The 576716-nt window shown below is 35.8% G+C and overlaps 2 protein-coding genes, 2 long non-coding RNA genes and 2 pseudogenes across 5 annotated transcripts; 4 read left to right on the forward strand and 2 right to left on the reverse strand.

Annotated features, from left to right (window-relative positions):
• Positions 1–4942: 4942 nt before the first annotated feature.
• On the reverse strand, positions 4943–449198 carry LOC149803939 (plexin-A1-like). Its single transcript, XM_089953750.1, has 28 exons — positions 449106–449198; positions 433242–434387; positions 329234–329416; positions 284315–284443; positions 195624–195724; positions 181025–181154; positions 156334–156499; positions 145832–145922; positions 131506–131617; positions 128329–128460; positions 123922–124035; positions 121596–121689; positions 118824–118990; positions 115209–115369; positions 113949–114057; positions 85340–85476; positions 83307–83471; positions 53495–53588; positions 42059–42328; positions 37120–37275; positions 36660–36882; positions 32368–32490; positions 26899–26982; positions 22338–22522; positions 21777–21886; positions 20987–21149; positions 18284–18420; positions 4943–12299 (listed from the first exon to the last, which is right to left on the reverse strand). The coding sequence occupies exons 2-28, from the start codon at positions 434364–434366 to the stop codon at positions 11918–11920; spliced, it is 5043 nt and encodes a 1680-aa protein (XP_089809876.1). The 5' UTR covers positions 434367–434387; positions 449106–449198; the 3' UTR covers positions 4943–11917.
• LOC149803940 (uncharacterized) lies at positions 45345–51471 on the forward strand (annotated as a pseudogene).
• Positions 90898–91905, forward strand: LOC149803941 (uncharacterized). The gene is made up of 2 exons (XM_089953751.1): positions 90898–91235; positions 91615–91905. The coding sequence occupies exons 1-2, from the start codon at positions 90969–90971 to the stop codon at positions 91876–91878; spliced, it is 531 nt and encodes a 176-aa protein (XP_089809877.1). The 5' UTR covers positions 90898–90968; the 3' UTR covers positions 91879–91905.
• Positions 449199–449225: 27 nt separating the features above from the next.
• Positions 449226–458880, forward strand: LOC149803942 (uncharacterized). 2 transcript variants are annotated; one of them, XR_016420277.1, is made up of 4 exons: positions 449226–449331; positions 449614–449768; positions 451914–453747; positions 458638–458880. It is a non-coding gene; the product is annotated as an uncharacterized LOC149803942 (long non-coding RNA). The 2 variants fall into 2 exon arrangements; XR_016420276.1 differs by lacking the exon at positions 449614–449768.
• A 28773-nt stretch (positions 458881–487653) lies between these two features.
• On the reverse strand, positions 487654–553206 carry LOC149803943 (uncharacterized). Its single transcript, XR_016419994.1, has 2 exons — positions 553031–553206; positions 487654–488173 (listed from the first exon to the last, which is right to left on the reverse strand). It is a non-coding gene; the product is annotated as an uncharacterized LOC149803943 (long non-coding RNA).
• LOC149803944 (uncharacterized) lies at positions 553197–555786 on the forward strand (annotated as a pseudogene).
• Positions 555787–576716: the final 20930 nt, after the last annotated feature.

Consider the following 576716-nt stretch of genomic DNA (forward strand, 5'->3'; position numbering starts at 1 on the left):
AATATATATTGAATATCGGATTGGCAGCATTTCATTCAGGTCCAACTAAACATCGTGGAAGTCGTTTGGTTGAACAAGGTACATATAACAATCTGTTCAGAAGCAGTAATAGTGACATTTCAATATGGCTGCAACCTGAAGTAATGTCAGATGGGTAGCAGTTTCATTTTCTACCAGCTAGATCGCATAGGAAGTCTTTTGGTGAAGACTCCACAGCCATATAACCATGTAGTAATGAGTAATAGCAATAATAATGTTTTGAAGATGGCTGCAAATGTGTCAATATTTGATGTCAGGTCAACATTATTTTCATTTGAGACCAGCTAGACATCATACAAAGTCTCTTAGTGAAAATTTCATGTTGACATGACATCTTGTTATCAGTAGTAGCAAGTTAAAGATTTTCAAGATGGTCTTAGTGGTGGCCATACTGGATGTCTGAGTGGCACCATTTTCATTTAAGACCATCAAGACATCTTACAATTCTTGTGGTGAAAATTCCATGGCTATCCATTCAAGAAAAGCTGCAATTACAAAATCAGAATGACAATGTCAACCATATTGGATGATTGTTTAGTTAAAATCATTTTAAATTTAGACTCAACTATACATAATAAGAAGTCATTTAGTAAACAACCTATGACAATACAAATCTGTTAATGAATAGCAATACAAATCTTTTCAAGATGCCCATATAGTGACAACATTGTAAATCAAATCAGCACCTTTCTTATTTATGAGAAACAACATGTCATAGGAATCTTTATAGTATAAACTCCCCATGGGTAGTGATGAGACGATTTTCAGGTTGGTTGGTATGGCCACAGTATTAGATGGTACACTATCAGTAGCGATAACAATATATAAAAGATGTTCATTGTAGCAGATATAATGGCTATCCGATTGGCACCATTTTCGTTAAGAATGAACTAGATGTCATTAAAATCTTTTAGTAGGAATCACAAGTACGTAGGTCCATCCATCAAGGAGGAGTAGCTATGTTGTTGCCACATTGGATGTTAAATCAGCATCATTGTTTAATTATTGACCAATTTGACATCATAAGCAGTCTGCTGGTTAAAACCTTAGTTCCACTGGACTGCCAGTACAGAGAAATTGCAATAGCAATATTTTTCAAGATAAAATATTAGATGTCACATTGGATTCAGGAAGAGCATGATATCATACATTGTCTTTTGATGAAATTTCCATAATAATATGATCATTCATTACGGTGGAGAAACATGGAGAAGATTTTCAAGATGGTTCTCTTGGTGGCATGGGGACCAATTAGGCACTATAGGATGTCTTTTAGTGAAAAGCCCATGCAGATATGACCACTCATCAACGAGAAGTAGCTATAAGACCATGTTCAATGTGATCACACAAAGCCATCCTGAAAATCAGATCAATATGACCACATAAAGCCATATTGAAAATCTGATCATCACAATTTCTTTTTAAAACCAACTAAAGATAATAAATAGTCTTTTAGTGTAAACTCCATTTCAATATGACCATCGATTCAGGAATAGCTATATTAATTGTTTCAAGATTACTAACATGGTGGACATATTTGATATCAGATTAGTACTGTTCTTTACCTGAGGACCAATGTTTAGTGAAAACATCATGTAAATATGACCATAAATTACAAATGGTAAACGATTAAAACAAATCACGATGACCTCAATGACAGCCAAATTTGCATTTTAGATTAGCACTCGTTTAATTTAGAACCATTAATATATGATAGGGGCCTTTTTTTCGAAAACCACATGTCAATATGACAGCACATTCAGGAGAAGTAACATTAATATTTTCAGGATGGCCACTGTGGCAGTCTTTTTGAATGTCAGAACAGCACCGGGTTTTCATAGACGAATTAGATGTAATGTATTTTGATAAAAAACACATATCATAATAATAATAATAATAACATTTTGGAAAATATCTGACAGGCAGCATTTTATTTCATCTCTTACTGTAAACCCATGTTGATGTCACCAGCCATTACTGAGGATTATCAATAACAAGGTTTTTAGTTATTGGGCATCAATAGCATTTTCCTTTACTACAACATTAGAAATCAGACACTATTTTTATTTAGAAGCAGCTAGCATCATATAAACCATATCTAAGAAAATCAAGTAGCAAGGATGAGCTGTTTAAATTAGAAATACGACTTCCAAGGTGTCCATATTGGGTGTTTGGTCAGTAACAATTTTATCTATGACCAACTAGACACTATGACTAGTCTGTTGGTGAAAGTCCAATGACCATACGTTTGAAAGCGATAACACCATCATCAAGATGACAACCCTTTCTTCCTTAGTTGGTGTCCTAGCAAAACCAGTTTTATATACGACCTATGGGATGCATATATATGTGTGTCCAATGTCATGGAAATCATCTGGATGATGGATGGTTGAATAGAATGTTGCATAAGGTTTTATGGTCCATAGCTGCCAACCTTCCTGGCTCACAATTAGTGAAAATATGGATAAAAAGTCGTGAATTTGGACACGAATTCGTGAAAATTACCATGACAATAACTCCATCCACTCTGACTACTCCTACCGTCAATACTACACTATATCAAGTTTGCAAAATAAAAATAAAACACTACATATATGCAGAAATATTTATTTATCAAGACATGATACTGTGGCAGACTTGAACTTCCTCAACTGCTTGATCGTAAATTTGTTTTCTAAACAGTTCCGACTTCTTGTCTGCTGGTAGATCTTGGGGACTAAAATTGTTGACAAATTTTCTGCAGCTAAGGAGGCCCTAAAGTCTGTCTTTTTTTTTTTTCCTCATTAAAGAAAATACTCTTTCGCTGTCACTGTTGCTGTGAGGAATGCACAAGATCTTGCTGCAGCATTTTTGGTTCTTCCACAGGAAAATTTGGAAGCGATTTTCGAGTCCGGGAACGTATGTCAGAACAAATGTTTAGCATGGTCTCCAGCTGATAAAGGTAGATTGTGTTCGACACAAGAAAACTCACAAATAATGCTTAAGTGTTGGTAGCCTGCGGGTCTTCCGCAAATGGTTTATAATATTCCAGATCTGAAATCTGTGAATTCTTAATTTTCCCAACTTCTACTTGTTTTTTGCAACCGACATTCTTCTTCACATCGTCTGTGCGATGGCACACTGAGTACAAAAAGCATGAATGAATATCGATGTTTAATGGCAGAATGCACGGCCAATTTTTGATATATTCCAAATTAAACTTCACTTTTTGAGTAATACATTTCTTTTTCCTTGGTGGTGAAGACATTTTCAAAATCTTACATGCGATGCTGAACGGTAACTCCAATCAGTGTTTTGACGCATGCGTGGAGCAAATTTCCGGTTATGCCCTAATTTCTCTCAAAAGCACTTGTAAAACTACTCTTGTACATATAGATTAAAATAGGCTAAAATGCTTGCGACTGGGCCAACTGTACTAATCGGCTGTACATCTACTAATATTGTGACCAGCGGTACCGGACCGTTTCGGCAACTGCGAATATCACGATTAGCGCTTGACGGGAAATCGGTTATTTTATTAAAGATTTAATATAATTGAGGATCGGAAAATTCGTGAATTTTTGTCTTATGGCGTGAATCCGTGAATCGCTGAAAAAGTCGTGAAATTCACACCAAATTCGTGAGGGTTGGCAGCTATGATGGTCCTTGACTAGAGTACAAGTCACATGAGCCATGCATGCACTTTTTTTTTGCTTAAAATTAAACAGAATGTTCTGTAAGCAAAGTCAATTCAATCCAAATTATTAAATTCTCTGCACCTTAACTATCAGCAAGAAACCTCCAGATGAAAACTGCCTATCACTATGGACTTTTACAATAGTGGCCATGTACTAAATATAGGTCAACACAAAAGCGTGTCGAGTTGAATCGTCACAAATGATGGTATTACGAATTTGTTTATCAATATGCGTAGTTTTCATTGGGACATCACAGCATGCGACATTCAATCCAAGCTAATCTAAGACCATCAAGTAACATTATGAGCTGTACAAATTAGACATATGACTTCCAAGCTGTCCATATTGGGTGTTAAGTCAGTAACAATTTCATCTATGACGAATTAGACACTATGACCAGTCTGTTGGTGAAAGTCCAATGACCATACGTTTAAAAGCGATAACAAGATCGTCAAGATGACCACCTTTGCTTCCATATTGGGAGTCCTATCAAAACCAGTTTTATTTATGACCTATGAGATCCAGGGATGTATGTGTACAATTTCATGGGAATCATTTGGATGATGGATGATTGAATATGATGTTGCATAAGGTTTTATAGTCCTTGACTATAGTACAAGTCACATAAGCCATGCATGCGCATTTATTTTTTAAATTAAATATAATTTTCTGTAAGCAAAGTCTATTCAATCCAGATTATTCAATATACCTTAACTGTCAGCAAGAAACTTCCAGATGAAAATTACCTTTCACTATGGACTTTTACAATAGTGGCCATGTACTAAACTTGGGTCAACACAAAAGATCGTCGAGTTGAATCGTCACAAGCGATGGTATTAAGAATTTGTTTATCAATATGCATAGCTTTCATTGGGACATCACAGCCTATGACATTCAATCCAGATTAAACTGGATAAAACCTTAATGTTCATTTTGTCCATAAATGTATACTTTAATATTGATTTTGCCGTATGCATCTCTCACAGAGTATAAACAATGACTTTCCAAAGGAATATGGATGTATACAAATCCAAGTGAAGTGAATACTTGCCACTTAAAAGTATGTAGAATCAAATTCTAATAAATGACACCCATTACTGAAATAATCAACATTGCATGCCTACCTGACCCTTGTGACTTGTAGTATAGTTGAGTACAGTTTCGAATATACTATGCAATGTAAGTGGAGTCTTAATACCAACATGAAATAGAAACACAATAACAAATTATATTGAAACGTTTTTATAAGCATAATTTACAAAATTACATTTTGGTTACTGAACTGAACAGTAAATTACCTATTTTGTAAGGTTGCAACATTTATCAAAATTTTTAACCCTGTAATGTTTTACAACAACCAAACTAATGCCATTTAATGGAACCATTTTAAACTCAACCCCTCTCCCAACCTGCATGTTAGGTTTACAACTTGCAGCTATTTATATATAAGCTATTCATATAGAAAAGTCAAGTTGTCAGCTTACGTCGAGTATAACAAGTCTCCACCTTTTTGATTAAGTTATCAAACCAATGCTGCCCCATAATGGGTTGATGACAAATTTACATCTATTCTTCCTTGCCGATGAATTACACATTCTTTTTGCGAAATATATATTGGGTGTAAGCTACTATAATTCCAATTTTAATGTTATGTCTGAGTTAGACATCCTTGCTCGTAGACACTTTTGGTAAGAAATCAAAGATGTGCACTGCCTTAAGAACTCACCCTTCTAATTAAAAAAAAAATGGATATACATTATCACATAAAACATGAATTTCATCATTGTTATAAATTTTAGTACTATTAATACACCGCAGATGAGTGCCAGCTGTTCTACTCAGAAAATATGATTTAAAGTTTGAGACGGGAATATTTCCATTTCTTAATACACTGAGAGATTGTATGAATACTACTATGCTACCCCTACTGAAGACTAACTCATTATTGATTGAACATATTATGTTGTAGAAAGTGATATTTTTCAGCATTGTCTGTAGTATTTATCCTAATTTTAATTAATTCATGTCAAACATTTATCTTGATTGTGTCAGCTGACGATTTGACATTAAATTTAGGCACTTATCCACATGATGCTTGTAATACAAGAGGCATTTATTTGTTTAATCAATATTCTCTGATTCGTTTGTTTCCTAGGTAGGAGGTATTCACTCCCACTGTATTGTTCTTTGTGACTGTTGACTAAATAATAATTGTACTTATTTTTATAAGCCACAGACAATGTGCCATACCTATAACAACTTGCAATGGTTTTATCTGCTGTGTGTCTTTTGCTCGTTATTATGACATGACTCATTTCGTTTGACATGACTTGTTGACACTGCACTTCAAGCAACCTTAAGATCATCATCATATTTTTTCATGCTGCTACAGACACGTAAATGGTGATGAAAATTGATAAATGCAGCCAGACTAACTGGTATGACACATTGATAGGCCGCTTTTGTAGAAACCATACAGACTAAGAAACTATGCAGTGTCATGCAAACTTGTTTGATTGAATTAGGATGCTACTTATCAAAGATTATGTTGAAAAAATGTTTATCATAGGTACTCTTACGACAAAATGTTTTATAGCATTTCATTAGAATGGCTGATAGTTCCTGCATCACTGACATCAATGGGCATGTTTTATACCATTTCATTGGAATGATTACTAGTTCCTGCTTAACTAACATCAATCTTCATGTTAGTTTGCACAGATTCAGATCTTTGTAAATATTTACAGTAAACAAATCCCTTTACACGTGTAAGTATTGCAGCCTTACACAAGATAATATTTATAAACAATGCATCAGTTTGCTTCTCTTCTAATATCAGAACATAAATAATTATATAAAAAAGTTTAAAAAGAAATGCATGCATACAAATTGGTACAAAATATAACTGTCTTGGCTAGGTTTTGTTAGCTTGTTTTACATATCAAGAATATAAAGTTATCTTTTTAAAAAAATACTGACAGCAAATTCAATCATATATACTAATAATAATCTACAGTTGTATACAAAATATTCATCAAAAGCATGCAAAAAGGTTAAATGTAAAATTTAATGATAGTACCGATTATATTGGATACAAGAATAAAGTAAATGAAGGTCTATATTTGATATAAGTAGAAAATTATGGAATAGCTACAAAGATAATTACTGATAGTGTAGTACTTATACTACTAAGACCTAATGCATTACTATGACCAATGACAATATAAATCCCATCTTCAGACATATATTCCATTATCTGGAAAAAATATATTACCAAGTATAGACATAATTAATTTGTCCACAATAGCAGAAGTATTATGGTAAAACTATGCTCATCAAACAGATGATGGCTTGGGGCAGGTATTCTTAAGCTATACAAATATTTGTAAGATGTTTCCTGTGTTGGTAATAATACTCCCATATTGTATGTCGAAACGTCTGTAATTCTGTTTGGGGCGAATGAGAAATTGGGATGTTCTGTGCAGTTTCACCATAATACTCTGGCCAGTGGATAATTAAATAGGGTATTGCTTGGGCTTGTTTTGATCCAGTACCAGTAGATGTAAACTTATATACTATGGAACCAGTGTTAAACTTAAATAACAAAATAGAATATGAAAAGAATAACAAATTAATTTTAAAAAGTGTACTAAAGGTAAATTATAAAATCCAATTTTGATCACTGAACTGGACCAAATGAAATTGACTATGAACACAAACCTTGCATAGGTTATTTTGGTCCATGACTAGCATAGTTAATACTAAGCATTGTTTGGAATATAATATGCAATACATGAGAAAATGTAATAGCAAAATAAAATATAAAAACAATAACAATTTAAAATGGAAAAATATTTACAAAATTCAACTTTGATCATTGAATTGGACAATAAATGATCTTATTTTATTAGTCTGCACTATTTATCAAATTTTTGGAATGTTATGGTTTACAATACACAAACCAATGTTATTTATTTGAACTGATTCTAAACTCAAACTTTCATCTAATCTGCTATTATACTTACAGCTGACAAATATTTGTATGTAAGCTATTGAGTCTTCAGCTGATGAAGAGTTTAACAACTCCTTTGATCACAGAAAAAATCCAAAAACTGTGTGCAGCTTAAACTTTGGCCCGTTCTGCCCTATAAATGTGATGATATATTTTCGTCTAAACATCTAAGTGTCTTCCCTTCCAACACATCCATTTTGCAAAGTATATATTGGGTGTAAGAAACTATATTTCCAACTTTGCTGTTATGTCTTACTTGTTGGACACTTTTGTAAGAAATATAATATCAGCATACCTTAACTCGTCCTTTTAACTTGCTAGAAACGGATATTCTTATTATTATATAAAGTAGCTTTTCCACAACAGCAAAGGAATAAACACATACAAAAACCTCAAAAACACAATACATAGAAATCGTGATATAGGTCATTTTGCTGTAAATAAATAGAAAACATATAGTTCCTTGCGATAGGAGAATTTTTCTCTTATTTCCAATTTAAGACCAGTATTATATGGAATATGTATCAATGACGTTTTTGAAAGATATATTTTAACTAAGTTTGATACAAGCTTACATGTACTAAAAACTGAGACTGGTAGATATACATGTTCTAAAATTCGGAGAGGTAATGTAAAACATGCCTTTCTACTGCAGTTGAAAATGTGATTACTTTCCTTACTGATTGTACATATTCTGCTTTAGAAAAGTACATTCATGTCAGCGTTGTCTGACATATGCATCCTAATTCCATAAATGTTAATTCATTTCAAACATGTATCCGTGTTATGTCAGCTGAAGACAATAAACGTATGCACTTATCTTTAGGGTGTTTTTAATAAAGATCAATACTTTGTTTAACTGTCATTCTCTCCTTTGCTTGTTTTCTAGTTAGGATATTGTAAATACATTTTATTTTCCCTTGACTAAATAATAAAACATACTCATTTTTATTTTAGGCCACTGACAAAGTACCATACCAATATTAATTTACCATTGGTTAGTTTGCTATATGTGGTTGTTTTTATGACATGATTCAGTTTGTTTGACATGTCAATCTTTAACGTATCTCAGTATGAAAAAGAAACAAAATTGTAAAGATGTGAGTAGCTGTCTACTTGAATAGAAGGTTGTCATTGAATTTTAAAACAATTTAAAATTTTCACACAAAAATTCCCCTACATTAGGTAACATATTCCTTTCTAAAGGTTTAGATTAAGACATGTTACATACATTAGGTTAACAAAGATCTTGTTTGGAATAATTTAATGTTTAATGCAAAAAAAAATTGAAATTTTAGAGGAAACAATAACTGGTAAGGGCAAATACATAGCAGATTAGCAACATTCACATCAAATTCAAAGGTCTTTACATCAGGATGTGTTCTGTAAATTTCATTTAAATTGTGATGGGATATCTTTGAGAGGTCAATTCCAGTTAGATTCTATTTTTACAACCAGCATCCATACTGGATGAAAGTTTGGAATTATTTTTCAAATTCTTAAGGTACATTTTAGTTTCATTGGTTCAATTTATCTTCAACTGTTTTGAGAACAAAATGTAAAATGTTGTTTTCTATATTTAGTAGTGATGGCCATTATGGACATATCGGCATCAGTTGTTAGATAAATAAGTGTGTGTGTGTGTGTTTGTGACTAGGATTTTTAACGTAGCTTTAACAATTTTTCAGTCATATTGCTACGATGTCTGCATTGTGGCAGTTTATAGTGATATCTAGCACTGGGGCATCATGTCTCACCCAGTCACATTATCCTGACACCAGTCCGACCAGTCCTAATACTAACCTCGTAGTGCTGAGCACAAAATGAGGCAGCTGTTAGTACCATTTTTGTAAGTCTTTGGTATGACTCGGCCGGAGTTTGAACCCATGAGCTCCTGCTTCCAAGGCAGATGCTCTTACCACTAGGCCACCAGCGTGGTAACATAAGTAAATACATAATTAAAAAAAAGCTGAAAATATGCTGACTGTTTTGTATTTCAGAAGATGTTGTTGAAAGCTTTCTATTTTGGAGTGTGGATCATGAACTTCCTTTATGCTTGGATGGTTGCATTCAAATTTGGTTAAATTCCTTTAAGTGGTATTTGAGAATTAGTCATTTCAATGTGTTTTTTTTTTAAATTTAGAAATGATACCATATGAGTAATAGTTCCAAAGATTTTGGTTAAATTTGATGTTTTCTTTCAAAATTTGTCAAATATAGTTGAACAGTGGTTGAGACAGTTTGCATTTGTTGCCATCTTTAATGGTGGAAAAGTATGATTCTCAAAATAAAGAAATTAGAGCTTTTAGACAGATGCTTTCTGTCGAAATTTGACAGGTGCAATAGTGATGTTAATCCTTTTATAATTATGTAGTTAATGGCATTTTGGATGTTGATCTGCATCAGCGAAGATGCGATCTTAGTACATGTTTGGTCCAATTATGTTATGTGATTGGAAGTAAGCTGTTGTAAAAATATTCTATTTTTAGTAATAGTAGCAACTTTTAAGAATACTAGAAGGAAGTGAGATTGTATCCTTCCTGAAAAGATCAAGATTGGGCACCATGGCGTGTTCGGTAGCTCTTACAATTTCGATTCAAAATGCAGTTACCAAGTAGATTTGCCACATGCAACATATAAAATGTAAACTTTGAATACAAAAACCTTGATAATCATACATGCACCACATAGCCTAGGTTAGATAACTTTAACTAGACTTTATTGACATAGTAAGGAGATATAACTTCACCTTTGTATTGACGGTGTGAGGGATGTGCACTTAAGTATATTATTAACATATGATGTCAAGGAGATAAGCATGCAAATACTCAAATATTAATATTAAAAGCCAAATGATTTATTTGTCATGTGACCTGTACTCATATCAATGTTAACGTTAAATAAACGATCCTTGACAATCATACATACAATCTATTGGGAAGAAATTATGTGTTGACTGCCGATTGTTGCCAAGAACTAAAAGCTCTGTCACTGGTTTCTAATGATGGCTAAATATGTATTCGATGACGATAAGTGCCGAACAAAGGAACGTTGTTCTACCCACATAACTATCACTATTTGCTCACATGGTCATCCGGCCAAGTGAGATTATGTAATGGTTCTGTATCAGTGTTGTGTTGTATGCCAACTTTGACAGAACATATTGTGGCATGAAAGCGTAAGAGTGTTGTACAACTGGTACGGATCTGCTAACAAAAATGGCAACCATTACTAAAAGTAGAAACATCTTAACTATATTTATTCTCAGAAACAACTAGCAATATGTCTGAGGAGATTTTGAGATAGGGCGTTTTGACAAATACAGATATTTTAATTTTGTACAAACTATACTAAAACTTAAACAAAACTTAATTAACTTTTCAGAAAAAGATTTTTAAAAATTTGCCAAAATTCAAAAGGAATATCCGGGCATTAATTATGTTCAAGTTATAACAAATGATGCAGATCCAATGCAAAATACTGCAGTTGCTACTAAAAACAGAAAAACCTTCAAATGACCTATCCTAAAAGACGCAAATTGAATTGGATGAAATTTGACAGGAAGAATCCCGTTGAGATGACGTCTCAAGTTTATACAAAAAAAGACAATCCGTCATCAAGTGTGGTTGCCATTACAAAAATAATAAAAACTGTCAAATGACTTGTAAAAAATAAGAAGAAAACTGATGAACAACATTTTTCCCAAATTCGTGAATGTCGATCCAGTTTGTTGTCAAATATGGAAGTTGTTGCTTAACAGAAAAAGGTTTTATCACCAGCAAGTATCTTACTAACCAATATTTATATGCCAACTGGTCTTGTATTAATCGTTTATAAAGATGTTGGCCATGTGAGAGATTTTGGACCTACTATGATTTTTTGCTATTATTTTGTATTTCGATATTTCAAGGATAATTTTTTTCACAATATAATATATAAAGAAGTAGCTGAAAATAATAATAATAATAATAATAATAATAATAAAGAGTAAATGAATAAACAGTGTATGATACATTGCATGTAAAACATTGTTTTTCAAAAATGGGATTATTAGACTAACTCCATACTTTTCAAAATTTACAACAATTGTGAAGATTAATTTCTCTATTTGTTTCCATTAGCACCACCCATTGGATAAATCTGTACATCATTGGTGGCTTTAAATACTTCCATGTAATCATTTCCACCATTAGCACAACAGCTCCATGTAGGTGTCATCATATGCAGAATGGTGAGGCTCATTGTTGTTGTTTCCATTAGCACCACCCAATGGATAAATCTGCACATCATTGGTGTCATGAAATAGTACTTCCATGTAGTCGTTGCCACTATTAGCAACACCTATAGGTTCAGGTTTTGTAGACGGCTCTATGTAGGTGTCATCATATGCATAATGGTACTTGGCGGAGTCAGCTTGATTAAACCGAGCACAATGAATGTCTATTCTCAGCAATCCTTGCTGCATGTCATGTTCCGCAACAGACATCATATCTGTTATCTCCCTTGCTAAGACACTGAAGGTAGGTCGATCCTGTGGTTCAACTAGCCAACATTTCTGCATAATATCATACCTGAAAAAGAGATATGTTTCTTTTAATTGATTTTAAAAGCAGGAAGCGCAAGCAGATTCGGTATTATACAACTGATGTCCTAAACTTGGCTATACTAAACCATAGGCTGTATAAATTTCTTCCAGTGTTTTTATGGCATATGTCATTATCACAATTGTTTTATTTCTTCAGGTTTTTTTTTAAAATTATCATTAATGTGAGATGCCACATCCTAATTATTTGTCATTCTGAATGACCTTATCGCCGAATGCTTTCTGTCAAAGTTGGTTGAATTCTGTTGGTAACTTTTTGAGAGTTGTTTAAATGCTTTTCATCTTTTCATAATGATGGCCATATATGATGATGAATTTCAATTACTCTTTTCATTTTAAAAGTAAATTCCATCCAGCAGTTGTTGATAAGAAACTTTTTTGTAACATATTAACCAAATATATTTGCGCATGGGCAATTGTAAACGTATTCCATTGAATGGTGTATTAAACGTTATATATATGTTGTTCTATTTTATTAGCAATGGGGTCCATATTTGATCCCAAAACAGCATCATTTGTTTCTATGAAGGGCACTTTTGGCAGTATAGTTTCTATATTACTTTGGTCAGATTTTGCTCAGCAGTTTTGTTGTTTAGTAGAATTTGTTTATATTATCTCTAGCTTTACTAATGGCGGTCATATTTTATTGCAGACAAGAATCTATTTTACAGATTGTGAGAGGCTTTACAATTGAATATTTACTATTTAATTTTGTCAAGATTCACTGAGCTGTATGATGGTGATATGCTAACAAAAATGGCTGCTTTAAATCAGATAACATTTATTGATGGCACCCATGCTATGTGGTGGACTGGCTTCATTTGCTAGCATACAGGAGTCATGAACAGAAAAGTGTGGGTTTGGATCTTGCCAGGACAATCCCTGATTGGATGCCATGGTGTGTTTCGAATCTCTTACGATTACAATTAGAAATGCATACCATGCAAGCCAAATAAAATTAGCATTAGCAAGTAGATTCATCCCATGTGACATACAGAGTTAATGATTAAAACCAACATCTTGATGATTGTAATATGATCGGCTTAGGTTGGTTCAAGAACATTAGCAAACATAGCACACATTACTAACATAGCACACATTACTAACATAGAACATGATACCGACTGTGTCAGACATAATTATCCTGCTATGCTTCTTAACACTCAAATACTGATATACGTTTGTTTAGGCCAGATAACTTGCTTATCATATAGTCAGTATCCTATGCGAAGACACAATCCTTTATCTGATTTTGCACTGGAGAGGGGCAAATCACTAAAGGCAAGATCTCTTCAGAATGTAATAGTGATCATGTTCCAGGAAATATTTTTCAACTCACTGTATTATAATACAATAGTAAGGCAAAGGAACACAAGAATGATTTACATACATAGTGTGCACTCAACATAAAAGTTAGATGACAATGACTTCATTTTTCTATGGTCAAAATATTGTGCATGAATATTAACTGCATATTAATTTCAAGATTATAGGTGTATCTGGATACAATATGTTGATAATACAATAAGAGTGCAGGGTATACGTGGATCGAAGATACTGAAGATATAATAAAAAGTATCGGTGTAAATGGATTCGATATATTTAGTATACAATTAACGAATAGTTGATTAAACAGGATTCATTGAAATCTAAAATTGGCATCACTTTTGTAATGCACAAGGTGGAATAATCATGTGCATCGATTCAAAAATATAGAACTTTAGTTGCATTACATAGGAGTTCATAACATACATTACTGATTCTATACGTGGTTATCACAGTAAAACGTCCACACCATTATTGTATTGCGAAAAAATGACCCTTTAACAGTTGATTTTTTACATGGAGAAACTGACTGTCAGACTTTGTTCCACAGGTGTTTGTTTGAACATGTATATAATGACAATATGTGCCGAACAAACCAATTTCGTTCTGCACAGCCAAAACTCATTTTTAGCTCACATGGTCATAGAGCTAAATGAGCTAAATTATACCCTTTTTACTGTTGATTTCTCACATGGACTAAAGAATGGAAATGTGATCTGCACATTAAATAATCATGTATAACTCCCTCGGCCAATTTAAGTTATTGTATGACCCGGAGAGTGGTGTTTGAGTGACACATGACAACTCGAAGGCAAAATATCCTGGCATGCAAGTCTTATCAGCCTATATAAATGATACCGATCCCATAACAAATATGGTGACTATTACTAAAAATAGAAATCCTTCACAAACCACTATGATCTAAACTGTGAATTAATTGAAAACACCTTTTAATGACTATTTAAAATGTGCTGAAATGAATTTGACCAACTCTGAAGGTAAATGTCCTGACCTAAACCATATCAAGTTTGAATAAAATATGGTGATCTTGTATCAAATACTACAGCTTTGGCAACACCAAAGAACAAAACACAACCGAAAAACTTAAAATAATATTTCATAACACCTGCAAGATTTAATTTATTCAACTTTGACAAAGAGTATCCTGAGATGATGACTTCATATGTTATTAATAAATAATTTTAATCACTTATCAACTTTGGCTACCATTACAAAAGATAAAAAAATCTTTGAATTCCTTTTAGAAAGCATAATAACAAACCAACCTGAACAAAATTTTACAAAATTGGAAAGAATGCATCCTAGTATAAAGGTTTTGCAATTTTATACAAATGATGGTGATATGCTATACAAAAAAATGGCTGCTTTAAAACAGATAACAAATCATATTGCTAGCAAGCATCAAACTAAATAAATTATGCCAATCGTTTGCCTTTACATGAATGTCAGCCTGTTGAGTAATCCAAGGCTTAATATGGCATCTTATTGCTTATTTATGTTTTTGTTTGCCAGTACTAAAAACTAGACTGGTAGATATACATGTTTGATAATGTAGTTGCATATTTGTAAACCTAAGCTGTATATACTCTACTACTACTACTATTAATAATAATGATAATAAGTTTTGTGTTAAAAATATTGAAAAGTGCATTTAAATAATTGGTTTAGGTTATGTTTATATCCAGCAATGGGGTACTAGATAACTGTGGGAACTTTTGTCTCTTGACTTTGATGAATGCCATTTGAATCTTTCCCCCATTGTCATGACCCATCTTTCTAATGACTACAACCTTCCTAGCCACCATCTGCATTGCAAACTTGCTCCAAGCAGCTGATTTCATGTGGTTAAATGTTTAGTGAAGTATCATTTGCTGCATCTTATGGTTGATCAACATTCGTCACAAAATGTCGAAATTCCTTCTGTCAAGTGTGGTCACATTGTTTTGTGTGGTGTATATGATGCAGTCATTTAAATAGTTTTGCATATTATTTAAAATGGTAGCCTATTGATAACATATTGGCAGGATGTGTAACTGTCTGAAAGGCACTCAAATATCTGTCAAATTTGGTCCTCTTCTTCTCATCAGTTTATTGAATTAAGTTTGTTTAAATGTTTTTTGAAGGCAGATTGGCATATTTTTCTATGTCTGAAATGACTTCATGGCAGAATGTTTGCTAGTCCACTTTAGTTAAAATTAATTACATTCCTGTTCTTATTTATTTCCTGCCGATATTTCTGTTTCAGCAGCAGGAGAGGCAATACTTTACACATATACTGCCATAATAATCTATGTGTACGTTACGCACAAACAACAGTATTCAGCTATACTGTCAGCGTATGTCATTTGTTGATTGTTAAATTCACTATTTATGTTATCAGTATACTTCCACTTAGCATTACCAGTGGGGTGTATATACCAGAGTTGTCTGTACAGCATCTATATTCCTATGGATAAATCATCTTCTCACTCATGTCAAGAGAGCGGTGAACATGTATGAGAAGTCCAAAGATCGCAATTTATGTAAAGTCGACATTCTTCTCCAGTCAGTCACTCAGTTAGGTTCCGATGTCAACTGAGACGTGGCAAAATACCAGGGATAATTATTATGATTATTGTGGTGCCAGTTAAATCTGTACAAAAAATGTGTTTATAACCATCCATGCAAGTGATAACCATGTCGTTCACTAGTGTGTGCATACTTATTTTTCCCAGATATGTTTTTGTTTTACTGTTAACACTTCGAGACAGTATTTTTTTGAAGAATCACCCTGAGAAGATGGTGACTATGTGACATTGTAAAACGTCCTAGAAACTAATGAACATTCCCCAATAATCCAATGAAAATAGAGTGGCTGCATTGTGATAATGCTGCAAGACCCGGGAATGTAGGCTATACTGCTGCTCTACAGCCCACCAAATCAAACTTAACATTTTGAAGCAGAAGTGAATCAAAGGATTTCGTGTCATGATCTGGTATATAAAAAACTTGATGAGATGCTTTCGCAGAATGTCATCCAGGTAGTAGAAATTCTTAGAGATGTAGGTGGCTCTGATGTTCAACATAACTTTGACAATAACACTGGGACTAATATTAAGACCAAGCAAGGATGGCCTTAATTGGTATACTGTATCATCAAATGCGAACCTCAGAAATTTCATCAGGGACTTCTGGATTGGAACATGGATATTTCACACCTTTAAGATCAAAACTAATAGGGAAATGTCTTTCCTAATGATGTTGAGTAGCAAATGCCTCCATTCTGAACCTGTGGTGCCTGAATCAAACATTTGAGAGATATTAGATTTTTTCTGGTCAAAGTAAGCTACTAGGCATTTGCACCAAGATAAGTACAGAGTAAAAGCCTGGCGAGTATACATTTTAAGAAATCTCTACTGCCCTATAGTTGATGAAGAGGTATGTCTCTTGTTGCAAAACATCAACTCTGAATTTGTCCCCCAGGATGCCTGTAATAAAGACAGCTCTTAATGGATCTGTTGCGATGTCAGTAACAAAGACAGTTCTGAAAAGATACCCCAATACATCTGTAAAAAAAGACAGCACTGAATGGAGCTACTGTCTTGCCTCTAAGGACAGCTTTGAATGGGTCTCCTGGGATGCCTGTAACAACGACATCTCTTAATGGGTGACTTGGAATGACTGTAACAATGACAGCTCTGAATAAATCACTTGGAATGTCCGTAAAAAATCAACGATTGTTGGGTCTCCTGAATGGATCCCCTGGATAACCTGTAGCAATGACAGCTCTGTATGGGTCCCTCAGGATGCTTGTAACATTGACGGCTCTTACTGAGTCACTTAGCACACCTGTAACAATGACATTTCTAAATAGGTCCCCTGCGATACCTGTAATATAGACAGCTCTGAATGGGTTGCCTGAAATTCCTTTAAATACACAGCTCTGAGTGGGTCTTCTGGGATGCCAGTAACAATGACAGCATTTACAATGAGGAAAGGGCACGTAATATCATCTGGAGGCCCTTGAAGACAATGTGTAAGACAATGAAACTTTAGTGCAAAGACTTCCTCTGTAGTAAGGGGTTTAAGTGTTCTTCCCCAACACTGACAAGTGAAAAGGGCATCATGAACATGGCATACTTTTCAAGGGTGTTGTGAGCATGGCATCATTTTCTATGCAGGTCGACCAATAACGGATAGTGTAACTGCAACTGAACCGATCATTATTTCCCCACCTTCTGTCATCATTATCACTTTGAAAGCATATGCTTCTATAAAAAGGGGATGTTTGACCATTTTACTGTTTGGATATCTAGTTTTTATTCTGCAACTATGGCTGAGCTCTAAGATATTGGGCTGGTGCAAGATTTGCCTCTTTGGTGGCCAATTTGCAAATTTCCTCTACTTGACTGTGGAAAAGCGGGTTATATGACACTGACTGAAATTAAAGTTAAGTTCTACTTTATAGAGTTCCTGGTGGAAGTTGAATATAAATATAGAGGCACCCCTTTCCACAAGTTGCAGCTTCACTGAATATATTCTGCCTCTCTATTAAAACACATTTTTATACTGAATTATTGACAATGGGCTAAAACACAAAATAAAAACATTGGTATATTTTCTTACAGTTTGTCTGGACAGTTCTGAGGCTGAGGAAGTCGTCTCCCTTTCTGCAAGTACCGTACGATGTCCCAGTTGTCAACTTCATGATATGGAGTTACCCCCCTTGTCATCAATTCCCAAAGAACTATCCCATAAGACCACTGCAAAGAACAGAAAATACAATTTACACCATAATCATTGTTGTACATTAGAAATATGTGGGTAATATTTATAAACATGTCAGTCAGTATCAAGTACACAAATAGCAATGAAGATGATTTCCAAGAAGGCAAATCTGTATGTGTATAAATATTATGGTACAAATGCAAGAGAATGTACACTAAGGTATTAAAAAATTCTGAATATTAGTGCACTGGATAACACAAGGGTACCAGTGAATAACAGATAAGACGGCAGTATTACACAATATATGGCAACACTTTAGAGGCATTACAATGTCCAGTGAATCTAGAAAATGTATGAGCAGGTACCAGGATGATCAGACATTTTGCGTCGAAACAATAATGCAGATAAAACAAATTGACAGTCTGACTACATCGAGATATTGAGGTCTTTGCTAGTCTTTTCCAATTCAAACTATTTTCGCCTTAATTCTGTGTTCAAATTGGGGAATCCATGTTTCATCAACTGGAACAATTTAATTTAAACATTTCTAGTTGGCTCTTTTGATATTTGGTGAGAGGCATAAAGAAAACAACGTTACAGTATAAGAACACATTGAGAACTTTTCAAATATCCCTCATCAATCTATCATGTTGAATTTGAACCATAAATAAGATGATAACTACCTCAATCCAAGAAACAACCCCACTGAAAATATTTACTTCAAAATTATCCCAGTGTATTTCTTAAAATTGCAGCTGCCATTAATGCCAAAAGATACATTGGTAAGAGTAACTTGAAAAATTCTAATACAACTGGTAACTGGGTGGTTATTCCACTATCGTATCAGGATGCTTCTGTCTTTTTGTCTGTTTGTCAATTAACATTCACACTTCCTTTTCTGGATCCAAACTCCAAAATTGTTAAAGATACATCAATGCAAGCTTTTCACAAATTATATTAGTGGTCAAGATGTGTTGATTCAGTTTCAATTTCCTCCCTGGTACAAATTTATAAAACTGGTTGATAATTGATACACATATAAATCTAGAAATGCCTTTATGTGTAAATCAGATTTATACTAAATATATGCATTTGTCTTTTAAAATGCCTCAATTTCAGTATTTTAAATTTAGAGACATAAACGTTGCACAGTTTATTAATTGTTGCAGACAATAATCTTTGAACAGTTTATTATGGTTATTAAACGATGGCATATTTAGATTTTCAGACATTACAGTAATATTTCAAATGTCTATAATATTTGTAAGTTTCAGGATACAGCAAATATTTGACAATTTTTAACGCTATTAAGGGAACAATGATAAACAAATGAAATGTATAAGACATACTTGAATTGATTTTTAGTAGGCATACTTTAATTGATTTTCAGGGGGCATCCTTGACTTCATCTTCAGGAGGAATACTTGACTTGATTTTCATTAGGCATACTTGATATAATGTTCATAGGCATACTTGACGTGACATTCAGAGCCATACTTGACATGATTTTCAAGCCATTAATGCAATTTTTTAAGCTTTTTTTCCCCAATATTTTAAAGTTTTGGAACTTGGATGTTTTTGACAAAAATTTTGTTAACATGGTTAAGAAATATCATCTCATATTTTGTTTTTGTTTTTGTATGTAGAAAATCTGATTAAATTTTCATTATAGCGAAGTTTCCTTTGTTTTCTTACTCAACTTTTGTTCATTTTGACTTATATTTTCTTGGTGACACATTCCATGTTTAAACTATTTAGCACAACCACCTCTGGTGCCAAGATAACCTGTTCATATTATCTTATCATTAGAACAGGTTTTGATGACTCATCATCTTGTATATTGCATTTTAAAACACAATATCACTAAGCTAGCATAATTATCTCGCTGTTGAAAAGAACCCAGGTCAAGATGGCAAATTTGTAAGGGCTAATTTGAGAAAATAATGCAGGTCAAGATAGTAAATTGATTTCAAACATAGGCAAAAATAAATTTAATAAAATGATGAAAAATGTTAACAAGAATGATATTTTCTGATTAAAGAGGTAAAACGGTAGTAAAGTACTTTATCATATGTACCTAATTTGAGAAAGTGAAAATTTAATCCCATCAGTGATTTCTGCTGGTAACCCAAAACATACCTTTGATAACTATTTCTCGACTCTTTCAGATTCAGAAGTATAAAGCATCGCCTCTGCCTTTATTTCTTAAACTCAGAAAACGGGAGCTAAAATAACACACCTGATCTCTGACTGGTACCTTGCAATTATCTGCCCTTATAATATCTTTACACTTGATCTCTGACTGGTACCTTGCAATTATCTGCCCCCCTAACTGGTACCTTGCAATTATCTGCCCTTATAATATCTTTACACCTGATCTCTGACTGGTACCTTGCAATTATCTGCCCTTATAATATCTTTCATGCATTTTCTTATCAATATCAACTAAAAGTTTTTCTTAAATCTAGTCAGTAAGTTTGGGATGAACATCTGCGTGAATTTCATTCCTAGCAAAGACGTTTATATAAACAAATTGGCTTGTTGCTCAATTCACTATATGTTGATGTTATACATTTACTCGTAGGTAAATAATATTTATACCACATCTGACTTTGAGCTGTAGGTTCCTTTTTCCATACTCTCCGGTGCCATCCACCTTATGGGGAGTTTGGTTTTCTTGTTGTCACTGCTGTAGTACTCCCTCTCGTAAATTTCCCTGGATAGTCCAAAATCTGCTACCTTCACATTTAGTTCTTTATCCAACCTTTTAAATAAAAACATTGCCACAGAAAGATAAAAAAAAACATAATTAAAATGTATTAGAATGTCTCTATAGTAATACTTCACGTTGTAGAGCAAAGGAGCAAAAATAGTCATGTTCTTTGCTATATTATATGATGAATGAAGAAATATACCAATTTAATGCTGTTTAAAAAAAATAAAAGAAGATTACATTAATTATGAGAATTAAGAACGGCAGTATGATCTCCTTTAGGCCAGTTGATTTGCATTTTTTTAACTTTTAAATTTTTCCACCAATTTTAAATTCAGTGCCTATTGTCTTGAAAGACTACAAAGTTGTGTGTACATCTGAATGCTTTTATCATTTTTTTAAATGTTTGTTATATCTTTAGAGCTCAACTTTCAATTAGCACTGCTTTTACCATTGTTTTTTAATGTATGTTATATTTTTAGAGCTCAACGACGTTCAATTAGCACTATACAGTTATGATTGTACTGATGTGATGGGAAACACTTTTAATGTAATCATCTCTGTTAACATAGGTTTTAATCTCTTACATTGTTTTAAAAGCATAAACTTGCAACAGAATCAAAAACCGCTTAATGAGTATATAAGAAGTACAGGTTGTATATTGTAAAAGGGACTTACATGCAATTTCTGGCAGCTAAGTCTCTGTGGACAAACTTGTGATCTGATAGATACCCCATTCCTTCCACAGTGCCAATCCCAAAGTAAATTAGATCTTTAACAGTTGGAGTCTCAAAGACAAAAATATATATAAATTCAAAATTTGAACTATATTATAATGGTTTGACTCTTTTCAACACAATAAAGGAAAGAAAATCATATCATTGCTGATAGTATTGATTTTTAAACTGTCATAGGAACAACGGAGTGAACCTTTCAGAATCCAATCAAGCCAATTTTCAAAAGTAAATGCTTGGTAAATATCAATAACACAATACAAAAATTGATCTTATATGGGGATATTTTTGAATTTGTATTTGGCAATGACTGAAAAAAATGTCATAGATAAAAGAATTGACCTGGCAGATATCAAAGATGCTGCATATTTTAGAAGGTAATCTTAAAACATGTCTCTGTAGATAGTGCCAAAACAAAATAAATTCAACAAAAACTAGAAATATATAAGAGGAAGCAATAAACTTCCTCAAGCAAGATAATTTTAGGGTTAGACGAAAGGCTTACATTTGTATCATCCCTGATGTAGGACAGGAGGTCACCATGCTCCATAAAAGGAAGGACCATAAGTGGTATATCATTCCGTCCTAGGCATATCCCAAAAAGTTGTAGTACATTGGGATGGTGGAATTCTTTCATTATCATAATTTCCCTCAGAAATGCATCAACGTCGACATCATGGAGATTTTTTTCTGTGAAAAGTGCAAACAAAAATGAATAAAAGGACATATGTCTACATGTCATGAATCATTTAATTCTGCATAACATGACCTACACATAATGGTTCCATAAATACATTTATGAGTCATGGGATCTAAAGTAGTACTTAGACCAAATTTACTATTTAGTACCAAAACATGCACAAATCATGTCTAGTTTACCAGTCCTTCAACAAAATAAAACAACTACACAATCAAACTTTCAACTACATTAGTGACCATTTTTATTTCTTCAACTATGATGTAAAAAAGGAACATGCAAAATTAAAATGAATCAGCAAATAGTACTTACATAAAGATTTATAGCAGCCACAAATTACTTGTTACATGATGTACATTTAAAATAAAAATATTTTTAAAATCACTGAATATTTTATAAAACGTTTGTGTAACGTGTTTTCTAAAACTTGATGAACATGGACAATATTTGCTTGGCCTTGAATCAACAAGAAAAATGGTGAGTAGTTTGTTACATATAAATAAATGCCTCTAGCTGCAAGTTACAAAGAAGAATAACTCTTATAAAAATCAGGAAAGAAACCATAGTGTGAACTAATTATCACTGAAATCCATGAGTAACTTGCAATCAAACGATTGTGTCATACAGTACATTCATCTCTAAATAAAAAAGCAATAACTCTTACAAATATAGTGCAAGTACAACGACTGACCAATATGCACATATGCAAATAATGACCATTTGTAGCTGTTATAATTGGTCGGAGGACATAGCTCAAATCCAAAAATAGTAATCAATACAAACGCATACCCTCCAATGAACTACAACTATTACCAATGTAATAATGGCATTCCTTTGCAGTTTCAAACCTGGTAATCATGACCTTTGACATTTTCATCACAGGTTTTATAAGGAACTGCCCTTCCTTAAAGTTAATGCAACTATACAGTTGATACAATTTGGGTGCATGAAACTTGAGGAAACATTGCCATTTTTGATGTTGAACTTCAAATGACAATTTAGCTTATGCGTCTTGACCAATATAATTGGATGAATATTGGATAAAAGAAACTGATGTATCAAACAAAAAGAAAAAAAAACACAAATATATTATACGTACTGATAACTTGGGGATTCACACAGTATGATATACTAAGCATAAGGAAATACCTTTATTCCCCTAAATACATGTCATGTGAAACAAATGTTACATGCCTCGGAGTATGTGTACTCCTAAACATATTTGAGCATTCAGAAAACATTTAACCAGTTAACTCTGATAATCATTCTCCTTTCTCTTTCTATCCCTCTATGTATGTATGTATGTATGTATGTATGTATCAAGAAGATCACATATCATTTGTAAAGTCTCAAAACAATAATGTCTGCAATCGAAACTTAAATTTTTCATTATTTGTACCTATTTAGGTGTGTGTGTGTGAACCACCGACACATATGAAACTACTGGCAGGCTTTCTTGCATGCTATGTTTATGTATCAAACATGAAGATGGTACCTGTACAGTGATGAATTAAAAACAGCGACAAGTTGCATTTACCAGATTATGTCATACGCTATGAATCAAGCTCCAAGTCAGAAAGGACAATAACTTCAAAAACTAGAGTTGTGTTTGTAAAGTACATCTGCCCTCACCACCACTACACACACTACAGATCCCAAAATTTCAAAACCATAAATTTTTTTACAATTCCTATGATAGCACAAAGATGAAATCAAGTTAATTATTTATACAAACAAGGTTTATGTTCTAGTCCAAAGAGGTTTACAATTGTATACAAACATTTTAAAGGTCATATAATTACATGAAAATGAAAACAAGTGTCTACGAATAATCATAATAAAGTGTGTAAACGTTCATGACTTTTAGTCCAATAGCTTTATGATAGTGCACAATTATATAATTTTAATTTGCATTCTTTGTTATATGATAATATGTAACGCTTTATGTTTTGCTTGACCTTGTCCAAACTCAGGTGTATTTTCTACTTGAACTGAATTATGTTTTTTTTATTTCTGTAAATAACTAATATATAGCTAAAATTTTCTCTATGGGTTTGCTATTAGGTCATTATTAACAGACGTAAACATTTATTTTTGGCTCTGAATCTAGGTTATTGCCATTCCCCTATAAATATACTAGACCTGCATGATATATTCCACATCCTATAATATAATCTTAGCAACAAACCTTCTAATTATAGCAAAGATTTTATTTTGTAAACATTAAGAAATTTCTAGGTAATAGTTTTATGTAGAAAATTATAATTATGATCTGAGGGCAAGTAGACTACATGATCTTATTCATGAAAAAATGTTCATTTGTGTTTTAAGATCTTAGCAAAATCAGTTGTGGCATTGTTGTGTCCAGAAATTCATTTAGGTTTTAATTTATTTAAATTTTTTAATTCAAGTGATTCTTCTTTGGAAAGAGAATGTGCTCTTCACAAATAACTTTCTTGGAAATAGAACTTTGAATTTATACTGAAATTTTAAATAACGATACACTCTTGAATTGTTTTATTGTCAAACAGCAAAACACTGTTGGTACATTACCACGGCACAGTCACCACAGACACATCAACACTTTAAGCGCTGGATTTAATTTGGATTTCCACTAAAGTATATTCAGAACTTTAATTATTATGACTTGTAAAATTCTTGGATGATTTCGAATTTTAATTCACAATACTATATGTTCCTTTTTGTACATTTTGACTTTGTGTTCTAGGAAAATAAATTACTTGTTGAATTTTAAAAAGCTTGTTTCTTCTAACTCATTTCTAGTACTTATTTTAAAAAGATATAGTACTATGGTACTAAAACAGTGATGGACAAAGATACGCACACACTTCACACTTACCAAAGTATGGACAGATAGCTGCCAAAAAAGTTGCTTCCTCCTATCACAGTTGGGGCAAACAAATTACAGGGTAAGATTATTAATCTATACGGATATTATCATAAAATTGGCAATATTTGCATGTAGAGCCAACTAGGTACTACAAGAAGTCCTGTCGTGAATCATATTTAATGTAACCATCAAGTACACAGTAGATAATAAAATTATAAAGATTGTTGCATCAGAAGCTATAAAGAGCTTTAAATCAGTACCATTTCTTTTTAGATCGGACAAGACATCATACAAAATATTTTAGTGAATATCCCATGGTGATATAACCCTCCATTCAGGAAGAATAGTGATGAATTTTTTCAAGATGACCAAGCTGTTGGTGATATCTAATGCTGAAGCAGAACCATTTTCATTTTGGGACTGACTTGACCTTGTGGAGAATGTGCTCATAAAGTCTTCTGGAATCCTCTAAGTAGCTTAGTTATAATTTCGATAACAAACTTGTACTAACAGATAGAACACGTACATCATACCATCCATTGGGTCTTTGACGGTAGAGCTAAAACTCATCAAATTTCACAAATTTCTGCCCTATATTGCATCAGACTGAAACTGATTTCAAACATGTAGCTTTCAAATGTGTGGTCAACATGCAAATCTGATGAGGATGATCATATATGTAATAAGTTTCAGAGCAATCCATTGAAACCTGCAAGTATAGTTTTCACAATTGTCTGTCTTACATTGCACCCTGATATACGTGAAAAAAGAACAATAATGTATAAAACTCGTGGAGACAAGTTATTTGTCATTATGCGTAATTCCATATAGCTGCCAAAATCAGTACCAAGTTTCCCAGTGATGTATGAAAAGAAGAAACAAGCTGCATTCACACAATTTGGTCATCCATTGCTTAATGCTGCACGACAATAAACATTGCATAGGTAACAGTGTTCATCATCTTCTAATTGCGATTATTATTAACAAATTTCACTGCAAAATACGTTAAAACTAATTGCATTACATGATTATATCATGCGCTACACACAGCTTTAAGTCACATGTGGCATTAACTCAAATAAATACTGGAAGAGTGGTGTGATTTATTGGTTTTAACATCCTTATTGAAGACTGCAATATCTGCTAAGTTTCAAAGGGATCCAACAAAAAACTGCGAGACTAGTTATATTCAAAATGTTCAGTCAGTTATCACTACAATCCAGCAGCAAGACACAAAGGGCAATAACTCTTACATAAGTTGTGGGAATACATTGATTTATTAAGATAATGTCCATACTATATACTAAATATGAGCCATAGAAAACTATGAAGCTAATGCTATGAAAACGATGTAAAACAGTGCTTTCAGCTGCTGGCCAAATAGGGAATTAACACTACTACAAAATACGGGAGCATAGTGGTTACAATATATCTTTATTTTCTAGTAATGGGCATTATAATTGAAACTTATTGAGGTGGGTATAATGACCGTATGCCAGAACATTATAGAGTACTTACTATGAAGAGTTTTAATGGCCACAAGGATGTCCACTTTACCGCCAGGCAGAGTTAGGTATCCTTTCAAGACACAGCCAAAATGACCTGAAATGATGAATATCAGAGAACATTTATTTTGGTTCAAAACATAAGTGTTATGGGATACACTTTATAAATAATATTCATTTAAAACAACTGTACATAATTTGTACCAATCTGAATATTCCTCATCATGACTGAAGATACATTAATAAAGAAAAAATGTTAGGTTAAAAATAGTTCGAGGAACATAAAATCAACAGCAGAGATTTGGTTAGGTAATACTATATGAAGTCACAATACATAATCAACACCATCTGAAGTCATAGTGTATAACCAACACCATATGGTGTCATATCACATAACAAACACCATATGGTGTCAGTGCATATCCAATACAATCTGATGCCGTAAGCACACAGGAACACCATCTGATCTCATAGTGCATTACCAGAACCATCTGATGCCACAGTGCATAACCAGTATCATCTAGTGTCATAAGTTCACAACTGATGCCATGATGTCATAATTTAATGACCAACACGAATCGATGTTGAAAGCGCATAACCATCACTATATGATGCCATAAGCTCAAAAAGCAATGTTATGATGCTGAATACTAGAGAAAAATGTCAGCTGAAAAAGTCAATAAAATGATTACAACTGATAAGAAGTAGAATGGGCTTATTTTTCTGTAAGACAGCAAAGACGAAAAGAAGAAAAATTTAGACTATATCAATGTACCATATCTTATAGGTGTTAATTATGTACTCAAGCACAAAAGATAACATATATTGCACATTATGTTTCTACTGTATAATACACTATACAAAAGCTGTTTTTAAAAATAAATTTGTCAAGAAAATACTGTTTTTCAGATGAAAATATTGTGACAAATTTTCAGTAACATATTTCAAAATCAAAAGTTATTTTAAACTACGCCATTGACTGTAATGGACTATTTTGTTATGTTTATCTATATTTATTAACTCCTGGTACATGATTTTATCTCATTTTGTAATATTTATTCAAGGTTGTAAATTGTATCATTAGTTAGATTTTGCCTACGTAATCTGGGTCTATTCAGAGCATACAGTGAAATAATCTATAAACAGATGTTAATGTATTTGTTGACAATTACAAATAATAATCTTGATTATGAGACTTCATGATGAATTTGGGTTAATTTATCATTGGCTGATGGGGTTTTTGATGGTCTTAGAAGAGATAAGTAATTCCTCATTGGTTGGGTTAAGTCATATGAATAGGCGAATTTCAAAAAATATTGAGTAGTATGATCTGTCACGTGGGATATGTTGCAAAATAGAGCCGAAATATAAAACGTACACAAGGAAAGAACTGCTCAGTCAGATTCATTCCTACTGTCGGGTCATTCATATTTCTTCTGTTTCTGTTTTTAGTCTGCAGACATGTTTTATGTTGTACTTATATATTTTTAGAGAGAAAAACATTCGTTTGAACTGTTAAGTGGAAATAGAAAGTGCTAATTATTTTGATTACAATATTATCCTGGAACTATTGTGAATTATTCAAAGGAGTTCTGAGAGACAATTTAGTCTTGACAACTTAGTGATTCTTGGTGGACCAGTACATTTTCGATTTTAATATTTGTACATAATTTTTCATTCTTTGGACTTTTAGAGAACTTTATCGGGACTATTTTGAATTTACACCATGATATGTAAGTTCCTCTCACATTTTCATTTATAACTGTGATAATTAAATTATTTATTCATTATTGAAAAATGTCCGCTTCCTTCTGTTACCTAATTTAGGACCATAGAATCGTAACAATTTGCATTATCTAGTGATATGGTAATGGGATATTTCTATTGCCAAGGGATATTTTAATATAATATTTGTATCACCTAGTGATATGGTAATGAGATATTTGTATTACCAACTGATATTTTAATATAATATTTGTATTACCTAGTGATATGGTAATTTGATATTTGTATTACCTAGTGATATGGTAATGGGATGTTTGCATTTCCTAGTGATGTTGTAATAGGATATTTGTATTACCTAATGATATGGTAATGGGATATTTGCACTACTTAGTGATATGATATGATGTTGATGGTAATAATAGTAGCAATGAAAACTTCTAGCATTATTTGACACAGCAATACAAAAAATATCAATAGATGCATTTAATCTAGAAATAAATGCTCTAATAATAACTAAAGGGGTAAGAAAAGAAATGGAAATACAGCAACTGATAAGCAGGCTATAAGAAGTCATCTGGAAAACAAACAATGATATAATCCCTGACAAGTGGCTAAGAATTCTGTAGACAATAGGGATACAAATAGTGATATTCTTGTCACAACTATGGCCTACAACAGAAGCTGTGTATAATCGTGATGACATAGCTCATAAAGCAAATAAACAAACATATATAATTATGACTTACAGGACCTGGAGTAACATACAAACTTAAAAAATTTACTTGAATAGTTTTTGTTTGTTGATTAAACAGAATGTGCTAAACAAATAGGGATTAGAGATGAGATAACTTCCTCTTGGTACTCTTTCGTTAATAGCTTAATATAATTTGTACTCTTCTAGCGTTTGTTATGTATTATATTTTTTTACCAAATATACACATGTTAGTACAATTGCAAAGAACAAGAAATTTAATGCTAGAAAATTAGCAAAATGCCTGTGTCAGATAATACAGACATACATTTTCCAGCTTATTAGTTAACTCACATAAGTATTTGGTAAATTTGTTCAAACCTCTTTTAAGTTGTCAATAAAGTTTCTTTTCTACCACTACTTTCACAATTACAACCTCCACCACCAATCGTTCTTCCAGTTTACTCCATGTCCACTCTTCCTGTGAGAGCTTTGATTCAGGAACTGATTCCGTGGACCATTGAAGTTAACAAAACATAACTTTTGTAGAACTAAGATTCAAAGATTAATCTTCTGGCCGGTCTCAGACTTCAAATGTATGCTCTGAAAGGCTTCTGAAGTAGTAAGAACTAATGTTTACTCTACTCAGTCAAAAACGAATTTAAGGTATGACATACACACATAGGAAAAGAGTTTTGTGCATGGTGATAAAGTTCTGGTTCTCTTGCCCATACCTCAAAATCATATTTGGTCTAAATTGTATGGTCCTTACCAAATTGAAAAGAAAGTAAGTGCATTACATTATGTCATTAACACTCATGTGAGGCGCAAACAGAAACAATATGTTAAAGTAGTATTTTGATAGAAATGGCATATTTAATTATTTAAATGCTTTAGTTGTACCCATCCCACAGTGGGGATGTGAATGATAAAATGCAATCTAAGTGTAGTGATTCTAGTTTGTAGTGACTCTGTTTGAACCAATCTTTAGAATTCAGCAATGTTAAATAATCTGCATCAAAAACATTCAAATCTACAACAGGAAAGTAGTAAACTAAAATAGCTATTATATGAATATGAGCCTTTTTTTCCTGATGTAACAACACGAAAACATAAAATCCGTCTTGGTCTTGATGTTGATATTATAGTATCATTGTCTGTGAAACAGCACGCTTACATCTACAACAATAGGAAAATAGCTATTATATGAATATAGGCCATTGTTTCCTGATGTAACAACATGAAAACATAAAATCTGTCATGATGTTGATAATGTAGAGTCATTATCTACGAAACTGCACACTTACAGGATGGGATGAATTTTAGAGAACTAAGTAAAAATAACTGGAGTTCATGTATTCTTATGCCTAAACCAGACAATATATTCTATATGTGTACTGACTATAGAAAAGTCAACAGTGTCGCCAAAGCTGACTCATTTCCAGTGCCAAGGATAGATGATTGCACTGACAAAAATTGGAACTGCAAAATATGTCACCAAATGTGACCATCTAAAATTAATGTAACTAATTCCCCTTCATAAAAGAGCAAAAGAAATGTTGGCATTCATGACCCCCTATGGACTTTATCAGTTTAAAGTGATGAAAGAGATACTATTCTGAACGAAAGATTTCTAGCAACATTACAGAATTTGATGAACATGTTAAAATCCGAACAACATTATTGTGATGAATGTCTCCGTGATGTAATCATCTATGCCACCTGGGAATATTACATGGAATCATTGGGAATTTTTTTTAATCGACTCGGTGATATAAATATGATGGTAATTTAGCTAAAAATCAATTTACCTGTGCTTGTCTCGCATTTTTAGGACTTGTGTGAGTCAAGTTGAAGTTAAACCTGTAGAATCCTTAGCAAAATAAAAACCATACTAAACGGTGTTTTAGCAGGAGATTATTTATTACTATTTACAATGTCTGTTGATGCAAATGACATGGCGGTGGTGGAGTATTAATTCAAGAAGATAAAAATGGTGTGAATCATCCAGTGTGCTGTTTTTCTAAAACCTGAGCAAGCTCCAGAAATATCATTTGTGATCAGAGTTTATTTACAGTTATGAAATCATATATGATTTGAGAGAAATTTTTAATTAAAAATATTCATTGAAATTACTAAAGTGTTTTTGGATCAATATATTGCTTTGGATTTTTGTGATCTCATTCAAAGAAATTCTAGATTGCATCATTGTGTTATTCACAATGATGCAATCTAGACCGTCGGAACTCATTTAGAACATTTCATATCATTGGACTTGTGCGATGACACATATGATTGTTTTGAATCTAATTCACAATATTGTAAGGATCTTTTGAAGTTTTTAAATTGCTTGTTGATTTAATTTTAATTTCTTGGCTTCACTTTCTTTCTGTTACATATTTTAAGAACTAGAGTTGTAGCACTATACATACATACATACATACATACATACATGCATGCCTTCTGTCTTGTAGCCTGGTTTGAAAGGATGAATTGTTTTGAATCAGAAGAAAGTGGCAAAGAAATAAAGAACATGCATTTTGTTTAATATAATGAAATAAGCTTTCCTCTTGGTCATTGTACCTTTAGATGTTATATATACATCGAATTTAAGCTAATGTGGAAATGACTTAATAAAAAAATAATTAATTACATCTTACTGAGAGGGTAGATGTTGATGCAACTGGAAAAAGGTGACCAATTAATAAATATCCTATCTTGTTAGCTGTCTCTCCTTCTAATCTTTAAATTCAATTAAAACTGTATCTTCAGCATTGTTTCCTCATCATTCTCAAGAACACTGGTATAACAAGCAAGTGACTACATGAAAACCGTTGGACCCTTTGTGTACATTATGGACTAATTGTAAGATATTGGCAAACACTCTATTTGGATGATGGTGTAAAGTTATTATCTCCAGGCCCCAATCTTAATGTGCAGTATCATTTTGTTATAATATCAACAGATATAGCACCTGCCATGACAAGATTTTCTCCTGCCAGAATAATGATATCTCGAGACGGGCTAAACTATGCTTATATAAATATAACAATATTCAGCACAAACCTTTTCCGATAATATCTCCAAGACGCAACCGATTTCTGTTAATTATCAACTTGGCATCTTTCAGTACACTAAGTGTGCTTTTGTCAATAATTGGCCCACTTGCCCCACTGGTAACAGCATTATCTGTGAAAGTAAAGCACAATTGCAAAATCTTTAAAAAAGGAGAATTAGTAATTTCTCTATCGGGACTGATGAGCTGTTATAAATAGTACATTCAAAACATTTCCTTAAGAGTGCATCTATCAAAAAGTCCAGAAATGGCATTGTATGGATTCAAAATTGTACATGGTTCCCTCACCTATTTGTACTGCTAACCTAAATTATATTGCTTTACCCCACACAGCATGGGTATATCAATCTACATTGTCTCCTCACCTGTATATCACAGGTATATCAATCTACATTGTCTCCTCACCTGTATATCACAGGTATATCAATCTACATTGTCTCCTCACCTGTATATCACGGGTATATCAATCTACATTGTACCATCACCTGCAAATACTGGCAGCCTCTTATACTGCTAACCCCTAAACAACATCGGTATGTCAATTTACAGTGTCCCACCTCGTATTCATAATGATAACCATACCCACAATACACTGCTATCCCCCAAACAACATGGGTATGACAATATAGTGTCCCCTCACCTATATAAACAGGTAACCTCATTATGCTGCTATCCCCTAAGAACATGAGTATGTCAACCTACATTGGCCCAAACCTATACATACTAGTAACGTCATTATATTGCTATCCCTTTAAAACATGGGTATGCTCTATTCATTTCTCTTAAGTGGTGCATCTGACAACATGGTTATGTACATCTACAGTATCCTCTCACCAATAAATATTGGTTTCAATAAACATGATCCCAAACCTGTTCAGCCCACTCCAATGTGATCCTTGTGTTCCTTTATCCACCCACTCGAAAGACACGAAGACTAGCGATCTGGTTGATCAGTCTTTAGAGTGGATATATACATGAACTGTTTAAGTTGGCACACCTTGAACTCGTTACATTGTCAGGTCATTGAGGTTGGTTTCCTTTTCTACTGCCCCAAAATTTTCTGATTGACTTTGCAGACAGCTAACGGATTACTATTTTGTGGTCTGAAATACTTGTTGTCATTTTGGCATAGGACACTTTGGCTCTGAGCTCTTTGTTCACAACTTTTGTCAATGCTGGGTTCATACTGGTATCACACTGCTATCCAACATTCAAACAATATTCTATTACCTGAATATATTCATGTATATCATTACCAACTAATATAACTAATGCCACTTACTGGATAGGTCCAGTGGAGAATTCAAAACAAGTGTTAATGTCATCCTTGCCACTGCTGTTGTCAGGAATGTCATCAGATGTGTGATCATGCTTTTAACAGACTGAGGTAGGAATTCCTACAAGATCTCTTGTTAAATGTAGCAATTCTAATTTCAGTGAAGCCACTCAGGTTGCAGTTTCTTAATAGAGTACTACTTTCTGCTGCCATATATGTTGTTTAGTATGAGTTTGACGATCATGAACCAAATTATTGCAAAAAATGAAAAAAGTTACAAAGAGCTACTCCACACTGTCCGAATGATTCTTATTTTCCCAAACATTGTACTGGAAGATTCAAAATTCTTCTTAACTTGTAAGACAACTAGAACATACTGACCAATCAAATGACTAGTCATCTTGTGATGTGCCATAGAGGCAAAAGGTAAGACGAAATGACTTAGAACATATAGCAAAACACATACAAATTTATAAAGAATACATGTACCTGAGCACAAAATAATGACTGACACACAGTATGCAGAATACATAAAAAGGGTTAGCAAACACTGCCATTTTAGAAAATACATCATCCAATTATATCTTCAATTTTTATTATGAAATTCTGATATCACATTTCACTGTTCTTAAATCTTCATAAGAACAGTTGTATAATAAAATATTCTAAAATTTCTTTAAAGAGTTATAGCTCATTAGATGAATGACAGCATACGTATCATGAACGGCACCTAATATGCACACCACGATTAATAGACCTTTATGTGTATAGCTGCAATGTTGGCACATAAACAATGTCTTCTTTAAATAAGAATGACTATGACCTTTGTCCTTTTGACCCTGAAATTGATAGCTTTAGTTTATCCTGATTGCAAGTCATTCACAATGGCTGGGTCTGGTCTGTGATATATAACTAATGATATTGTGTGGAAATCAATTTTTCGTTCAACCAGTGATGTTAACCTTTGATAGTTTGACCCATGATCATGTTAGTGATAGACGCTGGTTGAGGATTATGTAGAACTAACGTTATTGCATATAAGCTACTTTTTTATTCTTTCAGTTACATGACTCTGACCCTCTGACCTTTTTACCCTCAAATCAATACAGTACTTATTTGTACCAAGCGCAAGAAAATCACAAAGTGTAGAAACCAAAGAAGGTGCAGAACCCATGTTAGGAGGCAAACACCATTTTTCTTGTTACAGTCAGGTACCATGACCTTTAGCAACAAAACATCAATTGGCTTCTTTTCTACTCTAAGTGCAGGCTATCTATACAGAGCATGGGAACTGTGGAGCAATCGAGATATTGTGCAAAAACATTTCCTTTCTTCAGCTACAGTGTCCTTGACCTTTGAGATTGTCTTGACAGAGAAAAGCAAATTTTTACTGCCTAAAAGCTGTGATATTGTATTGACATCACTGGACTGATGTCATCACATGTCTATACAAATTGAATGAAATGAGATAAGAAATAAAATTGGTGAAACATTTTACACAACTATAATTTTGTATTTATTGCTGTTGCAGTTATAACTTATAATAATAAATTGAATGCTGTCTTTAAAAATTATGCAACTTCTGTTTTTACTTAAGCACACTTTTACTAAGACAAGATATGAATGCGATAGTTTTTTCCTTCCATGACTACAATCCAATACGGAAATCTAGAATTGGGTAAATGCATTTGAACGAATTTGAAAGGAAACAATGAAAGGAAGCGATGAATACAAACACTCAAGATAAGAGTTGAAATGCAAACATGAATGTAAGACAGATGAAATGCATAATTGAAAAAAAAACCAAACATTTCAATGTCTGTATCAGCCTCTTCATCAATAACATGATTTATGTTATTAGGTAAGTATGGTCATGGAGTGCTAGTAAAATGAAATGTATCATATTCTACATTATCAGTCTAAACGGCTTCTACCATCAGTGTTGTACTCCACACTGTTGGTATACTCTGTGGCATCCATAGACAATGATGTGATAAGGAAATAATGCACAAATATAATTTTGGTCATGATTCTTGACAAAACAGATATTTCACTGATTTACTTAAGTTTGTTAAGACATAATTTTGATGGATGTAGATAATATTGTGCATAAACATATACACTAAAGCCCTGTTAAACCAGATGTTATTGTTTCCAGGCCTTTTCATATGGATCTGTGGAATATGAATAACTAAATCCCTTTAAAGACGTAATTTACACATCTTATTTCAGATACTGAGGCTTTATGGAGTCAAGCATGGATTGACAATTATACATAGACTTCACTATTTATCAATGTATGAATAGCCTGGATTCTTGCTCATAAATACATCACAGCACATGACATGGCTTTGCCAGGACAAGCTTTGAGACTAGAACCTTCTTTTGATGAGTCCAGCTTATGCAAACTACTGAGACCCTGTGGCTCAAATGAATAGCATAGATACCTTCATTACATTGTTTGGCAACCGTGAATAGAATAAATACCTTCATTACATTGTTTGGCAACCGTGAATAGAATAAATACCTTCATTACATTGTTTGGCAACCGTGAATAGAATAAATACCTTCATTACATTGTTTGGCAACCGTGAATAGAGTAAATACCTTCATTACATTGTTTGGCAACCGTGAATAGAGTAAACACCTTCATTACATTGTTTGGCAACCATGAATAGAATAAATACATTTTTTACATTGTTTGGCAACCATGAATATAATATATATCTTACTTAATTCCATGCTGACCTAGAATAAGATAACTACATTCTTTACATTCTTTTGTAACCACGAATATCACAAATACATTCTTCAATTCCTTTGTGACCTATAATAGCATAAATACCAACTTTATGTTCCTTGTTGACCTAGAATAACATAAATACCTTCGCTAATTTCTTGTCGACCTACAATAAGATAAAAATACTTTCGCTAATTTCTTTTTGACCCAGAATAGCATAAATACATTTGTTACATTCCTTTTGTGACCTAGAAAAGCGTAAATACCTTCTTTACATTCCTTGGCGACCTTTGATTCCAGAATATTCATCTGTATCTGCCACTTCTTCTTCAAATTCTTCTTACGCTTCTTGATGACTAGGAATACCACAAAGAAAATAATGACTAGGACCACAACACCCACTGTCACACCAATTATTGTTGGGATAGGAACCTCTTGTTGATAACGCAAATATCCAACCAGCTGCGATAAAGTACAACCTACATAGACCTGGATAAATATATAAGAAATCATCTCAAATGAAAGTGTTTAAGGTTAATTATTCTTTCAAATTTTGGTGGTCTAATAATAAGGTACCTTTATGATGAGGAAAACAAATGATCTAAGAAACATGACACTGAAATTGGACCCCAACAACAACACATACTTACATGTTATGTTGTAACCAAAATTTGAACCTGAAGCTATAGAGATGGTTAACCAGAATATTTTCTATTAAATACTTACGATCACTTCTGGATAGGCACTCCCCTGTAGGGATTTGGGCTGATCTTTTGGTGGTTTACAAATGACTTTGTTTGCTGCCACAGATATTTCAGTACATAACCCATTCCCAATCTTGACTGTCACATCTCGTTCTGACACTCCACTCAGAGACTGTGCCTGAAATGTACGATTTATTATAAGAAATAAGCTGATCTTCACACACCAAAAGATCCATGTCAGCCCTGCATTTCACTTAAATAATTTTAATTGACCTTGTAGTTATTTCAGTTTTAAAAGCATGCATATTAGTTTCCAAATGTCAATGATGAAACTCTGAAGCAAACAGTCTGTAATTTGGGAGCAAAATATGTTACTTTGGATCAACATTTCTAATTTTCAGGATGAAAATATATAATAAAACCTGTAAGAAATCAATTCAAAATTAGGAGTTTATAAACATTTTGTGACCATTAGAACCTTTGTTAATTTATGTTTGGTGGGGACAATATTTACTAATTTGTCTTCACAACTTGATGTGGTTACGTATGTCACATCTTCTGCTTTGGCCGATGTTAATGTATGAACCTTATCACTTGTGCAAATCATAATTTTGATGAAATACTACATAGCCATTCTTTGATGTCTCTGGTTTTTTCACTTTAAAGACTCTTCTTAATAAAAAATCTACCATGTTTCATACCAGTGTCCAACTTTTCTTCACATTCACACTAGGAGGAAGAAGCTACATGAAAGCTGATTAACATGAACTAGAAGTAGATACAACATTATGTACGTAGGTACGATGAGATTCTGGTTCTGTTATTCACTCAAAAGGCATAATCCAATCAGAACAGTTCTCATCCTTTTCTGAGGTGCAGTGGAAAGGGAAAACCTGTGTGATTTAGAGGATGTCTCCTGCCAAAATTTTTTATTTTGACTTGATTTGTAATTTCTCCATAGAATAAAGATTTTAATATCTTATGTACTATGACTAGTATCACAGACAAAGTAGTTTTCAGATTTTGCAATTTGTTGAAAACAATATTCAGGAGCCTACTCAAGTTTTGTATCTTATTGTTCATATAGATCTGTGACAACTAATGCTATTGCTACATGGCTAAAACAGTTTTAGAACAATTATGACATGATACATTTAAGTTCAAGACTTATCCTTATAGAACTGTTATGGAATGAGCTGCTTTCAGACAATGTTCCTTGCAAGAAATCTTGAGACATAAGCACAGTCTTTTAACAAGTTTGATCTAAGTGATATTCACAAAAGTAATAAATGCCTTGCAGAAGGTTATTACTTGCAATAAATAATTTAAGACTTGTTTGTCCTCACTATTTAAGGAACTATATGACAGGGAAAGAAGGAACCATAAGAAATGATGGTATTTGTTCTGATGCAGATTTACAGGTTAACTAATGTTTAACTGGTCTAATACATTTTCTCTGTTGATTATTAACATATGTAGTATTGTCTTTTTTAAGAGACTGTTCATACATGTGAGACCGAATGTTTTACAGAACATAAATGGCCCCTCATGCAGGCATTTGTGACTGATGAGGACATTACTGAAGTAAAGCTGATGGAGAAACATATACACCACCCTTCTTTTTGCTGGAAGTTAAGGTTTCACTACAAAGTTGTTATCCACTACCTTTATTATATAAATAATAAAAATGTTTGCTTTAAAGAATGAAACATGTGGGTCAAGTGTCCAGCATATATATCATATATCACGTGACTGTCAACAAGTTTACTTTCTTGAAGAACGCATGTATCCTCCAATAACAGAATAACATGGTATGTATAAAAGCTCAGCCCACAGCTTTACTCCAATGACGTCCCTCATCCTTCACACACATTTGAATGATGGGACCATTTAAATTGTTAGATCAATATATAAAATAATTTAACATCCTGTTTGTCACTTGACAATATTTGCACCACTGTCTATTTTAATATGACCACACTATTGTTAAGACTGCCATGTGACATTGTCAGTCTATAATTTATTTCAAATATGTTTATGAAAGTAAATGCATAATTATGATACTGAGATTGAAGTAGATAAATTGACAGCATGAATTTGATTAAATGATTTGTTTCAGTTTTGATTATCAAATTGTTTTGAATGTTTTTTTTATAATTGTTTCAATTTTTAATGGCTTGTCTCAGTCAAGGTAAATTTAATTGGCTGTCATTGCAGACATAATAACATCAATGTTACTATTTGGCACCTGTTGAATTGTGGACACCCTCTAATGAAATTACACAAAATATATAAACTATTACCATTTTTTGAAAGTCAAAGTTCATCAGCTACAAAATATGGCCTAGGTTTCTGATTTGTCAGTGGTCTGTTAGTTGCCATGTCACTTGGATATCATACTATTGTGAACTGATAGTTTCACAAAGATGTAATTATTACAATAATGATGAACTCTTGGTCTTTGAACAAAGACATCAGACAATGACATTCATTGGTTACTACGAAACACAATAGTTGAAACCAAGACACCAGACAATGACATTCATGTAATAAAATTGTCACAGAATTAGGCAAAGAAATAACTTGGTTTTGTCTTAAAAACAATTAGACTATTTCTCGTTGTACATGAGTACAACGTTATATAGGGTGAATGTGTTTTTCCAGGTAAGTGACTGTATTAACATGTACCTAGCCACTGATTACTTGTGTCAGGTATCATGACTAACATGATATGCATGGGTATTCTACCCTGACTTGTACTCACTCTCCTATGGATTTAAGTAAGACGAATCTCTAAAAACCACACTGGTCGTTTCTGGATCACGTCAAGGAGTATACACTCTCCTTTATTCTCCAGCCATAGGGGTAAGTGTTAAATTTACATTCTTTTTATTTGATAGGCGAAGCTTATTCGGTTTGTACTGTATTATCAAAAATAATGTGTTTATTACAACGCAGATTTAAAGTATTATCACATATCTAGAGATTATACAGAAACTATTATGTCCAATTTGGTTTTATTGTAGCTGTTTCTGACTGTGTTGGAAGCTGTTTCTGACTGTGTTTGAAGATGATTATGACTGTGTTCGTAGCTGACTGTTATAGTAGCTGACTGTTATGGTAGCTGACCGTGTTTGTAGCCATGAATGTCTATGAAATGTTATTGTGAATATGACTAGAGCAGTCCGAAGCTGTACGAAGCCGTCTAAAGTTTCTTGGAGTCATCTGAAGCTTCCAGAACAACACTGTCTGTTGTGATAAGATTATTGTGAATCTTAGCCGTGATAAGATTATTGTGAATCTTAGTCGTGATAAGATTATCTTAAGTTGTTTCAAAGATTATTTTGAATCTTAAGGTGTGTCAAAGATTATTTTGAATCTTAAGGTGTGTCAAAGATTATTTTGAATCTTTAGGTGTGTCAAGATTATTTTGAATCTTTAGGTGTGTCAAAGATTATTTTGAATCTTGTGTTAAGATTATTTTTTAATCTTAATATAATTTTTGTTCGAGATTTTGTGAATATCTTGTTGAACAAAATACTGTTTGGGTATGTGCAGTCCATGAGGGTTCTTGGATCTGCACTTCATTTTATTTAATATTTGTTTTGTTTATTTTTGATTGTATTTTTACATCATATATTTATCATTAATTCATTCATAAATTTCCATCTTTCCCACACTGTGTTTATCTTGTTCATTTAGTCCAAAAACCCACTCAGTAACAATTCTGCGACAAAAATATTTTGGAATATCTTTTCGCTTCTTTTATACACGTTGCTGAAATCTGAGTATTTCTGTATAGTATAATTTCATGGAAAATACTTTTATAGCTTGAGGCGAGTGGGAGATTAATAAGATGGTGATTCAAGCACATAAAGTCATGTCTTTAAGACAAGTATGGCTGTATTTTACTGGTGGATTGACATGCACAAATAAAACAACCACAGAACAATGCCTGTTTTGCATTTTCAAAACAGACTTTGTTTTGCATTTGCATTGTTTTGCTGTTTTGCATTTATTACCGTACATCAAAGGTAGCAAAATTTACATTTTTATCTCGGTGTTAGCTTATGATTGTAGGTGCCAATTATGTTGCTCTGGCAAGAATATTCTCTATATTTCGGGTTTGGATGTCAAATAAAGGAAATTAATATTTTGCAGACTTTAAAGAAAATAAGTATATCTGTCTTTAGAAAACATGACAAAAATCAATGGCCAATTTTAGATGTGTGAGATTCTCATAACTGACATATTTGCATAGCCTGCATATTAACAACCAACAAAAATTATTACTAACCAACATAAAATATTACCAACCAACATCAATTATTACCAATCAACATCAAAATAAGAAAATACATAAATATTTACCAATCAACATCCAATAATCAAACATATAAATTTTACCAATCAATATCAAACAAACAAGCACATAAATAGTTCCAGTCAACATCTAATAAACAAATATAAATATTACAAATCAATATGAAATTGACCAGCACATAAATATTAGCAAATCACCATTTAAAATGGAAACAAAAATATTAACAATCACACCAAACAATGAAACACACAGATAATAGAAATCAATGCCAAATAAACCAACACACAAACATTAGCAACCTACATCAAATTTTGCCAACTAACATCAAATAAACATTGCACATAAATATCACCAGGCTAACTCAAATAAGCAAGTACATACCAACCAACATCAAATAAACAAACAAAATTTTGATCTTATGAAAATGCTGAGCAGATGACTAACAAAAGAGACCATTTCCTTTGTAAATGTCTTTGAGACAAATAAGACCATAGATTTATCCATGGAACACAAATGACCCTGCCTGAGCAAGGCAAGCCTCAAAAGGATTATATACACATGGATCAAAAACCAAGGATAACATTATATATCCCTTCAACATTTGAGGTTAAGCATAGAATGATCATAGCATACTCACGTTGATTATCAAGTCATGATCAGGTAGATATAAGTAGCTATTGTCCACATTTCTCGTAAGTGATTGAAAAATTGGGTCAGGTATGATTCTGAAGGTTCCAAACTTAGTTGTGTCTTTCTCTGTTAGATTTAAAGTCTCTGTGACGTTGTCCAGAATAAATCCATAGCTGTACAATTCCTCTATGGTTAAGTTGACGTTGCCACTGCTTTTAAGGGCCTCCACTTGCGGAGAATAGCAACGCATCAGAGCTGAATTCTCATTTTTACAGTCCTGTGGAACCAAGAAAAAAGTTTCATGGCACACATCTAGTTTTACTTGTGAAGCTATCTATGATATAACATATATGGGAATATTTTGTGCTCAGAGTTCTTTCATGATTTTTGTGCTGAAATATAAAATCAGGTAAAATATAATAAATTTTATATTTAGCAAAGTTCAAGAGACTCCAGAAATAATGAACATCTAACCAAGCAAAAGTACAGAAAACTCTGTAGATAACAAAGCTCAAGTGACAAAACAAAACTGTAGAGAACAGAACATTCAGAAATTTGTTCGTAATGTTTTAAAAACTCACCAGAATAATTGGTCAGTATCACATGCCTCAAGTCTTTATATGTTAGATGCATGTTGATTTATTTCATAAGCAGAAATTGGAAGACTAGTTCTGAAATTGTCCAACTTAAAGACAATTACTTCATATTTTATTTAAATGCTTACAAACACTAGTCTTAAGAAACGATTTTCTGTTTCTTTATTTCTATATCCATACATTCTCTTGGCTAATGACGATGTGAGACAATTGTAGAGTTCTAAATGAAATTTATTTTAATTATTTTGTGTATTATAAAAAGCAAAAAACCCTCAAAGGAACTGTTGCTCTACTGTCTGAAAGAACTTGTCAGGAATTAAATATATGACCATTTCTTCTTTTTAAATGTCAGTTGCTGAAATCATATCAGATATTTTTGACATTATGATTTTATTAGAAGTAAGATTGGCACAATTTTAATTTAAGACCAACTAAACATTCTAAGAAATGTGTTGGTGAAATCCTTTGTCGATATGACCATCAATAGGAGGTGTGCGGTATTACTGTTATAACAGTTTATTGTGATATATTATTCCATTCGTATGCACCATGGTACTTTTAAACTGTACTGACACATCAGTAGTTACTGTTAGTAAAGAAAGTATTGATATTCTTGAGCAATCATGTTATGACTTTAATGATATTAACAGTGTGTTTTCATTATTCATGACAGATTAGTACAACTGTCACAGAATAATTAAAGGCAAGAAATAACTTGGTTTGGCCTTAGAACGATTTGATTATTTTCGTTGTACATGCGTACAATGTTACCTAGGGTGGATAATTGTTTTTCTAGGTAAGCAACTGAAGTAGCATGTATCTTGTTGTAGATTGCTTGCAGTGAGAGTCACTAAAAGCCTGGAATGCACTGGTATTTTGCCCTGACTAATACTCACTCTCCTGTGGATTTAAGGCAAGTTCCTTTTCTGTCTGTAGCTGTCTATACATATGTCTGTGTGCATGGTGGATCCATGAAGGGTGGGTGTAGCCAACACAAGTGGGCCAACCCAATTCAGGAAAACTGTGTGCTGTCTGTCTGTATGTGTGTGCGGGTATATCGGGCTGTCTCTGTGTCTATGGAAGATGATGTATCCATCAAGGCCATACAAAGACGAAACCACTAGTTTGTAAACTTGTGCGCATGGTGGATCAATGAAGGGTGTGTACAGCCAATACAAGTGAGGGCCAACCCAACAATTCGGGAGAGCTGTGTGGTCAGTGGACACATTTGCAAGTTTTACAAATATTTATGAATCATACAGCTGTAAAAATGACTGAGTCATGTTTGTTTCAATTGATTGTTGTTGTTTCAATTGAATACAATTGAGTCATTTTGATTACATGAGATTATGTGAATCTCACTTTCATTCCATAAGATTATTTGAATCTTTAATTTCATTCCAGGAGATTTGAATCTCACTTTCATCATAGAAGATTATTTGAATCCTACTTTCATTCCATGAGGTTACATAAAATTATTTTAATCTTAGTCATACATGAGAATACATTAATCATTTTTAGTGAATGTTTAGATAGAGTATTTGAATGAGACATATGTTTGGAGCATGAAATAATCACTATTTGCAATATATATATATATATATATATATATATATATATATATATATATATATATATATATATTCATTTTATAAATTTTCAGCTTTCATTACATTGTGTTGTGTTGTCATTCGATCCAAGCTTCCATTCAGGTCTATCCTGTTACAACAACAAATTACCTTTTTTTACAACATGATTGTACCTGTCACAAATTATGGTGCATATTACAAATATAATTACATTTATAATACTTTAATCACATGTTTGACATGTATCATATATGCCAACGCTGTGGTATGGAAGGCAATAGCCGCCAGAAGTATGAAAATAAAACCAAATACGTAAATTTAAAACCCCCAAAACCTGACATAAAAAGTATGTTTCTAAAATAAAAAAGATGTTAAAATTCAGACAATAAGATCAATACTAAAAAGCAAACACAAACGATGTACAAAGGAAACAGGCAAATGTCAAAAGAAACAAACAAAACACAAATTTAACAATGATAATACCAAAAGAAACAACAATATCTAAAATAAGATCAATACTCATATAAAACAAAGTAGGCACAAATGAAACAGTCAATAAAAAAATAAACAAAACACAAATGAAACAAACAAGCGCAACATGAATTAAACATTATTAAAATGAAGCAAACTGATCCTGGTTAAAGTAAAGTAGAATGAAACAAAGCTACAACAGAAAATGTAAAGAAATACACACCCATGTGAAAACAATATTGACAGATGTGCAAAACATAATAGGCAAATGATCAACCTTATGAAACAAATAGAAGCTACCCCTGCATTGTAAGAGGGGATTACATTTATTGAGCTAATAGTACAAAATATGAAAATGGCTGTCAGGTGAGACAAAGTGATACTAAAGTTGTAAGGGTGTTAAGAGAATCAGCCAATTTGTCTCGCACAATCTAGTTACAAAGCTAATGAAGAAAAAAATTAGATTCGCAGAACCGGGCAACCATTTTGTCAATGTCAGGATAGTGATAATCACTTGAGATTTCCTCTTTGCTACATAAATATCATATGAAATATATTCAAACCTAAACAAGGCCAAAATTAAAATTAAGTTTGTTTCCCCTTACCCGACCGACCCTTTTAAAATCCGCCGACTGAAAAAAATTTTTTGAAAAATTTGCGATAGTATTTTTTTTTTTTTTCGTTTTGTTCAAAAGTTCGTTTTTTCGTTTCGTTTCGTTGTGCGATCCGTATTTTCATGCAGTCAACAAAATCGATGTCACTAGCGCGCGAAAAACGTTTGTTGCAAGGTGTTTAAATTAGATAGGAAAAGCATCATGACCGGCAAAAGAAAATACGAAGAAGATTTCATTATATGTGTAAGCGTAATCGCGAAATGCGGGAAATCAAAGAAAAAAATTTGTAACAACAGAATACTAGAATACTCTACGGAGTGTACATGGGATGATGTATATCACGACATTACCAATGATACAGACTTTCGCCCTCATAAAGCAGATGTACTGAACGTCAGTTTATCAGACAAACTGGATGGAACGATGACTTTTCATCCAGACCTTCACGAAGGTCTGCATGTGGTGAAAGAGTTTAATCAGCGACTGAAATATGTTACATTTACGGTGACCCGTGATGAAAGTGTTGGGTTGGATGATGTTTCCTCAACTACTACTAGTACAGAAAATCAACAAGCACCACCTGCACGGACTGCCTTTTCTGTTTTAATGTCTACTTCCGTGGCAACAAAGCTACCACAACTTAAGGACACAAATGCTGAGCGTTTCACTGGTATAAACAATTTTTTTTATATGAAATAATGTTATTTTCAAACATCTGTCTGACAGTTATTAGAAATGAATTCATGCACCCTCTGACAACTGCAATCTTTCTAGAATTTTTACTGCCTTCCTAATAATATATTTAAAGTCTGTTTGTCAAGTACAAATGTTTAAGCTTTGACCGACAATAAACACAGAGCATACACAATATAGCAAAAACTATACATATATAACATACAAAACAAAAGCAGACAATAAAAACATTAAAGACATACATAAACATGATTAAAACATTATTTTGATACCTGCAGTGCATAATGAATATGGCAGTGTTAAAGTCTATTAATTATGAAATCCGTTTGTTGATATTAGATTCAAGGTTTTGAATTTTATCTGCCATGGGGCACGATTGCAAGACAGCCAACAGTAACTGGTGTCACATTGAAGACTGCTGTCTGTTTTTTGTGTGCCATGTACACTTATTCCACATCTCATATCTCATTTAATATTATCTATCAGTAAAGCTGGCCATTCCATCTCAGTGAAAGGTTTTTTTTATTCCATTTTTTCAGCTAAAGATGAGTTGTTTAACGGCATAGTCAAAGATATGATAGAGTGTGGAGACAAATTTCCTGGAAGCATGTCCCACCAGAGTATATCTGAACAAGTCCTGGTGCTAGTAAATGCTTTGTGGTACATAAGTGGCAACATGTCCACAATAGAAGAGAGAGCGGCCCACCTGACAAGAATCAAGCACATCCCGGAGAGGTGTTTATCTTTGATAATATTAAATTGAAGTAAAAGATTAATCTTTATTCAATGTATATTTATTACAAACATTCCTGCAACACATAATTCTAGAGAAATTTAATATAGTAAGTGTCTTAATGTCCATAGTTTTTTTTTTTTTTGATTTTCAATGATAAAACTGAGCAAGCAATACTATCTCACGTTAAAGGAAAATATGACATAGACTTTTTAATATTTGGTAAGCTGATTAAAATAAAGGTTCAATGTCATAAGATTTAAAAAATTGGTTGAACACTTGACTTTTTTATTTCTTTTGTGTTGCTACCCAACCCTAATATTGCGATGGAAGAGGGTGGTTTTATAGCACCATAAAATCTGGTTCAACCTTCCACGGTTTCATTTAAGCCTGTACAAAGTCAGGACCATTGCGGTTGTCAATTTCTCCATTATGTACATGTAGTAACCTCCATTTTGCTTACTTTACTTTTCCGTGACATTTGTCAGAGATTGATTATCCTTGTTCAGTAATTTTGTTGTAACTTACCTTTTTTACAGGTTTTTAAAGTTTGATGGTGCTAATGATTATAAAAGAAAGAAGCAAAAACGTCCACAGCTTACTGCAAAAGATCTGAAGTTACAAGTCCAGTGTTTATTCAGGCTAATCTCAAGACCTTTTACACAGCATTGGACCATAAGAGGTGACATTGAAACCTTAACTGGATGTTTACAGTCTTATGCAGATTATTTAGAAAAAGCAAATGAAAAACAGATATCACGACAATTACAAATGAATCCAGTTCGTCAGATTGATTCCAATCTCTCCATTGCACATCGTCCTAGACAAGATGAAATCCTACCATGTTACAGTCGATTGGATGGTCAGGTATCTCAGATGGCAATGTTTCAACCTCTCTTCTTTGATGAAGATTTGCATTTAAATGAACCATTTAAAGGGCCAGAACAACGATTTAGATATTTTGAGAAACTTTGTCTGACCATACCAGTACATATGTTAAGGTACGACCCTGGTGGAGGGATTGGGGCGATTTCTTTTATCTGGAGAATTCCTGAAGATGGGATGTCTTCTTCGGAAATGTTTATGAGAGACAACCAAGTTTTGCACAGCTTACGCAGTAAACTGCCTGAATATCACACAAGACAAATGAGACAGGAGTTCTTCAATGCTTACGGAAATATTGCTGGAACCATTATACCTCCACACATTTTGCGGTCTATCTACACAACCTTTACAAATGATGCTTCAGCAGATCAAAATAAGGAAATAGATAACCGAGTACGTCTTTCTGTTTTGGGGATTGATCCTGATCTTGTGGTAGATTTACGTCACTTAAATAAGGGTAGACCTAATGACACTTTCGATGTATTTTTTCAGACCCTTGAAAAGGAGATTCAGGACATGGTTGCTGCAGATGAGAGGAGACACAATACAGAGCATATTTCACGTTTTTTGTCTGTTAGGGATATGATAGAGCAGGTGAAAAGTAAAGTACCAGAAGGAACCAATATTCCCAGTGAGTCATCAGTCCTACTAGCATTTGTTCCAAAAAATGCACATCAAAATGTAGCCAAGTTATACAAAGGTAGAGTACCTATTAGATTGAAAGTACAGACCAGGCAACTTCGTGCACAACACCAAGATGATCACTACTGTTCAGCTCTTTTTAAATATTGTAGAGCATATGCAACACAATTTAGAGACATTAGTAATTTTGTGTGTATGGACGACAAGTCTAAGCTGGACTTTGGAGAACCTGATCTCTTCACCTCAACAGGGGTAAGAGGGAAGAAATCCATAGTTCCGATGAATTCAGTACTTTCCTGTCTTGATCATGATGTGCAGAGCAAAGGCTCACTTACTCCTTCTGTCGTACTTGATGTAGATATTCCAGGTGATGCAACAGAAACATTCTACAGGGGACAAGTCTCGGTTACATTCAAAGATAGTATCTTCCAGGCAAGCACCCCCTTCCGTCACATAGTAGAGCTTGAAACTATTCTGAAAGCTAAAAATGAGAACAAACCAGCTTTATTTATGTACACAGATGGTGGTCCTGACCATCGGGTCACATATGGAGCAGTAAAGTTGTCATTGATTGTTTTATTCAGAAGACTCCGGTTAGAATTCTTAGTTGCCTGCAGAACTGCACCAGGTCACTCTTGGACTAATCCGGCTGAGCGGATTATGTCACTTCTCAACATTGCCTTCCAAAACACTGCACTTGCACGAGAGCTTGCCTCATCTGATGTAGAAACAATTCTGAAAACATGCGGAAGTATGAATGAAATCAGAACAAAAGCTGGAAAAAACAATCAAATTAAAACAGAATGGCTACAGTCAGTTCAACCTATGATCAAAACCCTGTCCTCAAGAACAGAGAGAGTCCAACTTAAGGAAAAGTCTTTCAAAGTATTTAAAGCAGCAGAGGATGCTGATGTTGAAATGGCTGAAGCTGAAGTGACCCTTATAGACCCTGCCATCAAAGTTGGAAAGTATCAGCAGCAGCAACTTAGCCATGCAACACAGCTGAAAAAATTTATTGGTAAGTACAGAGATCTACAGAACATTTTTATTGCTTGCGACACTCAGAAAGTGCCAGGGTTGAAGTTGCAATATCTTGTCAGTCTGTCCGTAATTTCAAGGGTGAGTGTCAGAGCATTTTATAATTCCAAACTGAAAGTGGACATGCAGCTCTCCTGATTTGTTAGACTTCTACATTATAAAAACTCAACATTGACAGATAAATCATGATTTATTTACAGATATACACAAATTTTAAAAATAGAATAACATTGCATACAAATTGTCTTTGTAAGTCGACAGGAATTATTTTGAAATATTAATTTAATGGCCCAGGGCACTACTCTTAAACATTATGCCAGGAACCCGTTCATTGTGCATTTTCTCATTTTTTCTTCATATGAAACATAACTCAAACATAATTTAATCCTTAGTTTAAACTTATTGGCTCATTTTCAAAAGTGATGTGTTAAATGTCCCTGCATGTCAGCCCTTTCTATTAAATAAAAGATTTTCATGTCTCTTGGTATTTTATTACAGCTGATCACTGCCGTGAACGCCATTACTCCTTTCAGATCAGAAGATGTCATGATGAGGGTTGCTGTCCTACTCCAGAGAGGGAATGGGCGTGGTTACCAGACCCCATATTAGACATAACTGGACAGCATTACAAGCCATTTGATGAACTGCTTGGTAAAGAAACTACAGATAAGGACAGGCCGTCTAGTTTAAAGCAAACTGTAGCTGCTGTGGCACAAGAACAACAGGTAAGGATGTTCATAAATCTTATTAAAATATAGAAGTTTTATAAAGTATTGATTTAACAGTTATAAATTGTGCAATAATAACAACACATGTATATAAAAAAGTTATTTAAGAAACTGCAACTTTAATAGAACCCCTTGTAACATAATAAGTTACAAAATAGAGGGCATGTCACTACACAACACTTAAAACACAAGTGATGATATTTGTGTTTCTTTTTACAGGGTTGTAAAAACAGTATTCTTGTGGGACAGAATGTTAGACAAACTGTTAACTGCTGTGAGTGTCTAAAACCATGATGCATATACGCTAAGACGAAACTAACAGCAAGAGACCAGAGAGCTTTGACACATACTTTGGAGAAATACGACTATACTTGTGGTTCTGTTATCACACCTGATGGTAAGTTCTAATGATTTAATATTTTATACTTTTATCCAAGTCCTTAATACTTTATTCAAAAATATACCTATACACTCTTCACATACTGAATGCGGTTTGACTCTTACCTTGATTTAGAATCATGTCTGACACTGTCAGAGAGCCCAGATAGTTTTTAATGCTCTTTCATGTCAGATATTGCTTTTTTTAACTGTGATTTTCTCTTAGTACTAGCCATTGCACTAAAATTTTAATGTGAATATTATTTTACAAGTATTCCTGTTTCCTGGTCCATGCTCCCAATTTTTAGTGAAGTCCAAGTTGCTCATTTATCTTTTTATACTAGTTTCTCTGTGTTTATAAAGATAATTATTTACAGATTTAGTTTCAGGTTCTATATGCTATTTGTTGTGTATCATGTCTAGTCACCTTCGGACATTAAAGTTCAATTTTGGATAATTGGTGTTCTATTTAATATATTTTAGGAGACATCCTACAGGGAAAAGTGTTTGTAAGACTACAATTGTCTTGTGCTGTACACATTGAATTCCCATACTATGCCAGCAACATTGGCAGACCAGATATTTGTGCTCATTGTGGAGCCATAGGAGCAGAAAAATCCCAGGAAATGACTGGAAGATTCCGTACTGTTCTACCAGTGTGCCAGCAATGTTTAGCATCTGGAAAGGACATTCCAAAACGAAACCCAGTTAAAAACTAACCAGCAGCTCTTAGTGACATTTAAAATGATGTTTTGCATTGTTTGTTTCTTTTTTGTTAGTTAGATTTCTACATGTATTTAGTGTTCTGACATTACTTTATTGACATGTTTCTGCATATTTGAGACACTATTCAATGTCTAACTTTATATTTGTGCATTTTGACAGGTCTTGCAAATATGTTAAGTCTCATTATATATTGAACCCAATGATACTAGTCAGAAAGAATACTCAAGACTTTTAAAATACTTTTATTAATTATTTTAAAACATTTTTATACATTTGACCTAGTCAGAAAAAATACTAAGGGTTATTCCAGCAAATATCTACCTTAACCCAACACTCCTCAAAAACTCGGAAAAAAACACTTCTTGCACCTTTACATGTGTATCTTTATATTTCATTGATATTACTCTCATTTAATATATGTTTCAAAATTTGAGTAAATCTGTTAAATTGGTACCCTGGCCAATGCCTGCAGGAAGTATTTTTATTGGAATAGCCCTTATCAAAAACTAATCTAGTCTATAAAACATTTTAAACTTGTTCACAAGTTACTGTATTTCAGTTCATGAGTTACTGTATTTCAGTATTATTATTAAAGTTGAATTTATCGTTTTTCTGTTTCCTATGGGTCAGTTTATAGTGTCATGAATTTCATGAGAAAAAAAAATTATTAGCCTACCTACCTACCCAACTTCAAATTGTTGGGTAGGGTAAGGGGAAACAAAGATATTTTTAATTGCGGCCCAAATATAAACAGATGGAAGACTCAGAATAAAATCTTCACCAAGTTAAAGAGTTGTATGTTCACCAATATAAAAGATGTTTTAACATGTTGTATACGGCTAGAATGCAGAGGAAAAGCCAGGATTGATGACAGACAATGTAATAATCTCTCTCTCTCTCTCTCTCTCTCTCTCTCTCTTTCTCTCTCTCAGAAACGTTTCAGGATTCAATGACATCATACCTAATATATATTCAAGTCCCTTTACACAATCGTTAGAAGTGTCGTTTGAGACTCTAATGAATTAAATCAAATTAATTAGGCATGGAAAATAAACACTTCAAAATGTACTTACACTGTAAACCCTTTGAAATTGGTGTATGTGTTAAATGGATTTGCCCTAGCCAATTCGAGTGGCGATCCTGATGCTGTCAATGGCACTGGGGACATACAAGGGTGCGGCGGCCTCCTTTCATCTGTATTACTATTTTGGCGCAGGCTAGAAATCAGCTGCCTTATTTAACTGCCTTACTACGTTAGTTATTTTATTTTGTCTCACCTGATGTACTTGTTCAAGTGCTATGCTCTCTCAGCTCAATAAATTTAAAACTCCCCTTACAATGAAGGGGCTCCATCTGTTCTTTCACAAAGTTGATCAAATCAAATTTCGTATTTCTTATTCTTATAAATATGCTCTCTAAGGTTAGCATGATGTCTTTCACAGTATCAGCTATATTGTAAGCTTGATCACCATACTTTAGTTACAGCTTCAGATAGCAACTCACACAACAACTAACATGCATATATCATATTCATTCAACATACTCACCATTTAATTATCGGGGTGTATTGAGGTTGCGATTTTCTTTTGAGCTCAAATATTTTAATGTTCCTTTATCTCAAGATGATTAATATTTTTTTCAAAATAATATACTGGATATAATTTGGTGTTAGTTTGCTATAAATAGAGCAAGATAATTTTTTCAGATACTGACTGATGGAATTTAAACAAAAAGTGACAGGCCCCTTCCCCACAATAATAAATTGTTGGGCCCTAATATTACTGAAGTATACCATGGTACGTATCGCAGTCTGTTCCAAAATATCGTGTTATACCGTGGTACAAAATTTGTTTGTGGTACCCAGCTCTACCAACAATTGTGATAAAAGACTTTCAAGATGGCTACCATGATGAAGATACGTCTTCCAGAGAAAACCCCATCTCAAGATGACTTTGGTTCAGTATGAGTAGCAACAAGATTTTCAAGATGGATGATGGGGTGGACATATTGGATGTCAAATGGTCAACATTGTCATTTAGTACCAATCTGACATCATTAAGATTCATTTGGCAAAATTCTCACGTGAAAGTGACCATTCCATTCATTTGGAGTAATGATAATAAGAGATTCAAAAGGGTACCTGTGGTAGCCATATCTGATGTCCTGAGAGCACCATTCTAATTTAGGGCCAACTAGAATTTATATGAATCTGGGGAAAATCTCATGATGATATGACTTCCTGTTCAGCAACAACAAGACTGTATAAACCGATAAAGCTACTAAACTGTTCATTTTCGATGGACATGTGTCACCATTTTATACTCTGGACTGGTTCATTAATGAAACTTACCCCTTCAAATCTTTTGTCACCATACCAGAGAACCATTTTGGGCTCCTGAATTATGTTCAGATGTGTACCTCTTACATCAATCAGAATCCCTCCACTGTAATATACACACAATCTTTAGTTGGTACTCATTTTTGTCAAAATATAACACAAGAGATCGATGAATATGTTTGCAGAATATCAGTCAGCAAAATTCATCCACAACTTTTTGCACATTTATATGTGCTGGAATAAATGTTGATAGACTAAACATTTTCAATGTGTATATACACCTGTAATAATTACAGATACATTTTTAAGACAAAATAATCAATAATACAATTGCATGCACTGAGACAAGAAGGGATGTACAATATTGACCTGTGTCAAAATTTATAAAACATCGAATTAGGGCTTAGGTTTAGTCATACATATTTCAAAATTGAGATATAATCAACCCTAAACTCAAACTAAAACTTCACTAAAACTTGACATTCCGATTTGTATATAATGATGATCACAGACCTTAATAATAAATACCTTCAATATAATTATATGGTAATTGCTAGTGTGTGACATATTTTCCTTGATGTTTACGCTAAAAATGAGCTACATTTTACTTTTAGATCACTGGTGTATTGGACACATGCTGTCAAACAAAAACAAATTTAAATAAGAAACATCACTAAAAATAAATGATACATATTTAATGTAGGTGTTTTTTCAAACTAATAACTTGTTGAAAAAGAATTTTTCAGTTCAGTATGTAATTAGACCTCTAGATGGGGAACGAAGTGTGTGATTTTGTGTTTCAATACTTGATGTAATTTCGTTTGTATGTCATGTTAAACCTCCAAAACGAGTAGCAGTATAGGGATGTTGGGAGGCAACGGAAAATGTAACATTAGCCAATAGGTTTACATAACAGATTGCTCTAGGGACAAGGGAAAATCATATGTTAAAATTGTCCATACGTTTACATGGGTCGGTCACTCTCGGGACAAGGGGAATTTAAAATAGGACTGATCTTGTTCCATAAATTTTGGGCCATTGGTCACACATTGGACGAGGGAATTTAACAAGAGGATTTTTGTTGTCTCCAGAAATTCTGGGTCCGATGGGGCATTCTGGGACATGGAATTTTCATAGGATTTATATTGTCCCTAGACTATCTTAGAAACTGGGGTCAGATGGCTCATTCTAAAGACAAGGGAAAATTGCAATGTTAACATTGTCAGCTACAATCCAGCACATATTTTTACAATCCAACCCACACCCTTGCTATCCAGCAACCGATTTATGATTACAATGCAACACACCAAATTTACCATCCAACAATTGCATTTTGATTTTGATCCAAACACACACCCTTCAATCCAACCTTTCCTTATTTATTAAAATTGAGATACACTCACTATTATCCATCTACAATCACGCACCGTACTATACATAAATGGTTTTCTGTTGACAATACAAACGTACAAAATTCAATTCAACGAAAATGGTAGGAGTGTTTATACCTGAAAGCTATATTGACATGCATATAAAATACACAAGCAAAAAAGAGTGGTAGGATGTAAAAGAAGGTGATAATAATAATAATAATGACCTTATTTAAAGAGGGTAACACAATTAGCTAAAAACTAATCTACCTTGAGGCCCTCATACAAAGGAATTCATTTATTTAAGCTGCATCTCTGAAGCCACTGGATATACTGGGTTTGGAAGAAGGAAATAGAGTGGGCATTTCTAATCTCAGCTGGAATACTATTCCAGAGCAGAGTTCCAGAGTATTGGAAACTTTTTTAAAATAACTCCTTATTTGGTTTGGGAATTTTATACTGTTTGGTAGACATGAATCGCAGGTGGGGAGTATTACCAGGTAGCCTATACTGGAATAGTGATTGTAAATATTCAGGAGCACTATTCTGAGATATCCTGTACATTAATTTGGCTTTTCTCAAACAGATTCGGTCTTTAATAGGTAATATTTTTAACCTACCAGCTAAACTTTCCTTGCTTTCTTTCTGGATTGATATTAGCCCAAATGCTCTTTTTTGAAGATGTGCCAGCTTTGCTATGTTTTTATCATTTGAATTACCCCATACTGTACTACAGTAGTCCAAATAGGGTTGTATGTAACTGTTATAAAATAGTTTCCTGTGCCTTTCAGGGAGAAAATGTCTTATCCTACTGAGAAGCCATAAACTTGAATTGACTTTTTCACTGATATGTTTGATATGTTCAGTCCATGATAGGTTATTATCTACCAGAACACCAAGTAGCCTATCATGACAGACTATTTGCAGATTTGTATCCTTCCATGTCAGACATAGTTCATCACTATCAAGATTTGTCCTTCTTTGCCGTGTTGAGATAAGTAATATTTTAGTTTTACCAGTATTTACCACCATGCCATTACATGTGCACCAGTTATCCAGTTTGTTTTGTGCATTCTGTAAAGAAATTTCGAGCTCATGCTTTGTGTTTTGGATGTCTGACAATGTTGTGTCATCTGCATAGAGATCTGTAGATGATATTGAGTCTCTTAGTAAAAGTGGTAGGTCATTAATAAATAAAATGAATAGTAATGGACCTAGAATTGAGCCTTGTGGTACTCCATATCTAATTGTTTCAGGTTCAGACAGAACATTATTTATGTAAACATGTTGTGTTCTCTCATTTAAGTATGAAGTAAACCATCTAATTGTTCTTTCATCACACTGGTAGATTTTCAGTTTCTTCAAAAGGATTTCATGATCCACCATGTCAAAAGCTTTCCTGAAATCTACAAATACAGTTCCTATTATTCTACCTTGGTCAAGTGCTTGAAGCCATTTATCAGTTAGGGAGATCAAGGCAGTCTCACAGGAATGGTTTTGTCTAAAGCCTGATTGATTAGGGTGTAACAGCAAGTGTTTGGTTAAATATGACATGAATGAGTCATGGACATGTTTTTCAATCAATTTTGACAAGTTTGGTAGTATTGAAATTGGTCGGTAGTTATCAGCATCATCCTTAGAACCAGATTTGTGAATAGGAGTTACTTTTGCAGTTTTCCATATTTTGGGGACAGATGAGGTTGCAATACTTAAATTAATTATGAATGTTATGCTATCTACAATAGCAAAGGCAGAAGATTTAATGAGTCGTGGACCAATCTGATCAAGTCATGTAGCTTTCTTGGTATCAAGTTCACTGAGACATTTTTTAACAAAGTTTTTTGACACTGGTGGGATAGAGAAACATACCTCCTTTGAGATTTTACTGCTGCAGAACTTTTTCAGTTCATTAAAGTTGTTTTCTATCACTGGCTCTTTTAACTTTGTGGTAATGTTGATGAAAAAATCATTGAAAACATTTGCAATGTCAGTTTCATCAGTGACTATGGTGTCATTTACCAGAAGTGAGTGAATTTTATTTGTCTGTTTTTTGTGCGTTCTTACAGCGAGTTCATTGAAGACTTTCCAAATGGAGTTTGTGTTGCTCTTTTTGTTTTCAAGCAATGATTGATAATAAGTTTTTTTAGCTTTTTTGATCATACTTGTTATTTTATTTCTCCATACTTTATATTGTGCATGGTTTTCCATAGCCTTGAATTTGTCTCGTGTTTTCATAGCATCTAGGATTTCAGTAGTAAGCCAATTAGGTTGAATATCAGTCTTTACTCGATGTACTTTCAGTGGTGCATGCTTAGATACAACATCCATAAATAAGTCAGTCCACACCCTCATGGCTTCATCTATGTCATCCAAATTTTGGATCATACTCCATGGAACTTTATATAGGTCATTGAGAAATTGTTCTTCATTAAAAGTTTTGAACGATCTGTAAGTGATTGTTTTATGTGTATTTTTCTTATTTTTCTTGCATTTAACCTTTCTTGTCAAAAAAGTAGGATAGTGGTCACTAAGACCAACATTCGGTACATTAACACAAGCCACATTGTCTGGTAGGTTAGTATAAATGTGATCAATAAGAGTGCTTGATTTTTCTGTTACCCTTGTAGGCTCATTTACCAGCTGGTCTAGGCCTAATGATTCAATAAATTCCATCCAGTTGTTCCTTATTTGAGTACTGAGAAGGTCCTTATTTATATCTCCGAGTATATATGTTTCTTTCTCCTGTGCTAGAACATTTTCTATTTGTTTCAAAAAGTTATCATTCCAAAATGCTTTGGAGGAAGGTGGTCTATAAATGAAACCAGCTAGGAAAGATTTTGCATTATTTTGAAAAATTTCCACCCAGATACTCTCAATTTCATGTGACTCCAAGTCAAGTCGCCTTTTTACATTTACATCTTCCCTAATGTATACAACAAGAACCCCCCTGCTGTCTCTGTCTCTGGTGATGAAATAGACACACACACGCTCAAAAATAATACTTCAGTGGATCACAAACAAGTGTAGAAAGTGTTCATAGACACTACTAAACACTTACACACATACACGTACAATAGAAAGGGTAAGTGATTTGAAGTTTATATTTCCTGCACTATTTTCGACACTAACACTGAAGGGGGTAGGCAAATGCTATAACCCCTCCCAGCTGATTGACAGTGCATTCAAGGAGCAATATTTAGGGTCCAGAATCTGTGGGACAAAGCTGTCCATTTGTGGTTCCACCTTGATGCAAAAGGTCGGTCATCAGATGCCCCCAATCTGATAGATGAAGTAACCATTCTGTAAGGATAACCTGACCCAATATGGGGAGAATGTCAGCCTGGACATGACTCAGTCTGCTGGGAATATGTCTGATTATTATGTTGATCTGAAGCTGGCAGCACTGATGAAGAAAGTACCTAACCAGCATGCATAGGTCAGGCGATTTGGTTTTCCCCTGTTTGAGCAGGTAATTAACCACTACAGAACAGTCTTACATAATCAGGACTGACTTCTTTTACAGTCTGTACTTATAGAAATGAAAGTCATTTGTAACAGCTTTCATATGATGGTTGATGCGACTAGACAGTTATCCCTGTCCCTATTTGATGTTGACTATATTCGAAACCTAGCAACAAGTGGGGTCCCCAACTGTATGTACTGGCATCTGTATGTAACGCCACTTCTGTTTGGGGCTTCTCCAGAGTAATTCCTGTCGTTAGGCAACTGTGGTTGCATCACTGATACAGGAATCATTGTACATCTTTCGTGATATAGACGTTTTGATTCACTGGACTGAAAAAGGGTGCCTTTCAGCCAGGAACGTCATTTGCAATATGAGCAAATAAAGTAGCACAATATGATCAAATATGTTGCTGCATTGAATAACCTGAGGAGTTACAAGAACTCTGTTGCTGAAATTCCTGTCCTGTTGGAAACGACTGTACTAATTCGACAATCCACATGACGCAGACATGATTAAGACAAAGATGACTGAGGTTGGTTATAACCTCCATACTCAGGTAGACAAAACACTGGGCTTGGTGTAAGTTAAAGTTTACCCAATTCATAAGAAAACTGAGATGATTCAAAAGGTAAAAGAGACTGATTCTGCCTCTAAGGAGGACAAAAAAATTAGCATAAGTGTTTGAAGAAAATTGTCCCAATATGACCCCATTGCTGTTGATGAAGTCAACTGGAACAGGGTGACGATGCAATCAATATTGTGGTAAAGACCAAGGAACTGATTTTCGACTGAAAAGAAGGACTCAGAATTGGTAAACTCATCCAGGTAAGGAAACCAAAGAAACGTTAGTGAATGCAGATGAATAGGGACATGTGTGTGTGTGTGTGTGATTTGGATTTTTAACGTAGCTTTAACAATTTTTCAGTCATATCACTACATAACAGTAAGCATCTGTGAGAGCGAGACTGATGGCATAAAATGTCTCTTTGGATCTTGAAATGTATAGATGTCGCTATCTATATACTGAACCTCGGGGTAAGAATAAATTTGTTGAAGCAATTGATGTCTCTCATCGACCTCAACTTGCAGTTCACTTTTTTGAAATGGATCAGACATGAATGGAACCTGGAAATTGTGGCTCCACTGCCCCTTTGCCGATGATTGCTGTATCTCCTGCTGAAGAACTTTTGTCCTCCCAATTTGACGGCATACCAGTTAAAGTTACAGAGGAAGAAAGATGAGGGAATGGGATATACAAAATCCAAAGCTCCTCCAAAATTTCCCGGAACACTCAGTTGTTTTGCTGCAAAATTTGGTCCAATTCCAGGAGTGTAAAGTAGACTATCGGTGGGAGTGTTAAATCAACAGCGGGAGACAGGAGGCTAAGGAGTAGAGAAACTTTGTCTCTTTACTACCCTGTAAGGATGCCTCCTAAACTGTTTCGGCTGTCGTCTGCTTGCATAAGGTTGAAATCTGTAAGACACTTTGAATGTAAAAGAACCCTTTTGCCTGGTTTTCCTATCTTACATCTGATGTGACTGGGATGAATGGTTTCCATAACAAAGATACAGGTGAAGCAGCAAGTTTGAGGGATAGTCCTTGAGCTGCCTGCCTCCGAACTTCTTCAAATCCATCTGTAAAGAGCAATGGCTAGCCAAATGGAGTTGAGCTTAAAGAAAGAGATTAATGTTTTTTTTTTTCTTTAAATTTCATGGAGCACTAACATCATGTTAAAATTGGCAGACACTATCAACACATATGCCATTGAATGGTGAGCTGGTCAGTTTGGCCCAGGAGAAAACTGGCAACATTGTACTGATTGAGTACAAAATGTGCTCATCATCGTTTTCTGATAGCAGAGTAATTTCCATTCCTTTTGTCCTGGTTTATTTTATATTCTGGGTGGATGTACTGCTTTCACTCCCATGAATGACATTCACAACAATGATCTATTCTAACCTGTTGAATTGAACGAAGGACAGAGTTTGTTGTTTGTGTACTTTGATGTGGTCAGGTACAACATGGTAGGAAACACAACAGCTCCATAATCAGAGCCATACATGTCAAAGTGGATTCTGCCATTGCTGCTTGCAAGGAAGGTGGAAACTTATAACATGTTCATCATGCATGTGTACATTCTCCTTATCTTCCTATCAGGAAAATTGTAGTTTAGCATAACAGGAAATCTTGAACAAACTTTTCTCTGCAGGAAATGTCATGTTGAAACTACATATTTGGAAGCGCTTTGCAAGTGAATTGTAAAATTGGATGTATCCTGTGTGTAGAGCAATAGTCCCTTCAAGATAACCTTGTTTTATTCTAATTGAGTCACTCTACAATGAGGACATAGTTCATGAAATATGCTAATTCAGGTTTTAGGATTGTAAAGCTAAAACTGATAGTGATTCGAGAATTGCATGCTTTAACTGATGCAGCTTTGGTGCAAGGACAATACTTTTTTTTAACCGTTCTCATTGACAAGCAATGTACAAATAAAGCCTTCATGAAAACGTGAAAATAATGTCTTTGCTTCAAAATGGATAAGACCTTTTACCTCGGTCAAATATCCCTATAAATTTGGTTCACACTTCTAGCCAAGGTATCAATTCAACTTATGTGACACAGCTAGGACAAGGCAGAATGATACGTCGAAGCTCATTAACATGTTCAGGACAAGAATGGGGAAAGAAGAAGAAAGATTAGATTCCATGGAGCGTGGATAATACTTTGTGTATTTTCTTCATCAGTGCAATCTTGGATATTACATGGATATCACAAAGTGACAGTATCTTAGAGTTTGACTCCCCAACATTGTCAACTTGTAAATATGTTCATGTTTAAAATGTTGTTAGTCTTTGGCTGGGGAGAGGGTTATGGTAAGGTTAAGTTAAACTAACCCATGTCTAACCATACCCAAACTCTTGGGTTTTGAGCTAGAGAAGCCTCTTCTTATTATTAAAACATGTTAATTGTTTATACACAATGGCTACACGTTCCTGCTTATTGGTTAAAGACAATTTGTATTTACACTATCTCTCACATGTATATCAATCTTGATCAAAATGGCTCGTTACAGGGCAACTCTCATCTCTAGAACAGAGAGATTCTAATAATATTTCACAAAATTTGTGTTTGTTTATGTTTAAGCATGTGTTGTTCTCATCTTTGTCTTTACCAAACAAAAGCTCTAAAATCCTCTTCCATTATAAAATGTGTGTTTGTTGGCTAAAATGTGTGTTTGCATAGGTAAATGTATCCATAACCACTCCCTCACCCTTGTGTAAACATGTATAAAAACCAAAACCAACAATTTTAACATTATATTGTCCCTTGTTCGCTGAGTGACACATCTGACCTCAATTTCTAAGGCAGTCTATAGAGAAGGTAAATCCTATGTTAAATTCCCCGTGTTCCAAGAATTACTTTCCCATGTAAACCCATGGATACCTTTAACATAGGATTTCTACTTGTCCCCCATTGCGACCAAGTCTACAATTACAGTTACAATTACAGGTACCGTAATGAGAGCTCTGTCCATCTAGCCAGGAATATGGCTTTACCTCTTTACAATTATGGAAATCTTAAAAATAGATTTTCCGCCCTAGCATGCTTATGGCTAAATACAATTACAATTACAGAGATCTTAGTGATGAAATAGTCGGTATCGCCAGTTACCAGGCTACCCACCACATTATGATAGGTAATCTGTTGATAGATCCATCATTCCAGCCTGATGCCCATGGTATGGCTGGTACCAGCACCAACTAGACTGCATTCTGCATGACCAGTAACTATACTCCCTGCAGACAGGCTGTCGTACCAGTATGACAAAATCTTCAAATTTCTCCTTTATTTGCTGCTTACCCACAGGGTAATTGCCATAAACTATATAGAGACTATGGTATTGAGTCGTCGTTGTCACAGGGAGATGTTTATCCTAAATCGAAGCAGTCCATTAACAGTCTGGTACAAGACACTTTCCAACAACTATCATTCTCAACTCCAGGCATTATAAAAACAAAAATCATCTTATTGAAGCGATTTTGGAACAATGTTGCCATGTCTTTAATATTAGATTTGGCCTCCTTGGCAATTTTCTGTCGCAAGGGACTCAGCCAAACAATACGTCTGGGAGTCAAGGTCCCCAATTACTTGGGTCATTAACAGAGCAGCGCACTATTCGATGGCAAATATGTTGATTGTATATGTCAATTTTAACTTGATAATGCGCATTTGTGTTCCAAGAAATTAGGATTTAAAAAAAATATGCTCTGGCTTTAATCATGACACTCCTCCTGTATCCTTGGACGGAAGATACCAACGCCAGGCAAATGGGTTTGTTTAAGTTCCAAGTGCCATTCAGATCTCAAACTTATATAAGCAGACAACAGCAGAAACTGTCAAGGTGAACCATTACAGGGGCCTTAAGAAACAAAGTTTCTCCAGCCCCAAGCCTTCTGTCTCCCACCTCTGATGTGACAAACCCACTGACAGCAGACACTCTACTTGGTGGAGCTAGACTCCGGCAATTGCGGTCACACTGCACTAACTTATTACCGCAAAACAAATGAGTGTTCCAAGTCATTTTGGAGTAGCATCAGATTCTTTTTATACCAAACTAACCTGAGCCACATGAGGGCATTTTCGATGGCCTAAGGGCCACACCAGCTTTGTTATCTCTCAATACACCTTGTGACACCAATCATTTTGTGGTCTACAGGATATGGCTTGGCAGGCCACATGCAGCCCTGGTTTATACCATCCCCTCCTCTTTCTTCCTCTCATATTCTAATTGATATGCTGTCACTTGTTGCTGGGCTTCAAATGTAGTCAACAGCAAATGGGTACGGAAGGAACTGCCTCATCACATCAACCTTCATATGAAAGATACTATAAATTCCAGAATAGTTATTTCATCCATCAGATTTGGGGCATCTGATGACTGACCTTTTGTAACATGGTGGAATTATATAAATGGGCAACTTTGTCTCAAGAACTCCGAACCCTAAATCTTCCACCTCAAATGCACTTCATTCACCTGGGAGGGGTTATTTCACTTGCCTATCCTTTTTGATGTTAGTGTCAAAAAATAAAAAAGAAAATAGGTGGTCAGAATTAAAAGATAATTCTGACAGAAAATCTCAGATACAATTAGCCCTGAGTAAACGATATACATGATCTTGTGACTAGTCTACCCAGGAATATTGCAGCGAAACTACATCTCTGAAAATAACCACTGAAGCAAGTGTTACTAATCTTATCTGGACTGTCTTCTTTTTCGTTGCTAGTGTCAGGACAGTATCGCAAGATACATAATTTAGACATTCAATTGCGGAGAGAATCTCGACAGCAAGAACCCCTCCACTCTGAATGCTTATGAGGTAAATGATCATGTTTTCAGGGACTAGTGCTGAGTCAATAATATAGAAGTTTTTAGTGCCTCAACGCCACTTTTTCTAATGCTCTGTGAAAGATAAAATGTGGGCATGAGCTACCAAGATATCTCATGCATTCAGTGATCATGGTAGAATATATATTGGTCATGATAAAGATTTATCAGACCTACTAGACAAAGTCTATCAAACTGGAAGCTGTCCTGGTTCTTAGCATGGCTTAATTCAGGACATTTCGAGCCATTAGGTTGGACGTTGCTGAGACTGTTATCATAATAACCAGTTTCCTGATAGTTTCAGCATACAACTTGCCTTTTCAGTGCACCCAAACTATCTTTGGTTCCATTGAGATGGTTTGGTGATCATCGTGATTCAGCAAGGCAGAGTAGCCAACAACCAGTCTCAATCAGTGGAAGTCAGTGATTCATTATTTGATCCCTTTCACGTGTATATAAGTTAAGAGCAGTGTCGATGTAATAATATGTCCTTGTCCTCAAATGCTTCTTAAACCGTAACATGCGCATCTCTTTCTCATGTTAAGGTGAGAAAGCAGGACATCACTTCCCAAGCCAGATCTTCGTGACATCCCAAAATATCAGAGTTCGCCTCATGAAAATTTCAGCTTATGAAATAAAAGCATCTCTGCGAGCCTCACATATGAATACATCCCAATAATTCAATAAATCATTGAAACTATTGGTAGTCATGCAGAGCCATCCAGCTTTTATTTACAAAACCTTAGTCTGGTGGATTACCGCCAGACCCAATTAAACCAACACAGCCTCTTAGCTTTGCTGGGTTCACCTGAAGTGATGTTAGATGGTAAGATTTCAATAACTGTCTTCTTGCCTAACTGTACAGTCACTGTTCATGTGACCATATGCATTGTGATTGAAGAAGGAGCAGCAGAGGGGGCGAATCCGACATTTTGTCCAATCGTTATTTTGCTTAATTATTACTTTCTGCACTCAGCGGATCCGGTGTAGTCAGCGCTGGTAAAAAAAAAACGACGACGTCTTTGGGGGATCGTCGCGTCGTCATTTGGTTTAATTAACACCTTCTGCGCGTCGATCCCCAGCGTCGTCAGCGTCCGGTAAGCACATCGACGACCGCGTCGATGTCATCGCCCCCTCTGCTGCTAAGTGGTTATTTACAATGAAAATTATTTACAACTAACCGAATATTTGGTCAAGTCCAATACGATATCGTGTCCGAGGATCATGTAAATTTATCGTTACGAATCCATGTGGGGTCGACTGAGCATGACTAAAAAAGTTTCGAAAACCATTAAAGTCCATGTCACCGCCGCACCATGTCTGCCAAATATTTCGTAGCGTGTGTGTATCAACGCCGTTGAATACAGCAAGAATATTACAGTTGTCTCTAATTACTTTTGGAATCTGAGTGTATCGTTGAGTGACATATATCACGTCAGTGTTTTTATGCCTGCCTCTGGAAAATATCCTAGCTGGGTTTTTTTGATTGTCTAACATAACATCATCGTACACGACTAGATTGTTAACGTCGCCATCAATATCATCAATACCCGGTGCATCATTGATATCTGTAATAAACTCGATGACATTTTTTTTAGCGATCGCTGATGCATTCTCGTTGAAATCTTTCAACACCTCGTAGCATCGTTGATCATCTACGCTAGGAGCAACCAAATACAACTTATCCCACTTCATCCATCTCATTATTAAATTGAGTAACAATTGCGTCTTGCCGGATCCAGATGGTCCGATGATAATCATCCGGATCGAGTTTGGTAACGCTGCAACATGCTTAACTGGTTCTCTTGTTTTAGTCGCCGAAAAATCAATTATATTCATATTTCTATACATAAATTATGGATCTATATTGTGTGAAGTGTAGAGTACGTACTGGCACAAATGATATGACAACCGCTACAACAAGAAATAACAGATCGGCGCTTACTGGTAAGTGTGTACAATGCGGTACAAAGAAATTTAGATTTATTTCTATTAAACCCGGGGACGCTTTAAAAAAAAGCGAGGAGGTGATATTGCAGCCAAATTGGCAAAACTCCCCGGAACACCGTGGGCAAAGTATCCAGGAGAAAAACACCTCCCAGGATATAGCTACTGTGGCCCCGGAACACGATTAGATATCAGACTCGATGATCAAAATCAGCCCAAACCCGGTGAGTATCCAATAAACGCTATCGATAAGGCGTGTCATGTTCATGATGTTGCTTACAAAAGTAGCGATCTGCAACAGCGTCATATCACGGATGTAAAATTAATTCACACATTAAATGCTATTCCTGATAAATCCGTCAAAGAAAAATTGGCCTCATGGTTGGTAAAATCGGCTATGAAAGGTAAATTAATGATTGGAAGCGGAGCTTCTCGCGCTGGTAATTGAAAACGCTAGCGTTTATAATAACAACATGGAATCCATCTATTATTCTCCGAGAGGATACTGGAAGGGGAAGGCCGCAATTGGTAAACTCGCAAGCGCTGCAAAGGTAACAAAGGCCACTGCGGCTAATTGGTTATCCAAACAGGCTATATGGCAAATTTATCTACCACCGCCTAAACAAATCAACTTTTCGCGCTTTGATGTCAGCGTACCTAATGAAGTTCATCAGGCTGATATACTATTTTTGCCGCATGACAACGGTTACAAATACGCGCTAACCGTAGTTGATGTTGCGAGTCGATACAAACAAGCGGAACCGTTAAAAACAAAGTCGGCAACTGAAGTAGCCGCTGCGTTTGAAAGAATTTATCGAAGAGGCCCTCTGCGCTGGCCAAATCTATTACAAGTTGATCCCGGTAGTGAATTTCGCGGCGCTGTTTTATCAACGCTGAAACATCATAGCGTCGCGGTACGACGAGGTCATACTGCGCTACATCGTGATCAGGCAATTGTTGAACGATTCAATCGGACTCTCGCTGAACGGTTATTTGGATATCAATACGCGAAGGAATTCATTCAGGAAAAACGATCTCGTGAATGGGTTAAAAGGTTGCCAGGTGTAATTGCAGCGTTAAATAACGAGATTACCCGAGCAATCAACATTAAGCCCAGCGACGCGATTAAATACGAGTATATACCCGGAAAATCAAAAATAAATAGCGTTTCCAAGCCGATTCTCGGCAATGTCACCGTGAGATATCTATATGAACCAGGAGAGCTTGAAGGCGGTAAAAAAAGAGCTACTGATCCTATTTGGAGTGTTACCACACATAACATATCAACGATAACACGATCAACTGGTAGACCACCGATCTACAGACTGGATTCAACTGCTCCTCAGCGCGGATTTACACGCGAGCAACTACAAGTGATACCTGACGATACTCAATTACCCCCGCGTGGTCTTAACTAGCGCCGTTGCGTCTATTGCACTCAAGACATGTCAACCTCACATTGTTTTTGACATGACCGAGACTGTTATCGATCCTGTCCACGGTAAATTGGCGAGCGTCTTTATCCGAATAACGCCAGCGCATTACACAATTACAACTCGCGCAGTGATTATTCTGTTGTTGTCGTAACGCAATTATTAATTCGGCATCAATATCAAAACGCCGCTGTTTTTTTTTATCCTGTTGGCGGTAACCCGAGAGTTTTCTATCAATGACGCTTGCATCGATGACTCCGTCACTGGCTTCGTCACTGACTCCGTCAATAACAATTCTTCGAAGCTGATTTATCCTCCGTACTCTGGACACTGCAAGATAGACTAGATTTGACCATTCGATGCGATTATCAACTATCCAAACAATTGTGTCCGTGATGGTTAGTCCCTGCGAGGAATGTATTGTTGTTGCGTATCCTAGCGTCCACGGGGATTTATTAGCACGTAGCGCGTCCTCGACGACGCTGATATCAACGAGCACGATATCATTCAGCACGAGAATTTGTTTTTTTGTCCCTGACGCTGTCGGGCCCGGGATTTCAACTTCAATGTTCTGCTGCCGTGTGTCCGCGGGTCTATAACATAACGGCACTGGACGCGTTGGAAACTTTTCCTTATGCAACGCAAACAACTTCCGCTGAAGTGTGTCTCTGACTATCTTTCTACTCGCTACAATCAAATCGTTTGGTCTCCATGTTTCCCAGAATTCATTCAACGGCGTTTCCGGAATCACCTCGCGGATTATTTCACATTGAATTTTATCCGGCTGTAATCTGATTAGTTTTTTAACCTCGCGCAGTTGTTCATCAAGTGCTCGGTAATCAGTATCGGTTTCTTCATAATAGTCCACAAAACCTCTTAACCAATCATGTGGACCCTCGCCGACAAATGGTGGTGGTTGGCCATGGTCCCCACACATGATTACCGCTGTATTCGCGCGCAGCAACCAATCAAGAAACATTTGTAAAGTATCTAACGAAACAGTACATATTTCGTCCCAGATGATAATGTCGGGAATAAATTTTTCACCCATTCGATCAGGAGTCCACTCACCGCCGCTGTATCGAAAAAAGCTGTGATAAGTAACGGCGTCAACATTTCGTTGTTTTATCTCTCGCGCTAGTCTATGAGTCGGTGTAAGCACGATTATACTTGCCCGCGTTCGAAATAATTCAATTGCCCGAGTCGTCTTTCCTGACCCGCCACAGCCGCTTAAATAAACTGTTTTGTGTCTACAAATTGGATCAGAACACGATGGTGCATTAGACCATTCTGACAATTTATCACCGCGTAAGTAGTTGTTCTCAACGGTGACATCTGCTGACGGGGAATAATCGCGTCGTATTTCATTTTTAATTCTCCATGTACCCCAACTCTCGTCCGGATTAGTAAACCCGGCTACGTTTTCCTTATACGCTACGTCAACATAAAACGAATCAACGGCTACTCTAACCGCGGTATCGGGGAATCTATTTATCATCGAGAATAAATTGATAGCGGCATAACCCAGCATAGACGCCCTCAAATGCGGATACGCGGGGCTGTCTCCATCGCCGTAGGTAACAACTGTACCCAACTTTGTTCCATTGGACAAGAAAGCTGTTTTGCAGTTCACGTATCTATTTTTTGCCACTGCGTCCTTGATTACGAAATCATATTCTGCGTCATCTATAATCAGCCGTGAGCAATATCGTTTGTAGTCGTGGTTTTTTCCACCTTGTGTGAACTTACCAATTATTCTTCTACCGAGATCTTTTGCCTCGCGGTTTCGTTGGTTAAATATCCTCCTGGACCATTCGATGATATATTCCTCGTCGGCATCAATGTTTTTTCTGGATTCGTCAATTATGCTATCTAGACGCTCCGGTTCTGGTAACCAGACTTCAGTCTGCGCCCGGTATGATATAATCGCGTCACTGACAATCAACGAAACTAGCATGCTACAATCAATCATATACCGTAGCAGCGCTATTGGCAGCCACTTCTTTTCAGCTATGTGTCTACCGATCCAAATATAGCAACAGCGATGGAGTCCTGCCGCGAATTCAAATGATACTATGCGAGCGAATCCGGTTAAATCAAAATTAGGCAGTGGTCCATTAATAGCAACACGAGTCATTTCATGACTGGGGTGTCCAAATCGTTTGAAATATTCAGCGGCGGATCCATACCCGAGAAAACTCGCTGGATAACAGGCAACCATATCAACCGAGATCATAGCGTCGCGGTTGTATTCAGTGTTCCATAGTCCACCGTGATAGTATTCCAAACAACTGGATTGTACATCCGGTAGAAATTCCTTGCGCGTTGGTCTCCACGCATTTTTCCTTGCTGCAACATGAGCTACAACCGATGGAATCGTAAAACAATTTGTTAGCAGTTGTTCATCATGCTCTTCAAATTCCATGGCGGTTTTTTTCATCCTGTTGTGAAATGCTTCAGTGCGATATAATTCGCCGTTTGGTCTTACAAACTGATCAAAGGTATCCATGTCGTTTTCAGCGCTGCGAAGTAACCACACTGATACAGGGTCATTTTTACACAAGCAAGCAATAGCATCAAATAGTTTCCTCTCCGCGAGAAAACCGTCCTCTCCTAAAAATTCCCCCGGGATATACTTTACTGTTCTATCCCGTGGAAATATTGTGATCGCGGGCGTCCATGCGTGTTCGTTATGATCAATAATTTTGATTGGGGCCCCATTTGATTTGTACTTTGATTCGTATAATACTTCACCGGTTATCGTTGTAACGGTTATTGGAAATCTCAACGACGTTTCTAATCTCGCTATGTCGCTGATGGTTGCTCCACGCTCTTTTACGGTTAGTTCCCACTGGTTGATTTTGCTACGTCGTAAATCAGTCAATTTGTTTCCTCGACATGCATTTGTAAAATGCTCTATTATTCGTTCTGCTACACAATTTATCCCCGTTGACTGTTTCATTGGTTTCAGTTTTCCGATATCAGGTTTCTTATTTAACGGGTATATTCCATAAACAACTGCTGTTTCAGGATACGCTCGTTCATAGTATGGTCTGTCAATTCCGGTTAACAACCCCGGCTTGGAGTCGCGGCTGACAGTGACTGTTTTCTTGTCGCTGAGAACTGGTTCAAATTTATCACGTATGATCCAATCGCCTGATTTCACCGGGACAATGAATTTTACTCTGAAGAAATACCTTTTACCGTCAAGTTGTGATATTATCATTGCTGCGCGGTTGTCGTTCATGGTAGCATCAACAACGCCATCAATTCGAAATGTTGACCAACTATGAGATGCACCATCACGTTTGAATTCATCGATACAATCGCGTATTTTATTCAACAGGGTTCTATCGTTTATTAACGCTTTTGGTGTGTCCTTGAGGACTCTATCGAGATTGAACTTAATATTTTTCCGGGGCTTAATTACTGCTAATCTCTCGAACTCATCCATATAATTAAAACAAGTATTTAAATGAAAGAATATAGTATAATGAATAAATGCAAATGGTTGATGATTGGGTCGACAACCCCGTGCAATAAATCATGTAGAGGTGAATTCTGCGGATATCATTTACAAAGCGTTCGTAATGGCTCTCTTGGCCCCCTACCGTGCTTGGTTTGCCACGTCGGTGTAAGAGGAAAATCGCAGTTGTGTATCAATTGTGGCGGAAAGCGATACAGGGAACTAAAACGCTATTATGACAAGCGAATTAAAAACGCCGTCATTGACCCCACCGCAGACTTCGTCATCAAAACTCCTCAGGACTACATTGCAAGGTTTATAATTAAACCAAATAATAAATTAGACAAGTAGTATTATTATACAAATGGACCAAGAGTTCAGACCTCACCCTGTGTTTGTTAATTACGAGGCATCTCGCGACGGTATTGTTAGAAACCGCAGACTGAAGAAGCCGGTTGGTACCGTAAATAATCACGGATACTTGCGATTTAATGCTGGGAAAAAAATCTGTCTTATTCACAGGATGGTGTATGAAGCGTTTAACAGACTGATCAACGACGGTCTCGTTATTGATCACATTGATGGATGTCCTCAAAATAACAGACTGTGTAATCTAAGAGCTGTTACACCGAGTCAAAATTCCAAATTTGGAAAAACAGGAGGGATGAGAAAGGCAAAACCCGTAAAGTCATTTGATACAATAACGCACGAGGAAAAAATATTTCGCTCTATGAATGCGGCTGGTAAATACTTCGATATTTGTAGTAAATCAGTTCTAGATGTTGCGGAGAATATAACTAAAACAGCGATCTCAAAAAAGACGGGTCACAGAATTCGATTTTCATATATAACATCAAAGGGAGATAACTCGTTTTGTGATAGCGTCTCATGACAAGAGTTATGTCCCTTGAAGTCCAATTAATGTTGCGATTAATTAATCATTTTACGATGAAAACTAATGAAATACACGCTATTATCTAACAGCTGTATTCTTTTTTTTAATGTTTTATTTGAGTATTTGGTTTCATTTAAATGCCGTGAAACACCATTAATAAGTATTTAAGGATTTAACGATTCAAGGGAATTCAAATTAACACACACCTTGTGACTGACGCCGCTGTATTAGTCACTTTATATATAAGATGACTCGTTATAAGCCTGGGGCTTTCGAAAGCCAATTCAACTAATCAAAACTAACCCACGTTCTTAACCCGGGCGTGTGGTTGTCTTTTGTTTACAATCATGCAACCGGGTTAATTTAATTGGGTTGCTTTTGATTGGTTGAATTGGCCGTAGAGTTCCGCCCCGTCGTTTTATGTTTGTGCTGTCTTGTGCCGTCCCATCATCCATCAATCATTTCATTGTAAATATATTCATCCATGTAGTGATGTCCCTAAACATATCTTCTGGGAGGTCTACGATGACGTTTGTCACCCTAGGCCTCCCCCCCGGAGATGTATGTTTAGGGTTCCAAGATGTGAATGTCCTTAATTAAGTATATGTGTATGCCTGTAATCTGCCACAACACTCGAGTGGAGATTTACGGCATTGTACCGTCTATGTATGCCTGTAATCTGCCACAACACTCGAGTGGAGATTTACGGCATTGTACTGTCCATACAAAAAACGGGGTCAAAAATGACCCCAATAATTTTATTAAATTTTAACTTAAATTTTATTAAAATTTTTGATATTAGAAATAAGATGTTCTATAAGAATAATGAATATCGAAGACATCAATAATATATTAGCCGAGATTTCAAAATTAAAAAATCAAGGAATTGAATTATCTGATGGTCTCGACAGTGAAAAAATATTATCCGATTATGAGATTATTAACGAACAGTCGAAACGGGGGCGTTTTACCCTGGCCCGCGAGTATTTTTTTATAAAACGATTACAACATACGATTAATGAAAACTTGTACCACAATGACGCAAATGCATTCATTGGACTATTTACTGCCGTTGAAATAATACGAAAAAAACTCGGACGTGTTTATGAACGACGCCGGGAGATTTCTAGCAAGATCAAAAACATTAGAAGGATTATAGACGAAAACTCCGGCGAGAAATTAGAAATTGCTTCGCAATTGCAATAATGGTAGGCGAATCACTTACTACTCGGCTAGCCAGAGAGCGGCTAGCAGCGCTTAAAAAGTTTATACCGTTACGAGATAGGGTCCGAGAACAACTTCAAACGCGGCAGCAACTACAAACCGATTTTACTGTTCGAAGCGAGCAACTCTTTGCCCCGGTAACTAAAGCGACCAAAGATGTTACGGCGGCAACTGTACCCGTTCTTGGTGCGCTTGAAAAGATAGCGGCTCAGACCGAACAAACAAAAAGGTCTTTAGAAACACTTCCTGCAAAAATAGCGGCTGCTACAACACGGAGGCCGCCACCACTCGCTATAACCGAACCACAAGAACCCTATGTTACAATGGCCGATGAAGAAGAACTAGGTGCTACTGCGAAAGAACCGGAAGAAGAAATACCAGAAGAAGAAATGCCAGAAGAAATACCGGAAGAAAAAGAGGGGAATATACCCCGTATTGTACTCAAGAAGAGCACAATAGATGAAATTAGAGGCTTCAGCAGCAGGGAAGAATTAATTAATTTTGCTGCCAACAATTTTGCTAAGAGCATACGAGATAAGAAGCATATCAATAGCGGTTACGAGAAAAATATAAAGTCGTTAAAGGACTGGGCAAGAATAGTGTATTTAGCGAGTAAACATAAAGAAGCATTACCACATCGTGGTGATCCCGATTACGATGAATTCCACAAGGAAGTTAAGAGTATAACACCAAAAAAAGGAAAAGGATACTCTGTTGGTAAAGAATCCTACGGCGTTACCTGTCCTGGTAGTGTTCTCAGTGATATATCACGGCTAGAGGTACTAATTGGAGGAAAACGAGCCGGAAATAACTCTCCGGAAATAATCAATGAAGCCGCTGATATTTGCAAGCGGTTATTTGCAGGCGGTATTATGGACATTAATGCATATCGAACGCTCATAGACGAACTCGTGGATGATTAATTGAAAAACCGGTGTTTTTATAATAAAGATGATCATACACTACAACCACGATAAACCAGTACTCGTCTACGTGGTAAACTCGCGATTGCCTGTTTACCGCGCGTACTATGGAGATGGTCTCGGTAGCACCATTGCGGGGTTATTTACAAGAATGGCTCCAAAAGTAGCGCCGTTAGCCAAACAACTAGGAATGAAGGCTATTGATGTTATTCGTGATAAGGGTATTAGTGCCATTGGAGATGTTGCCGGAAAGGCGCTTTCAGCCGCGCGGGACAAACTAATGTCGTTGGTGAAATCTAAGAGATTCTCAAAAAGAAAACAGAAACCACCGGTAATGCCATCAACGACAGTGATGCCTGCAAATGTCAGTAAAGTAATAAATAACGCCGTGGAAGAAAAATTAGAGTCATTGGCGACGACTCAGTCGTTGGCGACGACTCCGTCGTTGGCGACTTCGCCATCCGCCGATGCGGCAACCAACGCGCTCATGAACGCGATAGCGGGAAGTGGTTTAAGTTCAAAGAATTTACGACGAAAAAATCGCAATTGAAAACATCAACATGATAAATAATAGAATGTTTGCGCGTACCGCTGATCCCGCGTTTGATATGGATGCCCCAGTGCGCAGGGATGATTCTGTCCGTGATTATCAATATTATTCTTATTATGCAGCGCAACCCGACCTACGATCGCGAATTGAACTTCAAGTCCAAGATACCAGTAAATACTTTCTGCCGTGTGAAGCGTTTATCGAAATCGAGGGAGAACTCGTGACAAATGCTGCCGATAATGCACCATACGCAGATGACGATCATGTTCGAGTTGGTTTCGTCAACAACGGTATCATGGCGTTATTTGAGAGCGCCAGATATCTTATTGACGGGCGAGAAATTGAATCAATAGAACGCGAGGTTGATGTTGCAACGACGATAATTGGGTTAGCGAGATACTCGGACGATTACACGAGATCGGCGGGCCCATCTATGATGTTTGCGAAGGAAACCACCAATAATGCTGACCATTTTCAGTACATCAACGTGCTGGTGGAAAGAGATACCGCAATTGCTAATCAAGCTGAAGCAGCCAATCCAGACCGCAGAGCAAGACCGGGCGCTGAGTTCACTGTTATAAAAAGTCTTAACGATAATTACAATATGGGATTCGCAGCACGAATGTCGATGCTAAAAAGACCACGTCGAAAGTTTTCATGCGCGATTCCACTCCATCACATATTTGGATTCTGCAGAAATGTCAGGAAGGTTATCTATGGGGCTAAGCATACAATCGCGCTGACGCGAAGGGGCGATGATAACAATGCAATATGGCATGCTGCTGGCGTCGCTGCCGGTAAAGTCGTTTTAACTAAAATGGCATTGTGGATGCCGGTGCTGACTCCATCAGTTACCACGGAAGCACGATTGTTAGCATTTATGGAACAGGGAGGGAAATCGTTGTTGAGTTGGCTAGCGGTAACAACTGATGCTAAAGAGGATAACGTCGCTGATACGTTTACATGGCACCTAGCATCAAAACAAGGCGTTTCAGCCCCGCGTCATATATTCATAGCGCTACAGAATAGGGAACGATTGGGCAGTCAAGAACACAGCCATATGATATTTGATCAATTAGGAGTCAGGGATGTTTCGCTGAGAATAAACGGACAACAGGAACCATCCGAGGATATACAGCTTAATTACGACGACAACCATATCGCACGTGTGTACCATCGATTGCTGTCATATATGGGTCGTGATCAAAACGTCGACACTGGTTTGCAAATATCACAACTTGATTTTAAAAAGCTGTATCCGATTTATTATTTTTCGTTGGAACATCTTGATTTAACGAGACAATCCGTCGTTGATATACACTTCCGAGCTCGTATAGCCCCGGGTGGTGTTAATTACAGAGCGGTTGCTGTCATTCTCAGCGATAAATCAATGCTGCTAGAAGGTGTTGGTGGACGAATGAGAATCGTTGATGCGCCAGTGGAAAACATGTAATTGAAAACACAAACGCGTTTACAATAAAATGTCGTATAGTGTCGTCAGTGTAGAGTTGACTGATGGTCAAGTCAAGAAATTACGATCAAAGTCGGCTAAACAATGCGGAACCACAATAACGCTGAAGCCGTCACAGATGGCAGGTGGTAATCATAAGATATCGTTGACGGCGCGTCAAATAAAACATTTCAATGACGCGATGAAGAATAAAAAAGGTGTTCAAATAGATTTTTCAGCCGCAGCAATTAAAAACATGGAAAAGACCGGTGGGATATTTCCGCTGTTAGCTGCGATTCCAGCGTTGATTGCCGCGGCCGCACCAGCAGTGGCTAAGGCGGCGGCGTTGGGGGCCGTTGGTACCGCGGCGGGAATGGCATTAAAGAAGGCAACCGGGAAAGGCTACAAAAAAAAAACCACCCGTGGCCGGAAAGGGTCTAAGACTACCGGGGACCCCGTATTCATGGTACTCGGGGAAGGGTCTAAGACTACCGGGAACCGTTTATTGACTCAGGAGTCATTGACTCCCGAGTCTATGACTCCTATGTCTAATTTTGATTTAATAGATGCCGCAAACGCGTTAGCGATAAAAAACTTCAGAGGTGTTTTTATGAGGGATCAATTACCGACAAAACCAAGGAATATTGAAACCGGTATAACTAACCTCGATCGATCCTCCGGAGCGGGAACTCATTGGGTTGCGTACGCGATTGATCCGCGTGCGATCGTCTATTTTGATTCATACGGGTTAGCCCCGCCGAAAGAGTTCATGCGGTATGTCCGGGCGTGTTCAACCCGGGCGTGTTCAGCCCCGGTTTTTTATTCCACGCTGCCAACACAGCAATTAAGTGACCCACCGATATGTGGCCGTGAGGTATTGAACGTACTCGCGGCGATTTCATCATCGTGAAAACCACATCATATGGTTGTAAACGAATACACTAGTGGGAAATTTAGAGACAATTACATTAGATAATAATGATTGATATTTGGGGACGACCGGTTTCGGCGCTGAAAAAGCCCACGGAAACGGCCATCACCGATGACATAAAAAAACTAATCGAGGATGAAATCGCTGATACGTTGAATTTAACAAGTGTTGACCCAGGTGAAATAGTTGTATTTCAAGACCGCCAGGGTAAATTGAAATCCAGTAATGTGTCGCTGGATGACGTTTTAATGCGACATCCTAATGCCGCCAATGGCACTATCGCGTTGTATACCGGCGACGGACGACTCAAACCGGGTAAACATATATCGGAGGTGACGAATGAGATAACATCCGTTCGAGACAGACTTACATCGTTGAATATATCTATGATCGAATTCGACGCGCGGGTGAAAAAATCTGTCACCGATATACAACTCACTACCGCTAGTTTTTTTGGGACCCCGACGGTAACCGAACCAAATCTTGCAACAATAAAGAATACTATTTCGGAGTTTACGACGCTGTCGGGCCAATTTTACACGTTACGAAAAAATGTTAACAGGATCGATGACAACTTTGATAAATTCTTTGGTAAAAAAAATACCAGGCCGGATGAAATCACAATAACTATAAATGATATCATTGCGTATAGACAGGAAATAGAAACAATCAAAACTAATGTTGCAACGAACAAAAGGAGTATAGACGTGCATGAACGGGAAATAAATACACTCATTACTAATGTTACAACGATCATAAATAATGTGGACGCGCATGGACGGAAAATAGAAACAATCAAAACTGATGTTACAACGATCATAAATAATATGGACGCGCATACACAGGAAATAGGAACAATCAAAACTGATATTGAAGCGAACAAAAAGAGTGTGGACACGCATACACAGGAAATAGGAACAATCAAAACTGATGTTGAAGTGAACAAAAAGGGTGTAGACGCGCATACACAGGAAATAGGAACAATCAAAACTGATATTGAAGCGAACAAAAAAAATATAGACGCGTATTGGCGGGGAATAGGAATAATCAAAACTGATGTTGCAGCGAACAAAAAAGGTATAGACGTGCATACATATGAAATAGGAACAATCAAACTTGATGTTGCAGCGAACAAAAAAAGTATGACCGAGAATACACGGGAAATAGAAACAATCAAAACTAATGTTGCAGCGAACAAGAATAATATAGACGCGAGTTGGCGGGGAGTAGGAATAGTTATAACTGATGTTGAAGCGATTAAAGACAGACTACCGAGAATGGCAGAGCAACTCGAAAAAATAAAAACCCTTCATGAAAACATCATCAACACAGTATACACAATTCGGCATGGATCATTCGATTGGACTCCTACACAGAATACAGTAAATATCACCGCAACTGTTAAGGGTATTTATCGATTGACACTGGTTTCAATGATGCAGTTTAATATATTATCGTCGAGTTCATCCGGGTTTAACAATACAATATCAACAATTATAGACAAGAACGCAACTGAACAGTTTACAATTTATGCCGTTGATAGAAATCTAGCCGGGGCAAACATTACATGGTATGTGGAATTTGCAGCGAATCTAAGTAATTAAAAACACTAGCTCTTTTAAAATAAAAATGACCACCAAGGAAATTGAATCAGAGGTATCACCGACGTCACATCAATATCGATTCGATACCGCAAAAGAATTTTCCGCAAACTTGAAAACGCTTTCCGAACAATACCGTGTAAAAATAAAAAAATACCGTCGTAAAATAACCGCCATCGACGCGGTCGTGTACTCGGTGTCGGGTATAGTAGCTGGCGCCGGTGTTATTTTATCCACGGTAACCACGATAGCCCCGATCGCTGTTCCAATCGCCGTCTCCGCGATGACAACAATTGCTGGAGTCGCCAACGCAATCACTAGGAAGATATCATCGTGTTTTCAGAAAAAACTCAACGAGTACACAGTAAAACATCAAATAGTATCCGACGCATACTCGAAATTATCCGGGTTGATCTCGTTATCGATTGATAATTTGTTCGTATCCGATGTTGAATTCTCCACAATGGTCCAGTTGTATAGCTCCGCGATGTCAAAAATCGAGGATTTTCAACTGGAAGCCGGAACCACCTGGTTGCTGAAATTAGACACTAAAGACAACGAATAATAATAATGTCGCTGAACCCCGAAGGGTTTCAATTACTTCAGCGGATCGCGGAGAACACCACTCCGGTACAAACAAATATGATATCAATAACGTCAACGAAACCCGAATTCAGTGTGAACTTCCCATCGCCAGTTCCAGTGAAGGAAATAGCGCTGGCAAAATTGCGAGTATATCACAGTTGGCCTAATATCCGAGCAGACGCATTTAACGGACAACAACCTAATAACTCGCTGGTTTTTGCACGGACAAATAAACCCGATGGGACCCCAGACTGGGAGGAGGTTACAATACCAACTGGGTCATACCAAATAGAACAAATCAATAAAGAATTTCAACGCAGAATAAAATCGATCACAGGAAAAGAATCAAAAATCGCTATTACGGTTCATGAACCGACGTTATCGTCGACGATTGAAATAAGCACACCGGGGTATATGGTTGATATTTATAACAGTTCAATAAGAACCATACTAGGATGGCCTGAGAATCCACCTCATGAAATCCCCGCGGACTCACACACGAATGCGCAATCGTATCATAAGATTGATTCCACTTATCAATTTGATTTGCCTATTATAAAAAGCGTGTTATTATTACCCAGTAGGTTTACATTTCAAGACAGGAATACCATGCAATGGATATTTTCGTATAAGGAAACTCCTAAATTGTCCGACGTGGCCATAATTAGTTTAAGTGATATTAATAGTTATTTTGCCGAGATTAATCGTGATTACCAATTACAACTAGGACGGCTACGGGCAACAAAAGCACAAAAACACGTTGAGGCATTAAATCAACTTATATCAGACATGGAATATATCAATGAACGAATCGTTAAAGCAATATCCGATAGCAGCGATGATAATAAACAAAAATTCCTAACCGAGTATAATATCGCAGAAGCCGATTTACCCGATTTCAAGTTTCCAGGATACAACGCGCCAGAACTAAGAAAGTCTCTTAATGATTTTCTCAGTCCATCAACTCATATCCTCAGACACGATAACGGGGATGATGGTAGGCATATTGCCCCGTACAACGTAAATATCGCATCGGTGATAGCAATCAATCTAGTGTGTGATGTTATCGAAGGGAGTTACCAGGTAGATACCAATCAATCAAATCAAGCTCAACAGGGATATATCCTTTATTCATTTTCACCAACAGCCCCTCCCGGATTTTTAATCGTTGAGAGTCCGATTAATCCGGTCTATATGCGATGCCATGATCGGTTTTTAATGAGAATTAATTTTAAACTCACCGATCAGTCAATAACCTAATTGATCTACAGGAAGAGGAGTTAGTGATCACTCTGTTTGTAAGATCATAAAGACCCTCATTGTAAATAACCACTTAGCAGCAGAGGGGGCGATGACATCGACGCGGTCGTCGATGTGCTTACCGGACGCTGACGACGCTGGGGATCGACGCGCAGAAGGTGTTAATTAAACCAAATGACGACGCGACGATCCCCCAACGACGTCGTCGTTTTTTTTTTACCAGCGCTGACTACACCGGATCCGCTGAGTGCAGAAAGTAATAATTAAGCAAAATAACGATTGGACAAAATGTCGGATTCGCCCCCTCTGCTGCTGAAGGAGAGCGGGTTATCATTCAAATAGGGATAACAAACTTTCTTCCCTAGAAGGATCCTAAAGGTACAGCTAAGATGCTTATCATTCCCTCCTCCTATTACCAATTCTCCTAATATTAATGTGATCTAGGAATGTATTTGAAGGAGAAAGCAAATTGTCAGGTAAATTATGTTTCTCGGAGAATCACATTACTTAAAATCCCTCCCAATGACACCACAATGGAAACAACTTTGTTGGTATATTGCAGAGCTTAATATTAAACTGGTGGTGGAAAGGTGAGGTAATGGGCAAGAATCATTGCCATTTGTCAATAGGAGATATAAACGACGAATATTTGTCTTTTAAGAAGGGCTGCGTTCGGGAGGTAGCAGGCTTATATATATACCGTTATTGTGATCAGATAAACATTCTCTGATAAAAAGAATTAAGGTAAGAATTTGCTTTTCCTAATCCTTGTTTATGAAGGTTCCATTCCTTTTAAACAATCATACAATGTTCACAAACGGTATCTATGATTTCTTTGGGTGTTTTTTCAATGATTTGTTTTCACATCGAAGGATTGGATTGAGTCAGTACTGACAAAACATCCAATGTTTAGCTAAAAGAGGAATTAGTCCCATTTTCCCTTTCTTGGAGGAAGGTTGTGTCTTGGGGGATTTTGACAGTGGTGATGTGCACTTTCTAGTGATATCGTTTGTTTCAGAAACAAAAATACTGAAGTCAATATTGTGTCACATTCTTTTGTATACTGGAATTCATCGCCACTGATTTTCAACACATCATATAAACTTCACTTTTGGGAAGCCCTCGACAACAGGATGTCTTACTTTGTGACACTTATTCATGTATTTGTATCTTGCAAGGGGCAACAGGAGTTGCTCAAGCAGTAAAAGAAGATGGCATCACTGCTTGAAAAATAGTTTATTTGGGAATTAGCTTCCTTTTTTTCATCTAATTAGGAACAACTGTGTTAAATCAGATTTAGCAAGCATCATCATCAAGAAGAAGTAGAAGTGGCAGGAGGAGACAACATTATCGAACGGCTTAGTTTTCTGCAAGATGTATGCATCATAGCAGGAGGACATTTCTTTCTGGTAGATGTTTTCTTCCTGAGACTTTTCATTTTCTTATGTGAACTTGTTACCAATCACTTTGATTTTAGATCTTCTGCCGTCCTTTGATATTTGGCTTTCTTTTTATTTTAGTTTCAGCATTAGGATGCCATTTTAAAAAAGCCTAAATTGCCACTCAACCCAGGTTTCAAAATGATTAGTTATTTTGTTTAAGCATGAACTCTTAAATCTGCCAGTAATGACAACTTTACTGTACGTTTGTAAAAAGTGCATTTGTTTTGATGTGGTTGTTGTTGTTGTTGTAGGGTTTAATGCCATTTTTCAGCACACGATAGGCTATACATGGCAGCCAGTATTAAAGGTGGAGGAAGAACCCGGGAAAACCCCAGAAAGAACCACCAACCCACGAGAAGCTACTGGCAAGCTTTCTCACATACCCACATTAGCCGAATACGAGACTCGAACCCACGCAGACAGAGGTGAGATGGCAGTGATCCGTAACAGAGAGCGCTTTAGACCACTCAGGGCCCCTTTTTTGATGTGGTATGTAAATGACACCTTGAAGTAATCGATAGGCTGTCAAAGTAAACGATTACAACATTTCTTTGAGATCTGCTTCTAACAAATGGTCATGAACTTGTGTAATTTTCCACCACTGATTTCATACAGTGCACATTTCAATTTGGCAGGAGGATGAGACTAAAGTTTTATCTGTTAGAAAAGAAAGAAAGGAATGATGTCTGTATAGTGATTATTTTCCATTCAGACAGACACCAAATGGATATATAATGACATGACCTCCTGCTTGGCACTAGTTGTGAAACAAATTGGTACAAAATCTTAACAATAATTGGGAGTGGTCAGATTAAATCAATCTGTAAGTACACATGGGGTGTTTGAGTGGCATCGTCATACGTGTAATTTAGTTAAGGTGTTCCTTACTGGTTGGGTAACACTTGCACCTGAGATTTGTCTCTTGGAGTTTTAAACAATACCACATAATGGGCACTGAGACTGATGTGCGATGAGCTTTACTTTGTTGAAATAAAGTTTGGTTAATGGAAATAATGCTAGCATTACAATGATGTCCTTTTCTTGTAAACTTAGGTTCACTTTCTTGTTTATCTTCTCTGTACATGTCATCAAAGTCAAACACTATCCCATCCTCTTTTCGAACAAAAACATCAACGTATGAAATGAATTCCCCTTGATATTCGTATACCCATGTGTAAGTCGTTTGGCACTCTCTCACTGTAACACCACACGTTGTTTTGTACCGTTTGTAATGTGAAAGAGGTACAAGGTAATATCGTGTTTTAGATGTAATGTGTATAATGCAGGATAAACATTGTTTATAAGTGATAATAATGACACAACATGCTGTGATCATTACTAGAATGATGTAACTACCTCAATGTTAACCCTGACAATGAGGTACTTGAGGAAGCATTTATTTTTTGATCAGTGGTGTACTGGACACATGCAGTCAAATGAAAACAAATCAAAACTAAAGATCACTTTTACACAGACAAGAAATTTACACGTATAAAGTAAGTGTTGTTCAAAACTAATGACTGGTTGGGAAAAACAAAGAATTTTCTCCATTCTGCCTGTAATCAGACCTACTGAGGGGAAATGATATCCAAACCACCTGATAGGAAATGCAGTGTGTGATTAGACATCCTAATGGGGAATAAAGTGTGTGATTTGTGATTTTCAGTTGATGTAACCCTGACTTTAATGTCATTTAAAATCTTAAAATATACTTCAATATGCTCATGCCTGGGAGTCAGTGAGGTTTTCATCTTTGTTCTCCCAGCAAAGTCTTAAAATGTAATCAAGAGGTTGCAGTTGATACTGAATAGCAGATATTTTACGATGAGGTTCACGACAACAAGACAGTGATTTCTAGCAGAAAAGTTGACAGTAATGATGATGCTAATTACCTGACAATAGCCACTTTGGGGTCGATGTTAGTAATGGTGGGGTCAGTGGCATACTGGTAGTCGATGCTGCTTGGCACCATCTGCTTGTCGAACTGCACGCTGAGTTTCTCCACCATCACACCAGCTGCCATGCTGGTGACACATGTGAGCATTGTGCTATTGAAACTGAAATCAATCAATATACAAACTTTAAATGTGTGAAATAAACCCAACACAAGCTTTTAACTGTATTAAGTCAATCATAAAAAAGGTTTTAAATGTGTTAAATCAATCCATACACAAAGTTTTAACTGTGTAAAATCAACCCATATACAAGGTTTTAACTGTGTGAATACATACACAGCTTTTCACTGTGCGAGTACATACACAAGCTTTAAACTGAGCGAATCCTTCCCACACACAAGCTCTTCACTGTGTAAATATATACACAAGCTTTTAATGTTGTGAAATCAATCCATAAACAAGTTTCTTATTGTGTGAAATCTATCCATACACAAGCTTTTAACTGTGTGAATCCATACACAAGCTTTTAATGTTGTGAAATCAATCCATGCAAAAAGTTTTAATGGTGTGAAATCAATCCATACACCAGCTTCTGTGTGAAATCAATCCATACACAAGGTTTTAACTGTGTGAATACATACACAAGCTTTAAAATGTGGGAAATCAATCCATACATTATACAAGATTTTAGCACATAGTCAAACCTGACTGAAATATCATATCTAAAACCAGCCATTATGGCAGCTGTACTGAGTGTATGATAGGCGCCATTTCCATTCAGGACCAAATAGGTATAAAAGGAAGTAAACTGGTGAAATCTCCATGTTGATATAACCATTCGTTTGGGAGGAACAGAAATAACAATATTTTCAAGATGTCCAGCATGACGGCTACATTGAGGGTCATTATTTTGATCTACATGTAGATATCACAAGAACTCTTCTGATGAAAACCCAATGTCAAAATGAATTTCCATTTAAGAGTAGTAGCAATAACAATTTAGATTTTAAAGATGGTCACCTGTGTTCATACTGAATGTCAACTCAACATAAGTTTAATTTAGAACCAACAAGGCATTACATAAAGTCTTCTAGTGAAAATCCATGATGATGTGACTTTCCATTTTGGAGGAGTAAAAATAACAAGATTTTTAAGATGGCTGCTATAGCGACCATAGTGTATAATAGATGTGCACCATTTCCAATTAAGACCAACTACTGGTGGACATCATAAGAAGTCTTCTGGTGAAAGCACAATGTCAGCATGACCATGAGTAAGGACAAGATTTTCCATTTGGCCATATTTGAGGTCCAATTGACACCATTTTCATTTACATCCAACTAGACATCATAATACATCTTTCAGTTAAAACCCCATGCTGATATGAACATGACCAGTAGGCCTATGACCATAGAGCTATGACCAGTAGGCCTATGACCATAGAGCTATAACCAGCAGGCCTATGACCAGTAGGCCTATGACCATAGAGCTATGACCAGTAGAGCTAAGACGAGCAGGGCTATGACCAGTCTGGCTATGACCAGTAGAGCTAAAATAATTAAGTTATGCAACAAATTATGGGCTATGAAGCAAATCAACCCAACCTACTTGTTCTTTGAGTTTGACACTTCATTCAATATCAGCCTATACAGCTTAATCAAAAGAGATCTCTCTGTCTGTGCTATTTAAAAAAGTGATACATAAGTGAATAACAATATGCACACCAATCAGGCAACCAACACAGCCCACATATAATGATTAAGCATCATCTAACACTTGAGCGGAACAAACAGGTACTGGTAATTACAATTTACAAAAGGTACTGATAAATACAATTTATAAAGGTACTGGTAATTACAATTTACAAAAGGTACCAGTAATTACAATTTACAAAATTTGATTTAGCATCAAACAAAAAAAAAATGCAAAAGATTTCTAGTCAACATGTGACAAATAAGGTGTGAAGGCTGAAAGGTAACATGGAGTGTGGGTTTGGTTAGGGGGTGTGCGGTTAGGGTGATGCTGCTTACCTTTTGACCTCACAGCTATAATTCCCAATCCAGACTGTTCTTTTGGTGCCAGCATTCATGTCGTACCCACTAAGGGTCACCAGAGTCCCCCCTGACTTTGGGCCTTGGGAGGGGGTAACCTTCACAAGGACAGGATTCTGAAATAAGAATTTAAGCAGAGAGAGGTTTGCATTATGATGTCATTGTAAAGCTCCCGATTTAAACTCAATGTTAAGACTTGCACAAATTTTAACTGACTGAATTCAGACAATGGACAACACTATAACATCAAAAAGAAGAAAGATAATTTCATTTATTTCTGTGTAACAATTGTCAAATTTGACAGAAATCAAAACAGGCATGACAAGTCCTCTACGTTGATCCCTTGAACAAAACACTGCTGTGAAATGTATAACCTTGACCCCAATGCCATAGGTGTGAAGGAGTATATCACAGAAAGCAGCAGAGAGGGCGAACAGACCACTTAGGGGAATGGTCACCCCCCTGTTTTTAGACAAAAAAAAATAGTGACCCTTCATAGAGGTCAATACCACGTCTACGATTATTGTTTGTCCCAAACAGAATTGTAGACAAAGCCCTCTCTGCTGCTATGTTATTCTGAATAATCCTGGGAATCTTCATCTGAATCCTGGGAATCTTCATCTGAATCCTGGGAATCTTTTGTTTTGTTCTTCAAGTAATATTCAAGTTCTGATGGTGGTTTTTCTATTTTTGGATTTATGTTCTTTCTTTTTCTGTAATATATCATCAAACTTCTGTATTGATCTCCACCGCAATTTTTGCAAATCTGATTTAATCCTCTAACGCCGTTGTTACATCCATCACAACTTCGTGGACCAGCATGTGGGTTTTTCTTTATAAGATAATTATGTTTTTTGCAATATTCTCCACGACATTTTTTATCACATTTGTTAGTGGTTCCTTGACGCAGCCATGCACAGTTGTTCATTATATTAATGATATCTTTTAATTCAATTTAATTTTATCATCACCCCTACTATCCAAATATTTTATCAAGACCTACACGATATCTTGTTCTAGGATCGTGCAAATTTATTGTTATAAATCCATGCAGAGTAGCTTGCGCTCGTAAGAAATTTCTGAATTTAATTATATCCATGTCACCGCTGCACCAGGTTTGATGAATATTTCTAAGTGTGTGTGTGTCTACGCCATTAAACACAACCAAAATATTACAATTGTCCCTTATCACTTTTGGTATTTGTGTATACCGCTGAGTAACATAGATCACATCTGTATTTTTATGTCTGCCGCAAGAAAATATTCTGGCTGGATTTGATTGTTTATCTAGCATCACATCATCATATACAACTAAATTATTAATAAATCCGTCTAAAACATCAATGGACGGTGCTTCATCAATATCTGTTATAAACTCTATAACATCATTATCTTCGTCCAGTAATCTTGCATTTTCGTTAAAATCTTTTAATACTTCATAACATCATTGATCATCAGCAGATGGTGCTACCAAATACAACTTACCCCATTTCAACCATCTCATTATCAGATTAAGTAATAACTGCGTCTTACCTGATCCAGATGGTCCTATGATAATCATTCTGATGGAATTCGGTAGCATATTATGGTGTTTAACTGGCTCTCGCTGCTGAGTTGCTGAGAAATCAATTATATCCATATATATTATAACATGAATTTATATTGTTTACACTGTAAAGTTAAAACTCCAACTACTGATTTAGCTAAAGTTACAACAAAAAATAAAAAAATAGCGTATGGTGGAAAATGTTCTGTGTGCAGTAGAAAGAAATTTTCATTTTTATCTAATAAACGCGGTGGTGATATTGCTAATTTGATGTCTAAGTTTCCAGGTACTCCATGGGCTAAATACTCAGGAGAAAAACATCTACCAGGATATAATTATTGCGGTCCTGGTACTCGACTCGATATCACACTTGATAATCAAGAACAACCAAAACCAGGCGAGGAACCAGTAAAGGCTATTGATAAAGCTTGTCATGTTCATGATGTTGCGTATAAGAGTAAAAATCTACAAGACTGGCATATTGCAGACGTGAAATTAATTCATGCATTAAATTCTATAAAAAATAAAAATATTAGAGAATCATTAGCTAATTGGTTAGTAAGATCTACGATGAAAGGTAAATTAGCGTTTGGGTCTGGTAACATATAATGGAATTAATTTATTATTCACCAAGAGGATACTGGAAAGGCAAAGCAGCAATTGGTAAACTGGCTGATGCAGCAGCGGTTAAACATTCTACTGCTAAAGCGTGGTTATCCAAACAGGCAATATGGCAAATTTATCTACCACCACCGAAACGAATTCAGTATGCGTATTTCGATGTTAGTGTTCCTAATGAAGTTCTTCAAGCTGATATTTTATTTTTACCACATGATATTGTGTGTGGAAAAACATACAAATACGCGTTAACTGTAGTTGATGTTGCAAGTAGATATAAAGAGGCAGAGCCGCTATCAACGAAAACAGCATCTGAAGTAGCCGATGCATTTGAACGAATTTATCAACGAGGTGGTGGACCACAAAGTGGTCTGCGATGGCCACAGCTGCTACAGGTTGATCCTGGTAAGGAATTTCTTGGTCCAGTATCATCGTTGATGAAACAACATAATACCAAAATGCGACGAGGTCATACTAAAATTCACCGTGATCAGGCAATTGTTGAGCGATTTAATCGAACACTTGCTGAGCGGTTATTTGGATATCAATACGCTAAGGAATTTATTCAGGATACGAGATCTCGCGAATGGGTTGCAAGATTACCAAGCGTGATAGCTGCATTACATAATGAGATTACACGAACAACCAACATGAAACCCATTAATGCAATTACAAAAAAAAATATACCAACACAACGAAAAGATATTGAAAAACAAAAAATATTGGGTGATGTTACAGTTAGATATTTATATGAACCGGGTGAACTTGAAGGTGGTAAAGCGAGAGCGACTGATCCTATTTGGAGTGTTACCACACACCAAATATCCACCGTGACAAGATCCTCAGGTAAACCTGCAATCTACAGATTAGATTCGGCTGTTCCTCAACGTGGATTTACACGTGAACAACTACAAATAATCCCCGAGGATACACAACTACAACCGCGATCACTTAACTAGCACTAGTGCCAGCACCCCGACGTCGATTACACTCAAGGCAGGTCAACATGGTATTTTCTCGTGTGTGACCGCGACTACTATCTTTTCTGTCTAAGGTAAATTGTCTTGAATCATTATTCAAATACCTCCACAGCATTATACAACTGCAACTTGCGCAATTATTATTCTGCTGCTGTTTTAACTCAATAATAAATTCAACATCAAGATCAAAGTCGCATTTATTTTTTTTATCAGATTGTTTGTATCCGATTAATTTTTTTCTTATTATATCATCATCGATGATGATGCTGGTTTTATTAACGATATCAGGAATTATAATTCTCCGTAAATGAGATATTTTTCTGACCCTCGATACCGCTAAATAGACTAAATTTGACCAGTCAATATGATCGTCTACAATCCAGACTCGTGTGTCAGAAATAGTTAATCCCTGAGACGAGTGGATCGTCATAGCGTATCCCAACACCCATGGAGATTTGTCAGCGCGTAATGCATCTTCGACCACACTGATATCAACAGCGACAATATCATTTAATACGAGATTTTGCTTCTCAGTCTGTCCTGGAATATCAACATTAATATTCTGTTTTCGTGTATCTGATGGTCTATAACACAACGGTATGGGTAATTCTGAATATTTTTCTTTATGTAGTTGAAATAACTGCTGTTGTAAATCGTCTCTGATTATTTTTCTGCTTGCTACTATCAAATCGGTGGGTCTCCATAAATTTAAAAAATCACTCATTGAGGTCTCTGAGATCACTCCACGTATTATTTCACACTGAATTTTGTTTGATTGTAATCTGACTAATTTTTTTAAATTCCTTTAAATTTTCATCGAGAGCTCTATGATCATCAACTATTTCTTCGTAATAATCAACGAAATTTTTTAACCAATCATGTGGAGATGGTCCAACAAAAGGAGGCGGTTGACCTAGACCAGCAAGTTGTTCTCCACCTTTCTTTTATTTTTTGACTGGCGGCGGAGACCAACATTGTTCTGCACCATTCGTGCTGAGACGTACGAGCTATGTCACCTCGGATGATCGGACCGCGCGCTATTAATTAATAAATTTATTTAGACTAACCTTTATATCCAAACGGTAAGTATAATCCCTCTTCTAATGATCCACAGCGTTAAATCCTTTAGAACACACACTTTTTTAGTATAAATCCCTGTCAGAACAGAACACCTGTGTATTCATCGGCTGTTGTCCTCAGATTTGAATTACCCACGCATGCGTGTAAAGCAGCGTCACCACGAGGCAAGAGTAACGCGTGAAAACCGTCTAGCGAGGCATAGATCACTAGGAATTTACTGATGCTTGGGTGGGAACTGTGTCGTTACGGCAGAAATTTAGGAGATATACCTAGAGAGAGACTTCATGTCAGAAATGTGAGATAGAGTGAATGATAAATGAATTGTAAAAAGACCACAAACTGTATTCAGATGTGAAAATATGCTACACAATAATAATAATAATAATTTATTATTATTACCAGTGGTAGTATCTTCAATCATATTTAATAACATTTACAATGGTATAAATGGATTTTATGACATACATACATATCTACATATTCGTACTTTACATTACTTATAAGAAGAACATGATTATTATGATGAATATTATTAATAACATTTGCAATGGTATTTATGAATACATACATACATACATTACTTATAACATGATTAGCATGATGATCTTTATTAATAACATTTGCAATGGTATTTATGAATACAAACATACATGCATACATACATATATACGTCTGTTATAATTTTATACTATAACTTATAACATATGGATAATGTTATATTTTAATCAAAAACAATAGTTTCTTCTTCCCTTCTGACCACTGCATTGACAAGTGTTGCAACAATTTACACAACAGTTACATTTGCCGCAAGAGCATATATTGCAACTTCCCGCGGAACATTCTTTTAGGCCAGCGGGAAGTTTATCCATTTCGGGGATCCACAATGCCTCAAGAATTTTTCTTCTTAAACAGAGTTGACGATTTTTCGCAACTTCTATCATGTCTTCATCTGTTGTTGTCTTCATCATGCTTGTCCTGTAAGGTAGGAGACAAGCATAACCTTTTCTCCCATCTCTGGCACATCTCCCAATCTCTTGCCAATAGCTCAGAATGCTCTTTGGGCATCCCCAAAGAATAACGATATCTACATCGCTGATTTGGATCCCCATTCCGAATGCTACCGTGGCAACAAGACAGTGAATTATGCTTTCGGGTCTTCGAAATTCCTTGATAATTCTGTCCCGTGTCTCTTTATCCGTGGAAGAATGATACATTTCAATACTTACTATAAATCATAGTACAGTGAATCACGGACATATATTAAACACAGCATTTAATTAGTTTCTTAAATTTCACACCATAAATAGGCTATACTATTTGCTGGGACAATGTTGGTCGACAGTTAAAGGCAAGGCATCATTCTAGGAACCATGGCAACAAGTACATGATTTGGGCCTTAGCATATATAGCAAAGAACAGAGTGAACACCATAATGTACAAGGAGGCATATGATGTGAGAAGAGCTGTAGATCTACCAATGTCCACTTATTTTCCTTCTCGAGAGGAGATACAAGCGACCAGGGATAGAATGGAAGCTGTGGTGTCTCGAATCCTGACTGAAAATGTCCCATGCCTCTATCCACTGGCGGACCTTGTTTGTCATCATATTGATCACAAACACTGGTCCGAATCAAGGAGGAAAAGTGAAGTAGTATGTACTTGCCTGATATTTATACTAAATGCCATTCTACTATCATGATAATAACAATAGTATTGATGTATGTTCAACATTGTTATGCTAGTGCCTACGATTTGTCCGTGTTTTGGATTAAAAGTTTACATGAAGCAGTTTAAACAAATGTACTTTTACGATCTGAGGCGATATGTGTGCACTTAGTTTTAGATTTGTAATTGTTTTTCTTTTCTTACTCTGATAGGTTGAAAGTAAGAGAATGTGCGTATTTATTTTGTGGCAAAAATACAACAATAGCAAGTGGAGAAAATTATTTTTGTCTCAAACGCTTTAACTGCATACTCCGTTATAAAGGCTTGGTATAAGTACAGTAATAAAACTGTGTTCCATTTCACAGTTTAATATTGGTGTGATCCCAGAAAATCCTTCAACAACCGCAGGTGTTATTAGGATACTGGAGCGGCTGCATGATTATGTTCCAAGAAGAGATGATAATCATGTGTATCCCATAGTGTGCTGGGGGAAAGGCCTGTCTTGTGAAAGACACAGAGATGCTCAAAATGCAAGATCCAATGCTGGGAATCCTGTACAAAGATTGGAGGGCTTGGTGCCATCACCTGGAGAAATTCACAAAAGAATGCTACTGCTTCAGGTAAAATAATACACATCTATAGCTTGTTTTGTACAGCTTTATGATGGAGATTCTATTGTTTCAAAATTATCCGTATTCTATTTTTTTGCACAAGTGATAAACATCAGTACCAATGTGCTTCACTTAGTCAAAATCAGTATCAATGTACATCATTGTTAAACTAATAACAGTTTTGGTCTTATCGAATACAAAGATATCTCCTGACAAACTCAAATTATTTCCAGATCTGGGTGAAGATGAACCGATGATACAATGCCTGAATAGATCCTGCCCTAGAGGCTCCATTTTCCATCTATGTTGTTTTAGCCTAGAGGAAGACAATCTGCCAGATGAGTGGGTGTGCGGTGACACATGCAGGAAAACTGTAGATGAGAAGATTTATTGTGTGTGCCAGTCGGTCAAAGAAGAACCAATGGTCAAATGTTCCAATCAGCAATGTGACCATCAGTGGTTTCATGTTTCGTGCAAAGGGATTAAAGAGCTTCCAGATAGTGGTAATAACATAATGTATCTCTTCATTAATGTTCATCTCATGGAACTTTATCGATACAAAGGATATGGCATTATCTAAAATCATACCCCAACTGTTACATGATAATAATGGTCATATTGACGTACTTAGAATTTTTTTTTTCATATTCTCATGTTTATGTTGTTGTTGTTGTTGTTGTAGGGTTTAACGCCATTTTTCAGCACAAGATAGGCTATACATGGCGGCCAGTATTAATGGTGGAGGAAGAACCCAGGAAATCCCCGGAAAGAACCACCGACCCTCGAGAAGCTACTGGCAAGCTTTCTCACATACCCACATTGGCCGAATCCGAGACTCGAACCTACGCAGACAGAGGTGAGATGGCAGTGATCCGTAACGGAGAGCGCTTTAGACCACTCGGCCACTCGGGGCCCCCTCATGTTTATGTAAGATACATGTGTTTTCATTTCCAGACGAAGAATGGTTTTGCTCTGAAAATTGCAAAAAGATATCAAAACAGAAATCTAAGAAAAGGAAGAGCAAGAAAGACTCTGTAAGTGAAAAGGCTGTTGACCGTAAATTCGAGTAAACAAAGACGATTCTCATCAGAGGGATGGAAGATAAAGTAAGAAGAGATGCTGTCAGAGAAAATGATGGCCCATCAATGGTGTCCTTTTGGAAGCAAGACATGGTCAAATTCCACAACAATAACCACAGAAGATACTTTATCATGGGGCACAATCTAATTACAAGTGAGCCATATTATATTTGTTTCAGAGCATTAATGTATTTATATGTTAATTAGGTCAAGCTAACTCCATCTAACATCTATGAAGGAACAACCTATATTGAAGCCTTTTATTACTGTAATTATTCTGTATGAGTTCATAATCCCAACGACTGTAAAGAACAAAATGGTTATCCATGATAAAACACATACAAGAAAAATCCACTAAATGCTTACTTATTCATAAAGTAATTTTAAAAGAATTCCTGCATTATATTTTTTGGGGTCCTTTTTTGCGGTACTTAGTGTTTGCTTTAGGGTTACTGTACAAAAAATATTAAAAAGTCACGTGAAAATAAATTATAAAAGTTATGACAAGTGTTTAATTGGATGTTACAAACGTTCCACAGTAAAGATTCTATCGGTTCATTTATTTAAAAACAAGTCACCTATAATTAATATAATTTTGGAACATCAAAGAAGTGACAGCTGAATACCCATTAGGACCAGGGCCGGCGCCAAACCCAACCAGACTATCTGGCGCCCTAGGCAAGGTTAGATTCTGGCGCCCTCCCCCCGAAAATATTAATTTCAACATTTATAAACAATTAAAAAAAAATAAAAAATGCGCCCCCCTGAAATCAGCGCCCTAGGCGGCTGCCTAGTTTGCCTATATGGTAGTGCCGGCCCTGGTTTGGACTATATCAGAATCATCAGATGCATATATCAAATATTCTGAAGAAAATATTTTTAATTTAGTGTGATCATTCTGCGGTAGTATATAACATATTTATTTCATTTGTGGGTCAGTAACAGTAAATTTGTATAAGAATCAGTTAAACAATGAGAAAACAGTCCTAAGTATCTGGGTACGTTTCATACAAAATGCAGCAAGACTTGATGTGGAACTGAATAGTTAATCTTCGAGGAGGTGCCAGAAACAATGATGAGGTTGACCTAGTCAATGAATTTTTGAACCAGGAGTTCAAAGGTAAATCATTTGATAACGGAATTATTATTAATCGTTTTAAATTTGAAGAATTTTGTTTTATAAATATATGCAGTATTTTGTAATTCGTGGAAGTACGACTTTGACATGATGTTCTTGGTGTCTAATATATTATGTGTTCATTAATTTTAAAACTACCACATAATGTTAATTTTGGAGGTTAAAATATTAATGCTGACTTTTTATTATCTTTATAGAAAGCTTACGATCGGCCAGTCATCAGCTGAGTGACGCCACTTTGGACAGGCATAGCAAGTTGGCTGGTGGGGTTGGCCATGCTCTAGATAAAATATACTCTACAACAGTCTCCGAATTGGAAAGTTTCCAGACCGGAAAATCAAAGTTTTCACGAAGAAAGGATATTGAAACTTTTGTCAGAGTACTGAAGGACGAGGAACTCTTAAGAGAAATCCCTGGAAGATATCACAGAGCTTATCAGAATTTCCGCTCATTAGCAAGAATAAAGAACCCAGACATATACATCTTGCACATAAACAAATTATCACGCAAATTTGACAAAAGAAACAAAATTATCACTAACTCACATGTCAATTTATAATGTATGTATGTATCTATGTATGTATGTATGTATGTATGTATTTATAAATACCATTGTAAATTTTATTAATAATGTTCATCATACTAATCGTGTTATAAGTAATGTTATTTGTATGTATGTATCTATCATTATGTATGTATGTATGTATGCATGTATGTATTAATAAAGTTCATCATACTAATCATGTTATAAGCAATGTATGTATGTATTCATAAATACCATTGTAAATGTTATTAATAAAGTTCATCATACTAATCATGTTATAAGTAATGTATGTATGTATGTATGTATTCATAAATACCATTGCAAATGTTATTAATAATATTCATCATAATAATCATGTTCTTCTTATAAGTAATGTAAAGTATTAATATGTAGATATGCATGTAGTATGTCATAAAATCCATTTATACCATTGTAAATGTTATTAAATATGATTGAAGATACTACCACTAGTAATAATAATAAATTATTATTATTATTATTATTATTATTATTATGTAGCATATTTTCACATCTGAATACAGTTTGTGGTCTTTTTACAATTCATTTATCATTCACTCTATCTCACATTTCTGACATGAAGTCTCTCTCTAGGTCTATCTCCTAAATTTCTGCCGTAACGACACAGTTCCCACCCAAGCATCAGTAAATTCCTAGTGATCTATGCCTCGCTAGACGGTTTTCACGCGTTACTCTTGCCTCGTGGTGATGCTGCTTTAACGCATGCGTGGGTAATTCAAATCTGAGGTCAACAGCCGATGAATACACAGGTGTTCTGTTCTGATAGGGATTTATACTAAAAACGTGTGTGTTCTAAAGGATATAACGCTGTGGATCATTAGAAGAGGGATTATACTTACCGTCTGGATACAAAGGTTAGTCTAAATAAATTTATTAATTAATAGCGCGCGGTCCGATCATCCGAGGTGACATAGCTCGGACGTCTCAGCACGAGTGGTGCAGAACAACGTTGGTCTCCGCCGCCAGTCAAAAAAAAAAGAAAGGTGGAGAACAACTTGCTGATCTAGCGGTTGACCATGATCGCCACACATTATTATAGCGGTATTTTTCGTCAACAACCAACCAAGAAACATTTTTAATGTATCCAATGACACCGTGCATATCTCGTCCCAAATAATTATTTTAGGTATATATTTTTCTCCCATTCGTTCAGGAGTCCATGTATCCCCGCGCCACCGAAAGAAACTATGATACGTACACGATTTTACTTGCCGTTGTTTCATCTCCCGTGCAAGTCTATGTGTGGGTGTCAGCACGATCATATCTGAATTTCTAAAAACATTAATTGCTCGAGTCGTTTTGCCGCATCCACCAGGTCCATTGAGATATACTGTCTTATATCTAGTTATTGGATCACTTAACGATGGCGCTTTCGACATTTCTGATATTTTATTACCCTTACGATAAAAATCTCTCATTGGAACATCTGCTGATTCTGTATAATTGTGTAATATTTCCTTTTTTATTCTCCATGAACTCCATCGTTCATCATTACTTGTAAATTTCATAACAGACTCTAAATATTTACTCGAAATATAAAACGAATCTGTTGCGACTCTGACTGCGGTCTCAGGAAATCTATTAATCATCGATAATAAATTTATAGAAACATAAGCCAACATGGAAGATCTTAGATGAGTATACTGTGGGGAGATATCATTTATGTAACTAACGATCGTACCCAATTTTGTTCCGTCGGATAAATAAACACTTTCTCGATTTATAACAATATTTCTCGCTGTTGTATCAGCGATTATAAAATCGTACTCGGCATCATCTAGAATTAATCGTGCGTGATGTCTTTTATGATCATATGCACCACCTTGAGTAAATTTACCTATAATTTTTCTACCTAGCTCTTTTGCGGTTTTAAGTTTAATCTCGAGAATTTTAGGAGCTACTTTGATAATATCATCTTCGGAAACATCAGGACATTTTTCCTTAAACTCGCTAATAACTTCATCAGCACTGATAGAATCTGACATGGGCAACCAAACTTCGGTCTGTGCATGATATGATATAATTGCCTCACTAACCACCGACGATGTCAGTACCTCACAATCTAGCATATATCGTAATAAAACTATAGGCGCCCAACGTTTTTCACAAAAATGTCTGCCAAACCAAACATAACAAATTTGGTGGAGATTTTCGTTAAGCTCGAATGATTCAACACAAGCGAATCCAGTCAGATCAAAATCAGGCAATGGTCCATTAATTGCCACTCACGTCATCTCGTTTGTAGGGTGACCAAATCTTTTCAAGTACACAGAACAATCTCCGTATCCTAGAAAACTTCCCGGATAACATGTAACCATATCAACCGAAATAACATCATTGTAATTATATTTGGTATTCCATAATCCACCGTGTCCGATTTCGATGCAACTTGCGCGTACGTCCTCGAGTAAATCAAATCGTGTTGGTTTCCATGAATTTCTTTCTCTAGCGAAATAAGCCGCAACAGATGGAACGGTAAAGCAATTAGTTAGTAATTTGTCAGCATTTTCCGCGTGCTTGCACTCTAAAAACTTCTCCGCGTTATTTTTCATCTCGTCGTGGAGATATTCTGTTCGATATATTTCACCGTTTGGTCTAACAAACTGATCAAATCCACCTTCCTCATTACTTTTAAACAACCATACCGATACAGGATCGTTTTTACTTATTTCGTTGATAAAATCAAGCATACTCATATCTGGGGGGTAAAATCTAACAGTTCGATCACGTGGAAATATTGTTACTGCGCTGGTCCATGCGTGCGCTTTATGATCAATAATATTTATTGAAGCTCCTTTCGATTTATATTTCGATTCGTACAGTATTTCTCCCATTATTGTCGCTATGGTTATTGGAAATTTTAATATTTTTCCTAACTCAGCAACATCTTTTATTGTAGCACCGGTATCCTTAACTGAATCAGCCCACGAGTTAATTTTTTCACGTCTTAAATCAGTTAATCCGTTTCCACGCATCGCGTTTGTAAAGTGTTCTATTACTCGTTCGGCTACACAATTTAACCTTGAAAATTTCATGGGTGTCAGTTTATCAACGTTGGGTTTTTTATTTATCTCATAGATTCCATAAATAACCGCTGTTACAGGATACGCTCGCTCATAATACGATTTGTCAATACCCGTCAACAGACCCGGTCTGGAATTTTTACTTAATATGGCAATTTTATTATTACCAAGGACAGGATCATATTTGTCACGGATAATCCAACTATCTGTTCCTGTTAGTACAATAAACTTTACTCTGAAGAAATATTTTTGATTGCCCTCATACTCAGCGATGTAGTTAATGATAGTTGCCGCTCGCTTGTCATTCATTGTAGCGTCCTTGATAGAGTCGACACTGACTTTGTCAGTGTTGCGAATAATCTTGAACGTTGACCATGTATGAGATGCACCATCCATGTAAAATTCTTTCTTGGCGTCATGAATTTTATTGATCAAACTTTTATTTTTCGGATCAACCAGATCTTGTACTGGTAAGTCTGGAGATAATCTGTCGAGGTTGAATTTATATTTAGAAGGCCTAGTTTGGGATAATCTCTCAAACTCATTCATATAATTAAAACAAATATTTAAATAAAGAATATTATATATACAATGTCTCAGTGCAGATGGCTCATGATCGGTTCAGTAAATCGATGCAGTAAATCCTGTAGAGGTGAATTTTGCTGGATGCACTTACAAAGTATACGACGAGGAAGTCTAGGACCAATACCGTGTCTGCGATGTGGTGTTGGGGTGCGAGGAAAAACAGAATTATGTGGAAAGTGCGGTGCAAAACGGTTCAGAGAACTTAAAAGATATTATGACAAAAAATATAATAATAGTGAAAACGCTATAAAATACGTGGAGGATTATATATCAAGATTTAAGACAAACAATGATTTAAACAAATAATATTATTGTATATATGGAGCAAAATATATTTGTCCCACATCCTGTCATAACAAACTATGAATCAAATATTAATGATGTCATTAGACATTGTAAGTTAAAAAAACCGGTTGGTTATATTACTAATGCTGGTTATCTAATGTTTACTGTTGGGAGGAGAAAACATTATCATTGTCATCGTTTCATCTACGAATGTTTCTTTGGAGTGATCAAAGACGGTCTTGTAATCGATCATACTGACGGGGATCCTCAAAACAATAATTTATCCAACCTTCAGGTTATTACATATAGCGAAAACTGTGCACGTGGTAATACTGGAAGATGTAAGACAGTTTCTAAAAGGGCGGTAAATTCTACAAACACAGAAACTGGCGAAGAAATTATATTTTGTTCGATATGTTCTGCTGCAAAATAATTTGATATTCACCCGTCTTCAGTGCAAAAATTAGCAGAAAATATAACCAGATCTGCTTTCTCAAAAAAATATAAGCAGAAATCACCTTTCAGTATTGTTAACTATCATCACCACCTCGAATTAATTTTTTTAATTTATGTCACAGTATTTCCCCATACATTATTTATTTGTTGACTCATGAAAGGGAGGTAATTTTATGGTCCTCGGTATATGGTCATACTTATCTACGGTTTCTAACTCACAAAAATAAGTAGTTCGTGTATTTTCTGTTCTATTCGTGAAATATTTAGAACAGAGCACTACACATAGACAGCATATACATTACATCTAAACTACAGAAAACCGACATGTATATTCCAGCTTACTGAGTGCAGAATCCAGCGTCTAGTCTGTATCGATCGTGGCGGGTTAATTTTAGATCTACAGTACAGCACAGGGATCCTGCATGTATTTGCTCGATTACAGAAATACGTGTATATAGTGTTTGGAATTAAAAATCAGTTGCATTTTCCTTGTTCAGTGCAGAAATATACATGATATATATTTTTATACGTATGTGTGATTATGTATTTATGCGTATGTGTGGTTATTTTTTTATCGAGTAATATTAACAACTAAATACTCCCTTGACCATGTTCATGGATACAGATTTACAAGTGGGAAATCTCGTAATATATATTTCTCCACTGAACAGTTATAGAGAGGATGGAAAATCTCGTAATAGTCATAGAGAGGATGAAAAAATCTAGCAGTTATGTTATAGGAAGGATGAAAAAATCTAACAGTTAGATGATCTGGACCGGATGTTCTATCATAGATGGCGTGGTATAGTAAATAGGAAATTCCTTAATTCAGCTTTGTTTGGTGAGAATATATTGTATAAACGTATTTCTTGAATTCAGAATTGTATTTTGAGCAAACATATTTGAAATTAGTTCCTTTTCAATTATTATTAGCTATATATTAACTTCCGAAACATATGTTTGTAATAAGATTTGACAGCTCAATCGGTATCATATTGGACTGTGATGCTCGCGGTCCAGGATCGAATCCCCATGGCTGAGAACATGTCGGTGGTTTGCGCATAATTACGATTTTTATAATAATTGGGGGCTCCGCCAAACCCCGCCCCCCCCCCCGCTCAGCTGAACACTCCCAATGATCAACTGGTAGTTGATACATTTTTTCGTATCACCCACGGGCTTGATTATTGGGGGTGGGTTTGCTGAGCGTATATGTTTGTTCTGTCCTTCATTCATTATAAGTTTGTGCCGTCCTTCATTCATTGTATATATTCATTCATTGTATATATTCATTCATTGTATATATCAATAATCTGAGCTCGCTAAGACACTCGAATAGAGGCTCGTCATTCATTGTATGTATTCATTCATTGTATATATTCATAATCTGAGCTCGCTAAGACACTCGAATAGGAGCTCGTCATTCATAATCTGAGCTCGCTAAGACACTCGAATAGGGGCTCTTCATTGTATATGTTGTGCTGTCCTTGAAAGTGCCGACGAACTCGCTAAAGACTCGATAGAGGTTCTATAGGGATAAAAAAAAATTATTTTAAAGATAACCATGAAAATATCAAAGACATTATTTCTGCTATTAAAAAACTAGAAGAAAACGGAATTAATATATCTGATGAACTAAATCCTGAAAAAATAATATCAGATTTTGAAACGTTCGAAGAAATTAAAAATGAAAATAAGTATGTTCTATCATCTCAGTATAAGTTCATAAAGCGGATTCAGGCAGCTATGTTTCAGTCACTGGCTATGGTGAACGATGATCAAGTAAATGAATTTATTCCTCTTTCTGTTGCAATAGAAAAGGTCAGATCGGGATTATCCAGCGAGTACGAAACGAAAAAAACAATCAGTACCCGCATAAGATACTTAAGAAAAATTATGTCAGCGGGTAATGACCAAAGCAACCCTGAGTAGTAATATAATTTTCCTCATCATGTATATCACATCAGAATTAATTTACATAAAAAAATAAAATATTTCAGAATAATAATAAAATATTTCAGAATAATAATAAAATATTTTTTTTGGTAGTATTTTTGGGAAAACTGATTAATTTGCATAATTTTCAGTACCAATTACCCCATCAGAATTAGCAAACTGACTGATTTGCATAATTTTCAGTACCAATTACCCCATCAGACTGATTCATTTCAGAATAATAAATTATTTCAGATTATACAAAATTGATTATAATTTGTGTAATTTATCCCATCAGTGATTATATTTATTTATTTAAAAATATTTTTTAAGTTGATCGACTTTAATACAGGAGTGTGCATAATTTAGAATCTGATCTCTACTACAAAATGATCTCAACAATATGTTTTTGACGGAGTTCATCTAACTGTTCTTGTGTTAATAAGAAATCCTCGTTTCCGTGTTCATCAATAACTAAATTAACGTTAAATTGTTCTGTGTTTTGTGAAAACGCTGTTCTGATGGCGTTTTCGAGTGCTTCTTTGTCTTGTATAAAAACACTCACGTGCTGGTACATTATATAATATTTACTGGATTAATTAAGATTTCACATACAGATTTATCAGAAGCTCTTCTCCACGTATGTCAATTAAGCGATTAAGATGATCTGTGAACTTAAAATTTATTCGTGTTAACATATTATTGTGACATCGCAGATACACAGGATTAGTTGGTTCTTGCATGATTAAACTTCCAGGGGAAACTTGTGGTGTAAATATATATAAAATATATCCTTGTTGAGCCTGATTTGATTTTCTGAGATCTATTTGATAGCTACCATCGACTACGTCACAAACCAGATTGACCACGATCGTGCTGGTTATATTAGCAATTCCCGTAGATACGTGCCTGCCGCCGCCATGTGGATCATTGTTATATCTTAGAACAGTTGCTAGTGGTGCTAGTTTTCTCCATGCATCGAGTATTTTAGGAAAATATTCATCAATGACACCATTGACAGATTTTCTTAATCTATCCGGATTATAATCAGGGAACTTAAACGTTACAATGTCAGCTTCGGATATTTTGTACTTGGTTGCGAAAAACCTTCTATGATCACCCGATGATTCAAAAACCAAACTTATGATTCTGTTATGAAAATATTCAATAGTATCGGCTACATGATTTAAAATTTCTACTCGTTTAATAATTTCTTCACGCGTAGATGTCAAATCAGACAAATATTCCCGAAAACTATCACGTAAATTGTCTAGTTGTTCTTCGTGATCTGAATTTATGATATGAATGACATTATTGATATTTATATCGTAAAATGAATCACCGCCATCAACGTTGTGTAAAAGCCAATAGTACTCACCGGTTTTATCGACACGAAATTGGTCCCGTTTATCCCATACCCGTTTTTCTATGTTCCACCAGAAACTTGTATAATTCATTTTAATATTATGATGAAAACTTTTCGATGATGTAAAATCATCCCGAGTTGGTTCTGGTGGTCCTTCATACACCGGGGGGGGGGGGGGGGGCATCCGGCCAACCTAGTATGGATCTTATCGTTGACTGATAAATATCAACGACGTAATCAGGAGAATGTATCTCAACCGCCGAGGACAGCGTCGGTTCATGAACGTTAATCGATATTTTTGCTTCTTTTCCGGTTATTGATTTTATTCTATGTTTAAATTCCTCATTGATTTGTTCGATCTCATAACTACCAGTGGGTATTCCAACATCTATCCAGTCAGGAGTACCATCTGGTTTGTTCTTGTTAGCAAATACAAGCAAATTATTTGCTGGTGCACCATTAAATGATTTTGATCTGATATTTGGCCAGCTGTAATATACCCGTAATTGAGCTGACGCTATTTCTTTTACTGGGATTGCAGTAGGAAAATTAATACTAAATTCAGGATCAGATGAACTTACCGAGATCATCGTTATCTTTGGCGGAGTTGTATCTTTAATACCGATACCTTCGTCATATATTTTAGTCATCATTGAAAACTCGAAATCAGATATAATTCCATCACTGAGACTCGCTGATAACAACGAGGACAATTTCGAGTATGCGACCATCGCTGTATGTAACCTTATCATGTAATCGGATAATTTTTCATTCATGCAAGTACATATTTTTTTTGTAATGATATTGAGCACACCTGCAATAGTTGTTGCTGCTGAAATACAAATAGTTACGGCTACTGGTGCCATCATTGTCACCGCTGATAATATAACACCTGCTCCAGCAAAAACAGTGGATACTGAATAAACAATCACATCAACGATAACTAATCGTCGTCAATATTTATTTACTTTTACTGTATATTGTTCAACTTGACCTTTTAGCGCCACCTGCCATTCACGTGCTTGATTGTATCTGTATTGTGCATTGTCCATATATTTTTATGCAGTAAATAATTGAGGTGTTTTAGCTACAAATTCCAAACACCACCAGTAATATGTTCCGATTAATTTCTTATCATCCGCTTCCAGGATAAATATTTCTTCGGTTCCGCTATTTAATATAACAGATACAACCCCGGAAAACCTATCAATTGAATGATGCCATGGAAACGTTGTCAATATTTCAAATTTTGCAGCACTGAACACAGACAGCCTGTACACGCCAGTGACTGTTGCGGTATATTTGATAGTTTTATTTTTCTGCGACCAATTTGATAATCCCGCTGATACTGTGTATACGATATTTGTGATATGTCCGGGAGTTATTCCGGCTGGAATTTTAATCAAATTGGCTTTATTAACGATCTCAGGAATCCCCGCTACGACATCTTCAATTGTTTTTTAGTTGTGTCGATGTTCGTCTTGATATCAGAAAGTTTTATGTCAACGGAGTGCGGAGTGCCAAAGAATTGATCCATAGATTCATCGGTTTTTTTATGATTTCTTCGAAATCTTGTACACGCGCCTACGTAAACGTCATACTCAGCCCGCAACGTGGATAGTTTACCATCTACGGTGTCGACGTATAGTTTGTTTGCGACGTCATTGTCAGATTTTGGAGTTGTTACACTACTATTTTATTCCCGTTCACGCTAAGTTCACCTGTCATTGTGTCACCAGTATTTTTCACGCGATTAGCAACACTTGCTGTAATTTCATCTCTGATGGTTGTAAATGATACACTTGAATCTTTGATTCTACCACCGTCAGTAAACACAGGAATATTATCTGTAACTGCACCGAGTACTCGTCGAACTATATCATTCCATCTGATATTGCTCGTTTTTAGTTTACCATATTGATCTTGAAAAATAACGACCTCATTTGGATCAACTCCAGCAAGATTCATGATATCAGCAAGTTCATCTTTAGTCGCATACTTCGACAGATCAACATCGCCGGATTTTTTCTTAACGCGTGAAGATCTTCTTCCATAAATATCAACCATTATATTTTAAGATCCAAGATCTGTTTAAAACGCTTTACGCGCAACGAATCGGTTGCTTGTATAATCATGCACAACTTTATGTGGTGGTTTGGATGATTTTGATATAGTGTTAAGTACATTAATTACCTCACGGCCACATATTGGCGGATCTGTCATTGTTTGCGTGGGTAGCGTTGAATACCAAACTTTACAACCAGAGGTTCTTGCGTGAAGTGGTGCGACATACTTGATAAATTCAACAGGTGGAGCTAACCCGTACAAATCAAAATAAACGATTCCACGTGGATCAACCGTGTATGATACCCAATGAGTACCGGGTCCTGAATTCGAGTCGAGATTAATAATACCTGTTTCGAGTTTGTTTGGTTGTTTTGGTAATTGAACTCGCATAAAAACACCTCTAAAGGCTTTTATTTTTAATTTTTTAGCAGCATCAAGTAAATCAAAATTTGATGCTGGAACATCTAACGTGGAAGCCTTAGACCTTTTCCCCAGCGAGATCCCGGCAATCTTAGGCCGCGTCCCTTTTTTTTGTACCCCTTTCCTACTGCTTTCTTTAGAGCCATTCCAGCAGCTGTTCCAACAGCACCTAACGTGGCTGCTTTTGCTACGGCTGGAGCAGCAGCAGCTATTAATGCTGGAATAGCCACGAGAAGTGGAAATATACCACTTGTTTTAACCATGTCCTTGATGGCACTCGGAGAAAGATGTAATTGAACTCCAGTTTTTGATTCTAGGGCTTTACTGAAATGTTTAATCTGATTATTTGTCAACGATAATTTGTTTGGACCACCACCAATCTGATCTCGTTTTAGTGATATTTTAGTTCCGCATTTGCTGGTGGTTTTTGATTGAAGTTTTTTGACCTGACCAGGAGTCAGAGTAACATTAACATGACCATACAACATTTTTATATAAAATATATTTTTCTGAATAATTAAAGATTTTCCACTGGTGCATCAACGACTCTCATTCGACCACTACCACCTTCAAGTAACATGGCTTTATCGCTGAGTATGACCGCAATTGCTCTATAATTAACACCACCTGTGTTTAATTTTGCTTTAAGATGTATATCAACGACAGATTGCTTGGATAAATCAAGATGTTCCAATGAAAAATGATAAATCGGATACAGTTTGTAAAAATCATATTGTGATATCTGCAACCCAGTATCAACATTTTGATCACGTCCCATAAATGACATTCAACGATGATATACACGCGATAAGTGATTTTGTTCATAATCTAGTTGTATATTCTCTATTGGTTCTTGTTGTCCGTTTATTCATAAAGAAATATCTGTGATACCTAGTTTGTCAAATATCATATGAGTACGTTCTTGATTACCTAATCGATTGATGGCCTGAAACGCAATAAAAATATGTCGCGGTGCAGAAACACCCTGTTGTGATGCTATATGCCATGTAAACTGACCGTTAACGTTAGTTTGCATACTATCTGTGTTTGTTGTTAACCATGACAATAAGGATTTACCACCAGTGTCCATGAAAGAAATTAATTTCTGTTCTTCTGCGATCGTTGGAGTCATTGCCGGCATCCACAGTGAAAGTTTCGATAATATTACTTTACCAGCATCACCAGCAGGTCTCCACAGAGCATCGTTATCATCACCTTTTCGCACAAGAACAACCATGTGTCTAGCTCCAAAATTGACCTTTCTAACATTTCTACAAAATCCAAAAATATGCGATAGTGGAATTGCACATGAGAATTTTCTATTGTCAGGATACAACATATTTTTGCGTACTGTAAATCCTAAGTTGAAATTTTCAGTAATATTCATTATCACCGGACCCATATCAGCATCTTGAGCAGCATTACTAGTTTTCTTTGGTGTTCCTATTATATATTGATCGCTTTCAGGGGTATTAGAATTATCTTTCACAAACATCATTTTTGGACCTGCTGATCTTGTATAATCATCAGAATATCTTGCTAATCCTATTATTGTTGTAGCAACGTCGACATCTTTCTGAATTGATTCAATATTTTTTCCATCGATCATATAAGTGGCACTATCAAACAATGTCAAACAGTGCCATGATCCCGTTGTTGACAAAACCAACTTTTACTGCATTTCCGTAATTAGTGTTATCCGTTTGTACAATTGTACCTTCTACCTCAATAAAGGCCTCAGCGGGTAAAAAGTATCTACTTGTGTCATGAAATTGTAGTTCAATTCTTCCACGTTGATGTGGTATTCGTGCTTCATAAGAGTAAAACTGATAATCACGTACCGATTCATCTTTAAGGACAGGTGCCTCCATATCAAATGCTTCATCGGATACACATTTGAACATTTTATTATAATTATTTTCGTTTAACATGTTGATTATCGCGTTCGGGAAGTTCCACTTCAGGAAGTTCCACTTCGGGAAGTTCCACTTCCTGATATCAAACTTGAAATATTATTCCTTGGTTCACCCAAGTCCTTGATCTGCTATCAAATTTGATGTTATATTTCTTTCTGCCTCTTCAGATAATTCCGCTAGTTTTTTATTTGCAGCCTGATTTATTATTTTACTTACGTCTGCTGGCATAATTTCAGTACTTGGTAATTTTACCGGTTGTTGTTTTCGTCGCAATAATCGTGCTAGTCTTTCTTTGATCGCCGAGAACGCCTTACCAGCAACATTGACAATTGCTCCAGGAACTTTATCACGAACAATATCAATAGCTTTCATCGATAATTGTTTTGCAACAGGTGCTACTTTTGGAGCCATCCTTGTGAATAATCCCTGAATAGCATCACCAAATCCATCTCCGTAAGTAGCTTTATAGACTGGTAATCGTGAGTTCACCGCTCTGACCTGTACGGGTTTACGATGATTATTATGTATGATCATCTTTTTTAATTTACCATTTAGTTAACAACTAGTCATCAACAAGTTCATCGATAAGTTTTCGGTAAACTCCGATATCCATGATACCACCTTGAAGTAATCGCCGACAAATATCAGCTGCTTCATTAATTATTTCTGGTGAATTATTTCCAGCTCGTTTTCCTCCTATGAGAACTTCTAACCATGACACATCATTAATGATATTATCAGGACATAAACCAGATCCTGTTTTAGGTTCATCTTGAGGTGTTTTAAATACTGTTGGTTGCATCACTGGATAAAGTACTTCAGTGATGACCGGAGATATGTCAGGTGAGTCACTTCTTCGAAATCCATGTGGTGAATCTACCGGTGAATATGTCATTGCCGGCGCAGAAATTTTTTTTACGTTGTAAAGGTGGAGGAAGTTTATACTGGGAGAGTTGTTCTTGTTGTTTCAGTCTCTCTCTATAAAGTCTTTTTATTTCTTCTTTAATAATTTTATATTCTGGACCTCTAGCTTGTTTTTTGTTGTAATATACGCGATATATATATTTAATGAGATTATCATCATTTACATTTTCATGACGGGGTTTTAAAATACTAGACTTATTAAATAGTATATTTAATATTACTTCGGGTAATTGTTCTTCTTTAGTATTTCTAATTTCTTCAACAAACCCTTTCCTAAATTTTGCAATCAATTCTACATATTTTTCTACTAGTTCGGGTTCAGGTGTATGTTCTTTTTGCACGTCGGCAACTTCAGTACGAAGTTTTCCAATACTTTCAAGTATTTCCTCACCAACAGGTGGAGGTTGAGCCGCAGCTATAAATTCCCTGGCTATGCCAGGTGGAAGATCTTGTAAAATCTTCTTTGTCTGTTTAGTTCTTCTTGCTATTGTTTCGGTTTGTTCTGCTGTTTGTTTTGATACCGGAAGATCTTCTTTGATGACAGTTGTAACTTTTTCAGTAGCTGCAGTGACGGGTTTAAACAGTTTTTTAGTTTCTTCTTCGTACTCAACTTGTGCTTTTTGCTGCGCTTGTAGATTTTTTCTAAATGAGTCTCTGACAGGAAGAAATTTTTTAATTGCTTCTAATCGTTCTCGTGCTATTCTTGCAGTATGAGATTCTGGATGTACCATTATTTTTAATATAACAATTTTTAATTGATATCAGCAGAAGGGATGATGATAAAATTAAATTCAATTAAACAGATATCATTAATATAATGAACAATTGTGTGTGGCTGCGTCAAGGAACCACTAACAAATGTGATAAAAAATGTCGTGGAGAATATTGCAAAAAACATAATTATCTTATAAAGAAAAACCCTCATGCTGGTCCACGAAGTTGTGTTGGATGCAACAACGGCGTTAGAGGATTATATCAGATTTGCAAAACTTGCGGCGGAGATCGATACAGAAGTTTGATGATATATTACAGAAAAAGAAAAAACATAAATCCAAAAATAGAAAAACCACCATCAGAACTTGAATATTACTTGAAACATAGAACAAATTCCCAGGATTCAGATGAAGATTCCCAGGATTATTCAGAATAACATAGCAGCAGAGAGGGCTTTGTCTACAATTCTGTTTGGGACAAACAATAATTGTAGACGTGGTATTGATCTCTATGAATGGTCACTATTTTTTTTGTCTAAACACAAGGGTGACCATTCCCCTAAGTGGTCTGTTCACCCTCTCTGCTGCTCAGAATGATCTATCTTAGCTTCATAACAAGTCATGCCAAGTATAATGAGAATCTATCAAAGGGTCATGCCAAGTACAATGAGAATCTATCAAAGACTCATGCCAATTAGGATGAGAATCTATCAAAGGGTCATGTCAAGTAGGATGAGAATCTATCAAAGGCTCATGCCAAGTAGGATGAGAATCTATCAAAGGCTCATGCCAATTAGGATGAGAATTTATCAAAGGGTCATGCCAGTTAGGATGAGAATCTATCAAAGGGTCATGCCAAGTACAATGAGAATCTATCAAAGGGTCATGCCAAGTACAGTGAAAATATATCAAAGTGTCATGCCAATAAGGATGAGAACCTATCAAAGGGTCATGTCAAGTAGAATGAGAATCTATCAAAGGGTCATGCCAATTAGGATGAGAATCTATCAAAGGGTCATGCCAAGTATAATGAGAATCTATCAAAGGGTCATGCCAATTAGGATGAGAATCTATCAAAGGGTCATGGCAATTAGGATGAGAATCTATCAAAGGGTCATGTCAAGTAGGATGAGAATCTATCAAAGGGTCATGCCAATTAGGATGAGAATCTATCAAAGGGTCATGCCAATTAGGATGAGAATCTATCAAAGGGTCATGCCATTTAGGATGAGAATCTATCAAAGGGACGTGTAAATTAGGATGAGAATCTATCAAAGGGTCATGCCAATTAGGATGAGAATCCATCAAAGGGTCATGTCAAGTAGGATGAGAATCTATCAAAGGGTCATGCCAATTAGGATGAGAATCTATCAAAGGGTCATGTCAAGTACGATGAGAATCTATCAAAGGGTCAAGCCAATTAGGATGAGAATCTATCAAAGGGTCATGCCAATTAGGATGAGAATCTATCAAAGGGTCATGGCAATTAGGATGAGAATCTATCAAAGGGTCATGTCAAGTAGGATGAGAATCTATCAAAGGGTCATGCCAATTAGGATGAGAATCTATCAAAGGGTCATGCCAATTAGGATGAGAATCTATCAAAGGGTCATGCCAATTAGGATGAGAATCTATCAAAGGGTCATGCCATTTAGGATGAGAATCTATCAAAGGGACGTGTAAATTAGGATGAGAATCTATCAAAGGGTCATGCCAATTAGGATGAGAATCCATCAAAGGGTCATGTCAAGTAGGATGAGAATCTATCAAAGGGTCATGCCAATTAGGATGAGAATCTATCAAAGGGTCATGTCAAGTACGATGAGAATCTATCAAAGGGTCATGCCAATTAGGATGAGAATCTATCAAAGGGTCAAGCCAATTAGGATGAGAATCTATCAAAGGGTCAGGCCAATTAGGATGAGAATCTATCAAAGGGTCATGTCAAGTACGATGAGAATCTATCAAAGGCTCATGCCAAGTACAATGAGAATCTATCAAAGGGTCATGCCAATTAGGACGAGAATCTATCAAAGGGTCATGTCAAGTATGATGAGAATCTATCAAAGGGTCATGCCAGTTAGGATGAGAATCTATGAAAGGGTCATGCCAAGTAGGATGAGAATCTATCAAAGGGTCATGCCAATTAGGATGAGAATCTATCAAAGGGTCATGCCAATTAGGATGAGAATCTATCAAAGGGTCATGCCAAGTATAATGAGAATCTATCAAAGGGTCATGCCAGTAAGGATGAGAATCTATCAAAGGGTCATGCCAATTAGGATGAGAATCTATCAAAGGGTCATGCCAAGTATAATGAGAATCTATCAAAGGGTCATGCCAGTAAGGATGAGAATCTATCAAAGGGTCATGGCAATTAGGATGAGAATCTATCAAAGGGTCATGCCAAGTATAATGAGAATCTATCAAAGGGTCATGCCAGTAAGGATGAGAATCTATCAAAGGGTCATCCGAAGTAGGATGAGAATCTATCAAAGGGTCATGCTGATTAGGATGAGAATCTATAAAAGGGTCATGCCAATTAGGATGAGAATCTATCAAAGGCTCATGCCAAGTATGATGAGAATATATCAAAGGGTCATGCCACGTAGGTTGAGAATCTATCAAAGGGTCATCCCAATTAGGATGAGAATCTATCAAAGGCTCATCCCAAGTAGGTTGAGAATCTATCAAAGGGTCATGCCAATTAGGATGAGAATCTATCAAAGTGTCATGCCATGTACGATGAGAATCTATCAAAGTGTCATGCCATGTACGATGAGAATCTATCAAAGGGTCATGCCAAGTACGATGAGAATCTATCAAAGGGTCATGCCAAGTACGATGAGAATCTATCAAAGGGTCATGACAAGTACGATGAGAATCTATTAAAGGGTCATGACAAGTAGGATGAGAATCTATCAAAGTGTCATGCCATGTACGATGAGAATCTATCAAAGTGTCATGCCATGTACGATGAGAATCTATCAAAGGGTCATGCCAAGTACGATGAGAATCTATCAAAGGGTCATGACAAGTAGGATGAGAATCTATCAAACGGTCATGCCAAGTAGGATGAGAATCTATCAAAGGGTCATGCCAAGTACAATGAGAATCTATCAAAGGGTCATGCCAAGTAGGATGAGAATCTATCAAAGGGTCATGCCAAGTAGTATGAGAATCTATCAAAGGGTCATGTCAAGTAAAATGAGAATCTATCAAAGGGTCATGCCAATTACGATGAGAATCTATCAAAGGGTCATGCCAATTAGGATGAGAATTTATCAAAGGCTCATGTCATGTAAAATGAGAATCTATCAAAGGGTCATGCCAATTTGGATGAGAATCTATCGAAGGGTCATGCCAGTTAGGATGAGAATCTATCAAAGGGTCATGCCAATTAGGATGAGAATTTATCAAAGGCTCATACCAAGTACGACGACAATCCATCAAAGGGTCATGCCAAGTAGGATGAGAATCTATCAAAGACTCATGCCAAGTAGGATGAGAATCTATCAAAGGGTCATGCCAAGTACAATGAGAATCTATCAAAGGGTCATGCCAAGTAGGATGAGAATCTATCAAAGACTCATGCCAAGTAGGATGAGAATCTATCAAAGGGTCATGCCAAGTACAATGAGAATCTATCAAAGGCTCATGCCAAGTAGGATGTGAATCTATCAAAGGGTCATGCCAAGTAGGATGAGAATCTATTAAAGGGTCATGCCAAGTACAATGAGAATCTATCAAAGGGTCAAGTCAAGTATGATGAAAATCTATCAAAGGCTTATGGCAAGTACGATGAGAATCTATCAAAGGGTCATGCCAAGTAGGATGAGAATCTATTAAAGGGTCATGCCAATTAAGATGAGAATCTATTAAAGGGTCATGCCAATTAAGATGAGAATCTTCAGAGGGCTTAGAAAATATAAGCAGATGAAATTTGTTTTACAAAAACCTTCATGCAAATTTAGTAAGACTGTGACCTTCAGAGATGCCAACTCTAGAGAACAAAATATCAAAGCGTGGTAAGTGGCATAGCCACAAATACATGCCTAAAGCACACTAAGCTTGTGGGGGAAGTGTCTGGGTAATGATCTCCTGGTTATTGTTTAAGAAGAAATACTTAAAATGGCAATCTGGTGCATATTTTAAAAGTATTTTTGGGAAAAAAAATCCTTAATGGAAATTAATGTCGTAGATAAAAAATTTACCCATTTGTTTGGCAACAAACTTTAAAAACAAATAACAGTACTGACACCAGCATACATCATACCATCAGCAGGAAACACTGTGTAAAACTTAGGTTCAGATTTGTCACCAGTGGAAGTGGTAGGTCATTTCTTCAAGAACGTTTGCAAAGTCTGTTTCTGTATTTATAATTATTGATCATTTCCAGCCCCCCATAAAACCCTTTGGATCTTTGAAGCAGAGCCACTGCTATGATACACTAGTGAAATTGATTAGCTCTTTTATTTTCATATGTCTCTCTAACTCTGTTCCTTATCAAGTCTGGATTTTGTCATGCCAGGAAAATCTTCAGCATATTTCTTACAAAATTTCTGTTTGTCCTTTATCCTTGTTTTTTTTTAAATAGTTTTGATGGAAGCGTTTTGAAAAAAATCAAAGAGTTCAAAGCCAAACTTTTAACTACTAGACTCAAACAGTGGAAGAGAACGACTGAACAAAAACCAATATCAGCCAATGAAAAGCATGATATAATTATGACCAGTGAAAATGAGGGAACTAACTATTATTCAGCCAATACAATGGAGGGCTTTCAGCTTGCACCATTTTCCAAAATGGCAAACACATTATGAAGAAAACGTTTCTGCTTAAGGATTTAAAAAAGAACCAAACAATTACAAAATCCCATTTCTGAATGTCAGATATATTGGAGGTTTTCGTGTTTTTCATTGGAGCATGGATTTTTTTCAGAAGGATGGCCTAATTCTTGGATCAATTCCGAAGTATGCATCAATAGACCCTTTTAATTTGATATTTGGATATAAACAGACCATTTCAGACAGTTTGAATTAGTTTATTCCAAACTGTACTTCTTTTTTTTAGAATGTAATAGAAGGCAGGTATTTGCCACACAAGGAAAAGACTAGTAATTCATTCTTTGTACATCAATCAATATTGACATGTAAAGGAAAAAAAACCTATTTCATACACTAGAAAGCCCAAGTATATAACACATGTATTTCTTTGACAAAAATGAGCACAAACTTTATGATCAATTAAAATGATGTGCTTTGAGTCATTTTCTCAAGATAAATATCTCTAAAGCAGGAAAATGATAAAAGCCTCCTTAACTACAAGTTTTGCACTCGGTACGCAGTCAATATAATTTTGATCTGCTGGACAAAATTGAAATTCTGTATGCATATAGACAGAATCTATGTACAAGTTGAAAGCACTAATAAAAGTCAAGAAAAATTACAAATAAAACATACCATGACAATGGCCCCAACCCCAATTATTAGGAATGGTATCCAATGTTCCACTGCCCCCACCCCCCAACTAGTACCCTCTGCAATGAATAATTAGTGGTCTGATCCCTATAGTAATATAGAATAACATATAAAATCTTACCACATAGGAGAATGTAATATGGTTGGCTTTGGCATCATACTGGTTGTTGATTGTGACAACTATTTGACCAGTACCAGTGACGGGGCTTGCTCCAGTGATGCATACTATCCTGAAAATGTGCAAGACTTTTTAATAAAAAAATCTCTCAACTTAAACTGTATTCATTTAATGTTGGGGCATATGGAAATAAATGGTGCAAGGGCTGGGGTAGTTAAGGTACAGACTGAAGTGGTTATGGTATCCGGCCGAGGTGGTTAAGGCATGGGGCTGAGGTGGTTAAAGCATGGGGCTGAGGTGGTTAAGGCATGGGGCTGAGGTGGTTAAGGTGGTTAAGGCATGGGGCTAAGGTGGTTAATCTATATGGCCAAAGTGGTTAAGGTATAGGGCTGGGGTGGTTAAGGTATAGGGCTGGGGTGGTTAAGGTATAGGGCTGAGGTGGTTAAGAAACAGGTTAATGTGGTTAAGGTTAAAGGCCAATATTTTTTTGGTATCACTACTAAATGACTGAAAGAAGATGGCCTGTTTAATGTGCTGAATGATCATTACAGCACCAATCGAAGGACTTACATATATGAATACCAATTTATCTAACTTTCTTAGATTGCATCAAAATTACAATATTAACATCAACAGGTATAGACACTGATTAGAAATCAAATACTGAACCTCATAATTAGTTTGAACAAACTAGCAACATACAGAGATACTTTGCATTCTCAATGTCTTTAATCTCTCTTGAAAATATATCAAACATTTTGTCAGTGCCCTTGACAGCAACATACAGAGATACTTTGCATTCTCAATGTCTTTAATCTCTCTTGAAAATATATCAAACATTTTGTCAGTGCCCTTGACAGCAACATACAGCAATAATTTGCTTTCTCAGTGTCTTTAATCTCTCTTGAAAATATATCAAACATTTTGTCAGTGCCCTTGACAGCAACATAGAGAGATACTTTGCATTCTCAATGTCTTTAATCCCTCTTGAAAATATATCAAACATTTTGTCAGTGCCCTTGACAGCAACATACAGCGATAATTTGCTTTCTCAATGTCTTTAATCTCTCTTGAAAATATATCAAACATTTTGTCAGTGCCCTTGACAGCAACATACAGAGATACTTTGCATTCTCAATGTCTTTAATCTCTCTTGAAAATGTATCAAACATTTTGTCAGTGCCCTTGACCTTTAACATTGAATTATTGATGATCACGCCCTTGACCCTAACAATAAACTTGACCATCTGTAACAATACTTACTGCACAGGAGCAATGTAACGCTCTTTCACAGGAGTGCAATGGACTTTGCCACCATTTTCAATATAGACACCACTACTGATGTCACTGAAACTTTTTCCCAGGTTTTTTCCTGTGATAGTGAGATTGGTACCTCCATCCTTTGGCCCCGAGGTGGGTTTAATCTGAAAAATAACTGGATATCATATATATGCCTTTCACAATATAAAGCAATTTGTATTTTTTGTGCCTGGCAAGTAACTTGTCCTATTGGTGCCTGAGAAGTAACTTTCAATTTTTGTGCCTGAGAAGTAACTTGCACTTTATGTGCCTGACAAGACTTGTGTTTCTTTGAATATAAATTTTCAAGGTAATGTTACTGATACAAAATCTTGCTGCATGTGATGTTTTGTTACATGAATTTGACTTACTGATACAAGATCTTGCTGCTTGTGATGTTTTGTTACATGAATTTGACTTACTGATACAAGTTCTTGCTGAATGTGATGTGTTGTTACATAAATTTGACTTACTGATACAATATCTTGCTGCTTGTGATGTGTTGTTACATGAATTTGACTTACCGATACATGATCTTGCTGCTTGTGATGTTTTGTTACATGAATTTGACTTACTGATACAAGATCTTGCAGCATGTGATGTGTTGTTACATGAATTTGATTTACTGATACAATATCTTGCTGTTTGTGATACTTTGTTACATGAATTTGACTTACTGATACAATATCTTGCTGCATGTGATGTTTTGTTACATGAATTTGAGTTACTGTTACAATATCATGCTGCATGTGATGTTTTGTTACATGAATTTGACTTACTGATACAATATCTTGCTGCTTGTGATGCTTTGTTACATGAATTTGACTTACTGATACAATATCTTGCTGCATGTGATGTTTTGTTATATGAATTTGACTTACTGTTACAATATCTTGCTGCATGTGATGTTTTGTTACATGAATTTGACTTAACTGTTACAATATCTTGCTGCATGTGATGTTTTGTTACATGAATTTGACTTACTGATACAAGATCTTGCTGTTTGTGATACTTTGTTACATGAATTTGACTTACTGATATAATATCTTGCTGCATGTGATGTTTTGTTACATGAATTTGAGTTACTGTTACAATATCTTGCTGCTTGCGATGTTTTGTTACATGAATTTGACTTACTGATACAAGATCTTGCTGCTTGTGATGTTTTGTTGCATGAATTTGACTTACTGATACAAGATCTTGCTGCATGTGATGTTTGTTACATGAACTTGACTTACTGATACAATATAATTTGCTGCTTGTGATGTTTTGTTACATGAATTTGACTTACTGATACAAGATCTTGCTGCTTGCGATGTTTTGTTACATGAACTTGACTTACTGATACAATATCTTGCTGCTTGTGATGTTTTGTTACATGAATTTGACTTACTGATACAAGATCTTGCTGCATGTGATGTTTGTTACATGAACTTGATTTACTGATACAATATAATTTGCAGCTTGTGATGTTTTGTTACATGAATTTGACTTACTAATAAAAGATCTTGCTGCATGGGATGACTGTTAATATATGAATTTGACGTACTGATACAAGATCTTGCTGCTTGTGATGTTTTGTTACATGAATTTGACTTACTAATGCAAGATCTTGCTGCATGTGATGTGTTGTTACATGAATTTGACTTACTGATACAAGATCTTGGTGCTTGTGATGTTTTGTTACGTGAATTTGACTTACTGATACAAGATCTTGCTGCTTGTGATGTTTTGCTGCATGAATTTGACTTACTGATACAAGATCTTGTTGCATGTGATGTGTTGTTACATGAATTTGACTTACTGATACAATATCTTGCTGCTTGTGATGTTTGTTACATGAACTTGACTTACTGATACAATATAATTTGCTGCTTGTGATGTTTTGTTACATGAATTTGACTTACTGATACAAGATCTTGTTGCATGTGATGTTTGTTACATGAACTTGATTTCCTGATACAATATAATTTGCTGCTTGTGATGTTTTGTTACATGAATTTGACTTACTAATACAAGATCTTGCTGCATGGGATGTGTTAATATATGAATTTGACTTACTGATACAAGATCTTGCTGCTTGTGATGTTTTGTTACAAGAATTTGACTTACTAATGCAAGATCTTGCTGCATGTGATGTGTTGTTACATGAATTTGACTTACTGATACAAGATCTTGGTGCTTGTGATGTTTTGTTACGTGAATTTGACTTACTGATACAAGATCTTGCTGCTTGTGATGTTTTGCTACATGAATTTGACTTACTGATACAAGATCTTGTTGCATGTGATGTGTTGTTACATGAATTTGACTTACTGATACAATATCTTGCTGCTTGTGATACTTTGTTACATGAATTTGACTTACTGATACAATATCTTGCTGCATGTGATGTTTTGTTACATGAATTTGAGTTACTATTACAATATCTTGCTGCTTGTGATGCTTTGTTACATGAATTTGACTTACTGATACAATATCTTCCTGCTTGTGATGTTTTGTTACATGAATTTGACTTGCTGATACAAGATCTTGCTGCATGTGATGTGTTTTTACATGAATTTGACTTACTGATACATGATCTTGCTGCATGTGATGTGTTGTTACATGAATTTAACTTGCTGATACAAGATCTTGCTGCATGTGATGTGTTGTTACATGAATTTGACTTACTGATACAAGATATTGCTGCATGTGATGTGTTGTTACATGAATCTGACTTTAAGTTTGCAGGATTAATTATCATAAGCAAGCATGATTACAGGTTGTGATGCAAACACCTATATTTTCTCAAATTTTACAAAGGCAAATATGCGAATGCAAGCTCTGTTAACACCTCCATATTCTCCAATTTTACACTGCCAAGCATGCGGCCAATTGCTGTGATGCTAACACCTGCATTTTCTAAAATTTACTTGAAATAACCTCTTCCATGTTTTTCTGCTATTCTTTATCTCCTTTAGGGCAGGATTTGATCAGTGCAGATTTAATGATAAAATGTTAAGGAGAAAATGGTACTTTTTAGGACTCCTCAACAAGTCCAACACAACCAAAATAATATTGCATTTTCTTTCAGCATTAATATTTAAGTTTAAAGTCCCTGGATACATTCTATTCTGGCCTTTCAGCAAGATACTGTATTCTACTTTTTCTGAAAAGTATATTTAGATTTAAAATGACTGAAAGAAAACAAAAACTTCCTGGATTCATTGTATACTGGCCTTTCCATTATAAACTACCTCATTCATTGTATACTGGCTTTTCCATTATACACTACCTTATTAATTGTATACTGGCTTTTCCATTATATACTACCTAATTAATTGTATACTGGCTTTTCCATTATACACTACCTCATTCATTGTATACTGGCCTTTCCATTTTACACTACCATATTAATTGTATTCTGGCCTTTCCATTATACAATACCTCATTCATTGTATACTGGCCTTTCCATTATACACTACCTCATTCATTGTATACTGGCCTTTCCATTATACACTACCTCATTCAATATATACTAGTTTTTTCCACTATATACTATCTCCAATACCATGATTATAATGCCATAGATTTTACCTTCATGATCTCAGGGTTGGGGCAGGTGGCAGAAGTGGGAAGCCACATGGAAGAACATCGGCTGTTGATGGTACAGTATCGGTCACACCATCCACATTTGTATTGATTCTTGAGAGTCAGACATCCACCACATGAGTCTGCCATTTTGTCACATTTGTACATGATTACTGAAAGATGGAAAACAAGCACTCTAGAAAACATGTAGAATTTAACTATTCCTGGAGACTACAAGAAATAATTTGCAACTAGTATTGTGCTGACATGCTGTTCAACAGGATACTTACATAATACATACATAGCCTAAAACAATATATATATAAATGTGAACAGAGTAATGCAAACAGCACTTGATATTCCTGTCACAAGACTGTTACCCTATAAATAACTTGATCTTTGAACTAAGGTCTCAACTGCACTAAGATAATGGGTGGACTCATCAAAATATCTGCCAGGGTTAAAAACTGACATCCGGGACAAGTTAATAGGACAATAACTTAAATTATCCCTTACTGTGACCTTGACCCTGAGTAAGGGGGTATAAGTGTGAATATGTAGGACACTGTCAAATCAACAGGCTAACGTTCCATTTAAATATATAATATAAAGGTCATGACCTTGACCTGGAGATAAGATATATAGCTATAAATATGAAACACTGTTGAGTTATGATATATTTCATTAAAATATGTACAGTGGTTCAAAAGCTGTTCAAAAGAAAATTGATAAAAAGTCTAAGAAAGATTTTTTTCTTCCTGTGACCATCTTAAGTTAGTTGGAATGACTAAGATATGTAACATAACATCACTATAATATATATCTGTATAACTGACTAAAGTTTCATTAACATATCAGAGGTACTCACATTATATTCCTGACAAGGATACAAGTCAAAGAATTACATTTTTCCTTGCTGTAACCTTGACACAAAGTGTGTAGCTGTAGCATATCCTATACGTCTGTATATTATATATAATTAGCTCCTATTTAATTGCTGGGTATAGGGAGACTTTTCAGGAGGAAGAGGGACTTCGTTATCACTAACCATTTTCCCTCCTTATTTGGGCAATAAGTCCACACACTTTTTCCCTTGGACAAAAGAAGTGCCTCTCTAAAGAAGAATGGGTAGAAGGGAGTTTTGTGATCCAGCAATAACTTGTTAAGTGTCAAAAGCAGGATCTATGTAGAGGTGGAGACACTCCACATAGACTGCCAAGGACATCGAAAGGACATGCCATGACACATTATCAACAGCCACCAACAATCTGCATAGACCTGCTGGGGACAAGGACTTCTCCATCAATAAACTGAAGGTGAGTGTGGAGTGATTTCTGAATAAAGGAGAAGCTACTGATCCCTCTTTCAATGGATGTGTGGTAGCTTCCCAAAAACAGGGAGTGTCCTAGATCCCTCAGATTAGAGGGAATCATCCTGGGATGGAGGGGAGGACCTTCAGCTAAACCCCATAGTGCATCATCAAAAGGACAACTTATTAGGCAACCATCAGTACACCAACTTTTAGTCACAATACATATGTGGGATGAGTGTCCTACAAGGTCAATATTTACCCACACCTTGTGTCATAAATGGTCTTATTATGCCCATATTTATCATCACCTTGAGTGTCCTACAAGGCCTTCCTATACCCACATTTACTCACACATGCTGTGTCTTATGAGGCCTCCTTATGCCCATATTGACCCACCTTGTGTCCTACAAGGCCTTCCTATGCCCACATTTATCCACTTTCTTTGTCTTACGAGGCCTCCTTATGACAATTTTGACCCACACCTTGTGTCCTACAAGGCCTTCCTATACCCACATTTACCCACACATGCTGTGTCTTATGAGGCCTCCTTATGCCCATATTGACCCACCTTGTGTCCTACAAGGCCTTCCTATACCCACATTTACCCACACTTTCTTTGTCTTACGAGGCCTCCTTATGACAATTTTGACCCACACCTTGTGTCCTACAAGGCCTTCCTATACCCACATTTACCCACACTTTCTTTGTCTTACGAGGCCTCCTTATGACAATTTTGACCCACACCTTGTGTCCTACAAGGCTTCCTTATGTCCACACTGTCTTATGAGGCCTCCTTATGCCCATATTTGCCCACACCTTGTAAAAAACTATCAGCTGAAAGAGAAAAGACATAGAAGAAAAACAAAAACAATATGAACTGGAACCAGAAATGGGTAGGATATACTTACTGTATAATTTGTTACTAAAAATAGGGGATATATTTACTGAAACACCACTTAACTGCAAGGTGCAGAGTGCAGACATTCTTCAAAAACATTGAAAAGAAACACAGACGTACAAATTAAAAGCGTTGACTGGACAAAATAACTATAACCATTCCAAAAAAGACATATTTAGTCAAAAAGAAACCAAATAACAACTACAACAAAGATAAAAATTGTCCATCATTCAGACCTGTATGTACATTTAATAACTGACCTAACAAGATAGGTTACAAGTACAGAAATCAAGTTATTCTATTCTATGATACATTTAATAACTCTCCTAACCTGCAAGTACAGAAATCAAGTTATTCCATGTTACATGTAATAACTCTCCAAACCTGCAAGTACAGAAATCAAGTTATTCCATGTTACATGTAATAACTCTCCAAACCTGCAAGTACAGAAATCAAGTTATTCCATGGTACAGGTAATGACTCCTATAACAGGATGGCTTAGTAATATGTTGTGATTACTGACTATTACAGAACTTGAACAGAGTCTAGATAATCACAATATTACTACCTTGTATTTTCTCTGGGTTGTCGAGTGGCTTGTTGGGTGCCCAGGAAATCTGGAATGGCACCTTCATGTCTCTTGTATTGCCCAGATAGGAGAACTGAAATTGAAGATTATGCAATTCTAAACATTTTTTTTATTTTTAGAAGATGTTCTTGGGTTTAACACAATTCAAATCCTAATGCTTCTTTGTTTCTCATTTTTTTAGCTCAAACTTATTTCAACCATATTATTTTGTACTGAATCTCGCCTTGAGATTGATTATGTACATGTAGCATGAAATAGGCAAATAAAATTATCATAAAAGAATAAATTGCATGTCAGTCTAAATTTCCACATTTCTTACAGTAGGTCTAATAGTAAGATTGCTATATACTCAATCTGAAATGTTCAATACATGATCAATTGGTAATGGATAAATTGTATATGAACCTACTGACTACATTTGATCAAAAACTAAAATTAAATCTCGAATTGTAAAGTCCTAAATGTAATGGGCAATCACCTACAAAATAGCATCCCATTATGTGTAAATGCAAAGGCCTACAGCCAATCGGTAATTCACCTACCAAATGGCATCAATTATGTATAAATATACAATGGCCTACTTGCAATGGGCAATCACCTACAAAATAGCATCCCATTATGTGTAAATATGCAAAGGCCTACATGCAATGGGCAATTCACCTACCAAATGGCATCAATTATGTATAAATATGCAAAGGCCTACTTGCAAAGGGCAATTCACCTACCAAATGGCATCAATTATGTATAAATATACAAAGGTTTACTTGCAAAGGGCAATTCACCTACCAAATGGCATCAATTATGTATAAATATGCAAAGGCCTACTTGCAAAGGGCAATTCACCTACCAAATGGCATCAATTATGTATAAATATACAAAGGTTTACATGCAATGGGCAATTCACCTACCAAATGGCATCAATTATGTGTAAATGCAAAGGCCTACATCCAATGGGTAATTCACCTACCAAATGGCATCAGTTATGTATAAATATGCAAAGGCCTACATGCAATAGGCAATTCACCTACCAAATGGCATCAACTATGTGTAAACATGCAAAGGCCTACATGCAATGGGCAATTCATCTACCAACTAGCATTCATTTATGTGTAAATGCAAAGGCATACATGTGATGGGCAATTCACCTACAAAATGGCATCAAATTATGTGTAGGGGTTGCAGAGATATGGTAGTTAAAAGATGTATCAACAAAGAATTGAACCTATCAATAATGGTTAGTATTTTTAAGTCCTATCGTCCCATCATTACTATCAATCTTGAAATAAGGACGCCTGTTTATAAAGAACATAAATTTTTCTTTTAATTGTATGTCAGTGTCAACCATGATATAAAGTACACCTGTTCCGTCCAAAAAGGACAATATTTTACTTTGCTTCTCTTTATTTCATTATAATTATCAACCTTTATATAAAGGTCACCTTCCATAAAGGACAATATTTGAAGTCCCCTTTCTAAATTTTATGATCACTATGAACCTTGTTGTTGGTGGTGTTGTTGTTGTTGTAGGGTTTAACGCTATTTTTCAGCACAAGATAGGCTATACATTGTGGCCAGTATCAATGGTGTAGGAAGAACCCAGAAAAACACCAGAAAGTACCATGGACCCATCAGAAGCTACTGGCAAGCTTTATCATGTACCCACATTGGTCAAGCCCGAGACTCAAACCCAGACAGACAGAGGTCAGATATCAGTGATCTGTAATGGTCAATGCTTTAGACCACTCAGGGCCCCACTATAAACCTTGATATAAAGGACTGTATTTCAAGTCACTTTTCTTAATTTCTTTATATGAAGGACACCTGTACATACAAGAAAAGTTTGTTTTCCTATGACTGTATTTCAATGAATTTTTTGTTTATTGTACTTTTAGCTAAATAAGTTATCTTCTCTAAATGAAGTCCTTCTTCCTCAACTGAGCTGCTGTAGCTATATGATTAGAAAGCTGGACTCCTGACCTCAATAGTGCAGAGCTATGTGTTTAGAAAGTTGGACTCCTGACCCCAACAGTGCAGACCTATGTGGTTAGAAAGCTGGACTCCTGACCTCAACAGTGCAGAGCTATGTGGTTAGAAAGCTGGACTCCTGACCTCAACAGTACAGAGCTTCAATCCTGCACAGACCAGGCCTGGTTGACAGCAAAAGCCTAGCAAGGGTACTTACTCCCCCCACTGCCTCAGCATGATATAATATTGTATGTGCTGTCAAAGTTCAATCAATCAATCTTCTTTTTCATGTTATAGAAAGCATGTTACAAGAAATAACATGTTTGTGTATTGTACTTACATGTATGAGTTCACATTCAATGATGCTTTCTCCATTGGGCAGTCTCGTTACCTTGGCATTGACCTGTCTGCCATTGTTAAGATTAAAAAAACAGCTGAGCGAGGTTTGAAAATCCTGAAATAAACACAGAAATAAAGATCAAACTTGTGTAATAGGTACAAATTAGGAACAACAATATATGAATTTAAATATACCCTCTCCTCATTATAACATAATAGTTAGGGGGTTGGAGGGTCCATATGCAGGAGGGGGTTGGAGGGTCCATATGCAATAGGGGGCTGGAGGGTCCATATGCAGGAGGGGGGTTGGAGGGTCCATATGCAGGAGGGGGTTGGAGGGTCCCTATGCAATAGGGAGTTGGAGGGTCCATATGCAGGAGGGGGGTTGGAGGGTCCATATGCAATAGGGGGTTGGAGGGTCCATATGCAGGAGGGGTCAGAGGGACGAAGAATCAAAACTTGAGTCCAAACTGCTTACCACTGTATACCCATCAGCAGTAGTCATAAACTGAATTAACACATGAATGTGTTATGGGGGGGGGGGATGGCAGACAAGGCAGAATGAAACAAAACACCATCAAACATATAGTAATGATTTTAAAATTTAATTTAAATTAAATATATTTCTAACTTCACTGTGTTTGTGTATTTTTTCCAAAAATAATTTTTTAAAAAGCAAAAACATATACAGTATTTCATGTAATTTTTTGTACACAATGTTTTTAAAATTAATTTCAGTGTACAAAAAATTATATGTAAAATAAAAATTATTAATTTCTGTGTACGAAAAATTATATGTAAAATAAATAATTATCATTTTGTGGTATGAAAAATAATGGGATCATACCCAAACAAATTCCATGGAACACATGCTACTGAACAACCCAACGGCACAAACATACAAAATAAACATAACCCAATGGCACAAACATACAAAAGAAACATAACCCAATGGCACAAACATACAAAATAAACATAACCCAATGGCACAAATGTACAAAATAAACATAACCCAATGGCACAAATGTACAAAATAAACATAACCCAATGGCACAAATGTACAAAATAAACATAACCCAACGGCACAAATGTACAAAATAAACATAACCCAATGGCACAAACGTACAAAATAAACATATATTTTCTGTCTCATTCTGCTCTCAACTCAAGAATCCAATTACAATAAAAATAAAAGTACTCAAAAAGATTTTTGTTTTGTTTTTAGAGAGAGAGAGAGTGAGCATAATATTTCAGCACAAGCTCATCTGCATTTAGAGCATACTTCTTTGTAGCTGTTATGTTGTGCAAGGCTGGCAAAATGATTAAGATTGACTGAACATGTATAATGGGTATTTATTGGTAAATTGTACGCAATAATTAGACCAACAAGTAGGTCTCTGCTTTTCTTTCTTCTGTCAGCTGTCAGAAAGAAGAAAAAAATGAAAAAATACTTGGTCTATGAAACGCTCTCAGTCCATGTTGTCAAGAAACTAAGTGCAACTTGTATACCTACAGCAACAATCTCATTTTCAAATTATAATAAAATATATACAGACCTTAAAAACATGTTTTAGTTAATGCGCATGCATGTGTGTGTGAGAGAGAGAGAAATTTTGTTAGTGTACTAGACTATTTATTCAGGTCAGTTTTTAATTGTAGCTTTTGCAAAGAGAAAAAAGACTATTTATTAGGTCAGTTTTTAATTGTAGCTTTTACAAAGAGAAAAAAGACTATTTATTCAGGTCAGTTTTTATTTGTAGCTTTTGCAAAGAGAAAAAAGACTATTTATTCAGGTCAGTTTTTAACTGTAGCTTTTGCAAAGAGAAAAAAGACTATTTATTCAGGTCAGTTTTTAACTGTAGCTTTTGCAAAGAGAAAAAAGACTATTTATTCAGGTCAGTTTTTAACTGTAGCTTTTGCAAAGAGAAAAAAGACTATTTCCAGTTACCTGACAATTGTGATAATCCTCATGCATTAGGACATAACTATATTCCATTATCAATAAACACAACTATATTTCATTATCAATAAACACAACTATATTCCATTATCAATAAACACAACTATATTCCATTATCAATAAACACAACTATATTCCATTATCAATAAACACCTCTAAATCAAAAATTAATTCTTGTTTTAATTATGATATATATTGTTACAACAACCACATTGATATGCATTGTTATTTGCACACATAATTAAATATGCTTAGAGCTCTGGTTAGTCCAGCTGAAACCGGATAGAGGGCAAGATGTGACAAAAGAGATCAAATCAGTGAGGCTGCCATAAGGGAACTGAGGCTCTTTAGGGAAATGAAAATCTGTCAATGTGCTATTGAGACCATTGTTCGAACTCGCCAATAACGACAATAATAGAGTGGTATATAGTAGAATAGAGTCCGTGACTTTCAAATTGACAATAGAAAATGACAAGGATTTTATAATTTATTTGTGTATGACCATATTAAACAATAACACTTGTTCATCATTGGTCTGTGGTCTTCACTTACGCATGTACTCAGATGTAATTTATGTTGCATAAGAAAACATCACAGGGCTTCCAAACTCATTTTAAAATGCATGTGATGCTTCATTACGGTGACGAACTTAATAACAAAACTAATTAATGATAATTAAGGATTATGTTCTGTGAAGGCCTCTGTCCAGTTCTTAATAACACCAGCAGATATTATAATGACAGTATGAGAGCTTATGCATCAATCATTGTATTTTCTCACCAACAATTCATTATCAGTTTTTGTAAAAACGAAATGGCTACACGGTATCTTCAATCATTTCTGCAAACGTAAATCTTTCTCAGTAGAAATGTTACGTCCGATAATTTAAAATATTTTTCGAAAAATACAAAGTGATATGTATGAAAAAATAAGATACATTTAAAAAATGAATAATTTGATAAATTCATTTTGCAACGAAAATTACAGGGTGTGAAAAAATACATAAAATACAGTAATACAAATTTTCATTTTGTTTTCTTTCAGCCCACATGTCTTATATTTGACATGTAAATTTATTTAGCTAATTCATTTTTAAAAGTCTCAATTTTACATTTTATCTTCTCCCAATTTTTTTCATTCTGGTCACTGGGTCTGTAGAAGTATGATTCTATCTGGTATTGCATTATAAAAGAGTTCAATAAAATGAGGGAGGGCTTACCATTTTCTCAGACAAGAGTCATGTGTCATCATAATTGAGACACAAACCCCAATTTTTTTAATGTTAATTTTCACAAGAGTAATTTGCTGACAACTGCAGTGAAGGCTAGAAGGAAAAAGCATTGACTCTTGCTTAGACAACTTATAAAGGACCTGAGTAATTTATGTGGACAATCCCTGACCTAAGTAATTTATGTGGACAATCCCTGACCTAAGTAATTTATGTGGACAATCCCTGACCTAAGTAATATCCCTGACCTGAGTCATTTATATGGATGATCCTTGACCTAAGTAATTTATGTGGACAATCCCTGACCAGAGTAGTTTATAGAGATCATCCCTGACCTGAGCAATTTATATGGATGATCCTTGACCTGAGTAATTTATATGGATGATCCCTGACCTGAGTAATTTATATGGATGATCCTTGACCTAAGTAATATCCATGACCTGAGTAATTTATATGGATGATCCCTGACCTGAGTAATTTATATGGATGATCCTTGACCTGAGTAATTTATATGGATGATCCCTGACCTAAGTAATATCCATGACCTGAGTAATTTATATGGATGATCCCTGACCTGAGTAATTTATACCAACAATCCCTGACCTGAGTAATTTATACGGACAATCCCTGACCTGAGTAATTTATATGGATGATCCTTGACCTGAGTAATTTATATGGATGATCCCTGACCTAAGTAATTTATATGGATGATCCCTAAGTAATATCCCTGACCTGAGTCATTTATATGGATGATCCTTGACCTGAGTAATTTATATGGATGATCCTTGAGTAATTTATATGAACAATATCTGACCTGAGTAATTTATATGAACAATCCCTGACCTGAGTAATTTATATGGACAATCCCTGAGCTGAGTAATTTATATGGCCTGAGTAATTGATATGAACAATCCCTTACATGAGCAATTTATATCGACAACCTCTACAAGAAAACATACAAGTACAATAGATTTGATGCTTAATCTGTTTGTAATTCTCTGTATATATTTAAATGGTTGTTGGCCACAAGGAAGTTAATTTTGTATACTAACTGTATATTTATTATTAATAGTAACATTATTATTATTATTACTACATCATTTTTCCATGTTATTTTTGTTATGACTGGTACCATACTAAACATTGAAACTGTCTGTTTTATAGATGAAGCTAACAATGGTAACAGATAACAATGATATGGAATGAAAATGCAGTCTTACCTCTAGGTTTAATGCTGACACAACAATTTTTTTGTCAGTCTCAGATGGAACAAATATCTCTATCTCAATGGATTGGATGCGAGGACATAACTGAGGCCCTTCGTTGTGACTTGAAAGAACTGGAGGCTTCACCTAAAATGGAATAAATAGGTTTTAATTTAAAAATCTTAAAATCAAATTACCTAAAAACAGCAACAAATCTCAATTAAATTTAGATTTTTAAATCTAAAAAACTTGGATTGTTCATTTTGGTGAATTCATTCATATTTGTGGAATCAACATTGAAGTCAAATTCATTGTTTGGGAAGAGGGTCCTATTATTTTCACAAAGTGATCATTAATATTCATTAGGTCTTTAAATGTGTGGTTTGTGAAAGCTGTAAAATTAAAAAAAATTGATAACCACAAAATTTACAGTAATTCGAATAATAATATGCTTGCTGAAGAAACATTGCTTTGTAACAGGAAGTGAATTGACAATAAAAGTCTTAATTCAATCAAAAATACTTGCAGGAACATGTTATTCTGACAAAATGGGACCAAATTAAATTTAGGTGGACTGCAATGGTATTGAGTCCTAATTAGGGCCAAAGATTGGATGGGTGTGTGTGTGTGTGTGACATCAACTGGGTGATTGTCTTATTTACATCACATAAATTTCTTCTATTAAACAGTAGATAGGACTAAACTAAACTTTGGGGGTTGCTGCAAAATGTTTTAATGTGCTAAAATAAATCTGGCATGACAACAATAATATGGACTTGGTTCTACAGCTAAAATCAACATGGATCAATAAATAATATGGACTTATTCTACAGCTGAAATCAACATAGATCGATAATACTGTGAAGACACTATTTTTCTCAAGTGCTAAAATGAATATTCGAATAAGATAATTTTTGGGCAAATATTCAAATCAAAAACTGATCTTCAGATATTCAAAGTATCCTTTATTTATGAATGTGTCCACTTTTAATGTAACTTACTCAAACTCTGAGACACCCCATGTGATATTCAGTGTGACCATACACTGTGTTCCTGTAAAGCTGGCTACTTTGATAGTAACCATGGGCAACCACTTGGTGCTATATGTGAATACCCTGAATTGTGTTGCCAGGGCAGAAAATCTTTGTGATAACTGCCATACATACAACAATGACACATTACTGCCACCACTAGTACTAACATCTTTGAAGAGAATCATAAATTTGTTAATTGTTTGAAATGTTAAAAGTTTACTACAGTTCACAAGGAATTTACTGTTATGGTTCTGTTTCTTTCCCATGCTACTTATTATCATATGGAATTAAAAAAATGTTTTAAATTTTTTACTTGGTTTTGATAAACAAATGCAGTATATCGAGAAAAAGTTTGTTAGAAGTCTGTTATTAATGGTGTTGTCTTCTTTATAATTCCCATGAAGATCACTTAAGTAACGTAAAGATCATGATATGACTAGTTTTACATAAAACAGTATTAATACAAATAACTATAAAATCAAAACTTTAACAAGCTTTCTGAATTTTGAAGTGCTGACTCAGAAAGGTCACCTGATCTGATCCATTTGTCAAACAAAAATTCCCAACCTTGAGTCTGAACACTTCTGATCAGCTGTCACTTGGAAGTTACATTAAAAATACAGTGAACAGCCAAGTTACATTAAAAATATAGTGAACAGCCAAGTTTTCCAAAACAATCGTCTACGAATTTTATGGCAATAAACTTTTATGGAGATAGAAAAGCACAATTTTTCTTGGGTACAAATTTCGTGGATTTCATGGCAGCTACAAGTCACAAATTGAAAGATCTAATCAAAAATAATCTTTCCATGAATAAAATAGACCCCTTCTTCAATCTAAGAATTGAGGTTTTAACAAAAACACAAATCTTCTTAAAATCATGAAAATTGATAATCATGAAAATAAATGAATTCTCTGTATTCTAAAATCAAATTAGTCAACCTGTAGTATAAAATACAATTCAACGAAACCGTGTCATCAATCTGATAAAATCTACTGTATTCACGGAGAGATCCTTGTTCATCAGGCCTATTGTATTCCATGGAGAGATTATGTCATGTCTATTGTATTCATGTAAAGATTACTGTACACCAGGTCTATTGTATTCATGTAAAGATTACTGTACACCAGGTCTATTGTATTCATGGAGAGATCCTTTTTCATCAGGCCTATTGTATTCAATGGAAAGATTATGTCATGTCTATTGTATTCATGTAAAGATTACAGTACACCAGGTCTATTGTATTCATGTAAAGATTACACTAGGTCTGTTGTATTCATGTAAAGATTACTGTACACCAGGTCTATTGCATTAATGTAAAGATTACACCAGGTCTATTGTATTCATCTAAAGATTACTGTACACCAGGTCTATTGCATTCATGTAAAGATTACACCAGGTCTATTGTATTCATGTAAAGATTACACTAGGTCTATTGTATTCATGTAAAGATTACTGTACACCAGGTCTATTGCATTCATGTAAAGATTACACCAGGTCTATTGTATTCATGTAAAGATTACTGTACACCAGGTCTATTGCATTCATGTAAAGATTACACTAGGTCTATTGTATTCATGTAAAGATTACTGTACACCAGGTCTATTGCATTCATGTAAAGATTACACCAGGTCTATTGTATTCATGTAAAGATTACACCAGGTCTATTGTATTTCATGAAAAGATTACACCAGGTCTATTGTATTCATGTAAAGATTACACTAGGTCTACTGTATTTCATGGAGAGATCCTTGTTCATCAGGTCTATTGTATTTCATGAAAAGATTATTGTTCATTAGGTCTACTGTATTTCATGGAAAGATTATTGTTCATTAGGTCTATTGTATTTCATGGAAAGATTATTGTTCATTAGGTCTATTGTATTTCATGGAAAGATTATTGTTCATTAGGTCTACTGTATTTCATGGAAAGATTATTGTTCATTAGGTCTATTGTATTTCATGAAAAGATTATTGTTCATTAGGTCTTTTGTATTTCATGGAAAGATTATTGTTCATTAGGTCTATTGTATTTCATGGAAAGATTATTGTTCATTAGGTCTATTGTATTTCATGGAAAGATTATTGTTCATCAGGTTATTGTATTTCATGGAAAGATAATTACAAGATTGTCTTAATATAATATTGGATGACTTACATTTTTCCCCAAGACCAGCCTGTTGTCTGGACAGCCACTGGTGTCAAAGGTGCACATGTGGTTGTTGATGCACCAAGTGCAAGGGAAATCACTCAGTGTGCAGCTTGTGCATCTGGGGAAAAAAATAAAAAAAATAATTTGTGAGATAATAGTCATATGTGTGCTAATGAATTCCATGAGTGAAATGGAGAACAAAACACTTATTTTGACACCACCACCCATTGTTTTGGAGGGGATGGTACACAATACAAATGTTTCTAATATAATGTATTAGACGACTTCTTTCTGGAGCTCAATATGTTTTCAAAAATGAAAATTGCATACCAGGGCCCAGCAACGTGGAATCAATTGCACATAGAACTTATAGACACAAAGACACAGTGATCACATTCAAAAGGGCTCTCAAAACTCACTTATTTCTACTGCAAGAACAAACTTAAAGACCTAATAATGTTTCCTACCTGAAATATTCTCAGCATGTTTTTTTAATTTTTTAACGTTTTTTCTAATTTCATGGTGTTTGTTTTTGTAATAATATTATGTGTTTTTTATCTTACAGATGTTGTCTAATGTTGTAAAGAGCTTAGAGCTTCTAAAGATTAGGCGCTGTAGAAAGTCCTCATTATTATTATTATAATAAGGAAAAAAATTGAAGTCAAGCACACCCAACACGTAAATACCAGGGTTTTGATTAATTTGATTCACGCTTGTATAATACAGTAAAAAAAATAATATTAACCATCTTATGTCACTTGTTTAGGCTCGAATAAACAGTAACACAAGAAAGAGTAAAAACAACACGCTTTAAAAAAAATACAATTTATTTCCCTGGAAATAAATTCTGTAAAAATGAAAAAATATGAACTTACAGTTTTATAGAATCAAATCCAAAAATAATCCAAGAATACAATTTTAGTAGTCCTAATAACAAAATGTTCATCTGATTTCAAGTTCGAATCCCGACGAAGAATCCAAGATGGAAGACGATGACGTATGCTGCAATCTGTAGTGTTGAAGTCAACAGTTCCTTGTAGAAACAAGAATTATCACTCTGGTTTTGGATAGCTAAATAAATTTTTATAAAATACTGTCCTGGTTCAACAATATTACATGAGCACACCTAATTTCCAGAAAAATAACAGAATTCTTCTGAATCCAAGTAATTTCAAATAATTCCAATCCAAGTAATTTGAAATAACTCCAAACAGCACAACATACAACTTCCAGAGTAACAGCCCTGCTTCTACTGAGAATAATTTTCCAAAACAGAGGTTATATGGTCTTTAAAAATTTAAACAAAGGGTCACTTGACCATGTTCTTGGAGCTCATAGAAATTAAGTACTTGTTAAAGGTCACATACACCCAGTGTGATCCTGACAAAAACCAATAATTTTACTCCAAGAAATAAAAAATAAAAAATTGATTACATCTTAAACACAAAGTCCCATCAGGACCTCCACAACAACCAATCATTTTAAAATAAAGATAGAGCTTGTTAACGTAGTTGCTCCAAATTTTGAAACAAGGTCAGGATTAAGATCAACACCTGGTGTTTATAAACTAACAGTCAAGGTCAAACTATTTTCTGAAAAAGTATCATCTTGAGTGAATAAATTTACATTACAATATCATGTAATGAAAAATAAATTTTTTTAAAACTGACAATTAAATTGAAATAAATATGTATTAAATCAGATATAATTAAATCAAATATACATAACAACCAATATATATAAACCTTTGTCAAGCCAACAGCCTGTCTGAATGTCAAGTATTAACCAATATATTAATCACTGTACAACCAATGACCTGTCTGAATGTCAAGTATTTACCAATATATAAACCACTGTACAACCAATGACCTGTCTGAATGTCAAGTATTAACCAATATACAACTCACTGTACAACCAATGACCTGTCTGAATGTCAAGTATTAACCAATATACAACTCACTGTACAACTAATGACCTGTCTGAATGTCAAGTATTAACCAATATACAACTCACTGTACAACTAATGACCTGTCTGAATGTCAAGTATTAACCAATATACAACTCACTGTACAACCAATGACCTGTCTGAATGTCAAATATTAACTAATATACAACTCACTGTACAACTAATGACCTGTCTGAATATCAAGCAATATAACATATATAATGATCATATCACAAACAGACAGACACATACACACACACACACACACACATATATATATATATATATATATATATATATATATATACATATATATACACACACAAACAGACCGACCCACCCAAAGCGATTTGTCTTTTTCCTGGTAAATGCAGTAGTCCCTGCTGATTATAACATTGTCCATGGGAGCCATAGAGTATATTATGTTATTAAGAGAAGACCTTATAATACAGTATATGATACAGTACTCTTTGCTGATTATAACATTGTCCATGGGAGTCATAGAGTATATTATGTTATTAAGAAAGACCTTATAATACAGTATATGATACAGTACTCTTTGCTGATTATAACATTGTCCATGGGAGTCATAGAGTATATTATGTTATTAAGAGAAGACCTTATAATACAGTATATGATACAGTACTCTTTGCTGATTATAACATTGTCCATGGGAGCCATGGAGTATACTACGTTATTAAGAAAACACCTTATAATACAGTATATGACACAGTACTCCCTGCTGATTATAACATTGTCCATGGGAGCCATGGAGTATACTACGTTATTAAGAAAACACCTTATAATACAGTATATGACACAGTACTCCCTGCTGATTATAACATTGTCCATGGGAGTCATAGAGTATATTATGTTATTAATACAACACCTTATAATACAGTATATGATACAGTACTCTTTGCTGATTATAACATTGTCCATGGGAGCCATGGAGTATACTACGTTATTAAGAAAACACCTTACAATACAGTATACGACACAGTACTCCCTGCTGATTATAACATTGTCCATGGGAGTCATAGAGTATATTATGTTATTAAGAGAAGACCTTATAATACAGTACATGACACAGTACTCTCTCATTATAACACTATCCATGGGAGCCACTGAGTATACTATGTTATTAAGAGAACTTATAATACAGTGTATGATACAGTACTCCCTCATTATAACACTGTCCAAAGAAGCCATGCTGTATACCGCCTTACAGTAAATCTGTCTTTGAACATGAAGAATATCATAAACCAGTACCTTATAGTGAGAGTGCTGTATATTAATTGTCCTTCCAGTGATTAGTAACATTTGTTGTTTGTAAAACTGGTTTTCAACCGAGGTAAACGTAAAAACAGTTTGAAATCTATATCAGTACTGGAATTTTAAAAAATTAAAAATTTCAAGAAACTGTGGTGATGTCTGACAAATATAGTGATGACTTTATTATACCATGAAACAATGACTAACTGGATTCAGAACATCCCTTCTATTTTTTCTCAAAGATTCAGTACACAAATTTAACAAGGAATTCATTATCAATCCAATATCTTTATTATGTCTTGATGGCTGCATTCAACAAGTTTAATGATGAATTCATTATCAATCTTATATCCTTATTATTCTTTCATAGTTGCATTCAACAAGTTTAACAATTATCAATCCAATATCTAGGTAACAATAATTAAACTTCTGAGATCTCAAGTGATTTTTATTCCTGTGCTGCTTCCTTCTTCAATCAAATATACAAATTGCTGAAACAATGCTACCAATTTAGAAAACAGCCATTACAGGCCTCTAACATTCTGTCCTATACAATACTACCGACTGATGTAACAGCCATTACAGGCCTCTAAGATTCTGTGCTATATTACCGACTGATGTAACAGCCATTACAGGCCTCTAAGATTCTGTGCTATATTACCGACTGATGTAACAGCCATTACAGGCCTCTAAGATTCTGTGCTATACAATACTACCGACTGATGTAACAGCCATTACAGGCCTCTAAATTCTGTGCTATACAATACTACCGACTGATGTAACAGCCATTACAGGCCTCTAAATTCTGTGCTATATTACAATACTACCGACTGATGTAACAGCCATTACAGGCCTCTAAGATTCTGTGCTATATTACCGACTGATGTAACAGCCATTACAGGCTTCTAAACATTCTGTGCTATACAATACTACCGACTGATGTAACAGCCATTACAGGTCTCTAAGATTCTGTTATACAATACTATCGATTAATTGAATGGCCATTACAGGCCTATAAGATTCTGTTATAAAATAATATCAATTAATGGAATGGCCATTACAGACCAAGATAGAACAGCTGCATGAGCCAATAAAAGCCTTTAAAATTATGTCCTACAATAAAAAAAAACTAAATACAGAAACAGAAAGAATATTTTGGAATCCCTAAATAAAATGTCTTGATTTTATTTTAATATTTTTAGGATTTTATTTTTGAAATTTAAAAAAATCCATACTATAATTCTTTAGTATATTATTGCCCAACTTAATCAAGATAATCAATTATATTTACCAAAAAATGAACACTGTCAAACTCTGCCTAAGAATTTCATATTCAAATATTTAGACACTGAACTGCCACAGGGAAAAAACAATCGTGCTTTATTACAATTCAATCACCTCACTGTTGGACAGCTAATGTTGGAGGTCACAGGAAAACTATAGAAAAAGTAGGTTCATTCATATTTAAAAAAAAAAAAATTAAACCACAAGGAGGCTGAAAGTAGCTGGAAAGTCCAATGATCACATTGCAATTAGACAGGAAATAGCCAGTATGTGGATTTGTTGGTGATTAATGGGCAGAACTTTAAAATGATGGAGTTTTCATTATGTTGCCATGGTAAACCTATTTTAAGGCAAATTTACCAGAGATGCAAGTAGTATTAAGTTGTTGCCAACCAATCTGACAACAAAACAAAAGAACTGATCAAGATTAAAAAGATACCTCCACATGTTTAAAACTAGATTTTGAGTAGTCAAACATTTTCAAGATTAGGCCCCTTGCATCAATGATAAGCTAATTTTCAAGGTTAGGCCCTTGCATCAATGATAAGCTTATGCATGTAACATGAACTCTGGCTGATGGTACATGATCACCTAGTTTATTTCACTTTTCTTCATTTATTACTTAAAAGAACTGAAATGGAAAATTCGCTGCTGATGATATCAAGTCAAATTCCTTTGACAATGAGGTATAGACCCCATTTTTCAAATTCCTTTGTATGACAATGATGTTCAGATCCCATTTTTTTTTTAAAATTGTATGATTAATGTCAAGTTCAGACTCCATTTTTCAAATTCTTTTGTCCAACAGTGAGGTTAACACCCCATTTTTCAAATTCTGTTGTATGACTGAGGTTGACACACCATTTTTCAAAATTCCTTTGTATGACAGTGAGCTTCAGATCTGAATTTTTAAATTCCTTTGCTGGAGAGGTTCAGACCCCATTCTTCAGGGACACATCCAACAAGGGAGATTAAACTGTATATAGTGAAACCACTGTCCCCCCCCCAAAAAAAAAAATTGTATTCTATTTCATTACCTATGGATTAAGAGGGAATCTACACACAAAAAAGTGTTACAAACATTACACAAGGAAATAAGTTCCCTGAAAGTCGAGTTCTCTTGGAAAAATGGAGTGCTCACTAACTAGGAAAGTTATTTAATTAAAAACTGTTTTTCTCCAAAAAATGACAATGTATATTGTGAAAATATCATAAAATTTGATGAAAAATGTTAAAGTTATATTGATTTAAAATTTGATGTTATATAATACAAACAACATAGGTGACTGACTGTGCTCCCAACTGACCCACTTGATTGAACTCGAGGAGAGAAAATCATCCCATCAATGGAGCTGACACTATAATGGCCTAAAAGAATTTCCAGAAATTCAAGATATGACAGTTTTTTCTTTTTAAATGCCAAGTGTTGAAACTATCTCTGAAATCCTTCAAGAGTAACAAAATTTTCAAATTAGCTGCTGTGATAGATATACTGGATGTCAAATTGCTGCCATTTTCAAATAGGACCAACAAACATTCTGAGATATCTTCTGGCAGAAACCCCATGGTGATACGCCTTTACAGTTGGAGGAATAATAATAACAAGATTTTCAAGTTGGCTGACATGATGGCCATATTTAATATCTGATTGGCACCACTGCCATTGAAGACCAACTAGACACCATATAAAGTCTTTTGGTGAAAGGACAAAGTCGGCATTATCCGACATGTAGACGGAGTAGTGATAATATTTTCAAGATGGTCATAACATAAGTTAGATCATCAACAATAACATTTATAACCAACTAGACATCAGAACAAGTATGTCAGTTTAAAAGTAATGTTTATATCACCATTAATTCAGGATAGATTATAAGTGACAATATATTCAAGATGGCCACCATGGCTGTCATATAGGATTTCTGAGCTGAACCATTTTCATTCAAGCCCAAAGAGAAATCATAAAAAAAGTCATTTAGGAAAAGAACCATATTGATATGACCATCCATTCAGGAGGAGTAATGATAACAAGATTTTCAATATAGCTACTGTGGTGGCCATACCAGATAACAAGATTTTCAATATAGCTACTGTGGTGGCCATACCGGATAACAAGATTTTCAATATAGCTACTGTGGTGGCCATACCGGATAACAAGATTTTTAATATAGCTACTGTGGTGGCCATACCGGATAACAAGATTTTCAATATAGCTACTGTGGTGGCCATACCGGATAACAAGATTTTCAATATAGCTACTGTGGTGGCCATACTGGATAACAGATTGGCACCATTTTCATTTAGGGCAAACTTTATAGTCATCACAGCAAGTCTTTTAGAGAAAATTCCATGTTGTCAAGGTCATCCATTCAGGATGACTAGTGGAAACAAGACTGTTAATATTGGATATCAGACTGGCATCATTTTCATATAGAACCAAGTGGACATTATAAGAAGTCTTTCACTGAAATCCCATGTTGCTATGGCCATCCATTCTTGAATAGTTGTTGTTGTTACAGGGTTTAAAGCCATCTATCAGCACAAGATAGGGTATACATGGCTGCCAATATAAATGGTGGAGGAAGGAGCTGGGAAAACCTCAGAAAGAACCACCGACCCACGAAAAGCTACTGGTACTTGAGGAGTAGTAACAAAAAGATAACAGTTCTACAAATGTAAAATGGATAGCTGCACATAAACTTTAGGAAAGAAAAAAATTAAAATGATTGTCAACATGAAGTTCAAGATGATCCATCACAAATGGTAAGGATGTTAAAATTCTGTAAAAGCTATATAAAATAAAAATAATAGTACAACATGCAACTTCTTTGTTCACCTTGCCATACCAAACAAATCTCAAGGGATATTATTTTCATTGCTTTCCTCTGTGTTTGACACAATTGGCAATGACTATGTTTAGCCCTATTAAGCTGCACTTTCTTTAATGAACTATTTCTCGACCAGATCTGACCGGGAATCAATATTTCATGGTACAATCAGATTTCAATGTAATATTTTCAAGCACTTAGAATAAAACAGTTAATAAATATTAACAGATCAATACACTGAAAATATTATCAGCCACAGAACATCTTATCAGAGAGAACAGTCTGTAGCTCAAGCTACAAATGGAAAGGAAATCAGTTGCATGCACATTATGTAGCTTGAGTTACACATGGAAAGGAAATCAGCTGCATGCACATTATGTAGCTTGAGTTACACACTGAAAGGAAACCAGTTGCATCCACACTTTGTAACTCTACTCAAGCTACACAAGGAAGGAAACCAGTTGCATCCACACTTTGTAACTCAACTCAAGCCACACAAGGAAGGAAACCAGTTGAATCCACACTTTGCAACTCAACTCAAGCCACACAAGGAAGGAAACCAGTTGAATCCACACTTTGTAACTCTACTCAAGCCACACAAGGAAGTATAAAGTGATAAAGATTATCCATTTCCTCTACAGTACCACAAACATTATCATTGTGAGACCTACTTGATTGAAAGCCATGATCACTTTATTACCACAGACCTTATCATTGTGAGACGTGCTTGATATGCACGATCACTTTTTTACCATGAACCTTGTCATTGAGAAGGCTGACTGACTCAGATGATTACTGGTTCTACATTACCACAAACAATGTCACTGAAAGGATGACTGACTCAGATGACTACCAGTTTTACATTACCACAAACAATGTCACAGAAAGGATGACTAACTCAGATGATTACTGGTTCTACATTACTACAAACAATGTCACTGAAAGGATGACCAACTCTGATGATTACTGGTTCTACATTACCACAAATAATGTTACTGAAAGGATGACCAACTTAGATGATTACTGGTTCTACATTACCACAAACAATGTCACTGAAAGGATGACCAACTCAGATGATTACTGGTTCTCCATTACCACAAATAATGTCACTGAAAGGATGACTGACTCAGATGATTACTGGTTCTACATTACCACAAACAATGTCACTGAAAGGATGACTGACACTGATAATTAATAGTACTACACTACTACAAACAAAATTTTAACAGTTGGAGGTCAAGTGACCTTGGGAATTAATATTATACTTCAATGTACTTTGCATAGGGTTCAAGTTTAAAAAAGAAGAATTTCCCAGGTATTCCTCACTTGTTTATAATCATGGCTTTTTAAAAAAGACCTTGTATATCTTCGGTATTACTGAAAGAACTTATAATTCCCTTTATTTTAGTGCATGATTGATGGGTGTAATATAGGTTATAGAGGATACAGCTTGGCCTAACTTCTGATGTGCACCTTTCAAAAAACTACTAGTTCTATTTGGTCATTTTTACTTCCGGGAATTCAAAGGTAAATGGTAAAGAGCTGATGAATTTTTAAATAACTTTTTAAATAACTTTTTTAAGAACTTTTATAAATTTTGAAAGTCATTCATTGCACTTTCAGAAGTTTGTACTGCTTACTCTGGCAATATTTATTTTCCCTTTCTTAAGAACTACTAAAGCTTGTGTAATTTGGACTAATTCAGGCTGATTATGTGAGCATATGAGAGCTGCCATTTTAGTCAGCATTGTCCTTAGATCATTAACGATTTCCACAAAAACAATATGTGAAGAAATTTCAGCCACAGTACATGAAAGCAGGATAGAGGCATGCCAACATTATCTCCAATGTACATGTTGCAAAGGCAAACAACTTCACCTTAAACCTGTCACTCTGTCAGAGTACATAATATCCGTAGACCACCACCCAAGTTCCCCTTGTAAAACTGGAATGAGGCTTTCCCAAAATTCAGAAAAGTGATTTGATTGGTTGATGAGATGACATGTATAATTTCCTTGGCTAATTTAGACACACCTCCTGCATTGGCATCTCTTTATAAGTAATGTTCATGTTATCCATTTAGGCTTATAAAATAATTTTGGCTTCAAGAATGCAGAAAGTTTGTCAATATAAATTCTGGGATAGGCCGAGATGTCTTTGTAGCCTCGCTTCTACAAAGTTTGACTGAAGCATCTTCAGTCGGTAACAGTTATCAATAATGTCCTATACCTGACCCCACAGTCACACACAAGTCTGGCTGGCTGAGACTAGAAAGCTAAGTTGCAAAGAGGCTTGGTTTTTAAAATTTTCACAGTCCTGCTTGCTTTTCAGTCATGGTCAATATAGTGGCTTGACAGTCTTTGGTAATCTGAGACAATGAAGAACAATTATTCATCTTGAGTTCTGTTATTTTCATTGTTGCTCTTTCAATTTTAGTCCTGAATAAAAAGTTGCTATCTTGTCAAGGCACATATAAATTCATTAACCTAGAATGAATTAATTAAGATGAATATTCTGCCCTGCTTGATGCATTATAAAATTGTTGTTTATCACCCTCAGTAAACCATGATACATAATGAAAAGTACTCTGATGATATCCACACTAATTATACAATTGTAAAGTCCTGGATTAAAAGTCACTAGATTACTTTCAGGATTTGGCAGGTACAGTGTGAGGTTGGTACTAGTTAAGTTCAGGGTTCAATTAACACAGAAAATAAGCATACATGTAATAAATAGTCCATAACCATGGGTGATAAAGGGATGAGTTGATGTTTGAGCCAACCTTCTCAGCTGTAGTCACTGAAACTTGAAACCATGCACACATGGTAAAATGTTTTCATCAGACTAGTGGTTTAGTGTTTTATATTGACTGATGAGATTCTATGCACTAGTGTTGATTAACAAACAAAAATGATTAAAATTTTCTGTGGGTCTCCTTAGAATGTGACTCCGAACAATGTATGGTTCCTGTTGCAATTAAGAAACTTTCCAAATGGAATAAATTTTATCTCTAAGATTAGAAGAGAATTATTTCAACTGCTGTTGATGATGAGTTCTGCATGCAAGCAGTTCCCACCTCATAAGATTTTATTAAGTCAATACTGTCAAATGCAGAAATAAATGATGTAAAGCAGATCCGAGTCATGTAGCCTTCATCGATAAAAATCCAATGTACAATTCTACAATGAGACATTCCCTAGAATTATTAGGTAATTTTGCAAATATTTCCAAATTTAAATTCATAACTTCTACCATGCCACAATCAATTCAAGACAAAATTCAGTTTGTTATCTGATACTGCACAACTGTATAGAAGCACAAGACCCTGATTGCATGACACACAAAAATAATTATATCACAGTACAAGACCCAGAAGTGCCATGTTATAACACAAATTATATGAAAGCACAGTATCCAGATGTGCCATGATATAACACAATTATATGAAAGCACAAGATCCAGATGTGCCATGATATAAGAAACACAAATGAAAGCACAAGTCCCAGATGTGCCATGATATAACACAATTATATGAAAGCACAAGACACAGATGTGCCATGGTATAAGAAACACAAATAAAAGCACAAGTCACTGATGTGCCACAATAAAACAAACACAATTATATGAAAGCACAAGACCCCCCCTCCCCCAGATGTACCATTATATAACAAACACAACTGTCTGGAAGTACAAGACCCAGATGTGCCATTACATAATGAATACAACAGTATGGAAGCACAAGACCCATATGTGCCATGACATAATGAACACATTTGTATGGAAGCACAAGACCCAGATGTGCCATTACATAATGAATACAACAGTATGGAAGTACAAGACCCATATGTGCCAAGACATAATGAACACAGCTGTAGGAAGTACAAGACCCAGATGTACCATGATATAACAAGCACAGCTTCATGGAAACATAAGAATAAATGTGCCATTACATAATGAATACAACAGTATGGAAGTACAAGACCCATACGTGCCAAGACATAATGAACACAGCTGTAGGAAGTACAAGACCCAGATGTGCCATGATATAACAAGCACAGTTTCATGGAAACATAAGAATAAATGTGCCATAACATAATGAACACAGCAGTATGGAAGCACAAGACCCAGATGTGCCATGACATAATGAACACATTTGTATGGAAGCACAAGAGCCAGATGTGCCATGATATAAAAACAGATGTGCCATTACATAATGAATACAACAGTATCGAAGCACAAAGCCCAGATGTGCCATGACATAAGAACACATTTGTATGGAAGCACAAGACCCAGATGTGCCATGACATGATGAACAGATTCAGGTCTATGCATTCATTCTGCTTATTATTTCAATTTAATAGTGTAGACTCTGATATCATAGTGCATAGTGTTGACTCTAATATCATAGTACATAGTCTAGACTGATATCATAGTGCATAGTGTAAACTGATATCAGTGCATAATGTTGACTCTGATATCACAATGAATAGTGTAAACTTATATCACAGTACATAGTGTTGACCCTGGTATCATAGTGCACAATGTTAACCTTATTATCACTGCACAGTGTTAACTGTTATTGTATTGCACAGTGCTGGTATTATACTGCACAGTGTTAACTGTTATTGTATTGCACAGTGCTGGTATTATCACTGCACAGTGTTAACTGTTATTGTATTGCACAGTGCTGGTATTATACTGCATAGTGTTGACTGATATAGTGCAGTGTAGACACTGATATCATAGTGCATAGTGTTGACTCTGATATAGAGCATAGTGTTGACTCTGATATCATAGTGCATAGTGATGACTGATATTGTAGTGCAATATTCAAATGCAGATTTGCATCAATGTTGTTTGCACTTGTTAAACAAAGATAAATACAGTGATGAAATTAATGACTAGACAATTTTGCATATGAAATTTAAGAAGTCATACACAACAGAAACGGCTCAATGCTATAACATTAGGAACTCTTGGTTCACATACTCCTTGGAAATTTGTAAATCATTTTGTCAGCACACTTGACTTATCATGCAATTACGAAGGCTGTCATATTGTTCACATAACTGCATGCAGCACAGACCCAAAATCTGCCATCTAACAAAATGCTGGCAGATCACAGTATGCAGCATTCACATGAAATTATATTTAGAACTAAGACCATAGTTATCAATCTGCAATGGGCACATAACACATTTAGACTGTCTTTTATATGAGTTACTGGTATGCATAATGGTATATGAACCAACTCATGAATACATGAATGTGTATCTGCATGATATATTCAAAGTTAAATGTGAGTTACTGGTATGCATAATGGTATATGATTTTATTCATGAATGTATGCATGTATGCATTTCTAAATACACATCAGTATATCTCACTCATGAACCATGCATGTAAACATGCATAATATTATTTTAACTCCTATATGGTTTGCATTGGAGACTTAAATGTCTGTATGACAAGCAATGGGCACCTTGGTCTCTGTATTCTAACAGATCCATTTGGATGGGTTAGGGCAATTTGGGCTGCAACTGACAGTGGGCCAAAAATGGGTTAGGGCAATTTGAGCTACAGCTGACAGTGTGACAAAAATGGGTAAGGGCTATTTGGGGTGCAACTGACAGTGGGCCAAAAATGGGTTAGGGCAATTTGGGCTACAGCTGACAGTGTGACAAAAATGGGTAAGGGCTATTTGGGCTGCAACTGACAGTGGGCCAAAAATGGGTTAGGGCACTTTGGGCTGCAACTGACAGTGGGCCAGAAATGGTTAGGGCTACTTGGGCTGCAACTGACAGTGGAACAAAAATGGGTTAGGGCAATTTGGGCTGCAACTGACAGTGGGACAAAAATGTGTTAGGGATATTTGGGCTGCAACTGACACTTGGACAAAAATGGGTTTGGGCTCTCTGGGATGTAACTGACAGTTGGACAAAAAAGGGTTAAAGCTATTTGGGCTGCAACTGACAGTGGAGAAAAAACAGAAAAAAGCAGATTTATTCAAAAGTGGCAGTCAAAGTAGACCTGGACTATATTGTAGTATATTACAAATATGAAAATTGAACTGATATAACACAAATATGAACTGAAAATCGAACTACATTTGACATCTTCAAAATAATTTCTTTTTTCTGGACTGATATAACACAAAAAGGAGGAACAGTGATAGATTTTGGGCAGCAATGCGACTTGCAAAGTCTGTATGGGTATGCCTCCTGGCTGGTCAAGTTTTTTATTATTATATGGTTTTCAAGGTCTGTGTGCATTTTTGCACCCACATGTAAAAAACAGGTCACCTATCATGTTTATGCTTCCTAACAAAACAATTTACTCAGCTGATCAGGGCTTTAATCAGAAATAACGCACATGCATTCTTTTTTTAAGGTGATCTGGTCAAAGACATATAAACCAGCTGACATAAAGCTACTTACGATGTGTGGAGGTTGCAGTCAAAGACAAATAAACCAGCTGACATAAAGCTACTTATGATGTGTGGAGGTTGCAGTCAAAGACATATAAACCAGCTGACATAAAGCTACTTACGATGTGTGGAGGTTGCAGTCAAAGACATATAAACCAGCTGACATAAAGCTACTTACGATGTGTGGAGGTTGCAGTCAAAGACATATAAACCAGCTGACATAAAGCTACTTACGATGTGTGGAGGTTGCAGTCAAAGACATATAAACCAGCTGACATAAAGCTACTTACGATGTGTGGAGGTTGCAGTCAAAGACATATAAACCAGCTGACATAAAGCTACTTACGATGTGTGGAGGTTGCAGTCAAAGACATATAAACCAGCTGACATAAAGCTACTTACGATGTGTGGAGGTTGCAGTCAAAGACATATAAACCAGCTGACATAAAGCTACTTACGATGTGTGGAGGTTGCAGTCAAAGACATATAAACCAGCTGACATAAAGCTACTTACGATGTGTGGAGGTTGCAGTCAAAGACATATAAACCAGCTGACAAAAAGCTACTTACGATGTGTGGAGGTTGCAGTCAAAGAAGGTTAAGTTGGTGGACACAAATTCTTTCCCACGAACTCGCACAGACAACTGCATCACTATATGATCTGCAAAATAATTAGACAAGACGTAAGCCATATTCAAAACAAGGGCAACATAGAATATTATTATCATAAACATACTTCTAACCAAGGTAACATGGAATAATAAGTCTCATAAGCTTTGTTCTAACAAGGCTAACATTGAATACCCTGTCTCACAAGCCTTATTCTAAGGTTATATGCAATACCCTGTCTCACAAGCCTTATTCTAACTAAGGTAACATTAAACACCCTGTCTCACAAGCCTTATTCAAAGGTTATATGCAATACCCTGTCTCACAAGCCTTATTCTAACTAAGGTAACATTAAACACCCTGTCTCACAAGCCTTATTCTAAGGTTATATGCAATACCCTGTCTCACAAGCCTTATTCTAACTAAGGTAACATTAAACACCCTGTCTCACAAGCCTTATTCAAAGGTTATATGCAATACCCTGTCTCACAAGCCTTATTCTAACTAAGGTAACATTAAACACCCTGTCTCACAAGCCTTATTCTAAGGTTATATGCAATACCCTGTCTCACAAGCCTTATTCTAACTAAGGTAGCATTAAACACCCTGTCTCACAAGCCTTATTCTAAGGTTATATGCAATACCCTGTCTCACAAGCCTTATTCTAACTAAGGTAACATTAAACACCCTGTCTCACAAGCCTTATTCTAAGGTTATATGCAATACCCTGTCTCACAAGCCTTATTCTAACTAAGGTAACATTAAACACCCTGTCTCACAAGCCTTATTCTAAGGTTATATGCAATACCCTGTCTCACAAGCCTTATTCTAACTAAGGTAACATTAAACACCCTGTCTCACAAGCCTTATTCTAAGGTTATATGCAATACCCTGTCTCACAAGCCTTATTCTAACTAAGGTAACACGGAACACCCTGTCTCACAAGCCTTATTCTAACAAAGATAACATGGAATACCCTGTCTCACAAGCCTTATTCTAACCAGGGTAACATGGAATATTTGATTTGGTTATAATAAAGTTTACTGAACTCATCCAAGATCTTCATCATATAAGCATATATTCCAAGCGTGATCAGAAATACTGCCTCCTGATTGGTAACAAGATCAGCCAATCAGATGCAAGATTTAATATGCAAGGATCTTGCTCATTATCAATACTTACGAGATCTTAATATAAACAAAAATTCCAAGTTTGAAAAAATCAAATCCAAACCTCCAGAGTGGTAATAAGCTCAGTCAATCAAGTGCAAGAACACCTCATTAATATGCACGAATCTCGTTCACTGTCAAACTTGTCACCAAGTTTGCTGATATAAACCCACATTCCAAGTTTGATTGAAATCAGATCAGAATTATGAACTCAAGAGTAGTAACAAGAAACTGATGATGGCTGGACATTGGATGAATGACAGATGCAGGGCCAAATCATGAGCTCGCTTGGCCTTAGGGAATAAAATAAACAATATAATAATTCTTATCTGGAGCACTGTATCATACATCTTTCCAAAAATTAACACAAAATCTAAACATTATGGATAATTTGCTACCACCTGAAAAGTGATACACCTGTCTTGCTAGACCATGATGAAAACAATACAAAAATTCTTAACATAACAACCTGTGTATAATGTATATTCATAGTCAAGTACCATATTAACCTGTGTATAAGGCATATTAATGTCAAATACCATATCAACCTGTGTATAAGGTATATCTATGTCAAGTATCATATCAATCTGTGGATAGAGCATATCTATGTCAAATACCATATCAACCTGTGCATAAGGCATATCTATGTCAAATACCATATCAACCTGTGTATAAGGCATATTAATGTCAAATACCATATCAACCTGTGTATAAGGTATATCTATGTCAAGTATCATATCAATCTGTGGATAGAGCATATCTATGTCAAATACCATATCAACCTGTGCATAAGGCATATCTATGTCAAATGCCATATCAACCTGTGTATAAGGCATATTAATGTCAAATACCATATCAACCTGTGTATAAGGTATATCTATGTCAAGTATCATATCAATCTGTATATAGAGCATATCTATGTCAAGTACCATATCAACCCATGTATAAGGTATATCTATGTTGAATACCATATCAGCCTATGTATAAGGCATATTAATGTCAAATACCATATCAACCTATGTATAAGGCATATCTATGTTATGTGATCACAATATCAACCCTTCTTTAAGGCATATCCATGTCATGTGATGTCCCTTACCAACCAGTGTACAAGGCATATCCATGTCATGTGATGTCCCTTATCAACCAGTCCATGATCTATTTTTTTGTGATTCATGCCCAAAAAAAGAAACTGAATGTGTGAAAACTGCATATATTTTTAAGTCCTATCTTTATTTCCTCAATATCACTCTTATATTACAAAAATTAACCTCTTTGTTTCAAATGTGGGGGTAATTTTCCATTTCTAGAATAGTTTGATTTTGGTGGTTTTAATGGCACACGTGATTGTCTACATCATGCCAGGTAAACTGAAGCTAAGTGCCATTCCCATGGAGTCACCAAGGTATCCAACCCATGACATCTAGATCACAAGTCCATTGCTCCACCAACTGAGCTACTGTTTCTAGAATTGTCCATATCCATGTGATGTACCACATAAACCAGTGTACAAGGAATATTTGTATCCATGTGATTTTCCACAGAAACCAGTGTATACAAGGCATATTTGTGTCAATATGATGTACCACAGAAACCAATGTATACAATGCATACTTGTATCCATGTGATGTACCATATAAACCAATGTATACAATGCATACTTGTATCCATGTGATGTACCATATAAACCAGTGTATACAATGCATACTTGTATCCATGTGATGTACCATATAAACCAGTGTATACAAGGCATATCAATATCAATATGATGTACCATAGAAACCAGTGTATACAAGGCATATATTGTGTCAATATGATGTACCATAGAAACCAGTGTATACAAGGCATATCTGTATCAATGTGATGTACCAAAGAAACCAGTGTATACAAGGCATATATTGTGTCAATATGATGTACCATAGAAACCAGTGTATACAAGGCATATCTGTATCAATGTGATGTACCACAGAAACCAGTGTATACAAGGCATATATTGTGTCAATATGATGTACCAGAGAAACCAGTGTATACAAGACATAACTGTATCAATGTGATGTACCACAGAAACCAGTGTATACAAGGCATATATTGTGTCAATATGATGTACCAGAGAAACCAGTGTATACAAGACATAACTGTATCAATGTGATGTGCCAAAGAAACCAGTGTATACAAGGCATACTTGTATCCATGTGATGTACCATGGAAACCAGTGTATACAAGGCATATCTTTATCAGTGTTATGTACCATAGAAGCCAGTTTATACAAGGCATATCTGTATCCATGTGATTTACCACAGAAAACAGTGTATACAAGGCACATCTGAATCGGTGTGATGTACCATAGAAGCCAGTATCAGTGTGATGTACCAGAGAAGCCAGTGTATACAAATCATACTTGTATCCATGTGACGTACCATAGAAACCAGTGTATACAAGGCATATCTGTATCCATGTGATGTACCAGAGAAGCCAGTGTACAAGGCATACTTGTATCTATGTGATGTACCATAGAAACCAGTGTATAAAAGGATGCTTGCATCAACGCAATGTACCACAGAAGCAATCTGTAAAAATAAACTCCAACAGAAGTCATAGTTAGCTCCAGTATAAGACTGGCACTTTGTTTGTTATCTGCATGTCTCATACATGAGGGGTGTGTACTGAGAACAATATGCTTCCTAAGAAAAGCATTTGAGAACCAAATCTCTAAACTGTATCTGTAATTACAATCAAAGTCTATAGGAATATACTTTGTAAAATAAATATAGACAACCAGTCATGACCATCACTCAGTAAAGTGTTAGAGTCCCAACTATTTATTATTTTCCCACTGATGCCTCTGATGATAAATAACAGAACTTTTTGTCTGTGCTTTGATACAGAAAAAAAATGACTTCATTTAAACTAGCCTGATTTTTTTTTTAAAGAGTCAAAAGTGGTTGCTTTTGCAGCATGTTTTGCCATAAAACTCCAAAAGTGACTTACCTAGATTTTAATTTATAATGAACCAGGTGAACATCTTACACTGTCAGTGTTCATCTATTATATCCATACAGAAAAGTCAAAACCTAATTTATGTGAAAATCAAAGTTTACTGTCTGGGGATCAGTTCTCACCACATACCAAATGTCACCATAGTGCTAATATCATGCTGTTTTCTTTTTATGCAAACATTATTAAAAGCACCTTTCTAAATTAAAAGCAGTGTTACTGATTTATGTTTATTTAAGTAAAGCTTAAGTTTCCTTCAATGTAACCCTTAAGGGAGCATTTACATTGACAGGATCTTGTGATCATCTTGCATATATGGGTCAAGTGCTTATCTGTCATAAAAGCATACTGGTCATTTGCCCTCTTTAAATAGTCAATGCCTTATAATAGGAATTGTGCTTTACATAAATAAACCATCTTCCAATATCATTCTCTGTTGTCTGTGGTAAACACAACACCATCCTGCTTTCCCTCCCTGAACACAGTGTCAACATAAATCTTCTAAATGGCTTCTAACACATTTTCCAACTGTGTGTTTACAACCATATACTCATAAAGCCATGGTTACACTCATTGTAAGAAAAGTAGCACCAAATATTGCATTTAAAATTAATGAACAAAACAAAGAAATAATAGCAATTTCAAATAGATATAGGGATTATTGTCATTAAAAAATTAGTTCACATGTTAACAATAATAAATTTGAAGGGCAACTTTCAGTTTAATTTCATATTTATGCAGAAACAGATGCACTGAATATGATATATTAGTATATGATGAATTCCTCAATATGGTCACTAAGGACTGTGTATTAGTATATGATGAAATCCTCCATATGGTCAGTAAGGACTGTGTTTTAGTACATGATGAAATACTCATTATGGTCGCTAAGTACTGTGTATTAGTATATGACAAATTCCTCAAAATGGTCACTACAGACTATTACTATATTACAAATTCCTCAAAATGGTCACTAAGGACTGTGTATTAGTATATGACAAATTCCTCAAAATGGTCACTACAGACTATTACTATATTACAAATTCCTCAAAATGGTCACTAAGGACTGTGTATTAGTATATGACAAATTCCTCAAAATGGTCACTACAGACTATTACTATATTACAAATTCCTCAAAATGGTCACTAAGGACTGTGTATTAGTATATGACAAATTCCTCAAAATGGTCACTACAGACTATTACTATATTACAAATTCCTCAAAATGGTCACTAAGGACTGTATGTTAGTATATGATGAGTTCCTGAATATGGTCACTACAGACTATATTACTCTATGATAAATTCCTCAAAATGGTCACATAGGACTGTTTATTAGTATATGATGAAATCCTCAATATGGTCACTAAGGACTGTGTATTAGTATATGATAAACTCCTCAATATGGTCACTAAGGACTGTGTATTAGTATATGATGAATTCCTCAATATGGTCACTAAGGACTGTGTATTAGTATATGATAAACTCCTCAATATGGTCACTAAGGACTGTTTATTAGTATATGATAAACTCCTCAATATGGTCACTAAGGACTGTGTATTAGTATATGATAAACTCCTCAATATGGTCACTAAGGACTGTGTATTAGTATATGATGAAATCCTCAATATGGTCACTAAGGACTGTGTATTAGTATATGATGAATTCCTCAATATGGTCACTATGGACTGTGTATTAGTATCATATGAATTCCTCAATATGGTCACTAAGGACTGTGTATTAGTATATGATAAACTCCTCAATAGGGTCAGTAAGGACTGTTTTAGTACATGATGAAATACTCATTATGGTCGCTAAGTACTGTGTATTAGTATATGACAAATTCCTCAAAATGGTCACTACAGACTATTACTATATTACAAATTCCTCAAAATGGTCACTAAGGACTGTATGTTAGTATATGATGAGTTCCTGAATATGGTCACTACAGACTATATTACTCTATGATAAATTCCTCAAAATGGTCACATAGGACTGTTTATTAGTATATGATGAAATCCTCAATATGGTCACTAAGGACTGTGTATTAGTATATGATAAACTCCTCAATATGGTCACTAAGGACTGTGTATTAGTATATGATGAATTCCTCAATATGGTCACTAAGGACTGTGTATTAGTATATGATAAACTCCTCAATATGGTCACTAAGGACTGTTTATTAGTATATGATAAACTCCTCAATATGGTCACTAAGGACTGTGTATTAGTATATGATAAACTCCTCAATATGGTCACTAAGGACTGTGTATTAGTATATGATGAATTCCTCAATATGGTCACTAAGGACTGTGTATTAGTATGTGGTGTATTCCTCAATATGGTCACTATGGACTGTGTATTAGTATCATATGAATTCCTCAATATGGTCACTAAGGACTGTGTATTAGTATATGATAAACTCCTCAATAGGGTCAGTAAGGACTGTTTTAGTACATGATGAAATACTCATTATGGTCGCTAAGTACTGTGTATTAGTATATGACAAATTCCTCAAAATGGTCACTACAGACTATTACTATATTACAAATTCCTCAAAATGGTCACTAAGGACTGTGTATTAGTATATGACAAATTCCTCAAAATGGTCACTACAGACTATTACTATATTACAAATTCCTCAAAATGGTCACTAAGGACTGTGTATTAGTATATGACAAATTCCTCAAAATGGTCACTACAGACTATTACTATATTACAAATTCCTCAAAATGGTCACTAAGGACTGTGTATTAGTATATGACAAATTCCTCAAAATGGTCACTACAGACTATTACTATATTACAAATTCCTCAAAATGGTCACTAAGGACTGTATATTAGTATATGATGAGTTCCTGAATATGGTCACTACAGACTATATTACTCTATGATAAATTCCTCAAAATGGTCACATAGGACTGTGTATTAGTATATGATGAAATCCTCAATATGGTCACTAAGGACTGTGTATTAGTATATGATAAACTCCTCAATATGGTCACTAAGGACTGTGTATTAGTATATGATGAAATCCTCAATATGGTCACTAAGGACTGTGTATTAGTATATGATAAACTCCTCAATATGGTCACTAAGGACTGTGTATTAGTATGTGGTGTATTCCTCAATATGGTCACTATGGACTGTGTATTAGTATCATATGAATTCCTCAATATGGTCACTAAGGACTGTGTATTAGTATATGATAAACTCCTCAATATGGTCACTAAGGACTGTGTATTAGTATATGATAAACTCCTCAATATGGTCACTAAGGACTGTGTATTAGTATATGATGAAATCCTCAATATGGTCACTAAGGACTGTGTATTAGTATCATATGAATTCCTCAATATGGTCACTAAGGACTGTGTATTAGTATATGATAAACTCCTCAATATGGTCACTAAGAACTGTGTATTAGTACATGATGAAATACTCATTATGGTCACTAAGGACTGTGTATTAGTATCATATGAATTCCTCAATATGGTCACTAAGGACTGTGTATTAGTATGTGGTGTATTCCTCAATATGGTCACTAAGGACTGTGTATTAGTACATGATGAAATACTCATTATGGTCACTAATGACTGTGTATTAGTATCATATGAATTCCTCAATATGGTCACTAAGGACTGTGTATTAGTATATGATAAACTCCTCAATATGGTCACTAAGGACTGTGTATTAGTATATGATGAAATCCTCAATATGGTCACTAAGGACTGTGTATTAGTATCATATGAATTCCTCAATATGGTCACTAAGGACTGTGTATTAGTATGTGGTGTATTCCTCAATATGGTCACTATGGACTGTGTATTAGTATCATATGAATTCCTCAATATGGTCACTAAGGACTGTGTATTAGTACATTATAAACTCCTCAATATGGTCACTAAGGACTGTGTATTAGTATATGATAAACTCCTCAATATGGTCACTAAGGACTGTGTATTAGTATATGATAAACTCCTCAATATGGTCACTAATGACTGTGTATTAGTATCATATGAATTCCTCAATATGGTCACTAAGGACTGTGTATTAGTATATGATAAACTCCTCAATATGGTCACTAAGGACTGTGTATTAGTATATGATAAACTCCTCAATAGGGTCACTAAGGACTGTGTATTAGTATATGATAAACTCCTCAATATGGTCACTAAGGACTGTGTATAAGATGAATTCCTCCATATCGTCACTAAGAACTATGTTTCTACCATTGAAGAAAGGTCAGAAGAAGGGTGACCCTATTATCTTCTTGATATTAATGATAAGAAAAATCCAATGTATAGCTATTCACACTTCAGGTAAAAATGTTAGCTGCAAGGATTACGATTTTATCATAAAATATTGTATAACAAGAGTACTGTGAATGGCCAATTATGTGTGCCTACCTCATGTTCAGTTGTCCTCTTGTGTAAACAATAATGGACATTATAGACCAATGAACTTCAACAGCTTGACCTTTGCTCAAGGTATGCAGTCTTGAGCTAAATTTAATGTGTAGAAACCATTATTTCCTTATTTGACCTACCATGACCATGACCTCTGACCTTTAGATTCCAGAATCTATAGTTTCTTTATTAGCATAAATGCATGCCATGCACAACATTTGGCCAAGGATCTTATTATCAAACAAAAATCAATCAAAATTCCTTTTTTCCTTGAGCCACAATGACAATGACCTTTTGACCCCCGAGTAAACAGGTCTCTTCCATACCTTTAATGCAACTCATATTTTTCTTCTTTCAGGCACAGTGATCTTGACCAAAAATCAACATGCCCCTTTCTTACCCTACATGTCAGTCATCCAAAAACTGTAGTGAAAGTACAGAAAACTGAAATGTTTATGCAGAAACCATTTATTTTTCTTTCAGCCACAGTGACCTTAACTTTGATCTTTTGACACCAAAATTTAAGAGGGTTTGTCTTTACCCCAAGTGCAAGTCATCCACAAACTTTGGTCCTGGTGCCTCGTGTGTTTTGTCTGTTGAGATAATGAGGACCAGTTTAATAATCCAATAATTGAGGAGGATTGACACGTCTGTGGCTGAAGAGGCCAATGTGTGCCCTGAATGTTCTATGGCAGTGTGGATGACAGGGGATGGCAGCTATGTAGATTCTGGTGTCCTGGCCAGCCTCCACTGTTCTGTTGTCCTCACCAGCTGGTTTCGGCTTTCCTGGCCAGCCTCCATTGTTATGTTGGCCTCACAAGATGCAGTGCCTTTTCTGATGGAAGAGCCACATGCTCCTGGCACTACTACTTCATCTGCATTGCATGTCATTTGATTCACTCAAATTCGATTTTACTTATTTTATTCAGTTTAATATTCTACATTCCCTCTGATAAATTCAATGACTTTTGAGAAATATTCAAGAAGCTTTTCAACAGATTTAAAACTTTTCAGGACAAAACCCACTTTTTCAAGGGAATCCCTAAGTTCAATGGTTTTTCAAGGTTGTAGAAATCATGCTGAATGATATTCATGATAAATAAATAAATACATAAAACATGTTACTCACTTGTTTTAAGTTTTGATTATTTTACATTTCCATATTAAATATGGACTTCAAATGATCTCATTAAAATTAATATAAAGTTTGATGTTCTGGAATTCCTGGTCCACTTACCTTTAGTAAAAACTAAGATTGGGAGAGTTATCATAATAAACACTATGTTAACATAATAAACACTATGTTATCATAATAAACACTATATTATCATAATAAACACTATATTATCATAATAAACACTATGTTATCCTAATAAACACTATGTTATCATAATAAACACTATGTTCAGAATTATGTTTTCCACTTTCATAGATGTGAAAGCTGTAATTTGATTGGTGACTTCAACAGAACAAGACTGTAGACTGATGTCTGCCAGATTACTGTTATGTCCTGATCTCAATTATAATCACACTAGACTTCACACTGGTGTCTGCCAGATTACTGTTATGTCCAGATCTTGATTATAATCACACTAGACTTCACACTGGTGTCTGCCAGATTACTGTTATGTCCTGATCTCAATTATAATCACACTAGACTTCACACTGGTGTCTGCCAGATTACTGTAATGTCCAGATCTCAATTATAATCACACTAGACTGCACAACATGTCATCATTATAGCCAGAATGGATGTATGACTTGCAGTTTATGACCAACTACATGTCATAAGAAGTCTGTTGCTGAAAAGGCCATGTTGATATATATATATATATATATATATATATATATATATATATCCTGAAAGACACAAGGTAGCATTATCAGTACCAACCTTCTCCTGTCTGGATCGGTGGCAACTGGTTGGATGGCGGGGTATCACATGTGATGATGCGGGTATCTGTTCTGTTTGCCTGGGTCTGGATGCTGACAGTCCTACTGCTGAACACACATTCATACTTTCCCTGGTAGGTGAGCAGATGGGAAATGTTCAACTGCAGCTGAAAACACAAAATCGGTGAATATTAGCATACATGTTGGATAATTGGTAACTATTATTAACTTGAAACAGGACTGGCATGTAATATACAAAAAAAATGTTTCCGGGAATTCAACAGAAGTCTGTTTTTTCATTTTCACTTCATAGTGCTGAAACCATCTTTGACATTTTACAGCAGTAAACTGATTGTCAACACAGTTGCTGTGGCGTTTATTAGATCTAAGACTGGCACCATTTTCATTTCAGACAAATAAGGCATCAAAGGAAGTCGTTCAGTGAAACCCTATGTCAATATCACAATCCAATTTGATGTGACGATCTGTGTCTATATGACCATCCATGCCAATGTGATCATCTGTGTCTACATGACCATCCATGCCAATGTGACCATCTGTGTCTATATGACCATCCATGCCAATGTGATCATCTGTGTCTATATGACCATCCATGCCAATGTGACCATCTGTGTCTATATGACCATCCATGCCAATGTGACCATCTGTGTCTATATGACCATCCATGCCAATGTGACCATCTGTGTCTATATGACCATCCATGCCAATGTGTTTATCTTTGTCTATATGACCATCCATGCCAATGTGATCATCTGTGTCTATATGACCATCCATGCCAGTGTGACCATCTGTGTCTATATGACCATCCATGCCAATGTGATCATCTGTGTCTATATGACCATCCATGCCAATGTGATCATCTGTGTCTATATGACCATCCATGCCAATGTGATCATCTGTGTCTATATGACCATCCATGCCAGTGTGACCATCTGTGTCTATATGACCATCCATGCCAATGTGACCATCTGTGTCTATATGACCATCCATGCCAATGTGATCATCTGTGTCTATGTGACCATCCATGCCAATGTGATCATCTGTGTCTATATGACCATCCATGCCAATGTGATCATCTGTGTCTATATGACCATCCATGCCAATGTGACCATCTGTGTCTATATGACCATCCATGCCAATGTGACCATCTGTGTCCATATGACCATCCATACCAATGTGACCATCTGTGTCTATATGACCATCCATGCCAATGTGACCATCTGTGTCTATATGACCATCCATGCCAATGTGACCATCTGTGTCTATATGACCATCCTTGCCAGTGTGACCATCTGTGTCTATATGACCATCCATGCCAATGTGACCATCTGTGTCTATATGACCATCCATGCCAATGTGATCATCTGTGTCTATATGACCATCCATGCCAATGTGATCATCTGTGTCTATATGACCATCCATGCCAATGTGACCATCTGTGTCTATATGACCATCCATGCCAATGTGACCATCTGTGTCTATATGACCATCCATACCAATGTGACCATCTGTGTCTATATGACCATCCATGCCAGTGTGACCATCTGTGTCTATATGACCATCCATACCAATGTGACCATCTGTGTCTATATGACCATCCATGCCAATGTGACCATCTGTGTCTATATGACCATCTGTGTCTATGTGACCATCCATGCCAATGTGACCATCTGTGTCTATATGACCATCCATGCCAATATGACCATCCATTCAGGAGCAGCAATAAACTGTTTATAGCTGGTTGCCATAGCAGCTAAAAAGGATGCCAGATAAACATCATTTTTATTTAGGATCAATTATAAACTGTAAGAAATTTTATAATGAAAACCCATATCAATATGAATTTGATGTCAAAATAACATCAATTTCATTTAGGACCAATTAGATACTGTAAGAATTCTTCTATTGAAAAACCCATGTCAGTATGAATTTCAGTATATGAGAAAGCATATATTCTTTCAAGATGGCATCCACGGTGGCCATATTGGGTATCGTATTGGTATGCTTTTCGTTTATGGACCAGGTTGACACACACCATCAAAAAATAAGACTTTAAGTAAAAATCCCATGATGCTATTACCATCCGTTTAGGAGAAGTAGCTGTATGATTTTCAATAATTAAACCCTGGCACATTTTTGATTCAGGACTAACTAGGATGATGCAAAGTCTGATGTCAATTTGCCAAGTTTTCTAGGAGGAGTAGCAATAGCAAATTTGTGCTAATGTATACATGCCAACCCCAAGAAAGGTGTAAGCATAATATTTGCTAATATAAGTGGCAATCTATATAATACTAGTATGGACAGTAATCTATATAATACTAGTATGGACAGTAATCTATATAGTACTAGAATGGACAGTAATCTATATAGTACTAATATGGACAGTAATCTATATAGTATTAGTATGGACAGTAAGCTATATAGTACTAGTATGGACAGTAATCTATATAGTACTAGTATGGACAGTAATCTACATAGTACTAGTGTGGACAGTAATCTACATAGTACTAGTATGGACAGTAATCTATATAGTACTAGTATGGACAGTAATCTACATAGTACTAGTGTGGACAGTAATCTACATAGTACTAGTATGGACAGTAATCTATATAGTACTAGTATGGACAGTAATCTATATAGTACTAGTATGGACAGTAATCTATATAATACTAGTATGGACAGTAATCTATGTAGTACTAGTATGGACAGTAATCTATACAGTACTAGTATGGACAGTAATCTATATAGTACTAGTATGGACAGTAATCTACATAGTACTAGTATGGACAGTAATCTACATAGCACTAGTATGGACATATTATACTGAAGCTACAACATCATAGCTAATATATTACTCACCGTAAGTTCAGTTCATGGTATGAAATATGTACATTTATTTTTACTACTAACGTGAATGTGCTGTACACAATACTTGGCAAAAATGGGCAAATTCCATGTCAACTGGAACTTGAATACAATCACAAAACATACTGAAAAATAATTAATATTCAACACTCATTTGAAATGCTCCATATGTCTAACTTTTTCCAAATGATGGTGAAGTCTACAAATTCTAGCTGCAATGGTCATAATGAGGTGATCAATCTGATTGCTGTATTGCAACACTCTCATATTCTTCTTTACAAATTTGTAAAGCAGTGTTGATTGGTCATTATTCTGATTGGATATGTTTTTAAGTTTAAAAGGATCCATCCACTCTAAGAATTTTCATCCACATGTCAAACCATATAAGCCCATTTCCTTTAAAAGTACAGACTGATCTGCTAACTTGACTACGAATATAATGAATCTGCAAAGCAAAGTTTAAAATTAAATAACCCATCAGTTTTCTTGGAAATGGGTCATATACAGTTGCTATAAATAGAAAGCTAGGAAAGTACATGTAAGTCTAGGATGGTCAAATCCTTATGATAAGTTTTCTTTTTATAATATTCTCAGATTTCATGATGAGTGGAATTAAAAAATGAAAATATAAATGACAAACACAACTTTTTATTGCATTATTTTTATTTTAGTTTTCATTATTCTGGAAAAGCGTAATCCATATACATGTGAGTGTAGGAGGTAATTTGGTAAAAAAAGTGATTATTATGCCAGAAGTGTAATGTACGCTCACAGATGGTCAATGGAAAACATGTCATCCCAGGAACTTTATAACAGTAAAGGTAATAAAAATTAAAAGAAAAGAGCCATTCATTTAACTGAATGTCTCAATATCTGTACATCTGTACTGCTATTTCTTGTTATTTTTGCTGAAATGCATGAACTCAACTTTCTTTTGTGTGCATATGTGCATGAATTGGGGAGGGTCTGGGCTTCAATGTACACAGGCACAAATATCATGGTCACTGATGTGACTTGTATAAAAGGCACATGAAAGGAATGAAAAAACTGTTGCATACATTTCTGCTTCACACACTCAACCCTGCAATTTGTACTCCTAAATTTAGATTTTAAATATCCCCATGAAGGTCTCATAAAAATGCCTATAGTCTATAACAGGAGAGACATGTCCATACCACATTGACTCTGGGGCCTAAGGTCACAACATGTGGCCTGAAAACAGACAACACAGTGATGTCCATACCACATTCACTCTGGGGCCTAAGGTCACAACATGTGGCCTGAAAACAGACAACACAGTGATGTCCATACCACATTCACTCTGGGGCCTAAGGTCACAACATGTGGCCTGAAAACAGACAACACAGTGATGTCCATACCACATTCACTCTGGGGCCTAAGGTCACAACATGTGGCCTGAAAACAGACAACACAGTGATGTCCTAACCATATTCACTCTGGGGCACATGTACCACTTAACACCTAAAAACAGACTATTAATAACATAATTAATATATCCCTACCACATTTGCTATTGGTCAGATTTCATACTGTGTAGTTTTAGTTTGTAATTTTTAGAGTACATGATAAATAGACATTACAATCTACACTAACATAAGGGAAAAAGATGACAAGTTAGGAAAATGAAAAAGAAAATTGGTAAAATATTCAACCTCTGCTGTTTGCAAGTATAAATATCAATAGCTTATCCATCCATATGTAGCTGCCATAAACCATATGTAGCCCTGATCATGCACATGTAGCCCTCATCATCCACAAGTAGCCCCCCAGCATCCACATGTAGCCCCCATCATCCATATGTAGCCCCGATGATATATATGTAGCCCCATGATATATATATGTAGCCTGCATGATATATATGTAGCACCCATCATTCATATGTAGCCCCCATGATATATGTAGCACCCATCATCCATATGTAGCCCCAATAAACCATATGTAGCCCCAATGACATATATGTAGCCCCCATGATATACATGTAGCTCCCATCATTCATATGTAGCCACGATGATATATATGTAGCCCCATGATATATATATGTAGCCCCTATGATATATATGTAGCACCCATCATCGATATGTAGCCCCATGATATATATGGAGCCCCCATCATCCATATGTAGCCCCAATAAACTATATGTAGCCCCAATGACATATATGTAGCCCCCATGATATACATGTAGCCCCATCATGCATATGTAGCCCCCATGATACACATGTAGCCCTCATCATCCACACGTAGCCTGCAGCATTGACTGCAAGAACAAACTTGAAGACTTAATAATGTTTCCTACCTTAAATATTCTCAGCATGTTTTTTAATGTTTACTAATTTTATAATGTTTGTTTTTGTAACCATATCATTATATGTTTTTTTATCTTATAGGTGTTGTCTAATGTTGTAAAGCGCTTAGAGCTTCTAAAGATTAGGCGCTATACAAAGTCCTCATTATTATTATTATTATTACATGTAGCCCCCATCATACACATGTAGCCCCCATTATACACATGTAGCCTTCATCATACACATGTAGCCCTCATCATCTACATGTAACCCCCATCATACACATGTAGCCTGCATCATCATATACATGTAGCCCCCATCATACAAATGTAGCCCTCATCATCCATATGTAGCCCTCATCATCTACATGTAGCCCCCATCATACACATGTAGCCTGCATCATATACATGTAGCCTGCATCATATACATGTAGACACAATCATACACATGTAGCCCCCATCATCCGTATGTAGCCCTCATCATCTACATGTAGCCCCATCATACACATGTAGCCTTCATCATACACATGTAGCCCCCATCATACACATGTAGCCCTCATCATCCACATATAGAATGCATCATCTACATGTAGCCCCCCAGCATCCACATGTAGCCCCCCATCCCATATATGTAGCCCCATCATCCATATGTAGCCCCAATAAACCATATGTATCCCTGATGATATATATGTATCCCCAATGATATATATGTAGCCCCCATGATATATATCTAGCCCCCATCATCCATATGTAACTGTTTAATGCATATATAAACTGCTTGTCGCTTCTTACGGTACTATCACATTGACCCCCAGTGGCAAAAGCGTCCATTTTCACTAAATATGTCTGCATTTCTCAAAATTATAAATTTGTGCTGGCATTTCTGAATAATTCAAAATGTATAGCAATACATCATTTTGGATATTTTATAAGTGGACTATTATTTATCATTTCAAGTTGTTCCAGGCTTAGTGTGGTTTAGGGAAATTTTAGGTGTGCAATATGGAATAACAAATTCAACGTCTGTATTGCATGCCAGATTAACCATTCAAGATTAGTGTGCGTGTGTGTGTGATTTGGATTTTTAAATGTAGCTTTAACAATTTTTCAGTCATATCACTACAATGTCTGCAATGTGACAGTTTATAGTGATGTCTAGCACTGGGGCATCATGCCGCAGACATGTAGCATAATGTCCCACCCAGTCACATAATCCTGATACCTGGCCAACCAGTCCTAACACTGACCTCTTAATGCTGAGCACCAAGCGAGACAGCTGTTAGTACCATTTTTATAAGTCTTTGGTACCACTCAGCTGGGGATCGAACCCACGACCTCCCACATCTGAGGCAGACACTCTAACCACTAGGCCACCGGAGTGGTCATTTATAAGACTAAATGGCTGTGTAATAAAATTATATTTGAAATATTAAGTGGTTATGTAATAAAATTATATTTGTAATATTAAATGGCTATATAATAAAATTGCATTTGTAATATTAAATGGCTATATAATAAAATTGCATTTGTAATATTAAATGGCTATGTAATGAAATTAGATTTGTAATATTAAATGGCTATGTAACAAATTAGATTTGTAATATTAAATGGCTATGTAACAAAATTATATTTGTAATATTAAATGGCTATGTAATAAAATTATGTTTGTAATATTAAATGGCTATGTAATAAAATTATATATGTAATATTAAATGGCTATGTAATAAAATTATGTTTGTAATATTAAATGGCTATGTAATAAAATTTATGTTTGTAATATTAAATGGCTATGTAATAAAGATATATTTGTAATATTAAAGGGCTATGTAATAAAATTATATTTGTAATATTAAATGGCTATGTAATATAATTATATTTGTAAGATTAAATGGCTATGTAATAAAATTACATTTGTAATATTAAACAGCTATGTAATAAAATTATATTTGTAAGATTAAATGGCTATGTAATAAAATTATATCTGTAATATTCACCATTACTTTATGAGAGTTACAACCATTTTTGTAAAAGGAAAGCTAATCTGTTGAACTATACCGTCATGAATAATGAAAACACAAATGTCCATATCATTTAAGTTGAAAAAAGATTCCTTGGGAATTTCCATACGTTCCTTACTGATAGAAAATATCTACGTACCGGTGATGTGAAAAAATACCAAGGTACATACCATCAGAGAAAAAATACAGCAGTAAACCACTATTGTGAGTGTTTGATTTGGATTTTTAACATAGCTTTAACAATTTTTCAGTCATATCACTACAATGTCTCTAGTGTGGCAGTTTATAGTGATGTTTAAATAGCACTGGGGCATTATGTCACAGACATGTAGCATTATCCACATACCTGTACTGGCTATGCAGTTTTGATTAATAGTTAAGTTCTAGATTTCTATCTGCGTCTGATGAAATAGATACCACACTGCAAATTTCTTCATTCAAGTACACCTCTCCATGGAACCAGTCTATTGGGTGACATGCCTGATGAAAGAAGAAATCAGTCTGTCTGAACAGTTTCCTCTTGAAGCTGGCAAATTCAATAATGGCCAGACATGCTGAAAACTTAGTTTCAAATGCATTAATTGGGTTCCATATTGAGAGGAATACAAGTCCATACAACCAGACTAGATCTAGAAGATTGTGCAATAGATCTCTTCATTTGTCCCATTAATAACTGTGTTGTCCCTTAGGTTTCTTTGATTTTCAAATCAACACAAGTAACATTACCAAGGCAGATTTTTCTTCATTTTCAGAAATTTATCATTAATTGCAGAAACTACTGATTTAACTTCAGAGATTAACAATTTTTCACCTTTTTGGCCAATGTTTTGAAATCCAATCCCAAATCTTAACAAATTTTGGCAAATACTTATATAGGTATTCATTTTCTGATGAAAAAACTCACCTGCAAATTTTCAAAATGATTGACAAGACTGAAAGAAATACTGAATAGAGCATTACAGACTTGGATGTAAGAGAGGTTAATGAGAAATTCGTAGCCAAAGCTCAAGTCAATGCTCCTTCTGCCTTGCGGCTTCTGGGTGGTTGAGTGCTTGCCTTTACTGATCACTACCATGTGGGTTTGAGACATGGGCTTGGCATATGTGGATATGTGAGAAAGCTTGTAGTAGCTCCCTCCCAGTGTGTAGGTGGTTCTTTTGGGGATTTTCCTGGGTTTTTCCTCCACCAATTATACTGGCCACCATATTTAGCCTATCATGGGCTGAAAAATGTTGTTATGACAACAACAGCAACAAAAAAGATGGAAGCAACAAATTCCCAAGGACTATCTATTATATATCATGCAATAATGGTATTGTGCATTTCAGAAATTATTATTTGGTTACATTTTAGGCAGTTAAATCTCACCGTAAATTAAGTCTACACCAATGATGTTATAGACGAAATCACAATCACATGTATATACATATTAGAAGACCTAGGTCTCTTTGACTGTGTCTGAAGCTCTCTGATTTGGAGATGCATTCATTTCATTGTTTTACACTGATTTATGTTATGTGATTCACCTGGTTACTTTACACCTGGTTATTAATATAAAGCTTTTTCCTTACTGGCGGATGTCCACCAAACCCCATGCCAACTTTAAATGCAATGGAAAAGCCCTAGTATTTTGACAGGCATATATGATGGTCAAACTTTAAATCTAATGGAAGGCCCTGGTAATTCGACAGGCATACATGATGGTCAAACTTTAAATCTAATGGAAGGCCCTGGTAATTCGACAGGCATACATGATGGTCAAACTTTAAATCTAATGGAAGGCCCTGGTAATTTGACAGGCATACATGATGGTCAAGCTCAGAGAACATTAATTAAATGTGTACGTTTTAATAAACAAATTATATTTTTTCATCAAGTTCTTCCAATTTTCATGAACAAGATTTACACTGCGAAGAGAAAGAAAATGTTGATGAACATTTTTACAAAAAGGAATAAAGAATTCAAATCATACACAATTCAGGTTTTTTTTCTTTTTGTTTTTAATCATGTAACTTTCATGTGGTGCAAATGAATCACCATGAGGAGACCATCTTTCCAATGGCTTTGAAAATATGATTTGGATTATGTCCAATGTATGATGTGGACTATGTCCAACAATCAGTGTATAATTTTGACTATGTCCAATCTATAATTTTGACTATGTCCAATGTATGATTTTGACTATGTCCAATGTTTGATTTTGACTATGTCCAATGTATGATTTTGACTATGTCCAATGTATAAGCCTATGTCCAATGTATGATTTTGACTATGTCCAATGTATAATTTTGACTATGTCCAAAGTATGATTTTTACTATGTCCAATGATCAATGTATAATTTGGACTATGTCCAATGTATGATTTGGACCATGTCCAATGACCAATGTATAATGAACTATGTCCAGTGACCAATGTATGATTTGGAATATGTTCAATGATCAATGTATGATTTGCACTATTTCCAATGTATGATTTGGACTATGTCCAATGTATGATTTGGACTATATCCAATGACAAATGTATGATTTGGACTATGTCCAATGTATGATTTGGACTATGTCCAATGTATGGCTTGGACTAGGTCCAATATATGGTTTGGACTATGTCCAATGTATGATTTGTACTATGTCCAATGACCAATGTATAATTTGGACTATGTCCAATGTATGATTTGGACAATATCCAGTGACCAATGTATGATTTGGAATATGTTTAATGACCAATGTATGATTTGCGCTATTTCCAATGTATGATTTGGAGTATATCCAATGACCAATGTATAATGGACTATGTCCAATGACCAATGTATCATTTGAACTATGTCCAATGTATGATTTGGACTATGACCATTGACCAATGTCTGATCTGGACTATATCCAATGACCAATGTATGATTTGGATTATGTCCAATGACCAATATATGATTTGGTATCCAATGACAAATGTATGATTTGGACTATGTCCAATGACCAATGTGTGATTCAGACTTTGTCCAGTGACTAATGTGTGGTTTGGACTATGTCCATTGTATGATTTGGACTATGTCCAATTACCAATGTATGATCTGGACTATATCCAATGACAAATGTATAATGGATTATGTCCAATGACCAATGTGTGATTTGGACTATGTCCAATGACTAATGTGTGGTTTGGACTATGTCCATTGTATGACTTTTACTATATCCAATGACAAATGTATGATTTGGACTATGTCTAATGCATGATTTGGACTATGTCCAATGACCAGTGTATGATTTGGATTATGTCCAATGACCAATGTATGATTTGGACTATGTCCAATGACAAATGTATGATTTGGACTATGTCCAATGCATGATTTGGACTATGTCCAATGACCAATGTATGATTTGGATTATGTCCAATGACCAATGTATGATTTGGGCTATGTCCAATGACCATTATATAATGGACTATATCAAATTACCAATATATAATTGACTATGTCCAATGACCAATGTATGATTAGGAATGTATCCAATGTATGATTTGGACAATATCCAATGTCGAATGTATGATTTGGACTGTATCCAATGACAAATGTATGATTTGGACTATGTCCAATGACCAATGTATGATTTGAACTATGGCCAATGACCAATGTATGATTAGGACTATATTCAATGACCCATGTACAATGGACTATGTCCAGTTACCAATGTTTGATCTGGAATATGTACAATGTATGATTTTGACTATATTCAATGTCTAATGTATGATTTAGACTACATCCAGTGGCCAATGTATAATGGACTATATCCAATGACCAATGTATAATGGACTATATCCAATGACCAATGTATGATTTGTATTATGTCCAATGACCAATGTATAATGGACTGTATCCAATGACCAATGTATAATGGACTATATCCAATGACCAATGTATGATGGACTATGTCCAATGACAAATGTATGATTTGAACTAAGTCCAATGAGCAACGCATGATTTATATTATGTCCAATGACCAACGTATGATTTTGACAATGTTCAGTGACCAATGTATAATGGGCTATATCCAATGACCAATGTATAATGGATTATGTCCAATGACCAATGTATGATTTGGACTATGTCCAATGACAAATGTATGATTTAGACTATGTCCAATGCATGATTTGGACTATGTCCAATGACCAATGTATGATTTGGATTATGTCCAATGACCAATGTATGATTTGGGCTATGTCCAATGACCATTATATAATGGACTATATCAAATTACCAATATATAATTGACTATGTCCAATGACCAATGTATGATTAGGAATGTGTCCAATGTATGATTTGGACAATATCCAATGTCGAATGTATGATTTGGACTGTATCCAATGACAAATGTATGATTTGGACTATGTCCAATGACTAATGTATGATTTGAACTATGGCCAATGACCAATGTATCATTAGGACTATATTCAATGACCCATGTACAATGGACTATGTCCAGTTACCAATGTTTGATCTGGAATATGTACAATGTATGATTTTGACTATATTCAATGTCTAATGTATGATTTAGACTACATCCAGTGGCCAATGTATAATGGACTATATCAAATGACCAATGTATAATGGACTATATCCAATGACCAATGTATGATTTGTATTATGTCCAATGACCAATGTATAATGGACTGTATCCAATGACCAATGTATAATGGACTATATCCAATGACCAATGTATGATGGACTATGTCCAATGACAAATGCATGATTTGAACTAAGTCCAATGAGCAACACATGATTTATATTATGTCCAATGACCAACGTATGATTTTGACAATGTTCAATGACCAATGTATAATGGGCTATATCCAATGACCAATGTATAATTGATTATGTCCAATGACCAATGTATGATTAGGAATATGTCCAATATATGATTTGGACTCTATCCAATGTCCAATGTATGATTTGGACTATATCCAATGACAAATATATGATTTGGACTATGTCCAATGACCAATGTATGATTCGGATTATGTCCAATGACCAATGTATAATGGACTATGTCCAATGACCAATGTTTGATTTGGAATATGTCCAATGTCTGATTTAGACTATATCCAATATCCAATGAATGATTTGGACTACATCCAATGACAAATGTATGATTTGGACTATGTCCAATGACAAATGTATGATTTGGACTATATCCAATGACCAATGTATGATTTGGAATATGTCCAATGACCAATGCATGAATTGGTCTATGTCCAGTGACCAGTGTATGATTTGGACTATGTGCAGTGTATGATTTGGACTATCTCCAATGTGTGGTTTGGATTAAGTCCAATATACGGTTTGGACTATGTTCAATGTATGATTTTTTACTATGTCCAATGACCAATACATAATTTGGACTATGTCCAATGTATGATTGGGACTATGTTCAATGTATGATTTGGACAATATCCAATGACCAATGTATAATGGACTATGTCCAATGACCAATGTATGATTTGGACTATGTCCAATGACCAATGTATGATTTGGACTATGTCCAATGACCAATGTATGATTTGGATTATGTCCAATGACCAATGTATAATGGGTTATATCCAATGAATTATGTATAATGGATTATGTCCAATGACCAATGTATGATTTGGACTATGTCCAATGAGCAATATATGATTTGGACTATGTCCAATGACCAAGGTATGATTTGGACTATTTTCAATGACCAATGTATGATTTGGACTATGTCCAATGACAAATGTATAATGGACTATGTCCAGTGACCAATGTATGATTTGGACTATGTCCAATGACCAATGTATGATTTGGACTATGTCCAATGACCAATGTATGATTTGGACTATGTCCATATATGATTTGGAATATGTCCAATGAGCGATGTATTGTTTGCTAAGTATAATCTATAAACTCTGGGCAAGTCTTTAATAAGGGAAATAATAACATCAAGAAAAGAAATCACGATTTTAAGTATTTTTTTAAAACACTAATGAATAATCTTTACATGCCAGTGAGTGTTTATAAAGTATATATTTGATATAATTTCATAACAAAAACATAAATATACATAACTTGGTAAGATTTTAAGGCAGATATCAGAAAGCCTATTTTCGAAGGGTATCCTTTAGCTAATTCTGCATATGATAAAAATGTCAACTTCATTAATCTTTTATCAGTTATACAACATAACGATTAATTCATGTAATCTCTTTTTTTTAGAATATCAACTACTGTTTATTAAGAGCTGGGCAATAACTTCAAAGCTCTTAATCATTCAGCAATACTGTCAAAGCATCACTGTTAAAAGCAAAATCATTAAGTATTATATCTCAGACCACACCAAGTGAAGACCATTGGTCAGGTAGTCTTATTGTTGCAACACTGTAATGCAAATAACAAAATATCAAAATCTTGCTATTTTCTAGCATGAATGAGAAATTCACTACCTAGCTTAATTTGACTCTTACACATTATCTTGCTAGTGCATGTACTTATAATGAGAAATTCACTGCCTAGCTGAATTTGACTCTTACACATTATCTTGCTAGTACATGTACTTATAATGAGAAATTCACTACCTAGCTGAATTTGACTCTTACACATTATCTTGCTAGTACATGTACTTATAATGAGAAATTCACTGCCTAGCTGAATTTGACTCTTACACATTATCTTGCTAGTGCCTGTACTTATAATGAGAAATTCACTGCCTAGCTGAATTTGACTCTTACACATTATCTTGCTAGTGCATTTACTTATAATGAGAAATTCACTGCTGAATTTGACTCTTACACATTATCTTGCTAATGCATGTACTTATAATGAGAAATTCACTACCTAGCTTAATTTGACTCTTACACATTATCTTGCTAGTGCATGTACTTATAATGAGAAATTCACTACCTAGCTGAATTTGACTCTTACACATTATCTTGCTAGTACATGTACTTATAATGAGAAATTCACTGCCTAGCTGAATTTGACTCTTACACATTATCTTGCTAGTGCCTGTACTTATAATGAGAAATTCACTGCCTAGCTGAATTTGACTCTTACACATTATCTTGCTAGTGCATTTACTTATAATGAGAAATTCACTGCTGAATTTGACTCTTACACATTATCTTGCTAATGCATGTACTTGTAATGAGAAATTCACTACCTAGCTGAATTTGACTCTTACACATTATCTTGCTAATGCATGTACTTATAATGAGAAATTCACTACCTAGCTGAATTTGACTCTTACACATTATCTTGCTAGTACATGTACTTATGAGAAATTCACTGCCTAGCTGAATTTGACTCTTACACATTATCTTGCTAGTACATGTACTTATAATGAGAAATTCACTGCTGAATTTGACTCTTACACATTATCTTGCTAGTGCCTGTGCTTATAATGAGCAATTCACTGCCTAGCTGAATTTGACTCTTACACATTATCTTGCTAGTGTATGTACTTATAATGAGAAATTCACTACCTAGCTGAATTTGACTCTTACACATTATCTTGCTAGTACATGTACTTATGAGAAATTCACTGCCTAGCTGAATTTGACTCTTACACATTATCTTGCTAGTACATGTACTTATAATGAGAAATTCACTGCTGAATTTGACTCTTACACATTATCTTGCTAGTGCCTGTGCTTATAATGAGCAATTCACTGCCTAGCTGAATTTGACTCTTACACATTATCTTGCTAGTGCCTGTACTTATAATGAGAAATTCACTGCCTAGCTGAATTTGACTCTTACACATTATCTTGCTAGTGCATTTACTTATAATGAGAAATTCACTGCTGAATTTGACTCTTACACATTATCTTGCTAATGCATGTACTTGTAATGAGAAATTCACTACCTAGCTGAATTTGACTCTTACACATTATCTTGCTAATGCATGTACTTATAATGAGAAATTCACTACCTAGCTGAATTTGACTCTTACACATTATCTTGCTAGTACATGTACTTATGAGAAATTCACTGCCTAGCTGAATTTGACTCTTACACATTATCTTGCTAGTACATGTACTTATAATGAGAAATTCACTGCTGAATTTGACTCTTACACATTATCTTGCTAGTGCCTGTGCTTATAATGAGCAATTCACTGCCTAGCTGAATTTGACTCTTACACATTATCTTGCTAGTGTATGTACTTATAATGAGAAATTCACTACCTAGCTGAATTTGACTCTTACACATTATCTTGCTAGTGCATGTATTTATTTTGCTTGGAGGCATCTTCTTATAAAGTTCTTGGTTTCAGTCCAACAATATGGCTAATGAGTAGTCATTACTAAGGACACCACTGCTACAAAACTCCACAGAACACTCGTTACAAAGGACACCATGGTTACAAAGCAACAAAGTCTGCATATTTTAAAATAAGATTTCTGAAGTCATTTGATGTTTTCTGATCAAATTAATATTTTATTGAGAATCTATTGTATGATGCACACTTCTTGTGTTATCTTTATTGGTGATTATAAAGAAGAAAAAATGTCATTACAATACCTACTGCTGTTTGGACAATGGCTTTATAGCTCATAGACATACTTTCACTTTCATATTGATAGCATCATTTCCTTAATGGTGGCACTGCTAATTTGATCTCATCTGGGGGTAACTTGTCCTCAATCTGGCCTTGACTTGAATTATCTAGGCAACGTTCTATGCATATTTAATTAGCATGTAATACATCTGCACATCCAAGTGATTACAGTGGTAGCAGGCATGGTATTGAACAAGAATGAACCTTGCAGTGTCCTTGTACATGAGGAAGATCACAACTGTCAAGTAAACAAACAACAAAGACTACAACTGTCATGTAACCAATGTCATAAGATGAACCCGGTTTGGGACTGGATTAGTGAAAACACGCAAATTAAATATTAACAAATCTGACACCATTATAAATAAAAAGATAAGGAAAATAATAAAGTTCCTAACATGGAACTATCAACAACAAGTAACTCAATGAGAAAACTCAAGCATGAATTTAACGAATGGAATTTAAAACAAACGTGAATTACGTCCTATGACCGATCAACAAATAAAAGTATATGATCTATATCCCCAATATAAACAAAGTCTTAATAAGCACCAAGGGATATAGGGATATGTATGAATTTATGAATCTATCTCTCATATAACGATATTAAAATGGGAATGCATGTAATTTATGAATCTATCTCTCATATAACGATACTGATATGGGAATGCATGAAATTATGAATCTATCGCTCATATAACGATATTGAAATGGGAATGCAAGAAATTATGAATCTATTGCTCATATAACGATATTGAAATCAGAATGCATGTAATTTTGCTCAGATAGCAATAGTGAAAATAACAACAACATGGAACACGTAATATATATATAACTATCGTGGCGCCCATTTGACGTCCAAGATGTATCTCCGGTTCCACTCACTCTAGTCAATGGTCGAAGGAGCGCCTACGCATGGTCCACCCCTGTCTGTTGAAGGATCCCTCACGAGCCCTCACATTCAACACAGAGCCGATGGTCGTGAAGCCTTGTTCCCTCGCATAGAGAACACCAGTACACTCTTCTGACCCAACGTCACTAGACACAGCGTACACGTCACAAGAAACCACAGAGTTATGTGACTCCACATCACCAAACCATATATAAGGCAGCTAAAATTATAACAACTAAACCGTGTAGTTCATATGACACGGTTAAGTACTTCTGCACTGATATATGTTGCGCATGCGTGCACATGAATTTGTTACCCATTACATTAATCGTTCAATGCATGCAGTGTATAATTAATTTCAATTTGTCTGTTCAGTTACAACAAATGGCTAACTCGAACCAGACTATAGTATTTCTAATATCATGGCGTTGTATAACCTAGGTATTCACTGTCTGTAGAATTTAGAATAAATTTTAAAACATCTAATATATGAAACAATTTTGTCATATAAAACGAATAGTAATAAAGAATACAAACTTAAATTTCAATATCTCTACAGCTGGAGATTTCCTCTTGTAAAGAGGTAAGCTTCCTGACAAGACTCGTCATAGTGTAATTTGTTTATAGAGAATTTGGTCTATATGTATACTAGCTGTGACAGATATGTGCAGCTAGGTACTTAAGTGTTCACTGCAGGCAATTTGCACATGCAGCATAGGTTGAGCTGCACTCAGTATTTCGAAATAAGTAGAGCCGAAAAAATAAACCATCTTCGGGTGATGCTGTACATAGCAATGAAACATACATTTTTGATCACATATACGTATTGATATAAATCATACACAATTTCGTGACATTACCTCCCCCTTAAAAAAGTGGAAACACTTTGAGAAAAACATGGAATTGAGCCAAAAATACAAACTGAAACGTTATTTACATTTGTAAAAATAAACTGCAAATTACACTCTGCTTAAGTAATCGGCCCCTACGTTTTCTGACTCTCTGATAGCTTCGATCCGGAAACGAAATGGCTGCAGAGTCAATGCCCAATGCATCAATCTTTCATTGGCAACTGTTGCCTTGTTCAAATATATGAGAGGCTGATGGTCCGTTTCAAGGACAAATTATCTTCTGAAAAAGTATGTGTGGAATTTACTTATACCCCACACCAATGCCAAACACTCCTTTTCGATCACGGAGTAATTTTGCACCCTTGGCAGCAATTTCCTACTAGCATAAGCTATGGGTAATATTACCCCCTCTTGCTCTTGTAGCAAAACTGCTCCTAATCCTGTGTCGGAAGCACCAGTTCTCATTATGAACGATTTATTTAATTCTGGCAACTTTAGGATCTTTGTACTGATCAATCTTCCCTAAGAGTGTTAAAAGCTCTTTCTTAGCATGAACCCCAAGAAACTTTACTGGGCTGCCCCTTCCTAGTTAAATCCATCAATGGACTAGCTATAGCAGCGAAATTTGGAACGAACTTCCTATAAAAACCTATAAACTCAAGAAACGATCGTATCTGTTTCTTAGTTTCTGGCCTAGGAGCATCTCTGATTGCTTCAATTTTGCCATTGTGTGTTTTTACTTGCCCTGACCCACTTACTAGATGGCCCAAGCATTCCAAGTTAGAATATGCTATACTACACTTTGAGGGTCTCGCTGTGAGATTTGCCTTGCGGAGTCTGTCGAACAGATCGACTAATAAACTAACACGCTCTTCCCAGGTATGCGTATATACAAGAATATCATTGACAAAACTACGTTATTCATGCATTTCAACAGTTTTCGCATAAGATGCACGTACGACGCAGCGGTGTTAACTAGAACGAAAGGTATAACCTTAAACTGGTAAAGACCTTTAGGGGTCGCGAATGCCGTTAATACGCGGGCATTTTCAGCGATGGGCACCTGCCAATATCCTTTTGTTAGATCTAATTTAGAAATGTATTGGTGCCCTGCCAATTTTGAAAACAAACCCTCCATGTCTGGCATCAGTTCAGCATCAAACACGGTGACTTTATTTAGTTGTCGAAAGTTTATACAAAACTATTCGTTCTGTCATTCTTTCTGACCAATACCATGGGGGAAGAATACGGGGAGTTTTAGGGTTCAGTCACTCCCAGGTCTAACATTTTACCTACGCCTTCATCTATTTTTTCCCATGCATTAATGGGTATCGGATATCCCTTAATTCTGATTGGCTCCATGGTATTCAAGTTTATCTCGTGTGTTATTAATCCAGTATTTCCTGGTCTATCTGTAAATATGTCTGGGTACTTACTCAAAATTTCCTTGACCAGCCAACACTGACGTTCATGTAATTCTGGGCACACGCTAACCATCTGTATTCCCTCTTTTCCTAAAACCATGGGGTATTCAAGGGGAGTCTCTGTGTTGGAGTCTAATTTAGGTTCGTCACTCGACTCATCTTCTATGACCACAGTACACACAACGTTCAAAATGCCCTTTTCAACAGTCTGATTAGGTCTCTCCATGTATCACTTCAACATATTGACATGAAATATTCTCAACCTTTTCCATGTCGATTTGGTAGTCCATTTCACCCTTGACATGTTTGACCTCATATGGTCCTTTCCACTGACCAATAGTTTGTTTCACTAGTAGGGAGTAGCACCAACACTCGATCACCCACGTCAAATGTCCAACTTCACGTTCCGCGGTTGTAATACTTTGCATACTTGTGACCCAACTTCGTGAGCTCATTGTGTGCCATGTGTGACACGTACTTTCTAATCTCTCACATAAGTCGACGATGTATTGGTAGGTGGATTTAACTTTTCCGTCTGCAACATCACCCTACCATAATTCGTGCAGAATCCGCATAGGACCACGAATTGTCCTACCGTATAGCAATTCAAACAGCGAGAATCCCAAGCTCTTGTGTGGTACTTCGCGATATGTGAATAAAATTGTGTTCAAATACCAGTCCCAATCTCATGGTTTCTCCACACACATCCGATGTAGCATTTGTTTCAACGTCCCGTTAAATCTCTCTACCAATCCATTACACATGGGGTGATACGGTGTGGTGCACAACTGCTTAATTGACAATAACCTACTAATTTCTGTCATAAGTTCTGAGGTAAACTGAACCCCACAATCTGTGAGAATTTCCTCAGGTACCCCTACCATGCTTAACATGTCGACAAGTGCCTCGACTACACGTTCAGTTTCAATTGATGGTAAAGCTATGGCGTCTGGGTATCATGTCTGGTGGCATAATCTACTAGAGTAAGGATATATCGGTTTTTCCGATCTGTAATTAAAAATACGGGTCCCACAATATTGACAGCTACCATTTTAAATTGGGTATCTATCAGAGGCATTTTACCTAATGGTACTCTGGTATTCCTTCGCTTTGACACCGTCTTCTGGCAAACTTCGCACTAATGACAGAATTGTGCTACATCACTATTTACGCCAGGCCAATAAAACTCTGATAATACTCTGTCGGTTGTTTTTTTTTTTCATGCCTAAGTGACCCACCATACTGACTCATGTGCCACTCTCAGTACATGTGGCCTGAATTTCTGAGGGACAACCAGTTGGAAATTTTTTGTTGTTGAGTTTAATTATAGTGGCGTGGTAAATTCTCTATACATTAAACCTTTGGTACGTAAGAATTTAGAGCTCCCACTGCCCTTACAATGTTTTGCGGTACCGGATACGATCCTCTCTGCGGTCGTGCTCAAGGACGTGTCATGCCTTTGCTCACGCATGAATTCATTGCACGAGATATCAGTCATGGCTTACAGAACTTTCAACTTATGTAGCGGTTTTTTATCCGCCTGCGCCTTCGCCCTAGTTTCGAGCGCTTGTACAATGGGAAACCGGAAATCAGAAAGTGTTGAGAGTCTGGATCCCTCGACATTTCTAATAGTTAGGTCGTATATGGGGTTTTCCATAAACAGTGGTTCCGCGGTTCCTGTCAGAAAAGGTGTCTCAATTTCTATTCTCGCGACGGGAACATGATCAATCGTTTGATCCAATAACACGCACGGGGATTTCCAACCAAGCATTTGGTCATCCCTAACGAGACTCCACTTTACTACGAAGCCTGTACACCTGGTGTCACGTAAGACCATGACTTCTTGCCCGTTGGCGGTACCAGTAGCAGTCAGTACTCTCGCCTCGGGAAAAAGACAAGTGCCAATCAACTGAATAACATCCTGACCGATCTGCACAGGCGCTGCGGACTCGTATACCTAACTCGTGTTTTTGATGCCGAAATATCACGTGGAAAATCATCGCACTTACCTCCTCCTGATCATGCAATGCTGTTGATAGTAACCACGACCCTCTGGACAAACCCCTTCCTTTTCGGACAATCGGGCATGATGTGACCCCATTCCTTACAGGTGAAACATTGTCTATCCCTACGATTTGTACCCTTCCCAGACTGAAAGTTTCCACCTTTATTTGTACCAAGTTTCTCGGGTTCTCTGGGTCTCTGATCTTTATCTTGATTACCTCCCTTGTTATCCCTTGAGATCACATTCTGGGTACCTCCCCGAGCTTTGGCAAAATGGTCTGACTGGGTTGCCATATCAGAGATATTATTTAAGATCTTTTCCCTCAGGAATAAATACAATTCCTTACCACAAGTGTTGAACAGCTGGTCCCTAAGTAAAAAATCGGTAAAGCCCTCGAATGTTTTTTTGTATAATGCCACATTCAACCCACTGCTGGAAATAATTTCCCATCCTACTGACAAATTGGGTGAATGTCTCACCTTTCTCGGGTTTACTATATTTAAACTTTTTATGGAACCCTTGCTCTATCAACTCGTATCTCTTAAGGAGTGCCTCTCTTAACGCGTCATAGTTCAATGCGTCGTTCATGGGTAGACGTGAATACACATCTAGCGCTCTACCTTTAAGTAATGTGCTGAGATGGAGCGACCAATCATCTTTTTCCACTTCTGGATGGTGGCATATTGCTCAAACCTATGTAAATAACTATCCAAGTTATCTTTGTCATCTTCAAAAAGGGGTAATTTAGGTCCTCTTAACTTTGACTCTTGTTGCCCATCTTTCTTAGCCTCTAATAATTCAAATTTCCTTTTATGTTCTTTTTCCATATTCCTGTCTTCTAACTCTGGCTTCTAACTTTGCTCATTTCTCCCTCTCTAACTAACTTGCTTTCCTCAAGTTCTCTTACCTGCTCTATTCTTTCTCTTTCTGCTTCCCTTTCCCACCCTATCCTTTCCTTCTCTGCCTGCTTCTCCAACTCTATCTTCTCATTCTCAAATACCATCTTCTCCCTTTCAAATGCTACCTTTCTTTCCTCAGCCTGCTTTTCTAGTTCTGACTTTTCCCTTTCAAATGCTATCTTTCCTTCCCCAGCCTGCTTTTCTAGTTCTCTCTCCTTTAGCCTTTGATCCCTTTCCTGAGCCTGCTCCTCCTGAACTAATTTTCTAAGGGCCCCCACCTCATACCAAAACTGTTTGCCCAACTCCACTGGATCTTTGAGTGATGACATAATAAATACTGTTGATAAGAACACCAATCCTAAGTGCATTATCATACAACACATACAATTTTAGGATTACATGAACCAACCAACCGTATATTCCTTCTTCAAATATATATATATATATATACATATATATATATATATATATATATATATATATATATATATATATATATATATATATATATATAAATAAACAAATGGCAAATAAAATGGAATATGAGTGAGGTATTCACTCACCTGCCTGAATTTACTCTTGTCAGGAAGGTCACAATCTGGAACATATAACTGAAAAATCTTACCGGAGTCAAACTAACATCCCTGTTCCACCTAATTCAATAATCCCACTTCTGATACCATTTGTCACAAGATGAAGCTGGGTTGGGACTGGATTAGTGAAGACACCGAAAGCAACTGCGTTAATAAGATGTTTATTTATAAACGCAAACTAAATATTAACAAATCTGACACCATTATAAACAAAAAGATAAGGAAAAAAGTTCCTAACATGGAACTATCAACAACAAATAACTCAACGAGAAAACTCAAACATGAATGTAACAAATGGAATTTTAAACAAACATGAATTATGTCCTATCACCGATCAAGAAATAAAAGTATATGATCTATATCCCCAATATAAACAAGGTCTTATTAAGCACCAAGGGATATTGGGATATGTATGATATAATTTATGAATCTATCACTCATATAACGATACTGAAATGGGACTGCATGAAATTATGGATCTATCGCTCATATAACGATATTGAAATGGGAATGCATGTAATTTTGAATGTATTGTTCATATAACGATATTGAAATGGGAATGCATGTAATTTTGCTCAGATAGCAATAGTGAAAATAACAACAACATGGAACACGTAATATATATATAAATATCATGGCACCCATTTGACGTCCAAGATGTATCTCCGGTTCCACTCACTCTAGTCAATGGTCGAAGGAGTGCCCACGCATGGTCCACCCCTCTGTCTGTTGAAGGATCCCTCGAGAACCCTCACATTTAACACAGACCCGATGGTCGTGAAGCCTTGGTCCCTCGCATAGAGAACACCAGTACAGTCTTCTGACCCAACGTCACCAGACACAGCATACATGTCACAAGAAACCACACAGAGTTATGTGACTCCACATCACCAAATCATATATAAGGCAGCTAAAATTACAACAACTAAACCGTGTAGTACATATGACACGGTTAAGTACTTCTGCATTTATATATGTTGCGCATGCGTGCACATGAATTCGTTACCCATTACATTAATCGTTCAATGCATGCAGCGTATAATTAAATTCAATTTGTCTGTTCAGTTACAACAAATAGCTAACTCGAACCAGACTATAGTATTTCTAATATCATGGCGTTGTATAACCTAGGTATTGACTCTCTGTAGAATTTAGAATAAATTCTAAAACATCTAATATATGAAACAGTTCTGTCATATAAAATGAATAGTAATAAAGAATACAAACTTAAATTTCAATACCTCTACAGCTGGAGATTTGCTCCTGTAAAGAGGTAAGCTTCCTGACAAAACTCGTAGTGTAATTTGTTTATAGAGAATTCGCTCTATATGTATCCTAGCTGTGACAGATATGCGCAGCTAGGTACACAGGTGTTCGCTGCAGGCAATTTGCACATGTAGTATGGGTTGAGTTGTGCTCAGTATTTAGAAATAACTAGAGCCGAAAAAAATAAACCACCCTCGGGTGACGCTGTATGTGGCAACGAAACCCGAGTACACTTTTGATCACATATACGTATTGATATAAATCATACACAATTTTGTGACAACCAAGCAATAAAGATTACAACTGTCATGTAATCAAACAAAGATTACAAATGTCATGTAACCAAACAGAAAGATTACAACTGTCATGTAACCAACCAATAAAGATTACAACTGTCGTGTAACCAAGCAATAAAGATTACAACTGGCGTGTAACCAAACAGAAAGATTACACAGTTTTCTTACCTCTCTCTTGCTCCTAAAAGCTAAAAATAAATACCTCTATGAATACACAAAGCCTCACACAAAGACAGAATACTGTTTTATATTCTCTCGGTCTCTCTCTAATAACAATGAGAGCCTTTTTGAGTACCTTCTTTTACCAACAGGTCAGTAAGAACCATGTGTCATGTAAACTTTGTCAGGACCTGATCCCTTTATCTTTTGTGCATGGTCAGTATTCCAAACTAAAATAATTTTAATATACATTTTTTTTAGTACTCTAAAACAAATAATTATATTTTTTAGATATGAAAACTTACAAAAATAACAGTACCCTTGGAAATGCTGAAACCAGAGATCAAACCCTGGACTGCAAAGATGCAAGACAGGTGTATGACTAACCCCATATGCCATATACCACTGGCAGAAGTCAAATAGAATTTGCAGACCAGAGATCAAACCCTGGACTGGTAAGATGCAAAACTAGTGCATGGCTAACCCATGACTACAACTGGCAGGGGTCAAATAAAATGTGCAGGCCTTACCTGTGTGGTTTTCTGATGTTCCTTCTGTATCTTGTCTGGCACAACATGTGTGATAGTGATACAGGCGTGGCCTGATGATAGCCATCTTAGATCCTGCTCATAGCTTTCACATTCCTCACGGTGACTGCACCTATAGAAAATAATACCAAAAACAAATCAGTTCAGAATTGGTTATCTTAGTGAAAAACCATCTATCACAAACAACTGGGGGCTTTGTGGAGTTATTTGTTATAATCAAGTATTTTGTTGTACTGAGGTATTCTAAACACATCTGTGTATTATGGAGCTTAAAGTGGTAAAGCTTCATACAATACAATCTGTCTTAACTGATGTCTCTATATCACAGACACCTGTTCAATTACATTTTTTAATCTGTCCTTAGTCCCTTGTGTGTCCTTTGTAACAGGTTCCACTTATTTAAGACTTTTGTGACACATACAAACATGTCAGAAGACTTGGATAATGTGGACAAAACGAAATCATACAGATAAAAGACAACACTGTGATGGTCTTGCTCAGTGACATGGCAACCCTTGGAAGGGGGGGGGGGGGCATGACAAGCAGGGGCCCCAAATTCTCATCAAACAACTTTTTATTGATAGGGAGGCAGTCCACATCTTACTTGGGGGGAGGGAGCATGAATTTCTTGCTATGGTACAAGTTGGTTTTTTCACCTTTCAAGGACAAAAAAGTGCATCCTATGAATGTTTTCTCATGAGGTGGACAATATTGATAAAATTTACTATTTTCATGTTGGACAACGTAATCTGGTGGCCTCTCTTGACTGGGCCAGTATTGTCAAAATATACTATTTGGATGTCTAACATTATAGCCTGGAGGCCACTATTAACAGGGACAGCCCAGTGGGCTATCTTGAGTGGGATAACACACGAGTAATAACAGTGTATACAAAACAAATTGGAGATCCCATGGACATTTCAATTGTCTGATTCAAAGAAATGTCTAAATAAATGATGTACAGGTTATCACAGCTATACAGTAGAGTAAATGAAGGGATGATCCCATGTTTAGTGTTTGGCTGATATCTCAATATTTTGAAAAGAACAGCCATCCCTTTCTATATCAAGTGTAATAATGATATTTTAATTAAAACTTATAAAACAATAATTAGAAAGTATCAAGTAGTAATTACAAAGTTTATCAATTATTCCTAATACCTTAATGAAATGATACACTGTGGTTTGTTGATCCAACTAATTAGTACAAAACTGAATAGTTTTCACTTGGTCTGAATATTACCAGTTTAGCCACAATGCGGTATATGGGAAATTTTAAACTTTTTGTGATAGTTATCTGCAGACAAATCTAACAATAAATAAATAGTGTGTTTTGAGGACTTAATAGTTTATGTTCACCTCCTGATAAAACAAAATTTACCATTTATGTTGATGATTTTAAAATACATGTGACCAAAAGAGATAATGAAATTAAGTTATTAGGAATGTTAATACTAGTGGTTTTCTGACTATTTTCTTGAGACTTATTTCTGTTAAATCCTGTGACATTGTATTCAGTGTTTTTCTCAAGAATTTTGACTATCAAATGCACTGATATCGTATTCAGTGTTTTTTTCCGACAAAGCTTATATAACTTGATAGAGTCAAAACTACATTTTCCTTTTGCATAGCTCACAGATATAAAAACATTATTCAAGATAATCCCCTTCAACACCTCCCCCACTACAAGGCTGGCGTAAAACTAGTTACACCCTTTTCATAACTTCTCTCACTACATGGCAGACACTGAATGGTTAAACTTCCTTCAATATCTTTCCTACCATAAGACAGTCATAGAACCAGTTGGTCTCCCTTTAAAACCTCTCCCACTACAAGGCAGTCATAGAACCATTTGGTCTCCCTTCAAAACCTCTCCCACTACAAGGCAGTCATAGAATCATTTGGTCTCCCTTCAAAACCTCTCCCACTACTGGCAGTCATAGAACCATTTGGTCTCCCTTCAAAACCTCTCCCACTACAAGGCAGTCACAGAACCATTTGGTCTCCCTTCAAAACCTCTCCCACTACAAGGCAGTCATAGAACCATCTGGTCTCCTTCAAAACCTCTCTCACTACAGTCATAGTACCAGTTACACCCAAACTTTTCAAGATTATCTGGAACCTAATGGAACCTGTGACTAGGAGATAAAAACAAAAAACAATATGGCACACATCACACTTAAACCAGACTTGCATAAATGCTCCCAGGATTTTATCATATGGGAGGATTCCCCACCTTGTCACAAAAATAACGGGGGTAGGTGATTAAAACAAATATGAGGGGGGAAGGAAACAGCCATAGCTCAATATTTACATAATACTTCAACATCCATCTCTCTTTCTTCCTGATCCACTCTGTAAGACAGATATTGAAATGTCCAGCTTCTGACATTTAATTGAAAACTACCTCATGCCACCATGATTTATATTCATTTTACACATGCAGGCTGATAACGTCTCATCTTTGGTTTGAACTGCTGTTTTTGTGTTTGACAGTATATTCTGCGTTAGTGTGCCATGCATTTCTGCAAGAAAAAAACCCTCAAATTTGGGTGTGGAAGAGAGTAAAAATAGTAAGAAATAACATGGCATGATAAGTACATTAAAAGTAAATGGAAATTGTAAAATACTTCTTTTCAATATCATTCCAAAAGAGTACCAAAGACTTGAGTAAAAGTACACAGCCTACATTTAAAACATGGACATATGACATTTAGTTCACACCCTGCAATAAAACTTGTATAACATGGTCCTTTTGGATATATGACATTTAGTTTATACCCTGCAATAAAACCTGTATAACATGGATATATGACATTTAGTTCACACCCTGCAATGAAACCTTTATAACATGGATATAGGACATTTAGTTCACACCCTGCAATAAAACCTGTATAACATGGATATATTACATTTAGTTCACACCCTGCAATAAAACCTGTATAACATGGATATATGACATTTAGTTTATACCCTGTAATAAAACTTATATAACATGGATAGATGACATTTAATTCACACCCTGCAATAAAACCTGTATAACATGGATATATGACATTTAGTTTATACCCTGTAATAAAACTTGTATAACATGGATATATCACATTTAGTTCACACCCTGCAATAAAACCTGTATAACATGGATATAGGACATTTAGTTCACACCCTGCAATAAAACCTGTATAACATGGATATAGGACATTTAGTTCACACCCTGCAATAAAACCTGTATAACATGGATATAGGACATTTAGTTCACACCCTGCAATAAAACCTGTATAACATGGATATATGACATTTAGTTCACACCCTGCAATAAAACCTGTATAACATGGATATATGACATTTAGTTTATACCCTGTAATAAAACTTATATAACATGGATAGATGACATTTAGTTCACACCCTGCAATAAAACCTGTATAACATGGATATATGACATTAAGTTTATACCCTGTAATAAAACTTGTATAACATGGATATATGACATTTAGTTCACACCCTGCAATAAAACCTGTATAACATGCATATATGACATTTAGTTCACACCCTGCAATAAAACTTGTATAACATGGATATATGACATTTAGTTCACACCCTGCAATAAAACCTGTATAACATGGATATAGGACATTTAGTTCACATCCTGCAATAAAACCTGTATAACATGGATATAGGACATTTAGTTCACATCCTGCAATAAAACCTGTATAACATGGATATAGGACATTTAGTTCACACCCTGCAATAAAACCTGTATAACATGGATATAGGACATTTAGTTCACACCCTGCAATAAAATGAAAAAATGAAATGGTTTTCAACATCAATCATTCTGATAAAGTTATAGTAAATATTAAACATCACTGAAATGGTTTTCAAAATCCATCATTCTGATCAAGCCATGGTATATATTAAAATACTTTCTGTGAAACTAGATCTTTCTTCAACTTCTCTCTCATTCTGTATGAAGTTGATTGATGCCTGTAATCCAAGCAAGTAAACTCCATTATCACCATCAAATGAAAATTTGCATTTTTCATTCTCTAAAAATAAACCAAAGTGAATCTAGGGTAAGTAGTTTTCAAAATCATCTATTAATTCATCTGTCTATGGTAATTACAGTTTTCAAAATCAAGTATGTAATTCATCTGTCATTCAATGATAAGCATGTTAAGCATGAAGGTCAATTATATCATCTGTAATACAATTATATCATCCGTAATACAATTATATCATCCGTAATACAATTATATCATCCGTAATACAATTATATCATCTGTAATACAATTATGTCATCTGTAATACAATTATATCATCCATAATACAATTATATCATCTGTAATACAATTATATCATCCGCAATACAATTATATCATCTGTAATACAATTATATCATCCGTAATACAATTATATCATCTGTAATACAATTATATCATCTGTAATATAATTATATCATCTGTAATACAATTATATCATCCGTAATACAATTATATCATCCGTAATACAATTATATCATCCATAATACAATTATATCATCTGTAATACAATTATATCATCCATAATACAATTATATCATCTGTAATACAATTATATCATCCATAATACAATTATATCATCTGTAATACAATTATATTATCCGTAATACAATTATATCATCCGTAATACAATTATATCATCCATAATACAATTATATCATCCGTAATACAATTATATCATCCATAATACAATTATGTCATCTGTAATACAATTATATCATCTGTAATACAATTATATCATCCATAATACAATTATATCATCCATAATACAATTATATCATCTGTAATACAATTATATCATCTGTAATACAATTATATCATCCATAATACAATTATATCATCTGTAATACAATTATATCATCTGTAATACAATTATATCATCCATAATACAATTATATCATCTGTAATACAATTATATCATCTGTAATACAATTATATCATCCATAATACAATTATATCATCTGTAATACAATTATATCATCCATAATACAATTATATCATCTGTAATACAATTATATCATCCATAATACAATTATATCATCTGTAATACAATTATATCATCTGTAATACAATTATATCATCCATAATACAATTATATCATCTGTAATACAATTATATCATCTGTAATACAATTATATCATCCATAATACAATTATATCATCTGTAATACAATTATATCATCCATAATACAATTATATCATCTGTAATACAATTATATCATCCATAATACAATTATATCATCTGTAATACAATTATATCATCTGTAATACAATTATATCATCCATAATACAATTATATCATCTGTAATACAATTATATCATCCATAATACAATTATATCATCCATAATACAATTATATCATCTGTAATACAATTATATCATCTGTAATACAATTATATCATCCATAATACAATTATATCATCTGTAATACAATTATATCATCTGTAATACAATTATATCATCCATAATACAATTATATCATCTGTAATACAATTATATCATCCGTAATACAATTATATCATCCGTAATACAATTGTATCATCCGTAATACAATTATATCATCCATAATACAATTATATCATCCGTAATACAATTATATCATCCGTAATACAATTATATCATCTGTAATACTCAAGTCTCAATTCTATGTCATCATGTACACCCACTACATGACCTGCTAGGCAAACACTTTAACACAGGCTCGTAGGATTTCCAATGCCACCAGAAAAAGAGATGCAAATCCATGCTAACAATAAACGTTTCATCTTAAGCAATGTACTAATTAAGTACAGGAATACATTTTTACTGTAAAACATTAAAGAATATGCTTTATTACATTGTTTTACAAACACTAAATTTCCTATTAAAGTAATAATTGGACAGAAATGAAACTGTCTTCTATAATTCAATGTGTCAATATTAAAATTTTTTTATGCAAACCATATGTAACATCAATACCAGTCTCAGATTCCCCCCACCCTCTGAAAAAAAATTAATTATACAGATGGGGTCATATCTAAATCAAGACATTAACCTTTTACTTATAAGCCAAACACAAAACAAGACTTGCATATTAGCCAAATGCAAGCAGGCAAAAATATCTGAGTGAGTAGGGTGATTTCTGTTGACTAGTAAGCCAAACATAAAAAATTGTACCCAAAACGCAGCCACTTTGTTGGGCAGTAATCTCCTGGCTCAAACAATGAAATGAGTGACTGATAATGAGAGCACAGTCACATGAGAAGAATCTGTGCCATTTTTGCCCCAAATAGGGATATTTTATCAGCAAGTGTATATTGTACATACCACTATGCATACCATAGATAAAATTATCAGCAAGTGTATATTGTACATATGTACAACTATGCATACCATAGTTAAATTATCAGAAAGTGTATATTGTACATATGTACCACTATGCATACCATAAAGTGTATATTGTACATACCACTATGCATACCATAGATAAAATTATCAGCAAGTGTATATTGTACATATGTACAACTATGCATACCATAGTTAAATTATCAGAAAGTGTATATTGTACATATGTACCACTATGCATACCATAAAGTGTATATTGTACATACCACTATGCATACCATAGATAAAATTATCAGCAAGTGTATATTGTACATGCTGCTATGCATACCATAGATAAAATTATCAGCAAGTGTATACTGTACATACCGCTATGCATACCATAGATAAAATAATCAGCAAGTGTATATTGTACATACCACTATGCATACCATAGATAAAATTATCAGCAAGTTTATGCTGTACATACTGCTATCATTACCATAGATAAAATTATCAGCAAGTGTATATTGTACATACCACTATGCATACCAGAGATAAAATTATCAGCAAGTGTATATTGTACATACCACTATGCATACCATATATACAGTTATTAGCAAGTGTATATTCAGCAAGTGTATATTGTACATACCGCTATGCATACCATATATACAATTATCAGCAAGTGTATATTGTACATACCACTATGCATACCATATATACAATTATCAGCAAGTGTATATTGTACATACTGCTATGCATACCATATATAAAATTATCAGCAAGTGTATATTGTACATACCACTATGCATACCATATATACAATTATCAGCAAGTGTATATTGTACATACTGCTATGCATACCATATATAAAATTATCAGCAAGTGTATATTGTACATATAATTGACCAGAAGATGGAGCATCTATAAAAATATGATCAGTCATATATTTTCATAGCATATTTAAACACTGTGGTTGACGAATATACAAGTTTCTTGTTTGCAACTAAATGAATATAAAATGTTATGTGTGACTGAATTGTCAAGGTGAAAATCTCTAAACACCATGAATGGTTCATTCTATGCCTACTCCATGTTTAACAGTCAATGCAGACACTAGCCGGACACAGTTGACTTGAGATTATTAACCAAAAAGTCTTAATGACCTTGACTTTATATCAGGAATGCAGAATCAAAATAAACTGAGTGTAATGTTTTATTTTTCCATTTTAAATGCCAGCCATCTTTAAGACAGGTCAAGGAACTTGCTCTAGAACAAATGTTCTTATGCAAAATCGATTATTCTTTTATGTCCTCAAATTTGACCCCAAAATCAATTGATCTCCTTCTCACCTGAAGTGCAGCCTTTCTCAAACTTCTGGCCAACTCAGAATTCTCACCAAGGTAGAATGTCTACAACAGATGTTATCATGCCACACTATTTTCCTTCTTTCAGTCATACAAACCTTGACCTCTGACCCCAAAATCAACAGGCTTCATTCTTACCCAAATTATTATCAATTCACAAAATTTGGATAAGGTATATGGTTAAGAACTAACCAGTCTGTGGTGAACCATTTTTCATTTTTTAATCTACAAGTGCTAGGAAGCCACAATGATTAGTCAAGATTTGTGATGCTAAACAAGATTTTGTACGGAAACTATTTTTCTTTTCGCAGTCAGTGATCTTGACCTTAGACTTTTTTACCCCAGTAACAATGGCTTTCTTACTTACTCCACGTGCAAGCCTCCATCAAGTTTATCTGGTTAAAACCTAAAGTAATGGTGCAGAAATGGGATATATTAATAGATGGATGTAAAGACTGATGAATGTCACAGTGCCGTAACATTTTAGGATGGCATATAAAAACTCAGTTTAGTGACAATGTTAAAGCAAATGAAAAACAGCAAGTTGTTCCAAAATATCTATACATTATCTTCCCAGAAAATTAATACACAAGAATCAGAAGGGCAAATCTGACATGATTTTTCCCCCCATAGCTTTCAAGAACTCATTTCATCTTGTCCTATTTTTAATATGATACAAATCCCAGTTAGTGTGCCTATCAAAATACAATCCATTCAATTTGCTTGCAGGTCAAAACCTTGTCTTACAAACATGTATTTTCTAACCAAGATTTACTAACTTGCAAAAAATCAGTAATTTCCAATTAGAATTATGATTCTTGAGAAGGGACTCCAAAATGTCTATTTCAAGACTGGGATGCTATGTACTATTTGTCTAGTCAACATATTCTACTGAATGAAAGGATGAGAGAAATTGACTGTACCTGTAAATTAAGCTTTGTTTTTGTTTAACTACATCTGGTCATTGCACATAATATTTAACTATTTTATTTGTCCTACCCCCTCCCCCATTAAACCCAGCTTAACAAATTGCTGAATACGTGTTCCTCGAGGCTTTGCAAAGGTTACAAATACACAAATATCTCATTCTATATGACAGTAACAAGTTCACAAATTCATATATATCTCACTGTATATAACAGCAACAAGTCCACAAATGCACAAATATCTCACTGTATATGACAGTAACAAATTCATAAATGTAAAGACATCTCACTGTATACGACAGTAACAAGTCCACAAATATCTCACTGCATATGACAGTAACAAAGTCTGAAATATTATGAAGAGATTCAAAACTTTAAAGAAATCAGAAAGGAGCCATTGTGGCAAAGTGGTTAACATCAAACTCTCAACACAAAGATGGCCAGGCTATGTCAGCTGCCACAGTGTTTCAGGACAAGGCACTTTACTCCAGTTGCCTTGGAAGTTAAATGCCTTGGCACTAAAAGACACTCCAACTGACTTTGCACTAAAATAGATTTACTCCAATTGCCTTCACACTAAAAGATATTTACTCCAGTTGCCTTGACACTAAAAGTCATTTACTCCAATTACTGTGGCACTACAAGATATTAACTCCAATTGCCTTGACACTAAAAGAAATATACTCCAATTGCCTTGGCACTAAAAAATATTTACTCCAATTGCCTTGACACTAAAAGACATTTACTCCAATAAACTTGACCATGAAAGACATTTACTCCAGTTGCCTTGGCACAATAACTTTTTATGTCTTAATGTAGACTTAAATACTATACCAAATCTTAAAACACATCAAAGCAAGAAACAACTTTAAGAGTTATGTCCCCTGTACCTCCTGCATATGTAAATTCTTTTCTCCAATGTCAAATTCTGTAGTAATAATCTATACTGCATGTCACTAAAAATTTAAAATGGCACTTTTCATCATCAACAACAATTTATAAACAAAAATTTATAAATGCAAAACCAATGCAACAAAACTAGTCAACCTTGGAGTTTCAACCACTTGCCAACTGAGATGACTTTTTCTGTCCTCAGTAAGTCACACAGTGTTTGCCTGCATATAGTATGTCAGGTTTAATTTGAAGATTGTTATAGTATGCAGTATGTGTACTTCACTTTGCCAATGACCCAGTGTTATATATAGTATGTAGTATGTGTACTTCACACTGCCAATTACCCAGTTTTATGGTATGCAGTATGTGTACTTCACATAATTGCCAATGACCCAGTGTTATAGTATGCAGTATGTGTACTTCACATTGCAATGACCCAGTGCAATAGTATGCAGTGTACTTCACATTGCCAATTACCCAGTTCTTGCAGCATTTTTATGAATGCTACAGTACAGGCATGTGTACCCTACAGCCTGTAACCAGGTTTTATTTGCTTATTTACATCAATGGCTATATGGTGTGGCTTTAAATATCACCCTTCCAGCCTACACCCTAGAGGAAGTTGCACATGCTATATAACTATAAATTCTACTAATGTTTCATTTACCTTTTCTGTCTCTTTTAATGTCATTGTTCTAAATCCCCAAAACATTTCTTAAAGCTGCATCTATTGAGACAATGATTAACCTGCAAGCTATATCCCACCTGGTGGGATACAATGATTGAACTGTGAATTATATGCCACCTGGTGGGAGACAACGATTGAAGCACAAGTTGTACCTTAACTGGTGGGAGACAATGATTGAAGCACAAGTTGTATCCTAACTGGTGGGAGACAATGACTGAACTGTGAATTATATGCCACCTGGTGGGATACAATGATTGAACTGTGAATTATATGCCACCTGGTGGGATACAATGATTGAACTGTGAATTATATGCCACCTGGTGGGATACAATGATTGAACTGTGAATTATATGCCACCTGGTGGGATACAATGATTGAACTGTGAATTATATGCCACCTGGTGGGAGACAATGATTGAACTGAGTTATACCCCATCAGTGGGATACAATGTTTGAACTACAAGTTATATCTCACCTGGTGGGATACAATAATTGAACTGTGAATTATATCCTACCTGGTGGGATACAATGATTGAACTATAAGTTTTATCCCACCTGGTGGGAGAGAATGATTGAAGTACAAGTTATATCCCACCTGGTAGAAAACAATGATTGAACTGCAAGTTATATATATCCCACCTGGTGGGAAACAGTGATTGAGCTGTGAGTTATATGCCACCTGGTGAGAGACCATGACTGAACTGTGAGTTATATCCAACCAGTGGGATACAACATCTGAACTACAAGTTATATCCCACCTGGTGGGAGAGAATGACTGAAGCACAAGTTATACCTTAACTGGTGGGAGACAATGACTGAACTGGAAGTTACATCCCACCTGGTGGGTGACAATGATCGAACTGCACGTTTTATCACATCTGGTGGAAAAGCTGCATTAGCTCAGCTGGTAAAGCAATTAAAACCAATGGATTACAGGTCCAATATCCACATTGGTAAAGTACTTAAAACCAATAGATCACAGGTCCAAAATCCACATAGGTAAAGTACTTAAAACCAATAGATCACAGGTCCAATATCCACATAGGTAAAGTACTTAAAAGCAATAGATCACAGGTCCAAAATCCACATAGGTAAAGTACTTAAAACCAATGGATTACAGGTCCAATTTCCACACTGGCCAGCTTGGATTGGATGCCTCTGTATGTCCTTGGCACAAACATTTAGCTTGCATTTCCTTGGCATGATACAGGAGTCACTAATGTGTTGGAAGTGCATATAGAACCAAACCAAACCCACCTGGCAGACATGGAGCCTCAAATCTTGAATAAAAAAGACAAATCACTCATCATGTAGGCAGTAATTATGAAGGAAAATACTCCAAGAATGACGTAAATTAAACGATAACCTGGCAATTTGTTGGGAATGTAAGTTCTGAGGTATGATGACAAACATAACTACCCATGTATTCCAACATCATCTCATCTCATAGTCACATATGCTGTCATCATTTCATACTGGAATATGTTAAGACCAGCCAATACTGCTTTTTTCTAAGATAATTATGTATATGAGCAACCATTTTAGTAATCAGCACAAAATATAGTATATTTAGTGCCGCCACCAAGCGAGGCAGCTGCTGGTACCATTTTTACAAGTCTCTGGTATGACTCGGCTGGGGTTTGAACCCACAAACTCCTGCATCTGAGGCATATGCTCTAACCACTTAGGCCACCGGAGTGGTTTATATTCTATGAGTAAAACAACGATGAGAAATTTCATCCATGTTGGATGGAAATAGTCAGTCTCATTGCACCAATGTTTTCTTGGTCTCTCCATCTATTGGTATAAACCCTGCAAATGTCTGGTAAATCTCTGTGTACTCTAACTGTTTTGCACAGTGGATTTATTTTAATTATCATCATCATGATATGAGCTCTTATAATCATCATTGTAGAAAATATGCCAAACTGATAAGCTCGTCTTAAGTAAAATTTAGGTGCCAGTGTGGCCCGCGTTGAAAAGATACCAAGTAAAAAGTAGCCTATCATTTTGGATTCATCATATGCTACAGTGTTTCCCAATCACTGTTTACTTGAAGTGATGTAAAAGAAATGAAAGTTATAAATATCTTCCCAATACTCCCCTGCTAACTTGTACCCAGATAACTCACGAACCCACTTATAGTAAGGGATCCCATTCCTTTTTAATACAAAAATACCCCAAAAATTGATCCCTCTTTGTTGAAGATCAAGAAAATTGCAATCAAAACTTGTAAATAAAACCTCAATATATCCCTTGATTCAAGGTCGAGAATGGTGTCTAGTACCCATAAATTTGAATCAATGCCATAAAATTCTCAATTTTTAAAAAGAAGTCATATATTTTCTTCGCCAAAACTTTCTAAGTACACTGAAATAAAATTCTGATCAATGAAAATGTCATCAATGCCTACTGATAACAACACTTCATGGTCATGGTCACATGACAGGTCAACTCTTTTCAACTGATCAATCAACATTGTTATAAATATTATGATATAAGTAATACACATAAACTATATTAAATTAGATTGCTCGTTCACAAATGTGATCCAAGATGGCAAGGCAACCAAGTGAAATGAGCATTTGTTAAATTAAAAAATCTAAACAGATATGTTTCATGAAGAAGTGAGTTCCAGTACTTAAAATTCACTCTGTGGATTTCTTCATTGATGAGAAAAAATTTCACTATTACTTGCAATGAAATAAAAGCATCAATATTTTACTATACAACAAGCTATAGAATAATACTACAATATTACTTTTGGACACTGATTGTTGTTTCATGAAATAAATATCCCAAGTTTATTAAAGAACAGAATCTTGTTTTGGTGTAAATCAACAGCAACAAAAAGCAGTTATGTAATATATAAAGTTTTTCACCTATATGTGATGCTTGTTGAAACCTCTTGGAAAATAGTAATTATCTTTCAGAAGTTGGGTATCTTGAGAAAAAAAGGTAATTTACACCTAAACAAAAATCAAACAACTTCAGTAGAAAAATCTCTTTATTGATAATTATTCCCAAAGTGATTATACAATAAGCATTTAGCCATTTAACAGCACTGTTAACTCCCACCCACCCTTGGTCTGTGGTTTTCTTGATGTCCAGCTATAAAGACTATTTTGTGTAAAACCCTGAGTGGGCTTTAGACACAAGTTTGTAAATCACCCAACATAATTTTTGACACAGAAATAAAAGCACTAATTAACAGAATAAATTTTGCATGTGTTAGGGGTTAGGGGTTAGGGTTAGGGCATGGGAAATAAAGGAAAACAAGAGTCCTCCATGGAACTGATAATCTACTGACTGACAATTTTTTCTCTCAGGAATCTACTATATATGATTTTTTTTTTCTTCTTTTAACTGCCAAGTGTTGAAACCATCTCTGATATTCTTGAATTACCCATGCTGATACACTAGAACCTGTCTTGAAAGACCACCCCTCCTGCCCAAAATTAATGGTCTCTCAAAACAGGTGGTCTCTCATGATAGGTAATAACACTATATAACCAATACATCTGTGCAAGGAGAACCTGGTTTCTCAAGACAGGTGGTCTTTCATAACAGTGGTCTTACAAGACAGGTTTTACTGTATGACCATCCATTCAGAACTAACAATAACAGATTTTCAAGATGATAGTCAAATTGGCTATGTTAGATGTCAGATCAGCACCATTTTCAACCAGATACCGTAAGAAGTTTTCTGGTGAAAACTGAAAGTCAACATGACCTTCCATTTTGACAGATTAGCAATAACAAGATTTTGAAGATGGTTGCCAGGGTAACAATACTGGCTTGGATCTTAGGAAGAATTTCATTTAGGTGGAACTAGACACCATAAGAAATCTTCTAGTGAAAATTAACTTCACTAGGACCTTTCATTTACGAATATCAATAACAAAATGTTCAATATGGCTTCCATGGTGGCCATACTGGATCACCATTTTCATTCAGGACCAATTAGACACAAGAAGTCTTTTAGTGAAAACCTTATGTTGATATGAAATTCCATTTGGGAGGAATAGCAATAACAAGATTTTCAAGATGGCCATCATGGCAGCCATATTTGAGGTCAGATTGGCACCTTGTTCTTTGAGGACCAACCAGACACCAGAAGTCTTTTAGTGATAACCACATGTCAATATGGCCATTTGTGGCAGAGTACTGATAACAAAATCTTCAAGATAGGCACTGTGATTGTAATATTGGTTATTTGAGCAGAACTACTGTCATTTTTTGGACCAGTTAGACAGATGGATGACGACAGATGAGAGACAAAAGACCATCCCCATAAGCTCTCAAGGTGTATGACCAGTAGAGCTAAAAACAAACCTCAGTTTGAATAATTATGGACTGGTACTCACTTGCTTTCCAAAGAACACCAACCACAGTATGGATCAGTAGCACCCAGACAAGACTTGCATGTGGTGTACTGTGTGCATTCCTGAACCTTTAACTTGTAAATCTGGAAGCAAAATGCAAAGATGCAGATAAATTATATTTTATATCAGTATGGTAGGATACATATGTAACAAGTTTTGCACAACTGTGTTTTATTGTTCAATCTATATAAAATATAGCAGAGCAATTTAACAACACAAGATCTTTGAAAGAAGAACAAAGGAAAACTTGTTATGGTAACAGCCTCACAATTAAAGACAAAATTCATGTAAATAACAAGCAATGGACTGTGGACCCTATAGGATAACCCTTGAACTGTGTACCATAATGGGCAACCAATAAGCTGTAGACCCTAAAGGTCAACCAATGAACTGTGGACCCTAAAAGACAACCAATGAACTGTAGACCCTAAAGGTCAACCAATAAACTGTAGACCCTAAAGGTCAACCAATGAACTGTAGACCCTAAAAGACAACCAATGAACTGTAGACCCTAAAGGTCAACCAATAAACTGTAGACCCTAAAGGTTAACCAATGAACTGTGGACCCTAAAAGACAAGCAATGAACTGTAGACCCTAAAGGACAACTAATGAACTGTGAACCCTATAGGACAACCAATGAACTGTCAACCTAAAGGACAACCAGCCGTTTACTATAAAGGGCAACCAATAAATTATTGATCACAGAGGACAAGCAATGAACTGTGGACTCCAAAGGAAAACCAATAATCTGTGTACCATAGAGGGTAACTGATAAGGAGTTGATCACAGAGGACAACCAATGAACTGTGGACCTTAATGGACATCCAGAAAACTAATATTGCTTTTAGAGGACCACAAATGAACTGTGGACCCTAAAGGACAAATGCATAGGCATAGAATTCTTCATTAAAATAATATAAATCATAATATTTCATCATCTTCAGATTTGTGAGGATTCAGCCATTTTATTGTGTTATAATGACATGCAATTTGTGTGGTTTCAGTCTTTTTGTTGTTGTTAAAGTTGTGTGGATTTGGTAATTTTATTGTGTTATAGTAACATCCAATTCATGTGGATTCTGTCATTTTATTGTCTTATAATGACATGTTATTTGTGTGGATTCATTCATTTTATTGTCTTATAATGACATGCAATTTGTGTGGATTCATTCATTTTATTGTGTTAGAGTGACACACAAATTGTGTGGATTTGGTAATTTTATTGTCTTATAGTAACATTCAATTTGTATGGAATCTGTCATTTTACTGTGTTATAGTGACATGCAAATTGTGTGGATTCAGTAATTTTATTGTCTTATAGTAACATGCAATTTGTGTGGAATCTGTCATTTTACTGTGTTATAGTGACATGCAAATTGTGTGGAATCTGTCATTTTACTGTGTTATAGTGACATGCAATTTGTTTGGAATCTGTCATTTTACTGTGTTATAGTGACATGCAATTTGTGTGGAATCTGTCATTTTACTGTGTTATAATGACATGCAATTTGTGTGAATTGTATCATTTTACTGTCTTATAGTAACATGCAATTTGTGTGGAATCTGTCATTTTACTGTGTTATAGTGACATGCAATTTGTGTGGATTGTATCATTTTACTGTCTTATAGTAATATGCAATTTGTGTGGAATCTGTCATTTTACTGTGTTACAGTGACATGCAAGTTGTGTGGATTGTCATTTTACTGTGTTACAGTGACATGCAAGTTGTGTGGATTGTCATTTTACTGTGTTACAGTGACATGCAAGTTGTGTGGATTTTGTTATTTTAATTTGTTATAGTGACATGCAGGTTGTGTGGATTGTCATTTTGACTGTGTTATGGTGACTTGCAATTTGTGTGGACTCTGTTTTTTTTAATGTGTTACAGTGACATGCAAATTGTGTGGATTTTGTCATTGTACTGTTACAGTGACATGCAATTTGTGTGGATTTCGTTATTTTAATGTGTTATAGTGTCATGCAAATTGTGTGGATTGTCATTTTGACTCTGTTATGGTGACTTGCAATTTGTGTGGATTTTGTAGATTCATAATGACATGCAATGTTTACAAGCAAATGGTCACATTTACAGCATATATTTTTCAAAAATTATTTTCACAAATGAAGTTTCCCAGATTCTTAAAAAAAAACTGTCTGCTACTTACAATGAAAGATTTATTGTAAACACATACTTAATTAAGTATATTATGTATCCAACTGCAAAGAGCACAGTGCTGTCACATATACCACACCCTCACTATAACATTTATGACAGTAGCCATTAAAATGGATTGCCTTATAAGGAGGGTTGCTTTACAGTGAGATATTTAAATATAATATTAGTATAAAATAATGAAATAGGATTCATGACCATACTTGCCATATAAAATTGTCTTATAGTGAGGTACCTTACACAGAATACTGTAGTTCAACATCAGATCAGGTCACTGCTGTTTGCTTGAAATCATAATATAACAGCACAAACCTTGTTATACTGAACAATAATATAGCATCAAATTGGGGTTTACAATATTCACAGTTGCATGAACACTGTATATAAGGAAATAATTGATAAGACTTTCATAACTAACTTGAGTGACAACAAAATACTGGAGTAGATCAATACAAGTATATAACTAATACAGTGGTCTTTGGAAATGGTCATAGCTCCCTTACAAAAGTACCTCAATACAACACAGTCTGTGATATAGCAAGGAAATTGTCATGGATCCCGTTACAAAGTACCTCAATACAACACAGTCCTTGATTTATCATAGGAATGGTCATGGATCCCATTATCCTTACTAGACCATATATTTCCATAAATACAATGCACAGAATAAGGTGACCCTACATATTTTTTTAAGGGAAACTTTAATAGTTACCCTCATTAGAGTGAAGACTAGTGTACAATGTGTAATGTGTCCAGTTAAGGATGACCATAAGAAAATCATGGTACTGAGTTAGGACTAACCTGAATAGCATTGCTATTACTGAATGGGATAATTCAAAAGGGTTATTTTCTTTCAGTTTACTTGAGACTTTTTTTTGAATTTGCATAAATTGATGGTCTCTGTAAAATTAAAAATAAATTCAGCTGAGTCAAATTTGCAAATTCTTCTACATGGAATCAAAAAATAATCTGTTCTTACTGATGCTTTTCATTTTGTTCAGGATGGTATTGCCAGAGCTCCAGCAATAGAGATCAGTGTCTTAAACATTAATCTCAGTGGCATAACACAGATACAGTATCAGTGTCTTAAACATTAATCTCAGTGGCATAACACAGATACAGCATGGTGACCGGTTGATTTATGAAAAAGTTTGCTGTATTACTCACATCCTGTAGAGTTATATTGATCTGTGTAAAATACTATGATCTCTTTTTGGGCAAAACAAATTAATTGATATGACAATCATTTTTATACATATTCCCAAAGTCTTTCAAATTTGGTAGCGTAGTCGAGTTTTGGTGATCGATGGCTGAATCATACAATTTTCATCTTCATCTTATTTACACATTTCAACAAAAGACAAATATCTTGAACCAGAGCCAATATTCCATAGAGCTTACTGTATTTATCCAATGCTAAGACCAGGACAATATTCCATAGAGCTTACTGTATTTATCCCATGCTAAGACCAGGACAATATTCCATAGAGCTTACTGTATTTATCCCATGCTAAGACCAGGACAATATTCCATAGAGCTTACTGTATTTTTTATCCCATGTCAAGACCAGGCCAATAGTCCATTGAGCTTTCTGTATTTATCCCATGTCAAGACCAGGACAATATTCCATAGAGCTTACTGTATTTATCCCATGTCAAGACCAGGACAATATTCCATAGAGCTTACTGTATTTATCCCATGTCAAGACCAGGACAATATTCCATAGAGCTTGCTGTATTTATCTCATGTCAAGACCAGGACGACAATATTCCATAGAGCTTACTGTATTTATTCCATGTTAAGACCAGGCCAATATTCCAAAGAGCTTACTGTATTTATTATCCCATGTTAAACCAGAACAAGTGACCTGCCCTGAAAATATTTTTAACTAGAAAAGTGAACTTATCACTGAGAAAAGGTTTCTTAAAGAAAAATTGAACAAAACGTTTTGAGATTAGGGATTCTTTTATCATTAAAGATGGTTTTATTATTGAGGAACTATGGAAAAAAGAGGACTAAAAAAGAGAATTGGACTATTAGCAAATAGAGGATTCATTAAAAAGGAATATCAATTCTTGCTTTATAAAAAACTGGACTTTGACAGCAATTTTTGTCTTAATTAAAAGCAAACTTCACTTTAATATTATGTCATGTGGTCAATGAAAGGCTTGGACATCAAGGATTTTAACTTTGTTATTGTTGTTATTTGGGTTTAATAGCATTTTTCAGCACATGATATAAATGGCAACCAGTAAAACTGCTGGTGGAAGAACCTGGGAAAACCACCAACCCATGTGAAGCTACTGGCAAGCTTTCTCACATACCCACACTGGCCGAGCCCTAGATTCAAACCCACTAGGAGATAAATGAGATGGCAGTGATCAGTAAAGACAAGGACTTTTGACCACTTGGCAACTGGGCCTCCAATTTCATGTTTAAATGTACCTCTAAAGATATGTCTATTTAATGGTGAATGCAGCTGAAATAAACATAGTTTTCATGTACTCTTTCTATGTGTTCAAAGGTATTTCTGTTTCTACACTTGCGAGAAGGGTTAATGTTTAGTGACATGTCAGAACAAGAAAGGCTATCCAAAGCCATGGCAATGAAAGTAAAGTGCAATGTCCCAAGACATACTCCATGTCATCCCACTGAGTGTGAGTCACTAAGCACAGAATCACAGAGGTTCCCTAGACTTGTCAGATTACTGTACATATTTAGAATGAATATTCTTTCATGACTGTAATACAACAGTTTACCCAAAAGCAAGACTTTCTAAAGCACAGCAGGGTCACATTGGACATGCCAGAGTACCTAGATGCTGACATTCAATAGATATGCCAGAGTACCTTAATGTTGGCATTTAATAGACATGCCACAGTACCTTGATGCTGACATTCAATAGACATGCCAGAGTACCTAGATGTTGACATTAAACAGACATGCCAGAATACCTAGATGATAACATACATTCGATAGACATGCCAGAGGACCTACCAGTAGATGTTGACATTCAACAGACCTGCCAGAGGACCCAGATGTTGACATTCAATAGACATGAGAGAGTACCTAGATGTTGACATTCAACAGAACAGAGTACCTAGATGATAACATGCATTCAATAGATATGCCAGAGGACCTACTGGTAGATGTTGACATTCAATAGACATGCCAGAGGACCTAGACTCTGACATGCAATAGACATGCAGAACTACCTAGATGATGACATTCAATAGACATGCAAGAGTACCTAGATATTGACATTCAATAGACATGCTAGAGTACCTAGATGCTGACATTCAATAGACATGCCAGAGTACCTAGATGCTGACATTTGGTAGATAATCCAGAGTACCTAGTTGCTGACACTCAATAGATATGCCAGAGTACCTAGATCCTGACATTCAATTGACATGCCAGAGTACCTAGATGCTGACATTCAATAGACATGCCAGAGTACATAGATGCTGACATTTGGTAGATATGCCCGAGTACCTAGTTGCTGACATTCAATTCAATAGATATACCAGAGTACCTAGATGCTGACATTCAATAGATATGCCAGAGTACCTAGATGCTGACATTCAATAGACACACCAGAGTACATAGATGCTGACATTTGGTAGATATGCCAGAGTACCTAGTTGCTGACATTCAATAGATATGCCAGAGTACCTAGATGCTGACATTCAATAGATATGCCAGAGTACCTAGATGCTGACATTCAATAGACATGCCAGAGTACCTAGATGCTGATATTCAGTAGATATGCCAGAGTACCTAGATCCTGACATTCAATAGATATGCCAGAGTACCTAGATGCTGACATTCAATAGACATGCCAGAGTACCTAGATGCTGATATTCAGTAGATATGCCAGAGTACCTAGACTCTGAAATTCAATAGACATGCAGGACTAACTAGATGGTGACATACACTCAAACAGACATGCAGGATTAAATGTTGACATAAGTTTCAACTGCATGTTGATTTTTATAAAGTCTTGAACTTCCCAATTTTTATTTTTAAGCACCACAATTGCAGCAATATCTCTGCCATTATCATATGACCTTTCACATATTGCCTGGTGCAAGGCAGTGGAGCAGGTTCAATTCCATCCAATCATAAGATTTCTCTAGACTGCCAAATTTGACACATGATCTTGAAGACACAGGACAATGATAAACCAAGACCAATCATCTTGCATGGCAGAATCCATGAAACTGTGAAATTGTCTTAATCAAGGAAGGAATGTGTTACAATTCCAATCATCATAACCTTAATTAAGTTCTGCACATAACATTATCAAATCTAACTCTTCACTGGTCCCTCCTTTCTCAGCTGTGACAAGCTCATGTTTCATTGGTCTTAATTTCAAAGTGAATTTTTGATCAATATATTTTGCCATGGCCAAATAGGGATTATTATTATCAGATTGGTGAAATATTTCTGATGATTAATCTCAAGTTTCTGCAACTGGTGATAGTGAAAGGCTGTCATGCTGTACAGTTATGTCCCAAAACATCAAGAATAATGAAAACTTTGTAAAAATTCAAGTTTTCAATACAACCTCTCAAAATCAAGGACTTTTTAAACTTGTTTAAGCCATGTAACAGTTCTGCTCTGCCGACCATTAAGAATATCTGACTGAAAACCTTTCTCAAGATAAATGTTTACAAATTTATTATTTTTATATGAGCAATTTAACTTCAAAATCTGAGTCAATCTCTTCAATAGTTTTTGTAAATTGCCAAAAGTGGGTCACAAGTTTGAACCTCAGTGCCAACAGGATCTTTGTAGTACCCTTCTACAAGTTAACCTTGTTTCACTGAGCTCATTAGCTACTTGTGGCTGAATCAACAGTTGTGTCTTCTTGAAAACGAAAAGTAACATTAAAAATATTAAATAAATGAAACAAAGAGTATGCATAAAAGAGAATCTTTTTTCATATCTAATGCCAATTCTATTATAAAAATTATTTACCAAGCTGGTCAACAAACTTTTACTGAGCTTAAATACAACATTTATAACCGTTCCCAAATGTCAACTTATAAAGCTTACTTCCTTCTGTTCCAAAATCTCGTTAGATAAACACATAGCATTCACATTTATGGATGTTTTCACAGTGTATTTCCCGTAGTTTTCTAATGTAAAACAGATTTGCCTGTTATGACAGCTATGACCTGATGAATTCATAGGCAGTTGTTACAGACAATAAACAAATGTTTCTCACTTCATCAACTGACTCAATTTCAAATTTTGAAGGGAGATGAAAATTTGAATAAATTATTTATGGGTCATTTGCAAAAACAATCACTAATTCCCCAAGGGCAAATCGTTATCATCAGCCCATTGTTCTCTTGCATGTGATGTAGGGTGGAGTCAAGCTTTGATATCATCCCCATCCATCACAAATAAATGACATGGAAATTAACATGCATGATCATGGTTGCACAGTGATATGCTTTTAAATTTGATTTAATTTGGAATCATTATTCAAATAATAAATGGAAAGGTATGGCTATTAAAAATGAATAAATGGCAAGGTATGGATATTAAATTAAATTGAGACAATGTCTGTCAATAAATGGCAAGGTAAGGATATTGAAAATGAATAGAGGCAATGTCTGTCAATAGATGGCAAGGTATGGATATTACAAATGAAATAAAGCATATGTAGACATTATTGTACAAATGTGGATGTATAGTGCCTTATTTTTGTTTTTGGTGTTTTACGTTATAGCAAGGTTAAATCATATGTATGTATGTATGTATGTATATATATATATATATATATATATATATATATATATATATATATAGGAGGAGCATATGTTTTATAATTTTATATTCATGTTTTAATTAGGCAGAAGTAAATATTTTATTCTTTTATGTAGTTAATGTTTATTATTGAGTGAAATACAATCATTAGTTGCAATTATTGTGTTATTCTCAGTTTAGTAAGTAAGTATGGTCATCATCAGTGAAATAATTTGTATTTATTACAGAAACATCTATGAATATCTGAACTTGCTATATATATATATATATAATTTTTTGGTGCATTTATATATTAAGTCCATATATAGCAACCCATTGTAACATATGTTCATATTAATGGAATTTCCTTCCGAATTTTGTTGCCATTAATTTTTTTTTCTCCTCAGTACATTTTTAGGAAATATGTTATTTTGGAAATTGGTTTCATCTTAAAATCTGTGTTTTATACTAGAGTTAGAATACAGGTAGTTCTGGTTCAATTGATTCATCTAGAACTATTTTCTCATAGAATGTATTTTTTTCCCCAATTTTACAATATTCGCTATTGATGGGCAAACATTGTTCTTTTCAGGGTGATCCTTATGTTTTTGAAATATAATTGCTTAACTGGCCCTATATAGATATTGCACAGAAGTTTGTGCATTTCTTCGTTTTGATCGCGCGTTTTTTTTTTTTATTAGTACATATGGAATTCGCAGAAGACGAAGTTCTAAACATAGTAGGGGCCTTTAAGGCTTTAAAAGTCAAACCCAAGGCAGACACACCTGAAGATTTCGCAAAGTGGATGGCAGACTTCACATCTTCGATGGGTGCACATCCTATTAAGGAAGAGCTGACAGCATCACATGCAATGGCGTCCATGACCAGTGGTCCTATATCGGTCACACTACCACATGAATTAAGGATATCGGAGATATGAAGTTACATGCTTACAAAAAGGCAAGTATTCACAGGACCAGGTATCTCATGCCATCAGACGTTCCTTGAGAGGAGAAACTGGACGGATTGCTATGCAATTGGGTCCAACAGCATCCATTAAGGAATTGATATCAAAGCTGGACAGTGTGTATGGGAATGTAGATTTGAAAGAGACTTTGTTAGCTGACTTTTACAGTGCTCGCCAGAAAGAGGATGAAGATATTTCTACATGGAATTGCAGGCTGGAAGATTTGTTAAACAAAGCCGTCCAACATGGGTTAGTGAAGACCAGTGAGACAAATGATATGCTAAGGGCTATGTTGTGGACAGGACTTAAACAGATACTTAAGGATGTGTCTGGCCATAAGTTTGATTCACTCAAGACATTTGATGAATTGAGAATAGCTCTTTGTCGTATTGAATCTGAACACAGATAACGGGAAGATGAGCTAAAATGTACCAAGAGAATTATTAATCTTAATATGGCATCAACTTCAACCACATCACAAAACAAGGAGCTAAGTGAATTGAGAGATCTTGTCCAGCAGCTGTCAAATGAAGTGAAGATGCTTAAGGAGCATTCAGCATCCCACGTATCCAACAACCAGCAACACTATATGAATCGATTTAGGAAAAATAATGCTGATGAGAGGAGAGACTGAATATGCTGCGGCACTGTGGGCAAATTGGACACATTGCTTCTGCTTGTCATGTTCGACTAGACCATTCAAAATGGGATTTAAACTTCATGAGGCCTATGGCTGGGGGCAAGCAGTAGGCTTTTCAAGGGGTTGCCCCAAGAAGCATAAAGGAACTGATACGATAGAGCTAGTAGGACAAGCTAACGAGGTTTCTGTTGTCATCAATAGTATTAGAGTAAATTCACTGACTGATACTGGATCGACCGTATCAACAGTTAGCCAGACATTTTATAACAAGAATTTGAAGACGACTCAGATTGAGCCCATTACAGACCTTTTGAATGTTGAATGTGCAAATGGAGAGAATTAGCTACCATATAATGGCTACATAGAAGTTGAAATAGAAAGTAACATTCTGCCAAATGTGGAAAGACAACGTTGTCTAATGTTAGTCGTGCCAGACAGCAACTACAGTAGTCGCGTTCCTGTGTTACTAGGGACAAACTACTTAATGTGTGCTCTAGAGGAATGCAAAAGTGAGCATGGAGCAAGATTTCTACAGACAGCTCAATTGCCAACTCCGTGGTATTTGACATTCAGATGTTTGACTTTGCGAGAAAAGGAGTTAGCAAAGAGAAACTTTTGTCTTGGTGTTTTGAAGAGTGCAGAGTCACATGATATTATTGTAGAAAGCAATAGCAATATGATATTACGAACTTTCGTTGATAAAGAGATACCTTATCATTCAACATGTGCTTTGCTTCAGAATTCAGTGATGTCCACAGTAAATGAAGACTTAGATATTTCTCCAGGCCTGGTGACTTATAATTACACGAGGAATGGTTTGATAGAAGTTCACGTGTCAAACGTGACTGCCAGGACAATTAGTATTCTGCCCAAAGCTATTGTGTGTGAGTTGCAACCAGTGTTTGTGGCTGATATCTCAGCAGATATGGTTGGAAGGGAGCGAGTAGATGACCTTCTCAGTCAGATGGGCATTACTTCGGATAAACTGTCCAAAGATGAGCAACAAAAAGGAATAGAACTTATAAAGAAATTCAAAGACATCTTTTCCAGAAGTGAAACAGATGTGGGATTTATGGCAGCTGTAAAGCATTGCATCAATCTGATTGACAAAACACCTTTTAAACAGAGATATCGTCGGATACCCCCTTCCATGTACAGTGAGGTGAAAGATCACCTTCACCAGTTACTTGCTAGCGGTGTGATTCATAAATCACACAGTCCTTGGGCCAGCAATATTGTTTTAGTGAGGAAGAAGGATGGAAAACTTCGCCTGTGCGATGATTTTCGGCAGTTGAATAAGATGACAATCAAGGATTCCTATGCCTTGCCCAGGATGGAAGATATCTTGGACTGTTTGGCTGGATCTAAATATTTTACAGTGCTGGATATGAAGTCGCGGTATCATCAAATTGAATTAGATGAATCTCATAAGGAGAGGACAGCCTTTACAGTGGGTCCACTGGGTTTCTATGACTTTGAGAGACTACCCATGGAGCTTTGCAATGCACCAGCTATGTATCAGAGAGTGATATGGAAGAGTGCCTTGGAGATATGCATTTGACCATCTGCGTGATCTATCTAGATGATATCATCATTTTTGGTAAAACCTATGAGGAACATTTAACAAATCTGGAAAAGGTCCTAACAAGGCTTAGGGAGTGTGGTTTGAAGTTGTCTCCAAAGAAGTGCCAATTCTTCAAGGAAAGGGTCATATATGTCGGCCATATTGTATCAGAGGCAGGTGTTGAGGCAGATCCAGCTATTGACAAAATCATAAACTGGCCAGCTCCACACACCCCTGCCAGCTCCACACACCCCTGAGGAAGTGAGACAATTCCTTGGATTTGCTGGCTATTACTGCAAGTTTGTGAAGTACTTCTCGAAGATAGCTAGACCATTATCAGAATTATTGCTAAGCACTCGGAATAAAGCGGGTAAGCGTCAGAAGAAAATTCAACACATACCATGGAAATGGGAATCGGAACAGGAGAAAGCCTTCCAATAGCTGAAGGATGCTCTTTCTTCACCACCTATTCTAGGCTACGTTGACATTGGGCAACCTTTCAAGCTGCACACAGATGCCAGTCAACACGGCCTTAGTACAGTTCTGTATCAGATTCAAGATGATATCAGGCAAGTAATCAGCTTTGCCAGCAGAGGGTTAACAAAAAGTGAGCAAAATTATTCAGCACATCGACTGGAATTCCTAGCATTAAAATGGGCAATCACTGAGAAATTCAATGATTAGCTTTATGGACAGTACTTTATTGTGTACACTGACAACAATCCGCTCACGTATGTTCTTACATCAAACAAACTTGATGCCACTGGGCATCGGTGGTTAGCTGCTCTAGCCACTTACAACTTTGACATCATTTACAGAGCCGGTTCAAGGAATTCGGACGCAGACGGTCTATCTCGGTTGCCATGTGTAGAGAGCAGGAGCAGTACCAAGGATATGAAGACTATTACCAGAGAGACCTTACACGCTCTCTGTAATTTAACTAGTGCCCAGCCATTTGTTGAAAGTCTTTGTATGTCTGCAGATGTTGTTGACGACATTGACTGTGGTTCGGGAATATTCGCAATGACAGATAGAGATTGGAGAGTTGCTCATTTGAATGATCCGGTTATAAGGGAATGGGTAAAGCATGTACAAGATAAAAGAAAGCCTAATCGACAGTCCCTACCTAACTGAAAGAGATCATTTAGGATTATTTCGGACTTTTGACAATTTATGCCTGCGAAGAGGTGTGCTATACCGGAAGACAAGTGCTGATGATCATAATCAACTACAGCTGGTACTTCCCAAGTCTCACTGTGAGGAGGCTATGCACTACTTATATGATGATTGCAGTCATTTAGGCCGAGACAAGATGCTTTCTCTTCTAAGGGATAGATTCTATTGGCCGCTTATGGCAAAAGATGTGGAAGTATGGATCCAAAAATGTCGTCGTTGCATGCTTAGAAAATCGTCAATGGATGTTCGAGCACCACTCATCAACATAGTGACCACACAGCCATTATTACTCATTTGCATCGATTTTCTGACTCTTGAGATGTCCAAAGGAGGCTACCAAAATATACTGGTTATTACAGATCACTTTACCAGGTATGCACAGGCCATTCCGACAAGAAACCAGACAGCCAGGACTACAGCTGAGGCTCTGTTTAATAGTTTTATAATGCATTATGGTATGCCTCATCGTTTACATTCAGACCAAGGTGCAAACTTTGAAAGCAAGATCATCAAGGAATTATGTCAAATTACTGGAATAAAGAAGTCTCGCACAACACCCTATCATCCAATGGGCAATGGTATGTGTGAGCGATGGAATAGGACACTGCTAGGTATTTTGGGAACTCTCGACCCAGATCAGAAAAGGAATTGGAAGAGCTATTTAGGACCATTGGTTCATGCATATAATTGTACGCGCCATGAGTCTACAGGCCAGACTCCATTCTTTCTGATGTTTGGAAGCGAGCCACGTTTACCTATTGACCTCGCATTTGGATTAGATAAGGGTAGTGGATCAGACAATTTGTCTATTTATATAAAATTTCTTCGGAACCAATTGGAAGAATCGTACAAACTAGCCACATGTCTTGTGGAAAAATCTCAAGAAAAACAGAAGAGGGCATATGACATAAAAGCAAGAGCTGCAACTCTTCTGCCTGGGGATAGGGTTCTTGTGAAGATAGTGGCATTTGATGGAAAACACAAAATTGCTGATCACTGGGAAACTAATGTTTACATTGTGGAATCCCAACAAAACCCGGATATCCCAGTATACGTTGTACAATTGGAAGATGGCAAAGGAATGAAACACACTCTTCATAGAAATTTGCTGCTTCCTATTGGTGCCTTGCCAATTCAGTCAGTGCATAATAATCGTAAGCAAGAGAAACAAGCTTTCAAGTCTGCGACATCCAAGAATAGAAATTCACCCAAGAATAATTTCAGGGAAACAGATTCTGACCAGGATGAAAATAACTATATTGCTTTATCTTCCAAGTGATAATGAAATGATTGGTGTGTTCCACAACGGCAGATCCTGGAGATATATCTGTCAGGAACAGTATTGAAGATGATTTAGCTGGTGAAAATTCATTTACAGACTCCAGCTCCAGTGAGAGTCTTACAGTGGATGATGAAACCTCTTCAAACCAAGATGATGGTAATCCCAGTGTGGGAGTAGAGTTGGTTTCAGCTAGTGCAGTTGATGATGATGAGCAGAGTGGTCATACTGCTGAACAGTCTGGAGCTATGAATCCAGGAGACACTGTGTGATCAACATTGACAATGACTCTGCAGTACCAGGTCACACCAGGTTTGAGAGCCCCAGTAATGTAGTAGTTACTGATCAGTTATGAACAGAGAAGAGTTCCTTGCCTGTTCCAGCATTACAACGTTCTAGTCGAGTGACGAAACCACCTTCATGGATGACCTCTAGAGACTATGTGATGTCTCAAGCCGTTAATGAGCCAGACTGGCTAACAAAAGTCCGTATCCTCCAGTCATTGCACACAAAAGGAGTTTTCAACAGCATGCCTGATACCATTTGCAAAGCCATAATTTCCATCATGGTGGATACTCCTAAATGATGAGGACATCATTTAAATATGTGGAGGGAAGTGTGTAGCCTGAGCATATGTTTTATAATTTTATATTCATGTTTTAATTAGGCAGAAGTAAATATTTTATTATTTTATGTAGTTAATGTTTATTATTGAGTGAAATACAATCATCAGTTGCAATTATTGTGTTATTCTCAGTTTACACATATTTAGCCATTTAGGTAACCTTGAACCAGGATTACCTGTTAAGAGTTTTGTTCACTGAGCAATGCAACTACCCTGATTGCTGGTCATGCTGGGTTGTTCTATTGTATGACAAGTGGTAAACAACTTTCTGATTGGTTAGTTTGCTACTTGTCTGTATAAACAACATAGTATGAACAGCATATTAGTGGTCAGTCCATTAGAGTTTCTGAAGGGTGCTGGTCATGACATTGCATTATAGTGCCTGATGATTCTTGTGCTTGCAAGATGTAATGGCCTTTGTCCCATATGATAAGGGTGTATGTAACAAAGCAAGGAGAAATGTCTCAATCTCCACCTATGAACCCAATAATGCATAATAAATCCGATACTGAACAAAACACTGGACTTGTATTTTCTCACCAATGAGTAGAAGGCAAGTGCGGTAACATATATATATATATATATATATGCTAAGGCAAGTAGAGGGTAGAGACAAATTCTTTGCCCAAAGATTTGCCACAGCAGCTGATATGGGCTGATCATATGATAGTGGGAATCAAACCTGCATCCTTCTGGTCACAAGACCAATGCCTTCACTAATGAGCCACTGCACTTATTATGTACAATGTACAGCTCATTAATATTATGTACAATATACAGCTGATTAATATTATGTACAACATACAGCTGATTAATATTATGTACAACATACAGCTGATTAATATTATGTACAATATATAGCTGATTAATATTATGTACAACATACAGCTGATTAATATTATGTACAACATACAGCTCAGTAATATTATATACAACATACAGCTCAGTAATATTATGTACAATATATAGCTCATTAATAATCATAACAATCAATGATGGGCAACCACTTCTCCAAGATATCCCATTTACATTTCAAAACCTCAATATAGAAGTTGTATCTCTGTAATCAATGGAGCATGAAATACAAGTCACTGTGATCTACTTTTGCCCATGATGTACTTTCCAAGATAACAAACCAATTAAGATTCATTATTGTAAACATTTTGCTTAAATGACCAAACTAATTACAGTAATGTACATATGTTGCCAATCAATGAATACCTTAGAATAATTAAAAATACAAATAGAAGCAAATGTGGTTCACAAAATATATACCATGAATGAGTTTCTCTGGCTGGTTCAACAAATGTACATTATGATCTTTAAGTGCATAGAGAACCATATCTGCATACCATTTGGAGACAAGTGATACCTGATTGCTAAGTTGGGAGTCTGCAACCCCCTCCTCTTGCATTTCAGTCTCAGCTTAGAACATTCAGTTGTAACCACTTGAATATCATGTCAATGCAGCCAACTGTGTTGTAATCTTATACACCATACAGAGCAGACATTCCCAATTCACATGCAGCCAACTATACACCATACAGAGCAGACATTCCCAATTCACATGCAGCCAACTATACACCATACAGAACAGGCATTCCCAATTCACATGTAGCCAACTGTGTTGTAATCTTATACACCATACAGAGCAGGCATTCCCAATTCACATGCAGCCAACTATACACCATACAGAGCAGACATTCCCAATTCACATGCAGCCAACTATACACCATACAGAGCAGGCATTCCCAATTCACATGTAGCCAACTGTGTTGTTATCTTATACACCATACAGAGCAGGCATTCCCAATTCACATGCAGCCAACTATACACCATACAGAGCAGACATTCCCAATTCACGTGCAGCCAACTATACACCATACAGAGCAGGCATTCCCAATTCACATGTAGCCAACTGTGTTGTAATCTTATACACCATACAGAGCAGACATTCCCAATTCACATGTAGCCAACTGTGTTGTTATCTTATACACCATACAGTGTAGGCATTCCCAATTCACATGCAGCCAACTATACACCATACAGACCAGGCATTCCCAATTCACATGCAGCCAACTGTGTTGTAATCTTATACACGATACAGAGCAGACATTCCCAATTCACATGTAGCCAACTGTGTTGTAATCTTATACACCATACAGAGAGGGCATTCCCAATTCACATGTAGCCAACTGTGTTGTAATCTTATACACCATACAGAGCAGACATTCCCAATTCACATGTAGCCAACTGTGTTGTAATCTTATACACCATACAGAGAGGGCATTCCCAATTCACATGTAGCCAACTGTGTTGTAATCTTATACACCATACAGACCAGGCATTCCCAATTCACATGCAGCCAACTGTGTTGTAATCTTATACACCATACAGAGCAGACATTCCCAATTCACATGTAGCCAACTGTGTTGTAATCTTATACACCATACAGAGCAGACATTCCCAATTCACATGTACACAACTGTGTTGTAATCTTATACACCATACAGAGCAGACATTCCCAATTCACATGTAGCCAACTGTGTTGTAATCTTATACACCATACAGAGCAGACATTCCCAATTCACATGTAGCCAACTGTGTTGTAATCTTATACACCATACAGAGCAGACATTCCCAATTCACATGTACACAACTGTGTTGTAATCTTATACACGATACAGAGCAGGCATTCCCAATTCACATGTAGCCAACTGTGTTGTAATCTTATACACCATACAGAGCAGACATTCCCAATTCACATGTAGCCAACTGTGTTGTAATCTTATACACCATACAGAGCAGACATTCCCAATTCACATGTACACAACTGTGTTGTAATCTTATACACCATACAGAGTAGACATTCCCAATTCACATGTAGCCAACTGTGTTGTTATCTTATACACCATACAGTGTAGGCATTCCCAATTCACATGCAGCCAACTATACACCATACAGACCAGGCATTCCCAATTCACATGCAGCCAACTGTGTTGTAATCTTATACACCATACAGAGCAGACATTCCCAATTCACATGTAGCCAACTGTGTTGTAATCTTATACATGATACAGAGCAGACATTCCCAATTCACATGTAGCCAACTGTGTTGTAATCTTATACATGATACAGAGCAGGCATTCCCAATTCACATGTAACCAACTGTGTTGTAATCTTATACATGATACAGAGCAGACATTCCCAATTCACATGTAACCAACTGTGTTGTAATCTTATACACGATACAGAGCAGACATTCCCAATTCACATGTAGCCAACTGTGTTGTAATCTTATACATGATACAGAGCAGACATTCCCAATTCACATGTAGCCAACTGTGTTGTAATCTTATACACCATACAGACCAGGCATTCCCAATTCACATGCAGCCAACTGTGTTGTAATCTTATACATGATACAGAGCAGACATTCCCAATTCACATGTAGCCAATTGTGTTGTAATCTTATACACCATATAGACCAGGCATTCCCAATTCACATGTAACCAACTGTGTTGTAATCTTATACACCATACAGAAAGGGCATTCCCAATTCACATGTAGCCAACTGTGTTGTTATCTTATACACCATACAATGTAGGCATTCCCAATTCACATGCAGCCAACTATACACCATACAGACCAGGCATTCCCAATTCACATGCAGCCAACTGTGTTGTAATCTTATACACCATACAGAGCAGACATTCCCAATTCACATGTAGCCAACTGTGTTGTAATCTTATACATGATACAGAGCAGACATTCCCAATTCACATGCAGCCAACTGTGTTGTAATCTTATACATGATACAGAGCAGACATTCCCAATTCACATGTAGCCAACTGTGTTGTAATCTTATACATGATACAGAGCAGACATTCCCAATTCACATGTAACCAACTGTGTTGTAATCTTATACATGATACAGAGCAGACATTCCCAATTCACATGTAACCGTGTTGTAATCTTATACATGATACAGAGCAGACATTCCCAATTCACATGTAGCCAACTGTGTTGTAATCTTATACATGATACAGAGCAGACATTCCCAATTCACATGTAACCAACTGTGTTGTAATCTTATACATGATACAGAGCAGACATTCCCAATTCACATGTAGCCAACTGTGTTGTTATCTTATACACCATACAGTGTAGGCATTCCCAATTCACATGCAGCCAACTATACACCATACAGACCAGGCATTCCCAATTCACATGCAGCCAACTGTGTTGTAATCTTCTACACCATACAGAGCAGACATTCCCAATTCACATGTAGCCAACTGTGTTGTAATCTTATACATGATACAGAGCAGACATTCCCAATTCACATGTAGCAAACTGTGTTGTAATCTTATACACCATACAGAGCAGACATTCCCAATTCACATGTAGCCAACTATGTTGTAATCTTATACACCATATAGATCAGGCATTCCCAGTTCACATGTAGCCAACTGTGTTGTAATCTTATACACGATACAGAGCAGGCATTCCCAATTCACATGTACACAACTGTGTTGTAATTTTATACACCATATAGATCAGACATTCCCAATTCACATGTAGCCAACTGTGTTGTAATCTTATACACCATATAGATCAGGCATTCCCAGTTCACATGTAGCCAACTGTGTTGTAATCTTATACACGATACAGAGCAGGCATTCCCAATTCACATGTACACAACCGTGTTGGAATCTTATACACCATACAGAGCAGACATTCCCAATTCACATGTAGCCAACTGTGTTGTAATCTTATACACCATACAGAGCAGACATTCCCAATTCACATGTAGCCAACTGTGTTGTAATCTTATACATGATACAGAGCAGGCATTCCCAATTCACATGTAGCCAACTGTGTTGTAATCTTATACACGATACAGAGCAGGCATTCCCAATTCACATGTAGCCAACTGTGTTGTAATCTTATACACCATACAGAGAGGGCATTCCCAATTCACATGTAGCCAACTGTGTTGTAATCTTATACACGATACAGAGCAGGCATTCCCAATTCACATGTAGCCAACTGTGTTGTAATCTTATACATGATACAGAGCAGGCATTCCCAATTCACATGTAGCCAATTGTGTTGTAATCTTATACACCATATAGATCAGGCATTCCCAGTTCACATGTAGCCAACTGTGTTGTAATCTTTATACATGATACAGAGCAGGCATTCCCAATTCACATGTAGCCAGCTGTGTTGTAATCTTATACACCATACAGAGAGGGCATTCCCAATTCACATGCAGCCAACTGTGTTGTAATCTTATACACCATACAGAGAAGGCATTCCCAATTCACATGCAGCCAACTGTGTTGTAATCTTTACATGATACAGAGCAGGCATTCCCAATTCACATGTAGCCAACTGTGTTGTAATCTTGTACACCATACAGAGCAGACATTCCCAATTCACATGTAGCCAACTGTGTTGTAATCTTATACATGATACAGAGCAGACATTCCCAATTCACATGTAGCCAACTGTGTTGTAATCTTATACATGATACAGAGCAGACATTCCCAATTCACATGTAGCCAACTGTGTTGTAATCTTATACATGATACAGAGCAGACATTCCCAATTCACATGTAGCCAACTGTGTTGTAATCTTATACATGATACAGAGCAGACATTCCCAATTCACATGTAACCAACTGTGTTGTAATCTTATACATGATACAGAGCAGACATTCCCAATTCACATGTAGCCAACTGTGTTGTTATCTTATACACCATACAGTGTAGGCATTCCCAATTCACATGCAGCCAACTATACACCATACAGACCAGGCATTCCCAATTCACATGCAGCCAACTGTGTTGTAATCTTATACACCATACAGAGCAGACATTCCCAATTCACATGTAGCCAACTGTGTTGTAATCTTATACATGATACAGAGCAGACATTCCCAATTCACATGTAGCCAACTGTGTTGTAATCTTATACACGATACAGAGCAGACATTCCCAATTCACATGTAGCCAACTGTGTTGTAATCTTATACACCATATAGATCAGGCATTCCCAGTTCACATGTAGCCAACTGTGTTGTAATCTTATACACGATACAGAGCAGGCATTCCCAATTCACATGTACACAACTGTGTTGTAATCTTATACACCATATAGATCAGACATTCCCAATTCACATGTAGCCAACTGTGTTGTAATCTTATACACGATACAGAGCAGGCATTCCCAATTCACATGTACACAACTGTGTTGTAATCTTATACACCATACAGAGCAGACATTCCCAATTCACATGTAGCCAACTGTGTTGTAATCTTATACATGATACAGAGCAGGCATTCCCAATTCACATGTAGCCAACTGTGTTGTAATCTTATACACCATATAGATCAGGCATTCCCAGTTCACATGTAGCCAACTGTGTTGTAATCTTATACATGATACAGAGCAGACATTCCCAATTCACATGTAGCCAACTGTGTTGTAATCTTATACACGATACAGAGCAGACATTCCCAATTCACATGTAGCCAACTGTGTTGTAATCTTATACATGATACAGAGCAGACATTCCCAATTCACATGTAGCCAACTGTGTTGTAATCTTATACATGATACAGAGCAGACATTCCCAATTCACATGTAGCCAACTGTGTTGTAATCTTATACACGATACAGAGCAGACATTCCCAATTCACATGTAGCCAACTGTGTTGTAATCTTATACACCATATAGATCAGGCATTCCCAGTTCACATGTAGCCAACTGTGTTGTAATCTTATACACGATACAGAGCAGGCATTCCCAATTCACATGTACACAACTGTGTTGTAATCTTATACACCATATAGATCAGACATTCCCAATTCACATGTAGCCAACTGTGTTGTAATCTTATACACGATACAGAGCAGGCATTCCCAATTCACATGTACACAACTGTGTTGTAATCTTATACACCATACAGAGCAGACATTCCCAATTCACATGTAGCCAACTGTGTTGTAATCTTATACATGATACAGAGCAGACATTCCCAATTCACATGTAACCAACTGTGTTGTAATCTTATACATGATACAGAGGAGACATTCCCAATTCACATGTAGCCAACTGTGTTGTTATCTTATACACCATACAGTGTAGGCATTCCCAATTCACATGCAGCCAACTATACACCATACAGACCAGGCATTCCCAATTCACATGCAGCCAACTGTGTTGTAATCTTATACACCATACAGAGCAGACATTCCCAATTCACATGTAGCCAACTGTGTTGTAATCTTATACATGATACAGAGCAGACATTCCCAATTCACATGTAGCCAACTGTGTTGTAATCTTATACACGATACAGAGCAGACATTCCCAATTCACATGTAGCCAACTGTGTTGTAATCTTATACACCATATAGATCAGGCATTCCCAGTTCACATGTAGCCAACTGTGTTGTAATCTTATACACGATACAGAGCAGGCATTCCCAATTCACATGTACACAACTGTGTTGTAATCTTATACACCATATAGATCAGACATTCCCAATTCACATGTAGCCAACTGTGTTGTAATCTTATACACGATACAGAGCAGGCATTCCCAATTCACATGTACACAACTGTGTTGTAATCTTATACACCATACAGAGCAGACATTCCCAATTCACATGTAGCCAACTGTGTTGTAATCTTATACATGATACAGAGCAGGCATTCCCAATTCACATGTAGCCAACTGTGTTGTAATCTTATACACCATATAGATCAGGCATTCCCAGTTCACATGTAGCCAACTGTGTTGTAATCTTATACATGATACAGAGCAGACATTCCCAATTCACATGTAGCCAACTGTGTTGTAATCTTATACACGATACAGAGCAGACATTCCCAATTCACATGTAGCCAACTGTGTTGTAATCTTATACATGATACAGAGCAGACATTCCCAATTCACATGTAGCCAACTGTGTTGTAATCTTATACATGATACAGAGCAGACATTCCCAATTCACATGTAGCCAACTGTGTTGTAATCTTATACACGATACAGAGCAGACATTCCCAATTCACATGTAGCCAACTGTGTTGTAATCTTATACACCATATAGATCAGGCATTCCCAGTTCACATGTAGCCAACTGTGTTGTAATCTTATACACGATACAGAGCAGGCATTCCCAATTCACATGTACACAACTGTGTTGTAATCTTATACACCATATAGATCAGACATTCCCAATTCACATGTAGCCAACTGTGTTGTAATCTTATACACGATACAGAGCAGGCATTCCCAATTCACATGTACACAACTGTGTTGTAATCTTATGCACCATACAGAGCAGACATTCCCAATTCACATGTAGCCAACTGTGTTGTAATCTTATACACCATACAGAGCAGACATTCCCAATTCACATGTAGCCAACTGTGTTGTAATCTTATACACGATACAGAGCAGGCATTCCCAATTCACATGTACACAACTGTGTTGTAATCTTATACACCATACAGAGCAGACATTCCCAATTCACATGTAGCCAACTGTGTTGTAATCTTATACACCATACAGAGCAGACATTCCCAATTCACATGTAGCCAACTGTGTTGTAATCTTATACATGATACAGAGCAGGCATTCCCAATTCACATGTACACAACTGTGTTGTAATCTTATACACCATATAGATCAGGCATTCCCAGTTCACATGTAGCCAACTGTGTTGTAATCTTATACACGATACAGAGCAGGCATTCCCAATTCACATGTACACAACTGTGTTGTAATCTTATACACCATACAGAGCAGACATTCCCAATTCACATGTAGCCAACTGTGTTGTAATCTTATACACCATACAGAGCAGACATTCCCAATTCACATGTAGCCAACTGTGTTGTAATCTTATACATGATACAGAGCAGGCATTCCCAATTCACATGTAGCCAACTGTGTTGTAATCTTATACACGATACAGAGCAGGCATTCCCAATTCACATGTAGCCAACTGTGTTGTAATCTTATACACCATACAGAGAGGGCATTCCCAATTCACATGTAGCCAACTGTGTTGTAATCTTATACACGATACAGAGCAGGCATTCCCAATTCACATGTAGCCAACTGTGTTGTAATCTTATACATGATACAGAGCAGACATTCCCAATTCACATGTAGCCAATTGTGTTGTAATCTTATACACCATATAGATCAGGCATTCCCAGTTCACATGTAGCCAACTGTGTTGTAATCTTTATACATGATACAGAGCAGGCATTCCCAATTCACATGTAGCCAGCTGTGTTGTAATCTTATACACCATACAGAGAGGGCATTCCCAATTCACATGCAGCCAACTGTGTTGTAATCTTATACACCATACAGAGAAGGCATTCCCAATTCACATGCAGCCAACTGTGTTGTAATCTTTACATGATACAGAGCAGGCATTCCCAATTCACATGTAACCAACTGTGTTGTAAATATCTTATACACCATACAGAGAAGGCATTCCCAATTCACATGCAGCCAACTGTGTTGTAATCTTTATACCTGATACAGAGCAGGCATTCCCAATTCACATGTAGCCAACTGTGTTGTAATCTTATACACCATACAGAGTGGGCATTCCCAATTTACATGCAGCCAACTATACACCATACAGAGCAGGTATTCCCAATTCACATGCAGCCAACTGTGTTGTAATTTGATCCACCATACAGAGCAGGGATTCCCAATTTTACAGTTTTCATTCTCTCTTTGCCCTATCATTGAAGATTACTTGGGGTTACTAGGGTCAACTGATGTAGGGTAGATTATCTTGTTTTCTGGGTGGGTCATTCTCAGTGAAATAGTAGAAGTGGTGTCATCAGTGATTTTATGATAAAACACATGCCTGAATAGAAACCTGCTCAGCTACACAGAGCAATAAATGGTATCTGTACAGGATATCTTTACTACTTTAACACATACTTTTTTCACACACTCCAAGGACATGCTTTGCTATTTCCCTTTGTCAACTGTCTTCAGTCACTGGCAAACTATGGTACATCATATGCAGGGGCATATCCAGGATTTTGGATTTTATCCAAGGGGATTTGAGCTTGAAATGGTTGGGGTTTTCCTTGCATGAACTGACAATTTTATTTTACACTCAAAAGTCTACAAGATTTACTAGAAAACTCAAGTCAACTGCACCCGCCCTCCATTTTCACAACTGCTATACACAAATGTTTACGATTTACCATATTTGTATATCCTCCCCAGCAGCATCAAGGACAAGACCACTTTAAATGTTCGTTCATCATCAAAATAAGTCATTTCAAAACCTAAAAATCAGATGTGCAAAAATGAATTCTTTTGGTATACATTGCATCAATTCTCTCTAAATTTAGAAAGGGAACCCACCCATAAAGGAGTGAGATTGCAGTTTTCATTTTAACTAAAATTAATCAATAAATGCAGTTTGTTCAACAGTTTATGTTGACAGGGCTTTATGATGTGATTAGCCTTAGAGGGCAAGGGAATTTAGAGAGCAAGGGAATACCTCTGCTATCTTTTTTTCCAAAGAATCTCATATTACAAGTCTTTTAATTTAAATGATAAATTATTGACACACTCAACTCTGGACTAAATGATAAAGTCCTTATAAACCAGGGTTAAAAGAGCAGTTTCAAAATTTGCATAAAACTAGATACAAGTTATTTTCTATGTTAGGGTAAGCACTGTTCAAATAGGTGGCGTACCCTATGTTGCACTTAGAATTCCGAGGGACAGTGACAGTGTTCCTATAATCTAATTAAAATCAGATCTCCTACGTGAAGATCTAACTGCAACCGTTCATGGGTCATATTCTGGTGACCTTCGAATTAGCCAACAAAAATGCAGCTTTCAGAAATATGAAAGTGAAACAAATCATTTGGCACACATTGATACTCTTCAGCCATACTGCTCATTTTCATGAAACGTGAATATGCAAGACTTCATCTGATTGGCTTATAAAACTAGAAACTATGGTAATAACATAGGTCACCCAAACATGACCCCTAAATGTTCAATCAGATCTTCATGTAGGATGGTGGAGATCTGATTTTAGTCAGACTGAGTGTCCCAATATCATTAAAATCTGGCGGGCACACATAATTCTGAGCGCAGGTGACACAGTGTCCCCTTAATGTCATTCAAATCTGGAAGATACATACAATTTCAAAAGGACATTGGAAAATACTATAAATGTTTGAGGCCCTAGTAGTAGAAAGAAATGATATAACCTCATTTGCTTTAGTAGTTTTGCATCTTAACTTTGTTGTCTGCACTGCATCACAGTCTCTTCTGTCAAAGCTTACATTATTTAAATACTTTGTACTCAAGTAACCCTGGACACAAGTGCTGGCATGTTTGAATATCTGGTTTACTTGAAAGAATGTGCACTATGGAATTGCCGTTCTGGATCTCATCCTCACTTCAGTTTTAGTCTTTAGTCATTATTTATGTAATAATTCCATTTTGCTCTGAGATATTTTTCTTTTCAACTAACTATACACTGAGTAGATGTTAAACTTGCAAACGTATGCGAATCACTAATGTTATGAATTAAATATCAGAAATATACTGGACTAATGGTCATCAAAAAAAGAAATCTTGAATATTTTTTGATGAATTTATCATTTTAATTTAAATAAACTGCCATCTAAAAATTTTGGTCATCTTTTTGGAGATTTTGGCTATTATTAGTACAACACAGATGTGAAAATCGTATTTGCATGCTTTTAATGTACTAGCATAAAAGACAAAAGAAAAACGGACAGATTTATCATTTTCCCCCTTAACTGTACAAAAACTGAGACACACATGTTGCCAAAAAAGGTATACACAAAGTCCACAGAAGTCCATAGAAGTCCTAATTTGGGAGTCATGAGACTAAAAATTGCAGGAAACATGCGGTCCCTTGCTCAAGGTGCAGCACTCCGAAATAGTTATTTGAAGATCAACTCCTATGCAAAACTTTTTTCTTTTCTTCATTTAATGTTTTTCATTTTAATATAATTCACTGCAAGTAATTCAGTTTGAAGTATTTTCTTATTTAAACAGAAAATATGCAAAAAATATTGTATTATGTAGAATTGTTTGTTTTATTGTCCTTGCTATAAGTAGAGCTTTATCACAGGCCAATACAGAATATTAATCCCAAGCCAGTTCAGGATACCAGTATATGGCCAGGACACCAATGCCAGGATACCAATATATGGCCAGGATACCAATACATGGCCAGGATACCAATATATGGCCAGAATACCAATATATGGCCGGAATACCAATATATGGCCAGGATACCAATATATGGCCAGGAAATTAAAGGTTCTGGTGTAAATTAGTGTACTGCAGTGGAATGGATCTTACACATATTTCAAAAAATGAAAACTGATTGACTGAACTACAAATCTGAAATTTAATACAAGTAGGACATCAGTTCACAATGAAAAGTTAAGTTCTTCCATAGCATCTAAAATCAAGTAATTTGATTGGATGATATTAGGGTAAGAATATGACCAATTAGAGTTCATAAATAATGGTTTCATTCTTGAAAATAGTAAAGTTAGTTTAATTATTATTTACTGAATAGCATAATCCATATGAAATAATGTTGACACATATACATATAGGGGAGTAGGGCAAGCAGCAAAAGCATTTATTTTAAGCTCTCTCCTTTATTAGTGAAATTGAACTAGGGCAGAAGATGTAGCCTTGATGGTTATTGATACAACACCCATTATAATTATCTCCCCTAGCCAGTGATTTTCCTATCCCATATTATTCACACTTGATGAGGTCTTTTGTCAGTGACAACATCCTGTGACTATGCCAGCACATTTACACCATGCCCATTATAGTTATGCTCTAGCAGGTCTTTTGTCAGTAACAAGATTCTGTGACAATGCCAGCACATCCACACCATGCCCAAAACACACCTTCTGTGACCTTTCGTCTGGCCGATTCATGAGTCGGGGAATGTCACCAGTTAATACAATGGATAATACTCAGTACTAACAACCCTTTTCAAAATTTGCAATGAATCAGGACATTTTTGTGTGATGAAACTTAATATCTTTCGAACAATAAAAAACGTAACAATAACATGATAACACTGAGTACTTAGTGGCACTAATTTTTGTAAGATAGGAAGACAGTCACAAAAAACCGCATATACCACTGATCTGCCACTGGATATTTTGCAATATAAATAAAAACTGCAGTCTTCACAATTTTTATAATTATTCTTGCAATTTTTGTAGAAAGGTTGGGGATTATGTGCATGTGTGTGGTTTGGATCTTTAATGCAGTTTTTAAAAATATTTCAGTGATATCGCTGCAACCTCCTGCATTTGATGCTATAACCACTTAGGCCACCAGAGCAGTCTGGGAATTATGTTATCCTGCTCAAACCACTAATACACTGTTAAAAATTGAGAGTACACCTTGTGATACGACTTTTGGGTTGTATGAACAAGTACACAATAGACTTTGGAATTTCAGTGCAGCGGGGAGGGGGTGATAATGCTAGCAGGATGTTGTTAGCTTTGCATAAATTTAGAATAAGTCCCCAATAATGAGACTGAAATAGCTGAACTGGTGTATGTGACCACTGGTGAGACCCTGTTTCATGCTCCGGTTGCATACAGTTGTGTCCCCTTTATCATACTGTGGAAAATATTGAAATCAATACGCAAGAATTATTATTTATACTTGCTGTGCAAAACAATACAAACTTATATATGCAACTAACATAGTTTGGGCCTGTGGGTCTATTTCTATATCTAACAAATTTATCTTGGGGCAAAGATATTGTGGGTGAGTGGGTGGAATAAAAGGAGGGGGGCTCACAGGAAGATGTGCCTAGCAAACACTCTGGTAATTTATTGATAACAAGATTTCAAGTTGTGTCTTGACTGGAACAAAAAAAGACCCTATACAAATCATTTCAATGGTTTAAAATTCTTTTATTTATTCATTCATTTCTTTTCTATTTATTTACAAAGGTTACTGAGTGAAATGGATTGCAAATGAAACCAGAGACAGGAAACCAATAATGGTGAACAAAAAAATTTTCACACAGATCCAGCATTTTCCTGTCAGAGAATTCTTTTTTGAAAATAAAGCACTTCCTGTCTGATCTGAACACAATGGTTTTATTTACTACTTTTGAATCTGCAAATAATACACATATAACTTTTTACAAAATCTACAGAATTGGTGTGCATTTCTTATACTCCCCTCAGCTGAATATTTATCCCCAAATAAGGGTCATTTCACAGATGAGTATTTGAAAAAGTACCCTGACACTTATTGATCACCCTTTCACGAAGTGGTCACCATGTCAATAACTGTCACCCTGTCACTAATTGTCACCTTGTCACTAACTGACCATAAAAGTAATAGATCTGAGCACTGTAAGTAGTTGTTTACGAGTCTAAACAACATACCTCCTACCTGCTATTGCATACTGCACCTGCAAATCAAGGTCTATGTTGATTGTTCTACAGATTTCTCCAATCAAACTGCTTAGACCCAGATCTGCCAGTGAATTATATAATGGCAGATTTGGGTCTGTGCAGTTTGCATATGGATTGTATTTAAAAATCATCAAAGGTTGAAGACTCTTATCAAATACACAAAGAAAAGGATATGCTGATGATAAGACTGCATCCTTTATACATGTGAACAGTCTGGTTCCCTGCCTGTAAACATTTGTAAAATTGGTTTGGTTTAATTTGGTTTAAGGGGTTTATTGCCATTTTTCAGCACAAGATAGGCTATGCACGGTAGCCTGTATATTTGGGAGGAAGAACCAGGGAAGACACTGGAAAGAACCAGTGACCCAATATGAAGCTACTGGCAAGCTTTCTCACATACCCATGCTGGCCAAGCCCAACCCTGAACCCATGAAGACAGAGAGGAGATGTGAGTGATTGGTAAAGGCAAGTACCTTTGACCAATCAGCCACCCAGGGCACCCTAAAACCATGTAAATGCAAGTACCTTAATAGACCACTCAGCCTGCTACCCAGGGCACCCTAAAACCCTGTAAATGCAAGTACCTTAGACCACTCAGCCTGCTACCCAGCACCTTACGAAATTGGTAACCATGTAAATGAGAATGCATTTTGCCATCCAATTAAATGATACATTTTCACATTTCTTCTTAGGAAATAAGATTTTTATGTTAATTCTTTTCATAAAGTATGGATGATTTTCTTATCAAATGTGGAACTGCTAGGAAAATGGTGATTTGACCCCAAGATATAATTATATGTAAATATCTGCTATTAGACTCCATTCTGCTTCATCCATAACTGTTCAATGTTTGATACAAACTTTGTTTGATAAAAAAATAATTAAATAAGCATTCAGAATTGTATCTATTGACTGTCCAGAGATACTGGAACAAACCTGGGTTTGCATCCACATAAAGTGGGACATTACTAGTCAAATTTGTGCTGGCTTTCCATCCATTTATATTCTAGTCAGCCAATAAATAGAATCTATGTGTAATTTTTAAATCTATAAAATGGACATACGATACAAAGATCCATATCAGACAACTGCATTTATTAAAGACAGAACAGCATCGAAGCTGTATCTTACAATATGTGCAAATGTCTGCTTTCCCCATCTTACAATATTGTACAAACTTCACAAACTTCAGAAATCTTGTGATCACTGGTATACTAAATACATGGAAAATTGATTTATTATTGTGGAAACCAATTTTCATGGTTTTGCAAATAACCACTTTTTGGGGTACCAGAATTCATGGATTTGGGATAGACCAACAAGTTGTTCTCCACCTTTTTTTTTTTTTTTTTTTTTGACTTATTTGAATTACCCACGCATGCGTGTAAAGCAGCATCACCACATGGTAAGAGTAACACATGGAAACTATCTAGCGAGGCATACACCACTGGGAACTGACTAATGCTTGGGTGGGAGCTGTGCCGTTACGGCAGAAATTTAGGAGAGAGAGAGAGAGAGATGTCATGTCAGAAATGTGAGATAGAGTGAATGATAAATAAATTGTAAAAAGACCAAAAACTGTATTCAGATGTGAAAATATGCTACGCAATAATAATAATGATATTAATATTAATTTATTATTATTACTAGTGGTAGAATTTTCAATTATATTTAATAACATTTACAATGGTATAAATGGATTTTATGACATACTACATACATACCTACATATTAATACTTTACATTACTTATAACATGATTATTATGATGAACATTATTAATAACATTTGCAATGGTATTTATGAATACATACACATACGTACATACATACTTACATACATATGTCTGTTATAATTTTACACCATAACTTATAACATATGGATAATGTTATATTTTAATCAAAAACAATATTTTCTTCTTCACACTGCATTGACAAGTTTTACAACAATTTACACAGCAATTACATTTGCCGCAAAAACATATATTACAACTTCGCACGTAACATTCTTTTAGGCCAGTGGGAAGTTTATCCATTTCGGGGATCCACAATGCCTCAAGCATTTTTCTTCTTAAACAGACTTGCTGATTTTTGGCAACCTCTATCATGTTTTCGTCTGTTGTCGTCTTCATCATGCATGTCCTGTAAGGTAGAAGGCAAGCATAACCTTTTCTCCCATCTCTGGCACATCTCCCAATCTCTTGCCAATAGCTCAGATTGCTCTTTGGGCATCCCCATTGAATAACGATATCAACATTGCTGATTTGGATCCCCATTCCGAATGCTACCGTAGGAACGAGACAGCGAATTATGCTTTCGGGTCTTCGAAATTCAACACCAATGTAAATCGAGGTTGGGGAAGAGCAGAGTCTATCTATAACAATTAGAAACATGCAGCCAGTCCAAACAAAAACACAAAAGTTTTATAGCAAATACAGAACAGTATACCAACACACACCTATAACACACATTGGACAATAGATCCATGGCAAGGATCACTAGAAATATTACTTTCAAACATGGCAAGGAAACCAGCCGAAAGGTGTGATGTCTAAGGAGGGGAGTACTAGCTAAAATAAAATAATTTTAAGTATGCAATTATCAAAAAAGAAAAGATCAATCAAAACCAAATAAATAAATTTTCTTCAAATTCTTTCTGAATTTGTATGCAATACTCACAACAACAGGCGATGGGGGAAAAGTTACAGATATAAAATCCTTTATAAAATTTTAGAACAAAGGGGGTTGGCTCAAAGGCCTCTTAGCTTAACGTAGCTAGAAGTCCTGAGACGACCACAGATAAAGGCGGGGGGGGGTAAATACCTACCTGGTAAGACTGTGATTGTGATTGTTCTACTTGGGTCGAACAAAAGATACTTAAATATATCTTCTTTCTCTTCTGAGGTAGCTGTAGCTGTGAGTGCAATCCAAGGACAATCAGAGAAACTTTTCAGGACTGAAATCTCTCGAACTTCTGGTCTGAAATTTTTACCCCTAAAACGATGGCAGTTGTTTTTAGCCATGAAATGATAATATATTAATATATGAATTTATATACTATATGTGTGTGTGTGTGTGTGTGTGTGAGAGAGAGAGAGAGAGAGAGAGAGAGAGAGAATTGGTGATATAACGAATACTTACAATAATCGAAGATCGGTTGAAAGGAGAACACCAGCAAAAAACAAAACAAAAAGAAACAACAACAAGAGCAACAGCACTCAACATGAACAGCAACAATACAAAAAAGCATAATTCGCTGTCTCATTGCTATGGTAGCATTCGGAATGGGGATACAAATCAGCGAAGTAGATATCATTATTCACTGGGGATGCCCAAAGAGCATTCTGAACTATTGGCAAGAGATTGGGAGATGTGCCAGAGATGGGAGAAAAGGTTATGCTTGTCTCCTAAATTACAGGACAAGCATGATGAAGATGACAACAGACGAAAACATGATAGAAGTTGCCAAAAATCGGCAAGTCTGTTTATGAAAAGGATTTCTGGAGGCATTGTGGATCCCCGAAATGGATAAACTTTCCGCTGGCCTAAAAGAATGTTCCGCAGGAAGTTACAATATATGCTCTTGCGGAAAATATAATGTTGTGTAAATTGTTGTCAAACTTGTCAATGCAGTGGCAAGAAGAAAATATTGTTTTTGATTAAAATATAACATTATCCATATAAGTTATGGTGTAAAATTATAACAGACGTACGTATGTATGTATGTATGTTGTTGTTGTTGTTGTTGTTGTGGGGTTTAACGCCATTTTGCAGCACATGATAGGCTATACATGGCAGCCAGTATTAATGGTGGAGAAAGAACCAGAGAAAACCCCGTAAAGAACCACCGACCCACGAGAAGCTACTGGCAAGCTTTCTCACATACCCACATTGGCTGAATCTTAGACTCGAAACACCGCAGACAGAGATGTATGTATGTATGTATGTATGTATTCATAAATACCATTGCAAATGTTATTAATAGTATTCATCATAATAATCATGTTCTTCTTATAAGTAATGTAAAGCATTAATATGTAGATATGTATGTATGTCATAAAATCCATTTATACCATTGTAAATGTTATTAAATATGATTGAAGATACTACCACTAGTAATAATAATAAATTATTATTATTATTGTGTAGCATATTTTCACATCTGAATACAGTTTTTGGTCTTTTTACAATTTATTTATCATTCACTCTATCTCACATTTCTGACATGACGTCTCTCTCTCTCTCTCTCTCCTAAATTTCTGCCATAACGGCACAGCTCCCACCCAAGCATTAGTCAGTTCTCAGTGATATATGCCTCGCTAGTTAGTTTCCATGCATTACTCTTTCCATGTGGTGATGCTGCTTTACACGCATGCGTGGGTAATTCAAATCTGGGGTCAACAGCTGATGAATACACAGGTATTCTGTTCTGACAGGGATTTATACTAAAAATGTGAGTGTTCTAAAGGATTAATGCAATGGATCATTAGAAGAGGGATTATACTTACCGTCTGGATACAAAGGTTAGTCTAAATAAATTTATTAATTAATAGCGCGCAGTCCAATCATCCGCTGATACGCTGGTGGACGCTTCAGCACAATTAGTGCATAACACCGTTGGTCTCTGCCGCCAGTCAAACAAACAAAAAAAAGTGGAGAACAACTTGTTGGTCTAGGATTTTGGAATGATTTCTGTTCAGAAAAACTGTTCATTGGTGTCTTGAAATTCATGATTTTGCAGTCAAGAAAGAACTCATTAAAATTTGGTGCCTCTTGAAACAAATTTAATTCACATTTTATTGAAAGTCTCATGTACGTATGTATGTATGTATGTATGTATGTATGTATGTATCATGTATGTATGTATGTATGCATACATGTATGTATGCATGTATGTATGTATGTATGTATGTATGTGTATACATTTCACTGATGGAACAAAAACTGTTCTAGCAATTAAGAATTTAAATGAACATTTCTGCATTACACCAAATCTGCAAATAGCAGATGACAGCAGAGAAAGGGTAATGACATGCATGTAGCTCACATAAACTGTAAATCAGTTGGATACAGCTGGATAGAAGAAGCTCTACAGTATTTTTCATCACACATCCACTGAAATTCACATAGGTGAACTGGCATTTTATATGGAAGCTTACATATACCTCTTGAATCTCATACAGTGATTGGGCATTTTATATTGATGTTGTAATTATACACCCCTTGAATATCATACAGTGATTGGGCATTTGATATGGATGTTTATTATATACCTCTTGAATCTCATACAATGATTGGGCATTTGATGTGAATGTTTATTATATACCTTGTCACGTTATAAGTACGGAACAATAGCCATATTGCAACATGTATATGCTAGACCCTGAGGCTAATTATTCGCTTCATAAATATTGCAAGTGTGCGCCGACATAAAAAAGACAGGAGGAAGCTAGTTGTATATAATATGGCCATAGGAACTTGTTACTGGCGCCTTATTCGGTGGCGGGCGATTCACAGGTAAGTGGCATAAATTGTCGGTGTTGGCTCAAAGGAAATCAAGTGGGGGTCGTAAATCCACCCTTGACAGACTACCGGGGAGGGGGCAATGTCTGCTAATTATGTAGACCACGGGTGAGTCGACATCCACTCAGAATTGAGCAAGGCGTGGCCACCATTGGAATCGCAAGTTAAATCTAGTGTCTTGAAACTAAACGTCAGCAGTCGCTAAACCATCTTGCGGGAATTACATAAAGAAGTTCTAAGCTACTCCGACGTCATTCTAAATTGGCGGGAAACGTTATTCTGGGAATTACAAAGGAGCTTCGGAAAGGTCAGTGACTTATTTGCTCGATTGTCGCAATCTATTACGGCAAGGTAATTGTACTTTAATTATGTGCAGTATGTATACTTCATTACTAGAATTGTTAGTACGTAGAATTACAATTTGTAGGATTTGATTCATTTGTAGTGTTTTTGATCTACGTACATATTTTGAGATATGAACAATGTTTATGTAAAGAATTAATATTGCAATTCGCTATTTGGTTAATTCGTAGTAACCTCGTGCATTTATTCATGTGATATTCTAGATTTGCAAATGTTGAATTGAATTATAACTTTGTATAATGGTTGCAATGTGCAACATTTGTTAATATGAGTATTTGACTATCTGTGTATACTTTGTAGGAGTATAATGTGTAAGGATATATCAGCGCATGGACATGTGGATATCTGTGTACACTTTGTAGAAGTCAAATGCATCTGATCATGTGATATTGTTCTATATAATAAGACTGAGAATCTATAGATACCGATTTGATGAAATCTATTGATATATGCATGATAAGCAGTTGATACCGTGTATACCATACCAGAAAGTATGGGTATTTCAATGTGCACGAATGCATGACCAAAGAAGGTAATGGCTTATCTGATGATAGATTGTTGCTTAGTGTTAGGCTAGATAGACAGAGGAAATTACTAATGTCCTTGTGTGCATTCGGACAGGAAGCTATTAGGGACCGGAGGAACTGTAGGAGACAGAGAAGGGAAATGCCCTGGTACAGTTGGTCCCGAGTCTCTGGGAGACAAGAAAAGGGGAGAACGGAAGTGGAGGAAGTGAAGGGCAAAGGAAGTGGTTGTTGGACTGGAGGTGTACTGGATACCAGTCAAGAAATACTACCGATCAAGAGATGAGTAGAAATATAGGACAGGAGGAAAATCTATCACACTAAGTCAGATGATGAAATAGGCTGTCACTTGGTCGAGTGAAAGACGAATGATAGGGTTTTGAATATTGAACTTCATTTGAGGAAGGATTATCTGTAATTGAATGGCATTAAATTTGTTGTTTATTTGAATTTCACCTTTGTGTATTCAGTAATTTACTGTCGGCATTGCTGACTGGGGGCTCAGAGTTTTGCATCTCTATCACTTCTTCAATTTCTAACGAAAACGAGCCAGGGTGGTTCTTCTGTAACACTGGACAACAAATTTTTACAAAAGTCATGTTACTGAAATAAAATTAGTCAATTCTTATCATTTTTTATGTGCTGAACAAGAATATGACAGTCAAATTGCAAAATTGGCTCTAGTTTTTTTGTAATCTGCAAGAAATTAATGTTTACATAACGAAATGCATTCCAATAGTAAAAGGTCAACTGTAATAGCCTACCTATAAAAAATCAAGTCATTGACTACATCTTAGATTTCTTCGCCTGTCTCTTGTACAGCTGTTCGGGAGCATCTCTGAGGAGTGTCCAGCAGTAGTCAGCCAGCATTGTAGTGGACCATTTTCCCTGGTATCTTTGTTCCATTGTTGCGATATCTTGATGAAAACGTTCGCCGTGTTCATCACTAACAATACCACAGTTGCTAGGAAAGAAATCCAAATGGGAATGAAGGAAGTGAATCTTTAGAGACATATTGCAGCCAAGTTTCTTATACTTCATCAACATGTCTTCTACTAGTTCCTTATAGTTTTCTGCCCTAACATTTCCGAGGAAGTTTGTAGAAACTAGGCGAAAAGCATTCCATGCTTGTTTCGCGTCACCTTCCAGCAAGTTGTTGAACCGGTCATCTTTGAAAAGCTCTCGAATCTGAGGACCCACAAAAACTCCCTCTTTAATCTTTGCTTCACTGAGTCGAGGGAATTTTTCATGCAGGTATCGGAATGCTGGCAAAGTCTGGTCAATGGCTTTCACGAAGTTCTTCATCAAACCTAGTTTGATGTGAAGGGGTGGTAGCAAGATTTTCTGAGCCTCAACCAGAGCTGGGTGTTGGATATTCTTCTCTCCAATGGCTACATTCTGCCTGTGAGTCCATTCCTTCCTCATGTAGTGCATTTCCCTTGCTCAGCTATCCCACTCGCATAAGAAACACATGTATTTTGTATATCCTTGCTGCAGTCCCATTAAAAGGGCAACTACCTTCAAATCACCACAGAGGTGCCAGCTGTACTTGTTATACTCAATGGAATTCGGTAGCTGCCTTAAGTTATCGTATGTCTCTTTCATGTGGACAGCATACGCTACTGGAATAGATGGAAGAATGTTTCCATTGTGCAAAAGCACAGCCTTGAGACTCAGTTTCGAAGAGTCCACAAATAGTCTCCATTCTTGTGGGTCATGAGTGATTTTTAAAGCATTCATGAGGCCCTCAATATCGGAACAGAATATCAGATTACTTTCCTTTCTGAAGAAAGGCTCCAATTGCTGGTGGCGCTTTCGATATGCAGTAATTGTGACATCTTCTTCTAGAAGATTCCATTGTTGGAGTCTTGATCCTAGCAATTCTGCCTTGTTCTTTGATAAGTCCAAATCACGAATCAGGTCATTTAGTTCTTCCTGTGTTATTCTGTGTGGGGTTGATGATGCACCACAGTGAAAATCTGGATCACTGCATGCTGATGGACCAGGAGAAGAACAGGTCGACTCACCTTTGTCTTCGTCAGATGAATCAAGAGAATATTCTGCTGGAGGTTCTGGAATAGGAAGTCCCTCACCAGGTGGAACTGGTCTCAATGCAGACGGAATGTTTGGGTAGACTATTCTCGACTTCTTTCGCTTCGTTATTCCGCCGGAAAGAGGAGGAACCAAGCAGAAGTAACAGTCATTTAGGTGGTTGCTTGGCTCTCTCCACACCATTGGGACTGCAAACGGCATTGATGACCTTTTGCAATTCAACCACTGTGAAAGCTGTGTTGTACATGTAGCACAGCATATATGCGGAGCCCAAGGCTTGTCTTGGTCACCAACCTTGCATCCGAAGTAAAGATGATATGCCTTCTTCACTTGAGAATTGATACTTTTCTTCTGGTTGGCAAATGTCACTTCCCCACAAATATAGCAAAAATTGTCCGCGGTATTAACACACTTTCGAGGCATTACTGTTCTTTATTGTACGTAAATGGATAAAATAATAAGTTTTATGTAACAGTAGCTTGAACTGTCTCGCACAACGTCTAAAATATTTTAAATGCTGAACCTATCTGATTGGGCTTTATATAGTACACTGCTTATGTCAGCTTCAGCAGCCGCCTGGCATTAGTATAATAGGCCTACACATGTATAGTACACTGCTGACGTCAACTTACTTCAGCAGCCGCATGGCATTAGTATTGCATTGCATCAGAAAATGATGCAATCAACTGTGGATGATGTGAGCATGAGGGTATTATGCAATGTTACATCATTATTCCGGATGTTGCTGCAGTCCTACTAGAGAAATTTACACAGTGAAACATAGAAAATGAGGTATATGAATATCTTCAAAACGAGAGCCAATACAAATTTTTCACGGTTATATTCGTGTTCGGCACACCAAAATACTACAGATTAGGGCCTTTTCAAGTCAGTAATGATTTCACTGTTGACCAGTGTAATAATTAAAGATAATACTGGGAGCACCCAACCCCAACCTAAGGAAGTTAATGACGAAGCCCCTTTACAGTGGGCGCTTCGTCCGGGATCTGAATTAGACATAAATATTATTTTTACGATCTAAAGTGTATTTGTTAGGAAGTAGTAGTGAACAGTGTGAGATATTTTCCATCCTGTGTATTTGAATTTGTTCGATTTTTCATCTTGTGTATGTTATATTTTGATATTTGCATGCTTGGTAGGTTTTGATTACTTGCAGTAATTGTGAAGCAAATATCGAGCAAATATCTTACCTGAGCGAAGTTAGTTGGGTCGACAGGTAAGTATTTGGTTAGAAACGTTAACATCTGTCAATTGTTTAGTAAGATGAGACAAGGTATGACTTATTGTTAGTATAATAATAACATGGCTAATGAAAGCAGATGGTTAAGGAATTCTGTGCCATGGGCATGGAAGATCTCGGCTATGAGGGAGATCGCCTGATGGTGTTCATAGAAGAACGAATAAAAGAATGGAAGGCTGAAAAAGCCGCCGAAGAGAAACCCAGCTGGAGCTGGCGAGGATATCAGCGGCCACAAAAGAATGAGAGCTCGCTCACGCTCTTGAAATGGAAAAGGTAAGGGTAGAAGCTAGGGTTAACGATAGGGATGACTCCCGTACGATCCCTGGGGAAAGCATAAGACCATTCATTGACCACCGAATGGTGCAGATAAGTATGCCGTGATTCAATGACAAAGACAAGTCCATTGACAATTTCCTCGTGCAATTTGAGAAACTCGCGGCCGCTCACAAAATTCCGCCGCAACATTGGGCGATCAATGTCTCAGCCTTTTTGCAAGGTGCAGCTTGCGAAGTTTACCACAACTTAGCTACTGACGAGACTGATGACTACGATGCGCTCAAGAAGGCCCTTCTTTGCCATTATTGGCTGACCGCCGAAACATACCGTAAACTTTTCGGGACTTGATGTAAAAGACAACGGAATCCCACTCTCAATTCCACACCCGTGTTCGAGGGTTATTTGAGAAGTGGATGAAGATGGCTGATGTCGAATGATCATATACGACGGGCTACATGAGGTCATACTCAAGGAGCATGTTTTGAGTATGTACCATCGCGAGTTGATAGTCTTTCTAGCAGAGAGAGAACACCAGATGCTCAAAGAAATCTCTAGCATGGCGGAGAGGTATGAGCAGGCACACTCGAAGAGTGGAGGTTCCAGGGGCGCGGACCGACCCCGACCCACTGAGTCATGCCGTGTGGGGGAGGAAGAGCCGGCTGTCCGTAACCGTCCGGGCGACGGGAAGGTCAGAGGGGGATCCTCAGGTAAGGATGCCACCCATAGACCCGGACAGGCCTCACCTACGAAAACCGGACTTGCAGGTCGGCGAGGGCCGCTGACGTGTTTCAACTGCAAGCACCCGGGGCAATTTGCCAGGAACTGTCCCAGGGGCAGGCAGGCCGAGGTTAATGCCATTACTAGAATGGAGTGCGAGCCTGGGGCAAGCTGTAAACCACCAAACCTGGCGTCCGCAACTGTCAATGGAGAAAGTGCCACCATCTTGTACGACACTGGGTGTAGCGTTCCAGCCCTTGTCAACAAGAAATAGGTGAAGCCTGATGACTACAGAGGAGAACAAATTGAAGTCCAGTATGCAAACAGCATGTGTGACTCATTGCCAGTGGCTGTCATTGACCTCGATTCACCGTACGTGAAGGGGCAAATTGAAGCTGCGTGCTTGGCTGGACTGTCACATAACGTCATATTGGGATGTCATTATGTGTTGCCACAACCGAACCCCAAAACCTGCACATCGATACCAGTGGGTGCTGTGGAAGCCAGGTCCAACAGTCGACAGACGAAACCGACTCCAATGGAAGTTATGTTGACACCGGTCAATAACATACTTCCAGCCGAATTGAGGGAGCTTCAGCAGGAGATCGCAACTCTGGCGCAGTTGCACAAATACACTGCAGAGGAAATGGAGAAGGAAACTCCAAATGACGTGGTGAAGTTCGTGTACAAGAAGGGGATCTTGTATCGCCACGCCCGGAAAGGCAGCGAACACTTTAAGCAAGTCATCGTGCCGAAAGAGAAGCGAGGCGAAGTGTTAAAACTTGCGCATGAATGTCTCATGGGAGGACACATAGGAATTGCCAAGACGCGAGACCGTCTTATCAAAGAATTTTACTGGCCTGGGGTCCAGGGAGATGTCAAGTGGTTCTGTCTCTCCTGTGACAAATGTCAGAGAATGGCACCGAAAATGGATCATCGACCCGTCCCTTTGGGGAGTACCCCTCTTATCAAAGAACCATTTCGACGAGGCGCGATGGACTTAATCGTACTGATAAAACCTGCGTCATCACATGGAAATCTATACATGTCATGTATGGCAGTCAGAAATTGTCTGCTGCCGAGAAGAACTACTCTGTATCGGAGAGGGAATGCCTCGGAATCGTTTTCGGAATATCACGGTTCGAGCGGTACTTGTATGGGCGCAAGTTCATATTGGAAACTGACCACCAACCCCTCGCCTATCTCACGCAGGCGAAATTGTCGAATGGACGCTTGATGCGATGGTCACTGTTCTTACAGCAGTATCAGATGCAGATCAGATATGTGAAAGGAACAGAGAACATTGGCACTGATTTCATGAGTAGGAACACTGAAATGGCATAGATCGCTCTGTAAGTAACCGTATGTTGTGTGTATTCATGTCTGTAGTCAACATGTAGCGTCCCTATGATTTTTTCTTTTATTGCGTGTGTAGCGCACATTTGCATTTGGAGCAAATTTGGGGGAATAAAATCCTGATTTTATTCTCAAGCGTGGGGGGGGGGGTTTGCCACATTATAAGTACGGACCAATAGCCAGATTACAACATCTATATATTAGACCCTGAGGCTAATTATTTGCTTCATAAATGTTGCCAGTTGTATATAACATGGCCATAGGAACTTGTTACTGGCGCCTTATTCGGTGGAGGGCGATTCACAGGTAAGTGACATAAATTGCCGGTGTTGGCTCAAAGAAAATGAAGTGGGGGTCGTAAATCCACCCTTGACAGACTACCGGGGAGGGGGCAATGTCTGCTAATTATGTAGACCACGGGTGAATCGACATCCACTCGGAATTGAGCAAGGCGTGGCCACCATTGGAATCGCAAGTTAAATCTAGTGTCTTGAAACTGAATGTCAGTAGTCGCTAAACCATCTTGTGAGAACTACATAAGGAAGTTCTAAGCTACTCTGACGTCATTCGAAATTCGCGGGAAATGTTGTTATTCCGGGAATTACAAAGAGCTTCGGAAAGGTCAGTGACTTATTTGCTCAATTGTCGCAATCTATTACGGTAAGGTAATTGTACTTTAATTATGTGCAGCATGTATACTTCATTATTAGAATCATTAGTACGTAGAATTACAATTTGTAGGATTTGATTCATTTGTAGAGCAGCAGAGAGGGCGAACAGACCAAATGATTCCGACAAACAAATAAAACAAACAAAAAAAAAATAAAATCTGTAGAAAGGTCCAGATTTTCACAAATAAACGTTTCCTTGAGATGATTTTATTTTTTGTTGAAACCAACCCCATCAATAAAACCCTATCGAAAAGGTAGCTGAAAAATAAAGTACTCTACGTGTTTATTTATTTTTTTGTTTAATTACTGGACGACCAACATCGGTAGGTGCCCTCTCTGCTGCTATTAATTAAAAGATTTTATCAAGACCCACACGATATCTTGTTCTTGGATCATGTAAATTTATTGTTATAAATCCATGCGGAGTAGCTTGCGCTCGTGAGAAGAAATTTCTGAATTTAATTATATCCATGTCACCACCACACCAAGTTTGATGAATATTTCGCAGCGTGTGTGTGTCTACACCATTAAATACAACTAAAATATTGCAGTTGTCCCTGATTACTTTTGGTATTTGTGTATATCGTTGAGTAACATAGATCACATCTGTATTTTTATGTCTACCTCGGGAAAATATTCTGGCTGGATTTGATTGTTTATCTAGCATCACATCGTCGTATACAACTAGATTATTAATAAATCTGTCTAAAACATCTACGGACAGTGCTTCATCAATATCGGTTATAAACTCTATAACATCATTACCTTCATCCAGTAATCGCGCGTTTTCACTGAAATCTTTAAGTACATCATAACATCGTTGATCATCAGCGGATGGTGCTACTAAATATAATTTATCCCATTTCAACCATCTCATTATCAGATTAAGTAATAACTGCGTCTTACCCGATCCAGATGGTCCTATGATAATCATTCTGATGGAGTTCGGTAGCGCAGGATGATGCTTAACAGCTTCTCGTTTTCTTGTCGCTGAGAAATCAATTATATCCATATATATTATATCATGAATTTATATTGTTTACGCTGTAGAGTTAAAACTCCAACTGTTGATTTAGCTACGGTTACAACAAAAAATAAAAAACTAGCATATGGTGGAAAATGTTCTGTGTGCGGTAGGAAGAAATTTTCGTTTTTACCTAATAGGCGCGGTAGTGATGTTGCTAATTTCATGTCAAAGTTTCCAGGTGCTCCATGGGCTAAATACAGCAGAGAAAAACATCTACCAGGATATAATTATTGCGGTCCCGGTACCAGACTTGATATCAGGCTCGATAATCAAGATCAACCAAAACCAGGCGAGGAACCAATAAACGCTATTGATCGAGCTTGTCACGCTCATGATGTTGCGTATAAAAGTAAAAATCCACAAGATAGACATATTGAGGATGTGAAATTAATTCACGCGCTAGATTCTATAAAAAATAAAAATATCAAAGAAAAATTAGCTAATTGGTTAGTAAGATCCGCGATGAAAAGTAAATTAGCGCTTGGGGCTGGTAATATATAATGGAATCGATTTATTATTCACCGAGAGGATACTGGAGAGGCAAAGCAGCAATTGGTAAACTTGCTGATGCAGCAGCGGTTAAACATTCTACTGCTAAAGCGTGGTTCTCTAAACAAGCAATATGGCAAATTTATCTACCACGTCCTAAACAAATTCAATACGCGTATTTCGATGTCAGTGTTCCCAATGAAGTTCATCAAGCTGATATTCTGTTTTTACCGCATGATACTGTGCGTGGAAAAACGTACAAATACGCGTTAACCGTAGTTGATGTTGCAAGTAGATATAAAGAAGCAGAACCGTTATCAACGAAAACATCATCTGAAGTAGCCGATGCGTTTGAGCGAATTTATCAACGAGGTGGTGGACCACGAGGTGGTCTACGATGGCCACAGCTACTACAGGTTGATCCTGGTAAGGAATTTCTTGGCCCAGTATCATCGTTGATGAAACAACATAATACCAAAATACGACGAGGGCATACTACAATTCACCGTGATCAGGCAATTGTTGAGCGATTTAACCGAACACTCGCTGAGCGGTTATTTGGATATCAATACGCGAGGGAATTTATTCAGGATAAAAGATCTCGCGAATGGGTTGCAAGATTACCAAACGTGATAGCTGCATTAAATAGCGAGATCACACGAACAACCAACATAAAACCCATTAATGCAATTACGAAAAAAAATATACCAACACAACGAAAAGATGTTGAAAAACATAAAATATTGGGTGATGTCACAGTCAGATATTTATATGAGCCTCGTGAACTTGAAGGTGGTAGCGCGAGAGCGACTGATCCTATTTGGAGTGTTACCACACACAAAATATCCACCGTGACAAGATCGCCAGGTAGACCTGCAATCTACAGATTAGATTCGGCTGCTCCTCAACGTGGATTTGTACGTGAACAATTACAAATAATCCCCACGGATACACAACTACCACCGCGATCACTTAACTAGCACTAGCGCCAAGGGTGCCTGCACCCCGACGTCGATTACACTCCAGACAGGTCAACATGGTATTTTCTCGTGTATGGCTGCGACTATTATCTTTTCTGTCTACGGTAAATTGTCTTGAATCATTACTCGAATACCGCCATAACATTATACAATTGCAACTTGTGCAATGATTATTCTGCTGCTGTTTTAACTCAATAATAAATTCAACATCAAGATCAAAGTCGCGTTTATTTTTTTTATCAGATTAATTTTTTTCTTATTATATCATCATCGATGATGTTAAATTTATCAACGATTTCAGGAATTATAATTCTACGTAATTGAGATATCTTTCTGACCCTCGATACCGCTAAATAGACTAAATTTGACCACTCGATGTGATCGTCTACAATCCAGACTCGTGTGTCAGAAATAGTTAATCCCTGAGACGAGTGGATCGTCATAGCGTATCCCAACACCCATGGAGATTTGTCAGCGTGTAGTGCATCTTCGACCACACTGATATCAACGGCGACAATATCATTTAATACGAGATTCTGTTTTTCAGTCTGCCCTGGAATATCAACATTAATATTTTGTTTTCGTGTATCTGATGGTCTATAACACAACGGTACGGGTAATTCTGAATATTTTTCTTTATGTAGTTGAAATAACTGCTGTTGTAAATCGTCTCTGATTATTTTTCTGCTTGCTACGATCAAATCGGTGGGTCTCCATAAATTTAAAAAATCACCCACTGAGGTCTCTGAGATTACTCCGCGTAATATTTCACACTGAATTTTGTTTGATTGTAATCTGATTAATTTTTTAAACTCCTTCAAATTTGCATCGAGAGCTCTATGATCATCATCTATTTCTTCGTAATAATCAACGAAATTTTTTAACCAATCATGTGGAGATGGTCCAACAAAAGGCGGCGGCTGACCATGATCGCCACACATTATTATAGCGGTATTTTTCGTCAACAACCAATCAAGAAACGTTTTTAATGTATCCAATGACACCGTACATATCTCATCCCAAATAATTATTTTAGGTATATATTTTTCTCCCATTCGTTCAGGAGTCCATGTATCCCCGCGCCACCGAAAGAAACTATGATACGTGCAAGATTGTACTTGCCGTTGTTTCATCTCGCGTGCAAGTCTATGTGTGGGTGTCAGCACGATCATATCTGAATTTCTAAAAACATTAATTGCTCGAGTCGTTTTGCCGCATCCACCAGGTCCATTGAGATATACTGTCTTATATCTGGTTATTGGATCACTCATCGGCGGCGCTTTCGACATTTCTGATATTTTATTACCCTCACGATAAAAATCTCTCACTGGAACGCCTGCTGATTCTGTGTAATTGTGTAATATTTCTTTTTTTATCCGCCACGAACCCCACCGTTCATCATTACTTGTAAATTTCATAACGGATTCTAAATATTTACTCGAAATATAAAACGAATCTGTTGCGACTCTGACTGCGGTCTTGGGAAATCTATTAATCATCGATAATAAATTTATAGAAACATAAGCCAACATGGAAGATCTTAGATGAGTATACTGTGGGCAGACGTCATTTATCTAACTAACGATCGTGCCCAATTTTGTTCCGTCGGATAAATAAACATTTTCTCGATTTACAAATATATTTCTCGCTGTTGTATCAGCGATTATAAAATCGTACTCGGTATCATCTAAAATTGATCGTGTGTGATGTCTTTTATGATCATATACACCACCTTGAGTAAATTTACCTATAATTTTTCTACCGAGATCTTTTGCGGTTTTGAGTTTAATCTCGAGAATTTTAGGAGCTTCTTTGATAATATCATCTTCGGAAACATCAAGACATTTTTCCTTAAACTTGCTAATAACTTCATCAATATTGATATAATCTGGCATGGGCAACCAAACTTCGGTCTGTGCATGATATGATATAATTGCCTCACTGACCACCAACGATGTCAGTATCGCACAATCTAGCATATATCGTAACAAAACTATAGGTGCCCAACGTTTTTCACAAAAATGTCTGCCAAACCAAACATAACAAATCTTATGAAGATTTTCGTCAAGCTTGAATGATTCAACACAAGCGAATCCAGTCAGATCAAAATCAGGTAATGGTCCATTAATTGCCACTCGCGTCATCTCGTTTGTGGGGTGACCGAATCTTTTCAAGTACACAGAACAATCTCCGTATCCTAGGAAACTTCCAGGATAACATGCAACCATATCAACGGAAATAACATCGTTGTAATTATACTTGGTATTCCATAATCCGCCATGTCCATATTCGACGCAACTTGCGCGTACGTCCTCGAGTAAATCAAATCGTGTTGGTTTCCATGAATTTCGTTCTCTAGCGAAATGAGCCGCAACAGATGGAACGGTAAAACAATTAGTTAGTAATTTGTCAGTATCTTGCGCGAAAAACTTCTCCGCGAGATTTTTCATCTCGTGATGGAGAGATTGTGTTCGATATATTTCACCGTTTGGTCTAACAAACTAATCAAATTCACCTTCCTCATTACTTTTAAATAACCATACCGATACAGGATCGTTTTTACTTATTTCGTTGATAAAATCAAACATGTCTGCCCCCATATCTGGGGGGTAAAATCTAACAGTTCGATCACCTGGAAATATTGTTACTGCGCTAGTCCATGCGTGCGCGTTATGATCAATAATATTTATTGAAGCTCCTTTTGATTTATATTTGGATTCGTACAGTACCTCCCCCGTTATTGTCGCTACAGTTATTGGAAATTTTAATATTTTTCCTAACTCAGCAACATCTTTTATTGTAGCACCGGTATCCTTAACTGAATCAGCCCATGAGTTTATTTTTTTACGTCTTAAATCAGTTAATCCATTTCCACGCATCGCGTTTGTAAAGTGTTCTATTATTCGTTCGGCTACACAATTTAACCTTGAAAATTTCATGGGTGCCAGTTTATCAACGTTGGGTTTTTTATTTATCTCATAAATTCCATAAATAACCGCTGTTACAGGATACGCTTGCTCATAATACGGTTTATCAACACCCGTCAATAGACCCGGTCTGGAATTTTTACTTAATATGACAGTTTTATTATTACCAAGGACAGGATCATATTTGTCACGGATAATCCAACTACCTGTTTCTGTTAATACAATAAATTTTACTTTGAGGAAATATTTTTGATTACCCTCGTATTCAGTGATGTAGTTAATGATAGTAGCCGCTCGCTTGTCATTCATTGTGGCGTCCTTGACAGTATTACGAATAATCTTGAACGTTGACCATGTGTGAGATGCACCATCTGTGTAAAATTCCTTCTTGGCGTCGTGAATTTTCGAGATCAGACTTTTATTTTTCGGATCAACCAGATCTCGTACTGGCAAGTCAGAAGATAATCTGTCGAGGTTGAATTTATATTTAACAGGCCTAACTTGGGATAATTTCTCAAACTCGTTCATATAATTAAAACAAATATTTAAATAAAAAATATTATATATACAATGTCTCAATGCAGATGGTTGATGATAGGTTCAGTAAATCGATGCAACAAATCCTGTAGAGGTGAATTTTGTTGGATGCATTTACAGGGCATACGGCGAGGAAGTCTAGGACCAATACCGTGTCTGCGGTGTGGTGTTGGAGTGCGAGGAAAAACAAAATTATGTGGAAGGTGCGGGGGAAAACGGTTCAGAGAGCTTAAAAGATATTATGACAAAAAAAATAATAATGGTGAAAACGCTATAAAATCCGTGGAGGATTATATATCAAGATTTCAGACAAACAATGACTTAAACAAGTAATATTACTATAATGGAGCAAAATAAATTTGTCCCACATCCCACAATAACAAACTATGAATCAGATCGTAATGGTGTCATCAGAAATTACAGGTGGAAGAGACCGGTTGGTAATGTTTCTAATACTGGCTATCTAAGGTTCACATGCGAGGGAGGAAAGAAACATTATCACTGTCATAGATTTACGTACGAATGTTTCTTCGGAGTGATCAAAGACGGTCTTGTGATCGATCACATTGACGGGAACACTCAAAACAATAATTTTTCCAATTTACAAGCTATCTCACAGAGCGAGAATAATACACGTGGTAATACTGGAAGATGTAAGACAGTTTCCAGAAGGGCGGTAAATTCCACAAACATAGAAACCGGTGAAGAAATTACATTTCAGTCTATGAACGCAGCTACGAAATACTTTAATATTAATCTGCGTTTGGTACAATTTATCGCAGAAAATATAACCAAATCTGCTTTCTCAAAAAAATATAAACAGAGAATCACCTTTCAGTATCAATAATTATCATCACCACGTTGAATTACATTATTATTTGAGGAGACCCAGTACTGTATGTCCTCCATACACTACTGAATTTTTGATTATATAAGGGGAGATTACTTTGTAATATATAGTTTTCTTCGTAGATTTTTGATTTTTTATGATCGTAATTGGTCAGTTTAACTAATTACGTCGTAATTAATTACTCGTAGAAGCATATTTATGGTTTTTAAATATTTCCCATCATACAACATTACGAGAAATCAGGGCAATTTTACAACCGCTGTTATTGATCCGCAGGTAGCTGTATACAATCAGCTTAGAAACCGTTGTTAGTGTACAGGTGCATTTCACAATCAATCCGTTATTGATTTCGAGGTATTTGCAGTCTGCATAATACAGATATATTCAGAAACCGCTGTTATAATTCAGAAACCGTTATTTTAATGTAGGAGTAGTTATTTAAATGTAGAAATTATTATTATTATTCAGAAACCGCTATTTTAGTGTAAATATATTTGAAATTAGTTCCTTAGTTATATATTAACTTTCGAAACATATGTTTCTAACAAGATCTGATAGCTCAATCAGTATCGTATTGGACTGTGACGCTCGCGGTCCAGGATCGAATCCCATGACTGACAATTGGTCGGGTGGTTACGCATATTAGCGATTTTTATAATTAATTGGGGCACCGCCAGCCCCTCTCCGCGAGAACACCATCCTATCATGTCAAACGTGGTAGATACATGTTTTTGTATTTCCCACGGGTTGATTATTGTGGGTGGGTGTTCTCGCGGAGAAATTGGCCTCATTTCATTCATTACATTCATTCATTACATCTCATTACATATATTTCATCTCATTACATCTCATTACATACTTAATGAACCTGCTAAAAGACTCGAATAGAGGTTCCATTTCATAATATATGTTCGTGTCGTCCATGCATAATGAACCTGCTAGAAGACTCGAATAGAGGTTCCATTTCATAATATATGTTCGTGCCGTCCATGCATAATCTGAGCTCGCTAAAGACTCGATAGGGGCTCTTCATTCATTAAATGTTCTGTGTGCCTGGTGAACTTGGTAGAATGCGATGGCAATCTGCGAGTTCTTGGCTGTACTGTCCTTGAAACATCCCGACGAACTCGCTAAAGACTCGATAGGGGTTCTAGGGATAATTTGTTTTTATTTTAAAGATTTATATATTATATAATGAACCACGAAAATATCAAAGGCATTATTTCTGCTATCAAAAAACTAGAAGAAAACGGAATTAATATATCTGATGAACTAAATCCTGAAAAAATAATATCTGATTTTGAAACATTAGAAGAGCTTAAGAACGAAAATAAGCACGTTCTATCATCTCAATATAAGTTCATAAAGCGGATTCAGTCAGCTATGTTTCAGTCACTGGCTATGGTGAGCGATGATCAAGTAAATAAATTTGTTCCTCTTTCTGTCGCAGTAGAAAAGGTCAGATCGCTGTTATCACACGAGTACGAAACGAATAAAACAATCAGTACCCGCATAAGATACTTAAGAAAAATTATATCAGCGGGAAACGACCAAAGTACCCCTGTCTGAATTATTATTCATTTATTCTGAGATTATATTTATTCTGAAATATTTTATTTATTCTGAGATTATATTCTGAAATATTATATTTATTCTGAGATTATATTCTGAAATATTATATTTATTCTGAGATTATATTCTGAAATATTATATTTATTTCTGAAATATTGTATTTATTCTGACATTATATTCTGAAATATTGTATTTATTTTGACACTATATTCTGAAATATTATATTCTGAAATATTGTATTTATTCTGAAATATTATATTTATTCTGAAATATTTTATTTTTTTCTGAAATTGATGGGCTAGTTGGTACTCAGATTTATGTAAAATGATCAAAATTGCAAATTTGATGGGTTAGTTGGTACTCAGAATTATGTAAAATGATCAAAATTGCAAATTTGATGGGTTAGTTGGTACTCAAATTTATTATTTATTTTATTTTCTGAATTATCCATCAGATCGTGGGGGGGGGGTAAGTTGCTTGATTCTCTAATTGATTTCAATTGAATAAAATACCAAAACCAACAAAAATCAGAAAAAATCAGTAAAATTAGCTTAAATATCAGTAAAATTAGCTCAAATATCAGTAAAATTATCTCAAAAAATATGTAATTTTTTACTGATTTATTGGTTTTTACTGGTTTTGATATTTCATTCAATTGAAATCAATTAGAGAATCAAGCAACTTACCCCTACGATCTAATGGACAAAATCACCCAAAATGGGTAAAATACCCATCAAAAACACGAAATTTGTTGATTTTTCACTGAAATTCAGAAAAAAATAAAATATTTCTGATAAAATAAAATATTTCTGATAAAATAAAATAAAATAAAATATTTCTGAGAAAATAAAATAAAATAAAATAAAATAAAATAAAATATTTCTGATAAAATAAAATAAAATATTTCTTAATCCACTCCTTATTTTATTCATTCTGGAATATTATTCTTTTAAGTTGATCGACTTTAATGCAGGAGTGTGCATAATTTAGAATCTGATCTCTGCTGCAAATGATCTCGATAAAATGTTTTTGACTGAGCTCATCTAACTGTTCTTGTGTTAATAAGAAATCCTCACCTCCGTATTCATCAATAACTAAATTAACGTTAAATTGCTCCATGTTTTGTGAAAACGCTGTTCTGATGGCGTTTTCAAGTACTTCTTTGTCATGTATAAAAACCCTCACGTGCTGGTACATTATATAATATTTACTTGATTAATTCGAGATCAAAGATCTACGATTTCACATACAGATTTATCACAAGCTCTTCTCCACGTATGTCAATTAAGCGATTGAGGTGGTCTGTGAGCTTAAAATTTATTCGTGTTAACATATTATTGTGACACCGCACATAAACAGGATTAGTTGGTTCTTGCACGATTAAACTTCCGGAGGAAACTTGTGGTGTAAATGTATATAAAATGTATCCTTGTTGAGCCTGATTTGATCTTCCGAGATCTATTTGATAGCTGCCATCGACTACGTCACAAACCAGATTGACCTCGATAGTGCTGGTTATATTAACGATTCCCGGAGATACGTGTCTGCCGCCGCCATGTGGATCATTATTATATCTTAAAACAGTTGGAGGTGGTGCTAGTTTTTTCCACGCATCGAGTATTTTAGGAAAATATTCATCAATGACATCATTGACAGATTTTTTTAGTTCATTCGCGTTATATCCGGAGAATTTAAAATTTGGTAGATCAGCTTCTTTTATTTTATACTTATCTAAAAAAAGCTTTTTGCTATGGTGGTCTGCTTCAGCATTAATTACTGCATTAATTAATCGCTGGTTGAGATATTCCATGTCGGAAACAAGTTGATTTAATATTTCTATACGCGTAATGATTTCTTTGAGTGAGCTTGTTATATTAAAAAGATGTTCTTGAAAGTACTGTGTAGTTGCTCTAGTTGTTGTTTATGATGTTTATTAATTTCTGTAAATATTTTAGTAAGTTCAATTTTGCTAATACCAATTAAGGCAACTATTCTGGATTTTGTTTTTTCAGAGTAAAATGTCCAAGAAAATATATCTCTATCAGGCAAATAAAAAACCGCATCATCACCAGCCCTTGTTTTTTTACATCGATCAACGTTTTTTTATAGACTATATCAATTTCGTGATATGATTGTCCATCTGTGACATAATCAGATTTTTTCGGTTCTGGTGGTCCTTCATACACCGGGGGAACATCCGGCCAACATAGTACGGATCTTATCGTGGATTGATAAATATCAACGACGTAATCAGGAGAATGTATCTCAACCGTCGAAGATAGCGTCGGTTCATGAATGTTAATTGATATTTTTGCTTCTTTTCTGGTTATTGATTTTATTCTACGTTGAAATTCCTCATTGATATCTTCAATCTCATAACTACCAGTGGGTATTCCAACATCTATCCAGTCAGGAGTACCATCTGGTTTGTTCTTGTTAGCAAATACAAGCGAATTATTTGCTGGTGTACCATGAAATGATTTTGATCTGATATTTGGCCAGCTGTAATATACCCGTAATTGAGCTAACGCTATTTCTTTTACTGGAATTGCAGTAGGAAAATTAATACTAAATTCAGGATTAGATGAACTTACCGAGATCATCGTTACCTTTGGCGGAGTTATGTTAGTCACGATCTGCTGGAGTAATTCTGTCATTATTAATATTTGTATCTTTAATACCGATACCTTCGTCGTATATTTTAGTCATCATTGAAAACTCGAAATCGGATATAATTCCATCACTGAGACTCGCTGATAACAACGAGGATAATTTCGAGTATGCGACCGTCGCTGTGTGTAATTTTATCATGCAATCGGATGTTTCGTTCGTGCAAGTACATATTTTTTTTGCGACGATATTGAGCACACCTGCAATCGTTGTTGCCGCTGAAATACAAATAGTTACAGCTACTGGTGCCATCATTGTCACCGCTGATAATATAACACCCGTTCCAGCAACAGCAGCGGATACTGAATAAACAATCACATCAACGATAACTAATCGTCGTCGATATTTTTTTACTTTTACTGTATATTGTTCGACTTGATCTTTCAACGCCGCCTGCCATTCACGCGCTTGATTGTATCTGTATTGTGCACCGTCCATACATTTTTATGCAGTAACCAATTGAGGTGTTACAGCTACAAATTCCAAACACCACCAGTAAGATGTTGCGGTTAATTTCTTATCAGCTGCTTCCAGAATAAATATTTCTTCAGTTCCGTTATTTAATATAATAGCTACAACCCCGGAAAACATGTCGGTGGAATGACGCCATGGAAACGTTGTGAAGATCTCAAATCGCGCAGCACTGAACACGGACAGCCTGTACACGCCAGTGACTGTTGCGGTATATTTGATTATATTATTTTGCTGCGACCATGTTGCAAATCCCGATGATACTGTGTATACGATGTTTGTGATATGTCCGGGAGTTATTCCGGTTGGAATTTTAATCAGACCGGTTTTGTTAACGATCTCAGGAATACCCGCTACGATGTTTTGCTGTGTTTGTTTGATCGTGTCAATGTTGGTCTTGATATCTTGCTGTGTTTGTTTGATCGTGTCAATGTTGGTTTTGATATCAACGAGTTTTATGTCAACGGAGTGCGGAGTTCCGAAGAATTCTTCTGTGGTTTTTTGATGGTTTCTGCGAAATCTTCCAAAAGCGCCCACATACTCAGCCCGTAACGTGGATAATTTACCATCTACGGTACCATAGCTAATGTCAACATACTTTTTTGTTGCTGCGTCTTCGTCGGATGTTGGATCTCTTAAAACTACTATTTTGTTTCCGTTCATGCTGAGTTCACCCGTCATTGTGTCGCCGGTATTTTCACGCGATTAGCAACGCTTCTTGCAATTTCATCTCTGATGGTTGTAAATGATACACTCGAATCTCTGATTCTGCCGCCGTCAGTGAACACAGGAATATTATCTGTAACTGCACCGAGTACTCGTCGAACTATATCATTCCATTTAATATTGCTCGTTTTTAGTTTACCAGATCGATCTTGAAAAATAACAACTTCATCTGGGTCAACTCCAGCCAGGTTCATAATATCAGCGAGGTCATCCTTAGTCGCATACTTCGACAGATCAACATCGCCGGATGTTCTCCTAACACGCGAGAATCTTCTTCCGTAAATATCAACCATTATAATAAGACCTGTTGTTTAAAACGCTTTACGCGCAACGAATCTGTTACTTGTATAATCATGCACGACTTTATGTGGTGGTTTGGATGATTTTGATATAGCGTCGAGTACATTAATTACTTCACGGCCGCATATTGGCGGATCTGTCATTGTTTGTGTGGGTAGTGTTGAATACCAAACTTTCGCGTGGAGTGGTGCGACATACTTGGTAAATTCAGCAGGTGGAGCTAACCCATACGAATCAAAATAAACGATTCCACGTGGATCAACCGCGTATGATACCCAATGAGTACCGGGTCCAGAACGTTCATCGAGATTAATAATACCTGTTTCGAGTTTGTTTGGTTGTTTTGGTAATTGATCTCGCATAAAAACACCTCTAAAGGCTTTTATTTTTAATTTTTTAGCAGCATCAAGTAAATCAAAATTTGATGCTGGAGTATCTAACATGGAAGCCTCAGACCTCTCCCCCAACGAGATCCCGGTAATCTTAGACCGCGTCCTTTTTTTTGTTATATCGTCCACCAGTAATTTTATCAAAAACTTTTTTACCCGCCTCTCCAGCAGCACCTAACGCAACTGCTTTTGCTACGGCTGGAGCAGCAGCAGCTATTAACGCTGGAATAGCCGCAAGAAGTGGAAATATACCACCCGTTTTAACCATGTCTTTGATGGCGCTCGGGGAAAGATGAAATTGAACTCCAGTTTTTGATTCCAGGGCTTTATTAAAATGTTTAATCTGATTATTTGTCAACGATAATTTGTTTGGACCACCACCAATTTGATCTCGTTTTAGTGATATTTTAGTTCCGCATTTGTTGGCGGTTTTTGATTGAAGCTTTTTGACCTGACCAGGAGTCAGAGTAACATTAACATGACCATACGACATTTTTATATAAAATATATTTTTCTAAATAACACGATTAAATATTTTCCACCGGTGCATCAATCACCCTCATTCGACCACTACCACCTTCAAGTAACATGGCTTTATCGCTAAGTACGACCGCGATTGCTCTGTAGAAGGCACCAGCACCTGGTGGGTTAGTAACACGAGCTCGAAAGTGTATATCAACGACAGATTGTTTGGATAAATCAAGATGTTCCAATGAAAAATAATAAATCGGATATAGACCTGTAAAATCTAATTGTGATATTTGCAAACCAGTATCTATATTTTGATCACGTCCCATGAATGACATTAAACGATGATATGCGCGCGCTACATGATTTTGATCAAAATTTAACAATATATCGTCGGCTGGTTCTTGATGTCCATTTATCCGTAAGAAAACTTCATTAACTCCAAGATTGTCAAATATCATATGTGAATGTTCTTGATTATTCGTCCGGTCATTATTTTGCAGCGCAATAAAAATATGTCGTGGTGCAGAAACACCCTGTTGTGATGCTATATGCCATGTAAATAAACCATTAACATTACTTTGAATAGCATCTGTGGTTACTGTTAACCATGACAGCAATGATTTACCGCCTTGATCCATAAAAGAAAGTAATTTTTGTTCCTCAGTAATAGATGGAGTCATTACTGGCATCCACAGTGAAAGTTTTGATATATTTACTTTACCATCAGCAACACCAGCACCTCGCCAGATTGCATCATTATCATCACCTTTTCTTACGAGCACAATTGTGTGTTTAGCTCCAAAGATGACCTTTCTAACATTTCTGCAAAATCCAAAGATGTGAGATAATGGAATTGCACATGAAAAATTTCTACTATCTCCCGACAGCGCTGCTCGGCGTGTTGCAAATCCTAGGTTGTAAGTCGCATTAACGCTTCCTATAATATCAAAAGCAGCACCTGGTCTGTCTGCGTGCTCAAAATCAACTGGTTGTGGATTAATTGCAGTAACTACTGGTGTTCATATTTTGGTATACTGAACATGATCAGCGTTGCTGGTAATATCCTTAGCAAACATCATTGTTGGACCGGCCGATCTTGTAAAGTCGTCAGAATATCTCGCTAGACCAATTCTTGTTGTGGCAACATCAACATTCTTCTGAACTGATTCAATATTTTTTCCATCAATCATGTATGTGGCACTATCAAACAACGCCATAATCCCGTTGTTGACAAAACCAACACGTAAATTAGCAGCATATGGCGTATTAGCTACAACATTCGTTACAAGTCTACCTTCTACTTCAATAAACGCCTCAGCGGGCAAGAAATATCTACTTGTATCATGAACCTGTAATTCGATTCTCCCCCGCTGATTTGGTTGTCTTGCGTCATAAGAATAAAACTGATAATCATGTATAGATTCGTACTTAAGGACAGGTGCCTCCATATCAAATGCTGGGTCTGATTCGCGCTTGAACATTTTTATTATAGTTACCATTTTTCAAATGATGATCATCGTCGACGAAGACCGCTCCCTGCTATTAAATTTGCTGTTATATTTTTTTCTGCTTCTTCAGATATCGCCGCTAGTTTTTGATTTGCAGCCTGATTTATTATTCTGCTGACATCTGCTGGCATAATTTCAGTACTTGCCAGTTTCACCGGTGATTGTTGTTTACGTCGCAATAATCGTGCTAATCTTTCTTTGATCGCCGAGAACGCCTTACCAGCAACATTAACAATTGCTCCAGGAGCTTTATCACGAACAATATCAATAGCTTTCATCGATAATTGTTTTGCAATAGGTGCTACTTTTGGGGCTATCCTTGTAAATAATCCCTGAATAACATCACCAAGTCCATCTCCGTAAGTAGCTCTGTAGATTGGTAATCGTGAGTTTACCGCTCTGACCTGTACAGGTTTGCGATGATTATTATGTATGATCATCTTATTTTTATTTACCATTTATCTAACAACTAGTCATCAGCAAGTTCATCGATAAGTTCTCGGTAAACGCCGATATCCATGATACCACCCTGAAATAATCGCCGACAAATATCAGATGCTTCATTAATTATTTCTGGTGAATTATTTCCGGCACGTTTTCCTCCTATGAGAACCTCTAACCGTGACACATCATTAATGATATTATCAGGACAAATAAAATTGTTTTCTCCCGACGCAGTCAGAAAACCACTTCCTACAGCGCTCGGAGTATCATCACCAGGATCTCTTTCTTTACCCAGGGAAAGTAATTTCTCCCGTTGTTTAGTTTCTATATTTTTTAATATTTCTTCTTCTTGTTTCCATTTTTCTTCTGCTTTTCGCTTCATTTCTTTTGCCATCTGCTTCCTTTTCTCTCCAGATGGTTTTTGCGGTGAAGAAGATTGCTGTTGTTCTATATGTTGCAGAGGTGGAGGAAGTCGATACTGGAAGAGTTATTCTTGTTCTAGTTGTTTTATTTGCTCTCCATAAAGTCTTCTTATTTCTTGATGAAGATTTCTATATTCAAAATCATTTTTTCTAACTTGTTTTTTATTTCTATATACACGATATATCCATTTAATAAGATCATCATCACTTACTTTTTCATAACCAGGTTTTAAAATTATAGATTTATTTAATATACTAATTAATATTTTTTCAGGTAGTTTTTCTCTTTTAGTATTTCTAATATCTTCGATAAAACCTTCATTAAATCTTGCAATCAATTCTACGTTTTCTTTTTTTGGTTTTGGTTCAGGTGTATGTTTTTTTTGCACGTCGGCGACTTCAGCACGAAGTTTTCCAATACTTTCAAGTATTTCCTCACCAACAGGTGGAGGTTGAGCCGCAGCTATTTCCCTGGCTATGCCAGGTGGAAGATCTCGTAAAATCTTCTTTGTCTGTTTAGTTCTTCTTGCTATTTTTTCAGCTTGTTCTGCTGTTTGTTTTGATACCGGAAGAAGATCCTCTTTGATGACTGTTGTAACTTGTTCAGTAGCTGCAGTGACGGGCTTAAACAGATTTTAGTGTCTTCTTCGTACTCAACTTGTGCTTCTTGTTGCGCTTGCAAATGTTTTCTAAATGAATCTCGCACGGGAAGAAATTTTTTAATTGCTTCTAATCGTTCTCGTGCTGTTCTTGCAGTATGAGATTCTGGATGTACCATTATTTTTAATATAACAATCTTTTAATTAATAGCAACAGAAAGGGCACCTACCAATGTTGGTCGTCCAGTAATTAAACAAAAAAATAAATAAACACGTAGAGTACTTTATTTTTCAGCTACCTTTTCGATAGGGTTTTATTGATGGGGTTGGTTTCAACAAAAAATAAAATCATCTCAAGGAAACGTTTATTTGTGAAAATCTGGACCTTTCTACAGATTTTATTTTTTTTGTTTGTTTTATTTGTTTGTCGGAATCATTTGGTCTCTTCGCCCTCTCTGCTGCTTGTAGTGTTTGATCTATGTACATATTTTGAGATATGAGCAATGTTTATGTAAAGAATTAATATTGCAATTCACTATTTGGTTAATTCGTAGTAACCTCGTGCATTTATTCATGTGATATTCTAGATTTGCAAATGTTGAATTGAATTATAACTTTGTATAATGGTTGCAATGTGCAACATTTGTTAATATGAGTATTTGACTGTGTATACTTTGTAGGAGTATAATGTGTAAGGATATATCAGCGCATGGACATGTGGATATCTGTGTACACTTTGTAGAAGTGTAATGTACAGAAATGCATCTGATTATGTGATATTGTTCTATATAATAAGATTGAGAATCTATAGATACCGATGTGATGAAATCTATTGATATATACATGATAAGCAGTTGATACCTTGTTACCATACCAGAAACTATGGGTATTTCGATGTGCACGAATGCATGACCAAAGAAGGTAATGGCTTATCTGATGATAGATTGTTGCTTAGTGTTAGGCTAGAAAGATAGAGGAAATTACTAATGTCCTTGGGTGTGTTCGGACAGGAAGCTTTTAGGGACTGGAGGAACTGTAGGAGACAGAGAAGGGAAATACCCTGGTACAGTTGGTTCCGAGTCTCTGGGAGACAAGAAAAGGAGAGAACGGAAGTGGAGTAAGTGAAGGGTGAAGGACGTGGTTGTTGGACTGGAGGTGTACTGGATACCAGTCAAGAAATACAGATCAAGAGATGAGTAGAAACACAGGACAGGAGGAAAATCTATCACACTAAGTCAGATAATGAAATAGGCCGTCACTTGGTCGAGTGAAAGATGAGTGATAGGGTTTTGAACATTGAATTTCATTTGAGGAAGGATTATCTGTAATTGAAAGTATTAAATTTGTTGTTTATTTGAATTTCACCTTTGTGTATTCAGTAATTTACTGTCGGCATTGCTGACTGGGGGCTCAGAGCTTTGCATCTCTATCACTACTTCAATTTCTAACAAAAACGAGACAGGGTGGGTCTTCTGTAATAATTAAAGATAATACTGGGAGCACCCAACCCCATCCTAAAGTACTCAACGAGAGACCCTTTACATACCTCTTGAATCTCATACAATGATTAGTAATTTGATATGGATGTTTATTATATACCTCTTGAATCTCATAAAATGATTGGGCATTTGATATTGATGTTCGTTATACACCTCTTGAATATCATACAGTGATTGGGCATTTTATATTGATGTTGTAATTATACACCCCTTGAATATCATACAGTGATTGGGCATTTGATAAGAATGTTTATTATATACCTCTTGAATCTCATACAGTGATTGGGCATTTTATATTGATGTTGTAATTATACACCTCTTGAATCTCATACAATGATTGGGCATTTGATATTTATGTTTACTATATAACTCTTGAGTCTCATACGCTGATTGGGCATTTGATTTTGAGACACATTATGAATTTCCATTCTCCGGCATTTATGCTGATTACATACCAATGAGTCTCACATTGTGTCATATATTTCATGTGGATGCATCTTACATGCCCAATGAATCTCACAAAGGAGATCAGATATTTGATTTAGATGTTTATTACATACCCAATGAATCTTATTATATAGTTGATCAGGCATTTAATATTTTTGGATATTTATTACATACTCTTGTGAATCTCATACTGGTTAATGTCCTGCAATTGATTTTTATATTTATTACAAACCCATTGAATCTCACATGTGATAAGGCATTTGATTTGGATGTTTATTACATATCCAATGAATCCCACTGAGTGACTGGGCATCTGGTATGTATGTTTATTACATATCTAATGAATCTCACTAAGTGACTGGGCATTTGATATAGATGTTTATTACATATCTAATGAATTTCACTGAGTGACTGGGCATTTGATATGGATGTTTATTACATATCTAATGAATCTCACTAAATGACTGGGCATTTGATATGGACGTTTATTACATATCTAATGAATCTCACTGAGTGACTGGGCATTTGATATGGATGTTTATTACATATCTAATGAATCTCACTAAATGACTGGGCATTTGATATGGACGTTTATTACATATCTAATGAATCTCACTGAGTGACTGGACATTTGATAAGATATGTATAATCACTCTGAAAGTTCTTGGAACATGCCCACAAAAGAACTATTTAGGTATTTTTACTTACGTCCATGCATTGATATTTGCAGATGGACTAAACCTATGTTTAAAATATCCCTAACTGTTTCGAGTTTCATTCACACTGTACAGCCAGAAACATTTTCATTTTCAAAGCATACAAGTGAGAGTATGTAATAAATAAAAACTGCATTCATGTTTCTCCTGCATTGGGGGATAAAAACTCATCTGGTACAGCATACCAATTCCTTACATGAAAGGCTCTACTTCTCCCTACTGTACCTCAATCCCCATATCTCCCTACTGTATATTCAAACTATATACATCCCTACAGTATCTCAAGCTCAACATATCCCTACTATATCAAACTGAGACTACATATCCCTACTGTACCTCAAACCCTACATATCCCTACTGCATAGCAAACTCAACATATCCCTCCTGTATATTACACTCTACATTATTATAACCCCTACTGTATTGTCAACTGTACATACCCCTACTGTATTATAAACTCTACATACCCCTACTGTATTTTAAACTCTACATACCCCTACTGTATTGTCAACTGTACATACCCCTACCATATTATAAACTCTACATACCCCTACTGTATTATAAACTCTACATACCCCTACTGTATTGTCAACTCTACATACCCCAACTGTATTATAAACTTTGAAAGGATTTTTGGTTATCCAAGATGGCTACTGAAGTGGATATACTTGAAATTGAACTACACCTACCATATCTGAACTTCAGTTGATACCAACTCAAACACATTATGCAAGTTTCATTCAAAAGTTTATGGATATGTGCTAGTCATAAATAAGGATTTGATATACTTTTGCTATCACTGCATTGAACAATTAAGCTGAAAATATCAGAATCATGGAAACATATTTAAATACCAGCCTTGTAGGTTCCTTACTCAACACACTCAGCTCAACCTAGTTTTCTGCATCATTCTCTGGCTTTAGTATGTCTGATATACCTGAAGATCAGAGCCACACAGATAATCACATGCAGGAAAGTCATGTTCAGAATAAAAATGAAAACAATGGTGCAGATGATGATTTGGAGTTATCCAATATGGCTGACATTTTTCCAGAATTCCTGAGGGTCAAACATAATAAATACAGTATCACTGTGAATATAGATCCACAAAAGTTTGAGTTTGTAAAACAGATATTGGATTCAGAACCTTGCATGACTTCATGCAGTTCAAGTGTACAAAATGGTATTATCTACAGAACACAAGAGAAAAACACTGTGACATCTACATTGTATAAAACAACATGTGTCTTACATATACAGGGGCTGAACAGTCTCACATGGTTAGATCATATTATCTGTAAATGTAGACAGGATGAGAATACCCATGCTAAAGGCAGTTATATGCTGACATCTACACCAGTAACTAGATGTAGTACCAAACATGAAACAGCTCCTAAAGTCTTTGACCTAAATGACTCAGGAAATAAAATTAACACCCCTCCAGAGTGTCAGGCAATTACACGCTCCATAATCATGACCACAGCAGTGATGGCTTAAACCTTAATGGTTTCTTCATGTGTGCACATAAAAAAACAATTAGGAAATTGGAGGCCCAAATCGAAGAATTAAAACTACAGTTACATGCTATTAAGTCAGCACAGGGAAGGATTAATGAGCAAGTAACCTCACGTGAAACAGCAATTCAGACAGACTCCCAAATATCAACAGTATCAGATGCTCAGACACAGACATTCCAGTACCAGCCAAAAGAAAATGTAAAATAACCATGCAAATAAAAACTGATGCCCAAAGTAATCCTGCATTGCAAACAACAGTATCCCCCTCTCAGTCATGTGTCACACCTGCAACAGCAATAACTTTACATCCATGGCCCGCAGTTCAGACAAGTCTTTTACCTTCACCAACAACTGCATTTCCCAGTGCTCAGACAAATGTGTCAAAATCAACACGAGTAGTTCACACAACTGAAACACCAATTTCAGCACCCTTTCCTCCAAGATATGTGTCGGAAATGCAATCCAGAGTCCAACACAAGACATCACAAGCCAGAAAAGATAGGACTCTAATAATTGGCTTCTCAATTTTGAAAAGTATAATACCAAGGAGACTTTTTAAAACAGATGTACAGACTCTGAGAGGTGCAAAAATCAACAACATTACAGACAGAATAATGAACAGTGACCTAACCAAATATTACAAACAAATTATTATTTTAGTAGGTGGAAATGATGCCTGTGAGGGAAGGTCACTAAATCAACTCAGAACAGATTTTAAAAGTTTATTGTATGCTGCTAGGTATTGCAGCCCAAATACATGTAAATTAATGATATCAGGACTACCTCCTCATGTGGACACAAGGCCAAAGAAATCAATGATCTGATAATTGACCTATGTGAAGACTTCAACCTACAGTACATTCCACAATACACGTCTTTCTTCAGAATCAGGATGTCAACCTTAGTCTCTACCACAGAGACAAAATTCATCTAAGCAGAAAATGAACCTCTCAGCTACTAAGAAATATTAACATGTATGCCCCCATTTTCAAGCACTTTAATGAAGAGTGCTGTCTCTACTGTGGAGAAACTGGGCACATGACACAGGTATGCCATCATGGCAAACAGATCAAGTGTTTCAGGTGCCACAAATATGGACACAAACAAAGACTTTGTCCATCAATGTATTATACATATTAAGAAGCTGGCAAAGAGGAGAATGCCAAAGCTTCATTTACAAAAAATCTAAATGTACCCAGTGAGACTCTTGACTCTAACTATTCAATGGACACTATTGTAGATGCAAATGTAAATGGATTTTCAGGGTTTGTATGCGACTTTGAAGATGCTAATATACGAACATTTAAATATAGAAATAGGATGTAAGAATGATAAAAGTAGTATGGAGACAATCTCAGTGAGTACCCCATTGCATGACGACATATATATATAATTGATATGAAACTAAATACAAAAGATTCTAACATAGGTTACTTAAATGTACAAGGTGTAGTGGGAAAAATAGACCAGATTAAGTTAATGTTGTCTTCCAAGGAAAATAATATACGTGTTCTAGGACTCACTGAAACCAAATTAAATGTTAACCACAATAATGATCTATTTCACTGTCAAGGCTACAATAAACCATTATGTAGGGACAGAGAGACAGCGGGGGGGGGGGGGGGGGGGTCTTGTTGTAATACATTAGGGAAGATGCAAATGTGAAAAGGTGACTTGACTTGGAGTCACATGAAATTGAGAGTATATGGGTGGAAATTTTTCAAAATAATGCAAAATCTTTCCTAGCTGGTTTCATTTATAGACCACCTTCCTCCAAAGCATTTTGGAATGATAACTTTTTGAAACAAATAGAAAATGTTCTAGCACAGGAGAAAGAAACATATATACTCGGAGATATAAATAAGGACCTTCTCAGTACTCAAATAAGGAACAACTGGATGGAATTTATTGAATCATTAGGCCTAGACCAGCTGGTAAATGAGCCAACAAGGGTAACAGAAAAATCGAGCACTCTTATTGATCACATTTATACCAACCTACCAGACAATGTGGCTTGTGTTAATGTACCGAATGTTGGTCTTAGTGACCACTATCCCACTTTTTTGACAAGAAAGGTTAAATGCAAGAAAAATAAGAAAAGTTCACATAAAACGATCACTTACAGATCGTTAAAAAATTTTAATGAAGAACAATTTCTCAATGACCTATATAAAGTTCCATGGAATATGATCCAAAATTTGGATGACATAGATGAAGCCATGAGGGCGTGGACTGACTTATTCATGGATGTAGTATCTAAGCATGCACCATTGAAAATACATCGAGTAAAGAAGACTAGCTGTAATTCAACCTAATTGGCTTACTACTGAAATCCTAGATGCTATGAAAACACGAGACAAATTCAAGGCTATGGAAAACCATGCACAATATAAAGTATGGAGAAATAAAAAAACAAATATGATTAAAAAAGCTAAAAAAACTTATTATCAATCGACATTGCTTGAAAACAAAAAGAGCAACACAAACTCCATTTGGAAAGTCTTCAATGAACTCACTGTAAGAACGCACAAAAAACAGACAAATAAAATTCACTCACTTCTGGTAAATGGCACCATAGTCACTGATGAAACTGACATTGCAAATGTTTTCAAAGATTTTTTCATCAACATTACCACAAAATTAAAAGAACCAGTGATAGAAAACAACTTTAATGAACTGAAAAAGTTCTGCAGCAGCAAAATCTCTAAGGAGGTATGTTTCTCTATCCCACCAGTGTCAAAAACTTTGTTAAAAAATGGCTCAGTGAACTTGATACCAAGAAAGCTACAGGACTTGATCAGATTGGTCCACGACTCATTAAATCTTCTGCCTCTGCTATTGTAGATAGCATAACATTCATAATTAATTTAAGTATTGCAACCTCATCTGTCCCCAAAATATGGAAAACTGCAAAAGTAACTCCTATTCACAAATCTGGTTCTAAGGATGATGCTGATAACTACCGACCAATCTCAATACTACCAAACTTGTCAAAATTGATTGAAAAACATGTCCATGACTCATTCATATCATATTTAACCAAACACTTGCTGTTACACCCTAATCAATCAGGCTTTAGACAGAACCATTCCTGTGAGACTGCCTTGATCTCCCTAACTGATAAATGGCTTCAAGCACTTGACCAAGGTAGAATAATAGGAACTGTATTTGTAGATTTCAGGAAAGCTTTTGACATGGTGGATCATGAAATCCTTTTGAAGAAACTGAAAATCTACCAGTGTGATGAAAGAACAATTAGATGGTTTACTTCATACTTAAATGAGAGAACACAACATGTTTACATAAATAATGTTCTGTCTGAACCTGAAACAATTAGATATGGAGTACCACAAGGCTCAATTCTAGATCCATTACTATTCATTTTATTTATTAATGACCTACCACTTTTACTAAGAGACTCAATATCATCTACAGATCTCTATGCAGATGACACAACATTGTCAGACATCCAAAACACAAAGCATGAGCTCAAAATTTCTTTACAGAATACACTAAACAAACTGGAAAACTGGTGCACATGTAATGGCATGGTGGTAAATACTGGTAAAACTAAAATATTACTTATCTCAACATGGCAAAGAAGGACAAATCTTGATAGTGATGAACTATGTCTGACAAGGAAGGATACAAATCTGCAAATGGTCTGTCATGATAGACTATTTGGTGTTCTGGTAGATAATAACCTATCATGGACTGAACATATCAAACATATCAGTGAAAAAGTGAATTCAAGTTTATGGTTTCTCAGTAGGATAAGACATTTTCTCCCTGAAAGGCACAGAAAACTATTTTATAACAGTTACATACAACCCTATTTGGACTACTGTAGTACAGTATGGGGTAATTCAAATGATAAAAACATAGCAAAGCTGGTACATCTTCAAAAAAAAGCATTTGGGCTAATATCAATCCAGAAAGAAAGCAAGGAAAGTTTAGCTGGTAGGTTAAAAATATTACCTATTAAAGACCGAATCTGTTTGAGAAAAGCCAAATTAATGTACAGGATATCTCATAATAGTGCTCCTGAATATTTACAATCACAATTCTAGTATAGGCTACCTGGTAATACTCCCCACCTGCGATCCATGTCTACCAAACAGTATAAAATTCCCAAACCAAATAAGGAGTAGCAGCAGAGAGGGTGAACAGACCAAATTATCCGAGCAAAACCCTTGTGTTTAGACCAAAAAAAAAATCCGTGCTCGTTCATATAGGTCATACCACGTCTACGATTATTGTTTGTCCCAAACAAGATTGTAGACGAACCCTCTCTGCTGCTATTCATGTTGCAAAAGAAATTTTTACCACCATATCAAGTTTGATGAATATTTCTCAACGCGTTCTCCTCATCTGTTTCATCTTTATTTGCTCTATGTTTCAAGTAATATTCAAGTTCTGATGGTGGTTTTGGATTTATGTTCTTTCTTTTTCTGTAATATATCATCAAACTTCTGTATCGATCTCCACCGCAATTTTTGCAAATCTGATATAATCCTCTAACGCCGTTGTTACATCCAACACAACTTCGTGGACCAGCATGAGGATTTTTCTTTAAAATATATTTATGTCTTTTGCAATATTCTCCACGGCACCTTTTGTTGCATTTATCTGTTGTTCCTTGAATTAGCCACGCACAGTTGTTCATTATATTAATGATATCTGTTTAATTAAATTTATTAATTTATCCAAATATTTTATCAAGACCCACACGATATCTTGTTCTAGGATCATGTAAATTTATTGTTATAAATCCATGCGGAGTAGCTTGCGCTCGTGAAAAGAAATTTCTGAATTTAATTATATCCATGTCACCGCTGCACCAAGTTTGATGAATATTTCGCAGCGTGTGTGTGTCTATGCCATTAAACACAACTAAAATATTACAATTGTCCCTGATTACTTTTGGTATTTGTGTATATCGCTGAGTAACATAGATAACATCTGTATTTTTATGTCTGCCACGAGAAAATATCCTGGCTGGATTTGATTGTTTATCTAGCATAACATCATCATATACAACTAAATTATTAATAAATCCGTCTAAAAAATCAACGGACGGTGCTTCATCAATATCTGTTATAAACTCTATGACATCATTATCTTCGTCCAGTAATTGCACGTTTTCGTTAAAATCTTTTAATACTTCATAACATCGTTGATCATCAGCGGATGGTGCTACCAAATACAACTTATCCCATTTCAACCATCTCATTATCAGATTAAGTAATAACTGCATCTTACCCGATCCAGATGGTCCTATGATAATCATTCTGATGGAATTCGGTAGCGCAGGATGATGCTTAACAGGTTCTCGCTGCTGAGTTGCTGAGAAATCAATTATATCCATATATATTATAACATGAGTTTATATTGTTTACGCTGTAGAGTTAAAACTCCGACTACTGATTTAGCTACAGTTATAAAAAAAAATAAAAAAATAGCGTACGGTGGAAAATGTGCTGTATGCGGTAGAAAGAAATTTTCGTTTTTACCTAATAAGCGCGGTGGTATTGCTAATTTGATGTCAAAGTTTCCGGGTACTCCATGGGCTAAATACCCAGGAGAAAAACATCTACCAGGATATAGTTATTGCGGTCCTGGTACTCGACTCGATATCAGGCTCGATAATCAAGATCAACCAAAACCATGCGAGGAACCAGTAAACGCTATTGATCGAGCTTGTCATATTCATGATGTAGCTTATAAAAGTAAAAATCTACAGGATAGGCATATTGCAGATGTCAAATTAATTCACGCGTTAAATTCCATAAAAAATAAAAATATCAGAGAATCATTAGCTAATTGGTTAGTAAGATCTGCGATGAAAAGTAAATTAGTGTTTGGGTCTGGTAATATATAATGGAATTAATTTATTATTCACCAAGAGGATATTGGAGAGGCAAAGCAGCAATTGGTAAACTCGCTGATGCAGCAGCGGTTAAACATTCTACTGCTAGCGCATGGTTATCCAAACAGGCAATATGGCAAATTTATCTACCACCACCGAAACGAATTCAGTACGCGTATTTCGATGGTAGTGTTCTTAATGAAGTTCATCAAGCTGATATTCTGTTTTTACCACATGATACTGTGCATGGAAAAACGTATAAGTACGCGTTAACTGTAGTTGATGTTGCAGGTAGATATAAAGAGGCAGAGCCGCTATCAATGAAAACATCATCTGAAGTAGCCGATGCGTTTGAACAAATTTATCAACGAGGTGCTGGACCACAAAGTGGTCTACGATGGCCACAGCTGCTACAGGTTGATCCTGGTAAGGAATTTCTTGGTCCAGTATCATCGTTGATGAAACGACATAATACCAAAATACGACGAGGTCATACTGCAATTCACCGTGATCAGGCAATTGTTGAGCGATTTAATCGAACACTTGCTGAGAGGTTATTTGGATATCAATATGCTAAGGAATTTATTCAAGATAAAAGATCTCGCGAATGGGTTGCAAGATTACCAAGCGTGATAGTTGCATTAAATAGCGAGATCACACGAACAACCAACATGAAACCCATTAGCGCAGTCACAAAAAAAAATATACCAACACAACGAAAAGGTACTGAAAAACAAAAAATATTGGGTGATGTTACAGTTAGATATTTATATGAACCGGGTGAACTTGAAGGTGGTAGCGCGAGAGCGACTGATCCTATTTGGAGTGTTACCACACACAAAATATCCACCGTGACAAGATCGCCAGGTAGACCTGCAATCTACAGATTAGATTCGGCTGCTCCTCAACGTGGATTTGTACGTGAACAATTACAAATAATCCCCATGGATACACAACTACCACCGCGATCACTTAACTAGCACTAGCGCCAAGGGTGCCTGCACCCCGACGTCGATTACACTCAAGACAGGTCAACATGGTATTTTCTCGTGTATGACCGCGACTATTATCTTTTCTGTCTACGGTAGATTGTCTTGAATCATTACTCGAATACCACCATAACATTATACAATTGCAACTTGCGCAATGATTATTCTGCTGCTGTTTTAACTCAATAATAAATTCAACATCAAGATCAAAGTCGCGTTTATTTTTTTTTATCAGATTGTTTGTATCCGATTAATTTTTTTCTTATTATATCATCAATGACGTTGAATTTATTAACGATTTCAGGAATTATAATTCTACGTAATTGAGATATATTTCTTACCCTCGATACCGCTAAATAAACTAAATTTGACCACTCGATGTGATCGTCTACAATCCAGACTCGTGTGTCAGAAATAGTTAATCCCTGAGACGAGTGGATCGTCATAGCGTATCCCAACACCCATGGAGATTTGTCAGCGCGTAATGCATCTTCGACCACACTGATATCAACAGCGACAATATCATTTGATACAAGATTTTGATTCTCAGTCTGTCCTGGAATATCAACATTAATATTCTGTTTTCGTGTATCTGATGGTCTATAACACAACGGTATGGGTAATTCTGAATATTTTTCTTTATGCTGCTGAAATAACTGCTGTTGTAAATCGTCTCTGATTATTTTTCTGCTTGCTACGATCAAATCGTTGGGTCTCCATAAATTCAAAAAATCACTCATTGAGGTCTCTGAAATTACTCCGCAAATTATTTCACACTGAATTTTGTTTGATTGTAATCTGATTAAATTTTTAAATTCCTTTAAATTTTCATCGAGAGCTCTATGATCATCTTCTATTTCTTCGTAATAATCGATGAAATTTTTTAACCAATCATATGGAGATGGTCCAACAAAAGGCGGCGGCTGACCATGATCGCCACACATTATTATAGCGGTATTTTTCGTCAGCAACCAATCAAGAAACATTTTTAATGTATCCAATGACACCGTGCATATTTCGTCCCAAATAATTATTTTAGGCATATATTTTTCTCCCATTCATTCAGGAATCCATGTATCCCCGCGCCACCGAAAGAAACTATGATACGTGCACGATTGTACTTGCCGTTGTTTCATCTCGCGTGCAAGTCTATGTGTGGGTGTCAGCACGATCATATCTGAATTTCTAAAAAGATTAATCGCTCGAGCCATTTTGACGCATCCACCAGGTCCATTGAGATATACTGTCTTATATCTAGTTACTGGATCACTCAACGATGGCGCTTTCGACATTTCTGATATTTTATTACACTTACGATAAAAATGTCTCATCGGAACATCTGCTGATTCTGTATAATTGTGTAATATATCCTTTTTTATTCTCCACGAACTCCATCGTTCATCATTACTTGTAAATTTCATAACAGACTCTAAATATTTACTCGAAATATAAAACGAATCTGTTGCGACTCTGACTGCAGTCTCAGGAAATCTATTAATCATCGATAATAAATTTATAGAAACATAAGCCAACATGGAAGATCTTAGATGAATATACTGTGGGGAGATATCATTTATATAACTAACTATCGTACCCAATTTTGTTCCGTCGGATAAATAAACACTTTCTCGATTTACAAATATATTTCTCACTGTTGTATCAGCAATTATAAAATCGTACTCGGCATCATCTAAAATTAATCGTGTGTGATGTCTTTTATGATCATATGCATCACCCTGAGTAAATTTACCTATAATTTTTCTGCCGAGATCTTTTGTGGTTTTGAGTTTAATCTCGAGAATTTTAGGAGCTTCTTTGATAACATCATCTTCGGAAACATCAGGACATTTTTCCTTAAACTCGCTAATAACTTCATCAGCACTGATAGAATCTGACATGGGCAACCAAACTTCGGTCTGCGCGTGATATGATATAATTGCCTCACTAACCACCAACGATGTCAGTATCGCACAATCTAGCAAATATCGTAATAAAACTATAGGTGCCCAACGTTTTTCACAAAAATGTCTGCCAAACCAAACATAACAAATCTTGTGAAGATTTTCCTTAAGCTCGAATGATCTGCCAAACCAAACATAACAAATCTTATGAAGATTTTCCTTAAGCTCAAATGATTCAACACAAGCGAATCCAGTCAGATCAAAATCAGGTAATGGTCCATTAATTGCCACTCGCGTCATCTCCTTTGTAGGGTGACCGAATCTTTTAAAGTATACAGAACAATCTCCGTATCCTAGAAAACTTCCTGGATAACATGCAACCATATCAACCAAAATAACATCGTTGTAATTATATTTGGTATTCCACAATCTGCCGTGTCCGTATTCGACGCAACTTGCGCGTACATCTTCAAGTAAATCAAATCGTGTTGGTTTCCATGCATTTCTTTCTCTAGCGAAATGAACCGCAACAGATGGAACGGTAAAGCAATTAGTTAGTAATTTGTCAGTATTTTCCGCGGAGTGCTTGCACTCTAAAAACTTCTCCGCGAGATTTTTCATCTCGTCGTGGAGAGATTCTGTTCGATATATTTCACCGTTTGGTCTAACAAACTGATCAAATTCACCTTCCTCATTACTTTTAAATAACCATACCGATACAGGATCGTTTTTACTTATTTCGTTGATAAAATCAAACATATCTGGAGGGTAAAATCTAATAGTTCGATCACGTGGAAATATTGTTACTGCGCTGGTCCTTGCGTGCGCGTTATGATCAATAATATTTATTGGAGCTCCTTTCGATTTATATTTCGATTTGTACAGTACTTCTCCCATTATTGTCGCTACGGTTATTGGAAATTTTAATATTTTTCCTAACTCAGCAACATCTTTTATTGTAGCACCGGTATCCTTAACTGAATCAGCCCACGAGTTTATTCTTTTACGTCTTAAATCAGTTAATCCATTTCCACGCATTGCATTTGTAAAGTGTTCTATTACTCGCTCGGCTACACAATTTAACCTTGAAAATTTCATGGGTGTCAGTTTATCAACATTGGGTTTTTTATTTATCGCATAGATTCCATAAATAACCGCTGTTACAGGATACGCTCACTCATAATACAGTTTGTCAATACCTGTCAATAGACCCGGTCTGGAATTTTTACTTAATATGGCAATTTTATTATTACCAAGGACAGGATCATATTTGTCACGGATAATCCAACTACCTGTTTCTGTTAATACAATAAATTTTAGTCTGAAGAAATATTTTTGCCCTCATACTCAGCGATGTAGTTAATGATAGTTGCCGCTCGCTTGTCATTCATTGTGGCGTCCTTGACAGTATTGCGTATAATCTTGAACGTTGACCATGTATGAGATGCACCATCCGTGTAAAATTCTTTCTTGGCGTCGTGAATTTTATTGATCAAACTTTTATTTTTCGGATCAACCAAATCTCGTACTGGTAAATCAGAAGATAGTCTGTCGAGGTTGAATTTATATTTAACAGGCCTAGTTTGGGATAATCTCTCAAACTCATTCATATAATTAAAACAAATATTTAAATAAAGAAAATTATATATATACAATGTCTCAATGCAAATGGTTGATGATCGGCTCAGTAAATCGATGCAACAAATCCTGCAGAAAGGAATTTTGTTGGATGCACTTACAAAGTATACGACGAGAAAGTCTAGGACCAATACCGTGTCTGCGATGTGGTATTGGAGTGCGAGGAAAAACAGAATTATGTGGAAAGTGCGGTGGTAAACGGTTCAGAGAACTTAAAAGATATTATGACAAAAAAATTAATAATAGTGAAAACGCTATAAAATCCATGGAGAATTATATATATATATATATATATATATATCAGACAAACAATGATTTGAACAAATGATATTATTACATATATGGAGCAAAATATATTTGTCCCACATCCTCTCATCAATAATTACGAATCAGATCGTAATGGCATGATCAGACACTGTAGGTTGAGGAGACCAGTTGGTCATGTCATTAATTCTGGTTATCTAGCGTTCACATATGAGGGAGGAAAGAAAAGCTATCTCTGTCATAGATTTGTGTATGAATGTCATAATGGGATGATCAATGACGGTCTTGTTATTGATCACGTTGACAGGGATCCTCAAAACAATAATTTATCCAACCTTCGTGTTGTACACACAAAGCGTGAACTCTGCATATTGTAATACTGGAAGATGTAAAACAATCGGAAAGAGGGCGGTAAATTCCACAAACACAGAAACTGGCGAAGTAATTATATTTCGTTCGATATGTTCTGCTAAGAAATACTTTGATATTAATCCGTCTTCAGTACAAAGAGTAGCAGAAAATATAACCAGATCTGCTTTCTCAAAAAAATATAAGCAGAAAATCACCTTTCAGTATTGTTAACTATATCACCACCTCGAATTATATTTATTTTTTTGGTGGGTCAGAAATTGTCATTATTATACTACTTATTTTTTGACTCACGAAAGGGAGGTAATTTATGGTCATAATCATATACAACATCCAAGGTCTGTGATGCCTGGTGGAGCAAGTTGAACAGTATGCATTACAGATTTCTAACTTACAAAAATATACAGTTCGTGTATTTTTCTGCCCTATTAGAACAGCGCAACACATAGAATACATGTATATTTCATCCTAACCTACAGGAAACCGACATGTATATTCCAGCCTACTGAGTGCAGAATCCAGTGTTTAGTCTGTATCGTGTGACGGGTTAATATTAGATCCAATGTACAATGTACTGACTCATAGGTCCATGATAGTGTTTGGAATTTAAAATCAGTTGCATTTTCCTTGTTCAGTGCAGAAATATAATGCGAGATTGTGTATGTATGTGTGATTATTTATTTATCGAGTAAACTCCCTTTGACCAGTCTAGCAATTAGATGATCTAGACCGGATGTTCTATCATACATGGTGTGGTATAGTAAATAGGAAATTCCTTAATTTAGCTTTGTTTTGGTGAAAATATATCATATAAACGTATTTCTTGAATTCAGAATTGTATTTTGAGTAAATATATTCGAAATTAGTTCCTTTTCAATGATTATTAGCTATATATTAACTTTCAAAACATATGTTTGTAACAAGATTTGATAGCTCAATCGGTATCGTATTGGACTGTGACGCTCGCGGTCCAGGATCGAATCCCCATGGCTGACAACATGTCGGTGGTTTGCGCATAATTGCGATTTTTATAATAATTGGGGGCTCCGCCAGATCCCCCCGCTCAGCAAAACTCAATCACATATCAACCGGTGGTTGATACATATTTTCGTATCACCCACGGGCTTGATTATTGTGGGTTGGTTTTTGCTGAGCGTATATGTTTGTGCCGTCCTTTATTCAATTATTCATTGTATATATTTCATTTCATACTTAATGAACTTGCTAAAAACCTCGTTTCATAATATATGTTTGTAATGTCCTTCATTCATTGTACATACCCATTTCATTGTACATACCCATTTTATTGATACTTAATGAACTTGCTAAAAAACTCGTTTCATAATATATGTTTGTGCCGTCATTCATTCATTGTACATACCCATTTCATTGTATATCTTCACCAAACACACCCTCTTGGGCCTCTAGACCGTTGTTTGACGGGTTAGGGGCTCTCATAGCTGGGTAGTGTTTCCTGTACCTTGAACTCGCTAAAGACTCGATAGGGGTTCAGGGATAATTTTTTATTTTATTTTAAAGATTTACATATTGTATAATGAACCATGAAAATATCAAAGACATTATTTCTGCTATCAAAAAACTAGAAGAAAACGGAATTAATATATCTGATGAACTAAATCCTGAAAAAATAATATCTGATTTTGAAACGTTAGAAGAACTTAAAAATGAAAATAAGTATGTTCTATCATCTCAATATAAGTTCATAAAGCGGATTCAGGCAGCTATGTTTCAGTCACTGGCTATGGTGAACGATGATCAAGTAAATGAATTTATTCCTCTTTCTGTTGCAATAGAAAAGATCAGGTCAGAATTATCCAGCGAATACGAAACAAAAAAAAAAACAATCAGTACCCGCATAAGATACTTAAGAAAAATTATGTCAACGGTGTCATGTTTACCCCGACCCAGAGTAGCCCAGTTTGAAACATGTATAATCAAGGTAATTCTGACGGGTCATTGTTTGATGTCGAACACTGCCGAAGGCTAGCACTAATCCGTTATGTAAGACTGTTGTGGCTAGAATCGAAAAACCGGACATCGGAGTTGCGAGGCACCCGATAGCCAGTTATCACATAGGTGTCGAAATGTTTCCAAGATCAAAAGAAATTGCCTGAAGAAGTGGGAGTGTCCTAACTTCTTTCCCCTGCAAACAGACAGACAGGTTGAACTGGCCGCTAAGACGCTTGGACAGGGGCACAGCGCCACCCAATCAGAATCGAGATGGGGGGGAGACCTTGATTTGGGTAGAATGATATCCCTGCGTTTTCCGGCAAAAGTTAGTTCGCTGAGAGAAATTACCCAGAGAAGAGGTTAGCGTAACTCCGAATAGCCATTCGTTATTGGCGGGAAAATCTTAGTGCGGGAAATTCTATGTACAGAAAGCTTCAAAAGGTCAGTAGATATTTGTTCGGTCTTTGTGGAATGCGACTGCATTTTAATTGTAGGTCGTATGTATACTTTATTATTACTAGAATCATAGTACGAAGAATTACTTTGTTTTGTTAATATGTTTGCATATTTTGAAGAAATGAGTTGATATTTGTAAAGAATTATATAGCTTGCCAGCCGTCGTAAGAGTTAATATTGTAATTTACTATGTGGGTATTTTATAGTAGACTAACACATATGTTCATATGATTATAGATTTTGCCACTGTTGAATATTTGTAATGTACAGACATGCGTCTGATTTTGTCAGATTGTAGTACGATGAGATTAAATATATATGTGTATATACTGACGTGACGCAATGTATTGATGTCTGTATAACAATTCGCTGATACTGTGTTATTATGCCATTGTTTACCCTGCAAGAAGTGTGTGGGAATTTCGATGTGTATGCATGCGTGGCCGAAACAGTGACAGCTATCTGATGGTTAATTGTCGTTATAGTGTGAGGTGAGAGGTTCGATAAAACATTTGTTAACGCCTTGTGGTTTTTCACAGGAAGCTTTGAGGGACAGACCAGTTTCAGTTTGGTCCCGTAGTCTCAGATAGAGAGACGGAGGAAAAGAGAAGAAAGGAGAGAACTCAGGACAAGTTGAAGTCTAGGAGCGAATTGGAGGAGGAGATAATAGAGAGGGAAAGGAGAAGTCAAGAGAAGTTGAAGTCTGGGAGCGAAGTTGGAGGAGGAGATAGTAGAGAGGGAAACAGAGACAAAGGGGGAGTTAGAGGAACGGAAAGAAGGAAGAATCAGCGGGAAGAAATAGATGAGTAGATGCAAGGACAGGGGGAAAATCGAACTCACACTGTAAATCACGGGATGAATTAGGCTGTCACTTGGTCGAGGGAAAGACGAGTGATTGGAAGTTATCGTTTTTAAATTATCACATTTATTAAATTGTTACTGATTGAATTTCATCTTCGTGTTCTCTATAATTTAACCGTCGGCATTGCTGACTGGGGGCTCAGAGCTGTAAATCTACATCATCACTAATTTAACTTTCTAACCTAACGAGCCAGGGTGGAACTTTCAATTTAATTTAATTAAATTATATTGGGAGAACCCCACCCCAATACGACAGAACGTCACAAACGGGTAACGACTGAGTAGCAATATAATTTCCCTCACTGTATATCACATCAGAATTAATTTACAAATAGTTTTTGGAAAACTGATTAATTTGTATACTTTTGAGTAGCAACCACCCCATCAGAATTAGCACACTGATTGATTTGCATACTTTTGAATAGCAACCACCCCCATCAGATTGATTCATAAAAAAATAAAATATTTCAGAATAATAATAAAAATATTTCAGAATAATAATGCAATATTTTTTTTTGTAGTATTTTTTGGAAAACTGATTAATTTGTATAATTTTCAGTACCACTTACCCCATCAGAATTAGCAAACTGATTGATTTGTATAATTTTCAGTACCAATTACCCCATCAGAATTAGCACACTGATTGATTTGTATAATTTTCAGTACCAATTACCCCATCAGATTGTACAAAATTGATTAATTTGTGTAATTTATCCCATCAGTGATTATATTTATTTATTCTGAAATATTATTTTTTTAAGTTGATCGAGTTTAATACAGGAGTGTGTATAATTTAGAATCTGATCTCTCTACAGATGATCTCAGCGGAGCTCATCTAACTGTTCTCGCTTCCGTATTCATCAATAACTAAATTAACGCTAAATTGCTCTGTGTTTTGAAAACACTGTTCTGATGGTGTTTTCCAAGTGTATAAAAAACAATCACGTGCTGGTACATTATATAACATTTACTGGATTAATTAAGATTTCACATACAGATTTATCACAAGCTCTTCTCCACGCACGTCAATTAAGCGATTAAGGTGGTCTGTGAGCTTAAAATTTATTCGTGTTAACATATTATTGTGACACCGCAGATACACAGGATTAGTTGGTTCTTGCACGATTAAACTTCCAGGGGGAACTTGTGGTGTAAATGTATATAAAATATAACCTTGTTGAGCCTGATTTGATTTTCCAAGGTCTATTTGATAGCTACCATTGACTACGTCACAAACCAGATTGACCACAATCGTGCTGGTTATATTAATGATTCCCGGAGAAACGTGCCTGCTGCCGCCATGTCGATCATTATTATGTCTGAGAACAGTTGGAGGTGGTGTTAGTTTTTTCCACGCATCGAGTATTTTAGGAAAATATTCATCAATGACATCACTGACAGATTTTCTCCGAGCGTCCGGGTCATAATTGGGAAATTTGAACGTCGGTATATCAGATTCCTTGATTTTATATTTATCAATTAAAAACTTTTTTGCAGCGGGAGATGATTTTAAAATTAGATCTATAATTTTGTTGTGATTGCGTTCTATAGCTTCTGCGATATAATTCAGAATTTCTATTTGTTTGATAATTTCTCCTTGTGTCTCGTGGATGTTATATCGAAAAGATACTCAGTGAGGCGTTCATGTAGTTTATTTAGTTGATCTTTATGATCAAGATTGGAACTGTCAATAGTTCTTTTAATTTCTTCTTCATTAATATGGTTACGGAATGTACTTTCTGGTAAACCTGAAAATAAGCCACCACCATAACCAATTAAATCATCCAAACTAATATCCCAAGTGTGAACTCCATGCCACCACCACCAAATACCTGTCATTGTAACTTCGTGACGAGAGCTACTTGTTGACGTAAAATCAGATTTTTTCGGTTCTGGTGGTCCTTCATACACCGGGGGAACATCCAGCCAACCTAGTACGGATCTTATCTTGGATTGATAGATATCAACGGCATAATCAGGAGAATGTATCTCAACCGTCGAGGACAGCGTCGGTTCATGAATGTTAATTGATATTTTTGCTTCTTTTCCGGTTATTGATTTTATTCTACGTTGAAATTCTTCATTGATTTGTTCGATCTCATAACTACCAGTGGGTATTCCAACATCTATCCAGTCAGGAGTACCATCTGGTTTGTTCTTGTTAGCAAATACAAGCGAATTATTTGCTGGTGTACCATTAAATGATTTTGATCTGATATTTGGCCAGCTGTAATATACCCGTAATTGAGCTAACGCTATTTCTTTTACTGGAATTGCAGTAGGAAAATTAATACTAAATTCAGGATTAGTTGAACTTACCGAGATCATCGTTATCTTTGACGGAGTTGTATTAGTCACGATCTGCTGGAGTAATTGTGTCATTATTAGTACTTGTATCTTTAATACCGATACCTTCGTCGTATATTTTAGTCATCATTGAAAACTCGACATCAGATATAATTCCATCACTGAGACTCGCTGATAACAACGAGGATAACTTCGAGTATGCGACCGTCGCTGTATGCAATCTTATCATGTAATCGGATAATTTTTCATTCATGCAGGTGCATATTTTTTTGTGATGATATTAAGCACACCTGCAATCGTTGTTGCTGCTGAAATACAAATAGTTACGGCTGCTGGTGCCATCATTGTCACCGCTGATAATATAACACCGGTTCAAGCAACAACAGCAGATACTGAATAAACGATCACGTCCACGATAACTAATCATCGTCGATATTTTTGTACTTTTACTGTATATTGTTCGACTCGATCTTTTAGCGCCGCCTGCCATTCACGCGCTTGATTGTATCTGTATTGTGCACCGTCCATATATTTTTATACGGTAAATAATAATTTAGGTGTTTTAGCTACAAATTCCAAACACCACCAGTAAAATGTTCTGGTTAATGTCTTATCATCTGCTTCCAAAATAAATTCCTCTTCGGTTCCGCTATTTAATAGAACAGATACAACCCCGGAAAACTTATCATTTGAATGGCGCCATGGAAACGTTGTAAATATTTCAAATCGCGCAGCACTGAACACAGACAACCTGTACATGCCAGTGACTGTTGTGGTATATTTGATAGTTTTATTTTGCTGCGACCATGTTGAAATTCCCGCTGATACCATGTATACGATGTTTGTGATATTAGCGGGGGTAACCCCGTCGGGAACTTTAATCAGACTGGTTTTGTTAACGATATCAGGAATCCCCGCTACGATGTCTTCAAGTGTTTTTTTAGCTGTGTCGATGTTCGTCTTGATATCAGAAAGTTTCATGTCAACGGAGTGCGGAGTGCCGAAGAATTCTTCTGCGTTTCTTTGATGGTTTCTGCGAAATCTTCCAAAAGCGCCCACGTGAACGTCATACTCGGCCCGCAACGTGGATAATTTACCATCTACAATGTCGACGTATTTTTTTGTTGCTGCATCTTCGTCGGATGTTGGATCTCTTAAAACTACTATTTTATTCCCGTCATTGTGTCACCGGTATTTTTCACGCGACCAGCAACGCTTCTTGCAATTTCATCTCTGATGGTTGTAAATGATACACTTGAATCTCTGATTCTGCCACTGTCAGTAAACACGGGAATATTATCTGTAACTGCACCGAGTACTCGTCGAACAATATCATTCCATCTGATATTGCTCGTTTTTAGTTTACCATATCGATCTTGAAAAATAATGACCTCATCTGGATCAACTCCAGCCAGGCTCATGATATCAGCGAGCTCAACTTTAGTTGCATACTTCGACGAATCAACATCGCCGGATTTTCTCTTAATGCGGGAAGATCTTCTTCCGTAAATATCAACCATTATATTTTAAGATCCAAGATCTATTTAAAACGCTTTACGTGCAATGAAGCGGTTGCTTGTATAATCATGCACAACTTTATGTGGCGGTTTGGATGATTTTGATATAGCGTCGAGTACATTAATTACCTCACAGCCGCATTTTGGCGGATCTGTCATTGTTTGTGTGGGTAGCATTGAATACCAAACTTTACAACCAGAGGTTCTTGCGTGAAGTGGTGCGACATACTTGATAAATTCAGCAGGTGGAGCTAACCCGTATGAATCAAAATAAACGATTCCACGTGGATCAACCGCATATGATACCCAATGAGTACCGGGTCCTGAAGTCGAGTCGAGATTAATAATACCTGTTTCGAGTTTATTCGGTTGTTTTGGTAATTGATCTCGCATAAAAACACCTCTAAAGGCTTTTATTTTTAATCGTTTAGCAGCATCAAGTAAATCAAAATTTGATGCTGAAACATCTAACGTGGGAGCCTCAGACCACTCCCCCAGCGAGATCCCGGTAATCTTAGACCGCGTCCCTTGTTTTTGTACCCATTTCCTGTTGCTTTCTTTAGAGCCATTCCAGCAGCTGTTCCAACAGCACCTAACGCGGCTGCTTTTGCTACGGCTGGAGCGGCAGCAGCTATTAACGCTGGAATAGTCACAAGAAGTGGAAATATACCACCCGTTTTAACCATGTCTTTGATGGCGCTCGGAGAAAGACGTAATTGAACTCCAGTTTTTGATTCTAGGGCTTTATTGAAATGTTTAATCTGATTATTTGTCAACAATAATTTGTTTGGACCACCACCCATCTGATCTCGTTTTAGTGATATTTTAGTTCCGCATTTGCTGGTGGTTTTTGATTGAAGCTTTCTGACCTGACCGGGAGTCAGAGTAACATTAACATGACTATACGACATTTTTATATAAATAATATTTTTCTGAATAATTAAAGATTTTCCAACTGGTGCATCAACGACTCTCATTCGACCACTACCATCTTCAAGTAACATGGATTTATCGCTGAGTATGACCGCGATTGCTCTATAATTAGCACCACCTGTATTCAATGTTGCTTTAAGATGTACATCAACGACAGATTGTTTTGATAGATCAAGATGTTCCAGTGAAAAATAATAAATCGGATACAAAGTTCTGAAATCATATTGTGATATTTGCAATCCAGTATCAACATTTTGATCACGTCCCATGAATGACATTAAACGATGATATGCACGTCCTATACGATTCTGTTCATAATTTAGTTGTATATTTTCTGCTGGTTCTTGTTGTCCGTTTATCCGTAAAGAAATATCTGTGATACCTAGTTTATCAAATATCATATGAGAGTGAACTTGTGAGCCTAATTGATTAGTTTCCTGAAATGCAACAAAAATATGTCGCGGTGCAGAAACACCCTGTTGTGATGCTATATGCCATGTAAACTGACCATTAACGTTAGTTTGCATACTATCTGTGCTTGTTGTTAACCATGACAATAAGGATTTACCAGTGTCCATGAAAGAAATTAATTTTTGTTCTACTGCGATCGTTGGAGTCATTACCGGCATCCACAGTGAAAGTTTAGACAATATTACTTTACCAGCATCACCAACAGGTCTCCACAGAGCATCGTTATCATCACCTTTTCGCACAAGAACAACCGTATGTCTAGCTCCAAAAATAACCTTTCTAAAATTTCTACAAAATCCAAAAATATGCGATAGTGGAATTGCACATGAAAATCTTCTATTGTCTCCTAGTAACATATTTTTACGTGCTGCAAATCCCAAGTTGAAATTTTCGCTAGAACCATGAACCACTGGCCACACATCAGCATCAGCGTTATTGGCAAAATTTCTTGGTCGCCTTATATTATACGGATCGCTTTCAGGGTTATTGGAGTTATCTTTCACAAACATCATTGTAGGACCTGCTGATCTTGTATAACCATCAGAATATCTTGCTAATCCTATTATTGTTGTAGCAACGTCGACATCTTTCTGAATCGATTCAATATTTGTTCCATCGATCATATAAGTGGCACTATCAAACAATGCCATAATCCCATTGTTGACAAAACCAACTTTTACTGCACCTCCATAATTAGTATCATCCGTTTTTATAATTGTACCTTCTACCTCAAGAAAAGCCTCAGCGGGTAAAAAGTATCTACTTGTATCATGAACTTGTAGTTCAATTCTTCCACGTTGATCTGGTATTCGTGCCTCATAAGAATAAAACTGATAATCACGTACCGATTCATCTTTAAGGACAGGTGCCTCCATATCAAATGCTTCATCAGATTCACGTTTAAACATTTTATTATAATTATTTTCGTCTAACACGAAAACCGTGTTTGGAAACTCCACTTCCTGATATCATGCTTGAAATATTATTTCCTGATTGACTGAGTCTTTGATCTGCTATCAAATTTGATGTTATATTTCTTTCTGCCTCTTCAGATAATTCCGCTAGTTTTTGATTTGCAGCCTGATTTATTATTTTACTTACGTCTGCGGGCATAATTTCAGTACTTGCCAGTTTCACTGGTGGTTGTTGTTTTCGTCGCAATAATCATGCTAGTCTTTCTTTGATTGCCGAGAACGCCTTACCAGCAACATTGACAATTGCTCCAGGAGCTTTTTCACGAACAATATCGATAGCTTTCATCGATATTTGTTTTGCAACGGGTGCTGCTTTTGGAGCTATCCTTGTGAATAATCCTCGCACAACATCACCAAGTCCATCTCCGTAAGTAGCTCTGTAGACTGGTAATCGTGAGTTCACCGCTCTGACCTGTACAGGTTTACGATGATTATTACGTATGATCATCTTTTTTAATTTACCATTTATTTAACAACTAGTCATCAACAAGTTCATCGATAAGTTCTCGGTAAACTCCGATATCCATGATACTGCCTTGAAATAATCGCCGACAAATATCAGCTGCTTCATTAATTATTTCTGTTGAATTATTTCCTCCCATGAGAACTTCTAACCATGACACGTCACTGAGGATATTATCAGGACAAATAAAATTATTTCCTTCTGATGTAGTCAGGAACCCACTTCCTACAGCGCTTGGAGGATCATCGTCAGGATCTCTTTCTTTACCCAGTGAACGTAATTTCTCCTGTTGTTTAGTTTCTATATCTCTAAACATTTCTTCTTCTTGTTTCCATTTTTCTTCTGCTTTTTGCTTCATTTCCTTTGCCATCTGCTTCCTTTTCTCTCTAGATGGTTTTAACATCAATTGCTGTTGTTCTATTTGTTGTAAAGGTGGAGGAAGTTGATACTGGGCAAGTTGTTCTTGTTTTAGTTGTTTCAGTCTCTCTCTATAAAGTCTTTTTACTTCTTCATTAATAATTTCATATTCTTGACCTCTAGCTTGTTTTTTGTTGTAATATACGCGATATATATGTTTAATAAGATTATCATCATTTACTTTTTCATAATGGGGTTTTAAAATACTAGATTTATTAAATAGTATATTTAATATTGCTTCAGGTAATTTTTCTCTTTTAGTATTTCTAATTTCTTCAACAACCCCTTTCCTAAATTTTGCAATCAATTCTAAGTTTTTTTCTACTAGTTCGGGTTCAGGTGCATGTTCTTTTTGCACGTCGGCAACTTCAGTACGAAGTTTTCCAATACTTTCAAGTATTTCTTCGCCGACAGGTGGAGGTTGAGCCGCAGCTATTTCCCTGGCTATGCCAGGTGGAAGATCTCGTAAAATCTTCTTTGTCTGTTTAGTTCTTCTTGCTATTTTTTCAGTTTGTTCTGCTGTTTGTTTTGATACCAGAAGAAGATCTTCTTTGATGACAGCTGTAACCTTTTCAGTAGCTGCAGTGACGGGTTTAAACAGTTTTTTAGTTTCTTCTTCGTACTCAGTACTTGTGCTTCTTGCTGCGCTTGTAGATTTTTTCTAAATGAGTCTCTGACAGGAAGAAATGTTTTAATTGCTTCTAATCGTTCTCATGCCATTCTTGCAGTATGAGATTCTGGATATACCATTATTTTTAATATAACAATTTTTTAATTGATATCAGCAGAAGGGGTGTAAATTTAATTAAACAGATATCATTAATATAATGAACAACTGTGCGTGGTTAATTCAAGGAACAACAGATAAATGCAACAAAAGGTGTCGTGGAGAATATTGTGAAAAACATAATTATATTTTAAAGAAAAACCCTCATGCTGGTCCACGAAGTTGTGTTGGATGTAACAACGGCGTTAGAGGATTATATCAGATTTGCAAAACTTGCGGTGAAGATCGATACAGAAGTTTGATGAACTATTACAGAAAAAGAAAGAACATAAATCCAAAACCACCATCAGAACTTGAATATTACTTGAAACATAGAACAAATAAAGATGAAACAGATGAGGTGAACGCATTGAGAAATATTCATCAAACTTGATATGGTGGTAAAACTTTCTTTTGCAACATGAATAGCAGCAGAGAGGGTTCGTCTACAATCTTGTTTGGGACAAACAATAATCGTAGACGTGGTATGACCTATATGAATGAGCACGGATTTTTTTTTGTCTAAACACAAGGGTTTTGCTCGGATAATTTGGTCTGTTCACCCTCTCTGCTGCTGGAGTTATTTAAAAAAAGTTTCCAGTACTCTGGAACTCTGCTCTGGAATAGTATTCCAGTTGAGATTAGAAATGCCCACTCTATTTCCTTCTTCCAAACCCAATATATCCAGTGGCTTCAGAGATGCAGCTAAAATAAATGAATTTCTTTTGTATGAGGGCCTCAAGGTAGATTAGTTTTTAGCTAATTGTGTTACCCTCTTTAAATAAGGTCATTATTATTATTATTATTATTATTATTATTATTAAATAAGGTCATTATTATTATTACTGTAATAAAAACTACACATATCCCTACTGCATATCAAACTCTACATATCCCTACTGTATTATAAACTCTACATATCCCAACTGTATATTAAACTCTACATATCCCTACCGTATTATAAACTCTACATATCCCTACTGTATTATAAACTCTACATATCCCAACTGTATATTAAACTCTACATATCCCTACTGTATTATAAACTCTACATATCCCTACTGTATTATAAACTCTACATATCCCAACTGTATATTAAACTCTACATATCCCTACCGTATTATAAACTCTACATATCCCAACTGTATATTAAACTCTACATATCCCTACTGTATTATAAACTCTACATATCCCTACTGTATTATAAACTCTACATATCCCTACTGTATTATAAACTCAACATATCCCTACTGTATTATAAACTGTACATACCCCTACTGTATTATAAACTCTACATATCCCTACTGTATTAAAACTGTACATACCCCTACTGTATATCAAGCCTACATATCTCTACTGTATTATTAACTCTACATACCCATACTGTACATTTAAAACTCTACATATCCCTACTGTACATCAATCAACTCTACATATCCCTACTTTACATCAAACTCGACACATCCCTACTGTACATCAAACTTGACACATCCCTACTGTACATCAAACTCTACATATCCCTACTGTACATCAAACTCTACATATCCCTACTGTACATTAAACTCGACACATCCTTACTGTACATCATACTCTACACATCCCTACCGTACATCAAACTCTACATATCCCTACTGTACTATAAACTCTACATATCCCTACTGTACATCAAACTCGACACATCCCTACTGTACATCATACTCTACACATCCCTACTGTACATCAAACTCTACATATCCCTACTGTACATCAAACTCTACAGATCCCTACTGTACATCAAACTCGACACATCCCTACTGTACATCAAACTCTACATATCCCTACTGTACATCAGACTCTACATATCCCTTCTGTACATCAAACTTGACACATCCCTACTGTACATCAAACTCTACACATCCCTTCTGTACATCAAACTCTACATATCCCTACTGTATTATAGACTCTACATATCCCTACTGTATTATAAACTCTACATATCCCTACTGTACTATAAACTCTACATATCCCTACTGTACATCAATCAACTCTACATATCCCTACTGTACATCAAACTCGACACATCCCTACTGTACATCAAACTCGACACACCCCTACTGTACGTCAAACTCTACATATCCCTACTGTACATCAAACTCGACACATCCCTACTGTACATCAGACTCTACACATCCCTTCTGTACATCAAACTCTACATATCCCTACTGTGTACCAAACCCTACATATCCTTACTGTACATCAAATTCTACATATCCCTACTGTATTATAAACTCTACATATCCCAACTGTATATTAAACTCTACATATCCCTACTGTATTATAAACTCTACATATCCCTACTGTATTATAAACTCTACATATCCCTACTGTACATCAAACTTTACATATCCCTACTGAATATTAAATTCATCCTGTGCTTATTGAATGAAAGTCTATGTACTTTTGGGTATGCATTATCTGATTTGGGGTGTTTGCTGACTCTTGAACTTGCCACCAATGGTAAATTTTATTTATACAGAACTTATAAAAGACTGAAATATAAAGTAATGAACCCACATTAATACTGTGAGACAATTTTCTTGTACCAATAAACTCAAAAACAGAAAAATCATCAAGACACTAATTTAGCTTTCAAATGAATACTCTGAAAACTTTGGTTTACAAGGCCCTTTCATTCTGGTTTCTCACACTTTCTGAAACAAAAATGCCCAGGTCTTTTCCATGTTTTTGCCTGGATAAACTGTATTCTTTTCAAGGTTCACTAATGATTATGAATCTGACTTAACATAATCAACAATATTTTGGCTTTGAAAATGTGCATCGTCTGAATGAGACATAGCCATGTACACAAAGTATCGCTAGAAACAAGTATGACCAAGGAAATACATATAAATTTGCATGTGACTTGTTTAAATTTACCGAATAAAAATGTCAACTTACTGTGCTTAGCTGCATATGTTGGTATCAAGAATGATTTTGTTATTACTGTTGCTTAAATTCCGACAAAAAGCCTTTAAAATGATAAACCTTTGTATAAAAGAAAGACAAGAAAATGCTTAAAACCTGCTTATGTTTGTTTTGGTGCCCTGACATCTCCTTTCCCCATAAGCTGACTATGGACTGTATATTTAATGTCGTCAATGTCAGACTTTGCAATGACGTTTCCCCAGCAGTTGATATATTTCTATGTATTTAGAAAAGTCTGATAGTAAAATTCACTGCAAAGATGAGTTAGAGATAGAAGTGATGGTCAAGGCTACAACTGGCGATGTTTAACATCATGTTACTACCAAATGAATATCAATGATTTAATAAAATACTGTTTCAGTGACTTCTCACAACAAAAGGGGAAATGGAGAAAATCAGCTTGATTACTTTTGTCTTAAACTTCAAGCTCAAACATCGCTGACAACATCTTGGCACACTGATGCTTGACTGGTCTTTATATCTTCTACATACAGAAAAGATACCAATATGGAGCTGACTACTTGGTAACCAGTCTACTTGACCAACCTGATCACCTGAGTGCTTGAATGGTCCATATAAATATGTCTAGTGCATGCACCCAAATGATACATACAGCAACTGTATCTCAACTGACCAAAGAGTTTGGCAACCTCTGAAAAAATTCCAGTAAAACTCAAGAAATTTAACTCATGACAGTTCATTTATAACTCAGATATATTCTTTTGTCATCAAGTGGTACCTGAAAATTTCCAGTTTGTCCCCCAGCTGTGATCAATATTTGCAAAATATTAATGGACTTTTCACCATCTGGAACAAACCATTTCCTTCTCCAGACTTTTTCCAAATTTCCTGGTAGCAAGGGAACCTCATTTATTTTATCCTGGTGTAAAACTTGATACCTTTGACATTTATTACAGTGGTAAAAAGAGATCATGAAGGTCTCCATGTTTAAAACTGCATGAATCATGTAGACTACACTGTCCTGCATTGGGGTGGCCGAATGGTCTAAAGCGCTCTCCGTTACGTATCATTGCCATCTCACCTCTGTATGCGTGGGTTCGAGTCTCCGATTCAGCCAATGTGGGTATGTGAGAAAGCTTGCCAGTAGCTTCTCGTTCCCGGGTTCTTCCGCCACCATTAATACTGGCCGCCATGTATAGCCTATCGTGTGCTGAAAAATGGTGTTAAACCCTACAACAACAACAACTGTCCTGCACTGAGACACATCAATCAAATTAAGAGTAAACTGATGCTGATATAACCATCAATTCAGGAGAAGTAGTGAGAAGAGTTTTAAAATGGCCACTGTGGTGGCCATATTGGCCGACCAAACAGCATCATTTGCTTTTAATACTGGTTATTGCATGTGATGAATAATGTGTGTGTAACATTTCATGGACATCCTAAAAGCAGTTTAGGAGGAGTAGTAACAACAAACCGATGGCATCAGACAGACGGGCCTTGGGCAGCCAACCATCCCAAAAGATGTTTTGGTCTATTACCAGTAATGCTAAAATTATTTACCTTTCTATCCGTAAGTGCATAGAGGTGTCGTCTGTCTGAATCAAAGAACATGTCGGCATAAATCTTGCTTCCATCTTCCACAGTCACGTCCTCGTATGATGTAGCCATCTGCCCAGACTTGACCGCAACCTGAAAAAGTCAAGAGCTCTTACGTACAACCTACTATCTGAATTTTATGGGATCATATTTATAACTCAAGCTTAAATTTAACAATAAAGAAACAGTTGGTTGCTTGGTTTTTGTTGGCACACTTTCAGCATTTTATTGGCTATAGCATGCTGAGGGAATGGAACCTAAGTGCCTTTCCAAAGAACACAACGACAGCTGACCCCGGTTTTCTTCCATGGGTACTGAACATGTGACACTAGGATTACAGTCCTGACCTTTGACCAATGAGCAAATGTGGCTCCCATGGATGAAGAAAGTCTTGAATCTGATGTATTCCTTATTTACAACAAATGTCATATTCGCTACCTAGGGTAAAGGTTGAGGCTGATGTATTCCTTATTTACAACAAATGACATCTTCGTTAGCTAAGGTTAGGGTTGAGGCTGATGTATTCATTATTTACAACAAATGTCATCTTCGCTAGCTAAGGTTAGGGTTGAGGCTGATGTATTCATTATTTACAACAAATGTCATCTTCGCTAGCTAAGGTTAGGGTTGAGGCTGATGTATTCATTATTTACAACAAATGTCATCTTCGCTAGCTAAGGTAAGGGTTGAGGCTGATGTATTCATTATTTACAGCAAATGTCATCTTCGCTACCTAAGGTTAGGGTTAAGGCTGATGTATTCATTATTTACAACAAATGTCATCTTCGCTAGCTAAGGTAAGGGTTGAGGCTGATGTATACATTATTTCCAACAAATGTCATCTTCGCTAGCTAAGGTAACGGTTGAGGCTGATGTATTCATTATTTCCAACAAATGTCATCTTCGCTAGCTAAGGTTCCCATATGATAACCCTATCTAAACTTTGGTGTATAGAGCAGATATTTCTGTGAGAATTTCAATGTATGTGGCAGCAAGCTACCACATCCAATCAAAATTAAGCTGTTCAAATTTGAACACTGTTCCTACATGAATGAGACAAGGGGAGCAAACAACTTGAATAGACTGATAAATAAGCAATTGTACATTGCCGGTCTGTGTTTGTACAAATACTGTTCACCCAAATACACCTATAATGGCTAATCCCTCTGGTACGTAGTCATCCTTTCAATCTTAAACTTACAAATTATCCTTTTTAAGTCAATTACCTCCACCATTTCTGGCCAATGTACAATGCACCGCTGTTACATGCTATTGGATTGTTAGCACTACATACTAATGGTGGCAACTCGTGATACCCAATAGATGTCACTAGGACAAAGCACTAAAATATCTGTACAATCTGCCAAGGTGTAGACAGGGTTATCGTATCAGAACCTTGGCTAGTGAAGAGGAAATGTGACTTATTTGTTACTTGAACTTGACCATTCTGGATGGAATTAAAATTCATTTCATGCTGCTAATGTCAAGAACTAGCTCTAAACATGACATAAATTTGATAGCTACATGCAAAAGGTTGAAATGTAATAAAAATGGACAATAATAACCACTGTCTTACAATAAAAATCTAAAATCGATCAAATGTCTGGAACACTAAGATAAAAAGCAGATGTTCAGTTCAATAATATGCAAAATTATATGATGTTTCATAGCTAAAAGACAGCAATTCCAAATTTCTGATTTTGTGTAGGTAGTCATAGAAGAAAATGTATTCCAATATATGAAAAGCCAGTTTATAAATGTTCTATTAGACTGAGACTGAGTCCTGAGACAAATATCCTTTTGCTGTCCCCACATCCTAATTGTGAAAAATTTACACTATGCCGTGTGAAGTGTTGAATTTTGAATTGCAGTGAACTTTAAAGTTTAATGCATTGAGCATTAAAATTTTATCGCATTTAAGCCAGAAAGTCTTTGTAAAGTGTCACTTCGACCTTTCTTTGTTCACACCCCCCATGTCAGTGTAAACTTCAAAGGGGCAGCATTCCAACTCAGTGAAATTGACCAGGGACTGTCTTAACACAGTCCTTAGAAAGTAAACATTTAAGCTACCAACCCTAATTGCTTGGTAGGAACCTATGTCAAATTATCATTTTTTCAAAGGGAAATTGATATGCATCATTGTTCACAGATTATGAGCTGTCTAAATCTGATGAAAGGAATTATTTCTTTGGGAAAAATTAGGGACGCTGCCTATGATTGGGCAGAATAAATTAAGGCATACACTTTAGAAGCAATCAGAATTTAAAGTGACAATCTTGGTTGAAATTCTTTAGTCTGAAATTTCCTGAAAACGAAGAGAGTCTTGACTCCTGGGAGGCATAAAGAGAATAGTGCTTTCCTTGTTAAACAAGAAAGGGACCAGGTGGCCATCTTGTAAAAAGAAAGACAGGTTTTAGTGCTAGGACGAACAAGTTCTGAAAGAGTACAGCAATAAGCTACGCAATTTTAGTTTCATGTAATATTCTATTATTTGGTTGTTTGTTTTATGCAAATGTGTTTGCTATGTCTATGTTCCATATACTACACTATGCTGGATGGTTGCAGATGTTATTGATTTATACACTATGCTGGCTGGTTGCAAATGTTATTGATTTGTACACTGCTGGCTGGTTGCAAATGTTATTGATTTGTACACTATGCTGGCTGGCAGCAAATGTTATTGATTTGTACACTATGCTGGCTGGTTGCAAATGTTATTGATTTGTACACTATGCTGGCTGGCTGCAAATGTTATTGATTTATACACTATGCTGGATGGCTGTAAATGTTATTGATTTGTTCACTATGTTGGATGGCTGTAAATGGCACTGCCACACAGATCTAAGATTATACATGTATAGTATTATGAAGTCTGCAAAAGATCTGAGTAATAGGACCCTTTTTTAATGTCTGATACAGAGACATTATTTACCAGCAAAATAATCTCTATTCTAGCTTGAAAAGAATTTTATAAGTTTTGAGATATGTAAGCCTGAATTTCTTGGAATGATGGATACTGTCAGGAACATAAATTACATTTACTGATTACGAAGTGAAAGAAAAAAACATCATTTATCTTTGGCAATGCAAAACCTGAACTTTCAAAAATAAACCAAAAATGGCTAATAAGTCAATATTTGCATGGAAACAAATCTAAACATATTATATGTTAAACTGAAATCCCAGGACCTATTTTTTTAACTTTATGGAAGGATACAAACTACAAGCTGTTTCATACATGAATCTGGATAGTTACTGGTAAGTGTGGTAGCAAGTGAATCTGCAACTTTGCAAACTAAGGTTCAATCACTAGTTCCTATATTTTCAAGATTTAGTGTTACCCCATCCGTGGTTGGTGTTTTCTTTCAGATCCTCTGGTTTCCTCAATTTAATTGGCAAGCTAAGGCCACCCCACAAGTGGTGGTTTCCTTCAGATCCTTTGGTTTCCTCAACTTAACAGACAACCTAAATGCCACAACATGGGGTGGTGATTGCTTTCAGGTCCTCTGGTTTCCTCAACTTAAAGAGATAGCTAAAGGCTCAACTTGAGCTCCTGGGGTGGTTTCCTTCAGGTCTTCTGGTTTCTTCAACTTAAAAGGCTAGGTAAGGTTATTGTGGTTATGGGCTTAACTCCATTTTCAGCACAAGACAGACTATACATGGTGATCAGCATAACTGGTAAAGGAAGAACACGTGGGAAAACATGAAGAACCACCAACCCATGGGAAGTTACCTGCAAGCTTTCTCAGACCCATCCAGAGGTGAGATGGCAGTGATCGGTTAATGTGAGTAGCTTGGACCACTTGGGTACCCAAGGCCCCACTAGCAAAGGTCACAAAATGGGTGGTCATAAATAAGTTTTAACCCAAGCTGGCAGATGCAAACAAATCAAGTTTCTTGCTAATACATTTTAACAGACAATGCTTCACTACAAGGCCTAAGCAGACTCTAGCACATGAATTTTCTTGGGAGACTTATGTATGGCAAGCATCTGATTTATGAAGATCCCATGACATTAGAAAAAATACAAGATAAACACAACTCATTAAGTGATTGAAAATCATGTGCCATGGATTTTGACTATGTATATATATCCATTGTATATGTATATATATCCATTGTTTTCATGTGACATCACAAAACGTGTGTACTTCCATGTCCGCCATTTTGATTATCTAGCCACACAAGCCGGCGCCTAACAACATTGTTCATTCCATATAATTATGAAGGCATGTCTCATTCTCTGCACAAGGATATAATATAACATCACATTCTATTGTCCATATCAACTGCACGAGGCCAAGTGCATGTAACTTTCTCATTTTTTGTTCAAATAAAACATTGAAATTTCAAAATTTCAACCATCTTTATTATTCTTTCATAAACAAATAGATCCATCAATAAACAGATGCATAAACAAATGGATACACAAACGAGTAGAAACATGTAATGATTTTCAATTTACATGGGCTGAAATCAATCATTATATTATAGTTCAAGTTAAAAAGCCAATTGTTAATATATACATGTATTTTCATATTTTTAAAATTATTTCAAGAATAATCGGTTTAGACATTAATTGGTACAAAGTCATGATCCATTAGGCAAATGTTTCATTTTAATACATGTACACTGAAGACGAAATTTCTTTGAATGGTTATTGCTTACATTAAATATCATCCTATGTCCATAATCTCCACCACAAATACAATAAATACAATATTTGACCCTATGTATTAAAACTGGTTTGTCAGATGTCTTTGGCACATGCACGTGTTTGCAAAAAGCATTTGTACATAAAAGTTCTGGCATAATAATAATAATGAGGACTTTGTATAGCACCTAATCTTTAGAAGCTCTAAGCACTTTACAACATTAGACAACATCTATAAGATAAAAAACATATAATGATATGATTACAAAAACAAACACCATGAAATTAGAAAACATTAAAAAACATGCTGAGAATATTTAAGGTAGGAAACATTATTAGGTCTTTAAGTTTGTTCTTGCAGTCGAAATAAGTGAGCTTTGAGAGCCCTCTTGAATGTGATCACTGTGTCTTTGTGTCTAAGTTCAGTGGGCAATTCATTCCACGTTGCTGGGCCCTGTCATGCAAAATAACGCTGTCCATATGACTTTGTTTTCATTGTGGGAATAATGAGTATACGATTGTCAGAAGAGGAGCATAAGTATCTTGCTGGTGTGTACACATGGGTGAGGTCGGATAGGTATGTTGGACTAGAGTCCGATAGTGAAACGTAGCACAGAGAACAAATTTTGTGTTTGATTCTGGATCAAATGGATAGCCAGTATAGGGTACAGAGCAGTGGGGCTGAGTGTGCTCTGATCGTGGTACTCTAAGTATGATCCGCGCAGCTGTGTTTTGAACTTTTTGAAGTTTCTGGAGCAGATATTGACATAAACTGATACCGATTGAAAAATAGTAAAATCATATCATATAGAAGGACACGATCTTGGGCGTGTGTCTCTCAAACGTATTGTGCCAACACTTAAAATATCTCCAAAAGGAGGAAGTTGAAAAAGCCTTACTTCCTATCCTTTGAGAGTCCTTATATCGCAGCCATAAATATACATGGAATGCAGTCTTGGGTCAAACTGTCAATGCAAACAATATAAATCTAAATCAGCAGATAATAATATGGGTGGACACCAGAGCTTGTTTAACTACAGCACAATAACTTTGATTTCATAGAATCCATGTCACCTGTAATCTACTTGTCAATACAGGAAGTAGTTAATGTTGTAAAGCAATTATCATGGCATTTGACATATTTAGCAGGTACTTGTTCTCCAATATAAAATTTCAGATAAAGAATTTTTCTAGTTATGAAAGTGTCCTAAGAACGCCATCCTGTTGGGCTGTTAGATTTATTATAAATTAATGATGTTAAACCACTGAATTGTGGAGTGAAAAATCAATAGAATTCCCAATGAGAAATTAAAACCTGCATTTTAAACAAAGCCACTGAATTCTTTGTGTGTATGTCTTCTAGAGTTCTTTTTATGGCACCCAAAAAGACAGGCTTGATTATCCATGAATAACTTGGCTGGCACACGAAATGATCACAGTAATCTTACTGGAACCAACTCCTTTATTAAAATATCTGTGAAGATAATGACTTGTGAGTACCATTTTGTTTTGTGGGTTTAACACCATTTGGCAGAACATAATAGCTATACATGGCTGCAAATATTATCTGGTACCATTGACCCATGAGATGCTACTGGCAAGCTTACTCACATACCCACAAATACAGAGCCCAAGACTCGAACCATTATGGGCATAGGTGAGATGTATGTGATTGGAAAAGTTACGCACCTGTGACCACTTGCCTCTGCCCCCAACCATAAACACTCTCAAAGCCAAAATACTAGCATGAATTTGCCATTTGGCAGAACATAATAGTTATACATGGCTGCAGGTATTATCTGATGGAGGAAGAGCCACTGACCCACGAGAAGCTACTGGGAAGCTTTCTCACATACCCAAAAAAACAGATCCCAAGACTCAAAGCATCATGGACATAGGTGTGATATGTGTGATTTGAAAAGTTAAGCACCTGTGACCACTTGCCCCTGCCCCCAACTGTAAACACTCAAAGCCAAAATACTATTTCAACCATCTTTAACACGAATAGTGTTATTCATCCAAAAAGATCTGAACAAATTTCAAAACAGCCACGAAAATTTACTATAAATCACATGACCCAACTTTTTACAGTTCTTCGTTATCGACCCCATGGATATTTCTCGAGTGTAAATGTGACCAATCATTTTTTTTTTGATACAGTAACTGTGACCAATCATTTTAGAATGAGGTGAATTGATACAGTAACTGACCAATCATTTTAGAATGAGGTAACTTGATACAGTAATTGTGACTAATCATTTTAGAATAAAAATGAGGTGACTTGATACAGTAACTGTGACCAAGCATTTTAGAATGAGGTGACTTGATACAGTAACTGTGAGCAATCACATTAGAATAAAAATGAGGTAACTTGAAACAGTAACTTCAACCAATCATTTTAGAATGAGGTAACCTGAAACAGTAACTTTGACCAATCATTTTAAAATGAGGTGACTTGATACAGTAACTCTGACCAATCATTTAAAGAAAAGAGGTGACTTGATACAGTAGATGTGACCAGTCTATTTAGAATGAAGCAACTTGATACAGTAACTGTGACCAATCATTTTATTATGAAGTGACTTGATACAGTAACTGTGACCAATCATTTCAGAAAGAGGTGACTTGATACAGTAACTGTGACCAATCATTTTAGAATGAAGTGACTTGATATGGTAACTGTAACCAATCATTTTAGAATGAGGTGAATTGATACAGTAACTGTGACCAATCATTTTAAAATGAGATGACGTGATACAGTAACTGTGACCAATCATTTTATAATGACGTGACTTGATACAGTAATTGTGATTAATCATTTTAGAATGAGGTGACTTGATACAGTAACTGTGACCAAGCATTTTAGAATGAGGTGACTTGATACAGTAACTGTGAGCAATCACTTTAGAATAAAAATGAGGTAACTTGAAACAGTAACTTCGACTAATCATTTTAGAATGAGGTGACTTGATACAGTAACTGTGACCAATCATTTTAGAATGAAGTGACTTGATACGGTAACTGTGGCCAATCATTTCAGAATGAAGTGACTTGATACGGGAACTGTGACCAATCATTTTAGAATGAGATGACTTCATACAATAACTCTGACCAATCACTTTAGAATAAAAATGAGGTAACTTGAAACAGTAACTTCGACCAATCATTTTCGAATGAGGTGACTTGATACAGTAACTGTGACCAATCATTTTAGAATGAAGTGACTTGATATGGTAACTGTGGCCAATCATTTTAGAATGAAGTGACTTGATACAGGAACTGTGACCAATCATTTTAGAATGAGATAACTTGATACAATAACTCTGACCAATCACTTTAGAATAAAAATGAGATAACTTGAAACAGTAACTGTGACCAAGTATTTTAGAATGAGATGACTTGATACAGTAATTGTGACCAATCACTTTAGAATAAAAATGAGGTAACTTGAAACAGTAACTTTGACCAATCATTTTAGAATGAGGTGACTTGATACAGTAACTGTCACCAATCATTTAAAGAAAAGAGGTGACTTGATACAGTAGATGTGACCAGTCTTTTTAGAATGAAGCGACTTGATACAGTAAATGTGACCAATCATTTTAGAATGAAGTTACTTGATATGGTGACTGTGACCAATCATTTTAGAATGAAGTGACTTGATACAGTAACTGTGACTAATCATTTTAGAATGAGGTGACTTGATACAGTAACTGTAACCAATCATTTTAGAATGAAGCGACTTGACACAGTAACAATGACCAATCATTTTAGAATAATGTGACTTGATACAGTAACTGTGCCCAAAACAGATGAAATTTTTAGGCAGATTCCACCTGGATTTTAGGTGGATTCTGGGTGTATTCAACCTAAAAAACCAAATTTCATTTGGTCTTTAGGCAGACTGGGAATACAGCTAAGGTGACAGACTGAACCCGTCTAATGTGTACTATTTTTTATATTCCTCCTAAAGGATAACCATCATACGGAGAAGTTCTGATTGTCAAGTTCATTTTCCTACTTTAAGACTGATTTTAGCAGAAATGTTAGGCATAATTTTGAACTATATCAAAAGAACCACAAGCACAGATGAATCTTTGCACTTAGAAAATTTGGTGCAAGGGGCTTGAGCAGATGTTTACTCTGAAAATAGAGTTTGATTTTTTGCTTCCTATTAAAATATTGTTATGTACATTTGATTTAATTTATATTTGATTTTATTTAATTGTTTGTTGATTTTAAATTTTTACAATATTTCCATTACATTCTGATGAAATGTAATTTTATTTACTGGAATTTGACATTTTCCAAAAATTAGTTTTCCTAACACCTAGTATTAGAACTTTGTATCTTAACACTGACCTAGTTCCTGACCCTGATTCAGATTTAGTAAGAGTTGATGCAAACAACTTTATTTAATTCATTCTTAGGGTAGGTTTCATAAGAGTGAGGTAGAGGCTGTACTGGAGTACGTGACTTTAAATGTAAATAGCTTCTACGTTGTAATTGAAAAATTCTAGTTTTACCTTTAAGCTGACCCTCATCTGGGTGTCTGTTTAATGCAGTAACCAGTTTTAATAGTGATGTTTAGAAAGATAATTTCAGTTGGGCTTTTAAACACTTTGACATAAAGGTGTTTCTTCTGTTGTGACCAGCTGGAGTTTAATTTTAATTTTTCTTCAAATTATTTGGATTCTAAGAGATTATTCTTCACTGGAAATACTTGTGCTTGGAATTAATTCTTGGAGAAAGATAGTTATTGAAATTTACAGAATTCAAACACCAGAATATTACTTTCTGTGGTTCACCAAAGACGTGTAGACACGTCAATACTATACTGGCTACAGAATATGTCATCGCCTTCCATTTTGGATTTCATTGTAACTCGAACTCAGATTCATTAGAACATTTTATTACTGGGACTTCTATTTTGTAATTTTTGGATTATTCTTGGATTATTTTTGGATTTGATTCTTAAAACCGTAAGTTCTTTTCCCCATTTTTACCTCGTTTTTCTAGGGAAATAAATTATTTGTTAAATTTTACAAAGCTTGTTGTCGTTTTTTTGTTACTGTTTATGAGAGCCTAAACACATGACAAAGAAATTGAGGGCTCATCTGGGTAATATGAATTTTGGCTTAAATATTACAGAAAACTTTGTGTTTTTTGAAAATTGAATTACCCATGTTTTTAATTTTTTAAAATAACTAGTATTTTGTACATTTTTGAAATCTTTATTCAAATCAGCAAGTTTTTTCTACAATGTCATCAAAAGTGGAAATCTTTCTTTCAAATCCTACCCAGGAACAATTTAGACCTTTCAAAAAAAGATGAATTAATTCAACTTGCCAGAAAATATGATCTTTCTGAAGCAAAGGCTTCCTTAACAAAACAAGAAATAAAAAATATTTTGGTCCAGTATTTGGTAGAAAAGAATGTTTGGATAAAAAGTGCTTTGATTTCGATCAGTAAGTCTGTATCAGACTCTGATATAAAGTAAAGGAATTAAAATTAAAATACAAGTTGGAGTTGGAGTTAAGTGAGATTGAACTTGAGAAAGAGGAAAAACAAATGCAGTTGCAGTTATAATTACAATTGGAGAAAGAGAAAGAACAAATGAAATTGGAAAAAGAGAAAGAGCAAATGCATTTACAAAAAGAACAAATGGGAGAAAGAGAAAGAAGAGAGGGAATATCAATGTAGAATAAAAGAAATGGAGCTGGCAAGTGAAAAGCACATTCCCACTTCAAGTACAAATTTAAGTTTTGATGTTGCAAAGAATATTAGATTAGTACCCCCTTTCAGAGAAAAAGATGCAGACAAATATTTTACTAATTTTGAAAAAGTTGCTAAAATTGTAAATGGCCAAGGGAGCATTTGATTCAGTCATTACAATGTGTACTTATTGGTAAAGCTAGTGATATTAACCATTCACTGCCAGTTCACCAAAATGCTGACTATGATCTGGTTAAGGAATGCATCTTAAAAAGTATGAGTTAGTCCCTGAGGTTTATTGGCAATAATTCAGGAACTATAAGAAAAGAAGCTGGAAAAACTTGTTGAATTTGCTAAAGAAAAAGAGCAGTTATTTGATAGAAGGTGCTGAGCCAAGAATGTTGATCAAGAATATGAAAATCTAAGACAACTCATATTACTTGAAGAGTTCAAAAACTGTGTCCATAGTGACATTAAGTCTTATCTTGACGAGCAAAAGATTGAAACCTTGGAAAATGCTGCTCATGCTGCTGATGAGTATTCTTTAACTCAAAGTTCCTTTTGTAAATAAGACTTCCACTCATCAGTCTTCTGGCAGAAAAGTATTTCAGTCTAATACAAGCCCTTCTAAATTCCAAACTGGCACAACTTTAACAAATCAAGCTTCAGATAAGTTTGATCAAAGATCCTTGTCTCTTCCTACATGTACCTATTGCAAGAAGAATGGACACGCTTTTTTCTGATTGCTGCTAACTTGAAAAATAACCATCAGAATCAAGACATACCTATTCCAAACGCTCTTATTTCTAAGATGTTTTGGTCACGGTCATGTATTGAAAGCAATACATGTGTTGGGTTGAAAAAAACCGAGTCTGATTTTATTATGGAGAATTATGAACTATTCATATCGACAGGTTCTACATCACTCCTGGGTGATTTGGCCAATCCTATCCCTAGTAAAATTTTAAGGGACACAGAAGCTTCTCAGAGTCTTTTTATTGTCAGGTACTTTGCCTCTTTCTGAGAATTCTTCTAACGAAAGTGTTCTTATTCAGGGAGTAGAGTATGGCTTTGTTAATGTTCTTCTCGTTTGTGTAAATTTGTCATCAGACTTAGTCTCAGGACCCATGACAGTCAGGACAGTATTTGCTTTACCCTTTGAGGGCATTCATTTATTACTAGGCAATGACTAAGCTGGAGACAAGGTTGTGGTTAATCCACTTGTAACTGACAAGCCTTGTTTGGATCAGAAAGTCGATCAAATTGAAAAATAATTACCTGCTTTATACCCAGCTTGTACAGTTTCCAGACCTATGACAAAGAAAGCTTTTGAGAATGAAGTTGATAAGGAAAGTATTCCTTTAGCTGACACATGTATTGGTCAGGTTTTTGATGAGGTCACTTTCGCTCCTTGTTTGTATCAATCAGAAGGTATTGATCACAGTGATCCTCTTTTAACTACTCATTCTCTTTATTCTAATCAGGTTGACAAACGACAATCACTTGTCGATGAACAGGAAAAAGATCCTGAGATCTCATGTTTCTTTCAAAGGGCCATTAGTGAAACTGAAGCCACTGAAGTGCCTCTCTGTTATTTCATTAAAAATTGAATCCTTATGAGAAAATAGAGACCTCCTGAGGTACCTGCTGGTGACGAGTGGTCAGTGACCTATCAAATTGTAGTTCCAAAATCTTACAGACAGGAAATACTTAGTCTGGCCCATGAAACTCCTTATACATGCTTATTGTTATGCAAAGAATGCACAGAGAGCTCTAATAATGCCATTCCCACAATTCCAGTCTACTTCAATTACATTGTGGAGGCTTTCTTTAAACAGTCTCAAGGTGTTAATGTCTCAGATTGTGACATTTTCTTGGCAACTGTTTAATCAGGTTTTGTACCTATCTACAGTTGTTTCCAAAAGTAAATTATCTGTCTTATAAGTAAGAAACAAGTTCAGCTTCGAAAGCTGGTCATTTTCCACTTCAGACTGACAAGAATTTAGGAGACTACCAAATGACCTGTCAAAGTGCTGGCAGAAATGTTCTGATGATAAACCCTGCTCAATGATAAATCACCCACCATTTACCACCTGCAGGAAATATTTTTTTAAGAGGGTCTCATAATACCATTCCTCTACTTTTCAAACATTTTTCCCATGCCCCCACTGGTCCTCCCCCTAGACTAAATAAGGAAGAATGACCCCACTGGCCCTTTCCTCCTGGATCAAATAGGGAAAAATGTCCCCCCCCCCACCAGCCCTTCCCCTGGTCTAAAAAAGGAAGAAGGCCACCACCAGCCCTTCCCTTATAACAGGAAGAGAAGAATGTCCCCACCCACTCTTCCCCTGGTCTAAATAAGGAAGAATGCCCCCACCAGCCCTTCCCTTGACTAGAAAAGGAAGTATGCCTCCATTGATCCTTCCAATGGACTAAATAAGGAAGAATACCCCCAAACAGCCCTTCTTCTGGACTAAATAAGGAAGAATGTACACACAAGTTTAATAGGGAAAATCTTCATGTTTTAGACTGTTTATGTGAAATGAAAATGTACACACAAGCTTACTGGGGAATACATGCCTTCAGAATGGATGTTTGGAGTAATAAAGCTGAAGACATGTATTTAACTGATTTAGCTGTGTATACTGCATAATTGCATTACAAAACTAAAAACAAAATCTACATAGGTATGTATAGTTTTTGGTTTTGCACCACCAGTGTATACTTCCTGTCATGTCCCATGTCATTTTAAGTGTTTATTCACACCTCATAAATCATAAACTTGTCACAGTGCTATGGAAGATAAAAGCTAAACACCAACTAAGAAACAAATATTCAACAGGTCTAACTACTGTATAAAGATCAGTTATCTTTTGTACGTGTTCATACAGAATTTCAGTGACAAATATTTCAAGACCAATGGACAGGAAATATGTTGATATATTTAAATAACATGACATATTTTTAAATACTGTTTGATTAATTTCATGTATAGCTGGCTTTCATTTAAGAATGCAAATAACAGACTCAAGCACTAGTTTGACATGCTGACCAAGAAAATCTGATTATCATTTCAGGCCTGTAGGTAGTTATGCTTTTTTAACAGAGTTTCTGTTTTCAGGCAAACATGAATTTTATAATAAAAAAATCTTTCATAATTGGTTGACCAAAAAAATTCAAGCTCTGACTCAAGATCAAATATATTGTGGCCATTAGATCATCTCTGCAAATGAGACCTCCAAAATGTTTATATTAATAAAATAGCATTAATACAATAGCAAGATTTTCATTAACATTAATTCTTTCAAGGCTCAAATTTAATTCTTGCATACATACAAAATGCAAGTTAATTAAGGAAAATGCAGAATGAAACTTCAGCCAGTTGCATTTCGTGAGTGCAAAAGTTTTCAGTGATATGCAGTAAGTCTTTAGTAATACTCCTTAAAGTACCTAAATACATTAAATCAGTAACACTCCTTAAAGTACCTAAATACATCAAAATCATTAGTAACACTCCTGAAAGTACCTAAATACATTAAATCATTAGTAACACTCCTTTAAAGTACCTAAATACAGTAAATCATTAGTAATACTCCTTGAAGTACCTAAATACAGTAAATCATTAGTAACACTCCTTAAAGTACCTAAATACAGTAAATCATTAGTAACACTACTTGAAGTACCTAAACACAGTAAATCATTAGTAACACTCCTTAAAATACCTAACTACAGTAAATCATTAGTACCACTTCTTAAAGTACCTAAATACATTAAATCATTAGTAACACTCCTTAATGTACCTATATACTTGAAATCGTTAGAAACACTCCTTAAGTACCTAAATACAGTAAATCATTAGTAACACTCCTTCAAAGGACCTAAATACAGTAAATTATTATTAACATCCCTTAAAGTACCTAAATACATTAAATCATTAGTAACACTCCTTAAAGTACATAAATACAGTAAATCATTAGTAAGACTCCTTTACAGGACCTAAATAAATGAAATCATTAGTAAAACTCCTTAAAGTACCTAAATACAGTAAATCATTAGTAATACTCTTTATTGTACCTAAATACAGTAAATCATTAGAAACACTCCTTAAAGTACCTAAATACAGCAAATCATTAGTAACACTCTTTATTGTACCTAAATACAGTAAATCATTAGAAACACTCCTTAAAGTAACTAAATACATTAAATCATTAGTAACACTCCTTTAAGTACCTTAAAAAAGTAAATCATTAGTAACACCTGTTAAAAAACCTAAATACAGTACATAATTAGTAACACTCTTTATTGTATCTAAATAGAGTAAATCATTAGCAACACTCCCTAAAGTACCTAAATACAGAAAATTATTAGGAACACTCCTTAAAGTACCTTAATACAGAAAATCATTAGTAACACTCCTTTAAAGTACCTAAATATAGTAATCATTAGTAACACTCCTTAGAGTACCTAAATACAGTAAATCATTAGTAACACTCCTTAAAGTACCTAATACAGTAAATCATTAGTAACACTCCTTAAAGTACCTTAATACAGTAAATCTTTGGTAACACTCTTTAAAGTACCTTAATACTGTAAATCATTAGTAACACACCTTTAAAGTACCTTAATACAGTAAATCATTAGTAACACTCCTTATAGTACCTGAAACATGAATTATCAGACAAAACCATGACAATTTTAAATAAATTATTAAAATATCATTTGAATTTAAACCTTATTTTCTGCCAATGTTGAGAGAAATATTACCAGATACCAAAATAAACTGGAAAAATCTTAATTGAAATTAGTAAAGCAATAAAATCTCCATTTACTGCAGTTTCAAAGATTATTAGTGAAATCTTACATCAAGACATGTTTCTCATAATCTTGCTCTCTGTCTAACAGGCATTCACTGTGACAGGCATAATTTTTCAAATAAATAAATATTTCTTCAGAGATATCACCAGGGAGGCTGTAATTAGATGTTTAGAAAGTATGACAAATTATTTAAAAACATATGGTAATCATTACAAAGATTCTTTCTTAATAATACAATGGTTGTGTCATGGCCTCATCTGATTCATATCTGCAACCAGTCACAGGGGTGGTATCCCAGCTGGGAAAGACATAGACTCACACCACTAACTGCTTTATGAGCACTGCAGCAGGACTCTTGTGTGGAGGAATATTGATATTTTTTACACTTGGAACTCTGGTCTCCCCATCATAATGCATTTCCCGATGCAAATCTTGCTTGAAAAGATTCTGACCAATCAAAAGTCTGAATTTGACAATATCTAGTAACATTTTAATGTGTGGAGTAATATTTCTCTAAATATTGACTAAACTGTTATGACAGTAAGGTCAAGGACATGAACATTGACTACAGTATTATGACAATGTGGTCAAAGGCATTGCAACTGACTATAGTGTTATGACAGTGGTGTCAAGGACACTGCAACTGACTACAGTGTTATGACAGTGGGGTCAAGGACATTATAACTGACTACTGTGTTATGACAGTGGGGTCAAGGGCATTGCACTGACTACTGTGTTATGAAAATGGGGTTAAGAACATTGCAAATGACTACAATATCATGCAGTTTAATATTTCTTCATAGTTTTTCATAGCCATTATTTATTGCCACAACATACAGTCATATTAAATTTTTAACTTGATCAAACTTTATTTTTCTGAACATAAAAGAAGTTAATATGATGTGCCAACTAAGTGCATGTAGGATTAAGGCAGATTTTGACACCTATACATAGATGTACATAGGATTTATGCATATTTTGACATCAGTAGATGCATGTAGGTTTAAGGCAGACTTTAAAACCAGTACATGTACGTAGGGTTAAGACAGACTTTAACACCAGTTCATGTATGTAAGATTAAGGTATATTGTAATACCAGTACATGTATTTACAATTACGGCAGGTTATAATACCATTACATGTATATATTATTAAGGCAGATTTTAAGACCAGTACATGCATGTATGATTAATACATTTAGGGTTAAGGCACATTCTAATACCAGCACAAGTATATAGGATTAAGTCTGATTTTGATACCAGTACGTATGTAGAATTAAGGCAGGTTTTAATACCAGTAGATATATGTAGGATTAATGCAGATTTTAATACAAGTACATGTATCTAGGATCAAGGCAGATTTTAACACCAGTACATGTATTTACAATTAAGGCCAATTTTAATAACAGTACCGCTCCGGTGGCCTAGTGGTTAGAGCGTCCGCCTCGGATGCGGGAGGTCGTGGGTTCTATCCCCGGCCGAGTCATACCAAAGACTTACAAAAACGGTACTAACAGCTGCTTCGCTTGGCACTCAGCATTAAGAGGTTAGTGTTAGGACTGGTCGGTCCGGTGTCAGGATAATGTGACTGGGTGGGACATCATGCTACATGTCTGCGGCATGATGCCCCAGTGCTAGACATCACTATAAACTGCCACATTGCAGACATCGTAGTGATATGACTGAAAAATTGTTAAAGCTACGTTAAAAATCCAAATCACATCACATCACACTTTAATAACAGTAGATGTATCTAGGATCAAGGCTGATTTTAATACCAGTAGCAGCTGAGAGGGTGAACAGACCTTTTGGTAGGACGTCATTTTTGAAAAAATAAAGTTTCCTATCAAAATGAAAATATAAGGTCAATAACGCCAAACTGAAGCCTCTAACTTACAGAGAGTTTCTCTAGTTGGGTTAGTTTATTTTGTTACTTTATCTTTGTCGTTAGTGTTTTTTACAAATGTGTAGGTGCGTTTGTTTACCCGCCAGAGGTCTCATTAAGGTCTCTCCCTCTCTGCTGCTATAAAAAGATCAGGCTCTCAACCAAATATTTTATCAATTCCTATACGATATCGCGACAGAGGATCATGTAAATTTATTGTTTTAAATCTGTGCAGGTAACTAAAATGATCACTGATGAAATAATGGCACCAGCTGCGGAAACTTATACAGCTTGATTAGCTGGAAAGAGACTAGAGGTAATAAAATAATTCTTCTTGACCGTGATTCTGTCAAACAAAAACTACAAGAACATCAAGTATCTCAAGTTAAATTTGCAGAAGGTACAGAACAGTTATTTAAACCAATTCCAAAATTTACTGACGAAGTTGCAGAAGCTACTAAATGTCTTCTTCCAATGTTGGAAAGAACTGCTTCAGATACTGAAAAAATAGCAAGAAGAACTAAACAAACGAAAACGATTTTATGAGATCTTCCAACTAAGATAGCTGCCGCCCCCCACCCCACCCCGCATAGGTGAAGAAATACCTGAAGGCATTGGCAAAGTTCATACTGAAATAGCCGATGTAAAAAATGATCTTGCACCAAAACCTAAAGTAAGAAAAGAAAATATTGAACTGATTAATAAATTTAGAGAAGGTGTTATTGAAGAACTTTAAAATACTAAACAAGATAAATTACCTGGAATAAGATTAAATAGTATGTTTAATAAGCCTAATATTTTAAAACCCAGTTACGAAAATGTAAATGATGATAATGTTATTAATGTATCGTGTATTTTACGATAAAAACAAGCCAGAGATGATGATCTAAGATATATGAAACTTGTTGATGACATACAAACACTTTATAACCACAACACCACCAGCAAGAACCTTCTGATCAGCATCCTTCACTGCAGCAACAAATACAGCGACAAAAACAAAAACCACAGCCTCCTTCACAAATTCCCCAGCCACAACAAAAAAAAAAAACCCTCATCCTCAGGAGGAAGAAGAAAAAGATTGAGAATTAAATAAAATCAAGAATAGACTTAAGCCTGAAGGTATTAAAATAATTATTAATTTTAACCAAAGCCGATTAATAGGTACCGCTGCGAGTAAAACTGAATCAATAAATTTTGTGAAACTTAAACATTTTGACAGTTAGTAGGAGGTAGCTGGGATTGGGTTAAGGATTTATATTTGTATATAGCAGTAACATTCCCAGTGATGACAGTTGGAGTTTTATCAATTTTAGGTGCGATGAAAGATTTTAGAAGACAAGATGCGGAACAAAAAGAGAAAGAAAAATAGAGACGAGAAAGACAAGAAGAACAAACAAGACTTTTTATCCCCCCCCAAAAAAAAAAAAAAAAACAGGAGAAGATTTTCACGATTCTTTCAGTCTACTGGAAGTGGTTTTTCTTCTTAAGGAAGTGGTTGTATAGCTTGTCCTAATAATATTCTTGCCAACATAGATAGACTAAAAATTCTGATTGGAGGAAAATGTGCTGGAAATAATTCTCCAGAAATAATTAATGAAATTTCTGATATTTGTCGACAATTTTACAGGCAGTATCATGGACTTCAATGTTTATCGATCTCTCATCGATGAAATTACTGGTGATTATAACAGTGATTAGATAAATGAATAACAAATAAGATGATTACACATAATGCTCAACACAGCCCGATTATGGTCAGAGTGATAAATTCGCGATTACCAGTCTATAGAGCGATGGATTTGGAGATGTTGATCAAAGTTTATTCAGAAGGAAAGCCCCAAAAGCAATACCAATTGCAAAACCACTAGGAATGAAAGCTGTTGATTTTGTTAATGAACAAATTCCCGACGTATTTAGTAATTTTGCCGGTAAATCATTTTCAGCAATTAAGAATATACTATCACGGTTAGTACAACGAAAACCCCAGCTACCAGTGAAACTGGCCAGCACTGAGGTCATGCCTGCAAAGACCAGTAAAATAATAAATCACGCCGCAAATCAAAAACTAGCAGAAATGACTGATGAAGTAGGTATATCCACACCAAAGAAAAAAATGAGTTTTATTTCAGGAGGTCATCTGTGTTTTAGACGATAATAAATAAAAATGCTCAAGCATATATCCGATCCAATGTTAGATATGGTCGCACCAGTCCTTAAAGTTGAATCAGTGTGGTATTATCAAATTTATTCTTATGACGCATGACAACCAGATCAGCATGGAAGGATTGAAATGCAAGTTCAGTATACAAGCATATACTTTCTACCCACCAAGGCTTTTATTGAAGTAGAAGGTGAAGTTATAAAAACAGCTGATACTGTATACGAAGCAAATTATAGCAAAGGTTTTGTTAATAACGATATTATGGCATTGTTTGAAAGTGTTACGTATATGATTGATGGGAAAAATATTGAAACGATGCAGAAAGAGGTTGATGTTGCTACAACAATAATAGGTTTAGCAAGATACTCCGATGATTATACAAGATCAGCTGGTCCATCAATGATGTTCGCCAAAGATGATTCTAACGACCCTGATCATAATCATTTTATAATAGCACGACCAAAACACTTTGCTGGAACCAGAAATGCTGATGTAGAAACTATGATTATTTCTCCTAATCAAGATCGGGCGAGCTCCAGGAGTCAATGCTGGTAAAGTAATATTGACAAAACTTTCATTGTGGATGCCGGTAATGACTCCAGCAATTGCTGAAGAACAAAAATTACTTTCTTTTATGGATTCAGATGGTAAATCATTGTTGTCATGGTTAACAATAACCACAAACAGTGTTCAAAGTAATATCAATGGTTTATTTACATGGCATATAGCATCCCAGCAAGGTGTTTCTGCACCAAAAAATATCTTTATCACTTTTTGAGAATTCTGAGCGATTAAACTCACAGAATCATAGTCATATGATATTTTACGATCTTGGAGTTAGTGAAGTTTCATTAAGAATAAACGGACAACAAGAACCATCTGAAGATATATTGAATTTGGAAAATAATCATGTAGTGCATGCATATAATTTTTGATGACATTTATGGGATGTGACCAAAATATAGATACTGGTTTGCAAATATCACAGATAGATTTTATAAATCGGTATCCGGTCTATTACTTCTCTTTCGAACATCCTGATTTAAGTAGACAGTCTGTTGTTGATGTCCATTTTTGAGCTCATGTGAACCCAGGCGGTGGTGTTAATTACAAAGCAATCGCTGTTATATTCAGCAACTGATCAATGTTGCTTGAGGGTACTGGTGGATGAATGAAAGTTATTGATGACCCCGTACAAAACGTAATTAAATCGCTCATGATATTTATAATGTCATATCATATTGTTAGTGTCAGTCTGACTCCTGGTCAGATTAAAAAGCTTCAATCAAGTTCAGCAGAGAACTGCGGAGTAAAAATATCACTAAAAAATTATCAGATCACAGGTGGTCAAAATAAATTATCATTGTCAGAACGTCAACTCAGAAATTTCAATAGCAAGATGAATTTATCAATTTCCGTTTCCTCCACCACAGCCAAAGATTAAAACATAGCTTAATGAATTAGCTTAATTAATATGCATTCTGCGGATAGTGTATATTTATTTTCAATTTTTCTGTTGTTGTATTGATTCAAAATCACAAATTATTTTTTCAATATTTAGTTCATCGGAGATTTTTGTACCGTCATATTTTAATTTTTTTTATTTCAGAAATAATAATATTAATGTTTTCAAAATTCATTATATAACATGGCTGACATTCTTTGTGAATGTTTTTGTGTGGGGTACCCTTCAGTGAGATTTAGAGCTCACATCATGCTACGACTTATTTTTGGAGGGTCCACATTTTCAAATTCATGCACACACCTGCAATATCAAACCCCGGGGAGAGTGCAAAACGGCACTCAGCACGTTCAACATGGTGAGGAGGTGTACATGAAATCCTTTCGGGCTGGAGCCCCACCCTCTTCTTCTAGAAAAATCGTGATTATCGCCACCGTCGACCCTCAAGTATGAGAATCAGCCACGCTACCACTGCGCTATGTTGTAATCTTACTGATATATGTTTCAGAAATTATTATAAAGTTACCTATGCTGGATTGCTACAGATGATTATACAGTACTGAGTAAAATTACAGCATAAATTTATTTTCTGTTTCTAAACACTGTATAAAATAATCACACATTATATTTCTGCACTGACAAAGTCAAGGTTGAAATACAGCTATTTACCTAGAAATCTAAAAATAGCTTAGCTGTATTTTACATGTAACAGTGTGTGTATAGCCACTGTTTCTACCTTCATTTGTGTTGATAAGTTAGAAACCGTAAATACCCTTCTACTAATTTGAACTATTATACAATTATGTTACTTCACTGATATTAATTATTACATAGATGGTTAATTATTTAATTAGAATGACTCAAACTATTAAGCTCAACGGAGAAAGAAATGCTACAGTCATATCCCTTGTTTGAGGTCATTCGCAGTAACAAGCGAGGTAACTACTGAATTACTCTGCCAGAGAGAGAGACAGAGTTATCTCCCTTCAACAATATTGAAATGTTATAGTAATTTATATACTTGTCACACCAATGATAAAAGCTCAGAATGATCAGATAATTGTTCTATCACGATTATTCATCAGCACAAAAATACTTTACATATTGTGCGACCGGGGAAAACATCACAATAAGAATAAAACTATATATAGTGATGTTGTGCAACTGACCGTAGAAACCTCAGAATGATCAAATAAATATTGTATCGATGATTGGCGATTCGGGGATTTTTTATATATGATATGTAATTACCCCTGAATCGCCAAAAATGATAGAAGTCTCGAAATGATCATATAATAGTTGTATTTAGCGATGTAGAATGTGACAAAAAAAAATTAAATAAATAAATAAATAGTAACATAGTATTAGTAGCAACACTACCGGAGGTATCTTACCTTGACAGAGTTCTCTCCCTTCAACAATAACGAAAAGTTATCTTTTGTTTATATTTTTTTATCGAAAAAGCAGATCTGTATATTTTATTTGCAACAAAATGTATTGAAGCAGGACAAATTTCGAAATATTTAGCAGATGCATATGTCGATTGATATTCTATTTTTTCGCCTGTCTCTGTATTTACGGATACAACTGATCTTGCACTCTTACTATTAGAAGCAGTATTTCCAAATCTGCAATTCTGACTTTGTGTAACAGCTCGCAAATTACACAAATAATAATTTTTCTTATCTGAATCAATATGATCGATCACAATGTTGTTGTTGTTGTGGGGTTTAACGCCATTTTTCAGCACACGATAGGCTATACATGGCGGCCAGTATTAATGGTGGAGGAAGAACCCGGGAAAACCCCGGAAAGAACCACCGACCCTCGAGAAGCTACTGGCAAGCTTTCTCACATACCCACATTGGCTGAATGATCGATCACAAGACCATTCTCGATTAATCCGCTGAAACATTCGAAAATAAATTTATGAAAGAAATATTTTTTTCTTCCCAACAGTAAATCTTAGATAACCAAAATTATTAACATCGCTAACTAAAGGTCTTTTTAGTCGACAGTGCCTGATTACACCATCACGGGATGCTTCATAATTCGTTATTATAGGATGTCTCACAAATTCTTTTTGTTCCATTTATATATAATATTATTTGTTTAAATGATTATTGGTCAAAATTATTATTTTGAAAATCTAGCTGGATAGTCTTCAGCGTTTCTTATAACCTTATCATTATTATCAGTGCTATTTTTTTTATCATAATATTTTTTCAGTTGTCTGTATTTGTTACCACCACATTGCACACAACTGCGTGTTTCTTCTAACTCCAACACAACACTTCAAACATGATTTTGGTCCTAAACTCCTTCTCTGTGCACTTTATAAATGATATCCGCTGAATTAGTTTACACAAGCTTTGTCACAAGGAGTTGTAGAACCTATCATAAGCCAACTATATTTTTTCTTTGTTTGAATCAGTATATACATATATAATTTTTCAATTTAAATATATATTTGTTTTAATAATACTAATATGGACGAGATACTATCCACAATTAAAATTACGCCTTCTAAAGATAAATTTATTGTTGACAGAATATCCCCTGACTTACCGATACGAGTTCTGGTTGATCAGACTAATAAACGTTTGATTAATAGTAGTCACGAAGCCAAGGAAGAATTTAGTAAAGATGATGCATCTCATGTGAGGTCGACGTTTAAAATCATATGCAACACCGATGGTGTCGATGATGTTATCAATGCTGCAATGAACGACAAATGAGCAGTGACGATTATTAATTATCTCGACAATCAAAGATATTTTTTTCATAGCGAAGTTTATTGCATTAGCAACAATGATACTTCGATTATCAGTGACTAACGTGACCCTGGCTTTCGCAATGAAACAAATACCGTATTAAGTAAAAATTCCAGACCAGGAATGTTGACTGGTATTGACAAACCGAAAAATGAAAGTGTGCGCCATGCAACTGTGGTTCTTTATTTAATTTTCTGATAAATGATAAACCCAGCATTAATAAGCTAAAACCGGTGAAATGTTCAAAAATAAATTGTGTAGCTGAACGAGTCACAAACGTGATACATGGAAACGGTTTCACGGGCAAAAGACATAAAATGAAAAACGAGTGGGGAGAAATAGTTAAAGATACCAGAGCATCTGTCAAAGACCTCGCTAAATTAGGAAAGAAATTAAAATTTCAAATAAGAGTAAGAACAATAACCAGAGAGATTTTATACGAATCAAAGTATAAGTCGAAAGGAGCTTCGATTGAAATTATTGATCATAATGCGCATGCGTGGACTAATTTAGTAACATTATTTCCATGAAATCGAGTTGTTAAATTTTACCAAGGAGATATATATGATTTTATTAACGAAATAAGTAAGAATAATACTATATCCATGTGGGTGTTTCAAAGTTCAGATAATGGAAATTATGATCAATTTGTACGACCTAATGGAGATATTTATCGCACAGAATCTCTCCAAGAAGAAGACAAAAATCTTGCGTTAAAATATACCCATGATCCTGACGATGTCAGGGTCGAACAATCACTGAGTAATTGTTTTACCGTTCCATTAGTTGCTGCTCATTTTACTAAAGAAAAACAAATTGTGGAAGCCAACACGATTGGATTTTCTTGAAAAAATACAACACAGTTGTGTCGAATACGGACATAGTGGATTATGGAATACTAAATATGATTATAGGGATGTTATTTCAGTTGATATGGTTGCATGTTATCCCGGAAGTTTTTTTGGTATGGGAGAGTGTTCTAAGTATTTTGAGCGAGTTCGACACCCTCCACACGAGATGACTGGGGTATTGATAAATGACCATGACCAAATTTTGATTTGACAAAATTTGCTTGTATTTGCTTGTATCATGTCATTTATGTTTGCTGAAAATCTTCATCCGATTTGTTATGTCTGGTTTGGCAAACATTTTTTAGAAAAAATGTGGGCACCAACAGTTTTATTATGGTATAAACTCGATGTAAAAATATTGATAGTGTTGATTGTAAGTGAAGCAATTATATCATCTCGTCCACAGAAAGAAGTTTGGTTACCACAACAAAAGAGATATTCTGATGATGAAAATCCTGATACAACTGATTTTAAAAATAAAATCACAAAAGATTTTAGCAGAAATATAATCGGTAAATTTACCCAGGGAGGACTTATGATCATAAGCAACATTGTACAAGATTGATTATAGATGATGCTGAACACGATTTTATAACTGCTGATACAACGAATAGAAATACGTTTATAAATCAAGAAACAGTCTTCTTGCCAAATGGACCTAAATTAGGTACAATTGTGATTTATATTGATGGTGAGTCACCGCAGTTTACTCATTTAAGATCTTCAATGCTTGCGTATGTTTCAATAACTCTATTATCAATGATAAATAAAGTGTCTGAGTTTGCTGTCAGAGTTGCTATGGATTCATTTTATATCAACAAGAATACAGGATTGCTAGGACAACTACATATTGGCACTTATGCATTATGGGGTGAATGAAGAATAAAACAAGAAAATATACTTAATTATTCTGAATCTGCCGACGTTTAAATTAAGGATATTTATTACCCAAAAAGTCAAATATCAAGATTATCATCTGCACCATCTGTATTTGATCCTGTAGCTAGACATAAAACAGTTTAGCTCAAAGGGCCTGGGGTTCTGGTAAAACAATTCGTGTGATTGAATTGTTTCGGAATTTTTACATAGTTGTATTAACACCTACAAACAGACTCGCAAGAGAAATGAGAGAAAGAAATATTAAATCATGCACTTATCATAAATTCTTTCGATGGAAGGGAGATAAATTGACTCCTGAACGAATGGGCGAGAAATACCCGTATATTCCAAGAATTATTGTTTGGGATGAAATATGCACTGTTTCATTAGAAATGTTAAAAATATTTCTTGATTGGTTATTGACAAAAGATACTGCTGTAATAATGTGTGGCTATCATGATCAACCACCACCTTTTGTTGGATTGTCTCCACATGAATGGCTGAGGAATTTTGTAGATTTTTATGAAGAAATAATTAATTATCATAGAGTACTTGATCCAGATTTAAGAGAGTTTAAGAAATTAATCAGATTACAACAGAATAAAATTCAATGTGAAATAATACATGAAATAATTTCAGAAACACCTATTAAAAGTTTCTGGAATATGTGGAGATCAAATGATTTGATAGTTGCAAGTAGAAAGATAGTTCATGATACACTTCAACAACAATTATTTATGTTACATAAAGATTGTTTTAAAAATCTACCCGTACCATTGTGATATCGACCAGCAGATACGCAATAACAGAATATCGACGCTGATATACCAGGATCATCAGAAAAACAAAATCTTGTATTAAATGATATTGTTTTAGTTCCTGTCAGTGTTGCTGAGAGTGCGTTAACTCCTGATGGAGACAGGGACAAAACTCCAAGGACACTAGGATACGCAATGATGATTCATTCATCACAAGGATTAACCATCTCTGATACAAATGTTTGGATTATCGATGATCGTATCAAATGGTCAAATTTAGTTTATCTCACAGTGTCTCAAGTTAGAAGAATATCTCAGCTGCAGAGAGTTGTCATAGACTTCACAGAAAATAATACTCAAATTATGGAAACCATTGCTGGCAATGGTGATGATATAGTGAGAAAAAAATTACAAACAGAGTGACAAAAAAAAAATAAATGTGACTTTGATCTTGACGCTGAATTTATCATGACATTGTAACAACAACAGAATAATCATTGTGCGAGCTGTAACACAGCAATGTTGTGGCAATATTCAAATAATAATCCAAGACAATTTACCATAGACAGAATTAATAGTCATTTTGGTCATACACGCGAAAATCTGATGCTGACCTGTCTGGAATGTAATCGACATCAAGGTGCTAGTTTACAAAAGTGAATGCGGTGGTAATTATGTATCTTCACAAATTACTTGCAATTGTTCACGTACAGATCCACGTTGAGAAGCAGTTGAATCTAATCTGTAGATTGCAGGTCTACCCGTGGATCTTACCATGCTGGAAATTTTATGTGTCGTAATACTCCAAATTGGATCAGTCGCTGTTTGTTTTACAACCTTCAAGTTCAACAGGTTCATATAAATATCTTAGTAACATTACCTAATACTGGTTTTTTGAAAAGTCATGTCGTTGTATTGTATTTGTTCTTTTGTAATGGCATTGATGGGTTTCATAGAAATCGCACGAGTAATCTCATTATTTAACGCAGCTACCACACTTGGTAATATTGCAACCCATTCACAAGATCTCTTGTCTTTCTGAATTATTTCCTTTGCATAATGATATCCAAATAACCGTGCAGCCAGTGTTCAATTAAATCGTTCAACAAATGCCTGATCACGATGAACTGTGGTGTGTCCTCGTCTGATTTCAACGTTATGTTTTTTCATCAGCGATGATACTGCACCAAGAAATTCCTTGCCAGGATCAACCTGTAATAGTTGTGGCCATTGCAAGGGTCCTCATTGATAAATTCGTTCAAAAACAGATGAAACTTCAGTTGCTGTTTGGGTTGATAACGCCTCTGCCTCTTTATACCTACTTGCAACATCAAAGACAGTCAATGCATATTTGTATGTTAATTGACATCTGCCAATTTTGATAGTATTGTGTGGTAAAAATAAAATATCTGCTTGATGAACTTTATTAGGAGTGCTGACATCAAAATGTGAATGCTTAATTTGTTTAGGTGGTGTAGATAAATTTGCCATATTGCCTGTCATGCTAACCATTTTTCAGCAACAGAATGTGTAACATTTGCTGCATCAGCGAGTTTATGAATCGCTGCTCTACCTTTCCAGTATCTTCTTGGGCTATAATATTCGATTCCATTATTTCAATAATCGGTTGATTAATTACTGGCTCCGAATAATAATTTACTTTTCATCGCAGATCTCATTAACCAATTAGCTAATGATTCTCTGAAAGATTTATCTTTTTATAGAATTTAATGCATGAATCAACTTCACATCTGCAATATGTCATTCCTGCAGATCTGGATTTTTTATACGCAACATCATGAATATGACACGCTTTATCAATAGTGTTTATTGGATATTCACCAGGTTTTGGTTGATCTTGTTTATCAAGTCAAGTTCCATGACCGCAATACTATATCCTGGAAGATGTTTTTCTCCTTGGTATTTAGCTCATGGAGTTCCTGGTAAATTTTACCACTGAAGTAGCGATATCACTACCTGTCTTCATACAAGATCAAATAAATTTATATTTATTTGTACCACATTTTACACATTTGCCTGTAAGTGCATGCTTATTATTTTTTGTTATTATTGTTGTTAATCCACTTGTGGGGGTGGATGCTCTACATCAAAAACAATATAGACCCATATTATTTATTATATTTCTTTTCAAAAGCACAATCTGCTCCACACTGATTTATAACAATACATTTACATGATCCTCGGCCACGATATCAAATAGGACTTGATAAAATATTTGGTTGAGAAACAGATCTAACTGTAGCAGCAGAGAAGGTGCGACCTCAATGGGACGTCCGGCAGCTAAGCGAACGCACCTACAAATTTAAAAAAAAACACTAACTACAGAGATAAAGTAACAAAATAAACTAACCCAATTAGAAAAACTCTCGGTAAGTTAGAGGCTTCAGTTTGGCATTATTAACCTTATATTTTCATTTTCGTATGAAGCTTTATTTTTTAAACATGACATTAAGGCAAAAGGTCTGTTCACCCTCTCTGCTGCTCCAGTATTGATTGTCTTTACTGTCGCTTATCTTAAATGATCACCAAGAAAAATAAACCATCAAATATATTACAACTGTCACAATAACTGTAATAAAGAAATTCATGTGATTGTAGTAGGCATTTTAGTATTCCTCAAACTTTTAACAATTGTCTTGGAAAATTAGTGGTCTGATACCTATGCAGAAAGGTTAACGACGGCAACATATTGTCAATAATTATAATAAAGTGTTCTACCTGGGTTAAATGTCAGATGTCAATAATTATAATAAAGTGTTCTGCCTGGGTTAAATGTCAGATGTCAATAATTATAATAAAGTGTTCTGCCTGGGTTAAATGTCAGATGTCAATAATTATAATAAAGTGTTCTGCCTGGGTTAAATGTCAGATGTCAATAATTATAATAAAGTGTTCTGCCTGGGTTAAATGTCAGATGTCAATAATATAATAAAGTGTTCTGCCTGGGTTAAATGTCATATGTCAATAATTATAATAAAGTGTTCTACCTAGGTTCATTGTCAGATGTCAATAATTATAATAAAGTTTTCTACCTATGTTCAATGTCAAACCCCTTTCTTTCCTCCAATAAAATGATGTGCACATTTTTTCAAGGACAGAAATACAGTTTTGTTCAACTGGGGAAAGAGAGAAACCTGGAATATTCATATTTCTCTTCAATCTGTTCTACAGTTGCATCGGATGCGGGAGGTCGTGGGTTCGATCCCCAGCCGAGTCATACCAAAGACTTACAAAAATGGTACTAACAGCTTCCTTGCTTGGCGCTCAGCATTAAGAGGTTAGTGTTAGGACTGGTCGGCCCGGTGTCAGGATAATGTGACTGGGTGGGACATCATGCTACATGTCTGCAGCATGATGCCCCAGTGCTAGACATCACTATAAACTGCCACATTGCAGACATCGTAGCGATATGACTGAAAAATTGTTAAAGCTACGTTAAAAATCCAAATCACATCACATCACATCTACAGTTGCAGGAAAATATTGACCAAGCTTGTTCTAAACTGCACATACTAACCCCACCCCATCCCCTCTCATTTCTCCTATGCCCAGTCCTAGTAACTCTTCCATGTATTTACAGTATAGTATTCTCTTTCACCTATCAAGTCATTAAGCTAAACATCTGGACAATACATTGACTAGTCATCAACATAAATATCTTTATAATTTATTGACTTGTCATTAACTTAAACATTCAAACAATTCATTCACAAGTCATTTAATCTAAAAATCTGGCAATTTATTGACTAGTCATCAACCTAAATATCTATATAATGCACTGACTTGTCACTAATTCAAACATTCAAACAATTTATTGAAAGTCATTTAATCTAAAAATCTGGGCAATTAATTGACTAGTCACTAACCTAAATATCTAAATAAGTCATCGACTAGTCATTAACATAAATATCTGGATAATTCATTAACTAATTACTAACTTAATATCTAGAAAATTCAATGATAAGTCATTAACTTAAATATTTGGACAAATCGCTGACTAATGGTTACCATTTTTTCCCTGAATAATTGTATCTGCAGAATAAATATCTCTTTGATATATCTGTTGTCAGGTTTGTGTAGTGATATATCTGTTGTCAGGTTTGTGTAGTGATATATCTGTTGCCAGGTTTGTGTAGTGATATATCTGTTGTCAGGTTTGTGATTTGATATATCTGTTGTCAAGCTTATGTATTGACACACTTGGTTGGAAGCGGTAAATTTAGGCTACACTGCATTACATTCATACATGCCAATAAAAACCACTTTCATTATAATGCAATGTTTTCTTGTATAAGCAAAGAATTCTGTTTACATTTCAGGTCTTTGTTTTTCTTTTCGCTTATAAAACTGTCAGTCTTTCGTTATGTACATGTAGTTCCACTGGTGATAAGAGTAAACAGGATCCAAGTATGATCAGCAACCAGCCCTAAATGATATATACACTTTGATGCCTGTAAATTCTGGGCAAGCTTATCAACTGTGGCAGTTGTTTTTGATTTTGTTATAGGGTTTAATGCCATTTTCAGCACAAGATAGGTTATATATGGCGGCCAGTATTAATGGTGTAGTCAGAATCTGGGTAAACCCCAGGAACAGCCACCGACCCACGAGAAGCTACCGGCAAGCTTTCTCACATACCCACACTGGCAGAGCCTGAGACTAGAATCCACGCAGACAGAGATGAGATGGAGTGATCCATAACAGTGAGTGCTTTTGACCACTCAGGACCCCAACTGTTGCATCATAATACTGCTTAATTTGCAAGAATGGAAATAAAATATTAAAGAAGGCTACTGATTGAAGATCAAGAAGTCTAAATCATCAATGGATACTTACTTATAACTTATATCCAAGTTTATAAATACATACACAAGCTGATGAATGGAGCAAATTTAAATATTAAAATTGTTTTCCTAAAGTAAAGACTCTGTTTGACAACAGAATTTATTGCTAAATTGATGTAAATCCATTCATATTATCTTCGATCTGAAAATCAAGATAATTCATGTTTTCCTACAAAGATGCTTAAACTGGTCTTGGCACTACAACTCCAAATATGGCAAGGACTGAGCCAAGTTACTTCGAATGGTTCAGGATTTTAGTTACAATTTTGGAGATTATTATGAAGAATAACTAATTATCATTGAGCACTTGATCCAGAACTAAGAGATTTTAAGAAATTAGATTACAACTGAATAAAATTACAACTCCAAATATGGCAAGGACTTCGAATGGTTCAGGATTTTAGTTACAAAATACAATATTTTGTAATGTTACTGATTACATCCAAAAAGACATCATGGAAAAACCTATAGCTGAACAAAATATAGACAAAAAGAGCATCTAATATGCATGTTGGAGGTGCTGACCATTTTATCACAGATGTCAATCCATTTTTAGCTTACTGAAAAATGGAAAGCAAAGATAACTTGTGTAAATGTTTAAACACTATAAAGAACACAAGTTAATCTGCTTTAGTGAGAATGTGAGTGCAAGTAATCAAAGTGGTTTCATTGTCCGATGGTCATCTATTCAATCAATGTTCATGGCCCGATGGTCATCTGTTCAATCAAGTATTGCATCTGGGTCAAATATTTCTTAGTTTACATTTCAACCTGACAGCAGCTGGCATAGCTCAGATGGTGGAGCATCAGATTGGGAATCCAAGGGTTGCTAGTTTGGTAACTGCCAGGTGAGCTGCCTAGATAGGTCCTTTGGAAAGGCAGTTTCCTCCCATGTCCTCGGTTTGATATAGTCACATTAGGTTCTGAAAGTGCTGTTGCTGTTACAAACCAAGCAAACAACTGACCAACAATCCATTTTGAATTTTTTTAATTTTCATCAGCTTTAAACTTACATGGTATCCTGAAATTGAGTGCACTATAGAAAATTACAAAAAAATTATGCAATTAAGGTGTCCAGAAAACAGGAGTGTCTGGATATTTGGAATAATGATGGTAGGCTTGTAATTAGTAGGAAATCATCAGGATCCTAAGCAATTTGCTTCTGAATTTAGTAAATCTAATAGCCATGGCCAACTAAAAGATGTTTAATAGTCATGGTTTGTTCTATATCTAATAGTCATGGTTTATTCTATGATGTCTTATATACATGGTTTATTCTATGAAGTTCAATAGTCATAGATTATTTTATGATGTCTAATAATCATGACTTATTCTTTGATGTATAATATTCATGGTTCATTCTACGTGTAATAGTCATGATTTATTCAATGTGTAACAGTCATGGTTTACTCTATGTGTAATAGTCATGGTTTATTCTGTGATGTCTAATAGCTATGGTTTATTCGTTGATGTATAATAGTCATGGTTTATTCAATGTGTAATAGTCATGGTTTATTCTAAGATGTTTAATAGTCATGGTTTATTCTATGTGTAGCAGTCATGGTTTATTCTAAGATGTGTAATAGTCATGGTTTATTCAATGTGTAATAGTCATGGTTTATTCTAAGATGTTTAATAGTCATGGTTTATTCTATGTGTAGCAGTCATGGTTTATTCTAAGATGTGTAATAGTCATGGTTTATTATTCCATGTCTAACAGTCATGGTTTACTCTATGTGTAATAGTCATGGTTTATTCTACTGGTGTGTGTGTGTGTGTGTGTGATTTAGATTTTTAAAGTAGCTTTAACAATTTTTCAGTCATATCGCTATGATGTCTGCAGTGTGACAGTTTATAATGATGTCTAGCATTGGGGCATCATACCGCAGACATGTAGCATTATGTCCCACCCAGTCACATTATCCTGACACAAGGCCGACCAGTCCTAACAATAACCTCTTAATGCTAAGCACCAAGCAAGGAAGCTGTTAGTACCATTTTTATAAGTCTTTGGTATGCTTGGCCGGGGTTTGAACCTGCGACCTCCCGCATCCGAGGCGGATGCTCTAACCACTAGGCCACCAGAGCGGTCTATTCTACTGGTAAGTCATGGTTTATTCTATGATGTCCAATAGTCATGATTTATTATATGATGTCTAAATGCTATGGTTTATTATTTGATGTCTAATAGTCATGGTTTATTCTATGTGTAACAGTCATGGTTTATTTATGATGTCTAATAATCCTGGTTTATTCTATGTGTAACAGTCATGGTTTATTTATGATGTCTAATAATCCTGGTTTATTCTATGTGTAATAGTCATGGTTTATTTATGATGTCTAATAATCCTGGTTTATTCTATGTGTAATAGTCATGGTTTATTTATGATGTCTAATAATCCTGGTTTATTCTATGTGTAACAGTCATGGTTTATTTATGATGTCTAATAATCCTGGTTTATTCTATGTGTAATAGTCATGGTTTATTTATGATGTCTAATAATCATGGTTTATTCTATGTGTAATAGTCATGGTTTATTTATGATGTCTAATAATCCTGGTTTATTCTATGTGTAACAGTCATGGTTTATTTATGATGTCTAATAATCCTGGTTTATTCTATGTGTAATAGTCATGGTTTATTTATGATGTCTAATAATCATGGTTTATTCTACGTGTAATAGTCATGGTTTATTTATGATGTCTAATAATATAATCCTGGTTTATTCTATGTGTAATAGTCATGGTTTATTTATGATGTCTAATAATCCTGGTTTATTCTATGTGTAACAGTCATGGTTTATTTATGATGTCTAATAATCCTGGTTTATTCTATGTGTAATAGTCATGGTTTATTTATGATGTCTAATAATCATGGTTTATTCTATGATGTCCAATAGTCATGGTTTATTCTATGTGTAATAGTCATGGTTTATTTATGATGTCTAATAATCCTGGTTTATTCTATGTGTAACAGTCATGGTTTATTTATGATGTCTAATAATCCTGGTTTATTCTATGTGTAATAGTCATGGTTTATTTATGATGTCTAATAATCATGGTTTATTCTATGATGTCCAATAGTCATGGTTTATTCTATGTGTAACAGTCATGGTTTATTTATGATGTCTAATAATCCTGGTTTATTCTATGTGTAATAGTCATGGTTTATTTATAATGTCTAATAATCATGGTTTATTCTATGATGTCCAATAGTCATGGTTTATTCTATGTGTAACAGTCATGGTTTATTTATGATGTCTAATAATCCTGGTTTATTCTATGTGTAATAGTCATGGTTTATTTATAATGTCTAATAATCATGGTTTATTTATGATGTCTAATAGTCATGGCTTATTATATGATGTCCAATAGTCTGGCTGAGGCTGGTTTATTCTATGTGTAATAGTCATGGTTTATTTATGATGTCTAATAGTCATGGTTTATTTATGATGTCTAATAGTCATGGCTTATTATATGATGTCCAACAGTCATGGCTTATTATATGATGTCCAATAGTCCTGGTTAATTATATGTGTAATAGTCATGGTTTATTCTATGATGTCTAATAGTCATGGTTTATTCTATGACGTCTAATAATCATGGTTTATTCTATGTGCAATATTCATGGTTTATTTATGATGTCTAATATTCGTGGTTTATTCTATGATGTCAAATAGCCATGGTTTATTCTATGATGTCTAATAGTCATGGTTTATTCTATGTGTAACAGTCATGGTTTATTTATGATGTCTAATAATCATGGCTCATTCTATGATGTCTAATAATCATGGTTTATTCTATGTGTAATAGTCATGGTTTATTTATGATGTCTAATAGTCATGCTTTAGTCTATATACAACCATCATGGTTTATTTATGATATCTAATAATCATGGTTTATTCTATGATGTCTAATAATCATGGTTTATTCTATGTGTAATAGTCATGGATTATTATATTATGTCCAATAGTCATGGTTTATTTATGATGTCTAATAATCATGGTTTATTATATGTGTAACAGTCATGGTTTATTTATGATGTCTAATAGTCATGGTTTATTCTATGTGTAATAGTCATGGTTTATTGTTTGATGTCTAATAGTCATAGTTTATTTATGATGTCTAATAGTCATGGCTTATTATATGATGTCCAATAGTCCTGGTTTATTCTATGTGTAATAGTCATGGTTTATTTATGATGTCTAATAATCCTGGTTCATTATATGTGTAATAGTCATGGTTTATTTATGATGTCTAATAATCATGGTTTATTCTATGATGTAAATAGTCATGGTTTAGTCTATATGTAACAGTGATGGTTTATTCTATGTGTAATAGTCATGGTTTATTCTATGTGTAACAGTCATGGTTTATTCTATGTGTAATAGTCATGGATTATTCTATGATGTCTAACAGTCATGGTTTATTCCATTGTGTAATAGTCATGGTTTCTTCTATGATGTGTAATAGCCATGGTTTATTCTATAATGTGTGATCATAACATTTCATATTAATTTCGCACAAACTGCACTGATAAATCAACTGAATGTGTGAAAATCAGGCATTCATAATATTTTCAAGCTTCACTTTTATTTCTTCATTAAATTCCTCTTATATTTAGAACATTACTTCCTTTTATTACCCCAATCCCCCCTCCCCCAAACAGTGTATTATTCTGTACAATGTAATAAACTCAAGTGCTACACAATGAAAGTAATGATCCAATAATGCCATAGTTTTGAATAGGGCTGTCACTCATCTCTATCACTGGAAATTGCCAGTTTGCAAAATCCATTGAATTATATACTGTATATAAATCATTATGAAGACTGCTTCCACATTTCTGAGTACCTTGTTAAGTGCTACTAAATCTATCAGAAATGGACACACTTGTAATTAATAGATACTGCTTGGAAAGATTCCCTGCTGGCTGAATCAGTGGAATGGTCAACAGGGAAGCTTGTGATGGTGAAATATTAGTATCCCTACAGGAAAAAATATGACTGCACTATGAAATGATGAATACTTTTACATAGCATAGACAATACATACTTGGGCAAGTCATAGCTGTGGTGGTTCCCATAATGACAGAAAGCTCAACATACAAATACAATAAATATTAAAAGGTCTTACTACCTTGTTTTGTAACTCATTGTACTATTTAAAATTTGATGGGGTATGACATGAACACAATTACAAAATGAGCTACAAGACAATTCTTAAGATGTCAGTCATGTGATCCAGACTATGGTAGTATCAGGGTGTGTTTTATCATAAGGTTCCATTTAGGGAACTTGAAGTGGATGGCATTGTTTATATTGATCAGACCAGCCCTTACACAACATGGGCTGTGTTTAAAGTATGAAGCATAAAAATGACATCTTTGGACTAAATGCTTAAAAAAATTTTTTTATTAATTGGAACACATTAAAAAATATCTGCAGTTGAATTTTCTATGTAATATATCTGATAATCTAACATCTGATAATTTAAGATAGGGTATCTTGGATAAGAGCACACACACACACACATACACACACTCAAACACACACACACACATACAGAACAGCTAGTGATAATTTTAATATCAGATTAAATTGATGGTAGATTTCTTACACTAGGAGCATAATATGCATTGGCAAATAAAGAAATCAATCATCGTGAAAATGTTATGTGACCATGGAATGATTAGACACAAATCTGAGCACAAACCAATATCTCCAGGCATTTTCGAGGCCAAAAGTTTGTAACTTTTCAAAATTTATCTTCATATTATACTGCCCAAGAACACAGTGCATTGATGTTGTATTTCCAGAGTCTTGTTCAAGTAACATTTTAATAATACTAATATTACCCACTTATACTGACATAGTTCATGTTGACAAATCACCTATACCACGTTTGACTCAGTTTTCAATATAACCTTGTTGAGGCTCTTTGACCCAATTTTCAATATGACCTTGTTGAGGCTCCTTGACTCAATTTTCAATATGACCTTGTTTAGGCTCCTTGACTCAGTTTTCAATCTCACCTAGTAGAGGCTCTTTGGCCAAATTTTCAATCTCACCTTGTTGAGACTCTTTTGCCTAATTTTCAATCCTTTTCCCATTTCTGGAATATACACTACATAAAAAATGTAATCCATCATATTTGTGACTTCTCCAGTATACAGAATTTTGCGAGTGCAGCAATCTAAACCAATATTAAAAAGGTTCTAAATAAATTAAACTTTGAAAATTTTCTTTAAAATGTTGATTAAATCTGTCTCGTAATCATGCACACAATAAGCAATACTGATGTGCATGTAGGTTGAATTATCATAATATGTTACCATTTTCAAGGTGAAGGTAACATTTATGCCTACAAATCAAAATATAAAAAACCTGACTGCCATGCTCACTCTGCCATGATGTAGATTATTGCAGATGCTTATCAAACATAAATTTACAAGATTCAATGATAACAGCATCATAGGCTTCCAGTAACCTTGATAAATCTACCCAAAGGTTTTGAACCTTGACATAATAACCAAGGGCTGATTACCACCTAGCAGTTTTAATCTATTTTTGGCAACCATTAATTGAAACTTGTCACAGTGCATTGGAAGCCTTCAACAAAACTATCAGTTTGAAGCTAAGATTTGAATTCAGGCTGACAATTTTCACATTTCTGACAGCCCTGTCTGACAATTATGATACAAAACATACTTTCCATGATGTGTTATCACACTAATGAGATATTGCTAAATCAACAGAGTATTCTTCCTTCTTGAAAACTCACAACTTTCAATGTAAATTTACATATTAAGGATGAAATTTCAGTATTAAGTATTTGTACATCTTACTGACTATGTAACATTTTTACTATCACTCCTGGGGCCCCCAAGTGGCTGAGTGGTCTAAAGTGCTCAATATTATGGATCACTGCATCTCTCCTCTGTCTGTGTGGAATCAAGTCTTGGGTTCAGCCAATGTAGGTATCTGAGAAAGCCTGCCAGTAGCTTCTTGTGGGTCAGGGGTTCGAATTCTTTCCGGGGTTTTCCCAGGTTCTTCCTCCACTATTTATACTGGCCGCCATGTATAGCCTATCTTGTGCTGAAAAATGGCGTTAAACCCTACAACAACATTCACTCCTTACTTTTTCTGTCTTCTAGATTTGATCAATTTTGAAAGCATATAATGTATGGTCTCAATAATGAAATATCTTGTACCTGCCATTTCTATCTCATTTATGAAATGCCTTGTACATGCCATTTCTATCTCATTTATGAAATATCTTGTACATTCCGTTTCTTTGTCTTATTTATGAAATATCTTGTACCGGCCATTTCTTTGTCTTACTAATGAAATGTCTTGTACCTGGCAATTCTATCTCATTTATGAAATATCTTGTACCTGCCATTTCTTTGTCTCACTAATGAAATGTCTTGTACCTGGCATTTCTATCTCATTTATCAAATGCCTTGTACATGCCATTTCTATCTCATTTATGAAATGTCTTGTACCTGCCATTTCTATCTCATTTATGAAATGCCTTGTACATGCCATTTCTTTGTCTCACTGATGAAATATCATGAACATTTAATTTCTGTCTCACTTATGAAATGTTTTGTACATTCCATTTCTGTCTCACTGATGAAATGTCTTGTACCTGCTATTTCTGTATCTCATTGATGAAATGTGTTGTACAGCTGCCATTTCTTTGTCTTATTTATGAAATATCTTGTACCTGCCATTTCTTTGTCTTACTTATGAAATATCTTGTACCTGCCATTTCTTTGTCTCATTTATGAAATGTCTTGTACATGCCATTTCTTTGTCTCATTTATGAAATGTCTTGCACCTGCCATTTCGTTATGGATCACTAAAGTCCTTTAAACCAGTCTTTTTCAATGCTATATTTAGCAAGCAAAAGTCTGTTTGCTCCGACTATACAATTAGACTGTAACAATAAAGTGAATTAAATTATCAGTATGGACACGGATAATGTACATTCTCATAACAGGAAATGTTTTAACATTGATAGGAGGGATGGGAGGCAGTAATGATAATGGGAGAATCTTCCTTCTGGTGGAGAGTATGACATGTACGGGTTCTGTAAAGGCAAAAAGGGATGGTGGGATTAGAAAAGCATCATTTTGGTGGGTGAAAAACAAATTCATCCTACTTTGGGATTTTTTCAGGTGCCAGATTTCTAAGTATCTTAATCCTTGCTCCATTGTACAATTACTACATGTCTTAGTCATTGAAAACATGTAAGTAACTACTTTAGCGGGAGGGAAAGACTGTGCAGTAGTTTGCCAGTGATTACCTAATTTTCAAGACTGAGATGCAGGTGCATAGCAACAACAGCTGCAGTTCTCTGTAAAATAAACACTGACAGCTTACTGGAAAGTACTAGTTTTTGTTCTTCTCCTCAAAGTATTGCAGTTTTCTGCATCTCTTGAGACTGGTGGGTGACTTTGCAATTAACTCTCATACTTTGGAATCGTTATACACAGGTAAACAGTCACGATTCTTCCCTTGTCACTGGGACTGCTCATGCTGTTGAGAATGCTGGAATTTATCAGGAAAAGTGCACAACAATCATGTGTGAGTCCAAGCCAGGATTGCCAAGGCATTTTAATATATTTTTTTAAAGGCTGACAATAATACCAGTCTGGGTAACTAGTTCTTTAAAGGCTGACAATAATACCAGTCTGGGTAACTAGTTCTTTAAAGGCTGACAATAATACCAGTCTGGGTAACTAGTTCTTTGCATTAATGGATTAAAGGCTCATGTGACTTCCAATATTTGCATGTTCTAAAAATCAGGTTAATAAACCAATCAATTTAATTCCAAGTGTATTTACTTTCCAACTTCTAGATCTAGCTAATAAGATCAAACAGATTCCCAAGCCAGGATAGCACCTGAATACACATTTTGAATGCCACCAATAACAGATATGTGCAGCTTTCACCACTAATTACCTCCATCCCAATACACAACCTACAGACCCATTGTAATCTAAGGAAGCTTACTGTATTAGCAGTACTCATAACAGTGGTTAGATCCAAAAGGGTTTTCAATCAGTTCCAACAGACAAGTCAAAATGGGTTTCCATCAGTTCAAACTGACCAGTCAAAATGGGTTTCCATCACTTTAAACAGACCAGTCAAAATGGGTTTCCATCAGTTCCAACAGACCAGTCAAAATGGTTTTCCATCAGTTCCAACAGACCAGTCAAAATGGGTTTTCAACAGTTCCAACAGACCAGTCAAAATGGGTTTCCATCAGTTCAAGCAGACCAGTCAAAATAGGTTTCCAACAGTTCAAACAGACCAGTCAAAAAGGGTTTCCATCAGTTCAAACACACCAGTCAAAATAGGTTTCCATCAGTTCAAACAGACCAGTCAAAATGGGTTTCCAACAGTTCCAACAGACCAGTAAAAATAGGTTTCCATCAGTTCAAACAGACCAGTCAAAATGGATTTCCATCAGTTCAAACAGACCAGTCAAAATGGGTTTCCATCAGTTCCAACAGACCAGTCAAAATGGGTTCAAAACCAGAAACAACATAAAACATGATGCTGCTGATGAATCTACTGAATTCCCTGCAAGCTGCATTACAAAATGCACTGAATACAGCTGACACTCGATTCACACCAATTTGATTTACATGTCTTCATTTCAAAACCATTTATAAGGAAACAGCATTCAATTTTGTGCAATGGTGCTCATTTTTACATCATCACTGGTGCCATGTGCTGTGACTCATGTGCAGCTCATGCACATACATTTACAATATTTTCGATTGATGCCAAATTTGATTTATGCCATAACCTCAGAAATGCAACTATGGCATAAAATAACCGTCACCTGTACAGGGCATCCCCAATATAATGTACTTCATTATAAAACTGTGCTGAGTACTGGGAAACAATAATGTAATGCACTTCATCATAATAGTGTGCTGAGTACTGGGAAACACTAATATAATGCACTTCATTATAAAACTGTGCTGAGTACTGGAAACAATAATATAATGCACTTCGTTATAAAAGTGTGCTGAGTGCTAGGAAACAATGATATAATGCACTTCATTATAAAAGTGTGCTGAATACTGGGAAACACTAATATAATGCACTTCATCATAATAGTGTGCTGAAGACTGGGAAACACTATTATAATGCACTTCATCATAATACTGTGCTGAGTATTGGGAAACACTAATATAATGCACTTCATTATAGAAGTGTGCTGAATACTGGGAAACAATGATATAATGCACTTCATTATAAAAGTGTGCTGAATACTGGGAAACACTAATATAACGCACTTCATTATAAAAGTGTGCTGAATACTGGGAAACAATGATATAATGCACTTCATCATAACAGTGTGCTGAGTACTGGGAAACACTGATATAATGCACTTCATCATAATAGTGTGCTGAGTACTGGCGAACACCAATATAATGCACTTCATCATAAAAGTGTGCTGAGTACTGGGAAACACCGATATAATGCACTTCATAATAAAAGTGTGCTGAGTACTGGGAAACACTAATATAATGCACTTCATTATAAAAATGTGCTGAGTACTTTGAAACACTAATACACTTCGTTATAAAAGTGTGCTGAGTACTGGGAAACACTGATATAATGTACTTCATTATAAAAGTGTGCTGAATACTGGGAAACACTAATATAATGCACTTCATTATAAAAGTGTGCTGAATACAGGGCATTCCCTATATAATGCACTTCATTATAAAACTGTGCTGAGTACTTGGAAACACTAATATAATGCACTTCATTATAAAACTGTGCTGAATACAGGGCATCCCCGATATAATGCACTTCCTCATAAAAGTGTACTGAATACTGGGAAACACTAATATAATGCACTTCATTATAAAACTGTGCTGAGTACTGGGAAACAATGATATACTGCACTTCATCATAAAAGTGTGCTGAGTACTGGGAAACACTAATATAATGCACTTCATTATAAAAGTGTGCTGAGTACTGGGAAACACTAATATAATGCACTTCATTATAAAAGTGTGCTGAGTACTGGGAAACACTAATATAATGCACTTGATTACAAAACTACAACATACAGGGGAAAACCAAAATGTGTGTGTGTGTGTGTGATTTTTTATTGCTAATGTAATTTTTATTAAACATTCAGTCATACTGTTATGATGTTTGCAGTGTGGCAGTTTATAGTGATGTCTAGCACTGGGGCATCATGCCACAGACATGCAGCATCATGTCCCACCAAGCCATATTATCCTGACACCAGAACAACCAGTCCCAACACTAGCCTCTTACTGCTCGGCGCCAAGCAAGGCAGCTGCCAGTTCCATTTTTATAAGACTTTGGGATGACTTGGCCATGGTTCCAACCCATGACCTCCTGCATTCGAGGCAGACACTCTAACCACTTAGGTCACCAGAGTGGTCGAACCCTGACATAACAGACTTCACTAAAAAAACTACACTGAATACAGGGGAACCCTGGTATAATGCATTCACTATAAAAATGAATAAAGGGAAATTCTGATATAATGAACTTCATTATAAAACTGTACTGAATACAGTGGAACCCTGATATAACACACTTCATTATAAAACTGTACTTAATACAGTGGAACCCTGATATAACACACTTCATTATAAAACTGTAATGAATACTGGGGAATTCTGATTTAGGCAGTTCATTACAAGACTTTACTGAATACAGGGAAACACAAATAGAATACACATCATTATAAATGGAGAACTGTGATATAATGTACTTCATTGTAAAATGCACTGCACAGATGCTGCCAGGACTTTGTCTAAAGGGAGTAGCCCCTCCCCCACTCACGAAAATATGGGGCAAACAGGGGGAGGTGAAATGGGGGGGGCAATAGTTCATATTTACCTAACATTTTAACAGCTGTCTTCTTCCTGTTTCACTCTGTCAGAGCTCTGCTGACATCAAAATTCTCAAAAGGATGTCTCTGCTAGTTGTATATTAGTCTGTTGATTGGTTTTAAGCCTAATATCTCCTTATCTGTGTATAAATATTGTTTAAGCCTAATCTCTCCTTATCTGTATAAATAATGTTCTTTGCAGAGAACCTGCTTTCCAAGACTGAGCTCTGCCAAAGTTTCACCTTCACTTTGTGCCAACTATCATGCCAGGTATTTTATCTCTTCCATAACACTGTATTATAGTTTAAAGTCCATTAATGCAAAAATCAGCTTGATCAGACAAAAGTAATTTGAGCCAATCAATATCTGTATCTTTTAATTTCTTTATAGAATGTTATGTAGTTTTATAGCACAAGATCCCTACTGGCTTATTTGTTTGAGAAAAGAAATGAAAATTGCACTATACTCTTAAAATGCCTGTACTTTAATTAGGCTTGATATTCTGACTTTAACTCTGAATACTGCCAAAAAGAGTATTGACTGGCATACCATCTGTTTTTGTCCATCCAGAATGAATGTCAGACTCCTATTCAATATCACTTTCAGGATCAAAATCACTCAAATTTTTCCAGTACCAATAACCTGATATACTTCAATTGATTAACAATCATTCATGTCAAACAGAAGTACCCTACCTGAAAAAAGATGTGACAAGTGCTATGAGACCTCAGGCCGAACAAATTACATCACGACATGCACTGTAATGCCAATAAAAATTTGTATATTGTAAAGAGTACAGTATTAAGCTCACATCTGGAAAAAAGGCTGCAGGATTTGCGCACTCACATGCTCTGGCAGCATCTCCGAGATAGGGGAACTCTAACATATTACACTTCATTATAAAACTGCACTGAATACAAAGGAAACCTGACAAAACAAACTTCAGTATAAAAATTGCATTGAAATACAGAGGAACCACAAGCTAATCTGTGTATGTATTCAGTGTTTCATTCCCTACACAAGTGGCATGAGATATTTTGTGTATGTAACAGTATTTCATTCCCTACACATAGGGCACATTATATTTTGTGTATGTAACAGTATTTCATTCCCTACATATATGGTACATATTTTGTGTAGGTATACATCATTTCATTCCCTACATAAATCACATGAGATACTTTGTATCTACAGTGTTTCATTCCTACACAAGTGGCATGATATATTTTGTGTATGTATACAGTGTTTCATTTCCTACACAAATGTTGCTAGATATTTTGTTTATGTAAACAATATTTTATTCCCTACACATGTGGCACAAGATATTTTGTGCATGCATAGTGTTTCATCAGTTTATGTTAGATTATTCACAAGGAATTCAGTATTCAGACTGAAATGGAATCCAGAATCTTTCAGTCACATTGATCCTGATGTTACACCTTTTGAACATTTATCATTAGCACAATTAAAGCAAATGGCAAAATGTATTAACTGTTGATAATCTAGAATTCATGTCACTGTCCAGAATCCACTGTCTTGTTTCAGTCAAAGTGACCTTGAACTTTGACATTTCTAAACCCCAAAACTGACAGGTTCTTCCTTACTCAAAGCGCAAGCTATCCACAAAGTTCACTAAGTGTAGATGGTGGACAACTTAAGTTACTGTACAGAAACCAAACATGAGACAGACAGACAGACAGGTGGATGGTCAGAGAGACAGAAAACATAACAGTTTCCACGGAAAGGCATGCATGTTAAAATGTGCTGACAAAAAAATAACCTTTTCCGATGGGACTAAAGTGTAGATTGTAACCTAAATAAAGCTGGACTTTAACCTAAATAAAGCTGGACTGTAACCTAAAAAAAGCTGGACTATAACCTAAATAAAGCTGGACTATAACCTAAATAAAGCTGGACTGTAACCTAAATAAAGCTGGACTGTAACCTAAATAAAGCTGGACTATAACCTAAATAAAGCTGGACTGTAACCTAAATAAAGCAGGATTTCCATACAGGATACTAATGAACGAATTCGTAAATTGTAACCTAAATAAAGCTGAACTGTAACCTAAATAAAGCAGGATTTCCATACAGGATACTAATGAATGAATTCGTAATTTGTAACCTAAATAAACGTGTAGTGCAGTTTCCATACCTTGATGATATGTCCCTTGACTGTCCCAACAAATGCAATGGTATCTTGAAATTCGGTAGTGACTGCCACAGCAGATACTGTGGTATTGAAGGTAATGGCTGCCTCTGCTTGTATGGGAGTCTGTCCATCAATGGGGGTGTTGATGTCATAGGTTCCACAATAGTCATCACTAATATTGAATTTCTGAAATAATACTGGTTGTAAGTTACTGCAATCTCAATAGTTGTATCAGACACACTTCTGAAATTTTAAAGTAACTCTTGGAAGCCATAAAAAAGAACCCCAAATAACAGCAAAAGATAGTTCAGGGATCAATCTAGGATTTAGATATATGGGTCCAATATCCCCTTGATATTTTCTCAAAGGGTGAGGTCAAGTTTTGATTGGTCAAATTGTTGTGTGGTGCTTATTTTTTTAAACAAAAAAAAACTATTGCTGCATTTCACACCATGATATTACTCAATGTAAATAAATTAACATTAAACAATGTATTCTTCAATTCTTTATTTGCATTCTTCCCACATTTAATTAGAGGGACTGCCTTCCATTGGATTCACAGCAGAATTGGAAGTGTATGATGGCATGTTTGTGAAAAACAGGTCTAATGTAGATGTGAAAAAACATTATCCAACTTTCGCTTAATTTGGACTCCGATTGTTTTACTTTAGTGCCAGCTAATATGATGTCATTTCTCACTGCTGATGTGTTCTGTTTACTTAGGCAAACTGTGCAAAACAGCAATCTGAACTGTTTTACAAAGCAAATGTATAGTAACATCAAATGAGAATCACTTCATGTATATCTAAAGTGTGGTAATTCTGAAATTGCCTTACTTTACTGCACTGTCGTATCTGGCACAATACAGAGGAATTCAGCAATTTTGACTTTGACTGCATTCTCACCTTTTCTTTGGTTACAATGTTGGATTGTGTGAAGAAAGGAGATCATCTTAGAACAATAGCCATTGAATAAAATACCACTAGGATTGATCCAAATATGGGCAAATTTCTGCAGGAAAGTCACCAGAGTGTTCACAAAACACCTTGTGAAGGTGGATGTTTGAATATGGTTAGACTGGTTATCATTTATTACTATCCTGAGTATAAACTTGGTAACATGAAGCAGTGCAATCAATAGGAGTTAAATGATGTACCTCTGCCATGTATCGATACAATTCATGATACACAGCCTACGATACGATACATTATCGATGGACATGTCATCTTAATGGTCTTTTCATCTGTAAAAGGTATGTCAGTGTTAAGTTGCCTATTTCCAATATGACGATAATGACAGACATAGACTTAGCATCATTCGTATGCCATTCTCATCCATGACAAGACAAAAACACTTTCAAACAGACCACCTAATAGTTTTCAGTGATTTTAAATACATACTTCCGTCATTTCAGTCAGTGACCTGTTTTATCTGATGCACAACTCCTCTTGGTCACCATACCATTAATTTTGCACTGCATGAATGCTTTAAAACATTTTCTTATCAATTTTATGTCTATGCTAAAACTGGGAAGACATTATCTTTATCAAAACAAAAGAAATAATGTAATTTCCTCATGCAAGGAAAATCACATCTAGAACAAGTCCAGGTGTGGGGGTTGGGATGATTACCTCAAAAATCTATCACACTGTACTTTCTACCGATGCATAACAACTGCAATGGTCACATGCACTTATTTTAGTTAATGAAGAATGAAAGTTATTCACAACAACCACTCCCCTTTCATACCCCTCCATTTTTACACACTTATACAAGGCGATAATCTCATACGTTTTAAATCTGCTCCTCACTATTTCTAATTGTATTTATTTTGTCAGCATGTTCAGTCATTGAATAAATATCTCAACATAAACAAGTCATTCCAACTTTTCTCCCATTGTATGATATAATTACTTCACAAATTGGGGCCCTGAGTGGCCCGAGTAGTCTAAAGTGCTCTCCGTTACGGATCACTGCCATCTCACCTCTGTCTGCGTGGGTTCAAGTCTCAGATTCGGCAGATGTGGGTATGTGAGAAAGCCTGCCAGGAGCTTCTCATGGGTCTGTGGTTCTTTCCTGGGGTTTTCCCAGGTTCTTCCTCCACCATTAATACTGGCTGCCATGTATAGCCTATTGCGTGCTGAAAAATGGCATTAAACCCCACAACAACAACAACTACTAATGCACAGCACAGATTGCTTCTTTAATTTATCTTGAAACAACTTAGAAAAATCATTTATTAAGCACTTCCATGATTTTCTCTGTTGATTTGCCAATACCTCTATTGTGTCATGCTGGGAAGAAGCTACATTAAGATCTGAAATTTGGTTACTGTTTACCTTTCCATGGAACAAACAATAACCACCAAACAGACTTCAATGTAATATATTTCACTCTGTGACACACCACATGTGTAGTCATCAAATAAGAATAAGACCCAATTAGACAAGATACGAATCGACAAGGAACTTGAAAGTGGTTATTAAATGATGAGTCAAGTACTTCATTACACACTGGGATGACACATCAGCAATATCTCCTTTATGCTGAACATGCAGTTGGGACAATGTAGCTAGCATGAAATCAGTGAAGTGGGGGGTACATTACAAACCACATCAACTTGTTTTAATTTCTAGAAGGCGAGTGAGTTTTGCAACAGGGTTTTCATTTTTACTTAGGAAAGAAATGAGTACCTGTGTCTGTCACATCTGTCTCAGTTTAAAGAGTAAAATGGTAAACGTCATGACTGCTGAATATTAATGTAACTCTTATATGGTAAGTATGGTTTAGTATTGATTCTCCACCTCTTGTACCGATATGTATATTGGCATAGCAAAAGTATAAATGCATTGATATATCAATGAACTGTTTTTCCCCTAGTAACCACCTTCCTCCCCACAGGTCTCTGTCAGTGTAATAATAATCATCTTCATAATGCAAATTATGGTAAAGAGCTAAATCCAGTTCTCTGTCAGTGTAATAATAATCATCTTCATAATGCAAATTAGGGTAAAGAGCTAAATTCAGGGCTCTGTCAGTGTAATAATAATCATCTTCATAATGCAAATTAGGGTAAAGAGCTAAATTCAGGGCTCTGTCAGTGTAATAATAATCATCTTCATAATGCAAATTAAGGTAAAGAGCTAAATTCAGGTCTCTGTCAGTGTAATAATAATCATCTTCATAATGCAAATTAGGATAAAGTGCTAAATTCAGGTCCCTGTCAGTGTAATAATAATCATCTTCATAATGCAAATTAGGGTAAAGAGCTAAATCCAGTCCTCTGTCAGTGTAATAATAATCATCTTCATAATGCAAATTATGGCAAAGAGCTAAATCCAGTTCTCTGTCAGTGTAATAATAATCATATTCATAATGCAAATTACGGCAAAGAGCTAAATTCAGGGCTCTGTCAGTGTAATAATAATCATCTTCATAATGCAAATTAGGGTAAAGAGCTAAATTCAGGGCTCTATCAGTGTAATAATAATCATCTTCATAATGCAAATTACGGCAAAGAGCTAAATCCAGTTCTCTGTCAGTGTAATAATAATCATCTTTATAATGCAAATTAGGGTAAAGAGCTAAATTCAGGGCTCTGTCAGTGTAATAATAATCATCTTCATAATGCAAATTAGGATAAAGTGCTAAATTCAGGTCTCTGTCAGTGTAATAATAATCATCTTCATAATGCAAATTAGGGTAAAGAGCTAAATCCAGTTCAGTGTCAGTGTAATAATAATCATCTTCATAATGCAAATTAGGATAAAGTGCTCAATTCAGGGCTCTGTCAGTGTATTAATAATCATCTTCATAATGCAAATTAGGATAAAGTGCTAAATTCAGGTCTCTGTCAGTGTAATAATAATCATCTTCATAATGCAAATTAGGATAAAGTGTTAATTCAGGGCCCTGTCAGTGTAATAATAATCATCTTCATAATGCAAATTAGGATAAAGTGCTAAATTCAGGGCTCTGTCAGTGTAATAATAATCATCTTCATAATGCAAATTAGGGTAAAGAGCTAAATTCAGTTCTCTGTCAGTGTAATAATAATCATCTTCATAATGCAAATTAGGATAAAGTGCTAAATTCAGGGTTCTGTCAGTGTAATAATAATCATCTTCATAATGCAAATTAGGGTAAAGCGCTAAATTCCGGGCTCTGTCAGTGTAATAATAATCATCTTCATAATGTAAATTAGGGTAAAGAGCTAAATTCATGTCTCTGTCAGTGTAATAATAATCATCTTCATAATGCAAATTAGGATAAAGTGCTAAATTCAGGGCTCTGTCAGTGTAATAATAATCATCTTCATAATGCAAAATAGGATAAAGTGCTAAATTCAGGGCTCTGCCAGTGTAATAATAATGATCTTCATAATGCAAATTAGGGTAAAGAGCTAAATTCAGGGCTCTGTCAGTGTAATAATAATCATCTTCATAATGCAAATTAGGGTAAAGAGCTAAATCCAGTTCTCTGTCAGTGTAATAATAATCATCTTCATCATGCAAATTAGGATAAAGTGCTAAATTCAGGTGTCTGTCAGTGTAATAATAATCATCTTCATAATGCAAATTAGGATAAAGTGCTAAATTCAGGTCTCTGTCAGTGTAATAATAATCATCTTCATAATGCAAATTAGGATAAAGAGCTAAATCCAGTCCTCCATCAGTGTAATAATAATCATCTTCATAATGCAAATTAGGGTAAAGAGCTAAATTCAGGGCTCTGTCAGTGTAATAATAATCATCTTCATAATGCAAATTAGGATAAAGTGCTAAATTCAGGGCTCTGTCAGTGTAATAATAATCATCTTCATAATGCAAATTAGGGTAAAGAGCTCAATTAAGGGCTCTGTCAGTGTAATAATAATCATCTTCATAATGCAAATTAGGATAAAGTGCTAAATTCATGGCTCTGTCAGTGTAATAATAATCATCTTCATAATGCAAATTAGAATAAAGTGCTAAATTCAGGTCTCTGTCAGTGTAATACTAATCATATTCATAATGCAAATTAGGGTAAAGTGCTAAATTCAGGGCTCTGTCAGTGCAATAATAATCATCTTCATAATGCAAATTTGGATAAAGTGCTAAATTCAGGGCTCTGTCAGTGTAATAATAATCATCTTCATAATGCAAATTAGGAGAAAGAGCTAAATCCAGTCCTCTGTCAGTGTAATAATAATCATCTTCATAATGCAAATTAGGGTAAAGAGCTAAATTCAGGGCTCTGTCAGTGTAATAATAATCATCTTCATAATGCAAATTAGGATAAAGTGCTAAATTCAGGGCTCTGTCAGTGTAATAATAATCATCTTCATAATGCAAATTAGGGTAAAGAGCTAAATTCATGTCTCTGTCAGTGTAATAATAATCATCTTCATAATGCAAATTAGGATAAAGTGCTAAATTCAGGTCTCTGTCAGTGTAATAATAATCATCTTCATAATGCAAATTAGGGTAAAGAGCTAAATTCAGGGCTCTGTCAGTGTAATAATAATCATCTTCATAATGCAAATTAGGGTAAAGAGCTAAATTCAGGGCTCTGTCAGTGTAATAATAATCATCTTCATAATGCAAATTAGAGTAAAGAGCCAAATTCAGGGCTCTGTCAGTGTAATAATAATCATCTTCATCATGCAAATTAGGATAAAGTGCTCAATTCAGGGTTCTGTCAGTGTAATAATAATCATCTTCATAATGCAAATTAGGATAAAGTGCTAAATTCAGGTCTCTGTCAGTGTAATAATAATCATCTTCATAATGCAAATTAGGATAAAGTGTTAATTCAGGGCTCTGTCAGTGTAATAATAATCATCTTCATAATGCAAATTAGGATAAAGTGCTAAATTCAGGGCCCTGTCAGTGTAATAATAATCATCTTCATAATGCAAATTAGGGTAAAGAGCTAAATTCAGGGCTCTGTCAGTGTAATAATAATCATCTTCATAATGCAAATTAGGATAAAGTGCTAAATTCAGGGTTCTGTCAGTGTAATAATAATCATCTTCATAATGCAAATTAGGGTAAAGTGCTAAATTCCGGGCTCTGTCAGTGTAATAATAATCATCTTCATAATGTAAATTAGGGTAAAGAGCTAAATTCATGTCTCTGTCAGTGTAATAATAATCATCTTCATAATGCAAATTAGGATAAAGTGCTAAATTCAGGTCTCTGTCAGTGTAATAATAATCATCTTCATAATGCAAATTAGGGTAAAGAGCTAAATCCAGTCCTCTGTCAGTGTAATAATAATCATCTTCATAATGCAAATTAGGGTAAAGAGCTAAATTCAGGGCTCTGTCAGTGTAATAATAATCATCTTCATAATGCAAATTAGGATAAAGTGCTAAATTCAGGGCTCTGTCAGTGTAATAATAATCATCTTCATAATGCAAATTAGGGTAAAGAGCTAAATTCATGTCTCTGTCAGTGTAATAATAATCATCTTCATAATGCAAATTAGGATAAAGTGCTAAATTCAGGTCTCTGTCAGTGTAATAATAATCATCTTCATAATGCAAATTAGGGTAAAGAGCTAAATTCAGGGCTCTGTCAGTGTAATAATAATCATCTTCATAATGCAAATTAGGGTAAAGAGCTAAATTCAGGGCTCTGTCAGTGTAATAATAATCAACTTCATAATGCAAATTAGGATAAAGTGCTAAATTCAGGTGTCTGTCAGTGTAATAATAATCATCTTCATAATGCAAATTAGGATAAAGTGCTAAATTCAGGGCTCTGTCAGTGTAATAATAATCATCTTCATAATGCAAATTAGGAAAAAGAGCTAAATCCAGTCCTCTGTCAGTGTAATAATAATCATCTTCATAATGCAAATTACGGCAAAGAGCTAAATTCAGGGCTCTGTCAGTGTAATAATAATCATCTTCATAATGAAAATTAGGATAAAGTGCTAAATTCAGGGCTCTGTCAGTGTAATAATAATCATCTTCATAATGCAAATTAGGGTAAAGAGCTCAATTCAGGGCTCTGTCAGTGTAATAATAATCATCTTCATAATGCAAATTAGGATAAAGTGCTAAATTCACGGCTCTCTCAGTGTAATAATAATCATCTTCATAATGCAAATTAGAATAAAGTGCTAAATTCAGGTCTCTGTCAGTGTAATAATAATCATATTCATAATGCAAATTAGGATAAAGTGCTAAATTCAGGTGTCTGTCAGTGTAATAATAATCATCTTCATAATGCAAATTTGGATAAAGTGCTAAATTCAGGGCTTTGTCAGTGTAATAATAATCATCTTCATAATGCAAATTAGGGTAAAGAGCTAAATCCAGTCCTCTGTCAGTGTAATAATAATCATCTTCATAATGCAAATTAGGGTAAAGAGCTAAATTCAGGGCTCTGTCAGTGTAATAATAATCATCTTCATAATGCAAATTAGGATAAAGTGCTAAATTCAGGGCTCTGTCAGTGTAATAATAATCATCTTCATAATGCAAATTAGGGTAAAGAGCTAAATTCAGGGCTCTGTCAGTGTAATAATAATCATCTTCATAATGCAAATTAGGATAAAGTGCTAAATTCAGGTCTCTGTCAGTGTAATAATAATCATCTTCATAATGCAAATTAGGGTAAAGAGCTAAATTCAGGGCTCTGTCAGTGTAATAATAATCATCTTCATAATGCAAATTAGGGTAAAGAGCTAAATTCAGGGCTCTGTCAGTGTAATAATAATCAACTTCATAATGCAAATTAGGATAAAGTGCTAAATTCAGGTGTCTGTCAGTGTAATAATAATCATCTTCATAATGCAAATTAGGATAAAGTGCTAAATTCAGGGCTCTGTCAGTGTAATAATAATCATCTTCATAATGCAAATTAGGAAAAAGAGCTAAATCCAGTCCTCTGTCAGTGTAATAATAATCATCTTCATAATGCAAATTACGGCAAAGAGCTAAATTCAGGGCTCTGTCAGTGTAATAATAATCATCTTCATAATGCAAATTAGGATAAAGTGCTAAATTCAGGGCTCTGTCAGTGTAATAATAATCATCTTCATAATGCAAATTAGGGTAAAGAGCTAAAATCAGGGCTCTGTCAGTGTAATAATAATCATCTTCATAATGCAAATTAGGATAAAGTGCTAAATTCACGGCTCTGTCAGTGTAATAATAATCATCTTCATAATGCAAATTAGGATAAAGTGCTAAATTCAGGGCTCTGTCAGTGTAATAATAATCATCTTCATAATGCAAATTAGGAAAAAGAGCTAAATCCAGTCCTCTGTCAGTGTAATAATAATCATCTTCATAATGCAAATTAGGGTAAAGAGCTAAATTCAGGGCTCTGTCAGTGTAATAATAATCATCTTCATAATGCAAATTAGGATAAAGTGCTAAATTCAGGGCTCTGTCAGTGTAATAATAATCATCTTCATAATGCAAATTAGGGTAAAGAGCTAAAATCAGGGCTCTGTCAGTGTAATAATAATCATCTTCATAATGCAAATTAGGATAAAGTGCTAAATTCACGGCTCTGTCAGTGTAATAATAATCATCTTTATAATGCAAATTAGAATAAAGTGCTAAATTCAGGTCTCCGTCAGTGTAATAATAATCATATTCATAATGCAAATTAGGGTAAAGTGCTAAATTCAGGGCTCTGTCAGTGCAATAATAATCATCTTCATAATGCAAATTTGGATAAAGTGCTAAATTCAGGGCTCTGTCAGTGTAATAATAATCATCTTCATAATGCAAATTAGGATAAAGAGCTAAATCCAGTCCTCTGTCAGTGTAATAATAATCATCTTCATAATGCAAATTAGGGTAAAGAGCTAAATTCAGGGCTCTGTCAGTGTAATAATAATCATCTTCATAATGCAAATTAGGATAAAGTGCTAAATTCAGGGCTCTGTCAGTGTAATAATAATCATCTTCATAATGCAAATTAGGGTAAAGAGCTAAAATCAGGGCTCTGTCAGTGTAATAATAATCATCTTCATAATGCAAATTAGGATAAAGTGCTAAATTCACGGCTCTGTCAGTGTAATAATAATCATCTTCATAATGCAAATTAGAATAAAGTGCTAAATTCAGGTCTCTATCAGTGTAATAATAATCATATTCATAATGCAAATTAGGGTAAAGTGCTAAATTCAGGGCTCTGTCAGTGTAATAATAATCATCTTCATAATGCAAATTTGGATAAAGTGCTAAATTCAGGGCTCTGTCAGTGTAATAATAATCATCTTCATAATGCAAATTAGGATAAAGAGCTAAATCCAGTCCTCTGTCAGTGTAATAATAATCATCTTCATAATGCAAATTAGGGTAAAGAGCTAAATTCAGGGCTCTGTCAGTGTAATAATAATCATCTTCATAATGCAAATTAGGATAAAGTGCTAAATTCAGGGCTCTGTCAGTGTAATAATAATCATCTTCATAATGCAAATTAGGGTAAAGAGCTAAATTCATGTCTCTGTCAGTGTAATAATAATCATCTTCATAATGCAAATTAGGATAAAGTGCTAAATTCAGGTCTCTGTCAGTGTAATAATAATCATCTTCATAATGCAAATTAGGGTAAAGAGCTAAATTCAGGGCTCTGTCAGTGTAATAATAATCATCTTCATAATGCAAATTAGGGTAAAGAGTTAAATTCAGGGCTCTGTCAGTGTAATAATAATCATCTTCATAATGCAAATTAGGGTAAAGAGCTAAATTCAGGGCTCTGTCAGTGTAATAATAATCATCTTCATCATGCAAATTAGGATAAAGTGCTCAATTCAGGGTTCTGTCAGTGTAATAATAATCATCTTCATAATGCAAATTAGGATAAAGTGCTAAATTCAGGTCACTGTCAGTGTAATAATAATCATCTTCATAATGCAAATTAGGATAAAGTGTTAATTCAGGGCTCTGTCAGTGTAATAATAATCATCTTCATAATGCAAATTAGGATAAAGTGCTAAATTCAGGGCTCTGTCAGTGTAATAATAATCATCTTCATAATGCAAATTAGGGTAAAGAGCTAAATTCAGTTCTCTGTCAGTGTAATAATAATCATCTTCATAATGCAAATTAGGATAAAGTGCTAAATTCAGGGTTCTGTCAGTGTAATAATAATCATCTTCATAATGCAAATTAGGGTAAAGTGCTAAATTGCGGGCTCTGTCAGTGTAATAATAATCATCTTCATAGTGTAAATTAGGGTAAAGAGCTAAATTCATGTCTCTGTCAGTGTAATAATAATCATCTTCATAATGCAAATTAGGATAAAGTGCTAAATTCAGGTCTCTCTCAGTGTAATAATAATCATCTTCATAATGCAAATTAGGATAAAGTGCTAAATTCAGGTGTCTGTCAGTGTAATAATAATCATCTTCATAATGCAAATTAGGATAAAGTGCTAAATTCAGGTCTCTGTCAGTGTAATAATAATCATCTTCATAATGCAAATTAGGATAAAGAGCTAAATCCAGTCCTCTATCAGTGTAATAATAATCATCTTCATAATGCAAATTAGGGTAAAGAGCTAAATTCAGGGCTCTGTCAGTGTAATAATAATCATCTTCATAATGAAAATTAGGATAAAGTGCTAAATTCAGGGCTCTGTCAGTGTAATAATAATCATCTTCATAATGCAAATTAGGGTAAAGAGCTCAATTCAGGGCTCTGTCAGTGTAATAATAATCATCTTCATAATGCAAATTAGGATAAAGTGCTAAATTCACGGCTCTGTCAGTGTAATAATAATCATCTTCATAATGCAAATTAGAATAAAGTGCTAAATTCAGGTCTCTATCAGTGTAATAATAATCATATTCATAATGCAAATTAGGATAAAGTGCTAAATTCAGGTGTCTGTCAGTGTAATAATAATCATCTTCATAATGCAAATTTGGATAAAGTGCTAAATTCAGGGCTCTGTCAGTGTAATAATAATCATCTTCATAATGCAAATTAGGATAAAGAGCTAAATCCAGTCCTCTGTCAGTGTAATAATAATCATCTTCATAATGCAAATTAGGGTAAAGAGCTCAATTCAGGGCTCTATCAGTGTAATAATAATCATCTTCATAATGCAAATTAGGATAAAGTGCTAAATTCAGGGCTCTGTCAGTGTAATAATAATCATCTTCATAATGCAAATTAGGGTAAAGAGCTAAATTCATGTCTCTGTCAGTGTAATAATAATCATCTTCATAATGCAAATTAGGATAAAGTGCTAAATTCAGGTCTCTGTCAGTGTAATAATAATCATCTTCATAATGCAAATTAGGGTAAAGAGCTAAATTCAGGGCTCTGTCAGTGTAATAATAATCATCTTCATAATGCAAATTAGGGTAAAGAGCTAAATTCAGGGCTCTGTCAGTGTAATAATAATCATCTTCATAATGCAAATTAGGATAAAGTGCTAAATTCAGGGCTCTGTCAGTGTAATAATAATCATCTTCATAATGCAAATTAGGATAAAGTGCTAAATTCAGGGCACTGTCAGTGTAATAATAATCATCTTCATAATGCAAATTAGGAAAAAGAGCTAAATCCAGTCCTCTACCAGTGTAATAATAATCATCTTCATAATGCAAATTACGGCAAAGAGCTAAATTCAGGGCTCTGTCAGTGTAATAATAATCATCTTCATAATGCAAATTAGGATAAAGTGCTAAATTCAGGGCTCTGTCAGTGTAATAATAATCATCTTCATCATGCAAATTAGGGTAAAGAGCTAAAATCAGGGCTCTGTCAGTGTAATAATAATCATCTTCATAATGCAAATTAGGATAAAGTGCTAAATTCAGGGCTCTGTCAGTGTAATAATAATCATCTTCATAATGCAAATTAGGATAAAGTGCTAAATTCAGGGCTCTGTCAGTGTAATAATAATCATCTTCATAATGCAAATTAGGAAAAAGAGCTAAATCCAGTCCTCTGTCAGTGTAATAATAATCATCTTCATAATGCAAATTAGGGTAAAGAGCTAAATTCAGGGTTCTGTCAGTGTAATAATAATCATCTTCATAATGCAAATTAGGATAAAGTGCTAAATTCAGGGCTCTGTCAGTGTAATAATAATCATCTTCATAATGCAAATTAGGGTAAAGAGCTAAAATCAGGGCTCTGTCAGTGTAATAATAATCATCTTCATAATGCAAATTAGGATAAAGTGCTAAATTAAGGGCTCTGTCAGTGTAATAATAATCATCTTCATAATGCAAATTAGAATAAAGTGCTAAATTCAGGTCTCTGTCAGTGTAATAATAATCATATTCATAATGCAAATTAGGATAAAGTGCTAAATTCAGGCCACTATCAGAGTAACAATAATCATCTTCATAATGCAAATTAGGATAAAGTGCTAAATCCAGTTCTATGACAGTGTAATAATAATCATCTTCATAATGCAAATTAGGGTAAAGAGCTAAATCCAGTTCAGTGTCAGTGTAATAATAATCATCTTCATAATGCAAATTACGGCAAAGAGCTACATCCAGTTCTCTGTCAGTGTAATAATAATCATCTTCATAATGCAAATTATGGTAAAGAGCTAAATCCAGTTCTCTGTCAGTCTAATAAAAACCATCTTCATAATGCAAATTAGGGTAAAGAGCTAAATTCAGGTCTCTGTCAGTGTAATAATAATCATCTTCATAATGCAAATTAGGGTAAAGAGCTAAATCCAGTCCTCTGTCAGTGTAAGAATAATCATCTTCATAATGCAAATTAGGATAAAGTGCTAAATTCAGGGCTCTGTCAGTGTAATAATAATCATCTTCATAATGCAAATTAGGATAAAGTGCTAAATTCAGGGCTATGTCAGTGTAATAATAATCATCTTCATAATGCAAATTAGGGTAAAGAGCTAAATTCAGGGCTCTGTCAGTGTAATAATAATCATCTTCATAATGCAAATTAGGGTAAAGTGCTAAATTCAGGGCTCTGTCAGTGTCATAATAATCATCTTCATAATGCAAATTAGGATAAAGTGATAAATTCAGGGCTCTGTCAGTGTAATAATAATCATCTTCATAATGCAAATTAGGGTAAAGAGCTAAATTCAGGGCTCTGTCAGTGTAATAATAATCATCTTCATAATGCAAATTAGGGTAAAGAGCTAAATTCAGGGCTCTGTCAGTGTAATAATAATCATCTTCATAATGCAAATTAGGGTAAAGAGCTAAATCCAGTTCTCTGTCAGTGTAACAATAATCATCTTCATAATGCAAATTAGGATAAAGTGCTAAATTCAGGGCTCTGTCAGTGTAATAATAATCATCTTCATAATGCAAATTAGGGTGAAGAGCTAAATCCAGTCCTCTGTCAGTGTAATAATAATCATCTTCATAATGCAAATTAGGGTAAAGAGCTAAATTCAGTGCTCTGTCAGTGTAATAATAATCATCTTCATAATGCAAATTAGGATAAAGTGCTAAATTCAGGTGTCTGTCAGTGTAATAATAATCATCTTCATAATGCAAATTAGGATAAAGTGCTAAATTCAGGGCTCTGTCAGTGTAATAATAATCATCTTCATAATGCAAATTAGGGTAAAGAGCTAAATTCAGGGCTCTGTCAGTGTAATAATAATCATCTTCATAATGCAAATTAGGGTAAAGAGCTAAATTCAGGTCTCTGTCAGTGTAATAATAATCATCTTCATAATGCAAATTAGGATAAAGTGCTAAATTCAGGGCTCTGTCAGTCTAATAATAATCATCTTCATAATGCAAATTAGGGTAAAGAGCTAAATTCAGGGCTCTGTCATGGTAACAATAATCATCTTCATACTGCATATTAGAGTAAAGAGCTAAATCCAGTTCTCAGTCAGTGTAATAATAATCATCTTCATAATGCAAATTAGGATAAAGAGCTAACTTCAGGTCTCTGTCAGTGTAATAATAATCATCTTCATAATGCAAATTAGGGTAAAGAGCTAAATTCAGGGCTCTGTCAGTGTAATAATAATCATCTTCATAATGCAAATTATGGTAAAGAGCTAAATTCAGGTCTCTGTCAGTGTAATAATAATCATCTTCATAAAGCAAATTAGGATAAAGTGCTAAATTCAGGTGTTTGTCAGTGTAATAATAATCATCTTCATAATGCAAATTAGGATAAAGTGCTAAATTCAGGGCTCTGTCAGTGTAATAATAATCATCTTCATAATGCAAATTAGGGTAAAGAGCTAAATTAAGGGCTCTGTCAGTGTAATAATAATCATCTTCATAATGCAAATTAGGATAAAGTGCTAAATTCAGGGCTCTGTCAGTGTAATAATAATCATCTTCATAATGTAAATTAGGGTAAAGAGCTAAATTCAGGGCTCTGTCAGTGTAATAATAATCATCTTCATAAAGCAAATTAGGATAAAGTGCTAAATTCAGGTGTTTGTCAGTGTAATAATAATCATCTTCATAATGCAAATTATGGTAAAGAGCTAAATCCAGTTCTCTGTCAGTGTAATAATAATCATCTTCATAATGCAAATTAGGATAAAGTGCTAAATTCAGGTCTATGTCAGTGTAATAATAATCATCTTCATAATGCAAATTAGGATAAAGTGCTAAAATCAGGGCTTTGTCAGTGTAATAATAATCATATTCATAATGCAAATTAGGATAAAGTGCTAAATTCAGGGCTCTGTCAGTGTAATAATAATCATCTTCATAATGCAAATTAGGGTAAAGAGCTAAATTCAGGGCTCTGTCAGTGTAATAATAATCATCTTCATAATGCAAATTAGGGTAAAGAGCTAAATTCAGGTCTCTGTCAGTGTAATAATAATCATCTTCATAATGCAAATTAGGGTAAAGAGCTAAATTCAGTTCTCTGTCAGTGTAATAATAATCATCTTCATAATGCAAATTAGGGTAAAGAGCTAAATTCATGTCTCTGTCAGTGTAATAATAATCATCTTCATAATGCAAATTAGGATAAAGTGCTAAATTCAGGGCTCTGTCAGTGTAATAATAATCATCTTCATAATGCAAATTAGGGTAAAGAGCTAAATTCAGGGCTCTGTCAGTGTAATAATAATCATCTTCATAATGCAAATTAGGGTAAAGAGCTAAATTCAGGTCTCTGTCAGTGTAATAATAATCATCTTCATAATGCAAATTAGGGTAAAGAGCTAAATTCAGTTCTCTGTCAGTGTAATAATAATCATCTTCATAATGCAAATTAGGGTAAAGAGCTAAATTCATGTCTCTGTCAGTGTAATAATAATCATCTTCATAATGCAAATTAGGATAAAGTGCTAAATTGAGGGCTCTGTCAGTGTAATAATAATCATCTTCATAATGCAAATTAGGGTAAAGAGCTAAATTCAGGGCTCTGTCAGTGTAATAATAATCATCTTCATAATGCAAATTAGGGTAAAGAGCTAAATTCAGTTCTCTGTCAGTGTAATAATAATCATCTTCATAATGCAAATTAGGATAAAGTGCTAAATTCAGGGCTCTGTCAGTGTAATAATAATCATCTTCATAATGCAAATTAGGATAAAGTGCTAAATTCAGGGCTCTGTCAGTGTAATAATAATCATCATCATAATGCAAATTAGGATAAAGTGCTAAATTCAGGGCTCTGTCAGTGTAATAATAATCATCTTCATAATGCAAATTAGGGTAAAGAGCTAAATTCAGGGCTCTGTCAGTGTAATAATAATCATCTTCATAATGCAAATTAGGGTAAAGAGCTAAATTCAGGGCTCTGTCAGTGTAATAATAATCATCTTCATAATGCAAATTAGGATAAAGTGCTAAATTCAGGTCTATGTCAGTGTAATAATAATCTTCTTCATAATGCAAATTAGGATAAAGTGCTAAAATCAGGGCTTTGTCAGTGTAATAATAATCATATTCATAATGCAAATTAGGATAAAGTGCTAAATTCAGGGCTCTGTCAGTGTAATAATAATCATCTTCATAATGCAAATTAGGGTAAAGAGCTAAATTCAGGGCTCTGTCAGTGTAATAATAATCATCTTCATAATGCAAATTAGGGTAAAGAGCTAAATTCAGGTCTCTGTCAGTGTAATAATAATCATCTTCATAATGCAAATTAGGGTAAAGAGCTAAATTCAGTTCTCTGTCAGTGTAATAATAATCATCTTCATAATGCAAATTAGGGTAAAGAGCTAAATTCATGTCTCTGTCAGTGTAATAATAATCATCTTCATAATGCAAATTAGGATAAAGTGCTAAATTCAGGGCTCTGTCAGTGTAATAATAATCATCTTCATAATGCAAATTAGGGTAAAGAGCTAAATTCAGGGCTCTGTCAGTGTAATAATAATCATCTTCATAATGCAAATTAGGGTAAAGAGCTAAATTCAGGTCTCTGTCAGTGTAATAATAATCATCTTCATAATGCAAATTAGGGTAAAGAGCTAAATTCAGTTCTCTGTCAGTGTAATAATAATCATCTTCATAATGCAAATTAGGGTAAAGAGCTAAATTCATGTCTCTGTCAGTGTAATAATAATCATCTTCATAATGCAAATTAGGATAAAGTGCTAAATTCAGGGCTCTGTCAGTGTAATAATAATCATCTTCATAATGCAAATTAGGGTAAAGAGCTAAATTCAGGGCTCTGTCAGTGTAATAATAATCATCTTCATAATGCAAATTAGGGTAAAGAGCTAAATTCAGTTCTCTGTCAGTGTAATAATAATCATCTTCATAATGCAAATTAGGATAAAGTGCTAAATTCAGGGCTCTGTCAGTGTAATAATAATCATCTTCATAATGCAAATTAGGATAAAGTGCTAAATTCAGGGCTCTGTCAGTGTAATAATAATCATCATCATAATGCAAATAAGGGTAAAGAGCTAAATCCAGTCCTCTGTCAGTGTAATAATAATCATATTCATAATGCAAATTAGGATAAAGTGCTAAATCCAGATCTCTATCAGTGTAATAATAATCATCTTCATAATGCAAATTAGGGTAAAGAGCTAAATCCAGTCCTCTGTCAGTGTAATAATAATCATCTTCATAATGCAAATTAGGGTAAAGAGCTAAATTCAGGGCTCTGTCAGTGTAATAATAATCATCTTCATAATGCAAATTAGGGTAAAGAGCTAAATTCAGGGCTCTGTCAGTGTAATAATAATCAACTTCATAATGCAAATTAGGATAAAGTGCTAGATTCAGGTGTCTGTCAGTGTAATAATAATCATCTTCATAATGCAAATTAGGATAAAGTGCTAAATTCAGGGCTCTGTCAGTGTAATAATAATCATCTTCATAATGCAAATTAGGAAAAAGAGCTAAATCCAGTCCTCTGTCAGTGTAATAATAATCATCTTCATAATGCAAATTACGGCAAAGAGCTAAATTCAGGGCTCTGTCAGTGTAATAATAATCATCTTCATAATTCAAATTAGGATAAAGTGCTAAATTCAGGGCTCTGTCAGTGTAATAATAATCATCTTCATAATGCAAATTAGGGTAAAGAGCTAAAATCAGGGCTCTGTCAGTGTAATAATAATCATCTTCATAATGCAAATTAGGATAAAGTGCTAAATCCAGTTCTATGTCAGTGTAATAATAATCATCTTCATAATGCAAATTAGGGTAAAGAGCTAAATCCAGTTCTATCTCAGTGTAATAATAATCATCTTCATAATGCAAATTACGGCAAAGAGCTACATCCAGTTCTCTGTCAGTGTAATAATAATCATCTTCATAATGCAAATTATGGTAAAGAGTTAAATCCAGTTCTCTGTCAGTCTAATAAAAACCATCTTCATAATGCAAATTAGGGTAAAGAGCTAAATTCAGGTCTCTGTCAGTGTAATAATAATCATCTTCATAATGCAAATTAGGGTAAAGAGCTAAATCCAGTCCTCTGTCAGTGTAAGAATAATCATCTTCATAATGCAAATTAGGATAAAGTGCTAAATTCAGGGCTCTGTCAGTGTAATAATAATCATCTTCATAATGCAAATTAGGATAAAGTGCTAAATTCAGGGCTATGTCAGTGTAATAATAATCATCTTCATAATGCAAATTAGGGTAAAGAGCTAAATTCAGGGCTCTGTCAGTGTAATAATAATCATCTTCATAATGCAAATTAGGGTAAAGTGCTAAATTCAGGGCTCTGTCAGTGTCATAATAATCATCTTCATAATGCAAATTAGGATAAAGTGATAAATTCAGGGCTCTGTCAGTGTAATAATAATCATCTTCATAATGCAAATTAGGGTAAAGAGCTAAATTCAGGGCTCTGTCAGTGTAATAATAATCATCTTCATAATGCAAATTAGGGTAAAGAGCTAAATTCAGGGCTCTGTCAGTGTAATAATAATCATCTTCATAATGCAAATTAGGGTAAAGAGCTAAATCCAGTTCTCTGTCAGTGTAACAATAATCATCTTCATAATGCAAATTAGGATAAAGTGCTAAATTCAGGGCTCTGTCAGTGTAATAATAATCATCTTCATAATGCAAATTAGGGTGAAGAGCTAAATCCAGTCCTCTGTCAGTGTAATAATAATCATCTTCATAATGCAAATTAGGGTAAAGAGCTAAATTCAGGGCTCTGTCAGTGTAATAATAATCATCTTCATAATGCAAATTAGGATAAAGTGCTAAATTCAGGTGTCTGTCAGTGTAATAATAATCATCTTCATAATGCAAATTAGGATAAAGTGCTAAATTCAGGGCTCTGTCAGTGTAATAATAATCATCTTCATAATGCAAATTAGGGTAAAGAGCTAAATTCAGGGCTCTGTCAGTGTAATAATAATCATCTTCATAATGCAAATTAGGGTAAAGAGCTAAATTCAGGTCTCTGTCAGTGTAATAATAATCATCTTCATAATGCAAATTAGGATAAAGTGCTAAATTCAGGGCTCTGTCAGTCTAATAATAATCATCTTCATAATGCAAATTAGGGTAAAGAGCTAAATTCAGGGCTCTGTCATGGTAACAATAATCATCTTCATACTGCATATTAGAGTAAAGAGCTAAATCCAGTTCTCAGTCAGTGTAATAATAATCATCTTCATAATGCAAATTAGGGTAAAGAGCTAACTTCAGGTCTCTGTCAGTGTAATAATAATCATCTTCATAATGCAAATTAGGGTAAAGAGCTAAATTCAGGGCTCTGTCAGTGTAATAATAATCATCTTCATAATGCAAATTATGGTAAAGAGCTAAATTCAGGTCTCTGTCAGTGTAATAATAATCATCTTCATAAAGCAAATTAGGATAAAGTGCTAAATTCAGGTGTTTGTCAGTGTAATAATAATCATCTTCATAATGCAAATTAGGATAAAGTGCTAAATTCAGGGCTCTGTCAGTGTAATAATAATCATCTTCATAATGCAAATTAGGGTAAAGAGCTAAATTAAGGGCTCTGTCAGTGTAATAATAATCATCTTCATAATGCAAATTAGGATAAAGTGCTAAATTCAGGGCTCTGTCAGTGTAATAATAATCATCTTCATAATGTAAATTAGGGTAAAGAGCTAAATTCAGGGCTCTGTCAGTGTAATAATAATCATCTTCATAAAGCAAATTAGGATAAAGTGCTAAATTCAGGTGTTTGTCAGTGTAATAATAATCATCTTCATAATGCAAATTATGGTAAAGAGCTAAATCCAGTTCTCTGTCAGTGTAATAATAATCATCTTCATAATGCAAATTAGGATAAAGTGCTAAATTCAGGTCTATGTCAGTGTAATAATAATCATCTTCATAATGCAAATTAGGATAAAGTGCTAAATCCAGATCTCTGTCAGTGTAATAATAATCATCTTCATAATGCAAATTAGGATAAAGTGCTAAAATCAGGGCTTTGTCAGTGTAATAATAATCATATTCATAATGCAAATTAGGATAAAGTGCTAAATTCAGGGCTCTGTCAGTGTAATAATAATCATGTTCATAATGCAAATTAGGGTAAAGAGCTAAATTCAGGGCTATGTCAGTGTAATAATAATCATCTTCATAATGCAAATTAGGGTAAAGAGCTAAATTCAGGTCTCTGTCAGTGTAATAATAATCATCTTCATAATGCAAATTAGGGTAAAGAGCTAAATTCAGTTCTCTGTCAGTGTAATAATAATCATCTTCATAATGCAAATTAGGGTAAAGAGCTAAATTCATGTCTCTGTCAGTGTAATAATAATCATCTTCATAATGCAAATTAGGATAAAGTGCTAAATTCAGGGCTCTGTCAGTGTAATAATAATCATCTTCATAATGCAAATTAGGGTAAAGAGCTAAATTCAGGGCTCTGTCAGTGTAATAATAATCATCTTCATAATGCAAATTAGGGTAAAGAGCTAAATTCAGTTCTCTGTCAGTGTAATAATAATCATCTTCATAATGCAAATTAGGATAAAGTGCTAAATTCAGGGCTCTGTCAGTGTAATAATAATCATCTTCATAATGCAAATTAGGATAAAGTGCTAAATTCAGGGCTCTGTCAGTGTAATAATAATCATCATCATAATGCAAATAAGGGTAAAGAGCTAAATCCAGTCCTCTGTCAGTGTAATAATAATCATATTCATAATGCAAATTAGGATAAAGTGCTAAATCCAGATCTCTATCAGTGTAATAATAATCATCTTCATAATGCAAATTAGGGTAAAGAGCTAAATCCAGTCCTCTGTCAGTGTAATAATAATCATCTTCATAATGCAAATTAGGGTAAAGAGCTAAATTCAGGGCTCTGTCAGTGTAATAATAATCATCTTCATAATGCAAATTAGGGTAAAGAGCTAAATTCAGGGCTCTGTCAGTGTAATAATAATCAACTTCATAATGCAAATTAGGATAAAGTGCTAAATTCAGGTGTCTGTCAGTGTAATAATAATCATCTTCATAATGCAAATTAGGATAAAGTGCTAAATTCAGGGCTCTGTCAGTGTAATAATAATCATCTTCATAATGGAAATTAGGAAAAAGAGCTAAATCCAGTCCTCTGTCAGTGTAATAATAATCATCTTCATAATGCAAATTACGGCAAAGAGCTAAATTCAGGGCTCTGTCAGTGTAATAATAATCATCTTCATAATGCAAATTAGGATAAAGTGCTAAATTCAGGGCTCTGTCAGTGTAATAATAATCATCTTCATAATGCAAATTAGGGTAAAGAGCTAAAATCAGGGCTCCGTCAGTGTAATAATAATCATCTTCATAATGCAAATTAGGATAAAGTGCTAAATTCACGGCTCTGTCAGTGTAATAATAATCATCTTCATAATGCAAATTAGGATAAAGTGCTAAATTCAGGGCTCTGTCAGTGTAATAATAATCATCTTCATAATGCAAATTAGGAAAAAGAGCTAAATCCAGTCCTCTGTCAGTGTAATAATAATCATCTTCATAATGCAAATTAGGGTAAAGAGCTAAATTCAGGGCTCTGTCAGTGTAATAATAATCATCTTCATAATGCAAATTAGGATAAAGTGCTAAATTCAGGGCTCTGTCAGTGTAATAATAATCATCTTCATAATGCAAATTAGGGTAAAGAGCTAAAATCAGGGCTCTGTCAGTGTAATAATAATCATCTTCATAATGCAAATTAGGATAAAGTGCTAAATTCAGGTGTCTGTCAGTGTAATAATAATCATCTTCATAATGCAAATTAGGATAAAGTGCTAAATTCAGGTCTCTATCAGTGTAATAATAATCATCTTCATAATGCAAATTAGGATAAAGAGCTAAATCCAGTCCTCTATCAGTGTAATAATAATCATCTTCATAATGCAAATTAGGGTAAAGAGCTAAATTCAGGGCTCTGTCAGTGTAATAATAATCATCTTCATAATGAAAATTAGGATAAGGTGCTAAATTCAGGGCTCTGTCAGTGTAATAATAATCATCTTCATAATGCAAATTAGGGTAAAGAGCTCAATTCAGGGCTCTGTCAGTGTAATAATAATCATCTTCATAATGCAAATTAGGATAAAGTGCTAAATTCACGGCTCTGTCAGTGTAATAATAATCATCTTCATAATGCAAATTAGAATAAAGTGCTAAATTCAGGTCTCTGTCAGTGTAATAATAATCATATTCATAATGCAAATTAGGATAAAGTGCTAAATTCAGGTGTCTGTCAGTGTAATAATAATCATCTTCATAATGCAAATTTGGATAAAGTGCTAAATTCAGGTCTCTGTCAGTGTAATAATAATCATCTTCATAATGCAAATTAGGATAAAGAGCTAAATCCAGTCCTCTGTCAGTGTAATAATAATCATCTTCATAATGCAAATTAGGGTAAAGAGCTAAAATCAGGGCACTGTCAGTGTAATAATAATCATCTTCATAATGCAAATTAGGATAAAGTGCTAAATTCAGGGCTCTGTCAGTGTAATAATAATCATCTTCATAATGCAAATTAGGGTAAAGAGCTAAATTCATGTCTCTGTCAGTGTAATAATAATCATCTTCATAATGCAAATTAGGATAAAGTGCTAAATTCAGGTCTCTGTCAGTGTAATAATAATCATCTTCATAATGCAAATTAGGGTAAAGAGCTAAATTCAGGGCTCTGTCAGTGTAATAATAATCATCTTCATAATGCAAATTAGGGTAAAGAGCTAAATTCAGGGCTCTGTCAGTGTAATAATAATCATCTTCATAATGCAAATTAGGATAAAGTGCTAAATTCAGGGCTCTGTCAGTGTAATAATAATCATCTTCATAATGCAAATTAGGAAAAAGAGCTAAATCCAGTCCTCTCTCAGTGTAATAATAATCATCTTCATAATGCAAATTACGGCAAAGAGCTAAATTCAGGGCTCTGTCAGTGTAATAATAATCATCTTCATAATGCAAATTAGGATAAAGTGCTAAATTCAGGGCTCTGTCAGTGTAATAATAATCATCTTCATAATGCAAATTAGGGTAAAGAGCTAAAATCAGGGCTCTGTCAGTGTAATAATAATCATATTCATAATGCAAATTAGGATAAAGTGCTAAATTCAGGGCTCTGTCAGTGTAATAATAATCATCTTCATAATGCAAATTAGGATAAAGTGCTAAATTCAGGGCTCTGTCAGTGTAATAATAATAATCTTCATAATGCAAATTAGGAAAAAGAGCTAAATCCAGTCCTCTGTCAGTGTAATAATAATCATCTTCATAATGCAAATTAGGGTAAAGAGCTAAATTCAGGGCTCTGTCAGTGTAATAATAATCATCTTCATAATGCAAATTAGGATAAAGTGCTAAATTCAGGGCTCTGTCAGTGTAATAATAATCATCTTCATAATGCAAATTAGGGTAAAGAGCTAAAATCAGGGCTCTGTCAGTGTAATAATAATCATCTTCATAATGCAAATTAGGATAAAGTGCTAAATTAAGGGCTCTGTCGGTGTAATAATAATCATCTTCATAATGCAAATTAGAATAAAGTGCTAAATTCAGGTCTCTGTCAGTGTAATAATAATCATATTCATAATGCAAATTAGGATAAAGTGCTAAATTCAGGCCTCTATCAGAGTAACAATAATCATCTTCATAATGCAAATTAGGATAAAGTGCTAAATCCAGTTCTATGTCAGTGTAATAATAATCATCTTCATAATGCAAATTAGGGTAAAGAGCTAAATCCAGTTCTATGTCAGTGTAATAATAATCATCTTCATAATGCAAATAACGGCAAAGAGCTAGATCCAGTTCTCTGTCAGTGTAATAATAATCATCTTCATAATGCAAATTATGGTAAAGAGCTAAATCCAGTTCTCTGTCAGTCTAATAAAAACCATCTTCATAATGCAAATTAGGGTAAAGAGCTAAATTCAGGTCTCTGACAGTGTAATAATAATCATCTTCATAATGCAAATTAGGGTAAAGAGCTAAATCCAGTCCTCTGTCAGTGTAATAATAATCATCTTCATAATGCAAATTAGGATAAAGTGCTAAATTCAGGGCTCTGTCAGTGTAATAATAATCATCTTCATAATGCAAATTAGGATAAAGTGCTAAATTCAAGGCTATGTCAGTGTAATAATAATCATCTTCATAATGCAAATTAGGGTAAAGAGCTAAATTCAAGGCTCTGTCAGTGTAATAATAATCATCTTCATAATGCAAATTAGGGTAAAGTGCTAAATTCAGGGCTCTGTCAGTGTCATAATAATCATCTTCATAATGCAAATTAGGATAAAGTGATAAATTCAGGGCTCTGTCAGTGTAATAATAATCATCTTCATAATGCAAATTAGGGTAAAGAGCTAAATTCAGGGCTCTGTCAGTGTAATAATAATCATCTTCATAATGCAAATTAGGGTAAAGAGCTAAATTCAGGGCTCTGTCAGTGTAATAATAATCATCTTCATAATGCAAATTAGGGTAAAGAGCTAAATCCAGTTCTCTGTCAGTGTAACAATAATCATCTTCATAATGCAAATCAGGATAAAGTGCTAAATTCAGGGCTCTGTCAGTGTAATAATAATCATCTTCATAATGCAAATTAGGGTGAAGAGCTAAATCCAGTCCTCTGTCAGTGTAATAATAATCATCTTCATAATGCAAATTAGGGTAAAGAGCTAAATTCAGGGCTCTGTCAGTGTAATAATAATCATCTTCATAATGCTAATTAGGATAAAGTGCTAAATTCAGGGCTCTGTCAGTGTAATAATAATCATCTTCATAATGCAAATTAGGGTAAAGAGCTAAATTCAGGCCTCTGTCAGTGTAATAATAATCATCTTCATAATGCAAATTAGGGTAAAGAGCTAAAATCAGGGCTCTGTCAGTGTAATAATAATCATCTTCATAATGCAAATTAGGGTAAAGAGCTCAATCCAGATCTCTGTCAGTGTAATAATAATCATCCTCATAATGCAAATTAGGATCAAGTGCTAAATTCAGGTGTCTGTCAGTGTAATAATAATCATCTTCATAATGCAAATTAGGATAAAGTGCTAAATTCAGGGCACTGTCAGTGTAATAATAATCATCTTCATAATGCAAATTAGGGTAAAGAGCTAAATTCAGGGCTCTGTCAGTGTAATAATAATCATCTTCATAATGCAAATTAGGGTAAAGAGCTAAATTCAGGTCTCTGTCAGTGTAATAATAATCATCTTCATAATGCAAATTAGGATAAAGTGCTAAATTCAGGGCTCTGTCAGTCTAATAATAATCATCTTCATAATGCAAATTAGGGTAAAGAGCTAAATTCAGGGCTCTGTCATGGTAACAATAATCATCTTCATACTGCATATTAGAGTAAAGAGCTAAATCCAGTTCTCTGTCAGTGTAATAATAATCATCTTCATAATGCAAATTAGGGTAAAGAGCTAACTTCAGGTCTCTGTCAGTGTAATAATAATCATCTTCATAATGCAAATTAGGGTAAAGAGCTAAATTCAGGGCTCTGTCAGTGTAATAATAATCATCTTCATAATGCAAATTATGGTAAAGAGCTAAATTTAGGTCTCTGTCAGTGTAATAATAATCATCTTCATAAAGCAAATTAGGATAAAGTGCTAAATTCAGGTGTTTGTCAGTGTAATAATAATCATCTTCATAATGCAAATTAGGACAAAGTGCTAAATTCAGGGCTCTGTCAGTGTAATAATAATCATCTTCATAATGCAAATTAGGGTAAAGAGCTAAATTAAGGGCTCTGTCAGTGTAATAATAATCATCTTCATAATGCAAATTAGGATAAAGTGCTAAATTCAGGGCTCTGTCAGTGTAATAATAATCATCTTCATAATGTAAATTAGGGTAAAGAGCTAAATTCAGGGCTCTGTCAGTGTAATAATAATCATCTTCATAAAGCAAATTAGGATAAAGTGCTAAATTCAGGTGTTTGTCAGTGTAATAATAATCATCTTCATAATGCAAATTATGGTAAAGAGCTAAATCCAGTTCTCTGTCAGTGTAATAATAATCATCTTCATAATGCAAATTAGGATAAAGTGCTAAATTCAGGTCTATGTCAGTGTAATAATAATCATCTTCATAATGCAAATTAGGATAAAGTGCTAAATCCAGATCTCTGTCAGTGTAATAATAATCATCTTCATAATGCAAATTAGGATAAAGTGCTAAAATCAGGGCTTTGTCAGTGTAATAATAATCATATTCATAATGCAAATTAGGATAAAGTGCTAAATTCAGGGCTCTGTCAGTGTAATAATAATCATCGTCATAATGCAAATTAGGGTAAAGAGCTAAATTCAGGGCTCTGTCAGTGTAATAATAATCATCTTCATAATGCAAATTAGGGTAAAGAGCTAAATTCAGGTCTCTGTCAGTGTAATAATAATCATCTTCATAATGCAAATTAGGGTAAAGAGCTAAATTCAGTTCTCTGTCAGTGTAATAATAATCATCTTCATAATGCAAATTAGGGTAAAGAGCTAAATTCATGTCTCTGTCAGTGTAATAATAATCATCTTCATAATGCAAATTAGGATAAAGTGCTAAATTCAGGGCTCTGTCAGTGTAATAATAATCATCTTCATAATGCAAATTAGGGTAAAGAGCTAAATTCAGGGCTCTGTCATTGTAATAATAATCATCTTCATAATGCAAATTAGGGTAAAGAGCTAAATTCAGTTCTCTGTCAGTGTAATAATAATCATCTTCATAATGCAAATTAGGATAAAGTGCTAAATTCAGGGCTCTGTCAGTGTAATAATAATCATCTTCATAATGCAAATTAGGATAAAGTGCTAAATTCAGGCCTCTGTCAGTGTAATAATAATCATCATCATAATGCAAATAAGGGTAAAGAGCTAAATCCAGTCCTCTGTCAGTGTAATAATAATCATATTCATAATGCAAATTAGGATAAAGTGCTAAATCCAGATCTCTATCAGTGTAATAATAATCATCTTCATAATGCAAATTAGGGTAAAGAGCTAAATCCAGTCCTCTGTCAGTGTAATAATAATCATATTCATAATGCAAATTAGGATCAAGTGCTAAATCCAGATCTCTGTCAGTGTAATAATAATCATCTTCATAATGCAAATTAGGATAAAGTGCTAAATCCAGATCTCTGTCAGTGTAATAATAATCATCTTCATAATGCAAATTAGGATAAAGTGCTAAATCCAGATCTCTGTCAGTGTAATAATAATCATCTTCATAATGCAAATTAGGGTAAAGAGCTGAATTAAGGTCTCTGTCAGTGTAATAATAATCAAATTCATAATGCAAATTAGGATAAAGTGCTAAATCCAGTTCTCTGTCAGTGTAATAATAATCATCTTCATAATGCAAATTACGGCAAAGAGCTAAATCCAGAACTCTGTCAGTGTAATAATAATCATCTTCATAATGCAAATTATGGTAAAGAGCTAAATCAAGTTCTCTGTCAGTGTAATAATAATCATCTTCATAATGCAAATTAGGATAAAGAGCTAAATTCAAGTCTCTGTCAGTGTAATAATAATCATCTTCATAATGCAAATTAGGGTAAAGAGCTAAATTCCGGTCTCTGTCAGTGTAATAATAATCATCTTCATAATGCAAATTAGGGTAAAGAGCTGAATTCAGGTCTCTGTCAGTGTAATAATAATTATCTTCATAATGCAAATTAGGGTAAAGAGTTAAATTCAGGGCTCTGTCAGTGTAATAATAATCATCTTCATAATGCAAATTAGGGTAAAGTGCTAAATTCAGGTCTCTGTCAGTGTAATAATAATCATCTTCATAATGTAAATTACAGCAAAGAGCTAAATTCATGTCTCTGTCAGTGTAATAATAATCATCTTCATAATGCAAATTACGGCAAAGAGCTAAATTCATGTCTCTGTCAGTGTAATAATAATCATCTTCATAATGCAAATTATGGCAAAGAGCTAAATTCATGTCTCTGTCAGTGTAATAATAATTATCTTCATAATGCAAATTAGGATAAAGTGCTAAATTCAGGGCTCTGTCAGTGTAATAATAATCATCTTCATAATGCAAATTAGGGTAAAGAGCTAAATCCAGTCCTCTGTCAGTGTAATAATAATCATCTTCATAATGCAAATTAGGGTAAAGAGCTAAATTCAGGGCTCTGTCAGTGTAATAATAATCATCTTCATAATGCAAATTAGGGTAAGGAGCTAAATTCAGGACTGTCAGTGTCATAATAATCATCTTCATAATGCAAATCAGGGTAAAGAGCTGAATTCAGGTCTCTGTCAGTGTAATAATAATAATCTTCATAATGCAAATTAGCGTAAAGAGCTGAATTCAGGTCTCTGTCAGTGTAATAATAATCATCTTCATAATGCAAATCAGGGTAAAGAGCTAAATTCAGGGCTCTGTCAGTGTAATAATAATCATCTTCATAATGCAAATTAGGGTAAAGAGCTAAATTCAGGGCTCTGTCAGTGTAATAATAATCATCTTCATAATGCAAATTAGGGTAAAGAGCTAAATTCAGGGCTCTGTCAGTGTAATAATAATCATCTTCATAATGCAAATTAGGGTAAAGAGCTAAATTCAGGGCTCTGTCAGTGTAATAATAATCATCTTCATAATGCAAATTAGAATAAAGTGCTAAATTCAGGTCTCTGTCAGTGTAATAATAATCATATTCATAATGCAAATTAGGGTAAAGTGCTAAATTCAGGGCTCTGTCAGTGTAATAATAATCATCTTCATAATGCATATTCGGATAAAGTGCTAAATTCAGGTCTCTGTCAGTGTAATAATAATCATCTTCATAATGCAAATTAGGGTAAAGTGCTAAATTCAGGGCTCTGTCAGTGTAATAATAATCATCTTCATAATGCAAATTAGAATAAAGAGCTAAATTCAGGTCTCTGTCAGTGTAATAATAATCATCTTCATAATGCAAATTAGGATAAAGTGCTAAATTCAGGGCTCTGTCAGTGTAATAATAATCATCTTCATAATGCAAATTAGGGTAAAGAGCTAAATTCAGGGCTCTGTCAGTGTAATAATAATCATCTTCATAATGCAAATTAGGGTAAAGAGCTAAATTCAGGGCTCTGTCAGTGTAATAATAATCATCTTCATAATGCAAATTACGGCAAAGAGCTAAATCCAGTTCTCTGTCAGTGTAATAATAATCATCTTCATAATGCAAATTAGGATAAAGTGCTAAATTCAGGGCTCTGTCAGTGTAATAATAATCATCTTCATAATGCAAATTAGGGTAAAGAGCTAAATCCAGTCCTCTGTCAGTGTAATAATAATCATCTTCATAATGCAAATTAGGGTAAAGAGCTAAATTCAGGTCTCTGTCAGTGTAATAATAATCATCTTCATAATGCAAATTAGGGTAAAGAGCTAAATTCAGTTCTCTGTCAGTGTAATAATAATCATCTTCAGAATGCAAATTAGGGTAAAGAGCTAAATTCATGTCTCTGTCAGTGTAATAATAATCATCTTCATAATGCAAATTAGGATAAAGTGCTAAATTCAGGGCTGTGTCAGTGTAATAATAATCATCTTCATAATGCAAATTAGGGTAAAGAGCTAAATTCAGGGCTTTGTCAGTGTAATAATAATCATCTTCATAATGCAAATAAGGGTAAAGAGCTAAATTCAGTTCTCTGTCAGTGTAATAATAATCATCTTCATAATGCAAATTAGGATAAAGTGCTAAATTCAGGGCTCTGTCAGTGTAATAATAATCATCTTCATAATGCAAATTAGGATAAAGTGCTAAATTCAGGGCTCTGTCAGTGTAATAATAATCATCATCATAATGCAAATAAGGGTAAAGAGCTAAATCCAGTCCTCTGTCAGTGTAATAATAATCATATTCATAATGCAAATTAGGATAAAGTGCTAAATCCAGATCTCTATCAGTGTAATAATAATCATCTTCATAATGCAAATTAGGGTAAAGAGCTAAATCCAGTCCTCTGTCAGTGTAATAATAATCATATTCATAATGCAAATTAGGATAAAGTGCTAAATCCAGATCTCTGTCAGTGTAATAATAATCATCTTCATAATGCAAATTAGGATAAAGTGCTAAATCCAGATCTCTGTCAGTGTAATAATAATCATCTTCATAATGCAAATTAGGATAAAGTGCTAAATCCAGATCTCTGTCAGTGTAATAATAATCATCTTCATAATGCAAATTAGGGTAAAGAGCTGAATTAAGGTCTCTGTCAGTGTAATAATAATCAAATTCATAATGCAAATTAGGATAAAGTGCTAAATCCAGTTCTCTGTCAGTGTAATAATAATCATCTTCATAATGCAAATTACGGCAAAGAGCTAAATCCAGTTCTCTGTCAGTGTAATAATAATCATCTTCATAATGCAAATTATGGTAAAGAGCTAAATCAAGTTCTCTGTCAGTGTAATAATAATCATCTTCATAATGCAAATTAGGGTAAAGAGCTAAATTCAGGTCTCTGTCAGTGTAATAATAATCATCTTCATAATGCAAATTAGCGTAAAGAGCTGAATTAAGGTCTCTGTCAGTGTAATAATAATTATCTTCATAATGCAAATTAGGGTAAAGAGCTAAATTCAGGGCTCTGTCAGTGTAATAATAATCATCTTCATAATGCAAATTAGGGTAAAGTGCTAAATTCAGGTCTCTGTCAGTGTAATAATAATCATCTTCATAATGCAAATTACAGCAAAGAGCTAAATTCATGTCTCTGTCAGTGTAATAATAATCATCTTCATAATGCAAATTACGGCAAAGAGCTAAATTCATGTCTCTGTCAGTGTAATAATAATCATCTTCATAATGCAAATTATGGCAAAGAGCTAAATTCAGGTCTCTGTCAGTGTAATAATAATTATCTTCATAATGCGAATTAGGGTAAGGAGCTAAATTCAGGACTCTGTCAGTGTCATAATAATCATCTTCATAATGCAAATTAGGGTAAAGAGCTGAATTCAGGTCTCTGTCAGTGTAATAATAATAATCTTCATAATGCAAATTAGCGTAAAGAGCTGAATTCAGGTCTCTGTCAGTGTAATAATAATCATCTTCATAATGCAAATTAGGGTAAAGAGCTAAATTCAGGTCTCTGTCAGTGTAATAATAATCATCTTCATAATGCAAATTAGGGTAAAGAGCTAAATTCAGGGCTCTGTCAGTGTAATAATAATCATCTTCATAATGCAAATTAGGGTAAAGAGCTAAATTCAGGGCTCTGTCAGTGTAATAATAATCATCTTCATAATGCAAATTAGAATAAAGTGCTAAATTCAGGTCTCTGTCAGTGTAATAATAATCATATTCATAATGCAAATTAGGGTAAGGTGCTAAATTCAGGGCTCTGTCAGTGTAATAATAATCATCTTCATAATGCAAATTAGGGTAAAGAGCTAAATTCAGGGCTCTGTCAGTGTAATAATAATCATCTTCATAATGCAAATTCGGATAAAGTGCTAAATTCAGGTCTCTGTCAGTGTAATAATAATCATCTTCATAATGCAAATTATGGTAAAGAGCTAAATCAAGTTCTCTGTCAGTGTAATAATAATCATCTTCATAATGCAAATTACGGTGAAGAGCTAAATTCAGGGCTCTGTCAGTGTAATAATAATCATCTTCATAATGCAAATTTGGGTAAAGAGCTAAATCCAGTCCTCTGTCGGTGTAATAATAATCATCTTCATAATGCAAATTAGGGTAAAGTGCTAAATTCAGGGCTCTGTCAGTGTAATAATAATCATCTTCATAATGCAAATTAGGATAAAGTGCTAAATTCAGGTCTCTGTCAGTGTAATAATAATCATCTTCATAATGCAAATTAGGGTAAAGAGCTAAATTCAGGTCTCTGTCAGTGTAATAATAATCATCTTCATAATGCAAATTAGGATAAAGTGCTAAATTCAGGTCTCTGTCAGTGTAATAATAATCATCTTCATAATGCAAATTAGGGTAAAGAGCTAAATTCAGGTCTCTGTCAGTGTAATAATAATCATCTTCATAATGCAAATTAGGGTAAAGAGCTGAATTAAGGTCTCTGTCAGTGTAATAGTAATCAAATTCATAATGCAAATTAGGATAAAGTGCTAAATCCAGTTCTATGTCAGTGTAATAATAATCATCTTCATAATGCAAATTACGGCAAAGAGCTCAATCCAGTTCTCTGTCAGTGTAATAATAATCATCTTCATAATGAAAATTATGGTAAAGAGCTAAATCAAGTTCTCTGTCAGTGTAATAATAATCATCTTCATAATGCAAATTACGGTGAAGAGCTAAATTCAGGGCTCTCTCAGTGTAATAATAATCATCTTCATAATGCAAATTAGGGTAAAAAGCTAAATCCAGTCCTCTGTCAGTGTAATAATAATCATCTTCATAATGCAAATTAGGGTAAAGTGCTAAATTCAGGGCTCTGTCAGTGTAATAATAATTATCTTCATAATGCAAATTAGGATAAAGTGCTAAATTCAGGTCTCTGTCAGTGTAATAATAATCATCTTCATAATGCAAATTAGGGTAAAGAGCTAAATTCAGGTCTCTGTCAGTGTAATAATAATCATCTTCATAATGCAAATTAGGGCAAAGAGCTAAATTCAGGTCTCTGTCAGTGTAATAATAATCATCTTCATAATGTAAATTAGGGTAAAGAGCTAAATTCAGTCCTCTGTCAGTGTAATAATAATCATCTTCATAATGCAAATTAGGATAAAGAGCTAAATTCAGGGCTCTGTCAGTGTAATAATAATCATCTTCATAATGCAAATTAGGGTAAAGAGCTAAATTCATGTCTCTGTCAGTGTAATAATAATCATCTTCATAATGCAAATGAGGGTAAAGAGCTAAATTCAGGTCTCTGTCAGTGTAATAATAATCATCTTCATAATGCAAATTAGGGTAAAGAGCTGAATTAAGGTCTCTGTCAGTGTAATAATAATCAAATTCATAATGCAAATTAGGATAAAGTGCTAAATCCAGTTCTATGTCAGTGTAATAATAATCATCTTCATAACGCAAATTACGGCAAAGAGCTAAATCCAGTTCTCTGTCAGTGTAATAATAATCATCTTCATAATGCAAATTATGGTAAAGAGTTAAATCAAGTTCTCTGTCAGTGTAATAATAATCATCTTCATAATGCAAATTAGGGCAAAGAGCTGAATTCAGGTCTCTGTCAGTGTAATAATAATTATCTTCATAATGCAAATTAGGGTAAAGAGCTAAATTCAGGGCTCTGTCAGTGTAATAATAATCATCTTCATAATGCAAATTAGGGTAAAGTGCTAAATGCAGGTCTCTGTCAGTGTAATAATAATCATCTTCATAATGCAAATTACATCAAAGAGCTAAATTCATGTCTCTGTCAGTGTAATAATAATCATCTTCATAATGCAAATTACGGCAAAGAGCTAAATTCAAGTCTCTGTCAGTGTAATAATAATCATCTTCATAATGCAAATGATGGCAAAGAGCTAAATTCAGGTCTCTGTCAGTGTAATAATAACTATCTTCATAATGCGAATTAGGGTAAGGAGCTAAATTCAGGACTCTGTCAGTGTCATAATAATCATCTTCATAATGCAAATTAGGGTAAAGAGCTGAATTCAGGTCTCTGTCAGTGTAATAATAATAATCTTCATAATGCAAATTAGCGTAAAGAGCTGAATTCAGGTCTCTGTCAGTGTAATAATAATCATCTTCATAATGCAAATTAGGGTAAAGAGCTAACTTCAGGTCTCTGTCAGTGTAATAATAATCATCTTCATAATGCAAATCAGGGCAAAGAGCTAAATTCAGGGCTCTGTCAGTGTAATAATAATCATCTTCATAATGCAAATTAGGGTAAAGAGCTAAATTCAGGGCTCTGTCAGTGTAATAATAATCATCTTCATAATGCAAATTAGAATAAAGTGCTAAATTCAGGTCTCTGTCAGTGTAATAATAATCATATTAATAATGCAAATTAGGGTAAAGTGCTAAATTCAGGGCTCTGTCAGTGTAATAATAATCATCTTCATAATGCAAATTCGGGTAAAGAGCTAAATTCAGGGCTCTGTCAGTGTAATAATAATCATCTTCATAATGAAAATTCGGATAAAGTGCTAAATTCAGGTCTCTGTCAGTGTAATAATAATCATCTTCATAATGCAAATTAGGGTAAAGAGCTAAATTAAGGTCTCTGTCAGTGTAATAGTAATCAAATTCATAATGCAAATTAGGATAAAGTGCTAAATCCAGTACTATGTCAGTGTAATAATAATCATCTTCATAATGCAAATTACGGCAAAGAGCTAAATCCAGTTCTCTGTCAGTGTAATAATAATCATCTTCATAATGCAAATTATGGTAAAGAGCTAAATCAAGTTCTCTGTCAGTGTAATAATAATCATCTTCATAATGCAAATTACGGTGAAGAGCTAAATTCAGGGCTCTGTCAGTCTAATAATAATCATCTTCATAATGCAAATTAGGGTAAAGTGCTACATTCAGGGCTCTGTCAGTGTAATAATAATCATCTTCATAATGCAAATTAGGATAAAGTGCTAAATTCAGGTCTCTCTCAGTGTAATAATAATCATCTTCATAATGCAAATTAGGGTAAAGAGCTAAATTCAGGTCTCTGTCAGTGTAATAATAATCATCTTCATAATGCAAATTAGGGTAAAGAGCTGAATTCAGGTCTCTGTCAGTGTAATAGTAATCAAATTCATAATGCAAATTAGGATAAAGTGCTAAATCCAGTTCTATGTCAGTGTAATAATAATCATCTTCATAATGCAAATTACGGCAAAGAGCTCAATCCAGTTCTCTGTCAGTGTAATAATAATCATCTTCATAATGCAAATTATGGTAAAGAGCTAAATCAAGTTCTCTGTCAGTGTAATAATAATCATCTTCATAATGCAAATTACAGTGAAGAGCTAAATTCAGGGCTCTGTCAGTGTAATAATAATCATCTTCATAATGCAAATTAGGGTAAAGAGCTAAATCCAGTCCTCTGTCAGTGTAATAATAATCATCTTCATAATGCAAATTAGGGTAAAGTGCAAAATTCAGGGCTCTGTCAGTGTAATAATAATCATCTTCATAATGCAAATTAGGATAAAGTGCTAAATTCAGGTCTCTGTCAGTGTAATAATAATCATCTTCATAATGCAAATTAGGGTAAAGAGCTAAATTCAGGTCTCTGTCAGTGTAATAATAATCATCTTCATAATGCAAATTAGGGCAAAGAGCTAAATTCAGGTCTCTGTCAGTGTAATAATAATCATCTTCATAATGTAAATTAGGGTAAAGAGCTAAATTCAGTCCTCTGTCAGTGTAATAATAATCATCTTCATAATGCAAATTAGGATAAAGAGCTAAATTCAAGGCTCTGTCAGTGTAATAATAATCATCTTCATAATGCAAATTAGGGTAAAGAGCTAAATTCATGTCTCTGTCAGTGTAATAATAATCATCTTCATAATGCAAATGAGGGTAAAGAGCTAAATTCAGGTCTCTGTCAGTGTAATAATAATCATCTTCATAATGCAAATTAGGGTAAAGAGCTAAATTCGGTCCTCTGTCAGTGTAATAATAATTATCTTTATAATGCAAATTATGGCAAAGAGCTAAATTCATGTCTCTGTCAGTGTAATAATAATCATCTTCATAATGCAAATTAGGGTAAAGAGCTAAATTCATGTCTATGTCAGTGTAATAATAATCATCTTCATAATGCAAATTAGGGTAAAGAGCTAAATTCAGGTCCCTGTCAGTGTAATAATAATCATCTTCATAATGCAAATTAGGGTAAAGAGCTAAATTCAGGTCTCTGTCATTGTAGTAATAATCATCTTCATAATGCAAATTAGGATAAAGTGCTAAATTCAGGTCTCTGTCAGTGTCATAATAATCATCTTCATAATGCAAATTAGGGTAAAGAGCTAAATCCAGTCCTCTGTCAGTGTAATAATAATTAACTTCATAATGGAAATTAGGGTAAAGAGCTAAATTCAGGGCTCTGTCAGTGAAATAATAATCATCTTCATAATGCAAATTGCGGCAAAGAACTAAATTCAGGTCTCTGTCAGTGTAATAATAATCATCTTCATAATGCAAATTAGGGTAAAGAGCTAAATTCCGGTCTCTGTCAGTGTAATAATAATCATCTTCATAATGCAAATTAGGGTAAAGAGCTGAATTCAGGTCTCTGTCAGTGTAATAATAATTATCTTCATAATGCAAATTAGGGTAAAGAGTTAAATTCAGGGCTCTGTCAGTGTAATAATAATCATCTTCATAATGCAAATTAGGGTAAAGTGCTAAATTCAGGTCTCTGTCAGTGTAATAATAATCATCTTCATAATGTAAATTACAGCAAAGAGCTAAATTCATGTCTCTGTCAGTGTAATAATAATCATCTTCATAATGCAAATTACGGCAAAGAGCTAAATTCATGTCTCTGTCAGTGTAATAATAATCATCTTCATAATGCAAATTATGGCAAAGAGCTAAATTCATGTCTCTGTCAGTGTAATAATAATTATCTTCATAATGCGAATTAGGGTAAGGAGCTAAATTCAGGACTGTCAGTGTCATAATAATCATCTTCATAATGCAAATTAGGGTAAAGAGCTGAATTCAGGTCTCTGTCAGTGTAATAATAATAATCTTCATAATGCAAATTAGCGTAAAGAGATGAATTCAGGTCTCTGTCAGTGTAATAATAATCATCTTCATAATGCAAATCAGGGTAAAGAGCTAAATTCAGGGCTCTGTCAGTGTAATAATAATCATCTTCATAATGCAAATTAGGGTAAAGAGCTAAATTCAGGGCTCTGTCAGTGTAATAATAATCATCTTCATAATGCAAATTAGGGTAAAGAGCTAAATTCAGGGCTCTGTCAGTGTAATAATAATCATCTTCATAATGCAAATTAGGGTAAAGAGCTAAATTCAGGGCTCTGTCAGTGTAATAATAATCATCTTCATAATGCAAATTAGAATAAAGTGCTAAATTCAGGTCTCTGTCAGTGTAATAATAATCATATTCATAATGCAAATTAGGGTAAAGTGCTAAATTCAGGGCTCTGTCAGTGTAATAATAATCATCTTCATAATGCATATTCGGATAAAGTGCTAAATTCAGGTCTCTGTCAGTGTAATAATAATCATCTTCATAATGCAAATTAGGGTAAAGTGCTAAATTCAGGGCTCTGTCAGTGTAATAATAATCATCTTCATAATGCAAATTAGGATAAAGAGCTAAATTCAGGTCTCTGTCAGTGTAATAATAATCATCTTCATAATGCAAATTAGGATAAAGTGCTAAATTCAGGGCTCTGTCAGTGTAATAATAATCATCTTCATAATGCAAATTAGGGTAAAGAGCTAAATTCAGGGCTCTGTCAGTGTAATAATAATCATCTTCATAATGCAAATTAGGGTAAAGAGCTAAATTCAGGGCTCTGTCAGTGTAATAATAATCATCTTCATAATGCAAATTAGGGTAAAGAGCTAAATCCAGTTCTCTGTCAGTGTAATAATAATCATCTTCATAATGCAAATTAGGATAAAGTGCTAAATTCAGGGCTCTGTCAGTGTAATAATAATCATCTTCATAATGCAAATTAGGGTAAAGAGCTAAATCCAGTCCTCTGTCAGTGTAATAATAATCATCTTCATAATGCAAATTAGGGTAAAGAGCTAAATTCAGGTCTCTGTCAGTGTAATAATAATCATCTTCATAATGCAAATTAGGGTAAAGAGCTAAATTCAGTTCTCTGTCAGTGTAATAATAATCATCTTCATAATGCAAATTAGGGTAAAGAGCTAAATTCATGTCTCTGTCAGTGTAATAATAATCATCTTCATAATGCAAATTAGGATAAAGTGCTAAATTCAGGGCTGTGTCAGTGTAATAATAATCATCTTCATAATGCAAATTAGGGTAAAGAGCTAAATTCAGGGCTCTGTCAGTGTAATAATAATCATCTTCATAATGCAAATTAGGATAAAGTGCTAAATTCAGGGCTCTGTCAGTGTAATAATAATCATCTTCATAATGCAAATTAGGATAAAGTGCTAAATCCAGTTCTCTGTCAGTGTAATAATAATCATCTTCAGAATGCAAATTAGGGTAAAGAGCTAAACTCAGGTCTCTGTCAGTGTAATAATAATCATCTTCATAATGCAAATTAGGATAAAGTGCTAAATTCAGCTCTCTATCAGTGTAATAATAATCATCTTCATAATGCAAATTAGGGTAAAGAGCTGAATTAAGGTCTCTGTCAGTGTAATAATAATCAAATTCATAATGTAAATTAGGATAAAGTGCTAAATCCAGTTCTATGTCAGTGTAATAATAATCATCTTCATAATGCAAATTACGGTGAAGAGCTAATTCAGGGCTCTGTCAGTGTAATAATAATCATCTTCATAATGCAAATTAGGGTAAAGAGCTAAATCCAGTCCTCTGTCAGTGTAATAATAATCATCTTCATAATGCAAATTAGGATAAAGTGCCAAATTCAGGGCTCTGTCAGTGTAATAATAATCATCTTCATAATGCAAATTAGGGTAAAGAGCTAAATTCAGGGCTCTGTCAGTGTAATAATAATCATCTTCATAATGCAAATTAGGGTAAAGAGCTAAATTCAGGGCTCTGTCAGTGTAATAATAATCATCTTCATAATGCAAGTTAGGGTAAAGAGCTAAATCCAGTTCTCTGTCAGTGTAATAATAATCATCTTCATAATGCAAATTAGGATAAAGTGCTAAATTCAGGGCTCTGTCAGTGTAATAATAATCATCTTCATAATGCAAATTAGGGTAAAGAGCAAAATCCAGTCCTCTGTCAGTGTAATAATAATCATCTTCATAATGCAAATTAGGGTAAAGAGCTAAATTCAGGGCTCTGTCAGTGTAATAATAATCATCTTCATAATGCAAATTCGGATAAAGTGCTAAATTCAGGTCTCTGTCAGTGTAATAATAATCATCTTCATAACGCAAATTAGGGTAAAGTGCTAAATTCAGGGCTCTGTCAGTGTAATAATAATCATCTTCATAATGCAAATTAGGATAAAGTGCTAAATTCAGGTCTCTGTCAGAGTAATAATAATCATCTTCATAATGCAAATTAGGATAAAGTGCTAAATTCAGGGCTCTGTCAGTGTAATAATAATCATCTTCATAATGCAAATTAGGGTAAAGAGCTAAATTCTGGGCTCTGTCAGTGTAATAATAATCATCCTCATAATGCAAATTAGGGTAAAGAGCTAAATTCAGGGCTCTGTCAGTGTAATAATAATCATCTTCCTAATGCAAATTAGGGTAAAGAGCTAAATCCAGTTCTCTGTCAGTGTAATAATAATCATCTTCATAATGCAAATTAGGATAAAGTGCTAAATTCAGGGCTCTGTCAGTGTAATAATAATCATCTTCATAATGCAAATTAGGGTAAAGAGCTAAATCCAGTCCTCTGTCAGTGTAATAATAATCATCTTCATAATGCAAATTAGGGTAAAGAGCTAAATTCAGGGCTCTGTCAGTGTAATAATAATCATCTTCATAATGCAAATTAGGATAAAGTGCTAAATTCAGGTCTCTGTCAGTGTAATAATAATCATCTTCATAATGCAAATTAGGGTAAAGTGCTAAATTCAGTGCTCTGTCAGTGTAATAATAATCATCTTCATCATGCAAATTAGGATAAAGTGCTAAATTCAGGTCTCTGTCAGTGTAATAATAATCATCTTCATAATGCAAATTAGGATAAAGTGCTAAATTCAGGGCTCTGTCAGTGTAATAATAATCATCTTCATAATGCAAATTACAGTAAAGAGCTCAATTCAGGGCTCTGTCAGTGTAATAATAATCATCTTCATAATGCAAATTAGGGTAAAGAGCTAAATCCAGATCTCTGTCAGTGTAATAATAATCATCTTCATAATGCAAATTAGGATAAAGTGCTAAATTCAGGTCTCTGTCAGTGTAATAATAATCATCTTCACAATGCAAATTAGGATAAAGTGCTACATTCAGGGCTCTGTCAGTGTAATAATAATCATCTTCATAATGCAAATTAGGGTAAAGAGCTAAATTTAGGGCTCTGTCAGTGTAATAACAATCATTTTCATAATGCAAATTAGGATAAAGAGCTAAATCCAGATCTCTGTCAGTGTAATAATAATCATCTTCATAATGCAAATTAGGATAAAGTGCTAAATTCAGGTCTCTGTCAGTGTAATAATAATCATCTTCATAATGCAAATTACAGCAAAGAGCTAAATTCATGTCTCTGTCAGTTTAATAATAATCATCTTCATAATGCAAATTACGGCAAAGAGCTAAATTCATGTCTCTGTCAGTGTAATAATAATCATCTTCATAATGCAAATTATGGCAAAGAGCTAAATTCAGGTCTCTGTCAGTGTAATAATAATTATCTTCATAATGCGAATTAGGGTAAGGAGCTAAATTCAGGACTCTGTCAGTGTCATAATAATCATCTTCATAATGCAAATTAGGGTAAAGAGCTGAATTCAGGTCTCTGTCAGTGTAATAATAATAATCTTCATAATGCAAATTAGCGTAAAGAGCTCAATTCACGTCTCTGTCAGTGTAATAATAATCATCTTCATAATGCAAATCAGGGTAAAGAGCTAAATTCAGGTCTCTGTCAGTGTAATAATAATCATCTTCATAATGCAAATTAGGGTAAAGAGCTAAATTCAGGGCTCTGTCAGTGTAATAATAATCATCTTCATAATGCAAATTAGGGTAAAGAGCTAAATTCAGGGCTCTGTCAGTGTAATAATAATCATCTTCATAATGCAAATAAGAATAAAGTGCTAAATTCAGGTCTCTGTCAGTGTAATAATAATCATCTTCATAATGCAAATTAGGGTAAAGTGCTAAATTCAGGGCTCTGTCAGTGTAATAATAATCATCTTCATGATGCAAATTAGGATAAAGAGCTAAATTCAGGTCTCTGTCAGTGTAATAATAATCATCTTCATAATGCAAATTAGGATAAAGTGCTAAATTCAGGGCTCTGTCAGTGTAATAATAATCATCTTCATAATGCAAATTAGGGTAAAGAGCTAAATTCAGGGCTCTGTCAGTGTAATAATAATCATCTTCATAATGCAAATTAGGGTAAAGAGCTAAATCCAGTTCTCTGTCAGTGTAATAATAATCATCTTCATAATGCAAATTAGGATAAAGTGCTAAATTCAGGGCTCTGTCAGTGTAATAATAATCATCTTCATAATGCAAATTAGGGTAAAGAGCTAAATCCAGTCCTCTGTCAGTGTAATAATAATCATCTTCATAATGCAAATTAGGGTAAAGAGCTAAATTCAGGTCTCTGTCAGTGTAATAATAATCATCTTCATAATGCAAATTAGGGTAAAGAGCTAAATTCAGTTCTCTGTCAGTGTAATAATAATCATCTTCATAATGCAAATTAGGGTAAAGAGCTAAATTCATGTCTCTGTCAGTGTAATAATAATCATCTTCATAATGCAAATTAGGATAAAGTGCTAAATTCAGGGCTGTGTCAGTGTAATAATAATCATCTTCATAATGCAAATTAGGGTAAAGACCAAAATTCAGGGCTCTGTCAGTGTAATAATAATCATCTTCATAATGCAAATTAGGATAAAGTGCTAAATTCAGGGCTCTGTCAGTGTAATAATAATCATCTTCATAATGCAAATTAGGGTAAAGTGCTAAATCCAGTTCTCTGTCAGTGTAATAATAATCATCTTCATAATGCAAATTAGGGTAAAGAGCTAAATTCAGGTCTCTGTCAGTGTAATAATAATCATCTTCATAATGCAAATTAGGATAAAGTGCTAAATTCAGGTCTCTATCAGTGTAATAATAATCATCTTCATAATGCAAATTAGGGTAAAGAGCTGAATTAAGGTCTCTGTCAGTGTAATAGTAATCAAATTCATAATGCAAATTAGGATAAAGTGCTAAATCCAGTTCTATGTCAGTGTAATAATAATCATCTTCATAATGCAAATTACGGCAAAGAGCTAAATCCAGTTCTCTGTCAGTGTAATAATAATCATCTTCATAATGCAAATATGGTAAAGAGCTAAATCAAGTTCTCTGTCAGTGTAATAATAATGATCTTCATAATGCAAATTACGGTGAAGAGCTAAATTCAGGGCTCTGTCAGTGTAATAATAATCATCTTCATAATGCAAATTAGGGTAAAGAGCTAAATCCAGTCCTCTGTCAGTGTAATAATAATCATCTTCATAATGCAAATTAGGGTAAAGTGCTAAATTCAGGGCTCTGTCAGTGTAATAATAATCATCTTCATAATGCAAATTAGGATAAAGTGCTAAATTCAGGGTTCTGTCAGTGTAATAATAATCATCTTCATAATGCAAATTAGGGTAAAGAGCTATATTCAGGGCTCTGTCAGTGTAATAATAATCATCTTCATAATGCAAATTAGGGTAAAGAGCTAAATTCAGGGCTCTGTCAGTGTAATAATAATCATCTTCATAATGCAAGTTAGGGTAAAGAGCTAAATCCAGTTCTCTGTCAGTGTAATAATAATCATCTTCATAATGCAAATTAGGATAAAGTGCTAAATTCAGGGCTCTGTCAGTGTAATAATAATCATCTTCATAATGCAAATTAGGGTAAAGAGCTAAAATCAGGGCTCTGTCAGTGTAATAATAATCATCTTCATAATGCAAATTAGGGTAAAGAGCAAAATCCAGTCCTCTGTCAGTGTAATAATAATCATCTTCATAATGCAAATTAGGGTAAAGAGCTAAATTCAGGGCTCTGTCAGTATAATAATAATCATCTTCATAATGCAAATTCGGATAAAGTGCTAAATTCAGGTCTCTGTCAGTGTAATAATAATCATCTTCATAATGCAAATTAGGGTAAAGTGCTAAATTCAGGGCTCTGTCAGTGTAATAATAATCATCTTCATAATGCAAATTAGGATAAAGTGCCAAATTCAGGGCTCTGTCAGTGTAATAATAATCATCTTCATAATGCAAATTAGGATAAAGTGCTAAATTCAGGGCTCTGTCAGTGTAATAATAATCATCTTCATAATGCAAATTAGGGTAAAGAGCTAAATTCAGGGCTCTGTCAGTGTAATAATAATCATCTTCATAATGCAAATTAGGGTAAAGAGCAAAATCCAGTCCTCTGTCAGTGTAATAATAATCATCTTCATAATGCAAATTAGGGTAAAGAGCTAAATTCAGGGCTCTGTCAGTGTAATAATAATCATCTTCATAATGCAAATTCCGATAAAGTGCTAAATTCAGGTCTCTGTCAGTGTAATAATAATCATCTTCATAATGCAAATTAGGGTAAAGTGCTAAATTCAGGGCTCTGTCAGTGTAATAATAATCATCTTCATAATGCAAATTAGGATAAAGTGCTAAATTCAGGTCTCTGTCAGTGTAATAATAATCATCTTCATAATGCAAATTAGGATAAAGTGCTAAATTCAGGGCTCTGTCAGTGTAATAATAATCATCTTCATAATGCAAATTAGGGTAAAGAGCTAAATTCTGGGCTCTGTCAGTGTAATAATAATCATCTTCATAATGCAAATTAGGGTAAAGAGCTAAATTCAGGGCTCTGTCAGTGTAATAATAATCATCTTCATAATGCAAATTAGGGTAAAGAGCTAAATCCAGTTATCTGTCAGTGTAATAATAATCATCTTCATAATGCAAATTAGGATAAAGTGCTAAATTCAGGGCTCTGTCAGTGTAATAATAATCATCTTCATAATGCAAATTAGGGTAAAGAGCTAAATCCAGTCCTCTGTCAGTGTAATAATAATCATCTTCATAATGCAAATTAGGGTAAAGAGCTAAATTCAGGGCTCTGTCAGTGTAATACTAATCATCTTCATAATGCAAATTAGGATAAAGTGCTAAATTCAGGTCTCTGTCAGTGTAATAATAATCATCTTCATAATGCAAATTAGGGTCAAGTGCTAAATTCAGTGCTCTGTCAGTGTAATAATAATCATCTTCATAATGCAAATTAGGATAAAGTGCTAAATTCAGGTCTCTGTCAGTGTAATAATAATCATCTTCATAATGCAAATTAGGATAAGGTGCTAAATTCAGGGCTCTGTCAGTGTAATAATAATCATCTTCATAATGCAAATTATGGTAAAGAGCTAAATTCAGGGCTCTGTCAGTGTAATAATAATCATCTTCATAATGCAAATTAGGGTAAAGAGCTAAATCCAGATCTCTGTCAGTGTAATAATAATCATCTTCATAATGCAAATTAGGATAAAGTGCTAAATTCAGGTCTCTGTCAGTGTAATAATAATCATCTTCACAATGCAAATTAGGATAAAGTGCTACATTCAGGGCTCTGTCAGTGTAATAATAATCATCTTCATAATGCAAATTAGGGTAAAGAGCTAAATTTAGGGCTCTGTCAGTGTAATAACAATCATTTTCATAATGCAAATTAGGATAAAGAGCTAAATCCAGATCTCTGTCAGTGTAATAATAATCATCTTCATAATGCAAATTAGGATAAAGTGCTAAATTCAGGTCTCTGTCAGTGTAATAATAATCATCTTCATAATGCAAATTAGGATAAAGTGCTAAATTCAGGGCTCTGTCAGTGTAATAATAATCATCTTCATAATGCAAATTAGGGTAAAGAGCTAAATTCAGGTCTCTGTCAGTGTAATAATAATCATCTTCATAATGCAAATTAGGGTAAAGAGCTAAATTCAGGTCTCTGTCAGTGTAATAATAATCATCTTCATAATGCAAATTAGGGTAAAGAGCTAAATTCAGGGCTCTGTCAGTGTAATAATAATCATCTTGATAATGCAAAGTAGGGTAAAGATCTAAATTCAGGGCTCTGTCAGTGTAATAATAATCATCTTCATAATGCAAATTACGGCAAAGAGCTAAATCCAGTCCTCTGTCAGTGTAATAATAATCATCTTCATAATGCAAATTAGGGTAAAGAGCTAAATCTAGTGCTCTGTCAGTGTAATAATAATTCTCTTCATAATGCAAATTAGGCTAAAGAGCTAAATTCAGGGCTCTGTCAGTGTAATAATAATCATCTTCATAATGCAAATTAGGGTAAAGAGCTAAATTCAGGGCTCTGTCAGTGTAATAATAATCATCTTCATAATGCAAATTAGGGTAAAGAGCTAAATTCAGGGCTCTGTCAGTGTAATAATAATCATCTTCATAATGCAAATTAGGGTAAAGAGCTAAATTCAGGTCTCTGTCAGTTTAATAATAATTATCTTCATAATGCAAATTAGGGTAAAGAGCTAAATTCAGGGCTGTCAATGTAATAATAATCATCTTTATAATGCAAATTAGGGTAAAGAGCTAAATTCAGGGCTCTGTCAGTGTAATCATAATCATCTTCATAATGCAAATTAGGGTAAAGAGCTAAATCCAGTTCTCTGTCAGTGTAATAATAATCATCTTCATAATGCAAATTAGGGTAAAGAGCTAAATCCAGTTCTTTGTCAGTGTAATAATAATCATCTTCATATTGCAAATTAGGATAAAGTGCTAAATTCAGGTCGTTGTCAGTGTAATAATAATCATCTTCATAATGCAAATTAGGATAAAGTGCTAAATACAGGTCTCTGTCAGTGTAATAATAATCATCTTCATAATGCAAATTAGGGTAAAGAGCTAAATTCAGGTCTCTGTCAGTGTAATAATAATCATCTTCATAATGCAAATTAGGGCAAAGAGCTAAATTCAGGTCTCTGTCAGTGTAATAATAATCATCTTCATAATGCAAATTAGGGTAAAGAGCTAAATTCAGTCCTCTGTCAGTGTAATAATAATCATCTTCATAATGCAAATTAGGATAAAGAGCTAAATTCAGGGCTCTGTCAGTGTAATAATAATCATCTTCATAATGCAAATTAGGGTAAAGAGCTAAATTCATGTCTCTCTCAGTGTAATAATAATCATCTTCATAATGCAAATGAGGGTAAAGAGCTAAATACAGGTCTCTGTCAGTGTAATAATAATCATCTTCATAATGCAAATTAGGGTAAAGAGCTAAATTCAGTCCTCTGTCACTGTAAGAATAATTATCTTTATAATGCAAATTATGGCAAAGAGCTAAATTCATGTCTCTGTCAGTGTAATAATAATCATCTTCATAATGCAAATTAGGGTAAAGAGCTAAATTCATGTCTATGTCAGTGTAATAATAATCATCTTCATAATGCAAATTAGGGTAACGAGCTAAATTCAGGTCTCTGTCAGTGTAATAATAATCATCTTCATAATGCAAATTAGGGTAAAGAGCTAAATTCAGGTCTCTGTCATTGTAGTAATAATCATCTTCATAATGCAAATTAGGATAAAGTGCTAAATTCAGGTCTCTGTCAGTGTAATAATAATCATCTTCATAATGCAAATTAGGGTAAAGAGATAAATCCAGTCCTCTGTCAGTGTAATAATAATTAACTTCATAATGCAAATTAGGGTAAAGAGCTAAATTCAGGGCTCTGTCAGTGAAATAATAATCATCTTCATAATGCAAATTACGGCAAAGAACTAAATTCAGGTCTCTGTCAGTGTAATAATAATCATCTTCATAATGCAAATTAGGGTAAAGAGCTAAATTCATGTCTCTGTCAGTGTAATAATAATCATCTTCATAATGCAAATTAGGGTTAAGAGCTGAATTCAGGTCTCTGTCAGTGTAATAATAATTATCTTCATAATGCAAATTAGGGTAAAGAGCTAAATTCAGGTCTCTGTCAGTGTAATAATAATCATGTTCATAATGCAAATTAGGGTAAAGTGCTAAATTCAGGTCTCTGTCAGTGTAATAATAATCATCTTCATAATGCAAATTACAGCAAAGAGCTAAATTCATGTCTCTGTCAGTGTAATAATAATCATCTTCATAATGCAAATTACGGCAAAGAGCTAAATTCATGTCTCTGTCAGTGTAATAATAATCATCTTCATAATGCAAATTATGGCAAAGAGCTAAATTCAGGTCTCTGTCAGTGTAATAATAATTATCTTCATAATGCAAATTAGGGTACGGAGCTAAATTCAGGACTGTCAGTGTCATAATAATCATCTTCATAATGCAAATTAGGGTAAAGAGCGGAATTCAGGTCTCTGTCAGTGTAATAATAATCATCTTCATAATGCAAATTAGCGTAAAGAGCTGAATTCAGGTCTCTGTCAGTGTAATAATAATCATCTTCATAATGCAAATTAGGGTAAAGAGCTAAATTCTGGTCTCTGTCAGTGTAATAATAATAATCTTCATAATGCAAATTACGGTAAAGAGCTAAATTCAGGGCTCTGTCAGTGTAATAATAATCATCTTCATAATGCAAATTAGGGTAAAGAGCTAAATTCAGGGCTCTGTCAGTGTAATAATAATCATCTTCATAATGCAAATTAGAATAAAGTGCTAAATTCAGGTCTCTGTCAGTGTAATAATAATCATATTCATAATGCAAATTAGGGTAAAGTGCTAAATTCAGGGCTCTGTCAGTGTAATAATAATCATCTTCATAATGCAAATTAGGGTAAAGAGCTAAATTCATGTCTCTGTCGGGGTAATAATAATCATCTTCATCATGCAAATTAGGGTAAAGAGCAAAATCCAGTCCTCTGTCAGTGTAATAATAATTATCTTCATAATGCAAATTAGGGTAAAGAGCTAAATTTAGGTCTCTGTCAGTGTAATAACAATCATCTTCATAATGCAAATTAGGGTAAAGAGCTAAATTCAGGTCTCTGTCAGTGTAATAATAATCATCTTCATAATGCAAATTAGGGTAAAGAGCTAAATTCAGGGCTCTGTCAGTGTAATAATAATCATATTCATAATGCAAATTAGGGTAAAGAGCTAAATTCATGTCTCTGTCAGTGTAATAATAATCATCTTCATAATGCAAATTAGGGTAAAGAGTTAAATCCAGTCCTCTGTCAGTGTAATAATAATGATCTTCATAATGCAAATTAGGGTAAAGAGCTAAATTCAGGTCTCTGTCAGTGTAATAATAATCATCTTCATAATGCAAATTAGGGTAAAGAGCTAAATCCAGTCCTCTGTCAGTGTAATAATAATTATCTTCGTAATGCAAATTAGGGTAAAGAGCTAAATTCTGGTCTCTGTCAGTGTAATAATAATCATCTTCATAATGCAAATTATCGCAAAGAGCTAAATTCAGGTCTCTGTCAGTGTAATAATAATCATCTTCATAATGCAAATTACGGCAAAGAGCTAAATTCAGGTCTCTGTCAGTGTAATAATAATCATCTTCATAATGCAAATTACGGCAAAGAGCTAAATTCAGGTCTCTGTCAGTGTAATAATAATCATCTTCATAATGCAAATCAGGGTAAAGTCCTAAATTCAGGTCTCTGTCAGTGTAATAATAATCATCTTCATAATGCAAATTAGGGTAAAGAGCTGAATTCAGGTCTCTGTCAGTGTAATAATAATCATCTTCATAATGCAAATTAGGGTAAAGAGCTGAATTCAGGTCTCTGTCAGTGTAATAACAATCATCTTCATAATGCAAATTAGGGTAAAGAGCTGAATTCATGTCTCTGTCAGTGTAATAATAATCATCTTCATAATGCAAATTAGGGTAAAGAGCTGAATTCAGGTCTCTGTCAGTGTAATAATAATCATCTTCATAATGCAAATTACAGCAAAGAGCTAAATCCAGTCCTCTGTCAGTGTAATAATAATTATCTTCATAATGCAAATTAGGGTAAAGAGCTAAATTCAGGGCTCTGTCAGTGTAATAATAATCATCTTCATAATGCAAATTAGGGTAAAGAGCTAAATTCAGGGCTCTGTCAGTATAATAATAATCATCTTCATAATGCAAGTTAGGGTAAAGTGCTAAATTCAGGGCTCTGTCAGTGTAATAATAATCATCTTCACATGGCAAATTAGGGTAAAGAGCTGAATTCAGGTCTCTGTCAGTGTAATAATAATCATCTTCATAATCCAAATTAGGGTAAAGAGCTAAATTCAGGTCTCTGTCAGTGTAATAATAATCATCTTTATAATGCAAATTACGGTAAAGAGCTAAATTCAGGTCTCTGTCAGTGTAATAATAATCATCTTCATAATGCAAATTAGGGTAAAGAGCTGAATTCAGGTCTCTGTCAGTGTAATAATAATCATCTTCATAATGCAAATTACGGCAAAGAGCTAAATCCAGTCCTCTGTCAGTGTAATAATAATCATCTTCATAATGCAAATTAGGGTAAAGAGCTGAATTCAGGTCTCTGTCAGTGTAATAATAATCATCTTCATAATGCAAATTAGGGTAAAGAGCTAAATTCAGGTCTCTGTCAGTGTAATAATAATCATCTTCATAATGCAAATTAGGGTAAAGAGCTGAATTCAGGTCTCTGTCAGTGTAATAATAATCATCTTCATAATGCAAATTATGGCAAAGAGCTAAATCCAGTCCTCTGTCAGTGTAATAATAATTATCTTCATAATGCAAATTAGGGTAAAGAGCTAAATTCAGGGCTCTGTCAGTGTAATAATAATCATCTTCATAATGCAAATTAGGGTAAAGAGCAAAATCCAGTCCTCTGTCAGTGTAATAATAATCATCTTCATAATGCAAATTAGGGTAAAGAGCTAAATTCAGGGCTCTGTCAGTGTAATAATAATCATCTTCATAATGCAAATTCGGATAAAGTGCTAAATTCAGGTCTCTGTCAGTGTAATAATAATCATCTTCATAATGCAAATTAGGGTAAAGTGCTAAATTCAGGGCTCTGTCAGTGTAATAATAATCATCTTCATAATGCAAATTAGGATAAAGTGCTAAATTCAGGTCTCTGTCAGTGTAATAATAATCATCTTCATAATGCAAATTAGGATAAAGTGCTAAATTCAGGGCTCTGTCAGTGTAATAATAATCATCTTCATAATGCAAATTAGGGTAAAGAGCTAAATTCTGGGCTCTGTCAGTGTAATAATAATCATCTTCATAATGCAAATTAGGGTAAAGAGCTAAATTCAGGGCTCTGTCAGTGTAATAATAATCATCTTCATAATGCAAATTAGGGTAAAGAGCTAAATCCAGTTATCTGTCAGTGTAATAATAATCATCTTCATAATGCAAATTAGGATAAAGTGCTAAATTCAGGGCTCTGTCAGTGTAATAATAATCATCTTCATAATGCAAATTAGGGTAAAGAGCTAAATCCAGTCCTCTGTCAGTGTAATAATAATCATCTTCATAATGCAAATTAGGGTAAAGAGCTAAATTCAGGGCTCTGTCAGTGTAATAATAATCATCTTCATAATGCAAATTAGGATAAAGTGCTAAATTCAGGTCTCTGTCAGTGTAATAATAATCATCTTCATAATGCAAATTAGGGTCAAGTGCTAAATTCAGTGCTCTGTCAGTGTAATAATAATCATCTTCATAATGCAAATTAGGATAAAGTGCTAAATTCAGGTCTGAGTCAGTGTAATAATAATCATCTTCATAATGCAAATTAGGATAAGGTGCTAAATTCAGGGCTCTGTCAGTGTAATAATAATCATCTTCATAATGCAAATTATGGTAAAGAGCTAAATTCAGGGCTCTGTCAGTGGAATAATAATCATCTTCATAATGCAAATTAGGGTAAAGAGCTAAATCCAGATCTCTGTCAGTGTAATAATAATCATCTTCATAATGCAAATTAGGATAAAGTGCTAAATTCAGGTCTCTGTCAGTGTAATAATAATCATCTTCACAATGCAAATTAGGATAAAGTGCTACATTCAGGGCTCTGTCAGTGTAATAATAATCATCTTCATAATGCAAATTAGGGTAAAGAGCTAAATTTAGGGCTCTGTCAGTGTAATAACAATCATTTTCATAATGCAAATTAGGATAAAGAGCTAAATCCAGATCTCTGTCAGTGTAATAATAATCATCTTCATAATGCAAATTAGGATAAAGTGCTAAATTCAGGTCTCTGTCAGTGTAATAATAATCATCTTCATAATGCAAATTAGGATAAAGTGCTAAATTCAGGGCTCTGTCAGTGTAATAATAATCATCTTCATAATGCAAATTAGGGTAAAGAGCTAAATTCAGGTCTCTGTCAGTGTAATAATAATCATCTTCATAATGCAAATTAGGGTAAAGAGCTAAATTCAGGTTTCTGTCAGTGTAATAATAATCATCTTCATAATGCAAATTAGGATAAAGAGCTAAATTCAGGGCTCTGTCAGTCTAATAATAATCATCTTGATAATGCAAAGTAGGGTAAAGATCTAAATTCAGGGCTCTGTCAGTGTAATAATAATCATCTTCATAATGCAAATTAGGGTAAAGAGCTAAATCTAGTGCTCTGTCAGTGTAATAATAATTCTCTTCATAATGCAAATTAGGGTAAAGAGCTAAATTCAGGGCTCTGTCAGTGTAATAATAATCATCTTCATAATGCAAATTAGGGTAAAGAGCTAAATTCAGGGCTCTGTCAGTGTAATAATAATCATCTTCATAATGCAAATTAGGGTAAAGAGCTAAATTTAGGGCTCTGTCAGTGTAATAATAATCATCTTCATAATGCAAATTAGGGTAAAGAGCTAAATTCAGGTCTCTGTCAGTTTAATAATAATTATCTTCATAATGCAAATTAGGGTAAAGAGCTAAATTCAGGGCTGTCAATGTAATAATAATCATCTTTATAATGCAAATTAGGGTCAAGAGCGAAATTCAGGGCTCTGTCAGTGTAATCATAATCATCTTCATAATGCAAATTAGGGTAAAGAGCTAAATCCAGTTCTCTGTCAGTGTAATAATAATCATCTTCATAATGCAAATTAGGGTAAAGAGCTAAATCCAGTTCTTTGTCAGTGTAATAATAATCATCTTCATATTGCAAATTAGGATAAAGTGCTAAATTCAGGTCTATGTCAGTGTAATAATAATCATCTTCATAATGCAAATTAGGATAAAGTGCTAAATACAGGTCTCTGTCAGTGTAATAATAATCATCTTCATAATGCAAATTAGGGTAAAGAGCTAAATTCAGGTCTCTGTCAGTGTAATAATAATCATCTTCATAATGCAAATTAGGGCAAAGAGCTAAATTCAGGTCTCTGTCAGTGTAATAATAATCATCTTCATAATGCAAATTAGGGTAAAGAGCTAAATTCAGTCCTCTGTCAGTGTAATAATAATCATCTTCATAATGCAAATTAGGATAAAGAGCTAAATTCAGGGCTCTGTCAGTGTAATAATAATCATCTTCATAATGCAAATTAGGGTAAAGAGCTAAATTCATGTCTCTGTCAGTGTAATAATAATCATCTTCATAATGCAAATGAGGGTAAAGAGCTAAATACAGGTCTCTGTCAGTGTAATAATAATCATCTTCATAATGCAAATTAGGGTAAAGAGCTAAATTCAGTCCTCTGTCACTGTAAGAATAATTATCTTTATAATGCAAATTATGGCAAAGAGCTAAATTCATGTCTCTGTCAGTGTAATAATAATCATCTTCATAATGCAAATTAGGGTAAAGAGCTAAATTCATGTCTCTGTCAGTGTAATAATAATCATCTTCATAATGCAAATTAGGGTAACGAGCTAAATTCAGGTCTGTCAGTGTAATAATAATCATCTTCATAATGCAAATTAGGGTAAAGAGCTAAATTCAGGTCTCTGTCATTGTAGTAATAATCATCTTCATAATGCAAATTAGGATAAAGTGCTAAATTCAGGTCTCTGTCAGTGTAATAATAATCATCTTCATAATGCAAATTAGGGTAAAGAGATAAATCCAGTCCTCTGTCAGTGTAATAATAATTAACTTCATAATGCAAATTAGGGTAAAGAGCTAAATTCAGGGCTCTGTCAGTGAAATAATAATCATCTTCATAATGCAAATTACGGCAAAGAACTAAATTCAGGTCTCTGTCAGTGTAATAATAATCATCTTCATAATGCAAATTAGGGTAAAGAGCTAAATTCATGTCTCTGTCAGTGTAATAATAATCATCTTCATAATGCAAATTAGGGTTAAGAGCTGAATTCAGGTCTCTGTCAGTGTAATAATAATTATCTTCATAATGCAAATTAGGGTAAAGAGCTAAATTCAGGTCTCTGTCAGTGTAATAATAATCATCTTCATAATGCAAATTACAGCAAAGAGCTAAATTCATGTCTCTGTCAGTGTAATAATAATCATCTTCATAATGCAAATTAGGGTAAAGAGCTAAATTCAGGGCTCTGTCAGTATAATAATAATCATCTTCATAATGCAAGTTAGGGTAAAGTGCTAAATTCAGGGCTCTGTCAGTGTAATAATAATCATCTTCACATGGCAAATTAGGGTAAAGAGCTGAATTCAGGTCTCTGTCAGTGTAATAATAATCATCTTCATAATCCAAATTAGGGTAAAGAGCTAAATTCAGGTCTCTGTCAGTGTAATAATAATCATCTTTATAATGCAAATTACGGTAAAGAGCTAAATTCAGGTCTCTGTCAGTGTAATAATAATCATCTTCATAATGCAAATTAGGGTAAAGAGCTGAATTCAGGTCTCTGTCAGTGTAATAATAATCATCTTCATAATGCAAATTACGGCAAAGAGCTAAATCCAGTCCTCTGTCAGTGTAATAATAATCATCTTCATAATGCAAATTAGGGTAAAGAGCTGAATTCAGGTCTCTGTCAGTGTAATAATAATCATCTTCATAATGCAAATTAGGGTAAAGAGCTAAATTCAGGTCTCTGTCAGTGTAATAATAATCATCTTCATAATGCAAATTAGGGTAAAGAGCTGAATTCAGGTCTCTGTCAGTGTAATAATAATCATCTTCATAATGCAAATTATGGCAAAGAGCTAAATCCAGTCCTCTGTCAGTGTAATAATAATTATCTTCATAATGCAAATTAGGGTAAAGAGCTAAATTCAGGGCTCTGTCAGTGTAATAATAATCATCTTCATAATGCAAATTAGGGTAAAGAGCAAAATCCAGTCCTCTGTCAGTGTAATAATAATCATCTTCATAATGCAAATTAGGGTAAAGAGCTAAATTCAGGGCTCTGTCAGTGTAATAATAATCATCTTCATAATGCAAATTCGGATAAAGTGCTAAATTCAGGTCTCTGTCAGTGTAATAATAATCATCTTCATAATGCAAATTAGGGTAAAGTGCTAAATTCAGGGCTCTGTCAGTGTAATAATAATCATCTTCATAATGCAAATTAGGATAAAGTGCTAAATTCAGGTCTCTGTCAGTGTAATAATAATCATCTTCATAATGCAAATTAGGATAAAGTGCTAAATTCAGGGCTCTGTCAGTGTAATAATAATCATCTTCATAATGCAAATTAGGGTAAAGAGCTAAATTCTGGGCTCTGTCAGTGTAATAATAATCATCTTCATAATGCAAATTAGGGTAAAGAGCTAAATTCAGGGCTCTGTCAGTGTAATAATAATCATCTTCATAATGCAAATTAGGGTAAAGAGCTAAATCCAGTTATCTGTCAGTGTAATAATAATCATCTTCATAATGCAAATTAGGATAAAGTGCTAAATTCAGGGCTCTGTCAGTGTAATAATAATCATCTTCATAATGCAAATTAGGGTAAAGAGCTAAATCCAGTCCTCTGTCAGTGTAATAATAATCATCTTCATAATGCAAATTAGGGTAAAGAGCTAAATTCAGGGCTCTGTCAGTGTAATAATAATCATCTTCATAATGCAAATTAGGATAAAGTGCTAAATTCAGGTCTCTGTCAGTGTAATAATAATCATCTTCATAATGCAAATTAGGGTCAAGTGCTAAATTCAGTGCTCTGTCAGTGTAATAATAATCATCTTCATAATGCAAATTAGGATAAAGTGCTAAATTCAGGTCTCTGTCAGTGTAATAATAATCATCTTCATAATGCAAATTAGGATAAGGTGCTAAATTCAGGGCTCTGTCAGTGTAATAATAATCATCTTCATAATGCAAATTATGGTAAAGAGCTAAATTCAGGGCTCTGTCAGTGTAATAATAATCATCTTCATAATGCAAATTAGGGTAAAGAGCTAAATCCAGATCTCTGTCAGTGTAATAATAATCATCTTCATAATGCAAATTAGGATAAAGTGCTAAATTCAGGTCTCTGTCAGTGTAATAATAATCATCTTCACAATGCAAATTAGGATAAAGTGCTACATTCAGGGCTCTGTCAGTGTAATAATAATCATCTTCATAATGCAAATTAGGGTAAAGAGCTAAATTTAGGGCTCTGTCAGTGTAATAACAATCATTTTCATAATGCAAATTAGGATAAAGAGCTAAATCCAGATCTCTGTCAGTGTAATAATAATCATCTTCATAATGCAAATTAGGATAAAGTGCTAAATTCAGGTCTCTGTCAGTGTAATAATAATCATCTTCATAATGCAAATTAGGATAAAGTGCTAAATTCAGGGCTCTGTCAGTGTAATAATAATCATCTTCATAATGCAAATTAGGGTAAAGAGCTAAATTCAGGTCTCTGTCAGTGTAATAATAATCATCTTCATAATGCAAATTAGGGTAAAGAGCTAAATTCAGGTCTCTGTCAGTGTAATAATAATCATCTTCATAATGCAAATTAGGATAAAGAGCTAAATTCAGGGCTCTGTCAGTCTAATAATAATCATCTTGATAATGCAAAGTAGGGTAAAGATCTAAATTCAGGGCTCTGTCAGTGTAATAATAATCATCTTCATAATGGAAATTAGGGTAAAGAGCTAAATCCAGTCCTCTGTCAGTGTAATAATAATCATCTTCATAATGCAAATTAGGGTAAAGAGCTAAATCTAGTGCTCTGTCAGTGTAATAATAATTCTCTTCATAATGCAAATTAGGGTAAAGAGCTAAATTCAGGGCTCTGTCAGTGTAATAATAATCATCTTCATAATGCAAATTAGGGTAAAGAGCTAAATTCAGGGCTCTGTCAGTGTAATAATAATCATCTTCATAATGCAAATTAGGGTAAAGAGCTAAATTTAGGGCTCTGTCAGTGTAATAATAATCATCTTCATAATGCAAATTAGGGTAAAGAGCTAAATTCAGGTCTCTGTCAGTTTAATAATAATTATCTTCATAATGCAAATTAGGGTAAAGAGCTAAATTCAGGGCTGTCAATGTAATAATAATCATCTTTATAATGCAAATTAGGGTCAAGAGCGAAATTCAGGGCTCTGTCAGTGTAATCATAATCATCTTCATAATGCAAATTAGGGTAAAGAGCTAAATCCAGTTCTCTGTCAGTGTAATAATAATCATCTTCATAATGCAAATTAGGGTAAAGAGCTAAATCCAGTTCTTTGTCAGTGTAATAATAATCATCTTCATATTGCAAATTAGGATAAAGTGCTAAATTCAGGTCTATGTCAGTGTAATAATAATCATCTTCATAATGCAAATTAGGATAAAGTGCTAAATACAGGTCTCTGTCAGTGTAATAATAATCATCTTCATAATGCAAATTAGGGTAAAGAGCTAAATTCAGGTCTCTGTCAGTGTAATAATAATCATCTTCATAATGCAAATTAGGGCAAAGAGCTAAATTCAGGTCTCTGTCAGTGTAATAATAATCATCTTCATAATGCAAATTAGGGTAAAGAGCTAAATTCAGTCCTCTGTCAGTGTAATAATAATCATCTTCATAATGCAAATTAGGATAAAGAGCTAAATTCAGGGCTCTGTCAGTGTAATAATAATCATCTTCATAATGCAAATTAGGGTAAAGAGCTAAATTCATGTCTCTGTCAGTGTAATAATAATCATCTTCATAATGCAAATGAGGGTAAAGAGCTAAATACAGGTCTCTGTCAGTGTAATAATAATCATCTTCATAATGCAAATTAGGGTAAAGAGCTAAATTCAGTCCTCTGTCACTGTAAGAATAATTATCTTTATAATGCAAATTATGGCAAAGAGCTAAATTCATGTCTCTGTCAGTGTAATAATAATCATCTTCATAATGCAAATTAGGGTAAAGAGCTAAATTCATGTCTCTGTCAGTGTAATAATAATCATCTTCATAATGCAAATTAGGGTAACGAGCTAAATTCAGGTCTCTGTCAGTGTAATAATAATCATCTTCATAATGCAAATTAGGGTAAAGAGCTAAATTCAGGTCTCTGTCATTGTAGTAATAATCATCTTCATAATGCAAATTAGGATAAAGTGCTAAATTCAGGTCTCTGTCAGTGTAATAATAATCATCTTCATAATGCAAATTAGGGTAAAGAGATAAATCCAGTCCTCTGTCAGTGTAATAATAATTAACTTCATAATGCAAATTAGGGTAAAGAGCTAAATTCAGGGCTCTGTCAGTGAAATAATAATCATCTTCATAATGCAAATTACGGCAAAGAACTAAATTCAGGTCTCTGTCAGTGTAATAATAATCATCTTCATAATGCAAATTAGGGTAAAGAGCTAAATTCATGTCTCTGTCAGTGTAATAATAATCATCTTCATAATGCAAATTAGGGTTAAGAGCTGAATTCAGGTCTCTGTCAGTGTAATAATAATTATCTTCATAATGCAAATTAGGGTAAAGAGCTAAATTCAGGTCTCTGTCAGTGTAATAATAATCATGTTCATAATGCAAATTAGGGTAAAGTGCTAAATTCAGGTCTCTGTCAGTGTAATAATAATCATCTTCATAATGCAAATTACAGCAAAGAGCTAAATTCATGTCTCTGTCAGTGTAATAATAATCATCTTCATAATGCAAATTACGGCAAAGAGCTAAATTCATGTCTCTGTCAGTGTAATAATAATCATCTTCATAATGCAAATTATGGCAAAGAGCTAAATTCAGGTCTCTGTCAGTGTAATAATAATTATCTTCATAATGCAAATTAGGGTACGGAGCTAAATTCAGGACTGTCAGTGTCATAATAATCATCTTCATAATGCAAATTAGGGTAAAGAGCGGAATTCAGGTCTCTGTCAGTGTAATAATAATCATCTTCATAATGCAAATTAGCGTAAAGAGCTGAATTCAGGTCTCTGTCAGTGTAATAATAATCATCTTCATAATGCAAATTAGGGTAAAGAGCTAAATTCTGGTCTCTGTCAGTGTAATAATAATAATCTTCATAATGCAAATTACGGTAAAGAGCTAAATTCAGGGCTCTGTCAGTGTAATAATAATCATCTTCATAATGCAAATTAGGGTAAAGAGCTAAATTCAGGGCTCTGTCAGTGTAATAATAATCATCTTCATAATGCAAATTAGAATAAAGTGCTAAATTCAGGTCTCTGTCAGTGTAATAATAATCATATTCATAATGCAAATTAGGGTAAAGTGCTAAATTCAGGGCTCTGTCAGTGTAATAATAATCATCTTCATAATGCAAATTAGGGTAAAGAGCTAAATTCATGTCTCTGTCGGGGTAATAATAATCATCTTCATCATGCAAATTAGGGTAAAGAGCAAAATCCAGTCCTCTGTCAGTGTAATAATAATTATCTTCATAATGCAAATTAGGGTAAAGAGCTAAATTTAGGTCTCTGTCAGTGTAATAACAATCATCTTCATAATGCAAATTAGGGTAAAGAGCTAAATTCAGGTCTCTGTCAGTGTAATAATAATCATCTTCATAATGCAAATTAGGGTAAAGAGCTAAATTCAGGGCTCTGTCAGTGTAATAATAATCATATTCATAATGCAAATTAGGGTAAAGAGCTAAATTCATGTCTCTGTCAGTGTAATAATAATCATCTTCATAATGCAAATTAGGGTAAAGAGTTAAATCCAGTCCTCTGTCAGTGTAATAATAATGATCTTCATAATGCAAATTAGGGTAAAGAGCTAAATTCAGGTCTCTGTCAGTGTAATAATAATCATCTTCATAATGCAAATTAGGGTAAAGAGCTAAATAGCAGCAGAGGGGGCGAATCGGACATTTTGTCCAATCGTTATTTTGCTTAATTATTACTTTCTGCACTCAACGATCTAGTGTCGTCAGCGCCTGGTAAAAAAAAAACGACGACGTCGTTGGGGGATCGTCGCGTCGTCATTTGGTTTAATTAACACCTTCTGCGCGTCGATCCCCAGCGTCGTCAGCGTCCGGTAAGCACGTCGACGACCGCGTCGATGTCATTGCCCCCTCTGCTGCTAAGAGGTTATTTACAATGATCTTACAAACAGAGTGATCACTAACTCCTCCTCTTGCAGATCAATTAGGTTATTTGACTGATCGGTAATTCTAAAATTAATTCTCGTTAAAAACCGATCATGGCATCGCATATAGACCGGATTAATCGGACTCTCAACGATTAAAAATCCCGGAGGGGCTGTTGGTGAAAACGAATAAAGGATATACCCCTGTTGAGCTTGATTTGATTGCTTGGTATCCACCTGATAACTCCCTTCGATAACATCACACACTAGATTAATCGCTATCACCGATGCAATATTTACGTTGTATGGAGCAATATGCCTACCACCATCTCCGTTATCGTGTCTGAGGATAGTTGATGGGGGGGTGTCCGCGGGTGGATTCTTAGGCCATCCTAGTATGGTTCTTATTGAACTGTTATAAATATCAACCATATACCCCGGTGTGCTTATTTCAATCGTCGATGATAACGTCGGTTCATGAACCGTAATAGCGATTTTTGATTCCTTTCCTGTGATCGATTTTATTCTGCGTTGAAATTCTTTATTGATTTGCTCTATTTGGTATGACCCAGTTGGTATTGTAACCTCCTCCCAGTTTGGGGTCCCATCGGGTTTATTTGTCCGTGCAAAAACCAGCGAGTTATTAGGTTGTTGTCCGTTAAATGCGTCCGCTCGGATATTAGGCCAACTGTGATATACTCGCAATTTTGCCAGCGCTATTTCCTTTACTGGAACCGGTGATGGGAAGTTCACACTGAATTCTGGCTTCGTTGATGTTATCGATATCATACTTGTTTGTACCGGAGTGGTGTTCTCCGCGATCCGCTGAAGTAATTGAGACCCTTCGGGGTTCAGCGACATTATTATTATTCGTTGTTTTTAGTGTCTAATTTTAACAACCAGGTGGTTTCGGCTTCCAGTTGAAAATCCTCGATTTTTGACATCGCGGAGCTATATAACTGGACCATCGTGGAGAATTCAACATCGGATACGAACAAATTATCAATCGATAACGAGATCAACCCGGATAATTTCGAGTATGCGTCGGATACTATTTGATGTTTTACTGTATACTCGTTGAGTTTTTTCTGAAAACACGATGATATCTTCCTAGTGATTGCGTTGGCAACTCCAGCAACTGTTGTCATTGCGGAGACAGCGATTGGAACAGCGATCGGGGTTATCGTGGTCACCGTGGATAAAATAACACCGGCGCCAGCTACTATACCCGACACCGAGTACACGACCGCGTCGATGGCGGTTATTTTACGACGGTATTTTTTTATTTTTACACGGTATTGTTCGGAAAGCGTTTTCAAGTTCGCGGAAAATTCTTTTGCGGTATCGAATCGATATTGATGTGACGTCGGTGATACCTCTGATTCAATTTCCTTGGTGGTCATTTTTATTTTAAAAGAGCTAGTGTTTTTAATTACTTAGATTCGCTACAAATTCCACATACCATGTAATGTTTGCCCGGGCTAGATTTCCATCAACGGCATAAATTGTAAACTGTTCAGTTGCGTTCTTGTCTATAATTGTTGATATTGTATTGTTAAACCCGGATGAACTCGACGATAATATATTAAACTGCATCATTGAAACCAGTGTCAATCGATAAATGCCCTTAACAGTTGCGGTGATATTTACTGTATTCTGTGTAGGAGTCCAATCGAATGATCCATGCCGAATTGTGTATACTGTGTTGATGATGTTCTCATGAGGGATTTTTATTTTTTCGAATTGCTCTGCTACTCTCGGTAGTCCGTCTTTAATCGTTTCAACATCAGTTCTGATTATTCCTACTTCCCGCCAATGCGCGTCTACATTATTTATGATCGTTACAACATTAGTTTTGATTGTTTCTATTTCCCGTGTATTCTCGGTCATACTTTTTTTGTTCGCTGCAACATCAAGTTTGATTGTTCCTATTTCATATGTATGCACGTCTATACCTTTTTTGTTCGCTGCAACATCAGTTTTGATTAATCCTATTCCCCGCCAATACGCGTCTACATTTTTTTTGTTCGCTTCAACATCAGTTTTGATTGTTCCTATTTCCTGTGTATGCGCGTCTACACTCTTTTTGTTCGCTTCAATATCAGTTTTGATTATTCCTATTTCTTGTGTATGCGTGTCTATATTATTTATGATCGTTGTAACATCAGTTTTGATTGTTTCTATTTTCCGTCCATGCGAGTCTACATTATTTATGATCGTTGCAACATTAGCGCCGATTATTTCTATTTCCCGCTCATGTACTACTACACCATTTCTGTTCTCTGCAACATCAAGTTTGATTGTTTTTATTTCCTGTCCATACGCAGTGATATCATTTATAGTTGTTGTAATCTCATCCGGTCTGGTATTTTTTTTACCAAAGAATTTATCAAAGTTGTCATCGATCCTGTTAACATTTTTCCGTAACGAGACAAATTGGCCCGACAGCGTTGCAAAATCCAAAATAGCACCCATTATTGCTGCAAGATTTGGTTCGGTTACCGCCGGGGTCCCGAAAAAACTAGCGGTAGTGAGTTGTATATCGGTGATAGATTTTTTCACCTCGGTGGCAGATTTTTTCACCTGCGCGTCAAGTTCGGTCACCGATCTATCCAACCTTATAAAACCGTCTTTGACTAATGTTACCGCCGATATATGTTCACCCGGTTTGAGTCGTCCGTCGCCGGTATACAACGCGATGGTGTTCTCGGCGGCATCACGCTGTCGTAATAAAACGTCATTTAGCGACACATTACCGGATTTCAATTTACCCTGGCGGTCTTGAAATACAACTATTTCATCTGGGTCAACACTGGTTAAGTTCAACGTATCAGCGATTTCATCCTCAATTAGTTTTTTTATGTCATCGGTGGCGGCTGTTTCCGTGGATTCTTTCAGCGCTGAAACCGATCGTCCCCAAATATCAATCATTATTATTGTAAATGTTATTCTCTAAAATCCGTTGAGCTTCTACAACCCCACTAGTGTATTCGTTTACAACCACATGAGGTGGTTTCCGCGATGATGAAATCGCCGCAAGTACGTTCAATACCTCACGGCCACATATCGGTGGGTCGCTTAATCGCTGTGTTGGCAGCGTGGAATAAAAAACCCGGGCTGAACACGCCCGGGCTGAACACGCCCGGATATACCGCATGAACTCTTTCGGCGGGGCTAACCCGTATGAATCAAAATAGACGATCGCACGCGGATCAATCGCGTATGCAACCCAATGAGTTCCCGCTCCGGAGGATCCATCGAGGTTAATTATACCGGTTTCAATATTCCTTGGTGCCGCCGGTAATTGATCCCTCATAAAAACACCTCTGAAGTTTTTTATCGCTAACGCGTTTGCGGCGTCTATTAAATCAAAATTAGACATTGGAGTCATCGACTCAGGAGTCATTGACTCCTGCGTTAATAAACGGTTCCCGGTAGTCTTAGACCCTTTCCCGAATACCATGAATACGGGGTTCCCGGTAGTCTTAGACCCTTTCCGGCTACGGGTCGTTTTTTTTTGTAGCCTTTCCCGGTTGCCTTCTTCAATGCCATTCCCGCCGCGGTACCAACGGCCCCCAACGCCGCCGCCTTAGCCACTGCTGGTGCGGCCGCGGCAATTAATGCCGGAATCGCAGCTAACAGCGGAAATATCCCACCGGTCTTTTCCATGTTTTTAATTGCTGCGGCTGAAAAATCTATTTGAACACCCTTTTTATTCTTCATCGCATCATTGAAATGTTTTATTTGACGCGCCGTCAACGATATCTTATGATTACCACCCGCCATCTGCGACGGCTTCAGCGTTATTGTGGTCCCGCATTGTTTAGCCGACTTTGATCGTAATTTCTTGACTTGACCATCAGTCAACTCTACACTGACGACACTATACGACATTTATTGTAAACGCGTTTTGTGCTTTCAATTACATGTTTTCCACTGGCGCATCAACGATTCTCATTCGTCCACCAACACCTTCTAGCAGCATTGATTTATCGCTGAGAATGACAGCAACCGCTCTATAATTAACACCAGCCGGGGCTATACGAGCTCTGAAGTGTATATCAACGACGGATTGTCTCGTTAAATCAAGATGTTCCAGCGAAAAATAATAAATCGGATACAGGTTTTTAAAATCAAGTTGTGATATTTGCAAACCAGTGTCGACGTTTTGATCACGACCCATATATGACAGCAATCGATGATACACACGTGCGACATGGTTGTCACCGTAATTAAGCTGTATATCCTCGGATGGTTCCTGTTGTCCGTTTATTCTCAGCGAAACCTCCATGACTCCTAATCGATCAAATATCATATGGCTGCGTTCTTGATTACCCAATCGTTCCCTATTCTGCAGCGCTATGAATATATGACGCGGGGCTGAAACACCCTGTTTTGATGCTAGGTGCCATGTAAACGTATCGGCGACGTTATCTTCTTTAGCATCAGTTGTTACCGCTAGCCAACTCAACAACGATTTCCCTCCCTGTTCCATAAATGCTAACAATCGTGCTTCCGTGGTAACTGATGGAGTCAGCACCGGCATCCACAATGCCATTTTAGTTAAAACGACTTTACCGGCAGCGACGCCAGCAGCATGCCATATTGCATTGTTATCATCGCCCCTTCGCGTCAGCGCGATTGTATGCTTAGCCCCATAGACAACTTTTCTAACATTTCTGCAGAATCCAAATATATGATGGAGTGGAATCGCGCATGAAAACTTTCGGCGTGGTCCTTGCAACATTCCTATTCGTGTTGCAAACCCTAGATTGTAATCATTGTTGGTGCTTTTTATGATATTGAACTCAGCACCCGGTCTTGTTCTGCGGTCTGGGTTGGCTGCTTCAGTTTGATTAGGAGCTGCGGTATCTCTTTCCACTAGCACGTTGATGTACTGAAGATGGTCAGCGTTATCGGTGGAGTCCTTTGCGAACATCATAGATGGGCCCGCCGATCTTGTATAATCATCCGAGTATCTCGCCAACCCAATTATCGTTGTTGCAACATCAACCTCGCGTTCTATTGATTCAATTTCTCGCCCGTCAATAAGATATCTGGCGCTCTCAAATAACGCCATGATACCGTTGTTGACGAAGCCAACTCGAACACGATGGTCATCTGCGTATGGTGCATTATCGGCAGCATTTGTCACGAGTTCTCCCTCAATTTCGATAAACGCTTCACACGGCAGAAAGTATTTACTGGTATCTTGGACTTGAAGTTCAATTCGCGATCGTAGGTCAGGTTGCGCTGCATAATAAGAATAATATTGATAATCACGGACAGAATCATCCCTGCGTACTGGGGCGTCCATATCAAACGCGGGATCAGCGGTACGCGCAAACATTCTATTATTTATCATGTTGATGTTTTCAATTGCGATTTTTTCGTCGTAAATTCTTTGAATTTAAACCACTCCCCGCTATCGCGTTCATGAGCGCGTTGGTTGCCGCATCGGCGGATGGCGAAGTCGTCGCCAACGACTCTAATTTTTCTTCCACGGCGTTATTTATTACTTTACTGACATTTGCAGGCATCACTGTCGTTGATGGCATTACCGGTGGTTTCTGTTTTTTTCTCCTGAATTTCACCAATGACATTAGTTTGTCCCGCGCGGCTGAAAACGCCTTTCCGGCAACATCTCCAATAGCGCTGATTCCTTTATCACGAATAACATCAATAGCCTTCATTCCTAATTGTTTGGCTAACGGCGCTACTTTTGGAGCCATTCTTGTAAATAACCCCGCAATGGTGCTACCGAGACCATCTCCATAGTACGCGCGGTAAACAGGCAATCGCGAGTTTACCACGTAGACGAGTACTGGTTTATCATGGTTGTAGTGTATGATCATCCTTATTAAAAACACCAGTTTTCCAATTAATCATCCACGAGCTCGTCTATGAGCGTTCGATATGCATTAATGTCCATAATACCGCCTGCAAATAACCGCTTGCAAATATCAGCGGCCTCATTGATTATTTCCGGAGAGTTATTTCCGGCTCGTTTTCCTCCGATTAGTACTTCCAGCCGTGATATATCACTGAGAACACTATTAGGACAGGTAACGCCGTAGGATTCTTTACCAACAGAGTATCCTTTTCCTTTTTTTGGTGTTATACTCTTAACTTCCTTGTGGAATGCGTCGTAATCGGATTTACTACGATGTGGTAATGCATCTTTATGTTTACTCGCTAAATACACTATTCTTGCCCAGTCCTTTAACGACTTTATATTTTTCTCGTAACCGCTATTGATATGCTTCTTATCTCGTATGCTCTTAGCAAAATTGTTGGCAGCAAAATTAATTAATTCTTCCCTGTTGCTGAAGCCTCTAATTTCATCTATTGTGCTCTTCTTGAGTACAATACGGGGTATATTCCCCTCTTTTTCTTCCGGTATTTCTTCTTCTGGTGTTTCTTCGGGTATTTCTTCTTCTGGTTCTTTCGCAGTAGCACCTAATTCTTCCTCGTCGGCCATTGTAACATAAGGTTCTTGTGGTTCGGTTATAGCGAGTGGTGGTGGCCTCCGTGTTGTAGCAGCCGCTATTTTTGCAGGGAGTGTTTCTAAAGACCTTTTTGTTTGTTTTGTCTCTGCCGCTATCTTTTCAAGCGCACCAAGAACGGGTACAGTTGCCGCTGTAACATCCTTAGTCGCTTTAGTTACCGGGGCAAAGAGTTGTTCGCTTCCAACAGTAAAATCGGTTTGCATTTGTTGTCGCGTTTGAAGTTTCTCTCTCACCCTGTCTCGTAACGGTATAAACTTTTTAAGCGCTGCTAGCCGCTCTCTGGCTAGCCGAGTAGTAAGTGATTCACCTACCATTATTGTAAATTGATCCGCAATTTTCTAATTTTCCGCCGAGTGTACCATCGGGGGCTCCACGGAGTTTTCGTCTATAATCCTTCTAATGTTTTTGATCTTACTAGAAATCTCCCGGCGTCGTTCATAAACACGTCCGAGTTTTTTTCGTATTATTTCAACGGCAGTGAATAGTCCAATGAATGCATTTGCGTCATTGTGGTACAAGTTTTCATTGATCGTATGTTGTAATCGTTTTATAAAAAAATACTCGCGGGCCAGGGTAAAACGCCCCCGTTTCGACTGTTCGTTAATAATCTCATAATCGGATAATATTTTTTCACTGTCGAGACCATCAGATAATTCAATTCCTTGATTTTTTAATTTTGAAATCTCAGTTAATATATTATTGATGTCTTCGATATTCATTATTCTTATAAAACATCTTATTTCTAATATCAAAAATTTTAATAAAATTATTGGGGCCATTTTTGACCCCGTTTTTTGTATGGACAGTACAATGCCGTAGATCTCCACTCGAGTGTTGTGGCAGATTGCAGGCATACATGGACAGTACAATGCCGTAGATCTCCACTCGAGTGTTGTGGCAGATTACAGGCATATACATATACTTAATTAAGGACATTCACATCTTGGAACCCCAAAGCATACATCTCCGGGAGGGAGGCCTAGGGTGACAAACGTCATCGTAGACCGCCCAGAAGATATGCTTGGGGGACATCACTACATGTACTTAATTAAGGATGAATATATTTACAATGAAATGATTGATGGATGATGGGACGGCACAAGACAGCACAAACATAAAACGGCGGGGCGGAACTCTACGGCCAATTCAACCAATCAAAAGCAACCCAATTAAATTAACCCGGTTGCATGATTGTGAACAAAAGACAACCACACGCCCGGGTCAAGAGCGTGGGTTAGTTTTGATTAGTTGAATTGGCTTTCGAAAGCCCCAGGCTTATAACGAGTCATCTTATATATAAAGTGACTAATACAGCGGCGTCAGTCACAAGGTGTGTGTTAATTTGAATTCCCTTGAATCGTTTGAATCCTTAAATACTTATTAATGGTGTTTCACGGCATTTAAATGAAACCAAATACTCAAATAAAACATTAAAAAAAAGAATACAGCTGTTAGATAATAGCGTGTATTTCATTAGTTTTCATCGTAAAATGATTAATTAATCGCAACATTAATTGGACTTCAAGGGACGCAACATTAATTAGACTTCAAGGGACGTAACTCTTGTCATGCGACGCTATCACAAAACGAGTTATCTCCCTTTGATGTTATATATGAAAATCGAATTCTATGACCCGTCTTTTTTGAGATCGCTGTTTGATATATTCGTTCTGCAACAAATTGTATTGAGGCGATACAAATGTCAAAATATTTTCCTGCCTCATTCATCGACTGAAATATTTTTTCCTCGTGAGTTGTTGTATCAAATGACTTTACGGGTTTTGCTTTCTTTGAGTATTTACCAGTTTGGCCTTTTTTACTATTTTCACTCTGAGAGATGGCTTGCAGATTACACAGTCTATTATTTTGATAATTAGAATTAATGTGATCAATAACGAGACTATCTTTGATCAATCCGTGGAAACATTCATAGATGATTCTGTGACAGAGATATTTTTTCCCTCCAGCAGTAAACATTAAATACCCGTGATTGTTTTTCCATCCAACCGGCTTCTTCAGTCTACGATTTCTAACAATACCGTCGCGAGATGCCTCGTAATTGACGAGCAGGGGATGCGGCTGAAATTCTTGGTCCATTTGTATAATAATACTACTTGTCTAATTTATTATTTGGTTTAATTATGAATCTTTCAACGTAGTCTTGGGGGGTTTTGATGACGAAGTCGGCGGTGGGGTTGATGACGGCGTTTTTAATTCGCTTGTCATAATAGCGTTTTAGTTCCCTGTATCGCTTTCCGCCACAATTGATACACAACTGTGATTTTCCTCTTACACCGACGTGGCAAACCAAGCACGGGAGGGGGCCAAGAGAACCATTACGAACGCTTTGTAAATGATACCCGCAGAATTCACCTCTACATGATTTATTGCACGGGGTTGTCGACCCAATCATCAACCATTTGCAGTGATTCATTATACTATATTCTTTCATTTAAATACTTGTTTTAATTATATGGATGAGTTCGAGAGATTGGCAGCAATTAAACCCCGGAAAAATATTAGGTTTAATCTCGATAGAGTCCTCAAGGACACACCAAAAGCGTTAATAAACGATAAAACCCTGTTGAGTAAAATACGCGATTGTATCAATGAATTCAAGCGTGATGGCGCATCTCACAGTTGGTCAACATTTCGAATTGATGGCATTGTTGATGCTACCATGAACGACAACCGCGCAGCAATGATAATATCACAACTTGACGGTAAAAGGTATTTCTTCAGAGTAAAATTCATTGTCCGGGTGGAATCAGGCGATTGGATCATGCGTGATAAATTTGAACCAGTTCTCAGCGACAAGAAAACAGTCACTGTCAGCCGCGACTCCAAGCCGGGGTTGTTAACCGGAATTGACAAACCATACTATGAACGAGCGTATCCTGAAACAGCAGTTGTTTATGGAATATACCCGTTAAATAAGAAACCTGATATCGGAAAACTGAAACCGATGAAACAGTCAACTGGGATAAATTGTGTAGCAGAACGAATAATAGAGCATTTTACAAATGCATGTCGAGGAAACAAATTGACTGATTTACGACGTAGCAAAATCAACCAGTGGGAACTAACCGTAAAAGAGCGTGGAGCAACCATCAGCGACATAGCGAGATTAGAAACATCGCTGAGATTTCCAATAACCGTTACAACGATAACCGGTGAAGTATTATACGAATCGAAGTATAAATCGAAGGGAGCCCCAATCAAAATTATTGATCATAACGAACACGCATGGACGCCCGTGATCACAATATTTCCACGGGATAGAACAGTAAAGTATATACCCGAAGAATTCCTGGGAGAACAATTCTCCAAGGACGGTTTTCTCGCGGAGAGGAAACTATTTGATGCTATTGCCTACTTGTGTAAAAACGACCCTGTATCAATGTGGTTACTTCGCAGCGCTGAAAACGATGCGGATACCTTTGATCAGTTTGTAAGACCAAACGGTGAATTATATCGCACTGAAGCATTTCACAACAGGATGAAAAAAACCGCCATAGAATTTGAGGAGCATGATGAACAACTGCTAACAAATTGTTTTACGATTCCATCGGTTGTAGCTCATGTTGCAGCAAGGAAAAATGCGTGGAGACCAACGCGCAGGGAATTTCTACCGGATGTACAATCCAGTTGTTTGGAATACTATCACGGTGGACTATGGAACACTGAATACAACCGCGACGCTATGATCTCGGTTGATATGGTTGCCTGTTATCCAGCGAGTTTTCTCGGGTATGGATCCGCCGCTGAGTACTTTAGACGATTTGGACACCCCAGTCATGAAATGACTCGTGTTGCTATTAATGGACCACTGCCTGATTTTGATTTAACCGGATTCGCTCGCATAGTATCATTTGAATTCGCGGCAGGACTCCATCGCTGTTGCTATATTTGGATCGGTAGACACATGGCTGAAAAGAGATGGCTGCCAATAGCGCTGCTACGGTATATGATTGATTGTAGCATGCTAGTTTCGTTGATTGTCAGTGACGCGATTATATCATACCGGGCACAGACTGAAGTCTGGTTACCAGAACCGGAGCGTCTAGATAGCATAATTGACGAGTCCAGAAAAAACATTGATGCCGACGAGGAATATATCATCGAATGGTCCAGGAGGATATTTAACCAACGAAACCGCGAGGCAAAAGATCTCGGTAGAAGAATAATTGGTAAGTTCACACAAGGTGGAAAAAACCACGACTACAAACGATATTGCTCACGGCTGATTATAGATGACGCAGAATATGATTTCGTAATCAAGGACACAGTGGCAAAAAATAGATACGTGAACTGCAAAACAGCTTTCTTGTCCAATGGAACGAGGTTGGGTACAGTTGTTACCTACAGCGATGGAGACAGCCCGGCGTATCCACATTTGAGGGCGTCTATGCTGGGATATGCCGCTATCAATTTATTCTCGATGATAAATAGATTCCCCGATACCGCGGTTAGAGTAGCCGTTGATTCGTTTTATGTTGACGTAGCGTATAAGGGAAACGTAGCCGAGTTTACTAGTCCGGACGAGAGTTGGGGTACATGGAGAATTAAAAATGAAATACGACGCGATTATTCCCCGTCAGCAGATGTCACCGTTGAGAACAACTACTTACGCGGTGATAAATTGTCAGAATGGTCTAATGCACCATCGTGTTCTGATCCAATTTGTAGACACAAGACGGTTTATTTAAGCGGCTGTGGCGGGTCAGGAAAGACGACTCGGGCAATTGAATTATTTCGAACGCGGGCAAGTATAATCGTGCTTACACCGACTCATAGACTAGCGCGAGAGATAAAACAACGAAATGTTGACGCCGTTACTTATCACAGCTTCTTTCGATACAGCGGCGGTGAGTGGACTCCTGATCGAATGGGTGAAAAATTTATTCCCGACATTATCATCTGGGATGAGATATGTACTGTTTCGTTAGATACTTTACAAATGTTTCTTGAGTGGTTGCTGCGCGCGAATACAGCGGTAATCATGTGTGGGGACCATGGCCAACCACCACCATTTGTCGGCGAGGGTCCACATGATTGGTTAAGGGGTTTTGTGGACTATTATGAAGAAACCGATACTGATTACCGAGCACTTGATGAACAACTGCGCGAGGTTAAGAAATTAATCAGATTACAGCCGGATAGAATTCAATGTGAAATAATTCGCGAGGTGATTCCGGAAACGCCGTTAAATGAATTCTGGGAAACATGGAGACCAAACGATTTGATTGTAGCGAGTAGAAAGATAGTCAGAGACACACTTCAGCGGAAGTTGTTTACGTTGCATAAGGAAAAGTTTCCAACGCGTCCAGTGCCGTTATGTTATAGACCCGCGGACACACGGCGGCAGAACATTGAAGTTGAAATTCCAGCCCCGACGCTGTCGGGGACAAAAAAACAAATTCTCGTGCTGAATGATATCGTGCTCGTTGATATCAGCGTCGTCGAGGACGCGCTACGTGCTGATAAATCCCCGTGGACGCTAGGATACGCAACAACAATACATTCCTCGCAGGGACTAACCATCACGGACACAATTGTTTGGATAGTTGATAATCGCATCGAATGGTCGAATCTAGTCTATCTTGCAGTGTCCAGAGTACGAAGGATAAATCAGCTTCGAAGAATTGTTATTGACGAAGCCACCGACGAAGCCGGCGACAAAGTCACCATCGATGCAAGCGTCATTGATAGAAAACTCTCGGGTTACCGCCAACAGGATAAAAAAAAACAGCGGCGTTTTGATATTGATGCCGAATTAATAATCTCGCTACGACAACAACAGAATAATCACTGCGCGAGTTGCAATTGTATAATGAGTTGGCGTTATTCGGATAAAGACACTCGCCAATTTACCGTGGATAGGATCGATAACAGTCTCGGTCATGTCAAAAACAATGTGAGGTTGACCTGTCTTGAGTGTAATAGACGCAACGGCGCTAGTTAAGACCACGCGGGGGTAATTGGGTATCGTTAGGTATCACTTGTAGTTGCTCGCGTGTAAATCCGCGCTGAGGAGCAGTTGAATCCAGTCTATAGATCGGTGGTCTACCAGTTGATCGTGTTATCGTTGATATGTTATGTGTGGTAACACTCCAAATAGGATCGGTAGCCCTTTTTTTACCGCCTTCAAGCTCTCCTGGTTCATATAGATATCTAACAGTGACATCGCCAAGAATCGGCTTAGAAACGCTATTTATTTTTAATTTTCCGGGTATATACTCGTATTTAATCGCGTCGCTGGGCTTCATGTTGATTACTCGGGTAATCTCGTTATTTAACGCTGCAATTACACCTGGCAACCTTTTAACCCATTCACGAGATCGTTTTTCTTGAATGAATTCCTTCGCGTATTGATATCCAAATAACCGTTCAGCGAGAGTCCGATTGAATCGTTCAACAATTGCCTGATCACGATGTAGCGCAGTATGACCTCGTCGTATCGCGACGCTATGATGTTTCAGCGTTGATAAAACAGCGCCGCGAAATTCACTACCAGGATCAACTTGTAATAGATTTGGCCAGCGCAGAGGACCTCTTCGATAAATCCGCTCAAACGCATCGGCTACTTCAGTTGCTGACTTTGTTTTCAATGGTTCCGCTTGTTTGTATCGACTCGCAACATCAACTACGGTTAGCGCGTATTTGTAACCGTTGTCATGCGGCAAAAATAGTATATCAGCCTGATGAACTTCATTAGGTACGCTGACATCAAAGCGCGAGAAGTTGATTTGTTTAGGCGGTGGTAGATAGATTTGCCATATAGCCTGTTTGGATAACCAATTAGCCGCAGTGGTCTTTGTTACCTTTGCAGCGCTTGCAAGCTTACCAATTGCGGCCTTCCCCTTCCAGTATCCTCTCGGAGAATAATAGATGGATTCCATGTTGTTATTATAAACGCTATCGTTTTCAATTACCAGCGCCCATCATTAATTTACCTTTCATAGCCGATTTTACCAACCATGAGGCCAATTTTTCTTTGACGGATTTATCAGGAATAGCATTTAATGCGTGAATTAATTTTACATCCGCGATATGACGCTGTTGCAGATCGCTACTTTTGTAAGCAACATCATGAGCATGACAAGCCTTATCGATAGCGTTTATTGGATACTCACCGGGTTTGGGCTGATTTTGATCATCGAGTCTAATATCTAATCGTGTTCCGGGGCCACAGTAGTTATATCCTGGGAGGTGTTTTTCTCCTGGATACTTTGCCCACGGTGTTCCGGGGAGTTTTGCCAATTTGGCTGCGATGTCACCTCCTCGCTTTTTTTTAAAACATCTCCGGGTCTAATAGAAATAAATCTAAATTTCTTTGTACCGCATTGTACACACTTGCCAGTAAGGGCCGATCTGTTATTTCTTGTTGTAGCGGTTGTCATATCATTTGTGCCAGTACGTACTCTACACTTCACACAATATAGATCCATAATTTATGTATAGAGATATGAATATAATTGATTTTTCGGCGACTAAAACAAGAGAACCAGTTAAGCATGTTGCAGCGTTACCAAACTCGATCCGGATGATTATCATCGGACCATCTGGATCCGGCAAGACGCAATTGTTACTCAATTTAATAATGAGATGGATGAAGTGGGATAAGTTGTATTTGGTTGCTCCTAGCGTAGATGATCAACGATGCTACGAGGTGTTGAAAGATTTCAACGAGAATGCATCAGCGATCGCTAAAAAAAATGTTATTGAGTTTATTACAGATATCAATGATGCACCAGGTATTGATGATATTGATGGCGACGTTAACAATCTAGTCGTGTACGATGATGTTATGTTAGACAATCAAAAAAACCCAGCTAGGATATTTTCCAGAGGCAGGCATAAAAACACTGACGTGATATATGTCACTCAACGGTATACTCAGATTCCAAAAGTAATCAGAGATAACTGTAATATTCTTGCTGTATTCAACGGCGTTGATACACACACGCTACGAAATATTTGGCAGACATGGTGCGGCGGTGACATGGACTTCAATGTTTTTCGAAACTTTTTTAGTCATGCTCAGTCGACCCCACATGGATTCGTAACGATAAATTTACATGATCCTCGGACACGATATCGTATCGGACTTGACCAAATATTCGGTTAGTTGTAAATAATTTTCATTGTAAATAGCCACTTAGCAGCAGGGGGGGGCGATGACATCGACGCGGTCGTCGATGTGCTTACCGGACGCTGACGACGCTGGGGATCAACGCGCAGAAGATGTTAATTAAACCAAATGACGTCACCATCGTGTAGGATGGACCGACGTCGTTTTTTTTTTACCAGGCGCTGACGACACTAGATCGTTGAGTGCAGAAAGTAATAATTAAGCAAAATAACGATTGGACAAAATGTCCGATTCGCCCCCCCTGCTGCTTAAATCCAGTCCTCTGTCAGTGTAATAATAATTATCTTCGTAATGCAAATTAGGGTAAAGAGCTAAATTCTGGTCTCTGTCAGTGTAATAATAATCATCTTCATAATGCAAATTATCGCAAAGAGCTAAATTCAGGTCTCTGTCAGTGTAATAATAATCATCTTCATAATGCAAATTACGGCAAAGAGCTAAATTCAGGTCTCTGTCAGTGTAATAATAATCATCTTCATAATGCAAATTACGGCAAAGAGCTAAATTCAGGTCTCTGTCAGTGTAATAATAATCATCTTCATAATGCAAATCAGGGTAAAGTCCTAAATTCAGGTCTCTGTCAGTGTAATAATAATCATCTTCATAATGCAAATTAGGGTAAAGAGCTGAATTCAGGTCTCTGTCAGTGTAATAATAATCATCTTCATAATGCAAATTAGGGTAAAGAGCTGAATTCAGGTCTCTGTCAGTGTAATAACAATCATCTTCATAATGCAAATTAGGGTAAAGAGCTGAATTCATGTCTCTGTCAGTGTAATAATAATCATCTTCATAATGCAAATTAGGGTAAAGAGCTGAATTCAGGTCTCTGTCAGTGTAATAATAATCATCTTCATAATGCAAATTACAGCAAAGAGCTAAATCCAGTCCTCTGTCAGTGTAATAATAATTATCTTCATAATGCAAATTAGGGTAAAGAGCTAAATTCAGGGCTCTGTCAGTGTAATAATAATCATCTTCATAATGCAAATTAGGGTAAAGAGCTAAATTCAGGGCTCTGTCAGTATAATAATAATCATCTTCATAATGCAAGTTAGGGTAAAGTGCTAAATTCAGGGCTCTGTCAGTGTAATAATAATCATCTTCACATGGCAAATTAGGGTAAAGAGCTGAATTCAGGTCTCTGTCAGTGTAATAATAATCATCTTCATAATCCAAATTAGGGTAAAGAGCTAAATTCAGGTCTCTGTCAGTGTAATAATAATCATCTTTATAATGCAAATTACGGTAAAGAGCTAAATTCAGGTCTCTGTCAGTGTAATAATAATCATCTTCATAATGCAAATTAGGGTAAAGAGCTGAATTCAGGTCTCTGTCAGTGTAATAATAATCATCTTCATAATGCAAATTACGGCAAAGAGCTAAATCCAGTCCTCTGTCAGTGTAATAATAATCATCTTCATAATGCAAATTAGGGTAAAGAGCTGAATTCAGGTCTCTGTCAGTGTAATAATAATCATCTTCATAATGCAAATTAGGGTAAAGAGCTAAATTCAGGTCTCTGTCAGTGTAATAATAATCATCTTCATAATGCAAATTAGGGTAAAGAGCTGAATTCAGGTCTCTGTCAGTGTAATAATAATCATCTTCATAATGCAAATTATGGCAAAGAGCTAAATCCAGTCCTCTGTCAGTGTAATAATAATTATCTTCATAATGCAAATTAGGGTAAAGAGCTAAATTCAGGGCTCTGTCAGTGTAATAATAATCATCTTCATAATGCAAATTAGGGTAAAGAGCAAAATCCAGTCCTCTGTCAGTGTAATAATAATCATCTTCATAATGCAAATTAGGGTAAAGAGCTAAATTCAGGGCTCTGTCAGTGTAATAATAATCATCTTCATAATGCAAATTCGGATAAAGTGCTAAATTCAGGTCTCTGTCAGTGTAATAATAATCATCTTCATAATGCAAATTAGGGTAAAGTGCTAAATTCAGGGCTCTGTCAGTGTAATAATAATCATCTTCATAATGCAAATTAGGATAAAGTGCTAAATTCAGGTCTCTGTCAGTGTAATAATAATCATCTTCATAATGCAAATTAGGATAAAGTGCTAAATTCAGGGCTCTGTCAGTGTAATAATAATCATCTTCATAATGCAAATTAGGGTAAAGAGCTAAATTCTGGGCTCTGTCAGTGTAATAATAATCATCTTCATAATGCAAATTAGGGTAAAGAGCTAAATTCAGGGCTCTGTCAGTGTAATAATAATCATCTTCATAATGCAAATTAGGGTAAAGAGCTAAATCCAGTCCTCTGTCAGTGTAATAATAATCATCTTCATAATGCAAATTAGGGTAAAGAGCTAAATTCAGGGCTCTGTCAGTGTAATACTAATCATCTTCATAATGCAAATTAGGATAAAGTGCTAAATTCAGGTCTCTGTCAGTGTAATAATAATCATCTTCATAATGCAAATTAGGGTCAAGTGCTAAATTCAGTGCTCTGTCAGTGTAATAATAATCATCTTCATAATGCAAATTAGGATAAAGTGCTAAATTCAGGTCTCTGTCAGTGTAATAATAATCATCTTCATAATGCAAATTAGGATAAGGTGCTAAATTCAGGGCTCTGTCAGTGTAATAATAATCATCTTCATAATGCAAATTATGGTAAAGAGCTAAATTCAGGGCTCTGTCAGTGTAATAATAATCATCTTCATAATGCAAATTAGGGTAAAGAGCTAAATCCAGATCTCTGTCAGTGTAATAATAATCATCTTCATAATGCAAATTAGGATAAAGTGCTAAATTCAGGTCTCTGTCAGTGTAATAATAATCATCTTCACAATGCAAATTAGGATAAAGTGCTACATTCAGGGCTCTGTCAGTGTAATAATAATCATCTTCATAATGCAAATTAGGGTAAAGAGCTAAATTTAGGGCTCTGTCAGTGTAATAACAATCATTTTCATAATGCAAATTAGGATAAAGAGCTAAATCCAGATCTCTGTCAGTGTAATAATAATCATCTTCATAATGCAAATTAGGATAAAGTGCTAAATTCAGGTCTCTGTCAGTGTAATAATAATCATCTTCATAATGCAAATTAGGATAAAGTGCTAAATTCAGGGCTCTGTCAGTGTAATAATAATCATCTTCATAATGCAAATTAGGGTAAAGAGCTAAATTCAGGTCTCTGTCAGTGTAATAATAATCATCTTCATAATGCAAATTAGGGTAAAGAGCTAAATTCAGGTCTCTGTCAGTGTAATAATAATCATCTTCATAATGCAAATTAGGATAAAGAGCTAAATTAATGGCTCTGTCAGTCTAATAATAATCATCTTGATAATGCAAAGTAGGGTAAAGATCTAAATTCAGGGCTCTGTCAGTGTAATAATAATCATCTTCATAATGCAAATTAGGGTAAAGAGCTAAATCCAGTCCTCTGTCAGTGTAATAATAATCATCTTCATAATGCAAATTAGGGTAAAGAGCTAAATCTAGTGCTCTGTCAGTGTAATAATAATTCTCTTCATAATGCAAATTAGGCTAAAGAGCTAAATTCAGGGCTCTGTCAGTGTAATAATAATCATCTTCATAATGCAAATTAGGGTAAAGAGCTAAATTCAGGGCTCTGTCAGTGTAATAATAATCATCTTCATAATGCAAATTAGGGTAAAGAGCTAAATTCCGGGCTCTGTCAGTGTAATAATAATCATCTTCATAATGCAAATTAGGGTAAAGAGCTAAATTCAGGTCTCTGTCAGTTTAATAATAATTATCTTCATAATGCAAATTAGGGTAAAGAGCTAAATTCAGGGCTGTCAATGTAATAATAATCATCTTTATAATGCAAATTAGGGTAAAGAGCTAAATTCAGGGCTCTGTCAGTGTAATCATAATCATCTTCATAATGCAAATTAGGGTAAAGAGCTAAATCCAGTTCTCTGTCAGTGTAATAATAATCATCTTCATAATGCAAATTAGGGTAAAGAGCTAAATCCAGTTCTTTGTCAGTGTAATAATAATCATCTTCATATTGCAAATTAGGATAAAGTGCTAAATTCAGGTCTATGTCAGTGTAATAATAATCATCTTCATAATGCAAATTAGGATAAAGTGCTAAATACAGGTCTCTGTCAGTGTAATAATAATCATCTTCATAATGCAAATTAGGGTAAAGAGCTAAATTCAGGTCTCTGTCAGTGTAATAATAATCATCTTCATAATGCAAATTAGGATAAAGTGCCAAATTCAGGGCTCTGTCAGTGTAATAATAATCATCTTCATAATGCAAATTAGGATAAAGTGCTAAATTCAGGGCTCTGTCAGTGTAATAATAATCATCTTCATAATGCAAATTAGGGTAAAGAGCTAAATCCAGTCCTCTGTCAGTGTAATAATAATCATCTTCATAATGCAAATTAGGGTAAAGAGCTAAATTCAGGGCTCTGTCAGTGTAATACGAATCATCTTCATAATGCAAATTAGGATAAAGTGCTAAATTCAGGTCTCTGTCAGTGTAATAATAATCATCTTCATAATGCAAATTAGGGTCAAGTGCTAAATTCAGTGCTCTGTCAGTGTAATAATAATCATCTTCATAATGCAAATTAGGATAAAGTGCTAAATTCAGGTCTCTGTCAGTGTAATAATAATCATCTTCATAATGCAAATTAGGATAAGGTGCTAAATTCAGGGCTCTGTCAGTGTAATAATAATCATCTTCATAATGCAAATTAGGGTAAAGAGCTAAATCCAGTCCTCTGTCAGTGTAATAATAATCATCTTCATAATGCAAATTAGGGTAAAGAGCTAAATTCAGGGCTCTGTCAGTGTAATACTAATCATCTTCATAATGCAAATTAGGATAAAGTGCTAAATTCAGGTCTCTGTCAGTGTAATAATAATCATCTTCATAATGCAAATTAGGGTCAAGTGCTAAATTCAGTGCTCTGTCAGTGTAATAATAATCATCTTCATAATGCAAATTAGGGTAAAGTGCTAAATTCAGGGCTCTGTCAGTGTAATAATAATCATCTTCATAATGCAAATTAGGATAAAGTGCCAAATTCAGGGCTCTGTCAGTGTAATAATAATCATCTTCATAATGCAAATTAGGATAAAGTGCTAAATTCAGGGCTCTGTCAGTGTAATAATAATCATCTTCATAATGCAAATTAGGGTAAAGAGCTAAATTCAGGGCTCTGTCAGTGTAATAATAATCATCTTCATAATGCAAATTAGGGTAAAGAGCAAAATCCAGTCCTCTGTCAGTGTAATAATAATCATCTTCATAATGCAAATTAGGGTAAAGAGCTAAATTCAGGGCTCTGTCAGTGTAATAATAATCATCTTCATAATGCAAATTCCGATAAAGTGCTAAATTCAGGTCTCTGTCAGTGTAATAATAATCATCTTCATAATGCAAATTAGGGTAAAGTGCTAAATTCAGGGCTCTGTCAGTGTAATAATAATCATCTTCATAATGCAAATTAGGATAAAGTGCTAAATTCAGGTCTCTGTCAGTGTAATAATAATCATCTTCATAATGCAAATTAGGATAAAGTGCTAAATTCAGGGCTCTGTCAGTGTAATAATAATCATCTTCATAATGCAAATTAGGGTAAAGAGCTAAATTCTGGGCTCTGTCAGTGTAATAATAATCATCTTCATAATGCAAATTAGGGTAAAGAGCTAAATTCAGGGCTCTGTCAGTGTAATAATAATCATCTTCATAATGCAAATTAGGGTAAAGAGCTAAATCCAGTTATCTGTCAGTGTAATAATAATCATCTTCATAATGCAAATTAGGATAAAGTGCTAAATTCAGGGCTCTGTCAGTGTAATAATAATCATCTTCATAATGCAAATTAGGGTAAAGAGCTAAATCCAGTCCTCTGTCAGTGTAATAATAATGATCTTCATAATGCAAATTAGGGTAAAGAGCTAAATTCAGGGCTCTGTCAGTGTAATACTAATCATCTTCATAATGCAAATTAGGATAAAGTGCTAAATTCAGGTCTCTGTCAGTGTAATAATAATCATCTTCATAATGCAAATTAGGGTCAAGTGCTAAATTCAGTGCTCTGTCAGTGTAATAATAATCATCTTCATAATGCAAATTAGGATAAAGTGCTAAATTCAGGTCTCTGTCAGTGTAATAATAATCATCCTCATAATGCAAATTAGGATAAAGTGCTAAATTCAGGGCTCTGTCAGTGTAATAATAATCATCTTCATAATGCAAATTATGGTAAAGAGCTAAATTCAGGGCTCTGTCAGTGTAATAATAATCATCTTCATAATGCAAATTAGGGTAAAGAGCTAAATCCAGATCTCTGTCAGTGTAATAATAATCATCTTCATAATGCAAATTAGGATAAAGTGCTAAATTCAGGTCTCTGTCAGTGTAATAATAATCATCTTCACAATGCAAATTAGGATAAAGTGCTACATTCAGGGCTCTGTCAGTGTAATAATAATCATCTTCATAATGCAAATTAGGGTAAAGAACTAAATTTAGGGCTCTGTCAGTGTAATAACAATCATTTTCATAATGCAAATTAGGATAAAGAGCTAAATCCAGATCTCTGTCAGTGTAATAATAATCATCTTCATAATGCAAATTAGGATAAAGTGCTAAATTCAGGTCTCTGTCAGTGTAATAATAATCATCTTCATAATGCAAATTAGGATAAAGTGCTAAATTCAGGGCTCTGTCAGTGTAATAATAATCATCTTCATAATGCAAATTAGGGTAAAGAGCTAAATTCAGGTCTCTGTCAGTGTAATAATAATCATCTTCATAATGCAAATTAGGGTAAAGAGCTAAATTCAGGTCTCTGTCAGTGTAATAATAATCATCTTCATAATGCAAATTAGGATAAAGAGCTAAATTCAGGGCTCTGTCAGTCTAATAATAATCATCTTGATAATGCAAAGTAGGGTAAAGATCTAAATTCAGGGCTCTGTCAGTGTAATAATAATCATCTTCATAATGCAAATTAGGGTAAAGAGCTAAATCCAGTCCTCTGTCAGTGTAATAATAATCATCTTCATAATGCAAATTAGGGTAAAGAGCTAAATCTAGTGCTCTGTCAGTGTAATAATAATTCTCTTCACAATGCAAATTAGGCTAAAGAGCTAAATTCAGGGCTCTGTCAGTGTAATAATAATCATCTTCATAATGCAAATTAGGGTAAAGAGCTAAATTCAGGGCTCTGTCAGTGTAATAATAATCATCTTCATAATGCAAATTAGGGTAAAGAGCTAAATTCAGGGCTCTGTCAGTGTAATAATAATCATCTTCATAATGCAAATTAGGGTAAAGAGCTAAATTCTGGTCTCTGTCAGTTTAATAATAATTATCTTCATAATGCAAATTAGGGTAAAGAGCTAAATTCAGGGCTGTCAATGTAATAATAATCATCTTTATAATGCAAATTAGGGTAAAGAGCTAAATTCAGGGCTCTGTCAGTGTAATCATAATCATCTTCATAATGCAAATTAGGGTAAAGAGCTAAATCCAGTTCTCTGTCAGTGTAATAATAATCATCTTCATAATGCAAATTAGGATAAGGTGCTAAATTCAGGGCTCTGTCAGTGTAATAATAATCATCTTCATAATGCAAATTATGGTAAAGAGCTAAATTCAGGGCTCTGTCAGTGTAATAATAATCATCTTCATAATGCAAATTAGGGTAAAGAGCTAAATTCAGTGCTCTGTCAGTGTAATAATAATCATCTTCATAATGCAAATTAGGATAAAGTGCTAAATTCAGGTCTCTGTCAGTGTAATAATAATCATCTTCATAATGCAAATTAGGATAAGGTGCTAAATTCAGGGCTCTGTCAGTGTAATAATAATCATCTTCATAATGCAAATTATGGTAAAGAGCTAAATTCAGGGCTCTGTCAGTGTAATAATAATCATCTTCATAATGCAAATTAGGGTAAAGAGCTAAATCCAGATCTCTGTCAGTGTAATAATAATCATCTTCATAATGCAAATTAGGATAAAGTGCTAAATTCAGGTCTCTGTCAGTGTAATAATAATCATCTTCACAATGCAAATTAGGATAAAGTGCTACATTCAGGGCTCTGTCAGTGTAATAATAATCATCTTCATAATGCAAATTAGGGTAAAGAGCTAAATTTAGGGCTCTGTCAGTGTAATAACAATCATTTTCATAATGCAAATTAGGATAAAGAGCTAAATCCAGATCTCTGTCAGTGTAATAATAATCATCTTCATAATGCAAATTAGGATAAAGTGCTAAATTCAGGTCTCTGTCAGTGTAATAATAATCATCTTCATAATGCAAATTAGGATAAAGTGCTAAATTCAGGGCTCTGTCAGTGTAATAATAATCATCTTCATAATGCAAATTAGGGTAAAGAGCTAAATTCAGGTCTCTGTCAGTGTAATAATAATCATCTTCATAATGCAAATTAGGGTAAAGAGCTAAATTCAGGTCTCTGTCAGTGTAATAATAATCATCTTCATAATGCAAATTAGGGTAAAGAGCTAAATTCAGGGCTCTGTCAGTGTAATAATAATCATCTTGATAATGCAAAGTAGGGTAAAGATCTAAATTCAGGGCTCTGTCAGTGTAATAATAATCATCTTCATAATGCAAATTACGGCAAAGAGCTAAATCCAGTCCTCTGTCAGTGTAATAATAATCATCTTCATAATGCAAATTAGGGTAAAGAGCTAAATCTAGTGCTCTGTCAGTGTAATAATAATTCTCTTCATAATGCAAATTAGGCTAAAGAGCTAAATTCAGGGCTCTGTCAGTGTAATAATAATCATCTTCATAATGCAAATTAGGGTAAAGAGCTAAATTCAGGGCTCTGTCAGTGTAATAATAATCATCTTCATAATGCAAATTAGGGTAAAGAGCTAAATTCAGGGCTCTGTCAGTGTAATAATAATCATCTTCATAATGCAAATTAGGGTAAAGAGCTAAATTCAGGTCTCTGTCAGTTTAATAATAATTATCTTCATAATGCAAATTAGGGTAAAGAGCTAAATTCAGGGCTGTCAATGTAATAATAATCATCTTTATAATGCAAATTAGGGTAAAGAGCTAAATTCAGGGCTCTGTCAGTGTAATCATAATCATCTTCATAATGCAAATTAGGGTAAAGAGCTAAATCCAGTTCTCTGTCAGTGTAATAATAATCATCTTCATAATGCAAATTAGGGTAAAGAGCTAAATCCAGTTCTTTGTCAGTGTAATAATAATCATCTTCATATTGCAAATTAGGATAAAGTGCTAAATTCAGGTCGTTGTCAGTGTAATAATAATCATCTTCATAATGCAAATTAGGATAAAGTGCTAAATACAGGTCTCTGTCAGTGTAATAATAATCATCTTCATAATGCAAATTAGGGTAAAGAGCTAAATTCAGGTCTCTGTCAGTGTAATAATAATCATCTTCATAATGCAAATTAGGGCAAAGAGCTAAATTCAGGTCTCTGTCAGTGTAATAATAATCATCTTCATAATGCAAATTAGGGTAAAGAGCTAAATTCAGTCCTCTGTCAGTGTAATAATAATCATCTTCATAATGCAAATTAGGATAAAGAGCTAAATTCAGGGCTCTGTCAGTGTAATAATAATCATCTTCATAATGCAAATTAGGGTAAAGAGCTAAATTCATGTCTCTCTCAGTGTAATAATAATCATCTTCATAATGCAAATGAGGGTAAAGAGCTAAATACAGGTCTCTGTCAGTGTAATAATAATCATCTTCATAATGCAAATTAGGGTAAAGAGCTAAATTCAGTCCTCTGTCACTGTAAGAATAATTATCTTTATAATGCAAATTATGGCAAAGAGCTAAATTCATGTCTCTGTCAGTGTAATAATAATCATCTTCATAATGCAAATTAGGGTAAAGAGCTAAATTCATGTCTATGTCAGTGTAATAATAATCATCTTCATAATGCAAATTAGGGTAACGAGCTAAATTCAGGTCTCTGTCAGTGTAATAATAATCATCTTCATAATGCAAATTAGGGTAAAGAGCTAAATTCAGGTCTCTGTCATTGTAGTAATAATCATCTTCATAATGCAAATTAGGATAAAGTGCTAAATTCAGGTCTCTGTCAGTGTAATAATAATCATCTTCATAATGCAAATTAGGGTAAAGAGATAAATCCAGTCCTCTGTCAGTGTAATAATAATTAACTTCATAATGCAAATTAGGGTAAAGAGCTAAATTCAGGGCTCTGTCAGTGAAATAATAATCATCTTCATAATGCAAATTACGGCAAAGAACTAAATTCAGGTCTCTGTCAGTGTAATAATAATCATCTTCATAATGCAAATTAGGGTAAAGAGCTAAATTCATGTCTCTGTCAGTGTAATAATAATCATCTTCATAATGCAAATTAGGGTTAAGAGCTGAATTCAGGTCTCTGTCAGTGTAATAATAATTATCTTCATAATGCAAATTAGGGTAAAGAGCTAAATTCAGGTCTCTGTCAGTGTAATAATAATCATGTTCATAATGCAAATTAGGGTAAAGTGCTAAATTCAGGTCTCTGTCAGTGTAATAATAATCATCTTCATAATGCAAATTACAGCAAAGAGCTAAATTCATGTCTCTGTCAGTGTAATAATAATCATCTTCATAATGCAAATTACGGCAAAGAGCTAAATTCATGTCTTTGTCAGTGTAATAATAATCATCTTCATAATGCAAATTATGGCAAAGAGCTAAATTCAGGTCTCTGTCAGTGTAATAATAATTATCTTCATAATGCAAATTAGGGTACGGAGCTAAATTCAGGACTGTCAGTGTCATAATAATCATCTTCATAATGCAAATTAGGGTAAAGAGCGGAATTCAGGTCTCTGTCAGTGTAATAATAATCATCTTCATAATGCAAATTAGCGTAAAGAGCTGAATTCAGGTCTCTGTCAGTGTAATAATAATCATCTTCATAATGCAAATTAGGGTAAAGAGCTAAATTCTGGTCTCTGTCAGTGTAATAATAATAATCTTCATAATGCAAATTACGGTAAAGAGCTAAATTCAGGGCTCTGTCAGTGTAATAATAATCATCTTCATAATGCAAATTAGGGTAAAGAGCTAAATTCAGGGCTCTGTCAGTGTAATAATAATCATCTTCATAATGCAAATTAGAATAAAGTGCTAAATTCAGGTCTCTGTCAGTGTAATAATAATCATATTCATAATGCAAATTAGGGTAAAGTGCTAAATTCAGGGCTCTGTCAGTGTAATAATAATCATCTTCATAATGCAAATTAGGGTAAAGAGCTAAATTCATGTCTCTGTCGGGGTAATAATAATCATCTTCATCATGCAAATTAGGGTAAAGAGCAAAATCCAGTCCTCTGTCAGTGTAATAATAATTATCTTCATAATGCAAATTAGGGTAAAGAGCTAAATTTAGGTCTCTGTCAGTGTAATAACAATCATCTTCATAATGCAAATTAGGGTAAAGAGCTAAATTCAGGTCTCTGTCAGTGTAATAATAATCATCTTCATAATGCAAATTAGGGTAAAGAGCTAAATTCAGGGCTCTGTCAGTGTAATAATAATCATATTCATAATGCAAATTAGGGTAAAGAGCTAAATTCATGTCTCTGTCAGTGTAATAATAATCATCTTCATAATGCAAATTAGGGTAAAGAGTTAAATCCAGTCCTCTGTCAGTGTAATAATAATGATCTTCATAATGCAAATTAGGGTAAAGAGCTAAATTCAGGTCTCTGTCAGTGTAATAATAATCATCTTCATAATGCAAATTAGGGTAAAGAGCTAAATCCAGTCCTCTGTCAGTGTAATAATAATTATCTTCGTAATGCAAATTAGGGTAAAGAGCTAAATTCTGGTCTCTGTCAGTGTAATAATAATCATCTTCATAATGCAAATTATCGCAAAGAGCTAAATTCAGGTCTCTGTCAGTGTAATAATAATCATCTTCATAATGCAAATTACGGCAAAGAGCTAAATTCAGGTCTCTGTCAGTGTAATAATAATCATCTTCATAATGCAAATTACGGCAAAGAGCTAAATTCAGGTCTCTGTCAGTGTAATAATAATCATCTTCATAATGCAAATCAGGGTAAAGTCCTAAATTCAGGTCTCTGTCAGTGTAATAATAATCATCTTCATAATGCAAATTAGGGTAAAGAGCTGAATTCAGGTCTCTGTCAGTGTAATAATAATCATCTTCATAATGCAAATTAGGGTAAAGAGCTGAATTCAGGTCTCTGTCAGTGTAATAACAATCATCTTCATAATGCAAATTAGGGTAAAGAGCTGAATTCATGTCTCTGTCAGTGTAATAATAATCATCTTCATAATGCAAATTAGGGTAAAGAGCTGAATTCAGGTCTCTGTCAGTGTAATAATAATCATCTTCATAATGCAAATTACAGCAAAGAGCTAAATCCAGTCCTCTGTCAGTGTAATAATAATTATCTTCATAATGCAAATTAGGGTAAAGAGCTAAATTCAGGGCTCTGTCAGTGTAATAATAATCATCTTCATAATGCAAATTAGGGTAAAGAGCTAAATTCAGGGCTCTGTCAGTATAATAATAATCATCTTCATAATGCAAGTTAGGGTAAAGTGCTAAATTCAGGGCTCTGTCAGTGTAATAATAATCATCTTCACATGGCAAATTAGGGTAAAGAGCTGAATTCAGGTCTCTGTCAGTGTAATAATAATCATCTTCATAATCCAAATTAGGGTAAAGAGCTAAATTCAGGTCTCTGTCAGTGTAATAATAATCATCTTTATAATGCAAATTACGGTAAAGAGCTAAATTCAGGTCTCTGTCAGTGTAATAATAATCATCTTTATAATGCAAATTACGGTAAAGAGCTAAATTCAGGTCTCTGTCAGTGTAATAATAATCATCTTCATAATGCAAATTAGGGTAAAGAGCTGAATTCAGGTCTCTGTCAGTGTAATAATAATCATCTTCATAATGCAAATTACGGCAAAGAGCTAAATCCAGTCCTCTGTCAGTGTAATAATAATCATCTTCATAATGCAAATTAGGGTAAAGAGCTGAATTCAGGTCTCTGTCAGTGTAATAATAATCATCTTCATAATGCAAATTAGGGTAAAGAGCTAAATTCAGGTCTCTGTCAGTGTAATAATAATCATCTTCATAATGCAAATTAGGGTAAAGAGCTGAATTCAGGTCTCTGTCAGTGTAATAATAATCATCTTCATAATGCAAATTATGGCAAAGAGCTAAATCCAGTCCTCTGTCAGTGTAATAATAATTATCTTCATAATGCAAATTAGGGTAAAGAGCTAAATTCAGGGCTCTGTCAGTGTAATAATAATCATCTTCATAATGCAAATTAGGGTAAAGAGCAAAATCCAGTCCTCTGTCAGTGTAATAATAATCATCTTCATAATGCAAATTAGGGTAAAGAGCTAAATTCAGGGCTCTGTCAGTGTAATAATAATCATCTTCATAATGCAAATTCGGATAAAGTGCTAAATTCAGGTCTCTGTCAGTGTAATAATAATCATCTTCATAATGCAAATTAGGGTAAAGTGCTAAATTCAGGGCTCTGTCAGTGTAATAATAATCATCTTCATAATGCAAATTAGGATAAAGTGCTAAATTCAGGTCTCTGTCAGTGTAATAATAATCATCTTCATAATGCAAATTAGGATAAAGTGCTAAATTCAGGGCTCTGTCAGTGTAATAATAATCATCTTCATAATGCAAATTAGGGTAAAGAGCTAAATTCTGGGCTCTGTCAGTGTAATAATAATCATCTTCATAATGCAAATTAGGGTAAAGAGCTAAATTCAGGGCTCTGTCAGTGTAATAATAATCATCTTCATAATGCAAATTAGGGTAAAGAGCTAAATCCAGTTATCTGTCAGTGTAATAATAATCATCTTCATAATGCAAATTAGGATAAAGTGCTAAATTCAGGGCTCTGTCAGTGTAATAATAATCATCTTCATAATGCAAATTAGGGTAAAGAGCTAAATCCAGTCCTCTGTCAGTGTAATAATAATCATCTTCATAATGCAAATTAGGGTAAAGAGCTAAATTCAGGGCTCTGTCAGTGTAATAATAATCATCTTCATAATGCAAATTAGGATAAAGTGCTAAATTCAGGTCTCTGTCAGTGTAATAATAATCATCTTCATAATGCAAATTAGGGTCAAGTGCTAAATTCAGTGCTCTGTCAGTGTAATAATAATCATCTTCATAATGCAAATTAGGATAAAGTGCTAAATTCAGGTCTGAGTCAGTGTAATAATAATCATCTTCATAATGCAAATTAGGATAAGGTGCTAAATTCAGGGCTCTGTCAGTGTAATAATAATCATCTTCATAATGCAAATTATGGTAAAGAGCTAAATTCAGGGCTCTGTCAGTGGAATAATAATCATCTTCATAATGCAAATTAGGGTAAAGAGCTAAATCCAGATCTCTGTCAGTGTAATAATAATCATCTTCATAATGCAAATTAGGATAAAGTGCTAAATTCAGGTCTCTGTCAGTGTAATAATAATCATCTTCACAATGCAAATTAGGATAAAGTGCTACATTCAGGGCTCTGTCAGTGTAATAATAATCATCTTCATAATGCAAATTAGGGTAAAGAGCTAAATTTAGGGCTCTGTCAGTGTAATAACAATCATTTTCATAATGCAAATTAGGATAAAGAGCTAAATCCAGATCTCTGTCAGTGTAATAATAATCATCTTCATAATGCAAATTAGGATAAAGTGCTAAATTCAGGTCTCTGTCAGTGTAATAATAATCATCTTCATAATGCAAATTAGGATAAAGTGCTAAATTCAGGGCTCTGTCAGTGTAATAATAATCATCTTCATAATGCAAATTAGGGTAAAGAGCTAAATTCAGGTCTCTGTCAGTGTAATAATAATCATCTTCATAATGCAAATTAGGGTAAAGAGCTAAATTCAGGTCTCTGTCAGTGTAATAATAATCATCTTCATAATGCAAATTAGGATAAAGAGCTAAATTCAGGGCTCTGTCAGTCTAATAATAATCATCTTGATAATGCAAAGTAGGGTAAAGATCTAAATTCAGGGCTCTGTCAGTGTAATAATAATCATCTTCATAATGGAAATTAGGGTAAAGAGCTAAATCCAGTCCTCTGTCAGTGTAATAATAATCATCTTCATAATGCAAATTAGGGTAAAGAGCTAAATCTAGTGCTCTGTCAGTGTAATAATAATTCTCTTCATAATGCAAATTAGGGTAAAGAGCTAAATTCAGGGCTCTGTCAGTGTAATAATAATCATCTTCATAATGCAAATTAGGGTAAAGAGCTAAATTCAGGGCTCTGTCAGTGTAATAATAATCATCTTCATAATGCAAATTAGGGTAAAGAGCTAAATTTAGGGCTCTGTCAGTGTAATAATAATCATCTTCATAATGCAAATTAGGGTAAAGAGCTAAATTCAGGTCTCTGTCAGTTTAATAATAATTATCTTCATAATGCAAATTAGGGTAAAGAGCTAAATTCAGGGCTGTCAATGTAATAATAATCATCTTTATAATGCAAATTAGGGTCAAGAGCGAAATTCAGGGCTCTGTCAGTGTAATCATAATCATCTTCATAATGCAAATTAGGGTAAAGAGCTAAATCCAGTTCTCTGTCAGTGTAATAATAATCATCTTCATAATGCAAATTAGGGTAAAGAGCTAAATCCAGTTCTTTGTCAGTGTAATAATAATCATCTTCATATTGCAAATTAGGATAAAGTGCTAAATTCAGGTCTATGTCAGTGTAATAATAATCATCTTCATAATGCAAATTAGGATAAAGTGCTAAATACAGGTCTCTGTCAGTGTAATAATAATCATCTTCATAATGCAAATTAGGGTAAAGAGCTAAATTCAGGTCTCTGTCAGTGTAATAATAATCATCTTCATAATGCAAATTAGGGCAAAGAGCTAAATTCAGGTCTCTGTCAGTGTAATAATAATCATCTTCATAATGCAAATTAGGGTAAAGAGCTAAATTCAGTCCTCTGTCAGTGTAATAATAATCATCTTCATAATGCAAATTAGGATAAAGAGCTAAATTCAGGGCTCTGTCAGTGTAATAATAATCATCTTCATAATGCAAATTAGGGTAAAGAGCTAAATTCATGTCTCTGTCAGTGTAATAATAATCATCTTCATAATGCAAATGAGGGTAAAGAGCTAAATACAGGTCTCTGTCAGTGTAATAATAATCATCTTCATAATGCAAATTAGGGTAAAGAGCTAAATTCAGTCCTCTGTCACTGTAAGAATAATTATCTTTATAATGCAAATTATGGCAAAGAGCTAAATTCATGTCTCTGTCAGTGTAATAATAATCATCTTCATAATGCAAATTAGGGTAAAGAGCTAAATTCATGTCTCTGTCAGTGTAATAATAATCATCTTCATAATGCAAATTAGGGTAACGAGCTAAATTCAGGTCTGTCAGTGTAATAATAATCATCTTCATAATGCAAATTAGGGTAAAGAGCTAAATTCAGGTCTCTGTCATTGTAGTAATAATCATCTTCATAATGCAAATTAGGATAAAGTGCTAAATTCAGGTCTCTGTCAGTGTAATAATAATCATCTTCATAATGCAAATTAGGGTAAAGAGATAAATCCAGTCCTCTGTCAGTGTAATAATAATTAACTTCATAATGCAAATTAGGGTAAAGAGCTAAATTCAGGGCTCTGTCAGTGAAATAATAATCATCTTCATAATGCAAATTACGGCAAAGAACTAAATTCAGGTCTCTGTCAGTGTAATAATAATCATCTTCATAATGCAAATTAGGGTAAAGAGCTAAATTCATGTCTCTGTCAGTGTAATAATAATCATCTTCATAATGCAAATTAGGGTTAAGAGCTGAATTCAGGTCTCTGTCAGTGTAATAATAATTATCTTCATAATGCAAATTAGGGTAAAGAGCTAAATTCAGGTCTCTGTCAGTGTAATAATAATCATCTTCATAATGCAAATTACAGCAAAGAGCTAAATTCATGTCTCTGTCAGTGTAATAATAATCATCTTCATAATGCAAATTAGGGTAAAGAGCTAAATTCAGGGCTCTGTCAGTATAATAATAATCATCTTCATAATGCAAGTTAGGGTAAAGTGCTAAATTCAGGGCTCTGTCAGTGTAATAATAATCATCTTCACATGGCAAATTAGGGTAAAGAGCTGAATTCAGGTCTCTGTCAGTGTAATAATAATCATCTTCATAATCCAAATTAGGGTAAAGAGCTAAATTCAGGTCTCTGTCAGTGTAATAATAATCATCTTTATAATGCAAATTACGGTAAAGAGCTAAATTCAGGTCTCTGTCAGTGTAATAATAATCATCTTCATAATGCAAATTAGGGTAAAGAGCTGAATTCAGGTCTCTGTCAGTGTAATAATAATCATCTTCATAATGCAAATTACGGCAAAGAGCTAAATCCAGTCCTCTGTCAGTGTAATAATAATCATCTTCATAATGCAAATTAGGGTAAAGAGCTGAATTCAGGTCTCTGTCAGTGTAATAATAATCATCTTCATAATGCAAATTAGGGTAAAGAGCTAAATTCAGGTCTCTGTCAGTGTAATAATAATCATCTTCATAATGCAAATTAGGGTAAAGAGCTGAATTCAGGTCTCTGTCAGTGTAATAATAATCATCTTCATAATGCAAATTATGGCAAAGAGCTAAATCCAGTCCTCTGTCAGTGTAATAATAATTATCTTCATAATGCAAATTAGGGTAAAGAGCTAAATTCAGGGCTCTGTCAGTGTAATAATAATCATCTTCATAATGCAAATTAGGGTAAAGAGCAAAATCCAGTCCTCTGTCAGTGTAATAATAATCATCTTCATAATGCAAATTAGGGTAAAGAGCTAAATTCAGGGCTCTGTCAGTGTAATAATAATCATCTTCATAATGCAAATTCGGATAAAGTGCTAAATTCAGGTCTCTGTCAGTGTAATAATAATCATCTTCATAATGCAAATTAGGGTAAAGTGCTAAATTCAGGGCTCTGTCAGTGTAATAATAATCATCTTCATAATGCAAATTAGGATAAAGTGCTAAATTCAGGTCTCTGTCAGTGTAATAATAATCATCTTCATAATGCAAATTAGGATAAAGTGCTAAATTCAGGGCTCTGTCAGTGTAATAATAATCATCTTCATAATGCAAATTAGGGTAAAGAGCTAAATTCTGGGCTCTGTCAGTGTAATAATAATCATCTTCATAATGCAAATTAGGGTAAAGAGCTAAATTCAGGGCTCTGTCAGTGTAATAATAATCATCTTCATAATGCAAATTAGGGTAAAGAGCTAAATCCAGTTATCTGTCAGTGTAATAATAATCATCTTCATAATGCAAATTAGAATAAAGTGCTAAATTCAGGGCTCTGTCAGTGTAATAATAATCATCTTCATAATGCAAATTAGGGTAAAGAGCTAAATCCAGTCCTCTGTCAGTGTAATAATAATCATCTTCATAATGCAAATTAGGGTAAAGAGCTAAATTCAGGGCTCTGTCAGTGTAATAATAATCATCTTCATAATGCAAATTAGGATAAAGTGCTAAATTCAGGTCTCTGTCAGTGTAATAATAATCATCTTCATAATGCAAATTAGGGTCAAGTGCTAAATTCAGTGCTCTGTCAGTGTAATAATAATCATCTTCATAATGCAAATTAGGATAAAGTGCTAAATTCAGGTCTCTGTCAGTGTAATAATAATCATCTTCATAATGCAAATTAGGATAAGGTGCTAAATTCAGGGCTCTGTCAGTGTAATAATAATCATCTTCATAATGCAAATTATGGTAAAGAGCTAAATTCAGGGCTCTGTCAGTGTAATAATAATCATCTTCATAATGCAAATTAGGGTAAAGAGCTAAATCCAGATCTCTGTCAGTGTAATAATAATCATCTTCATAATGCAAATTAGGATAAAGTGCTAAATTCAGGTCTCTGTCAGTGTAATAATAATCATCTTCACAATGCAAATTAGGATAAAGTGCTACATTCAGGGCTCTGTCAGTGTAATAATAATCATCTTCATAATGCAAATTAGGGTAAAGAGCTAAATTTAGGGCTCTGTCAGTGTAATAACAATCATTTTCATAATGCAAATTAGGATAAAGAGCTAAATCCAGATCTCTGTCAGTGTAATAATAATCATCTTCATAATGCAAATTAGGATAAAGTGCTAAATTCAGGTCTCTGTCAGTGTAATAATAATCATCTTCATAATGCAAATTAGGATAAAGTGCTAAATTCAGGGCTCTGTCAGTGTAATAATAATCATCTTCATAATGCAAATTAGGGTAAAGAGCTAAATTCAGGTCTCTGTCAGTGTAATAATAATCATCTTCATAATGCAAATTAGGGTAAAGAGCTAAATTCAGGTCTCTGTCAGTGTAATAATAATCATCTTCATAATGCAAATTAGGATAAAGAGCTAAATTCAGGGCTCTGTCAGTCTAATAATAATCATCTTGATAATGCAAAGTAGGGTAAAGATCTAAATTCAGGGCTCTGTCAGTGTAATAATAATCATCTTCATAATGGAAATTAGGGTAAAGAGCTAAATCCAGTCCTCTGTCAGTGTAATAATAATCATCTTCATAATGCAAATTAGGGTAAAGAGCTAAATCTAGTGCTCTGTCAGTGTAATAATAATTCTCTTCATAATGCAAATTAGGGTAAAGAGCTAAATTCAGGGCTCTGTCAGTGTAATAATAATCATCTTCATAATGCAAATTAGGGTAAAGAGCTAAATTCAGGGCTCTGTCAGTGTAATAATAATCATCTTCATAATGCAAATTAGGGTAAAGAGCTAAATTTAGGGCTCTGTCAGTGTAATAATAATCATCTTCATAATGCAAATTAGGGTAAAGAGCTAAATTCAGGTCTCTGTCAGTTTAATAATAATTATCTTCATAATGCAAATTAGGGTAAAGAGCTAAATTCAGGGCTGTCAATGTAACAATAATCATCTTTATAATGCAAATTAGGGTCAAGAGCGAAATTCAGGGCTCTGTCAGTGTAATCATAATCATCTTCATAATGCAAATTAGGGTAAAGAGCTAAATCCAGTTCTCTGTCAGTGTAATAATAATCATCTTCATAATGCAAATTAGGGTAAAGAGCTAAATCCAGTTCTTTGTCAGTGTAATAATAATCATCTTCATATTGCAAATTAGGATAAAGTGCTAAATTCAGGTCTATGTCAGTGTAATAATAATCATCTTCATAATGCAAATTAGGATAAAGTGCTAAATACAGGTCTCTGTCAGTGTAATAATAATCATCTTCATAATGCAAATTAGGGTAAAGAGCTAAATTCAGGTCTCTGTCAGTGTAATAATAATCATCTTCATAATGCAAATTAGGGCAAAGAGCTAAATTCAGGTCTCTGTCAGTGTAATAATAATCATCTTCATAATGCAAATTAGGGTAAAGAGCTAAATTCAGTCCTCTGTCAGTGTAATAATAATCATCTTCATAATGCAAATTAGGATAAAGAGCTAAATTCAGGGCTCTGTCAGTGTAATAATAATCATCTTCATAATGCAAATTAGGGTAAAGAGCTAAATTCATGTCTCTGTCAGTGTAATAATAATCATCTTCATAATGCAAATGAGGGTAAAGAGCTAAATACAGGTCTCTGTCAGTGTAATAATAATCATCTTCATAATGCAAATTAGGGTAAAGAGCTAAATTCAGTCCTCTGTCACTGTAAGAATAATTATCTTTATAATGCAAATTATGGCAAAGAGCTAAATTCATGTCTCTGTCAGTGTAATAATAATCATCTTCATAATGCAAATTAGGGTAAAGAGCTAAATTCATGTCTCTGTCAGTGTAATAATAATCATCTTCATAATGCAAATTAGGGTAACGAGCTAAATTCAGGTCTCTGTCAGTGTAATAATAATCATCTTCATAATGCAAATTAGGGTAAAGAGCTAAATTCAGGTCTCTGTCATTGTAGTAATAATCATCTTCATAATGCAAATTAGGATAAAGTGCTAAATTCAGGTCTCTGTCAGTGTAATAATAATCATCTTCATAATGCAAATTAGGGTAAAGAGATAAATCCAGTCCTCTGTCAGTGTAATAATAATTAACTTCATAATGCAAATTAGGGTAAAGAGCTAAATTCAGGGCTCTGTCAGTGAAATAATAATCATCTTCATAATGCAAATTACGGCAAAGAACTAAATTCAGGTCTCTGTCAGTGTAATAATAATCATCTTCATAATGCAAATTAGGGTAAAGAGCTAAATTCATGTCTCTGTCAGTGTAATAATAATCATCTTCATAATGCAAATTAGGGTTAAGAGCTGAATTCAGGTCTCTGTCAGTGTAATAATAATTATCTTCATAATGCAAATTAGGGTAAAGAGCTAAATTCAGGTCTCTGTCAGTGTAATAATAATCATGTTCATAATGCAAATTAGGGTAAAGTGCTAAATTCAGGTCTCTGTCAGTGTAATAATAATCATCTTCATAATGCAAATTACAGCAAAGAGCTAAATTCATGTCTCTGTCAGTGTAATAATAATCATCTTCATAATGCAAATTACGGCAAAGAGCTAAATTCATGTCTCTGTCAGTGTAATAATAATCATCTTCATAATGCAAATTATGGCAAAGAGCTAAATTCAGGTCTCTGTCAGTGTAATAATAATTATCTTCATAATGCAAATTAGGGTACGGAGCTAAATTCAGGACTGTCAGTGTCATAATAATCATCTTCATAATGCAAATTAGGGTAAAGAGCGGAATTCAGGTCTCTGTCAGTGTAATAATAATCATCTTCATAATGCAAATTAGCGTAAAGAGCTGAATTCAGGTCTCTGTCAGTGTAATAATAATCATCTTCATAATGCAAATTAGGGTAAAGAGCTAAATTCTGGTCTCTGTCAGTGTAATAATAATAATCTTCATAATGCAAATTACGGTAAAGAGCTAAATTCAGGGCTCTGTCAGTGTAATAATAATCATCTTCATAATGCAAATTAGGGTAAAGAGCTAAATTCAGGGCTCTGTCAGTGTAATAATAATCATCTTCATAATGCAAATTAGAATAAAGTGCTAAATTCAGGTCTCTGTCAGTGTAATAATAATCATATTCATAATGCAAATTAGGGTAAAGTGCTAAATTCAGGGCTCTGTCAGTGTAATAATAATCATCTTCATAATGCAAATTAGGGTAAAGAGCTAAATTCATGTCTCTGTCGGGGTAATAATAATCATCTTCATCATGCAAATTAGGGTAAAGAGCAAAATCCAGTCCTCTGTCAGTGTAATAATAATTATCTTCATAATGCAAATTAGGGTAAAGAGCTAAATTTAGGTCTCTGTCAGTGTAATAACAATCATCTTCATAATGCAAATTAGGGTAAAGAGCTAAATTCAGGTCTCTGTCAGTGTAATAATAATCATCTTCATAATGCAAATTAGGGTAAAGAGCTAAATTCAGGGCTCTGTCAGTGTAATAATAATCATATTCATAATGCAAATTAGGGTAAAGAGCTAAATTCATGTCTCTGTCAGTGTAATAATAATCATCTTCATAATGCAAATTAGGGTAAAGAGTTAAATCCAGTCCTCTGTCAGTGTAATAATAATGATCTTCATAATGCAAATTAGGGTAAAGAGCTAAATTCAGGTCTCTGTCAGTGTAATAATAATCATCTTCATAATGCAAATTAGGGTAAAGAGCTAAATCCAGTCCTCTGTCAGTGTAATAATAATTATCTTCGTAATGCAAATTAGGGTAAAGAGCTAAATTCTGGTCTCTGTCAGTGTAATAATAATCATCTTCATAATGCAAATTATCGCAAAGAGCTAAATTCAGGTCTCTGTCAGTGTAATAATAATCATCTTCATAATGCAAATTACGGCAAAGAGCTAAATTCAGGTCTCTGTCAGTGTAATAATAATCATCTTCATAATGCAAATTACGGCAAAGAGCTAAATTCAGGTCTCTGTCAGTGTAATAATAATCATCTTCATAATGCAAATCAGGGTAAAGTCCTAAATTCAGGTCTCTGTCAGTGTAATAATAATCATCTTCATAATGCAAATTAGGGTAAAGAGCTGAATTCAGGTCTCTGTCAGTGTAATAATAATCATCTTCATAATGCAAATTAGGGTAAAGAGCTGAATTCAGGTCTCTGTCAGTGTAATAACAATCATCTTCATAATGCAAATTAGGGTAAAGAGCTGAATTCATGTCTCTGTCAGTGTAATAATAATCATCTTCATAATGCAAATTAGGGTAAAGAGCTGAATTCAGGTCTCTGTCAGTGTAATAATAATCATCTTCATAATGCAAATTACAGCAAAGAGCTAAATCCAGTCCTCTGTCAGTGTAATAATAATTATCTTCATAATGCAAATTAGGGTAAAGAGCTAAATTCAGGGCTCTGTCAGTGTAATAATAATCATCTTCATAATGCAAATTAGGGTAAAGAGCTAAATTCAGGGCTCTGTCAGTATAATAATAATCATCTTCATAATGCAAGTTAGGGTAAAGTGCTAAATTCAGGGCTCTGTCAGTGTAATAATAATCATCTTCACATGGCAAATTAGGGTAAAGAGCTGAATTCAGGTCTCTGTCAGTGTAATAATAATCATCTTCATAATCCAAATTAGGGTAAAGAGCTAAATTCAGGTCTCTGTCAGTGTAATAATAATCATCTTTATAATGCAAATTACGGTAAAGAGCTAAATTCAGGTCTCTGTCAGTGTAATAATAATCATCTTCATAATGCAAATTAGGGTAAAGAGCTGAATTCAGGTCTCTGTCAGTGTAATAATAATCATCTTCATAATGCAAATTACGGCAAAGAGCTAAATCCAGTCCTCTGTCAGTGTAATAATAATCATCTTCATAATGCAAATTAGGGTAAAGAGCTGAATTCAGGTCTCTGTCAGTGTAATAATAATCATCTTCATAATGCAAATTAGGGTAAAGAGCTAAATTCAGGTCTCTGTCAGTGTAATAATAATCATCTTCATAATGCAAATTAGGGTAAAGAGCTGAATTCAGGTCTCTGTCAGTGTAATAATAATCATCTTCATAATGCAAATTATGGCAAAGAGCTAAATCCAGTCCTCTGTCAGTGTAATAATAATTATCTTCATAATGCAAATTAGGGTAAAGAGCTAAATTCAGGGCTCTGTCAGTGTAATAATAATCATCTTCATAATGCAAATTAGGGTAAAGAGCAAAATCCAGTCCTCTGTCAGTGTAATAATAATCATCTTCATAATGCAAATTAGGGTAAAGAGCTAAATTCAGGGCTCTGTCAGTGTAATAATAATCATCTTCATAATGCAAATTCGGATAAAGTGCTAAATTCAGGTCTCTGTCAGTGTAATAATAATCATCTTCATAATGCAAATTAGGGTAAAGTGCTAAATTCAGGGCTCTGTCAGTGTAATAATAATCATCTTCATAATGCAAATTAGGATAAAGTGCTAAATTCAGGTCTCTGTCAGTGTAATAATAATCATCTTCATAATGCAAATTAGGATAAAGTGCTAAATTCAGGGCTCTGTCAGTGTAATAATAATCATCTTCATAATGCAAATTAGGGTAAAGAGCTAAATTCTGGGCTCTGTCAGTGTAATAATAATCATCTTCATAATGCAAATTAGGGTAAAGAGCTAAATTCAGGGCTCTGTCAGTGTAATAATAATCATCTTCATAATGCAAATTAGGGTAAAGAGCTAAATCCAGTTATCTGTCAGTGTAATAATAATCATCTTCATAATGCAAATTAGGATAAAGTGCTAAATTCAGGGCTCTGTCAGTGTAATAATAATCATCTTCATAATGCAAATTAGGGTAAAGAGCTAAATCCAGTCCTCTGTCAGTGTAATAATAATCATCTTCATAATGCAAATTAGGGTAAAGAGCTAAATTCAGGGCTCTGTCAGTGTAATAATAATCATCTTCATAATGCAAATTAGGATAAAGTGCTAAATTCAGGTCTCTGTCAGTGTAATAATAATCATCTTCATAATGCAAATTAGGGTCAAGTGCTAAATTCAGTGCTCTGTCAGTGTAATAATAATCATCTTCATAATGCAAATTAGGATAAAGTGCTAAATTCAGGTCTCTGTCAGTGTAATAATAATCATCTTCATAATGCAAATTAGGATAAGGTGCTAAATTCAGGGCTCTGTCAGTGTAATAATAATCATCTTCATAATGCAAATTATGGTAAAGAGCTAAATTCAGGGCTCTGTCAGTGTAATAATAATCATCTTCATAATGCAAATTAGGGTAAAGAGCTAAATCCAGATCTCTGTCAGTGTAATAATAATCATCTTCATAATGCAAATTAGGATAAAGTGCTAAATTCAGGTCTCTGTCAGTGTAATAATAATCATCTTCACAATGCAAATTAGGATAAAGTGCTACATTCAGGGCTCTGTCAGTGTAATAATAATCATCTTCATAATGCAAATTAGGGTAAAGAGCTAAATTTAGGGCTCTGTCAGTGTAATAACAATCATTTTCATAATGCAAATTAGGATAAAGAGCTAAATCCAGATCTCTGTCAGTGTAATAATAATCATCTTCATAATGCAAATTAGGATAAAGTGCTAAATTCAGGTCTCTGTCAGTGTAATAATAATCATCTTCATAATGCAAATTAAGATAAAGTGCTAAATTCAGGGCTCTGTCAGTGTAATAATAATCATCTTCATAATGCAAATTAGGGTAAAGAGCTAAATTCAGGTCTCTGTCAGTGTAATAATAATCATCTTCATAATGCAAATTAGGGTAAAGAGCTAAATTCAGGTCTCTGTCAGTGTAATAATAATCATCTTCATAATGCAAATTAGGATAAAGAGCTAAATTCAGGGCTCTGTCAGTCTAATAATAATCATCTTGATAATGCAAAGTAGGGTAAAGATCTAAATTCAGGGCTCTGTCAGTGTAATAATAATCATCTTCATAATGGAAATTAGGGTAAAGAGCTAAATCCAGTCCTCTGTCATTGTAATAATAATCATCTTCATAATGCAAATTAGGGTAAAGAGCTAAATCTAGTGCTCTGTCAGTGTAATAATAATTCTCTTCATAATGCAAATTAGGGTAAAGAGCTAAATTCAGGGCTCTGTCAGTGTAATAATAATCATCTTCATAATGCAAATTAGGGTAAAGAGCTAAATTCAGGGCTCTGTCAGTGTAATAATAATCATCTTCATAATGCAAATTAGGGTAAAGAGCTAAATTCAGGGCTCTGTCAGTGTAATAATAATCATCTTCATAATGCAAATTAGGGTAAAGAGCTAAATTCAGGTCTCTGTCAGTTTAATAATAATTATCTTCATAATGCAAATTAGGGTAAAGAGCTAAATTCAGGGCTGTCAATGTAATAATAATCATCTTTATAATGCAAATTAGGGTCAAGAGCGAAATTCAGGGCTCTGTCAGTGTAATCATAATCATCTTCATAATGCAAATTAGGGTAAAGAGCTAAATCCAGTTCTCTGTCAGTGTAATAATAATCATCTTCATAATGCAAATTAGGGTAAAGAGCTAAATCCAGTTCTTTGTCAGTGTAATAATAATCATCTTCATATTGCAAATTAGGATAAAGTGCTAAATTCAGGTCTCTGTCAGTGTAATAATAATCATCTTCATAATGCAAATTAGGATAAAGTGCTAAATTCAGGTCTCTGTCAGTGTAATAATAATCATCTTCATAATGCAAATTAGGGTAAAGAGCTAAATTCAGGTCTCTGTCAGTGTAATAATAATCATCTTCATAATGCAAATTAGGGCAAAGAGCTAAATTCAGGTCTCTGTCAGTGTAATAATAATCATCTTCATAATGCAAATTAGGGTAAAGAGCTAAATTCAGTCCTCTGTCAGTGTAATAATAATCATCTTCATAATGCAAATTAGGATAAAGAGCTAAATTCAGGGCTCTGTCAGTGTAATAATAATCATCTTCATAATGCAAATTAGGGTAAAGAGCTAAATTCATGTCTCTGTCAGTGTAATAATAATCATCTTCATAATGCAAATGAGGGTAAAGAGCTAAATACAGGTCTCTGTCAGTGTAATAATAATCATCTTCATAATGCAAATTAGGGTAAAGAGCTAAATTCAGTCCTCTGTCACTGTAATAATAATTATCTTTATAATGCAAATTATGGCAAAGAGCTAAATTCATGTCTCTGTCAGTGTAATAATAATCATCTTCATAATGCAAATTAGGGTAAAGAGCTAAATTCATGTCTCTGTCAGTGTAATAATAATCATCTTCATAATGCAAATTAGGGTAACGAGCTAAATTCAGGTCTCTGTCAGTGTAATAATAATCATCTTCATAATGCAAATTAGGGTAAAGAGCTAAATTCAGGTCTCTGTCATTGTAGTAATAATCATCTTCATAATGCAAATTAGGATAAAGTGCTAAATTCAGGTCTCTGTCAGTGTAATAATAATCATCTTCATAATGCAAATTAGGGTAAAGAGATAAATCCAGTCCTCTGTCAGTGTAATAATAATTAACTTCATAATGCAAATTAGGGTAAAGAGCTAAATTCAGGGCTCTGTCAGTGAAATAATAATCATCTTCATAATGCAAATTATGGCAAAGAACTAAATTCAGGTCTCTGTCAGTGTAATAATAATCATCTTCATAATGCAAATTAGGGTAAAGAGCTAAATTCATGTCTCTGTCAGTGTAATAATAATCATCTTCATAATGCAAATTAGGGTTAAGAGCTGAATTCAGGTCTCTGTCAGTGTAATAATAATTATCTTCATAATGCAAATTAGGGTAAAGAGCTAAATTCAGGTCTCTGTCAGTGTAATAATAATCATCTTCATAATGCAAATTAGGGTAAAGTGCTAAATTCAGGTCTCTGTCAGTGTAATAATAATCATCTTCATAATGCAAATTACAGCAAAGAGCTAAATTCATGTCTCTGTCAGTGTAATAATAATCATCTTCATAATGTAAATTACGGCAAAGAGCTAAATTCATGTCTCTGTCAGTGTAATAATAATCATCTTCATAATGCAAATTATGGCAAAGAGCTAAATTCAGGTCTCTGTCAGTGTAATAATAATTATCTTCATAATGCAAATTAGGGTACGGAGCTAAATTCAGGACTGTCAGTGTCATAATAATCATCTTCATAATGCAAATTAGGGTAAAGAGCGGAATTCAGGTCTCTGTCAGTGTAATAATAATCATCTTCATAATGCAAATTAGCGTAAAGAGCTGAATTCAGGTCTCTGTCAGTGTAATAATAATCATCTTCATAATGCAAATTAGGGTAAAGAGCTAAATTCAGGTCTCTGTCAGTGTAATAATAATCATCTTCATAATGCAAATTACGGTAAAGAGCTAAATTCAGGGCTCTGTCAGTGTAATAATAATCATCTTCATAATGCAAATTAGGGTAAAGAGCTAAATTCAGGGCTCTGTCAGTGTAATAATAATCATCTTTATAATGCAAATTACGGTAAAGAGCTAAATTCAGGTCTCTGTCAGTGTAATAATAATCATCTTCATAATGCAAATTAGGGTAAAGAGCTAAATTCAGGGCTCTGTCAGTGTAATAATAATCATCTTCATAATGCAAATTACGGCAAAGAGCTAAATCCAGTCCTCTGTCAGTGTAATAATAATCATCTTCATAATGCAAATTAGGGTAAAGAGCTGAATTCAGGTCTCTGTCAGTGTAATAATAATCATCTTCATAATGCAAATTAGGGTAAAGAGCTAAATTCAGGTCTCTGTCAGTGTAATAATAATCATCTTCATAATGCAAATTAGGGTAAAGAGCTGAATTCAGGTCTCTGTCAGTGTAATAATAATCATCTTCATAATGCAAATTATGGCAAAGAGCTAAATCCAGTCCTCTGTCAGTGTAATAATAATTATCTTCATAATGCAAATTAGGGTAAAGAGCTAAATTCAGGGCTCTGTCAGTGTAATAATAATCATCTTCATAATGTAAATTAGGGTAAAGAGCTGAATTCAGGTCTCTGTCAGTGTAATAATAATCATCTTCATAATGCAAATTAGGGTAAAGAGCTAAATTCATGTCTCTGTCAGTGTAATAATAATCATCTTCATAATGCAAATTAGGGTAAAGAGCTGAATTCAGGTCTCTGTCAGTGTAATAATAATCATGTTCATAATCCAAATTACGGCAAAGAGCTAAATCCAGTCCTCTGTCAGTGTAATAATAATTATCTTCATAATGCAAATTAGGGTAAAGAGCTAAATTCAGGGCTCTGTCAGTGTAATAATAATCATCTTCATAATGCAAATTAGGGTAAAGAGCTGAATTCAGGTCTCTGTCAGTGTAATAATAATCATCTTCACAATGCAAATTAGGGTAAAGAGCTAAATTCATGTCTCTGTCAGTGTAATAATAATCATCTTCATAATGCAAATTAGGGTAAAGAGCTAAATTCAGGGCTCTGTCAGTGTAATAATAATCATCTTCATAATGCAAAGTAGGGTAAAGAGCTAAATTCAGGGCTCTGTCAGTGTAATAATAATCATCTTCATAATGCAAATTACGGCAAAGAGCTAAATTCATGTCTCTGTCAGTGTAATAATAATCATCTTCATAATGCAAATTAGGGTAAAGAGCTAAATTCATGTCTCTGTCAGTGTAATAATAATCATCTTCATAATGCAAATTAGTGTAAAGAGCTAAATTCAGGGCTCTGTCAGTGTAATAATAATCATCTTCATAATGCAAATTAGGGTAAAGAGCTAAATTCAGGGCTCTGTCAGTGTAATAATAATCATCTTCATTATGCAAATTAGGCTAAAGAGCTGAATTCATGTCTCTGTCAGTGTAATAATAATCATCTTCATAATGCAAATTATGGTAAAGAGCTAAATCCAGTTCTCTGTCAGTGTAATAATAATCATCTTCATAATGCAAATTAGGGCAAAGAGCTAAATTCAGGTCTCTGTCAGTGTAATAATAATCATCTTCATAATGCAAATTAGGGTAAAGAGCTAAATTCAGGTCTCTGTCACTGTAATAATAATCATCTTCATAATGCAAATTAGGGTAAAGTGCTAAATTCAGAATCAGTAATGTGATGGAGATGGGCAAAATCTGTGATGAATTTACCTTATATGATGTATCTGTAAATTGTTACCTCACCCAATCCATTTTTTTCATATGTGTGATAATGAATTTTGTTAAACACAACCATGTCAAAATTTCAATGAAGATTTCATGGGTACCATCTTAAACATAACAAATTTGCATGACTATCGATTTTTAATTTTATCTTAGCTGGTATAGAGATTAGGAATAAAAGTCAACTTACAGTTTTCAGGCAAGTAACTTGTGAGATAATATGAGACGGTCCAGTGTTTCCTATCCCATCAAAACAAGCCTTTATGTTCTCAGTAAATATCCTCCGAACTGTTCTCAATGGATAAACACAAAGTGCAGAGTCACTTCCAGGAATTGCTGTGTTTGGGTTTCCAATACTGCATACGACATATAGAACATCCTCATGTTCACTAATGCCCATAGTTTTGGCAAGGCTAGATCCTGCCTTAGCAACATACGCTGCCTGGACCAAATTGTAGAGGGCGCCATTGTGCATGCATTTAAGCTGCACTTCGGCATATGAATAGTAATCTCTATCTGCCTGACATACACGAATCAGCTTGGAAATGTATGACTCTGTGGTAGGATTCTGCTTCTGAACAGTAACAAAGTAACTAAATTTATCAGAACTGAAGCCATATATGTAATACACTGGAAACGTATCCCTAAGCATTGCCTCAATACTTTTGGATGAGCTTGTACCTATGCCTTTGTAAAACAAATCAAAACTTTCTAATTTGCGGCTAGCTATCGCTGGGACAAGATCACGGAATACCGACTGTCCAGCATTGGTTCTTGAGGCAGCGACATAAAGAACGTGTGATTCAAGGACACCATCTTTTGGACCTGGTGCAATGAATGCTACTGTGGTACTTGTAGCATTATTTGCAACTACTGGAACGTAACTATCTGGACTCTTGAATTCGATGTCACTTAGATTGTACCTTTCACAGATGCCATGAGATAGGCTTGAACATGCAATTAGTTTGCTATTTTTGTAATCTATCACCAATGCCTTATTGTAAGCATTCATTGGTTTTTTGGGGTGATCACATGAAGCAATAGTATACTGTGGCTGGCAGTTTGGATTGTCATCTTTCGGCCCTGTTGTTGCACTCTTTATCAATGTCAAGTTGGATGAAAGCTGATAGAGGTTGTTCATGGCACCTGTGTAAACATTTCCTGTTTTCTTGTTCAGTACCATATGACTAAATGCCCCTTTGGTGGAGTCAATCTCAAACTTGTTGACTATATAGATATTTGACCCTGTTGTCATGGCAAAGTTTCCAAGCAACAGCATCAATAGCACCTCCATCTTGAATGTGCTGCCTGACATTTGAACTTGTTACCACATTACCTGGAGAAGAAAACAAGAAACCATGCAAGTAAATATTAGAAGTTACTAGACACTCTTTTAATGTGTAACAAGACCTGTAATACGAGTAATTTATGTATGGCATAAAAGGTGAACAAAATATTCTCCTCTGATGTGGCTATCTTGTAATGTCACAGTGTCTAATACCCAAATCACACTATGCACAAGTACCACTATATACCCTGATTTGCTGAAAGACCCCCTTCCCCTCAACTATATATATTATGTTTAACTTTTGTAAACAACCTACTACCTAGCAAATTTTTGTCCACGACTATATATTGTACTTTTAAGATAATGCGAACAGGTTGACCTTGAAAGGTTCTAGAAGGCTTACCTGCTTTTTATCTTGTTTGTAAGTTATACAAAGGTTGTTTACTTTGATTTGCATTCAAGGTGTAGCCTTAGAACATTCTAGACAAGAAATTGTTTACCAATTTGATGGAAAAATGCCCACATACTGGTCATCTTATTGCATCTAAGCTTTCATGTAAGGTTCTGAATAAATCTAATTCTTCGTTCCTACTTTAAGTTCCACTCTCAAATCATTGTTAGTTGTGTTTCAGATATAATTTGAGAGGAAGCATTTATTTGGAAATTATTCATTGGAATTAAAAGGTGGTCATTGACATTTTAGACTAAATCACTATTCTGTTATTATTTTGAATTCAGTCAATGATAATCTGGATTATACCATTGTGATACATCAAGACTGTTGGCACATTACTTCATAAGAGTTGTCACATCAGCACATTCAATACCTGAATTCACTCAGAATACTTGTGGACTTGTGATAGAACTTTTATGATTATTTGTGATTTAATTCACAACATTTTAAGTTCCTTTAAATTTTCACTTTGTATTATGTATTAGGAAATAAATTATCTACTGAAATTTGCCAAACTTGTTGATTTTTTTAAAACTTTTCTATTATAACCCAGGAGCATGATCCAAATTCCTGTGTTGACAATTAGTAGCAGGTAACATAAGCAATATAAAAACATCAACCAGGACACCACATTTCCTGTGAGGCACCAGTCACATGCAACATTATGTAAGTGTATACCACCATCCATTCCTTATGACAAAGTCACAATACTTTTATATACAAACAGCACAATAAAATATGCCTATCAAATATGTTTACATCCGAATCCTCTATGAATTCCTCCATGTACAGCCTCAAGTAATGGCAGTGTAGGCTTCAACACCTTTACTGCATTCTTTGCATGGAGAACAGTAAAATCAGCTGGTCCCTGTTGCTGATTTTTCCATGCTGAGAATAGCAATCATTTATAACATTCTCTGCATGGGGAACAATAAAATCAGCAGCTGAGTTTTTTTCCGCTGTAGATACCTATTCTTGCCTTGTTGTAGTGCACATGCATATCTTTCAAGTTTTGTATTTCCCATTGCAACAAAATGCCTAATGATGCAATCTTTGGTTCTAAAATTACCAAAGTGCATGCAACGAATACAACTTCCTGCTAAATAAAAAAGAACAAATGTTCATATAATGTATCTAAATATACCACAATGATATGTACATGTACATAAAGAAAAAATCGTTTGTATATAAAATAAGAAAATATAGTTGACTGAGTCAAAATGCATGAGACAAAGAGCATGGTGGGAAATCATTAAAAACTTTCAACAACAAAAAAAGTAAAATTCTGAACTTAAAACTGCTTGATTAATTCAAGTCATATACAGCTTTATGTTGTTACAATGCAGAAATGAGGTCCATAATGAATGGAACTGTTACAAAATGAGGGAGAAATGGAATTATGAGGGAGAAATGGAATTATAGTGAGGGAGAAATGTGCTATTATAAGGCAATGCAAATGTTAAAAATTATTATGACAATAACATATATTTAATGGACTTGTAAGGAATCTTGACAATACATATTTGTTTTTTTTATAAGAAATAAACAGGTAACCTAGGGCTAATTTTACTAGCTGGGCAATTATGAATGGGTGGGTACCAGAGTACCACGGTACCTGTTGAAAGCTTTAGTAGGCAGGTATGTTTTTAAACATTGTATATGTTTAATGTGTGTTTTTTTGTAATTTTCTTTGCCATGGGGGGAAAAAGTGCTTGGGTTGTTTTTAATGAGAAACACATGGGCCTCATCATATTGTCAAAATTGGTAATAACTGTCAAAAAACATAATCTGTAATAACTGTCAAAAAACATAATCTATAATAACTGTCAAAAAACATAATCTGTAATAACTGTCCAAAAACATAATCTGTAATAACTGTCAAAAAAATAAACGGTAATAACTGTCAAAAAACATAATCTGTAATAACTGTCAAAAACATAATCTGTAATAACTGTCAAAAACATAATCTGTAATAACTGTCAAAAACTTTGTAATAACTGTCAAAAAACATAACCTGTAATAACTGTCAAAAACATAATTAGTAATAACTGTCAAAAACCATAATCTGTAACAACTGTCAAAAAACAATCTGTAATAACTGTAAAAAAACAATCTGTAATAATTGTCAAAAAACATAATCTATAATAACTGTCAAGAACATAATCTGTAATAACTGTCAAAAAATATAATCGGTAATAACTGTCAAAAATCATAATTGGTAGTAACTGTCAAAAAACATAATCTGTAATAACTGTCAAAAAACATTTCTGGACATCAAATTATGTTTAAAACATTGATAAGAAACATCAATGTTGGAGCAGAAGCTGTTGAACGGTTTATAAAAAACAATGACCATACTGATCATGGAAAATGACCATATTGATGATGGAGAATGACCATATGACCATACTGATCATGGAGTATGACCATATTAATCATGGAGAATGACCATATGACCATATTGATCATGGAAAATAACCATATGACCATAATGATCATGAAGAATGACCATATGACCATACTGATCATGGAGAATGACCATATGACTATACTGATCATGGAGAATGACCATATTGATCATGGAGAATGACCATATGACTATATTGATCATGGAGAATGACCATAATGATCATGAAGAATGACCATATGACCATACTGATCATGGAGAATGACCATATGACTATATTGATCATGGAGAATGACCATATTGATCATGGAGAATGACCATATGACCATATTGATCATGGAGAATGACCATATGACCATACTGATCACGGAGAATGACCATATGACCATATTGATCATGGAGAATGACCATATGACCATACTGATCATGGAGAATGACCATATGACCATACTGATCATGGAGAATGACCATATGACCATACTGATCATGGAGTATGACCATATTAATCATGGAGAATGACCATATGACCATATTGATCAAAGAGAATGACCATATGACCATAGTGATCATGGAGAATGACCATATGACCATATTGATCATGGAGAATGACCATATGACCATACTGATCATGGAGAATGACCATATGACCATACTGATCATGGAGAATGACCATATGACCATACTGATCATGAAGAATGACCATATGACCATACTGATCATGGAGAATGACCATATGACCATACTGATCATGGAGAATGACCATACGACCATACTGATCATGGAGAATGACCATATGACTATATTGATCATGGAGAATGACCATATTGATCATGGAGAATGACCATATGACCATATTGATCATGGAGAATGACCATATGACCATACTGATCATGGAGAATGACCATATGACCATACTGATAATGGAGAATGACCATATGACCATACTGATCATGGAGTATGACCATATTAATCATGGAGAATGACCATATGACCATACTGATCATGAAGAATGACCATATGACCATAGTGATCATGGAGAATGTCCATATGACTATACTGATCATGGAGAATGACCATATTGATCATGGAGAATGACCATATGACCATATTGATCATGGAGAATGACCATATGACCATATTGATCATGGAGAATGATCATATGAACCAACAGGGTTTTTCCTTATCCAAAGAACAAGCCATTCACAATGTTTGGTAACTGTAGCAGGTGGAGGACTGCAGAAACAAAACTGATACAGATATGCAAAATACAAGATAACATAATACGCTCAGCCTAATGGTAGGCATAAAAAGCTAAAGCTAAAACATAAAATACAGCACTTTTCTAGCTTATCAATATTGCAGATGTTGCACTGATCACGGAAACATCTTGGCAGCTGTTGCTCTATGCATATGCAACCCTGAGATGCATGTTATGTGCAGATGTTCCCAACAATCACAGCTCAGCCACATTACCATTGGCTGCAAAGTTGCCCTATTGTATATTATTGTGTTATATACCAATATGTAATGGCCTTCCATGGGAATTAGAAGGTTTTGATGGAGTATGAATTTCTGTCTTAATTTGGTGGCCAATTGACTGCCCAAATCTAACCGTTTGGCTGCCATAAAACATCTAAGAAAATGTAGCCACCATAATATGCAACACACTTATAGTTGTAATCTATTACCAAATTACCAAAGCCTTATTGTAAGTATTCATTGTTTTTTTGTTGTCATGGCAATGGTTCCTACCAATAGCACCTCCATCTTCAATTTGCTGCATGATATTTGTACTTGTTGCCAGAGTCCTTGCAAAATAAAGAGATGCCAGTCACATTGATTACTGATTTAATTGGAAACAAATATTTTTCTAAGACTTGATTTATGCATCTTTCTTTTCAAAACTTGAAATCTGCATGCCCAGGAACTATGGCCAATGAACACTCTTTGAATCACATACATGTTTAATTCAATCAAACTGGTTCTCAGGCTTTTGCCGTGTGACTTAAAAATCATTGTTATTAATATTACAGTATTTCCCTTAACATTTTAAGGAAAAAGTTCCTCATATCCACAAATTTGATACAGTCCATACTGGATGTTTACTTTCAGTTGCAAAATGGAGTTAAATGTTATCCTAACAGACAGTGCTTATATCAAATTGTTATCTAAACATCTAGCATCTGAACGATAGAATAGTTGAGATGTGCAGTGAGGATTGTAATAACTATTTTTATGACACACAATGTAAATGAAATATCATTGGTTGACGCGACCTTCATGGATTGTAATATCATACTTCTGAATCATGCTACAATGTCGATGTACTGCTATCTGACTTGCCGGAAGAAAAATCCACTAAAATAATCACTTTTGTAAAACTTATTCTTGCGTATCCAAGTTCTTGACTACACACACAGAAGTAGGAAAATGTTGGGTAGGTCAATGTGGGACTCAGTGGTAAACATGCAAGTGTATAACTGCGTTTGTCTTTTGATGCCCAAGAAAGATTTATATTGTTATTGGATGGGGTGCTCCAAAACAAGTTTTCATTCTATGACACAGGCGGCTACATTCCGTAAGGATTAAGGACGGACTTCTTTCCTTAGGTAATCCTAAGCTCTACAACTCCAAATTACTGCTCCAGTAGCCTAGTGGTTCGAGCATCTGCCTCGGATGCAGGAGGTTGTGGGTTCGATCCCCGGCCGAGTCTTACCAAAGACTTACAAAAATGGTACTAACAGCTGCCTCACTTGGCGCTCAGCATTAAGAGGTTACTGTTAAGACTGGTCGGCCTGGTGTCAGGATAATGTCACTGGGTGGGACATCATGCTACATGTCTGTGGCATGATGCCCCAGTGCTAGATATCACTATCAACTGCAGCAGCAGAGGGCGAACAGACCATATGATTCTGACAAACAAATAAAACAAACAAAAAATAAAATCTGTAGAAAGGTCCAGATTTTCACAAATAAACGTTTCCTTGAGATGATTTTATTTTTTGTTGAAACCAACCCCATCAATAAAACCTTAGTTCGAAAAGGTAGCTGAAAAATAAAGTACTCTACGTGTTTATTTATTTTTTGTTTAATTACTGGATGACCAACATTGGTAGGCGCCCTCTCTGCTGCTATTAATTAAAAGATTGTTATATCAAAATAATGATACATCCAGAATCTCATACTGCAAGAACAGCACGAGAACGATTAGAAGCAATTAAAAAATTTCTTCCCGTGCGAGATTCATTTAGAAAAAATCTACAAGCGCAACAAGAAGCACAAGTTGAGTACGAAGAAGACACTAAAAAACTGTTTAAGCCCGTCACTGCAGCTACTGAACAAGTTACAACAGTCATCAAAGAAGATCTTCTTACGGTATCAAAACAAACAGCAGAACAAACCGAAAAAATAGCAAGAAGAACTAAACAAACAAAGAAGATTTTACGAGATCTTCCACCTGGCATAGCCAGGGAAATAGCTGTGGCTCAACCTCCACCTGTCGGTGAAGAAATACTTGAAGAAATTGGAAAACTTCATGCTGAAGTCGCCGACATGCAAAAAGAGCGTGCACGTAAACCCGAACCAGTAGAAGTAAACGTGGAATTGATTGCAAAATTCAGGGAAGGAGTTGTTGAAGAAATTAGAAATACTAAAGAAGAACAATTACCCGAGGTAATATTAAATAGCATATTTAATAAATCTAGTATTTTAAAACCCCATCATGAAAAAATGAATGATGATAATCTTATTAAATATATATATCGCGTATATTACAACAAAAAACAAGCCAGAGGTCAAAAATATGAAAGTATTAAAGAAGAAGTAAAAAATCTTAGAGGGGGACTGAAACAACAAGAACAACTCTCCCAGCATCAGCTTCCTCCACCTATGTGACAAATAGAACAACAACAATCTTCTCATTCACCGATGATGTCGAAAATTAAAGAAACGTTTAGAACGACACCATCTAAGAAATCAGACGAAGGAGCTACTGGCAGTGGTCTGGGAAATAATTTTATTTGTCCTGATAATATCATTAATGATGTGTCACGGTTAGAGGTTCTCATAGGAGGAAAACGTGCCGGAAATAATTGACCAGAAATAATTAATGAAGCATCTGATATTTGTCAGCGATTATTTCAAGGTGGTATCATGGATATCGGCGTTTACCGGGAACTTATCGATGAACTTGTTGATGACTAGTTGTTAGATAAATGGTAAATAAAAATAAGATGATCATACATGATAATCATCGTAAACCCATGCAGGTCAGAGCGGTAAACTCACGATTACCAATCTACAGAGCTGCTTACGGAGATGGACTTGGTGATGTTGTGCGGGGATTATTTACAAGGATAGCTCCAAAAGCAGCACCTATTGCAAAACAATTATTGATGAAAGCTATTGATATTGTTCGTGATAAAGTTCCTGGAGCAATTGTCAATGTTGCTGGTAAGGCATTCTCGGCGATCAAAGAAAGTCTAGCACGATTATTGCGATGAAAACAACAACCACCAGTAAAATTACCAAGTACTGAAATTATGCCAGCAGATATCAGCAGAATAATAAATCAGGCTGCAAATAAAAAACTAGCGGCGTTAGCAGATCAAGGACCTGGTGAATCAGGGAATAATATTTCAAGCATGATATCAGGGAGTGGAATTTCTAAACCTGGTTTTCGTGTTAGATGAAAATAATTATAATAAAATGTTTAAGCGTGAATCAGACACAGCATTTGACATGGAAGCACCTGTCCTTAAAGATGAATCGGTACGTGATTATCAGTTTTATTCTTATGAAGCACGAATACTAAATCAATGTGGAAGAATTGAACTACAAGTTCATGATACAAGTAGATACTTTTTACCCGCTGAGGCTTTTCTTGAGGTAGAAGGTACAATTATAAAAACGGATGACACTAATTATGCAGATGCAGTAAAAATCGGTTTTGTCAACAATGGTATTATGGCGTTGTTTGATAGCGCCACTTATATGATCGATGGAAAAAATATTGAATCGATTCAGAAAGATGTAGACGTTGCTACAACAATAATAGGATTAGCAAGATATTCTGATGATTATACAAGATCAGCAGGTCCCACAATGATATTTGTGAAAGATAACTCCAATCACCCTGAAAGCGATCCGTATAATATAAGACGACCAAGAAATTTTGCCAATAACACTGATGTTGATATGTGGCCAGTGGTTCATGGCGCTAGCGAAAATTTCAACTTGGGATTTACAGCGCGTAGAAGTATGTTGATAGGAGACAATAGAAGATTCTCATGTACAATTCCACTATCGCATATTTTTGGATTTTGTAGAAATTTTAGGAAGGTTATTTGTGGAGCTAGACACACGGTTGTTCTTGTGCGAAAAGGTGATGATAACGATGCTCTGTGGAGACCTGTTGGTGATGCTGGTAAAGTAATATTGTCTAAACTTTCACTATGGATGCCGGTAATGACTCCAACGATCGCAGAAGAACAAAAATTAATTTCTTTCATGGACACTGGTGGTAAATCCTTGTTGTCATGGTTAACAACAAGCACAGACAGTATGCAAACTAACGTTAACAGTCAGTTTACATGGCATATAGCATCACAACAGGGTGTTTCTGCACCGCGACATATTTTTATTGCGTTTCAGGAAACTAATCAATTAGGTTCACAAGTTCACTGTCATATGATATTTGATAAACTAGGTATCACAGATATTTCTTTATGGATAAACGGACAACAACAACCAGCAGAAAATATACAACTAAATTATGAACAAAATCGTATAGGACGTGCATATCATCGTTTAATGTCATTCATGGGACGTGATCAAAATGTTGATACTGGATTGCAAATATCGCAACATGATTTCAGAACTTTATATCCGATTTATTATTTTTCGTTGGAGCATCTTGATCTATCAAAACAATCTGTCGTTGATATACATCTTAAAGCAGCATTAAATACAGGTGGTGTTGATTATAGAGCAATCGCGGTCATACTTAGCGATAAAGCCATGTTACTTGAAGGTGGTAGTGGTCGAATGAGGGTCGTTGATGCACCGGTGGAAAATCTTTAATCGTGTTATTTTGAAAAATATATTTTATATCAAAATGTCGTATGGTCATGTTAATGTTACTCTGACTCCTGGTCAGGTAAAAAAGCTTCAATCAAAAACCGCCAACAAATGCGGAACTAAAATATCACTAAAACGAGATCAAATTGGTGGTGGTCCAAACAAATTATCGTTGACAAATAATCAGATTAAACATTTCAATAAAGCCCTGGAATCAAAGACTGGAGTTCAATTTCATCTTTCCCCGAGCGCCATCAAAGACATGTTTAAAACCGGTGGTATATTTCCACTTCTTGCGGCTATTCCAGCGTTAATAGCTGCTGCTGCTCCAGCCATAGCAAAAGCAGCCGCGTTAGGTGCTGTTGGAACAGCTGCTGGAATGCCTCTAAAGAAAGCAACTGGAAGTGGATACAAAAAAAAAGGACGCGGTCTAAGATTACCGGGATCTCGTTGGGGGAGAGGTCTGAGGCTTCCACGTTAGATACTCCAGCATCAAATTTTGATTTACTTGATGCTGCTAAAAAATTAAAAATAAAAGCCTTTAGAGGTGTTTTTATGCGAGATCAATTACCAAAACAACCGAATAAACTCGAAACAGGTATTATTAATCTCGATGAACGTTCTGGACCCGGTACTCATTGGGTATCATACGCGGTTGATCCAGGTGGAATCATTTATTTTGATTCGTACGGGTTAGCTCCACCCGTTGAATTGATCAAGTATGTCGCACCACTCCACGCAAGAACCAGAGGTTCCAAAGTTTGGTATTCAACGTTACCCACACAAACAATGACAGATCCGCCAATATGCGGCCGTGAAGTAATTAATGTACTCGACGCTATATCAAAATCATCCAAACCACCACATAAAGTTGTGCATGATTATACAAGTAACCGATTCGTTTCGCATAAAGCGTTTTAAACAACAGGTCTTATTATAATGGTTGATATTTACGGAAGATCTTCTTCACGTGTTAAGAGAACATCCGGCGATGTTGATCTGTCGAAGTATGCGACTAAAGATGACCTCGCTGATATTATGAACCTGGCTGGAGTTGACCCAGATGAGGTTGTTATTTTTCAAGATCGATATGGTAAACTAAAAACGAGCAATGTCAGATGGAATGATATAGTTCGACGAGTACTCGGTGCAGTTACAGATAATATTCCTGTGTTCACTGACGGCAGCAGAATCAGTGATTCAAGTGTATCATTTACAACCATCAGAGATGAAATTGGAAGAAGCGTTGCTAATCGCATGAAAAACACCGGCGACACAATGACGGGTGAACTCAGCATGAATGGAAATAAAATAGTGGTTTTAGGAGATCCAACATCCGGTGAAGATGCTGCAACGAAAAAGTATGTTGACATTAGCTATGGTACCGTAGATAATAAATTATCCACGTTACGGGCTGAGTATGATGTTCACGTAGGCGCTTTTGGAAGATTTCGAAGAAATTTTCAAAAAACCGACGAATCTATAGATAAATTCTTCGGCACTCCGCACGCCATTGACATGAAACTCATTGATATAAAAACTAACCTAGACACGATCAAACAAACACAGCAAAATATCGTAGCGGTGATTCCTGAGATCGTTAACAAAACCGGTCTGATTAAAATTCCAGCTGGAATAACTCCCGAACATATCACAAACATCGTGTACATGGTATCATCGGGATTTGCAACATGGTCGCAGCAAAATAAAACCATTAGCTATACCGCAACAGTCACTGGCGTGTACAGGCTGTCTGTGTTTTATGGAAAGCCGCAGGTACCCGGCGGTGATCAGAATTTTTCCCTATATTATTATATGGGCAACAATTAGCGGCTCCGATAACAATTAGCGGCTCCTAAAATGACGGTGATTACAATCTTTCCCTATATTTTTATAGAAACTACAATTAGCGGCTCCTACAACAATTAGCGGCTCCTTCTACAATTAGCGGCTCCTAAAACACTTTTAATCTACGACTTCGTTAATAAAAATCACAATTTACAGCTCCAGAAACACGTGAAGCTCAGTCTACAAACTACAATCGCCGGTTCCTTCCACAGTAACGCCGCTGTAATTTTGATCTCCGTCTTTAGTACCGAACGAGATTCGAACGAGATTTCAACTCAAAAACGAGATCTACTAAGCTATTATCTCCAGCTGGAATTACATCACAATTAATACTTCCAGTTCAGTACCCACGAATGTAGTTCTAGTCTATTTTTAGAACATTTTTTCCTCTCTCATTTTGATGGTGATAGAAGAGTTTTATTTATGCAGTTTTGGTAGGGGTTTAAAGGTAACTGTTTATTCTTGATAATATGAGCTCAGGGTGTTGTTGTCTGTATGTATTTTGGCGACAGTGCACAGTGAGTAATAAGGCCTTGGTGATGATCCGGAAGTGAAATACGTGTTCTGGTTACATGCTGTTATGTTGACAGTCAATGATCTAAAAAAAGAGCAGGTCAACCTTTGACAAGAACTTCACCGTGAAGTCATCTTTGAAGGTATTTTAGATTAACATATGATTTGCATTGATTGTCACACAGTGGAAAGGTCAGTACTGAGAAACAAATGTAGAGAACATATAGTAAAATTAATTGTGTACTATGTCCTGTAAGGGCAGTATTTGAGCAAAGTTTAAATTGGTATAAAATCTTTATTATTAAAGATAGACACATGAAATTTTAATATGTCATGTATATTGACTTTTAAAATATAAGAATGAAATTAAAAGTAAAAAATTAATTTTTATTTTAAAAATTTTAATAAAATTTTTAAAAAATTAAAAAAAAAATTAAAAAACCCCTAAAATGCACATATATAATATTTTTGGGAATCATATTAAATGTTATCAGCATGTATGTATTCCTACACCATATAAAAGCTCCAGTGTTGGATTTTTGTCACATTTTGTCAGAGAAAATATCTTTGTAGTCAAAATGAGACCTTCATTAAAAATACATGAAGACAAAATTATAATTTGTATTGGCCATTCAGACTATTTATTAGGGGTCCAATCAGTTAATTTATGTGTTTATGATGGGGTCACTTCCTGAGTAACAAACATCTGCTTGTATAGCCTTCAGTAATTGTTTATAAACATAGTTATAAGGTATTTAGTGAGAGGACAGCGATGAAAACTTTATACTAGAACCTACTCAAGTTCTCTACTAAATCATTTTAAACTGTCTGAGAATGAAATTCAGGTCAAAGGGATAAAATATGCTTCCCCCAGGTATATTTACCCTTGGATGTAAGAAAAAAGCAAAATGATGTAAGTTGAATACAAAATGCATTCTATTTTATTGTTCAGTTAGGTTAAGATAGTGATTGGTGTAGTGCGCCATTGTGGCCCATATGATGTTATGGGAATTCTAATGATCCATCTTGCTTTATGCATTATTAATTACTAATACTATTTGTTAATTGACACTCTAAAGATTACATAAGAAGCATTCAAACAAATTATTTGAATTTAACTTTGTACCTGGTTACATATCCCACATGTACAAATATCCATCCATTTTAGAATGTTTGGGATCAAAAGTTCACATTCAGTACATCATATAGGCTGACATTTTACCTATAGTGAACCTGTAAAGCACATTTATGGCTATGTGCACTGAAAATATCCCAAAATGTTATTTTCATCATGAATATGCCTATGTATGGTAACATATTTCAATTTAGTACTTTGACAGAGTGCGGTATTGAAACATCAGCTGATATCTGATTCCATTCAATCAATGAGCTTAATAATTGGTAACCAACACTCTTCAAAATACCATATAAATGTTCAAATAGATAATTTGAATTATGTTTGCACATTTGATCTTAACAAGTACATTGTATATGTCCCACATATGCAAATTTCCATCCTTGTTTACAAGTTTTGGGGATGAGAATTTCACATTTAGCTGATGATATAGGATTTATTGGTACTTATAGTTGATTTTTATGACCACATTTGGCTGTATTCACTTGCAATATCCAAAATTGTTATTTCCCTCATGAATAAGAATGCTTATAGTAACACATTCTAATTTAGTATATTGTCACCGGACTTTCCTGTATACTGGTATGTAATAATGTTTACACCAATGATCAAACCTCACCGCCCCAACATTGCCTTAAACTTTATAATACATAGTCTACCTGATTAGTTATTTAACTTGCAAATGGCTAAATGTGCTTCTAGAAACCTCATATACTTTTAGGATGAATTTAACACTTTAATACATGGCCATTGCTTCACATTTCTGAGTGTCACTCTGTCAAGTTTAATATTTTCCCCCATGCTTGCAACCTTAATGTTAATTTGAAATCACCATATCTAACACATTTTAACTTCATTTACATAGATCTTACTGTTTTCTAGAATTAAGTGAAACATATTGTATCTTTTCAGGTCTAGCCTGGTATCTGGAACAAAGTGTTAGAGTTGGATTAGCTTGGAAGCTCTCCTGAGTAGTCTGGTGGTAATAGCATGGTTTCATAAGGGCATGTGCAGTGTACTGCCATAAGTGACCAAGATTAGTTCATATCACCACACTGATACATGGCACCTCAAAGACATGGCTTAGGTTTTCATGAGAGAGATCAGCACCATTTTTCAGTAAGGTAGAACCTCCCTAGAAACTATTTTCCTATCCCATTGCCACCTTTTGTTGTTATCGACATTGAAATGGAATGCATTTTTGCTATAAAACATGGTAGTGGTCCCATTAGAACTTTAAATCTGAATGTGCTATTAGTTATGGAAACAACTGCCTAAGTACCTGACACAATAAATGTGGAACATAGCACCTGTCAGTGTTTCTTTAGTGTGTACACCTATATGCATCTGGACAGGCATATTGCGGTTTGCTGCCAAAATCACTATGAGCTATGATGCTTCACTACCCCTGGGGAAAATGTTATCAGTTATACAGACCCAAACTACCATTTGTTTTAAATATCATTCATTAGTCAACTTTTCTGTCTAAAATTTGTCAAACTGTGTTTTAAAACTTGTATGAAAATTTAAGTTTTCAATAAAATTTAGTTTTTAAAATTTAAATGTTTATTTAATTTGCCATTAAAACTGAATTTATCAACATTTGTAACTTTCAAACATATTTTCAGACAGGGCTTATCTTGTATCACAATTAGGTTTTTACTGCATTGAAAAATTCCTATAATTAAGGAAGATATAGCAAATTTAGTTTTGGTTTCTCAAGAGCACTTGGACCAGAACTTGCACCCTGTGGAACACCAGCACTACATACTTACTGACAGGTGTCACATGTTTTCCTTGCAAGGAAATTCAAAAAGACTTCATGTATAAAGTTGAAATAGGTATAGCATGCAAATATAAAAGTTTGACTAAAATTGGCGTAAAACATGGAGCCTGTCAGGAATTACATCACAATTAATACTTCCAGTTGTAGTTCTAGTCTATTTTTAGAACATTTTTTCCTCTCTCATTTTGATGGTGATAGAAGAGTTTTATTTATGCAGTTTTGGTAGAGATTTAAAGGTAACTGTTTATTCTTAATAATATGAGCTCAGGGTGTTGTTGTCTGTATGTATTTTGGCGACAGTGCACAGTGAGTAATAAGGCCTTGGTGATGATCCGGAAGTGAAATACGTGTTCTGGTTACATGCTGTTATGTTGACAGTCAATGATCTAAAAAAAGAGCAGGTCAACCTTTGACAAGAACTTCACCGTGAAGTCATCTTTGAAGGTATTTTAGATTAACATATGATTTGCATTGATTGTCACACAGTGGAAAGGTCAGTACTGAGAAACAAATGTAGAGAACATATAGTAAAATTAATTGTGTACTATGTCCAGCTCCTACAATAGTAACGCCGCTGATAATCTTGAGCTCCAATTTATCTAACGAACCGAACGAGATTTAAACTCATAAACGAGATTTTAATCACATGATGACATATTCGGAATACCATCATCTTATCCGCATAAGTGTGTTGTATCTTAGAAGATGGAGAATTATCGATTTATGTTTTAGAAGAGTGAAGGCCACTCATCCAATATCATTCAATGCAAGGTATTTTTTTTTCCAATAAACGAATAATTATAAATATAAACGTTTTAGGCAGGTATATTATAAATAAATATCATAATTACACCAACAGCCCCTGTGATCTGTACAGTAGTATAATACATGAAAGACCTCGAAATTACGTATCTCACGGAAGGGTGTAGTGAGTTGGAGCTTATCGCGTAGGTTGGATTTAAATTGAAATTCTTCAAATAAACTCGTGAGTAAACAGCTTTCTAACCAAATGGTGTAATAATTGATGATTTTTGTCTCTTTATATTTAACTAGTCGTTAACTAGAATGGGCAAGACCGCTCCAGTGGCCTAGGGGTTAGTGTCCATCTCGGATGCGGGAGGTCGCGGGTTCGAAGCCCGGCCGATTCATACCAGAGATTTGTAAGAAGGGTAGTAACAGCTGCCTCGCTAGACGCTCAGCATTAAGAGGTTAGTGTTAGGACTGGTCAGCCTGGTGTTAGGATTATGTGACTGGGTGGGATATATTTGTGGCATGATGCCCCAGTGCTAGACATCACAATAAACTGAATAATTCCTAAAGCTACGTTAAAACTCCAAAACATACACACTAGCATATGCTAATAGGTATATCATCACGCCACTGGGCACTGTTTTTCTTTGCCTCAGGCTCTATATTATTTGTATGTAAGTAAAAGCACACAACACCAGCCCCTTATTCAGTTTAAGAAATATCACGAATGGCTTAACGTTTGCATTAAACACCTAATATTATTGTAACACTTTGTGCTTATTTGCTTGTTTTTTTTACTCAACAGGAATGATGTAGTTTGTAATATTCTGTAAGCTTTAAATAATTCTGTACATTTCCATTATGTCGTAATGTACTCGCACAAATAATAGGGTTATTGTGTCCTTTCATTTCAATATATTTCCACAATTGTCTTTAGTATGGGGGACATGGGTCAGTTATTTCCCCCTTAATATTCAAGGCAGCACTTGCAAATCTGGTTTACTTTGTCTATGTTCAACTGATACTCATGACTTTCTGAAAAGTGATTGTCGTGCCTCAATGAAAGAGTGAGTAACCTTTACTATAGACATTCCTTTAAAAAGGAATATCAGATTAATCAGTCACAGTGTGAATGTGGTATTGAAATTTGTTCAAATGACTGTATATGTCTGTATAATAGCTGGCCCTGAGTTAGTACTTTTATGTTGTCTTTGCTATGTTCATTAAATAAACTTTCTTGTATCATGCATTTTGTACCTTGGCATTTCATTGGTCTTAACTGCTGATATAACTTCCTGTCTGCAGCATGTTTTATGTATACATGCATGATACAAACCAGAAATCACATTATGGTAAATTATAGATACTGACATGGGTGAATTGTAATTACATTCTTTTTTTGTTTTGTCCCATTTGTACCAAAACACCCACCATCATGTTGATATTGAAATTTACACCAAGTACAAATTATTATTATTATTATTATTATTATTAATACTATGGTGCTTCTATTATCTTTTCAGTAGTGGTGATGATAATAATATTATCATTATCGCAAATAATCTCAGTATTTGTATCATAATGGCACATGTATGTGTTTGTATTTGTCCCTCATTGCATATGCTTTGATATGGGGGGAGCGGGGCAGTAAAAACAAATGTCAGTCAGTAAAAGTCATTTAAGTTTGTCAGATTGGAGTTTTTTTAATGGCTTGATCACAAACAGTATAAATGCTTTGCAGAAATAATAAACGTTTTTGTAAAGTATTGTTATGGTATTTTGTGTTGTAATGTTTTTTTCACTGTTATGAAACGGGCCTGTGTGTAGGGATTTAGCCAGGTGACTTAAAGATATAATTTTTATTTGCACGAAAGTTGTGCATTATTTCATGATAAAATAAAATGTGTACATTCATTCAGGGCTGACATCAAAAGTTTATTTCCAAATGCTGTGCACATCGATGGCCCTTCATTTAAAAGCAGGGGCCCTGCCAAATTGATTCAAATTGGGCCCCACGTTTGATAAGGCCATTACTGCATTCATTGCAGAATGCAAAATATTAGGATACAATTTCCATTGGATTTTTCATTATTACCACTAGGAAATACACTGGGTTTATATTGTGCAAGGTGCAGCAATTTTGTGGGGTGGGTGGGGTGGGGTGGTCTTCTGTGCCCAAATACAGCCATAATTGCAATGTAAATACTATATACTGTTAGTTTCCAATCTTTTTGTATCAGGAAGAGTTCCCAACTTTAGTATTCATTAAGGTTTTATTCCCAACTATCAACCTAGAAAATTGTTTGTGAAGTCCTAAAAGAAGTTGGCAGGATGTTCCTTGGTGACATAACCAAGTTGCTGTACATTATTTTAGGACAATTTTAAACACGTAAGAATTTATGCTTGCTATAGCAATTATTCATGCTGAATGATTGCACTATATGAGGCATCCTATGTTTTGTTTTATCTTTTGTATTGATTTTCATTGTTAGCAAAATGATTTTATTTTGTTTGCCTTTTTTTATTCTCTGTTACACTTTATTTTATCAATGAATAAAGACCACATTGATAATATAAACTGCACATTACTATTTGATTTGCAGAGAATTTGCTGATGGAATTGTACAAGAACTAGATAAGAATGATGTAGAATGGAGAAAGAGAAGAAGGCTGCATCAAAAACAATATATCGGTAAAGTGAGTTACAGTGGACAGTATTGCAAATCTTTTTAACAAGTATTCACATAAATTGCATCCCATGCAAACATGAAATATTGCAAAATTTGTTTCTTAAAAATGAAATCTCTTTAGATGGGTCACTTGATAATAGGGTATATTTGATTACTGTTAGCGTTAGATTACATGTGAAAAAGTCCTCCAGTTATGATGTTACATCAGTTTGGTTGGGAAATCTATCTGTAATATAGGTCAATAAAAGAGTATCATAATAAAGCAGAGTGATTGTCGGTTATTTGTTTTAAAAAATAAGGCTTTTCATACATGGTTTACATTAGTCTCATTTAGCATTTGTCCCATTTTTGTGTGTCACAATTATATTTTGAATTTTCAGGGAGTGTGTGACAGTCATGAAATGTAGCACATGGATATTTTACCTACTTATGACAGTTTGTCAATTGGTATTTTTCAACAGACAGTGCTATTTATATAGCTTGTTTAATTTATGGCATTTCTTCTCAGTACACCCCAAACCATTGTATAGGTAATTAATCAGAAAATTTGATGTTAGCTTTTAAAATGGTTCAGTCTTATTCAGACATTTCCACTTCTAAAGCGTGGTTTCAGATGTTTTCACATTTTTATCAAGGACTGTATTTTGTATGTGTCTGGTACATTTTAATTTTGAAATGGTTTTTTATGGTCAGTGTACTTATCTCTTGCAGGGTCCAAACTATATAAGGCATATTGGTTAGTAAAAAAAATGATTGCCATATAAAAAAAATGTTATTACATGCATTCTGTGAGAGATGGCTTGCAGTTGAATGGCACAGCATTGTATGATATGTAACATTTCTTCCTGTCACATCATAGTTGATGTGGAATTTGTACAGTTCTAAAGAAAATTATTGGTAAAATTATTTCCTTCCTATATATTCTTGGTAAAAATATTCCTTTATAAAACAGGTTTTCCCACCATGCCATGTGATATGTGATTATAGATGTTATACTTACAGCAAGAAAAATTAGCATTTTGTGAGACAAAGAAAGGAATTGTAACTATGTAACCTTTCAGGCATGGAATGTATCTTTTGCTGAATATATCTGACTGTTTGCTTCATTATAACGTGATTCTGCTTATAACACAATCGCAGCATGGCTCCCATTTTTTTAATATAAGGTGACCTCTCTTTTTAACACCTAAATACATGCTATCGGAAAAACCAATTATTCTTATTCAGATTTATATGATCAAGAGGTTAGTTAAAATTGATGACATTTAACTTTCAATGCACATTTTCTGTAGGGAAGTTTTTCAAAAAATTTGTTAACTCGATCCAGCTTATATTGTGATGTTATCCTTTGGACCCGTGAGCAACGCATTATAAAGGGTTTTACCTGTATGTAATTATATATCAAATTTACAGAGTTATATATTGTCATACACCTAGTACATAATGTTGAAAACAGAAATGTCAAAGTTTGGGATATGATTGGAGTTTATATGATGTATACAGCTCTATCAGAATTTCATTTTCCCCCCTTCTTTGTAAGTCCAGTCTAGGGTCATGGGTATGAATATATGGTGTTTTTCAAAAGTGGGAAAAAGATAGGGACACTGTTGCTTTGCTGCACACTTTTAAGTCTTGAAATATACATGTTTCTTTATTTCAATATTTTCCTGATGTTATATTTCCTTTTTTCAGATGGGTATGATAAATTGACATCTTATGGTATTGGCATACATGGATGTATTGATAGGTATGTATGCATACATACATACATACATATGTACATACATAAAGCCACATTCAGTGGTTAGTGTGCCAGACTCAGGTCCATAAGGGGGTGGGTTTTGTATCTTACCATAGGACCAGTCTGTTCTTGGCAAGACACTTGACTCCAGTTGCCACAGCACTAAGTAACTGACCTTCGTTATTATACCTTAAAGCACCAAAACAAAGGTAGCAGAGAAAATACATAAGTGGTTATGATCTGGCAGTCTCAAAGGTTTCTAAAGTTGTGACCCAGGTAACCCAATGGTCATATAAACAAATTAGCAATAGCAAACATTTAAAACTTAAAATTATATTAAGTTCTAGGTAGAACCTTTAAGACCTATGATGGTTTAAAATTTTAAAACCAAAGGTACATTTTAGACCACTCATAAATCATGTCCCATAGTTAGCATATTGAACTGTGTTTTTATCTTGAACTGTTTGTAAGTTGCATGACACAGTGATCATACACATGCATATACCACACATACACGTACACAAGGACCTAAAATCTAATAACATCCATTGGGAAAACATCTTGATTTAAATAAATTTTATTTACAGTTGGACTAAAATGTAAAAATAGTTATTTTATAAGACATTATTTTAGTAACAGATGTTTCCTATTTTAAGTGAAAGTGCAACATTAATGGGAAAGCTGAAGATTCTGCTGTGAATGTTTATGCAAATTTGTTCTATTCATTCTTCAGCTTTTTATTATATTTCATTTCTGTTATGTACATACAGTTTATCTTGACAATGGATAAATTACCCCGCCTTGTGTGATACAATGTATTTTTAAGTAATCTTATTTTCAGTTTTTTGCAGAAGATAATATGGCTACATGCTGGAATAACTAATAGATGACCAGATATAGTTGCCTTGTACTTTGTCAATACAGTTGTTAAATCCCATGGTAAATGAAGACAATATCAACTCACATAACGCAAATTATAAAGTAATTACATGTTTATATATATTATTGTAATTGCAGTTAAAATGTTGAATAATTGGCATCTCAGTATTGTCAGTTTTTAAAATGAAATCTTGACAGGTATGTATTTGACTGGAATTGTAAACTGAATAAATTTATTGCAGTGTTTATTATGTCTTCCTGTTCACACTCAAGATTTTAAAGGTGGGTATACTTTTTTAATGTCTGTTTTATACACCCATACAAGGAAATTATATGCCAAAACAAAGTGTTACTGTAAAAATTGAATTACTTGAAGACAGTAAATGAGATATTCAAATGCAGGATTAACTGAGCTATGTCATCTCTTCTTGGACTATGGATGTAAGCAAAGCTAGATATAATTGGTTGATTGGTCAGTCATGCATCTATTTGTTTGCAGGCCTGGTGTCACACATGTACAGCTTACTATTTTGTACAAATCTTGCATTATCTCTGCTATAGTAACGGCTAAGAGGGGCAGATTTAGAACGTTTATGAACCATATCATATGAATGTTTTGCTCATCGATCTTAATTGTTATTTCTTAATTGTCCTTGAAGCAAATACTGTATTGGCATTTGGTTTTGGTATTATAGGCAGTGTATCCCCTAGGGGTGCAAGACTGAGAGTCAAAAATCTCCTTGGTGTCAAAACTGGGGGTCAGACTGAGTAAAAAATAAACTTTGGTATCAAAACTGGGGGTCAAATTAAAAATTTGGGGGTCTCTGAAGCGCAAATCAGGGTGAAGGAAAATACTGATTATAGGGGAAAAAAGTATATTACTTACAGTATTCTCATGGTGAACTAGTAATTTTCTCAGTGTCTTTTTGATAACAGAACAATGCTGTTGTACACTACACAATTTGTGCAACTACCACTATGTCACAAGTTTACATGACCAGTTTATGTGGTAAGTTGGATTCCAATAAAGTTTGTAAAAATTTAGTAAAATAACAAATCTTGTACATTTCCTGTACATTAGTAAAAATACAGACAGTATTTAAAGACAAAAGAGAACTTTAACTTCCATCACAAAAGCCGATATAAATTATTAAATTTTGTATATGATGCTAATAATATTATACTAACCTACTTTTCAGGGTGTCCAGTAAAAGTGAGAGGCAATCCAGGCACTGGAAATGGCATAGTTGCTGCAGTGCAGATGGCCTTCTTAGCAATGAAAATGCCTTCATATATGGTGCATCACATGTAAACCAGGCAGGTTTTGAATTGAAAGAAGGGTAATACAGGTCAGTTAGAAACCATTGCAAGTGCCCTTTTGTATATCTATATATTGTATATATTGTTTAACTCTTGTCCACAATTGTAAGGGTCATATGTAAGCAAGATATTGCAAAGCTAACTTTTGTCCATGATTGTAGATTATCATCTGAGATGATATTTGTAAACATGTTTACCTGGCTTTGAGTTCAGAAAATTGTTTCGTCCATTAGAAAAAAATGTTCTCATTTGCCAGGTAGTTTGCTAAAAAGTAAAACTATAAAGTAAACAGACCTTACCTTGTTTACGAATTTGATGGGAAAAGGACCCACATCCTATATCTCTTATTGTCTTAGGTTTTTATATAAAGTTTGTGATCAATTTTATATAAAGGTTGTGATCAACATAGTTAACAACATATTCCTATTGTTACATCTCTCAAGTGAAATCTGTCTTTTAGTTGTGTTCAGTTGTAATTTCACATGATTTATATACTTCATTTATTCACTGAAATAACAAAGTGCTTACAGATACTTTTGGACTGTTTTAGGATTAGAGTGAATTCCTTCAAGGACATTTTAGATTATATCATTGTGATGGATAAGATTATCACATCGGCACATTTAAGACTGTTGGAACTACAGCACATTCAAGATTGGAATCAATTTGGAACACCACTGTAATTCATTTGGAACACCTTTTTTCCTTTTGGATCTGTGAGAGCTATTTGGGATATATTTCATAATGTAAGCTACTTTTAAATTTTCACATTATCTGTGAAAATAAAGTATTTGTTGAATTTTACTTGTTGGTTTCACTTTTTTCTCTTTAAGATCTTTGAGGTATAATACCTCTAACTTCAGATCAGCATGCTCATCTGATTGAAAATAAGAGACTTTGCTCTGTAAGTGTTCTATATGTATGAAGTTATGAATGCAAGTACAATTAATGTGAATCCTTGTTATACTTTAATACCTTGTATGAGTTTCAAAAAATGAAAAGATGGCAGAAATTGGATTAATTAGTATAGCAGTTGCTTCCCGCTTCATTTTTGTCTTGTCCTAACCATATCTTTGGAGACACCCATTCGGGTCATCATCACAGACATCTGGGTCATTGCCATACCACATTTGGGTAATCATCACAAGTACATTTGGAACTCTGTCACACCACATTTGGGTCATCATCACATATACATTTGGGTCACCATCACATATAAATTTGGGTCACCATCACATATACATTTGGGTTACCATCACATATAAATGTGGGCCATCATCACATATATACATTTGCATCACAATCACATGTACATTTGGGTCAGTATTATTGTTTCAGGTCTGACGTTTGAAAAACCATTTATATATCTAATGTCTTGTGAGCATTGTCAAGCATAACATGTAATGAAAGAATACACTTTTTGGAATCCTTAGAAGTTAAAATATCATTGGTATGGATAGATTGGATGTAATACAATAGTTATTATTCTATGCATGTATTTTCTTTTTCCAGTGAACAGGATGATACAAGTTGTTCAAGTTAATTTGGCAAATTTCCTAAAATTGCCAGATTAAAACACCTGCAGTATTTGTTACATGTATGACACATGCACGAAATGAAAATATGCCAAACCACATAAACACAAAAACAGATCCCTTTTTCTTTCTTAAAAAAAAACCTTTGTTTCTCTAAATTTACATTTTCTTAAAAACATTTCTTCTATGATCACATCTGAGTCATCATTTTTAATAGACGTCAAAATACATGTACTCTGTATCACTATTCCAAGCTGTGTCTGCAGTTTGTATATGTACTGCTCATTCAGAAACATCTAAGAGACATGGTAGAACTGTGGAACATCAACAAAACATGGAGGATGTAGTTAATGGCATGGTACAAAATTTGCACCAAATGGGCTGAACTCTTTTCCGAATGATCTATTGTCATTTTGAAATATCAACAGTTTGTGAAGGAAGGACACATTGATATCCATATCTCTTTTTAAAATATGGGCTTCTAGAAATAACAACCTATTATTCTGTTGACTGCCATTGGATAGCAAGTGTTAAATACTGATTTATGCTGCAAAAATGAAAGAGGCAACATCTTTTGAATGTTTTCATTTTGCATAATAAGCTCGTACTGTTTTATGTAGCCTGCACACTTGGTCGGCAAGCTCCCAAACAGTTGGAAGAATAAAATTATCCAGGTCATTTTAACTTTTGTTGGTTTGAGAAACTACACTTTCTTCTGACAAAGATAACTGCTGGTGTTCTCTGTGAAATAAGAGACTCGATAACTTGTTTGAATGGACGTGTAGAATTTGTTCATATGCTCCTCCTGGTGTCAATATTATTTCGTGTACTAAAATTACAGGTTTTTTTTCTCTAAAATGTTGAATTAAAAATGAAGGGAATCTACTTACACCATACATGGTAATTTACAGCGGCTTTTTTACATTTATTATTTTTATATTGTAACCAAACAATGCATTTGAACCTGTTGTTAGCTGTTATTTCAAAGACTTTAAAGAATATGGTCTCTTAAGACAGGTTTATTTTAACACGTCAGTTAGAAGAAGCATTTTAAAAAAATGCTGCTCTATGTCAGGGATGGAATATATTCATGGTGAATGTGGCTGTTAATGCTGGTTTAACTACATCAATACAATTTAATCTTAATACAAATTTTTTTCAGGAGCAGAGAACTGTTAAGCACCAATGACAGAGGAAATTCAGGACCTGAAGGAACTGTGTCAAAATAATTATACAGAACTTGATCCAGATTTTGTTAGAATTATACAAGAAGCAACAGAGACTTATCAGATACCAAATGCAGCCGAAGACTTTTATACTACTAAAAACTTTGTTTTGTCAGAAGTGATTACAAAACTGTATCATCAGATGTAACAGAACAAATTAAATTGAATTATAATTATTATCCATACAGTTATTATCTTTACTACCATGACAAATAAAATGTTTGCTTTTTACATCATGTCCTTAAGAATGAATCTAATTATCAAATCACATCACTAGCATATACCAAGAAATTAAAAGCAAATATTGTACAATTATAATAACTATGGTCTTGTGAATAATGACATTATGTTAAGGTAACAATAAATATAATTCGGAGAGAGGAGCTGAGAGAGTGAGATGCAAGAAAAAGTTTTTATTCTCGCACACAGTCCTCCCTACGTGATTGCCATATAATAAAATGTAATTTGTCATACAGATAAACCAAGATAATCAAGCATGATTAAAGACTTGTAATGTCACATCTAAAGGCATTCATTAGTCTAAGCCAGTGTAATTGTCGTTTAATAATAAAGGCTGACTTAATGGGGAATAAAAGTTCATCAGCTATTGACACAAGTGCAAGTAGAATCTACATCAGCCAATTTTTCTTTCATCAAAACAAATTAACACTTTTTGTCGCAAGATTATATATAATAAGACTTCCCAGTAGATGTTGTCATTGCATCAAGCTCTTAAATATGCCAGAATGTTAATATTGACTTCATTACCGATACATATACGATTGAAGAAGTATACAGGGCTCCCATGCTACTAGGAAATTTGGAAAAAGTTGGAAGAAATGATAATTTCTTTTCTGAACATGAAAATTCCTTGAAGTTTGCAAATGTTGATGAAAGTCAGGAAAGTTTGCAACTACTTGATGACAGAAACAATTACGTAATTGAGTTGTAACTGATTGTGAATTATATTTATTGAGTTCTGCCCAGAATATTCGGAGGTTGCAGTATGGATCATTAGGGTGGTTACCATAATTATAGTTGTTGAGTCAATCTTAACACTCACTGGATTAGATTAGAAGACTGGTTGTTTCACAGTCAGCTTGATATTGATATTTTGTCTGACATGAAAGGTTTGAAAACCAGTCTAGCATCACAAGACACCAACATGTTGTCGGCAAAGCGTAGCCGCATACCAGATGGCCTAGCAAACTTAATGCTGTTGCCCCGAGGCATACCTACATGAAACCGATATGAAAATTATTTATTTTCTCAGAAAATGCAAGTATTAGAATAATTATGTCTTTACTCTGCTGAAAGATAAGATGAAACTATGGCGTTGATGAAATTTGACCCGATACTCACCATTTGCATTGCTAGTCGCATGGGTACACAAATATCACAACCAACATATTCATGACATCATAGGTCCAGTTGTCACATGATGTCAGTAATAACCCATTTCAGATGTAGAAACAAAAAAAATATGAAATGAAAAATAAAGTTGTAAACTGTTCGTAATAAAGAAACTACAATGAAAGAACACAGAATTCTGTATATATTTATTAAAAAAATAACTGTTTTGTTGTATCATGTGACTACCTTGTTGACATGTGCTCTTTGCTTGATGAACTGTCCAGATTGCAGTGACAGCGACAGGTTTCTGGTTGTTTTCTCAACATAAACATATTCTTTCTGGTTCTTACAGAAGCTTTCTGACTTTCATTTAATATATTTTAATTTTTTTACATTAGATAGAAGCTTGTTGATGTCATCCGACTATTGGATTTCTGTTGTATTGTGAGATTTGTGGAATCATATAACTAGTAATGCAAATGCAGATAGTGAGTACCGGGTCAGGTTCTATCTGTGCTGTAGTCTTGTCTAGTCTGTCACGGATTAAGACATAATGATTATAATACTCTCCATTTCTGAGAAAATGAATCACCTTCCTATTGATTTCATACAGGTATGACTTGATGTGACATTGTTTCAAGTTTTCCAGGACCACTGGTGGGGTTCAAGTTAAATTTGTAGTCAAAATGTTGAATCTCTGATGGTAATTTTGGTGTTAAACTATGACACTGAACATGTGGCTCAAAGGATTGGTTTCAAATCCTTATCGGTCGCAGGAGAAATGTGAGATTGTTGTCCCTTGTAATGTGAGTATCACTACAGGTTTAGGTACTGCTCTTCTTTCTGTAATACTGCTCTGGTGGTCTAGTGGTTAGAGCGTCCGCCTGGGATGCGGGAGGTCGTGGGTTCGATCCCCGGCCGAGTCATACCTAAGACTTACAAAAATGGTACTAATAGCTGCCTCGCTTGACACTCAGCATTAAGAGGTTAGTGTTAGGACTGGTCGGCCTGGTGTCAGGATAATGTGACTGGGTGGGACATCATGCTACATGTCTGCGGCATGATGCCCCAGTGCTAGACATCACTATAAACTACCACATAGCAGACATCGTAGCGATATGACTGAAAAATTGTTAAAACTATGTTAAAAATCCAAACCACATCACATCTTTCTGTAATTGCAGTTTCATTTGTAACTCGTATTTTTGTATCTGTCTCTCTCTTTTTCCTGCATTTGCATCTCCCTTTCTTTTTCCTGCATTTGTATTTTTATTTCTTTTTCTTCCTTTTGCATTTGTCATTTCTTCTCCATTTCTTTTTCTTCTTTTTGAATTTGCATTTGTTTATCTCTTTCCTCTTTTTCAAGCTTTCTTAACTTTATTTTGTTCTTGAATTTTAATTTCAATTTCATAACTTGCAGGTTTGAGCTAGAGTCAAAGCACTTTTGTCCAAAATATTCTTCTCTACCAAATTTAAACCAAAATATTTTTTATTTCATGTTTTAACAAATATGGCTTTGCACAGGAAAGATATTGTCTGGAACGTTGGAGCAATTCGTCCTCTTTCAAAGACTGATTGTTCCTAGCTAGGATTTAAAGTACAATTCTCCACTTTAGTTTATATCGTAAAAGCTTGTTGGTTTCACTATGTAAAGTCGGAAATATTAGGGACTAAGATAACTTAAATTTCAAAACAACTTCAATTTCTTTGAAATTCATATCCCCAGTTAGGCCCCAAGTTTCTGTTACGTCTCAATGATTGCAAACTTAAGTAACAGAAAAGAAGCAAAAACAACAAATTTTATAAAACTTAACAGTTTAATTATCAAAGTTATAAATAAAAAATATGAAAGGATCATAAAGTATTATGAAGTGAATCCAAGCTACTCCTTATACTGGTCTGTGAAAGTCCTAAATGATAGAAATGTTCCTCATAAATTTCAATACCGGAAATGTACTGGTCCTCCAAGAACTTTGTAGTTGTCAAGATGGCGTTGTCCTGAATTCCTTCAATAACAGTTCCAGACTAATATTTAAGTCCAAATAATGAGCGCTTTCTATTTACACTGAACAGTCCAAACAAATGTTTTTCCTGTCTAAAAATATCTAAACTTGCACAACACAAAATACGTCTATAGACTTAAAACTGGAATGCAATAATGTGAATGAACACAATAATGTGAATAACTCCAAACTTCGGAATGAAACAGTGCTTAATTTTCTCCTTGTATATAACATTTGTTGTGACAGTACTTCGCAATAGACCCCACGTGACAGCATACACTATTGATTTTGCGTCGAATTGCCCAAAGTGAATATTATTCACATAACCTCGCGCATCCAATGGGAAGCCACAGAAGTATCGAAACACCGGTCTCATCAGTCACTGTTGAACTACACTGTATGCCATTTTAAGTCTTATTAAGATTATTATTACTAATTGTCAACACTGAACTAAAGGAGATTTTTGCTTAAGTGTGGCGTTCAAATATCCCGAAGACCAGACACCATGTAATTTTCTCAAGAAAGAAACCGAATGAAATGGAAATTACCTAGCTTAAGTTGGAAGATGGAGTAATATTTTAACTGCAAAGATTTTGAAATTTATCAAGAACTAAATTTAAGAACTGAAAAGTCCACCCTTACATTTTGTTACCAAATTTGCAAAAACACTTAACTACGAAAATAAATGGGGTATCAGGGCTGATCAAATATTGTTTTCACATACTCGTCCAAGACAAATAGTTTCATAAAATTCACTTGTCTAACCTTACTTTTTACAAGTCCCAATAATGTAATCTCTTCCAAAGATTTGATAAAATGTATGCATTTTATTCCATTGATATAAGAAAGAAAATAATATACAACTTTATTTCCTAAAAGGATTTACATTTTTCACAAATATTGGTTGATGCTACACATTTCGCTGCTTAATGTGTATATGTTTTGCTACTGGAGATGGACTTCCTGCATGCCCTCATTTTTGCTGTTAATTCCATATGATTGAAAAAAATCTTTAGGTCTTTCCTAACATATTACATCAGATCTGCCCTCTCATGCACAAAGTGCATCTTCTAACTAAAAATACACTGGTTTAATTTCTAACCTATGCCAATTTCGGATATTCTTTACAATAACTGCAATCTTAGTAAATAAATTAAAGCCAACATTTTAACCATCCACTTCACATGAAATTATATTTATTGAAACATTTTGTTTCCTTTGTAACTCTGTTGCCACTTTCAACCACATGCTGATAGTTACTTGCACTGTAATACCTCTACCAGTTAAGTTGTTCCGAGCACTTAAACATTAAGTTAAAGGCTGAATGGCTAAAAAAAATTTATACTGTGCAAGGTGCATGTTCATATGTGAGCCATTAAACAAATTTGTGGGAGTCATCACACACAACTTAAGTGAGCGAATTCATGTAAAGTTTGTTCAAATGACACAATCACATTCCCAGGTAGGTTATCTGATGATCTGCTTATGACTGTGATAGTTCTTAACACCTGCTTTCAAACAATAAATTTTAACAGAAATACTGTATTTTATATTTTGATAAATGTCCAGTGATAGTTATAGATCTTTTTTTAACAAGCTTTCATGATACTTTTGCTCATTATCCTGCCAAAGTGTCCTCAGTTTAAAAAATACCGCAAAAACGTTCTTCCACCCCCACCCACCCACGAGATACTTAATTTAGAGATCTGTCCAGTGTTGTAAAGATATATGAGAACTTTTTAGTCTAAGCAAAATATCTGCAGTATAAAAAAGCAAGTTGATATTCTTTACTAATGGAAAATACCTTGTTACAAATTCTGAAAACTACACTTCGCTCGATAACGGTAAGGTGGCGCTATACAGTTTCGCATTTTGCATAGGGTTAGGAATTTAAAGAAAAAGAATGTCCCCGGCTTTCTTCACTGGTTATACTGGCTATTTAAAAAAGACCTTGTATATCTTAGGTATAATGCAAAGAACCTTTAATTCCCTTTATTTTGGTGTATGATTGATGGGTGTACTATGGGTTATTGAGTATACAGCTTGGCCTTACTTCAAATGTGTACCTTTCAAAAAAGTGCTAGCTCTACTTGGTCATTTTCACTTCCTGAACTTCAGAGGTCAATTGTATAAAAAAGAGCCGATAACTTTTTTTACATTTTATATATTTGGTAATTCATTCATTGCACTTTCAGAAGCTGGTATTGTCTAGTCTGGCAAAATTCATTTTCCCTATTTTAATAGCTGCTATGTATAGTGTACTTTAGACTAATTCAGACTGATTTTTTAACACAAGGGAGCAGTCATTTTAGTTAGCAGTGTGCTTAAATCATGTAAAATTTCCAAAAGTACAATATCCAAAAGAAATATCATCCACATTACATTAATGTAGCATAGAGGTATGCAAACGTTCTCTCCACTGTGCATGTTTTAAATGCGAACTACTTCACCTTACATACGTCACTCTCTCAAAAGTACATATTATCTGGTGAGCGCCACCATAAAGAAGATGTAGGTATTATTTTTTTATGATTTAATTATGTTTATATGGCTGAAACATTTAAGTCGCAAGCATCAAAACAATCCTTATGAATAATTCTCCTGCCTTTTTCCCCACAGAACAGTATTTATGAGTGTCAGAGTCTCTAACAAGTCCAGCCTACCCCCCCCCATGATAAAAGTGAGCTATTTTAAGAATGCACATTACATTTTGTAAACATAGCAACCAATGTTATGCTGAATGACAGGAACATGAAACTAGCCAGAATTATTTCTGAGATATCAACAATGAATTTTACAATTAGAAAAGGGAGGTAACTCATCAGCTTCATAAAGGTCAAAGGTCAAAGTGTAAAATATTTGCCTATTGTTTAATATGGAAGAAGCGAATTCACTTTCTCTTCATTTATTTTTTTATTTCATTGCAAATAAATGAAAAGAAACATTTTCACCATATATTTCTGTCACTTATTGCAACAGTTTTAAATTTAAGTTGATTCTATTCCTATATTCTAAGTCTTCTAATTTCCCCATAATTAAGGTCACTACTCACACAAACATACCTCATGGCAAATTATGTAAGCAAGAGAAAAATGATCATAATTAGCTTATTTTCATGCTTAAATGCAATATGAATGTACCATTTTATTCAGAACATCATACATAATTATATGAAAATAAAAAAAAATAATTGCAAACATTTTTTTATTTTCTTTAAGGTGGCGCTATACAGTTTCGCATTTTGCATAGGGTTAGGAATTTAAAGAAAAAGAATGTCCCCGGCTTTCTTCACTGGTTATACTGGCTATTTAAAAAAGACCTTGTATATCTTAGGTATAATGCAAAGAACCTTTAATTCCCTTTATTTTGGTGTATGATTGATGGGTGTACTATGGGTTATTGAGTATACAGCTTGGCCTTACTTCAAATGTGTACCTTTCAAAAAAGTGCTAGCTCTACTTGGTCATTTTCACTTCCTGAACTTCAGAGGTCAATTGTATAAAAAAGAGCCGATAACTTTTTTTACATTTTATATATTTGGTAATTCATTCATTGCACTTTCAGAAGCTGGTATTGTCTAGTCTGGCAAAATTCATTTTCCCTATTTTAATAGCTGCTATGTATAGTGTACTTTAGACTAATTCAGACTGATTTTTTAACACAAGGGAGCAGTCATTTTAGTTAGCAGTGTGCTTAAATCATGTAAAATTTCCAAAAGTACAATATCCAAAAGAAATATCATCCACATTACATTAATATAGCATAGAGGTATGCAAACGTTCTCTCCACTGTGCATGTTTTAAATGCGAACTACTTCACCTTACATACGTCACTCTCTCAAAAGTACATATTATCTGGTGAGCGCCACCTAAAGGACACTGATGCGGATAAGATGATAGTATTCCGAATATGACAGCACGTGATTAAAATCTCGTTTATGAGTTTAAATCTCGTTCGGTTCGTTAGTTACATTGGAGCTCAAGATTATCAGCGGCGTTACTATCGTAGGAGCTGGAAATAATAGCTAAGTAGATCTCGTTTTTGAGTTGAAATCTCGTTCGAATCTCGTTCGGTACTAAAGACGGAGATCAAAATTACAGCGGCGTTACTGTCGAAGGAGCCGGTGATTGTAGCTTGTAGACTGAGCTTCACGTGTTTCTGGAGCCGTAAATTGGCGATTTTTATTAACGGAGCCGTAGATTAAAAGTGTTTTAGGAGCCGCTAATCGTAGAAGGAGCCGCTAATTGTTGTAGGAGCCGCTAATTGTAGTTCATATAAAAATACAGGGAAAGATTGTAATCACCGTCATTTTAGGAGCCGCTAATTGTTGTCGGAGCCGCTAATTGTTGCCTATATAATAATATAAGGAATAATTGTGATCACCGCCGGTTACCTGCGGCTTTCCATAGTTTATTCAGTATCCGCTGTTGTTGCTGGAACGGGTGTTATATTATCAGCGGTGACAATGATGGCACCAGTAGCCGTGACTATTTGTATTTCAGCGGCAACAACGATTGCAGGTGTGCTCAATATTATCGCAAAAAAATATGTACTTGCACGAACGAAAAATTATCCGATTACATAATAAAATTACAAACAGCGACGGTAGCATACTCGAAATTATCCTCGTTGTTATCAGCGAGTCTCGGTGATGGAATTATATCTGATTTCGAGTTTTCAATGATGACTAAAATATACGACGAAGGTATCGGTATTAAAGATACAATTATTAATAATGACAGAATTACTGCAGCAGATCGTGACTAACACAACTCCGCCAAAGATAACGATGATCTCGGTAAGTTCATCTAATCCTGAATTTAGTATTAATTTTCCTACTGCAATTCCAGTAAAAGAAATAGCGTTAGCTCAATTACGGGTATATTACAGCTGGCCAAATATCAGATCAAAATCATTTCATGGTACACCAGCAAATAATTCGTTCGTATTTGCCAACGAGAACAAACCAGATGGTACTCCTGACTGGATAGATGTTGGAATACCCACTGGTAGTTATGAGATTGAAGATATCAATGAGGAATTTCAACGTAGAATAAAATCAATAACCGGAAAAGAAGCAAAAATATCAATTAACGTTCATGAACCGACGCTATCTTCGACGGTTGAGATACATTCTCCCGATTACGTCGTTGATATTTATCAATCCACGATAAGATCCGTACTAGGTTGGCTGGATGTTCCCTCCGTGTATGAAGTACCACCAGAACCAAAAAAATCTGATTTTACATCATCGAAAAGTTTTCATCATAATATTAAAATGAATTATACAAGTTTCTGGTGGAACATAGAAAAACGTGTATGGGATAAACGGGATCAATTTCGTGTCGACAAAACCGGTGAGTACTACTGGATCTTACACAACGTTGATGGCGGTAATTCGTTTACGATTTGAATATCAATAATGTCATTCATATCGTAAATTCAGATCATGAGGAACAACTGGTTGATTTACGTATCCTCTTTCATGAATATTTGTCCGATGTGACATCTACGCGTGAAGAAATTATTAAACGAGTAGAAATTTTAAATAATATAGCTGATACTATTGAATATTTTCATAATAGAATCATAAACCTGGTTTTTGAATCATCAGGCGATCATAGAAGATTTTTCGCAACCAAATACAAAATACCCGAAGCTGACATTGTAACGTTTAAGTTCCCTGATTATAATCCGGATAAATTAAGAAAATCTGTCAATGATGTCATTGATGAGTTTTATCCTAAAATACTCGGCGCATGGAAAAAACTAGCACCACTAGCATCTGTTCTCAGACATGATAACGATCCACATGGCGGGGGCAGACACGTTTCTCCGGGAATCGTTAATATAACCAGCACTATCGTGGTCAATCTGGTTTGTGACGTAGTCGATGGCAGCTATCAAATAGATCTCGGAAGATCAAATCAGGCTCAACAAGGATATATTTTATATACATTTACACCACAAGTTTCCCCCGGAAGTTTAATCGTGCAAGAACCAACTAATCCTGTGTATCTGCGGTGTCACAATAATATGTTAACACGAATAAATTTTAAGCTCACAGACCACCTCAATCGCTTAATTGACGTACGTGGAGAAGAGCTTGTGATAAATCTGTATGTTAAATCTTAATTAATCAAGTAAATATTATATAATGTACCAGCACATGAGGGTTTTTATACACGACAAAGAAGTACTTGAAAACGCCATCAGAACAGCGTTTTCACAAAACATGGAGCAATTTAACGTTAGTTTAGTTATTGATGAATACGGAGGTGAGGATTTCTTATTAACTCAAGAACAGTTAGATGAGCTCCGTCAAAAACATATTATCGAGATCATTTGTAGCAGAGATCAGATTCTAAATTATGCACATTCCTGTATTAAAGTCGATCAACTTAAAAAAATAATATTCCAGAATGAATAAAATAAGGAGCGGATTAAGAAATATTTTATTTTATTTTATTTTATCAGAAATATTTTATTTTATTTAATTTTATTTTATTTTTATTTTATTAGAAATATTTTATTTTATCAGAAATATTTTATTTTATCAAATTTTATTTTATTTTTATTTTATTAGAAATATTATATTTTTTTAGAAATATTTTATTTTATCAGAAATATTGTATTTTTTTTCTGATATTCAGTGAAAAATCAACAAATTTCGTGTTTTTGATGGGTATTTTACCCATTTTGGGTGATTTTGTCCATTAGATCGTAGGGGTAAGTTGCTTGATTCTCTAATTGATTTCAATTGAATAAAATATCAAAAACAGTAAAACCAGTAAATCAGTAAAAAATGACATTTTTTGAGATAATTTTACTGATATTTGAGCTAATTTTACTGATTTTTTCTAATTTTTGTTGGTTTTGGTATTTTATTCAATTGAAATCCCATCAAAATTACGAAATTGATCATTTTACATAAATCTGAGTACCAACTAACCCATCAAAATTATGAAATTGATCATTTTACATAAATCTGAGTACCAACTAACCCATCAAAATTACGAAATTGATTGGTTTGCATGATTCTGAGTACCAACTAACCCATCAAAATTACGAAATTGATTGGTTTGCATGATTGTGAGTACCAACTAGCCCATCAATCTCAGAATAAATAAATAATAATTCAGAATAAATAATAATAATTCAGAAGAAATATAATAAATCTGAGTATCAACTAACCCTTCAAAATTACAAAATTGATTGATTTGCATGATTCTGAGTACCAACTAACCCATCAATTTCAGAATAAACATAATAATTCAGAATAAATAATAATAATTCAGAAGAAATATAATAAATCTGAGCATCAACTAACCCATCAAAATTACAAAATTGATTGATTTGCATGATTCTGAGTACCAACTAACCCATCAATTTCAGAATAAACATAATAATTCAGAATAAATAATAATAATTCAGAAAAAATAAATAATAATTCAGAATAAATAAAATAATTCAGAAGAAATATAATAATTCTGAGTACCAACTAACCCATCAAAATTGCAAATTTGATCATTTCACATAATTCTGAGTACAACTAACCCATCAAATTTGCAATTTTGATCATTTTACATAAATCTGAGTACCAACTAATCCATCAATTTCAGAAAAAAAATAAAATATTTCAGAATAAATATAATATTTCAGAATATAATCTCAGAATAAATATAATATTTCAGAATATAATCTCAGAATAAATATAATATTTCAGAATAAATATAATATTTCAGAATAAATATAATCTCAGAATAAATATAATATTTCAGAATAAATATAATCTCAGAATAAATAATAATTCAGAATAAATAAAATAATTCAGAAAAAATAAAATAAATCCGAGTACCAACCAACCCATCAAAATTACAAATTTGATCATTTTACATAAATCTGAGTACCAACTAACCCATCAATTTCAGAAATAAATAATAATTCAGAATAAATAATAATAATTCAGAAAAAATAAATAATAATTCAGAATAAATAAAATAATTCAGAAAAAATAAAATAAATAATAAATCTGAGTACCAACTAACCCATCAAAATTACAAAATTGATCGGTTTGCATGATTCAGAGTACCAACCAGCCCATCAAAATTACAAATTTGATCATTTTACATAAATCTGAGTACCAACTAACCCATCAATTTCAGAAATAAATAATAATTCAGAATAAATAAAATAATTCAGAAAAAATAAACTAAATAATAAATCTGAGTACCAACTAACCCATCAAAATTACAAAATTGATTGGTTTGCATGATTCAGAGTACCAACTAACCCATCAATATTACAAATTTGATCATTTTACATAAATCTGAGTACCAACTAACCCATCAATTTCAGAAATAAATAATAATTCAGAATAAATAAAATAATTCAGAAAAAATAATAATTCAGAATAAATAATAATAATTCAGAAAAAATAAATAATAATTCAGAATAAATAATAATAATTCAGAAAAAATAAATAATAATTCAGAATAAATAAAATAATTCAGAAAAAATAAAATAAATAATAAATCTGAGTACCAACTAACCCATCAAAATTACAAAATTGATTGGTTTGCATGATTCAGAGTACCAACTAACCCATCAAAATTACAAAATTGATTGGTTTGCATGATTCTGAGTACCAACTAACCCATCAAAATTACAAAATTGATTGGTTTGCATGATTCTGAGTACCAAACAGCCCATCAATTTCAGAATAAACATAATAATTCAGAATAAATAAAATATTTCAGAATAAATATAATCTCAGAATAAATATAATCTCAGAATAAATAAATAATAATTCAGAAATAAATAAATAATAATTCAGAATAAATAAATAATAATTCAGAAATAAATAAAATATTTCAGAAACAAATAAAATATTTCAGAATAAATAAATAATAATTCAGACAGAGTTGCTTTGGTCGTTACCCGCTGACATAATTTTTCTTAAGTATCTTATGCGGGTACTGATTGTCTTTTTCGTTTGATCTGACCTTTTCTACTGCGACAGAAAGAGGAACAAATTTATTTACTTGATCATCGCTCATCATAGCCAGTGACTGAAACATAGCTGACTGAATCCGCTTTATGAACTTATATTGAGATGATAGAACGTACTTATTTTCGTTCTCAAGCTCTTCTAACGTTTCAAAATCAGATATTATTTTTTCAGGATTTAGTGCATCAGATATATTAATTCTGTTTTCTTCTAGTTTTTTGATAGCAGAAATAATGTCATTGATATTTTCATGGTTCATTATATAATATATAAATCTTTAAAATAAAAAAAAATTATCCCTAGAACCCCTATCGAGTCTTTAGCGAGTTCGTCGGGATGTTTCAAGGACAGTACAGCCAAGAACTCGCAGATTGCCATCGCATTCTACCAAGTTCACCAGGCACACAGAACATTTAATGAATGAAAAGCCCCTATCGAGTCTTTAGCGAGCTCAAATTATGCATGGACGGCACATATATTATGAAATGGAACCTCTATTCGAGTCTTCTAGCAGGTTCATTATGCAATGAATGAATGAATGACGGCACAAACATATATTATGAAATGGAACCTCTATTCGAGTCTTTTAGCAGGTTTATGCAATGAATGACGGCACAAACATATATTATGAAACGGAACCTCTATTCGAGTCTTTTAGCAGGTTCATTAAGTATGTAATGAGATGTAATGAAATGAAATATATATAATGAGATGAAATATGTGTAATGAGATGTAATGAATGAATGAATGAAATGAGATGTAATGAATGAAATGAGGCCATTTTCTCCGCTCAACAGAACACCCACCCATAATAATCAACCCGTGGGAAATACAAAAACATGTATCTACCACGTTTGACATGATAGGATGGTGTTATGACAGCGGAGAGGGGCTGGCGGTGCCCCAATTAATTATAAAAATCGCTAATATGCGTAACCACCCGACCAATTGTCAGTCATGGGATTCGATCCTGGACCGCGAGCGTCACAGTCCAATACGATACTGATTGAGCTAGCAAATCTTGTTAGAAACATATCTTTCGAAAGTTAATATATAACTAAGGATCTAATTTCAAATATATTTATACTAAAATAGCGGTTTCTGAATAATAATAATTTCTACTTTTCAATAACCACTCCTGCATTAAAATAACGGTTTCCGAATTATAACAGCGGTTTCTGAATATATCTGTATTATGAAGACTGCAAATACCTGAGAAATCAATAACTGATTGTGAAATACACCCGTACACCATAACAACGGTTTCTAAGCTGATTGTATACAGCTACCAGCGGATCAATAACAGCGGTTGTAAAATTGCCCTGATTTCTCGCAATGTTGTATGATGGGAAATATTTAAAAACCATAAATATGCTTCTACGAGTAATTAATTACGACGTAATTAGTTAAACTGACCAATTACGATCATAAAAATTCAAAAATCTACGAAGAAAACTATATATTACAAAGTAATCTCCCCCTTATATAATCAAAAATTCAGTAGTGTATGGAGGAAATACTGTGACATAAATTAAAAAAATTAATTCAATGTGGTGATGATAGTTAATAATGTGGTGATGATAATTATTGATACTGAAAGATGATTTTTTTGTTTATATTTCTTTGAGAAAGCGGTTTTATATATATTTTCTGCTACTGTTTGTACTGAATGTGAGTGAATATCAAAATATTTCGCAGCAGCACACATCGAACGAAATATAATTACTTTGCCAGTTTCTGTGTTTGTGGAATTTACCGCCCTTCTAGAAACTGTCTTACATCTTCCAGTATTACCACGTGTATTATTCTCGCTCTGTGAGATAGCTTGTAAATTGGATAAATTATTGTTTTGAGTGTTCCCGTCAATGTGATCGATCACAAGACCGTCATTGATCACTCCGAAGAAACACTCGTACGTAAATCTATGACATAGATAATGTTTCTTTCCTCCATCGTATGTGAACATTAGATAACCATGATTATTAATATGACCAACTGGTCTCTTCAACCTGCAATTTCTGATGACACCATTACGATCTGATTCGTAATTTGTTACGACAGGATGTGGGATAAATATATTTTGCTCCATTAAAATAATATTATTTGTTTAAATCATTGCTTGTCTGAAATCTTGATATATAATCCTCCACTGATTTTATAGCGTTTTCACCGTTATTATTTTTTTTGTCATAATATCTTTTAAGCTCTCTGAACCGTTTTCCCCCGCACCTTCCACATAATTTTGTTTTTCCTCGCACTCCAACACCACACCGCAGACACGGTATTGGTCCCAGACTTCCTCGCCCTATGCCCTGTAAGTGCATCCAACAAAATTCGCCTCTACAGGATTTATTGCATCGATTTACTGAACCTATCATCAACCATCTGCATTGAGACATTGTATATATAATATTTTTTTATTTAAATATTTGTTTTAATTATATGAACGAGTTTGAGAAATTATCCCAAGCTAGGCCTGTTAAGTATAAATTCAACCTCGACAGATTATCTTCTGACTTGCCAGTACGAGATCTGGTTGATCCGAAAAATAAAAGTCTGATCTCGAAAAATCACGACGCCAAGAAGGAATTTTACACAGATGGTGCATCTCACACATGGTCAACGTTCAAGATTATTCGCAATACTGTCAAGGACGCCACAATGAATGACAAGCGAGCGGCAACTATCATTAACTACATCACTGAATACGAGGGCAATCAAAAATATTTCCTCAAAGTAAAATTTATTGTATTAACAGAAACAGGTAGTTGGACTATCCGTGACAAATATGATCCTGTCCTTGGTAATAATAAAACTGTCATATTAAGTAAAAATTCCAGACCGGGTCTATTGACGGGTGTTGATAAACCGTATTATGAGCGAGCGTATCCTGTAACAGCGGTTATTTATGGAATTTATGAGATAAATAAAAAACCCAACGTTGATAAACTGGCACCCATGAAATTTTCAAGGTTAAATTGTGTAGCCGAACGAGTAATAGAACACTTCACAAACGCGATGCGTGGAAATGGATTAACTGATTTAAGACGTAAAAAAATAAACTCGTGGGCTGATTCAGTTAAGGATACAGGTGCTACAATAAAAGATGTTGCTGAACTAGGAAAAATATTAAAATTTCCAATAGCAGTATCAACAATAACGGGGGAGGTACTGTACGAATCGAAATATAAATCGAAAGGAGCTTCAATAAATATTATTGATCACAACGCGCATCCATGGACCAGCGCAGTAACAATATTTCCAGGTGATCGAACTGTTAGATTTTATCCCCCAGATAGTATGTTTGATTTTATCAACGAAATAAGTAAAAACGATCCTGTATCGGTATGGTTATTTAAAAGTAATGAGGAAGGTGAATTTGATCAGTTTGTTAGACCAAATGGTGAAATATATCGAACAGAATCCCTCCATGACGAGATGAAAAATCTCGCTGATAAGTTTTTAGAGTGCAAGCACTCCGCGGAAAATACTGACAAATTACTAACTAATTGCTTTACCGTTCCATCTGTTGCGGCTCATTTCGCTAGAGAACGAAATTCATGGAAACCAACACGATTTGATTTACTCGAGGACGTACGCTCAAGTTGCGTCGAATACGGACATGGCGGATTATGGAATACCAAGTATAATTACAATGATGTTATTTCGGTTGATATGGTTGCATGTTATCCAGGAAGTTTCCTAGAATACGGAGATTGTTCTGTATACTTTAAAAGATTCGGTCACCCTACAAACGAGATGACGCGAGTGGCAATTAATGGACCATTACCTGATTTTGATCTGACTGGATTTGCTTGTATTGAATCATTCGAGTTTAACGAAAATCTTCACAAGATTTGTTATGTTTGGTTTGGCAGACATTTTTGTGAAAAACGTTGGGCGCCTATAGTTTTGTTACGATATATGCTAGATTGTGCGATACTGACATCGTTGGTGGTCAGTGAGGCGATTATATCATATCATGCACAGACCGAAGTTTGGTTGCCCATGCCAGATTATATCAATCTCGATGAAGTTATTAGCGAGTTTAAGGAAAAATGTGCTGATGTTTCCGAAGATGATATTATCAAAGAAGCTCCTAAAATTCTCGAGATTAAACTCAAAACCGCAAAAGATCTCGGTAAAAAAATTATAGGTAAATTTACTCAAGGTGGTGCATATGATCATAAAAGACATCACGCACGATTAATTTTAGATGATCCAGAGTACGATTTTATAATCGCTGATACAACAGCGAGAAATATATTTGTAAATCGAGAAAATGTTTATTTATCCGACGGAACAAAATTGGGCACGATCGTTAGTTACATAAATGACGTCTCCCCACAGTATACTCATCTAAGATCTTCCATGTTGGCTTATGTTTCTATAAATTTATTATCGATGATTAATAGATTTCCCAACACCGCAGTCAGAGTCGCAACAGATTCGTTTTATATTTCGAGTAAATATTTAGAATCTGTTATGAAATTTACAAGTAATGATGAACGATGGGGTTCGTGGAGAATAAAAAAAGAAATATTACACAATTACACAGAATCAGCAGATATTCCAATGAGAGATTTTTATCGTAAGGGTAATAAAATATCAGAAATGTCGAAAGCGCCGCCGGTGAGTGATCCAATAACCAGATATAAGACAATATATCTCAATGGACCTGGTGGATGCGGCAAAGCGACTCGAGCAATTAATGTTTTTAGAAATTCGGATATGATCGTGCTGACACCCACACATAGACTTGCACGCGAGATGAAACAACGGCAAGTACAATCGTGCACGTATCATAGTTTCTTTCGGTGGCGCGGGGATACATGGACTCCTGAACGAATGGGAGAAAAATATATACCCAAAATAATTATTTGGGATGAGATATGTACGATGTCATTGGATACATTAAAAATGTTTCTTGATTGGTTGTTGACGAAAAATACCGCTATAATAATGTGTGGCGATCATGGTCAACCACCGCCTTTCGTTGGGCCATCTCCACATGATTGGTTAAAAAATTTCGTTGATTATTACGAAGAAATAGATGATGATCATAGAGCTCTCGATGCAAATTTAAAGGAGTTTAAAAAATTAATCAGATTACAGTCAAACAAAATTCAGTGTGAAATAATACGCGGAGTAATCTCAGAGACCTCAGTGGGTGATTTTTTGAATTTATGGAGACCCAACGATTTGATAGTAGCAAGCAGAAAAATAATCAGAGACGATTTACAACAGCAGTTATTTCAACTACATAAAGAAAAATATTCAGAATTACCCGTACCGTTGTGTTATAGACCATCAGATACACGAAAACAAAATATTAATGTTGATATTCCAGGACAGACTGAAAAACAGAATCTCGTATTAAATGATATTGTCGCCGTTGATATCAGTGTGGTCGAAGATGCATTACGCGCTGACAAATCTTCATGGGTGTTGGGATACGCTATGACGATCCACTCGTCTCAGGGATTAACTATTTCTGACACACGAGTTTGGATTGTGGACGATCGTATCGAGTGGTCAAATTTAGTCTATTTAGCGGTATCGAGGGTCAGAAAGATATCTCAATTACGTAGAATTATAATTCCTGAAATCGTTGATAAATTTAACATCATCGATGATGATATAATAAGAAAAAAATTAATCAGATATAAACAATCTGATAAAAAAAATAAACGCGACTTTGATCTCGATGTTGAATTTATTATTGAGTTAAAACATCAGCAGAATAATCATTGCACAAGTTGCAATTGTATAATGTTATGGCGGTATTCGAGTAATGATTCAAGACAATTTACCGTAGATAGAAAAGATAATAGTCGCGGTCATACACGAGAAAATACCATGTTGACCTGTCTTGAGTGTAATCGACGTCGGGGTGCAGGCACCCGTGGCGCTAGTTAAGTGATCGCGGTGGTAGTTGTGTATCCGTGGGGATTATTTGTAATTGTTCACGTGTAAATCCACGTTGAGGAGCAGCCGAATCTAATCTGTAGATTGCAGGTCTACCTGAGGATCTTGTCACGGTGGATATTTTGTGTGTGGTAACGCTCCAAATAGGATCAGTCGCTCTTTTTTTACCACCTTCAAGTTCACCAGGCTCATATAAATATCTGACTGTGACATCACCCAATATTTTCTGTTTTTCAACATCTTTTCGTTGTGTTGGTATATTTTTTTTTGTGACCGCGCTAATGGGTTTCATGTTGGTTGTTCGTGTAATCTCATTATTTAATGCAGCTATCACGCTTGGTAATCTTGCAACCCATTCGCGAGATCTTTTATCCTGAATAAATTTCCTCGCGTATTGATATCCAAATAACCGCTCAGCGAGTGTTCGATTAAATCGCTCAACAATTGCCTGATCACGATGAATTGCAGTATGCCCTCGTCGTATTTTGGTATTATGTTGTTTCATCAACGATGATACTGGACCAAGAAATTCCTTACCAGGATCAACCTGTAGTAGCTGTGGCCATCGCAGACCACCTCGTGGTTCACCACCTCGTTGATAAATTCGCTCAAACGCATCGGCTACTTCAGATGATGTTTTCGTCGATAACGGTTCTGCTTCTTTAGATCTACTTGCAACATCAACTACGGTTAACGCGTATTTGTATGTTTTTCCACTCACAGTATCATGCGGTAAAAACAGAATATCAGCTTGATGAACTTCATTAGGAACACTGACATCGAAATACGCGTACTGAATTTGTTTCGGTGGTGGTAGATAAATTTGCCATATTGCTTGTTTAGATAACCACGTTTTAGCAGTAGAATGTTTAACCGCTGCTGCATCAGCAAGTTTACCAATTGCTGCTTTGCCTCTCCAGTATCCTCTCGGTGAATAATAAATCGATTCCATTATATATTACCAGCCCCAAGCGCTAATTTACTTTTCATCGCGGATCTTACTAACCAATTAGCTAATTTTTCTTTGATATTTTTATTTTTTATAGAATCTAGCGCGTGAATTAATTTCACATCCTCAATATGTCTATCTTGTAGATTTTTACTTTTATACGCAACATCATGAGCGTGACAAGCTCGATCAATAGCGTTTATTGGTTCCTCGCCTGGTTTTGGTTGATCTTGATTATCGAGCCTGATATCAAGTCTGGTACCGGGACCGCAATAATTATATCCTGGTAGATGTTTTTCTCCGCTGTATTTAGCCCATGGAGCACCTGGAAACTCTGACATCAAATTAGCAATATCACCACCGCGCTTATTAGGTAAAAACGAAAATTTCTTCCTACCGCATACAGAACATTTTCCACCATACGCTATTTTTTTATTTTTTGTTGTAACCGTAGCTAAATCAACAGTTGGAGTTTTAAATCTACAGCGTAAACAATATAAATTCATGATATAATATATATGGATATAATTGATTTCTCAGCGACATGAAAACGAGAGCCAGTTAAACATCATCCTGCGCTACCGAACTCCATCAGAATGATTATCATAGGACCATCTGGATCGGGTAAGACGCAGTTATTACTTAATCTGGTAATGAGATGGCTGAAATGGGATAAATTGTATTTAGTAGCACCATCCGTTGATGATCAACGACGTTATGATGTACTTAAAGATTTCAGTGAAAACGCGCGATTACTGGATGAAGGTAATGATGTTATAGAGTTTATAACCGATATTGATGAAGCACCGTCCGTAGATGTTTTAGACGGATTTATCAATAATTTAGTTGTATACGACGATGTGATGCTAGATAAACAATCAAATCCAGCCAGAATATTTTCCCGAGGTAGACATAAAAATACAGATGTGATCTATGTTACTCAACGATATACACAAATACCAAAAGTGATCAGAGACAACTGCAACATTTTAGTTGTGTTTAATGGTGTAGACACACACACGCTGCGAAATATTCATCAAACTTGGTGTGGTGGTGACATGGATATAATTAAATTCAAAAACTTCTTCTCATGAGCGCAAGCTACTCCGCATGGATTTATAACAATAAATTTACATGATCCAAGAACAAGATATCGTGTGGGTCTTGATAAAATCTTTTAATTAGTATAGCACCAGAGAGGGGTGATGATAAAATTAAATTTAATTAAAAAGATATCATTCATATAATGAACAACTGTGCGTGGTTGCGTCAAGGAACCACTAACAAATGTGATAAAAAATGTCGTGGAGAATATTGTAAAAAACATAATTATCTTATAAAGAAAAACCCTCATGCTGGTCCACGAAGTTGTGTTGGTTGTAACAACGGCGTTAGAGGATTATATCAGATTTGCAAAAATTGCGGTGGAGATCGATACAGAAGTTTAATGATATATTACAGAAAAAGAAAGAACATAAATCCAAAAATAGAAAAACCACCATCAGAACTTGAATATTACTTGAAACATAGAACAAATTCCCAAGATTCAGTTGAAGATTCCCAAGATTCAGATGAAGATTCCCAGGATTATTCTGAATAACAGAGCAGCAGGGAGGGCTCGTCTACAATTCTGTTTGGGACAAACAATAATCGTAGACGTGGTATTGACCTCTATGAAGGGTCACTATTTTTTTGGGTCCAAACACAAGGGTGACCACTCCCTTAAGTGGTCTGTTCGCCCTCCCTGCTGCTTATACAGTACTGTATATACGCAAGTATAAGCTGACTCGTCCCCCACAACTAAATAGGTAAAAACATTAAATGTGCATGACCTATGCATAAGCCGACCCACAAATCGATGACAACATCACAAGATGTATGGGTAAATTATAAATGCATTTATTTAGGTAAAGCAAAACTTATGCTTATATATCTCTTGGCATGTATGATTATTTCATGGAAATGTTATAAATTGATATAATTTGTTTGAAAAGTCAATAATTTTATTTAATTTTCTGTTTTCTTATTGTTTCTGCATAATTCAGATTTGTGTCTAATTTGATCGGATGACAAGAATTGAGCATTAGCAGGTTACTGTAACAGTACCTCTTCGTTTTGACACTGGTTAATTATTGTTTGCTTATGCATTATTACATCAGAGTTTTTTATCAATGCACCAGTAATTACGTTTTTACTTTGCCTTGAATTTGCAAATACCTAACTCTTTAAAATGTTATCCCAGTATGACAACTACTAACAACAACAGGGTTTGGTTCAATGCCCACATTTAGGCTATGTTGGCATGACTCAGTTGGGGTTCTCCTCCTACATCCAAGGAGGACACTCTAACCACTTAGGCCACCGGAGCGGTTGCCACCGCATGTACATTAGGGGTTTAAACCTGAGATGAATAAAGTACATCCCTATGAATGAAGTACATACACTGGATTCGAATCTTAGGCATACGTGGACTAAACTTAAATATTATCTCTAAAATACAATAATGAAGTTTCAGAAATATTGCTTCAAAACTTTGTAATACTGTAAAACCTGAGTTGTACTTTGCTTTGATGTAAGCAACCTTACATTTGATTTTACACATCTACGGTAATTGTGCTAATATTATAGAGAAAAAGGCAATTACACATCAAAGTACTGGTTCGGCCGCCAGACAACATTTTCTCTCATCCCAAGCCAGTTTCAGAGTTTTAATTATGAACTGGCTTGGATTGCTGTTGGAAAACAAAAGATATATCCAACAATTATAAACAAAGGAGATGCTGTAACAACCAGCTTTCCAATGTGTGTAAAATTATTATTTTGTTCAGCCAAAACACAAAACTAAAACAGACTGATGATGATTTTAGTTGAACTATATTCAGAATTTTAGCCTTTATTATTATGATTCCTTCATGAAAATATAACAGTTATGTGAATATATGCCGGTTATCTGTACAATTAAATGTGTAGCTCATTTTGTAGGATTGCTTATATCATTGCCAAAGAGTAACTCATGTGCACGTGGATCCACATAAATAAAACAGCTATGTACGTCTAGCTGAAATGCAATGTGAAACAATGTGATTTGGTGGAAACAATTAATAAAGCAAACCCTGCATCTAATATTTTTGGGAATAAACAATGATTTAAGTGATGCTAAGCACAATTTGCACTGCGTAAGTACTGTACATCATAGTACTACAGCCTGGTTTCCAGGGTAAACTCAAACCTGACCATGAATTATGAAGTCTTTATTTACACTTATTAATTTCAAGTTGGAGAAATTGGAAAATATGCACATGAAAAATAATAACAAAATCATTGTAGTTTATAACAGTTTAGTAAGTGTTGGGACACCAAAAATGTACTTTTTTACATTCATGAGTCTTGGGACATGGAAAACAATAATTATTTTTTCTTTTCCCAAGCTCTACAGCCATTACAGTACACAACCAAAAAAAACTTGACATTTTTCATATTTAGACCTTGACCCTTGGATATTTCGACCCCCTCCCCTTCTTCCAGGTTTTAATTTCCATAAAATATTCGGCTTATTCATGAATATATAAGGCCAATAAATTAAAGGCAATTTTAAAAGCAAAAAGCCTTTGTCATTTCTTTTCACAAACAATTCAGTTCTCAGGAATCTAGTACTAAAAAACTATATAATTATCATTTCAAGGGGGTTAAAAATGAGCAAACAACACTGTTATACAGTCATTTTTCTGTGAGTGTAACATAACCAGTAATTGTTATTAATATTAAGACAAACAACATTTTGTGGCCAAAGAAAAATAAAATTTCCTCATGCACTAACATTGTGATAAAAGTTAAATTATTTAGTTTGTTTAATTGGTTTTTGCACCATAACATTGTCATCAACACAGTACTATCACATTAAACTTGGACATTTACATTACTGCAATTCAAGATTTATGATGTACTTGTCTAACTCATGAAAACATTAACATGCTAGAATATCTGGTTAATCTGAGTTGTACCATGAAAGTTTCCATTGGAATTGTCTGTACGGCCCCCCCCCCACTATATTTTACAGAATTATTTACATGGATGCAATGTACCTACTGTTGCTAAGAGTATTCAGTTTGGATTATAATAATAATGATATGGTTTGCAAACAATCAGACACTAGTAAGTACATTAGAGGTTTTCCCACGAAAAAAAAACCATTTTCTAGTTTTATTTTAACAGTCCAGAAATGTTCTTCAATGGACATCAATAACAAAAGCAAAAATATCATCTTCCATCACATCAATCATTGTAGTCAAGTGGAAATATGTTAATCAGTTACGCAAAATAACCACTACTAAATTTCACTCTATACATGCCTTTTATTAAGTGTATGTTTTTTTATCTGGAATTAAGGAAGAACTATGTTACTTTGATTTACTGTGTGAATGCTGACACAACACTGCAGAACACAAATTGTAAACTATTGACATTACCTAGGTAATCTACTGCTTCCAACTCATATTCCAATGCTCGAAAAAATGCAACAAACCCACATTTTTCAGGTACGACCTTTAACTTGCATCACAATCATGTTTGAAAACGATGGATAAATCAGGCACTGATTAGTGTTGCAAACCGTAATTTAGCGTCGAGCAAATATTAGATACCGCATCTGCTAGTGAACTAGGCTGCAGGCTTGCCAAGGCAACACATTCACGTTTCAATGCACAAATAAACAATGGATTGAAAATCCTTATAAATAAACTCACAATCAGTAAAATTTGCTTTTTAAAGATGTTACACTCTGAAGCATCAGATACAACCACTGTGATGTTTGTACATTACTCCATCACAACAATATCAATCTGCACATGAAATGTAAACACAATAAAAATCACTTCATTTTCATATGACAAGAACAGTCCTTAATTTGACAAATACACAATCTGTAGCATGATATGTACAAGTTAAATATTGTTATCCCAAAATTATTGTAAAATATAGGAATTTCTATTTTCCATATCATGGCAGCTGTTAATCACATTGCCACAGAATGCAAATAGTCCATGCAAATCGATGGAGCTTTTGCTCTTAAACAGTATATAATAATAACAAAGTCTGGGGGTTCTTTTGTATAGATATACAGAAATATTTTACAAGCGAAGTGCAATAGTGGCCATGAGTGACAATACAGAATGTTTCCACTTGTGAAATGTTTCAGTATAGCTATTCAAAAAATGGGGATATCCTCTATACTTTACATATATTTTTAGACAATATCTGTGTGGAACTATCTCATTTCATGTGTAAATAAACTGACCCTAATCTGCTGTTTCAAAATCAAGCAACATGGGCATCTGAAATAAGTAATGAAATCTATGGAAAACCTTGTCCAACATGTAACACTTATTTTATGACATCGAATTCTGTACCACAATTCTGAAGAATTCCTGATAGATGGCAAATGGCACTTTGATACCCTGCAGCAGATTCATCTTCCCATTGTGTTTATTGATTGAATTTAAATTCAAGCATGAAACATATGTTCTACATTTTTTTTGCTGTCTCCTATACACTGTCTCCCTGTTTTCTGCCTCCTCATTGCTTATTTGTTTGTCAACATATTCCAAAAGAAACTTCTCTTTACTAAATGTACTTTTTGTAAATTCTCTATATCCTGTAAAGAACCAAATGAAAGTGCACATCATGATTTGTAATACAGTGAATTGTTTGAGGAATTTGAATATTTTTACGTTTGTATTGTGTATATAAATTCATCATTCTTCAGTCAGTGGTATTCGGCTTGAATATAAAAGCTTTATAGTCATGGGACATGAACACATTTTCACAATGCCCACAATGCTATGAATATGTAAGTATATTCAATGATCAGCAGCCAAGTGAGCTTATGGTATGACCCTGCATTTGTCATGAATCCATAACCAATTGCTGTTTTACACATTTTGAGACAAAGAACAAACAATTGATGAATTCTAACTATATTTCGTAGAGCATCCTGGTACGAAAGACCTCAAAACTTAGAAACAAAGCCAATCCACCATTAAATATGGTTGCCAGTATCAACAATGGAAAGAAATTAAAAGCTTGAATTGACTTCTCAGGAACCATTGAACAGAATTTGATCAAGTTTGACAGCATCGTAGCAGGTGGACCCTTGCGATTTATACAAATGATTCCAATCCATCTTCAGATACGGCCACTGTTTCTAACAAAGCATACACCTGTCAATCCTACATCAATAATTGGTATTTCTGACTTTTAAAACCTGTCAGACCAATTTCAACAAAATTTGGCACAGAGAGGTTAAAAGTTTCAAATATAGCCACTGTTGAACATAATAAAACTGACCCATCATCAAATATGGACACCATAACAAAATGTTAAATAGTTGGATGATGATTTCAGAATTGCTTAAGAAAACTTGACCATACTTTACGTCAACAAGCATCCCGCCTGGATAATCTTTAAAATCTGTATCAATGATGTCATCATATATGGCCATTGTTTAAGAAAGCAGAAGAAATCTTTAAATGGCCTCTTCTCAAAAAATCGTTCAACAGAATTTGACCAAATTTGACAGAATGCATACTAACATAAATTGCTTTAAATTTTATAAAATCAAATATGATCTACCATCAAATATGGATACTATTATGAAAAGAAAAAAATACTAACCACTTAGCAACATTTTCTCAAAAGAATTTGACCAAATCTGACAGCATCCTAACATAGTGGACATTAAATTTTTTACAAATGATTGTGACTACTCTATGGTCTTAAATGAAGTAACAGAAAAGAGTGAAAACCAACAAGTCTTATAAAATTCAACAAATAATTTACTTTTCTAGAATACAAAGTGAAAAAGTTAAAAGTAACTTACAGTATTGTGAACTAAATCCCAAATATTTCAAAGAGTTCTATCACTAGTCCTAATGAATGAAGTTCTAATCAAAATCCAGTTATATTAAAATAAGATCCGATGCTGATGGTGTTCAAGTGCCTGTAGTCTTGAATGTACTAATGTACCAGTACTTTGAAGGATGATGATGTGCTAAACATTTTGATTAATCGCAGTAATATAATCTAAGATATCCCATTTGAAATCACTATAATTCCAAATTCCATGTCAACATCTCTGTCCAAGAACATTATTGAGTACTTCTAATTCCAGAGAATAATAACTTAAATGAATCCAAATCAAAAACTAAACACAACAATGAGTAATTTTTTAGTAAGCAAGATTATATATAAAAACCTAAGACGCAAAAGAAAAGCCAGCATGTCAAAAGTTCACTTCTAGAACCATCTAAGATGTTAACCAGACAAGACCTGTCACTAAAATTATAATAAAGAATGTGGTAAATATCAGATGCAGCTGGCTTACACATGTGGGAATACTAATGTCCTTGACTCGGACCAAGATAATGATTATAATATTTAACCGACACTCACAGAGTAATATAAATCAAATTTTTTGTTTACAAAATGATTGACTTTAGTCGAGAACACAATGAACGTGATTTTGGAAAAGGTCAACTACAAAATACAAGTTCACATACTCCATAATAATAGAGAAAGAAAAACTAGCAAACAATACAAATTAAATTACATAACATGATACCGATCTGCCATAAAGTATGGCAACAGTTGATAATAATTGAAAAAGCCTTTAAACAACTTGCGATGAAAACATGATAAAAAAATTTGACCAAATATTACATTAAACATCCTAGCATAAAAGACTGTTAGATTTATAGAAACAATGTCAATCCACAATTACACATAGCTGCCATTCTTTTAGAACAAATCCGAAACTGACCAGCAGAGATTTGGCCCAGTAATTGAAAGCATAAAAGTAATAACATCTATCAGATTACTACAAATGATGTCGATTTAGAACAATATTGAAGCAATTATGCTTCCAAAACACAAATCCAAAACCATTAAGGATATCTCTTTGAATTTTCATTACATATATAAGTGGTCCAAAATTGAATGCTTTCTCTAATCATTGTTTTTCACTTTCAATATTTCTAATGTTTTATCTGTATGTTATCCATCTGCTGTTTAATTGTCCTTGGAGCAAAACTCTAAAACTATTCACAAACTCTTTATCAAATTTAATGTTTATTTGACTTGTGAGATTATGTGCCTTTTACTATTTATAAGTCTCCATTTCTTATATTTTATACATTTTGCTGTCCATCCACCATGCATAGTTTCATTTCTGAAGAACATTTTAATGGCAATCATTTCTCTGTTAAGTTTGGATATGAACGTCATATGTATAAATCATTGTGTCCTAGAAGATACTGTGTCCTAGCAGACATTTGGGGATGTGGAGTAATTCTCAATTTTTATTTTCTTGATTTTTATTCTCCTTACACCTTCTTTATAGTGAAATAAAGTGTGGTAATATGGTGGTAGGAGTCAATAAAATTAATGAGACTTGATGGTAGGGTGGGTATGTCATATCTAAAAAGAAAAGGTAGAGCGAGTTCTGCATAACCTTGTTCCTCACTCTTTGACTTCGTTAGCAGTTTCAAAAAGTAATTGGTGTTCAATAATTCGCTGATATGCAGCCATATGTTTTTAAAAACTAGAAATGACTACCTTTAAATTTGAACACAGGCTGATACGTGCCAACACACACACACCCAACAGGATTCAGCTGTTTATGCTGCCTAATATGCAACCGTATTGGATACTTGAGGTATCAATAAGTCAGCCAAATGTATTCAGTTATGTTGAGGTAGTTACTTTGCATGACAGCTGTCAATATATAATGGTGTAAAGCAAAATGGCAGACAAACTGTGTTTCACATTTAAACACAAATATCTAATTTATAATCTAAAATACATTAATTTATTAAGCAATGTAATTATTGTGTGGTTCATTAACTGTACTGGTCATAGAGTTTGTCCATTGTTCATCTGCCTTACAGCATTAATTATCAATACTCCAAAACTACTTAAAGGAAACTTTGCACATGCATTCAACCCATGCTCTCGTTGGTCCTAAATGAAAATGGTGCTGTTCAGACATCCAAGTAGGCCACCAGTGACCATCTTGAAAATCTTGTTTCTGCTCAATCAATGGTCAGATCAACAAGGAGTTTTGATGAAAAGGCCTGTTAATGGTGCCTACTTGGTCCTAAATAAAAATAGTGCCAATCTGACATCCAACATGACCACTATAGCAGTCAGTTTGAAAATCTTGTTATCACTGTTCCATAATGGAAATATGCATTGGTACCAGAAGACTTCTTACGATGCCTAATTTGTCCTGAATGAAAATGAAGAAGATCTGAATTCTAATATGATTACCTTGGCAGCCATCATGAAAATCGCGTCACCACTCATCCTGAATGGTTGGTCATATAAACATTGGTGTTCACTTAAAGATTTTGTAGATGACTTAAATGCGAACTCATTTTGACATGGGGGTTTTCACCCAAATTCCTATGATATATAGTCGGTTATAAAGAAAACTATGCTGCTGACACATCCATGTTGAAAATTGTTGTTACTTCTCCTCAGTGGATGGTGTAACAGGATTGAAACCGAATGGATTTTTGGACTGAGTGATAACACAACACAATGTGAGAGAATGAAAGTTTATGAAATGAAAAATAAATATTCACGACCATACGTACGCAAGTAGACTCACCCACTACATATGATATAAGACTACCATACCTAATATGTTATAAAAAGAAAACAGATTCATATATGAAAAACATATGAATATGGTTCATACATCCACAATATATGAAATGAAATGAATGTAATTCACAGAATCATATGATACAAAGGAATAAGCATGAGTATAACTCACAGAATCATAAGATAAAAAACAAAATAAGTATGGTTCACACAACCATATGATACAAAGAAAATTATGGTTCACAAAGCCATATGATACCAAAAAAAAATAATTGTGCTTCACACAACCATATGTCCTTGTAAACACACCACAATGTATAATGCCCTTATCCAGGGTTCGGAATTGCTATTCCTTGGCCTTGTCTAGAATCCGGAATTCCTATTCAACAATTCGGGTCATGTAACAGATACACTGTTGGGTGAAATGGCTTTGCTGCCACACTGCAGGTCATGGCCTCACCATTCTGGCTCATCCAGCCCATCCATCCATCCAGCCCATCCATCCATACAGCCCATCCATCCATACTCCATCCATACATCCCATCCATCCATACAGCCCATCCATCCATCTACAAATATACCAAGCTGGTCATAATAAATAAACTAAATGCAGAGAGGAAATCCATAAATACATGCTACCACATTGTTTTTACATAAAAATAAAGCCCTTAGCGATAAATTGTTTCAGACCAACAATTCTCTAGTGTTTTAAATCTGAAGAATGACAAATAAAGACAGTATATTAAAGGGAGACATTTAAAATAAATACATAAATGAATATATATATATATATAGTTACAAAATTGACTTGTTATTATTTAACACTTACACCTATGGCTGTAAAAAGATATAAGTGTATTGACATGCATTGACAAGATCCAAGCGATCACTGTGTCACATAAGACAATATGTCTCCTATAAATGCAGAGAAAATAAATGTACACGACCAGGGGTAAAGTATTCGTGCACATCATGCTATATGGGTATCTTGCCATAAGTGACCTACGTCGAAACGCATGTATTGCCCAGTCACCAAACAAACAAAAAGAAAAACAAAATATTAACTACCCTATGTAACGCTGTGTCTCAGAAATCAATTACCCAAACTGTTCTAAGGCATTACCAAAATTATTTTCTTGCCTTATTCCTTGACAGATGGTCATATCAACATGTGGCATTTACTAAAGGATTTCTTATGATGCCTGGTTGGTCTTAAATAAAATGGTGCTGATCTGACATCAAAATCTTATAAATCTTGCCATCACTTGTCTCTGATTGGGTGGTTATATGTACATATGGTTTTCACTATAAGACTATTTGTGATACAGTATTCACTATAAGACTATTTGTGATACAGTATCTCCAATTCTTTTCTTAGGCTTGTTAAATGTGATATTTACTTTTGCAACAATGAAGTGTCATTTGCAGGTTTCTGTTCTGTTGGTTGTCTGATTCTTGTCAGTTTTTCGTGTTTATGATTTTAAACATGTATGTATGTTTGTTTAGGATGAGCTCTGAGGTCATGTTGAGATGAAGTATTCCTGTAGCCTAATGAAATATGCAACATGTTAACTGTGAACTTTTCAAACCATTTTACTTGCAGACATGTTAAATACTGTCACAGTAATGTTATACAGATTATGCCTAACTGCATTTTGATTAAGTTTGGTTGAAGAAAATAGTTTTAAGAGTTGAATTTTGAATTTTATGAAAAGAGCAGTATGAGGTTTTAAAAAAGAACAAAAAACCTAAATCCAATTTTGTCTACCATACCCACAGCTTACTGGCCCCATGAGATTATCTGGCCGATCACTATACATGTAACAAATCTTGGGTCTTCTGTGGGGCTTAAGTGAATTGTTGTTTTAAAGTTTAAAGGATTAATAAAATTTTCAAGGTATATGTGATCATCTTGATCTAACTGGGAAGCTACATCTCGGTATAAAGAATGAATTAAATAAGTGCAACAAATACACCAAGAGTATCAAACATTTTTACCCAAGTGCTTCTTGAGGTTTTAATGCTGTAAAATTTAAGAAAAATGAGTGTAGATGAATAGCAATCAAAATGAACACACAGCATTTAATATTAACTGAAGTTGCAAATATCTATCGTGCATTGGGAGTTGTAGGGAGAGGAGCTGAGTTGTGAATATTTGTATCAGAAACGTGTTTTTAGGTTATTTTAGCAGAATTCTTTTGCGCATTTCTGCATCTAATATTAAATAGGTCATGAAAAAGAAGGAACATTTGTCACACTATTATGTGTGCTTACAAAGCTCCAATCCTTTAAACAAATGATGCATTAGATGATGCTATTTTATGAATCTGCATTGTTTTTTCACAAACCAGTAGATCCAATCCTATCCCTACTGATGACATGCAAAGTTGATCAACAATATCTGGCCAATGAAGATCTGTGGCATCAACTGAAGGCAGCTTAGGAAATGATATGTGCATTTACGATTTATTTCTCATCTCTCATATTGACATCAAACTTCTTTAGTGCATGTAAACATCACCGTGACTTGGTTTCCAGCACTTGTTAAACATTGTTTGACTACTGAACCAACAGTTGGCTATTGTCAAGGAACAAATGTACACCACTTCCAACTACCTTCTCTCAAGTCGACCTTCCGGACATGTTTGCAAATTTCTTCTGTGACAAAGTACAAATTAACCATCTGAGATAAGCTTTACACAACAATTTCAATTGACTCGTAGTCACCATACAGTTGGCATACATAATTTGAGCGGCAAACATTAACAGCATTTGAACCTGTCTCTATGGATTTCGTACGTACAATCCTGATGAAGAGTGCACCAAAGTCATGTGAACTTGAACCAATTCCATCATCATTCTGCTTCAGTGCTTAGATCCAGTATTGCCTTCACTAACTGATGTTATTAATACGTCTCTCTCATCAGTGGAATTCCCATCTTTTTTCAAAACTGCCACTGTAAAGCCGTTGCTGAAGAAACCAACACTAGACCATAACGATTTAATGAACTACCGCCCAGTTTCTAATCTCCCATTCATATCATAAATCTTAGAAAAGGTTGTTCTATCCCAGCTTGTATCTCATCTGAATTCAAACAGTCCTTTTAGCAATGTACAACCTGCATATCGCCCTTGCCACAGTACTGAAACTACTCTTCTAAAAGTAGTTAATGACATTCTCTCTGCGTTGGATAGTGGAAAGATTACAGTCCTCACCCTCCTTGATTTGTCTGCAGCATTTGACACAATAGACCATGATATATTACTTCACCGTCTCCAGCATGTATTTGGCATTCATGATACAGCCTTACTGTGGTTCAAGTCTTACTTGGGCAACAGGACACAAATTGTATCTGCAAATGGAATACACTCCAGCCCAGTTGATCTACGTTGTGGTGTTCCAGAAGGGTCTGTTCTTGGACCTGTTCTCTTCATTCGATACACTCAGTCGCTCTCAAGTGTCATAGATCATCATCCAGTGTCTCACCAATTGTACGCTGATGACACCCAAATATACAAATCTAGCCACCCAACTGAAGTTGATGCTACCATCCAAAGGTGTAGATAGGTGCATTTCTGATGTGAAATCATGGATGACATGTAACAAGCTGCAGATGGATGATGATACAACTGAGGCCATTCTGATCACAACACAAAGACTTTCTAATTCACATCCTTTACCTCAAACAATAAATATCAGCAACACCAACATTAAATTCACACAATCAGTACGAAACCTAGGTCTTACTCTGGACAGTACTCTCACATTGCACCAACATGTCATAAACATATGCAAGGCTCCATATCTTGAGCTGAGACGCATCAGCTTCATTCGCAAATATCTTTCAGTTGATGCCACTAAAACACTTGTGTGTTCATTAGTACTTTCAAGACTGGACTATTGTAACTCAATTATGTCTGGTTCATCTCAATATCTGCTCCAGAAACTTCAAAGTGTTCAAAACACAGCTGCTCAGATCATACTTAGAGTACCACGATCAGAGCACTCCTCTCCGCTGCTCTGTACCCTACACTGGCTATCCATTCGATCCAGAATCAACTACAAAATTTGTTCTCTGTGCTACGTTTTACTGTCGGACTCTAGTCCAACATACCTATCCAACCTCACCCATGTGTACACACCAGCAAGACACTTACGCTCCTCTTCTGACAATCGTATGCTCAATATTCCCACTATGAAAACAAAGTCATATGGACAGCGTTATTTTGCATACCAGGGCCCAGCAACGCAGAATGAATTGCCCACTGAACTTAGACACAAGGACACAGTGATCCCATTCAAGAGTGCTCTCAAATCTCATTTATTTCGACTGCAAGAACAAACTTAAAGACCTAATAATGTTTCCTACCTTATATATTCTCAGCATGTTTTTAAATGTTTTCTAATTTCATGGTGTTTGTTTTTGTAACCATATCATTATATGTTTTTTTTATATCTTATAGGTGTTGTCTAATATTGTAAAGCGCTTAGAGCTTCTAAAGATTAGGCGCTATACAAAGTCTACAGTATTATTATTATTGTGCTAAGGCTATGTTTCTAATTAAAATCCACTGATTTGTCGCCAAACTAGCATTGGGCTTCCTCTTTAGTTGAGGTCACAGTAAGTGAAAATAAAACACAGTGACAAGTTCAGCTTTCCAGGCAACAGCATTTATTAAAGTTTGTTTTTAGCTTCTAGCATACTGTCCTCACTCTCATCATGAAACTCAGAGATCGCATGCATCCTGACAAGCACTATATCCTTAGTTTAGACTGATATTTGCATGGCCTACATTGTTTTAATGACTTTCAATTGTTGAGAACTGGTTTAAATGTTTTAAGCTTGAAATGTTAAACATGATAACTGGACGCACATGTTTGGAACGCACCATTACAAAATCAAATTGTTTTGTTTTTCAAGTTTTTAGTGCAGTTTAAATATTTTTATTTTGTTCAATGACGACATAAACTTTTCTATGCTACAGTATTTACATGTCTACATAGAAGACACTTTCTGACCAGTGCTGTTGAAAGTGTGAATAAATGCTGAGGGCTGGAAATCTTCTCTCAAAACAATCCCGTCCCTCTACCCACCAACCAATGAAAATTGAATGGTCAGCCTCATAGATGAGTGGACTGCACACTTTTCACGCGAGGCATCAGTTGTAGCTTCTGTTAGAATTTATTGCTGATTTATTGGGTATGCTTATAATAATGCTGTCACTCCAAGGTTACTAGAAGTCTATGACTTTCACCCATTAAAATGTGAATTCTACAGGTAGAAAATGATACATATCAAGATTAAGCAGATTCTAAAAATAGTTACTTTGTGAAAATACATCAGGTTTTAAGCTCTATAGGTCAAAGGCCAGTGAGGCTTATATGATCACTTGTTTTGCATCTGTCATCTTGCTTCAGTCTGTCTGTTACCACAAGTTTGTCACCACTGCTTGTAATCTACTTTGAGGACTGTCATAAAACTGTACACACACTTACATCCCAAGGTCTAGTTCACAGTAATTAAAAATAGTGCTGGTTAGACATCAAGTATGGCTGTCAAAGCAGCTATCTTGAAATCATATCACTGCTTAGGATTGGATATCAATATAAAAATTTAATGAGAAGACATTTTATGTTGTTCTAGATGGTTCAAAATGTGCATAATCTAATGTTCAATATGGCCACTATGACAGCCATTTTGAAAATCTTGATGCTTACTTACCTGAAGGAAAGTTGTCTTGAGCTTTTAAATTAAAAATCTTATTATCAATTTCCACCTGAACAGTGAGTCATATCAAAATGGTATTTCATTTTCAACAGAAAACTATTTACAATTTCTAATTGGTCTTAAACGAAAATGATTACTCTATGATATCCAATATGGCTGCCTCAATAGCCATTTTGACAGTCTTGTTATTGCTTGCTCCATGTTGGATGGTCATATCAGCATGGGGTTATCATTAGAAGTCCCATGAGGTAAAGTTGGCCCCAAATGAAATGGTGCCATTTTGACATCAAATATGGTCACCACAGCAGCCTTTTAGAAATTATTTATATTATGCCCACTGCAGACACCATAATAAAAATATCTAGTTGGTACTAAATGAAAATGACAACAACCTTGAAAATTATTTATTGCCACACACCTTATGGAAAGTCAAATGGCATTGTTTTCACCAGAAGACTAATTATGATGTTTAGTTGGTCATGAATGAAAATGGTCAATTTCAAATATGACTGCCACAATAAGCATATTAAAAATCATTTAATTAATTTCTGATTGAATGGTCATATCAAAATGTGGTTTCCACCAAAAGTCTATTAATGTTGCCAATATTGCATCAAAAATGGCTGTCACAGTGCCAAATTTGAAAATCTTATCACTCAAGAAATTGTAGTTAAGGTTTTGACAATAGAGTAATGACATAATGGTCCTTTTGATATTTAACATGTATACCCCATCACAGTATATATTTATATATATATGATTTTTCACACGCCTGCACATCACTATACAGTGCTGACTAAAAGATGCATATAAAATGACAAGAATCTTTGCTTTTTGATCAACTATCTATATTAATCAAATACATTGCTTTTGATTAGAAGAGCTCATCATTACTCTCTGGAAGATTTTGATTAGAATGGGATTACAGGTTTGTGTCATCAAAAGTGAATCAGATGCATATTAATGATGTGATTGGTTGATCTTGTTGCCACTCTTGAAGCCATATCTTTTGGTGACTTTGGTCAAACTTCAAATATAGGCTATATTAATGAGACACATTGCATCTGGCATGTTACCAGTCTTGATATGGAGGCTATAATTATCATGCAATTTCTATGCAACATGGTAAAGGAGTTTGTAATTTCTGGAGAATAAAAACAGGAAAACAAAATTGGTGATATAATGAAGTGTTATGTCAACTTAGGTGTCCAACTCATGTGCTGCATGTGACCTAGTCCTTCACATCATAAGGCCTGTGGCCATATAGGCAGTCCTTTTGAAAATATGCATTTTTGCATTTTAATTAATTTTTATTCCATTTTCTGTAATGCTTTCTGATGTTTTTGTATCTACTACAATATGTGACTATCTTATTTAACAATATTATTACAACCATGTCAGAAGAATATTATTAGTGTCATGTAATAAATGTTTTAGACTTATGTATTTAATTATTAAACAGTTCTTTTTGTTGGTGTTGAAATTTTTATCTTTAGTGAAATGACTGAAAAATTGTTGAAGCTACATGAAAAATCCAAATCACACACTCTTTCTACTTTCACTACTACTGGCTACAGACCAAAAAGAGCTGATGGGATGGTTTGTTGTCCACCACAAACTTATGTTGCTATGACTCCTAAACTACTTTGAGGACTGCCATGAAATTTTATACACACATTCATTCCATGGTTTAGTAGGTCTTAAATGAAAATGGTGCATCAGCCATCTTAAAAACCCTTCTGAATGAATGGTAATATCAACATGGGGTTTTCAATAAAGACTTCTTATGTTGTGTACATGGAGCTGGTCCTAAATGAAAATGTTACCCAGCTGATGTCCAACATGGCCTACATGGCCAGCTGATGTCCAACATGACCTACAAGGCCAGCTGATGTCCAACATGGCCAGCTGATGTCCAGTATGACCTACATGGCAGTCATCAGCAAAATCTTGTTATTGCTAAATGGTCATATGAACATGATGTTTTCATTTAAAAACTTTGAGTTATGTCTAGATGGTCTTAAATATAAATGGTGTCAACCTGACATCCAATATGGTCACCATTGGCAACCATCTTAAAAATCTTGCTATCAAAATTATATGCAAACAGGAAGTCATATTGATGTGGGACGTTCACCTGAAGTCAGACTTCTTCAGATGTCCAATTGGTCCTACATGTGTAAATTAAAATGGTATCAATCTGACATCTGATATTCCTTTCACAGCAGCCATCTTGAAAAGTTTATCTCTGCTCCTCAAAATGATGTCTATATCAACAAGAGGTTTTCACAAAGAGACTTCCTATGGTACATGGATGGTCCTAAATGAAAATGGTGCCAGTTTTGCATCTAGCATGGCTGCCGCCACTGACTATCTTAAAAATCTCATCACTGTACCCCCAGAATGCATGATCGTGATGACATGAGATTTTCACTAAATGACTTTTAATGATGGATACTTTGTCATAAATAAAATAATACTATGCTGACATCCAATATGTGCACTACAGAAGCCACATGTAATTTGAAAATCTTGTTATAGCTGAAGATTACTGGAGATGGCTCAACATTCGACCATCAAAAGAAAGACATAGTCTTGTCTTGAATTCTTGGAAATTGTTTTCGCAAAGTAGTGCATGTGCTCCCAGTGAAGACCTATATGATGTTTTATATGTTTAAATAATTTAAGTAGCTTTTAATCTATACCATAAAGTCCATATTTTGCTGACTCTCTGGTAACCTCTACACATGCATACTTGAAAGAACTACATGGACGATGATGAAACTTGGTATGGCTATTTACCTTTATGAGTACTTGCATACTGATACAAAATTAGGTTAGTGACCCATTTTTCAAAGTCAAGTCAAATTGTGTTTGACAACTCATTTCAACAACATCATTGCGTGTACATTCCTGAAACGGTCACTTTCAACTTGATCACAAAGGCCTACTTTTCAAACTCCAGTCAGGAGCCGATCCACACATTGTTATGGCGGGGAGGGGGGGGGGGACGGAGCACCTACGAGTAGGCAAGGGCAAGTAAGATGGAATCCTATCTGATCCAAACTTCCAGAAGCTCTAATATTTAAACCTTTTTGGAGAATAATTTTTTTTGGATATAAAACTTGTCTTTAGAAAATGTTCACAAAACAATATATGCATATTATTTTCTTAAGTTTTTATGTATAACATTCGTACGTCATTATGGGTGTTTCACTAATGAGAATTATGAATCTTTTTTCCTTTTATCTTTTCATAGCTTTACGGCAAGTCACAGGCTGGTATAAGTGCAAGGATTTTTAGAGAAGTATGTTTGTGGAGAGTAAAGATCAGAGGGACAGAGAAAATTAGTTTGATATGCGCCTTCAACTTCGAATATATATCATATAGTGAGTCTTCTCTAACAAAGATATTTGAAACATATTTATTAATGGTCTCTGTAAAAATAAAACAGTTTAAACATACATTGTTTGATAAAATAAATAATCCTATAATACAAGTATGCATTTTCTAAGTTGTGCAAAACACTACTGACTTAGATAGTAGAGTCTTTCCTAAGTTACTTAGTAACAAACATTTTTCAATATGTATCAATATTTGTTTTTCAAGATATAAATAAACAATTACCCTCATTCTTGTCTGCCTTGTCTGAACTAGGTCAATTGTTGTTGTTGTTGTTGTGGGGTTTAACGCCATTTTTCAGCACGATAGGCTATACATGGTGGCCAGGAAGAACCCGGAAAACCCCGGAAAGAACCACCGACCCACGAGAAGCTACTGGCAGGCTTTCTCACATGCCCACATTGGCTGAATCTTAGACTCGAACCGCCGCAGACAGAGGTGAGATGGCAGCGATCCGTAACGAAGAGCGCTTTAGACCACTCGGCCACTCGGGGCCCCCTGAACTAGGTCAAGAGCTTGGTCAGCTGTTTTCAGGCTGCAGAGCATGTCTTCCTCCTCTTCCCCCTCTGGTTCTTGCTCCATGCCTCATCCTCCCTCACCTTCTTCCTCTTAAAGGTCGCTCCAAAATTGAGCTTGAAAGTGAGCTGATTTAAGTCTCTCTAATGAATTTTAATATGTAAAAGTATTTCATAATTTGACAACTAATGTATTCATACTTACTTATCAAACTTATAGAACTATAGTGCTAACTGAGAATCAGAAATTAATACACAAGAGGTTGTGATTTGATGGAAGTTTTCTGGGCTGGATCAGGGGAGCGACTAATCACCGCAAGACACCCCAAGACTCTCCCTAAACACTCTCACCTAACCAGTATACATTTACACAATTCAAAAAATAAAATAAAAATGTAATCAGTATAACTATGCATTGTATAAAAATAGAATAACATCAGTAGAGTTTTTCCTTTGTCGCTCATGGTCAACGGAAAGACCCCAAGACACCCCAAGACTCTCCCTAAACACTCTCACCTAACCAGTATATATTTATACAATTAAAAAGAAACGAAAATCGGTTACAAATTTTTGTTTCAAAAAAATCTTTTTCTCTGACAAACAGGGGTCCGCTTAATAATTAGATCCGAAGGGCGCTACATTTATAATCTTTTAATTATTTTATTGTGTTAACAAAACCTATGCCAATTAAATAACTAATTAAAGGAGAACCGAAAAGTGTGAGTAGTGAAGTGGGGCACTATAGGGTCTATGGGAATTAGCATTAAAAACACCCCTGGGTCGATATAGGGTCTATGTAAATTTAACATGGAGAAAAATCGTGGGTCGATATAGGGTCTATGGGAATTAGCATTACAGACTTAACCTGGGTCTGTATAGGGTCTATGTAAATTTAACATTAATCACCCTGGGTCTGTATAGGGTCTATGTAAATTTAACATGGACAAAAAAAACCCTGGGTCTGTATCGGGTCTATGTAAAATTGAAACAGGGAGGGTCTCTATTTTTTTTAAAAAAAAAACTAAATAAAAAAAGGGGTAGGCAATGGTAAGGCTATCTCTTTTCGAGATATATGGCTGGCCCTGAAAAGGGCCTTTGGTTTATGTTAATATGCCCTTAACATAAAGGGCATTTGCGACATCTTCTTGTCCTCAAACTTCGTCTTACAGCAGGGCCATACATCAGAGTTCTCTTGAGGCAACCTTGTCTCTCTATATAGACTCTTCTTATCCACAGGCTGCTGCTGGTCCTGTGGACAACGGTCCACTTGGATCGGACATACATGAGCATGTCCGTCCTGAACATCATTGTTGACACAAGGGTTGAAGATTCAACGTCTGTCCACATGTTGAGGCTCCGACAATAGGTGAATCAATGCAGTGAACTGCGCTTATTTATAGGGACAGAAAGGATTGAAACGGATTGAGTTCATTCACCAATCCGAACACGCGTTACAGAATTCAGTCAGCCCGCATCCAATCCGAAGAGAGCAGTCTGTGACGTCACGTAGTCTATATAGATTCGCTAGCGCTTGTGTGCAGTCAATCTATGCGACAGTGAATCAACATGACGGAAACTCAGAAAACGATCCAATGGGGTGCACCAACAGGGGAGACCTCCCAAGGGAACCCGGACTTACTTTCAGAAGAGGTGAATTGGGATTTTGTGGATTTTCTCTCCTCGCAAGAATTTGTTCCGGAACCTTCGTTACCTTCTTCATTACCGCAAGTGGAAAATTTTAGACAGAGACAGAAAGAAGAATTGGAGAAATTTATACAACGACAAAAGGAAGCGGAACAGGCTTTTCTCCTACAGCAACAGCAACAAGAAGAAGAGGTAAGAAAAAAACAAAAGCAGCAACAGCAAGAAGAAGTAGCAGCAAAGAAACAAGAGGGTGAAAATCAAACGGTCACGGTACTGTTGGACATTTTAGCGGAGTTAAGAAGTCTGAAACAAATGTATCAGACTTCTTTATCACGACCGAAGAGAATACGACCTTCCCGAGCTAAACACGTCAACCCTGTGACTAAGCCTACCGTACCACTCTTAGTGATTTCAACTCAATCATTATCATCATCATCAACATTACGCAGTCCAGAAGTAGGCCTTGGCCGTGGCAAAGGCATAAGGCAGTTAAAGTTGATTGCTTAAACTTACCCTTTCACCATGAAGAAAAAAGGCCCTTTTCAGGGCCACCCACATTTCTCGAAAAGAAATACAATTTCAATTTGCCAATAACTCAAAAAAAAAATAAACCCCACCCATTTTACCCTTATAGTACGTGTCTGTGTATGAGTGCGTGAGTGTACGTTCTTATTTTAAAATCACAACTCAAAGACACTTACCTTATATCATTCATTTATTCTTTTCTCCATTTTTTTACAATCCAATTCACAATTCACAACACATCACTTTAATAAAAAGTTCATTGACTTCTTCTTTCTCCTTGTTTAGTCTCTCTGTTTTTTGAATTTCTTCGCCGTCTTTTCCTCATTTTCTTCCCTTCTTCTTTTCTTCTTCTCCTGTTTCTTTGCCTCTTGTAAATAGAATTGTCTTTTCTCTTCCTCTTCTTCCTCTAAAGAATCCCTCTCTTCTTTCGAAGAATCCCTCTCTTCTTCTGAAGAATCCCTCTTTTCTTCTGACTCCTCTTGTTTCTTTTTTGGGCAATCTGGAGACCAATGTCCTTTTTCTTTACAATAATAACAGGTATCTTGACTGTTGTCTTTTTTAGTCCCTGTTTTTGTTCTTTTTTGACGGTCTGGACACTCTGAAGACCAATGCCCTTTCTTCTGACAGATATAGCAAGTATCTTGACTTTTATCTCTAAAGGAAGGAGAGTAGTCCGTAGGCTGGTCTGAAGAGAATTTTCTAATGACCCCTCGCAAAGCTCTGACGAAACGTTCCATCTGGTTAGTCTCTTCCATCGTTGTGCTCGGCTTGAGAGTGAAATGAATAGTGAAAGGACAAGACACACACCCTTTTATATACGCTGGTCTGCTATGACTATAAAGAAGCTCATGGTGTTTGAACTTGAGTCATTTGACTTTTTGCTTTCAAGATGAAACGATCTAATTCATTCGAGAAGAAAGAAGAAGAAAGTAAGAGGCAGAAACGTGATCTATCGCCTCGAACCAGGGCTGAAATCTTGGCACAAATTCATGCCAGTGATTTTGAAGAGGACATGAGTGAACCAGAATTTGAAACCTCTAAACCAATTTCACCACCCTTAGTCAACCCTGAAAAATACTATTCCATTCGAGAGACGGAAAAGCGTTCCTCTAGAAAATTTAGAACCACGGCTTACAAATACACGGTGAAGTTTAAAGATTTCAAGTCCGAAGTACCGTTAGAGAAAGCAGAAGGGTTCATCACCGGAGTGTGGGATTCTCTGCTCACTGCACTCAAGCGACAATGTCAACCCAAAGAAGACGATCGCTTGAGACTTTCCATACAACACGACGGTTTGAAATCCCCTGTTTGGATCGAGTTTATCACCCCTGCAGAATTGACCGCTTCCAAAGTCATGGACAAGATTCAACACGTGCAACAATCTAATGACCAGTTTGACATCACCGATGGAAAAGCCACATTGGACATGACCCACGTCTCTCCTCCTCAAGGGACCGGACGCAAAAAGATGTTATTGGTGAACGACCTTCGCAGCATTAAGCGTAGCCTTGTCCAAATTCACAATCCTCATGACCAGATGTGTTTAGCCCGTGCCATCGTGGTGGGACGAACCTATGTCAACAAGAACGACACGGCAGAATGGAAAAGAGACTGGGAGAACATTCGACAATCGGACCGAGCCAAACAACGAAGTGAAGCAGAACTCCTGTTACGACAAGCTGGCATGTCCAAAGACACACCCTGTGGCATTCCTGAGATGCAAAAATTGCAAGATGCCCTAGCTCCACGATACACTTTGAAAGTGCACCCTCAAGAAGTGCGCGGGTCTCTGTTGTTTCGGGGGCAAGATTTTAAGGACGGAAAATACATTCACGTTTATCATCACGATGACCATTTCGATACCATTACCAGTATCACCGGATTCCTGGGATATGTTTATTATTGTGAGAAATGTGACTATGGTTATAATAATCGAGAGCAGCACAAACATTGTGGATGGAAATGCTCAGGATGTTTGGCCTCTCCACCCTGTCTGAGCGAAGAACCAGTGCCTTGTTCAACTTGTCTGCGCACGTTTGTCAGCCCTACCTGTTACCAACAACATTTGAAGACGCAAGGTTCACAGAAGAAATGCGCTTGTCAACTCCTGAGATTGTGCCCCGCGTGTGGACAAGGCATACGTACCAACAATGCCAAGGCACACGTATGTCGAGGAAAGAAAAAATGTCACATTTGTCACCACATCGTGGACTTGGAACACGAATGCTACGTGCAAAAATACCATCCCCCACCAGAGAAAGAGGACGGTCACAAGAAGAAAGGCAATTTCATCTTTTTTGATTTCGAATGCATGCAAGAGACTGGCATTCACATCCCTAATTTCTGCGTGGCTCATCGAGCGTGCGAGAAGTGCATTCAAGAACCTATCTTCAGTCATTGCCCTCACTGCAGCAAGATTCCCGGAGGGCGTGAAAAAATCTTTCGGGGACCAAACACGTTAGCCGATTTTGCCCAATGGGTTTTAGACCCCATCGACAAGACGTGGAGCCAAGAGGACATCGAACGTTACGGAGATTGTCATCGCCATGCCACAGTGATGGTTCACAATTTCTCCGGATACGATGGACAGTTTCTTCTCAGATACTATACGGAACAAGGCACCGAGCGTCCTAAAGTGGCTTTGAACGGGGCCAAAATCATTTTCATGCAAGTGGGACAAGTACAGTTTAAAGATTCGATGAGCTATTTGGCCATGCCTTTGAGTCGAATGCCTAAAACGTTTGGAATGACAGAAATGGCTAAAGGGTACTTTCCACACTTTTTCAATACGGAAGCCAATCAACACGCCGTTCTACCCCATTTGCCTGAGGCTCACTATTACGACCCCGACAACATGCGTACCGAACAACGAGAAGCTTTCTACGCTTGGTACCAGATTCACGCCTCGGACCCTTTCGACTTTCAGGAAGAAATGCTAAAGTATTGTCGTTCCGACGTGGACATTTTACGACGTTGCTGTGGAAAATTTCGAGAACTGTTCATGGAACACGGAGGGGTCGATCCTTTGAAAGAAGCTTGCACCATTGCCAAAGCGTGTTCCCTAGTGTATCGACAACGATTCATGCCTGAAAACACCGTGGCTGTCATCAGCCCTCAAACGACCCACTTTGTCAAACGTCAATACTCGGTCAAAGCCCTACGTTGGTTACATTACTTGTGCGACAAGGAAGACAAATGGATTCAGCATGCCCGCAACGGAGGGGGCGAAAAGACCATCGAAACGTATTCGGTCGATGGCTGGGACTTAAAAAACCCCAAGATCGTGTACGAGTTTAACGGTTGCTTATTTCACGGATGTCCTGTTTGTTACCCTGACCGTGGCACTAAAAATCAGTTTTTACAACGAACCATGGAAGACTTGTACCAGGACACTTGTCAGCGACGCCTAAAGTTAGAACAGCAAGGATACCAAGTGGTGGAAATGTGGGAACACGAGTACGATCACCGTATGAAAACCGATCTCGAGTTTAAACGCCTCGTGGAAAGTTACCAGTTCATGGACCCGCTGAACCCGAGGGATAGTTTGTACGGAGGAAGGACCAATGCCACCTGTTTGCTGTACCAAGCCGACGAAGAGAAAGGAGAAGAAATCAAATACTTGGACGTGTGTTCGCTGTATCCCTACGTGTGCAAATATTGTCGCTTTCCTGTAGGGCACCCGCAATTGCTGACGGAACACATCGACCTGAAAAACATTCGACAATACGAAGGCTTGATCAAGTGCAAAGTTTTGCCTCCCACGAACCTATACCATCCCGTCTTACCTCACCATTGTCAAGGCAAACTGATGTTTCCCTTGTGCCGTACTTGTGCCGAAACGTGCAACCAAGACCAGCCTTGTCATCACAGCCAGGAAGAACGGGCCTTGACGGGAACCTGGGTCAGCTTAGAATTGTTCAAAGCTCTGGACATGGGATACCAACTGTTAGAAGTGTACGAAATTTGCCACTTTCCCAAGACACAACAATACCACAAGGGTGACCCTACTCAGAAAGGCATTTTCGCCGACTACGTGGATGCCTTTTTGAAACTGAAGCAAGAAGCCAGCGGCTATCCTTCCTGGTGTCACACTCCCGAAGACCAAATACAATTCAAAGAGAAATACTACGAACAAGAAGGCATCCGTTTAGACCACATCGAGAAAAACGAAGGCAGGCGATCGTTTGCCAAAGTGATGTTAAATTGCTTGTGGGGTAAAATGGCACAACGACCGTGTTTACCCAAGACGGAATATTTGACAGAACCTTCCCGCTACTTCCAGATGATTCACGACAAAACCAAATACATGAAACACGTGGACGTCGTTCGAGAGAATTTGATCTTGGTCAATTACGAAGAAGATCTGGACTTTGTACAAGACGACCCTTTTGGAAACGTCATCATTGCGGCTTACGTGACAGCCCATGCTCGCTTAAAATTGTACGAAGCTTTAGAACTGTTAGGGGAACGCGTCCTGTACTTTGACACGGACAGTTGCATTTACATCCATCACCCGATTCAACATCACCCTAACATCGAAGGAGACCGTTTAGGAGCCTGGACAGACGAGCATCCCGACGACAAGATTCTAAGTTTCGTCAGTGGCGGTCCCAAAAATTACGGCTACCAATACCGGGACAAACAAGGAGAAGTGCACACGACGTGCAAAGTGAAAGGACTGACTCTGAATTATCGTACCAGCCGAGTGGTCAATTTTGGGGTATTGAAAGAAGCCTTGCAATCGGGAGAGGATGGAAACTTTAAAGTGACCACCTATCAACCGAACAAGATTGTACGTTTACCCACTCACCACATCGTCAGTCGACCCTTGGAAAAAGTCTATCAAATTGTATACCAGAAGCGAGTGCGACTTCCCAATCATTTCACCTTACCGTATGGACACGTCGGTATTGGTCTGTATATAAAAAAGGAACCCTAGGCAAGATCGATAGTTCATTGTGACTACCAAGACCGAGCGAACAAGATGAATACTTTGAAAGAGGCATCGTTCCAGTTTGGGGATTGTAAAAAAGTTGTATCTTCCTCTAGTGTGACTAATATTGGATGGATAAGACCCATGCATTGCGACGGAAAATGTCCGGAAGGAAACTGCGATTGTCCATGTGGTTACCATTGTAATTGCGTAACGGAGTTTGCAGACGAGTGCGATTGTGAGCCTTGCGATGGATACGATGCTGTACCTTGTGACCTGAGCGATGCCGTAAAGCATCATGGGAACTTTAGTGCCCCTACCCCTATCATGGAAAGTGATGCTGTGCGTGTCAAACCTGTGGGATGCGAAAGTGATGCCGCTCGTCCTCTTGGACATTTTACTGGGTTTCGTTTTAAAGGGGAATGTTCACCTTCACGTCTACCCCCCTACGGATGTCATCCAGCCCTGAGCAAACTCCTACCCATGTCACTCAACCCTAATCGAAACGAACCTGTGAAAGACGAATATTCGTTCCCTGTGCGTTTGTCGGAATACTGCGACTTTGAAAATCGTCTTCAATCGTTCAAAGGAAAATGGCCTAAGTATCTGGGAGGACCGACCCCCGAAGAATTAGCCAGAGCCGGATTTTTCTACTTGGGCGAAGGAGATAAAGTCAAGTGCTTCAGTTGCGGTGTGTCACTTCACCACTGGGAACCGCAAGATTCGGCCTACGTAGAACATGCTCGATGGTCACCGAATTGTCATTACTTACCCTTAGTGGGACCGAGACATTGAAGTAACTTCTTACCATAATAATCTGTTCATGGATACTTTACAAGAGAACATTTGTGCTTTGCCTGTGGAGTTGAGAGAACGCATTTATCGAGAACTGGTCAAAATACAAGTGAAACGTAAAGAACAATTGCATCCGTTACGTCACCGGTGTTTGAACCACTGGTACCTGAAAGCTATACAAGGATTGATTCAATTGAAAGTGTTCCATCGGACAGACATTGATCAACGATCCTCTAGTTTTAAAAAGGATTGGTTTGGTATGGACGATTGTAGTTACATCATTGTAAACGTACTGCATCGAATTCCAGAGGAAGAGTTAACGAATTACCAACATCTTGAACACAATGTCAACTTAGTGAAAGAGGAAACTTCTGAACGAATTGTAATGTGTAGATTAGTGACTCAACGATTTAAATTCGACACTGAAGTGAAACCATGTTTGTGCAAAGAGTACATTTCTTGTGTCAGACCAAAGAGGATTTAGTATGACCTATTCATGGATACTTTACAAGAGAACATTCGTGCTTTGCCTGTGGAGTTGAGAGAACGCATTTACCGAGAGCTGGTCAAAATACAAGTGAAACGTAAAGAACAATTGCATCCGTTACGTCACCAGATCTTTAACCACTGGTACCTGAAGGGTATAAGAGAACTGATTCGTCAGAAATTGTTTCAGTGGTCAGACCTTGTTCAATACTTCCAGGCCCCCGATGATTCACGTGTTGATCATTTTGGTTACTTCGAGATTCACCTAGAGCAACCCATTGAGGAAGACGAGGTAAAGGATTACCAACATTTGTTACGTGGAATCTACTTAGCGGAAGAGGAAACTTCTAATCGAACTCTGACGTTTCGGTTACAGTATGCAAGATTTACATTCCCCACTGGAAAACGAACATCACTGGCTAGAAAGTACGTGTATTCTTTTCGAAACAAAGAGACTATAAAAACAGGCAGCTATGCCACGACTTATGTCGTATGTAATCCAACAGATTCCGTGGAAGGAACTCAATGACCATATTCAAACCGTGGATCATTACCATCGATTATTATAAGAACTTTATCCATTCAATTTGGGACGACAAGTGGTGTGTGTCTTAGTGACTTGTTTTCTGGGATTTCGTTTACCAGCCGATTCTTTGTGGACTCTTTACGATCAGTACTTACCACCTCCATGGCCTTAAATAGTCACGAAAAACTCCTTTTGCTCAAAGCCTTGCGGTTTCATCTGGATACTTCTCGACCTCAACAGGAAAAAAAGATTCGTCAACTTTTAGCTACCCAAGACGTGTATGACGATGTGTGTGTAGCTTGTGACTTACACCCTCATTGGACAGATGTTCGTGACTGGAAAAAGGGGGGTTTTGAGGCTTGGACCCAAGAAGTGGCCCAGTATGCACAAGAGTTGTTCAAGGAAAAAAGTTACTTTTCAACCTGTGTTAGTGACGGTGCCAGAAGAACCCGTCACCGAGAACAACCACTCGCTTCAGGACAGGACTGTCATGGACATTCCTGAAAGGTCATTCCGGGAGGACACTTGTGTGACAATACCTCATGTAGAGACTGTAAGAACATTACACACTGTCCCTAGGACATCTTGGTTACCCAAAACATGTTGTACAGACACTTGTTTATATTTCACTTTGATCGCTTTGCTGTGTTTTATATTCCTGTACATCACTATTTGGGTTGTATGTATTTTTGTCTTTCGTGTTCATATTTGAAACATTCAATAAACGTGTTCTGAAAAAAGTATATAAACTCTTGTCTTGTTTGTTTTCGTGTCACAAGTGACATTTCTGACACCATGGCTACCTCTACTGTCTCTGCTCCCTCTTCCTCTACTGTCAAAGTCATCGACGAACACTTAGATCGTGCCAGTTGGGAGGCTTTGTATCTTCGCCATCCCTTTAACATGCTCATTGCTGGACCTAGCGGTTCTGGCAAAACCGAATTCGTCAAACGTTTGATCGAACATAAACATCATTTGATCGATCGACCCCCTCAACGGATCGTGTGGTGTTACAAAGAGTGGCAATCGGCGTACAGCCTCTTGCGAGAAAGTCAAGGCGATTCCATCGTGTTTGTGGAAGGCATTCCTAAAGAAGACGACGGCATCGTCTCTGACTCCCGTCAAACCCATTTGGTCATTTTCGACGACATGTTAGGAGAAGACGAAGAAGAAATTAAATTGTGGTTCACGCGCAAAGGGCATCACCGTAATGCCAGTGTCGTTTACATCACCCAAAATTTGTTTCAACAAAGTAAAGCCCATCGCACCATCAGTCTCAATGCACATTACGTGGTCTTGTTTAAAAGCCCTCGAGATAAATCGCAAGTGCAAGTCTTAGCCAAACAGTTAGGAACGCCTTGGCTGACTCAGGCGTACGACGATGCCACTCAAACGCCACACGCCTATTTACTCGTCGATTTCATTACCACTCCCGAGGATTTGCGATTTCGTACCCACTTGTTTCACCACTGGTGCCAAGACGGAGGGCCTGTCCTGTACACGTCTCCGTCCTCGACTTCATTTCACTCCCCATCAAAAAATCTATAAAAACCTCAGACCCTTTTTCGTCTGTCTCACACTCAGTGCGAACATGACGTCCCTTCAGTCGCATCTTCCCGTCAAATTGATTCGTGCCTTGTATGGCATCAGTCGAGAAAAAGATCCACAAACACGAGCTCGTGTCTTAGAAGCTAGTCTCAAAGAAGTCTTACGATGGTTTACGGTGACGGCACGTCAATTACTCCAAGGAATCATTCAGATTCCTCATCAAACCAAACGCTTTTTCGATCGAAACAAAGTCGCTTTGGTCCAACTGGCCGATCCCCGCATCGACACTCAAACCAAAAAACAAATCATTTTGAAACCTGGAGGGAGCGGTACTCTAGGAGGTGTCACCATTCGCTCACTCTTAAGATGGGATCCTAATGCCCCCAAAGTTATCCCTAAGACAAAAGTCCAACGAAGCCCCAAGAAGAAAAAGAAAAAGACCAGGTCCCCAAAGAGAATAACTTCTCCAGTGGCGGGACCCTCCTCTTACCAGACACCACCCCGGAAAAAGAAAAGAAGCCCCCAAAAAAAGAAACAGAGAAAAAGTCCCCAGAAAAAGAAAAGTCCACAGAAGAAGAAAACTAGTCGCAAGAGAGGCACTTCGGCCAGGACGCAACCTTACACTAGCAAACCACGACCTGCCACAGCGGTGACTGTGTCTCCGACAGCCTCACGTTTATCCACTTCTCCGTTGATGTCACCAGGAACTGAAGAGTACTTGGAGACGTTAATCACACCAAGAACTTCTCCGTTGATGACCCCCAAAAGAACTTCCCCAGGGGCAGGACCCTCCAATTTAGTGGCAGTGGCTGCTGCTCAAAAAGTACCTTCTCCCAAAATCAAAGTCCATGAAAGATCGGGCATGTTACAAAGTTTACTGGATTTGTCCAAGCAAGAACTGACTCGATTTAGTCCGTTACGTACCCCTGCACGACGTGTCATGCCTGTCATGAAGTTGATACGCCGTAAAGACAATCAGTGGCGACGCGTTCCAGTATAAAAAAGGCCTGTGACCAAGTAGGGTATCAGTGTTCTTTTGGTGCTCCTAAAGATTCAAAGATGTCACCCTCCAGAAAACCCCAAGGAAAGAAAAGGAAAGGACTGCCACCACGTTTAGCCAAACATGGGGACCTGTTATCTGTCCTGTCCAAAGCTTCTCCACCCCTACGAAAAAAACTCATTCAAACGGCCTCCAAAGAGGTCATCGATACCGTGTGCGAATGTTGTTTGAACGTTTTGAAAGGCACGATCCCTTTGTCCAAACACCAGAAACAATGCTTAGGCAAACATCGTCACGTTCTTCGCCAAATGGTTCGAAAGAAAATTCCCATTCGTCAAAAAAAGAAGATGTTGGTTCAACGTGGAGGCATTTTGCCTCTCTTGTTAGGCCCCATACTGAAAGGAGTCTTGGGAACCATGTTGGGAGGACTGGTGGGAGCAAGATAAAAAGGCCTTCGAAAGTCCCAAGATCTCAGAATTGACCCCTGACAACCCCATGGAAGGACGAAAACTAGCTTTAGTGCCTTACAAACGATGGATGGAATACCATCGGTGGCAAGAACAACGCACCCCGCATTTACCTCCCAATCCCCATTTGAGCGAGATGTCCCAGTTACAACACGAATTGCAGTCCTTGATGGATCGCCAAGATTTGTCCGAAACAGAAAAATCGCAAAAGTACGGTCAACTCTTGCAACGACTGCAACTCTTTCACCAGAAAGCTTTAGACGAAACAGCTTTACCCACTCTAAAAGATTTTAAGACCTTGATGAAAAGTCCAGCACCATCACCAGTACCAGTACCAGTACCGGTACCAGTGGTCAAGAAAGAAAAAGGAAAAGAAGAAGAAGAAGAAGGGTTTCAAACTCCACCAGAAAAAGTACGCAAGTTAACAACACCACCTACCTCCAGAATTGGATGGATTAAAAAGATGATGGCCACCCCTTCTTCCTCACAAGAGAAAAAGAAAGTGAAGACAGAAGTGAAACAAGAACCGATATCCCCTGCTCAGACATCCTCCTCTTCGACACCTATTGCCGGTCGCACACGCAAAGCCTTGCAATCCAAGAAAATACCCCAAGAGAAAAAGAGTAGCCTCTTCCAAGAGTGGGTGCCTTATTCACACCAACCAACACAAAAAAAATGGAAAAAGTCTTAGCCAGCATTTACTACGATCCCTCGCATCCTGCAGGTTACGCAGGAGTTCAAAAATTGTATCGTGCTGCCAAAACTCGACTGAAAAGTCTCCGTTTACCTCAAGTGCAACGATGGTTACAAGAACAAGCTACCTACACTTTACACAAACCCATTTGACGCAAGTTTGCCAGAAGTCGCACCCGAGTGGAAGGCATCGATCATCAATGGCAAGCCGATTTAGCCGATGTCTCTCATTTGGCCAGCTACAATCGTGGCTACAAATATTTGTTTTGTGTCATCGACGTCTTTTCCAAATTTGCCTGGGTCGTGCCCTTGACTTCCAAATCGAGCAGCGAGTTAGTGCGAGCCCTGCAACGGGTGTTGAAACAAAGCGGTCGTCACCCTCTTCGATGGCAAACGGACAAAGGCACCGAATTTCTGAACCAAGCTTTCCAAAAAGAATTAAAGAAACGTGACATTCATTTTTTTACCACCGAGAATCCCGAAACCAAAGCCAGCATCGTGGAACGTTTTCAACGTACTTTGAAAGAACGCATGTGGAAATATTTTACGCATCACCACACTCTGAAGTACATCGACATCTTACCGCACCTGGTGCAAGCGTACAACCAATCTTACCATCGAAGCATCGGACGTGCCCCGCAAGACGTGACTCCCGACAACGAAGTGCTGCTGTTTGAGCGCCTGTTTGGTACGTCCCCGACGAGGGCTGTCCCCGAGAAAAGTGGAGAGTTGACCGTAGGAGATTGGGTGCGCATTGGCAAAACCAAACGCACTTTCGACAAAGGTTACTTACCTAACTGGACGACCGAATTGTTTCGCGTCACTGGACGAGTGCATGGCCGTCATCCTGCCGTCTATAAATTGGAAGACATGAACGGAGAAGTGCTCAAAGGAACGTTTTATTTGCCCGAGTTACAACGTGTCACCAAAAAAGAAGACGACGTGTACGACATCGAAAGCATTCTCGAACGCAGAACCCGTAAAGTGGGCAAACGACGTGTCAAAGAAGTCAAAGTACGTTGGAAAGGATATCCACCCAGTTTCGATTCTTGGATCGACGCTTCGCAAGTCATCGACTATAAAAAGAAGAAGTGACCATCATGCCCTTTCACACAGCAGACGCAGCTACGTCGACCACTCCTTCTTCCCCTAGTTCTTCTGTGCAAGATTTACAAAAACAACCCTTGTGGGTGTGGTGTGGAGAACGTGTGCCTAAAACGCAAATCGTCTTTTTCTGCCAAATCTTCGTGGTGTATTGTGTCATCGGGGCAGCCATTGCCAATTTGAGTTTGCAACAAGGAGACAAACAATTGTGGACCATTTTATTGAGCAGTTGCATCGGTTACCTGCTTCCCAATCCCTCCCTGAAATTCTCCTCGAACGGGAACGTTGTGTCCAGTGCCAGTGCCAGTCACCACTCCAACCACAATCAGAACCCCATTTTGGGCGGAGACACGCCTCTGACATCCACTAACCCCTCGGACAGCCACAGAACTCTAGAATTATGAGTCACCAAAACCAATTTTACTTAACCTTACCCAGTGACAGTTCCATGGAGGTGTTTCCCCACAACACGTTGTGCTGTTACACGGCCAAATTACCTCAGGCCATCCCCTTAGATCACGAAGCCCATTGGGAAGTGGCTTTAGTAGAAATGATTCACCCGACCCAAGTCCTCAATGTCCTTCCCAATGAAAATAAATTTGATGTGGAAGTTCATGACGAGCAAATGCAACAGTGGATGGATACCCATAGCAAATATGACAAGAAAACCCGTACACCAAATCTAAAGTGGACCACCTATCACTTGTTCATTCCCCCAGGCTATTATTTTAGTGGTCAACATTTGGTCAACACCATAGCCACCAGGTTTAATGGTGTGTTTCTGAAAGCTTTGGAAAGTGTCAAAAAAAGTGTCACCCTGGAGTACCACAAAACAGCTCGTCGCTTCCTGATGAAATTTCCTGAGGGGCCCAAAATCATGTCTTTCTTATTTTGTCATGAATTGTTTGACATGTTGGGCGGTGACATGGAGCTAAGGAAGAAAGTAGAAAAAGAAAAAGGTGAATTACCAGTCATTTCTGACAACGATTCTTTTGCCAAGTATTTTCGTACCCCGGTAGAACTGAACCAAGGACTGAATTTGATGTTCGTGTACTCCGATGTGGTGGAGTACAACGTGGTGGGACACACCTCCGTACCGTTACTGCGTGTCATTCCTTTCAAAGTGGATTCTGCCGCAAACGCTGACGAGGAAGGTGGAAACACTTACCACGTCCACCGTGAATTTGTCCATCCTCACTATTTACCTGTCAGCAAGTCGTATTTGGACACAGTCAACATTACTATAAAAGGAGATTTGGGACAAAATATTCCATTCACCAAAGGAAAAGTCACGGTGAAACTCCATTTTCGAAAACGGTTTTCTCACGACTCGTAAGTAAGTCATGTATCCAGTGTACCGAGGGGTTGCTCGACAGCGAGGACACGGTTTAGGAGACATGTTAAAATCGGCCTTTCGTTCGGTGGCCCCAGTGTTGACACCGATGGTGACACGCGGATTGCACGCTTTGAAAGATGCGGCACTGACGCAAGGCAAAGAATTTCTCCAAAATGTCATCATCGACAAACAAAACCCTAAAGAAGCCTTCATGAGGGCAGGCAAAAATGTCTTGCTGCAAACGGGTAAAGACATTTTGGGCCGACGAGACACACCTATAAATGCCCTGCACGCTACCGAGTCAGGCATTCAGCAAGGACAAGGCAGAAAGAGACGACGCAGAAAACACCCTTTCACCAGACTTCAAGCGAGAAAGGCCAAGAAAAGAAGAACCGTTCGAGACTTAGACGTTTTCGATTATTGAAACATAGAAAAAATGATGCACCGAGAGTCTTGCGCCTGTTCCAAGACGGAACTGGATCTGTTTGCCATGCCCCCCACCATGATGACCATGCAAGAATCCCAGTGGGTGGAATTTCACCCCGTCTCCTCATTGACAGCCTCAGCTCCCATCGAGTTTGAAATCAAAGGACAGCCCGAAGATTACATCGATCTGAATAGCAGTTACTTGTACTTGAAAGTCAAAGTTGTCGATGAGGACAATTCGACCCTAGATGGCGATGAGGTAATAGCTCCCGTCAACAATTTCATGCATTCCTTGTTTAGCGGAGTGGACTTGTACTTGAACAACAAACTGGTCAGCAGCAGCATGGATACTTACCCTTATCGAGCGTACCTGGAAAATCTCTTGACGTACGGAATAGATGCCAAGAACACTCATCTCAATGCCTGTGTGCTATGGGAAGCTGACGAAGCAGGCCAGTTTGAAAGATTCGAAACTGATGCAAGCAAAACACCAAACAATGACGGATTTGTAGAACGAAGAGACAAAATCAAAAACGGACAAAGTTTAGAACTGATGGATCGTTTACATCTGGACATGTGGTTGCAAGAGAAATATTTGCTAAACGGGGTGAATGTTCGCCTGAGACTGAATCGTAGCAGTGCCGCTTTCCATTTGATAGGTACTACTGTTTGCAAAACTGTCATCGAGGAAGCCAGGCTCTACGTACGCCGTGTGGAAGTGTTACCTAAAGTGGGTAACGACATCAGTCAGACGTTGAGCAGAACGACCGCCAAGTATCCCATACGACGCGTGGAAGTGAAAACGTTCACCATTCCCAAGGGACAGCGATCCATGATCGAAGATCATCTGTTCCAAGGACAGCTACCCAAACGTTTAATCGTTGGTATCGTCGAGAATACAGCCTTCAACGGAGCTGTCGAAAAAAATCCTTTCTACTTTCAACACTTTGGTGTGTCAAAGATCGAAGTCAGTCGCGATGGCAAGACCTTGTGTACCCGACCTTTCGAACCTGACTTTGAGAAGAAGAATTACTTGAGATCGTACTTGTCCCTGTACGAAGCCACCGGCCAGTTAGGAACCAACACCAGTCACGGCATTACGTACGAGGATTACGCAGGAGGTTATGCTTTGTGGGCTTTCGATTTCACTCCAGACCAAGGCAGCGACGAGGGACATTTCCACCCTATAAAATCTGGTCAAATTCGTGTGGAACTTCAGTTTGCAAACCGAGACCCTGATGTAACGGTGAACGTCATCCTGTATGCCGAATTTGATAATACCATAGAAATCAATAGTTTGAGAGAAGTCATTCTAGATTACTAGAAAGCCATGGAAAACTGTTCTCCCTCTTTACCTAGTGGAGAAACTTTGGAGATGGAATGTGTGGAAAAAGAAGAAGTGATCATGATGAAGTCGAGATGGCCAGAACAAGAAGCCCATTTAGTCTCCTGTTTTGCCAAGCACTTGGTCGACAAAATGACGGAATTGATCAAGAAAAATTGCAATGGATGTCAAAACGATCATCCCAGTCAAATTCAACACGATAAATGCCTGATGTTGAGTCAAGAAGAAAAATTGGACGAGTATCTGGACGAAGCTTGGAGTCTCATCTCAAACAAAGACGTGTTGCACCAGTGGTATAAAGACTTGCATGAACATTCTTGTCCACCATTAACCACTCAAGAGATCCATCGTATCGAAGCTCTCCTAAATCAGAGTGAGGAAACAGAACGAATAACCGTTTATTCGTCAGACATTTTCAAGCAAAAAGTCAGGATCGAATTGACAACTTATTATTACCTGTGAAGAAGAAGAAAAAAACAACACAGAAAACAATGGATACCTGGGAACTTTATTACCTTTTGAACCACAGTTCGTATACAGCTTCTTGGAATCCTGTCGTCTGTACTAAAGATGAACTCCCTCATCGCAAACCTAAAGACCATCAAGCTTACGTGATCAACACGGACGACAGTCATCTCCCAGGAACCCACTGGGTAGCCGTCTACTTTCCTCAAGAAGGATGTGTGGAATATTTCGATTCGTATGGATTGCCCCCTTTGGAAGACGATATCATTGACTTTATGAGAAGAAATGCTCAAACCACCCGATTCAATAATGTGAAATTACAAGGCACAGATTCCTTGGTGTGTGGACAATATTGTGTGTATTTTCTGCATCATCGCAGCCTGGGCTATTCCTTAGAACATTTAGTGACTCATTTCGATCCTCGTTCTTCTGCTAGAAACGATGTGAAAGTAGATCGATGGTTTTGTGACCATTATGCTTATCTTTTGTCTCAAGCTAGGAAACGTAGTGTCCATCAATGGCCTAATGATTTCCAACAGTGGAAATCACAATTTCATTCACAACGTTGTCAGCCCTGTTTAAAGTAGATTGTCTATTGAGAAAAAAATGTTTGTGATTTGAAAAAATTGTTTGATGTTATAGTGTTGGATTATTGTTAAAAATGTTAGAGTTGTTGTTTAGTGTTAAGTGATTTTTGAATAAAAAATGTTGTGTTTTGAAAAAATGCTTTTGTCTTTTGTTTAGCTATAAGAATGTTGGATTGATGCTCTTTCATTTCTTACTATCCCTCTCATGACACTCACTAAACGTTGCGACTCGAAAACCGTGTGGGGGATGTTTTCCTTCACGTCCGCGCTTTGACTTTAAGAACCGGTTTGTTCCCAGCCTAACCATCCATTGTCGACTCATCCTCTTAAGAAGATGTGCTCCAAACTAGCTAAACTCAACGAAGCCTACGTGAATTTGCATAGGGTCAGACACAGTCTGATACCGAAGCCAGAAGAAATAGAGAATGTGAGAATGTTAAAAATCACTGAAGACCTGATAGAAGAGCTCTTCAGAGAAGAAATGAACAGGGAAAAAGAAGAATGGACAGAGAAGTACAGACTTCAAAAACAGCAGCAACAGCAGCAGCAGCAACAACAGCAGCAGCAACCTGAAGCTGACAGAGGCTTTGTCGATTGTCGTATCGACACTAAAGAGTTCTTCTTCTCTTTCCGAAGAAGCAGACCTATCGCCAGAAAGTCTATCCTCAGAGGACATCGCATTCTTAGAAACTAAAAAGAATGCCATAGCAAACAAAAAAAACAGCCCTTTTCAGGGCTACCCAATACTCTAGAAAAGAAATAACGATCCATTTGCCAATGTGTGTAGGTAGAGTAGTGTGAAAATAAACACTGACTCTTTATTAATAGTGGAAGTGTATGTATTTGTGTGTTTGTGTTAGTAAGTGGTTAAGTAAGTTGGTATGGATAGTAGATTAAAATGATGTTTGTTTTTTTTGGCTGTTAGAGGTGTATATTTTGGGTTAGATTGGATTGCTTTGAGTATGTGGATAGTCTATTGAAGTGATTTATAAAAAAATTTATAATAGTGATGGGTAGCATAAAAAAGTGAGTGAGTGTTTCTTTTAGGTCCGCGCGTTGTTGTTGTTTTTTTTGGTCATGATCTAGGTAAGATGAATTTTATGTTTTTAGGGGATGTTTTCCATCACGTCCGCGCTTTCAGTATAAATTGAAACTCGCTGGGCAGTCAAGCTACCCTTGTTGATTGATCAACACAAGAATGAATAGCAGAATAGTGAAACTGTTAGAACTCCAGATGCACCTGGAATATGCCAGGCGCATAGTAAACGAACTATCAGCGGAGGCTATAGTAGAAGAAGCAAGAGTAAAGAAGGAAGAGGAGGAGAGAAGAGAGAGGGAAGAAGAGGAAAAGAAAAGAGAAGAGAGGATGTCGTTCAATATTCCCGAAACAGAGGATTGGGGTGTTGAAGCGAATCATCCTCCCTCTGCGCTCCCCAGAAGAAAGGTGAAAGAAGACTGGGGAAGAAGATGCGTGTGTGGCGCCAGGCCAGGACGGTGCAACCATTAGATAGGTGCATCAGGAGTTCAAAAAACAGCCCTTTTCAGGGCTACCCAATACTCTAGAAAAGAAATAACGATCGATTTGCCAATGTGTGTAGGTAGAGTAGTGTGAATATAAACACTAACTCTTTATTAATAGTGGAAGTGTATGTGATTATGTGTTTGTGTTTGTAAATGTTGAAGTAAGTTTGTGTGTTTGTGTTTGTAAATGTTGAAGTAAGTTTGTGTGAATAGTAGATTATGGGTTTATTTATTGATTCTTAGCGTATGTAGAGAGTATAGTTGAGGTTTATATTATATGAAATGAGAAAGTAAGGGGATGTTTTCCTTCACGTACGCGCAATGTTAGTCATGATCTAGGTAAGATCCAATTTATGTTATTAGGGGGATGTTTTCCTTCACGTCCGCGCTTTCACTATAAGAACCCACAGTGTTCGTTGTTCAAACCATTCTACGGAATAACAGATACAAGATGGAAGTGTCGGCGTTGTTCAATGACTTAAGAAATGTTTACTTTTGGATGATGGATGGAGAGTACACTATTGAAAGGATAGAAAGAGAATGGAGGTTGAGAAAAAGTCTTGACTATGTCAATGAACTACAATTAGCGAGGAAGATGATAGAGGAGATGATAGAGGAAGAAGTTAAGAGATTGAGAGGATTGATTAAACCAGAGTATGTAAGAGTGGGGACTATAAAAGAGTCTATGGACAAAGTAAAAACAGTGAGATGCTATTTAGAAGAACTAGAGAAATGGTCAGAGTGGAAGTTCGTGAAAAGGGGCATTGAACAATTAAAGAAAGCGGAAGAAAAGATGAAAAAGATAATAGAGGAAGAAGTGCAGAAAATTAAGGACAGGTGGGCAAAAGATAGAAAAGAACAAGAGAATAGAAAGAAAAAAGAAGAATATGAGAGACTGAATAATAACTGGATAAAAATCCAACAGAAGTTCCGAGCCATGGGTCACCCGAACTGGATACCGGAAAATGAAAAGAAGAAGAAAAAAGGAATTTGGGGAAAGATTAGGGGCTGGATGAGAAGATGGAGGAAATAGAAGAAGAAGAAAGCCAAAGGCCCTTTTCAGGGCCAGTCATATTTCTCGAAAAGAGATAGCCTTTCCATTGCCTACCCTTTTTTTATTTAGTTTTTTTTTTAAAAAAAATAGAGACCCTCCCTGTTTCAATTTTACATAGACCCGATACAGACCCAGGGTTTTTTTTGTCCATGTTAAATTTACATAGACCCTATACAGACCCAGGGTGATTAATGTTAAATTTACATAGACCCTATACAGACCCAGGTTAAGTCTGTAATGCTAATTCCCATAGACCCTATATCGACCCACGATTTTTCTCCATGTTAAATTTACATAGACCCTATATCGACCCAGGGGTGTTTTTAATGCTAATTCCCATAGACCCTATAGTGCCCCACTTCACTACTAGTGTGCCTTTCTTTGACTACATTAATCAGTATCAAAATTAAAGATGTATAGCAAATCAAAGGTGATTTGTTTGGCAAATTGTAAGGCTCGTGAATTTAATCTTCTTAATGGCTACAGTGTTATTGAATACTCGTGTGGGGAGTTTAAGCCAATTAATGTATTAAGGGGAACCAAAAAGGATGCCGTAATGGGACATAATGGACGATATCCTGGCATTAATCCGCTTGATTAATGTGCCGTACAATTAATTAATCAGTATAAAAGGTGTTTCTTTTGTTTGTTTTGCTTGCGCGTAAAAGTGCTTACTTAGCTCAGATACATTCATTATAAACATGTCTTTACCTGGTGTGTCTATAAACGTCATTAATTTTATTGCAGTTCATATCTGATCTGCTTGTCGGTTCATATACTAATATATTTATCAGTTCAATCTAGAATTCGAAATCTAAAATGGCTTCGAAAAAGCGCAATATTATCGCTACAAAAAGAGCAGCATTTTGGCCCTGCGGTTCATGTCGTTTAAACTGTACGTCTGACTCCATACTTTGCGACTCTTGCAAACAATATAATCATTCCAAATGTGAGCAGTTATCTGCAGAAAAATTGAATATCTTTTATGAAAACGATAAAGTACCATATGTATGCAACAACTGCTTCACGTTAGAGATGGGGACTTCAACTAACGACTACACTGAAGGATTATGCCGCTCAGCACAGATGTCGTGTTACGGTGTTGACAGTCTCTGCTTCGCAGCAAAAAGAGAGGTACAGTTCCTGGAGTCCTTTCAGTTGTATGGAAAACAGATCATCCCGTCCGATTTTGTGGAAATAGATCGAAACGCACAAGAAATCATGAACAAGTGTGGTTTGTCTTCTTTCGGTGCACCTTCGCTATCTACTGGCGACGGCAACTGCCTTTTCAACTCTGTTTCAGCAGCAGAGGGGGCGAACAGACCACTTGTCTGAAACCTAATTTGCCTAAAGTATAAGCTTCTTCCGAAATAAAAAAACATAAGGTCACTACGTACATGACCGAGAGTTGTGTTTACATACCAGAGGTCCCCGCCCCCTCTGCTGCTATCAATTTATCCAAACATTTTATCGAGTCCAATACGATATCTTGTTCTAGGATCATGTAAATTTATTGTTATAAACCCGTGCTGGGTTGATTGTGCTTATGAAAAGAAATTTCTGAATTTAATTATATCCATGTCACCGCTACACCAAGTTTGATGAATATTTCGCAGCGTATGCGTATCAACTCCATTAAACATAACCAAAATATTACAGTTATCTCTGATTACTTTTGGTATTTGTGTGTATCGCTGAGTAACATAAATCACATCGTGTTTTTATGTCTGCCACGTGAAAAAATTCTGGCAGGATTTGATTGTTTGTCCAGCATCACATCATCGTATACAACTAAATTATTAATAAATCCGTCTAAAACATCAACGCTAGGCGCTTCATCAATATCGGTTATAAACTCTATAACATCCTTATCTTCGTCCAGTAATCTTGCGTTTTCATTGAAATCTTTAAGTACATCATAACATCGTTGATCATCAACTGATGGTGCTACCAAATACAATTTATCCCACTTTAACCATCTCATTATCAGATTAAGTAATAATTGCGTCTTACCCGATCCAGATGGACCTATTATTATCATTCTGATCGAATTTGGCAACGCAGTATGGTGTTTAATTGGCTGTTGTTTTCGTGCCGCTGAGAAATCAATTATAAGTAGTGAAGGGGGGTAGTTTACGGACAATGGGAATTAGCATTAAAAACACCCCTGGGTCAGATTACGGACAATGGAAATTTAACATGGCAAAAAATCGTGGGTCAGATTACGGACAAGGGGAATTAACATGGCAAAAAAATCGTGGGTCACTTTACGGACAAGGGGAATTTAACATGGCTATAAATCGTGGGTCACTCTACGGACAAGGGGAATTTAACATGGGATTTTTTAAAAAAATTTTTTTTTTAAAAAAGGGTAGGCAATGGAAAGACTATCTCTTTTCGAGAAATATGGGGGCCCTGAAAAGGGCCTTTGGGTTTTTCTTCTTCTTTTAACTTCTTAACTTCTTCCACCATCCTCTTATTTTGTCCATCATTCCTTTCTTCTTTTTCTTTTCTGTTTCCGGCAGCCAGTCCGGGTGGCCCATGGTCCGGAACTTCTCTTGGATTTTCATCCAGTTTGTGTTCAGTTTTTCAAATTCATCCCTTTTTTTTCTATTTTCTTCTTCTTTTCTTTCTTTATACCATCTCTCTTTAATCTTCTTGACTTCTACCTCCATCACTTTTCTCATCAACTCCTCTCCTTTCCTCAGTCTTTCCTGGCCTCTCTCCACATAAGAGCATTCTGTCCCATGTGACATTTTTTCAAGAAAGCACCTGACTTTGCTTGCATTGTCAAGTGCTTCCTTTAGGCTTCCCACTCTGACATAGGTGGGATTTATCATACCTCTCAATCTTTTTTCCTCCTCTTCAATCATTCCTGCTATCACTTCTTTTGCTATGTTTAGACATTTAGCGTAGTCCAGGTACTCTGCTATCTTCCATTCTTTTTCCAGTCTCTCCACTACATAGATACCATCTATTATCCAGTTGTATATATGTACCAAATTCTTGAACAAGTCACTTGCAACCACCATCTTCGTTTTTATTATTCCGCAGAATGGTTCGAACGACGAACGTGGTGGGTTATTATAGTGAAAGCGCGGACGTGATGGAAAACATCCCCTAAAAACATAAAATTAATCTTACCTAGATCATGACCCATCAACGCGCGTACGTGAAGGAAAACATCCCCTACTTTTTCATTTCATATAATATAACCCCAACTATACTCTTCACATACTCTAAGACACCCATAATCTACTATCCACACCAACCTACTTTATCACTTACAAACACAAACACACAATCACACAAACACATACCCTCACATTTTTATAAAAAAGAGTTAGTGTTTATATTCACACTACTCTACCTACATACATTGGCAAATTGATCGTTATTTCTTTTCTAGAGTATTGGGTAGCCCTGAAAAGGGCTGTTTTGTTTGGAACTTCATGGACACCTGGTTAATGGTGGCACCTTCCAGGCCTGGCGCCACATACACATCTTATCCCCCAGTTACTTTTTACCTTTTGGGGGGAGAGAGCAGAGGCAGGATATGTTGCTTCAGAATCCCAATTTTCGCTCTCCGGGATTTTGAAATTTCTTCTCTCCTTTTCCTCCTCCTCTTCTTTGTTTCTTCTTTCCTCTTTATATCTTCTTTCTTCTTCTTCTTCTTTATATCTTCTCTCCTCCTCTTCTTTGTTTCTTCTTTCCTCCTCTCTTATCCTTCCCTCCTCGACAATGGCTTCCGCGGCCAGTTCATTTAATATGCGCCTGGCATATTCCAGATGCACATGAAGCTCCAACAGTTTCTCAAGTCTCGTGTTCATTTTTTTGGTGTTGATCAATCAACAAGGGTAGCTGGACTGCCGAACGACTTTCAATTTATACTGAAAGCGCGGACGTGAAGGAAAACATCCCCTAATAACATAAAATTCATCTTACCTAGATCATGACCAAAAAAACAACAATGCGCGGACCTAAAAGAAACACTCATTCACTTTTTATGCTACCCATTACTATTTTAAATTTTTTTATAAATCACTTCAATAGACTATCCACATACTCAAAGCAATCCAATCTAATCCCAAATATACACCTCAAACACTAAGAAAAGATATCATTTTAATCTACTATCCACACCAACTTACTTTTAGCTCTTACTAACACTAACACACCAACACATACCCTCACTTTTTTAATAGCAAGAGTTAGTGTTTATTTTCACACTACTCTGCTTACACACATTGGCAAATTAATAGTTATTTCTTTTCTAGAGTATTGGGTAGCCCTGAAAAGGGCTGGTTTTTTTTGTTTGCTATGGCATTCTTTTTAGTTTCTAAGAATGCGATGTCCTCTGAGGATAGACTTTCTGGCGATAGGTCTGCTTCTTCGGAAAGAGAAGAAGAACTCTTTGGTGTCGATACGACAATCGACAAAGCCTCTGTCAGCTTCAGGTTGCTGCTGCTGTTGTTGTTGTTGTTGTTGTTGCTGCTGTCTCTGAAGTCTGTACTTCTCTGTCCATTCTTCTTTTTCCCTGTTCACTTCTTCTCTGAAGAGCTCTTCTATTAGGTCTTCAGTGATTTTTAACATTCTCACATTCTCTATTTCTTCTGGCTTTGGTATCAGACTGTGTCTGACCCTATGCAAATTCACGTAGGCTTCGTTGAGCTTAGCTAGTTTGGAGCACATCTTCGTAGGAGGATGAGTCGACAATGGATGGTTAGACTGGGAACAAACCGGTTCTTAAAGTCAAAGCGCGGACGTGAAGGAAAACATCCCCCACACGGTTTTTCGAGCCGCAACGTTCATGAGAGGTATAGTAAGAAAAAAGAGCATCAATCCAACATTCTTATAGCTAAACAAAAGACAAAAGCATTTTTTTCAAAACACAACATTTTTTATTCAAAAATCACTTAACACTTAACAATAACTCTAACATTTTTTAACAATAATCCAACACTATAACATCAAACAATTTTTTTCAAAACACAACTTTTTTTTCTCAATAGACAGTCTACTTTAAACAAGGCTGACAACGTTGTGAATGAAATCGTGATTTCCACTGTTGGAAATCATTAGGCCATTGATGGACACTACGTTTCCTAGCTTGAGACAAAAGATAAGCATAATGGTCACAAAACCATCGATCTACTTTCACATCGTTTCTAGCAGAAGAACGAGGATCAAAATGAGTCACTAAATGTTCTAAGGAATAGCCCAGGCTGCGATGATGCAGAAAATACACACAGTACTGTCCACACACCAAGGAATCTGTGCCTTGTAATTTCACATTATTGAATCGGGTGGTTTGAGCATTTCTTTTCATAAAGTCGATGATATCGTCTTCCAAAGGGGGTAATCCATACGAATCGAAATATTCCACACATCCTTCTTGAGGAAAGTAGACGGCTACCCAGTGGGTTCCTGGGAGATGACTGTCGTCCGTGTTGATCACGTAAGCTTGATGGTCTTTAGGTTTGCGATGAGGGAGTTCATCTTTAGCACAGACGACAGGATTCCAAGAAGCCGTATACGAACTGTGGTTCAAAAGGTAATGAAGTTCCCAGGTATCCATGTTTTTTTCTTCACAGGTAATAATAAGTCGTCAATTCGATCCTGATTTTTTGCTTGAAAATGTCTGACGAATAAACGGTTATTCGTTCTGTTTCCTCACTCTGATTCAGGAGAGCTTCGATACGATGGATCTCTTGAGTGGTTAATGGTGGACAAGAATGTTCACGCAAGTCTTTATACCACTGGTACAACACGTCTTTGTTCGAGATGAGACTCCAAGCTTCGTCCAGATACTCGTCCAATTTTTCTTCTTGACTCAACATCAGGCATTTATCGTGTTGAATTTGACTGGGATGATCGTTTTGACATCCATAACAATTTTTCTTGATCAATTCCGTCATTTTGTCGACCAAGTGTTTGGCAAAACAGGAGACTAAATGGGCTTCTTGTTCTGGCCATCTCGACTTCATCATAACAATTTCTTCGTCTTTGTCTTGGGATTCTCCTTCCACGGTCTCCTCACATTTCATGTCCAAAGTTTCTTCACTAGGTAAAGAGGGATAACAGTCTTCCATGACTTCTAGTAATCTAGAATGACTTCTCTCAAACTGTTGATTTATATCGTATTGTCAAATTCTGCATACAGGATGACGTTCAACGTTGGATCAGCAGGGTCTCGATTTGCAAACTGAATTTCCACACGAATCTGACCAGATTTTATAGGGTGGAAATGTCCCTCGTCGCTGCCTTGGTCTGGAGTGAAATCGAAAGCCCACAAAGCGTAGCCTCCTGCATAATCCTCGTACGTAATACCGTGACTGGTATTGGTTCCTAACTGTCCGGTGGCTTCGTACAGGGACAAGTACGATCTCAAGTAATTGTTCTGGGCAAAGTTAGGCTCAAAGGGTCGTGTACACAAGGTCTTGCCGTCGCGACTGACTTCGATTTTGGACACGCTAGAGTGTCGAAACTCAAAAGGATTTTCGTTGTGAAGTCCATTGAAAGCTGAATTCCTGACGATACCAACGATCAAACGCTTGGGTAACTGTCCTTGGAACAGATGATCTTCGATCATGGATCGCTGTCCAACAGGAATGGTGAACGTTTTCACTTCCACACGTCGTATGGGATACTTGGCGGTCGTTCTGCTCAACGTCTGACTGATGTCGTTTCCCACTTTAGGTAACACTTCCACACGGCGTACGTAAAGTCTGGCTTCTTGGATAACAGTTTTGTATTCGTTGGCATGGGCCATCAAATGGAAAGCGGCAGTGCTACGATTCAGTCTCAGGCGAATATCAACTCCGTTCAGTAAATACTTTTCTTGTAACCACATGTCCAAATGCAAACGATCCATCAGTTCTAAACTACGTCCTTGCAGAATTTTAGTTCTACGTGTGTTAAACCCCACATTGTGAGGATTGTCATCTTCTGTCAGGGCTGTGTCGCTAAACGTGCCTGCACCTGCCGTGTCAGGTTTCCATACCACGCAAGCATCCAGATGAGTATTCTTGGCTTCTTTTCCGTACGTCAAGAGATTTTCCAAGTAGGCACGATATGGGTAAGTATTCATGCTGCTGCTGACCAGTTTGTTATTCAAGTACAAGTCCACTTCGCTGAACAAGGAATGCATGAAATTGTTGACGGGCGCTACCCTATCATTGGCTCCAGGATTGGTGTTGTCAGTTTTGATCACTTTGACTTTCAAATACAGGTAACTGCTATTCAGATCGATGTAATCTTCGGGTTGTCCTTTGATTTCGAACTCGATGGGAGCGGAATCCGTCAAAGAGGAGACGGGATGAAATTCCACCCACTGGGATTCTTGCATCGTCATCATGGTGGGGGGCATGGCAAACATATCCAGTTCCGTCTTGGAACAAGCACATGACTTTCGGTGCATCATTTTTTTCTGTGTCTCAATAATCGAAAACGTCTAAGTCTCGAACGGTTCTTCTTTTCTTGGCTTTTCTAGCTTGAAGTCTGGTGAAAGGGTGTTTTCTTCGTCGTCTCTTTCTGCCTTGTCCTTGCTGAATGCCTGACTCGGTAGCGTGCAGGGCATTTATAGGTGTGTCTCGTCGGCCTAAAATGTCTTTACCCGTTTGCAGCAGGACATTTTTGCCTGCCCTCATGAAGGCTTCTTTAGGGTTTTGTTTGTCGATGATGACATTTTGGAGAAATTCTTTGCCTTGCGTCAGTGCCGCATCTTTCAAGGCGTGCAATCCGCGTGTCACCATCGGTTTCAACACCGGGGCCACCGAACGAAAGGCCGATTTTAACATGTCTCCTAAACCGTGTCCTCGCTGTCGTGCAACCCCTTGGTACACTGGATACATGACTTACTTACGAATCGTGAGAGAACCGTTTTCGAAAATGGAGTTTCACCGTGACTTTTCCTTTGGTAAATGGAATATTTTGTCCCAGATCTCCTTTTATAGTAATGTTGACCGTGTCCAAATACGACTTGCTGACTGGCAAATAGTGAGGATGGACAAATTCGCGGTGGACGTGGTAAGTGTTTCCACCTTCCTCGTCAGCGTTCGCGGCAGAATCCACTTTGAAAGGAATGACACGCAGTAACGGTACGGAGGTGTGTCCCACCACGTTATACTCCACCACATCGGAGTACACGAACATCAAATTCAGTCCTTGGTTCAGTTCTACTGGGGTACGAAATAACTTGCTAAAAGACTCGTTGTCGTAAACGATGGGTAATTCGTTGTTCTTGAGTATGCTCATTCTCAGATTCATGTCTCCGCCCAACATGTCAAACAATTCAGGACAAAATAAAATGGACATGATTTTACTCCGCTCAAATTTCATCGAGAAGCGACGAGCTGTTTTGTGGTACTCCATGGTGACACTTTTGTTAACATTCTCCAAAGCTTTCAGAAACACGGCATTAAACCTGGAGGCTATGGTGCTGACCAAATGTTGACCACTAAAATAATAGCCTGGGGAAATGAAAAAGTGGTAGGTCCACTTTTGAGTTTTCTCATTATAGGTTTTATTGTCATATATGACTTTCTTATTCAACTCCTGTTGCAATGGCTCGTCATGAACTTCCACATGAAAAAAATTTTGATTGGGAAGGACATTGAGGACTTTGGTTGGGTGAATGATTTCCACTAAAGCCACTTCCCAATGGGCTTCGTGATCTAAGGGGATGGCCTGAGGTAATTTGGCCGTGTAACAGCACAACGTGTTGTGGGGAAACACCTCCATGGAACTGTCACTGGGTAAGGTTAAGTAAAATTGGTTTTGGTGACTCATAATTCCAGAGTTCTGTGGCTGTCCGAGGGGTTAGTGGACGTCAGAGGCGTGTCTCCGCCCAAAATGGGGTTCTGGTTGTTATTGGAGTGGTGACTGACACTGGCACTGGACACGAGGTTCCCGTGGTTCCCGTTCGAGGAGAATTTCAGGGAAGGATTAGGAAGCAGGTAACCGATGCAGCTGCTCAATAAAATGGTCCACAATTGTTTGTCTCCTTGTTGCAAACTCAAATTGGCAATGGCTGCCCCGATGACACAATACACCACGAAGATTTGGCAGAAAAAGACGATTTGCGTTTTAGGCACACGTTCTCCACACCACACCCACAAGGGTTGTTTTTGTAAATCTTGCACAGAAGAACTAGGGGAAGAAGGAGTGGTCGACGTAGCTGCGTCTGCTGTGTGAAAGGGCATGATGGTCACTTCTTCTTTTTATAGTCGATGACTTGCGAAGCGTCGATCCAAGAATCGAAACTGGGTGGATATCCTTTCCAACGTACTTTGACTTCTTTGACACGTCGTTTGCCCACTTTACGGGTTCTGCGTTCGAGAATGCTTTCGATGTCGTACACGTCGTCTTCTTTTTTGGTGACACGTTGTAACTCGGGCAAATAAAACGTTCCTTTGAGCACTTCTCCGTTCATGTCTTCCAATTTATAGACGGCAGGATGACGGCCATGCACTCGTCCAGTGACGCGAAACAATTCGGTCGTCCAGTTAGGTAAGTAACCTTTGTCGAAAGTGCGTTTGGTTTTGCCAATGCGCACCCAATCTCCTACGGCCAACTCTCCACTTTTCTTGGGGACAGCCCTCGTCGGGGACGTACCGAACAGGCGCTCAAACACCAGCACTTCGTTGTCGGGAGTCACGTCTTGCGGGGCACGTCCGATGCTTCGATGGTAAGATTGGTTGTACGCTTGCACCAGGTGCGGTAAGATGTCGATGTACTTCAGAGTGTGGTGATGCGTAAAATATTTCCACATGCGTTCTTTCAAAGTGCGTTGAAAACGTTCCACGATGCTGGCTTTGGTTTCGGGATTCTCGGTGGTAAAAAAATGAATGTCACGTTTCTTTAATTCTTTTTGGAAAGCTTGGTTCAGAAATTCGGTGCCTTTGTCCGTTTGCCATCGAAGAGGGTGACGACCGCTTTGTTTCAACACCCGTTGCAGGGCTCGCACTAACTCGCTGCTGGATTTGGAAGTCAAGGGCACGACCCAGGCAAATTTGGAAAAGACGTCGATGACACAAAACAAATATTTGTAGCCGCGATTGTAGCTGGCCAAATGAGAGACATCAGCTAAATCGGCTTGCCATTGATGATCGATGCCTTCCACTCGGGTGCGACTTCTGGCAAACTTGCGTCGAATGGGTTTGTGTAAAGTGTAGGTAGCTTGTTCTTGTAACCATTGTTGCACTTGAGGTAAACGGAGACTTTTCAGTCGAGTTTTGGCAGCACGATACAGTTTTTGAACTCCTGCGTGACCTGCAGGATGCGAGGGATCGTAGTAAATGCTGGCTAAGACTTTTTCCATTTTTTGTGTGTTAATAAGTCACCCACTCTTCGGTGATGCTACTTTGGGTGGGTCGAAAGGGTGGTTTAGAAACGGATTTACGTGTCCGATGGGCTACGGGAGTAGAAGTCGAAGGTAGTGGTGGTGGTGGTGGTGGAGGTGGCAATGGAATGGCTTTGGTTTTCTTTTCTTTTTTCGCTTCTGGTTTCCCTTCTTTCTTTTTCACTTCTGTCGAAGGAGGCGTGGACATCATCTTTTTAACCCAAGCTTTCATTTCTTCTCGTTGGGGCGTGGGGGACGGGGTCAACAAGGATGCTGCAATCTTACTAGAAATGGGAGCTGCTGACGGTGTTTGAAACACTTCGCGCATCTCTTCTTCCTCAGGTCTTTGTGGGGTAGCATCTCTGGTGACCCTTGGGGATGGTAGTGGTGGTAATGATGATGATGGTGCTGGACTTTTCATCAAGGTCTTAAAATCTTTTAGAGTGGGTAAAGCTGTTTCGTCTAAAGCTTTCTGGTGAAAGAGTTGCAATCTTTGCAAGAGTTGACCGTACTTTTGCGATTTTTCTGTTTCGGACAAATCTTGGCGATCCATCAAGGATTGCAATTCGTGTTGTAACTGGGACATCTCGCTCAAATTGGGATTGGGAGGTAAATGCGGGGTGCGTTGTTCTTGCCACCGATGGTATTCCATCCATCGTTTGTAAGGCACTAAAGCTAGTTTTCGTCCTTCCATGGGGTTGTCAGGGGTCGATTCTGAGATCTTGGGACTTCCGAGGGCCTTTTTATCTTGCTCCCACCAGTCCTCCCAACATGGTTCCCAAGACTCCTTTCAGTATGGGGCCTAACAAGAGAGGTAAAATGCTCCACGTTGGACCAACATCTTCTTTTTTTGACGAATGGGAATTTTCTTTTGAACCATTTTCCGAAGAACGTGACGATGTTTGCCTAAGCATTGTTTCTGGTGTTTGGACAAAGGGATCGTGCCTTTCAAAACGTTCAAACAACATTCGCACACGGTATCGATGACCTCTTTGGAGGCCGATTGAATGAGTTTTTTTCGTAGGGGTGGAGAAGCTTTGGACAGGACAGATAACAGGTCCCCATGTTTGGCTAAACGTGGTGGCAGTCCTTTCCTTTTCTTTCCTTGGGGTTTTCTGGAGGGTGACATCTTTGAGTCTTTAGGAGCACCTAAAAACACTGATACCCTACTCGGTCACAGGCCTTTTTTATACTGGAACACGTCGCCACTGATTGTCTTTACGGCGTATCAACTTCATGACAGGCATGACACGTCGTGCAGGGGTACGTAACGGACTAAATCGAGCCAGTTCTTGCTTGGACAAATCCAGTAAACTTTGCAACATGCCCGATCTTTCATGGACTTTGATTTTGGGAGAAGGTACTTTGTGAGCAGCAGCCACTGCCGCTAAATTGGAAGGTCCTGCCACTGGGGAAGTTCTTTTGGGGGTCATCAACGGAGAAGTTCTTGGTGTGATCAACGTCTCCAAGTACTCTTCAGTTCCTGGTGACATCAACGGAGAAGTGGACAAACGTGAGGCTGCCGGAGACGCAGTCACCGCTGTGGCAGGTCGTGGTTTGCGAGTGTAAGGTTGCGTCCTGGCCGAAGTGCCTCTCTTGCGACTAGCTTTCTTCTGTGGACTTTTCTTTTTCTGAGGACTTTTTCTCTGTTTCTTTTTCTGGGGGCTTTTTTTCTTTTTTCGGGGTGGTGTTTGGTAAGAGGAGGGTCCCGCCACTGGAGAAGTTCTTCTCTTTGGGGACCTGGTCTTTTTCTTCTTGGGGCTTCGTTGAACTTTTGTCTTAGGGATAACTTTGGGGGCATTAGGATCCCATCTTAAGAGTGAGCGAATGATGACCCCTCCTAGAGTACCGCTCCCTCCAGGTTTCAAAATGATTTGTTTTTTGGTTTGAGTGTCGATGCGGGGATCGGCCAGTTGGGTCAAAGCGACTTTGTTTCGATCGAAAAAGCGTTTGGTTTGATGAGGAATCTGAATGATTCCTTGGAGTAATTGACGTGCCGTCACCGTGAACCATCGTAAGACTTCTTTGAGACTAGCTTCTAAGACACGAGCTCGTGTTTGTGGATCTTTTTCTCGACTGATGCCATACAAGGCACGAATCAATTTGACGGGAAGATGCGACTGAAGGGACGTCATGTTCACACTGTGAGTGAGACAGACGAAAAAGGGTCTGAGGTTTTTATAGATTTTTTTTCATGGGGAGTGAAATGAAGTCGAGGACGGAGACGTGTACAGGACAGGCCCTCCGTCTTGGCACCAGTGGTGAAACAAGTGGGTACGAAATCGCAAATCCCGATCATCGGGGGTCGTAGGTTTCAAATCGACGAGTAAATAGGCGTGTGGTGTTTGAGTGGCATCGTCGTACGCCTGAGTCAGCCAAGGCGTTCCTAACTGTTTGGCTAAGACTTGCACTTGCGATTTATCTCGAGGGCTTTTAAACAAGACCACGTAATGCGCATTGAGACTGATGGTGCGATGGGCTTTACTTTGTTGAAACAAATTTTGGGTGATGTAAACGACACTGGCATTACGGTGATGCCCTTTGCGCGTGAACCACAATTTAATTTCTTCTTCGTCTTCTCCTAACATGTCGTCGAAAATGACCAAATGGGTTTGACGGGAGTCAGAGACGATGCCGTCGTCTTCTTTAGGAATGCCTTCCACAAACACGATGGAATCGCCTTGACTTTCTCGCAAGAGGCTGTACGCCGATTGCCACTCTTTGTAACACCACACGATCCGTTGAGGGGGCCGATCGATCAAATGATGTTTATGTTCGATCAAACGTTTGACGAATTCGGTTTTGCCAGAACCGCTAGGTCCAGCAATGAGCATGTTAAAGGGATGGCGAAGATACAAAGCCTCCCAACTGGCACGATCTAAGTGTTCGTCGATGACTTTGACAGTAGAGGAAGAGGGAGCAGAGACAGCAGAGGTAGCCATGGTGTGAGAAATGTCACTTGTGACACGAAAAACAAACAAGACAAGAGTTTATATACTTTTTCAGAACACGTTTATTGAATGTTTCAAATATGAACACGAAAGACAAAAATACATACAACCCAAATAGTGATGTACAGGAATATAAAACACAGCAAAGCGATCAAAGTGGAATATAAACAAATGTCTGTACAACATGTTTTGGGTAACCAAGATGTCCTAGGGACAGTGTGTAATGTTCTTACAGTCTCTACATGAGGTATTGTCACACAAGTGTCCTCCCGGAATGACCTTTCAGGAATGTCCATGACAGTCCTGTCCTGAAGCGAGTGGTTGTTCTCGGTGACGGGTTCTTCTGGCACCGTCACTAACACAGGTTGAAAAGTAACTTTTTTCCTTGAACAACTCTTGTGCATACTGGGCCACTTCTTGGGTCCAAGCCTCAAAACCCCCCTTTTTCCAGTCACGAACATCTGTCCAATGAGGGTGTAAGTCACAAGCTACACACACATCGTCATACACGTCTTGGGTAGCTAAAAGTTGACGAATCTTTTTTTCCTGTTGAGGTCGAGAAGTATCCAGATGAAACCGCAAGGCTTTGAGCAAAAGGAGTTTTTCGTGACCATTTAAGGCCATGGAGGTGGTAAGTACTGATCGTAAAGAGTCCACAAAGAATCGGCTGGTAAACGAAATCCCAGAAAACAAGTCACTAAGACACACACCACTTGTCGTCCCAAATTAAATGGATACAATTCTTGTAATAATTGATGGTAATGATCCACGGTTTGAATATGGTCATTGAGTTCCTTCCACGGAATCTGTTGAATGATATGTGACATAATCCGTGGCATGGCAACTTGATTTTATAGTGTCTTTGTTTCGGAAGCAATAAAGGTAATTTCTAACCAAACACGTTCGTTCTCCAGTAGGGAATTTAAATGTTACATACTGTAACTGAAACGTCAGAGTTTGTCTAGATGTTTCGTCTTTTTCTAAGCAGATTCCATGTAACAAATGTTGGTAATCCTTTAACTCGTCTTCCTCAATACGTTGCAGTAAGTGAATCTCCAAGTAACCAAAATTACGAACGTCTGGCCCATCCTCATTCATATACTGAAAGTATTCAACAAGGTCTGACCAGTGAAAAAATTTCTGACGAATCAGTCCTCTTATACCATTCAGGTACCAGTGGTTAAAGATCTGGTGACGTAACGGATGCAATTGTTCTTTACGTTTCACTTGTATTTTGACCAGCTCTCGATAAATCCTTTCTCTCAGCTCCTCAGGCAAGCCCAAAATGTTCTCTTGTAAAGTATCCATAAGTATATACACTGTTTTTGGAATCGTTGGGTGGTGGCCAATAGCCTCGTTTAACTTTGTGCCTGATGTAATATCCACTCATAATCAGTCTTCTTGTACTTTGAAACATAGCATAATTTAAAAACGGACGAATCACTTTGAGTTTGCGTTTCACTTGTATTTTGATCAGTTCTCGGTAAATGCGTTCTCTCAACTCCACAGGCAAAGCACGAATGTTCTCTAGCAAAGTATCCATGAATAGGTCATACTAAATCCTCTTTGGTCTGACACAAGAAATGTACTGTTTGCACAAACATGGTTTTAATTCATTGTCGAATCTAAATCGTTTCACCACTAATTTACACATTACAATTCGTTCAGAAGTTTCCTCTTTCACCAAGTTGACATTGCGTGAAAGATGTTGGTAATTCGTTAACTCTTCCTCTGGAATTCGATGCAGTACGTTTACAATGTAGTAGATAGAATCGTCCATACCAAACCATTCCTTTTTATAACCAGGAGGTCGTTGATCAATGTCTGTCCAATGGAACACTTTCAACTCAATCAGTCCTTGTATAGCCTGAAGGTACCAGTGGTTCAAACACCGGTGACGTAACGGATGCAATTGTTCTTTACGTTTCACTTGTATTTTGACCAGTTCTCGATAAATGCGTTCTCTCAACTCCACAGGCAAAGCACGAATGTTCTCTTGTAAAGTATTCATGAACAGATTATTATGGTAAGAAGTTACTTCAATGTCTCGGTCCCACTAAAGGTAAGTAATGACAATTCGGTGACCATCGAGCATGTTCAACGTATGCCGAATCTTGCGGTTCCCAGTGGTGAAGTGACACACCGCAACTGAAGCACTTGACTTTATCTCCTTCGCCCAAGTAGAAAAATCCGGCTCTGGCTAATTCTTCGGGGGTCGGTCCTCCCAGATACTTAGGCCATTTTCCTTTGAACGATTGAAGACGATTTTCAAAGTCGCAGTATTCCGACAAACGCACAGGGAACGAATATTCGTCTTTCACAGGTTCGTTTCGATGAGGATTGAGTGACATGGGCAGGAGTTTGCTCAGGGCTGCATGACATCCGTAGGGGGGTAGACGTGAAGGTGGACATTCCCCTTTAAAACGAAACCCAGTAAAATGTCCAAGAGGACGAGCGGCATCACTTTCGCATCCCACAGGTTTGACACGCACAGCATCGCTTTCCATGATAGGGGTAGGGACACTAAAGTTCCCATGATGCTTTACAGCATCGCTCAGGTCACAACGTACAGCATCGTACACATCGCAAGGCTCACAATCGCACTCGTCTGCAAACTCCGATACGCAATTACAATGGTAACCACATGGACAATCGCAGTTTCCTTCCGGACATTTTCCGTCGCAATGCATGGGTCTTATCCATTCAGTATTAGTCACACTAGAGGAAGATACAACTTTTTTACAATCCCCAAACTGGAACGATGTCTCTTTCAAAGTATTCATCTTGTTCGCTCGGTCTTGGTAGTCACAATGAACTATCGATCTTGCCTAGGGTTCCTTTTTTATATACAGACCAATACCGACGTGACCGTACGGTAAGGTGAAATGATTGGGAAGTCGAACTCGCTTCTGGTATACAATTTGATAGACTTTTTCCAAGGGTCGACTGACGATGTGGTGAGTGGGTAAACGTACAATCTTGTTCGGTTGATAGGTGGTCACTTTAAAGTTTCCATCCTCTCCCGATTGCAAGGCTTCTTTCAATACCCCAAAGTTGACCACTCGACTGGTACGATAATTCAGAGTCAGTCCTTTCACTTTGCACGTCGTGTGCACTTCTCCTTGTTTGTCCCGGTATTGGTAGCCGTAATTTTTGGGACCGCCACTGACGAAACTTAGAATCTTGTCGTCGGGATGCTCGTCTGTCCAGGCTCCTAAACGGTCTCCTTCGATGTCAGGGTGATGTTGAATCGGGTGATGGATGTAAATGCAGCTGTCCGTGTCAAAGTACAGGACGCGTTCCCCTAACAGTTCTAAAGCTTCGTACAATTTTAAGCGAGCATGGGCTGTCACGTAAGCCGCAATGATGACGTTTCCAAAAGGGTCGTCTTGTACAAAGTCCAGATCTTCTTCGTAATTGACCAAGATCAAATTCTCTCGAACGACGTCTACGTGTTTCATGTATTTGGTTTTGTCGTGAATCATCTGGAAGTAGCGGGAAGGTTCTGTCAAATATTCCGTCTTGGGTAAACACGGTCGTTGTGCCATTTTACCCCACAAGCAATTTAACATCACTTTGGCAAACGATCGCCTGCCTTCGTTTTTCTCGATGTGGTCTAAAGTGATGCCTTCTTGTTCGTAGTATTTCTCTTTGAATTGTATTTGGTCTTCGGGAGTGTGACACCAGGAAGGATAGCCACTGGCTTCTTGCTTCAGTTTCAAAAAGGCATCCAGGTAGTCGGCGAAAATGCCTTTCTGACTGGGGTCACCCTTGCGGTATTGTTGTGTCTTGGGAAAGTGGCAAATTTCGTACACTTCTAACAGTTGGTATCCCATGTCCAAAGCTTTGAACAATTCTACGCTGACCCAGGTTCCCGTCAAGGCCCGTTCTTCCTGGCTGTGCTGACAAGCTTGGTCTTGGTTGCACGTTTCGGCACAAGTACGGCACAAGGGAAACATCAGTTTGCCTTGACAATGGTGAGGTAAGACGGGATGGTATAGGTTCGTGGGAGGCAAAACTTTACACTTGATCAAGCCTTCGTACTGTCGAATGTTTTTCAGGTCGATGTGTTCCGTCAGCAATTGTGGGTGCCCTACGGGAAAACGACAAATATTTGCACACGTAGGGATACAGCGAACACACGTCCAAGTATTTGATTTCTTCTCCTTTCTCTTCGTCGGCTTGGTACAGCAAACAAGTGGCATTGGTCCTTCCTCCGTACAAACTATCCCTCGGGTTCAGCGGGTCCATGAACTGGTAACTTTCCACGGCACGTTTAAACTCGGGATCGGTTTTCATACGGTGATCGTACTCGTGTTCCCACATTTCCACCACTTGGTATCCTTGCTGTTCTAACTTTAGGCGTCGCTGACAAGTGTCCTGGTACAAGTCTTCCATGGTTCATTGCAAAAACTGATTTTTAGTGCCACGGTCAGGGTAACAAACGGGACATCCGTGAAATAAGCAACCGTTAAACTCGTACACGATCTTGGGGTTTTCTAAGTCCCAGCCATCGACCGAATACGTTCCGATGGTCTTTTCGCCCCCTCCGTTGCGGGCATGCTGAATCCACTTGTCTTCCTTGTCGCACAAGTAATGTAACCAGCGTAAGGCTTTGACCGAGTATTGACGTTTGACAAAGTGGGTCGTTTGAGGGCTGATGACAGCCACGGTGTTTTCAGGCATGAATCGTTGTCGATACACTAAGGAACACGCTTTGGCAATGGTGCAAGCTTCTTTCAAAGGATCGACCCCTCCGTGTTCCATGAACAGTTCTCGAAATTTTCCACAGCAACGCCGTAAAATGTCCACGTCGGAACGACAATACTTTAGCATTTCTTCCTGAAAGTCGAAATGGTCCGAGGCGTGAGCATGGTACCAAGCGTAGAAAGCTTCTCGTTGTTCGGTACGCATGTTGTCGGGGTCGTAATAGTGAGCCTCAGGTAAATGGGGTAGAACGGCGTGTTGATTGGCTTCCGTATTGAAAAAGTGTGGAAAGTACCCTTTAGCCATTTCTGTCATTCCAAACGTTTTAGGCATTCGACTCAAAGGCATGGCCAAGTAACTCATCGAATCTTTAAACTGTACTTGTCCCACTTGCATGAAAATGATTTTGGCTCCGTTCAAAGTCACTTTAGGACGCTCGGTGCCTTGTTCCGTATAGTACCTCAAAAGAAACTGTCCATCGTATCCGGAGAAATTGTGAGCCATCACCGTGGCATGACGATGACAATCTCCGTAACGTTCGATGTCCTCTTGGCTCCACGTCTTGTCGACGGGGTCTAAGACCCATTGGGCAAAATCGGCTAACGTGTTTGGCCCCCGAAAGATTTTTTCACGCCCTCCGGGAATCTTGCTGCAGTGAGGGCAATGACTGAAGATAGGTTCTTGAATGCACTTCTCGCACGCTCGATGAGCCACGCAGAAATTAGGAATGTGAATGCCGGTCTCTTGCATGCATTCGAAATCGAAAAAGATGAAATTGCCTTTCTTCTTGTGACCGTCCTCTTTCTCTGGTGGGGGTTGGTATTTTTGCACGTAACATTGGTGTTCCAAGTCCACGATGTGGTGACAAATGTGACATTTTTTCTTTCCTGAACATACGTGTGCCTTGGTATTATTGGTACGTATGACTTGTTCACACGTAGAGCACAATCTCAGGAGTTGACAAGCGCATTTCTTCTGTGAACCTTGCGTCTTCAAATGTTGTTGGTAACAGGTAGGGCTGACAAACGTGCGCAGACAAGTTGAACAAGGCACTGGTTCTTCGCTCAGACAGGGTGAAGAGGCCAAACATCCTGTGCATTTCGATCCGCAATGCTTGTGTTGCTCTCGATTGTTATAACCATGGTCACATTTCTCACAGTAATAACTGTATCCCAGGAATCCAGTGATAGTGGTAATCGTATCGAAATGGTCATCGTGATAATAGACATGAATGTATTTTCCATCCTTAAAGTCTTGCCCTCGAAACAATAGAGGTCCGCGCACTTCTTGAGGGTGCACTTTCAAGGTGTATCGTGGAGCTAGGTCATCTTGCAATTTTTGCATCTCAGGAATGCCACAGGGTGTGTCTTTGGACAGTCCGGCTTGTTGTAACAGGAGTTCTGCTTCATTTCGTTGTTTGGCTCGGTCGGAACGTTGAATAGTGTTCCAGGTTCTTTTCCATTCTACCGTGTCGTTCTTGTTGGCATAGGTTCGTCCCACCACGATGGCACGGGCTAAGCACATCTGGTCATGAGGGTTGTCAATTCGGACGAGACTCTTTTTGGTGTTGCGAAGGTCGTCCACCAATAACATCTTTTTGTGTCCTGTCCCTTGAGGAGGAGAGACGTGGGTCATGTCCAGTGTGGCTTTACCATCGGTGATGTCAAACTGATCATTAGATTGTTGTACGTGTTGAATCTTGTCCATGACTTTGGAAGCAGTCAATTCTGCAGGGGTGCTAAACTCGATCCAAACAGGGGATTTCAAACCGTCGTGTTGTATGGAAAGTCTCAAGCGATCGTCTTCTTTGGGTTGACATTGTCGCTTGAGTGAGGTGAGCAAAGAATCCCACACCTCGGTGATGAACACTTCTGCTTTCTCTAACGGTACTTCAGCCTTGAAATCTTTAAACTTCACCGTGTATTTGTAAGCCGTGGTTCTAAATTTTCTAGAGGAGCGCTTTTCCGTCTCTCGAATGGAATAGTACTTTTCAGGGTTGACAAAGGGTGGTGGACTTGGTTTAGAGGGTTTGGATTCTGGTTCACTCATGTCCTCTTCAAAATCACTGGCATGAATTTGTGCCAAGATTTCAGCCCTGGTACGAGGCGATAGATCACGTTTCTGCCTCTTACTTCTTTCTTCTTCTTTCTTCTCGAATGAATGGGATCGTTTCATCTTGAAAGCAAAAAGTCAAATGACTCAAGTTCAAACACCATAAGCTACTTTATAGTCATAGCAGACCAGCGTATATAAAAGGGTGTGTGTCTTGTCCTTTCACTATTCATTTCACTCTCAAGCCGAGCACAACGATGGAAGAGACTAACCAGATGGAACGTTTCGTCAGAGCTTTGCGAGGGGTCATTAGAAAATTCTCTTCAGACCAGCCTACGGACTACTCTCCTTCCTTTAGAGATAAAAGTCAAGATACTTGCTATATCTGTCAGAAGAAAGGGCATTGGTCTTCAGAGTGTCCAGACCGTGAAAAAAGAACAAAAACAGGGACTAAAAAAGACAAAAGTCAAGATACCTGTTATTATTGTCAAGAAAAAGGACATTGGTCTCCAGATTGCCCAAAAAAGAAACAAGAGGAGTCAGAATAAAAGAAGGATTCTTCAGAAGAAGAGAGGGATTCTTTAGAGGAAGAAGAGGAAGAAAAAAGACAATTCTATTTACAAGAGGCAAAGAAACAGGAGAAGAAGAAAAGAAGAAGGGAAGAAAATGAGGAAAAGACGGTGAAGAAATTTAAAAAACAGAGAGAGTAAACAAGGAGAAAGAAGAAGTCAATGAACTTTTTATTAAAGTGTTGTGAATTGTGAATTGGATTGTAAAAAATGGAGAAAAGAATAAATGAATGATATAAGGTAAGTGTCTTTGAGTTGTGATTTTAGAATAAGAACGTACACTCACGCACTCATACACAGACACGTACTATAAGGGTAAAATGGGTGGGGTTTATTTTTTTTGAGTTATTGGCAAATTGAAATTGTATTTCTTTTCGAGAAATGTGGGTGGTCCTGAAAAGGGCCTTTTTTCTTCATGGTGAAAGGGTGAGTTTAAGCAATCAACTTTAACTGCCTTATGCCTTTGCCACGGCCAAGGCCTACTTCTGGACTGCGTAATGTTGATAATGATTGGGTTGAAATCACTAAGGGTGGTACGGTAGGCTTAGTCACAGGGTTAACGTGTTTAGCTCGGGAAGGTCGTATTCTCTTCGGTCGTGATAAAGAAGTCTGATACATTTGTTTCAGACTTCTTAACTCCGCTAAAATGTCCAACAGTACCGTGACCGTTTGATTTTCACCCTTTTGTTTCTTTGCTGCTACTTCTTCTTGCTGTTGCTGCTGTTGTTTTTTTCTTACCTCTTCTTCTTGTTGCTGTTGCTGTAGGAGAAAAGCCTGTTCCGCTTCCTTTTGTCGTTGTATAAATTTCTCCAATTCTTCTTTTTGTCTCTGTCTAACATTTTCCACTTGCGGTAATGAAGAAGGTAACGAAGGTTCCGGAACAAATTCTTGCGAGGAGAGAAAATCCACAAAATCCCAGTTCACCTCTTCTGAAAGTAAGTCCGAGTTCCCTTGGGCAGTCTCCCCTGCTTGTGCACCCCAATGGATCGTTTTCTGAGTTTCCGTCATGTTGAATCACTGTCGCATAGATTGACTGCACACAAGCGCTAGCGAATCTATATAGACTACGTGACGTCACAGACTGCTCTCTTCGGATTGGATGCGGGCTGACTGAATTCTGTAACGCGTGTTCGGATTGGTGAATGAACTCAATCCGTTTCAATCCTTCCTGTCCCTATAAATAAGCGCCGTTCACTGCATTGATTCACCTATTGTCGGAGCCTCAACATGTGGACAGACGTTGAATCTTCAACCCTTGTGTCAACAATGATGTTCAGGACGGACATGCTCATGTATGTCCGATCCAAGTGGACCGTTGTCCACAGGACCAACAGCAGCCTGTGGATAAGAAGAGTCTATATAGAGAGACAAGGTTGCCTCAAGAGGACTCTGATGTATGGCCCTGCTGTAAGACGAAGTTTGAGGAAAAGAAGATGTCGCAAATGCCCTTTATGTTAAGGGCATATTAACATAAACCAAAGGCCCTTTTCAGGGCCAGCCATATTTCTCGAAAAGAGATAGTCTTTCCATTGCCTACTTTTTTTTAAAAAAAATTTTTTAAAAAAAATCCCATGTTAAATTCCCCTTGTCCGTAGAGTGACCCACGATTTATAGCCATGTTAAACTCCCCTTGTCCGTAAAGTGACCCACGATTTTTTTGCCATGTTAATTCCCCTTGTCCGTAATCTGACCCACGATTTTTTGCCATGTTAAATTTCCATTGTCCGTAATCTGACCCAGGGGTGTTTTTAATGCTAATTCCCATTGTCCGTAAACTACCCCCCTTCACTACTATTATATCCATATATAAATAATATGAATCTATATTGTTTACGTTGCAAAGTTAAAACTCCAACTAATGATCTATCTACGGTTACAACAAAAAATGCGAGAATAGCATATGGTGGAAGATGTGCAGTATGTAACAGAAAAAAGTTTTCGTTTTTACCCACAAAAGATGGTGGTGATATTGCTAAATTAATGTCAAATTTCCCAGGAACTCCATGGGCTAAATACTCTGGAGAAAAACATCTACCAGGATATAATTATTGTGGTCCTGGTACCCGACTTGATATCAGGCTTGACAATGATGATCATCCAAAACCAGGTGAGTATCCCATAAATGATATTGATAAAGCATGTCACGTTCATGATGTGGCTTATAAAAATAAAGATCTACAACATAGGCATATTGCAGATGTGAAGTTGATTCATTCGCTAGATTCCATAAAAAATAAAAATATCAGAGAATCATTAGCTAATTGGTTAGTAAAATCTGCGATGAAAGGTAAACTCGTATTAGCGGCTGGTAATTAATTATAAATGGAATCAATTTATTATAGTCCAAGGGGATATTGGAGGGGTAAAGCAGCAATTAGCAAACTCGCTGATGCAGCAGAAGTCAAGCAATCTCCTGCTAAAGCGTGGTTATCCAAACAAGCAATATGGCAAATTTACCTACCATCACCGAAACGAATTTAGTAAGCGTATTTCGATGTTAGTGTTCCTAATGAAGTTCATCAAGCAGATATTCTGTTTTTACCACATGATACTGTACGTAGAAAAACATACAAATACGCATTAACTGTAGTTGATGTTGCAAGTAGATACAAAGATGCGGAACCGTTAACGACTAAAACAGCATCTGAAGTAGCCGATGCGTTTGAACGAATTTATCAACGAGGACCTCAAATCTATTACAAGTTGATCCTGGCAAAGAATTTCAAGGTGCAGTATCATCGTTGATGAAACAACATAACGTCACCATCAGACGAGGACATACTGAAATTCACAGTGATGAGGCAATTGTTGAACGATTTAATCGAACACTTGCTGAGCGGTTATTTGGATATCAATACACGAGGGAATTCATTCAAGATAAAAGATCTCGCGAATGGGTTGCAAGATTACCAAGTGTGATAGCCGCATTAAATAATGAGGTTACTCGAACGACCAACATGAAACCTATTAACGCAATTACCAAAAACAATATACCCGTACAACGACGTGATTTTTCAACAGAGCCAGTATTAGGTAATGTGACCGTAAGATATTTATATGAACGAGGTGAACTTGAAGGTGGTAAAAAAAGAGCGACTGATCCTATTTGGAGTATTACGACACACAAGATATCTAGCGTAACAAGATCCACTGGTAGACCAGCAATCTACAGACTAGATTCAACTGCTCCTCAACGTGGATTTGTACGTGTGCAACTACAAATAATTCCCGAGGACACTCAATTACCACCGCAATCACTTAACTAGCACCTCTACGTCGGTTACATTCAAGACAGGTCAACATCGTGTTTTCTCGTGTATGACCAAGATGGTTATCTCTCCTATCTACGGTAAATTGTCTTGGATCATTTTTCAGATACCGCCATAACATTAGGCAATTACAACTCGCACAGTGCTTATTCTGCTGCTGTTTCAGCGTATTAATAAATTCAACGTCAAGAATAATCACGTTTATTTTTTTTATCACATTGTTTATAACCAGCTAACTTTTTTGTTATTATGTCACCGTAACGTCATCATCATTGATCACTGACTCGTTCATGATAATCCTTCGTAGCTGAGATATTCTTCTAACTCTAGATACAGCGAGAGAAACTAAATTTGACCACTCGATACAATCATCGACGATCCAAACAACTGTATCAGAAATAGTTAATCCCTGAGATGAATGAATCGTCATCGCGTATCCTAGCGTCCACGGGGATTTATTTGTTTTTAGCGCATCTTCAACAACATTGACATCAACTGCGACAATATCATTCAACACTAAATTTTGTTTCTCAATCTGTCCTGGTATATCAACGTCAATATTTTGTCGTCGCGTGTCTGCTGGTCGATAACATAACGGAACTGGGAACGTTGGAAACTTTTCTCGTTGTAACTGAAACAACTCTCGTTGAAGTGTGTCTCTGACTATCTTTCTACTTGCAACGATCAGATCGCTTGGTCTCCACGCGCGCAAAAAGTCGTTCACGGGTGTTTCTGAAATCACTTCACGCATTACTTCACATTGAATTTTATTCGGCTGTAATCTGATTAATTTTTTAAACTCCCTTAATTCTGGATCAAGTGCTCTATGATTATCAGTCAATTCTTCGAAGTGGTCAACAAAATCTTCCAGCCATCCATGTGGAGATGGTCAAACAAAAGATGGTGGTTGACTGTGATCGCCACACATTATCACAGCAGTATTTCTTGTTAATAACCAATCAAGAAATGTGTTTAATGTTTCTAACGGTACTGTACATATTTCATCCCAAACGGTATTCCGAGGAATATATTTCTCACCCATTCTTGAAGAAGTCCACGCGTCACCCTTCCATCGGAAGAAGCTGTGATAGGTACACGATTGTACTCCTCGTTGTTTCATCTCTCGCGCGAGTCTATGTGTAGGAGTTAAAACAATCATATCTGAATTCTGAAATAATTCAATTGCTCGGGTCGTCTTATCAGAACCCCCAGGTCCGCTTAGATAAACCGTTTTATTTCTGGTTATTGGATCGTACACCGATGGTGCAGAAGATAGCTTTAATGTTTGATATTTTTTATAATAAATATCTTTAATCGCAACACCAGCGGATTCGGAATAATCGAGTATGTTTTCATTTTTTATTCTCCACGAACCCCACTGTGCACAAGTATCGATATGTAGTTGTTCTAACAATCCTGAATATTTTTTATTGATATAAAACGAGTCCGTGGCAACTCTGACAGCAAACTTGGAAACCCTATATATCATCGATAACAGATTTATCGAAACGTATGCGAGCATCGATGATCTTAAATGAGTATACGGGGGTGACTCACCGTCCATGTAGCTCACGATTGTGCCTAGTTTAGTTCCATTTGACAAGAAAGCTATTTCTCGACTTATAAACGTGTTTTTCTTCGTTGTATCAGCGATTATAAAATCTAACTCAGCATCGTCCATGATCAATCTTGCACAATGTCGTTTATGATAGTATGATCCTCCTTGAGTGAAGTTGCCAATTATTTTTCTGCCAAGATCTTTCATAATTTTATTCTCGTAATCTGTTTTATCCGGATTTTCATCATCAGAATACTGTTTTTGTTGTGATAACCAAACTTCGGTTTGTTTCCGATATGATATAATTGCTCCGCTGATCGTCAACGATATTAACATCACACAATCAAACATATACCGTAACAGTACTATTTTTTTCTGAAAAATGTTTTCCAAACCAAACATAACAAATTGGATGAAGTCCCATAGCAAACTCGAATGACTCGACACGAGTGAATCCAGTCAGGTTAAAATCCGGTAATGGTCCATTTATTGATACTCGTGTCATTTCATGCGTTGGATGACCGAATCAGTCAAAGTACACAGAACAATCTCCGTACCCGAGAAAACTTCCGGGATAACACGCGACCATATTAACCGAAATAACATCTCTGTGATGTATTTAGTATTCCATAATCCACCGTGTCCGTATTCGATACAACTGGATATTATGTCATTGGGAAAATCAAATCTAGTTGGTTTCCACGAATTTTTCTTTCTAGCAAAATGAGCCGCAACTGAAGAAACAGTAAAACAGTTGCTCAATAGTTCGTCAGTATCATCAGTATATTGCAGTGCAAAATTTTTCATTTTCTCGTGGAGAAGATCTTTTCGATAAATAACGCCATTAGGTCGTACAAACTGATCGAACTTGATTTTTTCTCCGGTACAAATATTTCCATCTGATTCGTCGTTAGAACTCTGAAATAACGATACTGACATAGGATCGTCTTTACTTATTTCGTTAATAAAATCAAACATGTCTCCGCGATAAATTTTAACAGTTCAATTTCGTGGAAACACTGTTACTGCGCTAGTCCACGCGTGTGCGTTATGATCAATAATTTCGATCGAAGCACCTTTTGATTTATATTTTGATTCAAATAATATTTCTCCTGTTATCGTCGCTACGGTTATTGGGAACTTTAGTTTTTTTCCCTAGTTCAGCCACATCTTTGATAGACGCCCCGGTATCTTTAACCATTTCTCCCCACGTGTTTATTATTTTACGTCTTTTATCCGTTAAGCCGTTTCCACCAGTCGAAACGGTAAAATGTTCTGTTACTCGTTCAGCCACACAGTTTATTTTTGAAAATTTCATCGGCGCCAGTTTATCAACGCTAGGTTTTTCATTTATCACATAGATTCCATAAATAACCGCGGTCACAGGATACGCTCGCTCATAATATGGTTTGTCAATAACAATCAGTAGACCTGGTTTGGAATCTTTACTTAGTACGACAGTTTTATCACCCTTGTGTACAGGATAATATTTGTCACGGATAATCCAATTACCTGTTTCTGTTAACACGACAAATTTTATTCTGAAAAGATATTTGTGATTATCAATGTAGTTAATGATAGTTGCTGCTCGTTCGTCATTCATCGTAGCGTCGATGACATTGTCGCGTATAATTTTGAATGTTGACCATGTGTAAGATGCGCCATCTGTGTGAAATTCTTTCTTGGCGCCGTGAATTTTATTAATCAAGCTTTTATTTTTCGGATCAACCAGATCTCGTATTGGTAGGGAGGGAGATATTCTGTCGAGATTAAATTTATCCACACTCCAGGGCTTGATTTGGGACAATCTATCGAACTCGCTCATATTATATTTCAAACAAGTATTTAAATGAAAAATATTATATATAATGTCTCATTGCAAATGGCTGATGGTCGGTTCATTTACTCGCTGTAATAAATCATGTAAAAACGAATTCTGCGGACAACATTCACAATCTGTTCGTAATAGTAGTTTAGGACCAATACCGTGCCTGCGATGTGGTGCTGGAGTGCGAGGAAAAACACAATTATGTGCTCGTTGTGGTGGTAAGCGATACAGGGAACTTAAAAGATATTATGATAAAAAAAATAAAGACAGTGACAGATCTATAAAATCTGTAGAGGACTATCTAACTAAGTTTTCAGACAAATTATGATTTAAACAAATACAATTATTATATAAATGGATTAAAACGAGTTTATGAAGCATTCTATCATCAAGAATTACGAATCAAATCGTAATGGTGTGATCAGACACTGTCGGTTGAAAAAACCAGTTGGTTATATTAAGAATAATGGCTATCTATTGTTTACTGTTGGGGAGAAACCTTATCTCTGTCATCGATTTATATACGAGTGTCACAAGGAGTTGATCAAAGACGGTCTTGTGATCGATCATATTGACTGGAATACTCAAAATAATAATTTATGTAATATTCAAACTGTTACACAGAGCGAGAACAGTACACGTGGTAATACTGGGAGATGTAAAACAACCGGAAAGAGGGCGGTAAAATCTACAAACATATAAACTGGCGAAGAAATTATATTTCAATCAATGAATTTAGCTGCGAAATATTTTGCACCCTCAGTACAAAAAGTTGCGGAAAATATAACCAGATCCACTTTTTCCAAGAAATATAAACAAAGAATCATGTTCCAATATTGTTAATGAGATAAATCGTCAAATTACCTCGAATTATATTTATGAACTATTTATTTAATATTTGGGTCTATAGTATACGAGCAGACTACTTACCTGAAGAAGGGGGATAACTCCGTTGAGCATACTCATGTAATTGAGTTATTTTCCTTTGACCGTGTCACGGATCCGCATACACGTGTTTACGATCGTAAGCGGAAAATTGCTTTAATACATCTATTTCAAATTTGCGATATATTTTAACCATGTACGTCGTAATTATAACTTGTACAAAGATATTTATGGTTTCTAACTAACAAACAGAAAAAATAACTGCAGTTACATTGTATAATGGTAGATCCGTTGCAGAGATATACATATCATTTTGATGATGCGGGAAAAAAAACCCAGAAAAATTCCCCAATTATGGGTTTTTAAGGGTTCCTTCACTATATATACTGGCCTTAAATTGAACTTTCCTGACTAACTACCCACATATAGTTTTTGGCACTATATATAGGGAAGAAGTGATTTTGGGGTCCTATATCGCCTTTAAACTTGCTATTAATACCTGGTATTAACGATTTTGTCAGGTCATTGAGTTCAAAACTTGAACTTTCCTGACTAACTACCCACATATAGTTTTTGGCACTATATATAGGGAAGAAGTGATTTTGGGGTCCTACTAAACTTGCTAGTGTGCAGTGGCAAACACAACATGATTAATATTATATATTTGACACTGATGTGAAATAATGAAATAACCGCTATTTAAAGATAGTTCAGTAAAGCCAATCTTCATTATTTTTGTCTTGGCTGTGACACATTTATTATGCTATTAAACAGGAATTAGGTAATTGTAAAAGATCACTTAGCAAAACTTGAACTTTCCTGACCAACTACCCACATATAGTTTTTGGCACTATATATAGGGAAGAAGTCATTTTGGGATCCAAACACAACATGATTAATATTATATATTTGACACTGATGTTAAATAATGAAATAGCCGCTATTTAAAGATAGTTCAGTAAAGCCAATCTTCATTATTTTTGTCTTGGCTTTGACACATTTATTATGCTATAGGCAATTAGCCGAGGTTGTAAAAGATCACTTAGCAAAACTTGAATTTTCCTGACCAACTACCCACATATAGTTTTTGGCACTATATATAGCGAAGAAGTGATTTTGGGGTCCTATCGCCTCTAAACTTACTAGAATGCGGTGGCAATCTAGGAGTTATGGGGCTGTATGGGGATTTATGCCCTTGAACTCGTAGATTGCGGTGGCAAGCTACGAGTTTATGGGGTTGTACTGTCTTTATATGTATCCTCTAAACTTACTAGAATGCGTGGCAATCTAGGAGTTTATATGGGATTGTACTGTCATATGTATCCTCTAAACTTACTAGAATGCGATGGCAATCTAGGAGTTTATATGGGGATTTATGCCCTTGAACTCGTAGAATGCGGTGGCAAGCTACGAGTTCTCACCAAATACACCCTCTTGAGCTTCCAGGCCGTTGTTTGACGGGTTAGGGGCTCTCATAGGGGATTGTTGTTTCGTGTACCCACTGAACTCGTAGAATGTGATGGCAAGCTACGAGTTATGGGTTGTGCTGTCCTTGTGTATCCTAGAATGTGATGGCAAACTAGAAGTTTATTTTGTTTTGCCAACATAAAAATAGAATAATAAACTATATATCAGAATAAAAAAATATTTCTGAATATAATAATTATTACAATAAGTACCAACCACCCCATCAATAAAACCAATCACATAGATGACTGGGAAAACTATCATAAATATTATATTATATAGGAATATGATAGTTTCCCCACCAATAAAAACAATCACATAGATGACTGGGGAAACTATCATAAATATTATATATTATATAGGAATATGATAGTTTCCCCACCAATAAAAACAATCACATAGATGACCGGGGAAACTATCATAAATATTATATTATATAGGAATATGATAGTTTCTCCACCAAAAAAAACAATCTGATTGATTTACATGATTCTGAATATCAACCACCCCATCAAAACAAACAATCTGATTGATTTGCATAATTTTAAGTACCAACCACCCCATCAAAACAAACAATCTGATTGATTTACATGATTTTGAGTACCAACCACCCCATCAATAATAAAATATTTCTGAATAAAATATTTCAGATTATAATAATTATTTCAGAATAAATAAAACATTTCTGAAAATCATTAAGATTTCACATGCAGATTCACTATCAATTCCTCTCCCCGTAGGTCAATTAAGTGTCCTATGTGGTCAGTTAGTTTAAAATTTATTCGTGTTAACATATTATTATGACACCGCAGATAAACAGGATTGGTTGGTACTTGCACGATCAAATCCCCAGGGGGTACTTGTGGTGTGAACGTGTATAAAATGTATCCTTGTTGAGCCTGATTTGATTTTCCAAGATCTATTTGATAGCTGCCATCGATCACATCACAAACGAGATTAACTGCGATTGTCGATGTTATATTAACGATTCCCGGTGATACATGTCTGGAGCCGCCGTATGGATCGTTATTATGTTTGAGAACAAGCGGAGGTGGGGCTATTTTTCTCCATGATACGATGATTTTAGGAAAATTCTCATTGATAAGATCGCTGAGTGATTTTACTAGTTCGTCGGCATTAATCCCTGGTATTACAAATGCTGGTAATTGTTGTTCAGTTATTCCGTAATGATTGAGAAACAATTGTTTAAGGGTCACTGTTGTGCGTATTTGATAAATTTCAAAGAAATCACCACCGTAGTGAATTATATTCCAAATGACAGTTTTATTGACGTATCTAAAATCTGATATAACATGATTTAGATGTTTTATCGTCTCAACGATTTGTTGTTTCACATCATCACTGTAGTTGTCAGAAAAGAAATTTCGTAGTTCGTTTATTAATCGTCCAAATTCAGAATTAACAGGATCAGAATATGACTGAATAAATCCTTCATTTATGATTGGATTCACTTTATCATCATGGGTATACAATTGTTCTATTATTTTAGGAAGAATTTCACCATCAGGAGCAGACAAAAGATAGGTAGTTCCTTTCCAAGGATATCTACCTCGATACCATGGAGTTGTTATAAATTTCTTTTCATCTGTGATAAAATCATCCCAACGTGGTCCTGGTGGTCCATGATATTCTGGCGGGATTTCAGGCCAACCTAGTACTGATCTTATCCATGACTGATAAATATCAACGGCATAATCAGGAGAATGTATCTCAACCGTAGAAGATAGCGTCGGCTCATGAACGTTAATTGATATTTTTGCTTCTTTTCTCATTATTGATTTTATTCTGCGCGCAAATTCTTCATTGATCTCTTCAATCTCATAACTGCCAGTTGGTATTCCAACAACGTTCCAGTCAGGTGTTCCATCATCTTTATTTTTATTAGCAAATACAAGCGAATTATTTGCTGGTGTATCATTAAATAATTTCGATCTGATATTTGGCCAACTGTGATATACTCGTAATTGTGCTAGTGCAATTTCATTTACTGGAATCGCAGTTGGAAAACTGACGCTAAATTCAGGATTAATCGAACTTACTGAGATCATCGCTGTTTTCAGCGGAGTTGTGTTTGTCACGATCTGCTGGAGTAGCTCTAGTGATGTCATTATTTAATATACTTGTGCCTTTAATACCAGCACAGTTGTATATTTTAATCATTTCTGTAAACTCAAAATTAGATATAATTCCATCATTAAGACCTGCTGATAACAACGAAGATAACTTCGAGTATGCTACCGTCGCCGTGTGCAACTTTATCATGTAATCGGATACTTTTTTATTCGTGCAAGTACTTATCTTTTTTGCAATGATATTAAGCGCACCTGCAATTGATGTTGTAGCTGAAATACAGATTGTTACGACTACTGGCGCCATTATTGTTATCGTTGATAATAATATGCCGGTGGACACAACAACAACAGCGGATACTGAATAAACGATTACGTCAACGATAACTAGTCGTCGTCGATATTTCTTTATTTTTACCGTATATTGTTCGACTCGATTTTTTAAGTTCGTTTGCCATTCACGTGCTTGATTGTACCTGTACGATGCTGAGGTACTCATTATATTTTTTACAGTAACCAATTGAGGTGTTTCAGCTACAAATTCTAGACACCACCAGAAAGATGCTGCGGTTAATTTCTTATCAGCTGCTTCCAGAATAAATACTTCTTCGTTTCCGCTATTTAATATGATAGACACAACTCCAGAGAACCTGTCGGTGGAATGACGCCATGGGTATGTTGTGAAAATCTCGAATTTTGCAGCACTGAACACAGACAACCTGTACAAGCCAGTGACCGTTGCGGTATATTTGATAGTTTTATTTTGCTGTGACCATGTTGCAAATCCAGATGACACTGTGCATACGATATTGGTAATATGCCCGGGAGTTATTCCGGCTGGAATTTTAATCAGACTAATTTTGTTAACGATATCAGGAATTCCACTTACGACATCTTCTAATGTTTTTTTAGTTGCGTCTAGGTTACTTTTGATATCAGAAAATTTTATGTCAACGGCGTGCGGAGTGCCGAAGAATTTATTTATGGATTCATCGGTTTTTTGAAAATTTCTTCGAAATCTTCCAAAAGCGCCTACGTGCACATCATACTCGGCCCGCAACGTGGATAATTTACCGTCAACGGTGTTGTAGTTAACGTCGACGTATTTTTTTGTTACGGCATCTTCGTCCGATGTTGGATCTCTTAACACTGTTATCTTGTTTACGTTCATACTGAGTTCACCTGTCATTGTGTCGGCGGTGTTTCTTACACGATTAGCAACACTTTTTTGCAATTTCATCTCTGATGGTTTTAAGCGATATACTTGTATCTCTGATTCTACCGCCGTCAGTAAACACAGGAATGTTATCCATGACCGCACCGAGTACTCGTCGAACTATATCATTCCATTTGATGTTGCTCGTTTTTAGTTTTCCGTATCGGTCCTGAAAAATAACAACCTCATCTGGGTCAACTCCAGCCAGGTTCATAATATCAGCGAGTTCATCTTTAGTCGCGTACTTCGACAAATCAATGTCGGATTTTTTTTTCTTACTGGTAGAAGATCTTCCGTAAATATCAACCATTATAATTTAAGATCTGTTCAAAACGAAGCGGTTACTTGCGTAATCATGCACGACTTTATGAGGTGCCGCGGAGGACTTTGATATAGCGTCGAGCACATTAATTACTTCACTGCCACATATTGGCGGATCCGTCATTGTTTGTGTTGGTAGCGTTGAATACCAAACAGCTGCGTGAAGTGGCGCGACATACTTGATAAATCACGAGGTGGAGCTAACCCGTACGAATCAAAATAAATGATTCCACGTGGATCAATTGCGTATGCGGTCCAATGAGTACCAGGTCCTGAATTATCATCGAGATTAATAATACCTGTTTCAGCCCTGTTTGGTCTGTCCGGTAATTGATCTCGCATAAAAACACCTCTGAAGTTTTTTTATTTTTAGTTGTTTAGCAGCATCAAGTAAATCAAAATTTGATGCTGGAACCAACGAAGCGATCCTGGAAGCCTCAGACCTTTTCACCATCGAGATCCCGGTAATCTTAATCCGGTCCCTCTTTTTTTTAATCCTCGCCCTGTTGCTTTCTTTAGAGCCATTCCAGCAGCGGTTCCAACAGCACCTAATGCGGCTGCTTTTGCTACGGCAGGTGCCGCTGCGGCAATTAATGCTGGAATATCCGCGAGAAGTGGGAAAATACCTCCTGTTTTAATTGAGTCTTTAACCGCACCCGCAGAGAGATTAAGTTTGACGCCTGTCTTTGATTGTTTAGCGCTGTTGAGATGTTTAAGTTGACGTTCTGATAATGATAGTTTATTTTGACCGCCCGTGATCTGATCTCGCTTTAGTGATAATTTCATTCCGCAGGTTTTTGCTGAATTCGATTGAAGGTTTTTAATCTGACCATGAGTCAGACTGACACTAACGTGATGATATGACTTTCTGACGATAGGTCTGCTTCTTCGGAAAGAGAAGAAGAACTCTTTGGTATCGATACGACAATCGACAAAGCCTCTGTCAGGTTCAGGTTGCTGCTGCTGTTGTTGTTGTTGCTGTTGCTGCTCTCTCTGCTGTTTCTGAAGTCTGTACTTTTCTGTCCATTCTTCTTTCTCCCTGTTCATTTCTTCTCTGAAGAGCTCTTCTATCAGGTCTTCAGTGACTTTTAACATTCTCACATTCTCTATCTCTTCTGGCTTCGGTATCAGACTGTGTCTGACCCTATGCAAATTCACGTAGGCTTCGTTTAGCTTAGCTAGTTTGGAGCACATCTTCGTAGGAGGATGAGTCGACGATGGATGGTTAGACTGGAAACTGACATAACTGGAGGCACCATCCAGTTATTGGTTTAAGTGGTGCTAAATACTGATGGTGATTGTAATGTTTTGTTATTGAAGAATCACTCCAGTAGGGATCTATAACCTTTCTCCTAGATTTTATTCCATAAAATATGTATATATGTCAGTAGTATCACATGTGCAGGCGCGCACTGAGAAAATATATTATGAAAAAAAGAGCGATAGATGCATCCCAATCAATATGTTAGGTATGTACAGCAAGTATGACTTAGAACGCGATGAGAATAATGATAGCGTATGACATGAAATTAATGTTACGTATAAAAATGAGTGACAACATCATACGAGGAAATTTTACTAAAAGAAATTTGTTCAAAGTATAAAGACTTAGTTTCTAATGATTCGACGCCAAACTATATAAACGATATGTTCAGTAAAAGGAAAAATAATGTCAATACAGTTTCTGGTCTATCGATACATCGCTCTATGCAAAATTATAACTTTCTTCTTTCTAAGCCCGAAATGGAATTGCATAAAAATAGATTGGGTTCAATCATTTGGAACTGTATACCTATAGATGTTAAAGAAGAACCATCAGAGCATTCCTTTCGTCACAGGCGTTTGAAATGGATACAATCTAAATAATGTCTATAACCGGTTATGGTCAGCTCCCCCCCCACCCCGTGTGTGTGTGTGTGTGTGTGTGTGTGTGTGTGTGTGTTTGAATGAAAAAGCTTTCATATAAAAAGTGGCGGGCAACACATTGTTGGTTTAGTGCGTATGCTACGTTAGGTCGTTAAACATGGTAATTACTTATGATCAAATAAGATGAAGATTTAATCTCCTTACCTGATAGTTCTAGCTGAGATGAAGCATTGAAAACTTGTGCAGTACAAGGCAGATTCTAAAATAAAATACACAGACATTCATTAACGTGGATAGTCAATTTATCCTGATTGGAAAACATACTTCTTGTTTATATCAAATGAGAAGAAACACTAACGTTAGCTGTTAAATGTCTTCTGCTAAAATCTCAGCCGAATGCTGTAAATACGCCCGTGGATTATGTTTCGGCTTGCTGACATCATACGCCATAGGTAACAGAGCACCCTGTGTTTGTTTGGATTTACGCTAGCTGATTTACATTTTGATCAGACCGTTTACATTCCATACATTTCATTTAATACCGCATCATTTGGAATATGAGCTGATCATTCCATTCTGTTCTTCAGACCATTTCAACTAATACCAGATCATTTGGAATCTGAATACATCATTTCATTTTTTGGGTTAAATCATTTAATTCTAGACTACACAATTTCATTTAATACTACGTCATTTGGAAGCAGATTTCATCAATCCGTTTTGTTCTTTAAATCATTTAATTTAATACCACATCATTTGGAATCTGAATTCATCATTTCATTTGTTGAGTTAAATCATTTCATTTCATACTACGTAATTTCATTTAATAATAATCATTTGGAAGCAGATTTCATCAATCCGTTTTGTTCTTTAAATCATTTTATTTAATACCAGATCATTTGGAATTTAAAATCATGTTTTCATTTGTTGAGTTAAATCATTTCATTTTAGACTACATCATTTTATTTAATAGCACGTCATTTGGAAGCAGATATCATCATTCCGTTTTGTTCTTTAAATCATTTTATTTAATGCCAGATCACTTCATTTAACGCCACATCATTTAAAATCTGAATTCATTATTTCATTTTTGGGGTTCAATCATTTCATTTCATATGCTACATCATTTCATATCACACAACATCATTTGGAATCTGAATTCATCATTCCTTTTGATGGGTTAAATCATTTCATTTCACTCTACATCATTTCATTTAAAACCACGTCATTTGAAATCTAAATGCACCATTCGGTTTTGTTCGTTAAATCATTTCATGTGACACCATATCATTTGGAATCTGGATTGATCATTTCATTTGCTAGGTTAAATCATTTGATTTCATGCTAGATCATTTGATTAATGTAATTTTGGCGGCGACGGCTGCCCATAGTTCAGGTATACTCGGAACCTCTCGAACCACAACCTGCTGAGGATAGCATTGTCAGTTTAAGCCGGTACTACGCTACTCTCAAGACAGATCCAAATTTTAAGAAAAGGGTCTCATACTTTGTAAATAAAGTTGATCAAACCTTGAGCAATGTTGCGCTATTCGAATATCAAGGGATTCAACCAGTAACTTCACAATCGAATGGGAACGCGCATAGTGAACAAACATTCACAAGAACAAACCCCAAAACGATAGAAAAATTGAACGAAAATTTGAAAAAACAGCAACCGAGAGAATATTTCGTTACTTGAAAAAAGATGACTCCATGAATTGTGCACGTGACTTAAGAGTGATACGAAACCAGAAGTATAAAAATGTTAGAAAAAGAGAAAAGAGCAACTGCGCAAGAAACACCAATGTCGCTGATGAGATTTTAGATGTGTTGGGAATGTTAAATGAACACCCTTACGTACAAACTGTGATACACAACAAATTACATGTGCCATCAATTATCTGCTACACAAAAGAACAAATAAAGGATGTGAAACACTTCTTAACAAACACAAAGAACCACTTCTTAACAAACACAAACAAACACAAAGAACCAACCGATTGGCATTGACCGAACATTCGGCCTTGGAAACTTTTATGTGACATTGTTGGTGTACAAAAATCAGAGAGTTGTGAGGAAAAATACAAATGACAATCCTATATTTCTTGGTCCTCTACTTCTGCACAAAGACGCGTCGTATAAAACGTACAAATCATTCCTGGAACACGTGGTAACAGAACTTGATAATGATGTGGAAAATATAGAAATGCGAATATCAGAGAATATAAAATTAGGCACGGACGACGAGAAAGCTCTGACCAAGGCTATCGAACACGTGTTTCCTTCTGCTAGACAATATTTGTGCCCAAAACATCTAAAAGACAATATTAAGTTTTATCTACAAAACAAGGTAGGAATTGACAAGGTAGAGCGCAATACAGTCATGAGGTCTTTGGTAACAAAGGTATCATGGTCGCCAATAGCTACCATGGAGTTTGAAAACCGTTCTGAAAAACTTGAGCAATTAATTAAAAAACGTTTGACAGAATCTAAAACCAAGACTTCGAAAATCTGTGTTTGAACCAAATCGACAGAACAAAGAAAACAAACACTGGACCTATAACAACGCAGAGTCCATCAACAATATTTTAAAAATTTCCGTTGACTGGAAGCCTAAACATACTAAAGATTTAATATACAAACTTTACGGCGTTACAGACTTGCATTTTATGGATTATAGAAGTTCTCTACATGACACAGGAAATTATAAACTGACTAATGAAGAACGAATCTACTGTGTTCATAATGCAGTCTGGCGTTGCAAGTCTGAAGAAGAAAAAAACGAACTTTTCCAAAATCTTCTCGTGAACTCAAAATGCAGGCAAAATGCAAAATTCTTAAAATCAAAAGATGGAAAATTTTCCGTCATTAATAAGACGAAAGGAATTGCACGTAAACCGGGACAGCGACGGCGTCCCGTGAACGAAAGGACAAAAAAAACCAATGATTGTGTGTTTTGAGACTTCTTCATAAATGATACCAACAAGGAAAATCAACCAAAAAAATGTACTCAAGATCTAATAGAAATAAAAAATATAAAAAAAATATTAAAAAAATAAAACTAATATAAAAAAAATTCGAAGAACATCAATAAAAATGGGCCATGGAAATTTGAACAAACAGCAACCGAGAGGATAAAAATGTACTCAATATCTATTAGAAACAATTTTTAAAAAAATATAAAAAAAAAAATAAAAAAATAAAAATAAAAATAATAATACGAAGAACATCAATAAAAATGGGCCATGGAAAGAGCGCCTCCTCGTGGTGTGGTCTGGCTATATAGAGATAAATGAAAATAAAATGAGCATTCAATTACTTTGCAGAGCATTTGTTACTCATTTATCCATATGTAGCAGAACGCTCTTATTCAGTACTTAGAATCAGATGCACGAACGAAACTCTTCGCCACTGTGGTGGACTGAACTTAAAACATTTCTTGTATTTGTAATTTTCAATTTTGGGGGTAATTATGATTAAATTAAAACATTTTTTGGTCAAGAGATAAAGAATTTAAAATGTAAAACATTATTTTAGGTGTCTTGTGATGTTTTATAGAGTCTTGGGGTGTCCTGGGGTCTTTCCTTTGGCGATGACAGACAAGGGTAAAACTTCTACTGATGTTAAACGATAATTATGCAATGCATAATCATAATTTTTACTTTTTTACTTTTTATTTTATTTTTTAATTGTATAAATGTATAATGGGTAGGTGAGATTGTTTTGGGACATTCTTGGGGTGTCTTGGGGTATTCTTGTGATGTCTTAGGGTGTTTAGTCGGACCGCTGGATCAGATCAACTGTTGGGTGGGTGGGGGTCTAAAATTTAAAAAGGGCCCCTACTTTCCTCGAATGGGCACCAAAGCAAAGTTTAAGTGTCTATTTACTCAGTGTGCATAGTACCTAATAAGCATGCGCAAGATTAAAATGATGGTCAAACTTCAAGTGACAAGTGACTGTACGTTTGTGTGTGTGCGTGTGTGTGTATGTGTGTGTGTGTGTGTGTGTACTTTTTATGATCTGGCCCTGAGTTTTGGACCATATTCCAGCCGCAGATTTAAACAAAACAACCTGTTATTTAAAACCGTGTGTATGTAAAGTATTAACTTGGAGAAGCAGAACACGAATTCTTTTCCGGTTTGTTTGAAACGCCAAAAAGATGAGTGTTAGGGGTCCACTGGTGACAATCTGGTTAGAATTTATAAATTGATTAATGGAATTACTCAGTTTTGAGCATTTTCAAATATCCTTGATGCTTTTTGTTTATAAAATTGAGTGGTGGGGACGCGAGGGACTGCGAATACTACTGGGCAAGAAATAGAGTACCTGTGGGAATATGCAATACTGTACAAAGCACGTCGATTTAAATTATTCTCGTACCACAAAAACTTTCAAATGTAACTTTAAAAGTAGTTTTACATACATTTCAATATTTCCTCTCAAAATTAAAATTAGAAAGGAAAAGGACAAGGAGAAAAGAACGAGATCAGAAGATCTTACCGTTGTTGACATTTTGCGCGGTCTCGTAGCGTGGTTGTGTTTTACGTCACCATCCTCAGTGTTTACAATATGGCATGTAATTATGCAAATTTCGGTCACTGGAATCATGTGTGTTATTGGTTCGGGATCTGCCGATCACTGCCGAAACGGATTTCAATACGGAGACGATAGATTCGTTACTCTGCGTACGAAGATTTGAGAGAGCTCGTATTTCATAACGAGAACCTCTACGTATTTGATATTACCCCATAATTGCCTTTTAAATGGTATTTAATCAGTTGATATACATAAATACCCAACATTTTTGCAAGAAAATTCACCCTCAGCTGCACTATTGTGCCTTTTACCTTTTTCCGGTATTATCTATTTTGGTTCTGGTACTTTTGTGTGTTCCTGCTTGTTCCAATTTGTTCAGGTAAATAGTCCGACCCTTTTCACCATGACAGGTTCACTCACAGTTTCAAACCGATTTTATGAAGAAAATAATGTACACATGGCAGTTAAAATGTTCGTATCACTGATTCAGTTCTTGAAACACACATTGCTCTTTTATATACTATATAATACTATTGTTTAAGTTTTGAAACACAAGTTTGTAAGTTTTATCATCAAAGGATAACTTGCGAAAGTTGGGCAGTGATTGCTGCTAACTTACTCAGGAAAGGAGTAATGGTCAAATCAGCTTATATAAAAAAAAAAAAAAAACATGCCTGTGAATGTACAATAGTTTGTGTGCCAGTGCAACTGATATCAACACCAGCTATTTGATGGCTTGATGCATGCCTAGATTTCAACTTGAGCTACAATACAATACTGGAACTACCTGGCTAAGGGGAGGGAGCATTTCAAACACTACAGTCACTCAATACATATGTAAAATATCACAGGGCGAAGTTGTTTTCACTTTCCTAACAGAAGGAGGTAAAGTTTACATTTTTAGGTGACTTAGTCACCCACTTCACCTGGTAACATGAACCATGTCTATAAGCTATTTAAATCCAAACAAACCAAAGAGATGCGAGTTGGAAAGTCCATTTCTCCTTACAGTGAACATATTTAACCCCACATCCTTGGTAAGCGTAGTACAAAAAAGTATATTCAATAATGAAAGAAATGAAAAGCCATCATCAACCTACTGGAAAGGAATTATTGCCACACAGGTATAATTTATGTAATAAAGATCATCAGTTCAAATGATTTCTTTGATTTGTTTTTCTTCGGAGATTACTGTAGTGCTAGATATCCAATTTTTTCACAGTGTAATAATAAAAATAAATTTTTAAAAAATATCATGAATTAAAGAGAAATACTTGATTTAGGGTCCATACATCTACTGGAACAACCAAACAAAGGGAATTACCGGAACAAAAATGAAATTACTGGAATAAAGGAAAATGTTCATAACTGTCACAGAACTTAAATGTTTCATAAATTTAATTAACAATTTTGGATAGTACAAGTTGATGTTTCAAGGGGTTACCAGAAACCGTAAATTACACAAAAAATCTGAAATACATTAAAATACACACCACATAATGCTGTACACATGGAACTTATGATTTGTAGTTATCTGAATAATAATGTAAAGCAGTGTTTCCTTGTATCCTCATTTGTGCTTCAGAGACCTCCAAACTTTTAATTTGACCCCCAGTTTTATACCAAAGTTTGTGTTTTTACTCAGTCTAACCCTCGGTTTTGACACCAATGAGATTTTTTACTCTCAGTCTTGCACCCCTAGGGGATACACTGGTAAAACAAAATAAACTTTGATTTAAGTGGTTCCGATACCAATTAATTACTTTTGTCCTATTTATAGCATGATTCATGTAATGACATCACTTGACTGGAAAGGTCTGATAAGCTGTGAATGTCAAATTTTATCTTGTAAGAAATTCATGCAAATTTCCAGAAGAGGAATATTTCACTAAAATTCAGATAGTAGAAAAGGCGAGCATTAGAACAGAACACTTGATTTAATGCTGGATAGAATCTGGTACAATCAGCTAATTCCACCTGATGGAGTCATATAAAAAGACTTTTGATGGGTGATACTGAAAAGACTGATTTGCTGGATTATTTTTAGTGTGTGTGTGTGTGTGTTATTTGGATTTTTAACGTAGCTTTAACAATTTTTCAGTCATATCGCTACGATGTCTGCATTGTGGCAGTTTATAGTGATGCCTAGCACTGGTGCATCATGTCACAGATATGTAGCATGATGTTCCACCCAGTCACATTATCCTGACACCAGACCAACCAGTCACAACACTAACCTCTTAATGCTGAGCGCCAAGCGAGGCAGATGTTAGTACCATTTTTGTAAGTCTTTGGTATGACTCAACCGGGGATCGAACCCACGACCTCCCGCATCCGAGGCACTAGGCATTTTCAGTAGTTTGGGATTTAAAACAATGCTTCAAAATGTGAAAATAGATCTTTTTTATATAATTAATCTAAATGATTATATAATTTGTTGATGACTGACTGCTTTAATTGATAGCTCAGACAGTCTGACTAAACAACTTCAAACTTGTTTAAAACAACATGAGACTCCCAAGAACACACAAAAAAAAAATAAGCTCGGTATCCTTCCTAAACCTTCAGGAAACAACATAGTAATTAAAACATAGCCGTGCGTAATGAATCGATACGAAAAAGTTTGAACTTGGCGGAAACTAAGAGGACGATGTATTTGGGGTGCACCTGCGGAGGGAACGAGGAGCGATGGCATGATATGTGATAAAACAACCACGGTCATACTGCTAAAAGAGAATAATTGTAACTGATATATGACTGATTTTCTTTACTCTTCGCACGAATTTGTACCGATGTCAGTACCTTCGCCGCCTTCTCCATCCTTACATCAAGCAGAGGATTTTAAACAGTGGAAGAAAGGAAAATTGGATGAATTTTTACATCACCAGAAACAATCAGAACAGGCCTTTCTCATTCAACAGCAAGTAGAAGAAAGAAGACAACGAGAGGAAAAAGGATATACAAAGAGAGAGAAAGTACGGTGAAAGTCAAATCGTAGGGACACTAATAGACATTTTGTCAGAGTTAATGTATCTAAGACAAATGTATCATACTTCTTTAACTCGTCCCAAGAGAAAAAGACCTTCCCCAGTCAAACATTATAACTCAGCCAACATTCCCTCTACGCTGACTATCCCTCATATGTCGGTAGCAGCAGTGATCGCTCAAATAAAACATCGATAGATACGATTACAAGACAGTTAATGATTATTGCCTCCACTTCGTGATTTTGTTAAAATAAGAAACACCCAATAGTCCTTTTTCAGGGCCACCCACCTCTCTAGAAGAGAGAGACTACTCAAAGATTGCAAAATCAAGTAAAACATAAATCCCTTTACCCATGATATTTGAATGATGGCCTTATTATACAAATCAAAATCAAGAGAAAATTATGTTTTTCTTTCTGGTATATTCACTCCTTTTTTACAAGCACAATGAAATTTCACAACACATCACCAAAAGTCCAATTTCTTCTTCTTTCTCTCTCTCTTTTCATTTAAATTTCTTTACTGGCACACGTTTCTCTTCTTCTTCACTTTTGCTTGGTCTTCTTTTTTTATCTTTTCGGATGTGTGTGGGTTTTTTCTTCTTCCTTTTTGCAGCGATTTTCTTCATCTTCGGAAGACCTCTCCTCTTCTTCCTCTTATTTGCTTTGATTCGTTCTCTTTCTTTCTTAGGGCACTGTGAAGACCAGTGTCCTTTCTACTGACAATGATAACAGGTATCATGGTCTCTGTCGCACTTTTGTTTTGATGTTGTGTGCATTCTTGAGCCAAATGTCCTTTAGCTGACAGGTATAGCAAGTGTCATGACTTTTATCTCGAAAGGAGTAGTCTGTTGCCTTCATGAAGTAAACCTTCATATGACCACTCTCAAAGGTTTGATCAAAAGCTCAATCTGTGTTGGCTCTTCCATTTTCTTGACTGCTTGATAGTTGAATGAATACTCTAGTCAAACGAAATTGTGCAATCTAGATGAACCAAATGAGGATTTCAGTGAGAAAGGAGAAGAAAGTAAGAGACCACGATGCGACATATCGCCTCGCACACTAGCTGAAGTCTTAGCTCAAATCAATGTCAGCGATTTTGAAGACGATATACGTGAGCGTGAATCGAAACCTTCCACATCTGCGTTTGACAACGAGAGTCTACTTCCAACAAAAGTCAGCTAGTAACACACGAAAAGTTTTACCACATTCGAGACACGGACGGTTTACACTTACACGGTGAAATTTAAGTCTGACGTACCGCTGGAGAAATCTGAAGGGTTGACCACCGAGTTGTGGGATTCCTTGTTAATCACACTGAAACGAGAATAACGAGCAAAAGAAGACTATCGTTTGAGACTCTCCATTTATCACGAAAGTTGGCAGCCATTCTTCTGGATCGCGTTTAGCAGCCCGCCAGAACTGACACCTTCCAAATTCGACAGCATTCAACACGTTCAAGAATCCAACGATCTTACATCACTGATGGAGAAAGCTACACTTTACATGTCCCGCGTTTCCCCTTCGAAAGGCAGAGGAAGCATAACAGTGATATTGGTGAACGAACGCAGCACTAAGCACAGAATCGTCCAGATTAACAACACTCAAGACCAGATGTGTTTATCCCAAGCTATCGTTGTAGGACGAACGTATGCTGACAATAACGACACGGCAGAATGGAAAAGAGCGTGGGAGAACATTCGACAAACGGCCTGAGCCAAACAACGAAGACATGCAGAACTCCTGTTACACAAAGCTGGCTTATGCAACGAGACTGACTGTGGCATTCCTGAAATGCACAAACTCCATGCTACCCGTTGAAAGTGCACCCTCGAGAGGTACGCATACGTCTGGTGTTTCGTGGCGACGATTTCCCAGACGGAAAATATATTCACGTCTATCATACGAAGAACATTTCGATGCCATTACCAGTATCACCGAAGTCCTCGGATAGACTTATTAGTGAGAAAAATGTGACCATGGGTTTAAGAATCGGGAAAAACACATTCATTGCGGACAGAAATGACGGGGTTGTTTAGCCTTTCAACTCTGTGTTCACGAAGGACAATAACGAATTAATTGCTCGGCTTGTCAGCGGACCTTTGACAGCCCTACCTGTTACCAACATCTCATTACACAAGGTTCACAGCCGAAAAATATGCTTGCCAACTCCTGAGATTGAGCTCTATTCGTAAACAACTCATACGCACTAATAATGGCAAGGCCCACATTTGTTCAGGAAAGAAATGATACCATATTTATCACCGAATCGTGGACTCGGAACATGAATGCTACATTCAAACAAGCAATCGAAAAAGGGGGAGGATGAAAAGAAGAAAGGGAATTTCATCTTTTTTCGATTTTGAATGCATGCAAGAGACCCGCATTCATATTCCTAATTTCTGTTTGGTTAATAAAGTGGGCAATAAGCATCCAAGAAACTATCTTTTTCAATGCTCCCACTGTAACCAAGTTCCAAAAGGACGTGAATAATGATGACCTAACACGCTTCCCGATTTTGCCTGATGGATCTAGACCCGATCAACGACACCTGGAGTCAAGAGGACATCGAACGTTACGGAGACTACCAACACTTACCAATGACGTCGAAAGTTATAGCAACAAGGATATCGAGTCAGTGAAAATTCGGAAAACGAGTACGACCACCGTTTGAAAACCAATCTAGAGTTTAAGTGCATCGTGGAAAGTTACAACCTGGTGGCTGATTGCTAGGAAGGTGTAAATACCTATCATGTTCACCGTGAATTTACTATCTGCCTGTCATTAAGTCGTATTTCAACAGTGTCAGCATTGGTATAAAAGGAAATCTGAGACAAACATCCCATCCTAGAAAGGAAAAGACACGGTGAAACTATATTTTCGAAAAAGATTATCTAGCGACTTCTAAGCAATGTATCTTGTGTACATAGGCGTCGCTTGACTACGAGGACACGGTTTAAGAGATATGCTGAAATTTGTGTTTTGTTCCGTCTTTCGCGTCTTAAAACCGATGATGACGCGAGGATTGCAAGCTATGAAAGATGCCGAATTGACGTGAGGAGAATAATTTCCCCAAAAGATCTTCATCTACAAGCAAAATCACAAAGAAGCCTTCTTCAGAGCAGGCCAAATGGTTTGCTTCAAACTGAGATAGAACTGTTGGCTCGTCAAGATACTCCTATAAATGCGCTGCTCGCTGCTGACTACGGCATTCCTTCCTCATTCATGCCCGCAGCAAGGACAAGGCAGAAAGAGACGACAACAATCCTCCAAAAATCATACACATGTTGCGAGAAAGACTAAGAAAAGAAGGATTGCCAGAAATGTAGACATCTTTAATTATGAAAAGAAAAAAGGAAATTATTCATTATTGCGAATGTTCCAAGTCAAAATGGGATCTGTTTGCCAGGAAACCCACCATCATCACGATGCAAGATTTCCAATGGGTAGAATTTTATCCCGTCTCATCTTTGACTGTCTCAGCCATCATCAAATTTGAAATCAATGGACAAACCGAATATTACATCGATCTTAATATCAGTTACCTGTATTTGAAAGTCAAAGTTCTCGATCCGATTGAAAATTCTATAGAAGGCACTGAGAAATAATTTCATGCATTCCATGCTCAACGAAGTGGATTTGTACTTGAATAACAAACTGATCAGCAGCAGCATGAATACATACCCTTACCGAGTTTACCTAGAAAATCTCTTGACGTAAGGAAAAAGAGCAAAGAATGTGCATCTGGCTGCTTGCGTGGTCTGGAAACCTGACACGACAGGCACGTTTGACGAAACTGATTTGATTACAGATAAGGATCCAAACCACAATGTGGGATTGAACGAACGTCGAAACAATGTCCTAGAAAGGCGTAGTTTAGGACTGATCGATCATTTGCATTTGGACATATGGTTGTAAGACAAGTATTTGTTGAACGGAGGGGATGACCGCCTGAGGCTGAATCGAAGCAGTAGCGCTTTCATTTTGCTAGATAATGCTGACAATTACAGCACCGTCATCGAAGAAGCTCGACTCTACGTGGGTGGTGTGAAAGTGTTACCCAAAGTGGGGAACGATATCATTCACACTTGCTGCAGAAGGACCACAAAGTATCCGACAAGACGAGTGGAAGTGAAAACCTTCGCCATTGAAACTGGGCTCAAATCCAAGATCGAAGATAGTTTTTCTTTCAAGGGCGGTTACCCAAATATGTAAATATTGGCATTGTCAGCAATGCAGCCTTCAGTAGGGTCTACATTCAAATTTCTTTCGAATTTCATCACTACAATGTGTCCAGGATTAAAGTCAGTCAAGATGGCAAGACCTTGTGTACAAGACCCTTCAAACCAGACTTCAAACATGACAAGAATAATTACTTGGAATCGTACTTGTCCCTGTACGAAGCCACCGGACAGTTAGGTACCAACACCAGCCACTGCATTTCTTATGACTGTTACGCAGGTGGTTACGCTTCGTGGGCTTTTGACTTTACTCCTGACCAAGGCAGCGATAAGGGACTTTTCCACCATACAAAATCATGCCAACTTCGTATGGAACATCAGCTGTTGACAAATCTTAAGCACACGATGATCGTCATCATGTATGCATACTTTGATAATACTCTGGAAACCAAAAACTTGAGAACTGGGAACTTCGTTGCCTTTTGACAAACAGTTCGTACACAGCTTCTCGGAATCCTGTCGTGTTCTAACGATGAACTTTCTTATCGAATCCTATTTAACACGACACCTTATCGGACGGCTTGGGGTTTTTGTGGGTTTAGCGCCTGTAAGTTTAACGCTTGTAATAAGTTTAACGCTAGTTTTCAGCACATGATAGGTAACACAACGCGGACTGTATGTTTGGTGCAGAAAGACCCCGGGAAGAAACAAAGACCCACGAGAAGCTTTATGACACATCCACGTATTTCTTCGTTTCGGCGTCATCGTCAGACGCTGTTTCTAAAAGAAAAATATTTATAGTTTTGTTCATGTTGAATTCACCGGCCTTTGTATCAACGGTTTTAGAAACACATTTATTGATCTTGCTTCTGTTCGTCGCGATTGATACGCTTGAGTCTCTGACTTTCCTTGATTCAGTAAATACTGGGATATTGTCGACGGTAGTGTCTAAAACTCTCAGGACTATATTAATCCACTATATCAAGCCGTCCATATTGATCCTGAAAAACAACAACTGCATCCTTATCAACCCCAGTGAGGTTCATAAGATCAGCAAACTCATCTTTAGTAGCATATTTTAATATATCAAGGTCACCCTGACCAGGTTTCTTAACTCGAACGAGAGGTCTTCCGTAATTATATACCATTATAAACTTAGAGATGCTGGAAACGACAGACGTACATAACGTTTACTAGTATATTCATGAACGACTTTATGTGGCGGTGGACCAAAAGTAGACCATGACTTTAATATCGGATTGAGTACAGCTACTGCTTCTGGTCCGTTTCTTTTTCTTATTTTAATATACACGTCTACTGTCTGGCTAAAATGTTTTAAAATATTAACGTCGTCCTCAGATTTGATCTGAGGAGTATTATAGTGACGCGACATACATCTCTAATAGAATCGGCAGATTTTACAGATTTAACATGTTCGGGTTTTACATACTTATCTCTATCACCGTATGTAAACACAGCAATATCAATTATTTGGTCTTGTTTCTTGATAGCGGCAATACCTTCCGGAGTCAATTTACATATAATGTTAGTTCTAATTTTTGGCGACGGCGATGGCTTATCTTCAGGTTATGGTTGAATTTCAGCTTGTAGTTAATCTTCAGTTTGTGATTGTGGTTGAGGAGGCTGCCTAGGTGGTGGTCAATTTGCTCGAAAATCATCAACAATATAAACAGGCAATGTCTCAAGAACCTTTTGTGCTGCCTCAGCGGTTGGTTCGACAGTTGTTTTTGGTAACTGTTCTGTACCTTCTGTAAACTCCACCTGAGACTCATGATGCGGTTGTAATTGTTGATTGACAGAATCACGAATGGCAAGATATTTCCTGATTTATTCTAGTCGTTGTCAAGCTAGTTTTGCTGCACGAGATTCCATAGTTAGCACAGAATCACCAATTAATATAGATATAATAACATTCTGAGAGCTACCTTTCTCACCACGATAGCAAGGAACTGCAGGGAGGGTGAAAGACCAGCACGGATATCTCGGGTCAAGGGGGAAATCAAATGTTGGGGTAACTGACACGTTAGATACCTCGGTTTATCTTTCTTGTCCTTCTATGTCATTTATAGGAAAAGCGTCAATTTAAAAAATGGGACCTGCAACAGTCTGGTCTGTTCAACTTTCCTGATGCTCCGTATATCATGTGTTTACATTTTAATAGCTTTATGCACATAGTAATAACTTAAGGATCTAAACAGTTCACGAGTTATGACATATGGGATCAAAGTCATCTGCACATTTAATCTGCATGTTCATGCCCGGTAGATTTATCTATAGTTATAAAAGGGCTGTCCTATAATTTCGCTTGAATGGTCACATTGCAATATTTTGTTATTTCTGCCACGTGTGTATGTTGTAGTGGGGGCAGTTTATAAACTTAGCTTTCATGTTTTACTACCAGTCGGCAGAAGTTATGAAAGATTGGTAAGCCGGAGCCCCAAATGTTACGGCGATGGTGGAGAGCATAAAGAGTCTACTGTCGCGTCTGTCTCGCAGACAAGCTTACATTCCAGAATATAAAATGGTCTGGACAAGCTAGGGCGGTTAGAAAGTGATATATTATAACAAGACCGTTACACATTTTTATCCATCTTCATATTCATCCATATATGTCCACAAGAATTATCAAAAGTCTACTTTTTCATAGAGGACAAAGGCATAGCACATAAAAGTGAGACTTGTTTCATGTCAGCGAGACACTGATTAGTAAAATTCCTTTGTCCCCATGTGACTGAGTACTGCAAAGCACTCACCGTTGCAGATTACTGCCATCTCATCTCTGTCCACGTGGGTTATAATCACGGGCTTGGCCATTCTGAGTATGTGAGCATGCTTGGCTGTATCGTGCCGTGAGTCGGAAGATTTTGACGGGTTTTTGCCGGTTTCTTCCTCCACCATTTATACGGGCCACCATGTATAGCCCATCGTGTACTGAACATGATAATAATAATAACAATAATGAGGATTTTGTATAGCGCCTAATCTTTAAAAGCTCTAAGCGCTTTACAACATTAGACGACACCTATAAGATAAAAAAACATCTATAATGATATGATTCCAAAAAGAAACACCATGAAATTAGAAAACATAAAAAACATGCTGAGAATATTTAAGGTAGGAAACATTATTAGGTCTTTAAGTTTGTTCTTGCAGTCGAAATAAGTGAGTTTTTGAGAGCACTCTTGAATGGGATCACTGTGTATTTGTGTCTAAGTTCAGTGGGCAATTCATTCCGCGTTGTTGGCCCTGGTATGCAAAATAACGCTGTCATATGACTTTGTTTTCATAGTGGGAATATTGAGCATACGATTGTCAGAAGAGGAGCGGAAGTATCTTGCTGGTGTGTACACATGGGTGATGTCAGATAGGCATGTTGGACTAGAGTCCAACAGTGAAACGTAGCACAGAGAACAAATTTTGTGTTTGATTCTGGATCGAATGGATAGCCAGTGTAGGGTACAGAGCAGGTGGGAGGTGTGCTCTGATCGTGGTGCACTAAGTATGATCACAGCAGCTGTGTTTTGAACACTTTGAAGTTTCTGGAGCAGATATTGAGATGAACCAGACATAAATGAGTTACAATAGTCCAGTCTTGAAAGTACTAATGAACACACAAGTCTTTATGTGGCATCAACTGAGAGATATTTGCTAATGGAGCTGATGCGTCTCAGCTCAAGATATGCAGCCTTGCATATGTTCATGGCATGTTGGTGCAATGTGAGAGTACATGGCGTTAAAGTCACAACAATAACTAAAATCCATGATACAACAGGACATTCTTGCAAGCAGATATGACCCTCTGACATCACGCCCGTAAATTTATGTCCTTTTGAGACATTACTTTAAATACTTATGTATCTTTGTCAACAATTACATATTCCCTCCGTGAACAATGGTTGATATCAATGTACTGGGTGGGTCAATGATGTATTACCTCCACGAAGAATGTGTAGTATCGATGTAGAGGTTGGGTTCTAAATCTTTGTTAACAATGATGTATTCATGAATAATGGCTGATATCAATGTACAGCGTTGTTCCTAGAAATTAAGGAGCAAGCTGATTGATGTATGCTCATCATCAACAATGCTTGATATCAATGTACAGGGTGGGTCATGGATTCCAACAGAATTATTCATCTATTTTGTAATTTAATAATATATGCGACCTGTGACATCGAACGAGAAGTTATCAAATTTCATAAGTTTGCGTACTAAACATGATTAAACGGATCATAACGTCATAACTCCAACGATAAAAGCCACCAAAATGATGGCATCTAAAATAAAAATCAATTATATATGGAAACCAAGACACCAAGTATTCCGTATAAAAATCCCAATGTCACTAGCACAATTTCCAATAAATCACGAAAATCAATCTCTGTCTCTCTCTTTCTCTCTCACTCTTTCTCTCTCTCTGCGGACTCGTTACGAGGCGGTTGGTCCACGACATCATTGCATCACATGGATGATAAGTTAACACGTTTAATGGCGGAGAGTGTCTCTGTTAGCAATGGATTTTAGCATGGATAAGTATAAGAGAAGGCCTAAATGGAAATAAGATGAAGGCGCCGTACCCGCAAAAGTGAAAGCTATTTAACCACCAGTAATTCATCTATAATTTGCAGCATTTTGAAGTACACTTCATAGTGTTTCAATTGAAGGATACACCCGTTAACACCTAAAACAATGATCGCCGTGTGCAACACCCTTTCTCACTAGTCTCATCATTCAAAACAGTTTACCTCTTGCAAATTAACGATGGTGCATATTAAAAGTCACAAAGAGTCTCCTTCTCTACCAAAAATAAATTGTTTATAAGTGAAACACAATGTTTGCACAGCAAAAGTAAAATGGTTCAATTGAATTGGAAATTATAAAAAGGATACTGAATCAAATATCATGTTTGACAATAACACACCTTCTTTTGCCTACACTGTAAACAATTTTTTCTAATGAAGCTTTTATCTACATGATCGTTAACTTGTATTCATTCCGTCTTTTACTTTTTCATTAATTGATACAATAGAACGCATGACAAAAGTGTTCCTCGATTAAATCTCGCTGCTTCCGCATGAATTGAGACATCAAGATGCAGGGCTCATTCTATAGTGCCTTAGCGGGACAAGCCATTTTAGTGACAAAACCTGCTTTCTTCATCTGGATGAGCGCGGATAGGAGAAACTGCATGTTTGAAATGTATGTGGAACATAGAACATCCTTCACTTAAGACAATATGAGCTGCCACCAAAAAAGAAAAATTAGAAGGAAAATGTTCAAATGTTGAGTTTTCATTACGGTTGGAATTTTAAATCTATGTTTTCTTCTGGAACCGTCAAAATCATGTGGGTACCTTAGTATTTCAAAAAGCAATATGATTGTGCAAAAAAAAATCTGTATAGAAAGGGGAAAATATAAACTGGGCTGATGTGGATGTTAACTCTTGAGTGAGGTCTTTTGTAACGTGTACAGGGAGCGTCGAACGGGATCTACGCGATAAACCTATCGGACGCGTTCGCACAAGCGGGATTAAGCTGGTTACCTTCGTGAGTGCTGTGCAGAATCATATTGAGTATATGAATTTATGTACTGTATTAAAATTGATCTTAAATCTGAGTGATGTGCTATTTCTGGCCTTTATGTGAATCCATTTGACATTCGGTATATTCAAAAAACCCTCATTTGGATGCCTCAATTTATGTTGAAGACGAGAGCTTTGTAGTGGAATAACCTTCATAAACTTATATCCATCATTGACAGAAACTTAAATGATGCAGCTGCTTTCTTTTTCCACGTTGCTGGAGGGACGTAATTATAACGATATACTATGGTATCAAACACTCATATCGTTAATACAGAAATATCAGATATTGATCTGAGACAAAAGTGTAAAATATATTCGACCTGCTGTTAGTGAATATTCATTAGATATGAAATAGACTTCATTTTCTGTTGTTAATATTAATATTGTTAATTAGGAAATTCACATACATACATACATACATATATATTTACATACATACATACATACATACATACATACATACATACATGCATGCATGCATGCATGCATTCAAACATATTGTTTTTCATTCTTTATTCCAATGCAACAGTCGAGTAATGGTTCTGCAGTTTTCAAAAGAACTTAATTTATACAATTACACGAAATAGCAATGCCTTAAAAGTTGGTTGCATCAAGAGTGGTTTTTTTTTTTTGTTTTTTTTTTTGTGTGGGAAGAATCATTTATAGGTAAACATATTCTCCACTGTGTAATTTGTATGGGTAACATCATCTAAGGGTGATAAAGAAAATAATAAATTGGGATACAGCTACAACACCCTAAAATTATTTGGATTCTTGTTTATATATTATTTTTTCTGTGTTATTTATCAAATGGTGAATAAATTTGTGACCATATTTGTTAAGATATGTAACAGAGAGAAAGTGAAACCAGCAAATTAAACAAAATAAAAATAAAAAATTTAAATTCAAAAAGAAACTTGCAATATTGTGAGTTATCTCCAAATAACCATAAATGTCATATCACTGGTAAAATATATAAAATATTCCGCATAGATTAAAATAGTCTTGAATGTCTTGATGTAACACAATGTATCAATCCAGAATGTCTTTGAATGAGTTCACACTAATTCAAAGTAGTGTGTATTAATCCAAAAGTCCATTAGTGATTTCAATGTATATTTTAAATAAATACTTCCTCTCGAATCATATTTAATTACAGCAATACAAATGTCAAAAACTCTGATTTCCAAAGAATGACCTCAAACAGGAATGAATTATTTGTTTATAAAATCCCTATTAATACTCATTTTCGCTTGACCTACATCCTAACATAATGTGTAGATTTACCACGGAGAAACCTAGCCTAACTGGAAACAAGACTAGCTATGAATTCAAATGCTTGGTAAACGTTCCGTTTACAGCTTACAATCTTGGACAAAACCTAGCTATGTAAGCATTATATTTACAACGTAATATCTTGTATAAAGTTAAGCACACAATATAATTTAAATATGCACCTAATTCAAGTGTTAATTCGAACACGTGCACGTCCATTGTATTTTCTGTAAAAGTAATCTTCCTATTATCTGGCATAATCACTTTGATACAAGTAAATTAATGCTGCGTATAACCCGAAACAGACGCGTGTACACTAGCACGAGATTGTCGTAGAAAACGTTTGTTTTCATGCCATACTATTATTACCGTGTGTGTGTGTGAAAGCCTCACAGTTCTACTATATTAATACATTTACCTCACAATCTATATGACTCCGTGCAGTAATTTGCCACCCATGGATTATATATTACTTTCTTTATCAATAGGTATATCATAGGTGGAGACACTATCCCAGAGGAAGCCCGAACAAGATTCATTACTAGTGTGCTATAATTAGTGATTAGATTTCACAAAGAGAAATTCCGACCAAAAAGTCAAGCATCATGAGATTTTTCAGAAATATTTCACATAAAAATAAATCCTAGGCAAGTGGCTTTGTAATAATCCCCAAATCTTTTTATATACCACATACTAAAATCAAGACAACTGGGAAAGTTCCATGGAGGAATAACTGCAAATATGTTATGCAATTATCATAGAGACAAAGTTTACAGTACTGTTCCAAAGTGTGTACTATCTTCTAAATTCTGCGTTTTGTTAACCTATGACCTATCAATTCATTAAGAATATTGAGACAATTAGGCAATATTTGCAATGCATGTCAAGTATATATTGTGTTTTCTTTGTGCTTTACAGCAAAGAATTGGGTTGAAATAATTAATAGAACCATATGCACAGAATCGTGGAAAGTAAAATTTTAGATGACTTTGAAAAGTATACGAGCAAGGCTGCAAATAGTTAAACTCATGGACAAAACTGAAAACTGCATATCTACGACGAGTCATTAAAAAGGAACAGTAATGGTTCCGTTTCTAAATTTAGATTTCTTACAAACAAATTTCATCACGTAACAAAATAAATGTATAATATTATTAGTCATACAAATACATATCAACTATACAACGACGTTTTGATGCATCTGTCATCTTTTTGTATTCTTTAAGCAAAGTTTTACTAATCGTTTATAATTTCATGGGAAATACATCCATAAATTTAAAAAGAATTATTTGCAAAATGTTACATTTATGCTGTTCTTCTTATTTTAGGATGATGAATGAGAATTATGAGAGTATATATATATATATATATATATATATATATATATATATATATATATATATATATATATATATATATATATAAAGATTTAACCAGAATGAAACCTTTCTCGTTTACTTTTCTGTTGATGATTTGGATAAAACCACTAAACAGAAATAGTGTAAATAGTGTAATGCCCAATACATATTGTAATATTTAATTGTGACTAGGAAAGAAAGCAAATTTACTCAGAAATGTGAACTAATGCTAATCCAGTCTTATAAGAGCATAAGTGGGACCATGATAGAAAGTGGGACCATGATAGAAAGTGGGACCATGATAGAAAGTGGGACCATGATAAAAAGTGGGACCGTGATAGAAAGTGGGACCATGATAGAAAGTGGGACCGTTATAAAAAAAAGGTCCAGATTATAAAATGAAAGTTTTTAAGATAAAAATCCTACACAGTATTTTAGTCATAATCTCTCTCTCTCTCATGTTTGAGTTTTTCATTGATATGGCCATTTGTTACTATATACAGATACATGCAATTTTGTATGGACATATTTTACTATGCAGAGACACGTGCATGTTTCCACTTATATGGACACGTTTTACTATATAGAGACATAACGAATATATTTGTTAGAAAATTCAAAACACTATTTTCAAATTTATTGTAAAATATGACCAATATTACTTGGACTTGACCCATTGTAATTCAATAATGTAGGCATCGTATGATCACATAAAAAAGAATATTGATAAAAAAAGTCGGAAAGTTGTGCGTTACAAGTTAATATTAGTGTTCCGGACATTCTACAAAACAAGGAGTTATTTTACTATACTATTTTGCATCTGACTTGCTACAAAGAAAGTATTTACTTTACATCGCTAATTTTGCGTTCTGTTTTTTCCAAAGGATGGTGTTATTTCACATCGGCCATTCTCCTTTGAATTCTACAAATGAAGGGGTTACTTTAGTACGATCTTTTTCCTCTGAAAATTCGTCTTCGAATGATCTCGGAAAAAACAGGAGACGGGTCGCTTCAAAACAGCTAGTTCAAAATAAAATGTTCTTGATCATCATTTGCAAGTTATAGATGATGTTGCATTTTACATTTATTTTCGCCCACTACATTTACGATCTGCACTTAAACCAATTGTCCTGTCTCTTAATTGTGAATAATAAATAATGTAAAACATTATTTATTTTATGACCGGATGATTCGATTGTTGACACATACTCTAACAATAGAGTTTAGAATTGTGTTTTCCGCCAAATAATTTTCTTCCTTATGCTATCTTTACGTATTATGACTGGAAACTCGAACAATTAAGTGAAATCATCTGAATGTATCAAATCTTCAATTATTACAACATTTCAGTCTGGTTATGGTTGATGCATCATCAGCGTATAGGTTTTTCCAGATGAGAAATGGGACGGCAATTCTCACAAACATTATGGAATAAAAATAATTTAACTAGCTCTCTACCATTGTCTTATTATCCTCCTTATGTTAATTACAGCTACCCCAACTTAAAGTTACATCCACCCCCACTGACGAAAATCCAACTTAAAGTTACATCCACCCCCACTGACGAAAATCTAACTTAAAGTTATAGCTACCTACACTGCCAAATCATCCATGTCAAATATATTGATACCCCAATTTACAAATATCCAACTCAAAGGAGACCAGAAATCAATGAAAATACAGAATAATACTAAAAGTACTAGGGAAGGAGACCTTATTCTGAAGTATCATCTGTGTATAATGCCAATATTCATGTTCCCAAGTGTTCTGTATCAAATTTTGCAATGAATGAGAATATTATTTGGTTTAAGCTTCTTTGTTTCATCAGTTTATTTTAGTTACCACTCACCCAGTTCGCAGTACATAGGACGTAAAACTCATGGCCACATCATGGACCACTCATTTTCTTTGGAATTTTCCTTCTGATGCAACTATCTAGTCAAAACATAAGATTCTTGAATACCCTTAGGTTAGTGGCTTTGTATTTATCATTTTCATACAGGTTTCCATCCGATTTACAACAAAGTCATAGAGCCCAGAGAAGTTAAAAAAACAGATGGTAGCTCAGACGGTTAATACTAATACTACATACATAGAATTGGTATCTTAATATGATTTCTTGCATTGTTTACAAAAGCTGATGAATAAAGTACAATAATGAAAGCACACACACATATATGCAAACAGACATACACAAATAAACAAGATGACAAATAGATCGTAGTATTATCAACAACATGCACTTTTCAATATAAATTATCACATACCTGTTTTGTCACGAAGTCACAATAACCGGAACGCACACGTATATTAGGCTACATTAAGTTTATGTTTCGTGTCCTTCCATGAACTTGTATTGACGCACGATTGGGAAAGAAATATTATAAAGTGACAATTATCTCCTCTCACCCAATGACCTGTATTGATGAATAACGTTACACATTCATTTCCTGTTTGGATATATTGTCAGCTGCCATTGTTATACTGTTACTAAGAACATGGCAAAGTAAATTCGAGGATATATATATATATATATATATATATATATATATATATATATATATATATATATATATATGAAGACAGACAGACAGATATATTGGCAGCAATATCATCCAATTGGTAAAGCGTCATAATGTTATGATTTAGTCCAAGCGAGAATCGAACAGTTTATGCGAGTACTGCACCTATCACAGTGGTGTTTGTATTTGTGTGTATGTGTGCGTGTCTCTGTGTGTTTATAAATAAATGTAGAGAGAACGAAGAAAGTAAAAAAAAGTTCCGTAGCCGAGATGAGTCCTTTGCTATATTATTATCTTCATCAGGGATATAACTTGAGTTTGCCATGTACCTGTTTTAATTTTAACGTTGATCCGTTATATTCTTTAAAAATAAATTGTGTAGATAACAAAATGCTTCCCAAAGCAAGCTGGAATTACCTATACCAGAGTTACAGGCAAAGCATTTGAATACAGTTAGAATGGATTATTTCATTTATAATAGAGTAAAATCCTATATAGCATGACACCTTATCGGACGGCTTTGGCTTTTCGTGGGTTTAGCGCCTGTAAGTTTAACGCCTGTAGTAAATGTAACGCTAGGTTTCAGCACATGATAGGTCATACAAAGCGGATTGTATTAGTTATACCCCTTCGAATCACACATAAAATGACATACGCATAGACTAGGCGGATACGCTCGACAACATTTTTTTTTATCAACTATGATTCCAAGAATTATATCGGCGTTAGAGAGTTCTAGCTACACCGGTGTTCAGGCGGATATTGTTCTTATAAAGCATTTAGTTACGACGCTAAGTCAAGACAAGGATGGACTTACAACACCTTGGATTCAAAGCGGTACTTTTTCACTTTTTGGATCGCAGAGACACCATCTATGAATGATGTATTTGCCAAAGAAACTGAAAAGGCCTTGAAATATATTACAATGTAAGTCCATAATGGACTCTTGACAGATTTACTCTAGTCTACCCTCATGTGTACTATTGTCGTGAATTGAGATATACTCTAACGCCAAAGTATATTCCGCCACAGACAGTGATAAATGTACAAAATGGCGATGATCGATGTTTTGAAAGGGCACTGTTGTTTGTATAATAGCTTGCTAGTGATAATCAAGACCAGCCTAAAAATACGGGCAGCACCTGGGTGAATTTGTCAATATAGAATTGGTAGAGTCTCGTGGATTGATCCTACACAAGTTGACATACAAAAATCTTACATTGATGCATCAGCAACACTATTCACCGGTACTTCACTGAAGTTGATTAGAATGTCCTGAACAACTCACTGATAACGACTATCTTTATCACATTATCAGCGTGCAATCGTGAATGACTCCGGGTGTAAATTTACTAAATATTCCAAGCTTGTTCCATAACTCAGTATCAAACTCAGTTATGTAAAATACGAACAAAGTCTGCATTTGT

The sequence above is a fragment of the Sinohyriopsis cumingii genome, chromosome 3 (genome assembly GCF_028554795.1).
Source record: "Sinohyriopsis cumingii isolate HCF-2022 chromosome 3, ASM2855479v2, whole genome shotgun sequence".
Classification (NCBI taxonomy): Eukaryota; Metazoa; Mollusca; class Bivalvia; order Unionida; family Unionidae; genus Sinohyriopsis; species Sinohyriopsis cumingii.

Coding starts and splice junctions, on each gene's coding strand:
- LOC149803941 (XM_089953751.1), top strand. CDS start 90,969: ATGATTTGGGCCTTAGCATATATAGCAAAGAACAGAGTGAACACCATA. Junction 91,236..91,614: donor CAAGGAGGAAAAGTGAAGTA/GTATGTACTTGC, acceptor TCCATTTCACAG/TTTAATATTGGTGTGATCCC.
- LOC149803939 (XM_089953750.1), bottom strand. CDS start 434,366: ATGTCAGGCAGCACATTCAAGATGGAGGTGCTATTGATGCTGTTGCTT. Junction 83,472..85,339: donor TATAGCTGTGAGGTCAAAAG/GTAAGCAGCATC, acceptor GATTGATTTCAG/TTTCAATAGCACAATGCTCA. Junction 12,300..18,283: donor CAGAACTGTCCAGACAAACT/GTAAGAAAATAT, acceptor TCTCTTTTTCAG/GTATGATATTATGCAGAAAT.